The 576,716-nt window shown below is 42.5% G+C and overlaps 1 protein-coding gene, 1 non-coding gene and 1 pseudogene across 4 annotated transcripts; 2 read left to right on the plus strand and 1 right to left on the minus strand.

The window, feature by feature from the left end:
* Window positions 1-24,382: 24,382 nt before the first annotated feature.
* On the minus strand, window positions 24,383-461,076 carry LOC126485920 (CD63 antigen-like). 3 transcript variants are annotated; one of them, XM_050108911.1, is made up of 6 exons: window positions 460,866-461,076; window positions 41,432-41,508; window positions 37,005-37,193; window positions 36,707-36,877; window positions 28,797-29,000; window positions 24,383-24,899 (listed from the first exon to the last, which is right to left on the minus strand). In XM_050108911.1, the coding sequence occupies exons 1-6, from the start codon at window positions 460,924-460,926 to the stop codon at window positions 24,834-24,836; spliced, it is 768 nt and encodes a 255-aa protein (XP_049964868.1). In that variant the 5' UTR covers window positions 460,927-461,076; the 3' UTR covers window positions 24,383-24,833. The 3 variants fall into 3 exon arrangements, with proteins under 3 accessions (XP_049964868.1, XP_049964869.1, XP_049964870.1); XM_050108912.1 differs by lacking the exon at window positions 460,866-461,076 and adding an exon at window positions 41,587-41,711; XM_050108913.1 differs by lacking the exon at window positions 460,866-461,076 and adding an exon at window positions 41,600-41,678.
* Window positions 189,832-189,949, plus strand: LOC126425135 (5S ribosomal RNA; annotated as a pseudogene).
* Window positions 271,128-271,202, plus strand: Trnas-cga (transfer RNA serine (anticodon CGA)). The gene has a single exon. It is a non-coding gene; the product is annotated as a tRNA-Ser (tRNA).
* Window positions 461,077-576,716: the final 115,640 nt, after the last annotated feature.

Raw genomic sequence — 576,716 nt, forward strand, 5'->3', positions numbered from 1 at the left:
GTGGTTACTAGACACTTCTTGTTGGAAACAATGAAAATAAGCACTACCTGTCTTTGGACTGTATTCAAAACGAAATCTATGGAACACTATTGCTAGTACTCGAAAATTAAAGCTTCCTAAAAGCAAAAACACACGGAAAACGAAATGACAAGTAAGAAAAACACAGTTAATACTTAAATTAATGTAGCTCGCTGCACAGCAGATGTGAAGCAGACGGCTGTCACTACGACACTGGCACTATTGGCACTACGGCTGACTAAAGGGACTCTCTCTGACTGTATTTAAAACAAACACGAAAGCTATGGAACACTATCACTAGTACTCGAAAATTAAAGCTTCCTAAAAGCAAAAACACACGGAAAAAGAAGTGACAAGTAAGAAAAACACCGTTAATAAATACAGTTTGTATTGCATTCCTAAGGGCTAGATATTTAAGTAGTTAAGCAAAGAATCATATGTATCTACAGTAAACATTAGAGACAACATACAAAGTAGAATATTCATAATGCATCTTTATTTTTGTTGTTTGGTTTCTAGGTACTCTGCGAGACTGTAAAAGCAGTGATCAATTAAATTTGCCTTTAGTTCAGCATTAAAACTACTGAGTTTACTTACTGATAATAGTTGCACCAAAGAATATGCTGCAAACAACTACTGATCAAGTAATAAAGAGTATCCACACTTGGTTCAATGCAAACCGGTTGACATTAAATGCAAATAAAACTTTGGGAAAATATGTCAAAATGTAAATCTTGATCTGTTGTTAGGCAACAAGGCCATAGACAGAGTGGTATCAACAAAATTGCTGGGGATTCATGTAGATGAAAATCTTAATTTTAATGATCGTGTAATGAAACTTGTGCAGAAACTTAACTCAACTTGTATTGCTCTTAGAATTATTGTAAATGTTTGTACTGCACAGGGTGGCATATTTTGGCTATTTTCAGTCTCTTGCACCATACGGAATAGTATTTTGAGGTTCCACCACTTGCCATCTAAAACAAATCTTTCTGTTACAGAAGAGGGCTATCCAAATACTAACACACAGTCATCCACAGACACAATGCAAACCCTTATTCAACAAGCTTAAAGTACTAACAATACCTTCCTTATATATATACAAATGTGTTTTATATGTTATGACCCACCTTGCAGATTTTCAGACAAATGCCGACTTGCATAACTACAATACTATTCGAAATAGCACAGCACTCCACACTCAGCGAACAAACAGAACACACACACAAAGGCATGTGAGCCATTCAGGTACAAAGCTATACAACGCACTGCCAGCCAACATCAGGAAGTTAGAAGATAAAAACAGATTTAAAGTAGAACTTAAAGAATTATACTTGAACAGTGTTTTTACTTGGTAAATGATTATTTAGGCCAATAAATAATTCTGAAGTGTTTAAATTAAGGCTAAACTGAAAACACTATCTTTCATCCCATAAAGTTTCTGTTAATTTTTTAAATCTGATGGACATCTGTTGAGTGTGGAAAAACCTTGACTGAATTATTGTAGTGAATATAAGGGCTTCTTGTTTAGGAAAGACAAAAGTAAAGCCTTTGGGCAAACAGACAATGCAGTTACAATACTGTTAGTATACATGTATAAAAAGTTGTATTACTGTGTCTTGTATAACCAAGTATTATTCCTTGTACATTTCTTTGCACAATTTTGTATTTATTATTCTTTGTATGACTTGATGTAAAATTTTGTATGTTCCTTTTTGCACAGATTGTTTCCCATAAATTTACATGTACTTTTGGACAACATTCATACAATGTTTATCGGCTACATATGGATAAATATATAAATAAAATAACTAAACAAGATAACTCTTTCAACTTTCACACAATATTTCCACAGTTATTTCTTCTGCGGTAGCAACATGCCGGGTACCAGTCTAGTAATAGATAAAAAGTCTGCTGATTGGATATGAACCTCAGTCCCTGCCATCAGTGGTCAACACTCAGTGAAGTAACCTACACGAAATCATGCAAAGTCTGTCACTGCATATATCCACAATTTGAAACTCTACTGACACAGCCTAAAAATGATGCAGTAGCAGCAACCATGGGGACAAATAACAATCCAACTGGTGAGAAGCCAGCACAGGTTAATTTCTGAAAGAGGAAATTCAGTTTTCAGTCTTTGCTTTCAAAAATCATCATGTGCTAGTAGTATTTCCATTATCTCCTACCAAGTTCTTTTAAAAGTAGGTGGTAGCTAGCTCTACATTACTTTAGTGCAGTTTTTTGTTAGCAGGAAAGATGAAGTGGTAGAATGAAATTCTCTCTCACGGGGCGTGCTGAAATGGGTTCCCTGAAAGAAGTCCTATAAATGATAGATAGACAGGTTCAAGTTGGTACCCAGTACAGTTTATCTGTCTAATACACTGTTGAGAAGCTGACTCTAATCCAGGGTTGCCACAAGTTTCCCCAAGTGAAATTCCCTGATTCCCAGACAAGTTTTAGCATCTTTCCCTGACAAATTTTGAGATCTCAGGGGTAAGTTAAGACGTAAGTTGACAATCTGTCTTTCTAGCTACAAGAAGCAATGGTGCAGACAAGAAAATATTTAAAAAAACCTTCCAAGCTGGTGGCATTTCCTGATGTGAGCAGAAATCTTCAGAACTAACATCAGCATCTTTTGTAATGAACAGGTTATAGATGAAGAACCCAAGCAAAATGGTATATATGTTTCATAAAGACCACTGATGTTAATTTATTTGAATACAACAAAACACATCCGGTAAAAAAAAAAAAAATGTATTTCCTTGGAGTCACAAGACAGATTTAAAATACCTTCACTGATTTTGTAAATAACTTCAGAATAAAGTAGGCCTCTTGAAAGAAATGTGTAAGGCGGGGAAGAATTGTGTAAACCAACACTGTAGGTGACCACTGATAACATGTTGGTTCTACTTTGTTCTACTATGCCTACTGTGATATATCTATTATTTTATACGTATTTTGTGATGTTTCTTATGAGAAATATATGAGTACATAGCATACAAACCACCAGTGACTGAAACAATTTTCTTCTTCTTATCGTCCATACTTTTTAACATATAAACTACTTCTGAACCGCCAAAATGTTCTAGAACAAATAAAATTTCTATAAAATGCCACACTGTACAATGCACTTGCAGTGAGGCAGTCGCAATTCCTAAAATCCATCGCCCGTGGCCTCTAGCCTGCTGAGGAGCACCACAGTCCTGGATCCAAGGATAAACCATGAAAATCCGCTGCACTATGCCACACAGACAGACCCAGCCTGTGGGCAGGTTGGTGAGACTAGATCCGACGGGCAAGGCCTGCACATTAGTGGAAACTGAATGGCTTCAGATCGGCAGGTGCAATCCATTACAGATACCCGCAGAAACGTCCTGCAGTTTCAGCCCATCCCAGAAATCCACTCGTGGAAATACTCTGAGAATCAATAATAATGAGGATAGGTAACAACTCACTATAAAGATGATTGCTGAGCTGCAGACAGGCATGTAGAAAAACAGTCACACTCTCACAACCAAATTTTCAGCCATAGCTTTTGTCAGAAAACGAGAGCACACATGCATTCACACAATCACTCAGACACAACTCATGCACGCTGCCATCTCCAGCCACTGTGTCTACAGTCTCTAAGAATAAGATCCAAACAAACCACTCCTAATGCCTCCCCACCTCTCGTCAGCAGCTGCTAGGATAGCTGCAAGAAGTGGTGGCAGCACTGACTGCAAGTGCATGACACCTCACTAATCATACCGTTTCACCCATTGAGACAAAAAATTAGATTTTTCCAGTGACTTTTCTTCAAATTTCCCTGACATGTTTGAAATTCCCTGATTTCCAGATCCTGTGGCAACCCTGTAATAAAAAATACAAGCAAAAACTGTACAGGATCAAGATATCCTCAGATGCTTCTTACAAGGAAGGTGTACTCTTTGTATTGATTATGCAGAATTCAAAGATGACAAGAAATAGAGTAGGCCTGTAATATCCATCATGTTTGTACTTCCATTATGAGAGTAATGTAATATCTTAGCAAAGATTGTGGTGCAATGTCACAGGAACCATTTTGAACACGTTAGTTACCCCAGCTCCTTGCAGCAGATTAGACAGGCCAGTCTTGCGAATATTGAAGAGTCATTTCTATCCACAACAACAGTTCGAAAGATACCAAAAATGTTCATGTAACTGATCAAGGATAACCATTCCACAACAAGATGATGAAACTCTGATGTCTAGACTCTGCCTGCAAAGTCTGTTACCTCAGAACTCACAATTTCCTGATCAACTGTGTCAGGGGCATAAAGTAGTTGATCCTTTATGTCAAGTCATCTTGCAGCCATACAGAAAGACCTCTTCGTTGTGGTTGCCAAAATGCATACTGTATCATGGATAAATGTGCTTTTCAGAAATGAGTCCTCTCCCTCTTGAGATTACAGAATTATTTTTCTCTCTCGTTTGTGGAGGGCAAGCAGTAACTACAAACACAAGAACATTGTGGGAGAGCATTTCGGTAGTGGTATGGCATGAGCAGGCATCATGTAAGATGGTGCTTCACATGGAACAGTGGCCACTGAAGTTGTCAACCCATGGTCACACAAATATTGTTCACTGATTAAATCGGTTATGACATCGCTGATTTTGAATAGCCTTCTTAGCAAATGGCTGTCTCAGAAAGTGGTAGCAGTGAGCAATTCTTCAAGGCTCCTATTAGAGTACTATAGAGACTACGAACTATCACCAAAACCTCTTCACACCTTGAGAACATTTCATTATATGGGATTGGAGTGATTGTCAGTAGAACTGTTATGCACCACATAACAGAGAGCATGCCACCTTGCTGTCAAGTATAAGTGATGGTTGAGAGTTACCACATCTATTAATTATTTTGTTGTTGGAAAAGATTTTACAGGTTTTTTACATTTAAAGAAAAGTGAATAATTTGTTTCCTAACTTTTCTAATTACGAGTTCTTGACACTTGTGCAATAAATGTTTTGTGATTAAACATTACCTTGTTCTGTAACCATTCTGACTTCCAGTTGAGTTATGCCCCCTTTTCCAGGACAACACACTGTGCCCATGCATTCCTTACATGGACCTTTGAGACTTTGTAATACTTCATAAAATGTAACATCTGGTGCAATGAAATACTTGTAATATGGGCATTTTGTTTTTTAACACAAGCCACTGAATTTTTCATTCATTCAAAATGGGCATAAGATTAAGATATTTAGCTGTTCGTATTTTCTCTAAATGTGTTGAAATGTGACAGATATAAACAGGAAATAAACTTTCTCCATGCAGTTCTCTTTCCAAGAACAGAGTGTGTAAATGTTAAAGTGGAAATTCTTACCATATAAATGTGTGAAGTCTTTGTAACATGCCAGTTAAGAATTTCCCTGACTAGAAATTTGTTATGGATTTCTCTGGTATGGAGCTGGATGGGTAATTGATGTATTGACACAATCGTGTTAGTTTTCAGTTTTGACCTGCTCTGAGAATGATCTTTTTATTTGTCATTTTTAATACAAAAAAAGGTTTGTTGCCAGTACAGAAGAGTAACTGTCATTTGTATGTTTCCCTCACAAATCCTGCAGCTTTCCTCTCTCTGCATTATTTGCTGTTTGTTGATGTGGCTTGTGTTAAAGTTCACATTGAACCCACTTGTCTTGGATGTCACCTGCGTCAATTTGTACCTTATGGAAGTCATACTGTTAGCAGTTTAGGTTGATGAAATGTGATATTAAATTAGAAAATGCATTGTGGGAGATTCTCCCAGTTTGTGCTAATGCTAATGATAACTCCCATGGATTGAGAATCTGTGATGAATGTACAAGGGTAATCCAAACAGTAAGGTCTCCTATTTTTTTGTAAGTACATAGACCTGTTTATTTCTACAATGGTTCACATCAGTTTACAGCTTGAACATTTAGCTATTTTTTGACATAATCACCATTCCTGTCAACACATTTTTTGTAGATTCTGTGGCAGTTTTTGTATGCCCGTCATACCAGCTTGCTGCCATGCTGTTCAGAAAGTTATGAACCTCTTCTTTCACCTCGTCGTTGAAGCTGAATCGCTTTCCAGCCAAATGTTCTTTTAACCTAGGGAACAGGTGATAGTCACTGGGCACCAAGTCAGGACTGTGGGTGAGCGATTACGTTCCACTGAAACTGATGCGGGAGAGCAGTGGTTTGCCGAGCGATGGGTGGGCGAGCATTGTCATGCAGAATGTGTACACCCTTGCTCAACATTCCTCTTCTCCGGTTCTGAATTGACCGTTTTCAGAGTCTTACAGTACCTGTCAGTGTTAATTGTGGTCCCAGTGATTCAGCTCCGGTGATGAAGTGAAAGAAGAAGTTCATAACTTTCTGAACAGCATGGCGGCGAACTGGTATGACATGGGCATACAAAAACTGCCATAGCGTCTACAAAAATGCATCAACAGAAATGGTAATTATGGCGAAAAATAGTTAAATGTTCAAGCTGTCAACCATTGTAGAAATAAACAGGTCTATGTACTTATAAAAAAAATAGGAGACCTTACTTTTGGGATTACCCTCGTACATACATAGACCGAAGCAATGAATGAAAATTAATGCCAACCAGGATCTCCTGCTTACTAGGCAGATGTGCTAACCACTATGCCACCCTGCCACAGTGGCTTTGCACCTACCTCCTCAGTCCAAATTCTGTATGAGTATTTATACATTCCAGTTTTGTCTTGTTCTTTGTGATGGTTTGTTGAAAGATACCATAAATTCTTCTACTTCATTCTTTCCCAGCAGTGTGATACTCATAGAATACATTTGCCTCTCAGCCATAGGTGGTGTTTAGAGTTAAATTTATGTAAAAAACCTCTAAAATCATTCTATTCAATTTTCATAAAATAGTTTCAGATACATTACACTTTTTTTTCAATTCCTCTTCAACATTAAAACTGTAGTTGGATTTCTTATCAGTTCAGCTGTAGCAAGGGTAAGTAAGTGTGACTTGAGAACAAACAACATCACAGAGGAAGAAGTAGTTGTGGGTTGAAAGTCAGTAACCTAGAATGAATCAGATGAATATGACAAAGTGAAAATTTTTAAAACAGTCATTGTTACACTGGTTGAACTTTTGATATAACATTACTCTAAGCATTTTTTTCCCTCTTCACCAACAACTACTTTCATATCCACTGTTGATTTCTGACAAATGCTCTTCCTATTTGATGTTCTTTTGTATTAGCAGTACCAGTACAAACATCAAATATTGTCTGATAGCAACAAAATTACCAGTGAGGTTGTGACCAAGTAAAATAGTATATGTTTGTGGACATATATTACAAATAGAGCACATTGCCAACTCACCAAGGTCCAGAGATCCTTAGAATGCAAATATGTTTCATATGTACTTACACTTGCAGTGTGATTTCAGTTGCCTCAGACTGCAGTCGTGTGTGTGTGCGTGTATGTGTGTCTTATTGTTGACAAAGGCCATTGGCCAAAAGTTTTAAGTGCAAAAATCTTTTTGTTGTGCCTATCTGCGACTCACCATCTCCGCTATATGGTCAGTAGCAACTTCCCTTCTCATAATATTGTTATTTACACCTAAACACTTTCATATCAACCATTTGTACCACAAAGGCAGTGAGTGTACAATGTTTATATGTCCACGTAGCATCCTGACATTTGATGATGGTCTGAGGTATGCCAACTTTTGTCACCACCAGACTTATTGCTATGTTTACTTGTATTCTCCATCAGCATTCATTGTATGTACAATTATGGTTGACACAACATGTGTTATGATGCATGGTGGTATGAGCTATGAATGAACAACCATTAGCAACACATCAGTGCATGTACAATGCAAAATTACTGAGCATTTATAAAGCAATAGTTTGATGCGCACATATGTTTTCGTGCACTCATTTTCTGAATGCTGTCAGCAGATAACTTTGACTACTGTAGCAGCAATGGTTGAGTTATAAAGGAGAATTAGAACCTAATATTGAATTTCATCCCAAAATATGTAACATCACTATTGTGCCGACAGTCTCATTTGTAGAATTCATGTTATTTTGATAGCTGACTGTTCATGGGTTTGAAATGGAATACTTTTAAAGCAATATTTACCATGATCTTAAAGTGAGACATTTGAGTGATATTACAGTGGCATGGTCATGTTTATAAAAGATATCATAAGTACGAAAAATGTTCCAGCATCCTGCCAATAACACTGCTGAAGAAAATACTCAATGCATCTACCAGCATGTTGTGAGGTCTTGGGACCGTCTCTATGAAAGTTTTCTGCACTGCTTAACAGGCAGATCTCACTCAAAATTTAGAATTTTGACACTTGATAGGTTTAGCTCCAGCATCCCAATTTGACCAAAAGATGAAGAGTCATTCATCTAAATCTTTCTCAGTGAACAGGGATGTGACAGGTGCTTTTATTTCTAATTATTAGATGAAAAGTTGAGTCAATGAGACACTGAAGAAAAACAGTAGTGGCATTAATACAGAAATTTGGGTTGCATACTGGCTGTAAGTCGGAAGCTATGGTGGGGCATCTACGACTAGATAAGGGTGTAATACATTTTAGGAGATTGGCAGTCACTGAAAGAAATAAAAATACATATGAACTCTAGATCTTCTTGTATAATAGAGGTATGGGGCAACAAACCAGTTTTAACATCCAAATGGCTAGTCGTCTATTTTTTCATTCAGTTGATTTTTCCAGTTGAATGGAACAACTGAATGGAACTAATCTCCGTGGTCACATCAGCTATAAAATGTTTTGCATTCACTCTCCAGGTCTGAGTGGTTTCACTCAATGTGAGGCAACCAAGTGAGGTAAGATTACTTATGCAGATGTTTCCACTCAGTCTCTGGGTTTCAACTGTTTCACTTATACATTTGTTGTGTCTTCTATGAGGTGCTACCCAAATGTACCCAGAACGTATGTGTATCTGGCGAAGTCTAGCTAGTATGGCGAAATGTTGCAAGATGGTACCTCACACATCTGAGAGTTAATTCTCATGTGTTACATAACTGATGATGGCGGTGACTGAGAATGAGTGTGTATCAACTGAAACTTGGAAAAACCGCTACATATGTAAACACATGACATGTTGAAGGGAGCTCATCAGGAAGATGCCAACATATCAGGAAGATGTCACAGTCAATCTTGCGACCTTTTTAAGCATTTTCAAGGTAACAGACATTGTTTGACGATGATCCCCACGCAAGACAGCCATCAACTGGCATTACTTCTGATACTGTCACTGCTGTTTGGAATACAGTGCTGGAAGACTGTAGGTGGACCATCCAGCTGTAAACAAAGTCACGGGGCTGCCTTATGGGACATGTCAGAGGATGTTGTCCAACAAAAGCAGTGTATGGCCAATTGGTTCCTCCATCATGACAATGTTAGGTCACACACTGTTTTGATCACCCAGGACATTCTGGCAAAAAAAAAAAAATAATAGATGTTCCTCATTCACAATATTCGCCAACCTGGCACTGACAATTCTTTTTTATTCCCCAGAATGAAACTAAAGTTAAAAAGCCGATGATTTCACACAGCTGAGAAGATTCAAATGCAATCACAAGCAGAGCAAAACAGGACATGAAAAATGTGTTTGAAAGAGCTTTCAGTTCATGGATAAACTGCTGGGAGTGGTGTATACTACTTAGAAGGTGATGTGTGGTAAATGAGATCCAAGTAACACATAATTTTAATTATTGGTGTACTCCAGAAATTTTTGGGTAGCACCTTGTAGTTATACATGAATCATGACTAGGTTGAAAATTATTTTAGACAGGAGTGCCGTATTTCATTTCAAGGAGGTTAAAAAAGAAATCTTTCTAAAAATGAATATTTTCAAAATTCATTTACTTACAAATGAAGTTTTCATGTTCTTGCCATCAAACAACAATTTTTAGTTGGTTTAAAAGTTGCGTAACTGGTGCTACATTGTATATTTATGTCTAAATTAATGACCAATTACTTTTTCCCTCAAATTTAAGCTCTGTCTCTTTTCACTTTGGTTTGCACCCATCACCAATGATTCTCTTATCGTAAATGCTGAGGTGATGTGAACAGAAATCATACAGGATACAATATTTTTTGTTTCTTGATGATCACTTATTTTTTAAGCATATACTGCCACTTGTCGGCAGTATTTTTTTGTGGAAGTAATTGCCATCATTTATTAATTTTCTTCAAATTTCTTTAATTAATAGTTTCAGAATGTGAATCATTCTTGCAAGGATTATGTACCAGGTGTCTCTCCTAAGAGCTGTCAGATGCATTTTCTCTGGCTTTTTGGCAAATATTTGCAATTTCATTTTTGCACTGTGTAGCTGGAGTCAACCAGACAGTTACGATCAATACGTCTTTCAAGCCACACTAAGTGTCAACAGAAAGCATTGGTTTATTTCCCATTGCAAACAAAATTATTTTTAAACCATAATTTTATCTGCACTTTTGATAAGTGTGCTCCAAAATTTGTCTAATCCATTATCTGTTACACTGATATGTATTAACAGGGACAGTAAACCATGAAAAATACACAGCAATCCAGCAGTGATTCAGTAGTGCTGCATGCTTGGCGTTAGCAGTCAGTGCGGGCCATTGCACTGCTGGAGTACTGGTTATTCTTAGAGTTTTAATGTCCGTCTCAACACATATCGAAAAAACGAATATCGTACTTGAGTAATCTGGGAAAATTCTGTCTAATGGGCACAATAATTCCACTTTAACCCTTTCACTTACAATGTCTTGTGAGAGATGTAGCATGCTGACCTGGCCAAACATCACCTACACATATCCGAGATGTGGTATGTTTACTGTACCGAACAAGCACAAGTCATGTGAGAGACACAGCGTGCTGACCTGGCCAAACATCAACTAGATGTATCAGAGACATGGTACGTTTACCGTGCCGAACAAGCGAATGTTGTGTGAGAGACGTCGTCGGTCAGCCACGCCAAATGTAAACAGAACGTATCTGACACGTTGCAGAGCTGATCGAGTACACGCGGCATACACGAAGTGTTCTTCACCGCATTCGGACCTGCTGACATTACAAAAATAATTTCACAATGTTCCCGACGTGTAGCAAACGTATTCACGAGGAAAGGCGGACATGTGGTGGCATAGCCAACAATGATTTTGACAGTGGCAGTGACAGTGGTAGCGACGTTTTACCTCCTGTACCAGCAACAATCAAGGGTTGTGGATGTGGCAAAAGGAAGACAATGAATCGACAATCTGGACGTATACAGAAATTCCCAGAATAAAGGAAGCAGCTTTACAGCACGTGAGCACAAGCAGAAGAGAACTAGATGTTTTCTATGTAATATTTCATAGTACATTTTGGAAAAACATCGTCATTGATATGCACATGACATACTCAACAATGAACGGGAAACAAAAAATAGACCAAAAGTAGTCTCCTAACGGCTGTAATGAAATAAAAATATAAATTGTGATATGTATAATCTTGGCTGAAGTAAGGAAACTGTCGATTCAGATGTATTGGTCTAGGAGGGCCGTTATAGAAACACCAATATTTACGAAGACGATGCCATTCGGGAGATTTCTGCATCTAGCGAATAACAGTTTAGCCAACAACACAGATAAGCTGTACAAACTAGGCCAGTCATACATATGTTCAATCAAAAATTTAAGGAAGTGTACACAAAGCAAGAGAATATTGCCATTGACGAATCATTAATGAAATTTAAGGGGCGCTTATCATACAAACAATTTAACCCATCAAAAAGAGCGAGGTTTGGTATTAAAATTTATAAATTGTGTGAATCAAGTTCAGGATACGGCTATGATTTTAAGATATACAAGGGTAGTGACAAACGTGATGCTAGTGGTAGTGCCTCTGAAAGTGTAGTTCTAGAACTATCACTGTCAGTATTACACAAAGGGCATACTATATATTTAGATAACTGGTTTTCTTCACCAAAACTTTTCAACACTCTCCTCACCAATAAAACTAATGTGACTGGAACAGTGGCTCAAACAGAAAACATATGCACACAGACTTCCTGAAGGCAAAATTAAAGATGGGAGAATATACAGTGAGGAGTTGTAATGGAAAATTGGCACTAAAATGGAAAGATAAATGAAATGTTTACATGTTTTCCACAAAACATTCAACAGCAGATATGACTGCCATAGATACACCTCTCCACAATGCGTCGTGGAAACCGAAATTTGTCGTCGAATACAATAGAGGCATGATTGGAATTGATCGCCAAGATCAGATGCTCGCATGCTTTCCTGTGATGGGAAAATGTATGAAAGGATACCGCAAGATATTCTTTTACTTATTTGATGTTGCTTTATTTAACACATACATTTTGTATTACAAAATACATTGCAACAAACTACAGAGCTACACAGAATATAGGATTCACATTGCAGAATCATTGTTGAAAACTACACCGCTAACGGAATATAACCGGAAGGGACGATTAGCATCCGGCGATATACCACAAAGACTGCATGTGCAACATTGGGCATATTTTCCCAAACATATTGATCCAACACCATCAAAAGTAAATCCTGCGAGAGCTTGTGTAGTGTGCAGAAAGCATAAATGACGCAGCGTAACAACGTGGTAATGCAAAAAGTGCAGGGTTGCATTACATGTGCCAGATTGTTTTGAACGATATCATACAATTGAAGACTACATAAATTCATTTACTTGTCATTGTGAAGACGTTGCGTTTGAAAATACGTTCGCCAACGTACTAACGTAACAGGTCCCAGAATGTTTTGAACAAAATATTACACCGTCTTAGATCATTGCATTGTTGTGAATATTATTATTAAGATGTTTTTCATCAATGTATGTTTGCTTATAAAGGAAAATAAAATTTTTGTGAATATATCGTTGCGTTTGAGACAATGAATTATTCATTTCCAATGGGCAACTAATCGTCATTATTTATGATACCTGTAAAAATGTCACATTACTGGTACCTCACACACGTACTTACAAATCCCGAGGGTGTCTGCACGACTGCGGACGCCACCAGGCATAGTGCACCGCAGCCTTAGCATGTGTAAGTGCCGGGAATCGTAAGGCGCATCCGTACCTTTGAGCCACGGAACTTATAGCCAAGCTCAGTGGTAAACGGTCCTGCACAATGGTAACTGTTAGGAAGTGGAGTGCTGTCACCACACTAGGGTAAGTCTCTTGTTACAGCAACATGACTAGGCACCAGGTTTTCGTGAAACAAATGGGTACTGGAGGCATTTTAAAGCAGGGATCATTTGTCATTGCTGGAAGCCAGCTGTAATACCACAATGTCAGACAGCAATGAGACGACTGTGCTTCGCCAGATACAGCCATGGGTTTGAGAATGGGCTGCACTCACCACCAGCACTAAATTCTTCATGAGACTTGGTGTCGTAGCCCTGCTGTCCACGTCTGCTACCACTGATGCCGAATTCCTTGGCACCACAGCACTAGCTGACTTCTCTCTGAGGGCAGTGGGTTGAATCCCACACACAGCAGACACCTTGATGCTGCTGTGTGTGGAGCTGAGGGGCTACCTGCCGAGTGAGACGCCATTGCAGCATAATACAATGCTCCACTGACATCAACGGTCGTGCCCCATAGACGCTGCTAGCCTCACCAATGCAAGGCACCGGTTCAGCAGCAGCACCAGGCAGGAGCTGCCACCCATTTATCAGCCCTGGCCAGTATAACAAAGGAGAGGCGTGCCTGCCTCCCTGTGCCGAAATCATAAGTTTTTTGTAAATTTTAAAATAATTGAAAAGCCACGATCGCTTCAATCGTTTATTAGATGACCGGTTTCAGCACTCTGAAGGGGCCATCATCAGATATGTGAAGGTATAACATAACAGGTTTGAGGGAGGGCTTACATGAGTTAACTATATATATTACAATTATTACAGAACCACATACCTGAAACGTGGATAAACATTTATAAAACCATATGGACATCATGGCATTTGTGATTGTGGCTTTTCAATTATTTTAAAAACAAAGTGATCGCCCCACGACACACCATGTGTTTTTTGTAACTGTTAACAGTATTTGCCCACGGACCCCCTCATCTCTGCCACTACAGACTAAACAGTGGTGTCAGCAGAGGATCTTTGAGCCCGTCACCATGCTGTTTGGTGAAAGCAGGAGGAGCAACAATGTCTACAGTACCTTCATTCTGGGATGAGTGCAATCTCTTTCTTTTGTTTGACTGTGAGTGTCGTGGCAAGTCAGTGGGTTTTGTCAGGGGTTGACTTGTACTCGTACGTTCAGTGGTAAAAACAGACAGAAATGTGAGGAGCCATAAATACATATGCCAGTTTTCACCTGGTTGAAGACAACATGAGCAAGATGTGTGGCTCATTGTTGAGAAGTAACCATGAGTAATGACTTGGGAGGTGAAGCTAAGTTTGTCATTGTTCCGTTGTGTAATAGTAAGTATCAGTAGCCACTCGAGTAAGAGTAATTAAGTTACGGTAGGAATAACACGACGGTGTTAAGTGTTCTCGAAATCAGATTTTGCTTCCTGTACAGCAAGGAGTATGAGTCACTAATTAAACATGTAGGGTGGAGAGAAGTGTTAGGGCAGTGGTATGATTAAGTGATTTTCTTTTTCAGTTATGTTTGCATAATTGATAGGAGGTAATTACGTCATGGTCAGTATCACAGGGTGTAAGGTTTTTGATACTGCAAGGGGCTGGCACAGAGGAGGTACTGAGAATTTCAGGAGGCAAAGTACGTAAGTTGCAATTGGGAAAAAATGAAGCAGGGTAAGAGATTCAAAGCATCTGATGATGAAGTGAAGGAAATAACTTTCTACAAACCCTAGAGTATAGGGAGGAGTTTCATAGAATGAACAAGGAATGATCACTGGTATGTGATGAATAGGTTGATTATAGAGAGAATGGAAAGAAAGAAAAAAGAGGAAGCAGAGAGGGGAGAGAAGGACGCTGAATGGAAGAGGAACAGGCTCATGGATAGCTTGCCTGTTCCTGCAGGACAACCATCTTCCATTAACATAGTTGAGCCTGTCTGTCCTAGGAAAATTAAATTATTTGAGGATGGTGTTTTAATATCAGTTCCTGGGAATTTGAGCAGGGCACAGAACAGTGACGCCATTGAAGTTAAACAGAGTAATTTATAAGTACCATCTCCAGTACCCAGCATAATTGTGGAGTCTGGCGTAACAGCAGTGCCAGACAGAATAAATGTACTGATGATGTGATTTGATGGCAGAGTTATCTGCCCCACTGGATGATAATGAGTGTTTTGTTGAGGTCCGAGAGACTGGGCCATATGCGCGGGGAACTGCATGTGGCAGTGAATTTTTGCATCGTGCAGAGTGAAACTGCAGACAATGTTATTGTTTTAGACACTACACAACGCAAAATTTAACCGACAGGAAGAAGATGCTATGATATGCAAATGATTAGCTTTTCAGAGCATTCACACAAGGTTGGCGCCAGTAGCGACACCTACAATGTGCTGACATGAGGAAAGTTTCCAACCAATTTCTCATACACAAGCAGCAGTTGACCGACGTTGCCTGCTGAAACGTCGTTGTGATGCCTCGTGTAAGGAGGAGAAACGTGTACCATCACGTTTCCGATTTTGATAAAGGTCTGATTGTAGCCTATTGCGATTGCAGTTTATCGAATCGCGACATTGCTGCTCGCGTTGCTCAAGATCCAATGACTGTTAGCAGTATATGGAATCAGTGGGTTCAGGATGGTAATACGGAACGCCGTGCAGGATTCCAACGGCTTCGTATCACTAGCACTCGAGATGACAGGCATCTTATCCGCATGGCTGTAATGGATCGTGCAGCCACTTCTCGATCCCCGAGTCAACAGATGGGGACGTTTGCAAGACAACAACCATCTGCACGAACAGTTCATCGATATTTGCAGCAGCATGGACTATCAGCTCGGAGACCATGGCTGCGGTTACCCTTGACGCTGCATCACAGACAGGAGCACTTGTGATGGTGTACTCAACAACCAACCTGGGAGCACGAATCGCAAAACGTCATTTTTTCGGATGAATCCAGGTTCTGTTTACAGCATCATCATGATGGTCACATCCGTGTTTGGTGACATCGTGGTGAACACACATTGGTAGCGTGTATTAGTCATTGCCATACTGGCATATCTCCCGTGATATGATGGTATGGTATGATGGTATGGGGTGCCACTGGTTACACGTCTCGGACACCTCTTGTTCGCATTGACGGCACTTTGAACAGTGGGCGTTACATATCAGATGTGTTACAACCCGTGGCTCTACCCTTCATTCGATCCCTGCGACACCCTACATTTCAGCAGGATAATGCACGACCGCATGTTGCAGGTCCTGTACGGGCCTTTCTGGATGCTGAAAATGTTCAACTGCTGCCCTAGCCAGCACATTCTCCGAATCTTTCACCAATTGAAAACGTTTGATCAATGGTGGCTGAGCAACTGGCTCGTCACAATACGCCAGTCACTACTCTTGATGAACTGTGGTATCGTGTTGAAGCTGCGCGGGCAGCTGTACCTGTACACGCCATCCAATGCCCAAGCGTATTAAGGCCGTTATTACAGCCAGAGGTGGTTGTTCTGGGTACTGATTTCTCAGGATCTATGCACCCAAATTGCATGAAAATGTAATCACATGTCAGTTCTAGTATATTTGTCCAATTAATACCCGTTTGTCATCTGCATTTCTTCTTGGTGTAGCAATTTTAATGGCCAGAAGTGTAGTTGTTGGCAATGATGTTGTAGCATAAATGCTACAAGCACACATATTCCCTCAGGACGAGGGTGAATGGAGGAAAAGGAAGAGGAGACGAGTTCGTTGAAATGATAACGAAGTAGACAGGGCTGATTCTGTTGAAGAGTGTATGCCAGCAGTTCAGAATTGGACACAAGCACAAGTACTTGCTCACACCCTTGCAGGGCAAGCAGCTGACATGGGCAGCGAGCTGTTTACAGAACAGCTGAAATCTGATGGTATGCAAAGAGAATGAAGTGTGTGAAGTGTCTTACACAGGTCTGAAAGTAAACATTCTGACTGAACATCATGCCAAAGTCAACCTTTGGTGATAGGAAGCTCTTGCCAATGTAGAGCTGTCACAATGTGCATCTAGTGTACAAGACAAACCAGGTAACCACCGTACAATTACATTAAGGAATAATCCGTACAATGCTTTGGAGTATGTTTTCTTACGAGGTGTAACGAGAATTGTTGTGACAAGGACAAAGTTCTAAAAGTTGTTCAAAGCAAAGGGATAAAAAACCACCTGACATGGGACACCAAGCATAAGAGTTTAACAAACCCAGACCATGTTTTGTGTAGGTTGATATGTTAGGGATAATTTATTAAGAAGGAGTGTCATTTTTAGTTTGTAAGTGTAGAAAGGAGAGTTAGAAGTTGTGTGTGCAGGAACATGGCAAGAAGCCTAGCAATGAAATATGTTTCTTAGTTTCTGAGTTAATGTGCAGGGCAAATAAGCAGTATCAGCAAGAGACAATAAATGAGTTTATGGAGTTTTTAAGGATTAGTGTGGTAACTGCCTAGTCAACAGGAATAACCAGCCTACTAGTCTACTAATAAGTCTAGTTGTCTGGGGATTACAGGGTAGAGGTATCTTGGTGAGGTTACAACACACAAGGGACCAGGTCTTCTTCATAAGGAGGGCAGCGTAGTGACATGACCCAATCTTTGGTCAGAAAATTATTACTCTTTAACAATACTAAGGAGAAGTAGCACAGAAGCACCACACAGCACTGCATTAACAGCAGCAGGTCGGTGGTCACCAGTGTGGCGACATGTGGGTCAGATTAACAGACATGCCAGGGGCAGTGTCACCACAACAGGGCAAGTCTTGACGATGGTGACTAGGTGCTGGGTTTTAGTAAAACAAATTGCACTGGAAGCAGGTAAATAAGCCTGGGTCACATGTCATTGCCAGGAAGCAGCAGCACCACCAGGACACTACACAGCATTACACAACTGAGCTCCGCCAGCTGCAGCCATTTGTTTCAGACCAGGCTGTGCCTGCCATCTGTGCTACGTGCTTCACAGGTCTTTCATGTCCCATTACTGCCTGCTGTCACTGACATTGAGTTCCTAGCAGGACTTTGCACTACAGCGTCATCCACCGGCCGACTTTCACTCGAGGGCAGCGAGTTGAATCCCGCACACAGAAGACTCTTTTCACACCACCAATGCGGAGCCCAGGGGCCTTCTCCCGAGTGAGCCACAATTGCAACTCAACATAATGCACTGCTGAAAACAGCAGTTACAGCCATCAGAAGCTGCCTGCTTCAGCAGCAGCACCAGGCATCATCTGTCGCCCATTCATCAACCCCAGCCACATCGAGAATCATGCCTGCCTCCGTCATATATTGAAATCAATAGAAGTTCTTTGTAATTGTCAACAATGTTTGCCTACAGCCCCCTTGTCTCTGTCACCATCCCTCTACTGCTTCAGAACAATATACTTTGTGCGACTATAAAATGAGACTATTGCTTTTAAATATTTTATTTCAAAAACATACATATATAGTTATTGTTACATATTTGGTTATTGTCACCCCCAATATACTCAGTTTTTACTGTGAAATGCTTTTATCTCCTCCAGATCATCATAATGTTTCCTCTTCAGTGATTTTTTTATGTTCATGAGAATACAAAAAAGTCACATACCATAATATCTGATGAATACGGAGGGTGGGAAACAAGAGACCATCCTTGAGCCGGCGTATAGGGGGTCACTCGCAAAGCCATGTGCGGGGGAGCGTTGTCATGATGAATGAGCCAGTCACCTGATCACCAAAGTTTCAGGTGTTTCCTCCATACATCCTCTCACAAATGTCTTAGAACCACCAAATAAAACTGCTGGTTAACAGTTTGGCCAGGAGGTGCTAATTCCCAATGCACAATTCCATGAGGATCATTTTGACATTTGAATTCACTTGGCTTGCCTTTTTTGGTTTGGGAATATTGGGAGTCTTCCACTGGTTTGACACACTGTTTCTGCGTCATATCCACAACACCAACTCTTCGTCGCCTGCAATGATTATGTTGCAGGGCATCCAGGATGAGGGTGGTCTTCAACATTCATCTCATCATGTTGAAAGTGCTCTAACCAGTCGAAAATTTGGTTGTGGTTCATAGCATCCTCCTGGAAAGCTTCTAGCATTTGGTGAGTCTTTGTTGCCGATTGTTTAAGCAGGAAACAAAATTTGACACACACTATTTGTTCTTTTTAAAGTTGCCATAATGGCTTCATAAATGGGACACACTAACAGTCAGATAAACACTACATCGCACTCTCACATTCGCTTACACACTGATGCTGTCAGCACAGTGGGTATTACCCAGCACTTCTGTACTAACACCGCTAATTTGCTCATTCAAACTTTTTCACTCTGACTTCGGGCCCTTACAATGCATGGACTGGCACTTTCGTAATTGTAAGTGAAAAACCAAGATTTGTCAAGTTTTCACTCTTTAAAATGGTATTCAAAGTGTCCATACATAGCATTTTCACAAGCTTTTTTGTTAGATCATGACAGCTGTCTACCTGTTTTGCAAACATTTTACTCCTATGAAACTGGTTATGTAAAATAATTTTTTGTGAATGCCTATAGTTTTGGCAATCGATCAAATACTTAACCAACCGTCAGAGCGAATCAGGTTACCTACTTTTCTGATATTTTCATCCATTTCTGATGTTGAAGGGTGCAAGTCATCATCAACGTCTGCTCAGTCATCCTGGAAATACTTGAGCCACTAGAGTATTTCACTTCTCTTAGTGAACGGTTAAGTTTCTGTGGAAGTTTTTCCAAGTTTCATGTGTACCATCATGACAGTTCATTATTCTATTGTTACACTTCTTACACCAGAGACACTGTATTCAACTGAAGCTTTCACACTTCACAGTTACCGATTGTTCATCTTTGACACACGTGTACTTACATGTGACAGCATATCCTGTTATTTTATAGCCACGCCTTAAATTTACCTTCCACACACATAAATGACCGAATAAATGATTAAGGACTAGATTAATACAATTTTTAATTCATGAAGTTCATCACAATGGAATAAAATTTGCACTAAAATTCGGCGATGTTTCTTTTTCTTCACGAACCCCTACAGGACCTTTTACACTCAACTATGTACTTGCAATAATACATCACCTGAATTAGTTACACGTTGATTCCATCTGGAAGAAGTTAATCCACACGAGTTGTAAATTATGAACAGAAGAATTAACCTATTCATGGCATACCTCCTGAGATGTCTTAGCGTTTCCACGAGAAGAGGGTTATCTTCTAGGTTACACATATCTCATTTGTGACTCACTGCTTTAGTTAGGCAAACTAAAGTACTACAGACTAATTTCACTAAGAGGAGTGAATGGATAGCTCAGTCAACTAAAACACAAAACATCTGAAAGAATAAATACATTTCAACTGACTACTACAGACCAGTTTCACTTGAAAAGAAAGCATGAGTAATTCACTCAACACACCAAACTACAACAGACTGAATCAACTGCTTTTACTCGGTTGCTCCCACATACTGGTTTCACTGTAAGGAAGAGAACTAGTAATAATCCAACATGTAAAACTGTCTGCATCCACAGGTGAGATGTTAGCATGGTCAACTGCCATGTGGAAGACCTGGGTGTGATTCCGAGTACTGTTAAGAGATTTTTTCCTGGTGGGAGGATTGGAAGGGGGTACACTCAGCCTCATGGTGCTTACTGAGGAACTACTAGGCCAACGTATTAGTGGCTCCAAGTCATGACGACTGACAACGTAAGTGAGAGTGGTTCACTGACCCCACACCCCTCCATACTGCATCCAATGATGCCATTGGCCCATACGACATGATGGTTGATAGGTACTGATAGGCCCACCAAGGTCTATGGACAGTTTTTAATATGTAAAACTGCAAGTGATTGAATCTATTTTAATTTGGTTGCTCTTTTCACTAGCAACAATCTAATTTCGAGATCAGAAACTATAACCCTGCGGCCTTTGAAAAAAACAGACAAGTAAAGGGTTGTTAGAAAGTTAACATATGCAACCTGCAATTTTAATAAAATATTAATGATAGTGTACACTGCCAAATCCACTACCGTTTCTGTAAGATGTTTATGTGAATGAGCTACAGAAAGCTTGACAAAAGGACAGATAGTAAAAGTTACAACTTCTAGTACAACAGCATAGTAACATGTTGACTGAGCAGCCCCTCACTAGGCCTTTAACCTGTCCTTTAGTAACAAAAATCAGCCAGGTGTGTAAACTCAGAAGAATATTGAAATCACTGTGCTATGCATTTGGACAATCTTATGTTCCTATTGACTGCACAATTCTTGATTTCACTGATTCAATAGCTTCCAACATTTACACTGCAAAGGAAAAATAGACTTTTGTATGTGATCAAGTTTGAACTTGATATGCCAAATTGTTACAGAGAAAGATGGTCTTAGCAGACAGACATGATAAAAATGAATTATTTTTTTTTGTGTTACATAATTTAAAATTAATGATTTCCAGATTTTTCCTTTCATTAGGACTGTGAAACCTTGCTACTTTCCAAATTTCATTATTATAGGTCAGTGGGAGCACACTATTGGTTTTGATGAGTTTTCATGTATCAAAATGTGTAACAAATGTCTGCCTGTTGAGTTAAGTTACTTAGAAGCTTACAATTTAACAGTCAGATCAACAAACAAAGCAATCCTATAAGGGTTCTGTTTTTACACACATAGAACATTAAAAATAAAAACTGTTGTAACTTTTACCTCTCGATTCATAACACACCAAGCAAAGAATACCAATGCTACCAAGCCTGCAAAGCAGACCATATGTTAAGAGACTGGAATACTTGCATCAACTAGAATTAATTTTAATTGTATCTCTGTTCTAAGCACGCAAAAAGAGGATTCAAGAAATTACTTTTTGGTATTAGGTAATTATTTACATCTGAAATGAGTTTCAAGGAAATACTTAAAAACTGACCGGGTTGAATTTGTTCTTGGTGGAGACCATTTTCTTTTTTGGAGATCATAAAAATGTCCAGCAGCTGTATGGATAGCAGTACCTCAACAACAACAACAACAACAACAACAACAACAAAAAATAGCATTCTACAGGACCATCACAGTTTAAGATTACATAACTCTGCAACCATTTGCCATAGACTTTACAATCTTTATTGGATAAAATTAATAATAATGCATTCAAGAAATCTTGTGAGATCTCTTCCAAGAGTTTGTGTTCCTAGGTGTGTGCAGTTAAGAAAATGACAATACAAAACCAAACCATGTGAAAAGCAATTACATTAATATGAGGGTAATCCCAAAAGTAAGGTCTATTTCTTTTATAAGTACATAGACCTGTTTATTTCTACAATGGTTTACATCAGTTTACAGCTTGAAAATTTAGCTATTTCTCGACATAATCATTTCTGTCGATGCATTTTTGTAGATGCTGTGGCAGTTTGTCTGCCCATGTCATACCAGCTCGCTGCCATGCTGTTCAGAAAGTTATGAACTACTACTTTCACCTCATCTGAACTGAATCGTTTTCTGGCCAAATGTTCTTTTAATCTAGGGAACTGGGTGCCAAATCAGGACTGTAGGGTGGGTGGGTGATTATGTTCCACTGAAACGGTTACCGGAGGGCAACGGTTTGCCGAGCGATGTGTGGGCGAGTGTTGTCCTGCAGAATGTGTACGTCGTTGTTCAACATTCCTCTTCTCTGGTTCTGAATTGCCTGCGAGTTTTTTTCAGAGTCTCACAGTACCTGTCAGTGTTTATTGTGGTCCCTGCAATTCAGCTCCGACGATGAGGTGAAAGAAGAGGGTCATAACTTTCTGAACAGCATGGCAGCGAGCTGGTATGACATGGGCATACAAAAACTGCCACAGTGTCTACAAAATGCATCGACAGAATGGCGATTATGTCGAAAAATAGATAACTGTTCAAGCTGTAAACTGATGTAAACCATTGTAGAAATAAACAGGTCTATGTACTTATAAAAGAAATATACCTTACTTTTGGGATTACCCTCATAATCAGTACAGTCAATATTTACTGGACATTACTGCCAATTCGTGGCAAATCCGGGTTTGTTACTTTAGACCAAAAAACATGCACAACTCAACACACTTTGCTGACACAGGGATGCCAACGAAACACTTCCTACAGCCCAGATCTTCCTCCCACTACTTTCCATACTCAAGCCCGTGTTTTCCGTCACAGCCACCTGCATCAGCAGTTCCAGTCATAGGTTGCAGATTCCTGTAACCTGTGTTGGAATGTTGATCTTGTCGTCGAAAAAATTTATTATCTACAATCTGTCAACTGGTGTTTTAGTAGTTCAGTTACTATCTATTCCAATAAATGCATGTTGGAGTTATGGCCCTAAGAAAACACTTTCCCCTGTCTCGAATTATAGCGCTCTACAAGACAAACAACGTGCATACACTGCTCTTAACTGTGTAAGTGTACTTCCAATGGAAATGTTTGAACATTATTTGTCATCTTATCTGCTGACTGGAGATAAATTCAACTATACTCATTATTAAAAACAGAGATGGAATTTAATAATGTGCTATATGGTTTCAGATTTATCAAACCCACTAATTTTGTTTTATACAAACTTCATGGTACACCACCCGTTAATATTCTGTTGATATTAAGTAAGTCTTTATTCGTATTTTGGGTTAAAGCAAGAGTATACAGAAAAATCGTATTCCTGAAATGGGGAATTATATTCTACATCAATTTTTGTAAAGAAAACCGTCTATTATTAACTGGTAGTGCAAGCTTGAGTGTCTATGAAAGGTTCATGCTATGTGAATGTTGGCCTTGTCAAGGTCATCTACATAAACATGATTCACTTATGGATTTATTTACTGATTAATTTTCACTTATTTGTAGGCTAGTAACAATTAAGAATGCAAACAAGACCATTCAAAAACCTGGATTTATCTGAAATTTTACTACTGATGATAAACCTTTTGGAAATTACTTTCTTTCTCTTATGCTTTTGTTTTGAATGTGAAACTTTGCATGGAACATTCTGTTAATTTAGCTATTTTGAATGCTTTCAGCTTTTCCTGATGGTTTAGTGCTTTTAACTACAATATGACAACAGAAATGCACATGTTTCCTGCAATCTTCACCATTCACCACACTTCTCTCATGATGGGAAGTCTCACAACAAAACCCTCCACTTGTAATTTGGTGGATCAATGTTTAGAGTGTACCAAGTAGGAAAGAAACTATACAATTCATACCAGAGGTGTGTCTTTAAATTTTTTGTATCATCAAATATAGAAATCTGAGATTTATTTTAAATTTTGTGAAAACAGCACATTAACACTGAACACACAATAAACTGTGAATCCTGTTTCTACAGGTATTACAACTTTCAATTAAAATTAATAAAGGAGTCAATTGGAAATACTGTCAAAAATATAACACTGCATATAAAATAAGACATGGCTAATGAGAAGATACACATGTAAGATGTCTGTAAATGCTTATACATCCTAAACATTACTAAAGAAATGTAAATTACAGTCTTATGAAGTAGCAGTGCTTACACAAATTACAACCATTCAGGCTGTACATATTTCAGTTACAGATCCACAAAATGAGATTCATTTAACTTCCGAAGCACTACCTTAAAGATGCCACAAAACTTACAAAATCCTTATATGCACACAAATTGACAATCGCAAAAACAAGAAATGAACAAGTACATAAGGTACACCATCGCTTTACACTGTCTCGTATTCTTTTCGAATTGACTTGGCCAAGCAGCATGCTAGGATTACACCAACCAGCTGGAAAAAGACAAAAATGTTATTTTACCTTTCAGATGTACCCATACCTTTCACACAATAGTCACTACAATCCTCTCTTAAATAAGTTACATTACGGTAAGAGGAATAGCTGTGATTCTATTTGACCACATAGACATGTCACACAATTGGTATCTTTCAGCTTCATAAGGATTCATTGACAAATAAAACAAAATGGTTTGATGAAATGGGAATAATCAGTTATTAAAGTAAGACATCAGAGTACAGTATAGAGCACACACTAAAATGTGGCAGTTGGCCACAAATGACAAAAAATTAGATCTTACATCGACCGACAGGAAGGAGTGGTGCAGGGGAACAATCCCCATATCCTCTCAGTGCTGGCACCAAGACCAATGTTTTGCACTTCTACAAAAATAGAACTGACATACTGCCTTAGGGTTGGGAGTAGTGCTCAAATTCTGGAAGGGGCATGTACTAGTCTCTTCACTTTTTAAAAAATAAAAAGACTATGAACAATGCTTAATCCAAAGCAAGGCACAGAACACAGAAAGCAATGGGTATGGTTACAGCACTAGTGCTTGCTCAGGTTGTCGGTGTCAAATGCGGTAGTTTATGCCCTACTATCTCTAGCAGGATCTTAGGCAACCATAGTTCAGAACACCACCACATGAAACTACCACAATGAAGTATCAACCCAACATGAAAAACAAAGACAACCTACATGCCATGATTTACAGACTTGGGTCATTTGAAGTAGCAGAGATAACTTGTAAAGTTTGAAAATCATAGACTGAAAACCAAAATCTAAGAGCAGAGCAACTGAGTGAAAGAACACAAGAGCAACTTATAGAGAAGCAGCATGTAAACGTGTCAGGCACAAAAAAGGAACAAACAGTGACAACAGGGCACAACAGCTGTGGAATTTATTGGAATTAAATGGTAGGGGAAAAATGATTAACATTGAGACCAAGAGGGTGATAGGAACTAACAAAATTCTGAACAGCAAGCTGTTACCTGCCAAGATTTAGATCAATGATGATGCAAGAAGATTGAGACATGGTTCAATAACTGTCAAGGTTACAGTTATCAGGTTGTACATCATTTTCTGTGACCAGTACAGAATGTTTATTCAGTCTCTTTGAAAACTTAGTGATTATAACAGTGACAAAAAGCAGAACCATAGTTACACAAATAATGTAATTTTGCCCATATGAAGCTTGGTGCTCAGTGATGTGCAGTAGCAACAATGTGTATAATGAGACCCACTAAGTGATAGTGTAATTCCACTGGATATTTCTGTAAGGGTTGATGTATTAGCACATGTATGCTGACTGCAGCTCAAAAGAATGTAAGTTACAGTAGTTATTCAGAGATGAAGATACTTGCACAAAATGGAGCAGTATGGAGAGCAGCATGAAACCAGATTGGAGACCACAACACCAACTGCTGTTTTGCCAATGTCTTCTCATTACGAAGAAAAGAAGTGTGTAGTGATCACAATAGTGTACATGTGTGAAGAAAGAAAGAGCCTACAAAGAACATTGCCAATACTGCAGCATACTTTTCTTTCTACTTCTGTCCTCTATTTCTGCCCAGAATGTGTGTGCCTTCTGAAGTATGAAACAGTAATATGAAGAGTGTGCTCTAAGGTAACTTTCCTTTACAGCACATCCAACTGGTGATAATGTATTGGCATGAAGTGGCACACGCTAGCTTTACACTGGTGAAGATTATGAGGCCATGTGAACCCTACGACAAGGTCATTTCACTCAGGAGCACAGCATCTCACGATGTTCTGAGGTTGGGAAAGTGAGGTTTAGTCTGCTTTAATTTAGATAAAGTTGCTTTGAATGGCATTAGGGAAACAATGGGTAGGGTGGATCTCATTTTACAGTGAACATATTAACAGTGAACTTCTTAAAATCAGTTTTCTGATGGAGAAGTGAAGTTATGATCAAAATTAATACAGTAGGTTACTGAACCATAACAAGGAGCATTTTGTTGTGTACAATTTTGTCATCAAGAGTTTATTGCCAGCAACTTACTTCTAATCATCCTAAGGTAAACATAGTATATAAGAAGTAACATGGTATTCCAAAATTTGGGTCAAAATTACACACAGAGAATCCTGAACTGGGAACTTTCATATGATCTATTGGGTAGAAATTAGTAATATGTTTGAATTAACATTAAACCCCTAACATTTTAAATTTTACAAATTGTAACTACAGACAACATAATAGAGATTCAGTGACTGTTTAAATAATTAAGATAATTCTTCATTTACTGTTATGTCTCAGTTGCAAATTTTTAATTAGATTATATGTTTCTATCACTGTGCATCACCTTCAGATCTGATTAGTTGTGTCAGCAACACAAATTGTCTACTCAGAACCACGTAGCAGAGTACTGTTAGCCAAAGATAGCAGTCACTGTGTATGAGGTGCTTGCTTGTGTGAATGCATGTGTTTCTTTTCCAATGAAGGCTTTGGCCGAAAGCTTCACGAGTAACTCATTTCATTACGTCAGACTGCAACTAAACTAGTCCCCTATTCTTTCCCTAATAATTGATATTCCAACCTGGGCTCTCCATTGTTTGGAAATAATGAGTTATAAATATTCAAAGGTCACCTCACCATTAATAAAATTAGCTGCAAACTGTTCTTTGACAACAACAGCCTGAAATTTAGTAATCTTTTACACTTTGTGTATGTATGATATCTAACTATGTAGAATTCTTTCAGAGTTGTATGGCGCACAGTTGGGGTATATATCTCTTACCATTGAAGAGCACCTGTCAGTCATCTGACAACTGTCATTTTCAGTCTTTAATGAATAATATCCCTTTCTCCTTTACTTTTTGAGCCACTAAATTCAATATCAAACAAATTCTGATCACTACTGCCATCCATTTTCAGAAGCACTACTTAAACATCAATACAGAACATAGGCTTAAAGTTCACATTTTGTGAAGTATCCAAAGCTGCACACTACAGATGGTATCTAGTGGCAACCACCTCAACGAAAGGACAACAGCCAGGTTACAAATGTAGGACAGGATGCTCTTTAACAGCCAAAGAACTACAGCACTGGGACAAATATAAGTGAGATTTTATTTTCTTCAATGGCTGTTCCTCAAATGCCTGAGTATACTCACTATTCAGCTTGTGTCAAAATAATAAAAACTAGAGACTTTACATTGACAGGTTACCCACTTATAATTTATATCAAGCATTTGAAGTGGCTGTGTCTTGTTTCAATACATGCATTACACTCCACTAACAGAATTGAACTCTGATTTCAAAGTCATTCAGTCCCACTGATTGAACATGTTTATGATTAGGTGTATAACTGGTGCTCCAGCAGTAGTCTTGCTTACTCTTGTTTCCTACACAATCCAAGACTGTCTTCTCAAATTCCACAAATTAATTGTTAAGAAACTTCGTCAACTGTGTGGCTTGAACAAACTAGGTTTTTCATTAAGTTTCTATCTCTATCACTTAGCGTTTCTGAACCTATTAAAACTTTTCTCTACATTTGTTTTGCTTGCCGGGCAGTAAATCCTGCTGCATCATACATTAAATGACACCCAAAATGTAGAAAGAGAAATGCTCAGCCTCCAAAACAGGCAACTGTTATGAAATATAATGCAAGCACACGCGCGCACGCACCTACCTTACTACCTAATAATTACCAGCCATTGGTTTCTCATTTCAAAATACCGGTCTAGCATCTCCTATTGTCTAAGTCTGACCCTGAATGTTTGGGGTGCACAAGAATTATAGCTCACTAAGTGATACTTAGTATTAAGATCCTTATGGCACTCAGGAAGTCTTCTGCATATTATACCACTACGCAATATAATGGATTATTACAAATTATCTGTGAAGCAGTTTACTATGATATCACGTTTACCTGAACAAATGCAATTCCTATACCGACGCCGCCAAGTACTACAGCATGGTGACTGATTAATTTTTCTAATGCGTCCATGCAACCTTTGTCGTACTGCTTGGATGCGCACATCTCATTAAGATCATAGCTGGGGCAGCACGAGGCAGGAACCTTCAGCCCTGCCTTATTCCAGTCATCGGGACCATTGATGCCACAGCAGTTTAACTGAAATTATGAAAATTTAAGTTACAGTCTTTTATACTCTTTGTAGAAGTAATATTAATACATATCAGGCCAACTGTACCCGAAGAAGAGCACTATGATTATACAAGAACTGAATTTTTGTAAGGTTGGATAGTACAGTTTATAAACTGTGACTAAACTCTGCCAGGAATGTAACAATAATCTACATACACTTAGCAACAGTACCTCAAGGTAAAGCATGAAGTAAACATGAAAATGTTTACTGAAGGAAAGGCTCTTCTTGTTACACATAGAGTCACTCCATGTCAATTCACCTAGGCCTTCCTGCTCAACCATCACGGATTTCATTTAAATATTATGTAAACATTCGAAGATGTCCCCAATGAACACTGGTACAGTTTAATTTTTGTCTAAACAACACTGGGACATTCACTACTTTATGCAGAGCAAGAGAATTTCTGATGAGTAAGCTGTTACATAAATGGAAATATTTTGTTTAAAAGAAATGAAATTTGATCATCTTTAACAACTTCATGCATTCTCTTAAGAATAATAGCGAAGAGAACTTTACAAGCCATATCTCACTAAAAAATTTTAGGCAAAATCCTAGGGGATTTCAATGTTTGGATTTTTATATCTCATGGACTAAAGGTATGACTAACATTGAAACTTAGCATGTAGTAATCAAACAACACAAGGTTCTCAAATATAAAGTTTCACTCAAAAATTACTTTCCAATACTCAAGAAATTAAGTGCACAAAGTTGTAAATTTTGTTAAGATGAGTATGAAACACAGCATTTTCAACCAGGTTTTGCAAAAAATGATGTTCTTTAAAAATCCTCAAATTGGGCTCACTAGGAAAACCTCCAAAAAATTCATACGATTATCCAATGCAGGCTAAAAAGCTAGATAATTTAACTGATTCTTATTTCAAATGCATGGTGACCACCGAACTTGTGACACAATAAGTCTGTAGAACGAGTGCGTGGAGTACATATTTTCCATTCATCTGCTATTTTCCAATGGAGTAGGATTTTTGTGAAGAGGTGAAAACACGGTATAATTGACACTTTACAAATGTTTTCTACTGAAGCTTCAAAACCAGCTTCTTCAAACAAAATGTTTTAATCTCTCCCCAAACAATGGGTACCTTTGGTTTCTCGTTGATTAAAGGCATGATAAACATGAAACTTTGGGCAACAACTTAGCAACATAAGATTTTCAGGTATAAAATATAATTCACATACTGCTTTCCAACTTTCTGCAAAATCCGTTCAAACCAGGTTTTTGTAAAAATTACGAAAATTGAGCACATTCAATTCCGTTTTAAAAAATTTGTTTTCTGTAACAGATTTCAAACTAATCACATTTGGGAAGAGGATTTGGGTGGGGGGCGGCACGTACTATTGTCTGATGTGTGCTAACAATACATGAAAATGACTGACAAGTCTGAGGAAATGTACCATGGCAACAGACTACATTGCAGCAACCCATTGTCTATTTTGTTGATAGGGGTTTCTATTTTTAAACTGACAATATCTCACTCTATTGCAATGATCTACTGTGACATTGTCACTATTGGTTCAAGAACATTATCGTGCTTTACTCAGGTTCTCAAGCCTATAATTTGGCAGCTTAATTTAGGTTCCAGAGCCTTGTGGTTGTACCTTCCTGTTTACAAAGCCATTTCCTAAGTACCTTATAGCCTCTGTTCATTGCTCGAAGACTACATGATTTTCCTCAGAAATTTCTGTGGTAGGTGCATGCAAGTTGATCATGAATGTCACTGTGGACCAATGCAATACTCTGAGATGATATTTGATAACACACAAATAAACAAATACAACGAAACACTGTCAACAGGTAGTTTAAATATAGCCCACTGCTGTGGTACATTCCCTCAAATTTGTCCATCATTGAAGCATGCAGTTTCCAGCTGTGACTAGCTTGAAATCAATTATGGATAACTGAATTTTCTAAATTCAAACTGAATGCGATCCATTTTTGTAATTGTCAGTAAAATCAAGTTTGAACTAATTCTCTAGAAATTAGAAACTTATTACATGAAATATATTCAGTTTGTACATGTGGAAAAGCAAAAAAATTCCCAGATTTCCTGCTTAAAAATACACTTTCTCCCGGATGAAAATACACTTTTTTCGTGTTAAGTGACCGTATACTCTTCCTCGGCACTGAAAGTCATCAGTCCTTTGAATGTTTATGGTTTTATATACCAACTTAGAATTTCCCGGCACTTTAGAAAACGAAACTCGGGGGGAAAAACACGTTTTGAAAGACCTTTGATGTGCAGCAACATATACGCTGCATATTTTCGTATTACGAAGGTATAAATTTGAATTCCACCAAATAACTCATGTCACTTTCCGAAGCATTGAAATTGAGATTGCGATGCACTTTTGTAAGCGTCATAGCTCATTCACGTGATCTCGCCAACTGATGACAGCAACAGGACATGTGATGTAGTCAGCCAATAGCAAGATCACTTAAGTAGCGCAAATACACAAGTAAGTTAATGGCTTAAATTAAAATACTTAGCATTCACATATAATATTGGTCTCTAAGATTAATAAGTTTGAAGAGAAGCTAAGCTCCCACATATAATGATCTTTTTGCGCGTGTTGCATTTTAAGATACACACAAATGTGCCAGTAAAATTTTTAATAACGATTCAAATGTCTCATCTTCTGGGCTCTAAATACTTCTAAATAGTCGTCCTCAAAGAGTTGATTTGTATGTGAGAGTCCAACGCTTTTTGATTTAAGAAATTCATCGTACATTCTCACTCATAATTCATCTTACGTAAAAGGAAATCTGCTTTGAATGTAACGCTTTTCAAACCACCCACGACCTTTTAGAAATAGGTTCGTTTCAGCAGTTGCAAGAAAGCATCAGATAACTGGCATCACCACGCTTGCACAGCTACGATGACGCAGAAAGCCCATATGTTCGCACATGCAAAACATTAAAAGATCTTACATTATGTCATAAAAGAAACAAGACATCAAAGCATACTTCAAGAGCATCGGGATTCCGCATAATTCGGATTAAAATGCACATCCGTATGTAAATTTTCTTGGAATACCAGTACTCACGTTTGGTTCTTTATTATAGCATAATGCCATATGTGCACTTGAAATGCAGTAAACAGTTGAAACTAGTCAATAGTGTGAAATTAAACACTTGGTTTCAAATAAATTGACTGCCTCAGTAGAGAGAATTAATAAAAGCCAAATCTCTTTAGCAAACCAGCAAAAATAACTTCATTGTTTTGTAAGGCGATTAATGCTTGACTGTCAAGGGTGAAAATAAAATCTGAAACTATTAACATATATTAGCCTGCCATAATTATGTGAACGTATTTTAATTCATTTGATAGCTCCCGGCCACAAAAATCTGTTTTCGTTTTGTTATCATTTAATGTGAGAGCAATACACAAAGAGGAAACAACAAAATCACAGATAGTAAACACAGGTCACGTGGAGACCCACCTCCCCACCACAACTCTGACTGCTCTGTGCATCAGCCCCGGATCTACAATATTTCCAAACTGGGGCAATATTAAATAGTGGCGCCTAGCCACAGTTCCGTAACCAGAAGCGGGAGAAGGTACTACTCATACGCGACTCAACTCCGCATGCGCAAGAGCCCGCCCGCAACTGCTCAAACGAATCTAATTTGAACAGTTGTCACGTCACGCTCATCGGAGGCAATTTGTTATAAAGCATTGCATAGTGTTCCTAAAGCCTTTGACACTTTACTGTTGGCAGACGCTTGTATGAGCACTGTTTTGTTGTTGTATACGGCGCATTTCGTTTGCAACTTAAGTTTTATTTTCTTTTTTTCCTCCCGTTCATGTTTTTGTTTCTGCAGTATCATTCTGCAGTAGCTGGATACAATAATATACTTTGTTAGAGTATTCGTTCTTACCAGTCAAAATCACAAAAATTAACTGATAAGTAAAACAATGAAAAATTCCTGGAATTCTACACAATTCCCGGGTTTTTCCCCGGATCTTATACACCCTGATATTTTATACTGGAAAACATATTGCTAAGTTGTGGCTGAAGTTCATGTTTCACACCTTTAATCAATGAGATGTTAGAAGCCAAAGTAAAAACTTTATTCACAGCGTGATTTTCCCGGAGATTACTTGACCTGAATTTATGCAGCATTGTTAAACCATGTTGGAAATTAAATCAACTGTTCTGTGCGTGCTGAAAACCTGTTTTGAATGAGACTTGTTTTGAAGTTTTAAAAGGTATGAGTATATATAAAAGAAATATCGAATATACGGTATTTTCCACCTTTCCACAAAAATAATCGTCTTTTAAATGAATTTGTACATCACTGGAAAACAGCAGATGAGTAAGATTTTGTATTCCAAATCCTTGTGCAACCAAACTATTGCATATCAAGTTTCATGTTCACCATGCGTTTACTCAAAGGGATAACAACCCATTTCGCAATCAGCTTAGATTCAAATTATTTATCATTGTTAGCCTTCATTTGATAATCAAGTAAACATTTCAGAGGGGTTAAAACCATGGACCTTCTAATAACCCCAGTTTGGAAAATTTTATGAAATTTCCTTTTGCATTCTGTTCATTACTACATTTAAGGTAACACATACAGCTGAACAAGACAGCCAAATTTCAATTCTTTCAACAAAATATTGTGCGAGCTTTAACATTTCTAAGTTGTCCAAAATTCATGCTCATTCTGTGCAAAGTTGTGAAGTGCCTATCTGTGTCAGTATTGCTTCAATGAATGTTAAACTCTACTGATGTCCATTGGGGACAAATACCAATGGTCACACAAAATTTCAGCAGTATTGGTGATAGTGGAGGAGGAACATACTCCAAAATATGGCAACTGACATGGGATGTTCCTATAAATAGCCATCAGCACAAGCCTCACAATAAATATAACTTATTGCATATGCCAATAAAAAAGTAAGAAGACGATCGATATATGAATACAATGTGAAGATTTAATTTTGTATTTAATTTACCTTATTTACTAAGTGTAATAAGCTTCTATTTAATAACATAGATGTAGTTTGCTGTATGTGAGGTGCTTTAACACTCAGGGAAATCACTGTAATTCACATATTAAGATTTTTCTTTAATGGCTCTCCCTGCCTTAAAAACAACCTGTTTCTAGCCATTAATGGAGTTCCAGGTATGTTTCACTACGAAGCAGGAAGTAGTGTCATCCATTTTCGCAGTATGCAAGAACACCGAGACAATTGCAGCACAAGTAGCATTTAAGCTTGTGATAAGAGCCTGACTGTACATGATTTCTGAAATAAAAATTAGGTAGCTAAAGTATGATTAAGAAAAATACTGATGGCTGCTAATACATCAGAATATATTAAAGTTTCATACACGATGATATAGTAATAAGATTTCTAGAATGTAAGTTGGTCCTACTTCCAAGGGCGGAACAACACCAGTGAACAAGAGTTATGGCTGCTGACCAATCATCGTATTTGCGTTTGTTTACATCAGGTTTATTCTTACGATGAATGGAGTATATTTTCGAAGAAGCACCTTCTGCTTCAGTTACATTACATTTGTTACTATTCCTCTCTTACTGCTAAATTAATAGTATTTACGTGGCCAAATGACATTTATCACCTAAAGTGTCCTGTTTGATGTGACAGGCCGATCTGTAGCAAAGCCCAAAATTTAGAATATGTTGGAAAGCGTCGATTTGGTTATGAAGTGGCAGAGCTTGTAAATGCAAAATATAGGTTCTATTAAGAAAATTGATCGGCACTGAATCCAAAATACGTATTTGTATATGACAAATTTTCTTCCATATTTAATACAACTAAGAAAGATGATGTACAACTCCTCCTTTCCAGCTGGTTTAGCAATTTCTGATTTCAGTAAGAATCTGCACAGCCAACATTCAACATTTTTAGAAATACACTGTAATATAAATCTCTGCTGAGTATTTGGTGCACATAATATACATCAACTATGAAAATACAACACGCCCCCTTCCACACAAAACAGTTTTCCACATCTATGAAGCAAAGCAGTCTAATTACAATGAATCCTGCAACCAACAGAAATCTCTCCTTGAACCAAGGCACCACACCAATGAAAGTATTTTTGATTTTTCCTCCAGCCCCTCTACCCTACAAAGTTACTAAATTTCACTTCAATGTCATACGAATTCTGTGTAAGGTCACTAATTTACCTTCTCTCTTTTAAAATAGCTTTCTCTCAGACGAATTTCCTGTTCTACATCACCAAGTGAGAATTATCTGAGCAATATTAGCATTTTGATTTTTAAGTTTTATGATGTAGCATGAAAACTACAAAAGTATCAAGCAGCAGAATGGTTTCTTGGCTTCCTTGACATCTTTGAAAACACGATATGAGTTTTCTGTTTCACCATATTATGTTATCTTCGACACACATTACCTATGACCCCTCATGCTATTTCTTTACAGGATTTAATGTTCCTTCATTGTTTCTTAATCATAAAATAACAAATGTAATGAGAACTGACAGGACAGTCTTATAACAACTAGCGATTTTACTCAATACATTCAAGAAAATTTAAAAAGTAAGTACACTGTTACACCGAAGTGTACTGTAAATGAAAGCCAAAGAACTTGTCACAGTTAAAATATATACTAACCAGTCAAACTTCTGCTGGGGAAACTGCAACTTTATATTATTAAAGTAAGCCACTTTCATTAATGAAAGACTTTTGAGTTGGCCTGCATAACTTTTAAAAGCAGTGCCTGATTAGGTGTGCCATTAACCTCCTTTTAAATATTATCGATTCCATTGTTTGCTTACATGAAGTCTAATAAATACTCCAATGAAAATACAGAAACCCTACTCTGAACACGACATCTGATGGAAGGAACACAGAATTAGGGTAAACTCATCATGAATACAGTCATCAGAGATGGAGAACCAACTCAGGCTGGGAAAGTGTGCCCAAAGAAATTTGTTGCTTCTTTGTCAAAAAGAGCTGTAATAACACTTTCCATTGGAAATTTAAGGAAACAATGGAAACCTTATATCTGATTGCCCAGACAGGGATTTTGTTATCAATATTTTGGTGCACATGTGTATTTAAACTCAGACTGCTCAAATGCAAATCTAACTCACTGCAACCGAGGCAAGTCCTACTTGGGAATTTATCCTTTATATTGTATTGTGTTAACCACAACTCAAAATGAACAATCATTAACAACAAATACAATTAAGGAGAAAATTTACTAGAAGATGTGTCAAGAATTTTAAAACGTGGAAGAGACATCTACAAGAAATCCAATTACCTACTGTATATAATGTATTTACCACTCACTTTGGCTGAAAGAATACTTGAGTCTTAGACATATTATCCCAAAAAGTAATCCTTAAAGACAACAAAGACACCATCCTGGTCTTCAGGTCAACAACAAGTCATGGGGGGGGGGGGGGGGGGGGAGGGGGGGGGGGGGGAGGAGGAACAGAGTGAGGGAGTGAAAGAAGGTGGGGGTGTAGTTTGAACACATTCGACTGCTATTAACCACCACTAGCCTTGGCGCACACAACATGTTAAGCAATGTAAATGCTGAACATAGCTAATTAGTTTTGTAGTAATGCAAGAAATTATGTTCTACACTATATTATTCAGTTCATCAGATGTTATCTACACATATGTTTGCTACTCAACACAAGATTCACTTACATCTGTTTGCATGATGTCCCACGCCTTTTTAATATCTTCGTTACTTTCATATTTGTAAAGTGTGCTGTTCAACTGAGTATCTAGATCATCTTTCAAAACATCCTTCAAGACATAACCTGCTATGCCCCCTCCTAGTTCCATGGCAAAGATGATCAAAAGTAGCACTGAAAACTGAACAGACAATTACACATTTCACGTATGCACCAATACACAATGTGTGTCAATATATGGCTCTGAGTATCAATTTTGTATAATAACTTTATCTGATAGTATCAATTTCACTCTTAAGTATACTTACTGTAACTACCATACAATGATTTTCCTTCAGCGCTCCACAACAACCAAAAAATGCAACTATAAAAACTATGATTCCAACAATAAGCAGCAGCACAGGTCCGGCAATGACACTCCCACCAAAGAAGGTATCATAAGATGAAAAATTACTTAGAGCAAGTGCACCAACTGATACAATTACTATACCAGAAATCTGAAACGTACAAAAACATTTGTTGTTTTAAAAACTTAGTGGTTTGATTAATAACTACAACATTAACATGACTACATCAATGCACTATAGACTTATCTCCTATGAAGCCCTGTCTATATTCCACATACCTACAAACCTGAAAAGCAACAGCCTGTAAAGTGTATAATATGATAACTTATTCTTTATGCTAAGGACATACAATATTACATAACTCTGTACTGTCACCCTCCAGACTTCAAAATGTACAAAGTACCTACTATATTAACCTACCAGTAATTTTGAGTGCAATTTTAGAATTAACATCAAGAATAAAGTAGGTATTGTTTAAAAGTCAAGAAGTGTAATTATGGGGTTAGTGTAACCACGGCTTATGGTGCCTTAAAGAAGCTGTATTTTTACCCCTGACCTATCATACATGTTAATTTACTCCTTTCTTTGTTATATTTAACCACAAGTTGTCAAATCTGAAATTGGTAATTAATTTTTGGACTTGAAGTCCACATTTTCACTCTGCGAGAGAGTGACATGCTCAGAATTTGGTGGTCTGTCATTTTTGCAGTTTTAAAGATAACTGCACAATTTTTTGGTTACAAACTAACTTTTGCATGATAATTTCAAATAAGAGATTCGTTTTACTCTACTGATAAAGCTCTTGATATGCCAGGCATGGTTACACTTAACCCAACTTTTTCCAATGTGGGGCAAGTGTAACCAATCGGCTGGGGCAAGTGTAACCAGGGGGGGCGGGGTTACACTTGCCCCAAACAAACTTACCGGAATATATTTATTTTTTTAAGCTGTAACCTCGTTTTTGCCATCACACTAGATCAACTAAACTGGCCTTCCTGTACATATGGATACCAGAATACCTGATGTGCTGGATTTGTAGGTCTACTGAGTTCGTGTGAGATATATTTTATTTTTTATTTAAGTCTACTATATTTTTAAACCACGTTTCCTTTTATAAAATATAACACAGAACTGTAAAGAATGCCACCATTTCAATTACAGTGCAGTATGTGAAGCATTGTTTGACAATGTTGAGCATGATAATTCATCCTGCAGCCAGTGGATATAGCAGTGTTTAAGAGTGAGAAATCTACTTGGGACCAAAAGTTAATGCGTCACCAGAGACATCATCAAGGGGTAAAAATTAGCAAACATGACTTTTCCAATCTCCTCACTGCTTTATGGAATGAAACACCACCTGAATTGTTGAAAAGTGGTTTTCAAAAAGCAGGCATATTCCCTTACAGTAGAGAAGTAATTGATAAAACTAAATATGGTCCAGAGGCATATGAAAGATATGTAGCTCATACCAAATCTTTGGTAGAAACAAATCCATTGCCAGCTCATGATAATGCAGCCATGGACTGTGTGGAAGCTACGTCTCTAACAGAAAGTACTCAGTTTCTGGGAAGCTTCCAGCTGAACAACCTCCATAATTTTACAGGCCTACATCTACTGAGCCCTGCAGCTCTCCCAGTATCAGAGTTCTTTCTCAACCATTCCCGAGCTACCCAATGTTTCATTATGTTCTGGAACTTCTGATTTGTCATTTGAAAGTTTATTATTGGAAACAGACAGTGTAGTCCCACTGGTATAACAAAGAAGAAAAGGATTGCACCAGGAGCTGAAGTTATCACTTTTCAAGATGCCATCTATAAAGAAAAAGATTTTAAAGGAAACAAGAATAATAAGGAGAAAGCAAAACAAAAAATCATTCAAAATTAGTGATTTAGGAGATCCAGAAGCGATTTTCCTCAGATGCAAAAATAAAGCATAGCACCACATTCTACTGGCCTGATAGATGAGACGGAAGTTCCATCCTCTGATGCCATTTCAGTGCTGCGTGAGCCTACTTTGGGTCACAAGGGAGACCTGACATTTGGTGTTACATTTGATACATACAACATTCAGTGACTAAATAATAGTTAGGGCCTAAGTATGAATACAATAAGTTGAATTAGGGCAGTTTAGCATTAAACACAAATTGCCAACAACGTTAGTTCAATTACCATGAAAAATAATAGAAAGTGAAGTTATAAAGTTAATTTTTCTTTTCTCTTGAGAATAGATATTTTATTATTTTTGTTAAATTGCCTACTAAAGAAAAAATATTACTTTTGTAGAATTTAAACTAATAAATTACTGGCCTAAAACAATAAATAATCTGTGATGCATTCTGTTTCAGTGTTTTATGGTTTAGGCTAACGCTTAGTTTTTGGTTTAGCTAATATTTTCTGTGTATTTCATAATATACAAAGAGGCGTGTGCAAAAAAGTTCATATCTTGAGTAAAATTTAAGATACTTTAATAATTTAAAAACCCTTAAATTCAGTAAAAATTAGGTAATCAGGTCATTTACCCCAAGTGTCTTTACAATGCTCTGTATGGGTACAACAATGCGGGGTTACACTTGCCCCGAACAATGGGGCAAGTGTAACCTAAAAACCCAAAATTTTGAAAACAATTATTTGACCACAATTTTTTTTTTCAAAAACAAAATGTGTATTGTTTAAAAGTCAATAAGTCAAACTTTAAGCATGAGAAATTTCAAAATCATATCTTCAATAACAAGTTGGCAATTTGGGGTCAAAGTTGAACTATGCCAAAGCGTGGTTACACTTACCCCACTTCACTCTACCAATATTTACACTACATGATATTGTGATGTTGAAACTTCAGCAGCCAAAGATAATATTAGGAGCTTTTTTTTGTTTTTATCTAATATCTACAGACACGGGTTTACGGATCTGATGGCCAAGTATGAACTACAGTTTCTTCCATGAACTGCACACTAAATTTTGAGCTATAGGCCCTACTGTTGACATCGAAATCTACAGTCATAACGAACTTCAAACGTTTCATTTCCTGTTATTAACAGAAATAAGCTTCCAGTGAATATATAACTTATGTACACTACAGATGCTATCTACATAATGACATTTTATTGAGGTAATGGTACTTATGTGGTGGCTTTGTGTCCTCCTCCAATCATGCCAAGGTCAGAAGAATAATTTCGCAAGTACATTAATTGTGAAAAAGTTACAGAAAATCACAGGGTACTCTCAGCCACAGCTTCATGGTAAGACACTAACAGAGCATTCAGATACAGCTCCATCATCAGTGTCAACCGAAAGAACGAAATTTTAGGATTTAACGGACCACAGAATGTCGGGTTTTGTGAGCAATTTAACCTCAAGGCTTGTGAATACAATACTGAACAAAGTTGGCTGATCCACACTAGAATTAAACACACTACCATGTCCCCCCAATTACCTACGCGACAACACATACGGAGTAGGGGAAGTTAGAACCAACAAGGAAACTATTTAGGCCTGCACCACAGATTTTTTAACTAAGGGAATATTCTTTCAACTTTTGTGGTACACAATATAATGTTTTGAGATAAGAGCAGAAATTTCTGAAACTTACTGTTAAACGCTGCACAGCATAAAACTCTTCCTCTACAGTACATCATACTTCTTTTAAACTCTAACCATAAGTTCTACTCATCACCGAAATACTGTCATTGACATCTGTCCTATATTTGTGCGCAAGGATTTTCTTTTCTTTTAATTACTAGAACAGTATTTTTTCTTTTTTTTTTTTTACGGAGAACCACATACTAATATTTTAGCACAATTCGCGGCACAGTGAAAAAGTGTTAATACAAACAATAGCACTGGGCATCAAAAATGCATTAAAGACATACAATATTACTTTAATTTTTTATGTGAAGTTATAAGCCAACAACGAAGCTCTACTAAGCGAGGTATCTACTATGCAAATTCGCCACGTACGACTGCGAAGCAAACATTTAGCTACGAATTTTGAATCACAAACCAATTTATGTATCTAGAAATACATACAATACATATGGAAAATTTCTTCCGGATTATTTACTTCCAATCGTGTTTTTCTCAAAATGTTGACGACCTCCGCTTACATTACAAGTATTGGCAACAAAAGGGGTATATTTTTACAAATCAATGTTTGGAATACAACTAAAACGCCTATTTATACACAAGCCAGCGAGTCGCCTGAATTCTACCTCTTACATCTGTCCGAGCGAAGCTAACGAGGGCTAAATATTCCACTAGGCGCAACAGTTACCGTTGTAAAACATTCTTATTCTTCACACGTGTTAACGGAAACAACAACAGACAAAGTGAAAACTACTTTCCACTCTCACAGTTTATCAAGAAATACGAAGGGAAGCGTGACATACGAACCACAAACAACAGGTTGAATGTGAAGAGTAAATACTTCACGCAGGACATTCCACCAGACACCATGTTGGCTTTTCTTTCTGAAAACAAGAAAACCAGTATATAGAAGAGTTGTAATAAGCCACATGCATACAGTACATCCCAGATAAATTTCTTACTTAATGTATTAACCTGATAACACTACAACACTTTACAACCACACTGCCCAATTCGCAGTCCACTACGAACTGTCAGGCCGCTCTCGCGATCCCGTGATGCCGTTCACGCAAGAAAACGGAGTGACGTATTCTTCCGCGAATCAACATCTCTGATACGCTGTTTACTCGTGTAATTCAAAGGGGGAGAGGTACTTCGTGGGTAGTTAACTTGGAAACCGACAGCAGGCAGCTATACCAGTAGAAAACTGCAGATAATTGATTTGAGGGCAATTTTGTAATGTTTGGGCACTATCTCTCATCGCGTAAATATTCATTTCACATGCTTACCTTAATCACGTGAGTGCCCACAAAAGTTGGAAAACGATGGCTTGTTCGATGTTATTGTTGATGACGTTCGTAACTTTTAAATTAATACATCTATTCGTTTCTTTCTTTCTGTGCAACAGTAGTTAGGACTTTCATTATTATTTGAGGCAACGCGACACATCGTTGTTTCACTAGTGAACTAATTGTTCAAATTTCTGGCATGTCTTGCGTTCGGAAACAGTTTTCTAAAACGTAAGAATGTTTATAGATATGGAGGTCAACTACTCTTTAAGTCTTGAGTGTCCATTTATCATTACCATCACTAAAATCGTACATCTATGATTTTTCTGACTGATTTTTGTGGCAATGGAATGTATGTTCCGGCCATTGTCTACGGCACATATGCCCATTGTGTGTGACAGGCCAAAGAAAACAGCAAATGTGCGTCACAAATCACGTACAAAAGAAGCAAGAGAGTAAAAACGTAGATACAATTATTTCGCTAGGCGTTGAACGGAACAGTTAAATTTTCTTAAATCAAACATGTCATCGTTGTTTACACAGGCCAACACTGATTTTCCTTTTTTGATATGACACTTGTTTCATGCTGACTTTGTTCACTCAGATCCAAATACACCATTATTTTTGCCCTGTCACATAGTTTTAGTATTTGTCATTAAAATACTAACAATGCAATATACCCAGTGAAGCTGTTGTACAAATATTTATTTAGAAGTAAACAGCCACATCGAAGTAATTAATTTTCCATTACTTTGTCTTTGCAGATAAAAAGTATTACATATGACGCTGAACACGGCAGCACTTTCCACTGTTATAATGGTGGGAATCAGATACAAATTACTCAATTACGTGGAGCAAGAGACCTAGGAGAGTCTTTCAGTGGACTGTTTTGTTTTAGTTTATTTCTTGAGCTATAACAATGCACAGAGAAAGTGTGGTGAACACTCGAGATATAAGTTATATTTGTGGACGTTTTATAGTCGGCACACATAGACCAGGTACATATCTCATTTAAAGTGACCAGGCGTTCCAATTTGATTGGGATAGTTAGGATTTTTGGAGTATGGTCCCCTTGTCCCCATCGGATTCTGCCGGGATGCTCAAATGGCCCAGTATTATAGAAATCAAATTAAATTCTCAGTCACGTGAGTTCTAGCATTGTGAAAGTATCTGTATTTTATTTCAATGTCATATCCCTAATCTAACATGCCGTACGACGAAATGCGTTTACACGACCTTATATGTGGTGCATTCAAGCTCGAAATCTTCAATAATACTAGCAATGAAGATGGTATTACTCAGCTGCATTTCCCTAGAAGTAACTGAAATGCTTTCATGTGTATTTCATTCGCGTAAGTATTATGGGACATCTAGTGCAGGTGATAGATTGTTTATTCACTTTGTTTAGACTGGAACCATCTTCGCAGTGCCCAAACGCCACTGCAGTTTAAGTGCGGAACTTCAGGAGAAGCAACTAACGTATTCATAATCCTATGCCATAAACAATATAACTCTGTTTTTTATTAAATCAAATTTAAGCAAACAAACTCTCGTACATTATCATTAATTTACTTTTAAAAAGGGTATCCTTTCATAGTAAAGAGAGGTCGAACATACTACGATGTCCTTTGCACGAAATGTGGAAACGCGTCTTCTGTTCCGCATGGCGCGACTTATGACATAGAGTATCGTTTCAAAACGAGCAAATACAAGTTGTACCTTCGAGAAATGTAACGGATTTTTTTCAGCAAGTCGTTCCAAGTGAGCACGAATTTAAACGGCCTGTAACGGAAGGCACACAGGCCTTCCATTTAGTACAAGAGAACCATAGCTTTCATTCAAATGCTAGTAAGTCTAAACTTATTCAAAAATCTTTCGAATCTAAGAACATTTGTGGCCATACAAAATTCGAAATGTTTGTTGTTAACGTGCTTGCTCCACATTGTCGTTATGAATTGCTCGGGAAATGTGTAAAGTATATTGTATTGCTATTGTTTCTGGTGCATCTAAATGACGGAAACACAAAAACCTTTGTTGTTCTTGTATGATACATCTTGCCTCTTGAAGACGTATGTGTGAAAATTCTCCAGTTTAAAGAACAGCCTGTTGAAACTGCAGAGATATAAAAAATACTTTTAGTGATAAAGCTGTAACATTCTGCGAGAAAAATAACATAAAACTTTGTGGGCTGTTGCGAAGAATGACAAACAATATTTTCTACAAATTAAAGGTCGCGGTTGGCGAAGAAGGACAAACAATATTATCCACAAATTACAGGTTTAGCCTAGTCATGACATCAGTGGTGTAGGATGTGCAGTGCATATTATCACTGTGATATTATCACTCGATGGAAAGTGTATCATTCACAAGATTTTGCTCAGCATATGTTATGTCCACGAAGAAAGCATAGAACAATTCTGTAGCCTTTGACGCAGAGTACTAACAGTTAGTTGGATACAGCAGTACCGTACGGTTGGCCTTGATGCTAGCCATCGGAGAATTTGTGGCTATGTAATACCACTAAAATCACATATTTTTGAGTGATTAAGACATTTTCTGAAAACCTGTTTTCTGAAGTTCTTCGCATGTTTTTACATAACGAGGCATCAACTTTTCATGCAAAGTATTGAAGGTAGAAGGACAGCTGTCACATTCGTGGAGGCCGAGAAGCAATTAATGATTTAAGAATAAATATGATAGAAAAACGAAAAACCATATTCATGCTACACACTATAAGAAGTACTTTAAGAAAACTTTAATCTGAGGGGCAGACCATCCGTGAACTTTATGATAGCAGTGCACAATATGCTGAGCAACAGACGAATCAGTTTAAGGCCTTTTCAGACTACAAAGTGCTTTAAGTAAACTTGAATCTCAGGTGGATGTAAATGTTACTGAGTTCACTGAAACCGTCTAAATTTTATGATAGCAGTACACAATATGTTGAGCAGTGGAGAGATCATTTTAATGGCTGTTCAGACTACAAATTGCCTCTTTTGAACTATGTACCTACGTGGGATTAGGTGCAAAAATGCTATAATTATCTTGCAAATGTGTTCCCAAGCTGCAAAATGATTATAATGACTTGTTCCAAGAGTGTGTTAATATGCAGCAGTTTGTCCCACCTCAGGAAATGGAGTATAGAAAAGCTCTCACTGATAAGTGTCAGGTACAAATGTCCCAGCATTCATATCCAATATTCTAACTTGTGAAAATATTTATAAGATTAAGGATTTTATGTTGTGTGTTCCCAGTGCAAATGCAGCTGTTGAGCATGTCTTTTCTTTGATGAATAAGATATGAACATCTGAGAAAACTAAAGTGAAAGTAGAGACTTTGAAAGTAATACTGATGCTGAAAGTGTATTTGAAATACAGTTACTTGGAATTCTATGCCTTATTAAACTTAAAGGGAAGCAAACATTTACTGAATCAAATTCAATCATCACAGAAGTATGGGGACGTGAACAACTGAGGGTGTTAAATGCTGTATGTGGTTACCTGCAGTGTAGTATCCTGTTTAATAACTTTTATGATTTAAGTGTGTTATAATTACACAGTAGGCCCTAGTGGTGTATGTACCTATGTTTTATATTATGTTTGTTGTATTATCAGTTGGTACTCGTAAAAATGTACAAAAATTACACAGCATTGTTTCTTTCTGAGCAGTGAGCAGCTATAAAACTGGTTCCAGCCTTGACTACCACTAACATTGTCACCTTGTGTCATTTCTTAAAAGTGTTTATTTTGCTTGTTTGAAGTTAAAATAGGAAATCAGAATACGTCATGGGTACCTCATAGAGCGTGTAGCGTTTGTGTTTCAGAGTAAGAAAATGGTCAAAGGAAAAGTTAAGGTCCCTTATATTTCGAGTTAAAATGGTGTGGCGTTAACTCAAGAACCACATGGATTGCTGTTACTTCTGTATTTGCGAAGTAAACGGTTTCAAAACAAAGAACAAAACGCAATGATTTATCTTGATTTGGAGTATGCTAGAAAACCTGTACCGTATGTTGCTGGTGGCCTATACCTATCCTTCCTACGAACCTTCAGACATTACATTCTGAATCAAGTTGTACATCAGATGAGCCCTCTGAAGATTCTGATTGGGCAGGTGCCAAAGACATACCGGTACCCTACCATTTCACATAAATGCAGCTAAACGATTTGGTCAGAGATTTAGATCTGTCAAAGATTACTTTAAAACTCTTAGCTTCAAGGCTGAAAGAAAAGAACTTAACTAGCTCCAGAAACAAGGGTAATTTTGTACAGACACACAGAGAAAAATTTGGAACGCTATTTTAGGCGGGAAGACCCATTAGTATACTGAACTGACATTGAAAACCTAATGATCAAGATAGAAACAGATGACTGGATGCTCTTCACTGACTTCAGTAAGATAAATTTAGAAGATCTACATGCAGTACTGAAGCACTGACCACAGATATTTTAGGACCTGAAAACTGCCAACCAGCTTATTTGACTAATCGATTTTTGGCTACTGAGTTTACCCAAAGTATTCATTTGCCATCTACTTTCAATATTGATGTTTATGACAAGGTGACAACTGTATCTCTGAACATACCACAGCCCACTGAAGAACTCAAGGTCAGTGACAAAAGAAATGAGACAATACAGTCAGAAAACATTCAGCCTCATGTCAAAGACCCTCTTCCAAGAAGAAATGTAATGAAACTTAATTAATGTTTCTGACATACACTCTCATCAAAAAACACTCTTGAAGAAGGTAAATTAATAGACGAAAATGAAGAAATGTAATAGGCCTACAGGAAAATGGTCTAGAAATGAAAGGAAGATAAACTTGAAGAGAAAGGTATTTGACTTGGAAGAATCCAAAGGGCCTGAAGGATATGTTATCTATGATGACTCATCTTGTATTCATCAGAAAAATTTATGATTGTGAAGATCTGTGGCAAAAACTCAACAAATTTTAGACATTATGTTGCTAATGTTTTGGCAGTGCTAAAAGATGGAATCCAAGTATCATTTTAGATATGTATGACTGGAACAAAGAAATTTATCCAGACACATGAAGTTTAGTGCAAGTTACTGATGATGTATTGAAATTCGAGGTTAGTTCCATACCTTTTAATATCGCGTTTTGAGTGACTTTATGTTGTTTTAGCTCTTTATTAGCTTTTTGTGTTAGCTTGTGTCTTTAATTTATTGTTTGTACGTCATCACACTGTATTCCATAGGGTGCATCGATGTGTACTTTGTTTCTGTATGTATACCACTTAATGACACTGTTTCAGTTAACTGCAATGCATGGCTCAGTTAACCTGTTGCAGGTGGTTGAGTGGACCACTTGTTGGTCTCTGCTTTTGTTAATTTTTGGTTTAGGCTCGTACTATTTTTCCCAAACATTCCTTACATAGCAACCAAACCAGGAATTTGTTAAACTTCACTTATTAAGAAAAATAAAAGTAGGAAAAAATGAATGTATAAGCTCATCCAGTTAACATTACTCAAAATCTTGAAATCAAAATGACATTATTTAATGCCCCCGCCCCCAAAATAAGTGTTTTTGTTCATCATGGTTTTACAGAACGCAAGGGATTAATGACACTACAACAGAAAAGTATTTTTCACTTACTTCGAATATTTTGCAACGCACTGACTGCTGTGTTCTCCCTGTCAAATACATAGTCTTCCAGCTACAGTATTTTCACATATTCTGAACTAGTTTGTTACAGTATATATAGAACGACTAGGCTCAGTAGAGTTAGCGAAAACACCACCGTTTTGCATTCTCCATTCTCTTTCTGCAGTGACTGAATGGGGGAGTTGAAAGTACTGAGAGACACTTATGTGTTCAGAACATGCAGTAAACATTCGCCTCCATGCTGGGGCACCGACAGATTTTCATGTCAGTAGGGCCATAAAATTTTCTCCATACACCGTGAATTAAGAGTTTTGAGGCCATTGTTACCTGCTCACCATTTGCTTCCATTGGTTTCTACAGTGCACATTTCAGTAACTTGTAATTGTTATACACTCATTCCATTGGCATCTATAGGGCGTGACGATCCCAAGTCACACACACTATATACCTCCTGTTCCTCCTGCCTCTTTCTTCCATTCAGTGATAGCCATCACTCTGCAGTCTAAGGTCATCTCATCTTGCCATTTACGTCAGAGCTGACCAGAAGATCTCAAGTCTTCCATTTTTTCCCGTCATACATATTCTAGCAGGGCCGTTCTGACAATTTGGCCTGCCCACTGCAAAAGTATCGCTTTGGTGATGTTTACTGCTGAGAGTTGCTTAGCTAGCTCAGCTAGTTCTGCATTGGATCTCCAAATCCATCTTCATGTTGCTTAATCAACTATTGGCCCAAAAACTTTCTGTACACTTTATTAATAAAGACTGGTAGTTGGTGCTCTTCTCTTTTCGTCATGCTCGATGTTTCCACACACTACAGTACTGGCCTGATGATTGTGTTGCAGCGTTTCAGCTCGGTTTTTCTGGTCAGGAGTTTTTAAGGATGGAAGTCTTTGGAGGGAAAAATGAACTCTGCTTTCTGCAGTACAATTTATCATCGACATGTCTTCTATTACAGTAGTTTACTTTCACACCACGTCATTTGAAGTTGGGAGTGTTCTTGAAAGTGTAGCTTTCTATATGAAGGCCATCACGTTATTTCATAGTAATGTTCTCCTTTTGTATGATCATGTATTCTGTCTTTTCTTCATTAATTTTCAAGACGATTTTCACGGCAGTTTCATTTAGTTTTTTGAAACGTGTTTCAATTCCATAACTGCTATTTCCTACTAAAACTATGTCATTATATAGGCGAGTTTATTTGGTTGGTTATCTGTGATGTTTCCATTTGTTTCTCTCATTACTTTCTCCAGAAAGATGAAGCTAAGTGTGGGGTAGCGTATCACCTTGCTTTAGTCCAGTTTTTCTCAAAACAGTCTGATAACGAGCTGCACTATGTCACTTTCTCCATACACAATTTGACCAGGCTTATGCGCTTCTTAGCTATTTTGCATTCTGCCATAATCTCCTATACTATTTCACTCTACACTCAATCGTAGGTACTCTAGGAGTCAATGAATAGTTAATGTACATACTGTTGTACCTCCACAATCGTTTTCGAGTACCATTCTGTTAATCCCCTGTTAAGCCCTCAGTATAAGTGGTGAATTTTTGAAATGTTGTACTTTGTAGGCTGTGACTAGTAGGGAAGGCCGTTATGTTGTCCTCAGTGGTGTTCATATGGACCCCGGGACACGTTGGGATAGCGGGCAACGAACACGCCGACAAGTTAGCTAAAGAAGCCACCCGCAAACTGCCGTTGGAGATCGGCCTCCCGGCAACTGATCTCCGATCGGTGTTACGCCGTCGGGTCTTTGGGATGTGGGCCGACGAATGGCGCACCCTGTCTGTACCCAACAAGCTGCGGCGTGTAAAGGAGGCCACGACTGTGTGGGGTTCCTCCATGCGGGCCTCTCGGAGGGACTCTGTGGTTCTCTGTAGGCTCCGCATTGGTCACTCTTGGCTGACGCATGGTCATCTGCTGCGTCGAGAGGACCCCCCTCATTGTCGCTGTGGTGCGCTTATGACGGTGGCCCATATATTGTTGGACTGTCCTCTTTTAACCGCCCTCAGGCGAACTTTTAATCTCCAGGGTGCTTTATCATCTCTCTTAGGTGACAATGTCTCTATGGCAGATCGGGTTTTAAGTTTTATTCGCGCAAGCGGCTTTTATAGGTCCATTTAAATTTTTTTTAACATCACCCTCTTTTGAGCTCTCTCTTTTACTTAGTTTTGTGTTGTGAGTCGACTCCGCCCTAAACTTTTAGGCTGGAGGTTTTAACGTGTTGCAGAGTGGCTGGCTCATCCTATTATTTTCGTGATCAGCCAGCCACAGTTCTCTGCTGTGCAGTTTTAATTCCTTCTGCCTTTGTTCTCTATGTTGTTTTTGTTGCTGTGCTCTGTTTTCCCTGTTGTCTTACAATGGACCATGGGGCTTTTCTTCCCCTGGAGTTTTTCTTTTAGTGCTTCGCTTGACTGGTGGATAGTTCCCCTGTGCTCTGTGTTTTTATGAAACAAGGGACCGATGACCTTTGTAGTTTGGTCCCTTTAATCTTTAACCCAACCAACCTCAGCAATTCCTGCAGTTTCGATTATCTCCTTTACTGTGTATAGGTACTATGGTTGATTTCTTCCACCCATTTGATATTTTTACATCTCGCCAAATTGGTTAAGAATAAGATGAAAGTATTTCCCATGAAGTTTACGATCATCAAATTTCAGCAATTCCATTGGTATTTCGTCGGTTCCGACCGCTTTGTGTTTTTCTTAATTTTTTTTTACAAACTGTTGTGAACCTCTTCGTATTTTGTGCCATTTACAAGAGATTCAACTGCTGGAGGGCAAGTTCTTGCCTGTTTGTTTCCTGCTTTAGGGCAGTTCAGTAGGTAGTCAAAATATTCTTTTCAAGATGTCATATATATCTGATCCAGCGATAACGTTACCGCTGATGTCGCAAACAGCTGTTGTTCGCTATATCCCTTTCTGGTGTTATTTATGCTGCCAAATGCGGATGTTGTTTTCTTTCTTGTCGCTGTAGTGTGCTTCAGGCATACCCTTTTTTTCTCTTCGTAGAATCTTCCTAGTTTCGTTCTGTGTCTCCATGTAGCCATGTCGTAATACTTCGTTTTCCTGTCTTGTGGGCATGCCTACCGGCTAAGAAGCTAGTTTCTACTGCCGTTTAACATATAGAGATGAACCATTTCTTTTTCTTATTTTCTACTTTCGTTAATGTATTTTCTGCTGACGTTTGAATCACTTTCTTGAAGTCTGTACAGAGTCCATTAATGTCTGTAGTTTTACTGTCATACACGTCTGCTGTTGTTTTGTCAAATGTTTCAGATACCGTATGTTGCTCATTTCCTATTGATACTGAAAAGTTTTAGGATTATCCCTCAACGGCTGCACTTCGTACTACGCTGTGCGTCCTTCGTGTTTTCTGTAATTTGTTTTCAAATTTGACTTCCATACATGCTACCACCAAGTTATGGTCAGAGCCTACGTCAGCTCTTCGGTCAGTGGTACAAACAAGCTAGTAGTATAATTATAGCAAAAGCTGGTTTTACATTCCCAAATGTTACTTTCTCCAGCCATTTTCCTTGCTCGCTGTTGATCCCATCATAACCGTATTCTCTTAGTTAATTGGTTTCCTGCCATTAAAAACGTCGTATGGATGACATTTCCTACATTTTGCACTTTTGAACCACTACCATGAGTTTCAACATCGATTGATATGGAATCTACGTCGTGTTCTGGCTCACACGCAACCAGTAGGGTAATGCATAACATAAACTGGTAGGCTGCAGTTTGTTTCAGAATCTAAATCATCTTGTGTTCTATGAGAAATGTGGCATTATTAGGGGCACTTTCAAAATGTTTCCGCAATGTTTCGTCATCTGACTGTTCTCTAAACTGCAATAGGTCAGTAACCGCATTTCAAGTTCGTTTTCCTTTTAGAGGCAAGTCATGTAATGAACGAAACGATACTCAAGAGATAACTGATTTCGACTTAGCGCTATCAACCTGTGCTAATTTTGCAGGATTCTTACTGGCGTGTTCTTCTGCGCTCTTGGTAGGTATTTTTCATCATCATATTAACAAAATTACTGGACTTCTTAACTGCAACTTTATGCCACTCAAGATTCGTACGAATTCTGAGACATTCGTGAAACTTTTTGAAATTTCTGTAGTCCTATTGTGAAAGCGGCATGATGACTCTAAATGCTCTCTTTTACACGATCTACGTCATTCTTGAAATTATACTTTTGGTCAGGTTGTCATGGATTCAGTAAAATCTATACTCTTGGACAGCGTCGGCCTTGGCTGGCAGGGGCACTTTGCAAAACTTCTCCGTGGGGCTTTACCGCTTCTGTCAGCCACTACGTTTACATGCGACACATCTTCCGGAAGACAAAAACCGAACTTCGGAAACCGTTTTTTGGTGTCGCGTTTATATGTGGATGACCCGTAGCGGATTTCCTAGCCCAGTTAAATATGGCGCCTGGAAAACAGCTGTTACAATCTTTGATTTAGTCAGCACAATCGCAATTTATCTTCAATTAGACACGGTGTAAACAGATTCAGTCTCATGTTTCTACTTATCCTCCACTGTGCAAAAAGTCACTCCGTCCATATTAGCCGAAAATTTGTAAGAACGAACGAAACCTGACAGCTGAAGCACGTTTCAAAACCGGTTACGTTTACGTGGGGGCGAAAATCGATTGCGAAATTGGAAAACCGGCACCAGAAGCGGATTTCCAGAATCAATTTTGCAGTGTTTACATGACCGCCCAGAAGCAGTATTGGGAAATGGGTTTAGGAAATCCAGTTTTGGGAGCTCCGTGTAAACAGGGTGAATTACTCCCCCCACTCCCTCCCTATCACTCCTCCGACACAAATATACACCTTTTCCAAATTTTAAAGGATCGGAAGTTTCGTCGTTGACTTATTACTAATATATCAAAAAGCTATTAGTACAGCAGAGCTACTGTTATGTAGGAAAATAATTCACAGGAAAAGCAATCTTAATACGTATGGTAATTAGTAAAATGTTTATAATAAAAACTAACTTACCTATGGGAATCCTTCGAATTTAATTAAATTCAAATTCAAACAAAGTTCACTTCACTGTTCTCTGTACTCACATGAGATTAAATGATTTGTGAGTTATGAACACTAAGAGTTTCCTTCTTTTTATATTTTGCACAAAACGTCTTTTCCTCACTTTTTGATGAGCAACAGAATCATAAAAATTCAATTTTGAAACCACGTTATGCTCCTCTAACAAAATAACAAGTGAAAACAAGTGTTCTCGGAAGATGCTATTGCTGAAATGATTCTTGATTAACTATCAACTTCAAACATGAAAGCTCCTTTTAGAGGAGACGACAGTCACTGGTATGGTTAGGAAAATTCTGTATGCCATATAAATTTTGGGAATTATGTTTCCAATTTCCTTAAAGTATTCGAGTATTAGCACTGGAGTTTCATATGCTTGGGCACCATTTTTCTGAACACTCTGATTTTTGTGAAAAACAATGATTTACAAACGTTCACCATTTATGTGTACACTTATCTCTTTCTCATGTTTTTACATAGCAGTTTCAGTTTTTCGTCCTGTATGCGTCTTAAACTTTATGGAGAAAACAACAAACTGAACATTTCGGAATACTTTCCCAGTTGGCCAAAACTTTCATCAGTTTTTTTAAGACTGTGTCAGCGGCAGGTTTGAAAAAGTCAGTTTCGTATTCCTCCTCTGGAAGTTTTACCCTGCAAACCATGTCGCTACTTTCGTAACCAAACTGCTTCGTCTTCAAGCCAATTTTCCATTTTTTTTTAAATTTTGGCCCAATTTGTAACTTTTCAACTCTCTGTTTTGCAGTTATCTGCGCACAAACAAAATCATCTCCATCGAAATTCTCAACAAAATTCACAAAACTTTCGAGGGATTTAGTTGCTACTTTCACATTCATATTTTCTGCTTGAAGTGCCTTACTTGCTGCGTTAATGACAAAGAGAAGATGGTAGCAAATGACAATGCCTACCAAAAACTCAAAGTTTTCTAATTTGTTCGCAGCTAGCGAGTGTGCTTCACTCTTCGTTTTCGGTTCGTCAGTTTATTGTTCACCTCAAGAAGAGCACCTCTTACTTCTCTTTTCCGGAACTTTATAGATATGACACTCTCCACCCTACTAGCCCAAGCCACTGTTAATGTTGATACCCTGCCCAGTAAGATTTCCCATCTCTGAGTGGATTCACCAGAAACAATATACGTCCTTTGAATTACACAAAAAAATGATTTCTTTACTGAAGATTTTGCCGCATCTGCTAACACAAGGTCAAGGCAGTGGCATATGAAATGCTCTTGGATTACACTTTAGAGTGGGCTTGAACATCACTGTGATGACCTTTCATATTTGTGACATTATTGTAACTTTGGCCTCTGCAGTCATGAACATCGAGACCTTCTTGATCTAGTTTCAGTCAAACTTTCTCCTATTGTTGAAGCGACGTTCAGAAACCCGAGAAAGTATTCTACAGTCACTGCATCTTCTGAAAAGTTTACAAACCTAACAACCAATGTCTTGCTTTTTACTTTGTCAAGTAAATCTATGAGTTCAGTTTGGATATTTCTTTCGAAGATGATGGTCATGAATTTCTTGAGTTTTGACCTCCCTTAAATGTTCCTGCAAAATAGGGTCAAATTCTGCTACCATTTCAATCAAATCAAGAAAATTATCATTATTATCTTGACGAGCTTGTCCCTGGTTCCTCTTAAGGCACTGTTATGCTGAGCCAGGTATCTAATAATTGTCTTAAGAACCTGATGCCTATGTTTGTTCTCTCTTTCTAGCAGTTCAACGTCAATTCGATGAATACCACTTCTTTGTTTCAACTGTATCTAACGTTCTATTCATTTTTAACACTCTATGTGGTTAAATGATTGTTCATGCTCTGAAGCTGATTTCCTAAAAGAACCTAATTACAGAGTCCATCACTTGACAGCTTATTTGAAGGAGATCCAAAAGGTTTCGAATACACAAGCCGTTTTCGATCCCTTTTATTCCTCCATTGGTTGAAATTCTTACTTAAAAATGAGTAATTTTTTTAAAATTCTGATTTAAAGTGTAATGAAGATTTACAATTGTAGTAGGGTATTCCTGTACAATTTCGTCTATCATGGGAAATGTTAACAAAGTAGGCCAATCGCCTGGGTCCCAGTTTATTATTTCACGGTCGCTACTAGTAGCCTTATGTGATTGTGGGATAGCAGGAGGTATACATCTAAAATACCACATGATGAGAGGTTACTGTTAATGCCATCACCATTTAAACATACTCTGGTTTTATTCTTAATTTGTGAAGATGTTGGTCGAAGCAACTTTTCGAAAGCACCTTTTCCCAAGTTCATGATGTAGTATTTTCTTGTTCTTTTGAGTAACTGAACCGTTTTTTTCTAAATCTGTCCCTTTTACGAGGCATTTCCCTGCCAGCTCTTTAAATTTCAGAGCACAGGAAAAACGCTATACACTAGACTCTCGCTAATACGGCCATTCCTCGCACATGTGAGTGCCGCATTAGCGGAAGTGCAGGATTATTGAGTGTCTGAAATTTATTTCATTCATTTACTTTGTTTTTTATCTATTTTGGAAACATAGGGATGTAGTGTACTGTACTTCATTAAACCTAAGGATACAATTTTATAACATAGAGGATATACTTTATTAAATCCAAAAATACATTAATTTTCAAAGAAAACTTAGTCCTTGCCTGTATACAGTACAGAATTATATAGTCGTGTCACTCACTATGATACATGTCCCTAATTTTTAACTGTCGCAATAATGATAGGCGACGGTGGCATGCTTCATCACGCAACCGCTTTACAAGCATTACATCGCTACTGCATGTATCTGGTCGTTGCATAATGTACTCCAGGAAGACCTCGACAGCTTCAGCACGAGCAGTGTGAGAAATCCTCATGCTATCTCCTCCTGTGTTCTCTTCTTCATCACTTCCATCATTACTTTCTTGCACGACTTTGATTATTTCTTCATTTGTTAAAGTTTGGTCCGTATCACAGTTTTCCGCATTCAGCCACTAGTAACATCTTCATCATCAATTTCTTCTCCTCCTGGAAGGTTGTGGGACATGTCAGTGTACAAAGTAATTGATAATTCCGAACTGAGTGGCTCATCGCTGTCGCTCATTACTGGATCCAACTCGGCATCAATGGATGGCCACAATTTTCTCGAGCTCTTCATTATGGTAGCGTTCTCCAATTTATCCCATAATTCGGACGCTTGGAAAACAAAATCATGTATGTTAATTGCTTTCCACGCCTTCAGCATAGTCTTCATAGAGTCATTTTCACTTTCGTTCAGCAAGGAGACGATAATGACGTTTAATTGATTCCAAAATTCCGTGGTCCATGGGCTGAATAAAGGGCTGTCACATTGAGTGGGAGAAAGAGTGTTTGTATACCATCGGACTTCAGAGAAACACCTGACGGATGACTGGGAGTATCGTCAGTTATAAGGATAGACTTCAGTGAAAGCTTTTTCTTCTTTAGCTTCTTACTCACTGCTGGTGCAAACGTTTCATGGAACCATCGAGAGAATATTTGTCTGTCCATTCACGCTTTCTTCTGAGCATAATACTGCACTGGTAGAGTATTTATGTCTGTGTTGAAAACAACGTGGATGTTGGCATTTTCCTGTCACCATAAGCGGTTGTTTATGACTCCCATTTGCATTACAACACGCCATTAATGTTACGCGCTGTTTCTGTTGCTTCCTTCTCGTTCTTGGCAGCAAATGTTTTTGAAGGAAGCATCTTGTAAAACAGTCCTGTTTCATCAGCATTATACAAGGATCAGCAGTTAAATCTTCTTCATTATCTTCCGTATCTTGCTTATAAACTCATCAGCATCTTTATCGTTAGCTGAGCGACTTTCTCCAGTGACTGTCAGCTGCCGAATGCCATGTCGTTTTTTCTCGTTTGATAGCCAACCTTTGCTCGCTGCATGCAAGTTACTACCAAGTTGTTTGCTAAATGCAGCAGCATTTTCTATTATAATCGGGTCACTGACTGGAATTTCTTTACTGCGTTGTTGTATGAACCATCTATAAACAGCTACGTCCAGTTCTTCATTCTCACTCTTTCGAACAACCTTCCGTTTTACCAGCTCACTATCCATTTGTGTTACATCTTCTTTTTTTTATATCATAAATAGTTGCTCGTCCAACACTGAACTCAGCAGCAATGGCTTTCTGCAAAGAACCTAGTTTTAACTTATCTTAAATTTCGAGTTTCTGCTAGCGTAACGTGTTTCCTTTTAGAAGACATGATTCCGAATTGTAAAAAAAGCTACAATTTCAATTACAGTGTGTAAAGCATTGTTTGACTAAGCACTGTTGCGCACGATAATTCATTGTGCACTTGTTTTTGGATGTGCACCGGATTACTGAGAGGCCGGACTACTAAGGGCCAGATTAGGGAGTGTTTAGTGTATCTGGACACAGAACGCACACATAACAAATGAAAGGGCGTGAACCAGAAACACGTATTTATACTCACAACAATAAATAGATTATTCTGTGAGAGACGCCTACTGACCAATGCTTCATTGTTAACTACAACAATGAGTTGCAAGGGCATGGAGCAGTGCAGAGAGCCAATGAATTGCGTATCTCTTAATTACAGATGAGCAGTAGCGTATGCTAACGACAGATATTACATTATGAATGAAATACACACAACAATGATGTAATATTGTACCAATATTTATCAACTGTTACACGAACTGGTTTTCGGTTGTTACACCATTATCAGGTACAAAGACAATTATGTGGTGCAGTGAAATTTTGTTGGATCAAAGATTTTCAACTAGTGAATCTATACAGTAACATCATTTCCAGAGATGATAAACGTTAATGTTAGGAAACTTGAGGGATTATTTCAGTGTAAATGTGATGTAAGATTATTTAACTAAGATAAAATTTGTGACACATTAACTAATGTATCACAGACAAGTTGCAATAGTTTTATATAGAAGAAAATAACAGTAAGCTTTGGTGACATATTCCAAAGATGTGGTTGAACAAAATAATCTTGTCTTTGATAGGTACTAAATTACAAACAGATAAAATAGAGTAATGGTATTAAGCTGGTGAGTGAAGCATTTGTGATATTAAAAAGTAAATTTTTTTAGCAAAGTGAGAAAAATTATAGTAACTGAAGTATAGGAAAATGGGGCATTTGAGTAAATGGGGTAATTTAAAACACGGTCTGGATGGGATTATGAGTAGTATCTGCAGTTAGAAGTGGGGAGTAAGAGAACTGTGGTTATTCAGTACTAAGCTTGTGTTGATGGACATGTGTTTATTTATTTCCATTACTCGAAATAGTTCATTTTCCTTCCTTTATGGATGTGATGCAATACTTCATGTTTTACCCTCTACGTATGGCCTTCTTCAAGCAGGTGGTCTGCAAAAGTAGAGTCTCATTTTCTAAGATTCTAGCTTATGTAGCGTTCTTTCAAGCAGGTGCAATTGCCCTACCAGACTGACTTACATGGAATTTTCTACAATTACAAGCAATTTTATACAATCTTTTCTTTTCCAAAGCTAGAGTGCTGTCTTTACCATTGGGCCAAAAGTGTCCAACAGTATTGTGTACAAATATTGTGTGTCTTTACATTTCTGGATTTAAGCTTTCTGGCTACACCCTTTGAGATTTTTCTAAGTAAGAAATTTGCGCCATTTGTTGCGTTCTTGAGATAGTAGGTCAAGTGTTGTCAAATTGTGTAAAAGTATGGTATTAGGCTCTGATGCCCACTTCCTCACCAACATAAATGCTATAGCTCCCAGACTTTATAGTCTCTCTAAACTCTGTAAAGACAATATCCCAATTTGCCCTGTGGTGTCTTCATTCTCAGCTCCACGTCACAAATTAACCAGAGACTTAAATGACCTGATCAAGATCAAAACCAAGTTCAAACCCAGTCATCGTATCCTCAATTCAGGTGACTTAGTGAACAAGTTAAAAGGTCTGCAAATCCCTCATAGTGACAAGCTGATTTATTTTAATGTTAGCATGTTAGCAACTTATTCACTAATATTGTCGCAGAAGAAGCTGAGTAGCACAGTCATTGTGGTGTAGTGGTTGTGATACTAGTATGTTGCATGGAAGGTTATGAGTTCAAAACTCACCTGAACTGTAAAATTTTAATTTCTATATTCAGTTCGAGTACATTCTAGAAGTATCCACAAATGTCAGGAATAAAATTAAATTAAATGCAGTACGACTAGGGCCTCCCGTCAGGTAGACCGCTCGCCAGGGGCAAGTCTTTCGATGTGACGCCACTTCGGCGACCTGCGCGTCGATGGGGATGAAATGGGGATGATTAGGACAACACAACACTCAGTCCCTGGGCGGAGAAAATCTCCGACCCAGCCGGGAATCGAACCCAGGCCCTTAGGATTGTCATTCTGTCACGCTGACCACTCAGCTACCGTGGGCGGACGTGTCAGGAATCATTCACTGGAATGTTCTGCAACTGTATATATACCGTATGTGTTCTGGTCGGAGGCAGGTCGCTCCGCGATCTTGTATGTGCAAGTGCTGAATAAACCTTCGTTAAGTGAAAGTAGTGTTCGTCATTCAATTAATTTCACCTTCTTCTACGTGACATTATTCTGGTGGAGACGCTGGGTATTGGAACTTGTGATAGCGCACATTATCGACGACACAGTGGCTCCCATCAGGCAACGACAGAACCGCTGTTTACGTGGCCAGAAAGCCGAGTTCGAGCCATATTAAACAGATCGCAATCTATCGGAGACAGAAGAATAGGACGTTACGATGACATCAACTGTGTGCCACCACATGAGACATCCTTCCGGGTTCTCGGTGACGATGGCCAAGACCCAAAGAAGTGGCTGAAGGTATATGAGCGTAGGCAAATTTAACAAACGGGATGACACCGTGTTTTTGGTTAGCGTATTTTTCTGCTTGGAGGGCACTGCCAAGCAATGGTATGACAACAACGAGGAGAAGTTCACAAGCTGGGAAGCATTCCAGGCGGAACTGCGTAAGTATTTTCGCGACACACAACGACAGAAGTGCAAGGCTGAAGATAAATTAAAGTGCAGGGCACAGCATCCAGGAGAAACTACAGCATCCTACATTCAAGAGGTCTTGGAGCTGTATAAAATAGTGGATCTTAGAATGAAGGAGGAATGTAAGGTTTACCATCGCATGAAGGGTGAAAAAGTCGAGACCCTGGTGAAGTTACGTTCCTACAATGCCGAATGAGGAACCTGTTTGGGCACCAAGGAAGACTGACTTCTGGAGGACACAGGATAACCAACCAGTATGTTTCCACCGCGGCCGACCGGGACATGTGGTGCGCTATTGTCGAGAAAGGCGGACACTAGATGACGCCCGCGCCAGAAGACAGCAGACCGACCTTAGCCGACGCCAACTACGGGACGAAGAAGATGAACAAGAAGATATGGGTGCAGGACGACATAGGTCACCATCGCCGCAAGCTAGCCACTGGAGAGGACACTCCCCAACACGTCGATCAAGGTCTCCATCGCCGTTTAGAGGCTCCAGCCGATCACCTAGCCGCCGCAATCTGGGAAACTAATGGGTGCGACCTTCCTTGGAGGTGAGGCCGCTGAAGAGAAAAATCCTCCACGTCGATTACTACGAAAATGATAGGAAACTACGTCGATATCCTCATGGATGGCCGACCAGCCCAAGTTCTTGTGGACTCTGGAGCATCATATATTCAGTCATTTCGGGGAAGTACCGTCGCCAGTTGCAGAAAACCGTTCGTCGACAGCAAGGTGGCTAATGGGAAATACGTAAAACCTACAGGAAGATGCGTCATTCGTGTGGGTATAAGTGGCCAAACACAGCCCTTAGAATTCATCGTTTCACAAGAGTGTGGTCATGACGTCATTCTCGGATGGGACTCCTTGAAAGCTTCTCAGTCAATTATAGATTGTGGTCGCTCGAAGATTATGCTAGACGAGCTGAGATACTGTGGACAGTGTGGAGACTGTGTGTACTGGCTGAAGTGATCATTCCTGCAGTCAGCGCTAGAAAGGTAACTGTCACGTGTCATGCCATGCATCAACCCATGGATCTTGTAGTGGAATGTAAGAGAAGCATACCACTGAAGAATAACTTGGCCATTCCAGCGTCTGTCGTCTCGTTTAAGAACGGACTCGGTGAATTGTGGATAGTTAACTGTCGCCGAGAACCGCAGATCCTTCCAAGATGCATGTACGTAGAAAACGCTGAGCCGTTAACCGCCGAACAGCTGAGCGTCATAGAAGTCTTCCATGCCGAGTCTGTGGCCGAAATTGGCGCTACCACTACGAGACAAGATCTTCTACCTCGACTACCACTAGATCTCACTAAAGAACAACAGAAGAAGCTACTTGCCATTCTTCAAGAGTTCTCTGAAAGCTTCAATCAACAAGTGAAGAGCAAATTAGACAAATCGACGGTGAAGCACCGGATTAGCACTGGACCATCAACCAACAAGCCAGAGAGCATACCATGTGTCAGCAACGGAACGTCGAATAATTCGCGACGAGGTAGAGAAAATGATGAAGAATGACATCATTCAGCCTTCGCAGAGCCCATGGTCGTCACCAGTGGTTCTTGTCAGGAAGAAGAATGGCAGTTGGTGCTTTTATGTCGATTATAGGAAGCTTAATAAGATAACTAAATAGGACGTTTACCCCCTTCCACGAACTGACGATACACTAGAGTGTCTGAAGGGGGCTAAGCTTTTCTCAACCTTGGACATGTACTCGGGATACTGGCAGGTCGAAGTAGATGAGGCTGATCGTGAGAAAACTGCATTCACCACCCCTGAGGGTCTGTATGAGTTTAAGGTAATGCCATTTGGTTTGTGTAATGCACCAGAAATTTTTGAACGGATGATGGATAATCTAAGTCACCTGAAGTGGACGATGTGTCTTTGTTATTTAGATGACATTATAGTGTTCTCAGAGACATTTGATGAACACGTAAAAAGACTGAGGCCCGTTCTTGTCTCCAACAAGGCGGACTGAAATTTAATACAAGAAAGTGTCTCTTTGGAGCAAAAGAAATCAAAATACTTGGACACCTTGTGTCAAACGAAGGTGTGCGGCCAAGCCCAGAAAAAATGAGATCTGTAACGGACTTCCCTATTCCCAAAAGTATCAGAGATGTGAGAAGCTTCCTCGGACTGTTCTTATTACCGTCGTTTCATCAAAGACTTTTGTATCAAAGCCAGGCCACTCCATGAGTTGTTAAAAGCCGATGCCAAATTTATCTGAGGTTGTGCTCAACAAGATTCCTTCGATGTCCTGCGAAAAGCTCTGACGACTGACCCTGTACTTGGTCTGTATGATGAGAGAACACCTACAGAACTACACACAGATGCCAGTGGGTATGGGATCGGTGCTGTTCTGGCGCAAATTTCGGATTGAAAAGAGAAGGTTATAAGCCTATGCTTCTAGAACACTTACAAAAGCCGAAAGAAACTACTCAACTACAGGAAAAGAATGTCTTGCTGTGATCTGGGCCATGTGCAAATTTCGACAGTATCTCTATGGAAGACCATTCAAAATTCTTACAAACCATCATTTACTTTGTTGGTCGACAGGTCTTAAGGATCCAACAGGACGACTCGCCAGGTGGGCACTATGTCTTCAAGAGTATGACATTACCAAAGTGTACAAACGTGGAAGAAAACACCAAGATGCCGACTGTCTCTCAAGAAACCCTGTGCAAGACCATCAAGACTTTGATGAAGATAGTGACTGTCTCCCTGTACTCAAGGATCTCTCTGCTGAGCAGAAGAAAGACACCAAGATATCTCAAATTATGCTTGCCTTAAATCGATCAGAGGATGTGAAACGACAATTTAAGGTGGTTAATGGATTACTTTGCAAGATAAACTTTGATCCGTTTGGAAAGAGGTGGCTACCAGTGATTCCTAAACACATGCTCTTAGATGTTTTACAGAAATTCCATGACACACCTGAGGCCGAACATTTAGGATTTATTAAGACATACGACAGGATCCGCAAGAGATTTTTCTGGCCAGGTTTATTTAGAAGTGTCCGTCACTATGTGTCGCACTGCCGAGAGTGCCAGAGGAGAAATGCAGTTCATCAGAAACCACCTGGCCGACTCATACCAATTCCACGAGCCGAAACGCCTTTCCAGCGTGTTGGAATTGACGTCCTCGGACGATTTCCAACGTCTGCTGGTGGCAATAGATGGATTATTCTTTGCATTGATTATCTGACATGCTATGCCATTACAAAAGCAGTGAAAACAGCCGAAGCATTCGAGGTAGCCAAATTCATCGTGGAAGACGTTGTATTAAAACACAGTGATGCAAGACTGTTAATTACGGACCGACGGAATGTTTTTCAGTCGAATCTTGTGACAGAGATAAACCGTCGATGCAACATTACTCATCACATGACGATTGCCTACCATCCGCAAATCCGCAAACTAACGGGCTTACTGAACGCCTTACTAAGACCTTGGCCGACGTGCTATCAATGTTCGTCAATGTTGAGCAGAGCAACTGGGATGAGATGCTCTTCCGTGACGTTTGCCTAAAACACCGGCAAACAAGGCACCACAGGATTTACGCTATTTTTCCTGGTGCATGGGCGTGAGGCGACTACGATGATGGACACTGTGTTTCCGTTACATCCTGATGACGTGGACGACGACTACATCGGCCAGGTGTTAACCAGAGCTGACGACTCCGCATCCTGCAGGCCGAAGAAAACGATCGCCGAAGGTATGACGCGAGCCACCAGCTCCAACTACCAGCCTGGTGACCTCGTCTGGATCTTCACTCCCGTTCGGAAGGTTGGTCTCCCTGAGAAGCTCCCCAAGCGTTACTTTGGACCTTATAAGGTTGTAAACTAGTTGTCTGATGTTACTTATGAAGTTGAAGATTTCGACCCCGACAAAAGACGACGAAAGATCAGAGATACGGTCTCCACGTCCTTCGAATGAAGCCCTATAAGAATGCTGCAATCCAGGGTAAATTCGAAGCTTGAGCGACAGGCAACAAGCGGAAAGGTTACAAAGAGTGTAGCGGCAAAGGAAGTTCTAAGAAGATCACCGCCAGGGCGAACATCAGTCATTGGGTGTCAGAGTATGCAGGACCGATGACTCGTTCCTGGACTAGGAGGACGTAACACCGACGACGCCGTTCACTTCAGGAGGGAGCAATGTCGCCACACACCGTTGGGTGGCTTGCGGAGTATAAATGTAGATGTAGATGTAGAAGAAGCTGAGTAGCACAGTTGTAAGTAGGCTGTTTAGGTTTTTATGTTGGTAACGCCACGTATCGCTCTTAATGAAAATCACTGACTGTGCTGTGTAAAGTCTGTGGCTGGTTTGCACTGTTGGAATATTTGCTATTGTAGTGTTGGGCAGTTGGATGTGAACAGCGCGTAGCGTTTCGCAGTTGGAGGTGAGCCGCCAGCAGTGGTGGATGTGGGGAGGGAGAGGGCAGAATTTTGAGAGCGGACGATCTGGACGTGTCTCCATCAGAAAGAGTAAATTTGTAATATTGGATATCATGAACTGATATATATATATATGGAACAAACAATGATTTCCCTTAATAATGTTCAAAAATCATCATATATATATATATGGTGAGTCACCTAACATTACCGCTGGATATATTTCGTAAACCACATCAAATACTGACGAATCGATTCCACAGACCGAACGTGAGGAGAGGGGCTAGTGTAATTGGTTAATACAAACCATAAAACAATGCACGGAAGTATATATATATATATATGATGATTTTTGAACATTATTAAGGGAAATACTTTGTTTGTCCCTTTGTTTGTTCCTTATATATATATATATATATATATATATATATATATACAATGTATTTCCCTTAATAATGTTCAAAAATCATCATTTTGATGAGGAACAAAGTATTTCCCTTAGTACTTTGTTTGTTCCTTATATATATATATATATATATATATATATATATATATATATATATATATATAGGGTGAGTCACCTAACATTACCGCTGGATATATTTCGTAAACCACATCAAATACTGACGAATCGATTCCACAGACCGAACGTGAGGAGAGGGGCTAGTGTAATTGGTTAATACAAACCATAAAAAAATGCACGGAAGTATTTTTTAACACAAACCTACGTTTTTTTAAAATGGAACCCCGTTAGTTTTGTTAGCACATCTGAACATATAAACAAATACGTAATCAGTGCCGTTTGTTGCATTGTAAAATGTTAATTACATCCGGAGATATTGTAACCTAAAGTTGACGCTTGAGTACCACTCCTCCGCTGTTCGATCGTGTGTATCGGAGAGCACCGAATTACGTAGGGATACAAAGGGAACGGTGATGGACCTTAGGTACAGAAGAGACTGGAACAACACATTACGTCCACATGTTAACACCTTTTTATTGGTCTTGTTCACTGACGCACATGTACATTACCATGAGGGGTGAGGTACACGTACACACGTGGTTTCCGTTTTCAATTACGGAGTGGAATAGGGTGTGTCCCGATATGTCAGGCCAATAGATGTTCAATGTGATGGCCATCATTTGCTGCACACAATTGCAATCTCTGGCGTAATGAATGTCGTACACGCCGCAGTACATCTGGTGTAATGTCGCCGCAGGCTGCCACAATACGTTGTTTCATATCCTCTGGGGTTGTAGGCACATCACGGTACACATTCTCCTTTAACGTACCCCACAGAAAGAAGTCCAGAGGCGTAAGATCAGGAGAACGGGCTGGCCAATTTATGCGTCCTGCACGTCCTATGAAACGCCCGTCGAACATCCTGTCAAGGGTCAGCCTAGTGTTAATTGCGGAATGTGCTGGTGCACCATCATGCTATTACCACATACGTCGACGCGTTTCCAGTGGGACATTTTCGAGCAACGTTGGCAGATCATTCTGTAGAAACGCGATGTATGTTGCAGCAATGAAGTGAGGACCGATGAGGTGGTCGCCAATGATTCCGCACCATACATTTACAGTCCACGGCCGCTGTCGCTCTACCTGTCTGAGCCAGCGAGGATTGTCCACGGACCAGTAATGCATGTTCCGTAGATTCACTGCCCCTTGGTTTGTGAAACCCGCTTCATCGGTAAACAGGTAGAACTGCAACGCATTCTCTGTTAATGCCCATTGACAGAATTGCACTCGATGATTAAAATCATCACCATGTAATTGCTGATGTAGCGACACATGAAACGGGTGAAAGCGGTGACGATGCAGTATGCGCATGACACTACTTTGACTCAGTCCACCGGCTCTCACAATGTCCCGTGTACTCATGTGTGGGTTCATGGCAACAGCAGCTAACACACCAACTGCAACCGCTTCTCCTGTGACGGGCCTGTTACGGACACGTTTGTGTGCTACGACCATACCTGTTGCATACAGTTGGCGGTAGATGTTTTGCAATGTGCGGCACGTTGGATGCTCTCTGTCCGGGTACCGTTCTGCATACACCCTGCAGGCTTCAGCTGCATTTCGTCGACACTCGCCATAGATAAGTATCATCTCCGCCTTTTCAGAGTTCGAATACACCATGGTCACAGTTCCTACAACACTACACTATCACAGACGTCTGGTAACACTGTGTACTACATTTGGTCTGCGTGCGGAGACGAATGCAGAATAACAATAGCAGCAACCGCTACATGCGGACACTGCGACAGCTAGACCAAACCACAACAGTGCACTACAGCCACACTCGTAAACATGGTCGTCATCGTAAACATGTCCCTGCAGATGCTGCTCGCCGACCGTGGCCCGTGTTTGTTACAACACGCAACTGAACGTCGGAGGTTTCAAGCGTCAACTTTAGGTTACAATATCTCCGGATGTAATTAACATTTTACTATGCAACAAACGGCACTGATTACGTATTTGTTTATATGTTCAGATGTGCTAACAAAACTAACGTGGTTACATTTAAAAAAACGTAGGTTTGTGTTAAAAAACATACTTCCGTGCATTTTTGTATGGTTTGTATTAAACAATTACACTATTCCCTCTCCTCACGTACGGTGTGTGGAATCGGTTCGTCAGTATTTGATGTGGTTTACGAAATATATCCAGCGGTAACGTTAGGTGACTCACCCTATATATATATATATATATATATATATATATATATATATATATATATATATATGATTATGATGATATATATATGATGATTTTTCAACATTATTAAGGGAAATACTTTGTTTGTTCCTTATCAAAATCTTTCATTTGCCAACTATGCCTATCAGTAGTTAGTGCCTTCAGTAGTTAGAATCTTTTATTCAGCTGGCAGTATTGGCGCACGCTGTATTGCAGTAGTTTGAGTAACGAAGATTTTTGTGAGGTAAGTGATTCATGAAAGGTATAGGTTATTGTTAGTCAGGGCCATTCTTTTGTAGGGATTATTGAAAGTCAGATTGCGTTGCGCTAAAAATATTGTGTCAGTTTAGTGTTGATGAGAATAAGTAAAGAGAGAAATGTCTGAGTACGTTCAGTTTTGCTCAGCTGTTTGAAAATCAAATAACGTAAGGAGTTAACCAGTACAGTAACTGACAAATTTTTCTAAGGGGATGTTTCACATGCCGTGCACTGTAAGGAAACACATCTTGCGCCAGTTATGTGAAATAAAAGAAAGGAAATGAAAATAATTAAAAGTCGCATAGTGGTGGGAAAATATCCCTCCAACCAGCAGGCTACAACAAAGAAGATGTTTTGCATTCAGACGGTCTCACAAATTCCGTACTGTTTTCTGTAGGCACGAGCCATTCGAGAGAAGAGCTAAAATACATGTAAAAAGAAAATGAATGTGTTTAAGCGAAAGGGAAAATAAATGGAAATCGCAAAGGATCGACTCTGTGAAGGCGCTGTAGGAGTTGCACCGGCTGCCTCCGCAAAGTCAATTTTAGCAGTGAGCAGCGCTGGCAGAGCTGTGATTCAGATTCCCTCCTGGCTACGGGTACCTGCCCTCTGCTTCGCGCTGAGTGGCAGATGACGTCGAACAAGTGTGACGCATACTCACGCAGCAAGTCTTGCGTCATTCATTCACCGTCCTGTATCTTGGCAATCCCCGCAGCAATGTCGCTTGCCTATGGCCTACCACACGCGCCTCTGCGTCACCGTCCTTGACGGGCCTCAGTGGAAGAACAACGTCATTGGGTTAAGTCTTGAAGACTCGGTTAACGTTAGGAGAATTCGCTGTTCTAGGACGTTCAGTCAATGCAATCAAAAAATACGGCTATCCTTATCACGTATTTTGATATTTACAAATTCACTCATCGAAACCTATAGGGCACTTCCCGTTGATCTAGAATCATGAAATTTGGCAAAAAGCGAGGTTTCACAGTACAACTTCAGGAAACAAAGTCCGAAAACTGTTCTTTTGTAATTACACTACACTAACAAAAAAATTTTTTTATGGTTTGTTGTCCGCCTGTCTGTCTCCTCGTCCTTTTTCTCAGGAACTGGTATACGTATAGAGTTGAAATATACGTCACATACTAAGGCCTATGATGCGTTGACGGCGTAAAAAATGTTAAACATGTTGGTCAGTGCAGTCAAAAGGCACGGTCATTTATGTCACACATTTTGACACACTACACGCTAACTCACTCATCGAAACCTGTGTTGTTGTGGTCTTCAGTCCAGAGACTGGTTTGATGCAGCTCTCCATGCTACTCTATCCTGTGCAAGCTTCTTCATCTCCCAGTACTTACTGCAACCTACATCCTTCTGAATCTGTTTAGTGTATTCGTCTCTTGGTCTCCCTCTACGATTTTTACCCTTCACACTGCCCTCCAATGCTAAATTGGTGATCCCTTGATGCCTCAGAATAAACCCTACCAACCGAACCCTTCTTCTAGTCAAGATGCGCCACAAATTTCTCTTCTCTCCAATTCTATTCAATACCTCCTCATTAGTTATGTCATCTACCCATCGAGTCTTCAGCATTCTTCTATAGCACCACATTTCGAAAGCTTCTATTCTCTTTTTGTCTAAACTATTTATCGTCCACGTTTCACTTCCATACATGGCTACTCTCCATACAAATACTTTCAGGAATAACTTCCTGACACTTAAATCTATACTCGATGTTAACAAATTTCCCTTATTCAGAAACGCTTTTCTTGCCATTGCCAGCCTACATTTTATATCCTCTCTACTTCGACCATCATCAGTTATTTTGCTCCCCAAATAGCAAAACTCCTTTACTACTTTAAGTGTCTCATTTCCTAATCTAATTCTCTCAGCATCACCCGATTTAATTCGACTACAGTCCATTAATTTACCCTCGTTTTGCTTTTGTTGATGTTCATCTTATATCCTCCTTTTAAGACACTGTCCATTCCGTTCAGCTGCTCTTCCAGGTCCTTTGCTGTCTCTGACAGAATTACAATGTCATCGGTGAACCTCAAAGTTTTTATTTCTTCTCCATGAATTTTAATTCCTACTCCTAAATACACCTACATCCATATTCCGCAAGCCACCTGGCAGTGTGTGGCGGAGGGTACTTTGAGTACCTCTATCGGTTCTCCCTTCTATTCCTGTCTCGTATTGTTCGTGGAAAGAAAGATTGTCGGTATGCCTCTCTGTGGGCTCTAATCTCTCTGATTTTATCCTCATGGGCTCTTCGCGAGATATATGTAGGAGTGAGCAATATACTGCTTGACTCCTCGGTGAAGATATGTTCTCGAAACTTCAACAAAAGCCTGTACCGAGGTATTGAGCGTCTCTCCTGCAAAGTCTTCCACTGGAGTTTATCTATCATCTCCGTAACGCTTTCGCGATTACCAAATGATCCTGTAACGAAGCGCGCTGCTCTCCGTTGGATCTTCTCTATCTCCTCTATCAACCCTATCTGGTGAGCAAAATTCAAGCAATGGCCGAACAAGTGTACTGAAACCTACTTCCTTTGTTTTCGGACTGTATTTCCTTAGGATTCTTCGAATGAATCTCAGTCTGGCATCTGCTTCACCGACGATCAACTTTATATGATCATTCCATTTTAAATCACTCCTAATGCCTACTCCCAGAAAATTTATGGAATTAACTGCTTCCAGTTGCTGACCTGCTATATTGTAGCTAAATGATAAAGGATCTTTCTTTCTATGTATTCGCAGCACATTACACTTGTCGACATTGAGATTCAATTGCCATTCCCTGCACCATGCGTCAATTCGTTGCAGATCCTCCTGCATTTCAGTACAATTTTCCATTGTTAAAACCTCTCGATATACTACAGCGTCATCCGCAAAAAGCCTCAATGAACTTCCGATGTTATCCACAAGGTCATTTATGTATATTGTGAACAGCAACGGTCCTACGACACTCCCTTGCGGCACACATGAAATCACTCTTACTTCGGAAGACTTCTCTCCATTGAGAATGACATGCTGCGTTCTGTTATCTAGGAACTCTTCAATCCAATCACACAGTTGATCTGATAGTCCATATGCTATTACTTTCTTCATTAGACGACTGTGGGGAACTGTATCGAACGCCTTGCGGAAGTCAAGAAACACGGCATCTACTTGGGAACCCGTGTCTATTGCTCTCTGAGTCTCGTGGACGAATAGCGCGAGCTGGGTTTTACACGATCGTCTTTTTCGAAACCTATGCTGATTCCTACAGAGTAGATTTCTAGTCCCAGAAAAGTCATTGTACTCGAACATAATACGTGTTCCAAAATTCTACAACTGATCAACGTTAGAGATATAGGTCTATAGTTCCGCACATCTGTTCGACGTCCCTTCTTAAAAACGGGGATGACCTGTGACCTTTTGCAATCCTTCGGAACGCTACGCTCTTCTAGAGACCTATGATACACCGCTGCAAGAAGGGGGCAAGTTCCTTCGCGTAGTCCGAGTAAAATCGAACTGGTATCCCATCAGGTCCAGCGGCCTTTACTCTTTTGAGCGATTTTGTTTCTTTATCCCTCTGTCGTCTATTTCGATATCTACCATTTTGTCATCTTTGCGACAATCTAGAGAGGGAACTACAGTGCAGTTTTCTTCTGTGAAACAGCTTTGGAGAAAGACATTTAATATTTCGGCCTTTAGTCTGTCATCCTCTGTTTCAGTACCATTTTGGTCACAGAGTGTCTGGACATTTTGTTTTGATCCACCTACCGCTTTGACATGAGACCAAAAGTTCTTAGGATTTTCTGCCAAGTCAGTACACAGAACTTTACCTTCGAATTCATTGAACGCCTCTCGCATAGCCCTCCGCACATTACATTTCGCTTCGCGTAATTTTTGTTTGTCTGCAAGGCTTTGGCTATGTTTATGTTTGCTGTGAGATTCCCTTTGCATCCGTAGCAGTTTTCTAACTCGGTTGTTGTACCGCGGTGGCTCTTTTCCATCTCTTACGATCTTGCTTGGCACATACTCATCTAATGCATATTGTAGGATGGTTTTGAACTTTGTCCACTGATCCTCTACACTATCTGTACTTGAGACAAAACTTTTGTGTTGAGCCGGCAAGTACTCTGAAATCAGCTTTTTGTCACTTTTGCAAAACAGAAAAATCTTCCTGCCTTTTTTAATATTTCTATTTACGGCTGAAATCATCGATGCAGTAACCGCTCTATGATCGTTAATTCCCTGTTCTGCGTTAACTGTTTCAAATAGTTCTGGTCTGTTTGCCACCAGAAGGTCTAATATGTTATCGCCACGAGTCGGTTCTCTGTTTAACTGCTCAAGGTAGTTTTCAGATAAAGCACTTAAAAAATTTCACTGGATTCTTTGTCCCTGCCACCCGTTATGAATGTTTGAGTCTCCCAGTCTATATCCGGCAAATTAAAATCTCCACCCAGAACTATAACATGGTCGGGAAATATACTCGAAATATTTTCCAAATTTTCCTTCAGGTGCTTTGCCACAACAGCTGCTGACCCAGGGGGCCTATAGATACATCCAATTACAATGTTTGAGCCTGCTTTAACCGTGACCTTCACCCAAATTATTTCACATTTCGGATCTCCGTCAATTTCCTTCGATACTATTGTACTTTTTGTCGCTATAAACACGCCTCCCCCTTCACTGTCCAGCCTGTCCCTGCGGTATACATTCCAATCTGAGTTTAGAATTTCATTACTGTTTACATCTGGTTTCAGCCAACTTTCTGTCCCTAGTGCTATGTGGGCGTTGTGACCGTTTATTAATGAGAGCAGTTCTGGGACCTTTCTATAGACGCTCCTGCAGTTTACTATTAGCACATTAATATTGTTATTCCCTGTTGCGTTTTGCCTAGTACTACCTTGTCGCGTCTCAGGAAGTGTCTTGTCGGGCCTAGGGAGGGAATTCTCTAATCTAAAAAACCCACATGTGCACTGCACACTTACTCCGCTACCCTTTTAGCCGCTTCCTGCGTGTAGTGCACGCCTGACCTGTTCAGGGGGACCCTACATTTCTCCACCCGATAGCGGAGGTCGAGAAATTTGCACCCCAGATCTCCGCAGAATCGTCTGAGACTCTGGTTTAAGCCTTCCACTCGGCTCCAAACCCAGAGGACCGCGATCGGTTCTGGAACCGATACTGCAAATAGTTAGCTCAGATTCCACCCCGCGAGCGAGGCTTTCCGCCTTCACCAACTCCGCCAACCGCCTATATGAACTGAGGATGACCTCTGAACCCAGACGGCAGGAGTCATTGGTGCCGACATGAGCAACAATTTGCAGTCGGGTGCACCCATTGCTCTCTATCGCCGCCGGCAGGGCCTCCTCCACATCTCGGATGAGACCCCCCGGCAAGCAGACAGAGTGAACACTGGCCTTCTTCCCCGACCTTTCCGTTATCTCCCTAAGGGGCTCCATAACCCGCCTAACGTTGGAGCTACCAATCACTAATAAGGATACCATTGTGTGGCAGGCATTTATAGAATAGTGACGAAGTTATTTTCGAGATGGAGCGTTTCCTAAATAATCAAAAAACCGGCTTTCTACAAACAAGTTAGCCATCGTTGGGAAAAATGTGTGGCACACTTAAGTGTCAGTATGTAGAGAACGACTAATGTCAGCACCAGGTTTGATAGTCGCAACTTGACTTTTGCGAGTTGACAATTAAAACTTTGTAACTACCCCATCATAAATGTGGAAATCAGCCACAAATTGAACTGACGAATGGGCAGTGAAGAGAAGCAAATAGGAATTACAGGAAGGAACTGAGAGTTGAAATAAAAATTTCGGTTGAAATAAAAACTTTCGGGTTTCGTGACACATGGAGACGACTTCTAGAAGTCTACCGACCAGCAAAGAAGCAGACTATCTGCATAATTGTGAGATATTTACTTCTTTGCTCTATTGTTGAAGGCCGTGTGCACATAATTAGACCTCATATCTCTGACATCCATCTGTCGTAGAATTATAGGGCACTATCGTTTAGTGATGAAAACGCGAGATTACCGACTATTTGATCAGATTTGTATTTGTGACTGGCTTCAGGACTTCCATGAAATAGTACTCCGTACGTCTCTAACGCGATCGAGAGATGAAAAAAGAACGTCGGATTAGCTCCAGGGGAGTCTTGTAGGCCGTTACTGTTTCATAGCGTGGTGTCGTCCGAAGAAAGAGGTTCCACGGCAAAGATGGTACCTCACCACAGAGCCACAAGTGTGAACAGTTGCCGTCTGACACGGCAACGAATGAGAGGCGTCGGCATAGACACGCCCTCGAGAGGTTCCATACGCCACCGCTGCTGGAAGAGTGCTTACGTCGTAGTGCAGTGGCACTCACCCCAATTTGCAACCACTGCTTACGTGGACAGCATCATCTTTGTCAGATCCAGCAGCGCGAGTTGTATTAGAAGTCAGAACTGTATCGAAGTTTGTAGTCAGTTGTACACTGAAATGAGACTATCATTCCGTATTCTGACTAGTGATAAGCAACGTGTCCAGCGACAGTAACAAATGCATATACATTCTTGTGGACATGGATTGTTTCCATGTTAAGTCTTTCAGATTGTTCAAAGTTTAATAAAATGACATGAGTTTCGCGGGTGCTGTAGTATCTGCTCGTTCTCCTCCAGAAGTAAATATAGTCTTGCAAGGACCCACTACAGTGTCGAAGCGAATGTCGCAAGGGTTTTTTTTGTTCCGGCACCACACATTGTGTGTGCACTAAAAGTGGGCATTGATACGCTGTGTGTCCATCCTTCGCTTTTATGACGGCTTGAACTATGCTGGGGACACTTTCAATGCGATGTCTCAATGTGTGTGGAGGAGTTCAAAAATGGTTCAAATGGCTCTGAGCACTATGGGATTTAACATCTGAGGTCTTCAGTCCCCTAGAACTTAGAACTACTTAAACCTAACTAACCTAAGGACATCACACACAGAATGAGATTTTCACTCTGCAGCGGAGTGTGCGCTGATATGAAACTTCCTGGCAGATTAAAACTGTGTGCCCGACCGAGACTCGAACTCGGGACCTTTGCCTTTCGCGGGCAAGTGCTCTACCATCTGAGTTACCGAAGCACGACTCACGCCCGGTACTCACAGCTCTACTTCTGGCAGTATCTCGTCTCCTACCTTCCAAACTTTACAGAAGCTCTCCTGCGAACCTTGCAGAACTAGCACTCCTGAAAGAAAGGATACTGCGGAGACATGGCTTAGCCACAGCCTGGGGGATGTTTCCAGAATGAGATTTCCACTCTGCAGCGGAGTGTGCGCTGATATGAAACTTCCTGGCAGAGCACTTGCCCGCGAAAGGCAAAGGTCCCGAGTTCCGAGTCTCGGTCCGGCACACAGTTTTAATCTGCCAGGAAGTTTCATATCAGCGCACACTTCGCTGCAGAGTGGAAATCTCATTCTGGAAACATCCCCCAGGCTGTGGCTAAGCCATGTCTCCTCAGTATCCTTTCTTTCAGGATTGCTAGTTCTGCAAGGTTCGCAGGAGAGCTTCTGTAAAGTTTGGAAGGTAGGAGACGAGATACTGGCAGAAGTAAAGCTGTGAGTACCGGGCGTGAGTCGTGCTTCGGTAGCTCAGATGGTAGAGCACTTGCCCGCGAAAGGCAAAGGTCCCGAGTTCGAGTCTCGGTCGGGCACACAGTTTTAATCTGCCAGGAAGTTTCAGGAATGTTACTGTTTACGAAGTATATAAATGACCTAGTCGAAAGCATCGGAAATTCCTTAAGACTGTTCGCAGATGATATGGTTGTCTGTAAGAAAGTAGCAACGTAAGAAGACAGTAACAATTTGCAGAGGGACCCATAGAGTATTAATGAAAGTTGCTCGGACTCGCAGTTGACCGTGAACGTAAATGAATGTGACACATTGCGCATACATGGGAAAAGAAATCCACTTCGTACAACTATATTATTGATGACAAATTTCTGGAAGCAGTAACCTCCGTGAAACATCTAGTAGTATCTATCCGGAGTGAACTTAAGTGAAATGATCACATTAAACAAATAGCAAGAAAAGCAGATGCCAAACTGTGATTCATATGAAAGATGTTAGGGAATTATAATTCATCCACTAAGGAAATGGCTTACAAGACGCTCGTTCGAGCAATTCTTGAGTAACGTTCACTAGTCTGGGACCCTTACTTAGGACTGGTAGAAGAGATGAAGAAGATTCCACGATGAGCGACGCGTTTCGTTGCCGGATCGTTTAGTCGACTCAAGAACGTTACAGAAATACTCAACAAACTACAGTCGCAGTCCGCCTCTGGCAGCTGAGTGGCGCCGGCACGGTAGCTCAGGGTGTTTGGTCAGAGGGTTAGCTGCCATTTGTAATAAAAAAAATGAGTTAATCGATCAACAACGAACTTAAACGGATGTCTTACGACGTCCGCCCCGAGCAGATGCAACGAAAAAATGCGAACAAGGTGAGATTTTAAAAAAAAGGAGAAAAGTGGTCAGCGAGACGGAATGTTGTCCCTAACGGGCCGGGTCGGAGATTTTCTCTGCTCAGGGAGTGGGTGTTGTGTTGTCCTTATCGTCATCATTTTATCCCCATCGACACGCAAGTCGCCGAAATGGCGTCAACTCGAAAGACTTGAATCAGGCGAACGGTCTACCCGACGGGAGGCTCTCGCCACACGGCATTTCCATTTCCAACTACAGTTGCAGACGCTACAGGAGAGGCAGTGTACATCACGGAGAGATTTGCTATTGCAATTTCGAAAGAGTACTTTCTGGGAAGAGTCGGAAACATATTACTTCCTCCCACATACATTTCGCGAAATGACCACGACGAGAAAATTCGAAAAATTACACCTAATACAGAGGCTTACCGACAATCGTTCTTCCCAAGTGCCATTCACGTGTGGATAAGTTAGTGGTGCCAGAAGTACCCTGCGTCACACATTGTTGTGTGACTTATGGAGTATGATGTAGATGTACATCCAAACCTCTTTCCTGTTTGTTGATACTGGAGAATGATCTTCTGCTTCCTACTATCCATACATGAAGTGAACCGATGTTGAACTTTTTCCCTAATACCGTAATGTTCCAAATTATTCGAAAGTGTTGTACGATCTACACAATCAAATATTTTCGTAAAATGAAAGAACATACCCACAGTCTTCAGCCTATCTTTCAGCCCTGCTAGTGCCTCACAAACAAAAGAATAAATAGCATTTTCTGTGGACACTCCCTTTCAGAAACTAAACTGACATTCTGGCGGCAAATTAAGCGTACTGAGATGAGCTACTACTCTCACGCTCATTGCTTTCTCAGGAACGTTTGAAAACAATGGTAGGAAAGAAATTGGCAGGTAACTGTCTACGTTATCTCCTTCGCCCTTTTGCACTAACGAGTATTTCAGTCTGTCAGGAAATTGATAACACCTGAAAGATTCATTGCAACGGCGACTGGGTACAGAACTAATGTATGATGCAGTGATCTCCATAGCCCTACTTGGAATGTCATCATTCCCATGGAAGTCTGTTGGGTACAGAACTAATGTATGATGCAGTGATCTCCATAGCCCTACTTGGAATGTCATCATTCCCATGGAAGTCTTTATTCTTTAATGACGTAGTTGTAGACTCAGTTTCATCTGAGCTTGTTTCCTCAAGTGGTGACGAGACGGTCCCATAATCCGAGGAGCGTAGGGGACGATGCGGGAGACCCGCACCGCCGTACTAGGTAAGGTCCTAGCGAAGGTGGTTTGCCACTGCCTTCCTCCGACCGTAATGAGGATTAATGATGATGATGAAGACGACACAACACCCAGTCATCTCGAGGCAGGAAAAATCCCTGACCCCGCCGGGAATCGAACCCGGGACCCCGTGCGCGGGAAGCGAGAATGCTACCGCAAGACTACGAGCTGCGGACCGTCAAGTGGTATATTACGTAATTGTCCCAGAAAAATCAGCTTTCAAGAGTTCTACATATTTACCTGAACTAATAAAAGTTTGATTTAACTTCACAGTTACGGACAATAAGTGATTATTAAATATTTTACACAACTCTGGTGGATCACTAACAGTTTCATTCTCATATGAGAGAGGAGTAATATGCTCAGCACTCGCATTCTGCCCTGATACATCTTTGGCAACTGGCCATCGATGGCACACAATGAAAACCTCCGAACTCCATTTTGTTAAAATTTATGGAAGAAGCAAAAAAGGTTTCTTGAAACATAAGTAAAGCGATACAGATGATGTTCGTACATGTTTAACTATCCGGTAGAAGCCTAGTTATTGACAAGTCAGGGAAATACGTGCACTTCCAAATCTCTCTTTGATGATGGAGTTACTGCTTATTGGAATCACGAGGTTTTGACAGATGTGTGGAGTTACAAGGATTTCATTACATGCCATTGCCAATTAGTTTTCATTTCGTTCCAAGTGCTTTCTATTCTCTCGGTGCAACGCATTGTTTTAACCTGTCTAATAACATTTCTCAGTACTTTGCAGAATCATCTGTTGTATAATTCCTTTACTGGGCGCTGGCTACCCTTCTCATTAAGATATTCCTCATACGTTATATTATAATGCCATTAGTTACGAAATAGTTTTCTTATTAGTAATTCATATGTGCTTGCACTTTTTAAATGGAAAGGGAACCTTTTCTGACTCCCTCTCCCTCACCCTCTGCCATTCCATTTCCCTCTCCCTCCCTTTCTCTTCCGCGCCCACACTTTCTCTCACCTTCATTGCAGCAAGTTCCTAAAGTTCACACCTATATTTTTGTTTATTACTATGCTCTTCACAAATAAAGAATATAAACAGTGGATTTTATCATCTATATCCATGACTGTTTACACTATTTATGTGATAAGTATTTCCAATCATGGGATTTCACATTAGATGTAAGACCTCTTGTAACATTAACGTCGTAATAAATGCAATGAAAAAGTGAGGAATACCTAATTCGATGTGTGTGAAGATCTAATGGCGTCCGTATTGCCAGAATAAATGAATAAATAAAGAAATGTACGTTCCACAGTAAGCTTCAGTGTTCGCCTGATACCATTTTGAGATCGATTCCTTTTGATAGCATTAGCATTGGACCGAAAACAAGCGCAGCTTATTGGATTGACGGAAGAAAATCGATAATGTCGATGCATCGATCGACGCTTCAGATGTCCCACCAACAAGAGGAGAACTGCATGACCGGCAGCAACTGCAGCTGCTATCCTCGCCGCTGGGTCAGCGAGCGCTTCCTTCTCACGCGCTCAGCATGTGGTTATGACGGCTCGCCGCTGTTGCTGCCGGTTGCGCAATACAGTGTGGACACAGTACCCACAACGAAGAGTCAATCTGCAGCGGATTACAACTGCGTGCTGGGCCGGAAGTCGATGTCGGAAGCAAGGTTCTGCATTCAAGTCCTGCCCAGGCACACAGTTTTAATCTGCTAGGCAGTTTCACTGTGCAGTTAGTTCTAAGTCACTAGTGGTAGTACTCCAGAAACTTTCTCTCTACACGGGAACGGAAACAAAACGATCGTTTATTTCACTGTCACCTGCTTCAGTGATAATAATAATGGACGACAGGAGTACGCTGCTAGCCAAGATGCGACCGGTATGAGATTGCAGAACTGTTAGTCATTCGCTACGAAATACGTTATGTAGGGATGCGGGAAATATATTCATATTTTTGATTGTGCAACATGTGACGAGTGACACATTATATAAAACTGGGATATAGGCAACGAAAAATTACAAAAATTTATTTAAAACAATCATATTGAAATATATTAAGGATTAAACTGTAGACTTTTTCGCTCTAGTGCAAACAGAAATTGTTTGCATGCGTTCGAAAAACGTTATAGGAGATGGGGAGACTTGAACCCTTCCGAGAAGTGTAAGGAACAGCAAATTATCGAGTACGTACAATCATAGTAAACCATTTTACCTTTTATGCTGAATGAAAGACAATTACCTCACATCTCCAGCACAAAGTTTTTAAATTTACCTTACTTGTTTGCATCAGATTTTCACTAATGTGGTTTTTAGGATTTCGTACCTCAGTCGGTAGAAACGAGTCTGTCTGTCCGTTCGCCTCGCCGACTGTTAAGAACTCTTTTTCTCAGGATCGGGTAGATATGTTGCCCATTGGCGGTGTAAAAGATTTAAGCTTCTAAGTCAATTAAATCGAAAAATACGACTATTTATAACACGTATTTTACTACTCGCAGACTCACTCATTAAAACCTATAGTTTACTTCCCACTGACAGAATAATGGCCGGCCAGTGTGCCCGAGCGGTTCTAGGCGCTTCAGTCTGGAACCGCGCGCCGCTACGGCCGCAGGTTCGAATCGTGCCCCGGGCATGGATGTGCGTGATGTCCTTAGGTTAGTTAGGTTTAAGTAGTTCTAAGTTCTAGGGGACTGATGACCTCCGATGTTAAGTCCCATAGTGCTCACAGCCATTTGTTTGGACCATACGAACATTGCATTTTAATACACGGAAACGTCCACAGTAAGATGGTTGTAATGGCGAGCATGCAGCTTGTGTCCGCAACTTCACATGGAGGCCTGCCGAATGTCTTTATGTATAAAAACTTTCTGAACCTCGTGACGTAATGCTGGGAACGGCCGTAGCCAGACTCTCAGGAGCTTCACCTGTTGCTGCATATACGACAGTTTCGTTTCCACCGACGCCGGCATTATTGGAAAAAACTCTGACGGATGACACAATTTTTCCCCGTAAACCATCTCGGTGGTTGAAGCCTTAATGTCAGGCTTAATTGACAAGCCCTGACAAGACTACTGGAAGAGCTGCTTTCCAGCAACTGTCGTTTCACATAAGCGCGGCCTTTTGGTGTTCTACGCCATCGCTCCATCATTCCAATGCTCGAGGGATTGTAGCTTGTCGTATAGTGGTACTGGAATTTAGATAGCTCAGGAAACAACGTTGACTCAAGTTTTCGCCCTTGGTCAGAAGGTTGAGTGTTCAGATAACTTCGTGGTCACCATTTTATAGATACTACTCATAGTGTAGGCTACAGGACAGACAGAGAATACCGCGCCGGAACTATTTGTGTTACTGATTACAACAGCAAATTTCGCTTGACAACCGATAGAAAGAGAACTCACCCAAGAACAGTTCTTAAATAATAAACGAGCAAACACATGTCTGCCGGTCGGCCAAAGAATAATTAAGTCTCTTCGTTACGTACATTGAAGGTGGACGGCAGAGAAAGGGAGGGAGAGGGAAGGGACTATTGATGTCAGTTCCATCGGGTCTTTATGCGAAATCACTCCAAATGTCTGCCAAACCGGTATTGAAACGCGGGCTCTCCAGCTTACTAGGCACACCCGGACGTAGTGTTTCTCACGATTGCGCCATCTCGGCGCGCCTCTCGGGTCACCCGCACTCCCACTCAGCGTCACCTATCAGCAGTCCTTGTCCATGTCCTCCATGCTCACCACTTCCCGCAGCAGTCTGTCCTTTCCGACATGTCCGAAAGAACAGACGGCAAGCATTCATATAAGTCTCTTCACTCGCTGCCCGTAATTGTTGCTTCTTATAATACTAATCCAGACAGCTCGTGTAGAGTTCCAGGTCAAAACCACAGCAAATCGCATCTAGAAATATACTGATCCGGACTTGACAGCCGCACGGGATTAGCCGAGCGGTCTAGAGGCGCTGCAGTCATGGACTGTGCGGCTGGTCCCGGCAGAGGTTCGAGTCCTCCCTCGGGCATGGGTGTGTGTGTTTGTCCTTAGGATAATTTAGGTTAAGTAGTGTGTAAGCTTAGAGACTGATGACCTTAGCAGCCAAGTCCCATAAGATTTCACACACATTTGAACATTTTTTTCGGATTTGACAAACACACAAACTTCACTAAGCTTAATTTGCGGATAACTACCCAAGCACTATTGTGACGAAGCAAGCTGGGATATTTTTACTTCTCCTCTTGTTTTGTTAGCTGCCTCCTTAGAATTCATTTTTCACTTTTAACTAATTACCATTAACGTACGTGAATATAATCTGCATTTCCATAAAAGAGAAAGTTTGGCCCTCAGTTTTAAAGAATATAACACCAGAACTAATTTTGTGTTTAGTTTTTGTTATGTAATTAATTGATTTTCTAATTTATTTCGACTACACCTAGTAAGTATCGTTTGTTATAGGATGAAATCACTAATTGTTTCGTAACTTGTATGTATAAATAAATATAAATTCCATACTAATTATAAACATTTGGAGGAACAAATGATCTATTTGGCTCCATTTTAAAACATGTTAGCAAAGCCAGCCCTTAATTAATTCCAAAGTAATTAACAGTTTTGTCAAAAGTATCGTTTACGCAACGATATACGTTAATGTCATCATTTAAACAAATAATTCGGCCTAAACCTTGTAGTGGAAGAAACTCTTAAAAGGAACGAATTTTTCGATGTATTCAGTTAATTTAATGAGTTCTAAATCTACGTGACATCTACATCTACGTGATTACTCTGCTATTCACAATAAAGTGCCTGGCAGAGGGTTCAATGAACCACCTTCAAGCTGTGTCTCTACCGTTCCACTCTCGAACGGCACGCGGGAAAAACGAGCACTTAAATTTTTCTGTGCGAGTCCTGATTTCTCTTATTTTATCGTGATGATCATTTCTCCCTATGTAGGTGGGTGCCAACAGAATGTTTCCGCAATCGGAGGAGAAAACTGGTGATTGACATTTCATGAGAAGATCCCGTCGCAAAGAAAAACGCCTTTGTTTTGTGATTGCCACTCCAATTCACATATCATGTTTGTGGCACTATCTCCCCAACTTCACGATAATACAAAACGAGCTGCTCTTCTTTGTACTTTTTCGATGTCATCCGTCAGTCCCACCTGATGCAGATCCCACAGCGTGCAGCAATACTCCAGAATAGGGCGGACAAGCGTGATGTAAGCAGTCTCTTTAGTAAACCTGTTGCACCTTCTAAGTGTTCTGCAATGAATCGCAGTCTTTGGTTTGCTCTACCCACAATATTATCTATGTGATCGTTCCAATTTAGGTTATTTGTAATTGTAATCCATAAGTATTTAGTTGAATTTACAGCCTTCAGATTTTAGCTGATTTCTTTTAGTACTCATGTGAATAACTTCACACTTTTCCTTATTCAGGGTCAATTGCCACTTTTCGCACCATACAGATATTTTATCTAAATCATTTTGCAGGTCTTTTGATCATCTAATGACTTTCCAAGACGGTAAAAAGTTTTAGTTGTAATTTCTGTAAATTTAACTTTGAATAATCTGTATTTTCACTACCTATTATTGTGGGGATGCATAAGGGCCTCATTTTTGGTCCCGAGACCGTCAGTCCACGGCCGAGTTTCAGACGAGGAACAAGTGTAACACAATTAGGCCGTGTGTTAAAACAATTACAGTATTTGCTCCATACGTACCTTTCTATTCTTCAAGAAGTGTGAACTTTGTGGTTAGGTTTTTAGTGCTCACAGATGTTCAATAGTAAACTGTTGTTGCAGTATATGGAGGTTTGCCTGCAAACTATTAATGAGGCTTATGGAAAGTTAAAACAATTGTTCACTGGTCATATATAACTGTGTATTATTGGGGGGTTGTGAACAGTTAAAAGTAAAGTACTGTGAAATGCAAGTTTGTACCTGTCAGCTACATCATCTGAAGTAGTCAGTGTTGTACTTCCACACCCCATTTTTCAGCCAGTGTAGCAACGCAGTACGTCGACACCGCTGACAACAAACGAAGAAATAAAGAAGGCGAACTGTCACACTAACTCTGCTTCAGAGATAGACTTCACATGCAAAGACAACGGCACGAATGGAATAATCTCACTATTTTTCCAAAAATATAAAAAAAACCTTTAACTTGTGTTTGCAATTTGATGCACATCTGACTCTGTTGTCCTTGCTTGTCCTATTATTGCTTCTGAGTGTTTGTAAGATTATAACCAGTATGCAGATATTGCTAGTAAAAGAGCAATGGTGACAGTATTCATTACTTTTACTACGATAAATACTGAATACAAGATAATGGACCACTATTCTCATTTTATTTACCAAATTCAGTACCCTTGTTGGCGTGATGTTGCGTCAAAATAAGCGTCTAGCTACCCCGACATCCATATGTAAGCTTATATATAAAAAAACCAGAGCTAGTCCTGTTTTTCAACATACGAAGAAAAGCTGACCTTTCCACCACACGCGTTCTCATTTATCATCAAAAGTCTCCCACTGTAAATGTACATAACATTCTGTCAATCCTACACGAATAACCCGTCAGGCTTAAGAATTAAAACACAATCCTTGACTATCATCTAGCGTATTCAGATGAGCATGTACAATATAATACGTTCCCAAACTCCAATGGCTGGCTCTGACATCACACTCACGAAAAAACTTACGTAGACCATTTACTATTGACAAAAGAGCATTTTTAATTGATTACAAACATTATAATATCAGCCTCCGCTGTTAGTAGCCGGATATTCTCTGTTTGAGGGTGTTGACTGCCGGCAGCTCATGTGGTTCAGGTTATCGCTGGTAAGTGGTTCTGCTCTTGCCCCATATCTCTCGAGCAGCGTACGATACATGCACAATAATATTTCACAACTACAATTAACGTACATTAGAATATATACTTTTATCCTTTTTCTAATTCTTCAAAACAATTAATTAGCAACTCCAAATTCTGAGTGGTGTAATAGTGTAGAAAGGAAAGATTGACTTAAATCAGGAAGAGAAAGTTGTATCTTAAACAGGCATCTTCGTTATTCTAAATACTCCCGTCATACACAGATCTTTACCCTGACAGAACTGTCAAAACTAACCTCCCCACGCCCTCCCGCCCCCACTGTTAAACTACCATTTGTAATGTTTCCTACGTAGATTTAGAAAATTTGTTAATGGGTTGAATGAAATGAAGCGTCATTGAAAAATATGACTTAAATAAATTGGTGAAAAATAATGTACACAAAAAAATGGTTCAAATGGCTCTGAGCACTATGGGACTCAACATCTTAGGTCATAAGTGCCCTAGAATTTTGAACTACTTAAACCTAACTAACCTAAAGACATCACACACACCCATGCCCGAGGCAGGATTCGAACCTGCGACCGTAGCAGTCCCGCGGTTCCGGACTGCAGCGCCAGAACCGCTAGAACACCGCGGCCGGCTAATGTACACAACAAATTAAGCGTATCACCTTAGTAAATAAATCACAAATTGTATAATTCTTCTCGTAAGCGAAATATACTTACGTTCTTTCTGTGATGCACAACATATCTCCTGTAGGACTGCCACTGGGTTTTAGGAAGCTAGGAAAGTTTCCTCTAGATGATATGTAAAAAGGTTGCCATAGGAGGGAGCCATACAAGTGCCCATGTCTGTGGTGCAGATTTCTTTAAATGTCTTTCCCTCACAGGAGAAGCCCTGTTTTGGGATATAGGTGGTAAATTGTATGAAGAATGACACATTCGGTTTGGAGTCTGAAGGACAATGGAAAAGATACTATTTGATAACGGCAACGCTATCGAACACCTCTCCCAACGTCTTTCAGACTCAAAACTAACCACCACTTTCCTCATATATTTTACCAACCGTATCCTGACGCATGACTACTTCTCCATTGAGGGGAACGTCCACAGACACCTTGTGTGGTTCAGGTTCATTAATTACATCTTCATGATCTGGACTCAGGATCAAGACATCTTATCATCGTTCCTCCACAACCTCAACCTTCTCCCCCATCCCCTTCACCTGGTCCTTCTCAACTCAACATTCCCCATTCCTGGACGTTGAGCTCCACCTCTGCGACGGAGCCATCCACTCCTCTGTCTGTATTAAACACACTAACCACCAACAGTACCACCATTTCGATAGCTGTCACCCTTCTGACGCACACAAAAAAAATCGCTCCCTTTGTAAGCGTGTTGTCATGTCGCTGGCTTAGTTGCGGAGTATCTTTCGGGCAGATGCGTCTGGAGAGTCGAGCGCGGGACACCGAACAGTTGTGTTGTGGGTAGCTTTGCATGTGAGAGGCATTGTTAGTATGGAAGTTGCTACAAGTGCTATTACAGTAAAGTGATAAAATATGCAAATGATTCAGAGGAAAGTGCGTCAAGAAGTAATTAAAAAATGAGCAGTGCCGCCGATAACGTATTTGTGTATCCTCCGGTCGCGTGTCGTACCGTACAGTATCAATCATCCGCGCCGTGTTCGGTCTCCCAGAATGAACTGATGTGAATCAGTAGAAATTAGTTGCCATAAAAGAGTGCAGTCAAGTGCCAGTGTCTTGTAGCGAGCGTGAGGACGTGCGTTTGATCATCGCGATTCCGCATTATCAACAATCAGCCGCGCCGTGACGGTTACGCGAACGTTCGTACAGTTGAGAACTGTGAACTGTAAATTTAACTTTGTGAACAGTGTTAAAATTTATTACTAGTGTCAGGGAGGACTGTTACCAGATATCTGTATGTGTGACGAGCGTAAGAACTTTCGTTCGATCATTCGGTTTCCGCATCATCAACAATCACCCGCGTCGTGTCGGTTACGCGTACGCTCGTCTGAGTGATATTGTGGACAGATAATCATCAAGATTGTTAATTGGGATAAACATTTATGAATTAGAATGTAAACAGTGCAACCTGCGATTTCCTTTAATCTTCTCACAATACAGTTGTTCATACCTGACGTAGAACAGTGTTGTGTTCTGGCGATGAGTGGCTCCCCTGACTCGCTTGCATATTTCGATAGATAATTTCAGGCAATCCAGCAGCAGTGTGGAGCAGAACAGTACGACCGCCGCGGGATTATCAGGTACGTGGTGTGGGCAGAGCGCACGGTCTAGAAAAGCAGAAGCGACAACCAGTTTAAGGGTCCCCCATCCCCATTTGTACTCCCGGGCGTGTTACACCACGCAGTCTGGCCTCCCATGGAGAGTGTACCAGCAGTGATGAGAGCTCCCTTGTCCAGTACTGTGAAGGACTCACCATGGCCTTCTCTGAGTGGCACTACGCTCCAAACCTAGTCCACAAACAAATTTCCTGTGTCTTATGATCAAAACCCCTAATTCTCCCACAGCCCCCAAGAACAAGCGTCAAAGTCACTCACTATCACACGAGACCAGAACAGCTGAACCATATCCTTCACCACGGCTTTAATTACCTATCATTGTGCCCGGAAATGAGGGACATCCTGCCCAGAATCCTCCCAACACCCTGGTCCACCTCTGTGAAATTCACATTACCAACCCCTTAACACAGGGATCAATTCCCTGTGGAAGCCGAGGTGCAAAACCTGCCCAGTCCACCCGCCCAAGACTTTCTGCTCCAGTCCTGTCACACGATTATCCTATCCCATCAGACGGAGGGCCACCTGTAAAACCAGCCTTGTCGTATACCAACTTTGCTACAATCACTGCACAGCTTTTTATGTTAGTATGACAACCAGCCAGCTGTCCACCAGAACTAATTGCAAAATATTCTTGGACAAAAAGAGTCTTTCGTAATCAAAAATCTAAAATAGTAAGATGTTTTGTTCTAGCTGAATGAGAGTTTCTTGACAACATCAAGAGAAAGAAAGTTCTTATTGGAAAAGATAGCTCAATGATGATGATATTTCTTTTCCAGGAAAAGTCTCAGGCTACATACTTATAAGAAACCGTTGAAAAATCGAAATTATCCTCGTCCAACACGCTTCAGAGGGCCACAAAGATATTTCACCACGTTGTAACCACGGAACGAAATTTTTTGACATTTGCAGCAGCCTTATTTCCTCAAAGAAGTGATAGAACTGTAGTCAAATGGAGCCTGTCCATCCATTTACATCTTTGGTATACTGTTTTGATGAATTCCGGGTCGGTTTCTCACCTAAAACACAGAAACACGACACTCAAGCATTTGCAATTCGAAAACGTTCCAAATAAGTTATCAAGTGATGTGCTACAAGGAAGAGCCCGCGATCACAGAAACAGTTATCAGGGCCACACTGAGCAGCTGCACCAGCACACCAATCCACATCATCTTCGACTTCATGCTAGTTGGTAGTATGGTCATGAAATCCCAACATGTGCAATTTCATCCCATTATGGCTACTTTACAGTAGTATATTTTTTCAGTGATGTGTTTCATTTTTCAGCAGAATATAAATGTTTGTGTAATTAATCAAATAAAAAATTATAGCGTTTATTAGGGTGTTTCCTGTTTACAAAATTTATTGAACGAATATATTACAGTTTTCAGTATACCCGCCACTCGGAGTCTTTATCTACAGCTTCACACATGCTGTAGTACTCGGCTTATCTCGTAAGTCAAACATTTGGACACTACGTTTTGATTTCAAGCTAACTCTTCATTCATGTACCTAGAAACGTGTAATGTAACTGAAGTGATCTCACAAGATGAAGTAGTGTAATTATTTTTAATACAGCTAGTGGTGAGGAGTAGTCGTACTGGTTAAGGCGCCGACTTCGTATTCTGAGGGAGCGGATTCCAAATCTCTGCCCAATCTTTACGAGATGTGATCAAGAAGTAACGGGAATTTTTGTTTTTCTTAAAGAGTCTTTATTTATTTATTAACATCAACCTTGTCCTTTTCAAAGCAGTCCCACCTGAGATATACTTGAACCAGTGCTTTTTCCAGTCTTGGAAGCACTTCTGGAACTCACTTACCGTCATGCTGTTCAGCTAGCTGCTTCAGCGATTCTGTTTTTATCTCGTCAGTGGTGGCAAAACGACGTCCTTTTATGCTTTCCTTCAGTAGAAAAGTCGCAGGAAGTCATGTCTGGCGAATACGGAGGCTGGGGCAACATAAAGGTTTTCTTTTTTGTGAAAAAATCACGAACAAGCGTTGAAGTGTGAGCAGGAGCATTATCTTGATGCAATTTCCACGAGTGGTTTTGCTACAATTCTGATCGTTTTCTTCGGATTTCTTCACGCAAACGGCGCATAAATTCCAGATAGTATTCCTTATTGACGGTACGACCACAAGTAGGAATTCATGATGCACTATCCCATTGTAATCGAACAAAACAGTGAGAAGAACCTTCACGTGTCGATTTTTTTCGGTCTTGTCTCTTCAGACAGTTTCCATTACGACGATTGGGCCTTGCTTTTACGTCATACCCGTACACCCACGTTTCGTCACCTGTTATAGCCTTCTTTAGAAGTTCTGAATCGCTGTCGACCTCATTCAGCAATTCCCGATAGTTGTTTTTGGTCGAAATTCTAAAATTTCGGATCAGAGCTTGCTGCGAGACGTTTGATGCCTGAAACATTGCTTAGTATGAGCCAGAGGATATGCCGACATCATCAGCAGCCTTTCTGATGGTGATCCTGCGATTTTCAACAACCATTTTCTTTGTTTCTTCCTCACTGTCGTCATAAATTTATATGCTAGGGCATCCACGGCAATCGTCGCCTTCAAGTCTTCTCTCTTCGAAACGGTCATACCACTCGTAAAATCGTGTCTGACTCATAGTAAATTCGCCATAAGATACAGTCAGCACTTCGAATGCGCTGCAGCACTTTATTTCATTTTGCAAGAAAAATTAAAAGGAATTATTTCATCCATCTTTTTCGCAAGTAAAAACCCGCCGAGCACTGGAAAACACGTATAACTTTTTCGACGATCGACAGTAAACTAAACACTGAAAAGAGCTGAAAATGCAAACATACATCAGGGACATGTGTACCAGCAAGATAATATTTTTGAAAACTGGATGTATAAACCCCGCGACATAAAAAAACTCCGTTACTTGTTAATGACACCATTATAGAAAACATTATAGTCCTTTGGTCCCCAGAAACGCCTTCTGGCCGATGTTGAGTCTCCAGTTCGACCTTGTATTTCACGTCTAATAACTTGTCTTTTATTACCAACGTGTTGTGTCTCTAACTTCGATGCTTATTGAGCAATGGCTTGCGGCTATACCCGATAGCTTCGTTGACAAACGCCTCCCTCGCGTCGCGCACTTCTCAGCCCCCTTCGTGTAACCTGAAACTCCTGAAGCCCTGCAGCTGCCCCCGCAGCCACTTCTATTAGCTCGTGGTGTCTATGCGATTGAACGCAACGCGCAAATAACGAAACCTCTGCTAGAGAAATAGATTTCAAAAAATGTTCAAATGTGTGTGAAATCTTATGGGACTTAACTGCTAAGGTCATCAGTCGCTAAGCTTACATACTACTTAACCTAAATTATCCTAACGACAAACACACACACCCATGCCCGAGGGAGGACTCGAACTTCCACCGGGACGAGCCGGAAACAGATCTCGAGGTCGTATATAGAATTTTCATATAACTTTTTTGTTGCTTTATTAATTGACACACCCGACCGCTCTTAAAACTGTGACAACTCGTATGGAGAGGCCGGAAGATTTGACTGAATCGTTTAATCTTCTCATTTGTATTGATTACTTTATCGTTTAGTTAAGGGGAGCTGGAACGCCCTGTCCCAATAATGTTAAATTTAGTAACTTGGCTTCCCTGTATTGCGGGAACCATTGTAACCATTGACATGGCCGGCCGTTGTAGCCGAGCGGTTCTAGGCGCTTCAGTGCGGAACAGCGAGACTGCTACGGTCGGAGGCTGGAATGCTGCCTCGGGCATGGATGTGTGTGATGCCCTTAGGTTAGTTAGGTTTAAGTAGTTCTAAGTTCTAGGGGACTGATGACCTCAGAAGTTAAGTCCCATGGTGCTCAGAGCCATTTGCACCTCGCCAAGCTAAGTAAGATATTACTTGTCCAATATTTATCTCACTATATGAGCATAACAGTAAAATTAGATCCATTCGAACTTGTATAAAGGTTTACAATCATTGAATTCGCTCACCATTCGCGAGCAGAAGAAGAGGAAAGGAGGATAATAACGATATTTAACGTAACCTCCGCTACACATTGTAAAGTAGCGTGTGAATTATAAGAACGGCCTAGAGTGTAGTTGAGTATATCCTTGCTGATGGGAAACCAAGAGAAAGTAAACTACTGGCCATTAAAATTGCTACACCAAGAAGGAATGCAAATGATAAACGGGTATTCATTGGACAAATATATTATACTAGAACTGACATGTGTTTACATTTTCACGCAATTTGTGTGCATAGATCCTGAGAAATCAGTACGCAGAACAACGACCTCTGGCCGTAATAAGGACCTTGATACGCCTGGGCATTGAGTCAAACAGAGCTTGGATGGCGTGTACAGGTACAGCTGCCCATGCCGCTTCAACACGATACCACAGTTCGTCAAGAGTAGTGACTGGCGTATTGTGACGACCCAGTTGCTCGGCCACCATTGAGTAGACGTTTTCAATTGGTGAGAGATCTGGAGAATGTGCTGGCCAGGGCAGCAGTCGAACAGTTTCTGTATCCAGAAATGCCCGTACAGGACCTGCAACATGCGGTCGTGCATTATCCTGCTGAAATGTAGGGTTTCGCAGGGATCGAATGAAGGGTAGTGCCTCGGGCCGTAACACATCTGAAATGTATCATCCACTGTTCAAAGTGCCGTCAATGCGAACAAGAGGTGACCGGGACGTGTAAGCAATGGCATCTCGTTCCAGCACGCCGGGTGATACGCCACTATGGGGATGACCAATATACGGTACCAATGTGAGTTCGCCGCGATGTCGCCAAACATGGATGCGACCATCATCATGCTGTAAACAGAACCTGGATTCATCCGAAAAAATGACGTGCACCCAGGTTCGTCGTTGAATACACCATCGCAGGCGCTCCTGTGTGTGATGCAGCGTCAAGGGTAACCGCAGTCATGGTCTCCGTGCTGCTGAAAACGTCATGGAACTGTTTGTGCAGGTGGTTGTTGTCTTGCAAACGTCCCTATCTGTTGACTCAGGGATCGAGACGTGGCTGCACGATCCGTTACAGCGATGCGGATAAGATGCCTGTCATCTCGACTGCTAGTGATACGAGGCCGTTGGGATCCAGCACGGCGTTCCGTATTACCCTCCTGAATCCACCGATTCCATATTCTGCTAATAGTCATTGGATCTCGACCAACCCGAACAGCAATGTCGCGATACGATAAACCGCAATCGCGACAGGCTACAATCCGACCTTTATCGAAGTCGGAAACGTGATGGTACGCATTTCTCCTCCTTGCACGGGGCATCACAACAACGTTTCACCAGGCAACGCCGGTGAAATGAGAAATCGGTTGGTAACTTTCTTCATGTCGGCACGTTGTAGGTGTCGCCACCGGCGCCAACCTAGTGTGGATGCTCTGAAAAGCTAATCATTTGCATATCACAGCATCTTCTTCCTGTCTGTTAAATTTCGCGTCTGTAGCACATCATCTTCGTGGTGTAGCAATTTTAATGGCCAATAGTGTAAGTAAATAGAACTTTATGACACAATTGTTGTATGAGACACTGCATGCATCGTATCGAAAGGAGTTGCCGCCGACTCGGCTGTGAAAACGTGTGTTGGAGGAGGATCCCGCTGTCGACGACAGTGCCTCGGTGAGCGAGCAGCGAGCGGCGGCCAGGTGGGGAGATGTGAGGGGAGCGGCGCGCAGGCCGCGGCGTGCGTGGCCCGGAAGGGGGAGGTGAGCCGGCAGCCGACCCGGCGCCCACTCGAGCGGTCGAGTAGGGCAGGCGCGTGCCTGCGGTCGGCGCGCCGTGGCGGCGCCGGCCGGTAATGGCGTACCCGGCACGCCGATAACTCCCCAGGCCCGAGGCACTGCACTCCAGTTAACGGCGAGTGCAACGCTATTAAAATTCACAACGCGTGTGTACCAGTTTGGTACAGCACAACACCGTCTGTAGAGAGTGTAATTTTGTCGAGCAGCAATACTTCGGCGACGTGCCGTCTGACATACGGTTAATGGCGATATCGACGACCGGTACCCTGGGCGAGGGACGGGGGGGGGGGGGGGGGGGGGGGGGGGGGCGGTGTCGGAGGCCGGTAACGAAATTTTGAAATTTCACAGCAAATACCCCTAGGTACATTTCCATACTATTGTTATTAATTGTTTGACAATTACATTCCATCTTAGAAATAGAAATACAATGCAGTACATTATTTACAAGTTTACACACATATCGATGTAAATGAAAATATAAATTTTCATTTGTTCAAAATCATATACCTCCGAAAGTTCTTCCCTGATGCCTTTGAAGTTTTGATACAATGCTGCATTATATGAGCGTATTTTTATATATCTATTGGAGCGCTGTATGTTCGTTTGTTCAAAATCATAACCTGTGAAAGTTGTTCACCAGCTGCTTTGAAATTTTGACACAACATTGCATTCGAATACGTCCATGTTTTCATACACCTATTATGGTGCCACTCGTAATAAAAACATGTATGTAATAATTATACAGGAAATCAATAACAATGTAAATTGTACAAAATCGTAACGCGCGCGCGCACACACACACACACACACACACACACACACACACACACATATATATATATATATATATATATATATATATATATATATATAATATATATATATATATATAGTGAGTTACCTAACGTTACCGCTGGATATATTTCGTAAACCACATCAAATACTGACGAACCGATTCCACAGACCGAACGTGAGGAGAGGGGCTAGTGTAATTGGTTAATACAAACCATAAAAAAAATGCACGGAAGTATGTTTTTTAACACAAACCTACGTTTTTTTAAATGGAACCCCGTTAGTTTTGTTAGCACATCTGAACATATAAACAAATACGTAATCAGTGCCGTTTATTGCATTGTAAAATGTTAATTACATCCGGAGATATTGTAACCTAAAGTTGACGCTTGAGTACCACTCCTCCGCTGTTCGATCGTGTGTATCGGAGAGCACCGAATTACGTAGGGATACAAAGGGAACGGTGATGGACCTTAGGTACAGAAGAGACTGGAACAGCACATTACGTCCACATGCTAACACCTTTTTACTGGTCTTTTTCACTGACGCACATGTACATTACCATGAGGGGTGAGGCACACGTACACACGTGGTTTCCGTTTTCAATTACGGAGTGGAATAGAGTGTGTCCCGACATGTCAGGTCAATAGATGTTCAACGTCGTGGCCATCATTTGCTGCAGACAATTGCAATCTCTGGCGTAATGAATGTCGTACACGCCGCAGTACATCTGGTGTAATGTCGCCGCAGGCTGCCACAATACGTTGTTTCATATCCTCTGGGTTTGTAGGCACATCACGGTACACATTCTCCTTTAACGTACCCCACAGAAAGAAGTCCAGAGGTGTAAGATCAGGAGAACGGGCTGGCCAATTTATGCGTCCTCCACGTCCAATGAAACGCCCGTCGAACATCCTGTGAAGGGTCAGCCTAGTGTTAATTGCGGAATGTGCAGGTGCACCATCATGCTGATACCACATACGTCGACGCGTTTCCAGTGGGACATTTTCGAGCAACGTTGGCAGATCATTCTGTAGAAACGCGATGTATGTTGCAGCAATGAAGTGAGGACCAATGAGGTGGTCGCCAATGATTCCGCACCATACATTTACAGTCCACGGCCGCTGTCGCTCAACCTGTCTGAGCCAGCGAGGATTGTCCACGGACCAGTAATGCATGTTCCGTAGATTCACTGCCCCTTGGTTTGTGAAACCCGCTTCATCGGTAAACAGGTAGAACTGCAACGCATTCTCTGTTAATGCCCATTGACAGAATTGCACTCGATGATTAAAGTCATCACCATGTAATTGCTGATGTAGCGACACATGAAACGGGTGAAAGCGGTGACGATGCAGTATGCGCATGACACTACTTTGACTCAGTCCACCGGCTCTCACAATGTACCGTGTACTCATATGTGGGTTCATGGCAACAGCAGCTAACACACCAACTGCACCCGCTTCTCCTGTGACGGGCCTGTTACGGACACGTTTGCGTGCTACGACCATACCTGTTGCATACAGTTGGCGGTAGATGTTTTGCAATGTGCGGCACGTTGGATGCTCTCTGTCCGGGTACCGTTCTGCATACACCCTGCAGGCTTCAGCTGCATTTCGTCGACACTCGCCATAGATGAGTATCATCTCCGCCTTTTCAGAGTTCGAATACACCATGGTCACAGTTCCTACAACACTACACTATCACAGACGTCTGGTAACACTGTGTACTACAGTTGGTCTGCGTGCGGAGACGAATGCAGAATAACAATAGCAGCAACCGCTACATGCGGACACTGCGACAGCTAGACCAAACCACAACAGTGCACTACAGCCACACTCGTAAACATGGCCGCCATCGTAAACATGTCCCTGCAGATGCTGCTCGCCGACCGTGGCCCGTGTTTGTTACAACACGCAACTGAACGTCGGAGGTTTCAAGCGTCAACTTTAGGTTACAATATCTCCGGATGTAATTAACATTTTACTATGCAACAAACGGCACTGATTACGTATTTGTTTATATGTTGAGATGTGCTAACAAAACTAACGTGGTTACATTTAAAAAAACGTAGGTTTGTGTTAAAAAAAAAACGTACTTCCGTGCATTTTTGTATGGTTTGTATTAAACAATTACACTATTCCCTCTCCTCACGTACGGTGTGTGGAATCGGTTCGTCAGTATTTGATGTGGTTTACGAAATATATCCCGCGGTAACGTTAGGTGACTCACCCTTTATATATATATATATATATATATATATATATATATATATATATATATATATATATATATATATATATATGGTGTTACAAAAAGCTACGGCCAAACTTTCAGGAAACATTCCTCACACACAAAGAAAGAAAATATGTTATGTGGAGATGTGTCCAGAAAGCTTACTTTCCATGTTAGAGCTCATTTTATTACTTCTCTTCAAATCACATTAATCATGGAATGGAAACACACAGCAACAGAACGTACCAGCGCGACTTCAAACACTTTGTTACAGGAAATGTTCAAAATGTTCAAAGGATACAATCATCCACCCTCCGTCGCATGGAATCCCTGATGCGCTGATGCAGCCCTGGAGAATGTCGTATTGTATCACAGCCGTCCACAATACGAGCACGATGAGTCTCTACATTTGATACCAGGGTTGCGTAGACAAGAGCTTTCAAATGCCCCCATAAATGAAAGTCAAGGGGGTTGACGTCAGGAGAGCGTGGAGGCCATGGAATTGGTCCGCCTCTACCAATCCATCAGTCACCGAATCTATTGTTGAGAAGCGTACGAACACTTCGATTTAAATGTGCAGGAGCTCCATCGTGCATGAACCACATGTGTCGTAATTGTAAAGGCACATGTTCTAGCAGCACAGGTAGAGTATCCAGTATGAAATCATTATAACGTGCTCCATTGAGCGTAGGTGGACGAAACTAAAATGAGCTCTAACATGGAAATTAAGCGTTTCCGGACACATGTCCACATAACATCTTTTCTTTATTTGTGTGTGAGGAATGTTTCTTGAAAGTTTGGCCGTACCTTTTTGTAACACCCTGTATAGTGAAAGTTTATGTGTTATCGGCCGGTTTATGATTAGAATACTACGACAGAATCTGAATATGCAGTAACAATAGACAAGGCTTAAAGACAGAGAGATGGGGATCATACGAGATGGACAGAGGGGTGCACAGAAATGGAGGTAGAAAGCAAAATGGAGGAGACAGGCAGAGAGAGGGGGCAGGAGAAGGTGAACATAGAAAGGGGGAGGAGGTAATGAACCGAGAGAGGGGGCAGGAGGGGATGCGGCAGAGGTAAGGGGGAGGAGCCGGCCGGTGTGGCCGAGCGGTTCTAGGCGCTTCAGTCTGGAACCGCGGGACCGCTACGGCCGCAGGTTCGAATCCTGCCTCGGGCATGGATGTGTGTGATGGCCTTAGGCTAGTTAGGTTTAAGTAGTTCTAAGTTCTAGGGGACTGATGACCTCAGATGTTAAGTCGCACTGCTCAGAGCCATTTGAACCACTTGAACCATTTGAACCATATGGGGGAGGAGGTTATGGACAGAGAGAAGGGGAACGAGGAGGAGATGGACACAGAGAGAGGAAGGATGAGATGGACAGAGATACGGGAGAGAAGAAGATTACAGCCTACATCCAATTCCCATACATATTAGAAACGTTGATTTGTTTGTGCAGTGGTGTTATACCCAGTCATGAGCATAATCAGACTTCCTGGACTTAGTGATCTGCTGTACACATGCTAAGTAGTAACGGCCCTAGGACTGAGCCTTGAGGTACACTACTGTTGAGGGTCTTCTGGTCACTAGTGGTATTGACTATAATTACCTGAAATGGCTTGTCAGGCAGCATATTGTTAGGAAGTTGTGCTATTCTTTTGCAGGGCACCTGATAGGCAATACTTTGCCTCCACGCGATTTCATAATAATAATAATGGCGTGTGACTAGGGCCTCCCGTCGGGTAGACCGTTCGCGGCTTCCCTCTGACAACCAAGCCTCCATCCTTGCTATCCCTCCCTGTTTACCTTTCCCTGTTGCTTCATAACCTGGGTTATGAGTAACTGAATCCACTTTCTCTTCTTCCCTTTTTTCCCCTCTCTCCTCCCTGATGAAGGAACAAAGTTCCGAAAGCTAGGAATGTAAATTTTCAGTTCTGTTTTATGTGTATCTATCGGCTGTACTGAGCTGAGGTAAGTACTGGCCAGCCCCTCTATCTCTTTGTTAGTATTTGTTAATAGAATCTGGAATTGGTGGGTTCAGGAGGGTAATATGGAACACCGTGCTGGATCCCAACGGCCTCGTATCACTAGCAGTCGAGATGACAGGCATCTTATCCACATTGCTGTAACGGTTCGTGCAGCCACGTCTCGATCCCTGAGTCAACAGATGGGGACGCTTGCAAGACAACAACCTTATGCACGAACAGTTCGACGACGTTTGCAGCAGCATGGACAATCAGCTCGGAGACCATGGCTTCGGTTACCCTTGACGCTGCGTCAGAGACAGGAGCGCCTGCGATGGTGTACTCAACGACGAACCTGGGTGCACGAATGGCAAAACGTCATTTTTTCGGATGAATCCAGGTTCTGCTTACAGCATCATGATAGTCGCATCCGTGTTTGGCGACATCGCGGCGAACGCACATTGGAAGCGTGTATTCATCATCGCCATACTTGCGTATCACCCGGCGTGATGGTATGGGGTGCCATTGGTTACACGTCTCGGTCACCTCTTGTTCGCATTGACGGCACTTTGAACAGTGGACGTTACATTTCAGATGTGTTACGACCCGTGGCTCTACCCTTCATTCTATCCCTGCGAAACCCTACATTCCAGCAGGATAATGCACGACCGCATGCTGCAGGTCCTGTACGGGCCTTTCTGGATACAGAAAATGTTCGACTGCTGCCCTGGCCAGCACATTTTCCGGATCTCTCACCAATTGAAAATGTCTGGTCAATGGTGGCCGAGCAACTGGCTCGTCACAATACGCCAGTCACTACTCTTGATGAACTGTGGTATCATGTTGAAGTTGCATGGGCAGCTGTACCTGCACACGCCATCAAGCTCTGTTTGACTCAATGCCCAGGCGTATCAAGGCCGTTATTACGGCCAGAGGTGGTTGTTCTGGGTACTGATTTCTCAGGATCTATGCACCCAAATTGCGTGAAAATGTAATGTCAGTTCTAGTATAATATATTTGTCCAATGAATACCCGTTTATCATTTGCATTTCTTCTTGGTGTAGAATTTTAATGGCCAGTAGTGTAGAATTGTCAATAGAGAAATTAGTAGATTGAACGGTCCTCGTGTCAGCGTACGATTGATTTACCATTAAGGTGCGATAGGCGATTACATCCCTGCGTGGGATATTTTCTAAACTCGCAACCAGTGGACATAGAGCATGGTAAGCCAGCGTCGACAGAAACATCAGTAACTGCAAAATCGACACGACCGCCACTGGAATCGGATGGTCCATGTAGAACATCGAGTGTGTTGTCAGGATCAACGATCATATTATAATCGGTCTCGACGACCACCACTGTACTGCGATGATTATGGTGCGGCTGCGGTCAGTCGGCAACATGCCTCGCCGTCGCACGCATCGTGTGTATCGATGGCGTCCTACCATCTACAAAACAGTTGTAGACGTAGAGACTGATTATAATATGAATGTTGATCCTCCCAAAACAATCGATGTCCTACATGGACCAACCGCTTTCCGTGGCGGGCCTGTCGATTTTGCACTTACTGATGTTTCTGTCGACGTTGGCCAAGCATGGCTTACCGACGCCATTGTTCGCATTGATTCACCTCTACGTTCACTGGCTACGAATTTGGAGAATCTTCCACCCAGAGATGTACTCGCCTATCGCACTTTTACGACACTGTAATAAATTAATCGGTGGCTGTTCTGTGTATAAATAAATAAATTTCTGGCGTCAGCCGAGTCCCGTTCACGTACATCGCGAACCACGGGCTCAAATATACAACAGTAAGCTTAATAAACTACATTTATCTGTCTTTAAAGTCTTTTTATGTGTATTCCTATCTTCACCCACCAACCTATTCATTGACCTTTCTGCGCGTAAACATCTATTATGTAATTAGTGGCAATGCACTGTGCCTCAAATGCGTACCTCTGCTAAATGTACGTCGTCGCTGTAAAGTTTGTAGTGCTGCGAATGGAAGAAGGCGGTAGATGGGCCCTCTATTAGGAATCATAAAGGGACAACGCGAATGTTCATTGCTGTGCCATTTGTCTGTTATATGTGATCGAAATGAGGTCAGCGAGTGAGGTCAGCAAGTCGTGTGTGCATCTGACTGCACTAGGGAGACCGGGGAAGGGGAACTGCGAAGTGTAAAGCGGTTTTTGATTGCAGAGGGAGTGTCGGGAAGTGAAATTTACGTCCGGATGCTGCGTATGGCTAACACAGTATGTCACGTGCGCGTGTGTTTGCGTGGAATAAATGATTTCGAGAGGGTTGGGTGTCACTGCAAGACAGTATTGGGGCAGGACAGGCCCACGGTGTTATTACTCCTTCTGCCATTGCTACGGTGGAGTCCATGCCACGTCGTGTTGTGGCTTGCGGGGCCCTACACGATAGCAGGCAGATGTACCACTTTCTTTCCTCTTCAGTGTAGAAAATTGAAGTGATAAGCGAATATTGAATGTTACTGAAAGTCATTGATTTAACTGTGGAACACCAAATTTGTGTGAATGAATAAGGAAAAAGGAGAGGAAACACGGCGGTCAGGCCATGAAGACCTTGCGATAGCTGACCGATCGCCGTGTCGCGTTTTTCATCGGATGCGGTTAGGTTGGGCATGGGCTCAGCACACCGCACTCCGACATTTCGACATTGCAGCTGCTACCTCTCTAGCAGGTATCTCCTTAAATGGCCTCACGAGGCTGAGTGAACCCTGTACCAGTCCTCCCACCAATGAAAAATCTCGGACACTACTGGGAATCGAACCCAGGTACTCACATGAGGGTCTGCTACGTTTACCGCTCGGCTACAGAGGCGGACACGTGAATATGACACCTGATTATAATTGTCAACTTTATTTATAATTAACAAAAAAAATAAATGAATCTGCAACAAGGTGCCTCTCCTGAGTAAATCGAGCAAATCTTTTTATAGTTGATAATACTAACTGCACTGAACGGAAAGAGGAAGGAAGCACAAGGCGCAGTGGTAAGGGAAGTGCATTGTGCAGGTGCACACAGCAAATTCGCTGCCTGTGTGCGAGTGAGCACGAGCGTTGGCTCCACATAGTCACAAGCAGCATATACTAGTCTGCGTCATTAGTCGAGGCAGCATCGATCATCTTCAGCAACTTTCGCCAAGCTATGCAAAGTGCAATGGCACTCTCTCTCGCACACTGCAGCTGCCAGCAGACCATTCGTATGGGCCACATGCTTTCAGCGCGCTGGGCTGTGGCATCCGCTTCGAGGTATGCGTGGAACATTTAGCATTGATTTTCATGTTACTTTATATATGGTGAAAATACTTAGCCACTGCAATGTCCGTTTGTATGATATGAAGCTTGTGCATCATGTATTACATTAACAAGTGACAGTGATTGTTGTTGGTGCATATAAGGTTTTCTGGGGACAGCCAGAAGCGGAAACAGTGGCCCAGTGCTGCGCTTGCCGCAGCATTGCCTGCTGCCAGGGTAGCGTCAGAGGGGACAATGGCGTCATCGCGAAGTATTCTCCGTCTCTGTCAGCGCAGAATGCATCACAAAGCCTCTTCGTTACCTGGACACCACTATAGCACTGGCGCACGACTACCGGCACTGGACTCTCGAAGCACAGAAGAAAGGTGCCTGGACTGAAGTGCCGTCATTGGTACATGTCAGTGGTCGAGTACGGCAACATGAAAAACCATATGAGATGATGCATCATGCTTTACCAAATGGCTACCATTCAGGTGAATGGTAAAGGTTTTGTTGTGTGTGCCATGTATATAAGGGATGAAATGGGACTCCCAGTACATCTGCAATTCTCTCCCACCAACGAATAATACGGGACCCTTGTGAGGTAATGGGCGAGTTGTGGCGCCCTGGCCGCAATGGAGCCTCTCTGCGGGCCGGCCGCGGCTCGTCGGCGGCCACGTGGTGCCGAAAATTAGCCGGAGTCCATGGCTGCATGGCTGGGAATTCCATGGTGATGCTGTGTCAATGAAGGAGACATGCAGGAAGCGCCAAAGATGGCGGACTTTGGGAAACTTAATGGCAGACGTGAATCTTCAGGTTTTGGCGGCGCAAAGACTGTTCCATTAAGTTTCGGGTGTGCAGACGCAAGAAATCTCCTCCTTCTTCTAATAGTTCGGCTGTGTAACGTTCAGCCATCTTCAGAGTGAGCCCCAAGACTGCTGCTCCAGTGCTCGCTTCGTCCCTTTATACTGTTGTACCGCGCGACTGCGCATGCGGCCACAGATGCAAAGGCGCCAGAGACGTTGGTCGGCGGCAGAGACGTGCATAATGCGCGAATTGTATCTATGACTCCGCAGTTGATCTGTGTTGGCTTATCCATATATCATTGTGAGCTGCACTGTGACGACGTCTTTGCGAGTTTATTACAGCAAGTGCCGGATTCACAGTAGAGCTCACAATGATATATCGATATGGCAACACAGATCAGCTGCGGAGTCATAGATATAACTCGCGCATTATGCACGTCTCTGCCGCCGAACAACGTCTCTGGCGCATTTGCATCTGTGGCCGCATGCGCAGTCGCGCGGTACAACAGTATAAAGGGGCGAAGCGAGCACTGGAGCGGGAGTCTTGGGGCTCACTCTGAAGATAGCTGAACGTTATACAGCCGAAATATTAGAAGAAGAAGGAGATTTCTTGCGGGCGCACACCCGAAACTTAATGGCAAACATTTCACTGTTCATATAGAAATTAATAGTAGCTAGATGAATCATGATACCTCAAAAAGAAACATGTACATTACCATTATTTGTACGACAATTCTGTTGGTGTAATCAGATTTTCAATATCTTTATTAGTTTACATTTTAGTATCTGATGATAAATTATACAAGTAATAGCCAGCAACGAATTTCCAAAATCTAAACGGTTCATCCGATTTTGTCGATCGACGTGTCTTTAGAAAGCTATTAGTGTAAACCTAAATTGGTATAAATTACAGGCATGTAACTTGAATAGTACATGAGTTATTGGAGGTCAAAGTGGCCGATTACTATCGAACGCGTCAGGCCATAAGTACTCCACAGTTACACGAAAAAACGGTAGCAGGATGCTTATAAATATATTGTTTATATCCAATATATATACTATTCATGAAGAAATTCGTCAAATATTTACTGCGGCCGGCCGAAGTGGCCGCGCGGTTCTGGCGCTGCAGTCTGGAACCGCGAGACCGCTGCGGTCGCAGGTTCGAATCCTGCCTCGGGCATGGATGTGTGTGATGTCCTTAGGTTAGTTAGGTTTAACTAGTTCTAAGTTCTAGGGGACTAATGACCTCAGCAGTTGAGTCCCATAGTGCTCAGAGCCATTTGAACCATTTACTGCGTTTTAGAAAGCACAGAGACATTAGGCTACTGGCCTACTTTTGCTTGCTACTCCTTTGATATATGTTTATTTGTGTATTTAATAATGTGTGTTAGAACGTGTTCATGGTCCAGCCGTATAAATATTTATTTAATTTCAAGTTACTTAAATGTAAATCCAGTATTTCGAATGTGTTTCATTATGTTTGTGTGGGTGCATTGGCTTGAAGACATGGCGCGAGCGCTCTAGCCATTCACAGCGCTCGTGAATGGGGATACTGGATGAAAACGGGAGAAGAGTTCTGGGCAGGATGGCACAGGACACGGGGGAGTTTGGAGCAGTGCGGCGCCGAGGGACAGTCGCACGGGACGCGACGGACGCACGGTCGCGGCAGATGAGCGGTTTGCGCGTGGTCGCGGCAGATAGAAATACTTCGTAGTGCCGACTCGTGCACTTGTGAGATTTCCGTGGCTTCTGCAGTGAAGACGTAGTGTGTGTTAAGAAGTGAATATCTCGCGAGCTATGTTGTTGTTCATAACTAATTACGTGCAGTAGGGATCTATTATTTCCCTGATATTAAACTTATATTTTATTTAATTGCTGGACCATCGACACCAATAAATATTTTGCAGAAACATACCGCATACTCAAAAGTACTTCTACTATCATACTCGTCATTTAAAGTGGTTAAGATAGTAACTGCAGTTTTATTTAATTGCAATCTTTCATTTATAAACTACTACGTCGCACTAAAAATTCGCAATTGCCGAGTAATAGGACCCTTTGACCATTCGATTCGTGTGTATATTCACATTGTATACTGTAAACTCAGCAGTATTTGGCTTGTAATGTGGCAACTACGTATCCCAGCCCATAGGCAACGAAACCAGCTAAAACTTTCAATATTTCAACTTTGAGTCTGAGGGTACGTAGTTGAGGGCCTCAACACACCATTTCAACATTCTGTTTTGAAAGCCTGCTCCCTATTGTGCTATGAGATAGATCTGTTCATCTGCAACACTTCGCAGCCATTTGTACTTTTAGCAATACTATGTATCAACCCGTTACTGCCGAAATGTGTAGAGTATGGCTCCAGAGACACTCTGTGGACTTGAGGGAAGATTAGGGTTCTCGGAACATGAGAATGATTGTGCAATCCTCCACACCACCAGACAACTGGATTGCCCTCGGTCGAGATGGGCCTACCTGGACGCAGATGTGGCCAATCTCCGTGAGCTGTGGGTAGTGGTTGAGGGTCATACCAAGGTTCCTCGACAGCGTCACAGTGAAAGGGATTGCTACAGAACAGGAGTCTCTAATACAACGACTTACGAGAGCATCCATCCGACATGCATATTCTTTGTCGTCTCAAATCATCCCTTTGAGTACTTTTTGATAGAAGAAAACAGTTCCCTGAGCATTTGCCAACTCAAAACAGGAAATCCACAGCTCATACGTGGAGAAAAGGTTCACTCCCGATCTGCAGTCCGCTTACTCGTATATATTTGCGTATCCCTAGCGAGTACTCCACCTTGTAGCACCATCGAACACATTACGTTCGTATACGCTTCTGTGCACAGTACTCGATTAATCAGCATTCTGATTGTGGCAATAGAAGGCCATTGTCAGGAACTAATCACGGTCCTCTTCTTTCGTGTACAAAAGAGGAAATATATTCGAGGCACATTCCTTGCTCGTCCATTGAAATTACGAGGGTTGTTCGGAAAGTGAGTAACGATCGGTAACGAAATGGAAACCACAGTGAAAATCCAAACTGTTTTCTTTGCACATTTAGCTACACCTTCCGGGTACTTCTCTACATAGTCACCGCTCTGACTTAGACATTTGTCGGAGCGTTATACCAAATTTCCAACAGTATCATCATAGAAGACAGCCGCCTGTGCTTTCCAATAATTCGCTACGCTGGTCTATAGCTCGCAGCCTGCGCCCAAGTGTTGTCTTCGTATCCAGCTTTTCATGTGAACGGAGCCAATTATGGCTGTGTTGTGGGTGATCGAACACTTCCCATCGAAAAGGCTGCAGGAGCGTCTTCACTGCCCCTGCAGAGTGCGGCTGAGAATTGTCGTGAAGAAGGAAGTGCGTGGCAGTTGTGTCAGGTGGGCTGCATTCATTAAGGCGAAGCCTCTCAGCGGGCCCTCCTACTTGGCGAGAGACATCGTTGTTCTAGGCATCTTTATTAGCTCACAGTGCGCTCACAACTGAAAAGACGTCTTGATGCGATGGACGGGCGTACTAGAGACACTGCCCAAAACGTCTGTGAAAAGCCTCCATTTCGCGACCGATCGTTCTTCACTTTCCGAATAGCCTTTGTGAAATCATATTTTCAGCTGTGAGCTAACGGTGGGCATCTGTTTATGCTTTCATTTATGATGGAATTTTGCAAACGCCTTCAGGCAATACAAGTGTTATCTATAACTAGGGAAGTATTTTGGCAAGCTGTGCCTCAGGAGCCTATCATTGTATTTAGTTGAAATGTACGCATTGGAGAAACTCAAGAAGAAGAAGGAGCTGAATATGTGTGCGAATAAAATGAGAGACGAAATGAATAAGCAAAGTAGATATGCGAAAGGAAAACCAACTTGGTGTAGCATGTTTTGATGAATCCAGTACAGTCGATCTGACAACGGAGAGGAAAAGTGGGCTGGTAGAGGCATATTGGAAAATGTATTAGAGTCTACAAAGGAAATTTGTATACTCGATACACAAAAATAAAAAACGTGAAACAAATGGAAAGTTCTGGAAGAGAGCATCAAACCAATGTACAGACGGTATGGCTGGTATCAGTTCATGGAGAAATTTGATGGTAGATAAAGTCTGTACTAAGCTGAGTAGTTGCACTTCGACACACCCAGTCTTTGGCACTATCACATTTGTGCTCATTCATACCCTGTATGGTGAAGAAAAGTACCATGTGAAATTAGTACGAAGAGCTCTGTGTGTTTTTTACGAACATAAGGACTGGAACCACAGACGTGCACGAGAATCGAGTGGGATCTAATTCGACAATGAGGTGAGCATGCCTCTCAGAAACAAGTATGCCCTTCTGTAGTCAAATGGGGAGGAAACAAATACTGACGTATTAACCAAACATTGATGTTACCACCCAGAAGTTTATCGCTTGTATATGTTGATGAATATACACAGTTATAATGTGGGAATCCTCAACAGTTTATACAGTATTTTTGTGACTATGGAACATTCCGCCTCTGGAGGAACAGGCTTCATCCGAGAAAAATGCATTGGCAGGAAAGTATTTGCCACACAGCGCTGCAGCAGCCACTGACTCAGAACGACGAGTGGTCCGAAGTCAGGGGTATTGAAGTTTCCACTTCGTGTAAATGGAATCGTGTAATCGCAGTTCCCCTTTCACTTTCCATACAGTACTGTGCGTGACATCAATCACACGTGCAACTGATCAGTGATGATAGCTCGTCATTCAGTCAAGAAAGCAAGGCGTCTTCCAAGTCTGGTGTCCGTCCAGTTCGTTGCCGTCTTCCGTCGTTGTACTGCCCTGTTTTCCTTAATAATCGGAAAAGTCTTGGAAATATGATGTACTTCGGAGCTTTCTTACGTGGAAATTTGGTCTTGATAAAACTTGTCAGCTTGACATGTAGATACACGAAAATAATCTATGCAGTTCCATAAGCGAATAATGTGCCATTTAACTAGGTACTGATGGAGTGTACGCTTCAACTTAAGAACGCAGACTGCAAAGTTAGAGCTTTACATCAGGACTAATCATGTTAATGCGTACTCCACGCCACTTCTTTAACGTTCGTGGAGTTCCTGTCCTCATGACAAAGTACTGCTTGCTGCATGGTAGTCAAGTCTGCGTATCCGACAGTGTTAACAACAACGTACATAATTAATCCGTTTATTACAATGGACAATAAATAATGCATAAGTCTTGATAATCCACTGAGAGAAATATCCCGCAATACATTTGGTTTCGTAATTTTTGGTACAGGTATTTCCTGACTTTTTGTCGACAGTGGCGTAAACATCGCGTAACACTTGGCTGGAAGTGCTACTTTCCGTGCACTGTTCGGTAAAACCTTCTGTAGAATTTTCCATGTGTCACAGTCCTCAGGTTCACGCAGCCATGCTGTTCCGACATGCTTCCTGTTATTATGTACTCAACTTCCATTAAATAGTCATGTCTGTCTTTTATAATTTTTAAAGAAACTCATGATGAAGACGTAAGCAGCTGACAAGATGAATCTCGTTATATTGTTACCAGTTCTATCATAAAGGGTCATTCAGGCACAGGAACAATTACCTTAACATCCCTATGTATAAAGAAAATGACCTCGGAAATGCTCGTTCTGAGTCGAATTCGTTATTATAGGGTTATCTCTACCGAAGACTTTTGATCCCTCGACAAGGTTTGCAATAAAACACAGACTGATATTGTGTCACTCTTGTCATTAACTTATACTTCATTATGAAAGTAAAAAATCTGCTCTGAACTTCCCTATAATCGAGAAGTAATAGTTCTCGCCAAATAAAAGATGAAAATGTGGCAAGTCATCATTATTCGAATAGTATTTAGTTCAGATATATTGTAGATTACTACAGTACTCACAAGGCTGTTAGAAATGAGAAAAAAGGGGGAGGGGGATGGGGAGGGATCAGCTTCCGCCACTAGCAAAGATCTGAGAGAAGTCCAGGTGAATACCACAGATGACCTAATACTTCCGATAGCGGCCTACGCGCACCGCTGTGAATGTGTAGAGCAGTTATCCTGACGTAGCTATGGGCGTTATGTGACAGAAAATGTGATTCACAGAATCTCGAATCTTGTTACCATTTATCCGTGATCTAGACATAATGTCTCTGCACCCACAGCAATCTGGATCCCAATTGCAGCAAGGGGAGATGAATGGTGTACACTGAAACACTTGTACCATCTCCAGTATTTTACTTGAATCACAGGTTCGCCACAAGTTATCCCCAATTTTTCTTGAAAAAGATCAAAGTTTTAGTGGCCGCGTTTCTGAATGATATATGGACGCCCATCGCCTTGTCTACTAGTGGTGTCATAGTTTTTGCCCAACTCTGATAGAGGATTAGTTGTGAGGTTCTGAATGAACAGCAGAATGAGTAATTTCTTTTTTTGTTCATGTACTAGATTTGATTGCAGCACGATTAATTTCCACAGATCGTTAAGTTTCCTGGCAGTACAATACCTTTCTTTTTCTTTTGCATCATTAGATATCGGTTTTCTTCTTCAGTCAGTTGAACCGGAACATCCGAGGGGCTGATGTTAAAGTCGTGAAATCAGCAGCTTCAATCACTGTAAGCACGCAGAGGTGCCCCAGTTACTGTCACTCTCTCTGGCACTCAACCGGGCTGTATACCTTCCGTATGACGTCACTTACATCGGTGTGATAGTAAGCACACTCACTCCAAAACTAGAGGATTAGTTGTGAGGTTCTGAATGAACAGCAGAATGAGTAATTTCTTTTTTTGTTCATGTACTAGATTTGATTGCAGCACGATTAATTTCCACAGATCGTTAAGTTTCCTGGCAGTACAATACCTTTCTTTTTCTTTTGCATCATTAGATATCGGTTTTCTTCTTCAGTTCGTAGTTAAAGCAGATGTGTCATTTGACACTTTAAAATTCCCTGGATTCGGGATTCATGGGAAGTGGAGAGAAAATGTTTCTCAGAAAGTGGATAACAAAAATAGATAACAAAATAAAAAGTACGACGTGATTTAAAGCTGTTAAATGTAACAAAATGTGCCGTAGTAATATCCCTAGTGTACACAATGCAGATTTGTTTCGCTATACCAGTACTGTCTGTACGAGAGGGTTTAATACACTGCTGATCATTAAAAATGCTGCACCACGAAGATGACGTGCTACAGACGCGAAATTTAACCGACAGGAAGAAGATGCAAATGATTAGCTTTTCAGAGCATTCACACAAGGTTGGCGCCGGTGGCGACACCTACAACATGCTGACATGAGGAAAGTTTCCCACCGATTTCTCATCCACAAACAGCAGTTGACCGGCGTTGCCTGGTGAAACGGTGTTGTGATGCCTCGTGTAAGGAGAAGAAATGCGTACCATCACGTTTCCGACTTTGATAAAGGTCGGATTGTAGCCTATCGCGATTGCGGTTTATCGTATCACGACATTGCTGCTCACGTTGGTCGAGATCCAATGACTGTTAGCAGAATATGGAATCGGTAGGTTCAGGAGGGTAATACGGAACGCCGTGATGGATCCCAACAGCCTCGTATCACTATACTCCATTCACCGAAACAAGAGACGTACTGTGAGACTGATGACCATAGATGTTAAGTCCCATAGTACTCAGAGCCATTTATATATATATATACGTACTGTGAACACGGCAAGGCGCGTGACCACAGGGCTGCCGTTGAGGGGTGTACAAGGCAGGGGCGTCAGAAATTAAAAAATGAAAGTCGTGTTTTTTTTTATAATTTGGCACCTGAACATGGTAAAGTGATCCGAGAACTTCCTTCCGACACCTTTTTTTACCTTACATTAAAATTTATTGTCACTGAAAAAGAGAAAGTTGTTTTTTCGCGTTACTCTATGTTTACCGCGTCATATCTCCTAAACTATGTGTCGCACAGCAAAATAATTTTATAATTGCCTTCAGTACTATATGTTGATGACGTCTGCAAATTGTCTGCCCAATAAAGTCAGTAATAGTGAAGTAATAAATTAAAATCTCAAGTCAGATGCAGAACTTTTACCAAATCATCATCCGAAATATAGTAAGCGACAAACTTTTCCCGTTTAAACTTTTTGTGGGGATGTAAGCGAGAAACGTTTCAGAAAGGTTTGAATTTAATTTTGTAGTTTGCTCGAATGCGATGGGTGTAACCGTTTTTCCTTTATGAGCGATGCATTGTGCGGTTCGCAGGTGCGGCGCTCAGTCAGTGGGGCCGTCTCAGTTGCAGGTGTGAGCTCGTTAGTGGGTGTTGTACAGCGACGATTTCAGGATATCTTAAGTTCATCTGTAAAGACGCTTGAAAGACTAGTTGTTGTTTCTTAGAGTAAGTATATGTGTTTGTAGTCACGCTGAGCATTCACTGTTTATGTGCGCATCCAATAGTATCTCATGCTTTCTTATTTTATATATTCACTTATTTCATTAGCATCACATACGGCTGTTCTCATTATGTCATCCACGGATTCAGTGAGCGAGGTCAACGTGTCAGTTCTGAGTCCACCAAAGAAGCGAGCAAAGAAGAAATCATTAAGTTCTTCTGAGAAGCACATGGTGCTTAATGTGTATAAAACGGAAGTTACATCCAGAGCAGTCGATGAGTGACATTGTTTCGAAAACAGCTGCAGCTACAGGTTCGTATCGTGTGATAGTGAGTACAAGGCCACACACTCGTTGAAGTCTCCCAAGAAAGGAAAATAACGACAAGAACTTTCTGAAAGTGTCGATGATTTCGATAGAAATGCGATACGAAGGAAAGTACACGAATTTTTTTTTTTCGTAACGAATTGCCAACAATTGACAAAGTGCTTATAGTCGTGAACGAAGATGCAGATCTGAGCAATTTTTGGAGAACTACATTTTATAAGTTATTGAGAGAAATGAATTTCAAATATGTCCGGCGTGGGCGCGATAGCATGCTGATAGACAGGGATGACATCATTTTATGGAGGCGGCGTTATCTTCGAGCCATTAAACGGTTGAGAGATGAAGGCAGACCCATTTACTATTTGGACGAGACGTGGGTGAACGCACGACATACCCGAAGTTACGTCTGGGTAGATGACACTATAAATTCCTCAAAACAAGCGTTTCTGTACGGATTATCCACCGGAAGCAAGGGCCCATCAGGTAAAGTGAAACGTCTGATTATCGCACACATTGGCAGTAAAGCAGGGTTCGTTGAAGGATGTTTGTGGACTTTCGAATCCAAGAAAAGTGGAGATTATCATGAGGAGATGTGCGCCGAAACCTTCGAGAAGTGGTTTCAAGATGTTCTTTCTCGGTTTCAGGAAAATGCAGTTATTGCTCTTGATAACGCGCCGTACCATTCTCGGAGGAAAGAAAAAGTTCCCAATGCGAATTCCAATAAGCACGAGTGGCTAAAATCTAAAAACATCGATTTCGAAGACAGTATGTTGAAGAAAGAACTTTTAGATATAGTTAAAAATCACAGAACAGCGCACAACGAATACGTAATAGATGAAATGGCGAAGAATGCAGGGAAAACTGTTCTCAGAATTACTCCGTACCACTGTGAATTAAACACCATCGAGTTAGTGTGGGCCAGAATCAAAGGCTATGTTGCAGCGAAAAACAAAACATACAAAATGCCGGAAGTTAAAGTACTGCTAGAAGAAGCAGTAAGAACAGTGACTGCAGAGGATTGGAACAAGTGCGTCCTCCATGTCGCAGAAAAAGTGGAAACTCAAATGTGGAAATTAGAATGCATTATAGAGGAGAGAGAGGAGCGGTTTGCTATAAACCTCAATGAAAACAGTTCAAGTTCGACAGAGTGAACCTTGTTTCGTCCTTTATCATTATTATTACTGGTATTGTTATTAAAATTAACAATTAATTGTGTTTGAATGGAGCGTTTTGTTACCAACCTGAATGAAAATAAATCTGCTTCGACAAAATGAACTCAGTTTAACATTATTGTTAAATTTATTTCGTGCATTGTTGCCCAGGTTTCTCACGGTCCGCTGTGACAGCTCGGCAGCCAGCCGAACGCCGCCAGCTGCAAAGCGTGCGCCAAGGATTTTCCACACCCCTACGTATCACGTGAACACCGAATGCTTTCTCTGGAAACGAGCGTAGTCGCTCACGTGGTACTGTTTATGTTTCGTCCCAGCTCTCGGTGAATAGACTTTAGTACTCGAGATGACAGGCATCTTATCCCCATGGCTGTAATGGATCGTGTAGCCACGTCTCGATCCCTGAGTCAACAGATGGGGACGAATACTCAACGAAGAACCTGGGTGCACGAATGGCAAAACGTCATTTTTCCGGATGAATCCAAGTCTTGTTAACAGCATCATGATGGTCGCATCCGTGCTTGGCGACATCGCGGTGAACGCACATTGGAAGCGTGTATTCGTCATCGCCATACTGGCGTATCACCCGGCGTATCACCCAGCGTGATGGTGTGGGGCGCCATTGGTTACACGTCTCGGTTACCTCTTGTTCGCATTGACGGCACTTTGAACAGTGGACGTTACATTTCAGATGTGTTACGACCCGTGGCTCTACCCTTCATTCGATCCTTGCGAAACCCTACATTTCAGCAGGATAATGCACGACCGCATGTTGTAGGTCCTGTACTGGCCTTTCTGGATACAGAAAATGTTCGACTGCTGCCCTGGCCAGCACATTCTCCAGATCTCTCACCAATTGAAAACGTCTGGTCAATGGTGGCCGAGCAACTGGGTCGTCACAATATGCCAGTCACTACTCTTGATGAACTGTGGTATCGTGTTGAAGCTGCATGGGCAACTGTACCTGTACACGCCATCCAAACTCTGTTTGACTCAATGCTCAGGCGTATCAAGGCCGTTATTACGGCCAGAGGTGGTTGTTCTGGGTACTGATTTCTCAGGATCTCTGCACCCAAATTGCGTGATAATGTAATCACATGTCAGTTCTAGTATAATATATTTGTCCAATGAATACCCGTTTATCATCTGCATTTCTTCTTGGTGTAGCAATTTTAATGGGCAGAAGTGTAAGAAATGCAACACTTTTTTTTGAAAGCAGGTTAGTTTTATTCAGGATTCCAGTACACAATATCATTCCGCAGTCTTTTGGCCGTGAAGCCCTATTTTTCAACATAATCTCCGTTCAATGCAATAGCTTATGTCACATTACTGGGAGGGCCTGTATATCCGCATGGTACTGCTCAACTGCTCGATTACAAAGCTAAAGTCTTGCTGCATCAGTAACCTCTGCATAACCTCGTACTGCTTCCTGCGGAGAGCATTCTCCATTGGGTCAAACATACGCTCTTTATTGTCTTCGGTCGAGTGGCGAGGAACGTAACTGGTACACACATTTGAGTGTCCGAACTAGTGGAAGAGTGTGTCAGCACTACCAACAGTGACGTCCAATAGAGCATCGAAGTGTTTGATTCTGAACCGTCGATCAGTTCGAATGAGAGTGTCCGCACGTTCAGTCATTTCAGCAGAGACAGTTGTGTGCGGCCAGCTAGCACGCGGGAAGTCGGACAGTTTTGCGCGACCTTGTTGCGATGATAGACGCCTCGCCCGAGGATTCACCGTGCTTTTGTTCACTACTAGGTCTCTGCAGAAATTCTGCAAGCCCCTATGAATATCTGCAATGTTCTGCTTTTCCGCCAAAAGAAACTCAATGACAGCTCACTGCTTGGACCTCCGTTACAGATGCCATTTTAAAGGCTACGTATAGCCCCCAGCAAACTGAGTCCCACTTATCAGTACTTCATAAAACTATAGGGGCTGAAGCAGGAATATTCCACGATGTTCCACATCAAATTTTGTGTTTTTTCAACAGAAATTGGCTGAGAAAATAAAGTGTGTTGCGTTATTTATTGAAGCCTCTCGTACACTACAACTAACAAGAAATAAGAGATACAAATAATCTTTGGGTGTCACACTTTCGCACAGCATCTAAGATGACCCGTTTATTCTCCATCTGAAGGATGCCTCAATATAAAGATCCATGAGTGTCTGCTGAAATTTGGTATGAGTTTTTCAGGACTAACGTAAGAAGTCCTGCCATGTCTCAGTGAGTCGTATATTTGCAACACGCATTAGACTATTAAGTTTGTACTGCGAAGCCTGGCTGCTAGCGCAGTCGATGCCTGCGAGTGTCCGACAACAGGCTCAGAACTGGACTTGGCGGCAAACCGTGACCCAGATTCTATTGGAGCCTCCGTTGTTGCGTGACTCAACCTTGAGTCAGGTGCGGTATTCGGGCATTAAACCTCTCTGTGTTCTTTTTGTTACCCGGATAAAAAAGATATGGCCGACACTTGGTTTTACCTTGTCTCGTATCTCCCCAGTTTCTCCAAATCGCTTCAGACGAATTAAATACCGAGTCCAATGGTTAGCACACTGGACTCGCATTCGGAAAAACGAGGGTCAAACCCGCATCCAGCCTTCCTGATTTAAGTTTTCCGTGATTTCCCTAAATCGCTTCAGGCAGAAGCCGGGATGCTTCCTGGCAAGGACGCGTCCGACTTAGTTCCCCATCCTCCCCTAATCAGATGGTACCCGTCTCCAAATCAACCAACCGATCAACTAACGAATTAAATGAGTAGGTTTCCTCGGAAAAGACTCAAGTGCACTACAGAGCAACGAAATTCAGTACTACTTTTATGTCGACAAGAGTGACTTCACTGACCGTTCAAAAAGCTTAGTCAGTTACATGTTCCGTAGATATGTGGATGACTTTTTTTATAGAAATGATGTTATACGAGTCAGTTCACGGAATATGTATACATGATTCGCGCTAATTATTCCAGAAAACGTTGTTGATTGAAATTATTTAGAATATGCCAGGAGGCTGGTCCGTCTGTTTCCAAGTCTAGTAAATATACGAAGAGTAAAAGCAGTGGATCTTAACCGTTTGAGCAGCTTCCAGTTCAATACGTGTATGAACACCCAAGAAACTGGAGCATTCAACCCTCTTTACTGGCTCCTATTCATGTGCTATATCAACTGTTACCATGGCTCTAGTTGTTTGCACAGAACTGAATATTGTTTGTTTCCTCAAAACCGAGAGTGAGTCCATTTTCAGAGAACCACTTAGTAATTCTTTCTAAAAAATCGTTAACAACCTCTTCTGTTGCTTTCTCCCTAATGGAGTTTATTATAACATCAGTGTCATCAGCAAAAAGTGCCAATTATAGTTGATGAGTTTTAAGTGTAACATCATTGACGTATACAGGGTACGACAGCTAAAACAGGCCACTAGAAATATGTCGAGAATGAATAAATACAGCGAAGTGCGGTTTTCGCCAAATTATAGCGGACAATATGGAGAATTTCCTGACGGGTGCAAGTAATTTTTATCTCTTATAGTCGCCGAATTACGACAAACATTTTGTTTTTTTTTCTAATGGAGCTATATACTTTTTTCGGCGGCGTTTGAAAGAAGCTTCTAAGATAACTTCAACTATATAAAATTTATAGGACATAAGAAAATAGTATCGAGATAACAGCGCCGGAAACTACTGTCCCGCAGTGAGGAGAAGAGGTTCCACAAACGTCTGCCATGCTATGCCAGGCACGTAACTCAGATATGGTTCTTGTGTTTACCTGTCAGTCTGTGTTCTGATGTTGAAGCAATCATATAACTTCCTCGAAGCCGGCCGGAGTGGCCGAGCGGTTCTAGGCGCTTCAGTCTGGAACCGCGCGACCGCTACGGTCGCAGGTTCGAATCCTGCCTCGGGAATGGATGTGTGTGATGTCCTTAGGTTAGTTAGGTTTAAGTAATTCTAAGTTCTAGGGGACTGATGACCAAAGAAGTTAAGTCCCATAGTGCTCAGAGCCATTTGAACTTCCTCATAAAGTTATTGGGACATTCACAATGTATACGAAAGTCGAATAAGTGAATACCGAATATGCATGCATGCCTGAAGGACCTTTGCATCGAATTATACGGACACGGCTGTATACAGACACGGCACTAAATGTATTTCACACCAGAGCAAGGCAAAATGACGAGAAAACCATTGTCTCTCCCTACGAAGCAGTCATACGAACGGTACGCGAGCGCTATGGGACGTAGACATTGTGACGTATGGATCAGTGTTGGAGGCGTGCACGGATATCTGAAGTGGTTAAGACGACCGCTCGCGAGAAGCGCGAAGTCCGGGTTCGAGTCCCATTTGGCACAAATTTGCGTGTGTCTACAGCTGATGTAATGTTGTACTCGCGATTGGAAATTACATCTCAATAATTACTTTTACTTTTCTGCAAACTGTTACATATATTGTGGTCCTGCTCTGTTCTAATTTCTCTCAATACTGTCTGTCTATAACCTGCCTTTAGCCTATAAAATATACCTGTCTGACTCCGCCGGCCGCTGTGGCCGAGCGGTTCTTGGCGCTTCAGTCCGGAACCGCGCTGCTGCTACGATTGCAGGTTCGAATTCTGCCTCGGGCGTGAATGTGTGTGATGTCCTTAGGTTAGTTAGGTTTAAGTAGTTCTAAGTCTAGGGAACTGATGACCTCAGATGTTAAGTCCCATAGTGCTTAGAGCCATTTGAACCATTTTCTCTGAATCCAGTAACCACTGGGATTTTGCCTTATATGCTTGTGGCGTTCCTTACACTTTCTGCAAGATGCTCAACTAATCTGTCCTTAACATCTTCAACTTTTGTAGTCCTGTCTTCCTCAGTTGCGTGTAATATTACGGTATATTGATAATTTTTACTTTTGGACTGTCTAACTGCAACTGAATGAAACACAATTTTCGTGTTATACACGTTTCGCCTTTATTCCATGCAAGGCATCTTCAATACGTCAGGTTGCGTGGACGATTTTCTACATGTCGTGTTTTTGTTCCATTTTTGGCGCCTTCCTGTTATAATTGTCACACAAACCAAAACGTTGTATCAAAACAAGTGTTCGGTTGCTAGTGCTGTGAAATGTGGGAAACCAAAACCCCTTCTGGCAATTATAAGAAGAGGAACGGCACCAAAAACGGAACAAAAACGGAACAAAAACATAATACGTAGAAAATCATCCACGCAACCTGCCACTAAAGATTCCTTGCAGAGAATAAAAGCGAAACGCGTATGGTACGAAAACTGTGTTCCATTCAGTTGTAGTTAGACGGTCCAAAAGTAAAAATTATCAATATTCCGTAATAAGCTGTCCTTCCCCTTCTGTTGACGCACAGGCCATGATTTGTGTATCGACTTCTCCCAATTGCAGCAACGGGTACATCACAGATATGAGACTTCGTTTTAGTCAAAAGCAATATACTCAGCTATTTGTTTACACGGCTGACAGCTGTGTTAACTCAGGGCTGGTCATAGCGTTGCAGAACCTCCTTGCACACCACACGAGTATACGATACTGCTGCTTCAGTCTCCTCCGGGTCACGTTTAATACGAGTGCTAAGTTGCTAGCCAGATTGTCTTGTGCTCTTTCTATTATAAGTACCCGATCTTCTTCAAAAAAATATCGACACAAAGCCTCTATGTTCCCTGTCACCTGGCTAAGGTTGGTACTGGCTTTCACCGTGCTTGTGGGCTGGAATTTTCACCTAGCTCTAGCATTGGGATGCCAATTGAGGAACTACTCGACCGAATAGTAGCGGCTCCGGTCAAAGAAAACCGTCATAACGACCGGAAGAGCGGTGTGCTGACCCCACGCCCCTCCTATCCGCATCCTCAGCTGAGGATGACACGGCGGTCGGATGGTCCCGATGGGCCACTTGTGGCCTGAAGGCGGAGTGCTTCTTCCTCTAGCATGTGGCCAACATTCGTACCGTCACTGCTACCCTAGCGGCAGGACTCTTTCCTTTCTACTTGACTTTTCTACAAATCTAGACTTAAAGTTGTTCCTACGAGTGTGCTCTGCTCCACTTTGCTCAGAAGGCTTGTTGAGGCTATTTCAGGCAATAAGTCACTGAAGCTAACCGGAATTTGAAATGTTATTTCTGAGGTTTCCGCTTTTTGGTTGTTACCTTTTGCCAGTGCCCACTGTCTCTCTCCTTCTTGAAACGGCCCAATTCAAAATATGCCGTTACTAATTCTGCCGAAAGAGCACGATTCTCTTGTCTCGACTGCATAGTCTCCAACTCCAGCAGAGAGCCTCAGGCGATACTTTACTGGCCTCCCCGCTGCAGTCGTCCCAATGAACCACCAATCCATAAACTTAACATGTTTCTCTCATACTAACCTATGCCAACATTCAAATTTATTACACACAACAGTAATTGCAAAGTTGTCTTCGTTGTGGTCTTCAGTCCGAAGACTGGTTTGATACAGCTCTCCATGCTGATCTATCCTGTGCAAGCCTCTTCATCTCAGAATAGCTACTGCAGGTGACATCCATTCAGTGTGCGATTTGCAGGGGGGGATGGAGGTGATTTCCCCTCCTCTGCATCAGACCATCCCATCCTCTGGTTTTAGTTTATGCATCCCAGCCTATGATGTTTATTTCCCACGCACTGGAGTAAAACTTTACATATAATTTAATTTTGTGGAGCCGAACACTGAAAGTTCTTAATACACTCTTACTTTCAATACTATTAATATGCCGGCCGCGGTGGTCTAGCGGTTCTAGGCGCTCAGTCCGGAACCGCGCGACTGCTACGGTCGCAGGTTCGAATCCTGCCTAGGGCATGGATGTGTGTGATGTCCTTAGGATAGTTAGATTTAAGTAGTTCTAAGTTCTAGGGTTCTGATGACGACAGATGTTAAGTCCCATAGTGCTCAGAGCCATTTGAACTATTAATATGTTTGCTTATTAATTTTGAAAAAGTGTTATGTAGTAGTTAAGCATTTCAGAACATTTAGAACTAAATCATCATTCTCATGTTGTCATTGTTGCTTTCGTCTAAGGTGCGTCATCCGTTTACTTGCGAGCTTATGCGGGAAGTAGTGTGGCAGTCATACCGCATCAGTCGTACTGCAGAGTTGGATGAGCTGGGGGCTGAAATTCCACCCCGGGCCCTGACACAGGATGGTGACCGGCCCAATACCTGTGCGAACATTTACCGTTAAGCCACCTTTTGGCAACGGTATGGCGCGGACTAACGCGCCTGGGACGAAAGCACAAAGTAGTGCGAAGTGAGCAACGTTACCTACCAGACGGGATCGGACAGTTTGACTTCGCTAGCCGCGAACCACGTGGGTGGAGCTTAACACAGGCACCTCAGCATCGCGTACTCCAAATTAATTGGTGCCGTTCTTCGTTGCCTCGCGTCCGCCAAACACACGGCGATCTTCACACGCTCCCGCTTCAGTAGCTCCATTAGTGAGTTGAGTGCGTCTGGGCCTGTAAGAACTACGGAATTTCAGGATGTCATTCAAACAAAGCAAAGTTTCTGATTTCCTTAAGAGCAGATTCGAGGTGCTGGAACATCCACCATACAGTCCAGACCTGGCTCCAAACGATTTTCACATGTTTGGACCCTTAACAGAGGCACTACAGGGAAGAAGATTTGAAAGTAATTGCTGCGGTGCAAAATTGGTTACAGATGCAACCTAAAAACGTATTATCTGATGAAATAAAAAAAAACTCGTAAAACGTCGGGAAAACTGCATTGAAGTCCAGGGAGGTTACGTAGAAAAATAACGCATGTTTCAGTTTTCTGTTATCAGAATAAGTACAGCTTTTCACAAATGTGCCTTTACTTTTTGAATTCCCTTCGTATACCTGTAGGTAGATGATTTTGTAAATAAGCTTTACCTATAATGCATTTTTAAAAAGATATAACAAGGGATAGCTTTTCTGATAGTGCATACGCGTGAATAGTGAGTTTCGGCATTAACATCTATTTATAAATAACTGTTTAAAGATGGGCAACGCCACGGTCCAAGCTGGTAACATATATAATTCTACTAACCCCCTAAGACATCCCCCCCACTGGTAAAAGCACAAATCGCACACTGCATCCATTTGAACCTGCATACTGTATCCAATCTCTTGGTCTCCCCCTACGATTTTCACCTCCCACCCTTTCCTCCAATAAACCGTAATAAAGTAAGAAGTAGGGAAAACTTATCTTCTGATGAGTTGCCCACCTAACTTCCAGACGTGGGTGGACGTATACACGAGAATCTGAACATCACACAGATTTTCACGCAACATAAATTATAGATCGCAGAAGACATGAAACGAATGAAAGTTAGGAAGCATGATATTTTTAACAATAATATTAAACAGGCATTATACACAAATAATGAAGAACCACTGTGATGTATCCAAAACAACGCTCAGACCTGCACTTGACCAAGCAACAAGAGGCAGTTTTTATATCGTCACAGTTATCTCTGTTTTAATGCAAATACCACGCAATCAACGCCGCAGTCTGTAAAACACAGGAACAATAAAATTGCTATTGTACTTCAAGAGGTGTCAACAACGCAGACGCATCATGTAACTTTGTCGGTGACACACTTATCCTGCCCACTTTCCATGCAAACTTGTGTGCCGCACGGGATTAGCCGAGCGGTCTAAGGCGCTGCAGTCATGGACTGTGCGGCTGGTCCCGGCGGAGGTTCGAGTCCTCCCTCGGGCATGGGTGTATGTGTTTGTCCTTAGGATAATTTAGGTTAAGTAGTGTGGAAGCTTAGGGACTGATGACCTTAGCAGTTAAGTCCCATAAGATTTCACACACATTTGATTTTTTTCTTTTTTGCAAACTTGTGACGCCATAGACCGGAGCTCACTACTATACGTAAATACAACAGTGTGTAAAAATAAGAGAAAAAAGGAGGCATTTGAATTGTGTTGATATAGAAACAAAATTTTTTAAATATACATTTGTTGAAGGAAGAGTATTAGCTGGAATAGTCAAAGAATCAAGTCAATGCCGGACTCTTTTCAGAAGGGAAAAGCAGGCGACTGGTCGACTTTGAAGATGTCTTGGACTAGTTGTCTGTAAAGGAGAGAGCAGAGCAGCTGAAAGCTGATATGAGGTAACGTATTGTGAAGAAGGATGGAATCATCAACCTGACCGTATCATGTTCGTTTCTTGTCTGTCAAGCCTGTTAGTATCCCACGATTGCCTGGCTTGAGCCACACACTGATCTCAAACGACTGGACTCTGTACTCTAACCTCCTTCTTTGTGCTGAGGTCAACTTGATTTTTCTTTCATTAGCTTCCCTAAACCAGACAAAATAAATGATAATTAATTGAAACCCTCAGCTGCCGACAGGTGTTGTTGATATACCTCGACGAGGACAGCTGAAAATGTGTGCCCCGACCGGGACTCGATCCCGGGATCTCCTGCTTACATGGCAGACGCTCTATCCATCTTTTTTTTTAGTTAATCTCATTTTGTCCTATGTTGCTCGTTGAATTTGTTCGGGGTGGACGTCCGACGACACCCGTTCAGGTTCTTCGTTAATCCGTTCACTCAGTTTCTTTTTATTACAAAGGATAGCTAACCCTCTGACCGAACACGCTAGGCTACCGTGCCGGCGTCCATCTGAGCCACCGAGGACACAGATGAATAGCGCGACTGCAGGGACTTATCCCTTGCACCCTTCCCGTGAGACCAACATTCCTAATTTATTCTAGAGAAGCTGCAAGGTCATCATTGGTACCTGTTCTTTTGAGAACAGTTACTATCTTCATATATATAGCTAAAGGCTACTCAGCCATTGACCGTCTTCTGTGCGATTGCGCATAGGTTGCCCGGGCTCTTACGGAAATCGTCACCTTAGTGTGCGCGAGTTGTTGTTGTTGTTGTTGTTGTGGTCTTCAGTCCTGAGACTGGTTTGATGCAGCTCTCCATGCTACTCTATCCTGTGCAAGCTTCTTCATCTCCCAGTACCTACTGCAATCTACATCCTTCTGAATCTGCTTAGTGTATTCATCTCTTGGTCTCCCTCTACGATTTTTACCCTCCACGCTGCCCTCCAATACTAAATTGGTGATCCCTTGATGGAGTAATGAGTAGACGGCCAAAGATCTATTAGGTACATTACGTATGTATATTGTGGACAGTTGGGAATGTGTGTCTCACGGGAAGCGTGCAAGGAATAAGTCCCTGCAGTCGCGCTATTCATTTGTGTCCTCGGTCTCTCTGATGGATAGAGTGTCTGCCATGTAAGCAGCAGATCCCGGGTTCGAGTCCTGGTCGGGGCACACAATTTGAGCTGTTTCCATCGAGGTATATCAACAACACCTGTCGGCGGCTGAGGGTTTCAATTAATTATCATTTATTGTAGAGAAGCTGCACGGTCATCAATGGTATCTGTTCTTTCGAGAACAGTTATTATCTTCATATATACTTCACACAAAAGCTGGCATGGTTCCTTTTGCAGGCGTGAACGCTTCACTATTTCACACTGCTCCAGCCCAGGTAATCTTCTGTGTCTAATTACTTCCGACACACACGGTAAGATGGCTTTCGGAGTGCGCATGTAGTCCAGTATACAAGTTTAAACTGATTCCTTCCATCGGCCTACATGAGTATGTTCATACATGATCTTTAAGACTGGGTAATAATTTTGCAAGAGAATGTGGAAAGCGAGATAGTTCAACTGACTCGGGCTCAGAGTGCAAAAATATTGCAAAACTCGAGTGTCGCTCAGCGGGGGAGGATCGCCTGCGGTGACCGTAAAATTAGCCGCGCGTCAGCAGCTCAACAGGCCGTTGTTGTTGGCAATCCGATAGCAGTGTCGGCCCGTGTGCATGCGAGTCGCCTCCGGGTTACTGCTCAGCCGCACTTCTGTGCCTGGTTACTGCTGCAGTCCTTACAAGGGAACATCCCCATCGCACCCCCCTCAGATTTAGTTATAAGTTGGCACAGTGGATAGGCCTTGAAAAACTGAACACAGATCAATCGAGAAAACAGGAAGAAGTTATGTGGAACTATGAAAAAATAAGCAAAATATACAAACTGGGTCGTCCATGCGTAAGATAGGCAACATTAAGGGGAACGTCAGGCGAGGAGTGCCGTGGTCCCGTGGTTAGCGTGAACATCTGCGGAACGAGATGTCCTTGGTTCAAATCTGCCCTCGACTGAAAATTTTGCTTTCTTTATTTTCGCAAAGTTATGATCTGTCCGTTCGTTCATTGACGTCTCTGTTCACTGTAATAAGTTTAGTGTCTGTGTTTTGCGACCGCACCGCAAAACCGTGTGATTAGTTGACGAAAGGACGTGCCTCTCCAATGGGAACCGAAAACATTTGATCGCAAGGTCATAGGTCAACCGATTCCTCCACAGGAAAACACGTCAGATATTTTGTATACGACACTGGTGACAGCATGTGCGTCACATGGCAGGAATATGTTGTCGACCCACCTAACTAGTACACTTGGCGAATGGGTGAAAAGATTCTTCTTCTACCTTGCCCGATTTAGGTTTCTTGTGGATGTAATAATCACTCCAAAAAAAGTGATGCAAACATAAGAGTTTTTCACATAAACTGAAAATAAAAAGTTAAAATTCTCAGTTGAGGGCAGATTTTTTTTTTTTTTGTAACCATATATATTTATTTAAATATTTTAACAACGATACATTTAAAAAAAGACATTTTATTCTATTAATCTATTATCCTAGTGATGGTTAATATTATTGTCATTTTATATGTTTTCGTTTTTCTCTTATTGTTTGTTCCTTAAACCCTTTTACATGGCCATTTGTCGTCTTTTTTTTGAGGGGGGTAGACATTGCAGGACAGGCATAACAGTTTATATTTGGCATCGTTGCATTGATTTGAGTTTATGTTTCTGTATGTGATGCACTTGTGATGACACAGGCACATTGTGTATCCTGGTTTGATCTCTTCCTCTAGTTACACTGTTTAGTGGGACAGTATGAAGGACCGTCACCATGATAGGTGGAGCAGAAGTGGAAGAAACTTTTTTTTTTTTTTACATATACTACAGAATATACCTAATTGAAGAAGAGAGAAAATTTTGTCATATTACATAAGAGAAGCAGAAAGGATAGTGTGAGTAATCAATAGAATTTTATAGGCACAAAGTAAAGGAAATGAAAATATCTAATAATAATGAGTAGTTGGCACTTTCCACTAAGGAGCACTTTGTGTCACTTATTCCACTAGGAAGAAACACTTTATACTACTATACTTCACTATTTGATGCGAGAAGAGAAAGCTCTTTATCTTTTGTGTTGCACTTGTTCACTATCACTGCACACGTTATTCTTGTGGTGAGGTGGCTGGTGGCGGTGCTGAGGGTCACAGGCTGGGGAGGACTCTGGCGATTGCTGTCTGCAGTGGAATCTGCAGGAAGTTTTTGAAGTTCTCGTGGTATCGCCTGTGCTGCTGGGCCGTCTTGTTCTCCTCCCAGAGGTCCATCAGGAAGGCCAGCCGGTCGGTCTGCCTCCGCGCTACGATGGCGTGTGCCGTCATGGCGAGGATCCAGAGAGTCGCCAGTCGCTTGGGTCGTGGAAATGGGTTGCAGTCTGGGGCGGTGATTGCTTCCACTGTGATGCTTCCCGGCGCCGTTCTGTTGATGTGGGCCACCATCTGCTGGCACGCTTCCCAGATGTTGATGGCATTCCCGCACGTGAATCGGTGTTCGAGGGTGTCAGTCATGCCACATACGTCACACTTGTCACTTGCGACGAGTTTTATCTCCGCCAGTCTTTGGTTGGTTGGTACCGTTCTGTTAATTATTTTGTACCATGTCTCCTTCGCATGTTTAGGTAGCACGTTTTCTGAGACGTTCCCCCATATTTGTTTCCAATTGTATTGCGGGAGTTTTTGTTCAATTTTGTTTTTTGCCGGCTTCCCCCTGAGGGCCCAGTATATTCTCTTGGCTGTTCTGTGGCTGGGGTTCGCCACGGTGTCCAGAACGTAACTTTTGTTGGCGTAGTGCAGCCTGACGTGTCGCATTCTGCAGGGAATGTGTCTCGTGTCGACCGGCGCTTCTTGTGATGCGGGCTTGTATCTTCCAATTATCTTGGCTGTGACGCTGTCAGGGCTTTTGTCCTGGATGGCGAGCGTTCGTTTCAGTAGAAGGGCTGCACATTTGGTCTTTATATCAACTAGACCTAGTCCCCCTTCTTTTGTTGGCAGCGAGCACGTTGCTTGCGCCACTTTGAATATATTTCGACGCCACAACAGGTAGTACACTGCGCTCGTTAGTGCTCGCGCAATTTCTGTCGGGATGCTTAAGATTTGCGCCAGGTACCAAGCTTTCGACAGGATCGTCGTGTTTATCAGTTCTGTTTTCTGGTGGATTGTTAGCTTCCGGTTCGCGTGCTGTCTGGAGCACGTCCCTCCAGTTGTATGCGGCCATTCTAAGTGGACAAGACTGTATATATATTCCAAGAACTTTATGGCTTTCTGCTATTTTATACCAATGGCTGTCTGGTTTGAGTCGTTGATTCCCTATCGGCAGTAGCACTGTTTTTCTGGGGTTGGTTTGGGCGCCTGACGCTTTTTGGAATGTATTCATGATGGTTTCTACTCTCCCAATATCTTCCTGGTCTTCAATAAAGATGCCTAGGTCGTCAGCGTAGGCTATACATGCTACTGCTTTGCCTCCTACGGAGAAGCCTCTGATGTCGTTTGTGAGTTTCCGCAGCAGTGGGTCCAGTGCTATAGCGAATAGAGCCATTGACAATGGACAGCCTTGCCTCACGGATCTGTCCAGTTTTATCAGTTTTGTTTCCCAACTATTGATTATTACTGTCGATCTCGCAGTACTTAGTATCTTATGGATGATTGCGATGAATTTTTGCCCAAACCCGAGTCTATTTAGTGTCTCTACGAGATATTTGTGGTCGATCCTGTCGAAGGCTTTGTTGAAGTCCACCGAAATTATGGCACCTGCGCTTCTGGTGGTGGCTGCCTGTGCTATTATGTCCCTGTAGGTGCATGTGGCGTCAAATATATTTTTCCCTGGTACCGCACATGTTTGCCACGGACTGATGACTTTCCTCATCGCCGATTTCAGGTCGTTTGCGATGCATTTCGCTATTATTTTATAGTCGGCGTTGAGGAGCGTAATCGGACGAAACTCTTCAATGCGGCGGGCGGCTCTCTTCTTAGGGATGAGTGTTATGGTCCCTTCGGTCAGCCCAGGTGGAATTTCCGCCCCATCGAGTATCTCGTTCACCATTTCCGTGAATTGCTCTCCTAGCACGTCCCAATATGCGAGGTAGAACTCGAGCGGGATGCCGTCGGCGCCGGGTGCTCTTCCTCTTGCGCTGGTCCTCATCGTTTCTTTGATGTCATCCACGTCGACATTTTCTGTCAGCAACGCCCTGTCTGCGTCTGTGAGCACGCTCCTCGTCTGCTGGAGGATTTCAGCAGTTGCCGCGTCGTCTGTCGCTTCTCGACGGAACATGTCTCGGAAATAGTCCTCGATGTGTTTTGTTAACTCCGTTTTCGTCGTGAGCATCTTTCCTTGCTTGTCCTGAAGCTCATTTACACACTTTCCTGCGCCTCTCTCCCTTTCCCTATTTAGGTGGTGCATGGTGAGTGGCTCTTCATCCACATCGCCATATGTTTTACTTCTTGTGAAGACGCCTCTTATTTGCTGTTTCTTTATTTGAAGGAGTTTTGCCTTGATTCTCCTCACTCGCGGCAGGTATTGCTGGTCGTCTGCTGGTGCGTCGAGTGCGTCTTTCAGGCACTGCTGGTAGAATTCGGCCGTGGTTCGCCTCCAGAATGACTTTTCCGCGCTGTATCTTGTCAACAGGCTGCGCATTGTCGGCTTCGCTCGTGCCAGCCACCACTCGGTCGTGATGCTGTAGCGTGCGCGCTGTGCCAGGCATTCTTGCCACATTTCCACTATTTGCTTGCGCAGTTCCGCGTCCTGCAGGTGTTCCATATTTAGCTTCCACGTGCTTCTTTTGCTGACGTTCTTTCCTTTTTGGAGATGCAGGCTGCATTCGTAGCTGCAGTGGTCCGAAAAGATGACAGGATATAATTCGACGTGCGCAACATTTTTAGTTGCTGCTCTGCTGATATATATACGGTCCAGTCTGCTTTTACCATTTTTGTGGTGGTATGCAAATTCAGTGTGTGTTGGATGGAGAAGGCGCCACGAATCTTCTATTTTCAGTCGCCGAATCAGTTCTTGCAGTTCTGGGCACATGTTTGCTACAGGTATTTGGTCTTCAGCTGCGGCGACACAGTTAAAATCTCCTCCAATGATGATGTTGTTATTGTTCTGCATCAGCAGTTCGGCTACTTCTTCATTATAGAAGGTGCTTCTTGCTCGCTTGTTGTGTGTGCCAGAAGGTGCGTATATGTTGATAAAGAGCGTCTTTTCTATGCTTAGCGCTATCCCTCGGCCGCTTGACAACATTTTAGTCCCGCCGAAGTCGATCCCGTTCCGTACCATTATTGCCGTACCGCATTGGGATTCTGGGTCTATATTTGTGATTGCCGCATATCCTGGTATCTGGTTTATTTTAGTCGTAACCACTTCTTGCAATAGTGCAACGTCTGTTCTTCTATGGCGTAGGAAATCTGCGAGGGCTCGAATTTTTAAAGATGTGCTCATTTTATTTATGTTAACTGTGACAACTTTATAGATTGTATTTGCCTGCCTGCTCATTTAGTTTATCAGTCGGTGCTGTAGTCTGTGTCCATGCGGACATCTCTCTGGCTGTTTTCTCTTCGGTCCTGTGACGAGTTGGAGCTGCGTCTTTTCTTGTTTTTCTTTGCGGGTTTGTTTACCGTTTTCGTCGTTTGTGTCTGTTCGTCGTCTGTATTGTGTTGTTTTTTCGGTTTGTCACTGCTTCCCCTGGTGGAGGACTTTGCGGTGACATCGTCGTTTTGGTTGAGCTTTAAAACTTTTCTCAGGTGGTTACTCTTCTCCTTTATCCACTGCTCGCGCGTCTGCTCCACGGTCGGGACGGCGCTCCCGCCCGCGGGCGTCGTCGCGTCGATTTGCATATTTTCGGTGGCCTGCTCCTCTCGTAGTTCCTCCTGCACCTGTCGTTGTGGCGCGCGCTCGGTCATCGGCTGACCTTGCTGCTCCGCCTCGTCCGAGCTGGCGTCGCTAATCTGCCTTTTATCTGCGTTTCCTGCCGGTTGGCCCGTAGCGGGGACAGGGACCGGTTCACCCTCGCCCGAGGGGGCGGGCTGCGCGGCCGCCGCCGCCTCCGTTGTCTCCGCCCCGGCTGGGCTGCCGCTGCCCGCGTTCTCCTGCTGTGGCGTGTCCGCATCCCTAATCGGGGGAAATTCGGCAGCGAGATTCTGTGCTCTCCCAGCGTACGTATCTTCTCGGGGCAGCTGTAGTGGTCTTTTTCGCGGGCATTCATTTCTCATATGTCCTGTAGCGTGACAGATGGAGCAGGTCTGCGGCTGTCCGGTATACGAAACGAAACCCCTGTGCCCGCAAACGTTAATGAAAGACGGGATATGTTTTCTGAGGTCCATTTTTACCGTTCGGACGCCCGAGTCCACCTGTATTCGGTAAGCGCTCCCCCATTTTTCTCTTGTTAGTCCAAAAACATTCCCATAAAGCCTACAGCTCTTAATGATTTCTTCGTCCGGTACTTCAAACGGTAAATTGTAGATTTTGACGTTACGGATCCCGTAGCCAGAAGGCTGCATCTGAACGTTGCTTAGTGACCCATCTCTGTGTTTAAATTTCCAAGTTCCCCCATTTGTTTGAACCAAGGACCTCTCGTTCCGCAGCTGTTCACGCCAACCACGGGACCACGGCGCTCCTCGCCTCACGTTGCCCTTAATGTTGCCTATCTTACACATGAACGACCCAGTTTGTATACTTTGCTTATTTTTTCATAGTTCCACACAACTTCTTCCTGTTTTCTCGATTGATCTGTGTTCAGTTTTTCAAGGCCTATCCACTGTGCCAACTTATAGCTAAATCTGAGGAGGGTGCGATGGGGATGTTCCCTTGTTAGTATTTGAGCACCTCGCACACTGAACTCCAGTGCTGGAAGGTGGGGCATCAAAATATACGAGGGGCGTTCAATAAGTAAAGAAACACTTTTTTTCCTGGCCAATTTCAGTTGTGGGAAATTCTGGAATATTTCCGTTTCAATCCCTATAGTTTCACGAAGTTCCGACAGGTGGCGGCCTTATACGTAGCATTCAAAATGGCGTCTGTAACGGAGCTACATTCGAAGCGGACAGTTGCTATTGAGTTTCTTTTGGCGGGAAACCAAAGCACCCCAGTTATTCACAGGCGCCTGTAGAATGTCTACGGAGACGTGGCCGTGAATGAAAGCTCGGTCATTTGTTGGACGAGGCGTCTGTCACCATCGCAACGTAGTCGCGCAAACCTGTCCGTTCTCCACCCTGCATCCCGGATCTAGCACCTGCCGACTTCCATCTGTTCGGCCCAATGAAGGATGCACTCCGTAGGAAGCAGTGCGTGCATGACATTGGTTCCGACGTCGACCACTAGAGTGGTACCATGCGACGATACACGCCCTTTCCGGTAAGATGGCGTAACACCATCCCATTGAACGGAGATCTTATTGAAAATCAGGATTTTGTAGCCAAAAGTGTGTGGAATAATACTGTGTATTAGAACCCTGAATAAAATCAAATTTATTTCAGAAAAAAAAGTGTTGCATTACTAATTGGACGCCCCTCGTATGTGGACAGTTTACTGTAAGTCACATAACATTTTGTTATTCCCAGAATAACACAAGAAAGGTCTTGCCACATTGTGTCAAATGACTGGAAGAGCAAATGAACACCAAAACTACTTTCTTGATTTGAGTTAGGGTCCTACTGTGTCTTCACACCTGCTAGTAAAGTAAGAAGTTTCCGAATCGTTAACGAGTGTACCTTAATAATGGTACTTTGACATATAGCTGAGAATAATTAAAAATCTGTTGTGGTGTTCTGTTCTCCACGCTAGTCTATCCTGTGGAAACCTCTTAATCTCTGGATAACTATTGCAACCTACATCAATTTAAGCCTGCTTATTGTAGTCAAGCCATGGTCTCCCTTTACAATCTATAGTTTTTATTCAACCCCTTGCCACACTTCCTTCAGTTACCAAATTAACAATTCATTGGTATTTTAGGACCTTCGGACTGCGTTTCCCGACCTTCTTTTTTCCTTTGCGGCACATTGAAGTAAATTTCAAAGTTTCACGACAGTCCTACGCGTAATTCTTTCCCCCAGGATCCAAAGAAGCAAACACTTGAAATAAATACAGTACTTTTTTACAATGGAAAGACAATGAGATACAAATTTTACTGATTTATTACTCTAAGAAACGATTTGGCGATAAATTTTTTACGTTCTAAATATCTGCGGAGGATTAGAAAACATTAACAATCTTTCGACACACCTGACATATATGCGCAACACACTAACATGTCGCAACACAGCAGTTAAGAAACGCTGCTTTAGGGTGCGCCCAGTCTAATTATCCCTTCGTTTAGTTTACTTGTGCCACACATTTATTTTCTCCCAAGTGCGTGCAATCCAATATCTCCTACCCATCTCACCTTCAGCATTCTTCGGTAGAACCATACTTCGAAAACTTCTATTCTCTTCTTTCCTGGACTTTTTAACGTATTAAAAATCTAGCTACTTGGACTTTAGTTCTTGTAAATGTATTGTCACATTCCAAAGCAAAAAGACTGTACAGTTATAGTTGCTTATAGAGGTATCTTGATTCTTCACTAGTGGGACAGAGAGACTGCAGGTACATGCCAACGCAGTATGTATGTTTTCACAAATCTTATTTCTTGTCCAATTAAAATCAGAAAATACATTGAATTAACGCTATTTAAAAAGAAATGATTGTGCAGGAAGACATATAAAGAACTATCACTATCATGTTGTGATAAATCTGGGTGTTGTACAAAATAGCCAAGAAAATAATTATAGTCATCACATTACAGCACGAGAATATTACTACAGAGCATATATTTTAATAGAATAAAAGATATATTGCTTTCACTTTTACTCTAAATACAGAACTAAACTCTATATGGTACGACAAAAAATGGCTCTGAGCACTATGGGACTTAACAGCTATGGTCATCAGTCCCCTAGAACTTAGAACTACTTAAACCTAACTAACCTAAGGACATCACACAACACCCAGCCATCACGAGGCAGAGAAAATCCCTGACCCCGCCGGGAATCGAACCCGGGAACCCGGGTGCGGGAAGCGAGAACGCTACCGCACGACCACGTGCTGCGGACTATGGTACGACATTCGATTACATTTTTCTGCAATGTTGCACAAATTATGTTGATCTTTAAAATGAATTTCTTGATTATGCAGTAGATAAATAAATTACATGACAGCAACATAATTTTCTTAAGGTTCAGTTGTAACTAATTTGAAACATTTACTATACTGCAAACAATATTACAACCACTGTCCAATAGGGTTGGTGATTTTGTTCTTCTGCACAATGCATTGGCTCCTTCTCATTTGTACTCTTTCTGTACTTCTTTGGCGGGTCAGGTAGTTCTAGAGGCTTTCAGTCATGGCCAGCTGCCTGTTTCCCCCTCTGAAAAGAGTTCTCTCTTGACGTGCTTCTTCGCCTGTTTTGGTTAATAACTCTTATATCGATACAGGTATTTTAAAAATATTTTTCTGTAGCAACATAATTCAAATGCCTTTTGCGCACTATTCCTTTTGCATTTATATAAAGCGATGAGCTCCGGCCTGTGATGTCACAGGACTGCCCGGGAAGTGGACAAGAACTAGATGTGTGTTTCTGACAAAGTTACGTGATGCGCCTGCTCTGTTCACGCCTCTTAACCCTAGGACACTAAAAAGGGAGGGGGGTGCATATTACATTGTTACTAAACCATCGTAAATTTTACTGCTCCATATTTTATTCAAAGGAGGTCATAATTTATAGTTGGTGTGCTAGTTGATTACAATTATAAAGTCTCCAGTAGTATGTCATGTACAGTTTAAGTACAAAAATCATATTTTACACCCTGTATTGACAATTCCAGATTGATGGGAACAGCAAATTATTACCAACTGTAACCGTAAGTTTTACGAGGGTTTACTAATTAGGGTTAAAGTACAAGAGCGATTTGATAGCTCGTGCTTTTTACAGGTTGTGGCGTTGATTGTGTGGTATTTGCAGTAAAACAGAGACAACTGTGGCGATACAAAAATTGCCTCTTACTAAACGTTACGTGGTTAAGTTTAAGACAACTTGTTGTTTTGCATACTTACAGTGCTTTTACAGTACTTACAGATAGTGTCTGTTTAATATTGTTATTAAAAGTATCATGCTGTTCTAATTTTCATTCGCTTCGTGTCTTCTCCGATCTAAAGCTTACTTTCAGTGAATATCTGTGTAGTGTTTACAACATCTTGCTTATACCTACCCGCCGTCTCGAAGTTAACTACGTAACTTATCGGAATGTAAGATTTCATTAGTTCTTTTTCACTGGAGACAAGTGTGCGAGGTAAATATTTTAGTAGACCAAGATACGAATACAGTAAGCAGGCTCAAATAGATGTAGGCTGCAGTAGCTATTCGGAGATGGAGAGGGTTACTAGGAGTTTGTGACTACAGAAAAATTCCCTCCTAGTAAATTCTACATGGTAAAGTATGAGGTATTTTTTAGCTCAGTGAAGTCACTGTTGATGCTACATCAGTACTGAACTTCACTCGTGGTTCGTAGTTCACCTAACTTCTTTCGAAAAACCTAAATGCGTGGTGGTTGTCTAGTTCATCAAGTGTAATTTCAAACTGACTTGAGAAAGGAGCATAAATTATTTCCGTAGTTTTCCCCTTATTGAAATGTAGATAATTCAGCAGCAATATTAATGTTAATAATAAAAATTGAAATAATTCTATGACACTGAGACCCCAATTTAATATTGGACACAAACTTGCAACACAAATATTTATTTAGTTACCACCGAATTACAGCAATCACACACTGTTACGGCCGATACATTTATTTTGTTTGCCCTGTGAGTTTTCTGACGATTTCACGTCCATCTACACCAGAAGCACATCTCAATTGACACTGCATGAAGCAAAAGAGAAGCTCTTGTCAGTGTGGTTACGAAAATGATACCAAGGGGTGTAGTACACACTGTTTGCATGTCTGATACAAGTGAAGCCAAGGCATAAGAACATGAAGTGGCCAGCAGGGACGCGAACTTACAGTGTGTTATTATTAATAACATGAACGTTATTTATCGATACATCACGATACTTTTTACTGCCCTATAACACTATATATTTATCTTACACTAGAAATCACGTATGAAAAACGCTTTTTGGTTTAAACGGACACTGGTAGATATAATCTCTAACAGTTAGTATAATGTTATTAACAGATATTACTTTTTGTAAAAGTAGTGTAGTGAAATGAAAAAACTGATATGCAAATAATGGACATTAAAATGCAAATGGCCCTACACTGGAGACCAAATGAAGAAATTAAAAATTGACCTTTGAGACGCCTCACGCTGGGCCCCAAAATGTAGTGAATTGAATATCGTGGGAATTAATATGCATATTGATTAAAGGATCTAAACTGGGAAATGTTTACGTTTATTGTACTTAATATAAATTTCAGGGCCAATTTAATTGTGTACGTAGACAGCCGGCCGGAGTGGCCGAGTGGTTCTAGGCGCTACAGTCTGGAACCGCGCCACCGCTACGGTCGCAGGTTCGAACCCTGCCTCGGGAATGGGTGTGTGTGATGTCCTTAGGTTACTTAGGTTCTAAGTTCTAGGGGACTGATGACCTCAGATGTTAAGTCCCATAGTGCTCAGAGCCATTTGAACCTTTTTTTTTTTTTTCGCAGACGCGGCCAGCAGATGTGAGGTCGGCGCAATCTGTCCGACACCTCGCACTTTGTGTGGTGGTGAGTTGACAGCCGGCATGTCTCATCTTCTGTGTTACGTGACTTTGCGGGACGTCCAGGGCGGCTTAACTCGTTCCTTGATCGAGCGAGGTGACGCAGTGGTTAGCACACTGGACTCGCATTCGGGAGGGCGACGGTTCAATCCCGCGTCCGGCCATTCTGATTTAGGTTTTTCTTGATTTCCCTAAATCGCTTCAGGCAAGTGGCGGGATGGTTCCTTTGAAAGGGCGCGGCCGACTTCCTTCCCCATCCTTCCCTAATCCGATAAGGCCGATAACGTCTCCTCCCCAAATCAACCCAGCCCCCAACTCGTTCCTTCTTCTGTGCTGGCTGACTGCCGGACTCAATTCTTCAGGTAGTGCGTAGTGGGGGGCGCAGTGTTCCTGGATGGCACTGCCGGTGGCTGTCATCCTTGGTAGTTGTCTTGCCGTATCAGTGTAACGTTTGAAGGCTGGGGTCTGACCAGGAAGCGCAACTGCATGCTAAGGATCCAAGTACCGTACCACACGTGCCCTTAGCGCTAGGATTTCACCCGGAACAAGTCCCGCCCATTCACCCCCCTCCACGCCTATCCAAAGTAGAAGGCCCTCCCCTAAACAGCCGTCAGTTCAGCAAACTGGAAGTTACATCAAAGTTGTTATCGTCACAGTCCAACACATGTTACACTGTGATGAAATTTAGTAATGATAAGAAATTTAAGTCTTTCTGGATAGTAATATAATACGAATGCGTATTATTAAAGAAATAAAAATATTTATAGAGGATTGAAAGCATCGCCAGCAGTAGAAAACAAAAAATAACGTGATGTTATTGAAAGGCAATACGGACAAATTTTCATTAACTAATTCACTTATTATAGTACGTTTATTTGAGAGAAACAGCAGAGCAAACACACAATGCGAAAACAATGGTTTCGAATCTCTCATGTCGGTAGTAAAGCCGCGGATGCAGTCGACTAACTCTGTTGTCTAAAATCAACGTTATACATAAATAAGTGAAAGTCGTTTTGTTTATGTAGACCCTCATAGTAGCTCACGAAAATTAAAGAATATAAGAATGCCATGAAGTAGAACTGCCTAATGAAAGCAGTAAGTTATTTGCTTATATGACAAATGGTTCAAATGGCTCTGAATACTATGGGACTTAACATCTATGGTCATAAGTCCCCTAGAACTTAGAACTAATTAAACCTAACTAACCTAAGGACAGCACACAACACCCAGCCATCACGAGGCAGAGAAAATCCCTGACCCCGCCGGGAATCGAACCCGGGAACCCGGGCGTGGGAAGCGAGAACGCTACCGCACGACCACGAGATGCGGGCTTTATATGACATATTTCGTTAGTATTTGCAGCGGTAATGGGTGAATTTTAACTTTTAAATTCTTCCAATGCCATACTTGCGCATTATAAACGAGGTTATAAAGAATTGTGGCGGTCCTGTGTAATTAGTGTCCTATATGCTGTTGCAAACGTCTCAGGACAATAATCTGTCGTTATTCTTTGTTATGTCTATTTTTAACCAAAAGATAAATTAATTTCATGTCATTCAAACCATTTTTAAAAATAATAATGATGATGTGTATGTTTGTCACAGAGCAGTTAAGAAGGAAATAAATGCTGCAGTGTTTCACGGCTGTAAAACGTCCTTCATGCTGTGCCAGCGCTTCTTCCACCCCTAAAACTTTTCAGCAAAACTATTCAGTGAATAACACGCAAAAACAGCCTGGATTGATCTAGCAAGAACAAAGTAATTTTGATGCCCTCTGGAATTATAGTGAACACTGGTGCTTGTTTGGCATATACTGTCTGAGTTCTAAAAACCGTGGTTCCTCTTTCTCCAATCAAATTATTCTTTGAGGGTAGGTTTTTCCTGTTTAAGCTTTGGGTGCTTTTTCTCACATAGAAGTATGTTTCTTCATAGGCTATTCATCTGAATACTGAGTTCTCGTATTTAAAGAATTCAGTGCTAAATTGTTTTCTCTTATGTTTGCTGTGGAAGTACCTGACTCAGCTGAGGCCAACTGTGCACGTTATTCGCAACGTGTCTTTTAAGTATGTGGCAAAATTTAGGACCTAGCAAGATATTAATTTAACATTCACTCCAAGTGCAGCCAAACGCGGTAAACCACGTGGGTCAACTGAAACCAAGCCCAGGCGCCGAACAAAGACCGGGAAAACCGGGGGTGAGTGGGCGGGACTTGTTCCGGGTGAAATCCTGGCGCTAACGATTCCTCCGTACCACAAGACTTTTTCCACTCAACACGAAGCGAAAATGGATGTGTCACAAAGGTACGATACGTAATAGTATGAATGCAGGGATCTGACGAAGACTGAGGCGACAAGACGTTGACATGCTTCCAGAATGGAAATTCTCTGTCTCTTCTGATTCATCTGACTCTGCATTGCTAACTTATTGGCCTCTCACTGCCTAATCACTGTCTCTTCACTGTCCGTCTGCATGACTATGCACTACCCTTGGCTGCTGCTGCTTCGCAGTTCTGCTACTCGTCTCCCTTAATCTGTCTTTCAGGACACTGAATTTTCCGTTGTATCGGCTTCGTTCTTGTCGGACTCAATTTGCAATCTTACCCAATGACTGACTGACACCGCGTAACCGCGCCTCCCAGTTTTCCTGAAGGGTGAGAATTTCCGATCTTGTGGTGGCCAGTGGGTAAGCCGGGAACTCCCGCCTTGTTCTCGCACTGTGTCTCATCGTGACAGTTCCGAGAGCCGACTGCAGTCCCACCAGCGAACTGTTTCAAGTATTTGTCTACATTCCCGAGTTGGGAAGTTTGTAACGGGAATACCTGTGCTTCGTTCAAGTGGCAGCATTCCTCTTGCTTGCTGTCAGACTTTACGTGGTCAGTCCTTCCCAGACAAGCCAAACACTAAAGTTAAGCCGTCCCTGTCTGGATTTTGAGAGTCTCATGAACCGGTTGCGGCTTGAACACCCCTGTTGTCCACAGTGCCTACGTTGAAGCACTGCAACAACTTTCAAGTAGGTTGTGGTTACTATAAAACTAGCAAGTTTAACTGAACCACATTTTGTTCACAGTTAGGTGCAACAGGCTACTTCTTAACAAACAAATTAAGACTTTTAATAGATGAATGAAGACAGTGAAGTCTACATCTCCATCTCTAATTCCCCCTCCTTCTTCCCCTAGAAGGAGCGACTGTAAACCTCCACGAGATATCGGATCTTTCTAATTTTACCTTTTGTGATCTATCCAGCAAAATGTCAATTGTCTCTTCTATGAATGTACGCTATCGGAATTTCAAGAGTAAACTACACCGTGATGTGGCCTCTCTTGTACCTTCTGGCACTGGAGTAGAGTGAACATATCCGTGATGCTTTCGTACTTACTAGATGAACTAGTGACGAAATGCGCTACTGTTCTTTGTAGCTTCTGTTTTCTGTATCAGTACTACGAAGCTTGGAGCAAGACCCAAGCCTTGCCGGAATGAGAGATCTGGAAGCTACCTCATGTGTGGTGGACTACACTTTCTGATCATTTCTCAGAGAATCTTCGGTTCGCATTTGCTTTTCGTACTATTACTCTATTTCAAATCGCTCTATTACGCATACTCCCAGACATTTAATGCATGTGTCTGTTTTCAGTGTTTGTTCAGCAGCAGTGATACAAAGACTGCTCTTTCTTCCTGTGTACGTTGAGGGCCAACCGCCAATCCTTGCATCAAGCACCGATCCTTTGAAGATCTTCCTGCTTTTCGTTATAATTTCCTAGCTTTGCGACTTCTCTATATACGACAGCATCATCCAAGTACAGCCTCAAGGAACTAATTATATTATACCCTTGATCACTGTGGGCAGTTATGATACACTCGAAGATGCTTTTACGTCAGAAGATCGCTATTCATTAACGACGACGTGCTGTGTTCTATTTGGTAGGACCTCTCCAATTTAATAATGAAGATGATCTGATACTTCGTACGCTTGTATTTTGTTCACTGAGCATTAGTGGAGAATTGTGTCTAACCCCTTCCAGAAATCAAGGTATATGCTATCAACCTGGGCGCAGGTATCCGTTATTTTTTGGGTCTCGAGGACGAACTGGTTTGCAAAACCCCTGATGATTTCTACGGAACAGTATGTGTACACAAAACGTGTTTTTAAATTGTACAACTGTTTGGATTCAGCGATATAGACTTATTAGTTGTGTGCATCCGTTAGACGACCCTTCTTACAAATGGGAATGACATGCTCTTTTTATCGATCACTTGGAACGCTTCTTTCCTCTAGCGAACAACGACAGACCGCTGTTACGAGAGTTCTTACGCATGCTCCATGTAGAAACGTGTAGGTTTCCCGTCAGTCCCATTGTTTTTCCTCTGTTAGGCGTATTTAGTTTTCTCCCGGGATTACTTATCTCGATAACTTCACTACTCAACACCCATTTTGCATCTGGTGTATCAATTAGTATCTATTTTCGTGTGTAGAACCCGAAAGTACCTTTCAAAATGTTCTGGCGCAAAAGATTTTTGAGTTTTTAAGGTATTTTTTACTGTTTATTTTCCGTATTTTCTTGTTTACTGTGCTTACAAATTGAGTGAAGCGAAGCTGAAAGTAGGTATATTTTTTGAATCACAAATAAGAAAACTGATGAAAGAGCAAAACAAATATCGAATTACTTCCTTAGTCTTCTTTCAAAGCAATTGCGAAGGCCTTTTTGGGCAACAGAAGAGATGATAACTATATTTTCATTGTGAGTGATCTGTTAGTCAACTACAAGAACATGGGGTGTAGAATGTCGTTTAAAATTCGCTTTTTAAATTCCCACATTGATTTTCTTCGTGAAAACTTGGGAATCGTAAGCAATGAGAACGGTGAACGATTTCGCCAAAACATCCGTAAGATGCAACACCCTTACGAAGTCACTGGTAGCCTTCGATTGCTGGCGACTATTGTAGGTCTCCTGACACAGACAGCAAGCAAAAAAAGAGTATCGTTGTCACATTTTTCGAAGACCAAAGAAGATTAAAGTTGAAAGTATGTTGCGAACTAATTTAAATCTTCTGTTGGCATCGTGTCCATATATAAATATTAAATAGCATTGAATTCTTAAGTTCTGGATATGTAAAAATGGTTGAAATGGCTCTGAGCACTATGGGACTTAACATCTGTGGTCATCAGTCCCCTAGAACTTAGAACTACTTAAACCTAACTAACCTAAGGACATCACACACATCCATGCCCGAGGCAGGATTCGAACCTGCGACCGTAGCAGTCGCGCTCTGGATATGTATTTCTTATTTGTTTTAATTCCATCAGTGTTTGGCAGTACTGTTTTTGATTCTGCTGTGTATCTAGGAAATGTAACGACATAGAGAATAACTGATATTATCAATGAACTCAGCACCCAGGAATTGCGTAAATCCACCCATTTACAAAGCAAATGCAGAAGAAAAGTTTTAATTTGTTGACTTGTGATTATCATTTTATAATTCGTTCAGAGGTTGAAAGGAGGAGTCGCAGCACGATGTTCCTCCGTGAAACAGTTTTGGAAAATAGAATTTAGCATTTAGATCTCGTCTCTGTCATTTTCCATTTTGATCGCTGAGTGATTGGATAGATGCTTTGATCGATTTACTGACTTAATGCAAGATGACAATATGTTTCTAAAGATTTTTTTGGCAGATTCCTGGATAAAATTTTACTTTCGAATACGTAGAATGATTCACAGCTCCTTACACTCACGTAGGCTTCTACATCTACATGACTACCCTGGCAGAGGGTTCATCGAACCACCATCAAGATATAGGGGGAGCCAAAAGGATTTTACAACTTTGGAATGATATAGAAATTTATTGTGTCATTTTGTAGCAAACAACCTCAATTTTCTGATAAAAGTGGTCATGTGTCATTTTGGTTCGATGTGACTAGCATTTGTGATGCGGCGAACAACCCACAGGTAATCAGTTTCTTCCCACACTCGTTGTAGCAAATCGAGCGTAAATTGTGCAAACGGCAGCGTAGATTCCATTTTTCAGGCTCGCTATATTGTTTTGTTGGTTAGGAACATACACACGGTCTGAAACCCCAGAGAAAGAAATACAGTGGCGTCGAGCCTGGGGAACGAGGTGGCTATGCGACGACCCCTTCACGGCCAGTCCACCGACCTGAGAAGTGATTGTGGAGGAAACCTCGAACTACCCGTGAGGAAGTGAGGTGGTACATCGTCTTGCTGGCAGTAAACCATCCCATCTCGATCATCTTCAGCGATCTGCGGAATTTTCAAGCATATCCAGATACACAATACCAGTGACAGTTTTCTCGATGAAGAAGGCCTGGTGATTTATCACGTCGCAGTGAACACCTGTCTCAACAAAGTTCTTGAGCCGAGAGTAAATTGTAGGCCTGCCCGGAGGTTGTTTTCTACAAAATGACACAGTTACCGATTCTGTAATTTATCTCAATAAGTTTCTATATCGCTCCAAAGTCGTGAAGTTCTTTTTGACTCACCGTGTATTTGTCCGCCCCCAGTAGCTGAGTGGTCAGCGCGACAGAATGTCCATCCTAAGGGACTGGGTTCGATTCCCGGCTGGGCCGGAGATTTTCTCCGCTTAGGGACTGGGTGTTGTGTTGTCCTAATCATCATCATTTCATCCCCATCGAGGCGCAAGTCGCCGAAGTGGCGTCAAATCGAAAGACTTGCACCCGGCGAACGGTTTACTCGACGGGAGGCCCTAGTCACACGACATTTACATTTACCGTGTATTTCTCTATCGTTCCATTCTCGAACAGCGCGCAGGAAAAACAGAGACACTTAAATATTTCTGTGAGAGCTCTGAATTTTTATTACGATGATCATTTCTCCCTATGTAGGTAGTCGCCAACAAAATATTTTCATATTCGGAGGAGAAATTTGGTGATTTCGTGAATAGATCTCGCCGCAACGAGAAACGCCTTTGTTTTAATGACTGCCACAACTTGCTCATCATATCCCCGAGACACTCTCCCTCATTTCGCAATGAAACAAAACGAGCTGCCCTTCTTTGAACTTTTTCGATGTCCTCCGTCAATCCTATCTGTTACGGACACCACACCGCGCAACAGTACTCTTGAAGAGGACGGAGAAGCGTTGTATAAATGGCCTTTTTGCGCTTCGTTCAGTATTTGTTTGTCAATACGGCTATGGTTACTATTACATATTGTGAAGTCCTCTTTTATTTCGTGGAATTCTCCATTTCTTCTGGGTGTTGTTGACGTTTAGTGCTTGCCGGTCGAAGTGCTTATCAGGGTACCCGGTCAGGACAAACACAGGGCGGAGATAGCTAGGCTGGATCTGGTCCTATCAACGAGAGTTCGTAATACACCACTGCGTTGGGATGGTTGATGGCAGCTCGTAGCTCGTAGATATTGGTCAGTGCGCCGTTTCCGAGTTAATTAGAATTTAAGTTAGTCGATCAGGCCGTTGAGCACGCAAATTCAAGCGACTCACCAGACACAATTATACAGTGTCAGATACAATTAGTGTCAATTGTTCTCATATGGTAGATGATAGTACGCATAACTGCTCAACATTTGACTCGTATTTGATTGTTGCTACAGCCGCAGATCCAATTTTTGTATCTGTCTGTCATTCGGTTTTAGAAAACCAAACGAAGAACACGTTTAGCGACATCGTCTCTAGCGGGGCTCTTGAATTTGCACCCAACGGCCTGACTGGCTGACATCAAAGTGGTGCAGTACTCCTGGATTTTCGACAAGACCTTGCTCATTCGTGTGGTAACAATGCAGAAACATGACGCAGGGGCTATGACAATATGACTTCTCGTTGACTTAAGTTGCTGAAACATATGCGCAATCAATGAATAAGAACTGCATAGATACAAACTGCACTGAAGATCATCCAATGAAAACTTCCACGGCAGATATTTGTATATTTCATGAATTTTGTTATATGGGTAGTGATACAAGGCGCATTCCCCTGCCTAACGTTTCGTCTGCCAATGCTGCAGACATCATCATAGGCATTGACAACTACCGTTGCGTGGATAAGTTTCAACAGTTCGGCTTCCTGAGCTCCTCTGAGATTTAACTGTTTTCTGAGTATTTGTGGCCTCTGATGGTGCCTTCAGCACTGTGCACAGCGCTTTGTGCTAGGAAACTTGAGAACATGGGGTGTGCGTAAGAATAATCACAGACGAACAATTTCCGTTGTCATTATCCTGTTGAAAGTAGTAATGTGTACCTACAGTCAAGCTATCGATATTTTTTGCAAATTTTCCTTTATGATGTTTAAATCTTGAAATTTACCCATGTTACCTTCAACAAAAACAAGTTCCTCAACACCTGATGGCGCAAAGTCGACATCCATATTTTATACCACTTCAAACCTTCTTCTTTTCTATTAAAATTATTATGGTGTTTATGAATTTCTATCGCTTCTCTATACGTGCGTGCATGATAATGCGATGCCCTTGCTAAAACGCTCGTCTCACTGAGTTTTACTTCGTGGTTCCCATATCAAAAAACATGTTCTGTTTTTCGGTATGTCCCAGAAAACGGTTCCTTTTGTGTTCGGGTATGCGGGCGTTGACACTTCTTTTGTTAGTTCTGATATACACTTGCCTGCAACTGCAAGGAATTTCATATACCACAAGTATTGCCAGGGGCTGCCGTGTATCTTTTGCTTTTCTAAATATCCATCAATCTTCCTGGTAGATCTAAAGGTCGCTTCGACCCCATACTTGGCGAAAACTTTCTCGATGCGATCCGTAATTTTACTATGAACGGGAGAAAAACTTGTTCAGGTGGCGGCCGTAGGTGCTCAGTATTTCCGGCTCATTCTCTTCTTTGATCGAGTGCATATCCATTTTTCTTAATGGCCGACCGCAAGTAATTTAATTCATCCTGCAAGTAACTGCCTCGCAGATCTTGTTGGCTCTGTGAACCAAGGTTTTAACGACAACTGTTTTTTGTCTAGGATGATTCGTTCTGTTTCACTGTATAAATACGAGAGTGCCTCAAACCTTAAGCCAGGTTCAAAGATGCTACAGAAGTGTCGCCACAGCTAGTGGCATACGGCAGTTACATGTATGAACGCCCAGTTTTTAGTGGCGCAACTGAAAGAGATGCAACGTTTGTCATGCCACAAAAAGTTCAATTTGATTGTACTATGTTGTGCAACTTTCCTTCCACCACTGCTCCCTGGTGGCAGTGTTTCGAAACATGAGCATTATGTCTAGTTACTGTGGAGTAGTTGCTGCTAGACTCCATTCAATTTCAGTGTGTTTTAATTTTATTACTGAAAAAGCGAAAACAGTGGTCAGCTGCAGTGTGTGTGTGTGTTTGTGTGTGAGCGGGCAATATTTGCAAAACTATGACATATCCCACAGTCTTAAACGATTTTTGTTTGAATAAATAAATAAAATTAATATATGTAACCAAATCGCATAAATCGTGAATTATATGTGGGAAGTTGACCACGAGTGTGATATGGTAGTTATTTAATCAAAAATTAGTTATCAGCAAATAGAATGAGGCGCAAAAATGTTGGAAGAGAGGCGTTGTCTGTAAGTGATATTTACCGGCCACTTGTGGTTTAGTTTGCCATTGCAGTCGCCGGTCGCGGTGGCCTAGCGGTTCTAGGCGCTCAGTCCGGAACCGCGCGACTGCTTCGGTCGCAGGTTCGAATCCTGCCTCGGGCATGGATGTGTGTGATGTCCTTAGGTTAGTTAGGTTAAAGTAGTTCTAAGTTCTAGGGGACTGATGACCACAGATGTTAAGTCCCATAGTGCTCAGAGCCATTTGAACCATTTGCCATTGCAGACAGCATTTTCGCCTTTGAGTTTTATTTCTTTTGTGAATGTGTTTTTTGGTATCTGATTCATACCACTGCGAAATCTATTTTCTGGTCCAACATCTGGGTTTGCCTTCCTGGTATTTAAATCTTGTCGCAGCTCTAATGCCATAAATTGCACTGTAACATTTGTACCCACACACATCATTTCAATTGACGCCGTATAGAAAACTATGCAACTATGTAAAATTTGTGGCATCCTGTGTGATCGGTAGCTCACGATTCCTCTACAGAAAGCCACAAGCTGAGGTGCCAGTTTTGTTACGTGTGTGAAGCCGGCTTTAGTGGCAGTAGCCGTTTTCCCTCAGAAGAAGCTCTCGCAGTTGGAGACAAAACGTTAGGAAGCAGTTTTATACACCGAGCACGGCCTCTCAGCCCGGAAGTTTTAACTGACGAAAACCGGTTGTTTCATCGATAACCGGCGTCCCTCCCGCGGGGCCCCTTTGGGCAGAGAGTACTGACTGGCTGCGAGTACAGTTGCTGGTAACTAGGTCGCTGCATTGGAAAGCAGCCGCAGGCGCAGGTGGCTGGCTTAGTTAGCAAGTGCGCAGGTATTCCCCGGCGCTGGCAGCTCAAGCCGCCAGCCTGCCTTTTGTTCCGCCAGCCCAACCGACACTTCCTGCTAGCCACTGCCAAGGTTGCGAGGTTTGCTAGCAAGCAAGCCACGACATCGTTTGTGACCATCTCTGTCCAGCAGTTCCAAACTGCTTGCGGCAGAGCCTCATTTAGTAAATCGCTCGTGCACATTATGTGTTCAAGTTTTACTGGCAAGTACGAAACAGCCATATATTGCTGTTCCATTAATTGCGAACAACACTGCCGCTAGCGCCACTAATGATATGAATCACAAAGGAGCCAGTTCCCCCTGTCAGTCATGCTTTTATTACCCCATTCAACTGTTACTCCACCACTAGTACGTGACGACTCAGATCGCTTATACTTATAACCATGGAAAAAAGCATTCATACAGGGCTGTTCATGTAGAATAACTTTATTTATTAGAACTAAAGATCTCTGGCTTTCCAGCCATCATATTCAGGTATAAGAAGCTCTTCTGAGAGCAGTTGAGAAGACAGCAGTGGCAAGATGTAATGTGGTGTGAGATACCGATGACAGATGGTTTGTTCGGTACATGTATTGTGAGAAAGACCGCCTAAATTGTGGTTCTTCTCTGCGATTGGCTGCTGCGTTCGGAAGTTGTGCGCCAAAATGAAAATCTTCTGTTGTTAACACGTATTAGAAAAACTGAACAGGGTATTTACGTGCATTTCAAATTAAAGCATCTCTCAATAGCGTGCTATCATTCCATAATTTCACAAGTATTAATAACCAACGTAATATTAAACAAATGCTAGACGATAAAGCAGACGAAGCACTTCGGAGATCTTCGGATCGCTCCTAACTGGATTCGGCAGCGTCGTAGGACACACATGTTGTCTGCCGCGGTCAGTGTCAATTAACACTTTGTTAGCAATATATGGTTTATAAATCTAAGAGCTGGTTGGGTAATCTCGGAGGACGGACATATTGTCTGCGGCAGTCAGTGTTATGACTTTATTGTCAAACTCTTCTTATTTGGACATATAGTTGAGAACAGTATGATACTAACTGCGGAAATACGCAGTTCATTATTTTATTGAAGAATGGAAATTATTTGTGGTTCTGAAGTGGAATCTAATTGTGCTGTTTGTCGTGTTCTGTCAATAAAAAGCGAGTGGCATCCCATATAAACAAACTAATTGGAAATTTAATTATTACATAATATCAATTTCTCGCTACGAGTGTCTTACAGCCTCAAGATAACGGATTCACGACCTACATGCTGTTTTCTGAGAAGGGGACAACAACTGTAGAAGACTGCAGGTTGGGGAACATTAATTAGAACTTATGTATTCGACTCAGGGCGGTGGATGCGATTAGGCACCACGTGTGTACTGCAATGAGATCAGTGACACAACATCCGTGGTACGCAGAGGAGCTATGAAGGAGAGAAATTTTGGAGGGAAGGGGTTTATCACACGCACATATATATCACCCTTTCACTCCCTGACTCTCATTTTTCAACTTGTCGTAACAACCACAGCTATTATTTGCCAAACTAACAGGATGGGATTTCCTTTCTAATCTGTACACATAAAAGGATTCACTAAATTAGCCTTCTGCAAAAAGTACATAAAAATTCTGTACCAGCTGACTTCACACTGTGAGGAAAAAAGTATTAGTACACTATCAGAAATGTAAATACAGAAACGACCAACGAACCGCTTGCAGCAAGGAATATGTTCAGTGGAAAGCTGCACATCGTGCATGTTGATTTTGACAGACGGTGAATGCCGTGCAGCAGCAAATTGGGCTGCAAAGGGAAGCGAACAACTGTAGAGAAAAGGTATGTAGTTATCTCCCAGTACGAAAAGAGAAAATTATTTTCAGAAATAACTGATATTATTGGAAGAACAGTCCATAATATAACGATTGAGAGACAGAAATTCATTAATAGCGAAATAAGCGATCGACCACAGAAGCTAAAACAAAGAGATCGAAATAAGTTCATAGAGATGGTCAAAAAAGATGCTAGATTGAAGGCTTCTACATTGTCTACACGTAATACTGAGTTCAGGATGGAAATCACGTCAATGACTGCAGGTTATGGAGCTACGGCATATAGAAGAAAACTATACATTAGCAAGAAGGACAAGAAATTGAGACCTGAAATGGCCTGAAAAGATATAAGCAAGAACACAGGGTTCTGGGACAAGGTACTGATCACATAAGGAAGTAAATGTACTCCAATATATTTATAAGCGATGGCAGAATTTTGGTGTGGAGATGACCAAATACTGAGCTGGTTCCCAAATACATTCAACGCACAGTAAAGTGTGGTGGTGGAGGTATTATGGCATGGAGATGTACGGCTGCATGTGGTGTCGGGCATCTTGTTTTTGTTGAAGATAAAATGAATGTATTTCAGAATTTAAATATCTTAAAGCAAAATGTGGAAAAAAGTATTGATAGCTGGCGTTTAGGTACACATTAACACTTCCAACAAGACAATGACCCTACTTATACTGCGTAGATTGTTCGCCTTTTGTTGTACCATACTCCCTATGTTTTCAAGTTTCCAGTACAGTGGGCATACGCTAATCCAATTGAATATCTTTGGAGTACGCTTGAAAGAATGGTCAGGAAACGTGAAAGACGAAGTAAGACTGCTCTAGAACAATGCCTGCAACAAGCATGACAATATATTACCCCACAGACTAGAAAAAACTTGATCATTCCATGCCAAAGAAGCTAACAGAAGTGATGCACACAAGAGAAATGCCTAAAAAGTATTAATACTGCCATCATATTTATATATACTGTATTTTTTTTGTATGTATGAATACAAACTTTCATTCACTTGTTGTAGAAGGCTAATTCAGTTAATATTTTTATATGTACAGATCAGGAAGGAAACGCCGTATTGTTAGTTTACCAAATAACATCTGTGGTTGTGATCTTTAGTTCCAATGATTAAAGTTATTCTACATGAGCGACGGTGTACGAATACTTTCCTTCATGGTTGTATCTGTAACTCAGACTTACAGTCTGATTAGAAGGAGTTGTCATTTGACAGGTAGCGGGCTGACCTCCTGCGACCAGCAGTACACCAGGGGGTTCCCACTGCCCAAAGCATTGCGCTTGCCAGTCCTCAAGTAGGGAACGATTCGGCCGCGAAAATTTAGCCTATTTCGAGAAAAACTTAACTCTGTCCCTAATTTAATTTAAGAACAGAATCTTGACGTGCTTAGATACATTATAGAGATGTGTACCATAAACGTATTTCATAGTTTGCACGTGATTTTTGTATGAAGTACGGATCGCTGCGATGGATGGCTGCAGACAGTACTTTTCACGACAGTGTCGGCTACTTCGGGCCTTTAATGTCGTTTTCCACCTAATTTAAAACACACCATAAGCGATTTGTCAAAAATGGTTCAAATGGCTCTGAGCACTGTGGGACTTAACTTCTGAGGTCATCAGTCCCCTTGAACTACTTAAACCTAACTAACCTAAGGACATCACACACATCCATGCCCGAGGCAGGATTCGAACCTGCGACCTTAGCGGTCGCGCGGTTCCAAACTGTAGCGCCTAGAACCGCTCGGCCACCGCGGCCGGCAGCGATTTGTCGCAGCAGCAAGAAAGCTGCATAGTTGTGAAAAATATAGAAATGTACCTATTGCTATGTGCTTCTTTAATTGAAATCTGTTGGCAACGTGACTTATTTAATGCACCCGTTAGCTTCACACTCCCAAGCAGTTCTCATTCAGTCGTATAACAAGTCAGTAACTGAATCACATAAACTCTATCAGTATCAAAACACTGGTAGTTTACATGAGGAGATGATGGTTTCCAACAAAATTTTTAGTAGCGTGTAACTATTGTAGATGGAATGGTACTCGTGTCTTCACTGAAACTTGATACAAATCTCCTCAAAATTAATTCAGTTTTTAAGGATAAAGCTGGCATGAAATGAAATTTAATTAAATGAATATATATCGACCAGCTTATATTTCCTCATATGCGGCAGCATTTTTCTTGGATCTGCAAGCAAACTATGTATTCATTAACTGGGATTTTTAAACCCTAAGTTCTACCAAACACTATGCTTTCTTTTTTTATTCTTTGCCCAAACGTGTTCCGACATCTATGTGTCGTCTTCATTGGGTCTCGTTTTATTGTTAGAAAATATTATTGAAAACTTTTAGTTAGTTTTTCATATTAGGTCTAAAAACCATAACATGTAACTCTTTATTTTGTTGTCATTGCTCACTTGAAACTGCATTGATTTTAAAGATGGGATCGCACAGTCTGCTTTGCTTTTATACATTTTGTGGCTTGACAGCGTACGATCTGAAAAGTAGTCGCAAAAACATTTTTTTTTTTTGTTCGAAGGGTAACTAGTTTTGAATACTTTAATTTATCAGAATGTGCAGGTAACCTAGGTTACACAAAAGCACAAGTTCAGAATGTTAGAAAATGTAGGTCACACTGACATAAACAAAAGGGACGGTTATTTAGCAAAGGTACACACGTGGGCAGCACAGACGTTGCGGGTAAGGAGGGAACAAGGAACAAGGCAGTTATTAAAAAGAAGACACGAGTTTCGAGCTATATTTGGAATGAAACTTCCTGGCAGATTAAAACTGTGTGCCCGACCGAGACTCGAACTCGGGCACACAGTTTTAATCTGCCAGGAAGTTTCATATCAGCGCACACTCCGCTGCAGAGTGAAAATCTCATTCTATATTTGGAATACTATAAAATATGATGAATTAAACAAAACAGTTCCTAAATGTGTATAAGAGGATATGAGAAGACACAATGAGTAAGTGACTGGAGAAACAATTGAAGTATTCGAAAAGATGACGTACGGCGCAGTAACTAATGTCACAGAGAAAACTTTACAAGAATTCCTGAGTTTCTTCAAACGATTTTGTAGTTCAAGAGATGAATCAAGAACGCAGAAAGACAACAAAGAAAATGATGACATTCTACATGTACCGTTAGGCATAGCGTGTAGCGTCATTCGTGATATACATAATGGCAAAACGTTGGGAGGTGATGGTATCTAACAGAAATTCTTACAGATGGAGGAAAAGTTGTCCAAAAAAACCCACAAAATTATTTAGAGAATGGTATCGAAATAAGGCAATGCCTCAAAACTGGTACAATGCTGTTATTTTGCTTACCGTAAAGGAGCGGAGAGGACATAGAATACCAGAGACCTATGAGCCGGTTATCAGTAATGTGCAAGATATTCATTAAAATTATCACCAACTTCACAGATTACGGCGGAGGAACAATCTGGTATTAGTGGATATCGCACAATGGACCGTTTGCAAATCGGTGAACTAAATTGTACTTTGTCCGAGATTCAAAGCATTTTAGAACACTTTTAGAGTAAGTGTAAACAAAATCTGTGCTGACAGCCCTTGAGAAATAAGGTATTGCATCAATCTAAGTTAATATACTAAGGAATATCTATGTCAGTTCTACAACTTCCATTAGACTTCGCAAGGATAGAGACAATATTCATAATCGATCCGTATTCAAACAAGGAGATTCTATTTCACCAAAATTGTCGTCATCAGTCAAGAGTTTGTGAATGGTGCAAATCGGCAAACGAGGAAGCAGCACATGTTACAAAATCAACCATCATTTGCTGACGATGTCACAGGGTTTCCCTCAAGTGCAGACAAACGTCGGCAACATATGGAATAACGTAAAAGACGAAGTTTAAAAAAACTTAAAGTAGACTACAATAAAACTAAAATAGCATATAACCGCCATGTCGACAACAAAATGGTACCAATTACTAATGAAGTAATAATAGCAATGGATGAGTTGTTACAATTAAAGCAGTAAAACAATGACAGAATGAGTAGGAAAAGAATTGAAAAGATGAGTAAACGTGGCCTGGAATGCTTTTGGGAAAGTAAATAGGGCTTTGAAAATCAAGCCTCTAGTGTCGCTGGGAAAGAAAGTTTGCCGTCAGCAACCCGGCTCAAATCAAAGATCGCTCGTTCACACTTGTTGTGTCGTGGCGCTCGAATCAGACGCAGCCCCTGCGAACACTGGTGGAGGAAGAAGTTTTCGTCGCTAGTACTTGGCTCTCAAGGTGAGGAGAGGTGGAGACGTGAAGTTCCTGATCACCAGACTTTCCGCCAATGTTCTGGATTAAAAGTATGTGACACTGTTGATCGTAATTCGTCTGTCAGACAAGAACGCCAGGCTCTGCGATGCCCTTGGCGCTCTTAGAGAGAAACAGGCTATGCGTCAGCGGTGTGTCTCCCCATATTCTTCCCCTTCGATCAGAACAACACAATCACTAACTGTACAAGCATTCAACACAGTCATCCACGCGAAACTGTTACCTCCTCGACACTTGTCACCTTTTTCTATGCTCGAGACTGATAAAACACTATGAGCCTCCATTCAGTGATGCCACAGATCCAGCTAGGGGACTTCATCAGTAACATGTGATGAGTTATTAAACTGACTACAGTCCATTCCAGCGTTCTGGCCCCGGAGTTCGCTTGTGCTATGCGTCATTTAAATGCGAATAAGCCAAAACATGTCTCCACGTCACAGTATTTATTACATAAACACAAATCAGAAAGGAATTTCACAGTGCCAACAGACATCGGCCAGGTATTTGCACCGTTGCCAACCTACATTTGGATTACATTCGCAGACATAAAAGTATTGTACGTATACGCGACCTGACACAACTTCAACTCACTCTTAACTGCCTTTTGGCGTCTCTCCAAAATCTATTTCTAAACTCCTGTCTCCCCACCAGGTTAAGGGATGTTAGGTAGCAAAAACGAAGCACAAATATGAAATTCGTAGTAGAATAAAGCTGTTTGCTGCCTAGCGCTATTTTAATTTCTCTTAGTTTTAACACAAATGAGTTTTTCCTTTGTATTTTAAATTTATTGGAATGTGTGTTAAAGTGGTAGCAATCATACTTGAACTCACTATTATTTCCCCAAACCGTTTTGCCTTCTTAGCAAAATAAAATAAATGCAGTTTTTACGAAATTTAAAACAATGCGAAATGATGTGTAAAATACCTCATCTGAAAGAAATTTTTGTGTTGATTCGAAAACTGGTTTTAGATTTTGGAATTCTCTAATATTTCCGAAGTTACGGAGAATTTAATATTTTGGTACATACCGTAGCAAACAGTAATTCAACTGACAGGTTCGGGTTACAGCTGTAAATGCAAGACACATATTCTGTCCTCCATCATCATTTGAGAAAATGTTGCTTTGGATAACAGTCGTGTAACTGAATTTTAACGTTGCACTACGACTTCCTTTGTTAATACATGAAACAATTTTGCAATTAGCCAAATGAATAGGTTCCCTATGAAACATCTTATACTATTACTGGTGTTAACGGTGATAGATCCTCAATTCATGGGGCGAAATGTGGGGTGATGAATTTCACTCGTTTCAACATTCGAAATACCGCAGGAATCGTTCTTCCTTGAAGATATTAGACATTCGACCTACCAAATACGAAAGCATACAATATCGTCATCGAGGAATGACAGAACAAAGCTAAAGAGGCACAGAATAAAGCAGTAGAAGCGACGAATTCAGATGTCTGAGAAGGACCGAACTGCGCCACATGTACACACAGTTTTAGAGGGAAAGTATGCCAGAAGGGATCGTATCATGACCGCAGGGAGGACAATGCTACAATCCATGCCCCGGATACCATTTCGTGAAGTGTGAAAGCACAACTCAACCACTACTCACAGTAACAACAGTCTGGTAATAGCTTAACTTAAATGTTCACGTTAGTATTAACGTTAAAAATAAGGATTTCTTAGAGGAATCTGCAATGCGGTTTCCGAAGGATGATTGGTATCTATGGAATCAGCAAGCAATCAACAATGTTGTGTTGTTGTTAAATAGCATGTCTTAGGTATAAAAAATGGAATTTACGGGATTCCATTTTCGATTAAAGCAGCTGTTCCTAGGTGACGCAATCGACATTGCTTCAGTAGTCGATATTCGATATTGATATTATGTTGTTGTTGTTGTGGTCTTCAGTCCTGAGACTAGTTTGATGCAGCTCTTCATGCTACCCTATCCTGTGCAAGTTTCTTCATCTCCCAGTACCTACTGCAACCTACATCCTTCTGAATCTGCTTAGTGTATTCATCTCTTGGTCTCCCTCTACGATTTTTACCCTCCACGCTGCCCTCCAGTACTACGTAAATTGGTGATCCCTTGATGCCTCAGAACATGACCTACCAACCGATCCCTTCTTCTAGTCAAGTTGTGCCACAAACTCCTCTTCTCCCAAATTCTATTCAATATCTCCTCATTAGTTATGTGATCTACCCATCTAATCTTTAGCATTCTTCTGTAGCACCATATTTCGAAAGCTTCTGTCCAAACTGGTTATCGTCCATGTTTCACTTCCATACATGGCTACACTCCATACAAATACTTTCAGAAACGACTTCCTGACACTTAAATCTATACTCGATGTTAACAAATTTCTCTTCTTCAGAAACGCTTTCCTTGCCATTACCAGTCTACATTTTATATCCTCTCTACTTCGACCATCATCAGCCATTTTGCTGCCCAAATAGCAAAACTCCTTTACTACTTTAAGTGTCTCATTTCCTAATCTAATTCCCTCAGCATCACCCGATTTAATTCAACTACATTCCATTATCCTCTTTTCGCTTTTGTTGATGTTCATCTTATATCCTCCTTTCAAGACACTGTCCATTCCGTTCAACTGCTCTTCCAAGTCCTTTGCTGTCTCTGACAGAATTACAATGTCATCGGCCAACCTCAAAGTTTTTATTTCTTCTCCATGGATTTTAATACCTACTCCGAACTTATCTTTTGTTTCCTTTGCTGCTTGCTCAATATACATATTGAATGACATCGGGGAGAGGCTACAACCCTGTCTCACTCCCTTCCCAACCACTGCTTCCCTTTCATGTCCCTCGACGCTTATAATGGCCATCTGCTTTCTGTAGAAATTGTAAATAGCCTTTCGCTCCCTGTATTTTACCCCTGCCACCTTTAGAATCTGAAAGAGAGTATTCCACTCAAATTGAAAGAGAGTATTCCAGTCAAATTGATATTATATCTCATATTTAATAACAGGCTGGGGAGAAGGCAACGGTAAACCATCTCTACTATGACGTTTGCCAGGATGACAGCGCAGGATTCCCATATCTGCACCCAACGATTATTTACCGAGTGTGGAACGGACATACCTTTCTAGACATGCAGAAATTAAGGGTTCCTCAACGACCATGGGGACTTACAAGTGAGAAGTGAGTAGGAGAAACAGGAAAACAAACAAGTGGACCAGAGTTCAGACTGGTGTGTGTGAGGTGAACTGATCGTGACGACTAACGAGTGGCAGTGGGCAGGCGGTGTAACCTGACGAAGGAAAGGTAAATGGACCTTAGAAGTTCTTTGATGGATTGCACGAGATACGAAAAGAACGGCAAAAATCGAAAAGTGTCAACGAAGACTTTATCCACAAGTGTATAGCAAATGATTGATAAGGATTTATAGGAAACAGAGTGATTTCGTTTACATACCATACCTTTTCTTGTACAGGCGGTATTTTTAGAGAGATTGGCAGGCCAGTAAATATACTGGCCCCCCACGTAAAATCGTAACTGCAGAATCGTCCTAGGCTGTTGTTTAGCTAAGCTTAAAAAAAAGAAAAAATGGCTTTGAGCACTATTTGACTTAACATCTGAGGTCATCAGTCCCCTAGAACATAGAACTACTTAAACCTAAGGACATCACACACATCCATGCCCGCTCAGTTACTTTTCACATTTATCGTCTAAACGTTTACTGTAGCGACACTGCGACAGGGGACTACTAAAGTGACTTGTAGGGGATCACCCATAAGAAAATCAACTCCAAAAGCCCAGGAATGTTGACAGATGGCATCGTTCTTTTGCAGCATTTTGTTTCGAGTACGGTGAAGAAGTTTCTCTGGGAAGCCCTTACACATCCTCTATAGAGTCCCAATCTCTCCCCATACGATTTTCATTTTTTTAAAGCCCAGGATAAAGATATTCGTGGCTGTCAATTTACTTCGGACAAAGAGGTGCACATCTGGGGAAAATCATGGTTCCGTAGCCAGCCGCAGACATGTTTGCATGAAGGCATTGACCGTCTTGTCTCAAAGTTGGATAAATGCATAACAGTTATGTCCGCTTCTTTTGAAATAATACAATACTGGCCATTAAAATTGCTACACCAAAAAGAAGTGCAGATGATAAACGGGTATTCATTGGACAAATATATTACACTAGAACTGACATGGGATTACATTTTCACGCAATTTGGGTGCATAGATCCTGAGAAATCAATATCCAGAACAACCACTTCTGGCCGTAACAACGGCCTCGATACACCTGGGCATTGAGTCAAACAGAGCTTGGATGGCGTGTACAGGTACAGCTGCCTACGCAGCTTCAACACGATACCACAGTTCATCAAGAGTAGTGACTGGCGTATTGCGACGAGCCAGTTGCTCGGGCACCATTGACCAGACGTTTTCAAATGGTGAGAGATCTGGAGAATGTGCAGGCCAGGGCAGCAGTCAAACAGCTTCTATATCCAGAAAGCCCGTACAGGACCTGCAACATGCAGTCGTGCATTATCCTGCTGAAATGTAGGGTTTCGCAGGGATCAAATGAAGGGTACAACCACGGGTCGTAACACATCTGAAATGTAACGTCCACTGCTCAAAGTGCCGTCTATGTGAACAAGAGGTGACCGAGACATGTAACCAATGGCACCCTACACCATCACGCCGGGTGATACGCCAGTATGGCGATGACGAACATACGTTTCCAATGTGCGTTCACAGCGAAGTCGCCAAACACGGATGCGACCATCATGATGCTGTAAACAGAACCTGGATTCATCCGAAAAAATGACGTTTTGCCATTCGTGCACCCAGGTTCGTCGTTGAGTACCCCATCGCAGGCGCTCCTGCATGTGATGCAGCGTCAAGGGTAACCGCAGCTAAGGTCTCCGAGCTGATAGTCCATGCTGCTGCAAATGTCGTCGAACTGTTCCTGCAGATGGTTGTTGTCTTGCAAACGTCCCCAGCTGTTGACTCAGGGATCGGGACGTGGCTGCACGATCCGTTACAACCATGGGGATAAGATGCCTGTCATCAAGACTGCTAGTTATGCGAGGCCGTTGGGATCGAGCACGGCGTTCCGTATTACCCTCTTGAACCCACCGATTCCATATTCTGCTAACAGTCATTGGATCTCGACCACCGCGAGCAGCAATGTCGCGATACGATAATCCACAATCGCGATAGGCTACAATCCGACATTTATGAAAGTCGGAAACGTGATGGTACGCATTTCTCCTCCTTACTCGAGGCATCACAACGAAGTTTCACCAGGCAACGCCGGTCAACTGCTGTCTGTGTATGAGAAATTGGTTGGAAACTTTCGTCATGTCAGCACGTTGTAGGTGTCGCCACCGGGGCCAACCGTGTGTGAATGCTCTGAAAAGCTAATCATTTGCATATGACAGCATCTTCTTCCTGTTGCTTAAATTTCGCGTCTGTAAAACGTCATCTTGGTGGTGTAGCAATTTTAATGGCCAGTAGTGTAGTTTACTTACTTTTTTTCCATCTGTCTCGTTTTCATGTTACTGTCTGTTATATTTTAACTATGTTCTGTGTTTTTTTTTTGATCAGATGATGACCTGGCAACGGTACAGTAGGCAAAATAAAAGTGCGACAGTAGACTAAAGCAAATAATTTTTGCAGAAGGGGAGCATTTGCATGCAGTAGTCAGCGGGCGGGCTGAGTCCTCTCTGCACCAGCACAGCTTTCTCCTGGGCAGGTGGCCCCTGTCCGATGACGTCAGCCGCGTGTGACGTGGTGCAGCCGCAGCTTGTGCAGGGCAGCAGCCTTGGCACCGCCTGCAAGGCGGCGTCGCCGTCTGCTCGCTGCAGTCATTCTTCCCGCGCTCCATACGCGACCTTAATAACTGGAACAATGTAAAGTAAGTACCCTCTGCCACGCACTTCAGAGGGCCGTGATCGGGCGGTGGTGCGGCTGTCAGCTGTTTATCATTGCTGGACACCCGCTAAGCATTCTGTTAGAGTGCTTTCGCAGTGGCACCTACAGCGTTCGTCAGACGCTATCGCCAGAAGTCGCCCGATAACATCGGCCAACAGCGGCTGTGCGTCCGATCTCCTTCGTCAGTTTTTGGTTGCGCCAACGATGTTAGGCCGGGTTAGAATCTGTACTATGGAAGAAGTAGGTTAAAGTTTAACCTCCCAGGGTGGGATGGATACCGTGACGCCTTTGTGCTTGAAGACGAGTGCTGCATTGCGGCCTTTGCTGTTAAAAAGGCGCCGAATGCATGTGAATGAGCTACATCTGTCTCGAAAAGAACGTGGCTGGTACTGCCCACTCCTTCCTCAGTTATCGGAATAATCAAAGAAGTTTTACGAATACACTGTAGGTAGGCTGTTTAGGTTTATATGTTAGTAACGCCATGTAGTGCTGTGTATGAAAATCACTGACTGTGCTGTGTGCAGTCTGTGGCTGGTTGGCATTGCTGGAATATTCGCTATTGTAGTGTTTGGCAGTTGGATGTGAACGTTTTGAGCGGACTATCTGGACGTGTGTCCGTCAGAAAAAGGAAATTTGTTTAATTGGATGTCACAAAATTATATATGACTTTTGAATGCTATTAAAGTAAATACATCGTTTGTTCTCTATCAAAATCTTTCGTTTGCTAACTATGTCTATGACTACGGCCGGTGTGGCAGAGCGGTTCTAGGCGCTTCAGTCTGGAACCGCGCGACCGCTACGGTCGCAGGTTCGAATCCTGCCTAGGGCATGGATGTATGTGATGTACTTAGGTTAGTTAGGTTTACGTAGTTCTAAGTTCTGGGCGACTTTTGACCTAAGATATTAAGTCCCATAGTGCTCAGAGCCATTTGAACCATTTTTTGAGCCTATCAGTAGTTAGTGCCTTCAGTAGTTACAATCTTTTATTTACCTGGGAGTATTGGCGCTCCCAGGATTGCAGTAGTTCGAGTGATTCATGAAAGGTATAGGTTATTGTTTGTCAGGGCCATTCATTTGTAGAGATTATTGAAAGTCAGATTGCGTTGCGCTAAAAAAATATTGTGTGTCAGTTTAGTGATGATCAGAATAAATAAAGAGAGAACTGTCTGAGTATGTTGTTTTACTCAGCTGTCTTTGTATCAAATAACGTAGAAGTTTACCAGCACAGTCATTAGTAATTTGACATATGTAACACCCCCTTTGAAAAATTATGACTTTCAATAATCCCTACAAAAGAATGGCCATGACTAACAATAACCTATACCTTTCATTAATCACTTATCTCAGAAAAATCTTTGTTACTCGAACTACTGCAATTGAGCGAGCGCCAATACTTACAGCTAAATAAGAGATTCTAACTACTGAAGGCACTAACTAGTGGTACGCATAGTTAGCAAATGAAAGATTTTGATAAAGAACAAACAATGTATTTACCTTAATAGCGTTCAAAAGTCATCATATATATACTTACACGATTACATCAGAGAAAGTCGGATCTCTCTGGCAAACTTCCACTTAAAACACCTACATACATTGGAACCTTTAACATAAATACATTAATCCAACCAGGAAAACTTCTAAACCTTACAATAGAACTTGAAAAGCAAAAGATAGTAATACTAGCTTTACAGGAGACACGTTTTACAGATGAAGAAACATCAGATTATGGCAACTATCGCATCTTTAAGAGCAAGACGGATAAACGAATCGGAAGAGGAGCCCCCCATCTCGGGATGGCGTTTATCATACACAAGAGCGTACTCAGCTCCATCAAGGAAGTTACTCCCGTAAATAATAGGATAATGACGATGCGCTTACAATGTGCCAACAAAACATACACAATGGTTAATGTTCATGCTCCCACAAACGGAGACAACAAGAAAAACCCCATAGAAACAGAAAAGTTCTGGGAAAATTTGGAGAATATAATGGCCAAGATTCCAAAAGATGATACAAAAGTTCTACTCGGCGATTTTAATGCCCAAATTGGTAGAGAGAAAATCCACCAAAAAACCGTAGGCAAATATCCTGCACATAAATTTACCAATAAAAATGGTACAAGGCTCGTCGAACTATGTAAGCAGAATAACCTGAAGACAATGTCAACATCTCTAAGAAAATGTCCAAGAAAACAAAAGACATGGAGATCTCCTATACAACAAATTGGCGAGTTTCAAATAGATCATGTGGCGATTTCATACCCAGTACAAAAAGAAATTTACGACGTCCAAGTACGCAGAGGAGCAAACATTGATTCAGACCATTACCTAACTAGAATTAAAATCAAGTTTACAGCACGAAGAAGTCATCAGAAGAAAACAGAAATATGACACCAAGAAGATTAAAGAATCTAAAGTAAAAGAAGAATGGGAGAAGGAAAAGGCAAACACATGGGAAGAATTTCATTCTAAAATCACGCGAATAGCTAAGGAAACTATTCCCTTGAAAAAGATATTCAAACACCCTTGGTGGGATTCAGACTGTGAAAATGCATTGGAAAGGAGAAAAAAGGCATTTCAAGAATATAACAGTAAAAAATCACAAGAAAGTCTACATTTATTTAACGAGGTTAGAAAACAGGTTTCAAAATCTATTAGGCAAGCAAAAAGGAAGTACACAAAGGCACAACTGGATGCCATAGAAGAAAATTTCCAAAACTATAATACAAGAGACTTCTATAGAACTTTCGCAGATAAAATACGAGGATATATCCCTCAAAATTTATGTTCAGAAAACCAGAAGGTAAATTAGCCCTAACAAACCAGGAAAACTGTCAAGTATTGGCTCAATATTTTTCTAACCTACTAAATTGCACAGAACCTAGTTTAAGGTTTCCCAAAGAAATCAGTGCCAACGCTCAACCGGATTCATTACCACCAACACAGGGAGAAATCAAATGTCACATTAAAAACTTAAAAAATAATAGAACATCTGGCGAAGATGGCATTGTTGCAGAGCTATTAAAAAACCTAGGACCAAAGACGTTGCAAGAGCTCACAAAAATAATAACAAAAATATGGGAAACAGAAAAATTACCAGAGGATTGGAAATGTGCTCTTATTCACCCGTTACATAAAAAAGGAGACAGAACAAATGTCAATAACTACAGGGGAATCTCACTTTTACAAGTCACCTACAAAATTCTCTCAACATGCCTGCTGAAAAGAACACAAAAGCAGCTGGAACGCCAAATTGGTGATTATCAAGCAGGCTTCCGCCCCGGTCGCTCATGCATAGACCAAATATTTAATTTAAAGACAATATTAAAACACAAAGCAATTAGAAATGCCCCCATAATTTGTACATTTGTAGATTTTAAGAAAGCCTATGACTCAATTGACCGGCAATCTTTGTTTAACATTTTAGAGGAACTTGGACTTGACTCCAAAACACTAAGGCTTATCAAAGAATCACTGACAGACACTGTATCTAAAGTTAAATTCAGGGGAGAAATCTCTGAACCTTTTCTCATAAAAACTGGAGTACGTCAAGGTGACGGGCTATCTCCACTTCTGTTTAATATAGTCCTGGATAAAGTCATTAAGGAATGGGAAAAAGAATTAAAAAATCAATCCTACTGGAAACCAATCCATCTTGGTAGAACCAAAGACAACGTGGAGATATCTTGTTTAGCATTCGCGGACGACTTGGCCATACTTGCAGATGATGAAGAAATCGCCACCAAACAAATAGAGATCCTTAAGGAATGCGCGGATAAAGTAGGTTTACAAATTTCGTTTCAAAAGACAGAATTTTTCTGCACGAAATTCCATATACACAGTTTGAACACAAAATATGGAAAAATAAATAGAGTAAAACATTTTAAATACCTAGGTGAAATTTTGGAGCCAACCGGAGGAGAGAAAGTTGCACAGAAGATCAGACAACAGAAAATGAAGAGAGCATATGGTATGACACATGAAATATACAATAAAAAATGCATCTCCTCGAACACAAAAATCAGACACTACTGTGCAGTAATTAAGCCAGCAGCACTATATGCTAGTGAAACGCTCACACTCCACACAAAATGTGATTTAGAAAAAATACTAAAAGAAGAACGCAAAATTATGAGAAAGATTTTAGGTCCAAAATTAACAGAAGAAGGATACCGGATACAATCAAGAAGAACCACAGAAACTATATCAAACCTGGCAGCAGACATAAGAAGGCGAAGATTAAAATTTTATGGACATGTCACTAGACTTCCCCCCACACGACTCACCAACAGAATTCTCACTTACATAGAAAAAGTCAAATCAACAACACCATGGATTAGCCAAGTAAAATTAGATTTACAAAAAGCAAATATTGAACTTAAAGATGTCAAAGATAGAAAAACTTTTAGAAATAAGGTGGAAAAGTGGATTGTATTGTCGGAGAAGGAAGCACTAAAGAGACCAGGAACAAAATGGACAGAAGAAAGAAAAAGAAAACATGGAGAACGAATGAAAGAAGTATGGAAGAAACGACGTCAGAAAGCTTTGCGTGATCCTTCTGGGTCCATTCGCGATAAGTAAGTAAATATATATATATATATATATATATATATATATATATATATATATATATATACATATAATTTTGTGACATCCAATTAAACAAATTTCCCTTTTCTGACGGACAAACGTCCAGATCGTCCGTTCAAAGCTCTGGCACCTCTCTCCCCACATCCACCACTGCTGGCGGCTCACCTCCAACTGCCCAACGCTACGCGCCGTTCGCATCCAACTGCCAAGCACTACAACAGCGAATATTCCAACAATGCCAAACAGACACAGACTGCACACAGCACAGTTCAGTGATTTTCATACACAGCACTACAAGTCGTTACCAACATAAAAACCTAAACAGCCTACTTACAACATGAGATGGCGTTACCAACATAAAAACCTAAGCAGCCTGCTTACAACGTGAGATGATGAAAGAAGCTTTCTGCCACATACTCGATATGATTCGTGGCGACATTGAAAAACAAGATTACGAACACTCTGTTTAGCTGTATTTATTTGAAGTAGTAACATTCAATGGCTGTCAACCTGCAATGGCTGTCATTCAGCAAACGTATGAAAGACAAGCATAAAATTTAGCATAAGACACTCTGATAATCTAAAGCACTCAAAAGCGTACACCACATTTGCAAACCACTCCATATTATAAAATCACCATCCAACTCGCATAAAAACGCCGGTAAGCGGGAATAATAAGTTGTAGAGAGCTAAGCCGGCCGGTGTGGCCGAGCGGTTCTAGGTGCTTCAGTTTGGAACCGCGAGACCGCTACGGTTGCAGGTTCGAATCCTGCCTCGGGCATGGATGTGCGTGATGTCCTTAGGTTAGTTAGGTTTAAGTAGTTCTAAGTTCTAGGGGGCTGATGACCTAAGATGTTAAGTCCCATAGTGCTCAGAGCCATTTGAACCATTTAACCTAAGGACATCACACACATCCATGCCCGAGGCAGGATTCGAACCTGCGACCGTAGCGGTCGCGCGGTTCCAGACTGTAGCGCCTAGAAGCGCTCGGCCACTCCGGCCGGCGAACATACGTGACACGAGGTTTTTTTTCTTTTTTTTTTTTTTTTTAGAGAGCTAATGCCAACCTACCAAAACCCAAAAAATATCTACTACAGTACCTACAAGCATAAGATACGCCGCTCTTCTCATTTGAACAAATTGCGTTTTGAGGTTATAATTTACACCTAAAGTTTCGGATAAAGATCTTGCCTACTTGCGGTTTCAGTCCGTACATTCCAAACTCTATACAGCGATTCTGATATTTTCATCCTCAGGATGCCACAAACACTTTCTAGGACTAACCTCAGTCAGTTTCTCACACTCCATATTTCGTGTGTAAGAACAAGAAAACAAACTGATTTGAATTTCATACATTGTCGTTCGAAGTCTGTACGTTCGGGCGATGAGATCGGCTATATTGTGACTGCGAACGTAGCGGCGTAGTCGTTTGAAAAGATCTGCCGTCTTCGGCCGATGTCTGTCGTCGGCGGAACCCACAGATATCGGTGCAACTGTGACCACAGCCTTAGCGGGAAGCCAGCGGCCGATATACAGGACAACTGTGCTCCGGCGGGTGCAGTATTCGAGGAACACATCACTGAGGTACAGTCAGAGAATACACCGTAGACACAAGTTTTACTAACATTGAGACCGTATTGTCCGTTTCCAGCATGGGCACTTATGGTTGGGAGGCTTCGCATTAATGGTAATAATAACTTCAGACTTTTTGCAGATCGACAATTACGGTGTCCAGAACGCTGTGAAGTGCGTGGCAGAGAGTACTTCATATTGTACCAGCTATTAAGATTCTAACCATTCCGTTCACGTATGGAGAGCGGGAAGAATTATTGCTCAGACCCCTCTCTGAGCGCTATAATTAGCCTGATTTTGTCTTATCGTTGCATACGTCAGTGATACAAAAATCGCTATAATATTTTCCTAGAATCTTCGCGTAAGCTGGTTCTTGAAATGTTGGAAGTAGGATTTTGTGGTATAGTTGACACCTATCTCGAAGCGTCTTCCAATTCAACTTTTTCAGCACCTGTAAAAAGCTGCACCAATATCCACTGAGATATCGGTACGATTTACAGCTTTCATTAAATCTTCAGAAATGTAAAATTGTGCATTTCACAAAATGGGAAAGCATGCTATCCTGTGACTAAAACGCATATGGGTCATATTTTCAGTCACCAAACTCGTAGAAACGCCTGGTTGTGAAAACTTTGTGGGGATATGGAATGAAATGATCACACAGGTACAGTCGTAGGTAAAGCACAAGGCAAAATAAAGTCAGCCCACAGAACGGACTTCTTGCCAAACACTGATCCTGGAGTATTATTCAATCACATGGGACTGATCTCAGGTAGGTCTAACAGGGGATACTGAACATGTACAAGGAAGCATGGCACTAATGGTCATAAGCACAGATCTAGGGTTTGGTTTTTGAGTGGGGAAACGCAGTTTGTTATATCCTCCCCTCCTCCAACCATAACCTCCTCCCAAACCCCTGGGTCGATTCCAACCACATGTGGCACACAAACAGCAAACGTCATGAGTAGCCACACTGTGAGATTTATTATCTCCTCGTTCTGATAAGAGTGGAGATAAGGGTGGAAACATATTGTTTCAGCCCCTGCCATACAGGATGGCCTGCACATCAGGCAGGCTGTGTGGGAGAGTATAAGCCTGCCTTACCAATCTGCTTTCCAGAGCAGTCTACATGTTTTTTACAGCCCCAGACCTGTAGGCTACCCTACGTGAAAGGTGTGTTGTGGGAGTAGTATCACCCTACCTTATCGACCTATTTTGCAGGGGCTTCATGTGTGTATAGGCATGGCAGGTTGGGATGGGTACAGGAGGGGATGGGCAGAGACAGGAGTACAAGAAGGGATGGGTACAGAGAGAGGTGGCATGAAGGGATGGACAGAAAGATGGGAAGGAGGAGAGGGGGAGATAGGGAGGAGGAATTGGGTAGGGAGAGGGGAAGAAGGAGATGGATGGGGTGAACAAGAAGAGGTGAATAGTGAGAGGGAGGCAGGAGGAGATGAATAGTGGGGAAGAGGAGGTCGATGGGGAGAAGGGAAGGAGGACATGGATAGGAAAGGGGGAGGAGGAGATGTCAGAGAGGGAGGCAGAGAACGATGGAAAGAGGGAGGAGGTAGGAATGGACAGAGAGAGGGCGACATGTAGGAGGCAGGTGGAAGGTTTAGAAGGGTAATGGGCAGATGTAAAAAGGAGGAGATGGGCAGAAGAAATGGGAAGGAAGATATGGTTGGAGTGAGGGGGTGGATGAGATGGACAAAGAGAGGGGCGAGGAGGAGATGAACAGATAGATATGGGAGGGTGAGGTGGACAGAGTGATTTGGGGGGGGGGGGAGTAGGTGGATACAGAGAGGGGGCAGGTGGAGATGGTGCAATACATGTGTCAGATTCGTACGCAAACTAAGCTGCACAAAAAGGCTAGCAATAATAATAAAATAAATATAAAGTAAATATAATAATCATAATAATTCGTTTATATCAATATGTAGTACATTCCTTCAATGTAACACCAAAGATTTGCCATTAAGAGAAATATAGTATTTGGAAAACATTTGTGCCAAAATTTGAGAAGAATATATGTCGTGTAATTCATTTAAGAATTATACTGTACAGTCACGTCAATGTGACTTCCTGTCAAAAGCCTAAACATCCAACTTTCGCTGCGTGGACCGCTGCGAGACATGAAGGAAGAGAGTGAGTCTCTGGATGGTATCGACAAGGATCTGGAGCCATGCCAACTCCAGTGCTGTAAGCAGCTGCGCTAGGTGTCTCGATTAAGGGACCCATGGCGTGAGTAGTTCGATCGACGCGGCCTCACAAATCCTCGACTGAATTTAAATACAGGGAGTTTAATGGCTAGGGGAGTACGGCAAGCTCATCCTGGTGCTCTACGAACCACACACGTACACTTGCAAGCTGTATGACGCGTTGCACTGTCCTGCTCCGGAGAGACAGACTGAAGCCCTCGTCACAGGTTCCGTGTATTGGAAGGTCAACATTGAGCGTGCCGGGTTTCTGACGTCATAGCATGGAAAAAGCAGGTTCGGAGTCTTTCCAAACGTGTAGGGTAATATCAAACACGGCAGATACTCTGAGCGTGCGTTTGGACATAGACCAACGAGATGGAAGATGACCATCTATGTCACATGTACGCCGTCTCTTTTCTGTACAGAGTCGGGACACGCCATATTGGCCGTCAACTGCAGCCCCTATTTCGTGCGTTTTATATTGTAACTTACGCCCTACGAATAGATGCCGCTTCAAAGCACCAGCAAACGCAAAAAAAAAAATGTCTCTGAGCACTATGGAACTGCTGTGGTCATGAGTCCCCTAGAACTTAGAACTACTTAAACCTAACTAACTTAAGGACATCACAAACATCCATGCCCGAGGCAGGATTCGAACCTGCGACCGTAGCGGTCGCGCGGTTCCAGATTGTAGCGCCTATAACCGCTCGGCCACCTCGGCTGGCCACCAGAAAATTGAGGCTCTGTAGAAAACCTGTTGTCTGTTGGTACGATCTATTGTAATAAAATCGAGAAAAACGTTACATCGGTGGTTGAATAATTTTCTAATTGTAAACCGTGTGTTATAAAAGTATGCCATTTGAAGGCAAAGGTACAGTGAATAGCTAAAAAAAAACACATTCTTCTTGGCAGGGTTGGTTGTAATTAAAGTCCATCTAATAACATATCTGCGATCAAAGCCTTCAGAAGATAGTAACAAGAGAGTAACATATAAAACGAGGTCGTAAATGTAGAAATTCTTCCTAGCATAATGAATAGAGACGCAGAGCTACAAAATGAAGCGTGTTCTGGAGTTAGTTTGCGTCTCACTATCTCCAATTTTTTTTCCTTTTTTTACTCGCCTTCATGGGTCTAATAGGTTCTGAGAGTTACTTATTAATTTGATAGAAGTATGTTCGATATTACATAAATATAAGAGACCTCTCCCTCCAACGCACGTTTTTCCTTTTTTTCCTTTATTGTATTTCGATCCCCCCCCCCCCCCCCCCCCTCCCAGAGGGGCAGCAGCTTAATACGCCGCTCTGCAGCCTACAGATAAAGTTAAAAAACATAATGAAGAGACATAACAACAAAAAGAGGTGATAAAACGGTGACTGTTTAAGACTGGTACATGGCGAAAAAGTTGTAAAGAAACCATAAAAAACAGAGAGGTCAGTGGTGCTGGTTAAAAACACTTAGCAAACAGACAGGCACAATTTAAAACACGGCGACAGTCTGGTTTCTGTTCGCAGCACTTTAAAAGGGCACGCACAACACTGGAAACTCACGGAAAATACTGCACTATAGAGAACGAAGGCATATGGGTATGGGGGCGGGGGGGAGGACCCAGACAGAGGAGGGGGGAAAAGGGGGGAGCCGATGGAGGGAGAGGGCACAAAAAAAGAGGGGGGGCAGGGCGGATGCGAGAAAGGAATGGGGAAGACAGTGGAGGGAAAGAAAATGGACCTGGGGGAAGAGAATGGAGTCAGGTAGTGGGTAGGTGGAGAAAAAACAGGATGGAAGAGGGGGGAGAGGGGGCCCAGGAAAAGGACAGAGGGAAGGAGGGGGAGGTGAGGATCAGAGTTGATAGGAGGGATAAATGGAGGGAGAAAAGGCATCATCCGGGAGGGGGAGTCGACAGAAGCCTCCTCAGGAAAGGAGATGAAGGGCGTAGAGGTGGATAGTAGGGGGGACACAACGGTGAAGGCGCGGCAGAGGGCGGGGGTTAGAGAGGAGAGGAGCAACCAGGGGATGAAGGGGATCAAGTCGGCGGGAGGTGCAGAGGATGCGGACATGTTCGAAGACAGACGCACATTTGTTCGGTTGGCTTTATCTACAAGACAACTTGCACTACTTACAGTAATAATTTTGCGCTTTCTTGTTTAAAGACCTAGATTTCACATGTTGTAAGGATTCTGCTACTGAATAGAAGTAGTGATCAAGTAAGAAGGGTTTTACTAAAAAGTTAGAGTGATGACTAGCATATGGAGAAGGTAGGGTATGTGCGTTTAAATAGAACTAATGTAGGGATTTTACACCCGTCCATAACTGTGTTATTTGCGAGCCAGATGCAGCCAACAATTGCCACTCGAGCGCGCTTCGATCGCGTTTACCACGTTGAGGCATACCGAGCGTACGCGGAAGCCGAATCGTTTCCGAGCGGATAGCAGCGCGGTGGAGATGTCTCGAGTCAGGAAGTCGCACGATGTACGCCACGGCTGGTGTGCGGCGGCTTAAGAAATACCACGCTCGACAAGGAGCGTCAACAAGAGCGCCGCAAACACCAGGCGGACGCGGTGTCAGAAGAAGGAAAGAGGAAGAAAACGCCCGCTGCTAGCGTCCCACGCGCAGAGCGGGGCGTAGGACGAAGGGCGTGGTGTACGAGCGAGGCTGGTTTACTCTGGTAGCCAGCCAAGCACGTCGATCACATTGAGCTGTTCCGCAGAGCTGTGCCGGGCCACAGGGCAGCAACAGCCACAGTAGATGACGGACCTGGCTCTACAGTCTACACCGTCCGCCAACGCTTGCCGAACTTCCGGATGCGAGACCACCACCTGTCTTTCAGGTAAAAGCTGACTATAGACGGTTCTTGCTGCTTATCATACGGTGGGCCAAGGCGACGCTGTCGAAAAAGACAGATCGTGATGCGTATGTCACAGCACGTGACTCTGAAGGTTTTACTAGTGCCAGCAGTCGTCTCTGGCGGAGAGCGAACAGCTATTTCAGACCAGTTTAACACACTACTGGCCATTAAAACTGCTACACCACGAAGCTGACGTGCTACAGACGAGAAATTTAACCGACAGGAAGAAGATGCTTTTCAGAGCATTCACACAAGGTTGGCGCCAGTGGCGACACCTACAACGTGCTGACATGAGAAAAGTTTCCAACCGATTTCTCATACACAAACAGTAGTAGACAGGCGTTGCCTGGTGAAACGTTATTGTGATGCCTCGTGTAAGGAGGAGAAATGCGTACCATCACGTTACCGACTTTGATAAAGGTCCGATTGTAGCCTATTGCGATTGCGGTTTATCGTATCGCAACATTGCTGTTCGCGTTCGTCGAGACCCAATGACTATTAGCAGAATATGGAATCGATGGGTTCAGGAGGGTAATACGGAACGCCGTGCTGGATCCCAACGGTCTCGTATCACTAGCAGTCGAGATGACAGACATCTTATCCGCACGGCTGTAACGGATCGTGCAGCCACGTCTCGATCCCTGAGTCAACAGATGGGGACGTTTTCAAGACAACAACCATCTGCACGAACAGTTCGACGACGTTTGCAGCAGCATGGACAATCAGCTCGGAGACCATGGCTGCGGTTACCCTTGACGCTGCATCACATGCAGGAGCGCCTGCGATGGTGTACTCAACGACGAACCTGGCTGCACGAATGGCAAAACGTCATTTTTTCGGATGACTCCAGGTTCTGTTTACAGCATCATGATGGTCGCATCCGTGTTTGGCGTCACCGCTGTGAACGCACATTGGAAGCGTATAATCGTTATCGCCTGGCATCACAGTATGGGGTGCCATTGGTTACACGTCTCGGTTACCTCTTGTTCGTATCGATGGCTCTTTGAACAGTGGACGTTACATTTCAGATGTGTTGCGACCCGTGGCTCTACCCCTCATTCGATCCCTGCGAAACCCTACATTTCAGCAGGATAATGCACGACCGCATGTTGCAGGTCCTGTACGGGCCTTTCTGGATACAGAAAATGTTCGACTGCTGCCCTGGCCAGCACATTCTCCAGATCTCTCACCAATTGAAAACGTCTGGTCAATGGTGGCCGAGCAACTGGATCGTCACAATACGCCAGTCACTACTCTTGATGAACTGTGGTATCGTGTTGAAGCTGTACCTGTACACGCCATCCAAGCTCTGTTTGGCTCAATGCCCAGGCGTGGGTACTGATTTCTCAGGATCTATGCACCCAAATTGCGTGAAAATGTAATCACATGTCTGTTCTAGTATAGCATATTTGTCCAATGAATACCCGGTCATCATCTGCATTTCTTCTTTGTGTAGCAATTTTAATGGCCAGTAGTGTAACTGCTGGCTGCGCGTTTAAATGCCTGTCAGCTCTCGATAGCACACGGAGAAGTTTACACCTTTAGTGGGCACGTTTTCAATTACCTGTTGATTTCCCGTCGGACCTACTCGGAGCCGAGCATTCGTTAAGTGTGGCGGACAACCCGACTAGTAGGACGTCACAAGCTCGTTGCAGGTAGCGTATTTCTCGCGTACCCCGGCCAAGACCAATTTCACCGTGACAACTGCAGGAAAAGGCCTTTTGAACCAACTGGGCGATTAGCTGCCTTTGGTTATGTGACTGGTCAGTTTTTTGCTGTATCTTCTTGCATTATACTACGAGTACACCGATCATTGTTCCCGGGCCACTTAGCTATCTTGAGGAGCCTCAAGTTAGATAGCTTCGGGCTGCCCCAAATGTTGCTCATCTCAGTAGTGTACTGTCAGTTATGACGATACGAACGTAAGGACAACGCAACACCCAGTCTCCAGGCGGAGAAAAATCTGAGATCCGGCCGCAAATCGAACCCGGGCCCCTTCGCTTAGCAATCTGCTGCGCTGAGCAAGTACCGAGGTGGAAGTGGGAGAAATTCAGAGATGCTTTAGCTCGCCTACGGAGCGCTGAATTTCAAGAAGGCATTCAGTCCGACCACGTCCAAAGTCCAAACCAGGTGCATGACATCAGAAGCGCGGAGGTGCGCTCCTTCCGGCGTCCATTCCTGGACGCGCCTGGCGGAAGGCGTTACCAGCTCGGGGCCGGCTCATGGGCCCCGCACGGGGCTGCTGTCTCTGCCGACCTCAGACACAGCAGCTGTGGCCGCACCCATACACGCGGGGAGGCGTGCAAGCGGCACAAAACGACCGGCAATATTCGACGTTACTTACATATAAATGTGTGTTATCTCATTAATGAGTTACCATCATTTTGTGGCTGATGAACAAACGAACGATGAAATTGCTGCAAATGAAAGAACCAGCAATGATTCTTATATTGTTTCTTGACACAAATATTAGACCGTTTTTCCCGAATATGCAGCGGCTACCCTGGGTGTAACTTTGAGGTTCGCCGATGACATTGTAATTCTGTCAGAGACAGCAAAGGACTTGGAAGAGCAGTTGAACGGAATGGATAGTGTCTTGAAGGAGGATATAAGATGAACATCAACAAAAGCAAAACGAGGATAATGGAATGTAGTCGGGTGATGCTGCGGGAATTAGATTAGGAAATGCGACACTTAAAGTAGTAAAGGAATTTTGCAATTTGGGGAGCAAAATAACTGATGATGGTCGAAGTAGAGAGGATATAAAATGTAGACTGGCAATGGCAAGGAAAGCGTTTCTGAAGAAGAGAAATTTGTTAATATCGAGTATAGATTTAAGTGTCAGGAAGACGTTTCTGAAAGTATTTTTGTGGTGTGTAGCATTGTATGGAAATGAAACGTGGACGATAAATAGTTTAGACAAGAAGCGAATAGAAGCTTTCGAAATGTGGTGCTACAGAAGAATGCTGAAGATTAGATGGGTAGATCACATAACTAATGAAGAGGTATTGACTAGAATTGGGGAGAAGAGGAGTTTGTGGCACAACTTGAAAAGAAGGAGGGATCGATTGGTAGGACATGTTCTGAGTCATCAAGGGATCACCAATTTAGTATTGGAGGGCAGAGTGGAGCGTAAAAATCGTAGAGGGAGACCAAGAGATGAATAGACTTAACAGATTCAGAAGGATGTAGGTTGCAGTAGGTACTCGGAGATGAAGAAGCTTGCACAGGATAGAGTAGCATGGAGAGCTGCATGAAACCAGTCTCTGGACTGCACAACAACAAGAACAACCCAGGGTGTGATTAGGCAGAAATCTAAGAGTACAGCTTAAATTGTTGCTAGTAAAACGAGCTGCAATTACATATACAGGGTGTTTCACAATTCACATTACACCCTTCTAGAAGTTGTAGAAGGAGCATAGTAGATCAAGTTTTATATTGGAACTTATGTTCGGAAAGGTTATCCAGCGACGCTACCGAGCATCAAAGATACAGGCAACAGCGCCTATAGATGTACAGTAAGTATATACAGGGTGATTCCGTGATGACGTTACGAACATTCAAGGATGACGGAGACAGATAAATGTATCAATCTGAGATAAGGGTCCCTGGTTCTGAAACGAATGAGTCTAAAATTTATAGCGAAAATCGTTCTGATACCTCTGACAGTGGGATACATGTACCAGTAGTGCTGTTGCTAAGAATGTCGGATGCGCAACTCTCAGAGGTGCTAGTATGGGTCAAGACGAGAAAAAATTAATACCTGAGGAGGTACGAGCGCTTGTTCATCTTCGCTAGTGTGAAACACATCTCCTCATTGAACAAGTACTCATAATAACTCTTAGGGTATGCATTTTAGAGCTCGTGTTTACTTCAAACACACACACACACACACACACACACACACACACACACACACACACACACACATATATATATATATATATATATATATTGAAAGGTGGCTACACTGAGTCACAGCGCCAGAGATTGCGCCAAAGAGTATTATTCAGCCGCCTCCACTGGCAGTGTTTGTTGAGAAGTCGACGTGGGGAGTGCTTGTTCAGAAGTGGTGGTGGTTAGTGCTTTGCTGAGAGGATGTTAATAGCTGTATTATTTGAAGCCATGTCGTGTGCATTTGTTTTGATGGGCTAGACACCAGATGTTGTTGGATTGGGGATGTTGTAATGATCAGAGTGTACTTTTCGTCAATATATATGAAGGTAAAGAAAATCTTTTATTTTTTATTTCAAATGTGCTAAATAACAATGCCTCTTGGTCACAGGTTCAGTCAACAAAGCATCTGGCTTGTGTTCATGTATTAGACTGTAATTCGGGTTTCTATGTGCAATTGTAGTATTTCAGTTTTATTTAATTAATTCAGTGTAAATGGTATTTAAAATACCTTGTCTTACTGAGGAAGAACCGTGCCAGATGTGTACGTTGAATCACACTTCCACACACAGAACAGTTACATTTGTGCTTTATTGTTGTGTAGTTTTGTTTCGTAGCTTTTATAGTTGCTGGGGACTTAGTTAATTAATTGTGTTAACGGAAGTTTTCTTTCATTTTTTGTTGTTATTCTAAGCAGTCAGATTGCGGAGTAATACTAGTCAGGGCCAACCGGTTACGAGACTGCGTAACCGGACACACAGTGACGAAAATTAATAATTATTTGCATTATATTTAATTAAGCCCCCATGCACGTGGCGACCCTGCCACGATCGTCCCTTGGAATCTTCTGATACTAAAAATAGCAGACAGTAGTATTGTTGTAGTAATTTGTAGTTTAGTAATTGTAGTCTATATTGCATGTGTAGATTTGGTAACTGAACATTTGTTGTTGTCTTGTCATTCTTTTAATGGTATTTTGGCAGAATTTAATTTTTGATGTCTTGTATACGGGTTTGACAATTTTGTGAAGTTATGAAGATTTCAATTGTTCGTTAATCGTGTTTGTCGGGAAGCATTTCGTGTGAATGGTATTGTTGGAGATAAAGTGTCATTGTGTGTAATTTTCGTATAGTGACGAGTTTTGTATGTTTTGTAAATGATTACGCGATCGATGAAAAAGGCAAAAATGATGCATAGTCAGAATGACGAAATTGTTGACATGGCGAACTCGCCAACACAGGAGAACAGTATGATGAATAATGAAGTAGAAAACAATTTAATAAATCGGGAAAATAGTCCGGAATCAGTTCAAAATTTTTCACAATCAAAAAATTTTCATAATACGAGATTAACGACAGAAGATTTTGGAATAGTATCGAACACAGATAGCTTTACTGCTGTGACGAGGAAAGTTAGTTTTATGGGAAATGTTAGGTGCGAAAAGAATTTCGAACAAGTTAATATGGAGCAGTTGATGAGTGCAATATTAAATTTGGGATCACGGTCACACTCACAAATAGGAACAATTAAAACTGAGATGGGAACAATGGAAACACGGTTAGACTCACTGGGAACACAGTTAAGATCTGAATTAAAAACAGTGGGATCAAAAATAGGAACAATTAACACAGAGATGGAAACAATGGAAACACGGTTAGACTCACGAATAGGGACATGTTTCCAAACATGAAAGATGAATTAAAAAAAGAAATTGGAGAAGAAGTACAACCGATTTTGAACGCTCACAATAATAGATTAATTTCAATAGAAATCAGACAAAAGGAACATGATAGAGAACAGGAAGAAAGAGATCGCGTGATAGCACAAAAATTTTGAGTTCAATTTACAACGTGGACACGATAAGGAAGAAATATTTGAAAGAATCGAGGAATCCGTGCCAAATGACAGAATAAATAACCTAACACAACAGTATGAACAGTTAACTACTAAATGTGTCAATACTGAAACCCGAGTCGCGACACTTACGGAAGACGTAAATAAACAGAAAGAACAAATAAGTGACTTATCGGAAAGAGTTGAGGAGATTGCAGATAAATTGACAAGTCTTAGTTTAAATGGGGACAGAGATTCAGATGATACAGCTCCATTGCCATTTGCAGAAACCGAAGAGTACCAGAACATAAATAAGCATGTTGAAAATCAGGGAAAATTTAATGAACGCGTTAAAAGGGAATTTGAGGCATTACGAAAGCAAGTCAAACAAATTGAAGGCGAAATCGTAGGGAAAGACAGCAGAAGAAATTTAGAATCACAGATAGCAGAGGGGTTTGAAGAAAATAATTTGTTTCATTTACGAGATGCAACAAGAGAGCGCCAGGCGCGCGAACTTGACAATAATCGACATTGGGACTGGGACAGACGCGCTAGGTCTTTGTCGCCACCAGGCGAAAACTTTGATTATAAACACTTTTTAACTGTTCGGAAATTTAAGATCTTTCGCAATTCTAAGAATGACATACATCCATGTTCATGGTTAGATCAATTTATGTACGCACTTCCACCAAATTGGCCACTAAGTCACAAACTGGAATTTATGTGCGGCTATTAAAGTCCTCAGGGGATTCACTACGCTAAGTGAATATGTGCCGTAGCGTGCACAGGGCCCCGAGCTGTAGTGGTGCTATTTCCCTTTTAGTTTTCTGCACCGCTGCCTACTCTTTTACTATTCTTTGCATCTATCAAAACTACTCTTCGACTATCAATCTATCTAGAGAGTCGGTAAAGAATAACCAGATATGACTATTTTACCCATAAGTGATCTCGGAAATTACCGTTTGGACTTACTGTACCTTCAGCAGCATTCATTCGTAGTTTAAACGAAATTTTACCTGTTTATCTTCGTGATAATATTACTTCATATGTTGACGATATTCTTATTGCTAAACGTTCTTGGAGTGAGCATAACAAAATTTTGGATTCATTATCACGTATTTTTGCAAGATTTGGCATTACAGTGAACTTGGAAAAATCTGAATTTGGTTGTTCTCAGGTGAAATTTCTTGGTCATATTATTTTTACAGAAGGTATTCTTCCTGATCCAGAGAAACTAGACGCTATTCGTAATTATGCTGTTCCTACTACAAAACGTGATGTTCGTAGTTTCCTTGGTGTCTGTAATTTTCTTAGACGCTTTGTTAGATTGGACAATTTGGCCACACCTCGTTTATGTGAACTGTCTGGAAAGAATTCTAATTGGTGTTGGGATGAGGAAGCTCAGTCAGAATTTGAACAACTTCGTGATGCTTTAGTTGCTGCTCCGCTTCTTTCACATCCGGATTTATCTAAAGATTGTTGTTTGGCGACGGACTCATCATACAAAGGCCTAGGTGCACATTTATTTCAAGAGATAGAAGAAAACGGCGTTGTAGTACAGAAAACTATTGCATTTGGAAGTCATGTTCTCTCTGAATCAGAAAAGAATTATTCGATTACGGAACTTGAAGCTTTGGCTGTTGTATGGGCTTTCACAAAATTTCGCATATTTTTGTATGGCAGACATACTAAGGTTTACACCGATCATGGAGCTCTGGAATTTCTTATGTCAGCAAAATTAACACATGGAAGATTGTCACGATGGGCGCTGTATCTACAGGAATTTGATTTTAGTATTGTTTACATACAGGGTTCTTCAAATATTACTGCTGATGCTTTATCACGTGCACCTATGGGTTTGAAACAAAGTGCTGAAGAGGACTGCAAAGAAAATAATTATTGTTTGATGTATATTCAAAGTGTTGCGTTTGAAAATTTTATTCCGTCTTCGCTCCAGGAAATCGCTAAGGAGCAAAACAAGGACCCAATCTGGAAGGACATTAAGGAGAAGTGGAGGAGAAAGGAAAGCGTAGCGATTAGACAGTATTATTTAGTTCACAATGATATTCTTTTCAAACGAAAATCGGTCGACAACTCTGTTTGGTTAGTTTGTATTCCTGATGAGTGGGTTAATAAATTGATTTGGTATACACATTTCAGTTATGCACACTTTGGTCCCAGAAAATGCTTTCATAAATTACGAGAAAATTGCTACTTCAGTAATATGGAAAAACGTATTCGATCTGTTCTTGCCAAATGCAAATTATGTCAAAAGGCTAAGCCGCCAACTATTTCTCACAGAGCACCGTTGTTTCCTATCATTCCAGCGAAATTAAAGGAGATGGCTGCAGCCGATTTGTTCGGTCCAGTGGTTCGTTCTACTAATGGTTTTGCGTACATTTTGGTAGCAGTGGAATTGACATCAAAATATGTGTGTTTTACGCCTTTACGTAAAGCAACAGCTCGTTCAGTATCTAATGCTTTCATCAAACATTTTCTTAAAGAAGTTGGTCATGTTGATAAGGTTATATCAGATAATGGATCACAATTTCGCTCTAAAATTTGGCTTCGTACTCTACGGCGTCGTAAGATTAAACCAATTTTCATTTCACTTTTTCACCCTCAATCTAACGCTCAGAGAGATGGATGAAGGAAATCAATAAATTGTGTCGACTTTATTGTCATCAGAATCACAGAGCTTGGGCTCAGTATCTTCATATTTTTCAAAACATTCTGAATGAACTCCCTAATGATTCAACTTCTTTACCGCCTATATTGATATTAAAAAATAAAGAACCGACAAATCGCATTTCTGAAATCGTTCCTTTTCCACCTACACGGAAACTTCGGCAGTCTGAAGTTGTGAATTTGACTCTACAAAATATTGCATCTGCGGCTGCTAGAAGAGAGAAATCAGCTAAACGTCCTGGTCGTTTAAAAACCTTGTCAGTTGGTCAAAAGGTGTTAATTCAGTCTCACCGTTTGTCTCACAAAGGAAAAGGCTTGTGTCGCAAATTTTTTCTGCTTTATAACGGTCCATATAGAGTTCGCAAAATTATTCATGATAACACTGTCGAAGTAGAAACTCTTAAATCTCGGCGCTCTAAGGGAATACATCACATATCGAACGTTAAAATTTTTGTGGAATGACATACTTTCGAGAAACCAACAGTTATACGTAAACATGCAGAGAATACAAGGATACCGCGCCGTGTTCCGGCGGCGGCACATACTCAAAGCAACAGTCAAGTCTGCGAAACGCACAAGGCAGTCGTTGACCGTAAACAATTACTTCCTACGTCACGCGTACCTACAGCTGATCGAGCACTCAGTGCGAATGCACTGACAGCCGTAAACAAATACACAGTCTAATTTCTCCCATTAAATTCAGTATAAAGCTATAGTGACTTGATAAATTATGTTATTAACGTTCAGTATTTTTCAGGATACGGTTGTATAAAATATTTAAGACCTTCGGGTAAATTCTGTGTGTGTCCCACGTTAAGAGGACTTGCTATCGAGAAAATTTCAGGAAGTTTGTAATTTCGAAGAAGAAAGTAATAAACTAAAAAGGTAACTATTAATTGAGTTTATTTTTCAGGTAACATATTTCCACTTAGGTACGTACTTTAGACGTAATTTGCTGCTCGCGATTACGTGATTCATACTTTGTACTAAATTTCGTGTTCTATGAATTTACTTGTGAAGCGACGTGCTTGCATACATTAACTGATTTTGACAATGATTGATTAATAACAGGGTTGTTACTTATGTATATTATGCATTGCTTGGCTGGTATGCTTTTTCACTGACGTCATATTTTTTTATGTGCCTGCTGTGCCTATTTATTTAAATTATAATTGTCACCTGATTAGTTGTGCTGATACGGTTATGTATGTAAGTCATACTTTGTGATTTATCTGCTTGCGCCTTCATGTTTACTTATTAAGATTACATATGAACATTTATTTGCTTATGCTGATACGATGCTAATGACCTGTTTATTATGTAAGATATACATTCGCTGCTTTGCGTATGGATTGCACATTTATACATTTCTGTTTTGTTGTCATAACTACTCTTTAATTTGGTATATAGAAATGTACGAACATGGAGTTTAGGTCACACTATGGCATTAATTATAAATTGTTTGCTTGGCAGAGTCTTGTTGTAGGGATTGTGCTACATCCATTTGTTGACATTCTGTTCTCTACTGGTATATTTACTCGCATTACATGTTTTGCTTACGCTTAGTGCCTTATATTTTAAGATAAGAAAAAGAACTGCTATAATTCTACGAACGACGTTGGTACAAGAAACTTCATTGGAGTTACATGAGCTGGAGGTTTTTTGGAAGCTGTATAAATTTATGCTAATAGGAAGGAAGCTAACGACATGACATACCAACACTAGGGTTAGACCATTGACAGTTATTACACTGCATTCTTCGTGAGCAATTGAAATAGCAAGTGACACTTGACGCAAGAAATACTTCATGTTTGTTTCTGTTTTGCCATGATTCTTGAAGTGGTGTACACACTGTGAAATATTACGAATTATTCATTCAAAGTCTTATGTGATCTTTCATGCTACGTACTCACACCTACTTACTGAAATTTATTCAAACTGAAGGCTGTTAGAGGTCATGTATGCATTTCTTTTATTTTATGATGGACAAGGTAACCAAAATGTATTTTATAATTCATAATGAGTGGAAGATTTGGCTCAGGTGGACTACACAGAGGTTGTGTGTGGACATAGTGTCTTCAGATTGCATGGGATGATGAATTGAAGTTTGCACTAGGATTTTATCTGTACTTGTTCGAGGAGACTGAGTAGAGGAAAGAGTTGTTATGGAAGGGAAATGATATTGGTAATAAGGTTTATATGTATCGACGTATTGAAGAGGTATTATTGAGGTATTGAGATTGTGTGAAGTTGATGATTATTGGAGTTTTGGTGGACAAGAGGTAAGGTAAATGATATTGATGATAAGGTTTATATGTATCGACGTAAGAGGTATTATTGAAGTATTAAGATTATGTGATGATAATGGATATTGGAGTTTTGGTGTATGAGAGGTGAAGTAAGTGAGGAGCATTTTTTTTTGTCTATATGGAACAAGGAGGATGAAGATAGCAGACTAGAACACTCAAGTGGAAGAAGATTGTCTACACAAACACTTTGTTACATCAATAAGCAGTATATATATATTTTTTTTTTGGAGAGAGGAAGCATTTGCATATCTTGGTACACTGACAGTTGTTCAGAAACCATACATTTTGATTTGGCTTGGCAAACATTGGTCTTGACATGATGACTATGACGTTGACTAACTATTATTGACTGTTATACATTGCTGCCACTACTACTTGATACACAAGTTGAACATAAAATTTTGGACAGAATTGCATTTACAAGTTAACACTATTCAATTACACAGTAGTATTTGAAAGGGTCCTGTAGGCACCTTTCATTGCCAACTCTCGTAGTGGTCAAGTCGGCAAAGAGGTTTCCGCTACTTGGGAGAAATCCACCTGCGTTAGGTTGGTGGCGGAAATGGCATCCTGGGGTTTTCCGGTCCACGCGGAGCGTGGAAGAGGCTGGAGAAGCGGGAGACAGTCTGCCGCCGGTACGGGAAGCGTACACAGCTGTGCTCCAGTTGAAGAAGGGTGAGTTGGACTGACCGCGTGGCGCGTTGTCACATGGAGGGGGGAGCTTTTAGCTTTTGGTCACGAATTTCGTCTTATAAAGATTTACTTGCTGGGTTACAGCAGGGAATGCAAGGCTTTTGTAGACTTTCAGTTTGATTCCCAATGCAGTCTTCACTTTGATCCGTGAGAGGAACGCAGCACAAGGGAGTTGCATATGTTGAAGTGCCCTCGGTTCAGTGTGAGTGTTTATGTGCCTACAACTGTGTGTGTATGCTTCTAATCTTTTCCGGATCGTGGTAATTTTTGTGTATTTGTGAATTTTCTTTGTCTCGTGTGATTAAAATTTGGCCACGGTCCATAGAAATTGTCTCCGCGGACCGAGTGGGCACGCGAGTCTTTTATGAAACGTATAGTATTTCACAAGCAATTGTACATAGTTAGCATGCAACAGCAGTCTATAGATGCACTACATCAATGTTTTAAGGAATAAATAATTTTGCCTTCAATCTTATCTTGTGTACCGATGTTACGTCGCCGTTACCTTCGCCATTTACCTTGTAGTTTTCCTTGTTGGCCCACCTATAGCATTTCCATGTGCACAGGTGTAGTGATTAGTGTCCCTTTTTTTATCTGAAACAAATGCTCTGGAATAGATCGTGTTTTCACGAATCTTGCTGCAGGCTGCACTTACGCATGGTGTTCACGACCTATTTACTTTACTCAATATTTGATTCACGGGAAGAATGCCTGGATCACATTAATAACTACATCCCATTCTTTATCAATGACTTTACAATGAATGTTCTTTTGTGAGTTTTTCTTATTAATAAATTAAGTAATTTTCCGACTCAGTGCTACTTCTTCTTTGTCGTGTGGCTAGAGTTGGTGGCGACCCTATCTTTTATATTGATTTCAGTGTCAAGTAGCATTTTCTTATTCAAAGTGCGCGTGGCTCTTTTAGCTATCAGGATACATTCAAAGGGCGCTTCATGCTTCTTGCACATAGCGTCCTTTTATTCACGCTACTTACACATGGCTTACCCTGCTCACGGATTTCGGTAAACCAGAGATCTTCTGATGCGCAGTGAGGATTAGTTATTTTCGGTTGGATGTGCTAATTGGTATATTGTCTTTCTGTGATACAGAATTTACGTGAATTTATGATATAGGTGTGCATTTTCTTACATGTTTTATCTTGTATATGTATTACTGTATAGACATTGTGATTCGGTATTCTATTTGTGTTACAAGTGTGGGTCGATTCTTGTCCTGTGCCTTGTCTTGGCTGCCTTGTGGGGACTGTGAGTCCATTAGGAGACTTTGGTACTATTCTTGTATTTTGGAGCACGGAGTAACTATCCTTATGATGGAGACGCGTAGCTGTTCAGGGAGCCGCGATCGGAAAAACCAGTCAGACAACAACTCTGAACAAGGACGAGATCAGAACGTCGAGTCCGACCAGGAACGAAACGCAGAAAACGCAAGCACAAGTGTTGTCCATCCTGAGCCCGGTGTAGTGTTTTCGAATCAGTCGATAGATGCAAATTCATTACAGACTATGCTACGGCAATTACTAGACAGTAATAAAAGGGATATCGAGGAAGCAAATAAAAGATTGAGTAGTGAAATAATACAGGGTGTTGGGGAGAAACTGGCGATCATTGACCAACGCATCTCCGCCTTAGAAGAGGGGCAGCAAGTCATTAGCAAGCAGATGATGGAGCAAGAAGAAAGGTTCGCTGGGAATATAGGTATACTAGCAGAACAATGCCAGAGTGAACAAGCGGCTCTTGAGTCCCGAGTAGGACAAAATTCCGCGAGGGATCTCCGCGCGTTAGCAGAACAATGCCAGAGTGACCACGCGGCTCTTGTGTCCCGAATAGAGGACACTGCGGCTAAGTGCCCGGTCCACCTTAGCGCGCAGGTAGAAACCCTCAGCCAGGCGATAATAGCTCTCGAGCGAGAGCAAGGGCTCACGGAAACAAAACAAGACACGGCCCACCGAGAGATGCGAGAAGAAATAGCCAGGATCTCAGACGCAGTGGCGCGTAAGTCTGACAATAATAGGGAAACGATTACCTCGTCATCAGCGGATGCAGACGAAATACGGACGATAACGAAATGTCGGCGTGGACAGTGTGAAATAAAAATACAACAAAAAGAGGTTATCGAGGGAATATGTGAGCGCATGGCCCGTTTAGAACTTCACCTAAAAGGGTTAAAGGCCCATGAAGTTGAAAGAAATGAACGAAAGGGCCATTATTCCGACGATGATTCCGGGAACGATGGCGAATTTGATCATCGTCATGATCACGGATCTTGTACCAGGTGGGAACGGCGCGGATTCCCTCAGGAACGTTCGCCAAGGGAAACTCACGAATTTGACTTTAAACATTTTCTGACCGTGAGGAAGTTGTAAGTCTTCCGTAACTCGGCTACGGGGATTCACCCGCGGGCCTGGTTACAGCAGTTCGAGTTCTCCCTCCCTGCTACGTGGCCCAGTGCGCACAAAATAGAGTATATGTGCGGCTACCTCGAAGGTGAGCCAGCGGCGCGGATGAGGTCAATTGCACGCAATTGCTACACTGTTGGGGAGTTTCGTCAACACTTCCTGTCGATATATTGGTCAGTGGCAGCGCAAAGTCGTGTAAAACACGGACTCATTATGCTACCAGAGTTAAACAGGTCAAAATTCTCCAGCCCTGTGCAGATGTTCGAGCACATGCTGCAGGCGAATGAACATCTTGACGATCCTTATGGACCTGCAGAAATTATCCGTATTTGCCTGGGAAAGTTTCCAATGCAGTTGCGGCACGTTATCCTTGCAGGACGATGTAAGGATGACGTAGAGGGGTTTCGCAATTTCCTTTCAGAGCTTGAGTGCGATGCGAATGGCACCACGCAGAATTACGGTCAGAGCGCCTACGAGCAGCGGCCGCGCAAGCAAAGCCGCAGCCGTAGAGGCAGGTGGCAATACAGACGTAATGAGTCGCCTGAGAGTTACAGAATGCGCGAGCGTTGGCAGCGTCGCGACTCCTCACGGAACGCGGGCAGAACAAACTATGCCAATGGTCATCATTCGCCTAGAGGAAATCAAAGACACCCCTGGGAGTTTAGAAGATATGGTAATGAGCAGAGATTTAGGCGCAATTACAGCGGACCTAGGAACGGTAGTCGTGACCGACTCCAGAATAATTATCGAACAAGCAACAACAGGGGTGCCGTAAACAGTACGGGTGGTCCACCAGTGGGTGTTGAAATTCGTCCCGCAAACCCGTGGCACAATCCGACAAATGCCTCTAATCAAAGGGATCAATGACTGTTGGCTGGCTCGGTTGGCGTCAAACTAAATGAGGACCGGTGCTATTGATGATATTGATGTGCATTTGAATAAAGGAAGACGATATTAGGGAAGATTTGTTGAGGGAGGGCCACAGTATTGGTGTGCCCGCGGTAAACCCAGTCGCCTCTGTTTCGTAAAATTACAGTGTATATTTTCCAATGTTTTGATTCACTCTGGTGTGATTAAAATTAAAGTTTATATTTTCTATGAATTGTAAAGGGTCCCCCAATATGTGTGTAGTTATTTCTTCTTCTCAGCAGAAAGGAGTAGTGTTGTGCTGCTTCAAAACGTCTGAATGTGAATGATCAAGAGGCTCATATGAAGTGTTCCCTATTACAGTAAGATGGCTTTCGTTCTTTGATGACTAAAAAGGTATCGGGTGTGTTGGCGTGGCGAGTCAATAGTCGTAAGGTAATTCTTGATGATAAATTACAGTTTTAGTGTTCTTATTCCCCTTAGGTGAGCATGATTCAGTGAGATTTTTCAAATGTACTGCGATGTTAATGAAGCAACTTGGTGACTTGTAGGTGAAGGACTTGTGTATGAAGGGAGATTAATAGTATTTGATTTTCAGAGTTGCCATCTTATAAGATATTTGGAAAGTGTAACTTGCCGTCACATATTACTAAGTACGGTTGAGGACACCAGGGTGTGAAACCCCAGAAGATGTATATGGAAACAGCTTATAACCTCAAGCAGCTTGATATTTAATAGAGAATCAATGCGACTACCTCCAAGCTAAAATAACATGACGGTAGGTGAGGACCCCTGGGGACATGTGGTGAGTAAGTGCGTAATCATTATGAGTATCTTATGATAGCAGTAAGTTGGGTACTCATGGCCCTGGACAATGGATTTCTTTTGACAGTATTTTTTTATGTACTTATAGGACGAAGTGTTTATGTGTTTGCTAATAGGACAGGATGATTTTTATTTTCATTTTTATGCACACTGACCTATTGCATTAGTCTGATGAATAGATGTTGAAACATTTACCATTCCAGATGTGACTTGAATGAACCTTCTGTGTCTCATTAATCATAACTTTTATTATGCAATGTCCATAGAAAGGAAGTCTCGGAAATTTTTCACAGATCAGCAAACATGTTCTGCAAACCTTGGAGGAGCAGTCAATGAACAACGATATGGGTATTGGTGTTGAAAGGAATATTTTGTTTATATGTGGGAATTGTAGTCGGGCTATATGGTGGTGGTGACTAGTACGAGCTGTGTAGATTGTGTGTGAGAGCGTAGTTAGGAGTAGGTAGAGTTTCGTGTCTGTAGTTAGCAGCGGCGCCAAATCCTATCCAAATGCTGACCAAACCTTGTACAAGATCTACCCTGAATGATTGACAGCAGATGTAATGCTGGAACTATATTTTATAAAAATGATTTTTTGTTTGTTTGAGTATTGGTTATGTAATTTTCCTCATTTTTTGTTGGTATTGTTAAGAAGGCCCTTTTTGTCAAGTTAATTTTGGGCACTATTCCATGTATTGATCAGGAGTGAGAAACTCCGAAGATTTTGTGGTAATCTGTACACATGATATTTTGTAATGATCTCTGTGAGCGCAGTTCTTAAGTGGGTGCAAGGCCGCCTAGGGAGCCTCTGCATCAGAAAGCACAGGGCTTGGTCCACCGGCAGGCGTTGCAGAACCCTGGTATCAACGGCGGAGCAGTGGTGCGGCGAGCGGTCACAGCTGTTTCCCCATCAGAGGGGAGGGGATGCTGGTCTTCCGCCAAGCGCAGGCTCACACCGGAGCCCGCAGGCGTGTCACCACGGTAGCGCCAGCTGATGGCCGGCGTTCCACCCCATGCGCTAGTCATCTGACAAGCGAAAGGGAAAGTATGACGCACACCAGGCGAGGCCGCCGATCCCTGAGCGCCGCTAGTCCAGACGGCCGCTGCGGTGAGGTAACGCCCACTGCCCGGAGGGAAGCGGGTCCCACCACTGACGCATCAGCTGAGACGGTGCAAAGAGGTGATAAGCGGGTCTCAAGCCCGACATCCGCACGAGTTTACGTCGACCTCGATGCGACGCAGAAGAGCGCGTGTCTCCCCATTGACACGACAGGAGACGGGGGCGTGTGTCGGTAAAACACATTCCTCCACAACACACGGACGGCGACCGCCAAGCCGCCTTCTCGATGATGAGGCAGGGCCCACAAGTGGCGATGTCCTGCAAATCTGCAACGCCGAACCATCCCACAGTATGGACGCAGAGGGTGGAAACGGGCACGAGGCAACGTCGCGGGGTGCTGTCTAGGATGAACAACCTGGGTTACAACGGACGTTACAATCAACGCCGCTGCGAACTCCCCAGTTCAGTGTTGTGGTCCCCTAGTAGCTTATCCTCCAAGTCGCCTTTAGAAGAGACGCCCACCCCAGCACCTAAAGAGAATACCCAGTGAAACAACCATGTGGCGAAACTGAAAAATGACAGCGTGTCAACGAGTTGATTTCTGGATGTGTTTTTGTACTCATGTCTTATTTTCCATAGGTGATTATTTACCAGCTGTCATACCACTGGGTTCATTAATGATTTTGTATCACTATATTTGTTGTGAATATTGTATTTTGCACTTTCACTTGCATGTTTTTACATATGTCAGCACCAGATGATACTGCTTTGGTTCGTGATAATGATTTTGCATCATTGTATTTGTTTATATATTTACATATATTATGTACCTATTCACCTATGTCTCTATGTTAACTTTTGATAGTTGGTTAAAGCAATTTTAAAATAATGTCTCATGGTTGTGGTCGTAGTAGGTCAGATGACATGATGTTAGCGTAGTATATCACGCTTAATTTAATTTGTTCTGTTTGCTTTGCGGACCGCATGAGGTCACAATTATTGACTAAGGTCAGATAAAGCTCACTTGGATATAACAGATTAATCAACTCCTTTGTGCTGCTGTTTACTGTTGCAATTGTTACTCGTTAGGGTATGTTTGTTTCGAAGACTGTTGGCGAATCTCCTAGCATGGCGAGAAAATTCGCGGCACAGTCTTCTCCGGGACGTTTGGGGTGATGAAAGGGTGCTGTAGGCACCTTTCATTGCCAACTCTCGTAGTGGTCAAGTCGGCAAAGAGGTTTCCGCTACTTGGGAGAAATCCACCTGCGTTAGGTTGGTGGCGGAAATGGCATCCTGGGGTTTTCCGGTCCACGCGGAGCGTGGAAGAGGCTGGAGAAGCGGGAGACAGTCTGCCGCCGGTACGGGAAGCGTACACAGCTGTGCTCCAGTTGAAGAAGGGTGAGTTGGACTGACCGCGTGGCGCGTTGTCACATAGAGGGGGGAGCTTTTAGCTTTTGGTCACGAATTTCGTCTTATAAAGATTTACTTGCTGGGTTACAGCAGGGAATGCAAGGCTTTTGTAGACTTTCAGTTTGATTCCCAATGCGGTCTTCACTTTGATCCGTGAGAGGAACGCAGCACAAGGGAGTTGCATATGTTGAAGTGCCCTCGGTTCAGTGTGAGTGTTTATGTGCCTACAACTGTGTGTGTATGCTTCTAATCTTTTCCGGATCGTGGTAATTTTTGTGTATTTGTGAATTTTCTTTGTCTCGTGTGATTAAAATTTGGCCACGGTCCATAGAAATTGTCTCCGCGGACCGAGTGGGCACGCGAGTCTTTTATGAAACGTATAGTATTTCACAAGCAATTGTACATAGTTAGCATGCAACAGCAGTCTATAGATGCACTACATCAATGTTTTAAGGAATAAATAATTTTGCCTTCAATCTTATCTTGTGTACCGATGTTACGTCGCCGTTACCTTCGCCATTTACCTTGTAGTTTTCCTTGTTGGCCCACCTATAGCATTTCCATGTGCACAGGTGTAGTGATTAGTGTCCCTTTTTTTATCTGAAACAAATGCTCTGGAATAGATCGTGTTTTCACGAATCTTGCTGCAGGCTGCACTTACGCATGGTGTTCACGACCTATTTACTTTACTCAATATTTGATTCACGGGAAGAATGCCTGGATCACATTAATAACTACATCCCATTCTTTATCAATGACTTTACAATGAATGTTCTTTTGTGAGTTTTTCTTATTAATAAATTAAGTAATTTTCCGACTCGGTGCTACTTCTTCTTTGTCGTGTGGCTAGAGTTGGTGGCGACCCTATCTTTTATATTGATTTCAGTGTCAAGTAGCATTTTCTTATTCAAAGTGCGCGTGGCTCTTTTAGCTATCAGGATACATTCAAAGGGCGCTTCATGCTTCTTGCACATAGCGTCCTTTTATTCACGCTACTTACATACTTAATGTGGATGAAAGATGAGTGAGTGTGTTTTGTGTGTTTCCCCTTCCTAATCCCAAATAATTGGTACCGACCTATCTCCTAAATATTATTTTACTTGTTTGTTGTGGCTTACACTGACACCCATAAATATTATAGGTTTACTGATATTTGTGTATTTGTAGTATTTAATATGACAATTATCTGATATCATTTGTGTGTTTAGTATAATTTGTATGTTTAGTGTAAGAGCATTGATAATAATTTTGTAAAAGCAATTGTGTGTGCATTCAAACTGTTGTTCGTGCTTGCACCTATTCAACATTGCTGGGTGCCACTTGGAAATGTTTAATTTCTGCTGATAAACTCTGATGAACTGTCTGATTAGTGATAGTGAATATTATGGACTTTTACGTGCACTTGTTCAACATGATGGATGCTGCTTGGAAATGTTTAATTTGTGCTAATGAACTCTGATGAGCTGTCTGATTAGTGATAGTGGATATTATAGACTGTTACCTGCACCTGTTCAACATTGCTGGGTGCCACTGATGGAACTGCTTCTACTGACATAATGTCACATGTTGGTGTCTGCACCTGTTCAACATTGCTGGGTGCCACTGATGGAACTGCTTCTACTGAAATGATGTCACTTGTTGGTGTCTGCACCTGTTCAACATTGCTGGGTGCCACTGATGGAACTGCTTCTACTGACATATTGTCACTTGTTGGTGTTTGCACCTGTTCAACATTGCTGGGTGCCACTGATGGAACTGCTTCTACTGACATAATGTCACTTGTTGCTGTCTGCACCTGTTCAACATTACTGGGTGCCACTGATGGACTGCTTCTACTGAAATGATGTCACTTGTTGGTGTCTGCACCTGCTCAACATTACTGGGTGCACTGATGGACTGCTTCTACTGAAATGATGTCACTTGTTGGTGTCTGCACCTGTTCAACATTACTGGGTGCCACTGATGGACTGCTTCTGCTGAAATGATGTCACTTGTTGGTGTCTGCACCTGTTCAACACTACTGGGTGCCACTGTTGAAACTGTTTAAATACTGCTGATGAAATGTTATGAGACTGCTATTTGCACCTGTTGATCATTGCGAGGTGCTACTGTTGGAACTGTCAACTACTCTGAGGAGCTCTACTTGTTTATTGAACTACTGAAAGGATTTTATGTGAATATTTGTATAAACTGATTTTTTGTGTGTTTACTGTTTATGAGATGTTATGAGACTCTTACCTGCACCTATTCGTCATTGCTGACACTATTGACTGAATTGTTTAACCACAGGATACTTGTGTAAACTATTATGTAAAATCATATGTATGCAAGCATTTGTATTCCTTACTGTATTTTATATATTAGGTTATTGAAAGGTCAGTGCAAAGCCAAAATTTATTTAGTTACGTGACATTTACTTATTAATATTACTTTTTAATTTTTGTCTGTATTTTTTGGACGAATTTGGTGGTATTTTCACCACCAATGCTGGCAAAAATACCATCAAATTCTAGCCCGTGGAGGAGGGGCATATGAAAGGTGGCTACACTGAGTCACAGCGCCAGAGATTGCGCCAAAGAGTATTATTCAGCCGCCTCCACTGGCAGTGCTTGTCGAGAAGTCGTCGTGGAGAGTGCTTATTGAGAAGTGGGCAGTAGGAGTTCTGATGTAGCCGTGACTAGTTGTGAGCATGTTGTATGCAGTTGTTCTGATGGGCTAGACAGCCGATGCTGTTCGATTGCGGATGTTGTAATGATCAGAGTGTATGTTTCGTCAATATATATGAAGGTAAAGAAAATCTTTTATTTTTTATTTCAAATGTGCTAAATAACAATGCCTCTTGGTCACAGGTTCAGTCAACAAAGCATCTGGCTTGTGTTCATGTATTAGACTGTAATTCGGGTTTCTATGTGAAATTGTAGTATTTCAGTTTTATTTAATCAATTCAGTGTAAATGGTATTTAAAACACCTTGTCTTACTGAGGAAGAACCGTGCCAGATATGTACGTTGAATCATACTTCCACACACAGAACAGTTACATTTGTGCTTTATTGTTGTGTAGTTTTGTTTCGTAGCTTTTATAGTTGCTGGGGACTTAATTAATTAATTGTGTTAACGGAAGTTTTCTTTCATTCTTTGTTGTTATTCTAAGCAGTCAGTAATACTAGTCAGGGCCAACCGGTTACGAGACTATGTAACTGGACACACAGCGACTAAAATTAAAAATTGTTTGCATTATATTTAATTAAGCCCCCATGCAAAATTATATATATATATATATATATATATATATATATATATATATATATATATATATATGTTCCTGCCCTTCATAAGTGTTTGACTGAAAACATTTCAACAGACAAGATCGCATAAATTCGTCTTTATTTCTCACTTGTTACTAAACATGTTCATTGCGAGTTAGAGCCACATGACATCGGGTCATTACGGTGGATAAAATATAGCATTTCATACTAAGGTTTGTCAGAAATAAAACATTTACATTTAAAAATCACCTTATGCAACGCCATGTCCGTATACGTAGCGCTCACAGATGTTTGTTAATTCTTAAAAATCACAATATACAGTAAAATGCACACTGTATGTTGTCAATAATATTAGAAAAAACTACCGTAAAGGCGACCCACTGAGTTGCAGACAGGCACGACGAAAAGACTGTTACACATTAGAGCTTACGCCCAAAGCCTTCTTCATCAAAGAAAACACACATAAATTCACATAAGCAAGCACACATGACCGTTAACACCGGCGGCTCCGATCGGAGCTTTGACCGAAATCTATAATGTGTAACAGTCTTTTCATTACACGTGTCTGCAACTCAATTGGACATCTTTCCGAATAAAGCAGAAGCAGTCTTGATCGCTTAACTTTTTTAATGTTGACCGGTTTCGATCTTAATATCGGATCGTCTTCTGACCATGAATGTCTGCCGCAGGCGGTGGCTCATGGAAATCCTCTTGTTCGTGGCTGGTGGTGTACAAACAAGAGGACTGTCATGCGCCACCGCCTCCAGCAGACATTCATGGTCCGAAGACGATCTGATATAAAGATCGAAACCGGTCACATTAAAAAAAGTTAAGCGATCAAGACTGCTTCTAGTTTATTTATAATAATAACAGATCGCTGTTTTTCCTATATAAGAACTATGTTCTTTAAAATGTTAAAGGCCATCTTTAGGGTGAGCAGCAATCTGTCCTTTTCCTAGTATGGTTGTTATTCCGACCTCGGGTGTGGTTTTTAAGAATTAAGAATCATCTTGAGCGCTATGTTTGTTGACATCGTCATGTGCACAGGGTAGTTTTTAAATGTAAATGTTTTATTTGGGATAAACCTATGTATGAAGTGCTACATTTCATCCACCTAAATGACAACATGTCATTAACACGCAATGAGCATGTTTAGCAACAAAAACGTTTTGAAGACCAGAAGGTGACAATTATGCTGGTCGAAAACAGTTGTAAAAAATGAAGAGGAATTTACGTGATCTAGCTACTGAAAGTTTTACGCCGAGTAAAACACGTCGCTTCTTTTAATTTATCAACATGAGAAAGTTCAGTAAAAATTTTTTGGCTGTTTATTTTCGAATATGGGAAGATTTTTGTGGGTGTGGTTAAGTAGGAACCTAAGAAAATCTGTGTGTGAAATCTTATGGGACTTAACTGCAAAGGCCATCAGTCCCTAAGCTTACACACTACTCAACCTAAATTATCCTAAGGACAAACACACACACCCATGCCCGAGGGAGGACTCGAACCTCCCCCGGGACCAGCCGCACAGTCCATGACTGCAGCGCCTTAGACCTTAGACGGAACCTAAGAGTACAACTTAAATTACTTGCGAATGGAACGAGCAGCAATCATATTTAGAGTGTTGCCTGTCACAAATATTTAGCTGCTATCGAATCCTTGACAAAGCTTTCGTAAATTTATGTTTTAAGACAAAGATCACACCACACGACCAAGAGACGACACGTGACCGCTTTCCAATTTCAACCGAATGCCAGACGCACTTCCGATTTTTTAGTCACACGTGCCTGGAAGCGTACTCCTCAGGCACACACTTTGACAGCCCAGATAAGCTGGAGATGAGGTGCGTCCCACAAGCAGCAGACGAGGCGGATCAGGACACAGCGACCTCCGCCTCTGCAGCAGCCAGGAGAAGGGCAGGCGAGACGTCTGTTTCGTGGAAGGTTATGACAACGGCCAAGTGGGGGGCGCCGACCGCTGTAGCACGGCGCCCAGCTCCAGCTATGCTGACGCTGCGCAAGTGGAGGCATCGGCAGTCTACTTCGTTTCAGCAGCTGCCAGCGGGTTCACGCGCATGCGCGGAACTGAAATCGTGTTTAAGCAGGACCTTCTCCCGTATCTGGCTGCTTGGAGTGTAGCTCTCAGTTGCTGAAACAGCGTGTACCAAGCGGAAAGAACCTGCCAGACTCTGCACGGGGATATTTTTCTGGCGTTGCCAAGCTACTTGGGATGGTGGTTATTGCTGAAACAACCGATTTTCGATTATACCGGTTTTTTCGCCATCCGTTTAACCTGACTGCTAAATTCGCTCAAATTAACTACTTTCCGAAATAATCATATCTCAGTTTTTTATTTGCTGTTATTTCGAGTTATAAACGTACTAACAAATAATGAAAAATTTCAGTGCAGGTGAAAGAGAGAAGGAGGTCTCGATCGATATGGGGCTGAGGTTGTGGTAGTTATCGGTCTCACTGTCTCCAGCAACGCTGGTAAAGCTGAAGGAGACAGGCGCTGCAACGGCGAGAGCTAAAGGTCATAAGCTGGTGACTTCACTGCAGCGTCACTTTTGGATGGTACCAATTTTTCACCCTGGCAACGGCCTTGCCGCAGTGGCTACACCGGTTCCCGTCAGATCACCGAAGTTAAGCGCTGTCGGCCGCGGCCGGCACTTGGATGGGTGATCATCCTGGCCGCCATGCGCTGTTGCCGTTTTTCGGGGTGCACTCAGCCCCGTGATGCCAATTGAGGAGCTACTCGACCGAATGGTAGCGGCTTCGGTCAAAGAAAACCATCATAACGATCGGGAGAGCGGTGTGCTGACCACACGCCCCTCTTATCCGCATCCTCGGCCGAGGATGACATGGCGGCCGGATGGTCCCGATGGGTCACTTGTGGCCTGAAGACGGAGTGCAAGAATTTTTCACCCTGAAGCAACCGCAAAATTAAGCGTTAAGCTATTATCCCAAATTTATGGCAAGTCTATGGAATTATGGGTACACTATACGATCAAAAGTATCCAAACGCCTTGCTGAAAATGACTTACAAGTTCGTGGCTCCCCCATCGATAATGCTGGAATTCAATATGGTGTTGGCCCACCCTAAGCCTTAATAACAGCTTCCATTCTTGCAGGCATACGTTCAATGGTGCTGGAACGTTTCTTTGGGAATGGCGGCCCATTCTTCACGGAGTGCTGCACTGAGGAGAGGTATCGATGACGGTCGGCGAGGCCTGGCACGGAGTCGGCGTTCCAAAACATCCCAAAGGTGTTCTATAGGATTCAGGTCAGAACTCTGTGCGGGCCAGTCCATTACAGCGATGTTATTGTCGCGTGATCACTCCGCCACAGGCCGTGTATTATGAACACGTGCTCGATCGTGTTGAAAGATGCAATCGCCATCCCTGAATTGTTCTTCAGTAATGGGAAGCAAGAAGGTTCTTAGAATATCAATGTACGCCTGTGCTGTGATAGTACTACGCAAAACAACAAGGGGTGCACGCCCCTTCCATGAAAACCACGACCACACCATAACACCACCTCCGAATTTTACTGTTGGCACAAAACACACTGGCAGATGACGTTCACCAGGCATTCGCGATACCCACACCCTGCCATCGGATTGCCACATTGTGCACCGTGGTGATTCGTCACCCCACATAACGTTTTTCCACTCTTCAATCGTCCAATGTTTACGCTCCTTAAACCAAGCGAGGCGTCGTTTGGCGTTTCCCGGCGTGATGTGTTGGTTATGAGCAGCTGCTCTACCTTGAAATCCAAGTTTTCTCACCTCCCGCCTAACTGTCAGAGTACTTGCAGTGGATCCTGATGTAGTTTGAAATTCCTGTGTGATGGTCTGTATAGATGTCTGCCTATTACACATTACCATCCTCTTCAACTGTCGGCAGGTCACTGTCAGTCAACAGACGAGGTCAGCCTGTACGCTTTTGTGTTGTACGTGTCCCTTCACATTTCCACTTCACTATCACATCCGAAACAGTGGACCTAGGGATGTTTAGGAGTGTGGAAATCTCGCGTACAGACGTATGACTCAAGTGACTCCCAGTCACCTGAACACGTTCGAAGTCCGTGAGCTGCGCGGAGCGCCCTATTCTGCTCTCTCACGATGTCTAATGACTACTGAGGTCGCTGATGTGGAGTGCCTGGCAGTAGGTGGCAGCACAATGTACCTAATATGAAAGACGTATGTTTTTGGGGGTTCAGGATACTTTTGATCACATAGTGTATATCAATCAAATTTACCATTTTTTATAAGGGACATTGTGAAGTTTTGCTTCTTATAGATGCTGCAAGTTTGTTGTGCTCATTCCATTTTTTAATGTATTATAGCTAATGAAGTGGTGTACTTCATTTTTACTGCATTTCGTAAAAAAAAACCAAACTAGGGTGGCACCACCTGCAAAATAACTGACGTCTGAGGACGAAAGCTAGAAAGTATCGTATAGACCAGATAGTGCAAGTCTTGCACATTGCACCTACACGCTTGTTAACTAATAGGCCACGCCATTTGGCAATAGGTACATCACTGTCTCAGCAATGCTGTTCCGACTCATGTGTTGTTGCTTGTTTCCAGCTGTCCATATTGTTATTCAAATGGAACTGATCGCTTTCCCCATTTTTTGTAACCATCCAGTATTTCAAGACAATGGATGCTAGGAATAAACAACACTCGCTTTAAAAAAAGTTTTATTTAAAAACCCTGGTTTTTAGCACTCCTCCTATGGCAAATAGATACGCCAGCTTCTTTAACCAGTTAGTAGTAACAAATAGAAAAGAACCTGTTATAAGCGAGACCAGAGAAATCCCGAAAAATATTATTTATTTAGAACTAAAATACCGGTATCGGTTTTAACCGGTCGGTTTTTCTCATCCCTACAAGCTACAAGATTCATTCAGGCGCATAGCTGTGTCAGTTGTGGTGGGTGCAGACGCGATGTGGCCCGTGTTCACGTTTCGTGATTTTGCTGTTTTCTGTTTTCACTTCGTATACTGGGTGGACCACAACTTATCGCATCTGGGAGTGAGAGAGCTTCGGCCTGCTTATTGTGAGTCAGCACGTAATTGGGGTTGTGGCGGGAGGGAAGGGCTGTGCGACTACAGTTATGCAATGAAAACTGCACTCACCTTGGTGATTAGAGCCATGAAGAGCATGGTCCATCACAGAAGGTGTAGACACCAAATTCTTCATGTGTTGTATCTGTATCCTTGGAATCCGTACCAGCCGACCGCTGTGGCCAAACGGTTCTAGGCACTTCAGTCCGGAACCGCACTGCTGCTACGGTCACGGGTTCGAATCCTACCTCGGGCATGGATGTGTGTGATGTCCTTAGGTTAGTTAGGTTTAAGTAGTTCTAAGTCTAGGGGACTGATGACCTCAGATGTTAAGTCCCATAGTGCTTACAGCCATTTGAATTTGAATCCGTACCAATTTCATCAGCCGCGTCGGATTCCGTATCACTGTCTTCGTTACATGTTCATCTTTATTCACTGGACCAATATAAATCATTATACTATCTTTGCTTCTTCCATCAACCCATCTCTGTGCCAAAATTCATTTTCAGTTTCTCTTACATGTTCCTGAGCATTTAACCAATCACTTGGTTAAGCTTCGACAAAAAGTATTTGGTTATTTGTTTTAGGGTAGTTAAAATAATGGAAGAAACTTTTTTCTGCTGGTTTTTGTTTATTGATGTACAGATTGTGGGTATCATATCACAAAGGTGTGATGGATGCCTCAGAACAGTATGTCCCTTACTTCAGAACTCATCTGCTTTAAAAAAACAGGCTATGGCTTATTATAACGCACAATTTGTAAGAGCTCGTTTCTAGTTAAGTTCGGTTGTCTGAACAATGTGATAAGGTGCGTTATCGTAAACGGCAATACCACAAGCTGGGATGTTATGAATCAGTTTCTCTTCATCTTATTTGTGATACTCATCCCCATTCATGTTTTCGTGATAAACTTGGAAAATTAAATTTCGAATCATAAATTACATGTTATCGTGATAAACTTGGGGATTAAATTTCGAATCATAAATTAACTCTAGTCGCCCTATCAAACCCATTGCCCCTTCATGGTGGACAACAATAGCTCTTTGGCCTACACTGCTTTTAATCATTAATCTGGAACTTGTTCATGTGGCCAACACTTGTTCATGTTATATGGCGCATTCACCCATGGTTCAAATGGCTCTGAGCACTATGGGACTTAACATCTTAGGTCATCAGTCCCCTAGAACTTAGAACTACTTAAACCTAACTAACCTAAGGACAGCACACAACACCCAGTCACCGTGTGTTTCCGACAACAAGTGTACTAATGTCGTCGTTGGACAGCACAACTTTCATGTCAAATGAAAACAAAACGGATTTCTGTGACTGGGAGCTATCAGGTGAACTGAAATACGTTCATATAATCGTGGAAGGCGAAAATAATATGTTGTTAGTTTCAGTTTTTCGATTTTATTCTATTTCCAAACATTATTAGCGGGTCAGGTATTAATAATCGTGCAGAACGTGTAAGTTACTTTTGTCTGTTTGCTTAAGAAATTTAGCTTCTCTAAATCGACTATATAATCTGTTTTTTCCGCCGAGGCAGTCAATTTATTTGAAACAAAGTGTTTCATTCCACACTATTGGCTAGTTTCAACTCTTCGCTCAGTTACAGGTGCACATTTTCATTTCCTCGTACGTATCCGGCCGCTGTGGTGGAGCGGTTGTAGGTGCTTCAGTCTGGAACCAGGCGGCTGCTAGGGTCGCAGGTTCGAATCCTGTCTCGGGCATGGATGTATGTGATGTCCTTAGGATAATTAGGTTTAAGTAGTTCTAAGTCTAGTGGACTGATGACCTCAGATGTTAAGTCCCACAGTGCTCAGAGCCATTTTTTGAACCTCGTACGTATTGCATTAACAGACCACACATATTACGCGATAATAAATAACTAGACATGAGGGAACAGTACAGGAAAATTGCCATCCCGAAAACCACATCCAAAAGCGTATTACCATGTACTTCACTGTGAATTTGGGCGTATAATTGTTCACATTAAGACGAATTATGCGTTTTAGTGTAGTTTACGAAATTGTGAATTTTGCGTTTAGTGTGGTTTACGAAATTCCGATGCTCTTGGAGTATTCTGTGATGTGTTCTTTTATGACTTAATGTAAGATCTTATAATGTTTTACGCGTGAACATACCTAAATGTTTACTTGAAGATGACTAAGCAGGTGAATTTGATCAGTAGTATGGAAAAAAAATATTTTGACAGCTTTAACAGAATATTTTTTTCACACAAATCTGCTTTTCTGCTTTTCGCAAAACGCAGTGTTCACAAGACACGTTTCGATACCTGTCTGTGCCTTTTCTAGACCTCACGTTATTTCTTACTTTGTACTGTTTATATCTTATTCTTTTGTGAATTATAGACCGACAGCATACCGTGTTTTATCGTTGTAATACATTTTCCTTGGGTGACACGTGTGATATTTTGTTTTTTATAGCCTCATTATAAGATACATTTGCTTCCCGTCTCTAATGTCAACAGTATCATAAGACCCAAAGGTAATTAACATGGATATGTTACACCTTCATTAATATACTTTACAAACGTTTCTTCGATGATACATCTGAAATTGTTGATCAGATCTTCTTGGACTATATGGGAGGAACAGATTTTCATGAATGTGTCATAGGCGTTTTAAAGTTATTACAATCCTGCGCTAATGTGGAAACGAAGTATATCTTCAAATTTCCTATTTTCAGAGACTTGTAAAGCCCTACACAAATGTTATTGCTTTCAAAATGACTTACATTTGTTCTGTCAATCTCAGTAAGTTCATCCCTGCTAAGAGTCCATACATTCCTTCTTTTGGCCTCAACAGAATCATGCCGGCATTTGGAATGTGTTCTTTTATCTTCGTGGAAAACGTTTTAAAACCTCGAGGAACTGGCGTTGATCGTTCAAAAACCCTGTATAAGCCGTCCGCGGTTCTTACGTGTGAATTAAAAACCTCATCGACGCGTTTTTTTAACGCGTCGTACTTAACATCGTATGAAGGACACGCGTTATCCAAATACTGTTCTAAATCGGCAAGACTTCTAACAATATACTAGCAATTTTCATTCTTTCTTTTCCCGTTTTAGTAACACTATATTTTAGAGCACATATAATTGACTAAAAGAAAAAATTCTTGTATATAAGACATGCAGTCATAATGCGTGAAGTCTGGAATACTCAGCATGAAGGTAAAAAAGGAAGGCCAATGGCACTACGGACTTAGGCTGTGCGCTGTTTTGAAACCAGAGTGGTGAGGGCCAGTCGCCATCTTAAATAGCCCAAAACATTAGCAAACTACTGTTTACGATTGGTTCGTGTTCGTTATTCCTGTCGTGTGCACGCAACGACTGTTTTAATATTAAAAATAACAGCTTACATGAATAACACAGTGTCAGGAACGCAATTTCGGACGTTTTCTATTCTTAAATGCGTGTTTGACTTCATTAATGTAACTTTTTTTGTTGTTGATATATTTCGAATAATCAAGAAGAGAAGGAAGTGACGTGCAAAGCACGCTTTCGTAATCCATATAATTCCACTTTTACTGTACTTGTATCGATAGCGTATGAAGCTGGCATCCTAAAAACGTGTGCAGTGACGGAAGACGCAAGACATGCTATCGTATCTTGTGCATGTCTACAAAGTGAACGATTGCTGAAATGTCAAAGAAACAGAACACCATAGAGGTACCTCTATGCGGACTATATTTATTGTTTTATTAGTAGTCAGTGCATTAGTTTCACTGTAGTTTCCACATCATCTCATTTTTAAATCCTAGTTATGATGCGTCATTCAGTGTGTGACCAAAAATAGAAATTTACAGGGTAAAAAAGATGTAACTTGTTAAGTATGTTCTAGATTGTGCAATGCTATAAATGTGATTAAGGGAATGGTCTCAAACCCTTAGAACGGACATTTTGCTTTAACACGTATGTAAGTCATTTTTTTTTAGTAGTGATAACCTAACTTGTGTAACATAGTGTAGGCCTACCTTTCCAACAGTAGCCTGTTTGCTTGGTTTCCCAGAATATTTATCGCCAGTAACTCGGTCAGTTTTTCAGGAATAACCAAATAATCCATAATTGAAATTTATGTCCACTTTGATCATCTGCTTCGGCTTACTTTTGAATTTCATTTTGAGTTTTTCAAAGTATATACGCCTGTACCATTCTTTGTGATATACCGATAGCTAGTTAGGTTCATGTTTCATGTGCCATTTGCATGGTAACTCATAATATGGAACGAGACATTTTATATTCAAATAACTTTTTTGTAAATATGCCTTCATGCTGATCATTTACTAGATTTTTGTTTTTTAAAATTAAAGACAGACAGATGTTAGAAATTCCTACCCATCACCATTTTCGTTACAATAATAGGAAGTCTTTTGCGGAATAGGAGGAATGTCGAAGAGAAACGTTTTAAGTTAATTTCAACTTTTACTTTTCTGTCTCTCAGGCATTTTATATCGCTTGGCACGTGATCAAAACTTTTGGTTGGATAAATGATCAATGTTTTGTGTGCAGCATTTTGAACCCCTATTTGTGTTAAAGATAAGCTTAGTGTGGCATGATGAATGTCATTATATTCTTCTAGTACTGTAATTGTATACATAATTGTTCTTGTTGAAGAGCGGTGGATTATTTACAACGAACTTCATGAGGGAATAACTACACTGTGAAGCGGATAGGTTGCTACCCACACGGCGAACAGCAGGACAGCAGGCAATCATGATGAAAAGAGTGTTCGCGTAAGTTTTCCGCCAAAGCCATCTTCAGAAAGGAAGCAAAGCACACTAGCAAACACCTCCCCCCCTCCCCCCCCCCCCCCCCACCACACACACATTCATATAATCGTACACACAAAACTCATACCCACATGACCCCTGTCTCCGGCTGTTTTAGCCAGAATCTTTTTTAAAGAAGGTCTGTATGTGAACAATGAATAATTATCGGCGGGAGGAATTCAGGGCATGAGATGCTGCACCAACAATAAGCGCGGTCACGTAGTCGTGTGCAGTGAGAAAGTTGGTACAGTGGGACTCGGAGTGTTTGCAGCTTGGAAGGCAATGAAAAACAGAGAAATGAATAAAGGTAAACAGCGCAACTATAATTCATGTATACAAAAGAAAATTTTGCTTTAAAGGCTCCACTTACAAATGAAATGTGATTTATTCAAACTTTAGATTACGATCAGATCGGTTACTACACCAGTAAACGAGGCAAGCTGGTATTTTTGATGAAGCAGCTACGTCTCCACACAATCAAAGCACCAGATGCTATTTGAGATATGACCCTAAAACTGGATAGATATCCCCAACGGTCGAAACAGGGCACGGGCGCGTCAGAGTGACATCACGGGGAGGTATCACGGCGGTGAACCATGGAGGAATAAATGCAGTGAACCTAGTGTTTTGGGCGACAATGGACGGCGAACGTCGGCTTCAAGTTATGACATAATGACAACGCCTACATTTTCTTTACTTCACGGTAATCAGTTTAGAAAATTTTATCGTTGTAAAACAATATCCGACTTTTTTCTGACATACTTCACTTGTTACTTCCCGCTTCACGTTTACTCCTCCCAACTGCGATCTGTTAAGGCGCATGTATCTCTGTAATTTTCTTTAACTGAGAATAATACTCATTTTTGCTTAAACCTTGTGTCATGTTATTTTGTTTTGGACGGCTTGGTGTGTTATTGACTGGTTTGACAATGGAAGTGCAGGTGAGTCTGATTGTATAAAGGCGAATAGCAGGCTTGCACGATGTTTGTTGAGCCACGATTGAGGCTGTCAGATCAAAAGTTGTTCATATTCTTTCTGCTGCGGTCCTGTTCGTGACTTTTTAGATGTGATACGAGCTGCGTTCTAGATAAAATAAACAGACGAGGATCAGTTGTCCATTTTGCGAAACTATCACAGTTCGCTTACCAGCAGACTTTAATAAACTCACCGAAAGGAAATGAGTTCGAGTAGTTCGTACAACGAACCTGCTAGAAATGACTCATTTGCCTAGAAATGATTGTTTAGTCGAGTGATCCCTTCCGGCTTCTGAAGAGAGAAGAAACTAACGACTGCAATTATTTCCGAAAGCTCCACGTAGGAATTCAGTTCCCAATCTTCGGAGGCTTTAACAAGGGTTTTACCTTTTACTTTCGTATTATAACTTTAGCAAGAGCTTGGCTACGGAAACGGCTGGTGGAAGGGAGTCTGGATGTCTACTCCCCTCATCAACCCTCCCATCCAATCTCACAGGTGCCTCTGCTCCCGTATTTTACTGGTACCCTGCCTCCTGTGACTTCTGTGACTTCTGTGTCAACGAGACGCTCAACTCTATCTTCGCGTCTTTGTCTTTGATGGATTATTTCATCTGTGATAAAATATGATTCATCTGCAACTAACATGTTACTAATTTGTCGTTATGTTACGTTTATATGTACGTTTCAACTGTTTCCAAATATAGTAAATGGTCACGTCGAATCAAGGTTGTTATGAATGTGTGAAATGAGACTCTAAATGTCTGTGGTAAATGAGATTGTAAGAAACGAGAAATAGGAACCGCAATGACACATAATTTCGCTTTATGCAAGTATTGTTCCAACTTTATCTGTAAGCTGTTTTGTTGATTTAGTTACTTATGTTGCGTTGTTCTGCGATTCTAGGAGCTTTTGTAGCGAGGTAAGAGCATTCTCAACATATGAACTACTCCCGTATACGCTAAGCAGAAAATGAAAAAAGTTGCTCATCGCTATGGCGCTGCTTGGAGCGAAGTGATATTTCTGAATGGGGCACAACGTACAGTTTTCAAATAACGAAAATGTCTACATTTGGTGCAATTAATGACGCCTCAATGCAAGGTTTGTGTTCAGAGCAAAATTTTGCGTTGCTACATAGCCTTAAGGTCCGTAGCGCATGCAGTTCTGAAGAAATTTGCCCGGAGTGTAGCTTTGTGCAGAAGTGAAACGTGAACAATAAACAGTCCACCTAAGAATAGAATAGAAGCTTTTGAAACGAGGTGATACAGAAGAATGCTGACGATTAGATGTGTAGATGGGGTAAGTGATATAGAGGTACTGAATCGAACTGAGTATAAAAGAAATTTATGACATTTGTCCAAAAGAAGAGATCGGTTGATAGGACACATCCTGCGGTAAATGAAATGTACCGGACCGGACTCGAACCTGCTTATCGTGAGCGATCGCCTTACCATTGGGCTATCCATTTACGGCTCAAGCCTAGTCCCAAACTTTCATATGTAGTCAACATTAAAATGTCTCCCCTGATTGGGAATACACGTAATGAATGCACGAGTACAGGTTGTAGGCACATCGTTGACGACAAGTGGAAGTTTGGGTATGGCCGTGAAGCTTGCTTGGATAGTCTACTAGTAAGGCGACCGATAACGACAAGCGGTAAATACGGCTTCGAGTCTCGGTCCGGAACAAATTTTCGTTGTCATCATTCCATTACACAGCTGATAGTTGTCCATATTCACAACTGCGAGTACATTTCATGTATTTCATAGCGGCTGTCCGAAGGAACTAAACAATAGAAGCACTGCAATATCGCATACATCCTGTGGTTTGAAGAACTGGTCAATTTGGTAATGGGAAGGTTCCATATATAGAAAGGGCGAGGGTTGTAAAAACTGTAAATAGAGACCAAGGCTGAGTACCTCACCTACCCTGTATTTAGAATTTATCCCAAGAAGGTGATGGACAATGTGACCAGGAAGTGAAGGCAGCACCCTCTTCGTCTTTCTTCATGGTCGCCGTTCGAAATCCCGCAGCATATGTGTAATATGACGACTCTTCCTGAGATAGTACGACTGCGACCAAATGTCAAGGGTATGGCCCACGAGCAATTCTGGTGCTTGTAATCGTGGAACTTGGGTCGTGCGTCACAGCAAGTAATGTAGAAAGTTACTGACTGAAATTCCCTTCTCGGAAAGGAGCTAAGACGCTGTCTCTGTTCGCCAGATTTTCTCTCCGTAGGTCAACATCTGTTGTCAGATTACAAACAAAACTCGTACTGCACCTTCCGCGAGTGACATCTCTCATGAGTTTCACTGTATTCGTCTTATAGCGCTCTACGCAGCTCGACTACAGTCTTTCTCAGTATTACATTTCCTATTTGCCGGTTTTTGTGTGAAAAGAAACCGTACAAACGATTTGACCAGTTAAATAATATAGAAATCATGATACGTGTATCGTTAGAGATCATAGCTTTAACAGAATTCGGCATAAAGGGACCATTTGGAGAGCGGTCACGGTGCACGTAATTTTTGTTTGTCTTTATTGCACAGCTTTTTTAATAAAATTCCTGTTTTCGGCTGTACTGTAACCATCTTCAGATTTTACAATAGAAATTAAAGAAAGTAAATTACTAGCTAATACGTTAAGAGATAAAAACAAATGAGAGAAATTGTAACAAAAAATGCAATATACTTCTCATTCTGCTGCACTGCAATAAGTCATAATATGACAAAATAACACGATTCAAAACTGACATGCATGTATCAACCAATTATACACAGGATGCAAAGCAATCCTAGAGGTCGTTGATGCACACATAACGAACAGGTAATTATACAACTGATTAGAAAGGAAATTCATTTTAAACTACAGTTCTTTACAATATTCTCAGCTGAATATAATAGAGCAATATTTTTTGTGTGTTTGTCCATATAAAATTTATTCAGCTACTGACAGTTTAAACTGGTCAGAATTTAACACAATATTGAGAACAAAAATTGGTTACAGAAATCATTGTAAAGTTGAACAAAGTGTCAGGCCTCTAAAATCAGTCTTATAAAAGAAGAAGACGAACTTTAAGAACATGCATATTATCCTGTTTATCATATTCCAGTTTATATTTAGATTAGGACAGTAAGTAATAAAAATGAAACGGAAACGGACTAAAGTAAGTAAATTTATAAGACTGATTTTAGAGCCTTGACACTGTATTCAATTTTACAATGATTCCTGTAATCAGTTTTTATTTTTGAACATTTTGTTAAATTCTGACCATTTTAAACTGTCAGAAGACGAGAACACATTTTGTATGAATCTTCAGGTTTTGGCGGCGCAAAGGCACCCGAAACTTAATGGAACATTTTGTATGAACAAACACTAAAAGAAACTTACTTTCTTATATTCAGCTGAGAATATTGTAAAGAACTGTACTTTTTTGAATTTCCTTTTAATCACACGTATAATTATCTTTGACTTGTATTATTTTTACGTGGTTTGACATATTGCAGTGCAGCATAGTGAGAGGTATGTTGTTTTCTCATTATAATTTACCCTCATTTGTTTTTATTCTCTTATTGTATTACCTTGCAATCTGACTCGCAGTGCCAGCTAGTGAGGTAGAAAAGTGAGCCACACCATAATCAATTCTGTGGATTAAGGACGAGTGGTTTCGTATATTGGCCAGCGTTCAGTGTCGTTTTTAGACTGGCTCCCTAAGCCACACAAATCGTGTGGCTCATGATAAATGTGTCCGTAAGTGTTGATATTGCTTTAATTATTGAGAAAAACTGATCGTAATCGAGGAAGTAAACGACTACAACTAATAATCGGCCCCCTTGAAAGGAGTCTACTGGGATACACTTGTATGTGCCACCAGAATAAGATAAGAATATTAATAAATTAAAATGAAACTAGTATACAATAAACGATGAATGTCTCTGATAGGCTGGATAATGGGGATCGCTGACTGTGCGTGACCGCAGAGCCAAAGATGCTGCTTTGTTGGAGTAAGAGAGCAATGGGCGAGCAGTTGTAGGTAGCTGTCTGTGAGGGAAAGACGATGGAGTAAGCAGTCTTTGTGATGTGTTGTGTGAAGACAGCAAGTGTTAGATTAATGTAGGTACCTCAGTACTGTTGAACATGGAAGCAGAAGTCTTCATGCAGCCAAGGTAAAGATGTTTAATAATTATGATTTCTGTTTTTGCCAATGTATTAGTGTAGATAAGATGGCTGATAATTTGTAATTGTTGAGTAACTGTTTTGATAAAAAAGGCTAGTTAGATATTTCACTTTGTAATACTTTTAAGATTTGTTAACAGAGCTATATTTAATTCGATGATTTTCATTTATGTGGGATTAATGAAGTTAGATAATGCTTGCTGTTTACATCTCATTGTTTGTGAATCAATTGTGAGGAATGTAACTTCAATTGTCAGATGTTTCTGAGAAGACAAACATAACTTGCAACATAATTTTGCCAAAAAAAAAAAAAATCAGTGTTAGTAATTCACCACAATCAGTACCACATCCCTGTCCATGTCATATATTTTCCAAAGAATTTGGATTTTCATAAATGTGTTCATTCATCAGCCAAAACAATTTCATGTACATTTCAGAGTATTACAGCCAGCATTGCACATCGCTGAGCCTGTAGCTAGCATATTTATACTTTTTGTGAGAGACCAGAATATATCGCGTTCCACCGTTGCTGCTCTAGGGGTAAGACAGTTTAGTTTGTTATGTACACGGGGACCAAAGTTATCAGTTTTGAACAAAGCCAGATGATTCAGTGCGTACGGGACTGAATGTACAAGGGTTGGAACTTAAATAGTGGCAACCATTTATTCACAACCGATACAAAAGTTACATGTTTGCTGTTACTGTCCTTCAAAGTAGTCGACAGCGTTGTGTCGAACCTGTTGCCAGCGATGTGGAAGGCGTAGTATACCGTTAGCAGAGCCTGTTCTGTTGATGGTGCGAATGGAGCAGTCTATTGCCTGTCGAAGCTCTGGAACAGTTCTGAAGCGAATGCCACGAAGTAGTTCCTTCATCTTCGGAATCAAATCAGAGTCACAAGGGCTTAAGTCCGGGAGTATGGTGGATGGCACGGTACTTCCAGTCCCATCGACCGGACAGAGCAGCCCAGCTTGCGCTGTATGCGCCCGCGCATTGTCGTGCAAAATGATGGGTGGGTTGCGCAGAAAGTGTCTCCGCTTCTTTGCAGGTGACGCTCCAAGAAAGAACAGTAATACTGTGCATTGACGGTCTGCCGTGGAGGAACGTAATGCGTTAGGATAACACCATCACAGTCGTACTCAAGAATCACCATAACTTTAATCATACTGGGGCTCTGATGCACTTTCGCCTTTCGCGGCGACCCATAATGACGCCATTCGTTGGATTGGCGTTTCAGGTTTGGCTCGCACGATGTGACCCGTGTCTCATCCAGTGTTACTATACGGAGTAAGAAACCCTCTCCTTCGCGGTCATAGCGTTCCAAGCAGCATCGTAGCGCATCCATTTCTGCGTTTCCGTCAAGTCATGCGGAACCCATCGTGGCGCAATTTTTCGCATGCCCTGGCGATGCACACTCGTATGCGCTAATCCGGTTTCGTGGGTGAGCTCACGAATCGTATGGCGTCGATCACTGTCCACTAACGCGGCAAGAGCACGCACTTCTTCTTCAGAGACGCTAGGACGACTTCCCGATGCATGTCTGCCACAGTTTGCCGACCTTCGTTGAAGGCTTTCACCGAACGTGTCACAGTTCTGTGCGGCAATGCCGATTCTCCGCACGCCCCTTGAAGATCTTGATGACACTGTCGCGCTGTACGACCTCTGGCACATTCAATCTTGATCCAATTCTGTTGTTCCTGTTTCGAAAACATAGTGACACGGTTACGTTAGACAGCTCGCTCACAAGTGACTGTGTTTCTCTTGATCGTGCGCACGCCGGTCACGTAGGACGGGCGAGTCTATTTGCTCGGAGGTGGGGTAGGTATGCCAACGACGTGTGCTATCGGCGACAATAGTAGATTCCATTGCATAATGTCTCCACAGCAGTGTTGCCACTATTTAAGTCCCAACCTACGTATTTTATTGGTATTGGGAGTTGAACTGCCCAATCGATTCGTATTATGTTTTGCTAACAATAACACAGTGTAAGTACACCTCTTGCAGTTACAACACGCTACACGATGATTCGAGTTTTTTATCCATTCCACGGTTCAGACATTCATTCATCGTAATTGTAAAGATTTCTTAGTATTTATTAAAAGAACAAGACTCATAGATTTTTGTAAACAATTTAATCTAAAACTAATGCCGACATGTTTCAGGAAACTTGCAAGAAAGAAAAAAATGTGGGTATCACCTAATCAAAATCATGGTGAATATCAGTTGGAGCATGTGGCAATAATGACTCGAAACTACAAGGAAATCTTGGATGTCAGAGTCAGGAAGGGCCTAAACATAGACTCAGACTATTATCTGACTGAAATAAGGACCATGTTCCAACCGAACAAACCTAAACCAAAACCAAGAAGATTTCCAAGAGTAAACACTAGATTTCTCATGCAAAATCAGGACAAATTCTGTGATATTCTAAATACAAGAAAAATGGGTGATTGGGAAGAAATTAAAGAAACAATGCTATAGTCAGTTAAAGAAATGGGACAACCACGAAGAATACCAAAACACAGATGGTGGAACGAGCTGTGTGATGAAGCAATTGACAATCTACTAAAGGCATGGAAAAAATGGAACAGTAATAAGAAACATGAATACTGGGAAGAGTTTAAAAAAGAAAGGAAAAAGACAGCAAAAATCATCAGGTCAGTGAAAAGACAATATGACAAAGACATATTAGAAGAAATGGATTCCGACTTAAAAAGGAACAACACTAGACTTTCAGAGAAGTTTTAACAGGATTACAGTCACCAAGTTTACATTTTAAAGATAAAAATGGAAAAATGGTTTTAAGCAATAAAGAGAACTGCCAAATTTTAGCTGAATACTTTGAAAATCTATTAAACTGTGAAGAGCCTAATGACAGATTACAATTTCAAAAACCACAAGATGAAAATCCACCATCGGAACCACCTGCAGCAGAAGAAATAGAAAAGATTATCAAAGCATTGAAGAATAACAAAGAACCAGGTGAGGATGGGATGGTAGCAGAAATGTGGAAACTAGGGGGCTTATTCGTATGGCAGAAAATTCAGAAAGTAATTAAAGACATTTGGACAAAAGGAATCATACCCAGTGACTGGAAACAAGCATTGATCCATCCTCTGCGTAAAAAAGGAGATAAAACAGACACCAACAACTACAGGGGCATATCCTTGTTACCAGTGACATGCAGAATACTTTCTAAAGCACTTTTAAATAGAATAGAGGAACAAGCAGGACCTAATATAGGAGATTATCAAGCAGGATTTAGAAAAGGTAGACCATGTGCTGAACAGATTCTTAATTTAAAAACAATTTTGAGAGTGAGAGCTATACAAAATAAAAATAGAGTAGTTACTTTCGTAGACTTCAAGAAGGCCTACGACTCAGTAGACAGAGAAACACTATTCCAGATACTATGTGAATCAGGGATAGGTGAAAACATCAGATGACTTCTTGAACAAACGCTCATAGATACAACATCAAGAATTAAGTTTCAAGGCGAAATTTCTGAACCATTCAAAATCAAAACAGGAGTTCGACAAGGAGACGGGTTGCCCCTATTTTCTTTAGCTGGGTTTTAGATAAAATAGTAAAAACATGGGAAAGCACATTAAAAAACAGAGGTACAAAGGGTATAAGCATGGGCCAAGGAAAGAACAAATCTGAAGTGAAATGTTTAGCCTTTGCGGATGATATGGCATTGATAACTGAAAACCGAACAGACGCAACAGTTATGCTTGATCTGTTACACGAGATCACTGAAAAGACTGGGCTAAAAATATCCTATGAAAAAACCGAGTATATAGAGCACAAACATAATACAGAATAGTTTATGAAAACAAAGTATGGAAAAATTAAAAGAGTTGATAGATTCAAATACCTGGGGGATTGGATCCACGACAATGGACTGGATAACACAACACGTAAAGAAAGAATAAAAAAGTTAGAATTTGCATATAAATTAACACAAAACTACTACAATAAGAAATCAATATCCATACAAGCGGAGATTAAGCATTATAATTCAGTTATTAGGACACAAGCAACGTATGGATCAGAGTGCCTAACGCTGAATAAGAAAGGCGAATTAAGAGAACTAGAAAAAAGAGAGAGAAAAACACTAAGAAAAATTCTAGTTCCTGAGACAAACAAGGAAAATAGGTGGATTAAAAGGAGAAATGAAGACTTATACAAAAATACAGAAAAGATCGCAGATACAATGAGGAAGAGACGGCTAAAATTTTATGGACATTTAAAAAGAAGGAAGAAACACAGATTACAAACAAAATTTTTAATTACGTTAGTAAGCTTTAAAAACTGTAGTATGGATAGAAGCAGTAAAGAAAGGCGCCAACAAAATAGGTGTCACAGAAGAAATAATCCGCGACAGGAATCACTTCAGGCTACTGATAGAAAACGCAAACTATGAAGAAGATGAGCCAAAACCTCGACCCAAGGACCCAAGAGAGTGTGGACAGATGAGCAGAGACGAGCAATTGGCAAGAAAATGAAGAACTGGGAAGAACGGAAGAAAAAGAAACGCCGTAAGTCTTAAGTTGTATGCGGTCCATAGCTGGCCAAAATTATATATATATACATGTGTGTGTGTGTTCTGTTCTCTCAGTCTGTATCAATAATAATAGTTTGATTTTTTTTGGCGCAACGCAATTTACTAACTTGTACAAAATTTTTTCACAGTTCATCATCGGCATTCTTATGCTCCGCCTTGTTTTCCATTGATTTCATTGCTCAATATTTTTTGTCTTTGGATTTGCACTTTGTATGTGACGTACGATGCCGCGCAAAAGTGTCAAGGTTCCGGCGCGTAATCTGACAATTAGAGGTATTGAAATAGACGATTTTCCTATTATTGATAACAGTGTTGAGGATGACAGTAACCACTCTGCAGTGCAACAGTTGCAAAGCACCACAGAAACACGAGTTCCGCTTCCCAGAGTAATGTACAGTTTCCTGACAGTATGATTTCACCTAATTTATCATCTGCTCACACTGTCGATTCCGGCATAGCGGAAGATGCTGAGGTACATATTGTTAACACGCACGTGTCAGAACACGATTGTTTACCGGATCAGGTCAATTAATTTCCCAATTTTTGTAGATTCAATCGGAATGCCAAGAGTATGTCAGAGGACACATTAGTGCAAAGTACTCGGCCTGTTTGCAAAAATGTGTCACACTCCATTAGCGGTGGTTATGCAGATAATGCAACAAACGAGACGTCCATGGTTGTAGATGAAGTCCCCACACGACAAAACACAAGTGGCACTCGACCCATCACTTGAAAAGAGTACAGAACCGAGGCTTCAAAATTTCATGCAAATGATGGTTAAACAGTTTATCAATTTAATGAATGGTTTAATAAAAATGATGAACACTTTTTCATCATACAAGAAATACGTGAAATACAAGTTGACACCACCACTCAGTTCAATGAACAATTTTCCTCCATATGTGACGAGCTTAAATCGTACACAGAAACGACTGATAACGTTTTCAAACAGGTAGGTACAGACATTAACGCCAGTGAAAAACGTCCTTGCGATAAAATTGAAGCCGTAATCAGGCAATGCGCAGACAGTTCCAAACCTTTGAGAGATGACATTAATGCTTTAAGACATCAATGTAGTGAACCTATAAAAAGCTTACCGAAGAAATCCAATCAATTAATGAAACAATAGATCCACAAGACGGTCGGTTACATGCACGTCTTCAAGTTCACAATGAGACCTCAGAAAAGCGATATAAGGACTATCTCTGTAAACACACAGAGGAACACAATCAGTTTTTACAGTCATTAGCAGTACAAACACAGGAAGTAGAACAGCATTTACTCACTAGTCTTACAAACCATGTTGACGCCAGTATAAAATCCGTTACAGACGTTGCTACGTCACAAACCTCAAACCCCAATGAAAACCCGTCGACAATACAGAGCACGATTTTACGGAGAAATTAGCCATGACCTCTATTAAGCTGCATGAAATTGTCAGTTTTTCCTCCGACGCTACCGTCAGCGACAGTAGTTTGATAATCTCGGAAAACATTAATGAACTGATCGAGGCTACCAAACTCTGATAACAAAGCTAAATTTCCCATGTCAGAAATTTCATTACATTTCATTGATACTGACGACAATACCGTCTGGAGTGACGCTCATGACCGCTCCGTTGAGCCACCCACGCAGTCTGAAACAGTTCATAGTGAACATATCAAACCCCATATTAACCCGGCGAGGATGTGGTAGGATCAATTTGACTATGCTCATTTTGTTTTGTGGTAGTTTTTTGTTACGCAGTTGCACATTGTCGAAGTTCTCAGTAGCTGTAATTATTGAATTACAAATGCGTGCATGCACTCTTTCGGCTGCCGGCCGTGAAAGGAGATAAACGAGTGCAAACAGTAAGAGGGTATTTTTGATCCTTCCACAACCGTGAAGTAGTATTTCTATGCCATTTTTCAATTTACCTTTTTTTCATGAATGTTTCGTGATTTTTGGTGTTTTAAGTCAAAATGGACAACGAAGAAAGGGAGGCTGAGTGTGTATGTCGTTGGCTGGCGGAATTACCAGACAATGAAAACGACTTTACGACAGATGGCAATGAAAATGAAGATTGTGTAAGTGAGCGCAGTGGCAGTAGTGGTACTGAGCAAGATGCAAGTGAAGACAGTGACAAAGAAGATAATATACCACTAAATAAGCTACAAAATACTGCCCACAATGCTACGTTACCAGAATTAGTCGAGCGATCGAAAAATTAGGCACGCAGTTCATTTTATTTTGGTAGAGATGGATCCACGTGATGCAAAACTCCACCTCAACAATAAGTTCGGACCTGTTCTTAAAATATCATCAGGCAGGTACCTGGCGTGAGTTTAGTGGCAAGATTAGCAAAGACAGAGCTTGAATGCTGGAGTCCGTTTTGCAATGAAAATATGCTTTGTATTATCTTGAAATACACAAACTTGCAACCTGCAGAAAGGAAAGCAGCTTGTGAAGTAGTTGCAAATCACTGTTTTATGAAGGAAATGACCATGAGCGAGCTGAATGCTCATATAGGCTTGTTTTACATTGCTGGATTTTACTGTTCTGGGAGGCAGTACACCTTTGACCTTTGGGCTTCAGACGGAACAGACATTGAAATATTTCGGCTGACAATGAGACGGCAACGGTTTCTTTTTTTTCCAAAACTGTCTTCGTTTTGACGATAAATCCACACGTGAAGAAAGAAAACAGCTGGACAACTTGGCACCATTTCGTCAGATATTTGAAATATTCGTTGAAAACTGCAAGAAAGCCTATGTAGTAGGAGAATATGCAGTCATAGATGAAATAGTGCTAGCATTCAGAGGCAGATGCAAGTTTAGACAATACATTCCATCAAAACCGGCCAAATATGGCATAAAAATATTTGTCTAGACCGACATAAAGAATTTGTATATCCTCAACCACGAAATATATGCTGGGCAGCAGTCAGAGAGACCGTTTTCACTGAGTAATAAACCATTTGATATGGTGAATCGGCTGGTGCAACCCATTTCAGAAACATTTTTGATGCGACTTTTGATAATTGGTTTATGAGCTATGAACTAGTGTCACAGCTGCTTAAAGAACACAAGCTAACGTCTGTGGCAACAGTGCGTATAGGCAGCAAATCCCTCCTGAATTTTGCAAAACTCGTGGTAGAGAAATCTACTCTTCTAAGTTCGGTTTCCAAACGGATATTACACTTGTTTCTCTTATACCAAAGAAAAACAAAGTTGTTTTGCTCATGTCTAGTCTTCTCCACAGTGCTGAAAGAAACCAGAGATAAACATGTTTTATAATTCTACGTAAGATGGAGTTGACGTTGCAGATGAGCTGTTAGCGACTTATTATGTAAGCCGCAACTCAAAAAAATGGCCTCAGACCGTCTTCTACGCAATACTGAATATGGCTAGCATAAATGCTTCTATTGTTCAGCGATCAAATAACAATAAGAATCAAAGGCGTCGTAATTTCATAAAAACACTAGGCCGTATGCTCGTCAGTGAAGACTTGAGTGCCCGACAAGAAATACCCCAACTGCCAAGCACTTTGCTTAAGACAATCAGAGAATTTAGTGGAGATCTTCACAAGAATCGACTGCCAGGGTTCAAGGTGTACGAAAAAGTTGTCAAGACTGTCCCTATGCTAGACATCGTAAAACACCTCATATTTGTGTAGGTTGTCATAAGAACATTTGTCAAGAACACATTGTTCCATTCTGCCAACATTGTGCTGTGGCAGGAGATGATTAACAGGTTACATCAAAAGTTTATTGTTCATTTTATGTTAGAAGAAGATTTATCCCGTAAATGGTTAGCAAAAAATCCGAGCTACTGGTAAGAATGTATGGTTTTGTAAATTTTAAAAAATATGTAACGTTAAGAGCTGTTAAAGTGATTATTTTGAAGACTTTACGTAGAAATTAAGTAATAAAGCATTTGTACACTTAATGGTGTTGATTTCTATGAAAATCCTTCAATTAATAAATAATTCATAAATTTAATTCCTACCTTTTGTTAAAAAGTTCTACCACATACTTAAAAAATATAAGTGAAAAACAGAGTCAGTATGACCCTCCACATCCTTGATGTACCCTTTTTGCACCACATCCTCGCCGGGTTAAGCCTGATGACACTGACAGTAAAGAAGTTTTCTGTCAACCCAAAAATGATATACACAAGGCCGCCTTTTCTCATAAAAACGTTCCGTTCACACCACAGCTTTCCGCTTCATCGTGTGTAAACACTTCTGTTTCAGTTAATCTTTGTGCTGACAAATGCTATTCTCCACCTATCAATCTGCAGACCAGATTCATACAGCAAAGTCAATCCTCAACAAATAACTTTTATTTCCCTCAGATTAATAATGCGAACAATCAAACATGAGACGCCACATTCAGTCTCAACACAGAACAGAGTTTGTGTCTTTCCGTGACGCATACCAGAAATATTACACTGTCACTGGGTCACAACGCCAACTGTTTTGAAGAACAAGACGATTTGCCTTACATTGAATCTTTGAATTGTGCAACTAATACTACGCAAAAGCAAACTATGTATACCCCCCACAGCTCACTGACATACAGTACTTACAAGGGAACCTCCCCATCGCACCCCTCAGATTTTGTTATAAGTTGGCACAGTGGATAGGCCTTAGAAAACTGGACATAGATCAATCGAGAAAACAGGAAGAAGTTGTGTGGAACTACGAAAAAAATAAGCAAAATATACTAACTGAGTAGTCCATGTGTAACATAAACAACATTAAGGATATTGTGAGCTCAGGAGCGCCGTGGTCCCGTGATTAGCGTGAGCAGCGCCGGAATGAGAGGTCCCTGGTTCAAGTCTTCCATCGAGTGAAAATTTTACTTTCTTTATTCTCGCAAAGTTATGATCCGTCCGTTCGTTCATTGACGTCTCTGTTCACTGTAATAAGTTTAGTGTCTGTGTTTTGCCACCGCACCGCAAAACCGTGCGATTAGTAGACGAAAGCACGTGCCTCTCCAATGGGCACCCAAAACATTTGCTCGCAAGGTCATAGGTCAAGCGATTCCTCCACAGGACAACACGTCTGATATATTCTGTACGACACTGGTGACGGCATGTGCGTCACCTGACAGGAATATGTTGTCGACCCATCTAACTTGTACACTTGGCGAATGGGTAAAAAGATTCTTCTACCTTGCCGATTTAGGTTTTCTTGTGGATGTGATAATCACTCCCAAAAAAGTGATGAAAACATAAGAGTTTGTCACATGAACTGCAACAAATGAATGCAACAGTGTCACAGTCGCACAGTTTTCCCTGTGCTCTGTCAAAACATATGTTTTTAACCAGAATGAGATTTTCACTCTGCACCGGAGTGTGCGCTGATATGAAACTTCCTGGCAGATTAAAACTGTGTGCCCGACCGAGACTCGAACTCGGGAACTTTGCCTTTCGCGGGCACGTGCTCTACCATCTGAGCTACCGAAGCACGACTCACGCCCGGTACTCGCAGCTTTACTTCTGCCAGTATCTCGTCTCCTGCCTTCCAAACTTTACAGAAGCTCTCCTGTAAAGTTTGGAAGGCAGCAGACGAGATACTGGCAGAAGTAAAGCTGTGAGTACCGGGCGTGAGTCGTGCTTCGGTAGCTCAGATGGTAGAGCACGTGCCCGCGAAAGGCAAAGTTCCCGAGTTCGAGTCTCGGTCGGGCACACAGTTTTAATCTGCCAGGAAGTTTCATATGTTTTTAACGTTTTCAAATTTTTCCGTGTGTAGACCGTCAAATCCTGCATGTGTCCAAGCAAATCTGAACATGTCCTGGAATTTTGGAGAGCGAAGTTGATTATGTTTGAGTGCCTTAACTTTGATAATAGTCTGAAAATAAAAAAAAAATTCACTCGAGGGAGGCTTTAACCAAATACCTTTCGTTTCACAGCTGCTCACGCTAACCACGGGACCATGGCGCTTCAGCGTTAACAGTGTCCTTGATGCTGCCTATGTCGCACATGAACTACTCAGTTTGTATATTTTGCTTATTTTTTTCATAGATCCACACAACTTCTTCCTATTTTCTCGATTGATCTGTGTTCAGTTTTTCAAGGCCTATCCACGGTGCCAACTTGTAATTAAATCTGAGGGGGGTACGATGGGGAGGTTCCCTTGTTAGCAGCCCATTCTGAGAAGCAAAATTTTTCCAATAACACTTCGATCTACTATTGCTTCGGATTCCTGTGAAACGTCGCAATATATCACTAGTCCGTTTATCCCTTTCAAACCAGATACGTATAATCATGACAACCTAGGGTCAGAACGCAAAATTAACAGCTACAAGAAGACGATGTCCATTACTACAGAAAATAAAACACAGCAACTTCGTGGAAGTCACATTCAGAATTCCAGCACGGATGCGTATGTTATTTTGAGCAAACAGAGTTCTATGAGCGACGATAAGCCAGTCCAGTCTGATGTCACAGCCCGTAAGAATGATGACCACAACAGTTCGAATTTATTTCAACAGCCAACTTCTAATACTAAAGAACAGCATATTCACTCTGATTACGCTAGAGAACTACAATTGGCAGCAGCTTTCATAAAAAAAATATCTTCTGGCACAGTTGATCTTGCACTGTCAAGCAACATTTGTGATATTTCAGACAAAATTTGTGAAACCGCTCAGAGTAATACTTTCAGCATCAGTACAGAAAAGCCTGAGCCACGAAAGCAACGTCGTAGGAAGCATATTCTGAATGCCAGTATATATGCAGATGTTATTTTGTGTGAACAGGAGAGACAGCTCGTCAGGATAATGCCAAAAAGAGTTCCAAATTATTTTCGCAACAGACTACGCAAGGGGAAGAAAATATTTTATATTCAAGTCACCGTATATTTAATACCAGCAAACACACAGGTTCCGATGTACCGACCCCTCACAGTTATCCTACACAAACTGAAAGCAGCTCTGATAACACTGAGATTCCTCCAATGTTACAAATTATTCAAGGTCAAGTTCAGTCGGTAGTACAGCCTATTGAAAGTGATGTGTTGGCAGAAGAGCCAACACCGTGTAGCTAGAGGAGGCCGAAATGCAAGCGTTAAAGCTCACGCAAACTGGCGTGAGGTCTGAAACAGGACAATGTAATTAACATAGCCAATAAGGTACGTTGCTGCTGGAATACTTAACTTTAATCCATAATTGGTGTACATCGCTCTTGACGGTACATGTTTTACAATCTCAATATTAACTGGTAATGGCGCCTTGCTAGGTCGTAGCAAATGACGTAGCTGAAGGCTATGCTAACTATCGTCTCGGCAAATGAGAGCGTATTTGTCAGTGAACCCTTCCTAGCAAAGTCGGCTGTACAACTGGGGCGAGTGCTAGGACGTGTCTCTAGACCTGCCGTGTGGCGGCGCTCGGTCTGCAATCCCTGACAGTGGCGACACGCGGGTCCGACGTATACTAACGGACCGCGGCCGATTTAAAGGCTACCACCTAGCAAGTGTGGTGTCTGGCGGTGACACCACAGAAAGCATAGAGCCCACGTGCAGACAAAGTATGATATCTGCATCAGGTAAGTGCCGTGCCGTCCTTGAAAACTGCAGAGGCGCGGTGAACAATACCGCACGCCAAAGCTTACTTCAAAGCAAGTATCGCTACGCCGACCAAAACAAAACTCTGCTCCGTATATATCGAGCCTAACGACGTCAGAGTTACTTCCTTTTACTCGCGATGCTCATCTGATTTAACAGCAGTGCACAGATCCTACGAAATTAGTCACAAATTCATGAACAAGAAATCCACAATAAGAGCCAAATACCACAAGCACCAAACTGTCAAACTGTTTAATTGAAAACATCGATTTCCAAAACTAAGCACATCTACATTCATCTCAAAAATATTATGCCAAGACAGACACAGAGCTGGATCAATTATATTGCGCTATGTAAATATAAAATAGCAGTTTCTGCCACCTCAAATTACTTTTTATATGATTTTGCTTTCCAACTGCGACGTTACACACCGTTTTGACGCTGATACACGAAATTTGTTCATTCTTTTTTTACATCTTTTGTAGCTATGCAAGACCTCAGTGATATGTGCTGAATTTCATTTCCATCGTATAGCAATAATGAGAAATTACTGAAATACCAATAAGGTAAGTTTTAGCGCCAAGAATACGGCTGCGATTATGAACGGAATTATACGCACGCTTATTTCAGCAGCAAGAATTTGAAGAGAAAATTTTACGGTATTTCAGGAACTATGCTAACTGCAAAATTTTTGACAGATGTGCGTATTTATATTGCCGGCTTTCATATATGCTTATTCTGATTTACATATGAGTGTACAAAATAATAATATGACACAACACAGAATTTTTTACCTGACACATTTCCCATGCTTATACAAATTCTATTGGTACATTGTTTTCACGATTCCCTGATTATTCAGCATTTTATTAGGTGGCGACGTGTCCGGCAAGGAGAATCTTGCAGGTCGGTTCTCTTACTGTAAGCTTAGGCATTGCACACTTTTCTGTTTTCACATGCATGAGCACGAAAACAACAACTGAAAGAGACACCATTTATTTTGGCATGTGTCTAGCGGATCACATCGCTTGAGTGGTCTGACCGCTACAAACTGTAACTCGTCATTACTGATACCATCAAATGTGCCATTTTTTGATGCTGTGCTACACCACTTTGTCGTTACTGCATACCCTAGGCAAGATAATATTTCTACTGCTATGTACGCTATTGTCTGATGAATTATTATTACATTTTTTGTTAGGTTAGGCACTCTTTGTATTTTATAATATTGACATGTTTCATTTATGCCCAGTTTAGTGCTATATTTTGCTATATATCTCTTGATGATGTCAATAGTTTACTTGCTTTCACCTACGTAGATTTAAGAAATCAATGTACCCTGTAACTCATGTCTATTACGTATACTCATAAATTTTGTATATTTTACAGAACCAATGTACCAAACTCTCATTGTATCCAAACGAGACATTATGCTCATTAACAGAAGCACATGGAGTGTAGGAAATGCAGTACTTAGAAAGCATGACATTAGCAAGTTATATGGAATATTAAACACCACTGACACTTCTGACACTGTTTCCTGGCAGGTTTTTATAATCATTATCCTATTGGTGTACTAGGTAAATTAGACTGCCTATAAGGATTTAGGATTAAGGATATTTTTTTCTGCATTTTGTGTTAGGTAAAACAGTATTGTTCGATTATTTACTGAGTGTTCATACCACATGCTGCACCAAATTTCCGGGATAATGATGGAATGTTGATGTTTAATGAGTGTTCATGCCCTGAGCTGCAGTTCCGAAATGAGGATTATATTGATATAGTGATGATTTTTCTATAATGGTATTGTATGATGCTATATGTATTTTGTGTATGTTGTGTTCTTTCTAGGTAAATCTGTCTTACCTTTTTCTAAATAGTTGGAGGTGATTGTGAGAGACTGTCACAGAAGCTTTACACCTAAAAACATGTTTTTCACCGTTCCTTATGAGATTGCGTATGATACTGCCTTCTTATGTTAGCATGCATGACTTTTTTTTCAGGTTACTAATCACATTTACAGGTTCCACTATTTCTGCACTTCATTCGCATTTGTGCATATTTATTTCATTATTTACTGTGGTATGTTACATTTATCTACTCAGTAAGCTATATTGCACTTAGTACTCCTGTTTTTATGCTTGCATATACTATAATCTCATTTTTTCCTTTCCCTTGGCCATGACAGTTCTTGACTCTAGACGAATAACGATTGACTGTTAATCATTATCTTTACAGCTAAAGTGCACTGCACTTATCAATCATTCGCATATCCTTCCCTGTAGATATGTGCATTATTCGAGATGTAGGTCATTTCATAGATAGTTTTATGAAGCCCTGAGGGGTGCTACACAACCTATAAACATTGCGTCTTTATTCACATGATACCATACTTCGATTCTATGATTCTATTTGTCTAACATGTACTCATACAGAGTCATACTTTTATATAATACTGCTATTTATGCACTTTGTTGTTGTAAAAGCCATGTCGAGTTACGTATTCTCATTATGAATTATGCATAGGCCTCTGAGTGCCATATAAAGTAATAGGTAAATGATATCTCATGACGCTTTCTCAGCTTTGATGTTAATGCTATGTAAAACTAGGCCACAACAAGAATTATGCCACGTTTTTGGTTATGAAGGTCAGCATTTACTTCATGTAAAACTAGCCACTTTGAGCCACAAATATGATTTCTGTAACAAGGTTTTTGCTACTAAGATCAGCATTCATGTATGTAGAAAGGTCTCTTGGAGCCTCTGACTGATAGTTTCTATTCAATTGTTTTAGACATTAAGGCTTACATGTATTTCATGTACTAGGCCACTTGGAGCAGCAAACATTTTATAGCTGCTAAGATCAGCATTTATGTATATAGAGAGGCCTTTGGAGCCTCTGATTGATATTTCCTCTATAATTGTTTTAATTTTTTAAGATTTGCATGTATTTCAAGTACAAGGCCACCTGGAGCCATTCAGTTCTTGACTTTACTGTCAGGTTTTCTTACATAATTATGTCTCAGTATTGCATATACAAGGCCACTGAGAGCCATAGCATAATGTTATGAACCAGTGATGTTCTGTCTAATGTTTGGTTATTGTGTGTCTAATTGGCAGCCTGATGCCACACATATTGATGTTGTCTTATTCAGAGTTCACTTTCAATTTTGCCTATTCATTCTTAGGTAAAACATTGGTGCTTCAATCAGTCTGTAATTTCATTACGATACAGAACTTTTTCTGATGAGAAAGATTACTCGATGTTGATATAGGTAGAAATGGTCATGTTCCACCACTACCTTTCCTTTACTACCTTCTCATGCCTCCTATTATCCGGTCTCCTACCTCTGTTCATGGTATTAGAGTAATTTACTACTGGTATTCATACTTCAACATAAGTGACTACATATGTTGTTTGGGTTTCAGAAGAATATCTACTATGAAGAACAGTGATGATGCTGGTCATCCCATCACTGACATTACGATAATCGCCAACTATGGTTGTTGGTAATCTGTTGCCGAGTACCTATTGTATCTCTGCACTTAGGAAAATTGTATGGAGTTCAGATGTCTTCATGCACTGAATGCAATCCACATCAGTCACTACTAAGTTGTTAAACCTGCACAAAACAAACAGAAATGGACTTTATGATGCAATCACCAACATGCTCACAGGCTTCAGCCATCAGTCTTCCTCTCCCTTGCCCAACCCTATAACATTTTGTTGACGGTTAGGATTGTATACTGATTCTGCTTTACAGGATTTATTTCTCAGCAACCTTGTTTATGCGACAACTTACTCATAATATTACCAGATTATGATTTATACTAGTGCACCTGAACAATATCAATTCTTTCGAGGTTAATGATGTTACACAATGAGATAAATTTACCGCACATTTGTTGCACAAAATACTTCCAAATATGTGTTAAATTTGTTAAACCCCGCTGGAGCGTTGTGAAAGGAGTCTACTGGGGGACACTCGTAAGTGGCACCAAAATAAGACAAGAATATTAACAAATTAAAATGAAACTAGTATACTATAAACGATGAATGTCTCTGATAGGGTCGATAATGCGGATCGCTGACTGTGTGTGACCGCAAAGCCAAAGATACTGCTTTGTTGGAGTAAGAGAGCACTGGGCACACAGTTGTAGGTACAGTAGCTGTCTGTGGGGGGAAAGACGATGGAGTAGACAATCTTTGTGATGTGCTGTGTGAAGCCATCAAGTGTTAAATTAATGTAGGTATATCAGTCTTGTTGAACATGGAAGCAGAAGTGTTCACGCAACCAAGGTAAAGATGTTAAATAATTATGATTTCTGTTTTTGCCACCGCATTAGTATAGATGAGTTGGTTGATAATTTGTAATTGTTGAGTAACCTCAGAATGTACTTAAACCGTTTTGATAAAAAGGCTAGTTAGTTATTTCAGTTTGTAATGTTTCTAAGATTTGTTAACAGAGCTATATTTAATTCTAAGATTTTCATTTATGTAGGATTAATGAAGTTTGCTAATGCTTGCTGTTTGAATCTCATTGTTTGTGAATTAATTATGAGGAGTGTAATTTCAACTGACAGATATTTTTGAAAAGACAAACTTAACTTGCAATATAATTTTGCCAAAAAAAATCTGTGTTAGTAATTGACCACAATCAGTACCACCTCCCTGTCCAGGTCATATTTTTTTCAAAGAATTTGGATTTTCATAATGTTTTCATTTATCAGCCAAAACAATTTCATGTGCATTTCAAAGTATTACAGCCAGCATTGCACATCGCTGAGCCTGTGACTAGCATATTTATAGTTTTTGTGAGAGACCAGAATATATCGCGTTCCACCGTTGCTGCTCTAGAAGTAAGACAATTTAGTTTATTTGTTATGTGCACAGAAACCAAAGTTATCAGTTTTGAACATGGCCAGATGATTCAGTGCGTAAGGGGCTGAATGTATTTTGCAGTGACTGAATTTCTTTATTGGTATTGGGAGTTGAATTGACCAAACGATTCATATTAAGTTTTGCTAACAATAACACAGTGTAAGTATACCACTTGCAGTTACAGCACGCTACACGATAATTCGAATTTTTTTATCCATTCCACAGTTCAGACAATCATTCAATGTAATTGTATAGTTTTATCATTATTTATTAAAAGAGCCTTACACCCTTACAATGTTAGATGTTGTTATTGTTGCTATTATTGTGGTCTTCAGTCCTGACTGGTTTGATGCAACTCTTCCTGCTGGTATATCCTGTGCAGTCCTCTTCATCTCCACGTAACTAGTGCAAATTGCTTGCAACTGAATCTGTTAACTGTACTCAAATCTTGGTTTCCTTCTACAATTTTTATCCTCCTGCATTTACTTCCATTACCATATGACATAGACTTTTAGATTTCTTCAGGTTCTACAAGTGAGCTATGGGTTAACAAAAATTTAAGCAGTGAGACATCAGAGGACAGTATGGCAAAAGAGTAGCTGTAGAAATCACCTCTAGTGTTCTGTGCTACCACCAAGTACGGACTAATGCTCATTCAGAGATCGGTGATAAAGTGTTTCAAGTGCTTCCCCGACTGTACTGTATTCAGCTGTTCCTCTACGTACAACAGTGGCTTAGGATTTTTACGGGAATACAGAAGTTACGTTCATTTTATGACTAGACCTAGGCATCTGGTTCGCATACTGCCTTGCTCACTTATTCCTGATAATTTTCACCACCTATACAGCCAAGCACTTCAGGTAAGCTGCTCCATCACAAATTCAGGAAGACAAAACACCGTTATTCACTGCATGGCGTCCTAGGAAATGGTTCATATGAACATATTTAGAATAACGAAACACAGTCGTTAATGACATCGCATCCAAGTGATTCGTTCATCTGAACTACTATACAATTAATATGAGACTGTTCATTTCTTCGCGCACTTTCATTTACTTCAAATAACTTACTAATAATCAGCTGTAGATGTTTACAAATTTTTCTCTTCGGCTCTCCCTGAAACATGGTTATTTCTATTGCTTTGTGGAATCGTTACGTTTTATGTTAACTCATCGCAGATATGCTCAGTAGATGGAAGTTAATTTCAATTCGTCTACTTTCGTCAGTGACGGAATACAAAAATGCGAACATTTTAGGTTAGCTGTCCAAATCTTTAAAATACACACGCGCGCGCGCGCACACACACACACACACACACACACACACACACACACACACACACACACACAAATCACATCCTTCTTCTGCCGCCACTTACCTGCACATTATTCTTAATGAAGTGCCAGAACAAAAGCTCTCCAACCCATTCATAAAATCCAACTCCACCCACATATGATGTTTTGCTCTGTTATCCTTGACAACTTAAATGCATATGTGTGTGCACTTATTACACTACTGGCCATTAAAATTGATACACCAAGAAGAACTGCAGATGATAAACAGGTATTCATTGGCCAAATACATTATACTAGAACTGACACGTGACTACATTTTCATGCAATTTGGGTACATATATCCTGAGAAATCAGTCCTAGAACAACCATCTCCGGCCATAATAACGGCCTCGATACGCCTGGGCATTGAGTCAAACAGAGCTTGGATGGCGTGCACAGGTACAGCTGCCCATGCAGCTTCAACACGATACCACAGTTCATCAAGAGTAGTGATTGGCGTATTGTGACGAGCCAGTTGCTCGGCCACCATTGACCAGACGTTTCCAATTGGTGAGAGATCTGGAGAATGTGCTGGCCAGGGCAGCAGTCGAACATTTTCTATATCCAGAAAGGCCCGTACAAGACCTGAAACATGCGGTCGTGCATTATGCTGCTGAAATGTAGGATTTCGCAGGGATCGATCGAGTGAAGGGTAGAGCCACGGGACGTAACACATCTGAAATGTAACGTCCACTGTTCAAGTGCCGTCAATGCGAAGAAGAGGTGACCGAGACGTGTAGCCAATGGCACCCCATACCATCACGCCGGGTGATACGCCAGTATGGCGATGACGAATACACGCTTCCAATGTGTGTTCACCGCGATGTCGCCAAACATGAATGCGACCATCATGATGCTCTAAACAGAACCTGGATTCATCCGAAAAAATGACGTTTCGCCATTCTTGCACCCAGGTTCATCGTTGAATACACCATCGCAGGCGCTCCTGTCTGTGATGCAGCGTCACGGGTAACCGCAGCCATGGTCTCCGAGCTGATAGCCCATGCTGCTGCAAACGTCGTCGAACTGTTCGTGCAGATGGTTGTTGTCTTGCAAGCGTCCCCATCTGTTGACTCAGGGATCGAGACGTGGCTGCACGATCCGTTACAGCCATGCGGATAAGATGCCTGTCATCTCGACTGCTAGTGATACGAGAACGTTGGGATCCAGCACGGCGTTCCGTATTACCTTCCTGAACCCACCGATTCCATATTCTGCTAACAGTCATTGGATCTCGACCAACGCGAGCAGCAATGTCGCGATACGATAAACCGCAATCGCGATATAGGCTACAATCCGACCTTTATCAAAGTCGGAAACGTGATGGTACGCATTTCTCCTCCTTATACGAGGCATCACAACAACGTTTCACCAGGCAACGCTGGTCAACTGCTGTTTGTGTAGGAGAAATCGGCTGGAAACTTTCCCCATGTCAGCACGTTGTAGGTGTCGCCACCGGCGCCAGCCTTGTGTGAATGCTCTGAAAAGCTAATCATTTATACATCACATCATCTTCTTCCTGTCGGTTAAATTTCGCGTCTGTAGCGTGTCATCTTCGTGGTGTAGCAGTTTTAATGGCCAATAGTGTATTTAAAAAAAATAAGCCGTGCATTATAAGGACCAACTGTTACAGCATAGGTCACCTGTTTTGCCACTTCACCGTTCATCGGGATTCAGTTCGAAGCGGGACTCATCACTCAAGACAAGTCTACTGCACTTAGTGAGACTCCAGGCAGAAGACGTGTCTGGAGACGCCCCAGGCAGCAGTAGGATTTGAATATGACTGTCGTCCGCCGTACGGCCAGGCAACGAAGAATAGTGCTCTGGGGCGCCATTTCTTTTCATAGCAGGACTCCTTTGGGTGTCATCTGCGGCACCCTTACGATACAGCGGTACGTCGACGATATTCTACGTCCTGTTTTGTTGCCCCTCGTGCAAGCCATCCTGGCCTTACATTGCAACAAGGTAATTCCCTCCAGCAACCGGCGAGAGTTTCTGCTGCTTGTCTCTGTGCTTACAAACACTACCTTGACCCGCAAAGTCGTCGGGACTCTCCACAACTGAGAATGTTCGGAGCATTATGAGCAGGGCCCTCCAACCAGCTCGGGGTTTAGACGATCTAAAGTGCCAACTGAACAGAATTGGGCACGATATTCCTCAGGTGGACATCCAACAACTTTATCAATCAATTCCAAGCCGCGTAGCTGCTTTCATAAGAGCCAGAGGCGGACCAGTGCATTATCCCATTCGTGAAGATCTGTCTCTTGAATAAATCATCCAGTTTCTGAAATTGTGGTCACTTTTTTGTCTGGATATGTACCTCCCATTTATCGATTTCCATTTCCATCTCATTCCGGTAATTCCTACGTGGTACGTCGGTTTTATTTTTTCCTCAGAATGTACCTCTCGCACCTGAGAAAACGTGAACAATGGCTTGAGGCTAGCAATTAAGGAATCACTTGTTTTGCCGTCTAAAGTGTTGATTGCTGATCTGTCGAGATGTGAGCTCTGATCCTCGCAGCAGAACAAGCTGTCTTCCTTTTTCCCTCCGTCTCCTAACGATCTTTTCTCTTTCCCTCTCACCTCGTACCCACCACCTTCACTGTCTCTCGGTCTCTTCTTGTCTTTTTCTCCCTCGACAAACTCTCCTCATCCTTGTCAACTCTCTCACTCTCAAATATTATTAAACCAAGACTGACTGTTGTTGTTAGTTACATATAACTCAACACTGTTGGAAGTATACTGATAAGACCATTACACATGTTATCTTCTAGTATGAAATCTTCGAAAATGTCAGTTGATGAAAAGTGGAGTGTCTTATGCGGATGCTATTCGGAAAGTAGTCTGTGGGCTCTAATATGTATTTAAATGTTACCTATACATTAGGAATAACCAAGCAAATGAAGTAGCTGGAATATCTATTTTATTTTTTTATCTGTGTCCAAAGAACACTAAAACGCAATATAATTTAAAACTGCAATATAATATTAATTACAGATAATTTCACACAGCAAGGAAGATTACGAAACAATGGGGCGTAACCTGGGCAACGTTGAGGGGAGTCCCAACGGCTGGATCTTCCGTCATCAAAGACACTACAATAACACTACAATGAAACGTGAATAAGAGAACCATTATGGTTTCGTTTCCTGCTACGACAAAGTACCACATGCTGCCCAGAAACTCGACACGCAGAAACACGTACTTTTCGTTAATTATTTAAATGATTCCACCTGCTGACGAAGGTGTAATTCCCAGAAACGCGTAATCAAAACACTAATAAAGCAACTGTTTAGAGGCTTGTATTTCAGTCGTTTCAATAGAGTTGCTTAACGGTTGTTAAAATTGTCAAAAGTTGTGGTCTGCATTTATTATTAATTACGTCACTTTACAGCACAGGTGGAACAGTATGTAATTTGCAGGAGAAAATGTGCCACTATCTGAAGACCAAGTGAGCCCCGAAATTAACTAGGGTTAAACAAATCGTTTATCTGATGAAACTCTGTTTACAGCGTGTTCTCGTCATCACAATAATTTTAAACAGTCTCGCATTTCCCCTCCATAACGTACGGAATATACTATACTATGATCTCCGCTTTATAAATGCGAGAAGCGCCATATTGACATTAATAAACGACTGTTTCACATCGTCGCGCCATTGTGGGTGGCAGGAAAGTGCTAAAATACTGCCTGACCTAGTTCAGTGCAAACTTTACTGACACTGAAACCGCTGGGCATGTAGCAATAAACTCCACGTTTCATAGAATGTACACCCCAATAACTGACTCCATTCGACTTGCCTTTCAGCTTTAGCGCGTTTCTCGTATTCTTTTGGGAAAAGTTTCAACGTCGTCATTAAGAACCTTTAGAACACTCACTGGAGACTAGAACATTGGTTAAAGTGGAAAAACAACTGACGTGACAGTATGCGTTCATATATAATAGCATGTGACTTGTTACTTTAACCAAAGTTCAACTCTCCAGGGAGACGGTACACATCTGCGATTGTCTGATTTAACGGTACTGGGTTTATTTACGATTTGTACAGAAACCAGATGGCAGTTATGAGTCGAGGGGCATGAAAGGGAAGCAGTGGTTGGGAAGGGAGTGAGACAGGGTTGTAGCCTATCCCCGATGTTATTCAATCTGTATATGAGCAAGCAGTAAAGGAAACAAAAGAAAAATTCGGAGTTGGTATTAAAATCCATGGAGAAGAAATAAAAACTTTGAGGTTCGCCGATGACATTGTAATTCTGTCAGAGACAGCAAAGGACTTGGAAGAGCAGTTGAAGGGAATGGACAGTGTCTTGAAAGGAGGATGAGGCGAGTGTCACTAGAGTTTTACGTTTTTGTGTGATGTCTGGCCTTCTTCCCAAAATATTGGGATTGAAGTCTTAATGTGCTGTCCAGTGGTTTGGTCACCCATTATTTGTAAGTGGTCTCTCAGCCACCGTTACTTATTTTTCCCTGTTTGTACTGCTATTTTCTTTTTGGTTTTATTTCCCTGTTTTGATGTGCTGCGTCCAATCTTGCCATTTGAACACTACCACTTCTCTCACGATTCGGCTCTGAATTGAACTTTTGGGAACGGGCGCTGATAACCTCGCTGTTGTGCGCCCTAAAACACTAATCATCATCATCATCATCTTGAAAGGAGGATATAAGATGAACATCAACAAAAGCAAAACGAGGATAATGGAATGTAGTCGAGTTAACTCGGGTGATGCTGAGGGGAATTAGATTAGGGAATGAGACACTTAAAGTAGTAAAAGAGTTTTGCTATTTGGGGAGCAAAATAACTGATGATAGTCGAAGTAGAGAGGATATAAAATGTAGACTGGCAATGGCAAGGAAAGCGTTTCTGAAGAAGATAAATTTGTTACATCGAGTGTAGGTTTAAATGTCAGGAAGTCGTTTCTGAAAGTGTTTGTGTGGAGTGTAGCCATGTATGGGAGTGAAACGTGGACGATAAATAGCTTAGACAAGAAGAGAATAGAAGCTTTCGAAATGTGGTGCTACAGAAGGATGCTGAATATTAGATGGGTAGATCACATAACTAATAAAGAAGTGTTGGATAGGATTGGTGAGAAGTTTGTGGCACAACTTGACTAGAAGAAGGGATCGGTTGGTAGGACATGTTCTGAGGCATCGAGGGATCACCATTTTAGTGTTGGAGGGCAGCGTGGGGGGTAAAAATCGTAGAGGGAGACCAAGAGATGAATACACTAAACAGATTCAGAAGGATGTAGGTTGCAGTACGTACTGGGAGATGAAGACACTTGCACAGGATACAGTAGCATGGAGAGCTGCATCTAACCAGTTTCTGGACTGAAGACCACAACAACAACATGGGTTTATGTGCCCAGATCGTACAAGAAATCCGAATGTCCATTAGAAGTATGCGTCAGTTGCTTCTAATGGAGTCTACTGGTTTGATAATACAACAGGTTGTAAAGACTAACTGCATCATCTGTCAACGTTTCAGGTTGGCAGATAAAAGTTGCAGTTTTACAAGTTCCTGGAATTGCAGTCTCATCACTGCACCACTTATTGGTGAATGTGGTATCTGAGATTTACGTGGAATATAGGTCATAGGAAGAGGTTGTAGGATGGCAGTACCTTTCATCTGTTCTTACCCTAGTCTGGCTACATACGGCAAACACTTAACAGCGAGAATCTACGTGTACTCCGCAAGCCACCGTACGGTGCGTGGCGGAGGGCACCCTGTACCACTACTTCTCATTTCCCCTCCTGTTCAACTCGCAAGTACAGCGAGGGAAAAATGACTACCTATATGCCTCCTTATGAGCCATAATTTCTCGTATCTCATCTTTGTGGTTCTTACGCGCAATATATGTTGGCGGCAGTAGAATCGCTTGGCAGTCAGCTTCAGATGCCGGTTCTCTAAATTTTCTCAATAGTGTTTCTCGAAAAGGACGTCGCCCTCTCTCCAGGGATTCCTATTTGAGTTCCCGAAGCGTCTCCACATCACTTACATGTTGCTCGAAACTATCGGTAACAAATCTAGCAGCCCGCCGTTGGATGGCTTCAATCCGACATATATGGATCCCAAACACTCGAGAAGGACTCCTTGAGTCGCACCAGCGTCCTATATGCGGTCTCCTTTACAGGTGAACCACTCTTTCATAACATTCTCCCAATAAACCGAAATCGACCACTCGCCTTCCCTACCACAGTTCCCACACGCTCGTTACACCTCGTATCGCTTTGCAACGTTACGCCCAGATATTTAAAATACTTGACTGCGTCACGCAGGACACTAGTAATACGGTATCCGAAAATTACAGGTTTGATCTTCCTACTCGTCCGCGTTAACTTACATTTTTCCACATTTAGGGCTAGCTGCCATTCATCATACCAACTAGAAATTTTATCTAGTCGTCTTGTTTCTTCCTATAGTCACTCAACTTCGACATCTTACCATACACCACGTCCGCCAGAAGAAGTTTCCTTTCCACCACAAAAAAAACAATGTCATCTTGTGGCTTTTCGGAAATTTTGTCAATTATGTTGTCAACAACAAAGGCAATGACAATCTACAAGAATATCGAGAATATATGAGAGGCGAATACTTCAAACTATACCGGAACAAAGACCATAAAAAGAAGTTCGGGAATATGGTGCAAATTTTGTTTCAGAAACAAGGCATCGGTTAATATCTACATAATATGAAATCGACGGAACAAGATAGACTGCCAAAGTAGGGGCTTGCTGTTGAGCGTGAAGTACGGTGGGGACTTCGTGTGCCCCGGGGCCGATACGGTAGCCATGAAAGCCTCAACAGAACCCCGAAAAAGCATGCTTTCCCAAAAAGTAACAGGAGTCATGGGGTCATGCCACAGCACAAGAATAGTAGGGAAAAACTATTCTAACGTATAAGACGTGCACCACTGAAGAAGTTTAATTTCTTCTCTTAATTTTTACTTTTGCTTCTCTCTCATTTTTGTTTAAATTCTAATGGAAGAATATTTTGTGTTCCGTTATGAAGTCAACAGTATTATAGAGAGAGTTATTTTCACGGTAATCTATTCGGATTACAATTTTCTAACATTTTTTTCAAGATGCAATTCAGTTTCATAACCCATTAAAAAAAAGTGGTACATTGAAGCTCGCCGAAGAAGGCGCATGAAGGAGAGCGAATGGAAGGGCGAGAAGGGGAGATGGGAGGCTGAGTGGTCAGCGCCACAGAATATTAATCGTAAGGGCCCGCGTTCGATTCCGGGCTGGGTCGGAGATTTTTCTCCGCTCAGGAACTGGGTGTTGTGTTGTCCTCATCATCATCATTTCATCCCCATCGACGCGCAAGTCGCCGAAGTGGCTTCAAATGGAAGACTTGGACCCGGGGAACGGGCTACCCGACGGGAGGCCCTAGTCAGATGACATTTTTTTTACCGTGCTCCACATCATCAGCAAACAGCCGCAGATTGCTGCCCACCCTGTCGCAATCATTTATGTATACAGAAAACGACAGTGGTCTTATGACACTGCCCTGGGGCATTCCTGACGATACCCTTGTCTCTGATCAACACAACACGCGCTCACAGCAGGCACGTGGTATCAGCTCACTTTCTGAAGCACTTCTACGCTGCACTGCCAATGGTATGACACTTCTTTCCTCATATTACGAGCCTGGGACCGACATTCCTCTTGGTTTCGTAGTATAAAGGAAACGAAGCTGCAGAGCGACATTCTGTCGAATCGTAGATTAGTCTCAGCCGATAGAATTCCTCGAAATTGCACGGTAACTTGCAGCGTGTACCTGACGACAGGCAGCGTCAGCGCGCTCGCTATCCAGTCGTAGTGACCCGCAACGAGCAGGCAACGCCGGAAGAGTGACGTGTGCACGTCTCTAGCTCATTACTATAACTTCCGCGCTATCTGCTTCCATATGAATCATCCATACGCTGCGCTTTGCACTGCACCTAATCTAAAGTATGTTGTTCTTCCAGTTCAATCGTTCCAGCGATTGTTTCGAAACATCTAGTATGACACGCAAAGAGGTTGTAATTTCTTCTTACGATTTCGGCGTTCACACGAAAAGTTCTTTTTGGCCAGCTCACAAATTATTGTTGTTCTGGTGTTCAGTCCGAAGACTTGTTTTATGCAGCTCTCTACGCTCGTATATCCTGTGCAAGACCCTTCATCTCTGACTAACTCCTGCAACTGACACTGAAGCGCCAAATAAACTGGTACAGGCATGCGTATTCAAGTATAGAGATATGCAAACAGGCAGAATACGGCGCTGTGGTTGGCTACGCCTATATAAGACAGCAAGCGTCTGGTGCGGTTGTTAGATCGGTTACTATTGCTACAATGGCAGGTTATAGAGATTTAACGTGGTGTTATAATCGGTGCAGGAGCGATGGGACACAGAATCTCAGAGGTTGAGATCAAGTGGGAATTTTCCAGTACGACCATTTCACGAGTGCACCGTGAATATCAGGAACACGGTAAAACATCAGATCTCCGACATCGCTGCGGCCGGAAAAGATTCTGCAAGAACGGGACCAATGACGACTGAAGAGAATCGTTCAAAGTGACAGAAGTGCAACCCTTCCACAAACTGCTGCAGAATTCAATGCTGGGCCATCAACAAGTTTCAGCGTGCGAACCATTCAACGAAACATCATCGATATGGGGTTTCGGAGCCGAAAGGCCATTCGTGTACCTTGATGACTGCACGACACATAGCGTTACGCCTCGCCTGGGCCCGTCAACACCGACATTGGATTGTTGATGATGGAAACATGTGCCTGGTCGAACGAGTCTCATTTCAGATTGTATGGAGCGGATGAACGTGTACGGGTATGGAGATAACCTCATGAATCCATGGAGGCTCTGTAATGGTGTGGAGCTGTGCAGCTGGAGTGATATGGGAACCCTGATACGACTCTGACAGCTGACACATACGTAAGTATCCTGTGTGATCACCTGCATCCATTCATATCCATTGTGCATTCCGATGGACTTGGGCAATGCCAGCAGGACAATGCAACACCCCACACGTCCAGGATTTCTACAGAATGGCTCCAGGAACACTCTTCTGAGTTTAAACACTTCCATTAAACTCCCCAGACATGAACATTATTGAGAATATCTGGAATGCCTTGCAACGTGCTGTTCAGAAGATATCTCCATCCTCTCGTACTCATGGATTTGTGGACAACCCTGCAGGATTCGTGGCATCAGTTCCCTCCAGCACTTCTTCAGACATTAGACGAGTCCATGCCACATCGTGCTGTGGCACTTCTGCGTGCTCGCGGGGGCCCTACACGATATTAGACAGGTGTACCAGTTTCTTTGGCTCTTCTGTGTATAAGGGGTGACCAAAAAGTTTCCGTTTGAGGGCGTTGCTGCAGCGTATATGCAACGTAGAGCGACTCCGATGCAAGTATATAAGCATCGACTTGTAACCAAGGGATTACACTGGCATTCGTGTTTTTCAATCGTATTGTTATTCTTTTCTACACCAATAGAAATCCATCGAAAAATGAAGAACGTCTGTGGGACAGCATGTATATCGAAAATAGTGCGCCAAATTCCGTGCCGCCCCTTATCGCAAATGTCGCAACGCAGAAGTTACGTCAAATCAGTTGGGAGACGCTCGAGTAACCGCTCTATAGTGCTGATCTCTCTCCAAGCGATTATCACCCATTCGATGCCTAAAAAAAGGGCTCGAAGGCTCGACGATAACCTGTAGGACGATGTGCAGCAGTCAGTTACAGATTTCTTCAGGCAGCAGGACACGTACTTTTACTAAACGGGTATCTTCAACCTGGTGCGTCGGTGCGAGGATTGCCTCAACGCCCACATGGACTTTGCCTAATTGGCTTATCCATTCTGGGCTGTACGGCATTCGATCGGTAAGTTTTTGATCACCCCTTATACATCAAACTGAATATGCCAACTGTTTTCATACCTAGGTCTCCCTCAACAATTTTTACATCCCACGCTTTCCACTATTACCAAACTGACGATTCTGTGATATTACTACTACTACGTGATCAGGCCCAGTGGACCGCACGCATCTACAAGTTTCCTCCTCCATTGTATTCAGTCCATTGCTGCTATCCGCCATCCGTCCACATCTATTGACGCTTGATTTAAATCTTCATGGAGTCCATCCCTCCAACGCTTCTTGGGTCTCTCTGGCGGTCTCTTTCCTGTAAGGAACTTCCGAGGCCATCTGTGATCCTCCATCCGGGCCACATGGCCGGCCCTCTGCATTCGTTTGGCTTTGACAGTTCCTGCTATGTTGGGCTGCTGGTATAGTTCCTCAAGCTCTTGGTTGTATCTGATCCTCCATTCCCCTGTATCTGCATCCAAAGCCGGGCCGAAAATCTTCCGTAGCACTTTTCTCTCAAAAACAAGGAGCTTATGGAAGTCCTGTTTCCGGATACTCCATGTCTCACAGCCATATAGAACAACAGGCTGGCTCAGGGTTTTGTACAGTCGAATCTTAAACTGTCTGGAGAGATATCTGGACCGAAGCAGTTGTGCTAGGACCGATGCCCTAGAATATGTCCTCTCAACCTATTCTTAGTCACATTGTGTCATAAATTTTTGCCATTTCGACTCAGTACCTCACAACTGCACTTTCGAGGAGAGTGGGAGGAGGGAGGGGAGAATGTGAAATTAATCGCCGGTTGGGATCAATTTGGTGCTACCTAATCACCAGAAGGAGAGCACACGACCTTAAACTAGTGTAAGGCTCATCTGTATATAAGGAGTTGTATCATCGACTGTTGCTTTAAGCCCTTGTAGAAATATTGATCTTTCATTAGGCACAATGATTTAGCAGAGACAATCACCGAAAATTTTGTATAGCAAAATAAGTAAATGAATGAATTCATACAATAAACGTGATATTAAAGGAATGAATGATCCCTCAGGATAATGATGTAGCCTAATCAAAGGGATAAAGTTTACTATCGTTTTATTCAGATCAATCACAAAGTTACTTAGGATGGTGGCCTTACAAGGCTGGTACTGCAGTACAGTAAACCAATAAGGAATCAATTGATAGTCTTAGCTGATCCTTGCTCATCTAAGTCCATCAATTGACTTCTTATTGATGTACTGTGTTGAAATACCAGCTTGTGTGAGGGCACCATAAAAGTTCAGTTATTGATAGCAGCACCAACACTAACTGTTCAAATAATTTCGAAGTACCGAAGTGTTACACTAAAATACTCCATAGTCCTGAATAGACGCAAATCGAAATACTCTATGTTTCGACCAACACTTAAACTCAGGCTGCTCACCGGCCAAGCACATCTTACCAACCAACATTACCCACCATGAAAGGAACATGCTCTGCTCACCTGTTTATAAACTTCGTTACATGCCCAACCACTAAAGTCAAGTGAGCACCTTATAGCTAGCTCACTATTCTTGCGACTACGTATTTTACAATCTGTACATATTTGAAACATATATTATACACATTTTTAGACAATTTGCGGATTTATAATTCTTCTTTACGCGCTAAACATTACAAAAGAACTTTGATTTCCATTTTATGCACCATAAGCGGAACAGCAAAATGCTGTTCAAACTCAAGTCTTCATTCAGTTTACCACTGCAATACTACGTTACTGAAATAGCTATCTTATAAACATTAACTTATTAAATTCTCGTTACATAAACATAAACAAATTGGATAATAGGACAAATCATTTGTGCTATACTATTGTGTACTGTGTCTGTTAAGAACTCTTTGTTTTGGCGCTATTTTCTGAGATGCTAAACAATTAATTTACAACAATTTGTATGTCTGTTCAACAATAAGATAAATATGGCCATTTTATAGCTGGCTCTAAGTACTATCCTACTACGCATACGCATACGCATATGTAACTTGTCTGTACCTTTTGTTATTGATTTTATGAACAACCAGCTATTACCCACGGCTGCTATACATTACACAATATGTACATTATAAGCAATTTAATTTCTTTTAGTGGCTTATATAAAAAAAAAAGATTTTCATTCCCTTCTTCATTCTTTTAGGGGACGATTTTCTTTTTCATTCTGAAGTAATTATGTTCTTCCTCAGGATTAATCAAAATCGGTTCAGTGATTTAGTCATGGAAACGCAGCAGGCAGAGTTTCATTCCCTTTTATAATATTAGTAAGGGTCTTTCATATAAACGTTAATAACTTTGTTAATATTTACTTCGCAAACACAGTAATAATTCTACTGACTTCGTCTCTTTATTGTGATTTCAATGCTGTTCTTTTATGTAGCATGTCTGGAAATGGTTTTCGTGAATATATGAAGCTTTTAGTTTTAACACAGTCATAGACTGGGCACACTGTTCAGCGTGCACAAGCATGCAGCGGCAATGATTTACCTGATCATCCTGGGAATCCCAAGTTGCGACCACCCAGTGGCCCGGCAGACAGCTACCTCACCTCCTTCCACTGTTCGCTGTAGGAATTTGGAACGCTCCTCAGTGCCCACTTACCTACCTTACCCCTTCACTTCATGGCAACTTGTCAGCCGTATGCTGCCCAAACAAACCCGCTATTTCACAATAGATTTCACAATGGGTACACGACTCATAACGTTACAGCCTCCTCATTAGTTATTCAATCTACCCATCTAATCTTCAACATTCTGCTAAGCACCACATTTCAAAAGTTTATATTTTCTTCTTGTCTGAACTGCTTATCATTCGGATTTCATCTCCATACGGGGCTACACTCCAAGCATATACCTCCTGCAAATACATACTTCCTAAAACTTAAATTTATATCCAGTTTTGACAAATCTCTCTTTTTCAGAAACATGTTTCTTGGTATTGCCAGTCTGCATTTTATGCGCTCTCTACCTTGGTCATTGTAAGTTATTTTGCTCCCAAATAACAAAACTCTTCTGCCACTTTCAGTGTCTCATTGCCATATCAAATTCTCTCAGCATTACCTGGTACAATTAGAATAGATTCCGTTGCTCTTGTTATTTGTTCATGTTCATCTTATAATTTCTTTTCCAGATGCTATCTGTGCCGTTCAACTGCTCTTCAGATCCCTTACCCATTTGTGACAGATTTATTACGTCATCCACAAACCTGAATCTTTTTCTTTCTCTTCCCTGAACTTTAATTTCCTTTCTAAATTTTTCCTTCGTTTCCTTCACATATTGCTCTTTGCACAACTGTGCCGCACTTACTTCTCAACTATTGGTTCCTTTCATGTCCTTCGACTCGTTTTTATAACTGGAGTTTGGTTTTTGTACAAGTTATAAATAGCATTTCGCTTCCTGTATTTTAGCTGGTAATGATTGCGACTGAATCGGTCTGACTTCAGAGACCATATGTTCCTTATGGAGAAATATTCGGCCGGCCGCGGTGGCCGAGCGGTTCTAGGCACTTCAGTCCGGAACCGCGCTGCTGCTACGGTCGCAGGTTCGAATCCTGCCTCGGGCATGGATGGGTGTGATGTCCTTAGGTTAGTTAGGTTTAGGTAGTTCTAAGTGTAGGGGACTGATGACCTCAGCCGTTAAGTCTCTTAGCGCTTAGAGTCATTTGAACCATTTTGGAAAAATATTTGTTTTGATGATCTCTACCTCCTGTATTAACGTGAACAAATAGTTTCAGAACGCGCTGTATAGACCCAGAATGCTTGTGTAAGCATGTTTATAGACCGTCAATTATCGTAGATGTAAACTTTTTTTCATATTGGGTGTCACAGTTACAAATTCATCGAAAGATAATTCCATTTTTCTCCTTGACTCTGTTCTGATCACAGTCATTTATTTCACTCCATCACCTTATGTGAGCGATGTGCCGTTTTACAATGATCACTTATATCCTCGTAATTTTACACGACAACCCTGAGTGTGTGTACATTGTACAAGGATTGCCCAGAAAGAAATGCACCGCATTTTTTTCTTCAATAATTCTTTATTCAGCATAATGAGAATTACACACACGAAAGAATGGTGTTTTATCTACATACCCTATTTTTCCACGTAATCCCCATCCCGTTCTATGGGCCTTCCACCACCGCGAAACAAGGGCGTGCATGCCCTGTCGGTACCAATCGTTGTCCTGGTGGCGGAGCCAGTGCTTCACCGTGTGAATTACCTTTCACAATCCGGGACAAGAACGCCACCCCCTCAGCTTCAAAACGTTGCAACAAATCAAGACAAATGTTTTTTCCGTGCAGTTTGCGATCCACCGTTAGACATTGCGGGACTCATCTTGCACAGACATTTGAATATCCAAGAGTGCAGATAATTGCATCCACACTTCCTTTGCTTACTGACACATGTAGCGCGAACTGCAGAGCCGTATGTAGCGTCTGTCCTCGCGAATGACATCAGCTCGCTGCTACATGTCAAGTGTTACAGCCGTGGAGCTCCTCCGAACCGCCTTCTGATATCGCCCTCCGTGCCCAGCGACTAACTGTACTTCTGTCGACAGCAGATGCTCCATAGACTCTGCACAAGCGTTTGTGGATGTTCCCTACAGCTTCAATGACGGCACGTTGCTTGTAACGTACATCACCTACAGACACCATTTTGAAACTGTCCTGCAGCTACGCTATCTGTCGGAAGTAACGGAAACTGGGCGCCGCGCTTACTCAGAAGACTTCAAATAACACGTATGTAGCGTTTTGAATTCGTAGCATTGTTTCCGGCTGAGAAAAAAACTGTGGTGCATTACTTTCTGGACAACCATCGTATATACCAAGACAGGATGACTGCGTAAAATTGCTAGAATAAAATGGCACGTCGCCAAAATAAAGTGATGTGTAAAATTCACTCTAAGATAAAAAAAGACGACGAACCACGAAGGAATTGTGATTCTTCAGTTTCTCCCGACGTATTTGTTGCTCGAACAGTCCACGGGTATACTGCCGGTTCATAGTGTCCAGCGGGCACAATACTTCGGCGATCAGACATGTCGCCATCGTCAGGTAACCTGACGAACTGAGCTCCTGAGGGCGGGCGGCCGATTTAAATCCCCTCCCCCCTCCCCTCAACGCACCTGACGATGGCGACATGTCTGATCGCCGAAATATTGTGCCCGTTGGACACTATGAATCGGCAGTATAGCCGTGGACTGTTCACACCACGAAGGAATTATTCGAATAGGACGGAAATCGGTAGAAGTGATATACATGTACAGACAAGCAAAGGATTGCAGTTTCTGAAAAAATGGATGATTTATTCAAGAGAAAGGGCGTCATAAACTGAGCAAGTCTTCGCTGGTCATCACGGTTCAGTACGAAGCGGAACTCACCACGGAAGACAATTCCACTCCACTCAATGAGACTGCAGGCCACAGACGTGGCTGGAGACGCCCCGAACAGCGGTGGGGTACCAACCTGACTGTCACCCTCCAGACGGCCCGACAACCAGAGGTGATGATCTGGTGTGACTTTTTTTTTCACATCAGAGCCCTTTGGTTGTCATCCGTGACCCACTTACAGCACAGCGGTACGTCGACGATGTTGTATGCATCGTTTTGTTGCCCTTCGTGGCAAGTCACCCTGGCCCTACATTTCAGCAAGATAATGTCCGCACGCGCCGACAAGCCTTTCTACTGCTTGACTTCGTGCTTACCAAACCCTGCCTTGGTCAGCAAGGTCGCCAGATCTCTCCACAACCGGAACATTATGGGCATGGCCCTCCAACCATTTCGGGATTTTGACGATCTAATCCGTGAATTGGACAGAATTTGGCACGATATTCCTCAAGAGACATCAAACAACTCTGTGAATGAGTGCCAAATCGAATAACTACTTGCATGGGGGCCAGAGGTAGATCGACGCATTATTGACTTGCTCAATTTGTGAAGCTCTTTCTCTTGAATAAATCATGCAATATTTATGAAATTATGATCATTTGTTTGTCTGTATATTTACACCACATCTACCGATCTCCAAAACAGTCTGATAATTCCTTCGCGGTGCGTGGTTTTTTTGTCTTAGAGTGAAAATGATCGTGATCATAATAGTGTGAAGGTGGAAAGTGGAATTGTCTTTCACTTTATCAGTGTTCTGTGAGGCTGGGAAAGTCCTCATTTGTAGAGAAATTCCTGAATATGACGAAGAAGTTATTGCTTCAAGGACATTGTCTCAAAAAGTATGAAGGAATGCCAAGAATAGGTACTCAATATGAGTTTCTTGGTCCTTTTATTGTCTGCACAGCTTGATATTTGGTGACAGCGATAACAAAAATGATCTTGAACAGGATTTGGTGTATACATGTTTCATTTTGATTTTCTATTTTTGCACATCTCCTGAAATGTCACTAAAGAAGTTGCTAAGTGGATTTGGCACAGTTGAAGGATAGGCATCTACACGGCTCGTAGTTAATGAGAGAAACTGCAGTAGTTTAGTGTCGCTTGTCGTCTGCTTGCTCTGTGGCAGAGCGAGAAGTAGGGATGGGAAAAAAAGATCAGTCAAAGCCGATAACGGTATTTTAGTCTGAATAACCGGTATTTTCGGAATTTATTTGGTCTCGGTTATAACAAGTGTTTTTATTTCTTACTGATAACCGAGTAAAAAACCGAAATATCAATTAGCCATAACAGCAGTGCTAAAATTTTTCGTTTTTAAATAAACCGTTTTTCTAAAAGGAAGCAATTTTTATTCGTAAAATATGAATTGGTTTGAAATATTGCGTTATTATAAAAAATGGGAAAAGCGATTAGTCTATTTTAATAACAATGCCGACAGAAACGAGCAACAAATACATGGCCTTAAATTGCTACAGGATTGCTGACACAATGTCCTTGTTGCCGTGGCTTAACGTGCGCTTGTTTGTGCAGTGTCCAAGACTTGCTCCATCTGGTCTGTACTGTTGTTTCTCGCTATCGTTGCTGGACATACGTTGTATTGTAGAATGGCATCGACCCTAGTCTGGAACTATTTTTACGGAGTGAATTAGCAATGAAGTACAATGCTTCATTTGCTTTAAAATGTTATAGATTTCTCTGCCGCTTCTATGAAATAGTGAAGGAGAAAGGACAATTTGGTAACAGAAATAAATTAAAAACTTAACAACAGTTCATTCATAGTTTACAATAAAAATAGCCTGTGTCTATAAAATAGACCTTAATCTGCCTGTAGTTCTTGAAAACAGACAAATTAACACGAAAAACAGAGTTCTTCAACATCATTTTCCATCCTTTAGCACTGAGATTTCGTAATGTCCGAATAGTGTTTGATCCCCGATTACAACATGATTTCTGAGTAGAGTTTCAAAAAATTAATCTGTAGGTAATACTGGTAATTCTTTTGTGTTATTCAACCACTTACCACATTTTTAGAAAAGCAGTAAACGATGGACAGACTAAGTATGTATTATGTGGCTATTTAATATCTTGGTTCTATGTATCTTGAAATTGAGAGAGACGGAATTTCTCAACCTTTGTTGATTTCTACGTTTATTACAGGATATAATAGGAATAGAAAACCGAAAATCGGTGGTGTCAGAAGCTGGTTACGCCTATTTTGAGCGGTTTTAACAGTCAGTTTAAACCGGAGTGAAAAAAAATCACACGGTATAACCGAAAACCGGATGTTTCAGCGATAACCGCCATCCCTAGCTAGAAGACGCAATCGCGGTATCTGCATAGCAACGGCGCATGCCGACAAGGACGCTTGCGTCACAGGCTGTGGGACAGCCCGGCGGCAGCCACGTTTCCCACGCGTTCTTTTGTTTCTAGGGAAAAACTACACTGCCGCTGACGCTCCACTCCTCTCTTTCCGTGGTTAGCAAGTCGGCTGCGTGGACTGGCCGGTAGATGGCTATTCCGAATCGAAGCGGCGTCAAAATTCTGAGGAGTTTCGAAGCAAATAGAAAAATTTATACAGTATAGAAAACTGTTCATGTAGGTTAATTCTTACAAAGAAGAAAACAGCAACCAGCCACTGTTAACACTGCTATTTATTTAGGCAAATAGCGCCGTTACCGGTTTCGAACTGGCAAGTTCATCATCAGACGGCTGTTCGCAAGATTTTCAAGATACACATTACATTATCGTCCGTTTTCGATTTTTATTATTCCACTGTGGCGAAGTATTTTTGGTGTGTTGTTGCCCTACGGTAGAAAAACAGTGCTAGAAGCGCCCTATGTGAAAATAACTAACCTCCAGACAATGAAATACAGCGTAAATAAATATGTGATTTTGTTGCGAAGTTGCAGGATTGTATTTTTCGCATATTCCTAAATATATCCAGCACTTACGTAACTTGTATATCACCATATTGTGCAAAGCACCACACACCCACACACACCAAAAAGAATTCGCCACATGTGAAGTTATCACAGAGATTGCAGATTTAACAAACACAACAGTGTCAGAGACGTTCGCTCTCAGAGACATCACAATATACAGGTTGCTTTCATTTCACAGAATGACTGTTTTAAAGAATAACGTAACTTAATGAAAATTAAAACACAGAGATAAACGTTACATTATGGGCGTATAATATTACAAATGAAGTTGACATATATAGTAACCAGCTTGTGTGAATGCTACTTATATGGTAATTTGTAAATACTGTGCTATATACAAGGAGCAACATAGAGGTGAGATAAAATGAATAATATGACAGTAACAATTGTATTAACATCTGTCTATGGTACACTGAAATTTTTAAATCAAGTATAGCAGCAGTTTGGACAAGAAGAGAATAGAAGCTTTCGAAATGTGGTGCTACAGAAGAATGTTGAAGATTAGGTGGGTAGATCACGTAACTAATGAGGAGGTATTCAAATGGTTCAAACGGCTCTAAGCACTATGGGACTTAACATCTGTGGTCATCAGTCCCCTAAAACTTTGAACTACTTAAACCTAACTAACCTAAGGACATCACACACAACCATGCCCGAGGCAGGATTCGAACCTGCGACCGTAGCGACCGTAGCGGTCACGCGGTTCCAAACTGAAGCGCCTAGAACCGCACGGCCACACCGGCCGGCTGAGGAGGTATTGAATAGGATTGGGGAGAAGAGAGGTTTGTGGCACAACTTGGCTAGAAGAAGGGATCGGTTGGTAGGACATGTCCTGAGGCATAAAGGGATCACAAATTTAGCATTGGAGGGCAGCGTGGAAGGTAAAAATCGTAGAGGGAGACCAAGAGATGAATACACTAAGCAGATTCAGAAGGATGTAGGTTGCAGTAGGTACTGGGAGATGAAGAGGCTTGCACAGGATAGATTAGCATTGAGAGCTGCATCAAACCAGTCTCAGGACTGTAGACCACAACAACAACAACATAGTAGCAGTAATTTTTTTTCTTCAAGAATCAAGGTAGCATTACAAGTACATTACAAGTATTTATATTACAAAGAATACCATATTCAGTGAGCATTAATTACAAATAAATTGGGAAAATGTGATGGCCAGTTGTGTGAATGTTACTTATATGGTATTGTGGAAATACAGTGCAATAAACAGGTGACAACATTTACATGAGATATATGAATAATGTGACAGTAGTAATGATATAAATGTAGTATGGCACACCACTTTTATTTTTAAATCAATTTTACAGTTGCAGTAATGTGTGATTGAGCAGGCAGCTATATTATGATGTAATACTTCATTTGGATTATTGATTGCATGTTGTTGTTAAAAGAAGTAGTGTTTATTTGTGTTTTAGACTGGATAATAGGTGAGTGAAGTTTTGTAGAAAGGTTGCATTGGCTAGCTCTGTCTGTTCATTAAGAATATATTGCGGTGATTTGCTTTTACGTGTATATACACTCCTGGAAATTGAAATAAGAACACCGTGAATTCATTGTCCCAGGAAGGGGAAACTTTATTGACACATTCCTGGGGTCAGATACATCACATGATCACACTGACAGAACCACAGGCACATAGACACAGGCAACAGAGCATGCACAATGTCGCCACTAGTACAGTGTATATCCACCTTTCGCAGCAATGCAGGCTGCTATTCTCCCATGGAGACGATCGTAGAGATGCTGGATGTAGTCCTGTGGAACGGCTTGCCATGCCATTTCCACCTGGCGCCTCAGTTGGACCAGCGTTCGTGCTGGACGTGCAGACCGCGTGAGACGACGCTTCATCCAGTCCCAAACATGCTCAATGGGGGACAGATCCGGAGACCTTGCTGGCCAGGGTAGTTGACTTACACCTTCTAGAGCACGTTGGGTGGCACGGGATACATGCGGACGTGCATTGTCCTGTTGGAACAGCAAGTTCCCTTGCCGGTCTAGGAATGGTAGAACGATGGGTTCGATGACGGTTTGGATGTACCGTGCACTATTCAGTGTCCCCTCAACGATCACCAGTGGAGTACGGCCTGTGTAGGAGATCGCTCCCCACACCATGATGCCGGGTGTTGGCCCTGTGTGCCTCGGTCGTATGCAGTCCTGACTGTGGCGCTCACCTGCACGGCGCCAAACACGCATACGACCATCATTGGCACCAAGGCAGAAGCGACTCCCATCGCTGAAGACGACACGTCTCCATTCGTCCCTCCATTCACGCCTGTCGCGACACCACTGGAGGCGGGCTGCACGATGTTGGGGCGTGAGCGGAAGACGGCCTAACGGTGTGCGGGACCGTAGCCCAGCCTCATGGAGACGGTTGCGAATGGTCCTCGCCGATACCCCAGGAGCAACAGTGTCCCTAATTTGCTGGGAAGTGGCGGTGCGGTCCCCTACGGCACTGCGTAGGATCCTACGGTCTTGGCGTGCATCCGTGCGTCGCTGCGGTCCGGTCCCAGGCCGACGGGCACGTGCACCTTCCGCCGACCACTGGCGACAACATCGATGTACTGTGGAGACCTCACGCCCCACGTGTTGAGCAATTCGGCGGTACGTCCACCCGGCCTCCCGCATGCCCACTATACGCCCTCGCTCAAAGTCCGTCAACTGCACATACGGTTCACGTCCACGCTGTCGCGGCATGCTACCAGTGTTAAAGACTGCGATGGAGCTCCGTATGCCACGGCAAACTGGCTGACACTGACGGCGGCGGTGCACAAATGCTGCGCAGCTAGCGCCATTCGACGGCCAACACCGCGGTTCCTGGTGTGTCCGCTGTGCCGTGCGTGTGATCATCGCTTGTACAACCCTCTCGCAGTGTTCGGAGCAAGTATGGTGGGTCTGACACACCGGTGTCAATGTGTTCTTTTTTCCATTTCCAGGAGTGTATTTCTGTCTCTTCAAGCAGATTCATGAGGCTACCTTTCTCAACATGATGCAATATTTGTATGTGGTCTTCAATGTTTCTTACACTATGTTTACTGAGAGCTGTGTGCATTGTAAACTGTTCATATCAGAGCAGGACACACTGCTTTGAAACAATCCGTACTGATCGCAGAAGTAACGGGAATATGAGGTCGAACCAAGTACAGAGAATTGATCCTTCATAGTTCTCGTAATCGGATGTTTCTTCAACTCCTCCCCTCCCATATTAAATAATTGTCGTCTTCCAAACACAGTAATAGAAGATCTCATACAGTGTTTCCTGCTTCTGGCTATGAATAAAGCATCTTACAACTACTCCACTTCACTCATACGTCCACCACATACTAAAACTCAGGTGGTCGCTACAGTTCTTCCTATAGGCGTTACAGCCTTCTCCCTGTTCAACAACTTAGTAGCCTCCATACCTTATGTGCAGTTTTGCACTTTACTTCTGTTTTCCTCTCTGATGTTTCATCCTTCCTTTTTCCTCCTATCCTTACCTCTTTCTCCAGTTTTCTTTCGTATAATCTTCCGATACGTTTATCTTTTTCTTTCGCCGACTAATCCATCTATCAATAGTAATCCCAGCGTTGAATTCCTCCCTGATCCGAGTACCGTTAGTACACCTGTTAATGTTATGTGATGTAAATACTATCTCATAAATGGAACTGATGAGATTGTACTAAAGTTCCTATAAAACCACAAAACTCATCACCAGTAGCAGCAGCATTAGCATCATCATCATCATAAATGTGCAATTAGTAATAAACTATGTGAACTGGATTGCCATTGTTGTGGTAGTTACTGTTTTTATAGTCATATTCACAATCATCTCCTAATAATTATTACAGTTACCACTATAATCAGCCCCCCATGAACCATGGACCTTGCCGTTGGTGGGGAGGCTTGCGTGCCTCAGCGATACAGATGGCCGTACCGTAGGTGCAACCACAACGGAGGGGTATCTGTTGAGAGGCCAGACAAACATGTGGTTCCTGAAGAGGGGCAGCAGCCTTTTCAGTAGTTGCAGGGGCAACAGTCTGGATGATTGACTGATCTGGCCTTGTAACATTAACCAAAACGGCCTTGCTGTGCTGGTACTGCGAACGGCTGAAAGCAAGGGGAAACTACAGCCGTAATTTTTCCCGAGGACATGCAGCTTTACTGTACGATTAAATGATGATGGCGTCCTCTTGGATAAATTTTCCGGAGGTAAAATAGTCCCCCATTCGGATCTCCGGGCGGGGACTACTCAAGAGGACGTCGTTATCAGGAGAAAGAAAACTGGCATTCTACGGATCGGAGCGTGGAATGTCAGATCCCTTAATCGGGCAGGTAGGTTAGAAAATTTAAAAAGGGAAATGGATAGGTTAAAGTTAGATATAATGGGAATTAGTGAAGTTCGGTGGCAGGAGGAACAAGACTTTTGGTCAGGTGATTACAGGGTTATAAATACAAAATCAAATATGGATAATGCAGGAGTAGGTTTAATAATGAATAAAAAAATAGGAATGCGGGTAAGCTACTACAAACAGCATAGTGAACGCATTATTGTGGCCAAGATAGACACAAAGCCCATGCCTACTACAGTAGTACAAGTTTATATGCCAACTAGCTCTGCAGATGATGAAGAAATTGGTGAAATGTATGACGAGATAAAAGAAATTATTCAGGTAGTGAAGGGAGACGAAAATTTAATAGTCATGGGTGACTGGAATTCGTCAGTAGGAAAAGGGAGAGAAGGAAACATAGTAGGTGAATATGGATTGGGGGGAAGAAATGAAAGAGGAAGCCGCCTGGTAGAATTTTGCACAGAGCATAACTTAATCATAGCTAACACTTGGTTCAAGAATCATGAAAGAAGGTTGTATACCTGGAAGAATCCTGGAGATACTAAAAGGTATCAGATAGATTACATAATGGTAAGACAGAGATTTAGGAACCAGGTTTTAAATTGTAAGACATTTCCAGGGGCAGATGTGGATTCTGACCACAATCTATTGGTTATGAACTGCAGATTGAAACTGAAGAAACTGCAAAAAGGCGGGAATTTAAGGAGATGGGACCTGGATAAACTGAGAGAACCAGAGGTTGTACAGAGTTTCAGGGAGAGCATAAGGGAACAATTGACAGGAATGGGGGAAAGAAATACAGTAGAAGAAGAATGGGTAGCTCTGAGGGATGAAGTAGTGAAGGCAGCAGAGGATCAAGTAGGTAAAAAGACGAGGGCTAATAGAAATCCTTGGGTAACAGAAGAAATATTGAATTTAATTGATGAAAGGAGAAAATATAAAAATGTAGTAAATGAAGCAGGCAAAAAGGAATACAAACGTCTCAAAAATGAGATCGACAGGAAGTGCAAAATGGCTAAGCAGGGATGGCTAGAGGACAAATGTAAGGATGTAGAGACGTGTCTCACTAGGGGTAAGATAGATACTGCCTACAGGAAAATTAAAGAGACCTTTGGAGGGAAGAGAACCACTTGTATGAATATCAAGAGCTCAGATGGCAACCCAGTTCTAAGCAAAGAAGGGAAGGCAGAAAGGTGGAAGGAGTATATAGAGGGTTTATACAAGGGCGATGTACTTGAGGACAATATTATGGAAATGGAAGAGGATGTAGATGAAGATGAAATGGGAGATACGATACTTCGTGAAGAGTTTGACAGAGCACTGAAAGACCCGAGTCGAAACAAGGCCCCAGGAGTAGACAACATTCCATTAGAACTACTGATGGCCTTGGGAGAGCCAGTCATGACAAAACTCTACCATCTGGTGAGCAAGATGTATGAGACAGGCGAAATACCCACAGACTTCAAGAAGAATATAATAATTCCAATCCCAAAGAAAGCAGGTGTTGACAGATGTGAAAATTACTGAACTATCAGTTTAATAAGTCATAGCTGCAAAATACTAACGCGAATTCTTTACAGACGAATGGAAAAACTGGTAGAAGCGGACCTCGGGGAAGATCAGTTTGGATTCCGTAGAAATGTTGGAACACGTGAGGCAATACTAACCTTACGACTTATCTTAGAAGAAAGATTAAGAAAAGGCAAACCTACGTTTCTAGCATTTGTAGACTTAGAGAAAGCTTTTGACAACGTCAACTGGAATACTCTCTTTCAAATTCTGAAGGTGGCAGGGGTAAAATACAGGGAGCGAAAGGCTATTTACAATTTGTACAGAAACCAGATGGCAGTTATAAGAGTTGAGGGGCATGAAAGGGAAGCAGTGGTTGGGAAAGGAGTGAGACAGGGTTGTAGCCTCTCCCCGATGTTATTCAATCTGTATATTGAGGAAGCAGAAAAGGAAACAAAAGAAAAATTCGGAGTAGGTATTAAAATCCATGGAGAAGAAATAAAAACTTTGAGGTTCGCCGATGACATTGTAATTCTGTCAGAGACAGCAAAGGACTTGGAAGAGCAGTTGAACGGAATGGACAGTGTCTTGAAAGGAGGATATAAGATGAAGATCAACAAAAGCAAAACGAGGATAATGGAATGTAGTCAAATTAAATCGGGTGATGCAGAGGGGATTAGATTAGGAAATGAGACACTTAAAGTAGGAAAGGAGTTTTGCTATTTAGGGAGTAAAATAACTGATGATGGTCGAAGTAGAGAGGATATAAAATGTAGACTGGCAATGGCAAGGAAATCGTTTCTGAAGAAGAGAAATTTGTTAACATCGAGTATAGATTTAAGTGTCAGGAAGTCGTTTCTGAAAGTATTTGTATGGAGTGTAGCCATGTATGGAAGTGAAACATGGACGATAACCAGTTTGGACAAGAAGAGAATAGAAGCTTTCGAAATGTGGTGCTACAGAAGAATGCTGAAGATAAGGTGGGTAGATCACGTAACTAATGAGGAGGTATTGAATAGGATTGGGGAGAAGAGAAGTTTGTGGCACAACTTGACTAGAAGAAGGGATCGGTTGGTAGGACATGTTTTGAGGCATCAAGGGATCACAAATTTAGCATTGGAGGGAAGCGTGGAGGGTAAAAATCGTAGAGGGAGACCAAGAGATCAATACACTAAGCAGATTCAGAAGGATGTAGGTTGCAGTAGGTACTGGGAGATGAAGAAGCTTGCACAGGATAGAGTAGCATGGAGAGCTGCATCAAACCAGTCTCAGGACTGAAGACCACAACAACAACAACTATAATCAAGATTTCCAGCCAAGTGCCTCAGCAGTGGGCGAGTTGGCGCAGTGGTAGCACACTGGACACGCATTCGGGAGGACCACGGTTCAAATCCGCGTCGGGCAATCCTGATTTAGATTTTCGTGATTTCCCTAAATCGCTTCAGGCAAATGCTGAGATGGTTCCTTTGAAAGGGCACGGGCGACTTCTTTTACATCCTTCCCTAATCCGATGCGACTGATGACCTCGCTGTTTGGTCCGCTCCCCCAAATCAACCAACCAATTAACCAACCAAAGTGCCTTACCATCTACGCTAAGTCTATTGTTATTTGCACAGAAATACTAAGAATGATGAGTTGCTGTACAGGGTGATCAGAAACAGTCTGCAAAATATGTGAGGGTGTTGCAGGGTAGGTTGTGCTGAGAAATAACTGTTACGACAAAAATTATGTACGTTGCTCCGTTTCCGAGTTAATTAGCATTGAACTTAGGCAATAAGCGCGCCCAAATTCAATCGGCCTGACAGATACAATTAGCGTCAATTGTTCTCATAGCGTACATGATAGCGCACGAAACTGTTCAGCCTTTGGCTCTGGTTTGATCATTAGTAACGTCCCATGTTGCATTTATACATCACTCTCCTTCTTCTTTTTAGGAAACCAAAGGAGGAACACGCTTGACGACACCGTCTCTGTATCCCAGACACAGTCCCTTTGACTTTTCAAAGATGTCACTACACCCGTCCAAAGATGTAAACAACCATGCATGAGCAGCGCCTATTAGACGGAGAGCGTCCTACAGTCGATCAGTTCCAGTCATTCCACCAGGAAGGAGGTACATGGCTCGAGTTGACTGTAGTTAAAGCATGCCTAGACGGTCAATACCGCCATTCGATCGCGTCCGCATTGTTACTTTGTTCCAGGGAGGGCTCTCAACAAGCGACTCGGAGTGAACCAAAGCAATGTTCTTCGGACATGGAGGAGATACAGAGAGCCAGGAACTGTAGATAATATGCCTCGCTCAGACCGCCCAAGGGCTACTACTGCAGTTGATGACCGCTACCTACGGATCGTGACTCGGAGGAACCCTGACAGCAACGCCACCGTGTTGAATAATGCTTTTCGTGCAGCCACAGGACGCCGTGTTACGACTCAAACTGTGCACAATAGGCTGCATGACGCGCAGCTTCACTCCAGACGTCCATGGCGAGGTCCATCTTTGCTAGCGACACCATGCAGCGCGGTACAGATGGGACCAACAACATGCCGAATGGACCGCTCAAGATTGACATCACGATATCTTCACCGATGAGTCTCGCCTATGCCTTCAACCATACAATCGTCGTGTTTGGAGGCGACCCGGTCAGGCTGAACGCCTTAGACACACTGTCCAGCGAGTGCAGCAAGGTGATAGTTCCTTGCTGTTATGGGGTGGCATTATGTGGGGCCGAAGTACGCCGCTGGTGGTCATAGAAGGCGCCGTAATGGCTGTACGATACGTGAATGCCATCCTCCGACCGATACTGCAACCATATCGGCAGCATATTGGCGAGGCATTCGTCTTCATGGACGACAATTCGTACCCCATCGTGCACATCTTGTGTATGACTTCCTTCAGGATAGCGACATCGCTCGACGAGAGTGGCCAGCGTGTTCTCCAGACTTGAACTCTATCGAACATGCCTGGGATGGATTGAAAAGGGCTGTTTATGGACGACGTGACCCATGAACCACTCTGAAGGATCTCCGTTGAGGAGTGGGACAATCTGGACCAACAGAGCCTTGATGAACTTGTGGATTCTATGCCACGACGAATACAGGCATGCATCAATGCAAGAGGACGTGCCACTGGGCGTTAGAGGTAGCAGTGTGTACAGAAATCTGGACCACCATCTTTGAAGATCTCGGTCTATGGTGGTACAACATGCAATGTGTGGTTCTCAAGAGCAATAAAAATGGCGGAAATGATGTTTATGTTGATCTCTATTCCCGTTTTCTGTACAAATTCCGGAACTCTCGGAATCGAGGTGAAGCAAAACTTTTTTTGATGTGTGTAGAATCTGCATGTCCTTCTGTTACCAGATAAAATAAATAAATCAAAGTAACTGATAAACATAATCCAGCTGTTTCGCTATTTGGCGATTTTCCAAACAAAGTTATCTTCTTCAGCATGATATTCTCAAACTGCGACTAGCATGTTTTCGCATGGTATTCCCACCCATTAATATTGATGCAAAGGCAGCGTAAATGGCGTCTGGTGACTCAGGCCTTAACTCATCTACCCACTTTTAAAATTATACTGTTAGTTGCTTGAAACTGTGAAACGCGCTGCAGAAAGGTTAAGCGTCCAAGCTGAGTGACACAGACATGCAGCAGACTTTGCAATTCTGTGTTCCAGTTCGCACGACCACAGAGCGATCAGATAGTGGGATGAACGGGAAGTAGCTGTCCCTCGTGGGCCCCCGAAGGAAATAAAGGCTGGCAGAGCGATAGGGAAACGCGACGCAGGGCGTGTCAACAGCAGCGCTAGCGCATGCGTCGCTACTGCGTCACGATAGCCTTCGCACGCGATGGCACTGCGTCACACACACACACACACACAGCGGCCGGTGATGCCAGCCACAACGTCTCTGCCTCTGGCAACATCATTTCAGCAGCTGACTGACCGCTAGGGATTCAAACTAGGGTACAACTGAATATCTGATACTCCAATTGGAATTAAGATGTCAAATTACTAACAAACAGGGGCTGCCATGAAGTTAATACCGAAGAAAAATAAAAGGAGAGGCAGAGTAAACGATATGTTCCTGATACACTGCCTGACAAAAGAAGTGAATGAAACGTTGCTCATGTAAACGCCATCGGCAGGTATGTAAATGATTAGAGTTGCAACGTTCTCTGTGACAGGTAACGCGCCCACCAGGGTGCATTAGTGTTGTTCACGTTTAGTGTTGTTACCAGGCCTCGTAGGATATACAACGGAGGTGAACGGCATGTTGAGTGATCGCGGTTGAGGGCACGAAGATGCCGCATACTCTTGTGAGACATCATTAGCAACGCCTGAAGAGTCTGTAAGGAGCCTTACCTGGGTCTTCATTTGGCCGGCTGGTCGAATCGTGCAATATCCAGTTTTTTGAGGAATTTGGGTGTGACTGTGGCTCCATGTTGGACTACATGAAAATATGAGAACAGTAATAAGCGTCGCCAAAGTTCCAGTCAACCAGGTGTGACCACCATAAGGGAACAAGCACATCGTAAGGTCTTCTCAGCTGCACGTGCCTCCCGAGAACAAACAACAAAAATCGTGGTACATTCTTTGTCACTTTGTGTCATGGCCTTCACATTTACGCAGTGGATTACTTATTTCTCCAAAACTTGACCGTAACGATTAACAATTTGTTTTTTGATGAATTGCCGGCCGGGGTGGCCGAGCGGTTCTAGGCGCTACAGTCTGGAACCGCGCGACCGCTACGGTCGCAGGCTCGAATCCTGCCTCGGGCAGTGATGTGTGTGATGTCCTTAGGTTACTTAGGTTTAAGTAGTTCTAAGGGGACTGATGACCTCAGGATTTAAGTCCCATAGTGCTCAGAGCCATTTCTTGATGAGTTCCTGTTTTCACGAGCTCCCCAATGACTTTATATAAAAGTACTGTACCAAAAAGAAAAAATTCTTTCAAAATTTTCGTAGTTTAAGAATCGCTAAACTGTAATATACGAGGTTTGCGCAAAAAGTAATGCACCGAATTTTTTTTCTCAGTGAAAAACAATTCTAGGAACGCGAAACGTTGCGCATGTCTTATTTGAAGGCTCCTGAGTGAGCGTGCCAAGTTTCTGCGTAGCTGCCGGACAGTTTCAAAATGGCGTTTGTAGGTGATGTACGTTACAACCAATGTGCTGTCATTGAATTTCTCACTGCAGACAAAGAAACTGTGGGGAATAATGGTGCTCCATAGCGTTTGTGAATTATTCCCCACAGTTTCTTTGTCTGCAGTGGGGAATAATGGTGCTCCATAGCGTTTGTGAATTATTCCCCACAGTTTCTTTGTCTGCAGTCGACAGAGGTCAGCTGTCGACAGAGGTACAATTAGCTGCAGGGCACGGAGGGTGAGGTCATCAGGAGGCGGTTTGGCGGAGCTCCACGATTGGCAGCGGTCTGGGAGACCATCCCACGGCTGTCACACCTGACCTAGCCCCCTCGGACTTCCACTTGTTTGGGCCATTAAAGGATGCCATTCGTGGAAGAGATTTTGAGGACGATGAGGAGGTGATTCACACAGTGAAGCACTGGCTCCGCCACCAGGACAAGGATTGGTACCGACAGTGCATACACGCCCTTGTCTCGCGCTGGAGCAGGGCCATAAAACGGGATAGAGATTACGTGGGAAAATAGGGTGTGTATATAAAGCACTGTTGTTTCATGTGTTTAATTCTCATTATGTTCAACAAAGAATTGTTGAAGAAAAAAATGCTATGCATTACTTTCTAGGCAACCCTCGTATGAAATATTAATAAAGTTTTATGAATATCCAAAACCCGTAATGACATCTTCTCTACTCTCAGAGAACGGATTTTATGTTTTTATGTTTCTAAACACCACAGACCAGAGACTAGTGGCAGATGGACTAGCGTTTACCGTCTCATGTGTAAGCCGCCAGTTAAGACTGTAACGCAGAAGGCTGTGTGTTTGGAGAGGTGCCTCGACCAGGAAGCATGTTCTGCTAATCAGTGGCACCGCGCCGTGTTGAACGACGAATCGCCGGTCCGCACCACTCCGAATGATATCGTCGGTGAGTGTGGTGACTATCTGGGAAGAGGTTTTATACTTCCATTGTTTTGGACTGGCACTGCGGTGTTACCCTGGTGTCATGCTGTGCTGAGACATCGAGTATAGTTTACAGCTGGTAGTCACTGAAGAAATTCAGTCAGCACAGAGGTACGTCACGGACAATCTGCATCCTCAAGCGTTGTCTCTCGTACGGCAGTACCGTGGCGCTATTTTTCAACATGACCTTGTTCATCCACCAAGGCACTTGTCTCTATGAGCTATGTACTTGATGTTGAGCCACTCGCGTGGCCAGCAAGATCACCATGTCTGTCCCCGATAGAACACGTGTGGGACCGGCTCGTTTGTCAGCTTCATCCCTGACCCAATATCAGTGATATCAAGAACCAGTTATAACACTTGTAGGCCAGCTTGCCCCAGAGAAGGTACCACGGCTTTATGACGCTCTTCCCAACCGAGTCATTGCATGCATCCAGGCCAGGAAGGGTGCAAGGTCACACTGATAAATGGACTCATACTGACAAGTTCTTTGTAAATTTGACTAAATTTTGTAGACAGCAAATACCATCACATATCGCCGGACCGGTGAAGTTTCATTTCGTTTCCTCCTCCCCTTCTACGCGCTTCACTTTTTTGTCAGTCAGTGTATTTTTAATTTTTCTCTACATACGCTCTGTTTCCTCATTGTGAATACTCTGCTACTGCAGACTCTGAAGTACTCTGTGTATTCACAGCTTCTGTCATCTCGCCATCGCCGAAAAAACCTTTTTCAAAATGTGTTTTTTTTTTCAGTTAGCAAAAGTGAAAGATATCAGTTGTTGTCTTTGCAGTGATCTCTCAAAGGCCTGCCGCAATTTCAGATTTTAGCAGTTCCCACCATGCTGACTACGTGACTGCACTGCGTCTCTGTCACTTGCGCATTGCGTATCAATCTAATTTAAGCCATAAAATCCCGTGAGTCATACCTAGACTAAATAGAACCTCCTTCCTAATCTCGTGTTCTTTAGTCTGATGTTGCAGAGGACAGAGTTTGAATTAATCACGACCATTCATAGTTGGTAGACAAAGGCAGGAACAATATCGACAGCTCGCCTGAAAGTTTTGGTAGGTGGCCAGATAAAATATCTTGCCTCGTAGAAAACTAAAACCATTTGCACTTCCACGTCGTCAAATGTTGCTTTACACACAGGTACTAGTGTGCTTAGTGTCTGTGTAGTCTACTGCATTGTATTACCTCAAGAGGATATATTGCAATGATTATATGAGTTCATATGTGCTAACTTTATTTCCTGTTTCAACAGTACTTACAGCCAGCTAATAATTTATATCACTTCAATATATGCGCGCAATTTCGTTCATCGTAATCGATGTTTTTTTGGAAGTCTGCCACAATGTCATTCACAAATAATGAAAAACTAAAATAATAAAATAATGAAAAACGACGCCAACTAAGTAATTTTTCGTGCTTAGTACAACACGTTTCGATAATTTATTCTAATTTTGGAGTGCATTTGTCTACATAAATATTTACTGTGATGTTTGCATGTTTGATTTTCTACCTCTCTTGCACTGTAGTTGTCTTTTTGAAGTTACACAAAGTATCGTACACACGCCAATCATAGCTTACACTGTTTGTTTTTGTAATCAAAATATGTTACAGAGATGATGTTAAATTATACAGTTTAAATAAAAGACAGTTCGATTTTCACATTACTTTAATACTCGTACCGTTGGCAGTGTAGCACTTGATCTGATCGTTCACATCAAGTTATATATTTGGAGTTAGAAGGCAGTGTTTGTTTAGGTCGCATTTAAAACCGATATTTACTCAATGGCAGAGCGGCAGCCAGTAGTCACGGCTCTTTAAGAAGTACTCGTTTGTCATTTGACGGCAGCGTCGACTGCTGTACAGACGGTACAATGCCACGCAAAACTAATACCAGTTTTGATATAAGACGATGTATGATTTTTCATAAAGCGAAAGCGAAAACATAATTACAGACAAATTGCTGGCATACTGAACATGAATAAGAGTACTGTGGCATATATCGTCAGACGACTGAAAAACGGGGACCATATAGATTCTGTACCACAGTAGGGCCAACCAAAGAAATTCGACGCACGTGACGAGAGGAATCTACGAGGAATATTCGGAAAGTAAGTTACGATGGGTCAAGAAATGGAAACCACTGTGAAAATATAATAAAACTTTGCACATATGTGTTCGACAGTGTCTCTAGTATTCCTGTCGGTTGCATCACTTCGCTCTTTTCAGTTTTGAGCGCATGGTGAGCTCATAATCCTTGTGAGAGATTTCGCCTGATGTTTTGCAGCCCACATTGCAGAACTGGCATACGGTTCCTACTTCGTGACAATTCTCGGTCGCAAGTTGCAGGGGCAATGAAAATGCTCCTGACGCGTTTTCGATGGGAAGTGTTTGATCACCCGCACTACAGCCGGTAATTGGCTCCCTCTGTGTTTCATCTCTGCTCACATTGACTACTACATATGAAGACAACATTTTCGCACAGACAACGGGCTATAGATGAGCGTAGAGAATTGGCGCGAAGTACAGCCGGCTGCCATCTATGACGAGGGTATTGGAAAGTTGGTATAACGGTGCGACAGATGTCCTAGCTGGAGCGGCGACAATGTAGAGAAGTATCTGGAAGGTGGAGCAACTGTCACAAACAAAACATTTCTGATTTTCAGTGTAGTTTCCATTTCGCGACTGATCGGAACTTACTTTCTGGACAAGCTTTGTAATACCTAAGGTAAAGAAGGATAGTACACGCAGTGCACCAAAATCAGCAGGTGAGCTTCTAAACAAGACTGGAAAGCAGGTACGTCCTCAAATGTTTCTCAGGGCGTTCAAAGATACTAGCAGCAACAGTAAAACGGCTAGGTAGAATGATAAGAAGAGATTGGACTTTGCTAAAGAATTTATTACGAAGGAAGAAACATGGTGGAACGTCGTCAGTTTTATCAAGGAAAATAAATTTAACGCTTTTGGGTCGAACGGACAACGGATGGTGTCATGGAAGAATAAAAGATTTAGTCACAAACGTTAAGCCGACAGTAAAGCACGGAGTGTGCAGTGCTCCTGTCTGGGAATGTATATCCACATTTGGACCAGGCGAATTAGTGTTCGTCGACAGTATTATCGACAAATATGTGTACTTCAACATATTAAAAAAACAATTTTCACAAAAAGCTGAAAAATGGCGATGTCAAACGTTTTCAAGTTTTACCAGGCCAATGACCCGCTCGCACCGTGCAGGAATATCTGTTGTACAATTGCCCGAAGGTCTGAAAACCGCCACCTCAATCACCAGATGTTGACCATATGAGGAATGCGTGGGGAGAAAGTTATGTTAATAAAGTTTATGCTATTATCTACAAGACATATAACTTAAAATAATACCTGGTTACGTGATTTGTTTGTTTTGTTACGAATAAAGTTACGATGCTAGTAAAAATCTCACAGTGTCCAAATATTAACGTTACTCACTGTATTAAATTTAAAAATAGTACTCTTAGTGTCCATAGTTGTGCAGTGAATCACTTCAAATTATCTTCACTCCACTCGCTTTTCTTCCACTGTCGATCACAGCTTGACGTTTTGCACATTGACGCATCGGGCGCAGAAGTTCATTTGCGCTCTTATTTTTGCACTATTCAAGTCCGTGAGCTGCTACAGCAAACATCTGTCGATGACTGATATAGATATTGACATCATCAGTTGAAAGTATAATAAATACTTCTTCTGTGCTACGTCTAGTTGACATCCAGTGTCACCAGCCAGTATTTGTAGCAGCTTTTGTTTTACGTCGCATTTAAAACCGATATGTACTCAATGGCAGAGCAGCAGCCAGTAGTCACGGCTCTTTAAGAAGTACTCGTTTGTCGTTTGACGGCAGCGTCGACTGCTGTATCAAATGAACGTATGTACCGGGGGGGCGCTGTCCTAAGGAGAGAGAACGCCGAATGTGAAACCCAAGGCTGGCAGCGCTACGTCACTCCGTGCTTACGCTGCAAAAGACATGACGCACCATATTCCGGGTCTTCACAATCACACACTGGATTCCTTATTTCTCCAAAACTTGACCGTAGGGCTTAACAGTTTTTTACTCGATGAACTCATGTTTTCATGAGCTCTCCAATGACTTTATAAAAATACTGTACCACAAAAAACAGAAAGAAATTCCTTCAAAATATTCGTAGATAAGGCAATCACCGAATTTCAATATACGAAAAGTTAATAAAATTCTATGAGTGTCCAAAAACCGTGGTGACTTCTTCTCTACTTTCAGGGTACGGTTCCTATGTTTCTAAACACACTCAACGTCGTTTCTATATGAAAGGAAGTTTCACGATTATCGCTCTCAGGTGGCACGCGACAGCTGCTTGTTATGCTAAAGATAAGCTGCACGCAAATTACCCACACATAGGTTAAACCTCATGTACTGACTTCGGTGAGGTGCGGGCCTTGCTTTCTAAGCAAATAAACAAATGTGTGGGCGCCCCGTAACAAAGAAAGTACATTCCATGCACGGGAAGAAAGGTACCCTACCTGTGGATAAACGTAAAATAAACTGCATAAGAAGTGGAAAAATCTGACGGCTTTCGAACGTACACTAACTGAAAATTCTTTGGACTTTGGCCCGTGGAGCAAATGCCTATGGGAAAAGCCACGAAGTCATAAGAAGAAGCATACCGAGTACTTCCCTGTAATAGACAGGAGGAAAGAAGCTTAAGGTTTTTAGGGAGGAAGGTGATAAAATGTAGGACTGTTGTATAACATGCGAGCTGTGACCGCATACCACTACCGCAATGAAATCCAAACAAATTATAATCACCAAGTCGGCGATTTCAGCAGAGTAACCCACATTGTCGATTTCTAGAAAGAACTAACGCCAGTTGTGGTGTACACTGCGAATTTACTCAAATGGTTCAAATGGCTCTGGGCACTATGGGACTTAACATCTATGGTCATCAGTCCCCTAGAACTTAGAACTACTTAAACCTAACTAACCTAAGGACATCACACACATCCATGCCCGAGGGAGGACTCGAACCTCCGCCGGGACCAGCCGCACAGACGAACTCCCCATCGCATAACACTTCCACGGTGGTACTGGGCAGAATCGTGATGAAATTTAGTGCCAATGTGACATCATTAACCCACCTTACACCTCACAAGAGCTTCAAAGCTGTGGTGGACTTTTTTTTCGCATGTGTCAACAACTTTCTCTTGGAAGCGTCGTTGAACCCTAGGGCGTCACGTTTTTGCACCGTTATAGAGGAAGGTTGTAGGCATTTTTTCGCAAAATTTCACACTTCTGCGTTGCAACTGAGCTAAATGACGGGTTTTCAAGAATGTGACCCCTTAATTGCTCTGCGTAGTGGCGATGTAGATGTAAATACTTGTTTCTGTGACACAATCTTCTGGGACAAAGCAGCTAAGGTCAAAAATATTTACTGTATCGAAGCGTACAGTTCATAACCGAATTTGAAGGGAAAAATGCTTCAAGGACCCAGGGTTTTACACTTATGTGTCGATATTTTCACTCTCTAATGGTATTATTAAATTAGGATGAACTGTGCGATTCACAACCACAATACTAGAAGTAAAAGTAACGTCCATATAGAATGTGCATCCTGCCTAGAATGTAGTACTGTATTATAGTACTGCACTCTGTAACAGACTGCCTGTAAGTCTAAAGTAGAAAGCTGAGAATCCTTAAGACGTTCAAAGGCAAAGTAAAACAGCACCTTATTAGTGAGTCCTTCTGTAATTTATCGGAATACTGAGATTCAGTGACGAAAATTCCGCTTTCTCTGATATTTGTATTAAAATAAATTCCAACTTTGCCAACATGTACATAACTGACAGTGTTCTGTGTAATCTTAATGAATGTTTTGTTTGAAATGTTAGATCAAAACAGTAACTAAATAGTAGACGAGGAGGAACAATGGTATTTTCAAAGTAACTCCCTTTTCGACATTTAAAAACTAATTTAGAAACAATTCCTATAATTATCAACGCGAGTACATTAGTACTAGTCATAATTTCTTGTTAGTATGCTTTACAAGCGATTTACAGTGGCTGCTTCTCCCTATAAATGCAATTATAATTTGACTCATTCCAGAAACCTGGAGGTTCTCCTCCATCGTGTATTTTGTGGTACACGATTCGTGAATGAACGCAAGAATGAATGAATTAATGACGTAAGACTCACAAGAAACAATCTGTATGGTTAGTATTACGGTACCGATCTCTGAGAAGTACATAAAAAAGACACTGTCAGGAGAACGGTCTCCAGGGTGCAGTTGTTAAGTTTGCTGGCGGTGCTTCTCTTAATCGACAAAGCACTGCCTGCCTCTTTGTATATCACTGCGCCAAGGCGAAAAATAAAAACCTTTCGAATGGAAGATGGTCACAACGGTCATCGCCCATTTTAATTACGTAACTACCACGCAAATCAATAGAGACAGCTGAGCGGAAGCTTAATACTTCTGGAAGCACGGGATGTCAGTCTCCGCTTTTTCAACATACAGGAACATATATAAATTATCGTGAGAAATTTAACAAATTTAAAAAAAAAATGTGTATCATAGAAATTCTAAAAACTATGAGACAGTTTTTCACACAGCTCAGTATTTATGATGTCATATCTCCTGAACTATGTGTAGTAAAATGACATAAGTCTGTAGATGCGTTTAGCCGCATATATGGATACTGCCTTCAAAATTTATTGCGAACAGACATAGTAGCACAGAAATAATAAATTAAAACACTACGCATTATGCAGCAGTTTTTGATACATCTCATTCTTTGTGACGTCGTAGTTCTGGAATGTGATAGGTAGGTGGTTATTATGTCCCTCCCCAACCCTTCCCCCTCCCCACCCCCTCATCCACCCACCTAGCGATTGTTGCCTGACAGTAAGGCGTATGTGTACGAAGTTTGATTGAGATTGGTCCAGTGGTTTACGAGCGGAAGTGGAAAACACACACAAACACACACACACACACATACATACATACATACATACATACAAATACACATACACTTTTATATGTATGGATACATCAAGAGACAGTGTTCAGATTCAAATACCGTTCTTAAAAGCAGCAGCAATACTTATAGTTTAAAATTCATTCATTAGAGGTGAAAGTTCTCTAGTCGACTAGTCACAAACAACCTACTAGACGAATACCAATTAAGTTTTCGTAAACATCACAGCACATCATCTGCCTTAATAAAGACAGCCATGGATGCAGAAGAAACGAGCTCACGTGCTTCGTAGACCCCATGAAAGTATTTGACACTGTCGATTTCTACATTTTACGGGCTAAAGCTTGCAGCCTAAATTTCTCACCCAGTGCAGTACAAAGGTTTCGGTCACACATGACGTCTCTCCAGCAATGCGTCACAATGGAGGCAGGTGGTATCAGGCGTCTCCCTGTGTTCAGTAATAGCTTCTACACTCTTTTTATTGTATGTCAATGATGTGTCATCAGTTTTGTCCTACTGCAAAAACCACATGTACGTTGATGACCTCCAGCTGTATCCAAGTACAAAACCAATCATCCCGAAGACAGCCATCAATAATCTCAATACCGACCTGTGTGCACTATCAAAATATTCACAGAAAATAGGGTTAAAGTTAAACCAAGTGGTACTGATTGGTCACCCCAGACTTACTAGCCCAGAATATCGGCAATCCCTTGCCTCCTTAATTCTAAATGGGACAATTATCAACTTCAGTCACTCAGAAAAGACTGTAGGTGTAATATCGGATGAAATATAAATTGGACTGAGCAGTGTGAAAGAAGACATCACCATCTCTCCGTGCTTTACAAAAATAGAAAAAGCTATCCCCTTGTGATCTGAAACAGAAACTTAAACGAAAACTTATAATTCCAGTCATTATGTTATCCTGCAAAGCCTTTCTCAGGAATGTTCACGGCGCCTGGAACTCACTATGAACGCCTGTATTCGATATATCTGTGACGTCCTGAAAGGGTACAGTACCGCCCGACATTGAAAATAGGTACAACATACTTCATTATTTTTGTCAGAACAACACTTTTTTTTTGTAAAATAACTCAATTTCAATTAATACAGCGAAGCCGGATACCAGTGTGGGAAAGAATGACAATTTATTTATTTAATTGATCACATGTGCACTCCCACAAAGTAAATCCCTACATCCAGTTTGGTGAGATCTGTGAAATGAATGAATGTATGGTCGTCTGCTAACCGCAGATAGTGAATGTGAATATATGATCATCTTTGAGTCGATCCTTTGGCCACCTTTGGTGGGACCAAAGAGATGAAATTTACCAGAGCTTTGAGCGCCTGAAATGTGGCTGACCAATACGATAGCAAGGTGCTTCCCCCACCTCGACAGAGATGGGAGAGAACCTCAGGAACGGCCATGTTTCAGCACTCTGCCGCTGGATCTTGTGCTGTTAAGAACTGTTTTAGTTTTGCTCCGTAATGACGAAAGAGTGGAGACATGGTCTTGTAGATACAGGAGGCCGAAATGCACGCTATCTAACGCAGACGGGCGTGAATTCTGGAACAGGATAAGTAGTGAATTCTAATAAGTAAAGTATGCAGCTCCTCGAATACTTAACTTTATTCTATCCTTGTGGTACATCGCTCTTGATAATACAAATAAGACTATCTTCAGATACGGTTAATGGCGCCTTGCTAGGTCGTAGCCATGGACTTAGCTGAAGGCTATTCTAACTGTCTCTCGGCAAATGAGAGAAAGGCTTCGTCAGTATAGTCGCTAGCAAAGTCGTCGTACAACTGGGGCGAGTGCTCTTCCGTATCTCGCGACCTGCCTTGTGGTGGCGCTCGGTCTGCGATCACACAGTGGCGACACGCGGGTCCGACATGTACTAAATGGACCGCGGCCGATTTAAGCTACCACCTAGCAAGTGTGGTGTCTGGCGGTGACACCACAGTATGCATGTGGAATATTTAAGAGTAGTTTGAAATATTAATTTCTCTATTTCAGGAACTTTTGTGGGGAGAATTAAATGTCAGGCAGGTAATATTAATGGGATTGTAGGAATCTTCAGAAGTGACCAACGGTCACAATGAAACCACGTCTAGCAATAAGTTGAAATACTTCCGTGTGCTTAAGTTAAGCTGAATTACTAGCGTGTGTACAATAAGTTGAAATATTTAAGAAATAGCGTGTGTACCATAAGTTGAAATATTTAAGAAATGGCGTGTGCAGGACTTGAAATTAGAGACGAGTACTTCCACGTGGTGAGTACTGTGTGAGTCTCAATCTGTGTATGAGACAAAGGATAAAGAGAAGTACTCGTCCATGGTATCAGTTGAGGACTCGCGTGTGTGATGTTCTTAATGTTAAATTGTGTGATATGATTCCGTGTGACGCTAGATTTAAACTCTGAGAGAGAATCAAGGTGAGTCGGCCATCTATCCAGCAACGCCACTTGGCTTGCATTGCACAGGAAGACGTGCATATATCTCCAGAGTTCACAGTAGGAAAGTAGAATTACGAAGTGGGGCAGTGTCGTGTGGAACTGGGATAAATATTAATTGAAGTGGAAAAACTGAAAGTGATAATGTTGTGACTATTCTCTGTGTAGTATTTCATGTTGTAGTGTGGTGTATGTCATGTAATTTGGGTATGTGTGGTTTGCATGGGAGAGTAGCGAGGTAGTTTCAAAAGATTAGTGGGTTATGCTTGTTCCTTCGGTACCGCTCGGTCTGGACGAAAGTATCGTGATGATGATTGTGAGAGTCGAAGTGTGAGGTATAATAAAAGATCCATCATCCTATCCAGAAAGTGCACTGTAGCGTTAAAAGTAATTACGAGACCATAATATAGAGATTCACCATTGTAAAGCCATGCCCACTGGGCCGAATTTCTTATGTGTTATTGTTGTAGGTTGTAGAATTTGTGTGTTTAGGTTAGAGAATTTATCGGAATAAATAAGATAGTGAAAAGAAAAAGATTGGTGGACTTTTACTTCGAATTGTATGTTGTCATAATGTCCCGAATTTATAATGTGTGCGGTGGCCACGTGTTGCCAAATCCGTTAAATAAAAGACAAAAAAGAAAATGTGGTATTGCCAGTGCGTAGTGTACAGTCAGAGTTCTGTAAATTATTGATAGTCAGATGCGTGTTTCCGTTGCGTATTAATCATATAGGAGGATAACTTGTAACTTAAATTGTGGGTACGAGAGTTCATGTTACTCGATAAATTAAGAATGAATCCACTCGCTTGGCAGACCATTCATCTTGCAGGCCTGACTGCTTGATGCCACAGTATGAGCAAGGCATGTGGGTGCCTCTCAGTCCATTTCTTTTATCATATTTCACCATAACATGCACAGTTATTCTGGCTGGGTGATAAGAAGCACCAAGATTTCCATACGCTCTGTCTCCTCCATACACTCAGTAAACCTATAAATTCTCTTTATATCTGCCCCTATTATTATCATGATTATTATTATTATTAGCGACGGCAGCAGCAACATTAGTAGAAGTACTATTTGTACTAACTTCATCAGTTCTTATTCAGTATTATTTACTCACATTGTCTCTACCACTCCGTCTACTGGCCACAAGCTCATCGGGACCATCCGACCGCCGTGTCATCCTCAGGGGAGGATGCGGATAGGAGGGGCGTGTGGTCAGCACACCGCCCTCTCGGTCGTAATGATGGTATTCTTGACCGAAGCCGCTACTATTCGATCGAGTAGCTCCTCAATTGGCATCACGAGGCTGAGTCCACCCCGAAAAATGGCAACAGCGCATGGCGGCCTGGATGGTCACCCATTCAAGTGCCGACCACGCCCGAGAGCGCTTAACTTAGGTGACCTTAAGGGAACCGGTGTACCCACTGCGGCAAGGCCGTTGTCTCACATTGTCTCTACAGGCTCTCAAGTCATTGTAATACAATTTGTCGTAACAAAATTACTCTTATTTCGTAGGTCACTATGATGTAAAAAGGTACTGCTTGTCTGTGAAACCCTGGTGCGATGTAAGAGAGGGAAAGGTAGCCCTAATCAGATGAAGCTAAACGAATGAAGAAATAAAACAGACCGCAGCGACGATATGAGCGCCGTTAATTTCGACATTTACTGCCACACATGTGAATGCAGTTGGTACTACTGTCTACCACACACAGAGAAAAGGTCGACCAGGATGACTTCGTCGTCATGATGAACTACAAAAACTCTCCGTAACAGTCGCTGAGACACGTGAGAGTAGAACACAACTGAAGAGGTACTTGGCGCGTAATTGTGGGGACAGCCTTCACCGCAGAGTCGCAGAGTACGCCTGTTATACCTCCAACACAGGAAGACAGGACTGTGTGGTATCACAGGTATTGGTTGACATCAGTTCGTGCTGGTTACTAATTTTCCCATTCGTGCGCAAGGTTCTCGCCGGAAACCTTATAACTTTCTCCGAACCTCTTGTGGCTACTACTAGAGGCTGCTTCAAGCCAATTCCGATCAATAGGTCACATGCGTTCAAAGGGATGAAATTGTTTAAGTGCGCCTGCAGTGATTCTATAGACTTTTTGGAGAAGTTTAAACAAACATTTCCGTCCATGTTCGCGCAGGTCAATAAGTTGGGAGGTATTGAAAATATTTGTTCGTCTCCAAGAGACTTCAGAGTGCAGTAACAGGAATCTGTAGTCAGTTTTCAAATCTGTATGGGTTAACACAAAAACTGCAATACCTAGAGAGATCCATTCGTGAAGCAGCCACACGAATATCGGATTCCATCATCCGTGAATGCTATCAAAACTGCTTGTTTGAGAGTAGTAAAGCAATCGGTGTCCTCAGAGTTGGAAGATGAAACGTTTCACGTTAATTCACAGGGTGGGACAGCAGTCTGCGAATCACGGATAAGACATCCAAACATTCAGCGGGGGACAGTTGAAAGTAACGACTGGTGTTAATGGCCGTTATTTGGTGTTATCAAGGAGGTTAGAGTATAGGGAGACCTCCTTATGCCAAAAAATGGAAGTGTACCTCCTCCATATTACTGAGTTTTGGTAGTGTGTTGGTAATGCAATGCCGATCTTTGATTTCATTTAAAACGGGAGTTAAACGCTCGGCTGTTTTTCCGGGATGCACACCATGCGAAAAGTGAGAACACGCGTAAAAAAAAGTGAAAAATAAAATAATGTAAAAAAAATAAAAATTCAACTTACTGGAGACGAGCCTTCTTCCACGAAAGCATAAAGTTTCAAAGTACATAGACAGAACTGACTGTCACTTCAAAGGATTAACGCTAACAGGGTAGGTTTAATACAGGCTTTAACGGAGAAACTGTCTTTTAAGGCTCCCCGGGATGGCGGACGGTCTTCAACTGACGTCTGTGCCTTATCTCTTTATGCAGTCGCACGTTTAGGACTGCAGACTGCCAATATGACGTATGGTGTAGTTGTGAGTGTGTTGTGTTCTGTAAGTTCAGCAAGATTACAATAAAATTAGTTACTTATTATTAATGAACATGAGGTTTTATTTCATCACTGCTTTCCCCGGCTAATGAACTTTATTTTGTTACAGAAATCTCCACCTGGGTATGTGTAGCAATGTTGTTTTTCAAGCAGTGTAAATGTCACTAAGCCAACCAACAAACAAGCTAAATGTATGATAAGTAATCTGAACTAAAAAGGATTAATGATTTCTAGTAATATGATTCCTCTTATTTAAAAGAGTCTTTGCTAATTGCAAATCATTTATCAAAATTAACACTACTGTTATCTCGAGGTGGTAATACTTTTCTTTAAGCAAAATGAACACTTTTGTCACACAATACCACACATACATAACACTAATGTATTGTCTGTCAAAGTATTTCATAAAAGTTGTTACGAAATTACCAGGCATCTTACATGAGCAGATAAGAATTTATATCACGTAAGATGCTGTTTGCATTCATAAACGTTAGATGTATTCAGAGTCTAGCTGGAATTTATTACCTCAGAGTGTGTACCCAGCCACTAGTACACAGTTATTATTGCAATTATAACCAACAACATTTAAGTCTGTATGGAAAATCAATTTAAAACAGTCACTGCGATATTTCACTAAGATGGCGGCTAACATAAGACAATCACGTATCGATTCAGCTTCAAGCTGTGTCTTACCCGTTATAAATAATATATATTAAATCTTTTCTCACCTTCAATATATGAATTAACATTTGAAAATATTTCTGAATCTTACAAGACACATTAATATTCACCATTTACCAATAGTGCTCTTGGCTGCGCTCTTTGGTAGCTTAGCAGAAAGCTTAACATTTATATAGGACGAGAATTACAGTGAAATAAAACTCTAAACAAAGAAGATTCATTTCAGTAACACATAAACTCTATGTTCAAACATCGGTTAGCAACATAACAATATTTAGTACAGTTTTTTACAGACACCTGTGTTACGAGACATCAATCACATCCTATGAGTACAGTAGTTCGAACAAGAAGAAGAAGAATTTTTCTAATTTTTCTACAAAATCGTAGATAACAAAAGATTAAGATTTTCATTATCTTTTTATATGGGTGTTGTCTGAGATACAATTTTTTACAAAATATTAAGTTATGTCATTGGCAATAATTATTTATTATTTTATTAACGATGAAGTCCTTTTTATTAGTATTTCCAGAATAGGATCAAAGTTCAGTCACATTCCACATACAGTGCTGTCATGAATATTATTTTGAGTAAAATATAGGTGTGGATATTACAACAGCCACTTACGAATGTGACACAAGGTAGGCTTAGGACGTATGGGAAACCAAACTAGTGCCCCCGTCAGCTGAGCAGTTTCCAGTGTAATCAACTGCAAACGATCGGCTGAACTTCAGGCATGGCGATCAACAATGAATGATCAAGTGAGCTGCAGTGTGCCGGTCTTTATTGGCACAAGTTCCAAATGCTGTGTCATGAATGTGTGATATGTCGCAGTTCACACAGGAGAAATGTGGTGTTCTGCTCTAAATAAACTCTCAATTACGTGCAAGATCTGGATAGTAACCTACCACACATTACAATATATTCGTAAGCCGTAATACCATCACGATACATGTTCGGACCATATCTTTTTAGAATGGTACGTGAATGAAACTCCTTATTTGCACATACTGCAATCGTGGTTAACACTCAGTTTGAGGACAAGGGATCCACTGATTACGTGTGGTTACAGGATATTTTACTGTTCAAATGCGTAAGTTCTTGATGAACAGTTTCGATGTCACTGGATTGGGTATTGTCCAAAACCATCTACAGCCCAGACCTTACCACGCCGAACAACTTATTATGAGAAATAATAAAATCCCACGTGGATAATTCTCAGTATAGGACTAGTGGAGAACTGTACCAAAGCGTTGGGGAAGCCTTTCAAAGCGTAACTACTAAGATGCTGCACTATATGTACAGGGGCTATTCATAAATTAACTTCCGATCGGCTATTAGAAATAAGAGAAAATGGTTGTAGCATCACTGTTCTTGCGAGGTTGGAAAACGAAACCTTGAAGATCACGTTGAGCAAGTTCTCTCTTTGTTGGGTTCATCAATGCGTAAGCAGCAAGAGACTGAATTAGCTAGTGTTATTCTGAAGCAGAACGAGTAAGTGCCGACGAAATCCAGCGTCAGTTGTGTCCTGTGTGTAAGGTTGGGCTCATGGCTGTAAGAGAGTGGTGCAGAAAATTCAAGACAGAGCTATGAGTACTTGTTCATCTCCCCTACTGTGAAACACATCTTTGCTGCGGAACAAGTGCCCATAGCACTTAAGGTAAGCATTTTAGAACCCATGATTATTAGACTTTTTTTTCTTATTTCGGTCCATGCTACGAGGGGCGTTCAACGAGTAATGCAACTGTTTCGTGTTGTTTTGGTGCTGAGAGGGTTCGTGAGTGCTGCATTCAGTTTTGCAGTGACTTTTGCAGCTGTCGTCCCCTTATTTTTCATCACAATCCTCTTCAATGACTGTGTGTACACGCCTCCGTGACCGATGTCGCTAAAGCACGCTTGTGTGATGGCGCTCGACCCGAGGGTAATCTGCTTCGAACCCTGGTGGCAGAAAAAATTTTCACTGCCAATATTTGGCCGGTGAGGGGAGCAGAGGTGGTGACGTGAAGTTCCTGATCAGCAGACTTTGTACCAACGTCCTGGTTTAAATACCAGACCTCTCCGCACTGTCTGGTGAATTGAGGGCATGTGATGGCGCTCCGTCCATCGGATGGGAACGTTAAACTTGGCAGACCCCTTGGTGCTGTTCACGAAGAGCGGGCTATGTGCTGGCACCGGGTTTCACCCTCTCTCCTCTCTTATCATCATCATCGCCATACAACACAAACATTCTACTTCTAATACTACTACTACTACTACTACTACTATACACACACACACACACACACACACACACACACACACACACACACACACACACACACGTACACACACCACACACATACGTACATGTTCCATTACAAATAGTGTGCAATGGAGCCTGTTGTAAATAAGCAAGCGAACAAAGAGGATGTTGTGATCACTCAATAAGCTCTTTAGTCCGCGTTGTGCCGTAGCGGATGATCTTTTCACGATATCCATGTATGGTGCCCGTTGAAATACCAAATACTTCGGCTACCTTGGTTACGAAAGCATCCACCATTTGTCAAATATCCTTTAAATGAGACCTTTTATATAATCTTTGACAATGTATATGTTTCATAAAAGTTTGAGCATGATCCTAGCTTCTATAAAAAAAAAAAATTCAAAAAATTTTGGCGATTTAATACGGGCCTTAGCTCCGGAGGAAGAAATATTGGGTTTAACGCCTAGTCGACATCGAAACCATTACACACGGAGCACAAGCTCGGATTGTGTAGGATGGGGAATGAAATCGACCATGCCCTTTAAAGGAATCACCCCTGCATTTTCCTGGAGCGTTTTAGGGAAATCACGGAAAACCTAAATCTGTATGGCCGGAAGCGGATCCTTCCGATTGGGAATCCAGTGTGCTAACCACTGCGCCACCTCGGTCTTAGCTCCGACATAATGGACTCCCAGATACACGACCACGCTTGTAATGTGTCGATGACACTGCGTAGGTGCCGTTTGTGGTGAAACACACCAGCGCAACCTGGAGGCTTGGCTAGCATCTATATTTATGTTCGTGCTTGCATTTCTCACGGCGTCCCATTTATCTGATGACCGCCTGCCCGGGGTATTGCAGGCCTGACACGAATGCCACGTCTGCCGGTCGAATGGGTTCCGTGGGGACCGCACGTACCGCCCCCCCCCTTTTTTTTGTCCGCTCGTACTATTCGGAGATTGTTTGGAAAGAAGTTTCCGGGTATTCGAGTTCCGAGTCGTGACGCAGATCACAAATTAGTGAATACATTTCGTGAACCGGGAAGTGTTCAAGACAAGCAGCGTTAAATACGACGTGTAGTGCTCACATGATGACATTGCATACCATCCGAAAAATTCCCCGAAGAAGTCTGTTAGACCTCTTTCGCAGCAAACACAAATATCGTGCACCTCTGTACAAAGAGGTGCTAAGTTGCTTGGGCTAAGGCCCTGTAAAGTATCAGCAGTACAAGAACTTCGACTTGATGACCCTGCGCAGAGGGTTAAGTTTGGTAAATGGGTTTTAAAACACGTGCGTGGCGCTGATATGGAGCCTTACCTCACCCACTTTATTTTCAGACAAGGCTTTGTTCCATTTACAGGGATATATTAATTCCCAAAACTGTCAACATTCGAGCTTTGTGAGGAACCCCTTTATGATGAAAAAATCCGGGTGTGGCGCGCAGTTAGTGGTGACAGAATAATAGGCCAAATTTTTTTTAATGACATAGTTACAAGTGAAAGATATGTTGTAATGGTTATTTGCGAAACCATTACACCCGCGAACCCAATTTTTCGATACCGTAGATTAATGAATATTTTTCTACGTAATGTCTCATATTTTTCACTCTATTCAAATTTGGTTTCATTTTTATAAGTAGGTACGTCGATATTTTGAGAAGTTGAAATCGATATAATGTCTAGTGTGAATATCTTTGTACTTATTATTATCTATGAGGCTGGCTTGTGATTTTTGGCGCGGAAGCGTACAGAGTAGTCAAGTTTTTGTGTTGAATATAACAGTCTTGACTTTGTGTTGGAAATGGAAAGATGAGTCTGAGTTGTGGACAGTGAAAAATGTTTTCTTCAAGTCGGCGTAGTTAACATCCGAGTGCCTTTCTCACCAACAGCTATAGTCGTGCTACCTAGACAACAATTTTAATTAAACAATTTTAATTACGACCCAAAGCCAGAGCGAGATCGTCGTTGGACTGCAAATACAAGATAAGCGATATTATTGTTAATTTTCTTCATTGACTGTAATCAATTGATGTAGCAATACCTGCCATATTAAAGACCTTTAAGTTGCGCAATAAAAAGATCATACTTTGAGTGCGCGACGTGATAAATTGTTATAATGTGCAAAACATTCTGCGACCGTCTATTTAATGAACGGAGTGAAAGAGGAGTTTCGCTGTTTTAGAACAGGATTCGGCAAGGGTTCATACGGCCAATGTTTCTTTGCACACAATTCACGATGTGTTCGTTGAAAGAGCCCGCTAGAAGTCCTGATTTAACTCCGTGTGAATTTTATTTGTGGGGTGCACTGAAGGACGAACTGTACACAACAAATCCTCACACGATAGAGGAACACAAGGATAATATCCGTGAATCAATTAATTCGGTATCTCAAAGAGAATTACATCTTGAGTAGATGTCAGAAATGCGTGGAAAATAATGGCAAGCAGTTCCAGCATCTCCCTGCATAATGTAAGCGAGTACAAATTTCTCTTTTGCTTATATTTTAAACGTAGTCATGTCGTACCGCAGCAGTAGACGAGCGACACGGCATCAGATCGCCAGGTAACGGATCGCTCGCTGCCCTCCTGTATTGTGTCGCACAGGCGGTCATCAGATAAATGGGACACCCTGTATTTGTGCAACGCCTGCACACGCTTAAGTATTCCTGCATACCTTACACTGCTTCGACCTAGGGGATCGGCGACTCCTCGAACACAGTGCCCAGGCGAGCAGTGATGTGCTGAGATGCGGCCTGTGACGTGCAGAGGGCGCGGCTGGCGGTTGTCGGTCTGTTTGCCCGGCGGGCTGGCTGCTGGCTATTTCTGGCGACCCAGCCGGGCCCCGCCAACTGAGTCAGCGCGCCGTGTGCGTGGCGTGACTTCGCCCGACGCGACACCTATCACACGGCCTCCCGGGAGTGCTTCGCTAATCGCGCGACTCGCCTTACTTCCCAGTAGCGGCCACCAGCTGCTGACGCTACTCACTTGTGTTGCAGGGGGCGTACATCCTAATCCAGACATCCACAGTAGCAGCACAAAGTATCGGCGCACCTACCTTTGTATGTACATTACAAAAAATAAATAAATAAATAAAGGTGATGCCAAAACACTGTAATGTTTATTTAAACGTACAGTAGTAAACACAAGGTTCTTCTAGTATAACAGTAGCAACTCTCAATACTCAATAACAGTTCACATCATCATAAAAATGATAACAATTAAAAAGTCAAGAATTATGAGATATTTCCAAAAGCCACATATCTGAATGAAGGTGCTCTATTGGCAACTACCAGTTTTACGTCAGTATAGACGCATCTTGAGACTTATCAGCCAAGAAAACAAATCACTGTGTGAAATTTTGAAATGGTATCATTACAGAAACGTAGTGTTGTCATTTGAGACAGAAAAGAGTACTCATAATCGTTAGATTTTCAGAATGTAGATGGACAATTATGGAGTCCGAGCTTTCGGGGAGTTATCCAGCTTGAGAGTCAAGCCACAAAGATGGGTCGTCATGATCCAACTGAGTAATCCAAAGATGCTTGTCAAAATGAACAAAGCGTGACTGCTGAATGAATCGGGCCTAGGGAAAAGAGGGAGAAAAACCAGTAATGAATGGGACACTGTTGTGAACGGGGATAAACTGCCAAAAAATTAACTAACGTCTAGGGAAAGTCCTGTAAGTACATGGGAAATATCACCCAGAAAATAATTGTCTACTGTTGTTGTTATTTGCGGTCTTCAGTCCACAGACTGGTTTGATGCAGCTCTCCATGCTACCCTAATACTCTACTATCGAATCAAAACGTCGAGAATGGGAGAAATCTGAAAAATAGCCCACTCGATTACACCCTGTAGAATAAACTGTAAGGTTCAAATGGCTCTGAGCACTATGGGACTTAACATCTTAGGTCATCAGTCCCCTAGAACTTAGAACTACTTAAACCTAACTGACCTAAGGACATCACACACATCCATGCCCGAGGCAGGATTCGAACCTACGACCGTAGCAGCCCCGCGGTTCCGGACTGCAGCGCTAGAACCGCACGGCAAACTGTAAGGTCCGGTAGACACCAGCTACATGAAAACCAGCGAAGTGAAACTTAAAATCCCGTGTAATGTCGTACCCCCGCCTTATTGATAACTAGCCATGGGGTGTAAGCAGTCCATGGAAGGCCACGTTGCCTAAGAGATTGTAGTGTAATTGTTTTCTCACAACTAAAATATTGGTTACAAAACGAAATCAGTTGCTGTAGACCTCAGAAAAGTATTGAAACCCCTAGACAAAAATGAATTAAAGTCACTTTACTTCAAGTAACTCAATTCTAGTTGCCCGTGTGCGTATCGTTGGCACTGCTCACTGCTTGTAGACATCTTGGGATGGAGTGAACCAAGTTGCGAGTAATATCTTGTGAGATCTTCGACCGTTCCTCTAATAGCACCGTTTTAAATACCCGCTTCTCTGAAGAACTACGTTTTCGAACTTTTGTGTCCAATTGTGCGTTAAGATCAGGGTTCTGTGGCGGTGTGAAAACCCTTCTTGGAGCATTATATAAAAACCACTCCCCAATTCTCCCGTGTGTATACGGTCGTTGTCCTGTTGAAAGTAAAAGACGCCATCAAGACCTAGTTTCTGAGCATTGTTGCGTAAATGGCCTCGCAACACAGCGACATATTTATGATGCTCTATGACACAAACAGTAAACGCCAAGTCACCAACACTAGAAGCTGCCGTGCAGCCTCGAACAATTACGCTTCCGCCCCCATGTCTAACTGTAGGTAGGACATGTTGTGATTTGAGCTCTGTGTTTGGTTTGAGCTACACTTTTCGCTTTGTGTGAGATCCAAACAAGTTAAACTTACCAGAATTCTGGAAACATCCCTCAGGCTGTGGCTAAGCCATGTCTCCGCAATATCCTTTCTTTCAGGCGTGCTAGTTCTGCAGGTTCACAGGAGAGCTTCTGTAAAGTTTGGAAGGTAGGAGACGAGATACTGGCAGAAGTAAAGCTGTGAGGACGCGTCGTGAGTCGTGCTTGGGTAGCTCAGTTGGTAGAGCAGTTGCCCGCGAAAGGCAAAGGTCCCGAGTTCGAGTCTCGGTCCGGCACACAGTTTTAATCTGGCAGGAAGTTTCAAGTTAAACTTAGATTCGTCAGAAAACAACACAGTGTTCCAAAATTCAATCGAGTCATTCACATAAGCTTCTTCGGTTAACTTTCGAAACATATGGCGTCTCCCTGGGGGATCAGCCATGAATAACAGCTGCGTTGAAATCATTCCTAGTAGTTTGAGCGCTGAGCTGTTTGTAGGATATTGACTAGATGTTCGATACAAACGATCTTGCGCTTTTAAAGGGCTCTTTTTGTGCAAGACGAACTCTCATTCAACGCTCCCTACATATAAGAACTTTTGGACGTCAGAATCAGCGTTTATAGTGTGTTGTACCAGTTTCTCGCAACTTCTTGAGAATTTCACGCACTTTTGTATAATTAACAGAAAGTTCTTTACCAATCTAAAGGTAGTTTTTACCCAGGAAATGCAATAAAACCGCCTTATTGCGGAACAACACGAACTCATCGTGACAAATGAATGCCCTTTACACTGGGCGTCAGCCAAGCGACTGAACTGTTTGACAACACCGGTTACACAAATCCGGTATGCGCGGCGCTGTCTGTCGAGCACAGTAACAAACATCGTGCCGCGTGCCAATACTTTTTTGAGCAGCAGAAAACCTTCATTTTGTTGATTAGATGTGTTGCTGTTGTGTTGGAAAAATATTTTAATATACAAATTATTTCCTTTCTTGAGTCAGATTTAATGGTATACATACAATGTTCCTAGTGTTTACACATTTGGTATTAGATGCGAAAATGTGTATGTGCCAATAGTTTTCGGTGCCACTAGTATCCGGGGCTTGCCTTCCGACTTACCTGCTAGCTATCCGCCTTCTGTTCCCTCTATTCATGAAATCGGTTCTTCGCATGCTGGAGACATCATCAGAGGCTATAACGAGAACCAGGAAAAAGAACCATTTAAAGGGAATTTAAGTGCTTCCATTCATGGTTTGCTGCTGAGACAACAGCCGATATGTATATCAAAAGTGTCAAGAACACCGTCAGCTGTAATTTCATCTCCAATTTATTGGCTACCGGTTTCATCAGACCCTCTATTCCAGATGGCGATGTATTGTAACACTGAAACCGGCAGCCGATAAATTGGAGATGAAATTACAGCTGACGGTGTCCTCGACATTTTTAACATTTAAAGAAAACACTTTCCTACAGTGAGTAAAATCGGTCACAGACCGCTTCGGCAGAGGACTCAGAAGGTACGGTATTGATACATTGTTTAAACCGACTAGAAAGATAAGCGAATATTTGAACACTGCAAAGGATCTACTCCCACCGCGTGCCGCAGCCGGAGTACATAAAAATACCTCGTACATGCGATTAAGAGTTCTCAGGAACTACAAAAGGAAGGTTTGTTGTTGTTGTGGTCTACAGTCCAGAGACTGGTTTGATGCAGCTCTCCATGCTACTCTATCCTGTGCAAGCTTCTTCATCTGTCAGTACCTACTGCAACCTCATCCTTCTGAATCTGTTTGTGTATTCATCTCTTTGTCTCCCTCTAGGGTTTTTACCCCCCACGCTGCCCTCCAATACTAAATTGGTGATCCCTTGATGCCTCAGAGTGTGTCCTGCAAAGCGATCCCTTCTTCTAGTCACGTTGTGCCACAAATTTCTCTTCTCCGAAATTCTATTCAATGCTTCCTCATTAGTTATGTGATCTACCCATCAAATCTTCAGCATTCTTCTGTAGCACCGCATATCGAAAGCTTCTATTCTCTTCTTGTCTAAAGTATTTATCGTCCACGATCACTTCCATACGTGGCTACACTCCATACAAATACTTTCAGAAACGACATCCTGACACTTAAATCCATACTCGATGTTAACAAATTTCTCTTCTTCAGAAACGCTTTCCTTGCCGTTTACATTTTATATCCTCTCTACTTCGACCATCATGAGTTATTTTGTTCCCCAAATAGCAAAACTCCTTTACTACTTTAAGCGGCTCATTTCCTGATCTAATTCCCTCAGCATCACCGGATTTAATTCGACTACATTCCATTATCCTCGTTTTGCTTTTGTTGATGTTCATCTTATATCCTCCTTTCAAGACACTGTCCATTCCGTTCAGCTCCTCTTCCAGGTCCTTTGCTGTGTCTGAGAGAATTACAGTATCATCGGCGAACCTCAAAGTTTTTATTTCTTCTCCGTAGTTTTTAATTCCTACTCGGAATTTTTCTTTTGTTTCCTTTACTGCTTGCTCAATATACAGACTGAATAACATCGGGGATAGGCTACAATCCTGCTTCACTCCCTTCCCAACCACTGCTTCCCTTTCATGCCCCTCGACTCTTAAAACTGCCATCTGGTTTCTGTACAAATTGTAAATAGCCTTTCGCTCCCTGTATTGAACCCCTGCCACCTTCAGAATTTGAAAGAGAGTATTCCAGTCAACATTGTCAGAAGCTTTCTCTAAGTCTACAAATGCTAGAAACGTAGGTTAGCCTTTCCTTAATATATTTTCTAAGATAACTCGTAGGGTAAGTATTGTCTCACGTGTTCCAACGTTTCTACGGAATCCAAACTGACTTTACGCACGACTTAGGGAACCCAGGAGAAATTGTCATCTGGGCAACACGGATTAATCGGCAGTACCAGAACATGCACTAGCACCAGGGAACCACCAAGTTCTCTTCTCTGATGACATCGTTTTATCTAGCTCACATCACTACTGTGCTACAATTGGGCAGAGAAATAATTATGTCTTGGACCACTGTCTAACGCCCGTAAAACATTACCAAAAACGCAAATACCGGCCATGAAAATCTGCATTATATGAATAAAATCTCTGTAATATATAGTTGCAGTGTTGTACTGACCACCTGTCAAGCCGGACGCTAGATACTGTCAACGAGAGCAAACTGTCGATGATTGCTTACCCAAAATAATCGCAAAGCTCCTGCATCTATATAGATCTACTGAATGTAGCGTGGTTGTAACATAGAGAGCTAACGGAATACGCGTGGTTCCCGAAATCAAGATATTAGGGAAATGAAACTTTCTGAGAGGCTGAGGAGAGCATTAAACAGACGAAAGGAAGACAGGAAGATTAGAAATTAGCAGCAGTAGTTTCATTCATACGGGCATCACTTTTACAAATATTCTGGTCTTGTTACGACGCTACTGTTTAAGAACGAAAAAACGTAATTAATAAATACATACTTTCAGGTGCTGACAAGGACTACGTGGAAAAGTAGGGGGCAGTTACTCGTGATTGCCCTTACAGTGGCAAACATCACGGCATTTGCCTGAAGGAGTACAAGAAAATCATAGAAAACCTGAATCACCGGCCGGATGAGGATTAGAGCCTCCATGACGTTGAACGGAAGGCCAGTCTATTAAAAAACTGTACAAGCTCGTTCGTTTTACCCGTAATGTACAATACTGTGCTCTTTAGAAGTTCTTAGAAGGTAGTTATTCCATAATACGAAAACCAAATGCTATAATATTCATTCATTTCTTAACACTAACTGCAATCGAGTTTGGCGTGCCTCGAAAACCAAACGTTGGCGTGAACGTTTCGCGGAGTTAGGATTCGATACTAAATCGCAGGTCCTATTTTCTCGGTACTATTTCTGGGGTAGGTTAGGGAGACGCATGTGTCCGAAGTGGTGGCCAATAGAAAGACTTGCACCAGGCCACAGAGCCACACTAATCACTAATCATCAGTTAACCTCCATCAGCAACGTGGTATCTAAACACATTCAACTGGACAGTGACAGGAAATGGAGCCATCCTGGGGTGAGCTTTAAATAATTTAGGAAAACCGCGGAAACTGCATAAACAAAACCTTAAGCAATTCAGTTGAGTGCAAAGCTTTAGCGTTGCAAGGTGGGCAAGCCCTGTAATAGGCTGAGAAATCTAGAACGTGTTCTGACTTCGAATACAATAAATTTCTTAGGGACCGAAAAGCTTGTGTCCACGAATCGGCACGGTTTTAGAAAGTTTCGCTTGTGCGAAACTGAGCTTGCCATTTTCTCACGTGATATAGTCCGAACTATGAACGACAGGCAGATTCCATATTCCTAGATTTTCGAAAAGCATTTGACACGATGCCCCACTGCAGACTGCCGGCCGCTGTGGCCGAGCGGTTCTAGGCTGCAGACTGCCGGCCGCTGTGGCCGAGCGGTTCTAGGCGCTTCAGTTCGGAACCGCGCTGCTGCTACGATCGCAGGTTCGAATCCTGCCTCAGGCATGGATGTGTGTGATGTCCTTAGGTTAGTTTGGTTTAAGTAGTTCTAAGTCTAGCGGACTGATGACCTCAGAAGTTAAGTCCCATAGTGCTTAGAGGCATTTGAACCCACTGCAGACTGTTAACGAAGGTACGAGCGTATGGAATAGGTTCCCAGATATGTGAGTGACTCGAAGACTTCTTAAGTTATAGAACCAAGTATGTTGACTCGACGGCGAGTATTCATCATAAACAAAGGTATCGTCAAGAGTGAACCACGGAAGTGTGATAGTACCGCTATTATTTTCTATATACATAAATGATCTGACGGAGAGGGTGGGGAGCAATCCGCGGTTGTTTTGCTGATTATGCTGTGATGTACGGGAAGGTGTCGAAAATGATTGACTGCAGGATGATACAAGGTGACTTAGACAAAATATCTAGTTGGTGTGAGGGATAGCAGATAAACGTAAAAAAAAGGTATGTTAATGCCGATCAGCAGGAAAAACAAACACTTAATGTTCGAGTACGGCATTAGTTATACCCTGCTTGATACAATCATTTCGTTTAAATATCTGGGCGTAACGTTGCAAAGGTATATAAAATTGAACGAACATGTGAGAATTGTGGTAGGGAAGGTGACTGATCGACTTCAGTTCACCGACAGAATTTTAGGAAAGAGAGGTTCACCTGTAAAGGAGACCGCTTATGGGACGCTGACGCGACCTATTCTTGAGTATTGCTCGGATTAAAGGAAGAAATCGAAGCAGTTCAGCCGGCCGTGGTGGCCGAGCGGTTCTAGGCGCTAGAGTGTGGAACCGCGCGACTGCAACGGTCGCAGGTTCGAATCCTGCCTCGGGCATGGATGTGTGTGATGTCCTTAGGTTAGTTAGGTTTAAGTTGTTCTAAGTTCTAGGGGCCTGATGACCACAGAAGTCCCATAGTGCTCAGAGCCATTTTTGAAGCAGTTCAGAGGCGGGCTGCTGGATTTGCTACGGTAGGTTCCCATAACACGCAGGTGTTGCGGATGTGCTCAAATGGGATTCCGTAGAGGGAAAGCGACATTCTTGTCGAGGAACACTATTGAGAAAATTTGGAGAATAGGCATTTGAAACTGATTGGAGGACGATCCTTCTGTCGCCAATATAAATTTCGGAGATAAGAAACTAGATATTAGGACTCATACGGAGGCATATTGATGTTTTTCCCTCGCTCTGTCTCCGAGTGGTGCTACAGCGTACCTCCCATCACGCACAGTAAGTTGGGTTGCGGAATATGTATATGGATGTGGATGTAGAAGTAGCAACCAACGTAGATATGTGATGTCGCCAAGGGGTCTACACGTACTCTGATCCGCACAAATGACATATGTCTGCGTCTTTTCCAAGCCCTGAAGCACCATAAAGTATTACGTGATGTTAATCGTGGTTTTCAGTGGCCCCCGTGGGCACAACTAAAGATGTCTGCCAAAGTCTATGCGTCCATTTTGAGTGAGATGATCCATTCAGTGGCGATAATATCTAAGGTCTCTTCTCCAGTACCTGTCAAGAAAATGGAAAAGTCCCTTTCCCAGGAATGATAAAGGTCCCCATTCACTACCACACAGGATTTGTTCACATTTATCCCCTGCACGATTCAGGCTGGATGGCAAAGGAGACCTGTAACTGCATTACATGGCTTCCACTCCCTTGTGTCTTTCCCCTGTACCTTTCTACTTTTTATTAAGCAAAGGTATCGTCACTAAGCAGCTGCAGGTTTTCCCACACTTCACAACTTTACATGGCAGTGGTACGATCTTCAGTAAGTATGGCATTAGCTCAGAAACATACTTTTGTGCACTCTGCTGGTGCCTGGAGTTGTGTGCAATGGCGCCGGTATGGGTACTGTTTGAAATGCTGTATTCAAATCACACCAGAAACCTTGAAATATCTTTACTGCTGTCAAATATTGGAATTAGCCATGTAGGTTGCCAAAGAGTAGGCAGTGACGAACTCATGTGAGGTTCTGCGACTGGTAGCTATAGTCCGTGGCGCATCTGTTTCTCGTATCTCTACGGAAGTTCCGCCTGAGGCTTACCCAGAAAAAGGCGCCTACACGACATGCGCGTTTAGATCTTATGGAACTTATGTGTCTTACGACGGAACAGACACTCTACAATAACGAAGCTACAGCCCCTCGCTCACTTGGAGGTGCTGAAAGAGGCAATTCGGAACATTCTGTAGCACTTCACCGCAACATCGATCACGCCCGTGGGACAGTTATGCAACTACAACATATTGGTATCACGGAACATCGAGCCTGGCGTAGACATGAGTTTCCTAGGACACTGGTTAATGAAAATTCAATTTTAGCACAACAATACTGATGATAAGATTACGGACGATAAACTGACCGTCGTACCCTTCACCTAAGTGAAATAAACAAAGAGCCTAAAGTTTCCTAACATGCTACAACGAAGTATAGGCCACTAGACCATGATGAGGTTGGACACACATAAAAAAAGATACACACACACACACACACACATTTCGTTTCTGTCACCACTACCTCTGACACAAACCGAGGCTTACTCGCGTGTGTTACTTAGCGTTTCAGTTGTACTTTGGATTATCCTGCGGGATATCCAACATTTATCGACGGATATTATGATAGTTACTGGACGTTTTTTGTGGAACTTACACTGTCTTCAGTCTCAAGTGTCTTACTTTAGACCAGCGCTCGAAATCCCAGGTGAACTCTGAACTCTATGTTGCCGTAATAATGTGTAAATGTCCGGTAGAAAATGTGACATCACAAATGCATTCCCCAAACACTAATATAATGCTCTGTTTGGCGAATGTGGTGCCTTTTCCAGATGAAAGGACTTAAGAACAATGTGCATAGATCAGTTGCGGTTTAGACTAGGCAGTGATTCTTGTAGTCTGTACATTTGGTGGTGCCAGTTCCCTGTTTCAGGCGTGTAGCGGCACAGGCAATAAGCAAAGCAGATACCAAGCTAATGTCGGGTGCTGTGATCGCTCTCATAACGATGTGAACAACCAGCTCACAATATCAGCAAGCTTTGGCTCGCGAGTCGATGAGATTTTCTACCCGTAGCCAATAGCAATTATTCAGTCAAGGCAGCTATGAAAACGAACCAGTCTCGATTCGCATCACCTGGGGCTGTTATTCAGTTGTCAAAGCCAATACAACGTAAGAGAGTTTATGACGGGTAAAATCGGGGATGACGTCTGGGTAGATGCTGGCGGCTAGCTGGCTGGCATGACATTGGCTGTGCGAGCTGCTCGAATGATTTCGCTGAAATACTTCTTCGTGATGAGGGTGGCCGAAGTAGAGAGGATACAAAATGTAGTCTGGCGATGCCAAGGTAAGCTTTTCTGAAGCAGAGAAATTTCTTAACATCGAGTATAGATTTAAGTGTCAGTATGTATTTTCTGAAAGCATTTGTGTAATGGTAAGACAGAGATTTAGAAACCAGGATTTAAATTGTAGGGCATTTCCAGGGGCAGATGTGGACTCCGACCATAATTTATTGTTTATGAACTGTTTATTGTTTATGAACTGTTTATTGTTTATGAACTGAACAGAAAAGAAGAATAACCTTCATAGGTCACATTTTACGGCATAACAATTTCATTAAGAGAATATTAGAAGGAATCATTGAAGGAAGAACTCGCCGAGGACGACCTAGATTAAGCTACATTCAACAAGTAATAAATGACATCGGGTGCCAGACCTATGCAGATATGAAGAAGAAAGTTGACAAAAGAACGGAATGGCGTGCTGCTGCCAACCAACCTGTGGGTTGATAACCGAAGAAGAAGAAGATGAACTGTAGATTAAAACTGAAGAAACTATAGAAAGGTAGGAATTTATGGAGATGGGAACTGGATAATGTGAAAGAATTAGAGCTTGTAGAGAGTTTCAGAGGGAGCATTAGGGAACGATTAAGAACAGGGGAAAGAAATACAGCAGAAGAAGAATAGGTAGCTTTGAGAGATAAAATAGTGATGGCGGCAGAGGATCAAGTAAGTAAAAAGACGAGGGCTAGTAGAAATCCTTGAATAACACAAGAGATATTGAATTTAATTGATGAAAGGAGAAAATATAAAAATGCAGTAAATGAAGCAGGCGGAAAGGAGATCGACAGGAAGTGCAAAACAGCTAAGCGGGAATGGCTAGAGGACAAATGTAAGGATGTAGAAGCATATATCACTACGGGTAAGATAGATGCCGCCTACAGAAAAATTAAAGAGACCTTTGCAGAAAATAGAACCACCTGTATGAATATCAAGAGCTCAGATGATAAACCAGTCCTAAGCAAAGAAGGGAAAGCCGAAAGGTGGAGAGAGTTTATATAGGGTCTATACAAGGACGATGTACTGAAAGTTCTAAGCAGAAACAAGGCCCCGGGAGTAGACAACAATCCGTTAGAACTACTGATAGATAGAACTCTTCCATCTGCTGAGCAAGATATATCAAACAAGCGAAATATCCCCAGACTTCAAGAAGAATATAATAATTCCGACTCCAAAGAAAGCAGTTGCTGACAGGTGTGAAAATTACCGAGCTATCAGTTTAATGAGTCACGGTTGCAAAATATTAACACGAATTCTTTACAGACGAATGGAAAAACTGGTAGAAGCCGATCTCGGGGAAGATCAGTTTGGATTCCATAGGAATGTAGAAACACGCGAGGCAATACTGATTCCACGACTTACCTTAGAAGCTAGGATAAGGACAGGCAAACCTAGGTTTATGGTGCTTGTAGACTTAGAGAAGGTTTTTGACAATGTTGACTCGAATACTCTCTATCAAATTCTAAAGGTGGCAGGTGTAAAATACAGTGAGCGAAAGGCTATTTACAATTTGTACAGAAAACGAGAAAGCAGTTATAAGGGTCGAGGGGCAACAAAGGGAATCAATGGTTGAGAAGGGAGTGAGACTGGCTTGTAGCCTATCCGCGATGTTATTCAATCTGTCAGAGAAAGCAAAGGACTTGGAAGAATAGTTGAACGGAATCGGCAGTGTCTTAAAAGGTGGGTATAAGATGAACATCAGCAAAAGCAAAACGAATATAATGGAATGTATTCGGTTTAAATGAGGTGATGCTGAATGGCTATAAGCACTATGGGACTTAACATCTGAGGTCATCAGTCCCCTAGACTTAAAACTACTTAAACCTAACTAACCTAGGGTCATCACACACATCCATGCCCGATGCAGGATTAGAACCTACGACCATAGCAGCAGCGCGGTTCCGAACTGTAGCGCCTAGAACCGCTCGACCACAGCGGCCGGCTGGTGATGCTGACGGAATTAGATTAGGAAATGAGAAACTTAAAATAGTAGATGAGTTTTGCTATTTGGGCAGCAAAATAACAGCATGGGCGAAGTAGAGAGGATATAAAATGTAGACTGGCAATGATAACGAAAGCGTTTCTGAAGAAGATAATTTTGTTAACATCGAGTATTGATTTAAGTGCCAGGAAGTCGTTTCTGAAAGTATTTTTATGAAGTGTAGCCATGTATGGATGTGAAATATGGACGATAAATACTTTAGACAAGAAGAGAATAGAAGTTTTCGAAATGTGGTGCTACAGAAGAATGCCGAAGATTAGATTTGTAGATCTCGTAACCGGTGAGGAGGTATTGAATAGAATTGGAGAGAAGAGGAGTTTGTGGCACAACTTGAGTAGAATAAGGGGTCGGTTGGTAGGACACATTCTGAGGCATCAAGGGATCAACAGTTTAGTACTGGAAGGGCGCGGGGGGGGGGGGGGGGGGGGGGGAAGGGAATAAAAATCGTAAAGGGAGACAAAGAGATGAATACAATCAGCAGATTAAGAACGATGTAGGTTGCAGTATTTACTCGGAATGAAGAGGTTTGCAAAGGATAGAGTAGCATGGAGAGCTGCATCAAACCAGTCTTTTGACTGAAGACCACAACAACAACAACTTCTTCATGAGGACTCGCATCTACATCTACATACATACTCCGCAATCCACCATACAGTGCGTGGCGAAGGGTACCTCGTACCACAACTTACACCTTCTCTCCCTGTTCCACTCCCAAACAGAACGAGGGAAAAATGACTGCCTATATACCTCTGTACGAGCGCTAATTTCTCTTATCTTATCTTTGTGGTCTTTCCGCGAAATGTAAGTTGGCAGCAGTAAATTTGTACTGCAGTCAGCCTCAAATGCTGGTTGTCTAAATTTCCTCAGTAGTGATTCACGAAAAGAACGCCTCCTTTGCTCTAGAGACTCCCACCCGAGTTCCTGAAGCATTTCCATAACACTCGCGTGATGATCAAACCTACCAGTAACAAATCTAGCAGCCCGCCTCTGAGTTGCTTCTATGTCCTCCCTCAACTCGACCTGATAGGGATCCCAAACGCTCGAGCAGTACTCAAGAATAGGTCGTATTAGTGTTTTATAAGCGGTTTCGTTTACAGATGAACCACATCTTCCCAAAATTCTACCAATGAAACGAAGACGACTATCCGCCTTCCCCACAAGTGGCATTACATGCTTGTCCCACTTCATATCGCTCTGCAATGTTACGCCCAAATATTTAATCGACGTGACTGTGTCAAGCGCCACACCACTAATGGAGTATTCAAACATTACAGGATTCTTTTTCCTATTCATCTGCATTAATTTACATTTATCTATATTTAGAGTTAGCTGCCATTCTTTACACCAATCACAAATCCCGTACACCACTGCATCATCAGCAAACAGCCGCACATTGCTATCCACCCCACCCAAAAGATCATTTATGTAGACAGAAAACAACAGCGGACTTACCAGACTTCCCTGGGGCACTCCAAATGATACCCTCACCTCCGATGAACAGTCACCATCGAGGACAACGTACTGCGTCTTCGAGCCACTCACAAACTTGGGAACCAATCCCATATGCTCGTACCTTAGTTAGGAGTCTGCAGTGGGGCACCGAGTCAAACGCTCTCCGGAAGTCAAGGAATATGGCATCCGTCTGATACCCTTCATCCATGGTTCGCAAGACATCATGTGAAAAAAGGGCTAGTTGCGGGTTCGCAGGAGCGATGCTTTCTAAAGCATGCATGGACAGCAACTTCTCTGTCTCAAGGAAATTCATTATGTTCGAACTGAGAATATGTTCAAGAATCCTGCAACAAACCGATGTTAAGGATATCGCAGCCTACAGATGCATCATATTTTGCCTCTGATTAACTTGGGAAGTTTTATCCAACACTTGGTGAGAGGCTGTCGTTTGCTGCTATTTATGTTGTGTTACAGTTTTCCACAGTATGAATAATTCATGACCTGTCAAGTCCCCATTCATTATTACTACAGTGATGAGCGAGGAATGCAATTACCAGATGTTACGTGGGTTGAATTTACCAGGATTAAAGATAGTTTTTTCCAATGCAGAGTTCTTCATTCCACGTTGGGTGCCCGTTGGTGACATATGCATTTTTCCTAGTCTCGTGTTGATGTTGTTTGAGGTACTGTGTGAGGTGATGTGAATGCATTTCTTTAGCGACGGGCCACAGATGTGAAGGTAGCGGTGGATGATACTCGTGTCCGTGCAATGTAAAGCAGGTCTCAGTTAGCCGGTTACTGCAGGTTGCGAAAGGGCACTGTAGGTATTAGTAGTAACCATACTCCACTAGAACCCAGTACAGGTAGCATCATTTTCTTAGCGTTTAAAGTGCTGCATAAGTTTAATAATGGTGCTGTGACGGTTGTGGTTTACATGGACGACATCCTACATTGGCGAGTGTGTCAGTTTCGTAGTATACCGCATGGTTGCATTTCACTGTGCCAGTCACTTTTTTGTTTCCCCATACACATTACAATGGTTCACACCATCCACTTCAGGTGGAGAATTGTGTTGTCACATTCCCGGTGTTAGTGAAGAAGCGCAGATGGCTTTCCACAGCAGCAGACCAAGTGCGATACAGGTTTCGTTTCGTCTGTTGAACGATAATAGAATTGAAAAGATGCTGCGTACTGCTGCTGGTTGCATGAGTTCTTCACTACACATTCTGTTAAGACTGTCACGAAGTAAGTACGCAGTACTGTTCATCACAGATTTCTGCGCAATGAAGTAAAAGCACTGCTGGGTAACTTCACTCTTGCAGAAAGACGAAGACAGAGGGTTACGCACGACGGGGCACTCTGACAGTTTCATGGGTGGTGGGTTGGTCTGGAGGTGCAGTAGCGTGGCCTCCCCGTTCACTATACCCGAATCCAATAGATGTCTGCCGATTAGACCATATAAAGCCCAAGCCATCGACAAGGTGTAGGAGCGAGTGACCAATGCATTTGACGCAACCCAAATGGAGTCGGGTGTATGTGAAAGAGTGCGTGATTCACTGCGAATAAGGGCTGAGGGATGTGCCAGAGTGTGTGAAAACCTCATACAGCACTGCTTCCACGTAACAGACAGATGGGAATGAAAAAGAGAGATTGGCTCATGTCTAAACAGATATTGCTTTCCGGACTTAAAATTATAGGAACTTTTCTTTTAGTTTTGGCCATTACTACTTCCGGTAGGAATATGTGACATTTTTAGTAGTATTTTGTGTGACTAGGGCTCACATTAATCACCTTGCGTCTTGCTCGTCTCGTGATTCAGATGAGAAATCTATCCAAGTATGATGCACTTATGTTATTCACAGTGTAAGCCATGGGTTACTGTACCTGTTTTCTCTAAATTAAGTGTAGGACATTGACAACCCTGGGCTAATACGGACACATTTGCAAAGGACAGATTCCCCAACTGTGTCGCCTCTGGGGTCAGGCCAAGGCTTTTGAGATAGTGTCTTGTCGTTCTAGCGTTATCTGCCTGCTGCGGCTGAGCCTAGCTAGCAACTCAGCTCGTATCCTAGGCGCAAACACTCCGGTGTCCGCCGCCGGTTTGGATGAATGATTAGCGCTTACACGGCTGCTCGGATAACTGGGAAGCCTCCGATGCCCTGGCGCCTCATACTTCGAGCAATGTGTATGGCTGTGGAGTCTCATGCTTACACGTTGCGGAGTCGTGTATGCTTTCGTTCGTTCTCATCTTGGATCTTAAGGGGAGGAGGCGTTTCCGATGGTCACAGAGCCCGCGTTGCCTGCAACTGAAGAAACTAAAGAGAATTGTGGACATATACAACTAGTTGCTTACTTTATATCGCTGTACATGATATGATGAGTACTAGTTTCGCCTTAGTGACGAATCTTTGTCGTTAACATCTGAGACATCCGTCAGTTTGGAGTGCCTTTCGCCATCGAGATGCTAAACCATCTTAAAACATTTGCTTTTTGATTTTCTTTCACATCAAATAATATAATTTTCAGATCATGTATGGTATTTATTTGTGATAAAATTAAATTAGAACTTGAAAAGGCAACATTATACTTTAAGTTCAATGGTTCAAATGGCTCTGAGCACTATGGGACTTAACATCTGAGGTCATCAGTCCCCTAGAACTTAGAACTACTTAAACCTAACTAACCTAAGGACATCACACACATCCATGCCCGAGGCAGGATTCGAACCTGCGACCGTAGCGGCCGCGCGGTTCCAAAGTGAAGCGCCTAGAACCGCATGGCCACACCGGCCGCAATACTTTAAGTATAAAGTGACGATCACGATCAGTTTATCTCATTAAAACATAGGCATTTTCAACGTTTTATAAGATGCCACATAGAACACACAAAAGACTATTAAAGACAGCGACACATGCCGCTGAAGTATATGTACTCGTATCATAAACAGGCATAATTGTTTCCGTGGAATTATCTAGCGAGGTCGTGCTAGTTTTTGATTACCACAGTGGGTTGGGTGTTTAGCTTATTGCTTTGTTTGGTATCCAGGGACTGCACTTAGAATTCGATTTACAGCATCTTTGCCCTATTAGAGGCTGCACTCCATGTCTGATGACCTAGCAGCCGATGTGACGTGAAAGACTTTGTTCCTTATGATTACAAACGGTGAACCCGAACAATTTGCGTGCATAGATCCTGAGAAATCAGTACCCAGAACAACCACATCTGTCCGTAATAACGGCCTTGATACGCCTGGGTATTGAGTCAAACAGAGCTTGGATGGCGTGTACAGGTACAGCTGCCCATGCAGATTCACCACGATATCACAGCTCATCAAGAGCGATGACTGGCGAATAGTGACGAGACAGTTGCTTGGCCATCATTAAAAAAAGAAAAAAAAAGAAAAAATTTCAAATGTGTGTGAAATCTAATGGGACTTAGCTGCTAAGGTCATCAGTCCCTAAGGTTACACACTACTTAACCTAAATTATCCTAAGGACAAACACACACACCCATGCCCGAGGGAGGACTCGAACCTCCACCGGGATCAGCGGCACAGTCCATGATCGGCCACCATTCACTAGACGTTTTCAATTGGTGAGAGATGTGGAGAATGTGCTGGCCAGGGCAGAAGTCGAACATTTTATGTACATAAAGGCCTGTACAGGACCTGTCACATGCGGTCGTGCTCTATCCTACTGAAATGTAGGGTTTCGCAGAGATCAAATGAACGGTAGAGCCACGGGTCATAACACATCTGAAATGTAAAGTCCACTATTCAAAGTGCCGTCAATGCGAACCAGAGGTGACCGAGACGTGTAACCAATGGCACCCCATACCACCACGCTGGGTGATACGCCAGTATCGCGATGAAGAATACAGGCTTCCAATGTGCGTTCACCGCGATGTTGCCAAACGTGGATGCGACCATCATGATGCTGTAAACAGAACCTGGATTCATCCGAAAAAATGACGTTTTGCCATTCGTGCACCCAGGTTCGTCGTTGAGTACATCATCACTGGCGCTCCTGTCTGTGATGCAGCGTCAAGGGTAACCGCAGCCATGGTCTCCAAGCTGATAGTCCATGCTGCTGCAAACGTTGTCGGACTGTTCGTGCAGATGATTGTTGTCCTGCAAACGTCCCCATCTGTTGACTCAGGGATCGAGACGTGGCTGCACGATCCGTTACAGCCATGCGGATAAAATGCCTGTCATCTCGACTGCTAAAGTGCGCGTCATTTATGACGGCGGCCGAGTTTAGGTTCGTTCTGCGCATCTGGCGTCACAAAACACAGTCAGCTAATGAACAGAGAACGATGTTGCCATAACTCGACTGCAATGCAGAGCAAGGACGAGTGTCTTCAGTTTTAGAAACGATCAGTAACAAATAAAGTAATTGAACAAAAGCAATGTCTTGATAGCACACTTTCTTTTATGGAAAGTTTGGAAAAAGCATTCTTTATACCAATTGCTTCATATTATATTAATTAATTAAACCAAACAAGCAATAAACCTCCTAATTCGCCGGCCGGAGTGGCCGTGCGGTTCTAGGCGCTCCAGTCTGGAACCGAGCGACCGCTACGGTCGCAGGTTCGAATCCTGCCTCGGGCATGGATGTGTGTGATGTCCTTAGGTTAGTTAGGTTTAATTAGTTCTAAATTCTAGGCGACTGATGACCTCAGAAGTTAAGTCGCATAGTGCTCAGAGCCATTTGAACCATTTGAAGCTCCTAATTCAGGCGATAGCAAGGAAAGGTGTTTGTATCATTCTCACTAACCGCTTTTTCGCAATAAAGAACAGCGGTAATTGTTATTTCCTATTGTACTTCGACGAAACGTGAGTAATTCATAGTCATACCAACAGTGTTTGTCGGTATTTTGCATGATATTTTAAAGTCCTCCGGGAGATACATTGAATGACGAGCTGCGTTAGCGTAATGGTTAAAGCGTATAGCTGCTCCTTGATCGGAGCTTAATATTTTCTTTATTTAAAAACAATATCGAAGTGTCTTACTTCGTGAATTTTATTCGTTTGAATTTAATTTTTTGAAATTTCTAGTGGCAACTAAAATCGACCATATGGAAAGTACACGCTATGGACTTTTACCTCTGCAAACTCTTCAAAATTTCGTGCAATGGTTTACTACATCTAATGCTGCACAATAACTGCGTTGAACATCGAAACAAAATTAAGTCATTTATGGGGGGAAGGTATCAGTGAAGAAGATGTATAAAAATCAAATTTTTGGGCCAAATAGTTTTTATGAAATCGAATGATAAAGTGTGTCAAACCAGTCGAAACACCATGTGTCTGCACAGGCGAGCAATGCAATGATGACAAAAGCGCGCACATCGCGGAATGCGGGGAGCACGTCTCTGTAGCAGCGAAAGGGTTAATGCGGCCGTGGTGGCTATACTTCATAAACTGCGCGCTCCCCTCTAAACGTAAATTTGCGAACTATACTATGGCGCTGCTTCTATTGGCGCGTACAACTGGCAATGCAGCAATCTCCCGCGTCTGGGCGGGCATGCGCGAACCGCCAAGATAAAAGAATTGAACTATAGCGATACGAGGCCGTTGGGATCCAGCACGGCGTTTCGTATTACCCTCCTGAACCCACCAATTCCATATTCTGCTAACAGTCATAGTATCTCGACCAACGCGAGCAGCAATGTCGCGGTACGATAAACCGCAATCGCGATAGGCTACAATCCGACAATCAAAGTCGGAAACGTGATGGTACGCATTTCTCCTCCATACACGAGGCATCACAACAACGTTTCACCAGGCAACGCCGGTCAACTGCTGTTTGTGTATGAGAAATCGGTTGGAAACTTTCCTCATGTCAGCACGTTGTGAGTGTCGCCACCGGCACCAACCTTGTTTGAGTGCTCTGAAACCTCTGTAGAACGTCATCTTCGTGGTGTAGCAATTTTAATGACCAGAAGTGTAGGTTCTTCAGGTTCATTTTCTGACGATTTTGCTAGAACCTTGGTACATATAGCATTTAGTAAGATTTCTTACCCAATTTATCCGTGTATCTGCATTGCCCTGAAAATATGTCCATGACAGATCATAAATCGACGCCATGCGCTGTGTGTCTTGTTTAGAAACAAATTTGTTCGAGTCACCTACGGTCCTTGGAGCTGACAACACTAATTCCCATCTTCGTCTTCTCCTTCAAGCTTGGATTCACTACCATTCAGTTCTGTCTCAGCTTCGTGTATCTGGCAGTGTTCGTTGTGCGGCAACATAGCTACAAGCCTGTATGGATAGATTTACTGACGAAAAGTTGGTCGATGTACACCTGGTGTATGGATTCACTTAAAGCAAAGGAACTATGCAGAGCGATTGCTGCAACGACGGCAACCACAACATTACTTTTGCATCTGTCTGGGGATGGCTGCATTATTCCGTGTTTTGTGCTGTACGTTTTGGTGATTGCATATCACAGGCGTTTTCACTTTTGAGAAGGTATTTTCACCGAAAAAAGGCAGGTTTGGACAAGAAATAAATAATTACGTTATAATTTTTGTAATGAGACACTATGGATTTGCTATACCAAAACACTCAACCCTGAACAACCTTAAAAATTTTGTTGGTGGAATTCAGGTTCGCCCTGAACGGTAATCCACAGCCATAGCGAATGACATGGTGCAATGCTTCTTTTCGTCAGTTATCATTTGTTGCTACTGTTCAAATGGTTCAAATGGCTCTGAGCACTAAGGGACTCAAAATCTGTGGTCATAAGTCCCCTAGAACTCAGAACTACTTAAACCTAACTTACCTAAGGACATCACACACATCCATGCCCGAGGCAGGATTCGAACCTGCGACCGTAGCGGTCGCGCGGTTCCGGACTGAGCGCCTAGAACCGCTAGACCACCGCGGCCGGCTGTTGCTACTGTTCAAGGGTGGCTGGCTCAGAATGTCTACTTGTGAATGCGTGCAACCTGGTCTATACTCGAGAGGAAAAGAGCATCCACAATGCCACTTTCCTCTTCGCCATCAGACTTGCTGGTGTGGGTGTTTCAGTTGATCCATTTCTAATTTTTGCCCCTAACAGACTATTTGCTAATATATTACCATCACTAAATAGACATATTGAGCCTGTATTAAATCGTATCAAATGTTTCCATAAGAGCAGTGCTTATATGTACAAAACAGGATGTTTGAATGTATGCGCGTATGTGCAGCATCTCCTCCTACACCAATGGATCGATTTCAAACGTATTAGGTACACATACTGCTTGCAATATGAGAATCAGCGCAGCAGGGTAGAACATCCTAGATTCCATAGGAGTGAAGATACGTGCAAAACAGGTTTTATGACCCCTGACATGTAGGCTGCAATGAATAGGCAGGCTCAGCAGAGAGAAAGGAAGGAGATGAACAGAGGAAGATGGAGGATATGGACAGAGGATGAGGGAGGATGAAGTTGGCAGCAAATGTAGGAGGAGGAGACAGAGGGAGGGGGAAGTGATGGGTGGAGAGAGGGAGAAGAGGAGATGGACAGTGAGAGGGGAAGGACAGGAGGAGGAGGATGAGATGGACAGAGAGAGGGGGAGGAGGAGATGGAGAGAGAGTGTGGAGGAGGTCGAGATGCACAGAGAGTGTGGGATAGATAACATTGTTAGAGAGACTGCCAAGGAGGGGGCAGACAGAGAGAGGAGAGGAGGAGATGTGTAGGGAGGAGAGGTGGCGATGATCAGAGAGAGATGGAGGAGAAGATGGACAGAGGACGAAATGCAGCGTATAGGTGGAGGGTGGTGGGCAGGTGGAAAAGTAAGATTGGCAGAGGGAGGGGGAATGATATTGTTGGAGAGAGGGGACAAGGGAGGGGATAGACAGAGATGTGGGGGATCATGTGGGCAGAGAGACAGGAGGAGGAAGAGTTTGGCAGACAGAATATGTATGCAAGTGAAGCTGCATAGAAAAGGCTAGACGAAAAATAATTTTTGGAGGTAAAAAAGATGGATTGGACTTAGCTGATTTTACTGTAGTTAACGTCTGTTGTCTATTGCTCCACAATAGTGTGAAATTCCACTTATTTTCGAAGTCGTTGGCAACTGTTCTCCATGTTTCTTCACACAGCGGAAATCGGGTTCTGAACAGTAAGACGTTGTAGTATAGCGACAATCTTACTTTCGATTGGTAATGAATAAGCGTGAACTACGGATGTATAGTGAGATCATTGCGCTGAATTGCTATTGAGCTCACTGAGTGAGACATTTTAGCAGTGCGGTGACTGCCCGCCGTGCCTTGCTGTCTGCAGTACCGTCGTGGCAGTGTTGCCAATACAGAGAAACTCTACAACTGAAGTTCCAGTCTGTGCTAACGTACAATTCATGTTGTCTGTTAATCTCTCCATTACCAGAATAATTACAGCACGTTGCATAGGTGATGTGTACTTCTTTTGTTTCTGCAGGGTTTTTAACACTTGCATATTTTTCTTCACACTTAAACGCCCTGGGCGAAAAATCAGTCACCCCAGGGGACATTACGCTAATATGTAACACCTCCTCTAGCCCAGATAATGGCCCCAACTCGGTGACGAAAAGATATAAAAAATTTCTTCAAATATGACATATCCAACTGAAGACACTCGTTACTATTAGATCTCACAGAGATAACGAATTTCGCGGCACCACATATGTAATTCAGGCGACGTTGGCCAATGATCCTTTTAGTGCAGAGGCACACCAAGCTCTAATTCTTACGGGAATCAGCGAGATGCCGCGAGTAACGAGGAGTTGCTGCAAGGGGTACTGCATCAGCAGTGTCAGGATAAGTTGAGGCTTTGGGTCCGCCAGGAGGCTTGGTGGGGTCGTCCATGCAATTGCGATGACCAATGTGTCCAGATGGCGCAGGAGACCCAGGTTCGAATACCAATCCAGTACAAATTTTCAACTTTCACCACTGATTTAAACGAATGACCACTGACAGTTAATGTGTCTTGGTCCTGACTAATGTATGAGCAGGCTCAAGTCCTAGTAAGAAAACATCCCCAAAAAAAGACTGCAATATCTCCGATCTGAATTAGCCACTAACACACTAGCGGTTAGACGTCTAACTGCATCGTTGGTGCGCTCGATGATTTGCTTCACATGGGAAGGGGCAAAACCGCGACTTGTTGCACCATCCCACACACATTTTGCTAGCTAATCTATGATATCTGTGTTGTTTGGCCCATTCAGGACGTGCAGCTTTATGTGGCATTGCGAGGTAGGCAACTCTGCAGTTCCCTTGAAAATTTTCGTTCGGAAACTGGCTGAACTGTACTTACAATCACTGAATGCAACAACTCCTGTCCGTTTAGAAACCAGCTGGCACTGACACGGCGTGACACTCGTCTACGGTCCCTGTTGTTGACGATATTTTAGTTCGACTACATTCCTTAGGTTCATTACTCTTCTTTTACTTTTCCCCTCCCCCAAAGCAACCAACCAACCAACTTGCTTTACGTTTGTTGATAGTCATCTTATAACTTCTTTTAAAGACTTCATATATTCCTTTTAATTGGTCTTCCTCGTCCTGTGCAGTCTCTGTAAGATTTACGTCTTTGGGAAACCTCAAAGATTTTATTTCTTATCTCTGAATTTTAATTTAGTTTTGAAACTTTGGCTCGGTTTCCTTTACTGCTTGCTAAATTTACAGACTGATCGTGATCTCTCACCCCTTTCTCGACTGGTGCTTCCTTTCCATGTCCTTAGAATTTTATAGTAGGATACCAGTATTGAAGTCTTACATACTACGGTCACCTCATCAATGTGAGGGCAGACATCATCGATGTTACTTTACACTGACGTGACAAAAGTCATGTGATAGCGAAATGCACAATAGTGATGGCGATAGCATCGAATACATAGGCTATAAAAGGGCAGTGCATTGGCGAAGCTGTCATTTCTACTCAGGTGATTCACTGTGAGAAGGTTTCCGACGTCATTATGGCCGCACGACAGGAATTAAGACAGTTTGAACACGGAATGGTAGTTGGAGCTAGATGAAAGCGACATTCAATTTTGAAAAGCGTTACATAAATCAATATTCCGAGATCCACAGTGTCAAGAGTGTGCCGAGAGTACCAAATTTCTGGCAATACCTCTCTCCACAAACAATGCAGTGACCGACGGCCTTCACTTAACGACCGAGGGCAGTGCCGCTTGCATAGAGTCGTCAGTGGTAACAGAAAACGTAGGCGAACAAGGAACGTATCAGCTAGGAGATGAGTCAGGCAGCAGACGACCGACGCTAGCGCCTTTACTAGCAGCACGACATCACCTGCACCGCCTCAAATGAGCTCGTGACCGTATCTGTTGGACCCTTGATGACTGGGAAATCGTGGCCTGGTCAAATGAGTACTGATTTCAGTTGGTAAGAGCTGATGGTCGGGTTCGAGTGTAGAGCACGCTCCGTGAATGCATGGCCCCAAGTTGTCTTCAAGGCACTCTGTAAGCTGGTGGTGGGTCCACAATGATGTGGGCTGTGTTTCCGTGGAATGGACTGGGTCCTCTAGTCCAACTGAACAGACCATTGACTGGAAATGGTTACGTTTGCTACTTGGAGATCATTTCAGCCATTCACGGACTTTACGTTCCCAAACAGCGATGGAATTTTTATGGCTGACAATGCACCATGTCACATTGGTCACGCTTGTATGCGAGGGGTTAGATGAACATTCTGGACAGGTCGAGCGATTGGTTTGGCCACCCAGATCGCGCGACGTGAATCCCATCGACTATTTATGGGACATAAATCTGAAGGTGCCAGAGGTAAAATACAGGGAGCGAAAGGCTATTTACAATTTGTACAGAAACCAGTTGGCAGTTATAAGAGTTGAGGGGCATGAAAGGGAAACAGCGGTTGGGAAGGGAGTGAGACAGGGTTGTAGCCTTTCCCCGATGTTATTCAATCTGTGTATTGAGCAAGCAGTAAAGGAAACAAAAGAAAAATTCGGAGTAGGAATTAAAATCCATGGCGAAGAAATAAAATCTTTTAGGTTCGCCGATGACATTGTAATTCTGTCAGAGACAGCAAAGGACCTGGAAGAGCAGCTGAACGGAATGGACAGTGTCTTGAAAGGAGGGTATAAGATGAACATCAATAAAAGCAAAACGAGGATAATGGAATGTAGTCGAATTAAATCGGGCGATACTGAGGGAATTAGATTACAAAATGAGACACTTAAAGTAGTAAAGGAGTTTTGCTATTTGAGGAGCAAAATAACTGGTGATGGTCCAGGTAGAGAGGATATAAAATGTAGACTGGCAGTAGCAAGGAAAGCGTTTCTGAAGAAGAGAAATTTGTTAACATCCAGTATAGATTTAAGTGTCAGGAAGTCTTTTCTGAAAGTATTTGTATGGAGTGTAGCCATGTATGGAAGTGAAACGTGGACGACAAATAGTTTGAACAAAAAGAGAATAGAAGCTTTCGGAATGTGGTGCTACAGAAGAATGCTGAAGATTAGGTGGGTAGATCACATAACTAATGAGGAGGTATTGAATAGAATTGGGGAGAAGAGAAATTTGTGGCACAACGTGACTAGAAGAAGGGATTGCTTGGTAGGGTATATTCTGAGGCATCAAGGGATCACCAATTTAGTACTGGAGGGCAGCGTGGAGGGTAAATATCGTAGAGGGAGACCAAGAGATGAATACACTAAAGAGATTCAGAAGGGTGTATGTTGCAGTAGGTACTGGGAGATGAAGAAGCTTGCACAGGGTAGAGTAGCATGGAGAGCTGCATCAAACCAGTCTCTGGACTGAAGGCAGCAACAACAACACAATCGAGAGGTCAGTTCGTGCACAAAATCCTGTACCGATAACACTTTTGCAATGATGGACGGCATTAGACGCAGCACTTCTCAGTATTTCCGCAGGAGACTTCCAACGACTTGTTGAGTCCATGCCACGCCGAGAGACTGCACTACGCTGGGCGTATACAATCGCACCAAAAAGTATTGGCACACGTGCGTATTTATCGTTGCTGGTTACAAACGCCGCACTTTCCGGTACACAGTACATGTACGTGCTACCTCACATACCAGACATTACAATTCTGCCCATAGTGCCTACCATTAACAAAGAAATGCAGTGTTATGGGCAAACACGTATCTCCTCTGCACACAAAAAGTATTGGCACAGAGCATGGCATCTCGGTATATTGCTGGGTTTTCAGGTACCGGAACGCCATCTGCTGACACATTAGACACTGCGTGTTGTTGACGGCCCGGTCGCCAGTATGTTGCTGTAGTGCGCGATAGTGGTCAGCATGGGGCCGAAGAAGAAGGAACATTCAGTGGCGTTGCGTGAGAGAGTGGTATTGCTCCATTCACAAGGGAGAAGCTATCGACAAATCGGAGCAGAGGTGTCTGTGAGCTACACCACGGTAAGAGCCATCATTCAGAAATATAAAGAGACTGGAACAACAGTGAATAAGTGTCGTCCTGGACGTCCAAAAGTGCTTACAACCCGAGAGCGTCGCCATATCATCGCACTTGCTCGGAAGGAACCTGCTACAAGTGCAGCAACTATTGCTGAGATTGTTCAGACAACGTCCGACAAGACGGTTAGTGTTCAGACTATACGAAATGTGTTGAATGAGGCTGACATGCATGGACGTTCTCCCAGGAAGAAGCCATACATTTCGGAAATTAACCGGCAGAAACGCCTGCAGTTTGCCAAGGACTACATCAGCAAGCCGATGGAGTTTTGGAACACTGTGATATTTAGCGACGAATCGAAGTTCAATGTGTTCGGATTTGATGCAAGAAAGAAAATTTGGCGCAAGCCGAATACGCACCTCGACATCAAACACATGCATCCCACAGTCAAACACGGTGGGGGCGGTATCATGGTCTGGGGCTGTATGGCGGCTTCCGGCGTTGGAAATCTAGCTGTAATTCACGGCACAATGGATCATATGAGATACATTGACGTGTTGCGAGGTAATTTACACGCTAGTGCACAGAAATTGGGCCTTACTGGGGTGTTTCAGTTCCAGCAAGACAACGACCCAAAACATACCGCCATGAAAACCCGGGAGTGGTTACTGTACAATGCCCCCAGAAGGGTTCTAACACCACCTCAGAGCCCTGATTTGAACCCCATTGAGAACCTGTGGGCTCATCTTGACACACAAGTCAGAAAAAGGCGTCCGTCCGGTAAAAACGACTTGGAGAAAGTGCTCCTGGAGGAATGGTCGAAAATTACCCCTGATATCACCCGGAATTTAATACAAAGCATTCCTAGGCGTTTACGTGCTGTTATAGATGCTAAAGGGATGCACACTAGCTATTAGATGGTGAACATCAATGAAGAAAACGAACACACTGTCCGATTCATATGCGTGTGCCAATACTTTTTTGGGTGCAGAAGAGCGATGTTTTTTTTCATGACACTGTATGTTACTTTAAGGACAGGTGATTTTGACATATTTGTAAACTATGTAATGTAAGGTGTCACATGTATGGGTTCTGTTCTGAAATATATGTTTCGTTTAACCTACAACCACTAAAATGTAACTGTGCCAATACTTTTTGGTGCGATTGTAGGATATTATGAGGTATCCCATGACTTTTATCGCCTCAGTGTTATTGGTCCGTGTATTCTTACTCCGAGCATAACGGATCAATAGTAGCTGCGGCACGAATGTATTTTACAGTACCTGTGCGATACAGTCTGGACTCAACATTTGGGGAAAGGTAAACGACGTGCCTGGCCACGTCCACAATATTGACTCGTTTAGACTTTTCCCAGTGGGGCTGATCAGGAGCACACTGTGAGACGGAGGTAGTCTTCGGTTGCAAAGATGGATGGGATTGGCAGATTTTAGGAGAATGTACTGGTGAGCTAAAATCTCTACGCTCAGCGTGGTGGTAGCTAGATAGAGATTTTTTTTAAAGCATGAAATACATCAACAATTTCAACAACTGCGCGATAGTTGAAAATTATTGAGTCGGTTTGTATGCCTTTTAAAATGGAAATGGGCTTTTAAGTAGAAACAGCTACCAGCCGATGTTACTGTTTCCTATTTGTACTTTATTGTAAGAATGACGCTGTGCTTTCATACAGCTTAGACTAGACAACAAACGGACTGTTTCCCGACGCATATAACCCCAGGCAAATCTTCCAATACAGAGGAACAAAGCCCATCCACAGTCTCTGCAAGTGCGACACGGAAACCGCGTGAGACGTTGTGCAGTGAGGCGCGGGCGCAGCGACCACAGAACAACAAGAAAACGGCGACGCAGTCGCCTGGCGCGCAGGCGCGAGACAAATGGCGACGAAGTGCCGAAAACAGCGCATGGAAACAGGCCGGCGGGCAAATATTTGCCTGCACGCAGGTTGAGTGACGCTTCCGCGCCGGTGGCGACGCGCTGCGGCTAGCTGACTACAACACTCCGCCATGTTAACCACTCTCACAGCTTGTAACTCCCCACACGCCAAACTTTTTGATTCTACAATAAAGGCATAGACGGAACAGCTGAAATATTAATATAATGTTTTAAGGAATTTACCACTCAGCTTCTTTATAAGCAAATGAACTGCTTACGGAAACTTTTATCGCTCTCTTGCATTGTAGTATTTGTAGTAGAGTGGTGATTTACCTCTATGTGTGGCGACGTATTACTAATGAGAAGCTCCTTAAGCATTTGAAATAAACGAATTATTAGCGCAAAATTTATTTGACACTAACAAACGCGACCTTCTGTAGTCCTAAAGATTTACTGCAAAGAGTGGAGCCTGATCGAATGTTTCCTGCCAAGAAGAGCCCGATGAAAAGTGGCAATAGTTTAATTAATTTCAAGCGAAATTCGACAGCCTACAAGCAGAATCAGAATAGAATCCAAGAGCCCCCCCCCCCCCCTCCCCGCCCAACAACGGGGAACGTGAGAAACCGTTGCGAGCGGAGGGGCACAAGTCTCTTTCCCATGCTGCTTATAACTAGGGATGCAACGGAGCTTCTCCGAAAGAATAACACTTATGACTGTGGCCATAATATACCGTAGGTCTTTCAAACAAAAGGAAATGCCAACTAGAAGAAAGCGCAGGTTACATGTGTATACAAGAAGAACAGAAGAAGAAATCCACAAAATTCCGTCCGTATCTTTGATATCCACCTGTTTTTGAATCTTCAGACATCTTCCAATTTCATAGGTAAAGACGTATCTCGAACGGAAATGATCACCTCCAAGCCAATCGGTGTGGATTCCGAAAATATGAGTCATGTGTAACCCAAATCGCGGTATTGTCACACTGCACTATGAAAGCCATGCATAAGCACAGGTAGATGCGGTATTTGTCGACTTCCGAAAACCATTTGACTCGGTGTCACATCTACGCTTTCTGACGAAAGCACGGTCACATGTGCTACCAATGAAAATTTGTGGGTGGTTCAAGAGGAAAGACGCAACGAGTAATCTTGAAGAGTCACAGACAGATTTAGCAGCAACTTCAGACGTGCTCCAGAGAAGTGTGTTCCGACCTTTATTGCATATTAATGACCTACCAGACAATATTAATAGTAATCTCAGACTTTTCTAAGGTCGTACACTTATCTATACCGAACTGCTCTTTGAAGAAATCTGAAAAAAATATTATCGGTGGAGGTACTTATAGAATGCTCAACAGCGAGGTCGTCAGCGCCAGACGTATTATCAGATCTTGGTAAGATTTCGAAGTGGACCAAAGTTTGCCAACTTGCTTTAAGTAGTGAAAAGTATAAAATTGTGCACTTAACAAAAAAAAAAAACTAGTATCATATTACTACAATATTAATGAGTCACAATTGGAACCGAGTGAGGTGGCGCAGTGGTTCGCGCACCGGACTCACATTCGGGAGGACGACGGTTCAATCCCGCGTCCGGCCATCCTAAATCGCTCCAGGCAAATGCCGGGTTGGTTCCTTTGAAAGGGCACGGGCAACTTCCTTCCCTGTCCTCCCCTAATCCGATGAGACCGATGACCTCGCTGCCTGGCCCGTCCCTCAAACCAACCCAACCTTTACAATTATAACCAGTAAACTGATACTAATCCTCATATAAATATCTGGGTGTAGCGATTTGTGGGCGCATGAAGTGGATCATCACAGGAGCTCGGCCGTAGGTAAGGCGAGCGGCTGACACTGGTTCACTCGTAACATATTGGGAAAATGAAATCACGCTACAAAGGGGATTGCTTACAAAACACTCTTGCGATTCATCGTCGAATATTCCTCAAACGCTCGAAACGCGATCCAAATGGATTAGCATGGTATGCTGAACGCGCACAAAGGAAGTCACGGCGAATGGTCACAAGTTTGTTTGACGAATGGGACAGCGTCACGAATTTACCGAAGAAACGTGAAATGGCGGACGCTTGAAGAAAGATGCTAACTCTCCCCCCAAAGGCTCCTTAAGGAGTTTCAAGAACTAGTGAGGAATCTAAGGATTTATTAAATCTCCATAGGTATCGCTACAGTAGAGTCCGCGATAGCAGCATTAGACTAATCGCAGGAAGCGCAGAAGTTTTTAAATGATCCCGTTAATGGGTCTAAAAAGGGCTCTAATAATTGGTACAATGGGCCGTACCCTCTGCCATGTGATCTGCAGAGTATAGATGTAGATACAGTTTTATAAATTACACCTCCGACTCGGCCTGTGGTTCCGACAGCTTAGAGAGAGGGTTTTATGGGCGTTGTTTGTGATCTCTCAATGTCGTTGTTTCACTTTCTACACAGCCCAGTCACGTTAATGTGACCACCTGTTAAATGCCTGAATAACAACTTTTGCAATGCGTACTACTGGGAAATGTGCAGGACGAAAGTCACTGAGATTTTGGATGGCAGCAACAGGGATTTAGAGCCATGCCAACTCCAGGGCCGCGGTGAATCCACTAGGTTTCTCCTTTGAGGATACGTGGCGTGAACAGCCCTTTGGGGCTGGTCCCACAGATTCTCGATTGGTTTCCATTCCGGGCAGTTTGGTGCCCATGTGAGTACGGTAAGCTCATCCTGGTGGCCTTCGAACCACGCATCTACACTGCGAGTTGTGTGACATATTGCCCTGCTAGTAGACGCCGTCGTGCCGAGGAAAAAAAAACAAAAAACATTGCATATACGGGTAGACATGGTCCCCAAGGACAGATTCATACTTGTATTGATCCATTGTGCCTTACAGTATGACTGTCACCCATGGAATGCCACAAAAACATGTCGCAGACCATAACGCTCCCTCTTACAACAATTTCTGCCTGGCGTTTGCTCTCTGCCCGACGAAGCATAAAACGTAACTCATCCTGAAAGGCGACCTGTCGCCAATCAATGGACGTCCAGTCGCAGTGATGGCGTGTAAATCCCAACTTCGTCGCTGATGAACAGCAGTCAGTATTGGTGCATGAACCAGACGCCTGCTCCGGAGGCCTTTACGCACCAGCGTTTGCTGAATGGTTATTCAGGAGATACGGTTGGCAGCCCCTTGGTTATTCTGGGCGGTCAGTTACTCAACTGTTGCACGTCTGTTCATCAGTACACATCTCCGCAGCTGGCGTTCAGCACTGTCATCTATGAGCCATGGTGCACCACAGTTGTGTTGGCGCTGGTTTTGGATAGGGCCATTTTGCCATGCACAATACATCTACATACGAGGGTTATTCCAAAAGTAAGGTCCGATTGATTGCCAAATTGAAACCACAGTGAACATCAGAAATGTTTTACTTGTAACAATTAGCTACACCTTTCAGCTACTTCTCTACGTAGTCGCCGTTCTGACTTAGACTTTTGTCATAGCGTTGTACCAACTTTTCAATAGCCTCATCATAGAAGGCAGCCGCCAGTGCTTTCCGCCAATTCTCCACGCTGGCCTACACCTCGTTGTCTGTGTCAAAATGTTGTCTTCAAAGACAGCGGTTCATGTGACCAGAGATGAAACTCAGGGGGAGACAATTGCGGACTGTATTGTGGGTAATCTAACATTTCCATTTGAAAACGATGCAGGAGCATCTTCATTGCCCCTGCAGAATGCGGCTGAGAATTGTCGTGAAGACGAAACAGCACGACAGTTATGTAATGTTGGCTGCATAGCTTCAGGCGAAATTTCTCACCAGGCCCTCGTACTTGGCGGCAGACACTATTTTCTAGACATCTTTACGCACTCACTGCGAGCTCAGAAATGAGAAGAGCGACGTGATGCTAACTGGGGTTATACTAGAGACACTACCCAACACATCTGTGCAAAGCTTTATCGGATTTTCATAGTCGTTTCCATTTCGCGACCGATCGGACCTTACTTTTGGAATAACCCTCGTATATGCTTTGCAAATCACATTTACGTGCCTGGCAGAGAGTTCATCGAACCACCTTCTCAATTCTCTATTATTCCAATCTCGCATGGCGCGCGGAAAGAACGATCACCAATTTCTTTCCGCGCGAGCTCTGATTTCCCTTATTTTATCGTGGTGATCGTTCCTCCCCATGTAGGTCGGCGTCAACAAAATATTTTCGCATTCGGTGGAGAAAGTTGGTGATTGAAATTTCGTGAGAAGATTCCGCCGCAACGAAAAACGCCTTTGTTTTAACGATCTCCACCCCAAATCCTGTATTGTTTCAGTGACACCCTCTCTCGTATTTCACGATAATACAAAATGTGCTGCCCTTCTTTGAACTTTTCCGGTGTACTCCGTCAATCCTATCTGGTAAGGATCACACACTGCGCAGCAGTATTCCAAAAGAGGACGGAAAAGCGTAGTTTAGGCAGTCTTTTTAGCAGATCTGTTATATTTCCTAAGTGTCCTGCCCATAAAACGCAGTCTTTGGTTAGCCTTCCCCACAACATTTTCTATGTATTCCTTCCAATTTATATTGTTCGTAATTGTAGTTCCTAGGTATTTAGTTGAATTTACGGCCTTTAGATTTGACTGATTTAATCGTGTAACCGAAGTTTAACGGATTCCTTTCAGCACTCATGTGGATGACCTCACACGTTTTGTTGTTTAGGATCAAAATGGCTCTGAGCACTATGTGACTTAGCGCAGTGGTTAGACACTGGACTCGCATTCGGGAGGACGACGGTTCAATCCCGGGTCCAGCCATCCTGATTTAGGTTTTCCGTAGTTTCCCTAATCACTCAAGGCAACTGCCGGGATGGTTCCTCTGAAAGGGCACGGCCGACTTCCTTCCCCATTCTTCCCTAATCCGATGAGACCGATGACCACGCTGTCTGGTCTCCTTCCCCAAACAACCAACCAACCAACCAACCAACCACTATGGGACTTAACTTCTGAGGTCATCAGTCCCCTAGAACTTAGAACTACTTAAACCTAACTAACCGAAGGACATCACACACATCCATGCCCGAGGCAGGATTCGAGCCTGCGACTGTAGCGATCGCGCGGTTCCAGACTGAAGCGCCTAGAACCGCTCGACCGCATCGGCCGGCTTGTATAGGATCAATTGACAATTTCGCACCATACGGATATCTTTTCTAAATCTTTTGCAATTTGTTTTAATCTTCTGACGACTTTATTAGTTCATAAATGAAAGCATGATCTGGAAACAACCTAAGACAGCTGCTCAGATTGTCTCCCAAATCGTGTATGTAGATAAGGAACAGCTAAGGGCCTATAACATTACCTTGGGGAACGCCTGTTTTACTCGATGACTTTCCATCAGTTACTACGCACTGTGATCCTTCTGACAGGAAATCACCAATCCAATCACATAACTGAGACGATATTCCATAAAAACGCAATTTCACTAAAAGCCGCTTGTCCAGTAGAGTATCAAAAACGTTTCGAAAATCCAGAAATACGGAATACATTTGAAATCACTACGGCACACGAACAGCTTACAAACTTCGCCGTTTCTGAAAAGCTGCCACACTTGGCCCGAAAGCCACTGCTAATGACGCTGCCGGTGGTCTGTGAGCGGTTATTGCACGTTGAAGTCGAATATAGCAGGCAACGAGCGAGGTGCCACAGTGCTTAGCACACTGGACTCACATTCGGGAGGACGGCGGCTCAAACACGCCTCTGGCCATCTTGATTTAGGTTTTCCACCGTTTTCCTAAGTCGCTTCACTGAGATGTAGGGATGGTTCGTTTGAAAAGGCACGGCCGATTTCGTAACATAATCCGAGTTTGTGCTCCGTCTCTAATGACGTTGTCGTCGACGGGACGTTAAACACTAATCTCCTCCTCCCCTTCCATAGGCGAAAGTCAGATTAATGCGACTGGACCTGTAGATGAAATGTAACACTCTCTGTGTTATAATACTTAACGAAAAAAATGGCAATGCTTGTGCGCTGACAAACATAATACAACACAAATCACTCCTGAGCAACGGCATCATCTCAATAAACTGATAACGATTCCCGAATCATTTCCGCAAAAATATGGTACTTCATCATTCAAAGCTTTCGTGAGCAATGCTATAAACTCACGCTCTGCTAGCGGAGGAAGTAAACTGTACACTAATGATAAATTTAAAACAGTAATAGAAGATTTGGCAAACTGTGTTGTAACATTTTATTTCGCTTGTAACATTATTAAGTCCGCAGGATAAAAGACTTTTTTCTGTTAAAGAAAAAGTTCAAGACGAACGAATGTGTTTTATTGGTACTCTTTATGCGTCAGCTCTTCAAAACAAAGACTTTGAGGCTTTTGCCAAAAAATGTGCAACGGTAGAACTGTCGGCAGTTAATACAGCAGAAGCTGTAACCTAGGAATACCTTCTCGGTAAAATGATTTTAAGCGAGAGCTTATTGAGAGCGAGAGCTGATTGAAACGGATTCCTCCCCAAGTGTGAGAATCCTTTTCGCGATGGGAAGGGAACACAAAGTTCATAATATTCCATTCAATAGTGCGACAGTGTGTTTCTCCCCCGCCGCATTTAGTGACAAGTGAGCAATTTTTTAGTAGAACAGGGTGAATTAAACAACATTTAACAGACAAATTGGAAGGATGCAAAACCGCAAAGATACTGTTTATTGACGCTAACTTACCAGATGTAAAACCTCTTCTTTTGACTTAATTCATGTAAAAGAATTTTTCTGCTAGCCCTTTTTCATTTTTAATACACATATTAGCATCATATGTTGTAATTGCAAGGTGTAACGGATATAGCTGCATATATAAATTGGTGACTGAGGACAGCAGGCTGAACAACATTACATCAATGTCTACAAGTCACACCAATACCCAAAAAGGGAAGTAGGAGTAATCCGCTGAATTACAGGCCTATATCACTAACGTTGATTTGCAGTAGGGTTTTGGAACGTAAACTGTATTCGAACATTATGAAGTACCTCGAAGAAAACGATTTATTGACTCATATTCAGCACTGTTTTAGAAAATATCGTTCGTGTGAAACACAACTAGCACTTTATACTCATGAAGTAATGCGTGCTGTCGACACGAGATGTCAAATTGACTCCATATTTTTAGATTTCCAGAAGGCTTTCGACACCGTTCCTCACAAGCGTCTTCTAACCAAACTGCGTGCCTACGGAGTATCGCCTCAGTTGTGCGACTGGATTCGCGATTCCCTGTCAGGAAGGTCACGATTCGTAGTAATAGACGGAAAGTCATAGAGTAAAACAGAAGTAATATCCGGCGTTCCCGAAGGAAGTGTTACACCCCTCTATTGTTCCTGATCTATATTAGTGACATAGGAGACAATCTGAGTAGCCGTCTTAGATTGTTTGCAGATGATGCTGTCATTTACCGTCTTGTAAAGTCATCAGAGGACCAAAACCAATTGCAAAATAATTTAGACACAATATCTGTATGGTGAGAAAAGTGGCAATTGACCCTGAATAAAGAAAAGAAAAGAAAAGTGTGAAGTTATTTATATGAGTACTAAAGGAAATCGGCTAAATTTCGATTACGCGATAAGTCACACAAACCTGAAGGCTGTAAATTCAACTAAATACTTAGGGATTATAATTACAAATAACCTAAATTGGAACGATCACATAGTTAGTGTTGTGGGTAGTGCAAACCGAAGACTGCGATTCACTGGCAGAACACTTACAAGGTGCAACAGGTCTACTAGAGAGACTGCTTACACCACGCTTGTCCGCCCTATTCTGGAGTACTGCTGTGCCGTGTGGGATCCGCATCAGGTGAGACTGACGGATGACATCGAAAAAGTACAAAGAAGGGCAGCTCGTTTTGTATTAGCGCGAAATAGGGCAGACAATGCCACAGACATGATACGTGAATTGGAGCGGCAATCATTAAAACAAAGGCATTTTTCGGTTCGACGGGATCTTCTCATGAAACTTCTATCACCAGTTTTCTTCTCCGATTGCAAAAACGTTCTGTTGGCACCCACCTACGTAGGGAGAAATGATCATCACGATAAAATAAGAGAAAACAGGGCTCGCACAGAAAAATTTAAGTGCTCGTTTTTTCCTCGCGCCGTTCGAGAGTAGAACGATAGAGAGACATCTTGAAGGTGGTTTATTGAATCACGTATAGTTCAATTCTTTTATCTTGGCGGCTCGCGCATGCCCGCCCAGACGCGGGAGATAGCTGCGTTGCCAGTTGCACACGCCACTAGAAGTAGCGCCATAGTATAGTATAGTATAGTTCGCAAACTTACGTTTAGGGGGGAGCGCGCCGTTCATGAAGTGCTTTAAAATAAAGCCAAACGCTCCCGGTGTAAATAAAACTTTAATAAAAGTCGCGAAAGACGGAATCTTTCTCAATATTAAATGTGATACATATGTGGCACTTAAACTAAATGAGATATTGTTATACAGTAAATTTTATATGAAATTTAGGTAGCTTGTCCACATTTCATTCTCAACATTATGGCAACTAAAGTCGACCATACGGAGAGTATACGCTATGGAATTTTACCTCTGCAAACTCTTCAAAATTTCGGGCAATGGTTTACTACATTTAATGCTGCACAATAACTGCATTGAACATCGAAACAAGTCATTTATGGGGGGAATGTATCAGTCAAGAAGATGTGCAAAAATCAAATTTTTGGACCAAATAGTTTTTGTTATATCGAATGATAAGTGTGTCAAAGCAGTCAGAACACCATGTGTCTGCACATGCGAGCAGTGCAGTGATGACAAAATCGCCCACAGTGCGGAATGCGGGGAGCACGTCTCTGTAGCATTGAAAGGGTTAATGAAGAGACAAAGCACTAGAAATGTCAAAAAATTACATTCAAACGAATAAAATTCATGAAGCAAGACATTTAGATAATGTTTTTAAATGAAGAAAATATTAAGCATCGTACAAGGTTTGAACTCATAACCTTCCGCTGAATAGCCTAACACCTGAACAATTACGCTAACAGAACTTGTCCAGCAATAAAACTGCTTGAGGACTCTAAAGCGTCACGCAAGATACTGACAAACACTGTTGGTATGACTATGAATTATTCACGCTTCGTCGAAGTGCGATAGGAAATAAACAATTACCGCTATTCTTTATTGCGAAAAAGAGGTTCGTGAGATTGATACAAACACCTTTCCTTGCTATCGCCTGAATTAGGAGGCTTATTGCTTGTTTGGTTCAATTAATTAATAGAATATGAAGCAATTTGTATAAAGAATGGTTTTTCCAAACTTTCTATAAAAGGAAGTCTGCTATCAAGACATTGCTTTTGTTCTATTACTTTATTTAAGACTGAACGTTTCTAAAACTGAAGACACTCGTCCGTGCTCTGCACTGCAGTCGAGATCTGGCAACGTCGTTCTCTGTTCATTGGCTGTGTTTTGTGACGTCAGATGCGCAGAACGAACCTAAACTCGGCCGCCGTCGTAAATGACGCGAACTTTAGATGTAGATGTACTTCATTCAAAGACTAATAGTTATTGGTATTAGGAATTGCATGTATTTAGTTTGGTTAGTACCTCCAAGAACATGTGGCAAAAGGAAGCCACTAAAGCGTATTTTCCCCTAAGCAACAGGTCAGCTGTTGAAGTGTTGACGCGTGGATGCAAAATGGTTAGTCTATACCGGCATGTGCAGTCCACTTGGTGCAGTTCCGACGTTGCAGAAAACGTCACGTCGTAAGGTTTATAATGTGTTTATGGGAAGACTGATCGAAGCATAGATAAAAACAACCAACACATTCATGTGTGTATATATTAAGGCATCACATATAAAAATACCTGTGCTTATACCCGTTATGTCCTGTATAAGTAATTTACGATAAAACGAATTTTATTACAAGAAACACATTTTGAGTTCTTCTGTTGTTATTCAGAAACGATAATAACGCAAATACCACCTCCACCTACTATTTCGACTCTGACAAAAAACTGCGCATCCCCAGACTCGGACCCCGTTACGCCGCTAGTATGAACACATGGGAACACTTGTGAGCGAGACGTCCGCAAACACCCGCCCACTTGGCCGTATCAGCGCCTCGCACTCGCAGTTATGACGGTCGCGGCCACGAAACGTGACTGCAATACACCACGAGCACTTCATCGTCTTCTCTTTGTGCGCAGCCTCGTCATCAGGTACCTGCCACTACATCAAAATAGCAACACACGCAGTTATTTAATATCCTGTCTGCACCCATCAATAAAACGAAAACACTCAATCTCATACGGAATAGTTGTTGTCCACCCCTGCAACAAGCTTCCCCGCTCTACACGTACAATTCGGCACTGTAATGTATTTAACAAAAAAAACGTGTCGTGCTGCCTCCTGTCATAACTTTTTTCACAAAAGTTAATGTGCTCGATCATTTCTCTCCATCAAACAGTGACGCAAACGCTAATTTCTTCTTCTAGTCTTTCTTTCCGCGTTTTCCACTCATATTAATTTCTCTTCCTCCTCTCTTTACTGCTTCCTTTTCTCCCCACGTTTCCCTTCACCTCTCCCGTGCTTTCTCTTACGTCCGTTGCTGCCGAATTTACCTCCTGTAAATTATCTCTATTACTCTACCCTTTAAAATCTTGTGTAAATTGGTTTTTTATGTTATACGAAGGCTATTCGAAAAATAAGGTCAGATTGATCGCGAAATAGAAACCATAGTGAAAGTCAAAAATGTTTTACTTGCAACAGTTTGCTACACCTTTCAGCTACCTCTTTACATATTCGATGCTCCGACTAAGACATATATCGTAACATTGTACCAACTTTCCAATACCCTCTGCGGCGGCGCGGTTCTTTCCGTCCCTTTACGACGGACCTGCACCTACCTGTGAACATTGTCTCAGCATATCATCAGTAGGAAAGCCGAGTGAAACCTACTGTACTTGGACGTGAACCAGACTGCAATTTAAGTCACTAATCTACGTTTCGGGAGAAAGTTTTCACACAAATGAAAGGTTGGAAATTTTGTCCTCAATATATTCTGAAACTTAGGTGAACAAGCATCACTGCCAAGCCCGTGCTAGTCTTAACACAGTCACTCACAATCCCTTTCACTCACGTTAGTAAGTTTATAGTGTTGCATTTCCCGAAAACGTAATAGCGGCAAAAATACTGATTGTTTTTGATTGAGAATGCTCGCCAAATATTAAGTCTGTCGGTACCAAATGCAGTCGCAGTTTTTAGCCGTCGACCTGCTCAGTACGCCACGCGGAATGTATGTCTTGTTTCGTCACAAAATTCACTTAAAAATTCCGAAATTTCTACATACACATCGGAATAATTATGTCGTCACTTTCCAACACCTTTGATGGCTGAAACACTGCTAGATCCGGCAACTTATCGTTTCCATCGGAACTACTACTACACACGTCCCATCTGTTTCATGGCTAGGCCTCGACTCTTTCTAGAATACTGAAGTCTTCTCTACCAGCAGAGAAATGCGCGCGAAGAATATTGCTTTACCATTGGTCAGTTTACTCAACAGTCAATAGCAAAACAACATTCTCCCGCGTCAGTCCGCGCTTTTCATCCATAACCAATCGCAAAATAGTAAACCTCACGACTACACTTTTTACCGACGTAATTATCTAATATACTGAAGTTTTGTTTATGCATAAAGTTATTTACTGTTGTTATTTATACCCGAATTAACTTTCTCTTTATCATAAACTTACTTTACAAATCTATTCTACAAAAATCCCCTTTTGCATATCCATACTTCTTCGAAATGTTCCCACACTAAATCCTACTACATAACTCGTTAAACAGTTATCTTCATATTAACCTTAAACCACACTCACGCATCATTCACACTGCTAAAACACATTTATAACATTTTACATACACAAAAAGACATAATAACACTTTATGAAAATACTAGAACAGTTTATGAAAAACATTCTATTACTTTAGTTCACTCTACTGGGCGCAATCGAAACTAAATCAGTCCCCTATCCAATACTGTCCTCTATCGGCTGATACATAAACTACATGCGCATCCAGTCTAGCCGTCACCATCTGTCACTATCCAGGTCTGAGACACATCTCCCTCTTAACCGCCTCCAAGGCAGGATCGTTATACGGCGCTACGCCTCACCTCGTCGTAGAAGGCAGTTGCCGGTGCTTCCTGCCACGCCTTAAGCTCATCCACAGCTTGTTTCTGTGCCAACATGTTGTCTTCACAGCCAGGGGTTCATGTCAGCAAAGGTGAAAGTCATAGGGAGCCAAGTGCGTGCTTATAGGGGGTGATGTAACACTTTCCATCAAAAACGCAGCAGGACCGTCCTCATTGCCCATGAAGTGTGCGGCTGACAATTGTCATGCAAAAGAAAATGCACGACAGTTACGTTATGTGGGCTGCATGAAATCAGGCGAAATCCCTCACAGGCCCTTATACTTGGCGGGAGACACTACTGTTCTAGGCATGTTTACGGTGTCACTGTGCGCCCAGAACTGGAAATAGCGACGTGATGCGATAGATGGACATACTAGAGACACCGGTCAATACATCTGTGCAAAGCTTCATCGGATTGTCACTGTTGTTTCCATTTCGCGATCAGTCGGACGTTACTTTCCGAACAGCCCTATCGGTTAATTCAGTCTTTACTATTTCTGTCCGAATACTTCTCTGTATTAAATTTCAATAACAAACCTAAAACTTCTTGCAACATATGCATCATAATGAATGCAACAATAATTGCACATTGTTGCAAGTCTTTCCATTGGACGCCACTTCGGCGACTTTCCTGACCCTAAACTACGCATTATCCAATTGGGGAAAGGGAACCTACAGTCTAACATGTAATCTGAGCCATGTGTCATTGCTGGTAACACTTCACATCGTTGAGAGGTGAAGGTGAGATCACAGGTGGACCGAAAATTTCCGTGCCCCGACCAGTAGTCAATCCCACGACCTTACTGTTCCCAGGCATCCGGTTTAGCATTAGACCCCCAGATACAACATGAACGAAACGATAATATACAGGCGGTTGAACAAAAATGTGGAGACACGGCAAGAGATGCGTCCTTGAACATAAATGCAGATGCAAGCTAGTCCTGCCGGCTGCGCCGTTGTACACTACTGGCCATTAAAATTGCTACACCATGAAGATGACGGGTTACAGACACGAAATTTAACTGACAGGAAGAAGATGCTGTGATATGCAAATAATTAGCTTTACAGAACATTCACACAAGGTTCTCGACGGTGGAGACACCTACAACATGCTGACATGAGGAAAGTTTCCAACCGATTTCTCATACAAAAACAGCAGTTGACCGGCGTTACCTGGTTAAACGTTGTTGTGATGCCTCGTGTAAGGAGGAGAAATGCGTACCATCACGTTTCCGACTTTCATAAAGGTCGGATTGTAGCCTATCGCGGTTGCGGTTTATCGTGTCGCGACATTGCTGCTCGCGTTGGTCGAGATCCAATGACTGTTAGCAGAATATGGAATCGGTGGGTTCAGGATGGTAATACGGAACGCCGTGCTGGATCCCAACGGCCTCGTATCACTAACAGTCGAGATGACAGGCATCTTATCCGGATGGCTGTAACGGATCGTGTAGCCACGTCCCGATCTCTGAGTCAACAGATGGGGACGTTTGCAACACAACAACCATCTTCACGAACAGTTCGACAACGTTTGCAGCAGCATCGACTATCAGCTCGGACACCATGGATGCGGTTACCACTGACGCTGCATCACAGACAGGAGCGCCTGCGATGGTGTACTCAACGCCGAACCTGGATGCACGTATGGCAAAACTTCAGTTTTTCGAATGAATCCAGTTTCTGTTTACAACATCATGATGGTCGCATCCGTGTTTGGCAACATCGCGATGAACGCACATTGGAAGCGTGTATTCGTCATCGCGATACTGGAGTATCACCCTGCGTGATGGTATGGGGTGCCATTGGTTACACGTCTCGGTCACCTCTTGTTCGCATTGATGGCACTTTGCCCGCATCTCGTGGTCGTGCGGTAGCGTTCTCGCTTCCCACGCCCGGGTTCCCGGGTTCGATTCCCGGCGGGGTCAGGGATTTTCTCTGCCTCGTGATGGCTGGGTGTTGCGTGCTGTCCTTAGGTTAGTTAGGTTTAAGTAGTTCTAAGTTCTAGGGGACTTATGACCACAGCAGTTGAGTCCCATAGTGCTCAGAGCCATTTGAACCATTTGATGGCACTTTGAGCAGTGGACGTTACATTTCAGATGTGTTACGACCCGTGGCTCTACCCTTAAAAAAAAAAAAAAGGTTCAAATGACTCTGAGCACTATGGGACTTAATATCGGAGGTCATCAGTCCCCTAGAACTTAGAACTACTTAAACCCAACTAACCTAACGACATCGCTCACATCCATGCCCGAGGCAGGATTCGAACCTGCGACCGTAGCAGTGGCGCGGTTTCAGACTGTATCGCCTAGAACCGCTGGGCCACTCAAGCCGGCTTTGGTGTTTCAAGCGGCACCTTACCGAAAATTTATATCACATACAGGGAAAACGGACAAACATCATCCTCCTAGTCACAATGCGGACGGAAAGAGTGTATTGAGTAATCGTGACGAGAGGTCATTGAAGAGGATTGCGACAGCTGCAGTCACTGCAGAACTGAATGTCGCACTCGCGAACGCTGTCAGCACCGCAACTGCACGAACGGAGCTCCATAAGAAGGGAACTGCGGGGCGAGCTGGAATTACAAAACCACCTATCAGTGATGCAAATGCCTGTAACAGATAAACGTGGTACCGACGCTATAAAACCTGGACTATGCAGCAACCGGAGAAACTCATTTGGTCCTACGAGTTTTGTTTCTCACTGTTTCTAACTTCCGCCCGAGTTTGCGTCCTAACAATGAATCGTAGCGGCGGTCCGTTGATGTTTTGGACAGCTGCATCGTGGTAATCAATGTGCCCCATGGTCATTCTATAAGGCAGCGTTACTTCTCCATCCTCCATCGTCTCCCCCTGTCTCTTTGTCATCGTACTTAACCTCTCTCTAAAGTACCGAGCGCTATTCTGTTTTTTGTACCTTTGTAAAAGCCCTTCCTTTAGCTGCTTATACTGTCCTGCCTTCCTTGCGGCCTCAGAACACCTTACATATGTATTCGCTTCACCCGTTAATCTAATCTTGGATATATGCAACAACTGCTCATCAGACCAACCATTCATCACCGCTGAAGTCTCCAAGTGCTCCACAAACGAACGCACATCCTCAGATGCCTTGCCAGAAAACGGAATAATCAAACTCACGGCAGCTGGATCAATCTCCTGCACCCTAAGCAACAACGACTGATCAGATGCGGTTAATTCATTTCTCAACTGCGTATTTTCTGCTGTCAATTGTGCTACTTTTTCCATCAAAATCGGCACCACTTCTGGTTCCGACAGACACTGCGCCCTTGACACTGCCATTGTGTTGCTTTCGTTCCCAGTTAGTCCCGAAGCAAAACATTGAAGTACAAGAAAAACCCAACTCCCTACACCTCAATGTCATCATACTCGGTAGCATTATACTGAAACCAATACAAAAGTAATTAAATGCCACGAAAAAAAATAAATCTTACTGCCCCAGATACACTAACACTTATTCTGACAAAAAAAATTAATATGCCTACGCAAAACATCTAAAATGGCCTGCCATGAGCCATACTAAAAAAAAAAAAGTTCAATACTCAAAATAAAACTGGTCAAAACTCACGACATCTTGTGAATGTAATGCAGGCGGTTCGCTCGAACATCGTATTGGACAGACAATGTCCACTATTTCAACTGACGATCGACTCAGCGCCACTCGGTGTCAGCCAGAGGTGGCCAGCTGCATGCCTCTCACCGGCATGGTTGAGATCACGGTGACAACAAGCGCCCACGATCTGCAGTCTAACCTGTGGCCCTCGCCTCGGGATGCCTCCGGTGTGTGTTGGAAACCAGGACGACTGCCAATGGTACCGAGCCGTGGAGTGGCCCGCCGCTGGCTGGCTACAGACCCCGCGTTGGCCTCAGAGGTTTGAACCAGCGACCCACCGTGGACTGGAACGCTGGCGTCCCATTTGCTGCTGCATGTAGCTGGTGGTGTGACACGTCCCGCCATCCAGGAGAACTCCCACACTTGAATGAGTCTCCTTAGAAAACCGCACCTATTTATACGCGACTGTTCGCCTCTGTTTTGCCATACGTGCCGCTTCGCGTCACATACTCATAACAGGCTAGGTTGGCCAGTGGGCCCCTTTTGCCTGTCATTTGCGACGTGCAAAACCGTTTCGTATACTCTTTCAGCAATCTGACGGCCCTGTGGCCTCTATTTTGCGGTAAAAATGGTGTTGACCATGCAGAACTTGTATTTATCCATTCCAAGACGACTGGAAGCAGTTTTGAATGCCAGCGGTTTTCCTACATCGTACTAAGGATGGTAATGCGTTGTGTTTTCGGCGTTTCCGTATTTTTATGCATCCCTGCACGGAAGAGGAACTTTTCACGGGTGAATCCAAGAGAGGGAGGGCGATGAAGGTAATGATTTCGCACCGTTCTCTCCGAAACATTTAAATTCTAGTTTCGCAGAAGAAAGTGATACGAAAACCACGGTTGTCGAAAATGGCAACAAATTAGAGAACATTACAAGCTACGTTTGACTTTTCAGTCCTTTTCCTGATGTTAGCTCACCTGAATGAGCCGCGTGCAGAAAACAAACGTAGCACACCGGTAAAGGCGCCCGTGTTACGAACGGCTATACCTGCTGCCAGCAAGAGATGCGACATGAGTCCTGAGAGGTGGGACCGCTCAAGTTTAGTAGGCAAGAGTAAAAGTAATAGCATTCCTCACATTTTTATACACCCACATAGCAACTGACTGCAGTCCTGTAAACACTATAGTAACTATCTGAAAAACTGATAATGGAGAGACCACACATTATACTTCGTAAATTGTAATGATGTTTAAGGTATCACTGTGTTACTATTACACACCGCACAACGCAATTAAAGGATCACTTTTTCGAAACGCCGTAATTGTCTCCCATTGCGACGCGTAAGTTTGAAGTTTGGCCCAAAGGTGCCTACGATCTTCCTTTGTAATGGTGTAAAAGCGTGGCCACCTGCGACGTCAGCCTGGTGCACGGCGACGCTGCAAACGGCAAGACGTTGACGCACGCAAGAAAAGGCCAGAGATTAGAAGTTCTTGTGAGCTGTAACGTGGTTAATAATGTCACTCTGGCACCAAATTTCACCAGAGTTCTGCCAAACGCCACCATGTACGTGTCACAAGATGGGAAGGTCGTCACAGCCCCTCTTAGCGAGATTTTACCCCTTCTTTTGACGCTTCTGCGACAGAGAGAACCGCGACACCCACCGTTGAAATCACGCGGTTTTCTTATGGGTGACAGTGACAAACATTTCAGATAGTCTGCCGCTCAGAATCGACACGGAAAGGTCCTAGGGGTTGGCGTAAAGGGCGTCAATGAAACCACCACTTTCTCACACATCTCGAAATCGAAAGGCACTTCGCAGTGTGATGATCAGCAGGACGACGTACTTGAGAACTTTTGACACTGCTGAAACCTCCATGAGGATTCAACCCTTCCCTAAATACATCATGGGCCAGTAACCCCCCCTTGAGCGTCATTACACCACTTTGGAATGCAGTGCGACTGCTGTTTTTGCTGTGGTGTACAAGGTGGAAACTCTAGGGACCGTTCGAAACGATTCGGCGGAATCTGAATGTGATCAAAAGCAGCAAAGTGTGCTTATGCTTCTTCAGCGCTCCTGTTTTGCGCCCTCCTGTGGTGTGATCACAGGGGAACGCAATATTGGCACATGTGTGAATAAAACGGCAAAGGGTCCTTCTATGACCCCTCAGTTCGGCAGCGACCTCGGTGTCACCCACTTCCTACTCTTGAGCACTTAATAAAAAGGTGCCTGAACAGAGACAATAAGTGACGAAGTGCTAGGTGCTTGCAGATAGGCAACCCCATCGACACCCCTCATATTCCAGATGGTCTAATAGAAGACACAAAGATACCAGCGTAGCATGCCTGCAGATGCCTAGGACTCTTGTCACGGGTTGTGTCTGTACAGGTACATTTTTAAGGCGCTCAACGAAGGTCAACGAATAGCAATAAAGGCGTTACCGAGCTGGGTGGTCTTAGGGATACACTTTTCCGTTTTATTTATGCATGTGTTAATACCAAACCCCTCCGTGATCTATCTGCACTAGGGCGCAAAACAGGGGGACTGAAAACGCATAAACACCATTTGCTGCTCTAGATCACATTCAGATTTCGTCGAATGGTTTAGAACAGTCCCTATTGGTTCCACTCTGCGCAGCGGAGCAAAAATTGCTGTCGCACTGGACCCCAAAGGGGTGCGATCATGGTCAATGTCCTTACTGACCCATGATGGCCGTACAGTCGGGTTGAGTCCCTGTAGAGCATCAGCAGTGTCAAAGGTTGTCAACAAAGTCGTCCTGTTGATCGTTACACTGCGAACTGTCGTTTTCGATCATGAAATGTGTAGGAAAGGGTTGCTTTCATTGACGCCCTTTACGCCAACCGCTAGGGCCTTTCCACGTCGCTTCTGAGCGTGTCTGAAATGTTTGTCACGGCCAACCATAAGAAAACCACGTAATCTTAACATTGGCTGTCGCGGTTCTGATCTCCATCACAGAAGTGTCAAAAGAAGGCGTGAAATGTGGGTACGAGATGGTGTGAGGATCTTCCCATCGAGTGACACGGACATGGTGTCGTTTGACAGAATTGTGGTGAAATTTTGTGCCATTGTGACATCATTAACCAACCTCAAATTTCACATGAACTTCTAATCTGTGGCCTTTTCTTCTCATGTGTCGACGCCTTGCTGCTTGAAGCGTCGCCGAGCCGTAGCGTGACGTCACTGGGCGCCACGTTTTGCATCGTTACAGAGGAAAGTTGCAGGCAACTTTCAGCGAAATTTCAATTTCGCAACGGGACACGATTAAGTCGTTTCAAAAAAGCAATGCTTTAATTGTGTTGCTCAGTGCAGTTATTAAATTAATTTACACTACACATTTACTGTTCATATTTTAGTTTTAGTAATTATGTGTCTCTCAGAAACGCAACTTCTTGGAATTTGTGCGAAAGCCGTGTACCAACACTGATGTAAACAAATAATTATCGTCATTTTATATATTTCATTGTGTCTGAAATTTTAACAACAATCCGATGCACTAGTGGCACCTTGAAACTCAGGAGCGGTACCTGCGGACGTGGAGAAACTACAACGACAGTGGCCTACATGCGCAACAATAGCACAAAATCTGGAGTAATGTAGGTGTCTAATCTGTCCTCTCTCCCCCTCCCCCTCCCCCATCCCTAAAGAAGATGCGGATGATACAACATCTTTTGAAAATTATCCGAAAACAATAACAGACTATGAACCCACCTCCATTCACAAAACCTTCCACATGCTTCTGGATGTTACTGCAATAACCATTATAACAGTATATGGACAGTAAAATGAAAACTAAATAGGTGGAAAAAAGCGCATTAACTCTTTCTAATTTCAAAAGTATTCGTCATAACTGCTAATACAGTTCTGGCAGTGTTAGACAATATGGTCAATGCCTTCACGGGAAAATGTTTGCGGTTGCCTAAGGAACCATGATTGTACCCTGGCGTGGGCCTCTTCGTCCGAAGGAAATCGACGGCTACGAATGTCTTTCTTCAGGACTCCAAATATATGGGAATTCAATGGGCAGGGATCAGGACTGTACGGAGGATGTGTAAGGGCTTCCCAGTGAAAGCTGCAGCGTAATTGAAACAACAAGCACTCCAACTTCGGGAAAGTCACGACGACCTCTATCTTTGACTGCAAGAGCCCACTGCTGAGTAACCTTTTTGAACATGGCGCCACAATTAACGCTCAGCGGTACGTGGACTCTTTGCGAAAATTGAAGCGCGCCATTAAGTCCTAACGTCCAGTAATTTTGACGGACGGCATCATTCTGTAGCAAGATAGTGCCCGCCACATGTCATCATGGGTCATCGCGACTTCCCTGGAGCTGGAGTGCTTGTTGTTTCGACTACATCGTAAAACTTCCATTAGGAAGCCCTTTCGTGTCCCCGATAGAATCCCGATCTGTCCCCAACCGATTTCCATATTTTCGGAGCCCTGAAGAAAGATATTCGTGGCCGTTGATTTGCTTCGGACTAAGAAGTGCATGCGTGGGTCGTTTACCGTTCCTTAGGCAATCGCAAACATTTTCCAATGAAGGCATTGACCTAGTTGTATCACAGTGGGATAACTGTATTAATAGTTATGATGATTACTTTTGAATTTAGGTTTTACTATCTATCTCGTTTTCGTTTGACTGTCACCCATACAAATGGATTAAAGCAATGTAAACTGTGAAAAGCCATCTCTGTTGAGGGAAAAAAAAATACAATTTTTATCTACTTTACCTACGGGTTGAAAAGTAAACAAGACACAGAGGATAAAGTAAAAAGAACTTGGGGCCACTCACCAGGCTAAAGACAGCAAGAAGCAGTGTATTTATTTAAACGTTTTCAGTGACAAAGTGTTCTTCGTTCTTTTACAGCTCCATCATGAGTGTGCCGTGAATACTCCGTCTTTCACGATGATAATACATGCGATCGCGGGGCAGCACAAATGCGTTTGTGGTTTAATTAACATACAGGCAAGACATCGTACCTCGACTGGCCTACTAAATCACTCGACCTTAATCCTATAGGAAACGTCCAAGGCTAAGTGGAATCGCGTGTGAAAGTTAACGATCAACAACGTCGCCATTTCTAAGTTCTACGGGATGTAACCAGTGAGTAGCTTCAGCTGTATGCGGCATACTTGAAGGAACTTGACGACTCTGTTTCTCACCAAATTAATGGCATTATCGAGACCAGAGGCCTTGTTATAAGCAATTAGCGTCACATTTGTCGTGCGGGATAGCTGTGCGGTCTTGGGCGCCTTGCCACGGTTCGCGCGGCTGCCCCCGTCAGAGATTTGAGTCCTCCCTAGGGCATGGGTGTGTGTTTTGTCCTTACCATAAGTTAGTTTAAGTTAGATCAAGTAGTGTGTAAGCCTAGGGACCGATGACCTCAGCAGTTTGGTCCCATAGAACTTACCACAAATTTCTAAATTTTTCCGTCATGTTTCTTTGAGATCACCAATATTTTGTTCAGTGTACTTACTGTTGTGAATGTACTAGCTAAATGTTACTATTAATTCAGCACAAGCATCACAGTAGTAGAAAAGTGTTTCTCTGTTACAGTTACTTACGATCGCTAATTAAATACTTATTTCAAAGGGAGGCACCATAATAGAAGTATAGCAACAGAATAATAAATAGCATCTAGCATAAATAGCATGTTGCGAAATGGTTCCTGACTTTGGTATGTTTCAGTGTGCGACACTTGGAAATTTCGTTGAAATCTAAATAACTGTCCGTATATGATATTGTCACTATAACTGACAGTAGTGATTACAGGCACTCTTGATAGTCCTATTGCCGGCCGGTGTGGCCGTGCGGTTCTAGGCGCTACAGTTTGGAACCGCGTGGCCGCTACGGTCGCAGGTTCGAAACCTGCCTCGGGCATGGATGTGTGTGATGTCCTTAGGTTAGTTAGGTTTAAGAAGTTCTAGGGGACTCATGACCTCAGAAGTTAAGTCCCATAGTACTCAGAGCCATTTTTGATAGTCCTATTACTCCGTAAACAGTGACTGCTAAATCAGAAGGTAGTTTTCATCAAACTTTTCTCGGCTGGCTGCAGGCACTGAATTGGTCTAACTTAGAGCTGTGCTCTACCAAAATTGCGTTTCAGTAGTTTTGGTACACTACAAAATGACGTAGCAAATTTAGGCTTGCAGAAAGTATTGGTAGGATTGGCACGGAAAGAAACATAGATGAATGTGAGAAACTGGGCGCTGACGACTTCTCGTTGTTTTTTATTTTTTGTTTTGTATATAATTAGAACTGCACATGATACAGTATTGGTCCGCTGAGCATTTTATACCCCTATAAAATATAAATTGTATTTTGTAAGTAACAAAAAGTAGTTCATCACATAAATTATCCGCTTTTATGTAACCAAAGCAATTACTTTTGACGCAAGTAAGTTTACAAGCACAAACATAAGAAATTTATATAATTATTATAGCTATTTGTACTTAATAGAACATTCTTCATCATGATCAAAGCCAAGAGTATCATTTCACTACTGATAAGTGCGTAAGTTGTTTATGAATAACAGAAAAATGTTTTATATAAACTCAACGAAGTACTGAATTCATGTTTGATATATCTTTGATCTGTAGTTTTCTTTAATTTTACCTTTTTTTTGAGGAAACTGCTTTTTCTAGCGCTATATGATAAATCCGTATTGTTTCTTATTTTTATTATAGCACCTCTCTGTTCACATTACAAAACAAAAATTTTCGAATAAAACCTGAATTAAGCATTAAAAATTACAGTTTTGCTATATGTATGTGTCACGCGGCGGTTTATATATCCTCAATTCGTTTCTAGACGGTTCACCACTCCGGTTTGTACAGAATCTGGCAAGACATACGCAAACAAAGCAATCGCAGGCAACGCCCGATAGATATGCGATACACCTAGAGCACAGGTAATGTGGTTACTGTCTTAACTGAGGAAAGCTACTAGGAAAATCAGCGTAGTCTGCGGTAGTTTTACAACTCCAATCTAACTGCTGCTTGGGAACTGTCCGTGTGCCCACAGTGCGTGGTGCATTGCTGCCTGTCGGCAGAAGGATTTCCATGTCTGCCGCTACAAGGCGGAGGAGGATATTAGTGTTTAACGTCCCGTCGACAACGAGGTCATTAGAGACGGAGCGCAAGCTCGGGTGAGGGAAGGATGGCGAAGGAAATCGGCCGTGCCCTTTCTAAGGAACCATCCCGGCATTTGCCTGAAGCGATTTAGGGAAATCACGGAAAACCTAAATCAGGATGGCCGGAGACGGGATTGAACCGTCGTCCTCCCGAATGCGAGTCCAGTGTGCTAACCACTGCGCCACCTCGCTCGGTCGCTACAAGGCGGAAGCACTGTAGTTTGCGATTGACTGAGGTCACTAAGGCATCTGTCCACACAATCAGCGGACGTATGCAATGCACTGAAGGAAGTGGTGTGAAAGCAGGAAGAGGTCCGAGTTTGTGAGCGCCATCTGGAGGCTGTTGATGTAAACGAGAAGCGCCAGGCGAATGTTAGTGCTGTGTGGTGCTTCTTGCTCCGTAAACATTTGCTCTTACAGACCGGAATGCTGAAAGTGACTTCACGAGTCGTTCAGGCACATGGTTGAGTGTATACGACCAGAGACACAGGATAAGAGAGGAGCCAATAAACTGAAATTTTATTTTTATCACCTGCAAAAAGCAAAGCTCCACATTCTGGCCCTGATGGGCCAATCGGGACCGACCGACACCCGTGTCATCCCCTGACAATGCCGTCATCAGATGCATTAATGAGGGGCGTGGGGTCAGCAGACTGCTCTTACAGCCATTGTTGGATTTGTTGACCTTGAAACTGCCACTTCTCACCCAAGTAGCTCGTCAGTTGGCATCACGAGGCAGAGTGCACCCTGTTCCATGTCTGGCACATAGGAAAAATCCCTGGCCATACCGGGACTCGAACCTGGATCCTCCCCGTAGTGCCAGACACACTGACCTCTGAACTGCAGAGATAGACCTCTCACCTGTACCCTAATGGAAATTAATCTTCTCGTGTTATTAAGTAATTATCGTGGCGTTTATAGGTGTGATTGTTCTGAGATCTTGAATAGTGTTCTTACGTTGTAGCAAGAATCATCAAAATCGATCGACAATTTAGCAGCAAACGAGAACTTTACTGCAAATGTATTCATAGTCGATAAAATAAAGTGTTCTGTACGACATCTGACATAACAGAATGACTAGACTGATGCTGAAAATTAGTGCACTTACCAAATATCCTTAATTAGTAATGGTCGTCTTCAGTGTAGGAGCCATTTAAGTCCGCACACCTTGACATTCTTTCCTTCCATTGCTCAAAACTTTTCTATGTCTTTCTTTCTGCAAAGTCGAACAGGATGTCCGACATTTTAGCCTCACAGTGAAGATCGGGAAGACGTCTGCAGTGGATTGGTCGCCCACTGGATCTTCTCTTACTTTCTTTTTACCAACGTCTTGAGTCATCCAAATGCACGAACTAACCCTGGAGGCCGTTGCTCAAGCCTTATCCCAGCCTTCAGAAACTGAGAGGAGCTACACAGTTATCTACAACGCCGATTAGTGACAGTCATGAGAATGCAGTATTTCACTTTGTCCCAGTGTGAGCATTATACACTAGGTGGGAATCCCAATGAAACATTAAAGGTCCACTCACACTTTACGATACGGAACGTCAAACACGCCGCAGTGCATTTTAAACGGATGCAGTCACATTGACTGCCAACAGACCAGGACGGATCGGAAAGTATACTTCAAGATTTTCGAATAGAGATTTTTGACGCTGGCGTTGATGTCAACATCAGATTATAACACTTGTCTGCCGTGACACAAGGTAATGTTACCCTCTGAGAGGGTTTGGGGAATATTGACCGCGTGTTTGTATAACGGATAAAGGTATTGCTCTGTTATTTTGAATATCTTGCAATTAACAGAAAAGCTGAACAGGTTCTAACCTTGAGTTTTAATGAAAGTAGTAAAATTCATATGTGAATGAAAAAACGAACGGTCGCCAGCCTAATTAGGCACATTAACTTGGAAATATAAGTTTACGAAAATTTAATATCAGTTATTGAAGTTACTTTGATTAATATTCCCTTTGAATAGCACACAGGATACAAACGAACACAGGGGACTCTGAGCTGCGGGTAGCAGTAGTTGCCAATATTGCACATACTAGTAATCACAGAAAGCCAGCTCGTACCAAGCTCACACTAATAAGAGCGACACTCAAGATTGTTACTTGGATCAGTACTGAAATATTACTGCAGGCAGTGCAGAACTAAAATTGGCCAGGAGGGGGTTCTGACTTAATTGGCGTATAAATACCACAAATAAAAAATAAATAATATCACACTCAACACTGTTTATACTCCCATTTATAGAAATGTATCAGATTTCCTTAGTAGCAATAATATTCCAATTATCTTTCTAATATGAGAAGAATATGGTAGGGACCCATAAACTTAATATCAGTTATTGAAGTTACTTTGATTAATATTCCCTTTGAATAGCACACAGGATACAAACGAACACAGGGGACTCTGAGCTGCGGGTAGCAGTAGTTGCCAATATTGCACATACTAGTAATCACAGAAAGCCAGCTCGTACCAAGCTCACACTAATAAGAGCGACACTCAAGATTGTTACTTGGATCAGTACTGAAATATTACTGCAGGCAGTGCAGAACTAAAATTGGCCAGGAGGGGGTTCTGACTTAATTGGCGTATAAATACCACAAATAAAAAATAAATAATATCACACTCAACACTGTTTATACTCCCATTTATAGAAATGTATCAGATTTCCTTAGTAGCAATAATATTCCAATTATCTTTCTAATATGAGAAGAATATGGTAGGGACCCATAAACTTGTATTGTATCACTAGTCAAATCCTATAGTTTATATTTCTGCTTTTTAAGGCAAATTATTCGACATTGAGCTCAATTAGCTCCAAAAAATTCGTTCATGATAGTAATCAAAGCTAAATTAAGTTTCAAATCAGTATAAGATATTTGCCTTTTTTCATCACCTGTGAAGCAGGTATTTTAGACACTGACATTTACACAGTCTGGCACTGAATTTTTGCAAAACGGTACTTTGCAATAAGATGAGAATATTTTAGTAAAATTCTCACTAGCTTCACTTTTAATAATCCTTGCACATCTGACAAACTATAAACAATCATAGTGCATTTGAAACAGGATACTAGGTTTTATAAACACTTAGGAGCGGATCCTGCATAGGTTCATGATCAGGATAAAAGTTATGGTTCTAAACACTGGTTTATAGCACTTGGATTATTATTAAAATCACTCACACAAATTAACTGGTCCATGCTCTGATACATATCTGTATGCATGGAGTTGGTGGAGTAGTGGTGCAACAGTGGTGGCAAGCGACGTGGCAGCTAACTGTACTCACGGCTCTTGGCGTTTGAATCTCTCTATACAATTTCTTCTTGGCGACAGATTTTTAACGTGTTAGATACATTCCTTATTGCCAAGAGTACCAAGGAACAGCCAAATCCACATCCGAGGCAAACTTTCTTATAAAGCGGCTTCCAGTTGCCTCCCTTGGCACCGTCGATGTGTATCGTGCAACGGCAAACCACTGACTGCGTCCCGTTCATACCAAGGAGCCGCACAGTTCGACCGCCAAAACCACCTTTTACATCGCGCCAAGCCACATTCGTTGCGGAGGTGCGGAGGGACTTCTTGCATTTTTTACATTTTACGATACAATTGCCCTAAGCATGAACCAGCTTCCAATATACAATGTTTTTCTTCTAAATATAAGAAATGGCTCTGAGCACTATGGGACTCAACTTCTGAGGTCATTAGTCCCCTAGAACTTAGAACTAGTTAAACCTAACTAACCTAAGGACATCACACACATCCATGCCCGAGGCAGGATTCGAACCTGCGACCGGAGCGGTCTCGCGGTTCCAGACTGCAGCGCCTAGAACCGCACGGCCACTTCGGCCGGCTTCTAAATACACACATATTATAAAATTTCATTATTTTAAACATCATTTAGCTTCTTTCATAAATACAATACTTTAAATTTCCTGTTACAAATCAATGACCTTAATCAACAAAGAATACTCACTTTGTAATTACAGATACACAGTTACATAATATAAACCTACTTCTAATCGATGTAAGTGTTACAAGATATCAATCTATTTCCGCCGCGATGGCTTTGCTGTTTCTTAATATTTTTTGTATTGTATTGTTTTGGTTACACAATGTGAAAGTTCTATGAGGACTTGGATAGTTACCTGTGAGACTTGTTACAAAAGGAGAGCATGAGCCCACTTATCAGTATGACATTGTACCCCACCTGGCCTAGATGCTTGCACAGATTGGGTTGGGAGAGCTGTCATAAAGCCATGCTATCCTCTCCTGATGCGACCTGGTCCACAGCCATTCTAACAGGTCCTTCATGTCCTGGGTACTGGCATTGAAACAAAGTTGACGTTCCGAGCGGATCGCACACAATTTCTATCGGCAACTGTTGTGGGGAATTTACTGGCCGTGGGAATACCTCAGCACCACACAGATAGTTCATAGAGACAGTGCCATGTGTTGTCTTGTTGAAAAACGACACCACCACGATATTGTCACTTACGTAGCACAGGAGGAAGGAGCATGTCCTTAGGTCCCTTCGCCATCAGAGTTTTCTGTCACTGCCAGCCATGACGTGATGTTGTACCCGATGGGTGCACTGTGAGACCCACAATGAGGCCCCTTTCAAGCTCTGTCAGTTGCTGATAACGGTGGCTCACACGAGTACATAGCACCTCCGTTCCCTTCACAGTGATCACTCAGTATTTGAATTGGTTTACGCCCCTATTGTACCTTACTGGGACTGGTAACAACGCTAAATACCAATAACACTAATGATCTGTGGTCGTTCTACCTGTCACAGAGAACTGCAACTGTATTCTTTTGCATACCTGCCGATAGTGTGTAAGTTACAGTGATATCCAACTACATGTTCTGGGTAATTCATTTTTCTTGTCAGGCAGTATATACGATGTGTGACTGGAAAGTTTTAAGAATGGGCTTGTAATTGTACAATGGCGGTACTTACATGCTACTGTGATGCATCTCCTTCAAATAGTCCCCTTCTGACTGAACACGCCTACTCCAACGGTGTTTCCACTTTTGGAAACATTTCTAGATTTTTTTCTTTTTCCTGAAGTGTATTAAGGACGCTCTCCGTATTTGCCTGGATGTCTTCAGTCGAATCAAATCGCTTCCCTTTCAGTGAAAATTTCAATTTAGGAAACAGGTAGAAATCCACAGGGCCAAAATCAGGGGAATATGGCGGTTGTGGAAGCACAGGAATTTTGAATTTGGTCAAAAACTGAACGATGGAGAAGGCACAATGAGCCGGAGCATTGTCATGGTGTAACACCCAACTCCTGTCTTCCCACAATACAGGCCTTTTCACACAAACGCTCAAGGACACATTTTTAGTATTCCTGGTTAATTGTCTGTCCTACAGGGGTAAATTCATGATGCACAGTACCGGTAGAATCGAAAAAAATCACCAAAATTGTCTTCAGCTTCGACCGACTTTGCTGTGCTTTTTTCAGTTGTGGTGAACCTGGAGTCTTCCAGTGCGAAGACTGCACTTTAGTATCAGTGTCATATCCATATACCCACGATTCGTCACCTGTAATTACCCTATTTAACAAATCTGGGTCATTTTTAGTCCGATTAATCAGTTCTCGGTACACTTCAAGACGGTATTGTCTCTGGTCACTTGACAACAATTTTAGAATGAATTTTGCGGACACTCGATGCATGTTCAGATCTTCAGTTAAAATTGACTGAATTGCATAGAAACTTAAATTAAGTTCACCAGCCGGCCGGGGTGACCGAACGGTTCTAGGCGCTACAGTCTGGAACCGCGCGACGACTACGGTGGCAGGTTCGAATCCTGCCTCGGGCATGGATGTGTGTGATGTCCTTAGGTTAGTTACGTTTAAGTAGTTCTAAGTTCTAGGGGAGTCATGACCTCAGAAGTTAAGTCTCATAGTGCTCAGAGCCATTTGAACCATTTTTAAGTTCATCAGCCATCTCCCTGACTGTAAGTTTACGATCAGAGCTCACTAAGTCGCGAACTTTCTCAACATTTTCATTCGTCTCTGAGGTGGAAGAACGGCCAGACCGTGGTTCATCTTCAAGTGATTCGCGGCCATTTTTAAATCTGTTGAACCAGACAAAAACATTCGACCGGCTCATACAATTATCTCCAAAATCTGTTTTTAATAGTACATAACTCTCAGAAGCTGATTACCGGGTTTTAAAACAAAATTTCACCCAAACCCTTTGCTCCGTTTTTACGTCCATTTTCACGCAGACAGAATCCGGCAACAAGCTATAACAGACCGGCACTCTACCAGAGGCCACAACGAACTGAATAAAGGAAACGCAATTTCCTGTCAGAGGGCGTTCAAGGAAAAAGCAGTGACTCACTCCCCATCCTGCATGTACCTTCCCGCCAAACCAGTAAGCAGTAGCGGATCCATTACTAAAACTTTCCAATCAAACCCCATGTGAAAGCGAAAACTAATTTAAATTTTTTATGGGGACACAAGGCTCCACTCAGCCGCAGCAATTTTAAAAGGTGTGTGAACAGAGTAGCGGTCTCGACTGTGTGACTCTGAGGACGCTGTCAGTGACAACACCGCGACACGGTCGCTGGTCCGGCTCGGCGAGACCAGCTGGAGACGAGACAAGAACGTGGCAGACCGCCGAGCGATAATATCGGAGGGAACCCGGAAGTAACATCGAGCAAGCGAGCAGGATGGATTTGACCGCACTCCTGATTAGCCGTGGTCTCTTCGGCAGCTGATAAGAAGAGTGTACTGGTCGGATTGTAGAAATACTCAACACTCAGTGCTTTTCGCTATGGAGTAATCTGTTCCTGTCTGTTACTGGAACGCACGAACTGAGGCCGCGTCTCGAGCTTGGTGCAAGGTATTTTAACTATCTTCCCTATATGACGGGTATTTTCCTCGCGGGAGAGAGCAGACACTGTAATTGCTGTGCACACAGGGTTTTGGGCTGTGCCATGGTAATAACTTATTATTGCTTCTTTGTTAAGTTTTTTGTTATAAATTAATTCTCTTTCTATTTACGTGACTAAAGCCAGTTAGTGCAGTTGAGCAGTAGTATTCAATGAACCACCGAGTCGCAGTGACTCCAGAAAGTACTCATCCGACCATGACGCATAGAATATAACCAGTTCAATCACAAAAATATAGCTAAGAAACATACAACACCTAATTCCTTATATCGGTTAATATTTAAATTTAGAAATAAAACGCTATTTGGGTTCATATGGCGCTTAATTTGTGAAAAAAATCCGTATTATTTAAAATCATGCCCCAGGTGATGTCAAATAACATTTATCTAGTAAACACGATTCCAGGTATGATGCCGCACTGACACACACTCCGATCGATTTTCTTCTACATCTACATCTACATCCATACTCCGCAAGCCATCTGACGGTGTGTGGCGGAGCGTACCTTGAGTACCTCTATCGGTTCTCCCTTCTATTCCATTCTCGTATTGTTCGTGGAAAGAAGGGTTGTCGGTATACCTCTGTGTGGGCTCTAATCTCTCTAATTTTATCCTCATGGTCTCTTCGCGAGATATACGTAGGAGGGAGCAATATACTGCTTGACTCTTCGGTGAAAGTATGTTCTCGAAACTTTGACAAAAGCCCGTACCGAGCTACTGAGCGTCTCTCCTGCAGAGTCTTCCACTGGAGTTTATGTATCATCTCCGTAACGCTTTCGCGATTACTAAATGATCCTGTAACGAAGCGCGCTGCTCTCCGTTGGATCTTCTCTATATCTTCTATCAACCCTATCTGGTACGGATCCCACACTGCTGAGCAGTATTCAAGCAGTGGGCGAACAAGCGTACTGTAACCTACTTCCTTTGTTTTCGGATTGCATTTCCTTAGGATTCTTCCAATGAATCTCAGTCTGGCATCTGCTTTACCGACGATCAACATTATATGATCATTCCATTTTAAATCACTCCTAATGCGTACTCCCAGATAATTTATGGTATTAATTGCTTCCAGTTGCTGACCTGCTATTTTGTAGCTAAATGATAAAGGATCTATCTTTCTGTGTATTCGCAGCACATTACACTTGTCTACATTGAGATTCAATTGCCATTCCCTGCACCATGCGTCAATTCGCTGCAGATCCTCCTGCATTTCAGTACAATTTTCCATTGTTACAACCTCTCGATACCACAGCATCATCCGCAAAAAGCCTCAGTGAGCTTCCGATGTCATCCACAAGGTCATTTATGTATATTGTGAATAGCAACGGTCCTATGACACTCCCCTGCGGCAGACCCGAAATCACTCTTACTTCGGAAGACTTCTCTCCATTGAGAATGACATGCTGCGTCCTGTTATCTAGGAACTCCTCAATCCAATCACACAATTGGTCTGATAGTCCATATGCTCTTACTTTGTTCATTAAACGACTGTGGGGAACTGTATCGAACGCCTTGCGGAAGTCAAGAAACACGGCATCTACTTGTGAACCCGTATCTATGGCCCTCTGAGTGTCGTGGACGAATAGCGCAAGCTGGGTTTCACATGACGTCTTTTTCGAAAACCATGCTGATTCCTACAGAGTAGATTTCTAGTCTCCAGAAAAGTCATTATACTCGAACACAATACGTGTTCCAAAATTCTACAACTGATCGACGTTAGAGCTATAGGTCTATAGTTCTGCACATCTGCTCGACGTCCCTTCTTGAAAACGGGGATGACCTGTGCCCTTTTCCAATCCTTTGGAACGCTACGCTCTTCTAGAGACCTACGGTACACCGCTGCAAGAAGGGGGGCAAGTTCCTTCGCGTACTCAGTGTAAAATTGAACTGGTATCCCATCAGGTCCAGAGGCCTTTCCTCTTTTGAGCGATTTTAATTGTTTCTTTATCTTATGCAGTTGTGTTTCGTCCACTGTAGTGGATAGTTCCCTTTCTCTTTTCAAAATGGTTCAAATGGCTCTGAGCGCTATGGGACTTAACTTCTGAGGTCATCAGTCCCCTAGAACTTAGAACTACTTAAACCTTACTATCCTAAGGACATCACAAACATCCATGCCCGAGGCAGGATTCGAACCTGCGACCTTAGAGGTCGCGCGGTTCCAGACTGTAGCGCCTAGAACCGCTCGGCCACTCCGGCAGGCTCTCTTTTCCAAGCCGATGACTGAAATTTTTAGTAATATAGGTCGAAAAAAGAAGTGTCTGCATCAAGTTGTTTCGAAAACGAAAACGTTTTCAAGAAATCGGAGAAACCATTGGCAACGTAACCAGTACAATGAAGACTATTATACACAAATTTAAGCAGAACAAAACGTACGAAAACCAATCGCGAAGCGGTCTTTCTGCAGTTCTGTCCGAGATGGAAAAACAACAGCTCTGCAATTTGATGCTGCAATTAAAATGGACACAGGGAAGTGCGCTACAGCACAAAATGTAAGGTATGTGTTTTGTAAAGCTGGGTAACGTAAGATTTCTGAAAGAATGTTATATTTACTTATGAGAGTTGATAGGTGAGTAACAGTCTCGAGAAAAAACCAATTGTGAACTTGAAGAGAGAAATAAAACTGTGAACATCAGTTGAACATGGAGTAGATTCAGTACTTGCCTGGGGCTGCATAAGTACCAATTATGTGGGGGAATTTTGTTTTTATTGCTGGAATTGTGGACCACAAGGTTTACATAAACATCCTAAAAACACAGCGTGGAGAATGTGGGCCTTCCTGCGGACTGTATTTTCACACACGATAAAAGTCTAAAACGTGCAACACCATATGCAAGGCTGTGGCTGCTGTAACACACTCCAAGCTGGATGCGGACACCATCACACTCCCCAGACATTAATCTAATAGCGAATTTGTGGACTGTACTCTGTGGAAATATGAGGAATCATCAGATATCAAATAGAAAAGGTGTAAAGACGTTGCCGGCCGGGATGTCCGAGCGGTTCTAGGCACTACAGTCTGGAACCGCGTGACCGCTACGGTCGCATGCTCGAATCCTGCCTCGGGCATGGATGTGTGTGCTGTCCTTAGGTTAGTTAGGTTTAAGTAGTTCTAAGTTCTGGGGGACTGATGACCTTAGAAGTTGAGTCCCATAGTGCTCAGAGCCATTTGAACCATTTGTAAAGGACCTTCTATTAGAGGAATGGCCTAAAATTACAGTGCGCACAAGAGGATCTCTGGTGAAACCCATGCCAAGGAGAATGCAAGCCGGCCAGGGTGGCCGAGCGGTTCTAGGCGCTACAGTCTGGAACCGCGCGACCGCTACGGTCGCAGGTTCGAATCCTGCCTCGGGCATGGATGTGTGTGATGTCCTTAGGTTAGTTAGGTTTAAGTAGTTCTAAGTTCTGGGGGACTGATGACCTTAGAAGTTGAGTCCCATAGTGCTCAGAGCCATTTGAACCATTTGTAAAGGACCTTCTATTAGAGGAATGGCCTAAAATTACAGTGCGCACAAGAGGATCTCTGGTGAAACCCATGCCAAGGAGAATGCAAGCCGGCCGGGGTGGCCGAGCGGTTCTAGGCGCTACAGTCTGGAACCGCGCGACCGCTACGGTCGGAGGTTCGAATCCTGCCTCGGGCATGGATGTGTGTGATGTCCTTAGGTTGGTTAGGTTTAGGGAGTTCTAAGTTCTAGGGGACTGATGACCTCAGAAGTTAAGTCCCATAGTGCTCAGAGCCAGGAGGAAAAAAGGTGTTAAACTGTATATTGTTTCAAAAGTAATCGCTGCAACTGTTTATATATTTATGTCAGTGTGAGACTAAACGGTCAATACATTCATTCAAAAATGTTTATGGCTGCCTGCGGAGCGATGATTGTACACAGGGGAGCACCTCTTCGTCCGAAGCAAATCGCCAGCCACAAATGCCTTTCTTCAGGGTTCCAGAAATATGGAAATCGCATGGGAAGAGATCGAGACCGTATTGAGGATGTGTAAGTGCTTACCAGCGAAACTTATGCAGCGTATTCGAAACAACCTTGGCAACATGTGGGCCAACATTTCCTGCAACAGAATGATGCCCTTGGTCGACACCCCTTGGCAAAGCGCAACTTTTCCACGTAGCACTGTGCATGAAATTGTGGAGCCGAGTTCCAGGAAAGTCAATAAACAGCGGGACCTTGACGCAAAAGAAAAGGTCGTCATGACTTTCCCGGAGCTGGCGTGCCTGTTGTTTCGACCACGCTGCAGAAGTTCCGGTGGGAAGCCCCTACATGTCCACCATACAGTACCGATCTCTCCTCATTGCAATTTCTGTGTTTTGACAGCCATGAAGAAAGACATTCGTGGCCGTCGATTTGCTTCGGCCGAAGAGATACACGATTGGGTACAATCATGATTCCGTAGGCAACAGTTAACGTTTTTCTATGAGGGCAGTAACCGTCTTGTTTCAAATTTTTCCACGAAGGCAGTGACCGTCTTGTCTCACAGTGGGATAGATGTAGTTACAGTTATGCGATTACTTTTGAAGTAAGAAACAGTTTGCCGGCCAGAGTGACCGAGCGGTTATAGGCGCTTCAGTCTGGAACTGCGCGACCGCTACGGTCGCAGATTAGAATCCTGCCTCGGGCATTTAGGTTAGTTAGGTTTAAGTAGTTCTAAGTTCTAGGGCACTGATGACTTCAGCAATTAAGTCCCATAGTGCTCAGAGCCATTTGAACCAATAAACAGTTTATTTGGTTTCATTTGACTGCGCAGTAACGCGTATTAAATGGTAAAAGTCAGTTCTATTGAAAAAAATACGATTTTTTCAATGTTCTTTTCCGCTTAGAAAGAAAACAAGGCACAGATGATAAGGTTGATAGTTATACACACATAAAATTAAGTGTTGCATCACCTCGGTTCCGAGAGTTCCGGAACCTGCACAGAAAATTGGAACAGAGATCAACATAAACTTCATTTCCGCCCTTTTTATTGCTCATTAAAACCACACATTGCATGTTGTACCACCATACAGCGAGGCCTTCAAAGGCGGTGGTCCTGACTGCTGTACACACCTGTACCTCTAATACCCAGTAACACGTCCTCTTGCATTGACGCATGCCTGTATCTACATCTACATCTACATTCATACTCCGCAAGCCACACAACGGTGTGTGGCGGAGGGCACTATACGTGCCACTGTCATTACCTCCCTTTCCTGTTCCAGTCGCGTATGGTCGCGGGAAGAACGACTGCCGGAAAGCCTCCGTGCGCGCTCGAATCTCTCTAACTTTACTTTCGTGATCTCCTCGGGAGGTATAAGTAGGGAGAAGCAATATATTCGATACCTCAGCCAGAAACGCACCCTCTCGAAACCTGGGCAGCAAGCTACAACGCGATGCAGAGCGCCGCTCTTGCAGAGTCTGCCACTTGAGTTTGCTAAACATCTGCGTACCGCTGTCACGCTTACCAAATAACCCTGTGACGAAACGCGCCGCTCTTCTTTGGATCTTCTCTATCTCTTCTGTCAACCCGATCTGGTACGGGTCCCACACTGATGAGCTATACTCAAGTATATGTCGAACGAGTGTTTTGTAAGCCACCTCTTTGTTGATGGACTACATTTTCTAAGGACTCTCCCAATGAATCTCAACCTGGTACCCGCCTTACCAACAATTAATTTTATATGATCATTCCACTTCAAATCGTTCCGCACGCATACTCCCAGATATTTTACAGAAGTAACTGCTACCAGTGTTTGTTCCGCTACCATATAATCATACAATAAAGGATCCTTCTTTCTATGTATTCGCAATACGTTACATTTGTCTATGTTAAGGGTCAGTTGCCAGTCCCTGCACCAAGTGCCTATCCGCAGCAGATCTTCCTGCATTTCGCTACAATTTTCTAATGCTGCAACTTCTCTGTATACTACAGCATCATCCGTCGTTGCATACTATCCACAAGTTCATCAAGGCACTGTTGGTCCAGATTGTCCCACTCCTCAATGGTGGTTCGGGGTAGATACCTCAGAGTGGTTGCTGGGTCACGTCGTCCATAAACAGCCCTTTTAAATCTATCCCAGGCATGTTCGATAGGGTTCATATCTGGAAAACATGCTGGCCACTCTAGTCGAGCGATGTCGTTATCCTGAAGGAAGTCATTCACAATACCCGCACATTGGGGGCGCGAATTGTCGTAAATGAAGACGAATGCCTCGCCATTATGCTACCGATGTGGTTGCACTATCGGTCGGAGGATGGCATTTACGTATCGTACAGCCGTTACGGCGCCTACCATGACCACCAGCGGCATTCGTCGTCCCCCATAATGCCACCCCAAAACAGCAGATAAACTCCACATTGCTGTATACTCTGGACAGTGTGTCTAAGGCGTTCAGCCTGACCGGGTTGCCTCCAAAGACGTCTCCAACGATTGTTTGATTGAAGGTATATGCGACACTCATCGGTGAAGAGAACGTTTCACCAATCTTGAGCGGTCTATTCGGCATGTTGTTGGGCCCATCTGAACCGAGCCGCATGGTGTCTTGGTTGCAAAGATGGACCTCGCATTGGACATCGGGAGTGAAATTGCGCATCATGCAGCCTATTGCGCACAGTTTGAGTCGTAACACACCGTCCTGTAGCTGCACGAAAAGCATTATTCAACATGGTGGCGTTGCTGTCAGTGTTCCTCCGAGCCATAATCCGTAGGTAGCGGTCACCCACTGCAGTAGTAGCCAGTGGGTGGCCGCAGCCTGAGCGGGGCATGTCATCCATGTGCGAAAAACATTCCTTTGTTTCACTCCGAGTCACCTGGACACTTCCCTTGTTGAGAGCCTTTCCTGGCACAAAGTAACAATGCGGACGCTATCGAACCGCGGTATTGAACGTCTAGGCATGGTTGAAGTACAGACAACCAACCCGTGTACCTCCTTCCTGGTGGATTGACTGGAGCTGATCATCTGTCGGACTCCCTCCGACTAATAGACGCTGCTCGTGCATGGTTGTTTACTTCTTTGGGCAGGTTTAGTGACATCTATGAACAGTCAAAGGGACTGTGTCTGTGATGCAATATCGACAGTGAACGTCTATCTTCAGGAGTTGTGGGAACCGGGGTGATGCAAAACATTTTTGATGTGTGTATATTGCCATTGCCTTCAAAATATAGTTTGGCATATTTTTATGTTTATATTTTACAACTAAAGAGCAGAAAAAAGAAATAAAAGACCTATGTTTTGAAATGTTCGGACGACACTTTTCGTATTGAGTTGGAAAATTTACCATTGGATCTTCGCCAAGAAATTTGTTATGAATTTTTGTTTAACCATTAACAAACTCCCCTAACCTTGCTAATTCTATAAGTCTGTTGTTATACTCCGATTTTTCTTATCATGAATAGCATCACATTCCCTCCCTTTTAGCGTTCAGTGCTGCGCTAAGCGAAGTGACACGTTGACGTCTGAGCTAGTGTGAACCACAACCACCACTCAACAACGACGTTCACTTTCGTCCCGTATGCGTTTAGTGAGAATCGACCTCAAGGAAGTAAAATACAGCGAAGCAACGGAAGAATGAACAAGCAAATCAGATGAAAGAATGAAACCGTCGGAGAGATAAACTGATGAGTGTAAACGGAAGCAGAAGAGTAAATCTGAAATTCTGTAGCCTCGGAGCAAGCCTTGGTAGGTTTACGGAACTTATAGCCGCTATTCACCGATTACAATGACTTTGTGGTCGGCAGACTGAAGTGGCTGGGAGCAGAGTAGCCGATGTGCAGCTATGCACGCTAGACTAGGCTCTGCGTATACCTAAAAAACAAGCAACAAAGCGAGCACGTGGCACTCGGGAAACAAGACCTATTGGCTAGCAGCTGGCCCCACTAATCGACTCGTTGAAATATCGGAGGCAAATGTGTTTTAACTGAAGTACACCCCAAAGTGGTGTGAAGTGTTTCCGCTGCCGACCTGCCCCGTGTCTTGCGGTTCAGTGTGTACTGTACAGTGCCTGCAGAGGACGCCTCGGCTTAGGCAACACTCCAAGGACATCGGTGCTGCGGGCAGCGTCGTTTGCTGCGAGAGGGGGACAGCTGGAGAGCTCCATTCGACAAAACGTTATACCAAATCGGACGAGAATCTCAAGACTACCGAGGGACGCTAAAAGTTGTGTAACTGTGCATCATTGTTGTTGTACTAACGCAGAACAAACGAAAAATTATTTGTTTGCATTAACTTGAAGTTTCGCTCGGTATATTAAGTAGATTGGCGCATAAGTTTGTAGCGCTCTTGTTTTGCATGGTGGTATTCCGGTATCAACCGGAATACTAACACGCAAAACAAAAACGCTACGAAACGGCATATTCAAAGGAAATAAATTATGAGAAAAATCTAACTTAGAAATAAGATAACCTAAATAAGCGCCTAAAAAAAAAAAATGGTTCAAATGGCTCTGAGCACTATGGGACTTAACATCTAAGGTCATCAGTCCCCTAGAACTTAGAACTACTGAAACGTAACTAACCTAATGACATCACACACATCCATACCCGAGGCAGGATTCCAACCTGCGACCGTAGCGGTAGAGCGGTTCCAGACTGAAGCGCCTAGAAACGCTCGACCACCCCGGCCGGCCAGCGCCTAAAACAACAACAGTAATTGTTAAAAAATTCAAATAATAAGGTAAAGCAATAACATGAGGAATAGGAACAATTAATCAAGACAAAAGGATACCACCAAAAACAGCAACAAATAATAAACCAGCTATGTGTTTCTTTATCGATTGTCATTTTTTATTTGTAGTTCAGTTTTGCTATTTGATTTTACATATTGTCATTGTGCCATTTGGAGATAGTGAGTGGAGATGTGACCGCTAGAAAATAGTGTACCGACTGGAGAAACCGGAACATTTTCGACATAACCTTCTGTTTAAATTCAATAGAGGGGTGACAGCATCGCAGGCTGCCATAAACATTTGCGTTATGTATAGGGCTAGTGCCATCGGACAGAGCACGGCAAGAAAACGGTTTTCCCGTTTTAAAGAGGATAGTTTTGACATTAGTTACTCTCCACGTTCAGGAAGACTTCCGGGGTATAATAAAGACCGTTTAAATGAATTAATCCACCATGATTCACGTCACTGTACTCGAGAACTGACAAATGCGATGAACAGTGATCATTTCACCATCGTGCGACATTTGCATGGAATGAGGAAGGTTCAAAAATTGGGTGCATGAGTAATGCATGCTCCAAGCCAAAATCAGCGGGTGGCGATATGTGCATCTCTTCTAGTTCGTCATCATTTGACTAGAGAACAACACCGAATTTTCTATCCTGTATCGTTACTGGTGACGAGAAATGGTGTATATGTGCTAACATGAGGAAAAGAAAGAGATGAGAGGGCCCAAACAACTCCCCGTACAAAGAGCTGCGCGTATCCACAAAACATAATGTTACGCATTTCGTGGAATAGCGACGGTGTGGTGTACTACGAATTGCTTCCTCGATGTGCAGCCATAATTGCTGACATTTATTGTCAACAACTGAGACGTCTTGCTGAGGCAGTCCATGAGCAACGACCAGGAAGGCTGCGTGAATGATGCTACTCCACGATATCGCCCGCCTGCATTCTACTACACTGATAGAAAACACTTCACAGGAGTTGAGTTAGGAAGTCATTCTGCATCCAACTTATTCACCTGATCTTGTGACCTCAGATTTTCACCATTTCTGCTCTCTATCGAACAACCTTCAAGGAACTTCCTTTCCTGATGAAAATGTGCCCCGAATATGACTCGAAGAGTTCTTCGCCTCAAAACCACGTGATTTATACAGTCGCAGAATCTAAAAATTGCCCCACCGTTGGCAGACTGTTGTCAATAGTGAATTACAATGTATTATTGATGGCTAAAGTTCCTGTGTATATATTCATGAAATTACGGAAAAACGCTACTAACTTACGCACCAATCCAATAACTTGACGGCGAACGTTTTTCGTCATGAAGCTAATTCAATCAGAAAACTCATTTCTGCTGTCACTGCCGGCCGGTGTGGCCGAGCGGTTCTAGGCGCTTCAGTCTGGAATCGCGCGACCGCTACGCTCGCAGGTTCCAATCTGCCTGGGGCACGGATGAGTGTGATGTCCTTAGGTTAGTTAGGTTTAAGTAGTTCTAAGTTGTAGGGGACTGATGACCTCAGAAGTGAAGTCCCATTGTGCTCAGAGCCATTTGAACCTTCTACTTTCACTAAGTTCCATTCTTAGAGTCGCATTCGGGTGAACGACTGTTCAAATTTGCGTGCGGCCATCCAGATACAGAGGTTCTCCTACGGCGCTCCAGGAGAATGCCGCAATGGTTCCTTTGAAAGGGTACGGCCGATGTCCTTTCCCATCCTTGACACAATCTGAACTTGTGCTCTGTCTCTAATGACTTCGATGATGACGGGACTTTTACCCTAGTCTTCCTTCCATCCTTCATCTGTTCTTGTGCACTGGAGTGAGAAATATATTGTTTGGTGAGCTTATACATAACGAGGTTAAGGTATCTGGTATGGAAGAAATTCATATGTACGAATATCTAAAAACTATACAGGAGTTTTTTCGATTTTCGTTTTCTTGATTTAAACGACTATATTTCAGTATTCACTGAGCAAGAAGATATGTTTACTTTTTGTTCATCAGCTGTTTCGAAATATGTACATGTGGTTTCTCTCGATGTTGGAAAGTAAGGGCTTGACACAATGTTTGCTCAGTTTCAAAGTAAGTCAAAACTTGTGGTGCACTGCGGTTTTCGGGTCGATGGTGCTGTACGAGTAGCACTTTGCTGTTAGTCCCCCTGGCACGCGCTTGCAGTCGGCTGAGCAGCGACCGGACGAGTAGCGACCGACATCGCAACTGAGTGTTACTTTACGTAAGGTTAGCAGGGCATTTCACAAAAAACTGCTTGCCAGACGTCTTTTCAGTCTACCATGCTATCCTTTATTTCATCTTATTCAGATTTAAGGTAATCATTTCTGCGTACATACTATACCCAGTGCCGATAGTAACCTGTTCTAAGTTTACAAAGTTTCGTCTTCTGTTTCAGTTCATACACTTCTTGGTCCGCCTAGTGGGAATTAACTACAGTACTTTCTTATCTCCTTACCTATCCGACACCAATTTGTCCCTTAATACACAAATATTTACGGTGTGAAAAGGATGTCAGAGATAGACAATTTGATAACAGTGTACTCATATGTGCGACAAATACCTTCATGCAATACCGAGCAGCCGTGCTACGCAGTTAGTGCAGTGGATAGACTTTTGCCTTATAATATACTCGAGTTAGAGAGTTCCATTCGAGGTTAGTTGTAATTTTTTTAATTTTCTAACTTGAGGCTACGTGGTATCCCTTCATAATCATCACACAGCAGCTACTGAAGGTCTTACACGAAATGTGTGAAATTATTTAATGCTAACACAGAAATTAGAGTACAATCGTTTTTACTGTTCGTTTTTTAAAGATTGTTTTTAAAAGTTTACTCTTTTCTATTCCAGACACTACACCCCTCGATGCATTCTGCTCCACTGTCAGTATTGCTTCTCCCCCCCCCCCCCCCCCATCAAAAAAGAAAACCGACTCCACACCTCTCTTTCATGGCCTACCTCTGCATCTTTTATCCTAGCAAGTTCTGCTACAGCCACACAAATCACGCACGCACATCGTCTAAGCGTATCGTTTCGCATTACTTCACTATCTGCATTCCAATCCAGCATTCGATAGCTTCCTTCCATTAGTTCTATCGAGTGGTACCAACTACCATTCTTAACAATATTCATTACATTTCTTTAGGACATTACGTCACCAGCAGGCTAGCAACCCACTTCAAGGGTCATTACCAATTAAATTTTTACTGTCATCAATTAACGACTAATTATGTCTTTCGGCTTTCCATCTATTATTATGATTATTATTATTATCGGCTACATCGATGATTGCATCACCCCAAGCGCGTCACCATCGTGCCCAAGGACATGGTGAGCAGCAGTCTGCAGCTGTGTGCTGATGATGCTCTCGTGTAACAGAAGATATCGTCGTTGAGTGACTCTAGGAGGATATAAGATAACTTACGTAAAATTTCTAGTTTGTGTGATAAATGGCAACTTTCTAATGCCGAGGAAAGACAATGCCGTAATGTTCGAATATAGCGTTAGTAGTGTGCTATTTGACACAGTCGCGCCTATTAAATATCTAGGCGTAACTCTGTAGAGCGTTATGAAATGGAACTAGTATGTAAGGACGGTAGTAGGCAGACTTTTAGGAAAGTGTAGCTCATCCATCTGTAGGGGTATATAGGACAACTCCAGGGGGAGCATTATCAGTATTAATGGGACTTTGTCCTCTTGATATAAAGATTAGGGAACAGGCGCCGTGGTACTGGGTAAAAAAGGAGAAGAGGTACAAAATAATCGAACTAATGGGGATTCACGTGGAGAACACATCAGAAATTAAACGTAGAGGGGAGGAGCTATGGCAGGAACAGTGGGATAACGATGAAATGGGTCGTAGGACATACGAATTGCTACCCAACATTATGGAACGATTACAGCTACAACACTTTTAAGCCATCTAGAGGACTGCTGCACTTCCTTACGACATGGACCCTACCCTGCATACCTATGCCGGTTAGGGAAGTGGGCTATACCAACGTGTGACTGTGGGACCACACCAGGCCACCCCGGACCATGTGGTGTATGAGTGCCACCTCTTTGACGATGTAGCGGCATAATTAAGACAGCAGCTACCAAATTACGACACATACCACCTGTTCAGGCAAGAGGACCATTTCCAAATCTTGAATAAACTTGCGAATGAAATATCAAGCAAAGTTTTAAAAGAATTCCTAAGGAACAATCATTAATAGATCATACCTGATTTAGACTCCGTACAGCTGTTCCCTCGAGGCGTGGACTTGGCCAGCCGCTTCATGGCTGGGATCCGCCACGTCTAGGATTAGGGGAGGGTGCACATTCTAACTGATTCAGATACTCTCTGGGCATGACTGTAGGATTTAGTATTAGGTTGGACGTAGGATAAGATAGGATAATTCCATTAGCATAGTACTGCAGCGATTCAAATATTCTGGGCCAGCCCGGTGCCGGGGTAATGGCCACTGGGATAAGCTCGGTGGGCACGGCCAACAGTGTAGGTTTATAAACGTTGGCACACCTGTAACGCTGCAAGCAGAGTAGATTAGCAATAAGTAGTAGATAAGTAAAACACCGGTAACCCAAAGACATAGTAAGTAATGCCCATAGTGGAAACAGGAACAACACTATATTCCTAGAACTTAGATAAGCTGCAGTAATTATAATTGTAATAAATATAAATTAGGATCCACTAATGTATTAGGCGGTGGGCTTTTATTGATCAAGTATTTGAAAAATAAAGATTTTTTTAATTTAAAAAAAGTGTTGCTCGTCTGTAAGGGAGACCGCTTATAGGACGCTAGTGCGATCTATTCTTGAGTACTACTCCAGTGTTTGGGATCCCTATCAGATCGTATTAAAGGAAGACATTGAAGCAATTCGGAAGCGGGATGCTAGAGTTGTTACCGATACTATTAGGCAGATGCTTCATGAACTCAAATGGGAATCCTTGGAAGTAAGGCGACGTTCTTTTCGAGTAGCGCTGTTGAGAAAATTTAGAGAACCAGCATTTGAGGCTGATTGCGGAATGATTCTACTGCCGCCAATGTACATTTCACGTAAGGACCACAAAGTTAAGAAAAATTAGGACTCGTACTGATGCATATAGACGGTCATTTTCTCTTCGCTCCGTCTGCGAGCGGAAGAGGAAAGGAAATTGTTAGTAGTGATACACGGTACACTCCGTCATGCACCGTACGGTGACTTTCGGAGTAGATGTGTAGATGTAGATTTGGATACGTAGGAAAGTCTTGTGTAATGCCGCTAGGGAAACAACATAGTTGGAATCTTATGTGTTTCACGAGAAGTGGGCGAGATGTCGCAATGGTTAGCACACTGGACTCGCATTCCTTGGAAGAATCCGAATCTGTGCTCGTCTCTAATGTCCTCGATGTCGACGGGACGTTAAAGCCCAATATTCCATTTTTTCTTTCCACAAGTGGCAATGTTGAGTGGAATAATTCACAACAAAAGCTTTATTTTGTTTTTCTTTCTTTTTTTCACAAGTCATTAGGCATAGCCGACTGCTTGCTAACGTCATGGATGAGTTCATCGTGTGTTAAGCGACACCTTTTGTGAACCGTTAGGTAATCGTCATCATTATGTTTCTCCAAAACACTCTCAAAGTATTTTGAAAATCCGTTCACCGTTGACTTTATCAAGAAATATGCTTGTGCTTAAATTCAGTTTAAAGAACTCGAAGGTGATCTCCACCACGCCGCATTAAAATATGCCGCCAAAAACAATTTTTAAGAGGGTTGCTGCGCGTTTGGGACAAGAGTCCACTTCTACGAGCGAAATGTTTACAAATTCTTCTCCGGAGACAGAATAGTCGCGAGCAAAATAACGCCCAGTTAATGTACTCTTCTGTACACATATCGTCCTTTTTTCTTGTGTTTCTGCTAATGCTGCGTCGGCAGTAGTATGACACACAAACTCCAAATACGTAGACATCCCTTTGGCCTTGGCGCTCCTGATAACAGGGCTGGAGTTGCTCTTGTGAGTATTTTGCTATGGATCCTGGCCAACATCATTTAGAGAAAAATAAGTTCCGTCGTCTGGAGCTTCAGCTTCGAGAGACCTCTCCTTTCACCATCATTGAATAAAGGTCGTCTGCGGACTATCCATAATCCATCTAATGAAGGAGCCATTGTAGAAGCCATAAACCACCAAGCTCGGCGAGGTACATGTGAGGTAGAAAAGCAACTGCACGGCTAGCAAGCGCATGGTCATCGACGTGTTGCACGATGAACGGCTGCATCCCTACCAATATCCATTAATGCAACACTAACGTAGCCACAACAGTTATCTACGGATGCAGTTTTGTGAATGGTTCCAACAACAAGACAGGGTTTGCATGGTTCAAATGGCTCTAAGCACTATGGGACTAAACATCTGAGGTCATCAGTCACCTAGACTTAGAACTACTTAAACCTAACTAACCTAAGGACATCACACACATCCATGCTCGAGGCAAGATTCGAACCTGCGACCGCAGCAGTAGCGCGGTTCCGGCCTGAAGCGCCTAGAGCCGTTCGGCCACAGCGGCCGGCCAAAGGTTGGCATAACAAAAATTGTAATGTGGTCTGATAAAGCTGCGTTCACACGTGAGAACATCTTCAATATGCACTTCGACTACCATGAGTGTGAAGTTAACGCGCACGTCTCCCGCTACTGTCGATATCATGTCCGCTTTACCATTAGCGTTTGGGCCGGAGTATTGGCAGACGGTATCTTTCTCTGAAGCAGTGGAAGACATTCCATTGCATGTTCGGCCGAGGTTGTGGTTCCAACATGATGTTGCAACTGCTTGCTTTGCAAGAACTGCGCGACGCTATTTGAGCAGAACCTTTCTCGGGAAATGGATGGATAGTGGAGGTTGTGCTTTATGACCTGACAAAAATCCCCTGGATTTCTTACTATGGAGACGTTTGAAGGAGCACGTTTATGTATGGAAGAACTGGTAGCCCATTTCTATGCTGCTCATGCAACTGCGGACGCAGCTTTGCTGCGCAGCGTTCAAAGAAGCGTGAAGATTTGAAGATGTAGGGAAGTCGCTTTGCGTATCTGCTCCGAAGATTACGTAGGTTTTTCGGAAGACATACTGTCTCCGAGAATGTATTTAAGATGTTACAACTTGTCGCTCTTACTGAATGTAATATGTATGTTTAACATCTCCACAGCGATAAGTTTTGTAGTCTGTCCTATCACAAGTAATTCATTTTTCACTGATTATTATTTTAGTCAATATTTGTGACATGTCTGACCAGTACGTGATATGTTGAACGTTAAAGTGTTTAGTTGCAGATATGCGTCGCCTAAGAAACAGTGCATGCTGTAGCATTATTGAATGGATCAAAATTAAGGGAAAAAATAGCCAAACGCGTGTAGGATTCGCGCACTGAAGGTTCCGTACAACCTTGTAGTACATGCTCATGTTCAGAAAGAATACGGAACACTTTGAATGACTAGAGATAGGACGTCATATTCACAGGACATGATTAGCATTTGAACCATGTCGGGCTGCGAGTTCAAGGTCAGTATGGATACCGTGGCACAACACCAACCACCGGTAGAATGTGCCTGCGGCTCTCGTTGTCGCTATAAGCCGATCACTGTCACTTGACCAGACGTGCGGGATGTCTCGCAGACGTCTGCGTGAACCGTACCGTCAAATCAGTCAATTTGAAAGAGGGCGCATCATTGACATAAGAGAATGTGATGCATCCATTCGGGAAATTTCTGTTCGTGTAGGACCAAGTGTTTCGGCAGTCCAACGGGTGTGTGCAGAATGGTTCATGGAAGGCCGCAGGAAACGACTAGATGGGTCAGGTCGCACCACCCAGACCAACCTCCGAGAAGATCGACACCTCATCCTAACGACATTGCAGGACAAGCCTGCGTCCTCCTCGGCTCTCGCGCATCAGTGGAACACTGTAACACATCGTACACTATCGGGGCTGACAGTACGTCGCCGTTTATTGCAGCATGGGTTACATGCGCGTCATTCACTTCTCCGCTTACCTTTGACGAATGTGCAGAAACATGTTAGACGACAACCGTGTATTTAACGACGTCATTGGGGACAAAATGGTTCAAATGGCTCTGAGCACTATGGGACTTAATTCTGAGGTCATCAGTCCCCTAGAACTTAGAATTATTTAAACCTAACTAACGTAAGGACATCACACACATCCATGCCCGAGGCGGGATTCGAACCTGCGACCGTAGCGGTCGCGCGGTTCCAGACTGAAGAGCCTAGTGCCGCTCGGCCACACCGGCCGGTCACTGGGGACAGGAATGGCATCAGATCGTGTTTTTGGATAAATCTAGGTTCTGTTTGCTTCAAAATGAGGATCGCACATTGGTTCGCCGCAGAGAGAAGGAGCGGCATCACAGCGACTGCATTCGCACAAGATATACAGAGCCAACTCGAGGCCTTGTGGTGTGGGATGCTATTGGATACAACCACAAATCACAGATGGCGCGTGTCCAGGGCACTGTGACCAGTGTGATGTACGTGAATCACATCCTGCGACCCGTAGCCATACCCTTTTTCACAACATCCTAGACGCCATTTTTCAGCAAGGCAATCCACGGCCACATGTTGCTGCACGAACACGTGCGTTGCTGATGTCACAGGATGTCAGCCTTTTGCCCTGGCCCGCCAGATCACCAGACTTGTCACCAGTCGGAAATGTGTGGGATATGGGGATATGGTGGAACGACGGGTGCAGCGCTGTTGCATCACGCCGACAACCACAGATGAACGTCGGAACCAGGTGAACGCAGCATGGATAGCTAGACTACAGGACGCCATTCGCACCTCGTACGCGTCGATGCCATCAGGCATGGAGCAAGTTATCAGGGCCCATGACGGACCCTGTGCCTACTATGCAACAGGTCACGCAGTGAACCGAGATGACTGAAATGATCATCATTTCTGCAAAACGTACTAATGTACATGTACTGTGAATATGAATGTCCTACCTCTAGTCGTTCAAGGTGTTCTGGTATTCCTGAACGTCAGTGTACATAGTTCACCCACCTCCGGAATCGAGAATCTCCACGATTTTTGCCCATTATCGATATCAATACTGGAAAGATATTGGTGCAGGGAATTCCAAAACCGTATCAGAATCTCGACAGTAATTGCTGAGGTTAGCCTGGACATACAAAAAGAAGCGTGCAGGGTGCTTCAGTTTATATATGTAGAGAGAGAACGTTTAATATTTTTTATTGTCTGACTAAAACATAACTACAACTTACATTTTATGTTTGCATGTAATAATATTATTCTATTATGCTTTTAACGAATGATAATAGGCTGTAAGTTCTAATGATAAAGAGATATTATTGTGTGATGTAATTAAAATTTAACGACTTTCGGATTTTTTTCGTTTTACTTGTACTGCGAAATTTGCTTCTTCCCAAATTTCATGATTCTAAATATGTGACATAAATGGCCGTATTTCTTAATTCCAATGACTTAAAAGCTTAAATTTCTTACACTGCCGGGGGACCATAGTATGTGGCACAAATTTCAGGTTCATACGTTTACCGTTCCTGGGAAAAAGAAGTCTCAACAGACGGACAGACGGTCCGATAACAATAGACAATAATATACAATAGACAATAATATACACTACTAACCCTTAAAATTGGTGGACCGCAAAGAAGTGCTATAAACGCGAAATTTAAGAGACAGAAAGAAGATGCTGTGATACGCAAATGATTAGCTTCTCAGAGCATTTACACAAGGTTGGCGCCGATGGCGACACCTACAGCGTGCCGACATGAGGAAAGTTACCAAACGATTTCTCATACACAAACAGCAGTTCACCGGCGTTGCCTGGTGAAACGTTGTTGTGAAGCCTCGTGTAAGGAGGAGAAATGCGTACCATCACGTTTACGACTTTGATAAAGGTCGGATTGTAGCCTATCGTGATTGCGGTTTATCGGATCGCGACATTGCTGCTCGCGTTGGTCGAGTTCCAATGACTGTTAGCAGAATATGGAATCTGTGGGTTCAGGAGGGTAATACGGAACGCCGTGCTGGATCCCAACGGCCTCGTATCACTAGCAGTCGAGATGACAGGCATCTTATCCGCAGGGCTGTAACGGATCGTGCAGCCACGTCTCGATCCCTGAGTCAACAGATGGGGACGTTTGCAAGACAACAACCATCTGCACGAACAGTTCGACGACGTTCGCAGCAGCATGGACTATCAGCTCGGAGACCACGGCTGCGGTTACCCTTGACGATGCATCACAGACAGGAGCGCCTGCGATGGTGTACTCAACGACGAACTTGGATGCACGAATGGCAAAACGTCACTTTTTCGGATGAATCCAGGTTCTGTTTACAGCATCATGATGGTCGCATCCGTGTTTGGCAACATCGCGGTGAACGCACCTTGCAAGCCTGTATTCGTCATCGCCATACTGGCGTATCACCCAGCGTGGTGGTATGGGGTGCCATTGGTTACACGTCTCGGTCACCTCTCGTTCACATTGACGGCACTTTGAACAGTGGACGTTACATTTCAGATGTGTTATGACCCGTGGCTCTACCCTTCATTCGATCCCTGCGAATCCCTACATTTCAGCGGGATAATGCACGACAGCATGTTGCAGGTTCTGTACGGGCCTTTCTGGATACAGAAAATGTTCGACTGCTGCGCTGGCCAGCACATTCTCCAGATATCTCACGAACTGAAAATGTCTGGTCAATGGTGGCCGAGCAACTGGCTCGTCACAATATGCCAGTAACTACTCTTGATGCCGCGCGGGATTAGCCGAGCGGTCTAGGGCGCTGCAGTCATGGACTGTGCGGCTGGTCCCGCCGGAGGTTCGAGTCCTCCCTCGGGCATGGGTGTGTGTGTTTGTCCTTAGGATAATGTAGATTAAGTAGTGTGTAAGCTTAGGGACTGATGACCTTAGCAGTTAAGTCCCATAAGATTTCACACACATTTGAACATTTGAGCACTACTCTTGATGAACTGTGGTATCGTGTTGAAGCTGCATGGGCAGCTGTACGTGTACACGCCATCCAAGCTCTGTTTGACACAATGCCCAGGCGTATCAAGGAGTTATTACGGCCAGAGGTGGCTGTTGTGGGTGCTTATTTCTCAGGATCGGTGCACCCAAATTGCGTGAAAATGTAATCACACGTCAGTTCTAGTATAATATATTTGTCCAATGAATATCAGTTTATAATCTGCATTTCTTCTTGGTGTAGCAATTTTAATGGACAGTAGAGTAATTACAAATTAAAAGTTTTAGGATTTTTTTTCCTTTACCTGCACAGTGGAACCTTGCTCCTGGCCAAATTTCGTGATTGAAGGTTCCGGGGCGTACCCTATAGTTTTTAATGAGCGAGTTTACGAATGTAAAAACATGTGGCATAAACGGCCGTATCTCTTCATTGTACAGACTTAGAAGTCTAACGTTTTTCACCGCTAAGGGATTGTAGACCTCAGTATGTGACTAAACTTTCAACCTGATATATCTACCCGTTCCTTAGAAAAAGGCGTCTTAACAGACAGATGGGCAGACAGACAGACGGATAAAAAATTTTAAAAAAGTATTTTTTTCTCTGATGTAATTACTAATTGACAATTTTCCGATTTTTTCTTCATTTTTACTGTGAAACCTTGCTTCTTGCCAAATTTCATGATTCCTTGTTAGTTATGGGTTTCGATGAGTGAGATTGCGACCTTTTGCCTGCTTGATTTTGAAGCTTCAATTTTTTGCACCGCCAAGGTGCGGTAGAGCTTAGTACGTGACAAAAATTTTAACGATAGATCCAAACGTTCCTGAGAAAAAGAGTTCGGAATAGTCGGACACACAGACAGATAGACGAACGACAGAACTATGCTCTATGGGTTTCGTTGTTAGTGACTGAGGTACGGAATCCTAAAGTATCAACTAGACCCGGCATCCTGCGTTCCAAACAAAGCTCTCATCGCGGCGTTAATTAGAGAGCACAGCTACACAGTACTGAATCGGGATACTTGTCGAACATCTAATTACAACGTAGCTAAATTGCCTTTCTCTAAAGTAATATTGCACCGAAAATATGTGGGGATGAAAGTGAATTACAGACGTGTTAGTATTGCTAGCATGCAAGGTATTGCGCTGCAGCGTCCGAATGCTCAAATTTTGATCCACCCTCCATGAACAAAACTTCCTTTAATTCGTATTTTCTGCGTCCACTCAAAGCTTTCGAGAGAAACGTTGGGGATTACTCCACATTAAACTTTCACATACTATTTGGTCTCAACTCTTGTACCTTCTGTGGTTTTAGTGATCAGAGATCTAACCAAATACTGTATTAAATTTCGAGAAGGCGAAAATAATAAAGACAGCAGTCCCAGCCTGATTGCTCCGAGCTCCACGAGCCAACAGTCAGTAGCGTGGTGTTCGGAAAATCCCGTTACAAACTTCTAGGACTTGCATAGGGCTGTGAGTACATAATGTTTTGAATAGAAACCCATGTTCGAAAATGTTCCACTGTACGGCGGTTTCAGTTCAGATGTGCCTGCTGTGGGAAAGAGAAAAGTCTCAGACCTGCTTGTCCTGGTGTGGGACAGCGTAGACAGGACGACGTCTACTACGTGAGACGGTCACCTGATGTTACTTAACGTCTGTGTTGCTGCGAGATCTATTCAATGCCTGTGCGTCTCCGATGCAGTAAAGATGGTTCGCTACACATTTTCGGAATACGCAGACGTGCTCCTTGCGTATGGCGGAGCTCGAGGTAACGGTAGAGCTTCTAGTCGGCTGTATCAGGAACGTTTTCTGCAACGTAGGACGCCGTCGCTCAAACTTTTTGTCGAAATTAGGCAGCGGCTCCGAGAAACAGATATTTTCACCATGAGGAGGATGGACTGTGGTGCTCCACGGCAATGCAGCAAGCCCGAATTTGAAGACGATGTAGTGCATCGCGTGCAAGAGAACCCGTCAACGAGTACTGTAACAGTTGCGCGTGCAATGGGTTTTAGTCGCAATAGCATCTCGGACTTTCTGCGTAAACAACAATTACATCCGTACAACTTACACGGGGACACGCAATGGGTCCACCCGAATTTCCACAACTCGTTGCCTACTGCTCACGGTTGCTGCACCACTGCATCGGCACACCCCTTTATCCACGTCGAGTTCTGTTCACAGATACATGTAAGTTCACTAGGGACTATGTTCTGAGTCCGCGAGACAGCCACGCGTGCCCAGACGAAAACCCTCGTGTCACGCATGTTCGCCGGCCGGAGAGGCCGAGCGCTTCTAGGCGCTACAGTCTGGAACCACGCGAACGCTACGGTCGCAGGTTCGAATCCTGCCTCGAGCATGGATGTGTGTGATGTCCTTAGGTTAGTTAGGTTTAAGTAGTTCTAAGATCAAGGGGACTGATGACCTGAGCAGTTAAGTCCCATAGTGCTCAGAGCCATTTGAACCATTCACGCATGTTCAGGGATTTCGGCACCGGTTTGGTATTAGGTACACTCCTGGAAATTGAAATAAGAACACCGTGAATTCATTGTCCCAGGAAGGGGAAACTTTATTGACACATTCCTGGGGTCAGATACATCACATGATCACACTGACAGAACCACAGGCACATAGACACAGGCAACAGAGCATGCACAATGTCGGCACTAGTACAGTGTATATCCACCTTTCGCAGCAATGCAGGCTGCTATTCTCCCATGGAGACGATCGTAGAGATGCTGGATGTAGTCCTGTGGAACGGCTTGCCATGCCATTTCCACCTGGCGCCTCAGTTGGACCAGCGTTCGTGCTGGACGTGCAGACCGCGTGAGACGACGCTTCATCCAGTCCCGAACATGCTCAATGGGGGACAGATCCGGAGATCTTGCTGGCCAGGGTAGTTGACTTACACCTTCTAGAGCACGTTGGGTGGCACGGGATACATGCGGACGTGCATTGTCCTGTTGGAACAGCAAGTTCCCTTGCCGGTCTAGGAATGGTAGAACGATGGGTTCGATGACGGTTTGGATGTACCGTGCACTATTCAGTGTCCCCTCGACGATCACCAGTGATGTACGGCCAGTGTAGGAGATCGCTCCCCACACCATGATGCCGGGTGTTGGCCCTGTGTGCCACGGTCGTATGCAGTCCTGATTGTGGCGCTCACCTGCACGGCGCCAAACACGCATACGACCATCATTGGCACCAAGGCAGAAGCGACTCTCATCGCTGAAGACGACACGTCTCCATTCGTCCCTCCATTCACGCCTGTCGCGACACCACTGGAGGCGGGCTGCACGATGTTGGGGCGTGAGCGGAAGACGGGGTAACGGTGTGCAGGACCGTAGCCCAGCTTCATGGAGACGGTTGCGAATGGTCCTCGCCGATACCCCAGGAGCAACAGTGTCCCTAATTTGCTGGGAAGTGGCGGTGCGGTCCCCTACGCCACTGCGTAGGATCCTACGGTCTTGGCGTGCATCCGTGCGTCGCTGCGGTCCGGTCCCAGGTCGACGGGCACGTGCACCTTCCGCCGACCACTGGCGACAACATCGATGTACTGTGGAGACCTCACGCCCCACGTGTTGAGCAATTCGGCGGTACGTCCACCCGGCCTCCCGCATGCCCACTATACGCCCTCGCTCAAAGTCCGTCAACTGCACATACGGTTCACGTCCACGCTGTCGCGGCATGCTACCAGTGTTAAAGACTGCGATGGAGCTCCGTATGCCGCGGCAAACTGGCTGACACTGACGGCGGCGGTGCACAAATGCTGCGCAGCTAGCGCCATTCGACGGCCAACACCGCGGTTCCTGGTGTGTCCGCTGTGCCGTGCGTGTGATCATTGCTTGTACAGCCCTCTCGCAGTGTCCGGAGCAAGTATGGTGGGTCTGACACACCGGTGTCAATGTGTTCTTTTTTCCATTTCCAGGAGTGTATTAGGTTGGTAGGTGAGCCGTGGTGAGCTGGCGCCAGTGTTATTTTGGTGACGTATCGTTGAGATCGATTGTGGTTGAGCTAAGCTGTCTTTGCTCTTCGTGTGTCATGTCTTCCGGGTTGGCGGGCGAAGGCATTTGGTTTTTAGCCTTCGACGAGTAGCCCTTGAGATCTCGTGACATTCGCTGGGAGACGAGTGTCAACGGCTGCCGAACGAGAGTGATGACCGTTATATGTTGTGGTGTGAAATTGGTAGGGAGTTTTGGCGACATGGGCGGATTGGAGATACAAGTTCTGTGACTTCGCTGGGAACAAAATTGGAAGTGAAGCTGTGGAACCCACTCCTTCGTATTGTGGACGTGATAAGAAGTAAGTGGTCGTAATTGATTTTGTTGATAGACACACTCATAGGCGTTTATATTTTATTATTATGGCGAGACTTTTATAGTCGAACTTTAAGATGGTGCAGAAGATTTCAGTTGGCCTAGTTAAATGGTGCCCGTTATTTGAAAGTTTTCTCAGACGGTTTACTAGTGCTCTGTGTTTCTTGTAATCAAATGATTTTATGTTGTCGTTTTCAAAGCCTTCACTCTATTAATACAGTCGTCCATGTGTAAAATGCTTAAGGTCAAAGATTCGAATTCGTCAGTAGTGTAACGTGTTCCTTTACATGCTTACCCACGTATCGAGTCAAAGAGTCTACCGAGTGTTTCTATGTTTCAGAGTTATTCGAATGCCCTTGTGATTCGTGCAAAAACCTTTGATTGCGCCAGCGTCTTGGGGGGGGGGGGGGGGAGTGAAATGTCATCCGAGGTCTAGGCCTGCCGGTGTTTAAGAACCTGGCCACTACCTCGAGTTGTTCACATACCACCTTCCGAAGTTTAGTATTTATCTTCCTTCCGCCAAGGCGGGTTAAGCTGGTAGCTATATAAATACTTATTGTATGTAATCTGTTCTTATACGAACCTATTTCCTTAAATATTAGCGACTCGCAACTGGCTAAACTTTAAATTCCATGGCATCTGCTCAATTCCTTGCGCAGCTCCTTCTAGCAGTCTTTTATTAATACGTCTGAGCACGTGAAAATTCATTTTTAAAGATCAGTTTTCTGATGTAGTTTATTTTATGTAAGTGGTTCTATCATGTTATGTAATTGGATCTTAGCTTGGCACGAGTGCTGAAGTGTCATTAAGTAACCCTTTATTGGAAATTGTTTTCATTATATGTATTTTGAGGGAAGTCCTATATGGGAGTTTATCTTTCTGAAGTTTGGCAGTAATTCTGTTTTCTTAATAAGGGAAAATAAAGTGAGGGGTAGTCTATTAGTGCCCGCCAACGTTAAGTTTGTAATTGAAATTTAATAAGTGCCTCTTTAATGGACTGAAATAGTAAGCTTATAAGGGTATTTTAGTGAAGAATGTTAAGTGTGGCAATCTTAATGTAATAACTGGTTTTAAGACGTTTGAAGAAGTGGCTGTGTGAAGTAATTGATATCTGTTATGCTTAAGGTTTCCATAAATGCCTGGCACCTTAAGTTTTTTACAACTTTCTCTTAAGGGGCTGTTTATTTGAGTATTGAGTACGCTGGGTTTCTAACTGTATGTGCAAAGTCTTATCTAGTGACTCGTCCACAAATTGCAGTTGTTAAATTCCTTAAAAGGCGTAATGTCAATAAACTGTCTTAATAATAAATTGTGACTACCGACCATGATTCCATCCCGCTTCCTCTTTTATGGTATCTAAGATATGGTGGGTAAGTGTGGTACGAATAGGGAAACACGTACCAGTACGTATTCTGAATGGTCATATGATTGGGCCATATCCCCTTCCACTGAAGATGACTGGTCCTGCAAAATTGATCTTCCTACGAAACGTATTGGAAGCTGAGCCATTGCATGTCCGTCAGGAAATGTGGCTTCAGCATGATGGTGCACCACCTCACTTCTCACTTGCGTTTCGGAGACATCTCAGCAGACGATATGGTGAAAGATGGACCGAGCAGCGTGACCGCCGCGATCGCCGGATTTAACTCAGACTACATTTTGTGGGATCGTATCCAAAGTTTAATTTACGTGACTCCTGCAGAGACAGAGGAATTGCTGGCACGAGTTCTGACCGCTGCACCAGAAACTGAAGAGACACCGGGTGGTATGGAGTGTGTGTACCAGAACATGCTTCGTAGAATGGTTCGAAAGGCTCTGAGCACGATGGGACTTAACATCTGAGGTCATCAGTCCCGTAGAACTTAGAATTACTTAAACCTAACTAACCTAAGGACATCACACACATCCATGTCCGAGGCGGAATTCGAACCTGCGACCGTAGCGGTCGCGCGGTTCCAAACTGAAGCGCCCAGAACCGCTCGGCTACACCGGCCGGCATGCTTCGTAGGTACGATGTTTGTAACAAAGTGGGTGGTAGCCACATCGAGGCACTGCTCTAATGCATCAGAACTACCCTGAACGTACATTACGCGATTATTTTTTATTTTGAAATAAAGTAAACACGTAATGTTTCAGTCTTAACACAAACAAATGTACTTAAGTGATAAATGGATGTTTCGTTATGTTTTCTCTCGAATCTTCACGCCTAATTCAGTTCCTTAAGCGATTACGGATGAGTTATCTAAACTAACAGGATCGTCAAACGGAAACGGTACTTTTCTGGGTATGAGTTGTTATTCAAAATATTATGTACTCACTCCTATCTACATGTCCTGCAAGTTTTTAGCGGGAATTTGCGAACACCCTGTATATCAACCGTTATTGTGGGTACCGTTCTTTCCAATATTTGTTGTTCAGTTGAAAAACTCCTGATTATTTGGTAATACGGCCAGAAGACCACATAGTAGCAGGCTACCTACTTATTGATACAACCGCACAACGTAAACGTTCCCCTTGGACTGCCACAAAATGAAGGCACCGTTATCGCCAACGGGACAACTGGAAGCGCACAGTCGGAGACTCTTCCTGCTGGTCCGCTGTAGTAATTTAAGGTGCTGCGCGTAATTCGAAGATTGCGACCCTCGCGAGGTTTCGGGTTACGCTAAGAGCATCCAGTCACGAGCACTCAGTTTGTCGGAGGTACAGCGCCGTGGAGCCGCACAGACCCAGGCTTCGGGTAATAACATGTGAACGTCTAGGATAAAGTGGCATTTGTGTCAAAACTAATGTTATATCTCGTTTCAAGATTTCTCAGCAAATAACCTAGAAAAGCTCGTTCATAAACTTACCTCCCATGGAAATTTATTACACTTGCCGGCCACAGACAGACCGATCTCTTCAGCAAGGTAAAGAAGAATACCAAAAACAAGCAGAAAAGTCTAGCTCTTTTAGTAATATGGCGCGCGTGAAGAGAAGGTTATCTTATTTCTCAGACAGTGACTAGGATATTTTAATCCGGAAAATTAGCCTGCAAAGGAACACCTGCTCACATAGATCAACGCGCAGTGCGCTAGCTTGCAAGAGAGGAAGCTGAAGAATTCACGCAGCTAAGTAACGATCATTAGTGTACTTCATGGGCTGACCTGGGTGTGGTTTTCAGGCGGCTTTCCATGTGCGTTTAGGCAAATGCTGGGCTGCTCCATACTCTTTGCCTTAGAATAAATGTCGTACAAATAGTTAAAATATGACAGCATACAGAACAAAGTTTACGCGATTCACAATGAGATAGCCCACATGACTTCAGCAACTTACTTAGGTTAACTGACAACGATGACGCAAAGAACGGCATCCGGCTACAAAAACTAAAAACTTTCAAATCATAAAAACAGAGGATTCCGTACAGCGGTAGAAAATGGTCATGTAAAAGAAAACCGACTCAAGTTGAAGCAAACAGTCGAAGACTCTGCGAGCATGTAAAAATATACGAGGGTTGGAACTTAAATAGTGGCAACTATTTATTTACAGCTCGTACAAAGTAGATACGTGTTTCAAAGTTTTACTGACCTTCAAAGTAGTCACTAGCAGTGTGTATACCGTTGCCAGCGACGTGGAAGTCGTAGGATCCTCTTAGCAGTGCCGGTTGTGTTGACAGTTCGAGCGGCGCGATCTATTGCCCGACAAATTTGTTGCAGTTTTGAAGCGATGCCGTGAAGTGTTTCCTTCACTTTAGAAATCGAGTTGAACTCAGGAGGGCTTAAGTCAGGGGAGTGCAGTAGGCTCAGTCCGTTCAGTTTTACTCAGCTGTTTCAGGATCAAATAACGTAGAAGTTTCATTTTCTCAGTCATTCTGCAATTTAAGTACAGACACTCTCATTTAAATAAAGAAGTTTCAGTAGTCCATGACTGAAGACTCAGCCCTCTTATAAGTGGGCTTCATCGAAATGTTTACGCTTTAGATACATTTGCACTAACTACGGCAATCTTTCAAAGTTAAGTCATTAGCAGCTCGTAACCAGATATTCGCAAATATCACAAACGGCTTGTTCTCGGAGCCATGTTTTCTGAAACGCGTTTGCTTCTGTCATCACTTGCGCTCACCTGTTTCAGTTTTCGCTTTTAATTATGATACTGCTTGTATAGGAATCTCGGTCTTTGTTTCAGTGGCTATCTCAGTGTCATTCAAATGAAGCTGTGACATATACGTTCTCGATACGACTTCTGAATTCACTGTGTAACGTAACTATGAAACCGCATGCGAACAGGGAAATTTATAGAAACTTCTGTGGTTACTGAAATGGTACTGTAGACCAGGGATGCCAAAACGTTTCCTCTGACGGAACAGAGATTCCTGTTACTTTGACGGAACACCTTGTTTATTTTGAAGGCTAAGAAACTTTATAAAATTTTAAAAAATGAGAAAAGCTTGTTTTACTCAATGATAACTTTGATTTTAAATCATAACTAATAATACTGAATTCACAATAAAATTTAAAAAGTAAGAAAATTATCGAAAAAAAAAACGCGATAAGCGGAACACGAGTGTTCCGTGGAGCAGTTCGGGAAACTTGCCTCAGACTAAAATATAAACTAATGTTTCGGTTGTTTGGAGTCCGTACTGTGGAACTTTAGAAATGATTTTAAGAGGTTTCATTTATTTCTCAACTGCTGCAGCCATCTGAAAATGCCTTATAATTGTACCTGGGGCAACAAATATGCTTCTTGCCATAAGAAACTCCTGTTAGGTATTAATTATCACTTTTGAGGACGAAAAACGATGTTGCTTCTGATATACGGTGTTAATCAAGAGGGAAATTAATAGCTGACGTGGGAAGCACATTGTAAGTCAGATAAACAACGTTGTAAGTGATGATTTCTTTCATGCCGTTTCTCTGAGGTCACCGAGATTGGGCGATAACGCCTTGCGCTTCTGCAACCCAACTAACAGTGCAGACTGGCGGCTCGTTGGCAGACAGGGACCCCCATTCAATAGTTGCGGACAGTGCAGGGAACATAACAGAAATCACAGTCATATTTAGTAATTACCTTATTCACTTTCAAACTAACAAAAGATTGATGGGGCATATGAATACCAATTTTTGTTGACATTCCACTTCATTATGGGCCTTGTTGTCGTCGTCATCAATATCAAAATTCTTTAGCCCAGCAACCAGTCTTCTGTTTCAAGAGGTTCTGTTATAAAAGTAATAAAATGAACGAGTGACATCACTTTCCGCTGTGGATGCACCTCGCTACAAAACTGCACTTCATTCCGCAACGAACATTTATGCAATAGATCCAAGGCACGACCGCCTTGTACGAATGCTCCGCGGACGGGGACGACGTGCTGCATTTAACAAGACAATTTATTCGATCATCTCTTAATAGCGAGAAAAAAATTAATAACTGTAGTAGATACTGTATTTATGATTCAGCAGCTTGCGGCGTCCATAATTCTCCATAATAATTCATATATTCGCGAGGGTACAATTATTCCTTGATGCTCTCTTATACAAGTTGTCCCTTGAATAACGCTAACAATTAAGGTGTATGAATTTGTTCACTCTATTATTGTTAATCTACGTCAGTAATAACCGAGTCGGCTCTTTTCTTCAATAGCGTACCATCACGAACGCAATTTCCTTTACACATGCGTGTCTTTATTGCGAGTGCCTACAGTGGTCTTTGTCACACGACGTTTGGGTAATAATTCAGTGTACCGAGTCACGTAGTACTTAATCTATTTACGGTGATAGGGGTCATTAATAAAATGATTAACACGCTCGTAACGCGAGGAAACGAATACGTGGGCCGCAGCACCTCAGACGCGAAATGCAATGCCTGAAAAGCGTTCTGAGGAGCAATGGGTATTCTACCAGCTGTATAGGAAGTGTCACAGAGTCACAGCCGGCGAAGTGAGACATCGGAAAAAGAAATGTCGGGTACGGCCTTTCTGCCATATATTCCCAGAGTGACCGACAGAATCGGCTGTATATTGAGCAAACGTGGCGTAGATACTATTTATAAGCCAACAAAGAAAATCAAAGAGAGTCTCAGGTCGGCAAAGGGACCCACTTGCAATGTCGAGAATACACGGCATACCATGTGCATACGGAAAGTCTATGTTGGAATGACTGAACGATCAATCGCCATCAGTTTCACCCAACATAAGGACACTGCACACTGGGGCAGGTGGTGAAATCGATCGTGGCAGGGCACGCACTGTGTGAGACCGACCACATATTAATATTCGCCGACATGGAAGTTCTTGTAATAGAGAAGGGTTAGCACACCCGCTTATTCAGTGAAACTGTAGAAATACACAGACATGACAATAGCTTCAACAACAAAGAAGGTAGCTTCAAGGTGAACGGATCACGGATTCCCGTGCTGCAGCGAACGACCATTGCAGGTAGCAAGTGGAGAACCGCACCGGAAATGACCACCGGCAAGCCCTTGGACGTTGGCGCACCAGGTACACATCATCTGTGACCCCTTACTCGACTCCACCATCAGAAATGGAGAGTGAAGCTTTGAAAATGACAACCACTCGTGCTGGCGAAACGTCAGAAAAATCATCAAACAAACGTCGGCCGAAGAAGCCGGTACAGAAGTCACCAGGCACTTTGTCAAGATAGTGTACATATTGACCTTTAAATGTGCTAGCACAGCCGTGTCAGCTGCGTGCAAGTGAAATTCAGTTTCTTTGTGTGTAACATTCTTTGATGACATATTGGTCGAACTGGTTAAAGAAATACTTTGAGAACGGGCGCCGGCCGCTGTAGCCGAGCGGTTCTAGGCGCTTCGGTCCGGAACCGCGCTGCTGCTACGGTCGCAAGTTCGAATCCTGCCTCGGGCATGGATGTGTGTGATGTCCTTAGGTTAGTTAGGTTTAAGTAATTCTAAGTTCTAGGGGACTGATGACCTCAGATGTTAAGTTCCATAGTGCTCAGAGCCATTTGAACCATTTGAGAACGGGCAGCCACGTTGACGCCATTTTGATTATAGCTCCAGTAATGTCTTGCGCTATTGTATAGGGCGTTAATAACAAACACCTGTCTTACCACGTTCCTTTAGGTATTAAAAAATTTAAGAAGTCAGATACACAGTATTGATGTTCCACAATATTATTTATTCTGTAGTTCGCTGTGAACCGGGTTTCGGCTTCCGAGGCAATCCTCAGATAACTTACGACTAAACACATTGCCCACTCAACATTAGCGACAGTTTTTACACTGCCCGAACATGAAAGGAGTTGGAAACCGAAAAAGAAATATTGTACCTTTGGTGAAGACACTCTAAATGAATATCGTTCTTGTGATTTTAAATGTGACGTTCCATACACAGCAGACAAAGGCAGGAAACTAATAGTACTTGAAATTCTAGCTATCAACAAATACTAATCGCAGAATCCTGACTTAATCCTTAATGCTAAAGTTTTGCAATCGTAGGAGCAAGTTGGTGATCGAAATTTCATGAGGAGCTCCTGTCGCAACGAAAAACGCCTTTGTTTTCATGAATGCCACGGCAATTCGCGTACCATATATGTTGCACTCTCTCCCTTTTTTTGCGACAGTACAGACCGAGATACCCTTTTTTCAACTTTTTGGTGTCCTCCGTCAATTTTATCTGACGCGGATCCCATACCGCGCAGAAGTACTCCAGAAGATGACGGACAAGCATAGTGTACGCAGTCTCTTTAATAGACCTGGTCACTTTTCTAAGTGTTCTGTCAATAAATCGCAGTTTTGGTTCGCTTTCCCCACAACGTTATTTAGGAGATGGTTGCATTTTAAGTTATTGGTAACTGTACTTAGTTGACTTCACAGCCTTTAGATTTGTGTGCTGTTGTCAGAAGTTTTTTATTTTTTTATTTTTTTGTTGTAACATTGTGTCATCCCTGCGCAATACGTTGCTTTGCCAAAGTGGGTCTCCTATAACCCCGTTGTGACACCGGACGATAGGTGAAATGTCCATTCTTGCGATGTATAACTTCCAAAAAAGTAAGTGGAACCTTTACGACTGCCCCCAGATCGACACTGCTTTCGAGAAGGAGCTGTATGACGACACGGCTCTGCCAGAAGCAGGCGCTAATCTCTCTGGCGCCAGATAGTATCGATCTGTGGAGGAGCTGGCAGCTGCCTGGCGTCTGCGGACCTGTTTGTGTGGCGACGCCTTGTCTGAGTGCCGGCAGCCCGCAGATAGCGCAGTGTGGCCCTGCTCAGGGACACTGGACACGTCTCTGGGCAGACCTCTCAAAGGAGACCGCTCCTTAGGCGTGAGTCACAGACTGCCCGTAAAAGAACGGGGCCGTAACACGTACTCTGTATGAACTTCGGATTTCGACTAGGTGGTCAGGCTGTTCTTAATTGAAACTGCGTCACCAAGAAGGATAGCAAACTACAGTAAGAAGAGTAGAAAACCACATGAGGTGATTTGAGAGGTGTACGGAATTGCAAAATTTTGTAGCCAGAGCTACTACTTCTGGCAGCAACAACGGGTCGGATCCGGCTGGGTGTCGATTTGAACTTAACATAGACGACAAATACACAAATACAGTTGCGTCTTTCCGTGGTGCTTAAACTCTATGCCGGTGCTCATCAATCACAGTGGATGCCATAACCCGTGATCAGATGTTTTAATGCATGAGAGATCAGGAGGAGAATTTGATGGCCAGGACAACAGATGAACACCCTGTGTATCGAATATATCAGGACAGCACGGCAACCTGCGATCTTGTGTTATCTTGTTGGAACAATGTGTCACAAAGACTTCGAATACAGGGCACTGCCACCGGCCTTAACACGTCAGAAAAGTAACGCCCATTTTTCAAATTACCGGTTGTGTGAAGCAGAAGTCATGGTGTTGTATTTCCAGTGGCACTCCATACCATTACGCTAGGCGCTAGAGTAGCACAGTCATGGCCAATATAATCCGGCAACGTCCGTACTCCTCGAAGACTCTGCATGTAGATATGTCTATCGTGATTCTGTGTACGGAACTGGAACTGGTCTGAAGAGGCGGCCTGGAGCCACTCCTGTGTCGAGTGTTGTCGTCGTCAGTGCATCTCTCTCTCTTATGCCACATCAAGCGAAACCAAAACAATGACCGCCGCACTCTCCATGTGGCTACTCTTGTCTTGTTCGAAATACCCACATTTACTGGTTAACCGTACTTGAAGTACCAGTTTCTTCATGAATGAATGAGAAACAATGTGTCTGTCCTCTCTGGCACTAGTCTAGTGGGGTCTTTGTTGACAATGGTCCTCCTGAAACTATTGATGACAATAGCGCTTGATAGTGCTGAGATGCCGGCCAATGTTAGCAACAATATGGCAGGGCAGGAATCTGCAGTGTCTATAGGCCACGGTTCTTCTGCCGTCCAATTCCGGAAAGTGCCGGGAGACGTTCTCTTCCTTACACGAGGTAAACACCTTCTCACAAACAACCAATAGTCAAATGCGAGTTCTGAATGAGAAACACTCTGCGTGCCCTTTCATTTCATGCGTAATGTAGATAGCGCCACACGTATCTATTTTGTGAGGTTGCACTCAAATGCTAGTCATTTACATATCGGAGCATGTAGTACACTTCATGCCGGTTTGATGTTCGCGCATTCCGCCTCGCTGCCCAGCAGTGTACTATACGTCCGGTGAAAATTGCAGCAGTGTGACCATAACGAAATCAACCACAGAAGCCTCCAGTTGATTTGCAAAGTATACTTCATTCATGCTGTAATCGCAGCCTAAATGGAACGTGGGAATAATTACAGCCTCAGTAATGGAACGCACATCAAGTTACACATGAGATACTTCTTGTAAGTCTGGTGTATATGTAGGGTGATTCGAAAGTCATATCCCATACGATACACTGGGTGAACCAGAATTCCATCAAAAAACTTTGGGAGGTGGTTCTCTGAACCAAAACAAGAAAAAAAGTCTACATCTACATCTACATTTATACTCCGCAAGCCACCCAACGGTGTGTGGCGGAGGGCACTTTACGTGCCACTGTCATTACCTCCCTTTCCTGTTCCAGTCGCGTATGGTTCGCGGGAAGAACGACTGTCTGAAAGCCTCCGTGCGCGCTCGAATCTCTCTAATTTTACATTCGTGATCTCCTCGGGAGGTATAAGTAGGAGGAAGCAATATATTCGATACCTCATCCAGAAACGCACCCTCTCGAAACCTGGCGAGCAAGCTACACCGCGATGCAGAGCGCCTCTCTTGTAGAGTCTGCCAATTGAGTTTGTTAAACATCTCCGTAACGCTATCACTGTTACCAAATAACCCTGTGACGAAACGCGCCGCTCTTCTTTGGATCTTCTCTATCTCCTCCGTCAACCCGATCTGGTACGGATCCCACATCGATGAGCAATACTCAAGTATAGGTCGAACGAGTGTTTTGTAAGCCACCTCCTTTGTTGATGGACTACATTTTCTAAGGACTCTCCCAATGAATCTCAACCTGGTACCCGCCTTACCAACAATTAATTTTATATGATCATTCCACTTCAAATCGTTCCGCACGCATACTCCCAGATATTTTACAGAAGTTACTGCTACCAGTGTTTGTTCCGCTATCATATACTCATACAATAAAGGATCATTCTTTCTATGTATTCGCAATACATTACATTTGTGTATGTTAAGGGTCAGTTGCCACTCCCTGCACCAAGTGCCTATCCGCTGCAGATCTTCCTGCATTTCGCTACAATTTTCTAATGCTGCAACTTCTCTGTATACTACAGCATCATCCGCGAAAAGCCGCATGGGACTTCCAACACTATCTACTAGGTCATTTATATATACTGTGAAAAGCAATGGTCCCATAACACTCCCCTGTGGCACGCCAGAGGTTACTTTAACGTCTGTAGACGTCTCTCCATTGAGAACAACATGCTGTGCTCTGTTTGCTAAAAACTCTTCAATCCAGCCACACAGCTGTTCTGATATTCCGTAGGCTCTTACTTTGTTTATCAGGCGACAGTGCGGAACTGTATCGAACGCCTTCCGGAAGTCAAGAAAAATAGCATCTACCTGGGAGCCTGTATCTAATATTTTCTGGGTCTCATGAACAAATAAAGCGAGTTGGGTCTCACACGATCGCTGTTTCCGGAATCCATGTTGATTCCTACATAGTAGATTCTGGGTTTCCAAAAACGACATGATACTCAAGCAAAAAACATGTTCTAAAATTCTACAACAGATCGACGTCAGAGATATAGGTCTATAGTTTTGCGCATCTGCTCGACGACCCTTCTTGAAGACTGGGACTACCTGTGCTCTTTCCCAATCATTTGGAACCTTCCGTTCCTCTAGAGACTTGCGGTACACAGCTGTTAGAAGGGGGGCAAGTTCTTTCGCGTACTCTGTGTAGAATCGAATTGGTATCCCGTCAGGTCCAGCGGACTTTCCTCTGTTGAGTGATTCCAGTTGCTTTTCTATTCCTTGGACACTTATTTCGATGTCAGCCATTTTTTCGTTTGTGCGAGGATTTAGAGAAGGAACTGCAGTGCGGTCTTCCTTTGTGAAACAGCTTTGGAAAAAGGTGTTTAGTATTTCAGCTTTACGCGTGTCATCCTCTGTTTCAATGCCATCATCATCCCGGAGTGTCTGGATATGCTGTTTCGAGCCACTTACTGATTTAACGTAAGACCAGAACTTCCTAGGATTTTCTGTCAAGTCGGTACATAGAATTTTACTTTCGAATTCACTGAACGCTTCACGCATAGCCCTCCTTACGCTAACTTTGACATCGTTTAGCTTCTGTTTGTCTGAGAGGTTTTGGCTGCGTTTAAACTTGGAGTGGAGCTCTCTTTGCTTTCGCAGTAGTTTCCTAACTTTGTTGTTGTACCACGGTGGGTTTTTCCCGTCCCTCACAGTTTTACTCGGCACGTACCTGTCTAAAACGCATTTTACGATTGCCTTGAACTTTTTCCATGAACACTCAACATTGCCAGTGTCGGAACAGAAATTTTCGTTTTGATCTGTTAGGTAGTCTGAAATCAGCCTTCTATTACTCTTGCTAAACAGATAAACCTTCCTCCCTTTTTTTATATTTCTACTAACTTCCATATTCAGGGATGCTGCAACGGTCTTATGATCACTGATTCCCTGTTCTGTACATACAGAATCGAAAAGTTCGGGTCTGTTTGTTATCAGTAGGTCCAAGATGTTATCTCCACGAGTCGGTTCTCTGTTTAATTGCTCGTGGTAATTTTCGGATAGTGCACTCAGTATAATGTCACTCGATGCTCTGTCCCTACCACCCGTCCTAAACATCTGAGTGTCCCAGTCTATATCTGGTAAATTGAAATCTCCACCTAAGACTATAACATGCTGAGAAAATTTATGTGAAATGTATTCCAAATTTTCTCTCAGTTGTTCTGCCACTAATGCTGCTGAGTCGGGAGGTCGGTAAAAGGAGCCAATTACTAAACTAGCTCGGTTGTTGAGTGTAAGTCTAGTAAACGTGGTCTCTAAAATGCATACTTTAAGATTTATGGACGCTTCTACACCTTCGATGCTGTGAAACACATCTCGTCTACTGAAAATGGCCTAGGTTAGGTTAGGTTAGGTTAGGTTAGCTTAACGTACGCATTTACTACATATTAGGTATTCTTTCTTGGGTAATACGAGGGTTGGAACTTTAATACTGTGGTAACTATTTATTTACAGCTCGTACAAAATACATACGTGTTTCAAAGTATTACTGACCTTCAAAGTAGTCACCAGCATTGTGTATAACCCATTGCCAGCGACGTGGAAGTCGTAGATACTCTTAGCAGTGCCAGTTATGTTGAAAATTCGAGCGGCGCGGCCTGCTGTGCGACGAATTTGTAGCAGTTCTGAAGCGAATGCCGTGAAGTGTTTCCTTCAGTTTAGAAATCGAGTTGAGCTTATGCCGCCTTAAGTAAGGGGAGTGCAGTAGGTGGTATAGCACTTGGCAGCCCCATCAGTCAAACAAATCAGTAACAGCTTGAACTGTACGTGCTTGAGCTTTGACCTGCAAAATGATGGTCAGGCCCTGCAGAAAGCGTCATCATTTCTGTCTCTATGCTGTTCATTTTTGGAACACAACCTACGACCAGCTTAGAGACAGAAGTGATGACACTTCCTGCACGACCTGACCATCATTTTGCAGGACAATGCTCAAGCACCTACAGTGCAAGCTGTTACTGATTTGTTTGACTATTGGGGCTGCTAAGTGCTATACCACCTACTGCACTCCCCTGACTTAAGCCCCCGTGAGTTCGATTTCTAAACTGACGGAAACACTTCACGGCATTCGCTTCAGAACTGCTACAGATTTGTCGGGCAATAGACCGCGCCGCTCGAACTGTCAACAAAACTGGCACTGCTAACAGTATCGTACGACTTCTATTCGTTCGCAACGGGTTATACACAATGCTGGTGACTACTTTGAAGGTGAGTAAAACTTTGAAACACGTGTCTATTTTGTACGAGCTGTAAATAAATAATTGCCACTATTAAAGTTCCAACCCTCGTGATATATATATATATATATATATACACTCCTGGAAATTGAAATAAGAACACCGTGAATTCATTGTCCCAGGAAGGGGAAACTTTATTGACACATTCCTGGGGTCAGATACATCACATGATCACATTGACAGAACCACAGGCACATAGACACAGGCAACAGAGCATGCACAATGTCGGCACTAGTACAGTGTATATCCACCTTTCGCAGCAATGCAGGCTGCTATTCTCCCATGGAGACGATCGTAGAGATGCTGGATGTAGTCCTGTGGAACGGCTTGCCATCCCATTTCCACCTGGCGCCTCAGTTGGACCAGCGTTCGTGCTGGACGTGCAGACCGCGTGAGACGACGCTTCATCCAGTCCCAAACATGCTCAATGGGGGACAGATCCGGAGATCTTGCTGGCCAGGGTAGTTGACTTACACCTTCTAGAGCACGTTGGGTGGCACGGGATACATGCGGACGTGCATTGTCCTGTTGGAACAGCAAGTTCCCTTGCCGGTCTAGGAATGGTAGAACGATGGGTTCGATGACGGTTTGGATGTACCGTGCACTATTCAGTGTCCCCTCGACGATCACCAGTGGTGTACGGCCAGTGTAGGAGATCGCTCCCCACACCATGATGCCGGGTGTTGGCCCTGTGTGCCTCGGTCGTATGCAGTCCTGATTGTGGCGCTCACCTGCACGGCGCCAAACACGCATACGACCATCATTGGCACCAAGGCAGAAGCGACTCTCATCGCTGAAGACGACACGTCTCCATTCGTCCCTCCATTCACGCCTGTCGCGACACCACTGGAGGCAGGCTGCACGATGTTGGGGCGTGAGCGGAAGACGGCCTAACGGTGTGCGGGACCGTAGCCCAGCTTCATGGAGACGGTTGCGAATGGTCCTCGCCGATACCCCAGGAGCAACAGTGTCCCTAATTTGCTGGGAAGTGGCGGTGCGGTCCCCTACGGCACTGCGTAGGATCCTACGGTCTTGGCGTGCATCCGTGCGTCGCTGCGGTCCGGTCCCAGGTCGACGGGCACGTGCACCTTCCGCCGACCACTGGCGACAACATCGATGTACTGTGGAGACCTCACGCCCCACGTGTTGAGCAATCCGGCGGTACGTCCACCCGGCCTCCCGCATGCCCACTATACGCCCTCGCCCAAAGTCCGTCAACTGCACATACGGTTCACGTCCACGCTGTCGCGGCATGCTACCAGTGTTAAAGACTGCGATGGAGCTCCGTATGCCACGGCAAACTGGCTGACACTGACGGCGGCGGTGCACAAATGCTGCGCAGCTAGCGCCATTCGACGGCCAACACCGCGGTTCCTGGTGTGTCCGCTGCGCCGTGCGTGTGATCATTGCTTGTACAGCCCTCTCGCAGTGTCCGGAGCAAGTATGGTGGGTCTGACACACCGGTGTCAATGTGTTCTTTTTTCCATTTCCAGGAGTATATATATATATATATATATATATATATATATATATATATATATATATATATATATATATATATATATATATATGTACATGACGTTACTATCCAACATGGTGGAAAACTCAATCCTCCTTATCTATGACGTCATCACCATCATCATCATCATCACCACCACCACCACCACTGTTACCATCATGTGCCATACCGACAATTACCCTCTTCGTCCCCTCCCTCTCCCCTTCCCCTCCCTGTCCCCTCCAAAATCCCTCTCCTCCCCGTCTCCTCGCCTCTTCACCAACAGCCAATCACAGACTATCATTTTAGCGTTCATTAATATAAAACAACCGCTCACTACGTAGCAGCAGTCATTAAAGTGAATCATCCAATCAGAATCCAGGTGTGCAAGTGACAAATTTAAAAAAAAGATTCGAAAATGGCTCTGAGCACTATGGGACTTAGCTGCTGTGGTCATCAGTCCCCTAGAACTTAGAACTACTTAAACCTAACTAACCTAAGGACATCACACACATCTATGCCCGAGGCAGGATTCAAACCTGCGACCGTAGCGGCCGCGCGGTTCCAGACTGTAGCGGAAGATCCGAAAAATCCAAGACTGCTGAACTAGCTCGTTTTGCATTGTACGCTCCCCCCCCCCCCCCCCCCCCCCGCCTTTTCCCTCACTTGAACTGTATAACAGTGGCCCCATGTTCGAAGATAGTATTTTCGAAAAAAATACGTAAGTTGCGCTTGAATTGGCATAATTTTCAACTGTGTTTGCGTAAAATGGCGTTGTGTTCAAAGATATTTGCCTCTGAGTTGCACACACAGACACATAGACTCGCGCACATACACCAGATATTTGACTGCCATCGTGAACTTCAAATAATAATCGATTCCCTTCAGCAGATATTATTTCACTACCATGTGAATTATTGCCCGCCACTGTCGAACCTAGCGAGAAAGCTAATAGGTGTCCTTCCGAGTCGTTGTTTCCATTGTATACACAATATTGAGATGGACGAACCAGCTGTCTCCTCCAGGTGCTACGAGTTTTGCTGTTACGTGTACTCACTGCTTGGATTTCAACTAGTCTGTTTGGAGTCTAGGCAGCGAATACAAGTAACAACAAAACTCTCAGCAACTGGAGAAGACGGTTCGGTCATTCATCTAAATATTGTGCATACACTGGAGGCAACAACTCGGCAGAACACCTGGAAGAACACTATTAATCAATCACGCCAAGAAAAATCTGAGATATAGCAAGAAAACTAACAGCAGTACGAATTCATTTGGGTTATTCGTGTGGACATAGTCGCTATCTGCTGGCGATTAACTGGGGACAGTCTTCCAATTGTGAACATCATCTTCCTCATTGTGATCATTCTCTCCTTCTTCATTAGCATTATCTTCATCATTGTTATCATCGTCATCGTCATCAACATCGTCATCATTATTATCTCCTCCTTCTCCTCTTCGTGTGCCGTCGTAGTAAACATCCTCTTCTCCTTCATCATATTCCTCATTGTAATCATCCTCTTCTTCTTCTTCTTCTCGTCTAATATCTCCACCTACTGCTACCATAAATATATCATTTCCTTTGGCTTTCACATCTTCATCTTCATCGTACTGGTCTGTCTCCTTCTGCTTTCGGAGTAGCTGTCCCTGTTTTATCAGTTTCTGTAGCGGTTGAGGAATAGATTTAAATACTTTTTCCAACACAGATCCCATTTCATTGTTTTGCAGCAATGACAGTTTCTTGTGGATATTTCGTCGAGATGCCAACCAACAAAATCTGTCGAGATTCTTCTTTATCCAACACAAGACACAGGAGAATTAGGGTCTGAAATTGAGAATAATATGATATCTCATTAATAACTCTAACAACTAATCACTTTCTAATTAGTTCTGTTCATGTGAGTACTAGACGGTAAATGATGGGATCATCTGCAAACAGTCTGGGGTGGCGTGGGGTGAGGAGCAGTTCAGGTTGTCTCCCAAATGATATATTAAGAAAAGTTGAGTGCCTATAGCGTTTCCATGCAGAACCTCTCAGATGTAGCTCCAGTTTCAGTAGATGACTTTGCATCAGTTACTAGCGACTGTGACCTTGCTGACGGGAGATAATGAATCCAGCTGCATGATTGAAACGACACATCATAGGCAGGTAACTTGATTAGGAGGTAATACAGTAACCTCGTAAGATACATCTTATCTTTCCTAAGAGAAACAAGTAATGAAGTGCAGTGAGGGAGAGTGATTCGGAATAAAGCCATGCATTCAGGGTAACGGTAGTCACCAGGATCGAGGATAATGGTAGACACCCTGTAAATTGGCCACCATAGTCCACCCTGAAAGCTGATCAAGTTAAACTGCTCCGACTTTAAATGTAAGACGCATTTCTCTAGAAAGCATGTCAGAAAGTTGAAGGAATCCGTAAACCGAATTTTTAGGTCGCTACAATAGCCCGCTGCGGTGGGTAGATATACTGCAGTACGTACATATGCTCTGTGCAGAATTATTTAATTCAGGGGCGACTAGACACTTCAACAATAACAACAAACAACAGGATTAGCGTTGCCACAACTTAGCAAATAGCCTCTAGTTCCCCAATGTTACATCAATGCCCGTTCCCAACTGGCCATCGTTGATTGGCTAATGGAGATAGGTGCCTTCAGTAACTGCTTACACAAAATTACTAATTTACGTAATTTATTAGTAATAGTTCACCGCCAACAACAAGTATTAAAAGACTTCATAAGAAGCTGATTAAATAACTGTTCCTTTGGGTAATAAATACTTAACCAATAATAGTAACAAACAACATGCAACATTATGCCTCCCCACACCAGAACACCTGGACCACAAAAAAGGTCATGTTCGGCATTGCTGGGTGCATTACGTGCTCCCACCTGTAGCCTTATGAGGATTCTCCCAGAATGACTACTCAGACTGAACCTGCTCTCATCGAGAAGAGCACGTGACTCGTTAGTCCAGTCACTATGTTTTTGGCAGCATCGCAAACGGTGCCGCAGATGTGCGGGAGTCAGCTGAACACAAAGAGATCAACCCCATGCAGTCCCCGTGACGCCGTGGAGTGTGACCTGGAGTCCTGTTAAATGTGGTTGTAATGGCACCCGCTGTTTGACCTGGGTGTTTCTTTCCTACTGCAAAATGTAGCTGTCATCTGCTGCTGTAGTTGACTTAGGCAACGATCAACACCCTTCGGTCAGCAGTCTCTGTCATCCGTATTCTCCCGATGCACATGAAACAATGCCGTGAGCAATACCAAACTTCTGGCTTACACTCGTCATACGTCACCCTTCCAGTTTCGCGACAATTCTTCCCCATGTCAAGACATCCATATATTTTATTCGGACAATGTTTTAATGAAGAACATTACCGCAGTGGACTGTAGCTGATCGCTCATTGAAACACACTGTCTTTCATCGTTTCCTCGCTCTACGGGGCCAGCCACAAGAAACTGAAGATGACGTCGTGGTGCTCGACCATTCCTATCTGCCGCTGCACTGTAGTTACTGAAAAAGCAATAGGGCACGTCACTGTTTGTTACAAGGTACTCTTAATTTTTCTTTTTAAAAAATCGTAAGAAGTACTGTTTTAGAACAGTTGATCTAACGCAAGATTTCGTGAAAACTTTATTAGCTCGATAGTAATGTATCACAAGATCATCACTGAGGGGATATAAATTGGCGGAAGGGAGTATGAGATTTGTAAAATTTAAAAGCCTTCGGTCGCAAAAATTTTTGTTCTATTTTTTTTCGTGCAATGCTCTCACTGATTGTTATGCACATTCTTTTTGTCATTTCTAGAAATATCTGATAAGCATCATATACAACGAAACAGCTTATTAAATAAACGGGAAATATGTTCGCGATTAATTCTGTACATTTTAAACATTCGATTTATGTGTCCTTCATTGTGATTGTGTCATATTTCTTCAAAAAGGAAGAATGTTCGAATACATTAAATGCTATAAAAAGAACTTTTTACATCCTCAGAAGTTACGACGTGCATGGTTCTGAAGCAGAAGTGAAACGAAAAGCCTCGCAAGCTTACGCTTTGGAAGTAGTAAGATTCTGCATTTTATGTACCACCAGAAAAACTACAACGTGTGCGCGCTGCTATTTCAGACTTCCTGTAATTGTAGAGCACACTCTTGTTCGATAGAAACATATGCTACATTTTACGCTATGCCCACGAATGATGACTTTGGTTACGAATGAACTTCAGCGTAACATAGTTTTTATTTTTCCTGTATTCATTGAACCTTATCTACGAGTACACTCACATGTAATGGATGTAAATAAATAGTGAAACGACATATAGTAACAACTAGTGGTTTTTTTTCTTTTAGATAATGTTGCTACTGTTTCATTCTATGTCGTTTCCTCGAAGTGAACAATGAAGAGTTCACCTTCTTTACTGACAACACGTTATCTTCTGTATCCTATGATCTTGTGAGGTCAACCACGGTTATGGTTTGGGGGAGAAAACTACTATGCAGACAGTTCGATGAGTATCTCTAAATGTGACGAGTTACCCGCACTAGACGAGATCTTTCGCTGTGTCTTTTGTCCTAGACGGACGGACGCTAACTGCCTTGGGTGAGCAATATGCGGGCAGACAACGCAGACACTCTTCTGCTGCTGTACCGGCTGCGTGCTCTGTCGTAGCGTGCTGCTTGCTGCGCAGCACTGCACGCCGCTGACCCCATTCAGCCGGACTACTGCGTCACTTGTTTACGTAGTTAACGGAGGAGCGGTGAGTTGACCCCGTCACACAGGTCGATCATCGCGAACCTGTTTCCTGGTTTTACAGCATTGCCGGTATAGTTTAAATTTAACTACTGGAAAACTATGAGTCTCTTTAAGCACTTTCTAAATAGCAGTTTCTTAGTGATCTAGATACAGAAAAATAAACACAAGACGCTGCCTTTGTACTTCTTAGTTCATATATTAACTTTTTTATGTTGTGTGTAACACTCGGACACGAGAAGTGAGGGCGCAAAACGGTGGAGATTCTGCACTGTAAAGAAGGGAGGAAGGATATGCAGGTTGAGCCATCTAGTGGCCAAAGACAAAACTAAAGTCGACTACGGCGCTACACACGGACACAAGCGGAACTGTTTTGTTTTCCTTGAGCCTGTTGGATGAACTGTGTCACTGCTGTCACGGAAAAAGATGTGTTCAGTCCTAGCAAAAGTGATGGATTGTAACTTGCATCTAATGTTATTCAGAACTTGGAAGATATTAAACTGCAACTTTTTTAAATAGACTTAGAGTAGAGGCGCTCCATTTCCCTTTCCTTCAGTAAAATAATCTCACCAAACTACCGCATCCTTATACATGCGTCTGAAACCTTAACCATTACTAGTGCCACTGCAGCAGTAATAACATATTTCGTGGAAATCTAGATATAGGAAAAATACACACAACAGGGTTCTTCGCACTGCTTTATTTATATCAATCTACCATTCCCTATGAATTCCTCATTCTTATTACTGTTCATTTTCCATCTGTTTTGTTGACGCTGGTCGAAATATTTAAAGCCGCTCCTCCGCAGAACTCCGGCTATGCTGTTGGTTTACTCCCGGCCTCCAAGGTGATACAGTATCCATCTCATGCTGTAGGCCTTCTGAAAAGCAACTCCACTCGCAATGTTTTAACATCTCCTAATCTCTTTGGGCACAATACTGTACCGGGCTGTGCCCCCACAGAAAATGATCACTTACGCAAGCAATTCACTATCACCTACACAGCACCTCACATCCGTACACACATTCCCAGCTCCAATCAAAAAGTAATCCAAAATTATTCATTCAGCAACAATGTACTTTTGGAAAGAGCAGACTCTCGAGTTTTACATCGTTCCCGCTAAGTAGCAGCAGTGTGCTTGAGTTCTAGTAAAAATGGTAACGGGACAACAGAAAGCATTTTGTATTCTACGTTTTCCACAGCGCGGGTCAGTAATAACTGTTCAGCGTGACCTTCGTGCTAGATATAGTGTGGAACCTCCTACAACACAGAGCATTAGACTATGGCATGAACAATTCCGAGAAACAGGTTGTTTGTCTAAAGGCAAATCGCTGGGCCATCCCCGAGTGTCTGACACAGACGTCGAACGCATCTGCCATAGTTTCACAAGGAGTCCGTAGAAATCCGTTCGCCGTGCAGCTGGGCAGCTCAACATACACCCGATGTCCGTCTGGTGTGTGTTGCGTCGACGTTTACACATGAAACCATACAAAATTCAGCTACTGCAAGCTCTTCGTGAAGCTGACCAACAACAACGTATGGAGTTCTGTAATTTCGTTCTTGGCAACATGGAGCACGACAGTTTTCTCCCACCCCTAGTATTTAGTGACGAGACAACATTCCATTTAAACGGAAAGCTGAACCATCATAATGCGAGAGTATGGGCTAAGGAACAACCACATTAAGTTGTACAACATGAGAAGGACTCTCCAAAGTTTAATGTATTTTGTGCAGTTTCACGGGAGAGGGTGAAGGATCCATTTTTCTTTGCTGAGAACACTGTTACAGCAAGCACATATCTCGATATACATGAGAACTTTCTTTTCCCACAGTTGGAAACTAATTCGAACGACTTCATTTACTTACAGAATGGGGCACCGCCACATTGGAATCTGGAAGTGCAGGAATATTTAAATCAAAGGATTACTGAACGGTGGATCGGTCGCATGGACCAAATGGTGCAGCCTAACATTACTGGCATCCAACGTCGCCGGACCTGACGGTATGTGATTGTTTCTTGTGGGGGTTTATAAAAGACACTGTTTATGTGCCTCCGTTACCAATAAAATGAATGAACTGAGACATCGGATAACAGCTGGGGAAGCTGTAACTCAAGGCATGCTCGTTACAGTGTGGGAACAATTTGAATAGCGCATTAACATATGTAATGCTTCTCAAGAGTGCCAAATCAAATGATTCTTTTTGATACACCCTGTACATCAGTATCCATTAACTCCTCTTAAGCATTCGAGAAGATTCCACCACCTCAGTGATAAAAATACACTACTGGCCATTAAAATTGCTACACCAAGGAGAAATGCAGATGATAAACGGGTATTCATTGGACAAATATATTATACTGGAACTGACATGTGATTGCATTTTCACGCAATTTGGGTGCATAGGTCCTGAGAAATCAGTACCCAGAACAACCACCTCTGGCCGTAATAACGGCCTTGATACGCCTGGGCATTGAGTCAAACAGAGCTTGGATGGCGTGCACAGGTACAGCTGCCCATGCAGCTTCAACACGATACCAAAGTTCATCAAGAGTAGTGTTCAAATGTGTGTGAAATCTTATAAGCCTTAACCGCTAAGGTCATCAGTCCCTAAGCTTACACACTACTTAACCTAAATTATCCTAAGGACAAACACACACACCCATGCCCGAGGGAGGACTCGAACCTCCGCCGGGACCAGCCGCACAGTCCATGACTGCAGCGCCGTAGACCGCTCGGCTAATCCCGCTCGGCATCAAGAGTAGTTACTGGCGTATTGTGACGAGCCAGTTGCTCGACCACCATTGACCAGACATTTTCAGTTGGTAAGAGATCTGGAGAATGTGCTGGCCAGTGCAGCAGTCGAACATTTTCTGTATCCAAAAAGGCCCGTACAGGACCTGCAACATGCGGTCGTGCATTATCCTGCGGAAATGTAGGGTTTCGCAGGGATCGAATGAAGGGTAGAGCCACGGGTCGTAACACATCTGAAATGTAACATCCACTGTTCAAAGTGCCGTCAATGCGAACAAGAGGTGACCGAGGCGTGTAACCAATGGCACCCCATACCATCACGCTGGGTGATATGCCAGTATGGCGATGGCGAATACACGCTTGCAATGTGCGTTCACCGCGATGTCGCCAAACACGGATGCGACCATCATGATGCTGTAAACAGAACCTGGATTCATCCGAAAAAATGACGTTTTGCCATTCGTGCACCCAGGTTCGTCGTTGAGTACACCATCGCAGGCGCTCCTCTCTGTGATGCAGCGTCAAGGGTAACCGCAGCCATGGTCTCCGAGTTGATAGTCCCTGCTGCTGCGAACGTCGTCGAACTGTTCGTGCAGATGGTTGTTGTCTTGCAAACGTCACCATCTGTTGACTCAGGGATCGAGACGTGGCTGCACGATCCGTTATAGCCATGCGGATAAGATGCCTGTCATCTCGACTGCTAGTGATACGAGGCCGTTGGGATCCATCACGGCGTTCCGTATTACCCTCCTAACCCCACCGATTCCATATCCTGCTAGCAGTCATTGAATCTCTACCAACGCGAGCAGCAATGTCGCGATAGGATAAACCGCAATCGCGATGGGTTACAATCCGACCTTTATCGAAGTCGGAAACGTGATGGTACGCATTTCTCCTCCTTACACGAGGCATCACAACAACGTTTCACCAGGCAACGCCGGTCAACTGCTGTTTGTGTATGAGAAATCGATTGGAAACTTTGTTCATGTCAGCACGTTGTAAGTGTCGCCACCGGCGCCAACCTTGTGTGGATGCTCTGAAAAGCTAATCATATGCATATCACAGCATCTTCTTCCTGTCGGTTAAATTTCGCGTCTGTAGCACGTCATCTTCGTGGTGTAGTAATTTTAATGGCCAGTAGCTTAATTCTTCGTACTACTATCCAGTCCCGCAGAATAATCACTCTTTGCCGGACCTCCCAAGTAAAGCCACCCAATTCCTATCTCTTAGATAATTGTTCCCCCCCATGAACCATGGACCTTGCCGTTGGTGGGGAGGCTTGCGTGCCTCAGCGATACAGATAGCCGTACCGTAGGTGCAACCACAACGGAGGGGTATCTGTTGAGAGGCCAGACAAACGTGTGGTTCCTGAAGAGGGGCAGCAGCCTTTTCAGTAGTTGCAAGGGCAACAGTCTGGATGATTGACTGATCTGGCCTTGTAACAATAACCAAAACGGCCTTGCTGTGCTGGTACTGCGAACGGCTGAAAGCAAGGGGAAACTACAGCCGTAATTTTTCCCGAGGGCATGCAGCTTTACTGTATGATTACATGATGATGGCGTCCTCTTGGGTAAAATATTCCGGAGGTAAAATAGTCCCCCATTCGGATCTCCGGGCGGGGACTACTCAAGAGGATGTCGTTATCAGGACAAAGAAAACTGGCGTTCTACGGATCGGAGCGTGGAATGTCAGATCCCTTAATCGGGCAGGTAGGTTAGAAAATTTAAAAAGGGAAATGGATAGGTTGAAGTTAGATATAATGGGAATTAGTGAAGTTCGGTGGCAGGAGGAACAAGACTTCTGGTCAGATGAATACAGGGTTATAAACACAAAATCAAATAGGGGTAATGCAGGAGTAGGTTTAATAATGAATAGGAAAATAGGAATGCGGGTAAGCTACTACAAACAGCATAGTGAACGCATTATTGTGGCCAAGATAGATACGAAGCCCACACCTACTACAGTAGTACAAGTTTATATGCCAACTAGCTCTGCAGATGACGAAGAAATTGAAGAAATGTATGATGAAATAAAAGAAATTATTCAGATTGTGAAGGGAGACGAAAATTTAATAGTCCTGGGTGACTGGAATTCGAGTGTAGGAAAAGGGAGAGAAGGAAACATAGTAGGTGAATATGGATTGGGGGACAGAAATGAAAGAGGAAGCCGCCTGGTCGAATTTTGCACAGAGCACAACATAATCATAACTAACACTTGGTTTAAGAATCATGAAAGAAGGTTGTATACATGGAAGAACCCTGGAGATACTAAAAGGTATCAGATAGATTATATAATGGTAAGACAGAGATTTAGGAACCAGGTTTTAAATTGTAAGACATTTCCAGGGGCAGATGTGGACTCTGACCACAATCTATTGGTTATGACCTGTAGATTAAAACTGAAGAAACTGCAAAAAGGTGGGAATTTAAGGAGATGGGACCTGGATAAACTAAAAGAACCAGAGGTTGTACAGAGATTCAGGGAGAGCATAAGGGAGCAATTGACAGGAATGGGGGAAATAAATACAGTAGAAGAAGAATGGGTAGCTTTGAGGAATGAAGTAGTGAAGGCAGCAGAGGATCAAGTAGGTAAAAAGACGAGGGCTAGTAGAAATCCTTGGGTAACAGAAGAAATATTGAATTTAATTGATGAAAGGAGAAAATATAAAAATGCAGTAAGTGAAACAGGCAAAAAGGAATACAAACGTCTCAAAAATGAGATCGGCAGGAAGTGCAAAATGGCTAAGCAGGGATGGCTAGAGGACAAATGTAAGGATGTAGAGGCCTATCTCACTAGGGGTAAGATAGATACGGCCTACAGGAAAATTAAAGAGACTTTTGGAGATAAGAGAACGACTTGTATGAATATCAAGAGCTCAGATGGAAACCCAGTTCTAAGCAAAGAAGGGAAAGCAGAAAGGTGGAAGGAGTATATAGAGGGTCTATACAAGGGCGATGTACTTGAGGACAATATTATGGAAATGGAAGAGGATGTAGATGAGGATGAAATGGGAGATATGATACTGCGTGAAGAGTTTGACAGAGCGCTGAAAGACCTGAGTCGAAACAAGGCTCCCGGAGTAGACAATATTCCATTGGAACTACTGACGGCCGTGGGAGAGCCAGTCCTGACAAAACTCTACCATCTGGTGAGCAAGATGTATGAAACAGGCGAAATACCCTCAGACTTCAAGAAGAATATAATAATTCCAATCCCAAAGAAAGCAGGTGTTGACAGATGTGAAAATTACCGAACTATCAGCTTAATAAGTCACAGCTGCAAAATACTAACACGAATTCTTTACAGACGAATGGAAAAACTAGTAGAAGCCAACCTCGGGGAAGATCAGTTTGGATTCCGTAGAAACAGTGGAACACGTGAGGCAATACTGACCTTACGACTTATCTTAGAAGAAAGATTAAGGAAAGGCAAACCTACGTTTCTAGCATTTGTAGACTTAGAGAAAGCTTTTGACAACGTTGACTGGAATACTCTCTTTCAAATTCTAAAGGTGGCAGGGGTAAAATACAGGGAGCGAAAGGCTATTTACAATTTGTACAGAAATCAGATGGCAGTTATAAGAGTCGAGGGACATGAAAGGGAAGCAGTGGTTGGGAAGGGAGTAAGACAGGGTTGTAGCCTCTCCCCGATGTTGTTCAATCTGTATATTGAGCAAGCAGTAAAGGAAACAAAAGAAAAATTCGGAGTAGGTATTAAAATTCATGGAGAAGAAATAAAAACTTTGAGGTTCGCCGATGACATTGTAATTCTGTCAGAGACAGCAAAGGACTTGGAAGAGCAGTTGAATGGAATGGACAGTGTCTTGAAAGGAGGATATAAGATGAACATCAACAAAAGCAAAACAAGGATAATGGAATGTAGTCTAATTAAGTCGGGTGATGCTGAGGGAATTAGATTAGGAAATGAGGCACTTAAAGTAGTAAAGGAGTTTTGCTATTTGGGGAGCAAAATAACTGATGATGGTCGAAGTAGAGAGGACATAAAATGTAGGCTGGCAATGGCAAGGAAAGCGTTTCTGAAGAAGAGAAATTTGTTAACATCCAGTATTGATTTAAGTGTCAGGAAGTCATTTCTGAAAGTATTCGTATGGAGTGTAGCCATGTATGGAAGTGAAACATGGACGATAAATAGTTTGGACAAGAAGAGAATAGAAGCTTTCGAAATGTGGTGCTACAGAAGAATGCTGAAGATTAGATGGGTAGATCACATAACTAATGAGGAAGTATTGAATAGGATTGGGGAGAAGAGAAGTTTGTGGCACAACTTGACCAGAAGAAGGGATCGGTTGGTAGGACATGTTCTGAGGCATCAAGGGATCACCAATTTAGTATTGGAGGGCAGCGTGGAGGGTAAAAATCGTAGAGGGAGACCAAGAGATGAATACACTAAGCAGATTCAGAAGGATGTAGGTTGCAGTAGGTACTGGGAGATGAAAAAGCTTGCACAGGATAGAGTAGCATGGAGAGCTGCATCAAACCAGTCTCAGGACTGAAGACCACAACAACAACAACAGATAATTGTTCGTATATAATTTCTAATGTTCTCCTCTCCCCCCGTTTGATTACTCCGTAATCCGGACAGAACACTTACGAATCAAGACCTCCGTTCCAATACACTGCCTAAGAAGAAAATGACGGATGTCAAATGTTTTTTATTCCAGTCTTTGATCACAATATGAAATCTTTAGACGATGACCGGTTTCAATCAGTAATGACCACCCTCTGATCTATAATATACAAATATATACACCTAGTGAGCAGTGTGTCTTTCAACATAATACAGCAATACGTATCACCAAGGATATAATCAGCACAGCATCGTCATATAGATCTAAAATAAGGTGTAGAATAGGCCACATCGTCCACACAGTCACTATTGCAACTGGCTACTGAAATACAGTAGGTACCAGAAATCTGTTTGCCTACATACTCCCTAGATGTCGCTACTGTGGGCTTAGATGTAGTCATCATTTAAGCAAAAATCATAATCTGATAAAAACACATTATATGAAATACATGTAGCAGACTTTTAAAATTGATAACTATATAGAGTCCAATTGTAATACACTCCTGGAAATGGAAAAAAGAACACATTGACACCGGTGTGTCAGACCCACCATACTTGCTCCGGACACTGCGAGAGGGCTGTACAAGCAATGATCACACGCACGGCACAGCGGACACACCAGGAACCGCGGTGTTGGCCGTCGAATGGCGCTAGCTGCGCAGCATTTGTGCACCGCCGCCGTCAGTGTCAGCCAGTTTGCCGTGGCATACGGAACTCCATCGCAGTCTTTAACACTGGTAGCATGCCGCGACAGCGTGGACGTGAACCGTATGTGCAGTTGACGGACTTTGAGCGAGGGCGTATAGTGGGCATGCGGGAGACCGGGTGGACGTACCGCCGAATTGCTCAACACGTGGGGCGTGAGGTCTCCACAGTACATCGATGTTGTCGCCAGTGGTCGGCGGAAGGTGCACGTGCCCGTCGACCTGGGACCGGACCGCAGCGACGCACGGATGCACGCCAAGAACGTAGGATCCTACGCAGTGCCGTAGGGGACCGCACCGCCACTTCCCAGCAAATTAGGGACACTGTTGCTCCTGGGGTGTCGGCGAGGACCATTCGCAACCGTCTCCATGAAGCTGGGCTACGGTCCCGCACACCGTTAGGCCGTCTTCCGCTCACGCCCCAACATCGTGCAGCCCGCCTCCAGTGGTGTCGCGACAGGCGTGAATGGAGGGACGAATGGAGACGTGTCGTCTTCAGCGATGAGAGTCGCTTCTGCCTTGGTGCCAATGATGGTCGTATGCGTGTTTGGCGCCGTGCAGGTGAGCGCCACAATCAGGACTGCATACGACCGAGGCACACAGGGCCAACACCTGGCATCATGGTGTGGGGAGCGATCTCCTACACTGGCCGTACACCACTGGTGATCGTCGAGGGGACACTGAATAGTGCACGGTACATCCAAACCGTCATCGAACCCATCGTTCTACCATTCCTAGACCGGCAAGGGAACTTGCTGTTCCAACAGGACAATGCACGACCGCATGTATCCCGTGCCACCCAACGTGCTCTAGAAGGTGTAAGTCAACTACCCTGGCCAGCAAGATCTCCGGATCTGTCCCCCATTGAGCATGTTTGTGACTGGATGAAGCGTCGTCTCACGCGGTCTGCACGTCCAGCACGAACGCTGGTCCAACTGAGGCGCCAGGTGGAAATGGCATGGCAAGCCGTTCCACAGGACTACATCCAGCATCTCTACGATCGTCTCCATGGGAGAATAGCAGCCTGCATTGCTGCGAAAGGTGGATATACACTGTACTAGTGCCGACATTGTGCATGCTCTGTTGCCTGTGTCTATGTGCCTGTGGTTCTGTCAGTGTGATCATGTGATGTATCTGACCCCAGGAATGTGTCAATAAAGTTTCCCCTTCCTGGGCCAATGAATTCACGGTGTTCTTATTTCAATTTCCAGGAGTGTACATTACAAGACGAATACAGTTATCCATATAAAATTATTAAGAGAAAATATATGAATAGAATAGGACCGATCCTTTTTATGATGAATTTACGGTCAACAGATAATATATAGGTTGCTACAGGCAATGTATCACGTATCTTAGATCTGAGGATGGTCATTAAGGACTGAAACCGGTCGTCGTCTAAAGAATTCATATTGTGATCAAAGACTGGAATAAAAAAACATTTGACAGTATTGGATCACTGTTTGTATACGCGACCATGTCGCAGATGGTGAAAGACGGATGTAATTTTTAGGGACAGACTTATCTTCTGCAGGTATGTAAACGATTACGGTTGCAGTTCTCCGTATAGGTAGAACGGCCCCTAGAGTCCGTAAGTGTTGTTCGTGTTTGGTGTTGTTACCAGGAATGGTAAGGTATACAGGGGGCGTGAACGCTGGTCAGTGGTTGAGTGATAACTGTGAAAGGACACATAGATGCCACGTATTCGCCTTATCAGCACCTGCCGGAGTTTGAAAGGGATCCCAGTGTTGGTGTCCATTTGGCCAGCTGATCGTCCAATGCCCAGATTTTTGGGACATTCGCATGTGACAGTGGCCCGATGTTAGACCGCATGGGAACGTGAGGGCAGGGTTACTCGTCCTCACGTTGTCGACCGACCACGTCTGATCATCACGAGGGAGGATCATAATATTGTTAGCCAAGCACTTCGCAGCCACTTCACATCTGCGCCTGCCAAGAGAGAACAAGCGGAGGATCTCTTATTGTTCACTTTCCCACAGCCTAATACCTCACAGTTGGCTGTCTTTGGCCCCAGGATGCGTTCACACTGGCACCGACAATGGTCGTCAGACGCCGCCGCCAGAGGTCGCCCCACATCGGCCGACAGCTTGGTCACGGTGCGGCCGGTTTCCTTGGGCAGTTTTTGGCGGTGTCAAGGATGTTAGGCTACAATTTTATCTATGAAACCTCTGTCTTTGGAGATGAGGACGAGTGCTGCAATGCGACTTTCGCTATTAAAATGATGCCGAATGCGTGTAAATGAGCTATATTTGTGTCGAAATAACTGTTCTCAGTCACTGAAATTGCCTGACAAGTTTTACAAATTTATGAGATGAGGGGAAAAACGTGAAGCCGCAAAAGTTAAAAATGTCACGTCACTTTCCTTCTCCCACCACCGATTAGTGTCAGAAGGTGTAAGTAGGCTGTTTAGGTTTTTATATTGGTAACGCCACGTAGCGCTCTTTATGAAAATCACTGGCTGTGCTGTGTGCAGTCTGTGGCTGGTTGGCATTGTTGGAATATTCGCTATTGTGGTGTTGGGCAGTTGGACGTGAACAGCGCGTAGCGTTGCGCAGTTGGAGGTGAGCCGCCAGCAGTGGTGGATGTGGGGAGAGAGATGGCAGAATTTTGAGAGCGGACGATGTGGACGTGTGTCCATCAGAAAGAGTAAATTTGTAATATTGGATATCATGAACTGATATATTTATATGATGACTTTTGAATATTATTAAGATAAATACATTGTTTGTTCTCTATCAAAATCTTTCATTTGCTAACTATGCCTATCAGTAGTTAGTGACTTCAGTAGTTAGAATCTTTTATTTAGCTGGCAGTATTGGCGCTCGCTGTATGGCAGTAGTTCGAGTAACGAAGATTTTTTTGAGGTAAGTGATTCATGAAAGGTATAGGTTATTGTTAGTCAGGGCCATTCTTTTGTAGAGTTTATTGAAAGTCAGACTGCGTTGCGCTAAAAATATTGTGTGTCAGTTAAGTGTTGATCAGAATAAGTAAACAGCGATATGTCTGAGTACGTTCAGTTCTGCTCAGCTGTTTGAAAATCAAATAACGTAAGAGGTTTATCAGCACAGTAATTCAGTGATTCTTCTAAGGGGACGTTTCAAAGGATAGCACCAAAATTCGGTATAGATAACTTCAATGCAGTGTTTCGTAGTATTTGTGGTGCAGAGTGAAATTGTTAGCTTTTATATTAGTCTTTAGAGAATCGGAAATAGCATCTAACATAATCACACAAAAACTTTGAAATGTACTTTTCAGAATGTGATACAGCGTAAATATTGGAAAGGTGTGATGTCCAGATGTCAAATATCGAAGTGTCACTTCTAGTTTTACTCGAGTCAGACCTGCATCTTCAATATGAATGCCACATTTTTTAATAGAGTTCAGTACACACCTCTACAAATACCAGAAATTAGCTTTCGTTATCCGAAAGTGTTTCGCGTATGATCTTCGGCTTTACATACTCGAGATGACACGTAATGACATTGAGCAGCAACATTACAAACACTCCGTTTTGCTGTGTGGAGACACACGTCACTTAATCGTCAATGATTGTCATTCAGCATACGTGTGTCAGACAAACATAAAAGTTTAGAAAAGATACTTTGAACACATAAAGCACTACTTTCTGCAACAGAATCACCACCGTACTGACACAAAAAAGCCAGCAAGCAGTAATAATAATTTGTAGGCAACTGTTGTCCGCCTACCACAACCTAAAAAGAGAGCTACTATAGCAACTTCAAGCAATACGCCATCCTCACTTGAACAAATTATTTTTTGAAGTCATAATTTACACTTAAAATGTAAGATAAAGATTTTTACATTCTTGTGGTTTCCAAGAAACCTGCGTTTTCAGTCCATAGTTTCACCGTCAGGATGTACAAACTTCTTCTTTCTTGAAACAAACTTTTCAGTTTCTCACTGTCCATGTTTCGTCTCGTGTCAGCTGAAATGGCCAAAGAAAACAAACTGATTTGAATTTCACCAGCTGTTGTCCGAAAACTGTACGTTTGGCTGTGAGATCGGCTTCATTGTGACCGTGCACATGGTGGCGTACTGATTTGATAAGATAGGCCGTCTTGTGCCGATGTCGGTCTTTGGCGGAATCCACAGATATGCGTGCCACTGGCAGCAGCGTTAGCCACTGTGTCTGTCCGCCCACCACTAATGCCTGCGTCCACAAGCGGGCCTTTCTTTTGCTCTTGTTTCTTTAATGTTGAAACAGCTTTTTACCAATTTAAAATAAAATAACAGTTTCGTGAAATGGAAATATAAACTGTTTGATAATTTAGAAGAGAAAAGAACACAATATGATCTAAATGATATACGTTAGAGCCGCCATCTTAATGTTTGCGAGTGAATACAACGGCATTTTTCATTGAGCCTTTGACCCCCAGACATCAGACTTGATTATATTTTACTGGTGTGGTAATTTGGTTAAGCTAAATCTAACTTGTTGGGTACAATACACATAGATCTAAGGTTGTGTACGGGCTGATAGTGCCTTAGGTAACAATATTCGGGCCCTGTTAAATATACTACCTTATGCTTATGTGAAGTTTCAGAGTGACCTTTCGGTAAGAATGACAGATATATATTTAGCCTAATGTACTTACTTGTAATATATCTCACGTCAAAGTGTCTGGAGTTCATAGCCAGTTAACATTTAAATGTCTTCTTCCTCCTCTTCTTCTCCCACCATATGGAGTCTCTCGTTTTGCTGCGTATTGAATTGCCCCATGTATGGCCTACTATGCTCTTTGTAAGTTGTTTTAGAAATTTCGTATGCTAATTAAGATACTTCCATTAGAAACGTTCCTAATGACTTCATATATCTGGCGTTCAGGGGTTACTTTGTGTATGTCTGGTGTTTCTGTAATTTTCACGGCACAGGACAGTATGTTCTGGGGTTCCTAATTCCGGAAAAATGCAGTTTGGTGTCTTACTTAGACTTGTGCAGTTTAAGTACGTTGGATAAAATCTTAACTGGTTAAGAAATGCACCATGGCGTGGGTAGGATCGGCACGTTTCACTCTTAACCGCTCCGAGATATCGGGGTAAATGTCACTTATCACTAAAATCCCATTCACCTTACCAAGTCTCGATTCGCCAGAGCTTAAATTGACATTTTTATTAATAGGTGCACCGGTTATCAATCATACCTGGTGAAGTCTACCCTTCTTTAACTAGCACATTGCCGCCCGCTATATGATAGTGATATCAGTCGGGTGTATTCCAAGCACCACGCACAGTGCTATCATCGATGTGGTGCCGAACACATCTGACAGTCAAAGCAGGACAGTCCTTTGCCCTCGTCTGACAGACGTTCTGTTTGTGACGTGAGTTAATCGATGTGCCCATGTACTGGCTGCAAAGGAAAGTAGGGATTCGAAAAGTGCACAGCGATGTGTTTGTCTAAGTTGTAAGAGTAGTCTGTATTCCCTCAGTTCGATATTGCCAATTTATGTACCATTTTTTCTGCTTTGTCTGCAATTCTATCGTTCATGAAAATTTAATCGTTTATCGACGTATACATTCAGATATTATGTTACGATTGCTTTTTTTTATACTTTTATTCCCAGTTCTTAACGAAGAATCCTTTCTCACTCGACCCTTCAGTAATGTGCGCGTTGTTTTGGCCTCTGTTATCCATGTTTGTGGTGCACCACTTTGTGTTTGTGTTTACTGTGCCATTGGCTTTCTCTTCTGGCTGGCCTCTGTCGTTTGCCGAGACTACTACTAGTAGATCATCTGCGTATGCGACAACTCCATCTGCCCTCAAACCCCCATCCTACAGGTACGACAGCGGTTCAATAATTATGTCCCAGAAGATGGGACCGTAACTCGACCCCTAAGTGCAACCCTCGGTAATTCTTCTGATTACTTTCCGATTGTCCACCTGCCATTCTGCTTCTCTGTCCCTGCAATGGTTTAAGAAATGGTTGTATAGGGACCTGTATTTGTCTTACCCTCGCAAACATTGTAGGCCTTCAACGGTTGTCGAAAGCACCTACAATGTCTATCATGATGGCTATGGCATACTTGTGTTGTTGTGATAATTTCTAGAGGTTTATTAACAGTGTTGTCTATTAATTTTCCTTGTCTAAATACGGAAAGGTGTGGGCTGAGGCTCTGAAGAGCTCTATGAGCTTTTAATAATCACCACACTAGCTTCTCCTGGACCTGAGCCATTGTATATATAAGGCAAATTGGCTTATACTTTTCTGGGACTGAGGGATTTCTGTCCATCGATTTTTTTGATGATTAGTGCATTGAGGTTTTCCAAACTGTAGATGCCTTGCCTAGTCATACAGTGTCGTTTATTAGTTGTTAAGTATGGGGTAATTCGTTGTGCTAGCCTTTTGAATACCTCTGAACGGATCCCGTTCAGATCTGATGCTTTTTTCTTCTTTAGTTCCGTTATTGTCACCGCATCTTCTTCATGCGCTAAAGGGCAGGTGAGTGTGTAAGGCGGCAAGACTTTGCCACCGTACATTAAATATTCTGTCAATTGTTTTTGATTTATGTTTATATTAGACCACTGTGTATGGCGCACAATCCGATTATTAGTCCTTTCGTTAGTTGATACTGGATAGCACCACGTACTCTGTAGTACTGCGTGTCTGGGAGTTAATCAGAGCCGAGCACTGACAGAGGTTGGCGTGGGCGACGCGTTCCTCGAGGCCCCTACAACACTGGAGGCGTCGGAGCGGAAATGGAAACTGCCAGAAAATCTTCTGAAAGGAGCACTAGCTTCAAGTGACTGGCTGACAGATTCGAGACCAATGTAAAGGGAGGTAATATTTTTATAAAGTTGTTTATGAATAACAGAAAGGTCAGTGGGATTCGTCATCTGAGTACAAACGTAGATGCTGCGTGTCCAGGAGGGAGCGGGCGTGTAGTGTGGAGAAGCTGAGCCAATCGCTGATCAATTCATTATTTGGCTTTAAAGAAATATGCTCATTTTCCTGATCCCTTTCTTCTTGCCTTGAGTACTACGAGCGATCCGCGATCCATCACTGCGATGCGTAGTTAGCCCACACACGTGTGATCTACGGATAGATTTTGCGACCTGGCGAGTGACTGCGATCCGTCACTAGGGTGTAGTCTAAGCAGAATGTCTTCGTTAAGATGCGTCTATTAGTTTATATCTTCCTTTAATATCAATCTACATGACATTGCATGAATTTTTTGTAAATAATTATAGTGTTCGTAATGTTCATGTGAGGCAGAAAATATCTCTGTACTCTGATAAAATGATGCACACCTTTTTGTCTGTTATTCTGGGAGCCTTACGTGGGCCAATCAATTTCTTTGATAAAGGTTTTACACTGTCGTTGCCTAATCGTGAAAGCATCTTCGAAACCATATTCAACAACATGTTAGGTCGATTTCGCATGGCTTATGGAGAATCGATCTTGAATATCAGAGCAGTCATTTCTTCTGTAAATTTTAACGATCAATTCATTACACAAGTGGTGAGTTCTTCGCCAGTAATGTCGCAAAACAACTATCAAAATTGTGAGGCTTTATTTTTACGGAATTTTTTATTCTGTCAAAGCCTGCTGATTATGCGAACTTCAGTTACACAGCCATAGTGATTTTTTGAATGATTCTACTATACTATTACATTTGTTGCTGGGAGTAAATAATATAGTGTATTTAGAGTTGTAAAGTAGCCGTAGGCTACTGTAGACAATCATAAGATAGTGGAGACTGCGGTAGTTTTTCTAGCACATTTGGTCTTTTGATGTCGTACCTGCATTACCTGTATGTTAGGCGTGGTGCATACCTATCGGGCGTTACCTCTTAGTCATCGTTTTCTTTACTGTATAAAGGGCCAGGTAACCTATAGAATAGTTCTGTTCTACATAGTTACCCTCTTGTCTGTTACTTAAAAGCAATGAGTATTTATAAGAAAATTGAAATTACCAATGTTTAATTCAGGTCTTATTTGAAAATTGTCGATTTGTAAAGTAAAATAGAAGTATGTTGTAGTAAAAATGAAGAAAAACAATACAGATTTATCATATAGCGCTAGGAAGCACAATATCCGCAACAAAAATGTAAAAAAAAGCACAAAACAAAAAGATGTCAAACATTGTTCCAATACTTCATTGACCTTATATGAAACATGTTTCTGTTATTCATAAACAACTTTGGCATCTTTCAATTTATATATATGTATATATATGTGATAATTATATGATCAACTAATTTTTATTATTTATAAAATGCAGTTTGTATTCTTAAGCACATAAAATACACACTGGACTTACGCTGAATGATGAGTAGCCCTAATTATGTGCAAAAAATAAATAAATAAAATAAAAAAGAAAGGCAGAAAGAAAGAAAACGAAGAGAAGTAATCGGCTCACAGTTTCTCTCTTACGTATTCATTTACGTTCCCTTCGCTGCCAATACTACCACGAATCCTACCATTTATTACGTCATTTATGTAGTGTACCAAAACTAACGAACCGTAGTTTTGGTAGAGCGCAACTCTAGCTGTCAATACGCTTTCGTTAACAGTTTCCTGACTACGGAGGTATAATAAGGGGAGCTACGCTCTACGTTGCTTTGAAGCCGGCCCACCATGTTAGTAGACTCCACACGTTAGCAAACTACTGTTTACAATTGCTTCTTGTTCTTAATTTCTGTCACGTCCATGCAACAGTTATTTTAAGTAGTATATATTACAATGCTTTCATTTTTACACATTTTTCTGGTCTTAAAGGCATATTTCATTCAATAATACGACGCATTTGGCCTCGTTAGTGTAACTTTCTTTTTGTTACATATTTCGAATAACCAATAAGCGAAGCGTGTTATGTGAAAAGGCTGCTTTCGTACTGCAGCGTTTTCCTTAATACGAAATAACGAAACTGAGATTTCGTCTAAGCCTTCTTCCCGAAGATTCTGAGACCATATTTTGCTGTGCCTGATGGTTGGCAGTATTTCCTTCTTACTGTGTTCAACCAAGAGCGCTCTTCGTGTTATGTTGATAGGATGTTTAAAGTCAAATTACAGAAATAAAACTATTAAAGTGAAAGTAACCAGCACAACAGAAAATCATGCAAATACAAGGAAATATCTGCTGAAAGAGCACACTTACGATTGAAACGTGATTTATTTACACTCTAGACTATAATCGGAACGACTAGTACACCTATAAATGATGCAAGCTGGCATGTTTGATCGAAACACTTGCACCAAAGCTAATGTTTGGGACTACTAACACGGCAGACATCAGCTTCCAGTCGGTGACATCATGACAACACTTCTTATTATACCTACACGTTCCTGACTATCTAAATTTTTCACTTGTTACCCATTATCCTCTCTGTGTGTGTTACCACCTAAACGTGCTGCAGTAAGTTTGGAATGTGAAAAATGGACTTGTGAGTTTGTCATGGCACTAGTAATATCAATACATAAATTACTAAGCTGCAACGAGCACATGCAATGATGCGTGATTTCCGCTAACAGTGGACAATACCACTCCTACAATATGAGTCACTCCCTGTTCCAACATCAGCGGAGAAGGATTGTGAGTAATAAAATGCCACTCAAAAGTAGCTCAAATAAGTCCTATGGAAAAGTACAACGGACACTTCGCACAGTGAACTGCTTTTGAGTGCCGTTAAAACCGATTTAGTCATTTAAAAAGATATACAGTTCATATGAGAGTTAAGAGTTCACACGCTTTTCTGGCTTAATAATCTTTGATAGTCGTCTCGGATTTGCTGCCGGATCATAAAATCAACATGACACAACACTTCGGCGCTCCATCTGTCCGCCATCTTAAGCAGAGACGCCGCAGCTGTTGCTGAGCGTCGCTGAAAACCTGCGCCAGGGTTGGAAACCATCGTCCTCAACAGGCCATAAACGATAACTGTTTACGACGTACCACTGTGGTGTAGAGAAAATCAAGAACAACAATTCGATAGGAGACTTGAGATGCATCAAGTCGGGAAACTACATCAAATTTGGCTCACAAAAACAACTGAGAAACTGCAACGCATGCGCGTCTTACGGATTATCAGTATTCTCTCCCTCTCTTCGCGGGAGCTATTAGTCCTAGAGAAAAAATGAACAGGACTTGTAGGAAATTTAATGTATTTTAATTTTGTTCTAGGATATGTTTTCGTTAGAGACCGTGGTCCGTGTTATGCAACGGAAACGCAAAAGAACAAACGCACCCACACACTCTCACCCCGTCGGTTAGGGTTGTTCATGACAATTCCTCCTTCCACTGGACAAAAATTTGCGACTACACAAATTATGTTCTGTATTCAACCCTTTTTGGTCTTCATTTATGGGGCCATTACGCCACCGGCTTAGTCCTGTACTTACAAATTGTAAAATTGACGTTTATGTTAATTTACCTGACGATTTTGCGAATTTAAATAAAATTAACAGGGCCGCGCGGGATTAGCCGAGCGGTCTTAAGCGCTGCAGTCATGGACTGTGCTGCTGGACCCGGCGGAGGTTCGAGTCCTCCCTCGGGCATGGGTGTGTGTTTGTACTTAGGATAATTTAGGTTAAGTAGTGTGTAAGCTTAGGGACTGATGACTTTAGCAGTTAAGTCCCATAAGATTTCACACACATTTGATTTAAAATTAACAATTAAATATTTTGCTTGTCTGATCTTCCTACTAGGAAACTGCTGTATTTGTAAGGTTTAAGATTGAATCTAACTGTAAACGTAATTAATTTTCACATGGCGTTTATGAAAGTCGTTTTTCCCTCACGTGAAATTTTATATTAACAATGTTACGAGAAAAGCTGACTAAGACAGTGGTGTTCTTTTCCAGACAATGAAGACCAAAGAAGGTCGAATTTGGGAAATAATTCATATAGTCACAAATTTTTGTATAGTGGAAGGAGGGAGTGCCATGAACAACATACTAATAAAAATCCTGACTGATGGGGGTGAGTTTGGGCGCATTTGAAGGTCGCTTTTTTACGTTTTCCTTGAATAATTCGAAAACTGCAACCTATAGCGAAAACTTGTGCCAATACAAAATTAAACTACGTTAAATTTCCTGCGAAATAGTCCCATTCATTTTTCTTCTATGTCTAACAGTTCCAGCGAAGTTTGATGCGAGATAGTACAGGTTTCCACGCCTTGCTAAGTTCTTCTCTCTATTAATCATATTCTCTAGCACCCTAATATCAATTGTATACTTCTAAACACTGTTCCAATAAGCAGATGTACTGGAACCTATCAGGATATCGTCAAATTTCATCCCGTGATGACGGGATGACAATCGATGATGGGGACACGTTTGGCTGGTCGCTTCGAGTGTGTATCCCTTCCATGAAGCCTCTTGCACTCTGTACTCGATATCGACTTCGCTTGAGAAAGAACAGATAGGGGCTCAGATGCGGCTACGATGTTACTTCAACTACAGGGTACAGTCGGCACGATTTGTAGCCCTTGTCATCTATAAAAGATCCCCCTCGATACTAAATCTAAAATGAACACCTATATACTGATAAATTACTCATCTATCACTCTCTGAACGAGTTTCACTTCCTGTCCCAAATATACTGTCGTTCTCCAAAGAATTTAGTGTAATAAGTGATTCTCCAACGATTTTCGGCGCAAAGTTGACTTTGCTAGACGTCATCGGTCATTACTACTGTATCAAATGCGTGATGTTATCACACACACACACACACACACACACACATTCAAAAACACAAACACACATTCGTTTCTAGGTAAAAGAGTTGAGCGACATGTAATATTTTCGTAATCAGTAACGAAACAACATTGTTGAATTTCGCATTAATTGCTTTACGTTTTGTTTAACAATTGCGGGGATTGTGAATTATTGTTATTTATTTCAAATCCAAAGTAATAAAGTACAAAGAGTAACAAAAAGTGAATGATCTAGAAGTGATGTCTATTAGTCTTCTTCTTTCGTTTCACCCTCTTTGAGGTACGCTGGATCAATCATTTCTTTGTGCGTTGTGCTTTCCTTAGGGCCCAGTATTTCTTAATTCTTTCTTCTTTTCCTCTCTGCTTCCGAGATGAAGGGTTTGGACTTATGTGTAGATTTGTCTTGGAACATTATGTTTTCATCTTTAGTAATTAATTTAGCTGTTCGATCAATAAGTGAATTTTCTGAAATCTTTAGTTCTGCTAGGTCTTTCTCAGTTTCTTTAAACCAGTTGGGTTTCGTTTTGCAGTTACGGAAAAAGTCAAAGATTTGTTTAGTTAATCTGTAGGAATTCATTCTGAGAAGATGACCATAAAAATTTATTCTCCTGTTTCGCATAATATCTGAAAGTTTTTCAATTTTCTTGTAGATAGTTTCATTTTTGATGTATGTAATCTTATTGTCTTGAAATTTTGGTCCTATGATTTTTTCTTAAAATTCTTCTTTCCTTTATCTCAAGTTTCTCCATTTGGCCTTTGAAATTCATGTTTAGTGTTTCTGCTGCATACAATGCTTCCGGCTTAATCACTGTCTTCTAATGTGTAATTTTGGACCCCCATGAAATAGATTTTTTGTTGTATGCGTTTTTTGTTAGTTGGAAGGCCAATTCAAGTTTCTTTTTTCTGGATTCCATTGCTTTGCTTTCCCCAGCATTCCAACTAATCCATTCTCCGAGATATTTGAATTCTTTAACTATTTCAATCTTTTGTTCTTGAACTCTGAGGTATTTATGTGAGTACTTGATGCTTGTCAATATCTTACTTTTTTCAAAGGAAATGTGAAGACCTATTTTAGCTGCTTGTTTCTTTAGTTCAAAGATTTGCTACCGTGTTTCTTCCATTGTTTTGGCCAACAGGGCCATATCATCTGCAAAAGCAATGCAATTTACTTTAAGGTTCTTCTTTTTGCAACCCAGTCTTATACCACTCTTGATATTTGTGTTCCACTCTCTGACTACTTTCTCAAGCGCACAATTGAACAGCAACGGTGAGAGACCACCCCCTGTTGCACTCTCGTTTTTATTTCAAAGGGTTCTGATAATTCGCCCATAAATTTAACTTTCGAAAATGTATTTGCAAGGGTCGCTTTTATAATATTAGTTGTTTTCTAATCCAAACCCATTTCTTCCAGGACTGATAATAGAGATTCTCTATCAATCGAATCATATGCTTTTCCGAAATAGATGAAGGAGATTACGTATGCCTTTTCCCTTGATTTTTGGTGTGCCTTGATGTTTTTGAGGTTTAGTATTTGTTCCGAACATGGGGTACCATTTCTAGAACCTCCCTGGTATTCCCCGATTTGCGGGTCCAGTTGCGACTCTGCCCTGTTCAAAAGGACTTTAGAAAGAACCTTGTATGTTATATCCAGCAGTGATATTCCTCTTTAATTGTTGGGGTCTGTCTTCAAACCTTTCTTGTGGTTAGGGTGGATGAGAGCTGTTCTCCATTCTGTGGGGATCTCTTCTTCTTTCCAGATTTTATCGAAAACGCACTTAAGAGATGTAATCGCATTTTTGTCAGCCTTTTTCCATAGTTCAGCCACTATTTGGTTTTCTCCGGACGCTTTGTTGCTTTTAAGTTCTGAAATGACCTTCTGTAGTCCTTCAGTCATCGGTGGTTCTGAATCCGGCTTCTCACGGTTATTTGGGATGGACTCAAATTTTCCAAGGATGGGTTCACAATTCAAGAGTTTCTCAAAGTATTTTGCAATTTTCCGTGTTAATTGTGAGCGATGGTCCCGTTTACATCTCGAAATTGGAGGATGTGTGCTTTAAATCTTGATAATCTTTGTTTGAAAGTGCTGTAAAAGCTTCTTGTGTTGTTTTTAGCAAATTCTTCATCAATTTGGAGGAGAATTTTGTTTTCATGTGTCTTCTTAATCCTTTTTACATTTTTATCTACCAGTTTTCTAACTGTAATGAAATTCAGTCTGCTTTCTTCTGTTTTCTGTGATTTCCAGTTTTGTCATGCCTTTTTTCTTGTTTCAATGAGGGCATCACATTCCAGCGACCACCAGACATTTTTTTTTATTTTTATTTTTTTTACTTTTATGTTAGGTGCTATCTGTTCGGCTGTAGTAATGAGGTTTTCCTTGATATACTCCCAGCTTTGTGTCTGAATGGTTTCTGTTGCTTTTGTGAATTCATCTGATTTTAATATCTTTTCTGTGTTGTAATTCCGACCCTTAATTTGTTTCATGCTGCGTTTCCTGTTTGCGATGATTTTGAACTTAATTTTAGAAAGGTAGTGGTCTGAATCCAAGTTTGCACCCCTGAGTACCCTAACATTCATGATTTCTTTGCGAAAAATCTTCTTGATTGCCACATGATTGAAATTCCCCAAGGCTAGGATTTGGGGATATCCATGTCTTTTGTCTTCGTGGTAGTTTCTTGAAAGATGTGGATTTAAGAAGCTTGGCAAAGTTCTATTAGCCTCACACCATTTCTGTTTGTTCTCTTGTGTGCAGGATAGTCTCCAAATATTTTCTTATATCTTTTTTCTTTACCAATCTGTGCATTAAAATCTCCAAGAAGAGTGATGATTTTTTTAATCTGGAATTTTCTGAATAATGTCATCTAGATGATTCCAAGAGGCATCCACTGTTTCTTTGTTTTTCCGGTTGTCCTCATTTATAGGGGCATGTGCATTGATAATTGTGTAGATTTTGTTTGTGCGTGTGAATGTAATACTTGAGATTCTATTAGTATATTAGTCTGTTAGTGATACAGGTGATTCTAAAATATTTCTGCTGATGGCAGTAGCTTGGCAGCGAGGAATGTAGTGTAAAACATTCACACAGTGTCAAACAATGCAGTTCAAGACATAAGTTCATGACTTTTAGAAAACAAATTGATGCTAAATCACAGTAAACCTCCTTTTTACAGTTTCCAGCACCCAACTAAAAAAAAAAAACGATCTTTTCATTACACAGAATGGGCATATGACTAGTGAGGCTGAGGTGTTCAAATTCCTAGCCGTTCAGATAGTAAGCTGTCATGGAAAGCCCATGTTCAGGATCTTGTTCAAAAACTAAATGCTACTTTTTTTTACTGTTAGAGCAGTATCTGAAACAAGCGGCAGTTCGACACAAAAAGTACTCTGCTTTGCTTATTTTCATTCGCTTATGGCGCATGGTATTTTTCGAAGTGTCTCTTCTGATTAGGTTCCGAAACGGGCGGTTCGAGCAGTATCTGGCATAAGTTTGCAAACCTCTTGTCGGCCCCTTTTCAGTAGTCTGGAAATTCTTACACTGGCCTCTTAATATATATTTTGTTTGGCGTCGTTTGATGTTATCATATCATCTTATTCCTAAGAGTTAGCAGCTTTCACTCACAGAAATCCAATCTGCATTTGGAACGCACCTCTTTGACTCTTGAGCAGAAAGACCGGCAGTATTCTGTTGCACCCATTTTCAATAAGCTGCTACAAGAACTCAAAAATCTTAGCAGTAATTCTCGCATTTTCAAGTCTATCTGAAGCGTTTCCCAGTGGCTGACTTCTATTCTCTCGATGAACCCCTGGAAAAAATCAAAAAATTAAGCTAATTCGTGTGTAACATTGTTGATTATGTTTACTTAAACTTATGGCGCCGGCCAGTGTGGCCGAGTGGTTCTAGGCGCTTCAGTCTGGAACTTCGCGACCTCTACGGTCGCAGGTTCGAATCCTGACTCGGGCATGGATGTGTGTGATGTCCTTAGGTTAGTTAGGTTTAAGTAGTTCGAAGTTCTAGGGGACTGATGACCTCAGATGTTAAGTCCCATAGTGCTCAGAGCCATTTGAACCATTTGAAACTTATGGCTTGTCGTCCGCTTAGGATTCATGTACGTTTCATTTTATCTGTTATTATTCTTCCGTTACAATTCCATGGACTGCCTCGTTCCATGATTATGGAGACTTGCTCTTCAATTTGGTCCTACGGAACATGACATATATAATAAAAATAAAATGAAGTGGATGCGGAAACGAAATGAAGTTTCACAGATTGACAGGGTATGTTACGTTGCTACACTGATTACAAAATCAAGTCAAATGTGCAACGGCCTAGACAGAATCAGCCTACTCATCTATATGACGATGCTCCCCGGTATGGCCTGAACGCATGCACTGATTCGGTTGAGAAGGGTGCCATAAAATCATTGTATCCTCTTTTGAGGCTACCAGGCACGCAGATATCCTCGATACTGGGACTGCGGCAGAGTTGACGTCCGAGGTGGTCACTCACATGTTCTATCAGGGACACCTCTGGGTTTCTTGCCGATTATATGAATGCCTGAACATTAGGCAGACACCTCACAGACACACTTACCATGTGCAGATGTGCGTTGTCCTGGTGATTAATGTCAACACGATACTGTTACGCCGTCAGAGTTGCTCGAATCAGCACCAGCTATGACCTGAATTCATAGCCGATGTCTCCTCTCACCAAGACGCCAGGAGTGACACCGCAGTGCCTCACCAAAACACTGGAAGCGTGGAACCATCCAGAGGTTGCCGCCATACCCGTCGACGGTGGTCATCCGGGACACTGAGAACAGTAATTAATCGGCGAACACAATGCGACGCCACTGATCAGCAGTCCGCTATTCCTGGTTAGGGCGCTACTCCACACACAGCCATTTCTGTTGCGGTGTTCACGCCAGCCTATGGATGGAACAGTGATTCCCTAGTGCGGCTACTGCTGGTCTCCAACCATCGTTGTGAGATCGGACAATGTGGCAGAGAGTTCATAATCTGTTCTCGAATGGCAGGCGTAGAAGTGAAGTGGTCACGATGTGCTTGGTGGACAACACGGCGATTTTCCATTGTGGTGGTCAGACGTTGTCGATCTGAACTTTCTTTCACGGTCTAACATGGGACCTGTCTCACATCCGAATATTCCACTAAACTGGATAATGCACGATTCCGCCAGCCGGCCATATGGAGATCGACAATGACGCAGCTATCGAATTCTGTCAAGTGCTGATAACGCTGTCTCCCGTAAGCATCTTCGTGTCCTTCACAATGATTACTCAACATGCGACACTGTTCATGACCCTTATACTGGGTGATTCTGAAAAACATTTTAAAAACCCCGAAGCGACGTAGATGCTGCTAAGACAAGTAGTTTACTATCGGAAATACCCCAAACGTGGATGGACTGGGCGAGGTGGCGCAGTAGTTAGCACATTAGCGTTCGGGAAGACGACAGTTCATACCCGCCTCCGGCCATCCTGATTTAGGTTTTCCACGATTTCTCTAAATGCCAGCAAATGCCGGGATGGTTCCTTTGATGGGTCACGGCCGACTTCCTTCCCTACACTTCCCTAGTCACATGGGACCGGTGAATGGCTCTGAGCACTATGGGACTCAACTTCTGAGGTCATTAGTCCCCTAGAACTTAGAACTACTTAAACCTAACTAACGTAAGGACATCACAAACATCCATGCCCGAGGCAGGATTCGAACCTGCGACCGTAGCAGTCACGCGGTTCCAGACTGCATCGCCTTTAACCGCACGGCCACTTCGGCCGGCGGGACCGATGACCTCGCTGTTTGGTCCTTTCCCTAAAATCAATCAAAATGGATGACAAATTTTGAACATGTGATGTCATCAGATGACGCACCTCGCCACACATGCAGCGATTGGACTTGCCCATCTTACCCTCCTCAGTAGGGGGCAGTGCTACTACACATCGCTCCGCTAGGCTAATAGATTTTCGAACATGCTTTGTAAATGTTATTTGTTGTAAACGTAGAAGATACAAAATTATTATCCTCGCTGCAACCAAGGAGAAGATATTCTTATTTTGTGTTTCTTTCCTTTTGCCCCCTCTTTTTTTGTTTACAGACTTTAATTTAGAACACGTAGGTCACTTACTGGTAGCGATGGAGCTCGGAAGCTTATACTTATTTGTGTTGTACTGTACTTTGCAATTAACCAGCGGAGACCGCGAGACAAGTAAATAAAATAACAAATCTAACCTCAACGTAAACACATAAATGTCTAATGCAAATGCAAAAAAGCGTTGCCTACTAGACACTAGACTCGAACCCTGAGCCCCACGCGCTAAAGATGCGCATGTAGGCCCGGAGCCTCACTGACGTAAATGCTTGACTTAGGTTGGAATGATCAGATGCGAAAGACCGATAGGATACACCGCTGGACGTGCGGCGAGGCACGTCATCTGGCGACGTCACATGTTCGACATTTGTCATCTAATTTTGGGGTATTTCCCGACTTTTGCGGCCCCATCTGTCTACCATTAATGTCAGCGTCATCTTCGTCGCATCGGGTGTTTCTAAAAGTTACTACGAATCAGCATGTATGTATTACCATGCCTAGTAACAACACGAAATACATGTTGGACTAATACATTCTGTTGGCCGTTCCAACTGTCACAGACAATTGCGACTATAAACAATTATATATCCTGTGATGGTGTGTATGTGTACGAAGTTACACTGACATGCAACCATGTCTTCTGTGTGCTTCACTTTTTTTGTCAGCCAGCGTAAATTTAACGACGAACGAGCTCTGTCTTTCGGCCGAGATAACAATAAATCCACTGACAACAGCCGTTTAACGCAGTGAAGTTGCCAGTGTTCTTTAGGTGCACAGTGGCGCAGTTCGTCGTTTCAGCATCAGCGGAGGCGGTCAGAGAGGATCTCTGCCAATAAGGCGCTCATCGAGCCGTCTCTCGCGGCTGTCAAGCTTTCGCGGTAACACGGCCTAAAAGTTGTTAAGCCAATCATACATTAAATGTCTTCAATCGATACGCTCTCGGACGCCGGAGTGACGTCAGGACGACGCGAATCCATTGGACGGCTACGCAGCCTGCTGCCACGCTCACAGCAGACGCTCTGTCTCTTCCTAGAAGACATTTTTACTGAAGGAATTCTGTGACCTGTTTAGGAAAGCCGTATTCTTGCGTTCGTGAAAAAAAATGTTCTTTAGAAATCTGTCATTTATCACCGAGACTGATGCTGCAAACTCGTGTACCTACCAAAATACACTGCCGGAATAGAATTAGTACACCCTTTTAGATGTTCCCAGTTCACTCAAGTCTTTTTTTTTACAACAGTGCATGTTGGATATATGAAATGATTACATTTATAAGTCAACAGCACAAACGGTTCTGAGGAACCAGGTGCCGATGCATGACTAAACAGGCATATTAGTACATAGTGTAGTCTCCACAGGTGGCAATGCAGGCGCTGACTCATGGCATCCAGTCGATCGTACAGATGGTCAATACTGTCCGGCGCACGCCTGCTCGACATGTTCAGTTAGTTCTGTAAAACACTTGTTGGATGACGAGTAACAGGAGACACTGAAAGGTGGCTACACTGAGCCACAGCGCCAGAGATTGCGCCAAAGAGTATTATTCCGCCGCCTCCACTGGCAGTGCTTGTCGAGAACTCGTAGTAGGTAGTGTGCTTGCTGAGATGTCGTAGTGAAGAGTGCTTGTCGAGAAGTCGTAGTGGAGAGTGCTTGTTCCATGTTTTATGCTGTCGTTTGATGGGCTAGACAGCAGATGTTGTTCGAATGGAGATGTTGTAATGATCAAAGTGCTTTTCGTCAATATAAATGAAGGTAAAATATTCCCTGTTTTTTCATTATTTCAGTGTCTTAAATAATGCGTCATTACAGGTTCAGTCAACAAAGCATCTGGCTTGTGTTCTTGTATTAGAGTGTAATTCTGGTTTCCTTCCGCAGTTATAGTATTTATATTTTTTTTAATTACTTCAGTATAAATGATACTTAAAATTTCTTGTCTTATTGAAGAAGAACCGTGCCAGATGTGTACGTTGAATCACACTTCCACACACAGAACAGTTACACTTGTGCTTTGTTGTTGCGTTGGTTTTATAGTTGCTGGGGACTTAATTAATTAATTAATTGTGTTAACGAAAATTTTCTTTCATTCCTTGTTGTTATTCTATGCAGTTAGATTGCGTACTAAAACTAGTCAGGGCCAACCGTTTACGAGACTTCGTAATCGGACATACAACTACTAAAAATTAAAAAGTATTTTCATTTTATTTTAATTAAGCCCCCATGCAACACTTTTCGTCCCATCATACCGCACATGTGCTCTTTTAGAGACAAGTCCGGAGATCATGTTGGCAAGGGAAGCTGCTGCACGTCCTGCAGAGCACATTGAGTTTCACAGGCAGTGTGTGGGGTGTAACCTCCCCCTCACTTATCGACCTTAATGACAATGAAAAATTAAACCGCGTGTACCTAATGGAAATTTGGGAAAAAGCAATCGTCACCGAAGTCAATTTGTCGGTAAAGAGGGAGGAAAGGGTTATATCTACATGAAAGGAAAAATGCAAATAAAACTGGTGGAAATTAGTTTTGAAAAGGGGTAAAGTTAATAAAGAAAGTAAATGTGCGGCCGTTACGTTAACAATTAACTAGCGGTAATTAGATATTTGAGATTTGGGGGAAATTACGGTCGCCAGTCCTAAGGACAATTACTATAGTAACTGAAAAAAGAAAGGTTATTACACATATAATTAGCACTAGAAGCGTGGCAACTGAAGGTTGACATGTGTAGTGTGAAAACTGAAAGTTTGTCAGAAGTAATAAATTTCGCTACACTCTGACTTAATTTAGCAAAAGAATTAATAAAACCAGAAAATCGAAAGTTAATTTAGTGACTGAAGTTAATAGTGAGCTTTCTTTCTGAAGCACATCGAAATTCAGTAAAATACTGTTAGTCTTGGACTACCTCAACAATCATTTCAAAAGCTACTTCAATATACGCAATTTAGAAATAAGAGATTTAACTTTGAACTTGAACTGAATGATTCTGAACAATTAACAATAGTAAAATTTAGTACATACCAAGCTGAGCTGCAGTCACAGGTAACTAAAATACGGTAACAAAACTCACACTCTTAATTTGTGCTTGTGCAATCTAAATATTGTAGCCAGCTATGAATACCTTAACTGAACTTTGAAATTAAAGCAGTGAAATCGAATGATGCTGGCGTTTGAATTTCAACGACACTCGGACTCATTTCGGAAAAGGAAGGGATCCTGCTTGGCAATGCAATTGGGACAATGAGCAACAAAGGTTCATGCTACGTTGCTGTAATTTAGTTATGAAACAATTTTAAAAGTTTGAAAAGCTGAGGTCTGCCATAAAGTTCTAAAACTTTACGTGTTTCCAGTCTTCCTTGTTGGCTGATTGAAGGTTTGAAGCCGTCGATCGAGGAGGTGGCGACAGTCACTCATTGTCGGCCGTCGCTGTTGCAGAAGCTGGATGTTGGCGCGCCTTCTTCTCGACACGGTCACCAGACGAAACGGGCTCTTGATGTGCGCCAGCTAATGCTTCCCGTCCGCGACACCATGTCAGAAACTATCATCGCAAGTCGAGCGCAATTACATGCTGCCAAGCCCCGAAAGCGCGGCAACTCGCGGGAGCTTCACACAACACACCTGCTCCACTGCACCACCCCAGCCAGACTCTCTCTGCTCTGCCCGCACTCCACGCGGCAGAGTTAACACTACCAAAGATCCTAAACACTTTGGTTCTCCATGCGACCTATCGATGTAATGGTTCGATAGCATAGTTTCCCTAGGCCAGACCCAGCGTAAAAATACAAATAATCTTTACACAACAAACCAATTATACATCGACATAAATGCATATATATACAAATAGTAAAACAATTACAATATACAAAGACACAGAAACATCATATATTCGGGTAACCAAATAAGAAAAAAAATTATAGTACAATAGATGGAAATACGAGGATATGCATTTTCGGCGTTACAGGGGGAGCATTATCCTGTTGGAATAATACATCACCTTCCTGTTTCAAGAATGCCAAAAGAAAGGGTTTAACAACATTCTGCACGTACCGAGCCTGCATAGGGTTGGGCCAGTGAGTCTTGGACGAATGCACTCTACGAGACAGCGCGCACCAGTTCTACGTCGTACGCCGAGACGAGCATCACTTTGGTGCAGTGATCCTCTGACGGCACCAGTCGAGCCGTGCATATGGTTCAAATGGCTCTGAGCACTATGGGACTTAACATCTGAGGTCATCAGTCCCCTAGAACTTAGAACTACTTAAACCTAACTGACCTAAGGACATCACACACATCCATGCCCGAGGCAGAGTTCGAACCTGCGACCGTAGCAGCAGCGCGCTTCCGGACTGAAGCGTCTAGAACTGCTTGGCCACAGAGGCTGGCCAAGGCGTGCAGGTCGATGCTGTGGCTTGAGTGGAAGACGAGTGCTAAAGGTGCGCACACCCGTAGTCCTAATGCCAATAACCGGTTCGTACCAGTTGATGTTGACACGTCTGCGCTCACAAGCCCATTTATCCTGTTGCGGTAGCTGCACGATCTGCCACTGCTGCCCTTACAATAAAGGCCGGTTCCCACTAGGGCTGCCGCGCGTCAAAACCGCGCGTCAGCGGCGTGGTTGCCATGGAAATGGCGTCAGCGGCAAGGCGCGGCGGGCTCTGCGTCGCGGTTTGACCATGTCGAACCGCTTCCGCTGCCGCGTGCCGCGCTCCAGGTGCGCGCCGCCAATCACAGAACGCGCTGAGCGTGACGTCAGGTACGGACCCCTGGGCCACACGAACTTTCGCCGAACCGCTGGCGCGGACGCGGCGGCAGCTAAGAAATACTTATCATCCGATTCCAAGGAAACTATTCGGTAGAAAAATTTGGTTCTTGGGCATGTTACAGCCTGATATCTTCTCTCGATAAAGGACCGAATTTCTTTTCGTTATTCGTCGTGGTTACTTGCTGTATCGCATTTACATAAACCTTTACACGAAATTTGAATGAGTGTGCAGAGGTAAAAACGCATTGCGTGGACTTTGCGTACAGTTCATTTTATGTAATACATTATTGCGTATGAAATTTAGTTAACATATCGAAATTGTTTTTAAAGCTGAGAGCAGAACGATAGCTATCACCGTTCTCGAGATATTGAATGATATGTCGGCGGACGGGCTGTGCGGTGACCGCGGGCGGGTCGTTCGCGACGCGACCGATACTTTCGTCCTGCTCGTTGTAAACCATGTGGTTGTATCAACTGCAAATTTCGTAAACGGTTCAAGAAATCGAAACGTGTTTTTTTGCAAACGATAACTTGTAAAAACTCATGTATTTCGTCGCATGATAAATATCCAAAATCTGTTTAACTACCAAGATATGAAAGAAACTACAGTTTTTTCGGAAGGGATAGATGAATTTTTTTAAACAGCATTTAATAGCATGTGTAATGAGAAGTTAAACCGAGACTAATTTGCTGGTATGTCATAAGATGTAATTTGCTAATTATCTACAGCTATTGATTATTTCCTTTGGAAGTAACAAACGTTTTTTTCTTTATCCAGTGTACTTTATTGGTTCAAGACGCGTTTCGCCTTTTACTTTAAGGCATCTTCGGTGGAATCTAGAATGATTCAGTTTTGTTTTGATATGTGATACTTGCAGATTATAAAACAGTTCACATCTTTTTTTACGTGAATAACTGATTACTCTGAACGGAATGGACAGTGTCTTAAAAGGAGGATATAAGATGAACATCAACAAAAGCAAATCGAGGATCATGGAATGTAGTCGAATTAAGTCAGGTGATGCAGATGGAATTAGATTAGGAAATGAGACACTTAAGGTAGTAAAGGAGTTTTGCTATTTGGGGAGCAAAATAACTGACGATGGTCGAAGTAGAGAGGACATAAAAGTAGACTGGCAATGGCAAGGAAAGCGTTCCTGAAGTAGAAAAATTTGTTAACATCGAGTATAGATTTAAATGTCAGGAAGTCGTTTCTGAAAGTACTTGTATGGAGTGTAGCCATGTATGGAAGTGAAATGTGGACGATAAATAGTTTGGACAAGAAGAGAATAGAAGCTTTCGAAATGTGGTGCTACAGAAGAATGCTGAAGATTAGATGGGTAGATCACATAACTAATGAGGAGATATTGAATAGAATTGGGGAGAAGAGAAGTTTGTGGGACGACTAGAAGAAGGGATTGGTTGGTAGCACATGTTCTGAGACATCGAGGGATCACCAACTTAGTATTGGAGGGCAGCGTGGAGGGTAAAACTCGTAGAGGGAGACCAAGAGATAAATATACTAAGCAGATTCAGAAGGATGTAGGCTGCAGTAGGTATTGGGAGATGAAGAAGCTTGCACAGAATAGAGAAGCATGGAGAGCTGCATCAAACCAGTCTCAGGACTGAAGACCACAACAACAACAACTGTTTACTTACAATGAATAGAGTTTTTGGCGGACATCTGCGTTTCCCCTCACCTGGTCACATGCTGGAGGTTGAACTAAAACTTAGATTACGGAACATAAGCACATTTTCATGTTCGCTCTTTTTTCTTCTGTCACTAGCTGTAGACATTTTACCGAAAATACTGATTTGAAGTCATAACTACAGTGTGTTCACCTCATGTCCCTTCCTGTTTGGTTTGTTTATGTGCATGTTGCCAATCTAAAGAATTATATGCTGAAAACTAATGTTTGTTTATTTCTGTCCTCCTTATATCTTTATGTGTGTGTGGCTCGCCAGTGATAGTTATAGAAAGTTGAAAGCGAATGCAGTAGTTGTCAGACAGTGGTTGAAAGATTTGGTGTTCAGCTGATTTCAGTTCTGGTTTAAATGTTTCGTGGAGAAGTGCATGGAATAGTAAATTCACTGCTTACATTAATCGATAAAATAGCAGAATAGCATTTCAACAGATGATTATTATCGGAATACTATCACCCAACCCCTTTGTCCTTACTCTTTGATGCCTCATAATATGTCCTGTCAACTTACCCCTCTTGTAGTCAAAGTTGTGCCGTAATTTCCTCTTCCTCTTCCTGCTCTAATTCCGTTCCTCTTCTTTAGTTACACGATCCTCATATCTAATCTTCAGCATTCTTACTGATCACCACGTTTTGAAAGCGTCCATTGTCTTCTTGACAGAACTGTTCATAGCCCACGTTTCACTTACATACAAGGCTGCACTCCACACAAATACCTTTGTAAAATTGTACCCAATCATTAGAATTTATATTCGATGTGAACAAAGTTTCTTTTTCAGAACGCTTTTGTTGCTATTCACAGTCTTCATTTTATATCCTCTCTACTTCTGCCTTCTCAATTACTGCTTCCCTTGCAAGTCATTAAAGTCTTAGAAATGCAGTATGGTTTCTGTACAAGTTGTAGATAATCTTGTGGCCCTATGTTTTAGAGCTTCAAAGAATGTTTTAATTAAGATTGTCAAAATCTTTCTCTAAACATGCAAATGCTATTAACACAGTTTCGCAGTTCTTCAGTGTGTCTACTTAACTGAGTGGTAGGATCAGCATTGCCTTGCGTGTTCAGACATCTCACAGGAATCTAACATTGTGCTTATGTTAGTTTGTACAACCCCTCCCCCTCTCCTCTCTACATATTCCTTCCACTTTCTAGCCTTCTCTTATTTGCTTAGTTCTGGCTTGCCAGATGAGTCCTTGGCAGTTGCTTCTCCTTTGAGCAAAGTTATCTTTGTTCTTTCTCATTTTCATTCCCCTGTTTTCCAAGTGCAAAATCGCGTTGCAGTTTTGGACTTTCTGTCAACGTCATGTTTAGACATTTCTATTTCCCATGGCCTACTTTATTTGCTGCATTTTTATATATTTCCCTCGTGTCAAATTTAATATATCACGTTTTATCTAATGATTTCTACTGTACCTTCTTCCCGTTCACATACTCTGCTGCATTCACCACTTTTTCTCTCAAAGATATCCATTCGTATTCTAGCGGATTCCTTTCTCTGTTTCAGTCAGTTGTTGCATTACGGTAACTTTAAGATTATCGAAAAACTGTGGGTCTTGACTTATTCAAGTTCCATTTCCTTAATTTGCTACCGTTTACTGTCTCTTTAGTTGTAAACCGCAGCTCGTAACCAATAAATTATTGTAGGTTTGCGTCTGCACCAGGAAATATCTTATAATTTAAAATCTGGTTTCGACAACTTTGTTCCAAGTATGTATTATTCTTTCATGATTCTTAAGCAAGGTGCTGGCGATGATTACATTGTGCTCTGTGCTAAATTCTATCAGGTGGCTTCCACTTTCATCCCTTCCCCCAAGCCTTTGTGTTTTTAGTGTTTTCCTGTACCTGCTACCGTATCACACTTTAAATTTTTGTCTCGCTCAACTATCTGAATAATCTCTTTTATCGTACATTGTTTCAATGTGTAAGGAGATAGTGAACAATCATGAACGGTAGTCATGAAATCTGTTTATGTTGAAATGAGAAAACATGAATAATGAAATATGTAAAAGAGTACATTGTACAGAAAGTGAAAAATTTGTATGTCTTCACCAAACTTCGTCTTTCCTTCATGTAGGTATAAGATATAGTTATTCAAACACACCGGTCGTTTCGGTGGGTCCCACCCCGTACCTCAGTGGCTGTCCGTCATTGGCTACCGCTAGCGTCTGCCGCTTCCAGATGGGAACGCCAATTCCGCGAGCCGCCGCGTCAAAGCGGAAAACGCTTGCCGCTGCCGTTGCCGCACAACGCGCTGCCGCGCTCTAGTGGGAACCGGCCTTAAGACAGTCCTGGCGGTCGTCAGGCTGCGTGGACGTTCAGAATCTCGTCTACGGGAGTGAGAATGTTTACGTAACCAGACATCAGCACTGATGCACAACTGGCGCAGCACCTCCAACTTGTGTGGAAATTCTCGGAAAGGTCCATCCCGCCACCAGCAAAGCCACAATCAGACCCTTTCAAACACGCTCAGTTGGCCATAGGGAGCACGAGTGCGTCTCCGCGGCATGTTGCTTGCTTCACACGTTTGCACCACACTGAGCCTTCTTGGCTGTGGGCAGTCCGTGGTAAAGGGTAGACAAAGATGCACTCTGGTAGCTATGCCACTACGCTCTCTGTTGGCGGACGATGTCGAAACCTTTATCAGTAGGCCTACATATACTAACCCGCAGGTGGCAGATGGCGACATCGGATCAAAATTGACGTCTTCTGTTCGGGTGCACAACTTTTTTCTGGCAGTATATGTTCAATCAGCGGCGATTTCTTTTCAAATAGGGTCTGTTTGAATCCATGCACATCTGCATTCGTTCCACTGTTGCCTTAAATACTCCTGAACGAAAATTTGTACTAGTATGAGGGTTCGCATGAACTCCGCCGTTTTCACCTACCGACCGAGCCTCAGAGTACAGACATAGCACGTCGTTGGAAAACAACCGCACACCGATAGCCATGATATTTATACTACAGGGTATGAGATATAGAGTAGTTCCGAGATAACGTTAAAGTCAGCGAACCTGATGCGTTAGTACACAGTCAGTACTCTTTAAGAACGATTTGTTGGAATCCCTGAGGCTCCGACTTCCGGAAGAAATCGGATGAACGAAGAGAAGCTATACAGGGCATAAACGATATCTGTTTAAACATACCATAGTGGTGTAGAGGAAGGCGAGACGAACAGCTGTTAGGACGGGAAAGCACCTCAAATTGGCCCACAGAAATCACTTAAGCTACAGCATACGCTCGTAGCGCGGGGTTTTCGTTTTCTCTCGCTCTCTGAGGTGTCACCGCCAGACACCACAATTGCTTGGTGGTAGCCTTTAAATCGGCCGCGGTCCGTTAGTATACGTCGGACCCGCTTGTCGCCACTATCAGTGATTGCAGACCGAGCGCCGCCACACGGCAGATCTAGTCTAGAGAGACTCCCTAGCACTCGCCCCAGTTGTACAGCCGACTTTGCTAGCGATGGTTCACTGTCTACATACGCCCTCATTTGCAGAGACGACAGTGTAGCATAGCCTTCAGCTACGTCATTTGCTATGACCTAGCAAGGCGCCATATTCAGTTACTATAATTACTATCTTCAAGAATGTATTCTGAACAGATAATATTGTGAATCATGTACCGTCAAGAGCGACGTTCACCATTAATGGATTAAAGTTAAGTGTCAAACTAATTACGTCCGCTTTCTGAATTCTCATTCCTTGTCATGTTCCAGACCTCACGTCAGTATGGTTCTTCCCTCCTCACGCCAGCCTGCGTGAGCTAAAACGTGTGCATTTCGGCCTCGACTCGTAACACGGTGTTGGCTCTTCTGCTAACACAGAACTCTCTACGCACAAACTGTTAGTCCTAGAAAAAAAGGTGTATTGAATTTTTTGCAGTAATAAACCGTTTTCTAGAACTTTATCAATGTCTGTACACTGCAAGCAACGGCACGGCGTATGGGGATAGGTAAATGGGATATAGAATAGTTCTCCCCTTCCCACATGTGACATTCGCGAAGAAAAATTGTCAGTTCTTCATTGCATACGACAAGATTCCTCTAACGTTTCCCTGATGGTCATAGTGCTGGTTATAAATTGGACGAAGTGCAGTATGTCACTTGGCTCGTATTGGGATTATGCTCGTACATAATTGTTTACTCATACATTATAACACAGGTGTTTAAATACAGGTATTAAAACTTCTAAAATACAAAACTGAATGAAAAGTCCAGTAGTTCGCAACAGGGGTATTTATTGAAGTCGATTAGAGACTCACACAGCTGGTTTTGCAACTTTTAACCCTTTAACCGCTCTGGACGTGTTAGCGCGCGCGCCTTTGTACCTGTCCCTGTGTGCTCTGAACGAGTTTATGCACGCCACCGGTCCTTCTACCTGGTCCTCTGAACGTGTCTGCGCGTAAACACGTTCAGAGCACACAGGGACAGGTACAAAGGCGCGCGCGCTAACACGTCCAGAGCGGTTAAAGGGGTAAGTTGCATTTACTGGCATATATAAAGCTGCGTCTTATAGGGAGCTATTTCACAATGCCTTAGAGCAGCAGTTGGCGTGGCGAGGCAAAGTTCTCAGTCGTGTTCAGTTGGTAAAACCATCATCAATGATGAATATCCAGTCTGTGTTACAATCACGACTAACTGTCACTTGACTGATTAAAATATATCCCCATGGGCCAATGTCAGCCAACGGACGATGCCCCTCGTAAATGTTATCCAGGAAAATAATGCACCCAGAAACCTACAAGCTTATGTGTTTGGCACCAACATAACACAGACACAGACACTGCAATATGATATTTATCGGCCGGTACCACGCAGCGACTTTCAATGAAGACGTCCTCCACTGTACGGGAATTACATACTGTGTGTACGATTACAGGTTGTGACGCAGCAACGACCTTGGGTCTGGCCGTCAGTCGTCCACAAATAGCCGCGGCTGTTAAGGCTACCGCTCGCGTAAAGCGGAAAATCTGGTTTCAAATCCCAGTCCGGAATTAATTTTCATTCTAGTCATTTCTTTATACAATTGATGATTGTCCCTATGCGCAACTGCGAAACCACGAGTAGGCGACAAGAAATTGGACGTCCAAATCTTATCACAGAAGGCAGTGGTAGGACGCTTGCCGGCTCTCGAAAGCAGGATAGGCGGCGATCTGTGGCAGATCTAACAACAGAGTACAGGGCTGGCGCAGGCACGAGTGTTTTGGAGCACACTGTTCAGTGCATAGTGTTGAAAATGGAGTTCCGCTGGGGAGGACCCCAAAGTATTCCCATGTTGACCCAACAACATCGTCAGTTATGATTACAGAAGGCGCGGGATCATCGAGATTGGGCAGTGGAATCCTGTTTATTGTTAAACCAGGTCGATGGTCGTGCCCAGGCACGCCCTCATCAAGGCTAACGGCTGCTGGAAACATGCAGCGCGCCATACTATTGTTGCTATTATTTTGTGAGGGACATTCGCGTGGGCTTCCATGGGACCAGTGGTAGTAATGGAAAATACCATTATAGCTGTGGACTGCGTGAACATTACTAGGGACCAGATGTAACACCTCATGCTTGATGTCTTTCCCAACAGAAGTTGCATCTTCCAGCAGGATAATTGTCCATGTCACAAGGCCAGAATCGTGTTGCAATGTTCAAATGTTCGTGCCGTATTTTATAATAATTTGCTTCACTCAGTTACAGCAGTTTCCAAAAGCGTCAACTAAAGATAATAGTTTCTTAAGAGAATAATTTTCTTGCTCAATAACAAACAAGTATACATACAGAGACTATTTTAAGACGTGCTTAGTTTTAATCGACATTGGGGAATTCGGCCGTGAATTAAGTAAAGTTTGCCGCTTATCTCAGGGCCAGAGCGGGACGTGGCGCGGCCACCGCAGTGTCAATAGAAATGAGAACGAGAATAATTTATTGTTTGTCTTCCAGTGCTGACAATTAAAGAGCTTGAGCAACTCGTAACAGTCAGCTGCTATGACGTAGATGTCAAACGGAAGCATTTTCAAAGTTAAATTTTTAATTCGAGAACGATTTTATAAGGGTGACAGTTATGAGATATAGTATAAAAAATCAGTAGCAAAACACATTTATTCTCCTAACAATGGAAAATATGAAATACCGGTCACAAGCCTTCAACATAGTATTTGAAGATGGCTTTGACATACCATATACAAATGTTTTCTACGTTCTACGAGGTTTTCTAGAGCATAGACGTCCCAATACGTACAAACTAGCAGAATTATTGAAGTGCATAGTAATGTTTCAAATAAACGTCTATGATGTGTAAGAAAACATAGTTAGTGTGCTTCAGACATTCTTGGAATGGAAAACACGAAGATTTGATCCAATTATCGTGAAACAGACGCACTATGAACACACGCCGAAGTTGCGAAAGTATTTCGCTACATGCTAGCGCTAGACAGATATGAGACATAAGCGTCCCATCGCTCAAAACATCATATACATCCCATCAACCACGAAAGGGTTAAAATTGTCTCTGTTCTATTATATTTAGCCTAATACAAGTGTCAGATTGAAAACTGCCTGCTACAGCCGCTTTATATTCTCTAATATTAGGCCCTGAAGATGCCTAGAAAATAGGCCCGCAAGTCGGAACAAACAAACACGGGTTCTTGATGCCATAACACGGACCACGTTATATGCTTGGGTACTATGTAACCCAGCAAAGCCAATTCATGTAGTTCCTCTATATTATTTTCTTTTTCATTTAAAAATATGTTCTGCGATACCTTATAATATTTCAAAATGTGTGAGTGGTAAACTTCTATAAATAAGCATGGTTTGGTGAAACCTCTATTTCTCTTTGAGTGGCCGCATTGCTCCCCCCCCCCCCCCCCCCCATCCCGCCAATCCACCCCTCTCTCAGCTCTTTTGCGGTCCGAGATGTCGCCTCACGATGTGAGTATTGGCTCCTCCTGAACAAAATCGTTTGACCACCACTGGTGGAGATGAAGCGCGCTAAGCGCCGCGTAGTCTAGCAACCCAGCGAACACTGCTGGCGTGCGGGCTGCAGCGCTCACGGCGCTGCGTGCTGTGGGCCACGTGACTCACGGCTGCTTCTCTGCACCCCTCCATTATAACTTCCCTCCTAAATAGCGCTGTTAGCGGGCAGGCAGAACGGCGCGCCGCTACTAGTTAATTGTGAGCGGAAATATCCGAGCTTACTTCTGACGCCAGTTTGAGAACGTCACGTTGTACGAACGCTGCGTACTGGTGATAAAAAGTCCTTATTGGTAGTTTACACTTTGATACTGGCAGATTGGTTTCACAAGATTGCACGTGGTTCACAGTGCGCAGTTCTGTTAGACAGCGGCGTGACACAGATCGGTAAACAATCCTGTCCAGCGTCAGAAGTCGCGACGCTAGCAAATTGTAGCGAAATGTGGGAAGAGCTGCAGAGGATCGATGCTTGATTCAGGGAGTGGAAACTGACCGTCAACATAAATAAATGTGACGAATTGTGAATACATAGGCAGAAAAAGCCTCTATTGTATGATTACACAATTGCAGAAAAACCATCGGAAGCAGTTATTTCCATAAAATACCTAGAAATATGCGCACAGAACGATTTGAAATGGAGCGACCACATAAGATTAATCGCGAGTAAGGCAGATGCCAGACAGAGATTCGTTGGAAGAATCCTGAGGAAATGTAGCCCACCAACAAAGGAAGTAGACCAATACTACAACATTTCTTGTCAGTGTGGGATCCGTACAAGATAGAACTAATTGAGTAAATGGAGAAGATCCAAAGAAAAGCGGCGCGTTTCGTTACAGGTTCATTTAATAAGCACGAGAGCGTCACAAATATGATCAGTCAGCTCCAGTGGCAGAGGCTGCAAAAGGGGCGTTCTGCATCAGGGTGCGGTTAACTTATAAAGTTCCAAGAGCGTACTTTCCTAGAAGAGTCAGCAAATATAGTGCTTCCTCCTACGTACATCTCGCATCTCGCGTAAAGACCATGAAGATAAAATTACAGAGGTACGAGCCAACACGGACACTTACCAGCAATCGTTCTTCTGCGAAGCACACGCGGCTGGAACAGGAAAAAGAGGAAGCGGCACTGGTCACAAAGTACCCTCCACCACACACTGCAAAGCGGCTTGCTGAGTCGATATCGATATATGTACAGGGATTGCAAAAAATATTGAACGCTCACTAATATAATGTACAATTACCTTGGCACACAGAACAGCCTGAATCAATTTAAGGATCGATGCAAACAAATATGATTGCTGAACAAAGAGATATTATAGCTTTATTTCAAAAAGAAACGTTTCTGTATCTTTAGACATGTTGCGGCAGGGTAACGGTCGCTAAATATTTTATCTACAACAGACTACCAAGACTGGATAAATAGTGCACTGTGGTGATTATGGACGCGGCAAAGGACGTAAGGACGTACGGCTACATCCCCACATTTCTCAATCTATCTCACAAGATAACACGCAAAAATAAAGTATCCGACAGTATCAGGTTACAGTATTATTAGTCTGGAGCTTGACACACGCGCTTAAAAACCTATTGGCAAAGGAAATGGAACGGACACGTGAAATCAGTTGTACGAAAGGAGAGTGGAGGATTTGTACACAGAATGTCCCAGGAGGAATGGTCAATATCAGGAACATGACAGGAATGCTGACTTGAAGCAAAAACTTTTATATGAACATATGCCCCGTTCCGAATGATTTCCGACATAGAACACATTTAATGTAAATTTTTTTGTGAGCAAGTGGCGCGCACCCAAACTCTTTGATGTTTCATTCTAGTCCTACCTACCTCGCTACTTCCAACCTCTTTGCTCAGAATGGCTTTCTGGCTGAACGCGCAGTTGTCCGTGGTGTTTAGCGTATGTTGTAGTGCTAGGGACTGAGAGTATATAAGAGAGAAGCATCGATTAGCAGTGTTTGTACACGCGCTAGCTAAAATGCCACACATCCACACTAATGAAGAACATGCAGGTATCGTGTATGTGTACGGCTTTTGCGGTGGTATTGCTCGTGCTGCTATTGAAGAATACCGTCGGCGCTTTTCGAGACGTCGTATCCCTGCTAATAGCGTTATCAGAGTGTTCAGCACGTTGCGTGAAACAGGTATTCTTCCTGAATACCTTTTGTTCTGAACGTGTAGTTTAATTATCTGGGCAGTAACAGCATTTAAAGCGACATCCTCGTCTGGCATTACTTTTCCTCAACAGTAGTAGTCGATACCAGTAATATTTTTCGAATTTGGGGAGTTGTAGCGTTCTCGCTTCCTGCGCACGGGGTCCCGGGTTCAATTCCCGGTGGGGTCAGGGATTTTCCCTGCCTCGAGATGACTGGGTGTTGTGTTGTTTTCATCATCATTCATCCCCATTGCGGTCGGAGGAAGGTAATGGCAAACCACCTCCGCTACGACCTTGCCCAGTCGGCGGTGCGGGTCTCCCGCATCGTTCCCTGCGCCCCTTGGAGTATGGGACCTCATCATCATCAGTATTATCCCAGCTGTTTCTCTGAAAAATTTCATGTAATTTTATACACAATATGTTACACTGCCATTTGTGAAAAGTGCAACACTGAGAATGAATTACCCGAATAGTGCCACACTTGGTGGAAGTGGCGACGGATGAGCTATCAATACGTAACACGTTTTTCAGCGAGATAGGGTGCACGTATGCCGTGCAGAGCCCTCTCGTGTCGGTCCGACAGGGTCGGTGTTACGCCTGGTGTAGTCGGTGCAGAGCTGTCACACAAGTTGGAAACAATACAGTGGGTGCCAGTATGCCTCGTCGGCGTCAAAGGGAGCCATATCGGCATGTGATCGAGTTCGCACGGGGCGGAATGATCGGTCTCCGGGAAATGGGGTTATCACACCGTGACATTTCTGCTTGCACAGGGCATGCTGCTACGACAGTGATGCGTGTGTGGAAGCAGTGTATAGAGAAAGGTCGTACGCAGCGACGAGAGGGAACTGGGCCACGGAACATGACAACAGCACGGATCCGCATGGCCATTATGGACCTTACAGCGTCATCCACAGTGTTGGCTCGTCGCTGGAGCACAGCAACAGGTGTAAACTTGTCTGCATCGACGGTTTGTCGCCGTCAGCTTTAGGTTGGACTGGTTGCACGCATGCCATTACGTCGGCTTCCATTGTCCAGAAACCACAAGCTCCTCCGACTGCAATGGGCACGAGAACACCGTTACTGGGATGCTGCGTGGCATCATGTAATCTTTTCGGATGAGTCCCTCTTCAACGAGTCCTACAGTGCTGGCCGCATACGTGTACGGCGGCACCGTGGTGAGCGCGACCTGGAGGGCTACGTTGTGGAGCGGCAGAGCGGACAAACAGCAGGTGTGATGCTTTGGGGCGCCGTTGGTTACAACAACCAACCTCGCCTCGTACGTATTGCGGGCACTTTGAACAGCAACCGGTACCTAACGGGGGTTGTGGAGCCTGAGGTACTCCCCCAGCTTCAGGCATCTCCACAGGCCACATTTAAACAGGACAATGCCCAGCCGCATATTGCGAGGAATGTACAGGCCTTCTTGGAAGAGCGACGGGTACCATTGCTTCCCTGTCCTGCACGTAGGTCGGCACGTGGTGCGTCACGGTCGTTCAGTAACTGGTGTCACGGATTTGTGGGCTCTGATACAAACTCTGTGGAGGGAAATCCCTCAGGAACGTGTTTAGAACCTTATTGATTCAATGCCCCTGCGTATATCAGCTCTAATTGCAGAGCATGGTGGCCACACGATATACTGAATAGTAGGGTTCAAAGGACATATACAGACTTGAAAAGGAAATCATATGCTACTTGTCATGTACCTGACCTGTGGTGTTAAATTAATTGAATTAATACGTTTTCTTCTTGGTGTTGCAATTTCCACAAACGGTAGTGTATATTTCAAGCTAAAATTTATGAAAAGGAATTAGTTTATTTTAGTTGTTACTATCGATATGTATTAGCTCTAAATGTTCCGTTAAAATTGTTCTTTTTAGTAACATTTGAAATTACGAAATATTTAACGCACTTAAAATTTCTATCATTAATTACGCAATCTAGTGCTGTTTATTATGTTCATTCCTGGATTCATTAATAAAATAATAATCTAAACTAATAGGAATTTATTTGTCAAGAAAAACTGTAAACCCTTAGGAATATTGTTATTACCGAAAACTGAGGTAGTATATAAACATGCCTCTGATGTGATCGGACGTATATTTGTATTTTGGACGAACAACGTAATTTGGGCTTTGTTAATGTGAGAATTCATAAGACAGTGTGATATAGTAAAACGTGAGACAGTATATTGTTGTTGTTGTGGTCTTGAGTCCAGAGACTGGTTTGATGCAGCTCTCCATGCTACTCTATCCTGTGCAAGGTTCTTCATCTCCCAGTACCTATTGCAACCTACGTCCTTCTGAATCTGTTTAGTGTATTCATCTCTTGGTCTCCCTCTGCGATTTTTACTCTCCACTCTGCAGTAGGAATTAAAATCCATGGAGAAGAAATAAAAACTTTGAGGTTCGCCGATGACATTGTAATTCTGTCAGAGACAGCAAAGGACCTGGAAGAGCAACTGAATGGAATGGACATGGTCTTTAAAGGAGGATATAAGATAAGATTGGTGATTCCGTGATGCCTCAGAATATGTCCTACCAACCGATCCCTTCTTCTAGTCAAGTTGTGCCACAAATTTTTCTCTCCAATTGTATTCAATACCTCCTCATTAGTTATGTGATCTACCCATCTAATCTTCAGCATTCTTCTGTAGCACCACATTTCGAAAACTTCTATTCTCTTCTTGTCTAAGCTATTTATCGTCCACGTTTCCCTTCCATACATGGCTACAGTCCATACAAATACTTTCAGGAAAGACTTCCTGACACTTAAATCTATACTCGATGTTAACAAATTTCTCTTCTTCAGAAATGTTTTCCTTGCCATTGCCAGTCTACATTTTATATCCTCTCTACTTCGACCATCATCAGTTATTTTGCTCCCCAAATAGCAATACTCATTTACTACTTTAAGCGTCTCATTGCCTAATCTAATTCCCGCAGCATCACCCGATTTAATTCGGCTACATTCCATTGTCCTCGTTTTGCTTTTGTTGATGTTCATCTTATATCCTCGTTTAAAGACCATGTCCATTCCGTTCAGTTGCTCTTCCAGGTCCTTTGCTGTCTCTGACAGAATTACAATGTCATCGGCGAACCTCAAAGTTTTTATTTCTTCTCCATGGATTTTAATTCCTACTCCGAATTTTTCTTTTGTTTGCTTTACTGCTTGCTCAATATACAGATTGAATAACACTGGGGAAAGGCTACAACCCTATCTCACTCCCATCCCAATGACTGCTTCCCTTTCATGCCCTCGACTCTTATAACTGCCATCTGGTATCTGTACAAATTGTAAATAGCCTTTCACCCCCTATATTTTACCCCTGACACCTTCAGAATTTGAAAGAGAGTATTCTAGTCAATAAATTATCGTAAAAACAAAAATTCTGCGACGATATTGCTAAAAATTATTTAGATCAATTGAACCATGAGAACCTAAAATGTGAGAATATCAGCTTCAAGGATCACACCCATAGACATGAAGAACTGGAGCTAATTATGCGAGAAAAAATAAGTAAAAAGTTTATTGTAAATCTTACTCCTCTCGAATCTTCTGAAAAGACTTTATCACAGTGGACAGTAGCGACAACAAAGAAGGGAGGGGTAGATTACAAGCAACACATTGTTGAAATACTGCAGATTAGTCATACTACCAGCACAGCTGCAATGTGACGTGTACGATAATAGTTAGAGGTGACTGTGTTAAATTTACGTATTTTTCAGTTGATACTTAGCAAAAAGCATGTTGCAATGTTTCCTAACAGCTGTACATGTGTGATCCCAATACTGTATTGAATAATACAGAAATAAATAACAATGTACATTAAGTGTGTTCTGTCTCTATAGACGTAAATGAACTATTTGTATAATGTAGTTGTCATGTAGTTAAGTAGAGACGTACCTGTGTGGGTTGTATTAATTCTGCTGCATGGGCTGCTGGCTCGCGAGAGGTAGCGACGCTCGCCTGAGCATGTGCCAATTACATGCTTTGTGTCGTTAGCGCGTTCCACTGTGTGGCACGGGTCGTCTCCTCAACGCCTCCAGATGGCCGGTTAGCAGCAGGCGAAGGACAACTGTAACTCTTCTAGTGTTTCTTATCTTATCGGAAAACATAACACAACTGAAACTGGATGAAACAGAAGAAGCTGCTCTCGCAGGATTGTATTCTTTCGCGGCGTAATACTGTTATCCTTCAGCAGGAATTTAAACCGATCTACCAACATTAAACGAATAATATCCTTTATTAACTTTGCAAAAAAGCAATATGTGGATATGAAGTAGTTTACGTTATTAGACTCTGATAGAGTCTTAAGGGGCTCCGGAAAGGATCAAAATCATGAAGAGTTCAATTTTTACTTTTTTGCGTTTTCTGAATCTGCAGACTATTACCCTTTAATAGATATATAATTTATTCAATTCCGAAGACTACAACTATTTTTAAATTTTTTTTGAAATGTGTTCTACATGGGCGTGACCCACTGTGGCGCTGTTAAACTGCTGTCAAATGGTGTTATTATTAACGTCCGTATTCATCAGGTACATTTTAGTGATGTGACATAAAGTATGTGTTGTGGCTAACCTGTGATGGTTCAATATATATCGCTGGTGTGATTGTCGATTGTTTCATGTTTATTTACTCTGTCGTTATCTCGAAAATATTCGTAATTAATTCTGCTTCTTGAGTCTCTGTTTTGTTGAAGTATAATAATGAGTAAAAGTAAAGTTATTAGAAATCCTCTGAAGGCTTTTAAGAAAAGGAGAAATGTTGGAAAGCCAAAGGTATGTGTTATTACTGTAAACAATGAAGACGATAACCAAGTGAGTGAACCTAACCTCTCAAGTACACCTGCCCATAGCAGTCAAAGTGGGAAAGAAAATACTTCACATAAGAAGCTTGGTTCAATGAGTGAAAACTATGAATGTTTTATGGGCGAATCGGATGTGAATGAAATATTTGATATGTCGGTTCTCAAAGGAATTTCTTCAAACTGTGTAAGATGTATTCATTGTAGTGAAGTTGGTCTGGAACTCTCCATAATAAAGCACGTAGGACTTGCTATTGAAATACAACTGAAATGTGATAAGTGTTCGTACATGACCACCTTTTGGAACAGTGTTGCAGTAACTGCAACTGAAGAAAATGGTAGCAAAATCTACGAACACAACAACGAGCGATGCTTGCTTTAGACAAGGAACGCCTTCGGGCTGCAGACAGGGCTGTAAAGAGTCTAGAAATACAAGCAAGAGTAAACAGGAGGAGGAACAAGAGGAAGCTGGAGGAGGAGTTTGCAGAGGATGAAGATAATCCATCCTATGGACCTGGAATGCACTAAAAAGTTAATCCAATCTTTGTCGCTCGATTCCCAAAACTTTTATTTTCTCACACTAATTATATGTTTTCTAAGGATCTTCCAAACATATTTGTTTCAAACTTTCAGTAAATGTTACACAGTACCTTCTGCATAATTTAACACAGCCTTTTTCCAAAAAACTGTATATTTTTGAATATACAAATAAAAAATTGCAAAAAAATGTTGTGAATTTTCATTACAATTGAAAAAAAATCATCTTTAATAACTGAACTAAAATTTTGTAAAATCCCTGTGTTAAGTTGTAGCCCATATTCCAATAAATAATCTGTAAAAAGTTCAACTTCCTACCTCAAATACTTTGTGAGGAGAGATGTAATTTATAAGCGTTATTTTAACATTGCAAGTATAGGGCGTTCCGTAGCCCCTTAAGCGCAGAAAGTTTTGAAGAAGATGTCATTCACGCATTATCGATCCAATTAAAGAATAATGTGTGATGTCAACAGCTTCCACAGTTTGATCAGAAGCTACATATTTGTCGTAACACTAGATTTAGTAGTTATAGACGCACCATCTGCATTTACGACAGGTATTACAGATTAATCATTTAAGCGTGTGAAGTCGATTTGGCGTCACTGGAGTCTGTGAGATCCAGCAAGATCTTAGGTTAACACAGTACAACGAATACCACAGACTTATTGGGAGCGAGCTCCATCAACCATTTATTGTAGTATTAACGGTAAATCTAAAAGACATTTATTGTGGTAGAGACAAACTCAGGAAATAAGGTCTAAAAGTGAAGCATACTAACGGAAAAAGTTGGAGCACCAAAAAGAAGTTGTGCAACATAAATGGAAGTTGGTAGACGTGTTTCTACGTTTTAAAGAAGATGTCTATTAAAATTTCTCGCCAGTCGTGTAAGAGTGACGCTAATACTGCCACTATGAAGATGCAAATCAGATTTTCTTTAAATATATGCCGTAACGGTCGTGAGGTTTGAGATTGGGCGTGGTGAGTTGATGTTATTAAAGAATGTCTCGAATACGACAAAGACACCATTATCGACATCTCACTGAGTTTGGACGTGGTCGTCTAATAGGGCTACGGGAAGTTGGATGTTCGTTCTGCAATACTGCATAAAGACTTGGCAGGATATGTGATTGCTGGCAGCGGTGGTCATGAGAATGTACGGTCGCAAGAAGAGCTCCTCCGGACATTACAGAGAGGGAAGGCCACCGTGTTCGGCTTATGGCTATGGCTAATCGTGCTGCATCTGCAGCAGCAATTTGTACAGCAGTTGGTACCACCATGACACAACGAACTGTTACACATCGGTTACTTCGAGAGCAGCTGTAATCCAGACGCCCTGTAGCGTGCGTTTCACTGACCCCAAACCACCGCCATTTCCGACTTCACTGGTGTCAAGCGAGAGCTCATCGGTAGAGGTCTGCGCAGATAAGAAAAGTGCAATCCGCATCCGCACCGCATCCGCAAGGTCCTAATCAGCAACCGCATCCGCATCCGCAAGTTCCTTATCCGCATCAGCATATATTTAAGTTTTGAATGAGTAATTAATAGTAATAGACAGTAGTACTTAGAATTATGGTATGTAATGACATAGTTATTGTTAGGGTGCCATTTCTGCGACAACTTAACTACTTTTGACTTCGTAAATCACAGGAAATGCTCTATACCTACTCTAAAGCAGACCATTCAAAACAGGCAAGCATTGGCGCTCCGGAGCACACACAGTAGCGGCTCGGACCTCGTGAGATTGGAAACGCTATTTAAAAAAATAAAATTCAATGTAATAGTATTAAATGATGAAAATACGTGTATAGAAACAATTATATTCGCCGCTCTTGTGCCAAGGCAGCTGAAAATGACGATGGTTTTAAACTGTTACTAGCACATTGCATCATTTACCGACAGTTTTTTTGCACTCACTGCTTGGATGTGTCAAATTTTGAAGCCATTCATGTCAGCTGATGATTATATTATAGCTTACGCGTTCAGTCCTCGTCATTTCCAGGTGAAAATATTTACAGTATTAGGCCTACACTGCAAAACGCTGGTGCACCTGTGAAAAAGTTAAACTGCCAGCAATAATTGACGTTGTCTGGAAGAAATAACTTGTCTTCCGAAGAGTGACAACAAAATCAGTGGTTATAGAAATTAGGAGTCCATTTAGCTTTAGCTAAACATGCGATTGAAATCTCGAACCTCATCTTCTGGCTGATTTGTCGAATTAAGACCTAGCGATAAATGAAATGTTTGTTTCATTCTCAACTAAACGAAGTTTTTCACACTTTAAAACATCCTCAACATTAGTCTAAATTACTAAAACAAAATTTGCACTAGATTTCCCAGTTAATACTTTCAACGTTAAAAAATAATTTTTTTCAGAGTTTAATGGAACTGCAAACGATCTCAAGATGTCTATATAAAAACCACTGTCCCATAACTTCAAATGTTAGGCACTGTTCCCTGTTAAGCAATACCGAGTTAAAATGTTGAATTTTGTTACGAATTTCAGCCCTTATCTTTACTAATTGGCTGGTAAATTAAAAGACACATTATTATTTTGGATGATTTGAATATTTTGTAAGTTTTCAATGTGATCAGAGTAATCTTTCACGGCCTATCGCAGTCACAGCTTGAGGTGGTCGTGAACCGTAGTTTGAAGTCCCACTTGTAATTAATTACAAGGCCCACCGTGCCACCGCTCCGGTCGGGCTGTTTCACCGTTCACAAAGAACGACAATGCTCGGCGGCTGCAAATTTAGGTAGGCACTTATGAGATCATCATTACCTAGTTTAATAATATTGACGTGTTAGCTGTTGAATGTTCTTGTTGCGAAGAGTAAAAACTTAAAATTGAGCTCTTTAATATGAAAATTACAACAAAACAAATTGCTTGTTAAATATTTCCTTCTTTTACCTAATGCTACTTAAATGTTCTTGTTGGGAATAGTGAAATACTAACAATATGTCGTGGAAATTCTTTACTGTAAATATTACAATAAAAACTCACAGGCTTCAGATTAAATATTTTCATCTTCTGCTTGCTTCTGATTCAAATTTTGTAAAAGAAAGAATCAGATGAAAAAAAAAATTGTATCTAATTCAGACAAGACCAAAAAATACAGTGAAGTAAGAGAAGTTGTAAAAGTACCTTTTTACTTTGGAAGAGTACTATGCTGGAACATGATGTCATCAATCGTCTGTGGCTGCAAAGGCGTGCGTCGGTCCTGCATTATTTGTCCCGCAGTAGAGAAGCTTCTCTCAGATGGCGCGCTGGACGCTGGAATGCAGTGCACGAAGTATGCGAGTTTGGAAAGACGCGGATAGACGTTTTCACGCCCATGCCACCAAGCTATCAGGTCGATGCCTTCCGAAAATTGGACTTTATCATTCGTATATCTGAGAATTTCATCTGACGCAAAGTCAAGATCTCTCGTCGATTCATCTTCTGAGGAATCCTCAAATTCATTAAAAAGTACGTCAGACTTCTGTTTTTTTGCAGGACTTCCAGATGTTGTTTCCTCCTTATCTTTTAACTGTGGACAATTTCTCGCAACATAATTTTTCGCTTCCTTTACAACTTCATCTTTTGCGGCACTGCTAAGAAATTTTAGGTTTTTGTATTTTGGATTCAAAAACGTTGCTAGTTTATGGGTTACTGTTATGTACCATTTGCTGAGTAAAATAGATTTGGCTGTACTCTTTAAATCTATCAGAAATGGGCTGTCGCCATAATTTTTTTCAAGGAAAGAGAGAAGTTTTAACTTCCACAACACACATAAATGAAGCGTAGGGGTTTTGGAGGCTTCGAGATCACAAGAAGCTATTTTAAATGATGTCAGAAAGGATATTATATCTCCCAACATCCTCTTGTCTGTAGAATCAATCAAATTATCTTGATTTTTCTGTGACAAAATTGACAGAACTTCAAACAATTGTGAATTAATAGACTCAAACATATCCAATTTACTGTTCCATCGTGTATCTATATCTCCTTTCAATGACTTCTGAAGGCGATTCTGAATACCAGATCTTTTAAAGAAAGTTGTGATAGCTCGATAGGAATTTATTAGTCGCTGCACGTCACTCTTCTCATCATTCCCGTCTCCTCGAGTCCTGTACTCCAGCACAGTATTAAGAATGTGTGCTGAGCACGAGAGCCTCTTGTATTGGCGAAGTGCTGCCACAATATTTGGACCTCTACCCGTAACGAACACGATGTTATTCACAGTGCTGAATAAATCCAACGACCATAGTATCTTAATTAATTCAAGTTTAATGTTGTCTCCTGTTTTTTCAACCTCACTCTCAAACTTTCTGGTGCACAACAGTCGATCCTGAAGTTTCACTTCTTCATAATTAACATAATGTGCAGTCACTTCCATATAGTTTATTTTACGATACGAATCAGTCCATAAATCGACAGTTAGTGCTCCATTTACATCTCTGAATATATTCTTCACTTCTGCGGAGACAGTTTCACGCAGACGATCGGCCGTTTCCTTCAAATTTCTGGATATGGTGGTTGGATGAGGTAGCAGTTCCTTAGCACTCACTGCACCGTACTTGACCCCCAAATCAATAAGAAACTGTGCCGTCTCGAGAAACCCAGATCCATACGCAACTTCGAATGGTAAAATGTCTTTGCTGACAAGATTGATAAGTTTTTCTGTCGCGGCTGTCTTCAAATTTGGTGGGACTTCAGGAATTTCACGTCTCTCTTGGTATTTAAATAAGTAATTATGCTACTTTGTCCACCCTCACACGAATATTTAGCAAATTTGAAGTTCCACTTTTGTGTCCAGTATAGGAATATACTTTTTTACATGCAAAACAAGCCACTATATCTTTTATCTTTTCGTTGCCATCAAATACGTATCCGAATTTTTTCCAAATTGGCGATTTCAATTTGTTTTCCTTCACTAATATAAAATCACCTTTTTTCACCTTACACGAAATTGTATCCATCGATATGGTGTTCATTTGAGGAATGAATTCTCACTGATATTTGCTACGATGCACGTTGTCACTCGGTCACTACAAAGCGCTATCTGAAGGCAGCGGAATAATTGCAACGGGCACCTGTCTGGTAGACTGGTAGACAGTGGGCAGGTTTGCCACCCAAAGAGCACTTCACAGGCCACACAAAAGACACGGTCGCGGAAACAGATTAGGCGCAGGTCTATTGGGTAGAGCTACGTCGGTCGTAGCCAGGGGCTGAGGACAACAGACATCCGCTCTACCCGGGCCCTGCAAGATTCCAAGAATATCAACAGACTTGAAGTTTTCAACTAACATTGCAACATACGTACTGGGCAGATGCCTTGCTCATTATCCGCAAATGACCCGCGGATACCCGCCCCGGTCGCGATTTTATCCGCCAAGTAACAAATACCGCGGATATCCGCGGATATATCCGCGGATATCCGCATCCGCGCAGACCTCTACTCATCGGAGGTCAGAGTGGAGGTTTGTCGCGTTTTCTAATGAAAGCTGGTTCCGCCTCGGTGCCAGTGATGGTCAAGCTTCCTGCGTGCGAGATAGACACAATGCACCTATACCTGGAGTTACGGTCTGGGGTCCAGTTTCGTATGACAGTAGGAGCACTGTCGTGATTGTCCCACGCACCCTGACTACAAAACTGTACGTCGGTCTGGTAATTCGACCTGTTATGCTGCCATTCATGCTGTCGTGATTACCACCCGCACAATGACTGTACATTTGTACGTCAGTCTGGTAATTCGACCTGTTATGCTGCCATTCATGAACACCATTATAGGGCGTATTTTCCAACAGGATAACACTCTCCCACATACGGCTGTTGTAACTCAACATGCTCTGCCCAGTGTAAACATGTTGCCTTGACCTGCTCGATCACCAGATCTGTCTCCAATCGTGCACATATGGGGAATCATCGGACGACAGCGTCATCTACAAATACAAACAGCATTAACCGTCCCAGCATTGACCGATCAAGTACTACAGGAATGGAAGTCCATCCCACAAACTGACATCTGGCACCTGTACAATGCAATGCATGCACGTTTGCATGCTTGCATTCAACATTCTCACGATTACATCGGCTCTTAATGTAACAGCATTTCAAATTTGCAATGGCTTACATTACATGGTGAGCTTGCAATGTTAATCACTTAAATATTTTACCTAGACAAATGTACTCCAGAAATTTCATTACTCTACGTTAATTATCTTTTGCTATTGCGATTTTTCCGTCAGCGTATTCATCTCATTATTGCGATAGAGTTCTGTTGATTATATCTGTTTAACATATCTATTAACGTCACATGAAGTCTGAGTGTTTCTCCCGTTTCCATTACCTACTTTAATGAACATATTGTCGTCTGGCATATCCAGGGATTCTGTATTTGAAGCTGGCGCAGTGTTAACGGGGAAGCTATCGGTTATTGACTGGCTGCCGGCGAATGTCGGATGGCGTGTATGTAGCGTGACGCAGACCAACATCAAAGCGGGTCTCTCGCTCGCACGCGAGCGTGCCCTCATCCGCTGGGTGTTATTCCACGAGAATGCCTCCCAAGGGTGACGCAGGTCGCCAGCTAACGCAGTCCAATACACACTGTAGCTAGTAAGAAACACAACACTATTGTTCCAATATATAGTAAAAAGCTGTTATAAAAATAATTTTAAGGTATAAACACTCTTATGAGGCGAAACGTCTTTGTTTCATACTCTAGGTAACAGCTTTTGTGAAATAAAGCACAGATTTTGTTATATAGGATGGACCTCGAGAAATAGTACATTTTGTTGGGCAGCCTGCTAATATGTAGATGTGCTCACGCCGTCTGCCGCATCTAATCGGACCCACATGGTATGCCATTTAGTTCAATATGGAATGTTGGCCACGTGAGTGTAGAGGTAGTGAAGAAGTTCTCTCCTGTGCAGAGCCTACGGGTGTCCATCGCACAATACGCCATGGAAGAGACAGAGAAGAAGACATCACCGACAAACGCGATCTTATAAGATTGCTTGTAAATATATGGCAAAGAGATTTGGAGACATGCGAAAAAGGCCGGAGAATCTGAGTTCTTCCGAACATAAGAGAAACGTTAGGAGTAAAACAAGCTACCCCAAGCCACGGAATGATAAATATACAATACATGCCTTTATATGGAAAAAAGGTGTTATTTAGTGATTAAAACTGTAATATGGACGCCGGCCGAAGTGGCCGTGCGGTTAAAGGCGCTGCAGTCTGGAACCGCAAGACCGCTATGGTCGCAGGTTCGAATCCTGCCTCGGGCATGGATGTTTGTGATGTCCTTAGGTTAGTTAGGTTTAACTAGTTCTAAGTTCTAGGGGACTAATGACCTCAGCAGTTGAGTCCCATAGTGCTCAGAGCCATTTGAACCATTTTGTAATATGGACGCCCTGTTTTAAAATACTAGATAACATAATTTTGTCCATTTCTGTCTGTGTCTTCCGTGAGTGTATTACTTTCGTAAAATAAAGAGCAACCGCCGCCAGGCATGTTTGCCAACACTGAGCTTCAGAAAACATGTATCCACCACTGGAAACAGTAAGTTATTTTTCGATCTGTATTATTTTTGTAAACTTTCGTTCATAATGTACTCTTACCAGGATCAGAACTAACTTAAACCCGGAAAAATAATCGATATAAACTGTCAAAGTACCTGAAGATGAGCCCTCTCGGCTCGAAATGCGTCATGCACTGAAATAAATCACGATTACGACTGAAGGCGGTTGTTCCTTATTTTACGAATACCAGGTAACAATTCTTTAAACATGCAATAAGTGAAAAAAAAAAGTCCCCATTTCCGTGTTCGCGACAGAAGGACAATATCCAGGTGGACAAAACAATGACATGAGGCGGGTTCCGTAACCAATGCGAAGCATGATGGACCTGAAATGATGATTCGAACGCCGGAAAATATCCGACGAGTTGGTGCAGCTCTGCAGCGAAGTCCCTAGCGATCTGTCCGTCGTCATTCCAGAACATTATAACCCTCTCTCACATCTTTGCAGTGGACTGTGAAACAGGATTTCAGGTTTTATCATTATAAGCTGCAAGAGGCACGACAGGTACGGCTGGGAGATAAAGTGAGTAGGCGCGATCTCTCCGTCACAGTATCGGACGGGATTCACCAGGATGCCGCATTTCCCACAGAGCCTATGATGTCTGATGAGGTAAACTTTCATCTGAATGGATTTGTCAATAAACAAAACTTTCGATTTTGCTCGTATACAAACCACGAACTCCTTTATGAAAAGATCCAGGGTACCCCAAAGGTTGTCGTTTGGTATGCTGTTCTCCAGTCCACTGGAATCGTTTGACCATATATGAGGCCATGCTTAACAATTTCTTCATTCCATAGCCGCAAGGCCATTGCCTTCTAAACGTGAGACACTGTTTCGGCAAGAAGGAGGAAAGGCCCATACGGTCCGTAATTCAATGACTAGGGTGAGGCGCTACTTTCCACATTGATTACTCTTGCGATTCGGTGCTATTCCAGTGCCGGCACTATCAACTGATCTTTCAACCCCAAAAATTTTTTTCTGTGGGGTTATCTCAAGAACACAGTTTTTTCCCTGTGACTGCACTGTATTCATCAGTTGAAATCCACAATTCGGTAAGAGATAGAGGATATTCCTAAAGAAATTATTGAAATCGTAATGAGTAACTTCTGCGAATGTCTTCAGAATGCATCGCCAATACTGGAAGCCATATGTGTGAGGTGCTTTTTAAGAACTGAACTTGTGTTTGTCTTTACAGTAATGGCCATGTATACAGGAAAGTTATCTATTAATTATACTGTTGTAAATATACGATAAACGTCGTAGTAACAAGATGAAAACTTTCTACTTCTCTTTGGACATACTATGTATTGAACTATACATTATTTTACGTTTTTGGATTCAAAGAACAATGATCTTGTGTGTTGATAAGAATACAGAAACGATCATTGTGATCTACATTAAATTTAGAATACATTTTGTGGAGTCTTCGTTACCCTGACGCGCTTCCTTCGTGTTACTTTTAGCAGACCCCCATGCGTACTGATATGATTCACATCCTGTAGCTTGCACCATCTTTCCATCTCGTTCTTTATCCGTATTTCCAATCAGTGATTATCTAGAGAAACCATAATGTATTTCTGATCAGCTCGTCTCTTCTCCTAGTCCCTTCTCTAGCTGCTCCTAAAGCCATTAAACGCCTTCTTCAGCGTTACTGAAAAGCCCCCCTTTAATTATTAGCTTTCTCTCCAAATACCCTTACAACAGCAAGCCAGCTTTTTTTGCTGCGTTTCGTCTCCTACAGAAGGTTGGAATGTACATTTTCGAGACTAAACCGCTTCCAGCGTAATAAATCGACACAGTAAATAAAGGAAGCATACACAGAGGGGTCGAAAGTCATAATCTTGGAACATTGCCCCTGAAATTTCACCATGCAAACATGCATTAGGAATCGTTGTCAGCGATATTGCAGTACTGCGCCCATTATACAGGGTGGTCAGAGCCAGTTTGAAATATTGCAAGAGGAGTTGTGTCGAGAAGTAATTGTTAAGACAAAAATTCGATACAGTGCACCGTTTCCGATGTAATTAGCATTGAAGTAAGAAAATCATGTCGTTGCGCTCGCAAACGCGAGCAGCCTGCTAGGGGCAGTGTCGCCAAACGTGTTCTTCGTTTGGTTTCCTCAAACCGAAAAAACGTGGCTTTTGCTCACTTTGCTTAAATTTATCATTTCCGAAAAAGGCGCGTTTTTGCTCATAATGTACATTTCAACAACTCATGGACACAAATGTGTCTGCGCATAGCCGCATTCTAGCGCGTGAAAGTGCTTGAATTTACGGGCGCAGTTACCTGTTGGCTAACGTCAGTTCTAATTAAATCGGAACGACGCAAGGTAGCGAATTTTTATCTTAAACACCCTCTGGAACACCCTTACAAGCTTTTCAGACTGTTGCGGATGACACTGTATACAGATAAAATAACCAATTTCTTCTCATCTGTTGGAAGTTGTTGGTTACTAATTCGTTTCAATTACTTTAAATTTTAATTGTCGGTTCGGCGAAAGAAATAGACTGAAAACCATTTCGTGCCTTAATTCACTCGTTATATTTATTTATTTGCTGTCTGAAAACTTGTTTATCAATATAGTAGGCGCTATAATGTCTGCATTACATTAAAGGTTCTATACACAATATTGTGGTAGTTATTTAGAGAAAATTTTTAAGTTGAAATAACATTATTACGTAATGCTATTTCAAATTAAAAATTTCTGTACTCTACAAATGAACATAAATTTAACAAAGCAAAATTCGTCGTCAATTCTAAAAGAAACCAAAGCGGAAGTGCCGATAAGCTTAGTTAATGTATGGATCACGTCATAACAATTCTTCACCTTGTAATGGTACTTGAATTACGTAACCATTACGACACCTCACCTCAACCTCTCGATACCAGCAATATTCTACCATGTTTCTGTAAAATAGTTAACATATTTCTGTGACAACATTCAGATTTTATTTTATTAATGTAGAGTTACTTCGATACATCGATAAGCTTTGGTCGTCATGTTAAATAGACGCATTCTGTAGTCAGTTTATGAAATGTGAACTTTAACAGTGAGGAAGATATTTTCAAGTATGTTTTATATTGTGAAGTGATGTTTTGGAACGAGTTACGTGATATTTCAACAAAAGTAATAAAAAGGAAGTGTAACTTAAATTCGGAGTGCTGATTACTTTTTTACATCACCATTGTCCGAACTTGCAAAAGTTTGATCTTCAAGAATGGTTTATGAAACACATGTATAAAACTTTTGAATATCCCAGAATAACACCTAGGCCTCTTTGCATCCGAGCTTGGAATCAACACTACCTAGATTTTCGACGATTGAGCCATGAGTTCACAACGAGACCAGCGTGGGAAACACGTAAAGATGAGTGCCTAGTTTATCCATTATTTCGAGAAATGACTTTATTAACTGTGCACTAATGACACCTGCCACATAATATAATTTTGTTGTTGCCCGAAAATGCAATATTTAGCAGCGTGAGCAACAGTACAATCATAGCCGGCCGGAGTGGCCGTGCGGTTAAAGGCGCTGCAGTCTGGAACCGCAAGACCGCTACGGTCGCAGGTTCGAATCCTGCCTCGGGCATGGATGTTTGTGATGTCCTTAGGTTAGTTAGGTTTAACTAGTTCAAAGTTCTAGGAGACTAATGACCTCAGCAGTTGAGTCCCATAGTGCTCAGAGCCATTTGAACCATTTGAACCAGTACAATCATAATTAATTTTTGACCTTTGTTGTGGTAGGGTTGTTAGAACCTGTACGGAGTGCTATTGGCGGCCTTCGGCGTTCGGTGCACTTCGACCATGTCTGAGTTCGATGAGACGCCATTTGCATCCACTTTTCCTACAGCTGTTATCACTAAACCGCTGTACATTTAGTCTTGCATAGTAAAAAGACCTGCAACTACTGTGCGTCTCGACGTATCTCGAGCCATCACAACTCCGAGAAGATTATGAGTTTAATCACGTTCTGCAGCGCAATGAATGTCAAATACGCTATTGAACTATAAATTACCATTTCCTCTCAGGCAACACGGCGAGACACAATTCGCCTTAATTCCATGCAGCTAACTCACACGCACCTCAAGAGTCACCAGGTTCTATTGTACGAAAGAAACTGAAGATTAATTATGCATCGACTGATTACGTGTGCCTCTTATCGACGTGGTTTTTGCGGAGGTTGTGAAATCCGACGACGGAATAACAAGCCACGAAATGTGGCCGCTAACAGAACAGCTCTGAGAGAGGGAAGCGTGCTCGTTATCGCCACGCGAGCCGGATTTGGCGTAACACGCGCCACACTCGCTGCGCACCTGTGTGACGTAGCCCCGGCGCCATGTGACGCCGCGCAACCGTTCCAGGCCCACAGCCGCCTTTCTCGGCCACACCGCGCTGAAACAACCGGCTTTCGGGTACACCGGTTCTTTTTTCTCCGGTTCAACATGTCTGTTAAAACCACTCAAAATAACCAGTTTCTGAGATAAATTTTTTTCAGTTTTTTTATTGCTGTTATTTGCAATAATAAGCGAATATTAAAAAGTTCTAATGAGGGTGAAGAATTAGGAGATCACGATCGATATGGGGTTGACGCAGCGGCAGAAATCGCTCTCATTCTCTCCAACAAAGATTCTGAAGGTGAAGGGGACGGACATGGTGACAGCGATAGTGAAATGTCACAGGATGACAAGTTCCCTGCATCGCGACTCTTGGACGGTAGTTCTTCACCCAGAAGCAACTACAAAATTAAGCGTTCAGTCACTATCCCAAGTTTATAGCACGTCGATAAAATTATATGTGTATAAATCAAATTTACCTTCGCTTCCAAGGAACGTTGTGGATATTTTCGCCCTACATGTTGTCGCAAGTTTGTTCCTCCTCCTCTCGTTTTCAATCTTTTAGATCAAATGGAGAATTGTACGTCACTGCCACCGCAATTCGTAAACTAATTCCAAACTAGCAATGATACCATTGTTCAATACAACTTATGTCCGAGCCGATGACGACAGCGAGAAAGTACCGCATCGGCCAGGCGGGAGCCTGTGTTACACACTGGACATATAGACTGAAGAGCCAAAGAATCTGCCTAATATCGTGTAGGGCCCCCGGGAGCAGGCAGAAGTGCCGCAACACGACGTGTCATGGACTCGAATAATGTCTGAAGTAGTGCTGGAGGCAACTGACACCACGATTCCTGCATTGCTTTCCATAAATCTGGAGAGGGGGTGGAGATCTCTTCTGAACAGCACGTTGCAAGGCATCCCAGATATGCTCAATAATGTTCATATTTGTTGAGTTTGGTGCCCAGCAGAAATGTTTAAACTCAAAAGAGTGTTCCTGGAGCCCCTCTGTTGCAATTCTGGACGTGTGGGGTATCGCATTGTCCTGCTGGAACTGCCCAAGTCCGTCGGAATGCACAATGGAAATAAATGGATGCAGGTGATTAGGCAGGATGCCTACGTACGTGTCACCTGTCACAGTCGTATCTAGACGTATCTATCAGGTGTCCCATATCACTCCAGCTGCACACGCCTCACACTATTACAGAGCATCCACCACACGGCAGTCTCCTACTGACATGCAGGGTCCATGGATTCATGAGGTTGTCTTCATACCCGTACACGTCCATCCGGTCTATACAATTTGAAACGAAACTCGTCCGCCAAGGCAACACGTTTCCAGTCATCAACAGTCCAATGTCAGTGTTGACGGGTACAAGCGTGGGTGTAAAGCTTTGTGTCGTGCAGTCATCAAGGGTACACAAGTGGGCCTTCGGCTTCGAAAGCCCATGCCGATGATATTTCGCTGACACTTGTTGGGAGCCAGCATTGAAATCTGTAGCAATCTGCGGGAGGGTTGCACTTCTCTCACGTTGTACGGTTCTCTTTAGTCGTCGTTGGTCCCTTTACTGCAGGATCTTTCTCCGGCCGCAGCGATGTCAGAGATTTGATATTTTACCGGATTCCTGATATTCAAGGTACACCCGTGAAATGGTTGTACAGGAAAATCCCCCTTTCATCGCTACCTTGGAGATGCTGTGTCCCATCACTCGTGCGCCGAGTATAAGACTACGTTCAAATTTATTTAAATCGTTATATACTGCCATTGCAGCAGCGGTAACCGATCTAACAACTGCGGCAGACACTTGTCTTATATAGGAGTTGCCGGCCGCAACGCCGTATTCTGCCGGTTTACATATACTTGTATTTGAATACGCATGCGTATATCAGTATCTTTGGCGCTCCAGTGTATGTGTACCGTCTAATAGCCCACGCCCTACGGCTCTGGCTCTGAGCACTACGGGACTTAACATCTTAGGTCATCAGTTCCCTAGAACTTAGAACTACTTAAACCTAACTAACCTAAGGACATCACACACATCCATGCCCGAAGCAGGATTCGAACCTGCGACCGTAGCGGTCGCGCGGTTCCACGCTCTACGGCAGATACCTTATTCTCTCGGCATGTGTCATGTGTCTCTTGCTTGTTTCTAACTGTAGGCATTGTTATTACGAGTGCTCATCACTTTTCCCCATTTCTATAACAAACCAATATTTCAAAGCATCGGAAATTTTACGAAAAAACATTACTTGCTTTTCAAAAAGTTGCTTTTTTTAACCCAAAAGTTTTCGCACTGCTGCTTTGACAAATGATATACCTGGTTATTATCAAAAATGAAAAATACTTCTAATAACCGAGACCAAATAAATAGCGACAAATGCAGGTCGTTCAGAATTCCGGTGTCGGTTTAAAGCGGCCAGTTTTACCCGTCCACAGCCACTAGTTCCTGAGCGGTGAGCGACGAGTTGCACACATCGCGCTCATCCACCGCCACGCTTTTCTCCCTGTTTTTGCACCTGCATGCAATATGAAAAACAATGAACATGCGATCTTCCTTCTGTCTCTTTCGCCTTTGTGCAGGTTCAGCCTGCGCTATCACTACAATATTACACTGCCTGTGTTATTCCGAATTACGACGCAATGCTGCTTCGGACATGCACGCATGTCCGAAGGAATATGCACTACTAGTGCTGCAAACCGTTTGGAAATATATGAAATGTATTCGCAATTCTGAATATGGACAACCATCGGCCGTAGAATGTATTAAAGACAGTGAAAATTTGTGCCGGATCGGGACTCGAACCCGGATTTCCCGCTTATCGCGAGCGGTCGCCGTACCATTTGGCTATCCGAGCACGACTCACGGCCACACCCAAACTTCCATACGTTGTCAACCATGCGTCTACAGCCCGTACTCCTACATCCATTATGTACATTCCGTAAAGCGAAGACATTTTTACTTGAAAGTCGCTTGCCCGATTCCGGCAGGCACTGCAGTATCATATTTATCCGCTGACATAGGCTTTACTTTCAAGTAAAAATGTCTCCTCTATGCAGGAATATACATAATGGATGGCTGTAGACAGATGGTTGACGATATATGGAAGTTTGGGTCTGGCTGTGGGTTGTACTCGAACTGCCAAATGATAGGGGACTGCTTGCGACAAGCGGGAAATCCGGGTTGGAGTCCAGGTCCAGCATAAATTTTCATTGGCATCATCGTCCTTGTCGGAAACTCATAGTACATGTCCACGCTATTCAATTTCAGTGGTCATGTTTTCTTCTTCACACTCACTCCGAAGATGACTTAGACATTGCAGTCTGGGTGTTCCTTTTCCTCGCTTGCTTTGACTCATTCCTTCTATTATTTTAAATAAAAAGCTATTGTGTCGGTTGAGGTGGTCAGTACTGCTGGCCTTAGCCATTGTGGTAGATATTTTTTTGCGCGTATTCTTCCAAGAATTTTTCATTTGTAAACTTTGCTGTCCACGGGGTCTTTTACATCTTTTTCCAGCACCGCCTTTCAAATGCCTCCAGACTTTTGTTTCTGAGCCATATAAGGCCACGCTCCATACAAATGTCTTAATCTTTTGATCTCCATATTTAGGTTCCTAGGAGTAAGCAGCACTTTTACCATCTGAAGTGATTTTACTTCCTAAGTAGTTAAAAGTTTTCTGAGTAATATATCAGTAATCTGAATGTCTATTGCGATGTGACATTCGAATGAGGATGAGTAAATACCTTATGCGATATGTTAGTAGTTGCGTACCATAATATCGCTCTTATTTGTGTTAATTTTCATGTTGTACTTCTGTTTTAAGCCTTTGTTCAGTCTAGCTAACTTTTTTCGTAGCTTGTGTTTATTTTCCTGTATAACACCTATGTAGTCAGAAAATTTTATAATTTAGTTTCCTTTTCAATTATTTTTTATGCCTTCTGTATACCCTTTTGTGGTGAGCGTACTGTAAGACCTTCTGTACACACACCATCAGATTATTTGACTTTTCGCTCTAACGAAGTAGGCGAGTGTCAGCAATATGTCCCGTGGTCTTATTGTGGCGTGTTTATCTTCTGCCGTTAGGTCAGACGATAGAAATGCCACTTGCACGCTTAGAGTAGCAGATTGACGGTGACCAACTTTAAACAGAACTTGATTAATTTTCACACACATTTATTAAAATAATAACAAGCATAAAATTACTTAGCTTGATTCTGGATGCTATTTACAATTGACAATCTGAAGTTCCTTTGGTCTTGGTACGTTAATCTTATTCTCACAGATCTCTGATACTTGACAAAATGTCTATACATTTATCTTCATGGCTATGTACAGGAATATGATAATCTTATTAGGCGCAGACAGAAACTTGACTATAGACTGGTACAGACTAATGCAGACTCGTACAGACTGGCGCAAACAAATGCAGACTGACTAATCGGAGGCCTGTACACTCGTTATAATACCTCGCGCGTTCAGGCATCACTGCGCGAGTGTGATCCGCGAGGAGAAAAGGTTCTACGTTAGCAGCAATCTCATTGGCTGCGTTACATATTAATACGCAGATCGGCGGAAGCAGAATTTGGTCTGTCTCTAAGGCAGCGCCATCTCGTAATGCGGAGACAGAGCTGTTGAGCTTTGCGGGGCGCACTCTAGTGGGAAAGTTGTGTACACACTGACTACGCGGAACTATGTACACAACACCTTTACATTCCTCAATGCCTTTCTCAATATACACGTTGAACGACACTAGTGACATATTACATCCTTAAAGTACTCCTCTCTATATGTAAATCTCTCCTTCTTCACTATTTGTGTGTATGATGCCTCTTTGAGTTGTATATAGTACATACGCTATCGCCTCTCTCTGAAATCTAGACCAATACTAGACAAAATCTTCGTCAAGATGATGATGATGATGTTGGGTTTGTGGGGCGCTCAACTGCGTGGTTATCAGCGCCCGTACAATGATCCAATCTGTGCTCAGTCCAATTTCGCCACTTTCCTGGATGATGATGAAATGATGAGGACAACACAAACACCCAGTCATCTCGAGGCAGGTGAAAATCCCTGACCCCGCCGGGAATCTTCGTCAATATATTCCAGTTCACATTATCGAAGGCTTTTTCTGTACCTAAAAATTCAGTTAATATGGGTTTTAATACATACAACATTTTTCTATAATATGCCATAACATCTGCTTTGCCTTTGTTCTGTCCAGACTCAAAGTGGTCTTGTCAATTCTTGTCAATAATTTCAACGTGCCCCACAGGAGTCTCAGGTTCCAATGTTCCTCACATTTGACATTTCTAGGTTTCTTCAGTACTGGGATTATGAGGCATGTTTTAAAATATATTTTGGGATTTCCCCGGTTTCATACTTATTTTTCCACGTTAAGTGTAAAAATATAGTCGTGCTCTTAGTTTGTTAGAGAGGGTCCCAGCTGATCACCTGGTATGCTGTTTCGTTTTCAACATTTCTTACCTTTGCTGGACCTTCATATGAATTTTCTATATATCACTTCCATCTTTCTCTCACTTCTTTGCGTTCGAATATCAGTTTCAGATTTCCGTTTGATATGCTGGCACTACGTCCTCTGTTTGATAATCATTTCTTACTATGCGCACTGATAGCTGAGTGGTCAGTGCTACAGACTGTCATGCCAAGGGGCCTGGGTTCGATTCCCGGCTGGGTCGGAGATTTTCTCCGCTCAGGGACTGGGTATTGTGTTCTCTTTATCATCATCATAATCTCATCTCCATGGACGCGCACTTCGCCGGTGTTGCATCAGCTCAAAAGACTTGCACCAGGCAACCGGTCTACCCGAGGGAAGGCCCTAGCCATACGACATTTTCATTTCCATTGTGTCATGTGATTTTCAGTCAGCGAGTCACCCTGAAGATAATTGCAGTTTAACAGCTGAGATATGGGAGGAAGAAACATTACCGTAACACGTCCTAAAGATGATGAAATATTAAGTTTATAAGCAGTTTATAGGTCTACTTCTTCACCATTTCCTCTATTCCCGTGCACAGTCTCGTTATGTTTTCTTCCTTGGTCTTCAAAAATGGTTCAAATGGCTCTAAGCACTATGGGACTTAACATCTGAGGTCATCAGTCCCCTAGACTTAGAATTACTTAAACCTAACTAACCTAAGGACATCACACACATCCATGCCCGAGGCAGGATTCGAACCTGCGACCGTAGCAGCAGCGTGGTTCCGGACTGAAGCGACTAGAACCGCTCGGCCAAAACGGCCGGCTCTTGATCTTCGTTGCTTCTCTTTCGGAGTCTCTCATCCCTTCTTTACTATTTCAGGCTTTGAATTTCGACGTTTCCTCGAGAAGTTTAATCAAATGTTTTAAAATCCATGTTTCTAGAGCTTATTTCGTTTTCTTATTTCTTGATCCGGACCTTTTAAAATAGTCTCTAGCGCCCATCCGTTTCTCGTGTATTAAAGAAACGGGATACATCTCTAGCATTCTATTGTAACACTTTTTGATAGTTTTCCTTGATTCTGTCTTATTCTAGATTTATGACATTATATCTGCAAATTTTAAATGTTCTATCTCTTCCTCTTAATTTCAAGCTTATTTTAACAGTAGCAGTTTTTGACTAAATTAGCTCCCAGGTAACATCTGAGCTGCATGACTTGGTTAAGAGGTTAAGGGTTATACTTTTGTGGCCAGCGGTATGTGGTTTTCTGCATAAGTTGTGGATCATCTGCAGTTCTCCTCCTGCTATTCCTATATAAATGAAAAACAGACGAATGATCTGATTGAATTGTAATCGCATTCCTCTCTCAATTTATATGAAATGAGCGGTCCGCTCGCTTTTCCTTGCGACACACTCGCCACTACTGGCTCTTCAGCAGAACTTATTGGTTCTCCCCGTCGAAAGATCTTTGAGTCCTCCATGTATATTGATTCAATTTGGTGTCTGTCTACGGCCTAGTATTATGTCGTACACCATTCGCCTCTATATTTCCGAACAGGGTTGGGTTGGGTTGTTTGGGGGAAGAGACCAAACAGCGAGGTCATCGATCTCATCGGATTAGGGAAGGACGGGGAAGGAATTCGGCCGTACCCTTTCAAAGGAACCATCGCGGCATTTGCCTGGAGCGATTTAGGGAAATCAGGGAAAACCTAAATCAGGATGGGCGGACGCGGGATTGAACCGTCGTCCTCCCGAATGTGAGTCCAGTGTGCTAACCACTGCGCCACCTCGTTCGGTTTCCGAGGCAATGAAGTGATTGGCGGTGTAGAGGCATTTCGAACAGTTTTCCCCAGGTGTTGCCCTTATCACTTACAATACTCAAATAACCTCAGACTTTATGTTCTTTCTTCTTTGTTATGGCCTTTATCCCGTCTCTTCTTGAGGTTGGCAGTGGACAGGGTGGCCGGAACGGAATTTGTGTACCCCAACTCTTTGCGCCTAGTTTCATCCCACGTGACTGTGTATGAACGTTTCCTAAACGCGAATCGTATCTGAGACGGCACGTGGGTAACATCCAGATATTCACTTAGGCCAGTGGTTCCCAACCGTTCTGAGACCGTCGTTTCTGAGCACAGTCGGACCGCAGTCACGAACATTAGCGTCTAACTAGAGTGAAAAAGAACTTTCCTTGGACACTCCTTTTTTAAAGTGACGAAAGATAAAATAATATTTAGTTTTTGTAGGTGTTTTATCGAGCCATGAACTAAAACGTCTGTGAGACAGTTGGTACTGCCTATTTCGAAAACATTTATCATAGAATGATGCACTGCGAATGCCTTTGCAACTCCTTCTCAAAAAATAAAGTCAACAACTTACAGTGACGTTACACACTTGGTACGAAATATGCTACGTCTACAACACTCCTGTCCCTTGCGACGCTCGTTTCATCCACATTCTTCACCTCCACACAAATTCAAATGTGTGTGCTGTACGTAGACCCAGTGATTGTAAATCACTTGAGAGCTCGACTCCTTGTTTCTGAAGTGGTAGAAATTCAAACACTTCGGGCTGACAATGCTTTGTGTCTGACCACTGATAATAATAATACACTACTGGCCATTAAAATTGCTACACCAAGAAGAAATGCAGATGATAAATGGGTATTCATGGGCCAAATATATTATACTAGAACTGGCATCTGGTTATATTTTCACGCAATTTGGGTGCATAGATCCTGAGAAATCAGTACCCAGAACAACCACCTCTGGCCTTGATATGCCTGGGCATTGAGTCAAACAGAGCTTGGATGGCGTGTACAGGTACAGCTGCCCATGCAGCTTCAACACGATACCACACTTCATCAAGAGTAGTGACTGGCATATTGTGACGAGCCAGTTGCTCCGCCATCATTGACCAGACGTTTTCAATTAGTGAGAAATCTGGGGAATGTGCTGGCCAGGGCAGCAGTCGAACATTTTCTGTATCCAGAAAGGCCCGTACAGGACCTGCAACATGCGGTCGTGCATTATCCTGCTGAAATGTAGGGTTTCGCAGGGATCGAATGAAGGGTAGAGCCACGGGTCGTAACACATCCGAAATGTAACTTTCACTTTCAAAGTGCCGTCAATGCGAACAAGAGGTGACCGAGACGTGTAACCAATGGCACCCCATACCATCACGCCGGGTGATACGCCAGTATGGCGATGACGAATACACGCTTCCAATGTGCGTTCACCGCGATGTCGACAAACACGGATGCGACCATCATGATGCTGTAAACAGAAACTGGATTCATCCGAAAAAATGATATTTTGCCGTTCGTGGACCCAGGTTCGTCGTTGAGTACACCATCGCAGGTGCTCCTTTGTGTGATGCAGCATCAAAAAATGGCTCTGAGCACTATGGGAGTTAACTTCTGAGGTCATCAGTCCCCTAGAACTTAGTCCCCTACTTAAACCTAAGTAACCTAAGGACATCACACACATCCATGCCCAAAGCAGGATTCGAACCTGCGACCGTAGCGGTCGCGCGGTTCCAGACTGTAGCGCCTAGAACCGCTCGGCCACCCTGGCCGGATATGCAGCATCAAGGGTAACCGCAGCCATGGTGTCCAAGCTGATAGTCCATGCTGCTGCAAACGTCGTCGAACTATTCGTGCAGATGGTTGTTGTTTTGCAAACGTCCCCATCTGTTGACTCAGGGATCGAGCCGTGGCTGCACGATCCGTTACAACCATGAGGATGAGAAGCCTGTCATCTCGACTGCTACTGATACGTGGCCGTTGGGATCCAGCATGGCGTTCCGTATTACCCTCCTGAACCCACCGATTCCATATTCTGCCAACAGTCATTGGATCTCGACCAACGCAAGCAGCAATGGCGCGATACGATGGACCGCAATCGCGATAGGCTACAATCCGACCTTTATCAAAGTCGGAAACGTGATGGTACGCATTTCTCCTCCTTACAGGAGGCATCACAACAACGTTTCAGCAGGCAACGCCGGTAAACTGCTGTTTGTCTATGAGAAATCGGTTGGAAACTTTCCTCATGTCAGCACGTTGTAGGTGTCGCCACCGGCGCCAACCTTATGTGAATGCTCTGAAAAGCTAATCATTTGGATATCACAGCATCTTCTTCCTGTCGGTTAAATTTCGCGTTGGTAGCACGTCATCTTCGTGGTGTAGCAATTTTAGTGACCAGTAGTGTAATAATAATAATAAAGTGTAGGCCCTAAAGAAGTGTAGTAGGTATTTCAGAGTGAAAAATGAAGCAAATTATCTGTTGTGGGAACTACCTATAACTCACATTTTCATGAGAAATTTAAGCGCATGTGATGTGTACGCCGCAATTTTACTGTCATAGGTGCATCGCACAACGCTCAAAGTTGTTGTGTAGTGGGGACAAAGTGAAGAAGATGTTCATACATTTGTTTCACAATATGTAGCCGCCACCACTTTGTGTCGCGCGTTAATACAAGTATATGAAAATAGTAATTGTGAGCAACTTAAGAAATCAGCGTTATAGTCTTACGTCATCGTGACAATAGTAAAGTTTTTTTAGGAACAGTTTAATTTCGTGACCAAAACTCAACTGAATCCTCTTGCTTTCACCCTTCAGAAAATTTCGCTTTATCTCTCAGGGGGTAATTAGCTCCAGGTTGGGAACCAGTGACTTAGGCGGATGTATGAAAGTGCCTAAAAACCATATCCAGGCTGGCCGGCACTCCTGTCCTCGTCGTTAATTCGCCCGGCAGATTAGTTCCAGGAGTGGCGCGTCTCTCCGAATCTCGAAAGCGGAATACTAACGTTCGGAGCAGATTAAAACCCAGTTCCGGACCCGGACGCGAACCTCGGAGCTTTGGCTTCCGGAAGCACAGGTGCTCGACCGACTGAGTTATCAAAATACAACTCACGAGCCCCCTCCCCCCTCACAGCCCCCATGTCCTTCGAGGGCGGGTCGTGGTCGCGCTTTTAGGAACAGTAACAGAACCTGTGCCGGCTGCGCTGGCATTGACCAGCGATACGTCGACAACCGTGACTGGTCTCTCGGCCTTCTTACAGGTCCTGTGGTGTCACGTGTCGCGACACAAACCGATACCCTGCTTCTCGTTACTGACCTTGGCAGCGGCAGTGGAGGACACAGGAGAGATAAACATTACACACACTACTCTCATAAATTTTGGGGAGCAAACTAACTGATGATGGTCGAAGAAGAGAGGATATAAAATGTAGACTGGCAATGGCAAGGAAAGCGTTTCTGAAGAAGAGGAAATTGTTAACATCGAGTATAGATTTAAGTGTCAGGAAGTCGTTTCTGAAAGTGTTCGTATGGAGTGTAGCCATGTATGGAAGTGAAACATGGACGATAGATGGTTTGGACAGGAAGAGAATAGAAGCTTTCGAAATATGGTGCTACAGAAGAATGCTGAAGATTGGATGGGTGGATCACGCGACCAATGAGGGGATACTGAATAGAATAGGGGAGAAGAGGAGTTTGTGGCACAACTTGACAAGAAGAAGGGACCGGTTGGTAGGGCATGTTCTGAGGCATCAAGGGATCACAAATTTAGCATTGGAGGGCAGCGTGGAGGGTAAAAATCGTAGAGGGAGACCAAGAGATGAACACACTAAACAGATTCACAAGGATGTAGGTTGCAGTAAGTTCTGGGAGATGAAGAACCTTGCACAGGATACAGTAGCATGAAGAGCAGCATCAAACCAGTCTCAGGACTGAAGACCACAACAACAACAACAACAACTCTAATAAATGTCTCAGCATTGACAGACTATGATGACAAGAGGGCTATCAGGCATTACAGCTAACTACTTCACGTCATGTATGCCTGATATGGAGAAAACCAAACTAAATAAGGAGCGTCCGTTATCTTGCGAGCAATCGTTGGTGGTCGGTTTGTTTAGTGAAATACTTTGACAGATTAAAACTATGTGGCCGAGCTCACCGTAGCAATGATGTTACCTAATGAGTTCTCTGTGCACGACCCCGGACCGCCTCTCAGAGCAGCAGTACCCCTCTACTATTTTGCTAACTTGGCAGGCGCTCTCTAGTCGACCTTGCTGGACTAGCACTCATGTTACAAAAGATTCTGTGACGGCTAAAGTCTATTTAGTGTCTTAGGATATCAGCGGTCTTTCCACATATAAGGAACATTATTACATAACTTGTTTCACATTTTAGCAAACACGCAGGAAGATTTTTTATCTCTATCCGGCGGAAAGTAGCGTAAGATTCATGGTTAATTAACATTTAGCGTGACTCACATGCGTACACAGTAAACAAAAAAGCACTGCAACTCAAACTTGTCATAGAGACAACAAGTAGGAATATACGAAAAAAATGGTGGAGAAGTAATAACTGTAAATATTCATCACAAGTTACGGGGATATATAGGGCGTTTCACTGTTACACGTATAAACGAAAGGAGCGGGCAGTGGACAATGAATCTAAGAAAAAATTCTCATAACCGTAGATCCGGAAACCAATAGTTTTCCCGAAACGACGTATGCGGAAGTTCGGTCATGTCGATGTAAAGACACTGTTTATGTCTAGGCATATTGCGAAACCCCTGAAGTGAAATGTAAATTACAAAGTGATAAACAGCAGTCGGTTATTTTTAACTTCATTCCGGACACGTGAGCGACGGCAAACAGCGTTTCGACAAGTCATCTTGGATATTAATAAAACCCTAAAATGCTTTTAGAGAATTATCATATCAGTGGATGTCTCAGTGTTCTTATTCCTTGTTGATTTATTGCTATGCAGATACTCATCTGAAGATGGTGTTTCTAGTGCCGTAAAAGCGGTAGTGATCTAAAATTAAAAGACTTAATACAGCTGAAGCGGTTTATTAATACCCAAAATGATTAATCATACTGTGGTTTCCCTACCTATAAGATTGTCTGCAGTTTCGACTAATATATCGGTCGTGGCTCGCCAACACCACATCCTCGCAGGTCTCCTGACTTTTTTGTGTGCGAATATTTAAAACTTTGGTGTATTCCAGCCCTGATGATATTGTCGATGAACTCCGGGAACGCCTTGTGGGTGGTTGTCAGTGCATTCGGAGCATGTCTCATATTTTTGCGCTTGTATGGGCATCGATGAGAAAACTCGCTGAAGCCTGAACGGTGGTCTGTCGGACTCTTGTGCTGCGTTCGTCCTCAGGTTCATGTCAGCAGTTTGGATTTTCTGTGACTCTGTCATAAGGTGTTCATGTCCTCACTTGTAATACGTCGTGTAGGGGAAACCATCGATTTCTGGACTTACGTTCGTTAGGATTATTTCATTGTTTCGCTGTCCTTACTCTCTTCTTTCGTTTGTATTCATAACAGTCAAACAATCTGTATATAAAAAATTAAGTTAATCTTTTAAGCGAGCGTAGATTTCCGCAGCTATTGTCATCTGCAGCGTAAACGTTTGCTTCGTTATACAGACCAACATTTCGTATACAGTTGCAAATGCTTCTCATCAGGATGATTTATTTATTATATCTACTACATCATGATAAAAAATTTGCATCGTAATGCTCCCTCCCAAGTTGGGATATCCTCTCTGTACAACATTATTAGATGTGAATGCGCTTGCTTTTGCGAACGTTTAGAGGTACTCGTTTTAAAATACTCCAATTCCCCAAATAAATATTTGCAAACTTATAAACTGTATATGTACCACACACGTAATACATTTTCTGAATATCAATCACCTTTTGTGGTTTTGAGGCTTTCGGCAAGGCAGAAACGAAATAACGTCCATGCAGCTAAGTTCCTAATGAAATTATACATGATCTGAAAGAGGTAATTTCCCACATTTTGGAGGGCAATTGAAATCAATAAAGACAAGGGACGAAGGAAGTTACGTTACCTATGAAAGTCACATAGTGTATTTTCAAGACAACATCACTCCTGTACGCCCTGTTTTGATATTAGTTACTTACTATTATTTCTATCTCAACTCGCAGGGTTGTGGTTGGAAGACAATAGAGAATACTACAATGGACCAATTTACTCACATGGATGGGAAATAAAAAAGAGAAAACAATAAATAAATAAATAAAAGTCAATCCAGTCACCTTGTGCGGTATACGCACACCGTTCTGGAGCTACTGAACAATTAAAGGAAGTAACAGCACAACAATGTGCGATAGTTTGCAAAATAGTTAATACCTTGCAAAGTCGTCGAGAGTTTGCAAAATCACCGATAGCTTGCATTTTCGCTGACAGTTTAATGAAACAGCTTCAAGACTGCCGTCAACAATGGCACAAACTCAATAGGTTGAACATGAACTCTTCCCCTGATTACAAAAACTTATTTTTAAGGAACTATGCTAGATACAGATATGCGATATTTTGAAAATGGTAGCTAAACTCATAAAAGTTATTATGGATACACTTCTATACGTTCACTGACAGCGTCTGATTTATTTTCTCTCTCCCTTGTTAGTGGTAGTGCACTTTAGGATTTCTGTTGTCACATTAGCGTCTATGCAGGAGAAAGCACCATGAACCTTGATCAAATGGTTCAAATAGCTCTGAGCACTATGGGACTCAACATCTGAGGTCATCAGTCCCCTAGAACTTAGAACTACTTAAACCTAACTAACCTAAGGACATCACACACATGCATGCCCGAGGCAGGATTCGAACCTGCGACCGTAGCAGTCACGCGGTTCCGGACTGAAGTGCCTAGAACCGCACGGCCACTGCGGCCGGCCATGAATCTTGTAGTTGCATGAAACTTGGTCGCGTAATACAGATGAGTGACAGATCCGAAATGGCTATGGTTGAGATCTGCCACATGTGAAGAGCCTCAAAGAATGGTATGAAAAGTTCAGAGTGATGGGCAGTATTGGTGACAAGGCAAGAAGCGGTAGCCCTGGGGTAATAAGTCACGAAACTGTTGATAACTTACATACAGCATTTCGGAGCTGTCTGCGAAAACCTATGCGTTGTGTTCCCACAAAAAAACAGGTTCACCTAAGAGCACTGTGACGAAGATTTAACACAGACAGATACATTTCCATGCAAACAAAATCCAACTCCTGCGCGATTTGCAGCCAGATGATAGGCCCAGAGGTGCTAAATTTACAAGGAATGTGTTGGAACGAACTGATGCACGCATTGACTGTCTTAATAAAGTTTGTTTTTCCGATGGTGAATTTTTTCACATCTCCGGGAAAGTAAAAAAATCATGAAGCCCGGATATGAGGTTTAGAAAACACATATATGACGTGGCGGTACAGAAAGGGACAGCAAATGCGTCGTGTGGCGAATGCGTGGTGTGGCGTAACGCACAATACAATTATGGGACCATTCAACAATGGTTCAAATGGCTCTGAGCACTATGGGACTTAACATCTGAGGTCATCAGTCCCATAGATCTTAGAACTACTTAAACCTAACTAACCTAAGGACATCACACACATCCATGCCAGAGGCAGGATTCGAACCTGCGACCGTAGCGGTCACGCGGTTCCAGACTGAAGCGCCTAGAACTGCACGGCCACTAGCGGCCGGCTGGGACCATTCTTTTCCACAAAGCCTACCATTACGGCACACTGCATATGGTCACCACATTCACCAGACGTAATCCCTCCTCACATTTTTTTGTGAGGTTACGTCAAGGATAAAGTGTTAAGTTCACTAGTTCCTGACGTGCAGACTGTTACAGCACGAAAACGAGATGGTGCAGTGGTGGTGGGAGAAGAAGTATTGTCGAAGGCATGGACAGGAATTGGTTAGCACCTGAATGGGGTTCTAACGGCAAGAAACGAGTCACACGTGGAAATGTATTGACAAAAGGTTTGTGAGTTAAGCTATCATTTGCAACTAACCATATAGCTGTATCTAGCATAGTTCCCTAGAAATAAATTTTTGTGATCAGTGAGTTACTTGATGCTCACGCAAGTGGTTAAAATAAAATACATGTCATTTTGGGTGCTGTGGCGTATACAATACTGAATCACATGAATTTTTTACAAATAGCTTGCTTTCTAAATGATTTTTTTGTTTTTTTATATTCTTTTCTTTTTGTAAAAGCAAACGTGTGTAAGCTACCTATGTAACACTTGTTCTTCAATCGGTGGAATAAATTTTCATTTACTTCTGACAAACGTAACGTGTGTATATAACATATATTTTGGATAAAATATAAAGAAAATTTCCATTTACTTCTGACAAACGTAACGTAAACCATTACTCAGCTGTGTGTATAACATATACATATATTAGATATGTATTTTTGATAAAATAATTCTGTGTATTGGGCTGCGTCACTGTAAACTACTAAAAAAGTTCATTCCCGACGTTTCGACTGGCTTTCCGCGCTTCTCTTCAGGTTTTAGTTGTTTAAATTGATAAGAGTCAATACCCAAAACTATTTTATCCAAAATGACAGAGGCCGTGGAAGCCCACGAACTCATGTGATACATATTAATAGGTGTGATGAATGACACAGTGATGTGCATTTCTTGTCACACAAGGCGAAAATGCGAAGTGTTACACTTTTATCGTCACTCCACCAATTCTATGCTTGTGGGATATATTGATAAAAATTCATCCTTACGCGAGCTTATTCTCGGTACAGAGATAGGTCATTCCTACTGATGAAGAGTGGTGTGAGTACTTGATGGCTATCGGGTGTGTCTATCGTTACTGAAACTTTTCAGGTGAAGATCGCAGCACAGCATTTCCAGATGAAGCTTATCGTCATGTTTCGGGCCTTGAAAAAGGTCTAACCATTGGCACGTGGGGCACGGTAGCATCATACCGATATACCGATAAATAGAACGGACAGTTGACTGTAATGCAATTACTGCACAATGAGTGATGACGAAAAGTCTCAGGATAACGTCCAAGCAAGAAGTGTCCTTCCAATCCTGCATTACGAGAAGATCTTTGGATTGTTTGACTGGTTCTGTTAAATATACCGATGACAAAAGATGGAATCCGTGCAGGAGTTATAGCTAGTGTATTACCGTGAACTGCAGAGAACAGATTAGTGGCAGCTGGATTGAGATTTCCGGTTGCTATCCGTCGTTTTTCGCTGATAACTTATCACAGACAACCAAGACTTCCATGCTCCAGAGTAAGAGTCAACTAGGACTTTTAGTGGCATTCTGTGGAGTTCGGCAATGAGTTTCGCTTCTGTTTGTGGCTCTCATTTGACATATTTCAACAGGACTGATTTCGTAATTGTTGAAGGGAGCTGAACGCTTGCCAGTGAGTAACATTGTTGTGCCACGGTATCAAACACCATATTCTGGCAGGATAATGCAAGGTCCCACATTTCAGTTCACATCACAAATGCCTTAAGGAATCTAAGAATCCTTGATTCTCTTACCCATTCCCCCAGCTTGTCAACCATAGAGCATGACTGCGACGCTATGGGTAAACGTATACAGTCATACCACCCGACTGCCATCAGTCTTTATCAGCTGAGATATCACGTGTTTCGAGTGCGACAAGAAATTATTGCCCTGCCACAATAAATGCAAGACTGTATTCGTGCCGATGGGTCACACCTCATACTGTTGTTGACAATGGACTGCAAGTCCAATGGATTGAAAGTTTATACATTTAATATCCAATATCCGATGAGTATCTCCAAAGTCCGATAAACATCGGACTGATGCTTCATGATGTAACACTTTCAATCTCTGTCAGTATAATTCACTTCATTATCTGACGCGATATCTGTCTTTTTATAACCAACCAAACTGTGCCTATCTTTTGATCTACCTGTTGATGGGTTGGTTCCCGGACTTCAGATTAAGAATAAATATTTTATACCTAGTTTAATGGTGGGTGCTTGTCAAAAAAATTCATTTATGAAGCAAGACGGGGAATGTCATACATCTCAAATGAATTTCTTATTTGTTACATTTTATTTTTATCGGTTTGCAATATGTGGGAGTGATCACACGAGGTATGGCAGTTATTTCTGTGGCTCCTTTTATAGTAATGTTGGTGTCGACCAGTGTATACGTAAAATACATAAACTGATAGTACTTCATACAGTAATGTTAGTACACTCCTGGAAATTGAAATAAGAACACCGTGAATTCATTGTCCCAGGAAGGGGAAACTTTATTGACACATTCCTGGGGTCAGATACATCACATGATCATACTGACAGACCCACAGGCACATAGACACAGGCAACAGAGCATGCACAATGTCGGCACTAGTACAGTGTATATCCACCTTTCGCAGCAATGCAGGCTGCTATTCTCCCATGGAGACGATCGTAGAGATGCTGGATGTAGTCCTGTGGAACGGCTTGCCATGCCATTTCCACCTGGCGCCTCAGTTGGACCAGCGTTCGTGCTGCACGTGCAGACCGCGTGAGACGACGCTTCATCCAGTCCCAAACATGCTCAATGGGGGACAGATCCGGAGATCTTGCTGGCCAGGGTAGTTGACTTACACCTTCTAGAGCACGTTGGGTGGCACGGGATACATGCGGACGTGCATTGTCCTGTTGGAACAGCAAGTTCCCTTGCCGGTCTAGGAATGGTAGAACGATGGGTTCGATGACGGTTTGGATGTACCGTGCACTATTCAGTGTCCCCTCGACGATCACCAGTGGTGTACGGCCAGTGTAGGAGATCGCTCCCCACACCATGATGCCGGGTGTTGGCCCTGTGTGCCTCGGTCGTATGCAGTCCTGATTGTGGCGCTCACCTGCACGGCGCCAAACACGCATACGACCATCATTGGCACCAAGGCAGAAGCGACTCTCATCGCTGAAGACGACACGTCTCCATTCGTCCCTCCATTCACGCCTGTCGCGACACCACTGGAGGCGGGATGCACGATGTTGGGGCGTGAGCGGAAGACGGCCTAACGGTGTGCGGGACCGTAGCCCAGCTTCATGGAGACGGTTGCGAATGGTCCTCGCCGATACCCCAAGAGCAACAGTGTGGGAAGTGGCGGTGCGGTCCCCTACGGCACTGCGTAGGATCCTACGGTCTTGGCGTGCATCCGTGCGTCGCTGCAGTCCGGTCCCAGGTCGACGGGCACGTGCACCTTCCGCCGACCACTGGCGACAACATCGATGTACTGTGGAGACCTCACGCCCCACGTGTTGAGCAATTCGACGGTACGTCCACCTGGCCTCCCGCATGCCCACTATACGCCCTCGCTCAAAGTCCGTCAACTGCACATACGGTTCACGTCCACGCTGTCGCGGCATGCTACCAGTGTTAAAGACTGCGATGGAGCTCCGTATGCCACGGCAAACTGGCTGACACTGACGGCGGCGGTGCACAAATGCTGCGCAGGTAGCGCCATTCGACGGCCAACACCGCGGTTCCTGGTGTGTCCGCTGTGCCGTGCGTGTGATCATTGCTTGTACAGCCCTCTCGCAGTGTCCGGAGCAAGTATGGTGGATCTGACACACCGGTGTCAATGTGTTCTTTTTTCCATTTCCAGGAGTGTAGCTGAGCGCTCATATCGCATTTTGAGGCTGATGCTATAGATCAGCTAGAGAAAGCAGAAGGCAATGAAGATGTACCGTAACAGGCAGACAGCACTTTTGCCAAATTCATGCAGCCCGTGGCATATGGTTGTATTTGTTACAGTCACGAGAAAAACTATGCCGCTGTCCGTGCCTGTCCTGCCCCATTCATCAGTTACTGCACGCTGAGCGTCACAGCCTGAACTCGGGAGATGGTAACTACTTCAGGAACTGACTATTCAAACGTGTGACACTTAAGTCATCATTCATGAAAAATATTCGTCTCGGATGGTAGTAGCTATAATCGTAAGAGCCAACAGTTCGAAATTTCGAAATGCACAACAATCCGTGGAAGACAAACTGCAGTGTAATGATGCGAAGATCAAGTGGTACGGGGCCCGTTCAAGAACATTTATCCATAGCAGCGACATACCTTTTGGCGCCCTCCCTCCTCCCTCCATTTATCAAATGGTTCAAATGGCTCTGAGCACTATGGGACTTAACTACTGTGGTCATCAGTCCCCTAGAACTTAGAACTACTTAAACCTAACTAACCTAAGGACATCACACACATCCATGCCCGAGGCAGGATTCGAACCTGCGACCGTAGCAGTCGCGCGGTTCCGGACTGCGCGCCTAGAACCGCGAGACCACCGCGGCCGGCCCTCCATTTATCCACACAAGCTACACATTATTTGGAGCATCCCCTCCCCCTCCCTCGTTTATACGCTGAAGCATCAAAGAAACTGGTATAGGCATGCATATTGAAATACGGAAATACGTAGTGGTGGTGGTTAGTGTTTAACGTCCCGTCGACAACGAGGTCGTTAGAGACGGAGCGCAAGCTCGGGTTAGGGAAGGATTGGGAAGGAAATCGGCCGTGCCCTTTCAAAGGAACCATCTCGGCATTCGCCTGAAACGATTTAGGGAAATCACGGAAAACCTAAATCAGGATAGCCGGAGACGGGATTGAACAGTCGTCCTCCCGAATGCGAGAAATATGTAAACAGGCAAAATATGGCGCTGCGGTCGGCAACGCCTATATAAGACAAGTGTTTGGTGCAGTAGTTAGATCGATTACTGCTGCTACAATGGCAGGTTATCAAGACTTAAGTCATTTTGAACGTGGTGTTATAGTCGAGGCACGAGCGATGGGACACAGCATGTGCGAGATAGCGATGAGGTGGGGATTTTCCCGTACGACCATTTCACGAGTGAACCATGAATATCAGGAATCCGGTAAAACATCAAATCTCCGACATCGGTGCGGCCGTAAAAAAGACCCTGCAAGAAAGGGACAAACGATGACTGAAGAGAATCGTTCAACGTTGACAAAAGTGCAACCCTTCCGCAAATTTCTGCAGATTTCAATGGTGGGTCATCAACAAGTGTCAGCGTGCGAATCACTCAACGAAACATCATCGATAAGGGCTTTGGGAGCCGAAGGGCCACTCGTGTGGCTGCACGACACAAAGCTTTACACCTCACCTGGGCCCGTCAACACCGGCATTGGACTGTTGATGACTGTAAGCATGTTGCCTGGACGGCCGAGTCTCGTTTCATATTTTATCGCGCGAATGAACGTGTATGGGTATGAAGACAACCTCATGAATCCACGGACCCTGCATGTCATCAGAGGACTGTTCAAGCTGGTGAAGGCTCCGTAATGGTGTGGAACATGTGCAGTTGGAGTGATGTGGAATCCCTGATACATCTAGATACGACTCTGACAGGTGTCACGTACGTAAGCATCCCGTCTGATCACCTGCATCCATTCATGTTCATTGTGCATTCAGACGGACTTGGGCAATTCCAGCACACGTCCAGAATTGCTACAGAGTGGCTCCAGGAACACTCTTCTGAGTTTAAACACTTCCGCTGGCCACCAAACTCCCCAGACATGAACATTATTGAGCATATCTGAGATGCCTTGCAACGTGCTGTTCAGAGGTGATCTCCACCCCCTCGTACCCTTATGGATTTACGGACAGCCCTGTAGGATTCATGGTGTCAATTCCCTCCAGCACTACTTCAGACATTAGTCGAATCGATGCCACGTCGTGTTGCGGCACTTCTGCGTGCTCGCGGGTACCAGTTTCTTAGGCTCATCTGTATACATTCGTTGCCTTTCCTTGGGCTCGTAGAAGAGCGTTTAGAAATAAATCTAGTGAGCGTGCAAAAAGGTTGTTTTAGCGAATGACCATGATACATCCTGTGCACAAATTGCAATAAGTCTCTGGCGACCTTCTAAGTTTGGTGCCTCAAGTGTCCGCTTGTGCCGACTGGTTCTTAATGTGTCCCTGGTGTTAACAACTGATTGACCAGCCGACTGGTTTTTCGTACAGTCTGTTTCTTCAGTCGCATGAAATTAGTCTCCGCGTCCAAGTCATCTGTATCGATATTTCCCACCGAATGATTTAACTGAATATGAGCCAACCGAACTGACAAGTCTCTGACGATTACTTCAGTTACATGAATATTTTTTACTCTGTTTCCGGCTTTGAACGGTTCCATTTACATACCTGTTCAGCCTTCTCAGTTATACACGAATCATCACTAGGTTGCCAGGTCTTTTTAGATACAGAAAACCAAATCTTATTTCAAGGAGACGTAAAAAAGCCAAATTTCTAATAATATGAATTTTTCGTACTTCTGGCATTAAGTATCGACTCTTGATTGGTTTTAAGAGCTTATTAACTGGTGTTAGATCGTAAATTTATGTTTAAACAAACGAACAATTATCTTTTAATTTAAATTTCTTGAAGCACTTTCTGTTTCTTCACTTTGGTTTCCACCCATTACTAATAATTATCTTTCGGTAACTGCTGAGGTGAGGTGAACAGACAGAATATGGAATACAATATTTTATGTTTCGTGTTTTAATCACTTGTTCCTTAAAGCATATAATGCCGCTTGTCGGAAGTATTTTTTGTGAAAAATATTAGCAATCATTTATTCATTTTCTTCCAGTTTCTGTGATTAATATATTTTCAGATTATGAATATTCCTTGCAGATACTATATTCTGTATGTTTATTGTTGCTGTTTTCAGTCCGAATACTTGTTTGATGCAGCTCTCCACGTTGCTTTGTCCTGTACAAGCTTCTTCGTCTCCGAATAACTACTGCAACCTACATCCTTTTGAAACAGCTTACTGTGCTCATGTCTTGGTCTCCTTTTACAATTTTTACCTTCCCCCCTCCCCCTCTCCCCAAACACACACACTTCCGTCCAGAACTAAATTAGTGATCCCTTGATGTCTCAGGATGTGTCCTATCAACTGATCCCTTGTTTTAGTCAGTATCACCTGATTTAATTCAACTGCATTCCATTACCCTTGTTTTGGATTTGTTGATGTTCATCTTATATCCCCTTTTCAAGACACTGTCCATTCCAGTCAACGGATCTTCCAAGTGAGAATTACAATCTCATCGGCAAACCTCGAAGTTTTTGTTTCTTATCCCTGAACTTTAATAATTTCTCCAATTTTTCTTTGGTTTCCTTTATTGCTTGCTCACTGTACAGATCGAATAACTTTGGCCATAGGCTACAACCCTGTCTCATTCCCTTCTCAACCACTGCTTCCCTTTCATACCCCCCGACTCGTATAACTATCGTCTGATACATGTTGTAATTAGCCTTTCGCTCACTGTGTTTTATCCCTGTTACCTTCAGAATTTCAAAGTGAGTATTCCAGTTAACATTGTCAAAAGTATTCTGCCTCTAGGTCTGCAGATGCTATAACTTAGGTTTGCCTTCCAGAACCTAGCTTCTAAGATAAGTCGTGGGGTCAGTATCACCTTGCGTGTTCCTTCATTTCTCCGGAACACAAACTCATCTTCCCCGTTTCGGCTTCTACCAGTTTCTCCATTTTTCTGTACATAATTCGTGTTAGTGTTTTGCAACTGCGAGTTATTAAACAGATAGTTTGGCAATATTCGCATCTGTCAGCACCTGCTTTCTTTGGAATTTTGTGTATCTTATTAAAAGTATGTTGAGGACCAGTGTTTATGCTGTCATTTGATTTCTGCCATTCCTATGCAACTGAGCGTTTCGGTATTTTGATGCAGACGCCATTTTCACTGCTATTTAAAGCACTATTCATTAACGTGACTGCAAAATGAAGTGAAATGTACTTATTGCCATCAAATGAAAGGTTAATATCTGTAAGACGGCATCAGTGACGACAGGTAATAACAGAGTGCAGTCAACAATAATGATTTAACAGCATCAAAATGATCGATTGTTTCCGCTCAGGATTGAATGTGCCGGTGTCAGGCGATTGTAGTTGTCTTTCCTAGCGCTCCAGAGGGGTGTGAACTCGTTTACGTACTGTTCCCAATGTTGGAGATAGGCTTAGTACTGTGATTGAGGTATCAATGCGTGGATGCGAGTAGTACTTCTTCATACCTGTGAAATACTATACCTGCTACTTTTCACTGGCTCTGGGATTTGTGTGCATGGATGTGATTTCCTGCACAATATACACTCCTGGAAATGGAAAAAAGAACACATTGACACCGGTGTGTCAGACCCACCATACTTGCTCCGGACACTGCGAGAGGGCTGTACAAGCAATGATCACACGCACGGCACAGCGGACACACCAGGAACCGCGGTGTTGGCCGTCGAATGGCGCTAGCTGCGCAGCATTTGTGCACCGCCGCCGTCAGTGTCAGCCAGTTTGCCGTGGCATACGGAGCTCCATCGCAGTCTTTAACACTGGTAGCATGCCGCGACAGCGTGGACGTGAACCGTATGTGCAGTTGACGGACTTTGAGCGAGGGCGTATAGTGGGCATGCGGGAGGCCGGGTGGACGTACCGCCGAATTGCTCAACACGTGGGGCGTGAGGTCTCCACAGTACATCGATGTTGTCGCCAGTGGTCGGCGGAAGGTGCACGTGCCCGTCGACCTGGGACCGGACCGCAGCGACACACGGATGCACGCCAAGACCGTAGGATCCTACGCAGTGCCGTAGGGGACCGCACCGCCACTTCCCAGCAAATTAGGGACACTGTTGCTCCCGGGGGATCGGCGAGGACCATTCGCAACCGTCTCCATGAAGCTGGGCTACGGTCCCGCACACCGTTAGGCCGTCTTCCGCTCACGCCCCAACATCGTGCAGCCCGCCTCCAGTGGTGTCGCGACAGGTGTGAATGGAGGGACGAATGGAGACGTGTCGTCTTCAGCGATGAGAGTCGCTTCTGCCTTGGTGCCAATGATGGTCGTATGCGTGTTTGGCGCCGTGCAGGTGAGCGCCACAATCAGGACTGCATACGACCGAGGCACACAGGGCCAACACCTGGCATCATGGTGTGGGGAGCGATCTCCTACACTGGCCGTACACCACTGGTGATCGTCGAGGGGACACTGAATAGTGCACGGTACATCCAAACCGTCATCGAACCCATCGTTCTACCATTCCTAGACCGGCAAGGGAACTTGCTGTTGCCGGCCGCGGTGGCCGTGCGGTTCTGGCGGTGCAGTCCGGAACCGCGGGACTACTACGGTCGCAGGTTCGAATCCTGCCTCGGGCATGGGTGTGTGTGACGTCCTTAGGTTAGTTAGGTTTAAGTAGTTCTAAGTTCTAGGGGACTTATGACCTAAGACGTTGAGTCCCATAGTGCTCAGAGCCATTTGAACCATTTTTGAACTTGCTGTTCCAACAAGACAATGCACGTCCGCATGTATCCCGTGCCACCCAACGTGCTCTAGAAGGTGTAAGTCAACTACCCTGGCCAGCAAGATCTTCGGATCTGTCCCCCATTGAGCATGTTTGGGACTGGATGAAGCGTCGTCTCACGCGGTCTGCACGTCCAGCACGAACGCTGGTCCAACTGAGGCGCCAGGTGGAAATGGCATGGCAAGCCGTTCCACAGGACTACATCCAGCATCTCTACGATCGTCTCCATGGGAGAATAGCAGTCTGCATTGCTGCGAAAGGTGGATATACACTGTACTAGTGCCGACATTGTGCATGCTCTGTTGCCTGTGTCTATGTGCCTGTGGTTCTGTCAGTGTGATCATGTGATGTATCTGTCCCCAGGAATGTGTCAATAAAGTTTCCCCTTCCTGGGACAATGAATTCACGGTGTTCTTATTTCAATTTCCAGGAGTGTATTTAACCTCTACACTAATAAATGTCTGAATAAATGTATAAGAGCTGGACTCAAATAATTTTAAATTTATGGAGATTATCACACCTTTTCATTAAAACACAATCTATACTGTCGCTAAAATTTGGTAATTCGAGTACCCCTAAGGGAATTTTGACGCTCAACTTAGTACCCACAATGATACATCAGCTAAATTAGTTACTCGTTAATTGCCTCTGGAATAAGTTTATCAACACCAGTATATTAATCAGTTGCAAATTATGGGTACCTCAGTTGTATAACACTGCGTTGATTTAACCTTTGAAACTATTACAGGCTGGTTCACCCAGAAGAAATAACAGATACCACAATCAATTAAAACACTAAAGAGAGGTTTCGGTTAAAAAAACGAAAACATGTTTCAACTGGCAGTAAAACTGCAGACTAGTTTCACTTGAAAAGACAGAATTACTTAACTGACTCAGAATGCAAATCTCCAACAGCCTGTATCGATTGTTTTTATTCCGTTGATTGCCATAGACTGGTTACATTCAAAACATGAATGAATAATTCAATGTGATTTCAGTCTTTCTCAGCGTATTCCACTGATGAATTCTTCTCGGGTTATCAGCCGAGTGGTGGCGTCGTCTTGTCGCAACGTTTCAATGAGTTTCGTACCCATCATCTTCTGGCGAAAATGATGGGTACGAAACTCATTGAAACGTTGCGACAAGACGACGCCACCACTCGGCTGATAACCCGAGAAGAATTCATCAGTGAATAACTCAATATACGTAAAACCAAAACCGAATGAATACATTGTTTTTCAACCACCGACTGCATCAGTTGTTCCTTCAATACTGCAACGGTGTTGCATGCAGGTTTTTTATCGTAATATTTACCATTATTGCTCACGTATTTATGGATTCATGATTTAGTTTGTACGTTTAGTGAAATTCCGTAACGTTCTTTTCACGTTCGATGGGCAAGCTAGTAATTGTTTTGGATTGGTTACATGCAAAAGTTCATATGTTTCTTGATTGTGGTAAATGTTCTTATTTCAGATGAACACTTCACAGAAATTAGAAGACCATTGATTAGGAAAGTTAAGAATATGAAGGATGCGAAGTCACAATCTAACGAAGCCTCTGGGTAGCTGCGTGTTAGCATTACATTGCACTTGCGCTTGCGCTTGAAGCTGTCTCCACGTTTTTCCCCTTTTGCAGCCTCAGGATGGTTGGCAGAGAACGTTATGGATTACGATAACACTCTAGTATCCAAAGCCTTCCTTGCATGAAAGACATACTATCTGCTGTGCATGAAGTTTTGTATAAGGTGTACGGAGTTTTCCTTGTGCTGGTGTAAATATGCAGTTTTTCGTTACTTTTTTGGATTTGAATAATCGATTTTATTCACCACGTAACTGATTAGTCGGCGGAGATGCTCAAATGGCTATCCACTTTTTTTTGTCGTATCCACTTAAATCATAATGTGCCCCCACCCACAAACGTGTTAACATTGACCTTGGTTAAGTGGTTGCATTTTACCTCATCAGCGGAATTCCGAACTTACTGAAATAAATCGACACGGATTAAAGCAAACTGTAGACCATCAGGGTCTTTCTGAAAAGCGGATTGTCTGCGTCGAATTGACGTTTTAGAGACGATAAAATCACTTCGTGCAATACTTTGTCCAAGCACATTGTCCTCGTAGGTCTCACATATGTTGAGCTGTAGGATGTAAGGTCCGCCAGTTACGCAAAACACCGTTATTTCTCAGTACTAAAACATGTTTCAGCACCACTGTGTCTTCATCTGTAGGTTTCCGTTTTATTTATTCTGTAATGTGAACATTTTTATTAAATCATTACAAAATTATGTGTATGTTTAGTTCAAACAATAGTTCGTTTCTTTTTGTTAATACCTTTACACTTGGTGTGCATGACTTTTTCGGATAACTTGTGTATTATTTACGAAAGGTAGCTTGTCATCTGCAGCAAAACGATGTTGATGAGAAATTTTACTGGGAGTTGACCTATGATCTAGAATGGAAATGGAAATGTCGTGTGGCTAGGGCCTCCCGTCGGGTAGATCTAGAATGTAATTTAGTTTGTCGCGATATGTTAACTCCCAGAAAACTTTCTCATCATCATCGTTTGGTTGCATATAACAAGCTACCTGTAGTGAATAATACACAAGTGATCGGAAAAATCATACACACCAAGTGTAAAGGTATTAACAAAAAGAAACGAACTATTGTTTGAACTAAACATCCAGATAATTTTGTAATCATTTAATAAAAATGTTCACATTACAGAATAAATTAAACGGAAACGGACTGATGATGGCAGAGTGGTGCTAAAACATGTTTGGGTACTGAGAAATAACGGTGTTCTGCATAACTGGCGCACCTCACATCCTACAATTTTAACTGCAAACACGGTCAACGCAAGGAGCTGCAAATCCATATGAAGATTACGTTGAGCTGTCTCCGCTTCCTTTCTCACTGCATTACCTAAAATTAAGTATTTGCCTTTTTTCATTTACCACTACTTTGCTTAGCTCACAAATAACACTAACGAATGCATATTTCCGTAACTGAACTTCTTGTGACAAACTGAACCCTCCAAACAACAGAAGACAGACAAGATATGCAGTCACTGCTTACCTAGCACGCAGTGTTGAGGAAACGTTAAAAATATAATAATCTTAATAGTATGACAGCACTGATAATACGACATTTTTAAGTATTTAGAAATTTTGTAAACTTTCCTTTATCCAGTGATACTATACTGGAATCGGGTATTCTGATTTTTAATCGCAGTACCAGAATGACGCGGAGCACTGAATCTAATGTCCTGTAAGTAAGCGATCTCGGACCGAACTGCTGTTTCAAGCTATCGCTGCAGTTCATGGTTAGTGTCCTTCCACTGAAACAACCATCGCTCTTATTGGGTCGCACATACCTCTCGGCACTAGGAACGAGGTGGCCCAGTGATTGGAAGAGCTCAGACGGATGAGGCTTTAAATCTTCGTCCGTCCACGCTGAATTACGTTTACGTGTTATTCCTAAATCGATTAAGGCGAATACCGAGATGGCCCCTTTCTAAAGGTCAATGTCGAGTTTCTTCGACATCTTTCCTGTGTACGAGCTTGTATACCGTCTCTAATAACTTCGCCGTAGATGGTACGATAAAACCTGACCTAACCTTTCCCTCCTCTCCCCCTGCGGTCGTTGCCTTTCACGGTACGCATTACGCGGGCATGTGCTGAGCAGCAGGCAGTGTGTCAGGAGCTGCCGCAGGGGTGACAAGTATGCGGCGCGCAGCAAGCGGGAGGCCTTCACATTTACACCCAAGGAGTCTGAGCAGCCGGCCTGGGGCTGTCGCTGAACGGCGCAGTCTTTTATACGGATTAACAGCGTCCTACCGCCGCATACGTCTGATACTCATAGTCTTGCAAAGCTATCTGCTGTTATGCACTCTTTTGACAACGAACGACGTAAACATACACAATTACATATGTAGGGGATGGGCAAGTACGCACATCGTATAGCAACACTTTGAATTAGTAATCTTTCGTGACTATTTTTATCACACATGAAAAGGAAAGTGATCTGTCTTGCCCAGCTTCAGGAAATTGAGCTGCTGCTCACGAATTGCTTATGTACAGGGTAAACATTATTCAAGTATATATAATAATTCCCAAAGAAAGCAGGTGTTGACAGATGTGAAAATCACCGAACTATCAGTTTAATAAGTCACAGCTGCAAAATACTAACACGAATTCTTTATAGACGAATGGAAAAACTGGTAGAAGCCGACCTCGGGGAAGATCAGCTTGGATTATCTTAGAAGAAAGATTAAGGAAAGGCAAACCTACGTTTCTAGCATTTGTGTAGACTTTTGACAATGTTGACTGGAATACTCTCTTTCAAATTCCAAAGGTGGCAAGGATAAAATACAGGGAGCGAAAGGCTATTTACAATTTGTACAGAAACCAGATGGCAGTTATAAGAGTGGAAGGGCATGAAAGGGAAGCAGTGTTTGGGAAGGGAGTAAGACAGGGTTGTAGCCTCTCCCCAATGTTATTCAATCTGTATATTGAGCAAGCAGTAAAAGAAACAACGAAAAATTTGGAGTAGGTATTAAAATCCATGGAGAAGAAATAAAAATTTTGAGGTTCGCCGATGACATTGTAATTCTGTCAGAGACAGCAAAGGACTTGGAAGAGCAGTTGAACGGAATGGACAGTGTCTTGAAAGGAGGATTTAAGATGAACATCGACAAAAGCAAAACGAGGATAATGGAATGGAGTCGAATTAAGTCGGGTGATGCTGAGGGAATTAGATTAGGAAATGAGACACTTAAAGTAGTAAAGGAGTTTTGCTATTTGGGGAGCAAAATAACTGATAACGGGTGAAGTAGAGAAGATATAAAATGTAGACTGGCAATGGCAAGGAAAGCGTTTCTGAAGAAGAGAAATTTATTAACATCGAGTATAGACTTAAGTGTCAGGAAGTCGTTTCTGAAAGCATTCGTATGGAGTGTAGCCATGTATGGAAGTGAAACATGGACGATAAATAATTTGGACAAGAAGAGAATAGAAGCTTTCGAAATGTGGTGCTACAGAAGAATGCTGAAGATTAGATGGGTAGATCACATAACTAATGAGGAGGTATTGAATAGAATTGGGGAGAAGAGGAGTTTGTGGCACAACTTGACGAGAAGAAGGGACCGGTTGGTAGGACATGTTCTGAGGCATCAAGGGATCACAAATTTAGCATTGGAGGGCAGCGTGGAGGGCAAAAATCGTAGAGGGAGACCAAGAAATGAATACACTAAGCAGTTTCAGAAGGATGTAGGTTGCAGTAGGTACTGGGAGATGAAGAAGCTTGCACAGGATAGGGTAGTATGGGGAGCTGCATCAAACCAGTCTCAGGACTGAAGACCACAAGAACAACAACATTAAAAAAAACGTAAATTACTTTCAAACTACGGCTTGCACAGACTTTATTCAACATGTGAAAGTCACCACACATATTCGGATTAGGTTATGACATGTTCGATACGCTTGCCATCATTGGTGATGGTGTGGCGCAGACGAATAGCGAAATTCTGCATGACCAGCTAATGTCTCCGAACATCGATGCTTTCGGTGACCTCCTGAATGGCTGTTTTCAGTTCAGCGTGTGTTCAATCCGGAGAATATGGTGGCCAATCGAGGCCCATGCCAGTGGCCTCTGGGTACCCCAGGGCCAGAATGCGGGCCCCAAAGTGCTCCTCCAGGACATCAAGCACTCTCCTGCTTCGGTGTGGGTCGAGCTCCGTCTTGCATGAACCACGTCTTGTCGAAATCAGCGTGGCTTTGGATAATGGGGATGGAATCATCTTTCAAAACCTTCACGCACCGTTCGGTAATCATCGTGCCATCAAGGAATATCACACCGATTATTCCGTGACTGGACAGTGCTCACCACACAGCCACTCGTTGGGGGTGCAGAGATTTCTCGATCGCGAAATGCGGATTCTCAGTCCCTCAAGTGCGCCAGTTTTACTTACTGACGAACCCATTCAAAAGAAAAACGGCCTTCTGTCAACCATGCAGTTTGAGCGTCTTAACGCAAATCGTTCAGAAGTTTTGATGATTTTATTTCACATAGATTAATAACTGTCACCCTGTATTACGATCTACCAGCAGGTTTTGCTTTCACCGTAAGTGCAACATCAGGGAGTTTGCAGTTGCAATGATATCATATGTCGTTGCTATGTGATAGACACATTACTTGCTTTAACATTTCCAATGAAAATTGGTGTGCTATTTTTATATATACATTTGATGTTCTAACTTTCTTTTGGGCTGTATTAAATGTACCATAAATTAAACGGCTATCCGAATATATTTACTCAAAGAAATTGCAGTAGTTCAAAAGAAACGTAACTTTCACATACTGCACATTAAGTTTTTTAATTATCTTGTGCACACAGACGCGTGTCGCCGTTGTTAGAAGGCATCTTCAGTGGATGTCCTGAAATATTACTCGATTTTTTCGTTTGTACGTATAGGTTATCGTTTGGTAATAAAGGCTATAGATTTAAAACAGTTCGTTGAGGGTTTTGTAGCAAAATTGGAAAGTACTTACAGATCAGCGTATAATTCACTATTTATAAGCCAAAAACGAAAAAATGGTATAATATTTCAGGACACTCATTGAAGATGCCTTGCAATTAAGGCGAAACGCGTCTGGATGCACAAGATAAATAAAAAAAATCTTAATTTGCAGCATACAAAATGAGTTTTTCTTTTGAACTATTGTAACTTACTTACAGCTGCTGCGAGAATGGCCAGCATAGAGAAACTTTTTAAACAAAGAAGATTGTTTCGCACATTGATTAGTCCCTTGTCACGGAATTAAATTCGTAGCACAATATCAACTGTATCTTACGTTGCGGCAATTTATTAAATTACGTTGACGTATTCAGAACACAAAATGCAAAGAGAGCATTAAACATTTACAATATCATTATATATTTTGTCAAAAAATTATGAAGTGATCACTGAACCGAGAGATCGCGCCTTCTTTGTTGACAGTTAGTATTTGACAAACAAATTAGGGATAAAAGTTCACATAAAATTCACTTAAATGAATTTGATCAGTAAAACAGTTCGTTATTTTTAACTCATCTGTTAAGAAACGGAAAACAGTTCATTGTTATTTTAGCGTTTGGGTCAGAAGCAGACTGTCCATTGATAAAACAATTGTTATGCCGGGGATTTGACAAAGGAGGGCAGTACTAACCAGGTATAGCACGTAACGAAAACTAAGACGGATTTGCGATCGATAGTTGAAAACATGAGGTCAAAGCGTAACTCAAATCTTCTAATACGTTATTTGCAGCGTAATATCAACTCTCTTGATAGAACAAAATGTAATTGAAATTTAAATAACTGCTTGCAAGCATGTAAGTGTTAATAATTTTTGGAGAGAGGTAATTCTCTACTGGAAAAAAAATGAGTTAAGAGAACGGCTTCTTTCCGTATTTGCTCTTGCTCCCTTCAGTTTTTTTCTTAAATGTTGATCTAAGCCCACAGTGACGCGGAAATTAGATTTCAAAAAATGCAATATAACACGACACTCTATACCACAACCGGCATAATGAATACTCTGAACGCTCTGAATACACTCTGAAGATAAAATCTAATACTAAGTAAGTAATTAAAAAAGGCAATGAGCATCATTTACTCACGGTTGGTCCCCAAGCCCACGATCTCCAAGAAGAGTTGGCGGAACTCTTTGGTTGTCAGCATCTCGAAATTACAAGGCAAACTCCAGTTTCCAGCAGCTCGCGTTTTTCTAGACAATAACGTCTGCTTAGAGATATGCTGTGTAGCTGTACGTCACACACGTCGTATATAAGCAAAAAAAGGTAACGGAAGAAGTGCTGCTGTGGTGCACCTACTATGAGAGGCGACACAGTAGAGGTGGCGGCGCCCCGTTCGCAAAATGAGATCTGGAAGGCTGCCACGGAAGCCATTCGCCGCGCACAGTATGGATGCTTGCGCTACAAACGCATCGCTGAACTGAAGCCACAAAACCTGCTAGCACACAATCACGTAACTCTGAACTAGGTGATGCCAGCCAGCCGTGTGTCCGTCCTGTGCCTCTTACTTGCATTCACGTCATTCGCGAATTCTGTTGGTATTTCCCTGTTGGTTATACAGAAGAGTTCCACGCGGTGGAAACCTATAACGCAATTTCTATCTGTTACGTAAATACTACAAAACAGGAAATGCAGATCAGATCGTAACGTACCGTGAACATCGAGGTTATTCGAAAAGAAACGCTGTTTCGACTGGGCAGTGATGAAGAAAAAAAAATGTCAGTAGGTTTCACGTCGTTCACTCAGCGTGTTTCAGGAAAACCACGCGAATGTGAAGTAGGGTTGCCAGGACCGTATCTGGACCCCCCCACCCCACCCCGCCCCTTTCGAATTCAAAGCCAATGTCAACCACTACGCCACCAAGCTCGGTAGAATCTCCTAAGTCCGACCATCGTGGTGTGAACACGGTACAGTCACAGTAATGTGAGCACCTGTCAGAGGCATGAATAACTACATTCTGCAGCGCCGAAGTGCAGGAAGAGAGTCAATGACGTACTGGAAGGTACCGACAGGGATGTGGAGCCGTGCCGACTCCGGAGCTGTGGCCATGTGTTGAGTTTCTTAAAAAAATGTTCAAATGTGTGTGAATTCCTAAGGGACCAAACTGCTTAGGTTATCGATCCCTAGACTTACACACTACTTAAACTAACTTAAACTAACCTATCTACTTATACATCTACATGGATACTCTGCAAATCACATTTAAGTGCCTGGCAGAGGGTTCATCGAACCACCTTCACAATTCTATATCATTCCAATCTCGTGTAGCGCGCGGGAAGAATGAACACCTGTATCTTTGCGTACGAGCTCTGATTTCCCTTATTTTATCTTTGTGATCGTTCCTCCCTATGTAAGTCAGTGTCAACAAAATATTTTCGCATTCGGAGGAGAAAGTTGGTGATTGGAATTTCGTGAGAAGATTCCGTCGCAACGAAAAACGCCTTTCTTTTAATGATGTCCATCCCAAATCCTGTATCATTTCTGTGACATTCTCTCCTACGCTAGGGACAACACACACACTCAAGCCCGAGGGAGGACTCGAACCTCCGGTGGGACGGGCCGCGTAGTCCGTGACATGGCGCCTCAAACGGCGCGGCTGTTGAGGTTTAATCGAGATGGTCCCACAGAATGTCGACTGGGTTTAAATCAGGGGAGTCTGGTGGCCTGGGGAGCACGGTAAACTCATCCTAGTGCTCTTTGAACCACGCACATACACGGCGAGCCGTGTCTACATCTACGTGATTACTCTGCTATTCAGAATAAAGTGCCTGGCAGAGGGTTCAATGAACCACCTTCATGCTGTCTCTCTACCGTTCCACTCTTGAACGGCACGCGGGAAAAACGAGCACTTACATTTTTCCGTGAGATCTCTGATTTCTCTTATTTTATCGTGATGATCATTTCTCCCTATGTAGGTGGGTGGGAACAGAACGTTTTCGCAATCGGAGGAGAAAACTGATGATCGAAATTTCATGAGAAGATCCCGTCGCAACGGATAACGCCTTTGTTTTAATGACTGCCACTCCAATTCACGTATCATGTCTGTGACACTATCTCCCCTATTTCGCGATAATACAAAACGAACTGCCCTTCTTTGTAATTTTTCGATGTCATCCGTCAGTCCCACCTGATGGCGATCCCACACCGCACAGCAGTACTCCAGAATAGGGCGGACAAGCATAGTGTAAGCAGTCTCTTTGGTAGACCTGTTGCACCCTCTAAGTGTTCTGCCAATGAATCGCAGTCTTTGGTTTGCTCTACCCACAATACACGTTGCACTGTCCTGCTGGTTGATGGCATCGTGCTGAGGAAAAAATGAACAGCATGTAAGGGTGAAAATGGTCCGCAATGATAGATGTTGCGTGTGTTGATCCATTGTGTCTCCCAGAAAGATGAGATCACCCAGGGAACGCCATGAAACCAAACCCCAGGCCATAGTGCTTCCTCTTCCGGCATGGAATATTCTGACAATTATTGCAGGGCCGTTACACACCAATGGCCATCTGTCCGATGGAGCGTAAAACGTGGTTCATCTGAAAAGGCCATCTATCGCCATTCAGTGGACATCCAGTTGCGGTATTGGCATGCAAACTTCAGCCTTCATCGCTGATGAACAGCAGTCAGCATGGACCATGCGCTTGCTACGGAGGCCCATACGCAGAAACGTTCGCTGAATGGTAGTTGAGGAGACACTGTTGGTAGCCCCTTGGGTAGCTCAACCGTTGCCCGTCTACTCGCCCGTACACATCTCTGCGTTTATGTTTCAGTCTTCCGACTGATGTGGTCAGTTCGTTGTCTATCTACTTTTTTCCTTCTCGAGCTCGCAGTGGTTTTTGGAGGAACTGAGTTAAAATGCCGGTTAGCTCATGCCAATTTCCGTGGTTTATCAAAATCAGTTTAGGGAAATGTCAAGACAGTTTCTCTGAAAAGGCTGCCGTTGGTATCCTTTCCCAATTCTTCTCTGAGCAGCTGTTATGCCTTCACTACTACATCTACATCTACATCTACATATACCTACTCCTCAAGCCACTGTACGGTGCGTGGTGGAGGATATCATGTAAAACTACTAGTCATTTCCTCTCCTGTTCCACTTGCAAATAGAGGGACGGAAAAACTACTATCTATATGCCTCCGTATGAGCCCCCATCTTCGGGGTCCTTGCGGGAAAAGTATGCTGGGGGCAGTAGAATCTTTCTGCAGCCAGCTTCTATTACCTAAGAAGTCTTCGAGCCATTCACATATCTGTTTAGCGAAAAGAGCGTCATCTTCCTCCCAGACGTTCCCATTTGACTTCATGAAGGATCTCCATAATAAACCCGTGCTGATCGAACCTACCGGCAATATCTCCGGTACCCTGCGTCTGAATTGCTTCGATGTCTTCCTTTGATCCGATCTTGTGGGGACCCCAAACACTCGAACAGTATTCAACAATGTGTCGCACAAGTGTATTCCGACTGAACAAGCCTCGAAAGGCACAACGATACGGACAGACCGCCGAGTCCTCATCGGCCGACAGGCGTCACTGGATGCGTATATGGAGGGGCACGTGGTCAACACACCTCTGTCCCGGTAGTATTTAGTTTCAGTGACCGGTGCCGCTACTTCTCAGTCAGGTAGCCCCTCAATTGGCCTCACAAGGGCTGAGTATAACCTGCCTGGAAGCAGCGCTCGGCAGACCCGAACGGTCCCAGTCACCCGCCCAAGTGCTAGCCAAGCCCGACAGTGCTTAACTTCTGTGATCTGTCGGGGACCGGTGTTGCCACTGCGGAAAGGCCATTGGACTCTGTCCCTTATTGATGAGCTACAATTACCTAAAATTCTCCCAATAAATCGATGCCAATCATTCAGGTTCGCTTCTACCATCCTTTCATGACCGTTCCATTTTACATCGCTTTGCAACGTTACGCCCAACTATTTAATCGATGTGTCTGTGTCAAGCAGCACACTACTAATGCTGTATTCCAATATTACAGCATTGTATTTCCTACTCTTCTGCATTAACTTACATTTTTCTACACTTAGAGCAAGCTGCCGCTCATCCCACCAACTAGAAATTTTGTCTAAGTCATCTTGTATTATCCTACAATCGCCGCCCGCAGTGGCCAAGCGGTTCTAGGCGCTTCAGTCTGGAACCGCGGGACCGCTTCGGTCGCAGGTTCGAATACTGCCTCGGGCATGGATGTGTGTGATGTCCTTAGGTTAGTTAGGTTTAAGTAGTTCTAAGTTCTAGGGGACTGATGACCTCAGATGTTAAGTCCCATAGTGTTCAGAGCCATTAGAACCATATCCTACAATCATTCAACGAGGACATCTTCTCGAACACTACAACGTCATCGCCAAACAGCGCTGATTGCCGCTCACTCTGCAGGCCTACGTCGGATCATTTATGTATATAGAAAATAAAATCAGTCTTATAAATAATTCAAAAGCCAAGATCGCTTAAACACTGTTTACTAGATGACAAGTTTCAACACACTGAAGGTGCCGTCATCGGATCTGAATATAGCTTAACATGCATAAATGGTTCAAATGGCTCTGAGCACTATGGGACTCAACTGCTGTGGTCATCAGTCCCCTAGAACTTTTTTTTTTTTTGTCATCAGTCTACTGACTGGTTTGATGCGGCCCGCCACGAATTCCTTTCCTGTGCTAACCTCTTCATCTCAGAGTAGCACTTGCAACCTACGTCCTCAATTATTTGCTTGACGTATTCCAATCTCTGTCTTTCTCTACAGTTTTTGCCCTCTACAGCTCCTTCTAGTACCATGGAAGTCATTCCCTCATGTCTTAGCAGATGTCCTATCATCCTGTCCCTTCTCCTTATCAGTGTTTTCCACATATTCCTTTCCTCTCCGATTCTGCGTAGAACCTCCTCATTCCTTACCTTATCAGTCCACCTAATTTTCAACATTCGTCTATAGCACCACATCTTAAATGCTTCGATTCTCTTCTGTTCCGGTTTTCCCACAGTCCATGTTTCACTACCATACAATGCTGTACTCCAGACGTAAATCCTCAGAAATTTCTTCCTCAAATTAAGGCCGGTATTTGATAATAGTAGACTTCTCTTGGCCAGATATGCCTTTTTTGCCATAGGGAGTCTGCTTTTGATGTCCTCCTTGCTCCGTCCGTCATTGGTTATTTTACTGCCTAGGTAGAAGAATTCCTTAACTTCATTGACTTCGTGACCATCAATCCTGATGTTAAGTTTGAAAGGTGGCTACACTGAGTCACTGCGCCAGAGATTGCGCCAAAGAGTATTATTAAGCCGCCTCCACAGTGCTTGTCGAGAGCTCGTAGAGGTCAGTACCTGTTAAGGACTCGTAGCAGTCAGTGCTTGGTGAGAGCTCGTAGTAGAGTGCCTGTCGAGGTCTCGTGGTAGTCTGTGCTGAGATGTTGTAGCAGAGAGTGTTTGTTGAGATGTGCTATTAGGCAGTGCTTGCTGAGATGTGATATTGGAGAGTTCTGGTTGAGATATAATGTAAGGATTAGAATGATTTTCATCAATATAAATGAGGTAATTAAGTCAGTTTGTTTTTATTTTAGTGTCCTAAATAATGCGTCATTACAGGTTCAGTCAACAAAGCATCTGGCGTGTGTTCTTGTATTAGAGTGTAATTCTGCTTTCCTTACGCAATTATCGTATTTCTAATTTTCTTTTATCACGTCAGTATAATTGGTATTTAAAAATTCTTGTCTTGTTGAAGAAGAACTGTGCCAGATGTGTACGTTGAGTCACACTTCCACACACAGAACAATTACATTTGTGCTTGGGTTTTGTAGGTTTTATAGTTGCTGGGGACTTAATTAATTAACTGTGTTAACGAAAAATTTCATTTCATTCTTGTTGTTGTTCTTTGCAGTCAGATAGCGTAATAATACTAGTCAGGGCCAACCGATTACGAGACACAGCGTAAACGGACATAACAGTTACTAAAAATATTTTCAATAATATTTAATTAAGCCCACATGCACGTGGCGACCCTGCCAGGATCGTCCCTTGGAATCTTCTGATTGTAAAAATAGTAGACAGTAGTATTGTTGTAGTAATTTGTAGTTTAGTAATTGTAGTTTATATTGCATGTGTAGCTTTGGTAATTGGCATTCTTCTAATGGTATTTTTCAAAATTTAATTTTTATTGTCTTGTCTATGGGTTTGACAATTTAGTGCAATTATTTCAATTGTTCGATTAATCGTGTTTGAGGGAAACATTTCATGTAAATGGTATTGTTGGAGATAAAGAGTCATTGTGTGTAATTTTCGTACAGTGACGAATTTTTTATGTTTTGTAAATGATTACGCAATCGATGAAAAAGGCAAAAATGATGAATAGTGAGAATGACGAAATTGTTAACATGGTGAACTCGCCAACAGAGGAAAACGGTATGATGGATAATGAAGTGGAAAACAATGTAATACGTCGGGAAAATAGTCCGGAACCATTTCAAAATTTTTCTCAATCAGAAAATTCACAGAATACGAGATTAACGATAGAAGATTCTGAAATGGTATCGAACACAGATAGCCTTACAGCTATGACGAAGGGAGCTGGTTTTGTGGGAAATGTTAGGGGTGAAAAGAATTTTGAAACAGTTACTATGGAGCAGTTGATGAGTGCTATATTAAATATGGGAACAATGGAAACACGGTTTAGATCTGAATTAAAAACACAGATGGGAACAATGGAAACACGGTTAGACTCACTGGGATCACAAATGGGAACTTTGGAAACACGGTTAAATTCACGAATAGGGACATGTTTCAAAAATATGAAAGATGAATTAAAGAAAGAAATCAGAGAAGAAGTACAACCGATTTTGAATTCTCACAATAATAGATTAATTGCAGTAGAGATTAGACAAAGGGAACAGGATAGAGAACAGGAAGAAAGGGATCGCGTGATAGTACAGAAATTTTCAGAGTTAAATTTACAACGTGTAAAGGATAAGGAAGAAATATTTGAGAGAATCGAGGAATCCGTACCAAATGACAGATTAAATAACCTAACACAACAATATGAACAGCTAGCTACCAAATGTGTCAAAATTGAAACCCGAGTCGCGGCACTTACGGAAGACGTAAATAAACAGAAAGAACAAGTAGGTGACTTATCGGAAAGAGTTGAGGAAATTTCAGATAAACTCACAAATCTTAGTTTACATGGGGACAGAGATTCGGATGATACAGCACCATTGCCATTTGCAGAAACCGAAGAGTATCAGAACATAAATAAGCATGTTGAAAATCAGGGAAAATTTAATGAACGCGTGAAAAGGGAATTTGAGGCATTACGAAAGCAAGTCAAACAGATCGAAGGCGAAATTGTAGGAAAAGACAGCAAAAGAAATTTGGAATCACAGATAGCAGAGGGGTTTGAAGAAAATAATTTGTTTCATTTACGGGATGCGACAAGAGAGCGCCAGGCGCGCGAACTTGACAATAATCGTCATTGGGACTGGGACAGACGCGGTAGGTCTTTGTCGCCACGAGGCGAAAACTTTGACTATAAACACTTTTTGACTGTTCGGAAATTTAAGATCTTCCGCAACTCTAAGAATGACATACATCCATGTGCATGGTTAGATCAATTTATGTACGCACTTCCACCAAATTGGCCACTAAGTCACAAACTGGAATTTATGTGTGGATATTTAGAAAACGAACCGGCGACGCGGATGCGCGCACTCATTAGAGATTGTAATAATCTGAATGATTTTTATCATGCATTTCTATCGGCATATTGGTCCGAAAACACCCAGGACAGAGTTAAACACAGTCTTATTATGCAGCGTAATTTCAAACAGTCTGAGTTCCGCACGCCAGCAGAGTACTTTGAAGACATGATTCGAAAGAATCAGTTCCTGTCCAACCCTTATAGCCCGACTGAATTAATTCGCATTTGTCTAACTAAGCTGCCACAATCCATAAGACAAATTGCTTTGGCCGGAAGATGTAAAGACGACATTGAGACTTTTAAGACTTTGTTGCAAGAACTTGAGTATGACAACGACGACGGGACTTCTTGTAACTTTTTCAGTAACAGTATTTACAATAGATTTTCAGAGAAAAGAGATAGTGATCGGAACGGGCGTTATGTGAGTAACTTTGAGAATGACAGACGTAACAGACAGGACAATAGATACCAGCCTTATGACAATAACAGACGTTCTAACAGAAATTACACAGACAATTATAATAACGGTAATTCGTACCGGAATGATCAATCATACGGAAACAGTAATCGGTATCATCAGGACAGAAATTATTCATACAGTAATAGAAATTCTTACTACAGAAATAACCAGGGTAGTAGATACAACAATAATTTCAGAAATGACAGTCGAAATTACACAAGAAATAGTTATGCAGACAGACAGGAAAACAGAAATTTTAACAACAGACACAACCAAGAATTTGCATCTAACAGACAGGAGGGACCTAATTGGCATCCTCCACGTGACAGAACTTCAGAGAGACAAGTGCAAATAGTAGAAATTGATCCGCGAAATGACGCGAATAATCAAAGACGTGACGCAAACAATCGACAATGACTTGCAGCTTCGGCTTCTGGCAGCAATAGAGACGGTTCAGAAAGTAATGACACTACGACTTTACACTACGTACGCCTGGAAGACATGAGAGACATTTTGTTAGATGAAAAGGAAAATAATGTAGACGCATTTTTACATCCTGTTATTGAAGTATGTGTGGGTAAGAATAAGTTCACTGCAGTTTTAGATTCTGGGAGCCCATTGAATGTCATTAGTGAATCAGTTTTTCGTATATGTGAAAGAACTATTGCCTGTCCTGTGTTACCTATTTCTAAAACTACAATTCGAGGTGCTATTTCTGGAAAAAGTGTGGAAGTCAAACAACAGACCAATTTAAATTTCATTTGTCAAGGATACGAATTTTCTGCTAATTTTATTATTGTTCCATTACTCAGTACACAAATTATATTAGGTATGGAGTTTCTTAACGCACATAAGGCAATTTTGAACTTTAAAGAAGGAGGTGTAAATTTGACTGTTGCCGGAATGCCGAAAAGTTTGAAATTTTTCGAGTGTTTAACAAGATCTGAGTCAGATACAAAATGTTTAAGGTTTCTTACTTCTGATGTTTTCGTTGAGCATTATGACGACAGTGTGTTTATTCATGACAATGACAATAGATACAGAGACGCGATGGATGATATAATTAATAGCGAAGAATTAATTAATGAAAAGGTTAAGAAAGCTGAAGTGCCAGATGACGTTGCAAGAGAAGAGCTGCACCACATTTTGACTTCACATGCTACAGTGTTTAGTGATCACACAGGAACTATACAAGGCTTACAATATTTATTTAAAGTAAAAGAACACACACCATTTCGCGGGAAAACGTACGCTATTCCTTTGGCTTACAGAGACAAGGTTAAGAATGAACTTCAGTACATGTTAGATCAGGGCATTATTGAGCCTGCAGTCAGTCCTTATACTAGCCCATTACACGTTGTTCTTAAAAAGGATGGGTCAATTCGTTTGGTTCTGGATTCCAGACAGATAAATAATATCATCATTCCTGAAACTGACCGCCCACAAAATTTAGATGAACTTCTTCAACATTTCCATGGAATTAAAGTTTTATCCACGATTGATATGCGCGCAAGTTTTTGGCAAATAGAACTCCACCCTGATTGTAGAAAATATACTGCCTTTTTAGCCTTTGGTAACTGTTACCAGTTTCGGAAATTACCGTTTGGACTTACTGTATCTTCAGCAGCATTCATTCGTAGCTTAAATGAAATTTTACCTGTTTATCTTCGTGACAATATTACTTCATATGTTGACGACATTCTTATTGCTAAACAATCTTGGAGTGAGCACAACAAAATTTTGGACTAATTATTACGTATCTTTGCAAGAGTTGGCATAACAGTAAACTTGGAAAAATCTGAATTTGGTCGTTCTCAGGTGAAATTTCTCGGTCACATTATTTCTACAGAAGGTATTCTTCCTGATCCAGAAAAATTAGACGCTATTCGTAATTATGCTGTTCCTACTACAAAACGTGATGTTCGTAGTTTCCTTGGTGTCTGTAATTTTCTTCGACGCTTTGTTAGATTGGACGATTTGGCCACACCTCGTTTATGTGAACTATCTGGAAAGAAATCTAATTGGTGTTGGGATGAGGAAGCTCAGTCAGAATTTGAACAGCTTCGTGATGCTTTAGTTGCTGCTCCACTTCTTTCACATCCGGATTTATCTAAAGATTTTTGTTTGGCGACGGACTCATCATACAAGGGCCTAGGTGCACATTTATTTCAGGAGATAGAAGAAAACGGCGTTGTAGCACAGAAAACTATTGCATTTGGAAGTCGTGTTCTTTCTAAATCAGAAAAGAATTATTCGATTACGGAACTTGAAGCTTTGGCTGTTGTTTGGGCTTTCACAAAATTTCGGACATTTTTGTTTGGCAGACATACTAAGGTTTACACCGATCATCGAGCTCTGGAATTTCTTATGTCGACAAAATTAACTCATGGCAGATTGTCACGATGGGCGTTGTACCTACAGGAATTTGATTTTAGTATTGTTTGCATACAGGGTTCTTCAAATATTGTTGCTGATGCTTTATCACGTGCACCTGTGGGTTTGAAACAAAGTGCTGAAGAGGACTGCATAGAAAACAATTATTGTTTGATGTATATTCAAGGTGTTGCGTTTGAGAACTTTATTTCGTCTTCGCTCCAGGACATCGCTAAGGAGCAAAATAAGGATCCAATCTGGAAGGACATTAAGGAGAAGTGGAGGAGAAAGGAAAGCGTAGCGATTAGACAGCATTATTTAGTTCGCAATGACATTCTTTTTAAACGAAAATCGCTCGACAACTCTGTTTGGTTAGTTTGTATTCCTGATGAGTGGGTTAATAAGCTGATTTGGTATACGCATTTCAGTTATGCACACTTTGGTCCCAGAAAATGCTTTCATAAATTACGAGAAAATTGCTACTTCAGTAATATGGAAAAACGTATTCGATCTGTTCTGGCCAAATGCAAATTATGTCAAAAGGCTAAGCCGCCAACAGTTTCTCACAGAGCACCGTTGTTTCCTATCATTCCAGCGAAATTAAAGGAGATGGCTGCAGTCGATTTGTTCGGTCCAGTGGTTCGTTCTACTAATGGTTTTGCGTACATTTTCGTAGCAGTGGAGTTGACGTCAAAATATGTGTGTTTTACACCTTTACGCAAAGCAACAGCTCGTTCAGTATCTAATGCTTTCATCAAACATTTTCTTAAAGAAGTTGGTCATGTTGATAAGGTTATATCAGATAATGGATCACAATTTCGTTCTAAAATTTGGCTTCGTACTCTACAGCGTCGTAAAATTAAACCAATTTTCATTTCACTTTTTCACCCTCAATCTAACGCTTCAGAGAGATGGATGAAGGAAATCAATAAATTGTGTCGTCTTTATTGTCATCAGAATCACAGAACTTGGGATCAGTATCTTCATATTTTTCAAAACATTCTGAATGAACTCTCTAATGATTCAACTTCTTTACCGCCTATACTGGTATTAAAAAATAAAGCACCGACAAATCGCATTTCTGAAATCGTTCCTTTTCCACCTACACGGAAACTGCGGCATTCTGAAGTTGTCAACCTGGCTCTACGAAATATTGAATCTGCGGCTGCTAGAAGAGAGAAATCAGCAAAACGTCCTGGTCGTTTAAAAACTTTGTCAGTTGGTCAAAAGGTGTTAATTAAGTCCCACCGTTTGTCTCACAAAGGAAAAGGCTTGTGTCGCAAATTTTTTCTGCTTTATAACGGTCCATATAGAATTCGTAAAATTATTCATGATAACACTGTTGAAGTAGAAACTCTTAAATCTCGACGCTCTAAAGGAATACATCATATATCTAACGTAAAAATTTTTGTGGAATGATATACTTTTAAAAAAATTTTTTTGTGGAATGACATACTTGTGAGAAACTAACAGCTACATGTAAACACGCAGAGAATACAAGCATACCGCGCTGTGTTTTGGCGGCGGCATATACTCAAAGCAACAGTCAAGTCTGCGCGCCGCACAAGGCAGTCGTTGAGCGCGAACAATTGCTTCCTACGTCACGCGCCTACAGCTGATCGAGTGCTCAGTGCGAATGCACTGACAGCCGTAAACAAATACACAGTTTAATTTCTCCGATTAAATTCAGTATAAAGCTATAGTGACTTGATGAATTATGTTATTAACATTCAGTATTTTTCAGGATACGGTTGTATAAAATATTTAAGAACTTCAGGTAAATTCTGTGTGTCTCCGACGTTAAGAGGACTTGCTACCGAGAAATTTTCAGGAAGAATGTAATTTCGAAGAAGAAACTAGTAAACTAAAAAAGGTAACTATTAATTGAGTTCATTTTTCAGGTAACATATTTCCACTTAGGTACGTACTTTAGACGTAATTTGCTGCTCGCGATTACGTGATTCATACTTTGTGCTAAATTTCATGTTCTATGAAATTACTTGTGAAGCGACGTGCTTGCGTACGTTAACTGATTTTAACAATGTTTTATTAATGAACAGGGTTGTAATTTGTATATATTATGCATCGCTTAGCTGCACTGCTTTTTCACTGATGTCATATTTTTTTTTTAATTATGTGCCTGCTGTGTTTATTTATTTAAATTATAATTGTCACCTGATTAGTTGTGCTGATATGTATGTAAGTTATATTTTGTGATTTATCTGCTTGCGCCTTCATGTTTACTTATTAAGATGACATATGAACATTTATTTGCTTATGCTGATATGATGCTAATGACATGTTTACTGCTTTGTGTATGGATTGCATATTTATACATATCTGTTGTTGTCATAACTACTCTTTAATTTGGTATATAGAAATGCTGATATACTGTGTATGAACATAGAGTTTAGGTCACGCTATTGGATTAATTATAGATTGTTCGTTTGGCAGAGCCTCGTTGTAAGGATTGTGCTGCATCCACTTGTTGACATTGTGTTCTCTACTGGTATATTTACTCGCTATTGCTTGTTTTGCTTACGCTAAGTGCCTTATATTTTTAAGATAAGAAAATGAACTGCTATAATTCGACGAACGACATTAGTACAAGAAACTTCATAGAAGTCACATGAGCTGGAGGTTTTATGGAAGCTGTATAACTTTATGCTAATAGGAAGGAAGCTAACGACATGACACACCATTACTAGGTTTAGACCATTAACAGTTATTACACTGCATTTTTCGTGAGCAATTGAAATAGGAAGTGACACTTGATACAAGAAATACTCCACATGTTTGCTTCTGCCATAATTCTTGAAGTGGTGTACACACTGTGAAATATTGATCATTCACATTCCGTAATCGTACTTAATTATGAGAGTTATTCGAACTAAGTCTGTTAGAGGTCATGTATGCATTTCTTTGTTTATAATTCATAATGAGCAGAAGATTTGGGTCAGATGGATTACACAGAGGTTGTGTGTTGACAATGTGTCTTCGGATTGTATAGGAGGATGAGGTTTGCATTAGGATTTTATCTGTACTTGTTCGAGGAGACTGACTAGAGGAAAGAGTTGTTATGGAAGTGAAATGTTATTGGTAATAAGGTTTATATGTATCGACGCATTGAAGAGATAGTATTGAGGTATTATTAAGATTGTGTGAAGTTGATGATTATTGGAGTTTTGGTGGATAAGAGGTAAAGTAAGTGAGGAGCATATATTGGCAATAAGGTTTATATGTATCGACGTATTGAAGAGGTATTATTGAGGTATTATTGAGATTGTGTGAAGTTGATGATTATTGGAGTTTTCGTATATAAGAGGTAAAGTAAGTGAGATGCATATTTTTTTTGTTGGTCTTATGGAACAAGGAGGATGAAGATAGCAGACTAGAACACTAAAGTAGAAGGAAGATAGTCTATACACACACTTCGTTAAATCACTAAGCAGTATATATTTGTTTTGGAGAGAGGAAGTATTTGCATATCTTGGCTCACTGACAGTTGTTCAACAACAGTACATTTGATCTGGCTTGGCAAACATTGGTCTTGACATGATGACTATGACGTTGACTTAACTATTATTGACTGTTATACATTGCTGCCACTACTACTTGATACACATGATGAACATCAGATTTTGACAGAATTGCATTTACACAGTTAACACTATTCAGTTACACAGTAGTACTTAATGTGGATGAAAGATGAGTGTGTTTTGTGTGTTTTCCTTTGCTAATCCTACCCACCTATCTCCTAAATATTATTTTATTTGTTTGTTGTGGCTTGCACTGACACCCATAAATATTATAGGTGTACTGATATTTGAGTATTTGTAATAGTTAATATGACAATTATCTGATATCATTTGTGTGTTTATTAGGATTTGTATGTTTAGTGTAAAAGCATTTGTATGTGCATTCAAACTATTGTTCATGCCTGAACTGTCTGATTAGTGATGGTAAATATTATGAACTGTTACCTGCACTTTTTCAACATAATGTGTGACACTAGGACATGTTTAATTTCTGCTGATGAACAGTGTGATCAGTGATAGTGAATATTATGGACTGCTCTCTGGACCTATTCAACATTGCTGGGTGCCACTGTTAGAACTGTTTCTACTGAAATGATGTTACTTCTTGCTGTCTGCACCTACTCAACATTGCTGGGTGCCACTAATGGAACTGCTTCCACTAAAATGATGTCACTTGTTGCTGTCTGCACCTACTCAACATTGCTGGGTGCCACTGATGGACTGCTTCTACTGAACTAATGTGACTTGTTGCTGTGTGTACCTCTTCAACTTTACTGGGTGCCACAGATGGAACTGCTTCTACTGAAATGATGTCACTTGTTGGTGTCTGCACCTGCTCAACATTGCTGGGTGCAACTGATGGACTGCTTCTACTGAAATGATGTCACTTGTTGGTGTCTGCACCTACTCAACATTGCTGGGTGCCACTAATGGAACTGCTTCTACTGAAATGAAGTCACTTGTTGCTGTTTGCACCTGCTCAACATTGCTGGGTGCAACTGATGGACTGCTTCTACTGAAATGATGTCACTTATTGGTGTCTGCACCTGCTCAACATTGCTGGGTGCAACTGATGGACTGCTTCTACTGAAATGATGTCACTTGTCGGTGTCTGCGCCTGCTCAACATTGCTGGGTGCAACTGATGGACTGCTTCTACTGAAATGATGTCACTTGTTGGTGTCTGCACCTGCTCAACATTGCTGGGTGCAACTGATGGACTGTTTCTGCTGAAATGATGTCACTTGCTGGTGTTTGCACCTGTTGACCATTGCTGGGCTGGAATTATCAACTATTTGTTTTTTTTTTTTTGAATAATTAAAAGTATTTTATGTGAACATTTGTCCAAACTGTTTTTTTGTGTATTGTGCAAACTATTATGTAAAGCCACATGTATGAAAAGAATTTGTATTGCCTACTGTATTTTATATATCAGGTTATTGAAAGGTCAGTGCAAAGCCAAAATTTTAACTAATTATGTGATATTTAGGTATTAATATTATCTTTTATTTTTGTCTGTATTTTTCTGGACGAATTTGGTGGTATTTTCACCACCAATGCTGGCAAAAATACCATCAAATTCTGGCCTGTGGAGGAGGGGCATATGAAAGGTGGCTACACTGAGTCACTGCGCCAGAGATTGCGCCAAAGAGTATTATTAAGCCGCCTCCACAGTGCTTGTCGAGAGCTCGTAGAGGTCAGTACCTGTTAAGAACTCGTAGCAGTCAGTGCTTGGTGAGAGCTCGTAGTAGAGTGCCTGTCGAGGTCTCGTGGTAGTCTGTGCTGAGATGTTGTAGCAGAGAGTGTTTGTTGAGATGTGCTATTAGGCAGTGCTTGCTGAGATATGATATTGGAGAGTTCTGGTTGAGATATAATGTAAGGATTAGAATGATTTTCATCAATATAAATGAGGTAATTAAGTCAGTTTGTTTTTATTTTAGTGTCCTAAATAATGCGTCATTACAGGTTCAGTCAACAAAGCATCTGGCGTGTGTTCTTGTATTAGAGTGTAATTCTGCTTTCCTTACGCAATTATCGTATTTCTAATTTTCTTTTATCACGTCAGTATAATTGGTATTTAAAAATTCTTGTCTTGTTGAAGAAGAACTGTGCCAGATGTGTACGTTGAGTCACACTCCCACACACAGAACAATTACATTTGTGCTTGGGTTTTGTAGGTTTTATAGTTGCTGGGGACTTAATTAATTAATTGTGTTAACGAAAAATTTCATTTCATTCTTGTTGTTGTTCTTTGCAGTCAGATAGCGTAATAATACTAGTCAGGGCCAACCGATTACGAGACACAGCGTAAACGGACATAACAGTTACTAAAAATATTTTCAATAATATTTAATTAAGTCCCCATGCAAGTTTCTCGCTGTTCTCATTTCTACTACTTCTCATTACCTTCGTCTTTCTCCGATTTACTCTCAGACCATACTGTGTACTCATTAGACTGTTCGTTCAGTTCAGCAGATCATTTAATTCTTCTTCACTTTCACTCGGGATAGCAATGTCATCAGCGAATCGTATCATTGATATCCTTTCATCTTGTATTTTAATTCCACTCCTGAACCTTTCTTTTATTTCCATCATTGCTTCCTCGATGTACAGATTGAAGAGTAGGGGCGAAAGGCTACAGCCTTGTCTTACACCGTTCTTAATACGAGCACTTCGTTCTTGATCGTCCACTCTTATTATTCCCTCTTGGTTGTTGTACATATTGCGTATGACCCGTCTCTACCTATAGCTTACCCCTACTTTTTTCAGAACCTCGAACAGCTTGCACCATTTTATATTGTCGAACGCTTTTTCCGGGTCGACAAATCCTATGAAAGTGTCTTGATTTTTCTTTAGCCTTGCTTCCATAATTAACCATAACGTCAGAATTGTCTCTCTCGTCCCTTTACTTTTCCTAAAGCCAAACTGATCGTCACCTAGCGCATTCTCAATTTTCTTTTCCATTCTTCTGTATATTATTCTTGCAAGCAGCTTCGATACATGAGCTGTTAAGCTGATTGTGCGATAATTCTCGGACTTGTCAGCTATTGCCGTCTTCGGAATTGTGTGGACTTTTCCGAAAGTCAGATGGTATGTCGCCAGACTCATATATTCTACACACCAACGAGAATAGTCGTTTTGTTGCCACTTCCCCCAATGATTTTCGAAATTCTGATGGAATGTTATCTATCCCTTCTGCCTTATTTGACCGTGAGTCCTCCAAAGCTCTTTTAAATTCCGATTCTAATACTGAATCCCCTATCTTTTCTAAATCGACTCATGTTTCTTCTTCTATCACATCAGACAAATCTTCACCCTCATAGAGGCTTTCAATGTATTCTTTCCACCTATCTGCTCTCTCCTCTGCATTTAACAGTGGGATTCCCGTTGCACTCTTAATGTTACCACCGTTGCTTTTAATGTCACCAAAGGCTGTTTTGACTTTCCTGTATGCTGAGTCTGTCCTTCCGACAATCATATCTTTTTCGATGTCTTCACATTTTTCCTGCAGCCATTTCGTCTTAGCTTCCCTGCACTTCCTATTTATTTCATTCCTCAGCGACTTGTATTTCTGTATTCCTGATTTTCCCGGAACATGTTTGTACTTCCTCCTTTCATCAATCAACTGAAGTATTTCTTGTGTTACCCATGGTTTCTTCGCAGCTACCTTCTTTGTACCTATGTTTTCCTTCCCAACTTCTGTGATGGCCCTTTTCAGAGATGTCCATTCCTCTTCAACTGTACTGCCTACAGCGCTATTCCTTATTGCTGTATCTATAGCGTTAGAGAACTTCAAACGTATCTCGTCATTCCTTAGTACTTCCGTATCCCACTTCTTTGCGTATTGATTCTTCCTGACTAATGTCAGCCTACTCTTCATCACTATTATACTGTGATCTGAGTCTATATCTGCTCCTGGGTACGCCTTACAATCCAGTATCTGATTTCGGAATCTCTGTCTGACCATGATGTAATCTAATTGAAATCTTCCCGTATCTCCCGGCCTTTTCCAAGTATACCTCCTCCTCTTGTGATTCTTGAACTGGGTATTCGCTATTACTAGCTGAAACTTGTTACAGAACTCAATTAATCTTTCTCCTCTTTCATTCCTTGTCCCAAGCCCATATTCTCCTGTAACCTTTTCTTCTACTCCTTCCCCTACAACTGCATTCCAGTCGCCCATGACTATTAGATTTTCGTCCCCCTTATATACTGCATTACCCTTTTAATATCCTCATACACTTTCTCTATGTGTTCATCTTCACCTTGCGACGTCGGCATGTATACCTGGACTATCGTTGTCGGTGTTGGTCTGCTGTCGATTCTGATTAGAACAACCCGGTCACTGAACTGTTCACAGTAACACACCCTCTGCCCTACCTTCCTATTCATAACGAATCCTACACCTGTTATACCATTTTCTGCTGCTGTTGATATTACCCGATACTCATCTGACCAGAAATCCTTGTCTTCCTTCCACTTCACTTCACTGACCCCTACTATATCTAGATTGAGCCTTTGCATTTCTCTTTTCAGATTTTCTAGTTTCCCTACCACGTTCAAGCTTCTGACATTCTACGCCCCGACTCATAGAACATTATCCTTTCGTTGATTATTCAATCTTTTTCTCATGGTAACCTCCCCCTTGGCAGTCCCCTCCCGGAGATCCGAATGGGGGACTATTCCGGAATCTTTTGCCAATGATGGAGAGATCATCATGACACTTCTTCAATTACAGGCCACATGTCCTGTGGATACACGTTACGTGTCTTTAATGCAGTGGTTTCCATTGCCTTCTGCATCCTCGTTGATCATTGCTGATTCTTCCGCCTTTAGGGGCAATTTCCCACCCCTAGGACAAGAGAGTGCCCTGAACCTATATCCGCTCCTCCGCCCTCTTCGACAAGGCCGTTGGCAGAATGAGGCTGACTTCTTATGCCGGAAGTCTTCGGCCGCCAATGCTGATTATTTGTCAAAATTTAGGCAGTGGCGGGGATTGCACCCGGGACCGAAGACGTTTTTGATTATGAATCAAAGACGCTACCCCTAGAACTACTTAAACGTAACTAACCTAAGGACATCACACACACCCATGCCCGAGGCAGGATTCGAACCTGCGACCGTAGCAGCAGCGCGGCTCCGGACTGGAGTGCCTAGAACCGCACGGCCACCGCGGCCGGCTAACATGCATAAATCATTTGGATACAACGATACATGAGGCAGACCAGCTGATATAAAATCATTGCTGGTCTGCCTTATTTATCGTTATATCCAAGTGATTTATGCATGTTAAGCTACATTTAGATCCATTGTTGGCACCTTCAGTGTGTTGAAACCGGTCATCTAGTAAACAGCGTTTAAGCGACCTTGGCTTTTGAATCATTTATATAACGGAGTGAACGCCCCACAACACACTATGTGTTCACTGCAAAATCGGTCTTGTCATACTTCCCTGGGCCACACCTGACGCTACCCTTCTTTCTGATGAACACTCACCGTTGAGGACAACCTGCTCGGTTCTGTTACCTAAGAAGTCTTCGAGCCACTCACATATCTAGAAGCCTATTCTATATTCTCGTATCTTCGTTAACAGTCTGCAGTGGGGCACCGTGTCAAACGCTTTTCGGAAATCTAGAAATATGGAATCTGCCTGTTGCCGTTCATCCACAGCTCACAGTATATCACGTGAGAAAAGGGCAAGCTGATTTTCACACGAGCGATGCTTTCTAAAACCGCGCTGATAAGCGGACATAGGCTTTCAGCCTCGAGGAAATTTATTGTATTCGAACTCAGGTATGTTCAAGAATTCTTCAGCAAACCGATGTTAAGGATATTGGTCTGTAATTTTTCGGGTCCGCTCTTTTATCTTCTTATATGCAAGAGCCACCTGCGCTTTTCCCAATCGCTTGGGGCTTTTCGCTGGGCGAGAATTACGTAATAAATGCAAGATAAGTGAGGGGCCCGTGCCGTAGAGTACTCTACGCAAAACCGAACTGAGATTCCATCCGGATGTGCCGACTTATTTATTTTCAGCTCTTTCAGTTGTTTCTCTAATCCAGGGTCGTATCGCTATGTCGTCCATACGGGACTCTGTGAGATGGTCAAACGATGGTATGTTTGAACAGTTCTCCAGCCTGAACGATTTGTTAATAGCCAAATTTAAAACTGCCTATTTGCTTCTGTCCCGGGTTCTTCGGCCGACGTTCGTTTGATGATTTTACTGACGTTTCGGCAGCACGAGTGGCTGGCATTGACAAAGCTTCACCTTCCATTGCCGGTGGTGAACTAGAGCCGAGTTCGCGGCCGCAGACTATATGTACCTGGCGCGCCAACGTCCGAGGGCTTCTCCGCGGTCATTTCCGGTGCGGTTCTCCTCTTGCTACCTGCGACGGTATGAGCGTATGAATCATGCCTCTTTTCTGGCTCGGGTGGTGGTTTGATAGTTTGTGCAGGTATCGGTCCGTGTGTGTCGGTTTTCGGTACACGCTATGTCCCAGGTTTTCGCCGTCTCTTGTGACCAGCACCTCTAGAAATGGTAGTTTTTTGTCCTTTTCTGCTTCCATGGTAAATTTTATGTTGGTGTGGACGCTGTTCAAGTGTCTTAGGAAGTCACCGAGATGTTCTTCGGCATGGCTCCACACAACGAAAGTATCATCGATGTACCTGTATCACACCTTAGGTTTACAAGTCGCCGAGTCGAGTGCCTGTGCTTCGAAATGTTCCATGAAGAAGTTGATCACCACTGGACTCAGAGGACTACCCATGGCGACGCCCTCCAGCTGTTCGTAGAAATTCCCATTCCAAGTGAAATAGCTCGTGGTGAGAGCGCCCAGATTTAAAACTTCGGCTTTCGTTGTGCTACGCTCTACTGCAACAGACTGGTCAACGAGTGACTGGATGGAAACCTAGTGATTTTACATAGCACGAGAATTTCTTCGGATTTTGGTCAACAGAACATTAATAAAAGGGGTATTGCAGCGCCTGTGTTATTTTGATTACGACGCAAAGTTCTTTTGGACATACACGCATGTCCAAGGAACAGGCACTGCGGCAACCACTGCCGTCGCGTAACACATCAAATGAATATGGGAAGATACATAATGAATGTACGAGTGCAGGTCGTAGACGCATGGTTGACAACATATGGTAGTTTGGATCTGGCCGTGAGTCGTGCACGGATAGTCAAATGGTAAGGCGACCGCTCGCGATAAGCGGGAAATCCGGGTTCGAGTCCAGGTTCGGCGCTAATTTTCATTGTCGTCATTCCATTCTACAGCTGATGTTTGCCTTTATTCGCAAATGCGAATTCATTTGATGTGATTAATAAAAGGGTTCTTTCCTTTTTCTTCTTTCCTTGATTAGACTGTGTATCTGTTTATGTAATAAAAGTCCGTTTCAGCTGGTAGTGATTATCTTATTTTATTCGAAGAGCGGTTTAGAAGTTTGAAACTTCATCTTCAAATATCACCAAAAAATTACGTTTACATATTATTTGGTGACATCTGAAGATGAACCGCTCGTGGAATAAATTAAGAAGATTACTAGGAACTGAAACAGATTATTATTCTATGAATATTTTCTTCAGTTCTGGATGTTCACCTGATCAAATATTTTGTATGGCTCTGTTACACCCAGTGCCTTAATCAGGATGTACTCCGCATTTACCAGAGTTTTTCAGTTTCTACTGATACAGCCACCTAATTTCCGTTTCATCTGGAGAACATTTCATTATTACAGACCCTGTTCAACGATTCTCATTTTTGGTATTCACGAAATCTAAGTCACGGCCGTACCTCTGTAGTTGGGAATAGTTTTATATGTAGGCAAACAATCTTTGAGATAGGAATACTTCTGTGTTTCAAAAACTGCATACTCCATCCCTCCCCTCCCCATTTCCCCTCCCATCCAGTCCCTTCCCCGTCCTTCAAACATTTTTCGATTTCTTTCCTCTTTCTGGTGCTCCGTTCCTGATGTCGAAGGAGGGAAGGGGTCGTTTTGGCTAGCGAATCTCGTTTGGGATGAACGGTGATAGAATTCCCGTCCGCTCATACAGATTTATCTTTTCTGTGGTTTCCCTGCAGTACTTAAAGAGTATATCACGATTGTCGCTTCAAAAAAAATCTCTACCGGTATCACACCTACACTACTGGCCATTAACATTGCTACTCCAAGAAGAAATGCAGATGATAAACGGGTATTCAGTGGACAAATATATTATACTAGAACTGACATGTGATTACATTTTCATGCAATTTGGGTGCACAGATTCTGAGAAATCAGTACCCAGAACAACCACCTCTGGCCGTAATAACGGCCTTGATACGCCTCGGCATTGAGTCAAACAGAGCTTGGATGGCGTGTACAGGTACAGCTGCCCATGCAGCTTCAACACAATACCACACTTCATCAATAGTAGTGACTGGCGTATTGTGACGAGCCAGTTGCTCGGCCACCATTGACCAGAAGTTTTCAATTGGTGAGAGATCTGGAGAATGTGCTGGCCAGGGCAGCAGTCGAACATTTTCTGTATCCAGAAAGTCCCGTACAGGATCTGCAACACGCGGTCGTGCATTATCCTGCTGAAATGTAAGGTTTCGCAGGGATCGAATGAAGTGTAAAGCCACGGGTCGTAACACATCTGAAATGTAACGTCCACTGTTCAAAGTACCGTCAATGCGAACAAGAGGTGACAGAGACGTGTAATCAGAGGCACTCCATAGCATCACGCCGGGTGATACGCGAGTATGGCGATGACGAATACACGTTTCCAATGTGCGTTCACCGCGATGTCGCCATACACGGATGTGACCATCATGACGCTGTAAACAGAAGCTGGATTCATCCGAAAAAGTGGCGTTTTGCCATTGCTGCACCCAGGTTCGTCGTTGAGTACACCATCGCAGACGCTCCTGTCTGTGATGCAGCGTCAAGGGTAACCGCAGCCATGGTATCCGAGCTGATAGTCTATTCTGCTGCAAACGTCGTCGAACTGTTCGTGCAGATGGTTGTTGTCTTGCAAACGTCATCTGTTGACTCAGGGATCGAGACGTGGCTGCACGATCCTTTACAGCCACGCGGATACGACCAACGCGAGCAGCAATGTCGCGTACGATAAACCGCAATCGTGATAGGCCAATTTCCGACCTTTATCAAAGTCGGAAACGTGATGGTACGCATTTCTGCTCCTTACACGAGGCGTCACAACAACGTTTCACCAGGCAACGCCGGTCAACTGCTGTTTGTGTATGAGAAACCGTTTGGTAACTTTCCTCATGTCAGCACGTTGTAGGTGTCGCCACCGGCGCCAACCTTGTGCGAATGCTCTGAAAAGCTAATCATTTGCATATCACAGCATCTTCTTTCTGTCGGTTAAATTTCGCGTTTGTAGCTCATTAACTTCGTAGTGTAGCAATTTTAATGGCCAGTAGTGTATTTGGAGCTTGCGCTTCGTTTTCAATGGCTTCGTTATCGAAAAAAATGGTTCAAATGGCTCTGAGCCCTATGGGACGTAACACCTGAGGTCATCAGTCCCCTAGAACTTAGAACTACTTAAACGTAACGCCGGAGTCGGCGTGCGGTTCTAGGCGCTGCAGTCTGGAACCAAGCGACCACTACGGTCGCAGGTTTGAATCCTGCCTCGGGCATGGATGTGTGTGAAGTCCTTAGGTTAGGTAGGTTTAATTAGTTCTAAGTTCTAGGTGACTGATGACCTCAGAAGTTAAGTCGCATAGTGCTCAGAGCCATTTGAGCCAACATTCCTAAGAATTAAACTATTTTGAGGATTCCGCCTCAAGGGAAACAAAATGTCTATCTTCTTTTGTCACTGACGATGGGATGTAATATTTGTAGCCTTCGTACTTTACGTCCTATGAAGACGTAGGATTCAGTCCAGTGCAGCACCTTCCGTATCTAGCAACAGCTTCATACGGCGAAAGCTAAATCACACTAACAGTATCTGTTATAGAGTGAATAGTAGGAACAGCAGACGTTCATCAAATAGTGGCTGGGATGGGCTGCAAGGACCTCGTCGAGTCTTCCTGGGAGTGGAACTAAACCGGTGCCAACAGTGACGGCCTGCAGCAGTGCTCCGCAACCGGTGTGCCGCAGCGCACTGATGTGCCGCCACGATGCGAACGTGTCCATGCTATTGTAAGAAATTAAGGAATATCGAATTTAGACATAATGCGAATTAGTGTTTTTTAAAGATCGTTAATGTAATTTATTTCCTTCGATTTTAAGTAAGAAGGTGCTTGTTTATTCATTATTTAATACTTGCTGAAAACTGTTATATTTTCACAGAAATTAAATGTAATTTATTTTCTCAATATTATTATTATTATACAGGGTGTTTCAAAATGAACATAACGGTTTTAAGGCCTTGTAGCATTTACTACGTTCAACTTACAATTGTAAATAATACACCAAACGAAAGAGCAACTCAAACAGTTTCGTTTTCATTGCTGTGCGCAGTGGAAAGAGTATGGAATGACGAACAGTGCCTGAAAAACGTGTTGAACGAGTGCGAGTCTTCCACGCCTAGCCCCAAGAAATGTCCCCGCGGAATGTTTATGCGCCTTCCTTTTTCGGTGAATCAGCTCTAACTGACGTTTCTTATCTTGATGTGCTTCCGCTATGGCCCGTGCCTCAATGGGAAGAAGATGAACAACACATCTTTATTTGGGAGTAAGATGGTGCGCCGCCTCACCGCCATAACTCAGTACGCGACATGTAAAACGACGTTGTGCCCGACCGTGGATTGGGCGCAAGGGGCCGGTTGACACAGCGTCTTATGCATGACCTCCATGTTCACACACGATCTGACGCGACCGTGTGTATCTGCCTCCGATACCAGCTGATCTATCCGACTTTGGAAACAGTGTTATATCAACAGTTACTCCTGACACATTGATCAAGGTTTCGGAACAACACGCCTGTCGACTCGGTGTTCACACTGAATAATTGTAAGATAAACTGTGTTTCTCTCCCATTTGGTGTATTATTTATAATTCTAAGGTGAATGTTATATGTGCTACAAACCCTTAAAACCCGTATATTAATTTTGAAACACCGTGTATTTTGCTTATCTTGAGATAATTGTATTCTCGCCTTACAACTGCACGGACTACGCTAGGTCGAGATTACGCTGCATTTTTGCGTACAGCTAGCTGTACGTGCTTTTCTCTAAAATTCCGGATTAGCAAAAATGTCCCTCTATTATTTTTTATTGCCTATCTTTTATATTTGATCGTGTCCGTTGCCGCTTCTTAAATTTTATTGCTGTTTTCGTTCGCCATCTAAGAACCCACATATGCCGGCCGAAGTGGCCGTGCGGTTAAAGGCGCTGCAGTCTGGAACCGCAAGACCGCTACGGTCGCAGGTTCGAATCCTGCCTCGGGCATGGATGTTTGTGATGTCCTTAGGTTAGGTTTAACCAGTTCTAAGCTCTAGGAGACTAATGACCTCAGCAGTTGAGTCCCATAGTGCTCAGAGCCATTTGAACCAACCATAAGAACCCACATAATGACAAAACTGCAGTATTTCAGTTCAACGATATTGTTGTTATTCCATCTTGGACTTTCTAATGCTTGAGTATTTCAGTTCAGTTTTATCATAGCTGTGCTCTGCAGTAGTCCAAATGTGATTGCTGCATTGGTATTTTCTACTACAGTGTTGTTATTAAACCATTTTTAAGTCGGGCGGTGTGGCTGAGCGGTTCTAGGCGCTTCAGTCTGGAACCACGCGACCGCTACGGTCGCAGGTTCGAATCCTGCCTCGGGCATGGATGTGTGTGCTATCCTTAGGTTAGTTGGGTTGAAATAGTTCTAAGTTCTAGGGGACTGATGACCTCAGATGTTGAGTCCCATAGTGAACCATAAACCATTTTTTTTCAGTATGACTAAGTTGATTCTACAGAGCGCTCCGTCCTCGATTTAAATAGTGAAACCATCGAGCCCGAAAAGAAGAAACAGAACATAGTTCAAAAGGAATATAGTGATAATTATCTTACGTTTTCTTTTGGTGTGGTGAGAAAACATGCTCGATCCGCGAGTGTGTTGTGTGTGGTGCAAAACTCAGCAATGCTACTATGATTCCCAGTAAATTTAAATGACGTTTGTCAACAAATCATTCCACTGTGTTAAGTAAAGATGTGAATTATTATCGTCGGTTGTAGGAACAAAACAAAAAAACAAGTAAAGCTCATGACTATGTCGTTACATGTTTGAAAAAAGTATAGGAGGCTAGCTACAAGGTAGATGAGCTTATCGTAAAGGCCAAAAAACCATAGACAATAGCAGAAACGTTGTTCATGCACTCGTGTAAAGGAATGGTAAAAATAGTCCTTGGTTCAGAAGCTGCTACTGAAATTTCCAAAAGTCCTCTCTCTGTTGACACAGTCAGCCGCCGAGGTAGTGGTATGTCCAGTGACATCTAAGACATGCTGAGGGAAAGAGAAAGAGCAGTCGTAAGTTATTACTTCAGTCGACGATTCCACCGATACTGATGGTCACGTACAACTTCTTTCCTACATAAGATCTGTTGATGAGCACGTAATTACAAGTATTTTTATTTTTATTTTATTTTAATTTTTTTTACAAAGAACTATCTGAGTCAAGTACTGCTGAAGAAAAGTTTTCGTGTGACTGATGAGTATTTTGTCGCTAATGAATTATCGTGGGTGGATTACGTTGGTGTTTGTACAGCCGGAGCCACTTCTATGACAGGCCGAGTGAAACGATTCGCTGGTAGAGTGTACAAAGTAAATAGTAACAGACTGACCGACCATTATCCCATTCAGATCGAAGTCATTGTTGTTAAGTCTTTACCATCTCCTCTGAAAATTGTGGTGGACGATATAGTAAAAGGTCTGAACTTCATCCAATCGGGGCCCCCTATATATGCGGCATTTTAACGTTCTGTGGCAAGAAACGAGAGCACAGCACACAATACATCTACATCTACATGATTACTCTGCAATTCACATTTAAGTGCTTGGCATACAATCTCTCTACCATTCCACTCCCGAACAGCGCGCGGGTAAAATGACCTTACTAGACGGTAAATTACAGCATCATGTGCGAACAACCTAAGAGAACTGCTCAGATTGTCACCCAGGTCATTTATATAGATCAGGAACAGCAGAGCTCCCAGGACTCTTCCCTGGGGAACACCTGATATCACTTCAGTTTTACTCGATAATTTGCCGTCTATTACTACGAACTGCGACCTTCCTGACAGAAATCACGAATCCAGTCGCACAACTGAGACGATACCCCACAGGCCCGCAGCTTCATTAGAAGTCGCTTGTGAGGAACGATGTCAAAAGCTTTCCGGAAATGTAGAAATACGGAATCAACTTGAGATCACCTGTCGATAGCGGCCATTACTTCGTGTGAATAAAGAGCTAGCTGCGTTGCACAAGAACGATGTTTTCTGAAACCATGCTGATTACGTACCAATAGATCGTTCCCTTCGAGGTGATTCATAATGTTTGAATACAGTATATGCTCCAAAACCCTACTGCTAACAGACGTCAATGATACAGGTCTGTAGTTCGATGGATTACTCCTACTACCCTTCTTAAACAATGGTGCGACCTGCGCAATTTTCCAAACTGTAGGCACAGATCTATCGGTGAGTGAGCGGTTGTATATGATTGCTAAATAGGGAGCTATTGTATCAGCGTAATCTGAAAGGAACCTAATCGGTATACAATCTGGACCTGAAGACTTGCCCGTATCAAGCGATTTGAGTTGCTTCGCAACCCCTAAGGTATCTACTTCTAAGAAACTCATGCTAGCAGCTGTTCGTGTTTCAAATTCTGGAATATTCCATTCGTCTTCCCTGGCGAAGGAATTTCGGAAAATTTCTTCTAAATACGAGAGTACAATGGTTATCTCGAGACGAAGTGTTAACGCGAATGTTTGAACTTGGAAATGAAGTACTTGCATTTTTTAGTATTAAGAGGCATGAGTGCGCGGATTTATTTGCAGATGATGTATCGGTCTCCAAGTTGGCATATTTTCCTATATTCTCGTACACTTAAATGAACTAAACATTATATTACATTAATACTTGTTTCAGAGATTATGAATACGTCATTTGGAAATGACGTGGAAGGAGTCAGTTTAACATAAGTTTTCTTTAGACTACATATATTCCCTGTAGAACCAGGTCTTCCAAACCTGGTGTACGCACATTCCGCCGCCTCCCTGCACGTTCGTCTGTCTGGAAGGAGCCATGATCACACAAACGCCCAAAAAGGGCTTGACATGTTGCGTGATGTGGTTGGCGTCAGTGAGGGTACTTTCCGTCTGGTTTTCCGTACGCAAACACCATCTCGAATTTTTCCCGACATGAATACCGAACCAATCTGCTACTTACATTACGCTGCGTCAGTCAGACAGCCTGCAACACACAAGTAAAACACGGCACATGCTCGAGGGATTTTCATTCGCTAGCACCATCTACCGAGGCACTGATTTATTTTCCGACACATATTCATAGGACCATCTTCCTCCATTTTCAGCCAGGAATCCTTCGCTGCAGTTCGTCGGTTTTATTAATGTTCACCCTGTATTACTTGTCTTCTCTTATAACTTGTACTGTGTATTGTGTATTTAAACCGGAGACCTAGAAAAGAAAGAGAGGCTTCGTCCCGCCACAGCCCACAGTGGTTCACAACCCCACAACAGGCCACACCCCACTGCCGCCCCACATAGAACCCAGGGTTATTGTGCGGTTCGCTCCTCCCCCCCCCCCCCCCCCCTTCCTCGTGCACCACCGCCTGGAACGTCTCATACCAGACGAGTGTAACCCCAATGTTTGCGTGGTAGAGTAATTATGGTGTACGCGTACGTGGAGACAGTATTTGCGCAGCAATCGCCGACATAGTGTAACTGAGGCGGAATAAGGGGAACCAAACCGCATTCGCCGAGGCAGATGGAAAACCGCCTTAAAAACCATCCACAGACTGGCCGGCACACCGGACCTCGACACTAAACCGGCGGGCGGATTCGTGCCGGGGACCGACACGCCTTCCCGTTCGGGAATCCTTACACTTTTCTCAGAATTATAAACATCTTTCACCGTTTGCCACTGTCGAACGCATTTTCCAGGTCGACAAATCTATGGACGTGCCTTGATTATTCTTCAGTCTTGCTTCCTTTACCAGTCGCAACTTCAGAACTCTCTCTCTGGTACATTAATCGTTCTTAAAGAGAAACTGATCGTCCTCTAAGAGATCTTCAGTTTTCCATTCTTCTATGTATTATCCTGGTCGGCAACTTAGATGCGTGAGCTGTTAAGCTGACTGTGCAATAATTTTCACACTTGTCGACTCTTCCTATCCCTAGAACTGTGTGGACGATGTTTTTCCGAGTGTCTGATAGTACAACACCAGTTCCATACATTCTACACTCCGACATGAATAGTCATTTTGTTACCAAATACTCCAGTGATTTTAGAAATTCCAAAGGAATGTTATCTATCCCTCCTCCCTTATTCGATCTCAAGTATTCGAAAGCTCTCTGAAATTCTGATTATAATACTGGATCCCTCTCTTTTTTGTTTCGACTCCTGTTCCTGTTTCTGTCACGTATTCAGACACGTCTTCCCCCTCACAATGGCCTTCAATGTATTCTCTCCATCTATCCATTCTGTCCTCTACATTTAACAGCGGAATTCCCATTGCACTCTGAAATATTGCCGCCCAGCTTTTAATTTCACCGAAGGTTTTTCGACTTTTCTATGTGCTGAGTCGCCAACGGCCTTGCGGAAGTGGTAACACTGGTTCCCGTCAGATCACCGAAGTTCAGCGCAGTCGGGCGCTTGGATGGGTGACCATCCGGTCTGCCGAGCGCTGTTGGCAAGCGGGGTGCACTCAGCCCTTGTGAGGCAAACGGAGGAGCTACTTGATTGAGAAGTTGCGGCTCCGGGAGAGCGGTGTGCTGACCACATGTTCCTCCATATCCGCATCTGGTGACGCCTGTGGACTGAGGATGACACTGCGCAGGCGACGTATCTTACGTTATCCATGGTATCCTCGCAGTTACCTTCCTTGTAACTATTTTTTTCCTTCGAACTTCCTCGATTATCCTTTTTAGAGGTGTCGATTCCTCTTCAATTGACGTGTCTACTAAACTATTCAGTATATCAGTATCTACAACCTCAGAACTTCAAGCGTCTCTCTTCATTCCTTAGTACCTCTGTATCCCACTTCTTTGCGCATTAATTCTTCCTGACTAATCTCTTACACTTCAGTCTAAACTTCATCACTACTAAATCGTAGTCTATACCTGCTCTTGGGAACTCCTTACAATCCAATATCTCATTTCAGAATTCCAGCCTGACTATAATGTAACCTAATTGAAATTTTCCGGTATCTCCCGGCCTTTTCCAAGTATACCTCCTCCTCTTCCGATTGTTGAACAGAGAATTCGCTGTTACTAGCTGAAATTAGTTGAAGAACTCCATTAGTCCATCATTCCTACCATCAAGCCGATATTTTCCAATAATCCTTTCTTCTACTCCTTCCCTTACAACTGCATTCCAGTCTCCTATGACTATTAGATTTGCATCTCCCTTTACATGCTGAATACTCGTTGATTATCCTCATATACTTTCTCTATCACTTCATCTTCTATTTGCGACATTGGTATATATACTTGAACTATTGTTATCCGTTGTTGGTTTCCTGTCGATTCCGATGAGAACTACCCTGTCACTGAACTCTTCACAATATCTCCCCATCTACCCTACCTTCTTATTCACAACGAATCCCACTACTGCTATACCATTTTCTCCTGCACTTGATATTACTCTATACTCGTCTGATCATAAACCCTTGTCTTCTTTCCATTTCAAGATTGAGTCTTAGCGTTTCCCTTTTCAGATTTACTAGCTTTCCTATCACGTTAAAAGTTTAGTCTTTCCACGCCCCGATCCACTCTCATTGCTGATGATTTTTATTCAAATCTAGCTGAGAAATGCAGCGTTGACTGGGTATTGTTACAATCTTCTATTGGTCAATCTCGTCCTCCCTCCTCTCTCTATCCATCTCCTCTCTCCTCCCTCCCCCTCCATCTGTCTATCTTCTCCTTCCCCCTCTCACTGTCCACACCATCCTCTTCCCTCTCTGTAGCCATCCCCTCATTTTTTATCCACCTCTCCTCCCTTCTCTCTCTCTATCCTACCTGTCCTTGTCAATCGCTTCTACCACTCCCACTCTTTGTTCATCTCTACCTCCCCCTCTTCCTGTCCACAATCTCCACTCCCCATTCTCTGTCCTCTCCTCCTGCCCCTTTCTCTGTCCATTTCCTCCTCCCCTCCATCAGTCTGCTCCCATCTCCCCCTCCTGTTTCCATCTTGTCCTCCCTCTCACATTGTCAACCTCCTCCTCCTCTCTCTATCTCCTCTCCCCCTCTCACTTCTGTCCATCTCCCCCCCCCCTGCCCACTCTCTCTGTGCATCTACTCCCCTATCCTTTCTGTGTCCTCCTCTCCCCTCTCTCTGTCCATCTTCTCCTCTTCCCTGTCTATTTGCTCCTCCCACTCCATCTGTTCATTGGCCCATTTCCCTCTCCCATATCTCTGTCTATCTCCTCCTCTTCCTGTCTGTGCCTATCTCCTCCTCCACCCCTCCGCCACTGTCTGTCCATCTATTCGTCCTTTCTCTCTCCACCTTGTCACACTCACCCCAACAGAGGTCGTTCTTAGCCCTACGTTATTTCTTTCCAAACTGTAACTAATATGTGTACCAAATTTGATTGAAATAGTTTCAAGGGTTTAGGATGAGCTTTTTACCTGTGACCTTGCTTAGATACGCGCATGTCAAATATGTTTGACTCGTATTTAACATATTTCACCCATATTTGTACACGTATTTCATCCGTATGTCTAGCGAATTTTGCCCTGCAGATTTGTTTTCATGCACCTCAATCTTTGTGTGTTGCGAATAGACTTAGCAGTAAAGAAGTAATAAAATAAATCATCATGATGCGGCAGTTTCTCACGCATCGGACGTTTATGACGTCGTATCTGCTGAACTGTAGGTCGTACAATGATATATCTTTCTAGGTACAATCAGCGGCGTATGTGGCTGCTTTCTGCGAAATGTGTTGCGAAAAGAGTTAGCAGCAAAGAAGTAATAAATTAAAACGTCATGTTTCATGTGGCAGTTTTAAACAGCGAAAATTTAGTAAACGACGAACTTTATTCTATTCATCATTTGGTGGGGATCGTCAGCGAGAAGAAGTTTCGCAAAGGTTTGAAATTATTAGTTACGTTTATTGTAAGTCTCTAAATGCTCTGTCTCAAATACTGCACAAATAAAGTATGGATATTCTTGCGTCGTGGGCTACACTGCTTTTTCATTCCCACTCCTTTGAGAGGTGGGTAGTTCTTACTCCCGCAGTGATTCTTTTCAGTAAACGATATGCGTACCAAGTTTGGTTGAAATCGATCGAGTGGTTTAGGATGAGATGTGGAACGTACATGCATACATACATACATACGCACGTACATCCAGTGCTATAATTTGTATGGATTTAAGCAGCGGTGAAGTTTGAACCTGGGGCCAAGGACGTCTGGTTACCAGTCAAAGACTGTACCCTTAGACTACGGATGCATTATCCAACCTCTCTCATTGTTTCAAAAACTTTATTGAATAGCCAGTTATTATACCAAAAAACTAATGCAGGGCAAAAATATACCTTTTACCAAAAAGAAAGAGGTAGAATAGACCCCTCCAAATATCACCCTATGAAATCCTTGTGCACAATACTTGAAGTGTTGACAGCATATGTAAGCAAGATGATGTACAGACATTTGACTTAAAATAAAGCGAAGTCAGGCCAGACTATAAGGCAATCGTCAAACTTGGAACTCCACTATCCAGGAGTGTCAGGAACCTTACCCGACAACCGAAAATCTACGTTCATATAGCAAGACATTTTCAACAAAAGAAAAAATTCTAATGCGGAAAGACACCGAGCAACAGAAACCGCATTACTTGATTTGCTCCACTGTTGGGAACCTTCCAGAAGACTAAATCATATACATTCGTTTTTATAAATGGTTACTTATGCACAATGTTAATTCTTAGCCCTAACAGTTATTTATCTCCAATAATGAATGCAGTGCCACATGGTATGAGTAGACTAGGACTGCCAGTTATAAACATTCTTAGCATGAGACTTACGTAGCATAATGAAGAAAAAAGTAATAATAAAAACAGGAAAATTTATATGTTTGTGTTATTTGGATGATAAGACGTAATTAAGAAAGAGTGAGAGGTATCGAAACTGCACTGCAGCCATAACAAATGAATATGTAAGTTGTAAATATATTAAACAACAATGGGACTAGTTAAATAGCTGGACAGCTAGAGACTAAATGTGTCAACACATATTATAAAAATGGATATATGTTTGTGTGAATGTGTGTATATTCCATACCTCCTCCTAAACCACTGGACCGATTTCAAGCAAACTTGGTACACATATCCCTTACTCTCAGACAACAATCGCCGTGGGAGTAAGAGCATCCTACTTATCATAGTTCACGGGATCTGGCGACACAAATAATTAGATGCTTGAAAAACTGCCGCATCATGCATGACATTTAAATTTATTACTCCTTTGTTACTAACACTATTTGCAACATATTTCTCAGACAATATACAAATATACCACTGAATATACCTGCAAAACATCTTTGTACGAGACACTTTTCAAAGATATGACACCAAAAATTTGAGAAACGTGAAAACCAAAATGCAGGGTGAAATTCACTAAGATACAAATGAAATATGTGTACAAATGTGCGTAAATGTGCTAAATATATGTGAAGTATATGGACGTATTCTGGCGAAGCCGTTGATAAAAGTCTCCTCCTAAGCCAATTAATCGATTTCAACCGAATTTCGTATATACACGATTACTTACTACACTACTGGCCATTACAATTGCTACACCAAGAAGAAATGCAGATGATAAACGGGTATTCAATGGACAAATATATTATACTAGAAATGACATGTGATTACATTTTCACCCAATTTGGGTGCATAGATCCTGAGAAATTAGTACCCAGAACAACCACCTCTGGCCGTAATAACGGCCTTGATACGCCAGGGCATTGAGTCAAACAGAACTTCGATGGCGTGTACAGGTACAGCTGCCCATGCATCTTCAACACGGTTCATCAAGAGTAGTCACTGGCGTACCGTGACGAGCCAGTTGCTCGGCCACCATTGACCAGACGTTTTCAATTGGTGAGAGATTTGGAGAATGTGCTAGCCAGGGCAGCAGTCGAACATTTCCTGTATCCAGAAAGGCCCGTACAGGACCTGCAACATGCGGTCGTGCGTTATCCTGATGAAATGTAGGGTTTCGCAGGGATCGAATGAAGGATAGAGCCACGGGTCGTAACACATCTGAAATGTAACGTCCACTGTTCAAATTGCCGTCAATGCGAACAAGAGGTGACCGAGACGTGTAACCAATGTCACCCCATACCATCACGCCGGGTGATACGCCAGTATGGCGATAACGAATACACGCTTCCAACGTGCGTTCACCGCGATGTCGCCAAACGCGGATGCGACCATCATGATGCTGTAAACTGAACCTGGATTCATCCGAAAAAATGGCGTTTTGCCATTCGTGCACCCAGGTTCGTCATTGAGTACACCATCGCAGGCGCTCCTGTCTGTGATGCAGCGTCAAGGGTAACCGCAGCCACGGTCTCCGAGATGATAGTCCATGCTGCTGCAAACGTCGTCGAACTGTTCGTGAAGATGGTTGTTGTCTTGCAAACGTCCCCATCTGTTGACTCAGGGCTCGAGTTGTGGCTGCACTATCCGTTACAGCCATGCGGATTAGATGCCTGTCATCTCGACCGCTAGTGATACGAGGCCGTTGGGATCCAGTACGGCGTTCCGTATTACCCTCCTGAGCCCACCGATTCCATATTCTGCTAACAGTCATTGGATCTCGACCAACGCGAGCAGCAATGTCGCGATACGATAAACCGCAATCGCGATAGGCTACAATCGGACCTTTATCAAAGTCGGAAACGTGATGGTACGCATTTCTCCTCCTTACACGAGGCATGACAACAACGTTTCACCAGGCACCGCCGGTCAACCGCTGTTTGTGTATGACAAATCGGTTGGAAACTTTCCTCATGTCAGCACGTTGTAGGTGTCGCCAACGACACCAACCTTGTGTGAATGCTCTGAAAAGCTAATCATTTGCATATCACAGCATCTTCTTCCTGTCGGTTAAATTTCGCGTCTGTAGCAAGTCATCTTCGTGGTGTAGCAATTTTAATGTGCAGTAGTGTAGTTACTACCTCCTTACTTACTTACTTATTTACTGATTTATTACTTACTATCTGGATAGAAATATTGTGGATGTACGAACCACCAAACTACCAGCCTGCTTTTGGTGGGGGAAGGGGTGGTAACTTGGTGAAAGGAGGTGGGGAGAAGGAGTGAACAAAAAGGGAGAAGGAGGAGCTGAGCCCAGGTAGGGGGATGAGTAGGTGTGAAGAGAAAGGGATGAGGATGAGATGGAAGGAGTGAGGAGGAGGAGGAGGAGATGAACAGAGACTAGGGAGGTGTAGATGGACAGGGAGACGGTGGATGAGGAGATGGACTAAAGGGGAAAGAGGAAGTGAACTAACACGTTTGGAGTACATACCCGAACAACTCGGGTACTCAGCTGGTACCAGAGCAGAAGCAGCTAAAAATCCGTAACGTAATTACACCGCACATTGATTATATATTAAAAACATTTCATTCTGTTCCACGTAAGGCTTATTAAAGGTTGCGGATCTATAAAATAAGCACCCCAATCTTCAACACGCTCCTCAAGTGAGAATATGATGAAGCACTTGAAGATACATTGACACATAGTGAAACGATAATAATACAGCAAATCAGAAACAAAAGACGCGTATTTCAAGGAGACTCGCTAAGCCCATTGTGGTTCTATTAAGCACCTTCGTCAGGAATCAGCTGTACCGGACTTGAGTTTATCATCATAAGCGGCAACACCAAAGTTGCTGCTTAAATTGGTGAAAAAATTAAACTACGTGCCTTAAGAGAAACAAAAATAACCCACTATCTAAAACAGTGGATATATTTTCTGAATTTATAAGCGTGTCATATGGTCTGGATGAATGCAGGAGAATGAATATAAGAAACGGCAAGATCCAAAGTACTGCGTTTCAGATGAGTGATGGAAACATGACAGAACACATGAATGAACACGATACCTACAAGAAAGGCGAATGATCCATAAAACCACGAGGCAGGAGTAAGGGAAAGTATCGGACCTTGCTGCACTTTTACAATTTTAGACTTTAGACAGCCCTGTAATAGAAGTTTAATAGAATTTCTTATTCAATTTTTAAATAACTGCATTTACTTTTTATGTGCTCCAATCTTTTCCGGGACTTACTCCGGAAGTTCAGGTTTTATGCAAATGTGGAAACATGTTCTAAGGTACAAAGTCATCAAGTACCTGGGAACAAATATTCAACTGAAATTTAAAAGGGTTGCTATCGAGAAAATCTTGTCAGCACTTTATTTTATAGTCTAACATTATTACTCTGCATCGCACCAGCAACCAACAAGTCGAAACAAACTACGCAGAAGTATTCTTAAAAACCAATTACAAGTCAAATGCGTTTTGAAATAGAAGCTGTTGGAAACTAACACAAATTTCCAGGTAAAATTGTTAAGACAGTAAGTAAACTCAGTTCATTTGCAAGTATCTCAGATTCCACGATAAAAGACCTTGTTTTGTTTCAATGTATAAGATGGCACATGACCGAAGAAATGTTATACAGATAGTTATGAAAATGTACACCATTTAACTCGTGATGAAATTTTGTACCTGGAGAATTGACAATATTTTCCAAACAGTTTTAATACATTACACAGCACTTAAATGTGTAGACCACTAAATATTTACAAATACTGCGCAAAGGACAACCTCATGTCTAACAACGACAAAAACTGTAGAAGATGGCAGAAACTGCTTATGGCCGTCTCTACTGCACATACCCTTACGCGATAGTAAAATCAGTCACTAGACTGAAGTACCGACCAAAAAATATGGTAAGTTACCATGTACACCATCCTACATATATCGGCAGATATATTCAATGCCATTAATACCTATGCAGATTCAGTGCTGGCTAGATTTTTGGCCTCATTAACAATACAAAAAGACATGGAAAAATTCAGAGGAAAACAAGAGAAATTTTCACGAAGTATGCCTTTCATTATCCTACGTCGGCTCTTTAAGGGCTCATCACTCCACGTGAGAAATGGGGTGGGAAGATAACAAGTACTGTGGAACTGCAGAGATAGCAACTCTAGAATCTCAGACAATATTTTCACAAGAGCTACTTGTCACTCTATGAACGTAAAATTATTTCACACACATTTTATCATAAATCTAGCAGAAACATCTGCCTTAGGAAAATATAATTGACACCAAGACGATCGTTTGGATTAAAAAGAAATTGCAAGGGAAACATGCGAACGATCTGCAAGCATTGAATAACGGTTGGCGTTAGCAAGTTTGAATACAGAGACCAAAAAATTTCTCACAACTATAGAAGATCAAGCTACTGTGACGAGGAACTGCCGGAAATTTTTATTGAAGGTGCAAGGAACAGATGATAGTTGCAGGAAGTATTGCGTCCAGAGGGGGACTATATCGCCCGCCCGTCAACTTGGAATACTTGCGAATGAATTAATGAGACCGCCGAAACAATGAACCAAAGGCGTCGACAGCAGAATCAATGAATTAAAGATTTTTATTCATACTACGGTGTCGTAGAAAGTGAAAAATACAAAATGGAATTTACTGGAAACGCAGCATAGTAATCGATACAACAGTCCGATATAGTAAACATGACACAAAAACCGTCAATAAAACTGAGAAAGTCACTTCCCCCATATATATCACTGCCCCGGACACCCGTAATTTGCAAACCATTTGCTATGAGAAAATTTCCAAATACAGGGATCTGGTAGACGCGTAAATGCCGTGTGAGGACAGCTGAAATAACAAGGGCTGGCATTATCCCACAGCAAACTTCACAGAGCATACAGTACCTAGAACTGCATCCCTCGCTTTTCCGGAAACTGCAGGAGGTAGTTGTGCTGAACCACAGCAGAATAGTTCGTCGGGTTTGCACGAAATATAATTAAATAACTGATAATCTGTCGTTCATTTGTTATCATTATATTAATGCTATTTCAAACTGAGTAAGCCATAAATATTAACAAGGCTGAATGAGGTAACAGTGAAGTTAGCAATGGAACGCTTTCCATCTTCAGAAAAAAATTACAAACTGCACTTCATAGGGAATTTAGAGGGTACGTTGACTTCTTGCGCATTTGTCTCCTTTTCAAGGTCGCCCATACGATAGTTTGTAGGAGGGGTGGGGGAGAGGGGGAGGGGGCTAGACCTTTGGGTAAGGTACAATTTTAATGGAATACGAATGGAAAGTGCAAGAAGCCAAAAAATTTCCAGTTTCGATCTTGTTAAAAACCTGTGTAATGCTGACTTTTAAATCGTTTTCTTGAAAGAAAAACATTTGAATACACTATGTCTCTTCCTTTCAATGAAAGTTAGACTCATTGACAGAATACGTGTCCGGAAAAGTAATTCGATTTGACCTAAATGTCCAGCGTTAACTAATACTTCGAAGGGGGTCATCAATTGAAGTGATGGCAGGCTTAGGTATATGTGAGTCGGGTGAAGAAAATATCTGTTGGTATACTGAGCGACAAATTTCATTACTACATACTGGTGTGCAGTTCTGGAAATGATTACACAGTGTATGACATGATACTTAAAACATTTGGATCTTGATCATCTCATAAATGTTTGACCAATATTTTTTATTTGTTTGTTGGCTAAACGAATTATTTTTGTTTTTTCAGAATCCAAAATGATCTACTCAGCGTCATCTTTTATTAATGAAATATTGATGCCATATAATGAAGCATTTACTGCTGTGGAAGTTGAAAAGGACTTACCTTACTTATCAACTCCATGTAGAGGCCATAGTGATTATTAGGCGTTCCACGGCTACGAAAACAATTCCTGCATTACATGAGATGGGTTCTTTTCAGTAAATATATGCGCACAAACAGACATGCTGTGTAAGGCCGATAAATAGATACGTAGAGCGTAGAGAGAGAGAGAGAGAGAGAGAGAGAGAGAGAGAGAGGGGGGGGGGGGAGGGGGTATGTCACCAAATGTGGGGCAATGAAAGTCAATGGTTTCCATTACCTAAAAGACATTTTTCCGCAGTCGATATTTTATCTGTTACATTGTACAGCGTACCTGTCACGTATTTTGTTTTCTAGGGCACGGAAGAGATATTCCCTCTACGTGACTATGTTATCTCAGAAGACTACTTGGCTGACTCGTCGAATCAGCTGTTCGTTGACTTTCGCTATCAACGACTAGAAGTTTCCATTTTCGAGGTTAGAGCTTTCGAACACCTGTCACTGACGATGAAGAAAAAGAAAGACTATGAGGGTGCAATATTATCAGGTTATTAGTCATTCAGTGACCAATGACGTCGATCAAGTACTTTGTTTACTCTACAAACCTCTGCATTTATCTCTTGACACGCAACTCATTGTAATGTCTAAAACATTTGCCACATTTCCAGATTTCGAAAGGCCTGTGGCTGTACTGTCACTTATGGAACAAAATTTCCACTGTTCACTTATCTGTAATTTGACGTTATGAAGAAACACTGTGGTTGGTATATTGGCATACTGCCCTGTTGCCGTAGGAACTATATTATTTTGTAGGAAATCAGTTAATATGTCACTTCAAAAACTGAACCCCCAAGCCAACTACAAATTCATCATCTTCAAACATTTACTAAAAATATACCAAATAATCATCCGCTGCACTTTCTGCTGTCAGTACCAGCAGTTGGCAGTTGCTATATTTTTTAAAAACGTACTACAAACAGTCAGTAACAAAGCATAGTTTAACGCAATCAGTCATAGAATTCTTTACGGGTAAATTGCAAGACGTATTACTATGTTTGCAGTTTTACGGTTGTGACACATGGTTTTTTTTACCATGTTACAGACTATAAACAGTGACTCGCTAAAGATAATACAGAAAAAGCTGAAAAATGTCCAGCTAAAATAAAATTAAATAATTGTATCTGGCACATAGCGGAAGGATTACACTATTCTTCAGTTTCAATAAACGTTGAACACTGATGGGAGTGTTATTCGATTTTAAAACTTTTTAAATGGTTTTTGTCCCTTCTGAAGCATTAAATTTAATTTACAATACCGTGAAAAGTGGAGCGTCAGTCAGGTTGAAAGTTTCTTTTAATGATTCTTTTCATTTGATTTGAGATTTCGCAATGGCTTGGTTGGTTTGTTGTAACTTTGCTGTTATTTAGCTTTGGGTGATTTTGTGCATTTCCAACTGCGAGCGAAACCAAATACATCTGCCTGCAAGAATACAACATGAATTTGGCCCTGTTTTATAATCTAACTAAAAAGAATATGCAAACTGATTAAATCATGAACCTTATTACTAATCTCTTTAATAAAATAATGCTGTTCACGAAATGGTCTCTATGCGATGATAATTTTCGTAGCAAACTGTTCCTGAAATGAAAATATCTTACCTCGTGATGTAATTGCTTCGAAACGCGGTGCTTCCCGCTCTGCGCACCAGTTGGAAATTGCTAACAGCAGTTACTGAGAGTTAGTGCAATGCTCCAGACAACAAGTAAACTGTTTTATACACATCACTGAGTGAGACACTCCATTAAATAAAACTGTGGACAATGCTCTTATCTGAAATATTCCTTCAACAAAATGTTTTTAAACTACCTTATATATTATTAATTGTATGACATGCATGTAACTACACTCATTAACATTGACAAAGGGCAACACAGATATCAAACTCCTACTCTCACAGAAGTCAGACAAATAATTGATAAACATAAAAAATACCTTACAGTGAAAATTACACTATCTTTAACGAAAAATCTAAAGTTCCTTGATGTGGGCGTCTCATTCAAAAATGAATCCTAACTACGCGCGATTGCATTGCCACTAAATAAAAAATATTACCTTCATTCTTCTTCATATTCTTTTTTAATATCCTTACATCTCATTTCATTCTAAATCACTAATCAAATCTTTCTCCTCTGTTTCACAATATACAAAAACAAATCATTTTACTTAAACACAGATACACTTTATGTCTACATTGCCACGAGACCTCTGCTCGGCGTCTTTCACTATTACTCCCGCGCTTCTCGCTGCCAAGCAGCGATGACAAAACAAACACATCTTCCAGCGACACACTGTTCTGACCAAAGACTGCGTACGAGTAAGAAGCGATTCAAAATTGTCGCTTAGCGTTTAAGACAACCAAAGTATGTACAAATTGGAGAAATGCAAATAACAAACTCACTATAGACGTGTTTTAAGGTTAAAATCATTGTATGATGAAGATTCCCTCTAACATCCTTAAGTTTCATATAAGCTGTATACTGAATACTTTAACAGGCCAGTACAGAGACCTCACTATTACTACACTATTAGTATCTCGTGTTTTTGTATTAAATTAAAAACTGTGTATCTGTAGTCGAAGCTCCAGACACTACCCACGCCAATAATGTGTACATTGTGTGTTTCACATTGTACCATTCAGACTTTGATTCATGTGCATAGTCGGTGCGCTAGAATGTGTCTTCACATTTTCTCAAGACAAATTTCATTCTTAAACGTTATCCCTTAGATTCAGATGCGATGAGTAGCAATCCTTAGCTTAAGCAGTAATGCGACTGTATGTTACTTTTGAGCGAATGTGAAACTTATTCGATGTAGTATTTGTTCGAGTGCTCGATTGTTTCAAAACAACAAATTACACATATAGCAATTTACCATTTCATGAAAATATTCTTGGAACTATTACAAAGGATAATTTATCAATAGGTATCTTAACATGTATTAAATTACGTACATCCAACAACTTCACAAAACTGACACGTATTTACATGAAACGATTGTGAGCTTCTTACAACATTAATTGCGCTGCTTGATGCCTCTAATTTAGAGACATGTCATGCACTCCAAAATAATGAATAGGAGGGTTACTATGAGACTGTTTCAAAGTAGGGTCCATTTAACGATAAAATATTAAATGTATGAAAACGATTTCTTTTAATACATTCTGTATAGGCCGACATGTCTGTTTTCAACCTAGTTCTGATGTTTGTTTCATAGTTCATACTAACTACATGCGAATTTTTGTACTCGTCAGTCGTGGCATTTCGTCGCCTGTTAGGAAAGCTACGCGAATCGTTCTCACTCTGAGTCACAAGTTAAACTCATGTGTCATCTTTTGTGACGATGTGATGACGCACTTCATCTATTTACTCACTGTAACCGGTCTAAAATTCATAAATGTTTATTTGCTGTCACTGTTATACGTCAGTTAAAAGATCCGATTTCGATCTTCAGGTTTTCAGTCATCTCGAAGTGATCTGTCACGAGAGAGCAGTAGATAAGCTTTATTTGACACGATAGGTAGCGGTTATCTCTGCCCCCTCATTAAAATGATCAAGAATTCATGAGGAACATATGAACAATAGTAAGTTTCGCATTGTAACAAGCGTTTAGAACCGAGCATTTTCTGAAACTTCGCGTGTAATAAGCGTGTGCATGTGCGATATTAAAATCAAAACTCCCCATTTTTGTAAACAAGAAATAAAATCAGCTAATTCCCAGTGAATTTAGACGAACTTCTAGCATTGCTACAAAAATGCTTTACTGAGTGGTGAAATTTTAAGTATAGAAAACTAATAGAAACGTTTTAAATCCATAATGGCAGTTAATCGAAAGTGACTGATTCAAAAATATAATAAGGATTTTCAGAGACCGCCAACAGTCACGATTTTTGTTGACTTGCTTAAGTAACGTAAGTTCATGCAGAATGTTATAATGTAGTCAGTCACTGTAAACGATACCCACAGTCTCACATACCTACGTGCCATTCTTGACTGACACGAGCGTCAAATTTTCCGCGTACGATATCACACTGGTTCATGAAATGAGAAGAAAAAATAAAGGCACCAAACTTCTGTGTAGGAATGTGTGTGAGAAAAGTAATGATACTGACAACATTGCGAGCGATCCGGCAACGCTGTGTTGTTGTACTTATGTAGTCCGGCGTGTTCATCCCTTCCAGAAGCTCAGTCCGAATTTCAGCTCCGGGCAGCCATCAGTGAAGTTGTGTTTTTGGTGTCTGTTACGAAAATGGAACAATGGAATTCAGACCAACGTTATGCCATCAAGTTTTGTGTTAAAAACTTTGAAAAGTTGAAAGAGGGCTGTGGAGAACATTCCTTGTTAAGGGCACAAGTTTTTCGCTGGCAAGTTTTTGGAGAGCCTAGAACACGATGAAGATGAACCTCGCTCAGGGAGACCAACTTCCAAAACCGAAGAAACTGTCGAACACGCGCGTGCTCTTCCGAAATCAGGACGACATTTAACAATAAGGACGATGGGTGACCTGTCAAACAATTGCACGATTTTGCACACTACAGGCAAGTGGGTGTTGCATCATGACAACACCCATGTCACACGGCCACTTTCGTTATTGAATTTTTGACTCCAAACAGCATTCCTGTTTTTCCACAGCCCCCCTATTCACCTGGTTTGAATTCTTGACTTTTTTTCCAGAAATTGAAACTGTCTGAAAAGGATGACATTTTCGGACTCTGGAGAACATTCAGAGGAATGTGACCGACATGTTAAAGGCCCTACCAGTTGAAGGCTTCCAGCGCTGCTACCAAGAATGGGAACGACTCCGCCGGTGTGTAGCTGCCGAAGGGAACTACTTTGTAAGGGACAATGTTGTTCGTGCGGTAGCGTTCTCGCTTCCCGCGCCCGGGTTCCCGGGTTCGATTCCCGGCGGGGCCAGGGATTTTCTCTGCCTCGTGATGACTGGGTGTTGTGTGACGTCCTTAGGTTAGATAGGTTAAAGTAGTTCTAAGTTCTAGGGGACTGATGACCATAGCTGTTAAGTCCCATAGTGCTCAGCCATTTGAACCATTTGACAATGTTGTTGCTTGAAAAAAATAAAAACTTTGACAGGTAAACAATAAGTCCCATTACTTTTCTCACACACCTCATATATCTCTCCTTAACTGTACAAATGAAAGCACATGGGCTAAATCCGGTATCTACTGTCACAGTATTTAATAAGAAAATGAACACCACGAAATTTACCCAGTTCAGGGGATGAGGTAGGAACCACAGTGGACAACAAAATGCAGAACCGCAGTTTGATGTACTAAGTTATGAACTTCTAACATTTAGTAGTTGGATAGGTGCTAAAATAAAACATTGATGTTGTTCCTGTAGGCAGTGACATATCTTTTTGGTCAGATGATTAGAGAATTGTAGAAACTCTTTGGAGATTTACAGTACATAGATGATATCGCCTAAGTGGTAGTGGAGCAGGTTTAAAATATTATCAGTATAGCTATGCCAATGAAGAGGACCCTCGGATAGTATCCTAAGCTATAGTCGGGACGTTCCATGGAATGGTTAGAGCTGTCCAAAAATCAGGTGGGTGTGCGGCAGAGTTCGCTATAAAGGAACGAGAGCGAAGATTAGGACTTCAGAGAGACTTAAAAGCCGTTTGAACGGGAATGGTTAAGAATACAGAAAGTAAGTGGAAGATGTTCTTACTACATTGCTGGGTTACACTGTAAGAAGTAGCAAGACAAAGAACCAGGCCTTCCAGGGAAAGATGATTAGAAAACGGACATGGAGCTATACATCTGAAGTCTTCGACGATCAGTAACAAAAAGAGTACACACCAGAAAAACAGTAGAGAGAGAGAGAGAGAGAGAGAGAGAGCTTTAATAAACACTTACGAAATAAATTGGTTTTATGTCCTTAATAACTTTATATGTACATCTATATCTACATACACACTCCACAAGCCACGCATGGTCCGTGGCGGAAGGTACCTTATACTAATACTAGCCATTTCCTTTCCTGTTACTCTTGTAAAGAGAGTGAATGAAAAGTGAATGTATATATAAGCTTCTGTACGAACCCTAATCTCTCTAATCTTATCTTCATGGTCCTTACGCGCAATGTATGTTGGCGTTAGTAGGAGCATTCTGCAGTCAGCTTCAAATGGTGGTTCTTTAAATTTTCTCAGTAGTGCTTCTCGAAAAAAAAACTTTGCCTTCCTTGCAGGGGTTTCCATTCGAGTTTCCGAAGCACCACCGTAATAACTGCGTGTTGTTCCAACCTACCGGTCACAAATCCGGCAGTCCGCCTCTTAATTGCTTCGATGCCTTCGTGTAACCCGATATGGTGCGGATCCCAAACTCTCTAACAGTACTCACCAATGGGACGCACTAGTGTCCTGTATGCGGTGCCCTTTACAGATGAACCACGCTTTCCTAAAATTCTCCCAACAAACCGAACTCGACCATTCGGCTTCCCTACTACAATTCTTACACGTTCATACCATTTCATATTGGTTTGCAAGGCTACTCCTAGATATTTAATAGGTGTGGTTGCATCAAGAAGTACACTACTAATGCTGTACTCTAACATTATGGGTCTGTTTTTCCTACTCATCTGCAATGACTTAGATTTTTCTACATTTAGAACTAGCTGCCATTTATCACACTAACTACAGATTTTGTCTAACTTATCTTGCATCCTCCTATAGTCACTCGACGGTACCTTGCCAAACACCACAGCATCATCAGCAAACAGCTGCAGACTGTTGCTCAATCCGTCCGCCTGATCATTTATGTATACAGAAAATAACATCGGTTCTATACCACACTTCCCTGGGGCACTCATGGCGGTACACTATACACATTTCTGGGAACTTATTTCGTATGCCTGTACCTTCGTTAACAGTCGGCAGTTTGGCACTGTGTCAAATGTTTTACGGAAATCTAGGAATGTGAAATCCACCTGTTGAACTTTATCCATTGTTCGTAGAGTATCATGTGAGAAAAGAGCAAGCTGAGTTTCGCACGAGCGACACCTTCTGAAAACCGTGATGATTTGTGGACAGAAGCTTTTCCCTCTCAAGGAAATTGATTATATTTGAAATAAGATATTCAGATATTCTGCAGCAATGTTAAGGATGTTGGTCTGTAATTTTGCACGTCCATTCTTTTACCCTTCTTATATACAGGGGTCACGGGCGCATTTTACCAGTCACTTAAGACTTTGCTTTGAATGAGAATTCGCGATAAATAGTTACAGATAAATGGTCTGTGCTTAAAATGAGGTCTAGGAGATACAGTGTGAAATACACTCCAGAAAGACTTCTCTAGGCATGGAGTGTACGTAGAAGCGACTGAGACTTGTAGGATATTGTATGGTAGATACACATCATCCACCGAGCATGTAACACCTCTGTTCGCTGATGACCTCGATGTTGAGCGCCCATAACCCCCCCCCCCCCTCCCCCGCCCCCCTGTAGCACCTGTTGCAAGAATGCACGAATGGCAGGTCGTCCATTGACAACGTGAGGCCGCCAGAGGGTGATACAATAGTAGGTTGGAACTGGCCACACGCTTCTCAATGGCTTACGTTGATGCGACGGAGACTACGGGAATTTGTGGAGCAATAAGTTGAAGATTCTGGGGCTTATTAGGTTAGATAATTCTGTGGACGATATGTACCACTACTAACTAATAGGAGAGGTCCCCCGGGTCAGAATCGAAAATCTGTCTATTGCTGGGCAAAGCGCTCAGTGATATATAGATACAGAATAGAAATAAATATAGTAAATGTAGTACCTCATCTTGTAAAAAGTTACTCTATGTAATCACAGCAACTTCACTGCTTGTTTTAGATGCTAGGTTGCGGACGATGTTGTACGAGAAGCAACAAACGACAAATGTAACAGCACGATACTATTGCTGTCCATAAAACAAGGGTCATTGCTCATCATTTTGTTTTCCAGCTCCTTGGTTCTAATGGCTCTGAGCGCAATGGCACTTAACTTCTGAGGTCATCAGTCCCCTAGAACTTAGAACTACTTAAACCTAACTAACCTAAGGACATCACACACATCCATGCCCGAGGCAGGATTCGAACCTGCGACTGTAGCGGTAGCCACTCCGGCCGGCGCAGCTCCTTTTGTATTGGCCGTGTTTGCAGTTAAAATTGTTGGATGTGAGGTCCGACAGTTATGCAAAACACCGTTTTTCTCAGTACCCAAACATGTTTCGGCACCACTGTGGGTTTTCGTTTTTATTTATTCTTTACATTTGGTGTGATCCAGAAATTTCATGCATACCAAATGTAAAGAAAAAATAAAAACTAAAACCCACTGATGATGGCATAGTGGTGCCGAAACATGCCTGGATACTGAGAAAAACGGTGGTTTGCATAACTGGCGGACCTCACATCCAACAACGCTCATTGCGTTCTGATTGAAATATTTGGCCCAGCTGGTCGTTTCGAAGCCTTTGCATTCAAAGCCTAGGGGTGATAGATAACATGATGAGGAAAAACTTTCTTTAGAGATAAAATGTTCACTCACGCTACCCACTGATGCTAGCCGTCTTTTTATTGCATTCGCCGGCCCTTGGCGACGGTATCTCACAAAACTAGCTGCGTCTATTAATCAGGCGTATTGCCTCTGCGAATTACCTACTCGAGCAAATTGATAGATTGATTTCGAAACCTGAAGAACGAGTGTCTCTAAGCAGAGAAAGGTACTTTAGAAGCGAACCAGAAACTGTAATTTTGCTCCTTCACGCGGAGCAGATGGCTGGATTCCAGGCAACAAACATTGCATCCGGACGCTGTAGAGTGGCTTCACCCTGTCGCCTCTCAGGGGCAAAACCCATAGTAAGACGCCCAGCACCGCTGCCAAGCATCATCGACGTTTGATCTTGAGACTAGGACACACCCTGTACACTCTCCCTCCCTCATACACACACACACACACACACACACACACACACACACACACGTAAAAAGCATCTTGTCATGGCCACTTTCGCAGCAACCGTAAGTAAATTACACTACTTCAAAACGTGTATGGGTGCACAAGTTAGATTAAGAAACTTAACGTGGAGCAGGCAAAAGACGCTTTTTTTTTTTTTGCTTTCCATATAGTGACCTTCCGCGGGTGTTTGGAAATTTAGACGTCTTAAAACGTTATTATACCGCTTTCGTTTTCAGAAGTACCGGAACGGCGTACCGGCGCGTATCCTCGCATTGCCTGGGTATTCATTTTGCCAGTTTTCTGTTGGAAACGAAAACAACAAATATACTGAGTCTGTAGTGAAGTATCCGCTTTCGCCTACATCCGTTTGCTCTTCGCAGTCGAAAGCGGTCAAAAGCGCTGCGCCGACCGGGGTGGCCGACCGGCTCTAGGCGCTTCAGTCTAGAACCACGCGACCGCTACGGTCGCAGGTTCGAATCCTGCCTCGGGAATGGGTGTGTGTGATGTCCTTAGGTTAGCTAGGTTTAACTAGTTCTAAGTTCTAGGGGACTGATGACCTCAGAAGTTAAGTCCCATAGTGCTCAGAGCCATTTGAACCATTTTGAACCAAAAGCGCTGCCGCGTGTTACGGGCTTACTTAATATGAGTCGACTTTACGAATGGCTTAGTAGTAAATAATAAATGTGTATTAAGACTTCATACACGATGCGGCAATTTTTCACCCATCTGATGTTTATTACGTCATATCTATTGACCTCTGTCTGGTACAATGATGTAATTTGGTAGGTGCATTCGGAGGCATATGTGGTTACTCTCTGCTAAATGTCGTGACAATAGTGTAGAAGTAATGAATGGAAACGTCATGCATGACGCGGCAATTTTTCATACATCTCATTGTTTATGACGTCGTTTGTCCTGTATTATTTTAGGTAGGTGGTTCTCAGCTCCCCCAGCAACTGTTGCCTGACTGTAAAGGATAGTTGTACCAAGTTTGTTTGAAATCGCTACAGTGATTTAGGAGGAGATGTGGCTCGCACACACACACACACACACACACACACACACACACACACACACACACGCACTTTTATAATATGTAAGGATATATATCCCTTACTTAAAAAATAATTCTTAAGCTGGTACCAAGTGTCCTCTGAATATTGCTTGAAGCACTGCTTTGCTCCTCCGAGTGCAGGGTTCACTGGCATTGGGTGGTGAAGGCCGCTGTTTGCCCAGTTGTCACATGACCGCGTATCATGTGTGTTCAACGGGCCAGGCGAGGATTCTGCGGAGTGGGCGGCCCTGAACAGTATCTTTGGCTGTGCGGTAGCTAGCAGAACTGGAAATTCCGGGCCTCGGGTTGTTGGAGCATGGCACCAGGAGTGTGCTGGCGCTAAGTTCTGTCTCAGGCTCTGCATCTTTGCTGGAACACTACTAGCGACAAGTTTATTCCGAATTATTCACAACAGCAGAGAAAAGCTGTCGATAGCCCGTGGCGGCATAGTGGCACACTTAAACTTACTCAATGCGTCAATCCATTCTACATACTCGAACACAATGGAAACAAAAAGTCGTGTTTCGCATAACTGCAGGTCGTTGGATTGCAAGGTGAACTATAATCTTTATGAAACAAGATCTGTTACCCGTTCACGTCTTGCCCCGTGTACATTTTGAAGGCTGGGCGTCAGTTGTTCTCTGTCGAGGGAAAAACAAAGAAAATGTTCACTGCAGTCCTCTCCTAAGGAGATACCAGCAAATGTCGGAAGTGGAAAATGTCCTTCCTGTAGCGGCGCACCAGAGTGGTGTTAATACTCGATAATCAGCTGTCTAGTGAGTCACGGACATGGCTGAGTTCACGTCATGTCGTGAACCACTATTGGACTTTGGAGTGTTCGCGTCCTTTTCAGTCCACAAATTCCACACACTCTTCTATTTTCTCTTCTGAGCAGTTCGTCATTCGTCACTCTACACTCCCATTGTCCCACGAGGCCGACAACTACTAGTCTCTTTATGTACCGAAATCACGTTCTGAAATAGATGCAGCATAAACATTAACTGTTTATTTCCAGACTTTGGTATTTAATACCCATCTTTTTTGCCATCCATTCAAGTTTAATTCCGTTGTAAACTCTCTACAGAGTGTCGGACGTTACAATTTGGCAACGCACCTTCGCAGGTTATCACCAGCTCGTAACGGTAATTCCAAAGCTGCATTAACGTTTAACCTCTATGTAAAGGCCTTATCCAGTATGTGGACAGCATAACATTATCACCGTCGGGAGACGTACGTCCGGTGCCAGGCAAATGCTCACACCAGTCGTATTTCCAGTTTCGGAACAAGAAATTGCAAATTACGCATTGATATCCTCTGGTATTCGATTTATTCAATTGAGATGACACGATGGTAAAACACTGTAATGATATTCTGGAGAGCCGAATTTTAAATCCCCCACCATGATTTAGGATTTTTTGTGATTAAATTCATAAATAATTTCTTCTCGGACATCACAACGAAGTTCCACGTATGGCTGAGATAACGGTCTGCCTAATGACCTCAGTGCAGACGCATGTTCAAACACATGCTTCCTCCAGTGTTCATTTCAAAAAGAGAGAAGCGGCGCAGCATGACCAGTGTAGATGTGCTTGATGCGCCGTAGTTCCTTAACAAAACTATATTAATCCTCACAAGCAACTAAAAGAAGTCTTCCATAAACTTGTGACTCCATTACTGTCAAATTTCCAAAATCCAGTTTCGGAGCTACATCTCCGAATAAGGAAGTTTTTCCTACCTGAGGTCTTAAAATATTCTTCATATGGCCTTTCGTAAATTTCGTTTTGTTCTCCAAAACGTCTCTTACATGTTAACATAAAATTCATAGCATTAGCCGACAGCAATCCAGGCAGGGTGTAATTGGGTATAAGTGCAGGAAGTTCTATTGCTGACTGACGACAGTATATTGAACAACATTACGTCAGTATATGCGTAATTTGCAGACTAATAATTATAACTATTACAAGTCGCATATTTTTAGGGTGGGTAGTACCTCCAAGTACATATGGCAATACTAAGCCATTAGTGTTTATTTTCCCCTGAGTAGCAGTCAGATGTTGAAGTGTGTACGTGTGGACGTAAAATGGTTAGCCTCTACTGACGGGGGTAGTCTACTTAGAAGTGTAGTTGTGACTATGCAGAAAATATCAGGTAGTCAATTATGTTACATGTTTATGAGAAGACTGTTAAGGGCAGAGAAAAAACAGAGAGATCTAAGGCCGAATATGTGCCATGTGCCACACTGAAATGTGTGTGGGCTCCTGTATCTAAGAGGCGGAAGTCGAGTTGTGCCAATAAATTTTCGACACCTCTACCTCGGACAGTAAGCACGGTGCTACCCCACAAAGGGTTATGAGCGTTACAATACCCCAAAAGTGGGAAAGGTTTAGGGAGTTGATCAATCAGTGCAGCCAATGCGTTTAGGGGTACTGAACCATCTGGAGGAAGATGCACATTGCAGACAGGTATTTCCTGCGTCGTCCTTATCCTGACAGCCACAGCTTCATGAGGGGTTTGAAGGGGCACATGTTCACTGCATACAGAATTCACGACATAGGCACAAACTCCACCAGTCACTCTATCATAGTCAATATGGTTCTTGCACTACCCCCTATAACCGTGGAGGGCAGGTGTCCACATTTCTGGGAACCAGATTTGCTGAAGGGCAATGCAGAAAGCAGGTGTAAAGCTTAAGATCTGCCATAGCTCATCCAGGTGGTGGAGAATCCCGCCGCAATTCCAGTGGAGAATGACGTTATCATGAGTCTGGGAAGGCATGAAGCATCGATTATTTGTAGCCATTTCTATGATGGATGAGGCATCAGTGAGATCCAGATGGAGACTTGATAGGGAGTGGTAGTGTTGGGGCCACCAGAGTGTCCTGTTTCTTAGCAGACTACTTCTTAGTTTGCTTGCGCTCTCGTTTCTCTTTAGCGATTTGCTGGGAACATTTCTCCGAAGCAGCTTCAGGCATGGAGGAAGATCATGAAGCTCTTCGTCCAGCAGCTTTTGGCTCCTTGAGCCACTAGCGAGTGTCCGCCGTGGCATTAGTGGAGAACTTGGGAGAGAGGGCCCTAATTGACCCCTTCCACATGAGAGGAGCTGGAGGAGGCTGTTGCTTCTCCAGCAGGGGGGACGGGACGCCATGCATTTGGGGGACCTTGCTCCCGATGTAGGTGCTTTGGGAGCAACAGAGGAAGGTTTGCCACCTACCACCAAGTGGGTGGATGTATTCTGGTGGCTCAGAGGGCCTACTGTTGGTGGCACACAGTGAGAAACCACTTACACTTGGGATGAAGATGGTGACGTAGCTGCGGCATATGTCGACGTCAACCGAATGGGGTGTAATCTTTCAAATTTACGTTTATCCTCTGTGTGAGTCAATCGGTCCAGGGTCTTGTACTCCATGATTTTCCACTCCTTTTGGAGTACTGGGCAGTCTGGCGAGCAGGAGGAATGGTGCTCTCCACAGTTGATGCAAGTGGGAAGGGCGCACATGGAGTATCTGGGTGCAGTGGACGTCCGCCGTCTCGATATGTGGCACTGGAAATGCAGCAGGAAGACATGTGCCTGAACTTCCAGCACTTAAAGCACCGCATAGAGGGCGGGATGTACGGTTTAACGTCACAGCGTAAACCATCACCATGACCTTTTTAGGCAATGAATCACCCTATTGTCTTTGGGTCCCCTGTAAACGCGCCGGATGAAATGTCACGGAGCTCGTCGTCAGACTGCAAGAGGAGATCGCGATGGAAAATGATCCCCAGGACCATGTTGAGGCATTTATGGGGAGTGACGAAAACAGGAATATCACCCAGCTTGTCACAGGCGATTAACTCTCGGTATTGGGCTGGGGATGCTGTCTGAATCAAGACTTCGCCGTTTCGCAATTTGGACAGCGCTGTCACTTCTCCAAACTTATCCTGAAGGTGTTCAACGAAAAATTGAGGCTTCGTAGATAGAAAAGAGTCCCCATCAGTACTGCTACAAACTAAAAACCGAGGTGAATATGGCTCTCTCCGTTCTGTAGCCCTATGTTCCTCCCATGGTATAGCGAGGGAGAGAAACGATTTAGGGTCATATCTGTCGGCATTGTATTCGATCTTGGCCTTCTTAGAGACTGCTGGTGCCATACGGTCACCAGCAAGAGATGACTTAGTCCGCTTCACTGCGGGTAATCCACCCTGATGCTACCCACTCTGATCAGGGGCTCTCCCCATGGGCGCCATCCAGCCACAGCAAAGGCAAACTGGCATTATGACCGTTGCTGGGAGTCCTGATACCCCAGGAAGGCAGGAATCTACTCCTTGGCATACATGGGGAGTTTACAGCTCAGGCATAACAGTGCAATCACTGTGTTGTCAGGGGGCCACCACCAAGTGGGTACATGACGGCCCCACCAAAACGGACTGGCTATCGTGCTGGGTATTGGGCGCAGAGAAATCCAATATTGTCATGGGGACGAAAGAGGACAGGAGATAAAAGAAAAAGATGACATACCCCGGAAAGTGTCGTCGCCCAAATAGTTTGAATCGCAGATGGAGATGCAAAGACATGACAAGAGATTCAGGAGATAGAATCTGAGGGCACTATGGATAATTCGTGCACCACACAAGCCGTCCTTCCCCATATGGCCCGCACTTCTGTAGAATTTGTAAAGTGGTAGGGCAAATCATAGAATGGGACCTGAAGTCATAGGGCCGAAAAGTGTGAGACTCCTTTTAGTCACCTCTTACGGCAGGCAGGAATACGTCGGGCCTATTCTAACCCCCGGACCCACAGGGGCATAGGGACCGACGACCTCAGCAGTTTGGTACCATAGGAACTTATCACCACATAAAACACCATTGCATCGCATAGAGCCTGTGTAATACACGTCGTTTACAAGTTCTGAAAATTCGGCGGCTAGAAATGGAGGGAGTGCCATTTTAACTTGCAAAATACTTGTATGTTCCGTATATGAAACAAAGTCCAGAACGGAAACACCTTCATCCAAACGATTAGTCTATGTTCAGAAAAAAATACATTAAAAATATACGCAAATGGTTAATAATAGTTGATTATAAAACAATGGAATGGGCGATAGAAACGAAGTGTTTAGAGAACGCTGATTAATTTGACGCTTGAACTTAGAAATGGAGCATAAATTCAGATTGAGGGAGGAGGCTGAAGAAAATCATTTTAATTGCTTTCAAAGGAACCATTCCGGTATTTGCCTTTAGCGATGTAGGGAAACCAACGAAACCTTAATTCTGTATGCTCTACTTGAATTCCGCGGCTCCGGATGCGAATGTATTGTCTCACTTCTGGGCACCACTTGAGATCGAACGGTCAAGCCTACATAGTTGTCGGATACCAGATGTAGTAGAGCAACATTTAGAAAGCCTACCTTGATGCGAAGAATGCAACATATACAACTCTACTACCACCCACTCCTGAATATTGCTCCTGTGTCCAACAAGTTCAAAGAACGACCGAACAACATTGCGAGTTTGTTTAGTCAACGTATAATTGGCATGTCAACAATCTCCACATCTCGATAAACTATCGTCCTTATAATTCTGCGAAATCACCCTTCAGACAGAGTCTACGGGTATTCACCGATTTTTACAAATCAAGGAGAAAAACACAAATAGAACAATACCTGAAGAACCAAACGGAAACAAATGGACGTCTCTGCATCGGACTAGGACTCACATGCCCTCACTGCAGTACACTATTTACTTATTTAACCTGATCATATTAGGATCTCGAAGCCCTCCCTCTCATCAGAGCATGGTTTCACACCTACAGTATTTTCACAGCTACATAAGAAATAACAATTTTAATATGACCACAGTAATAAAATAACAGTAAAAGAATTAAAAATTATTTGGATGTATGTAGGAGCAATGTGTATAAACAGTACTAACTACAAGTTAACAAAGTTAATACTTACTGTACTTTCACTACTGCTACTACTTCTGCCACTGCCACTAACAATAATAATAACAATAATAATAATAACAATAATACAGTAATCGACTCAAACATCCCAGAACAAACAAACAAAGAACATCACGCATCAGTTAAACAATCAGAGGAAAACGAAATCTTCAGACAGCCACCAGAACAAGCACAAATAGAACACGAAGTGACACACGTGTTAGATATAGAAGAAAAATTTCAGTTGACATATATAGAATACAAAGACACAAATACAGACATTAGACCATTCTTGCATAGACCACTAAATAACCCACAAGTCGAAACAACAATAACAACTACCAACACAATCATACAGAACAAAATAAATGAAAATACAACTATGGAAGAGTTACAACTACTGGTTTATATAGGAGCACTCACTACACTAAATATACACACTAGGCAGGGATCAGAACCAACCAACACACAGAAGAAACCCACAAAACCAGCATGGCAACACAGGCTACAGATCAGAATCGAAAAACTGAGAAGAGACATTGGACAGCTAACACAATTTATAAGAAATGAAATATCAGACAAAAAACGAAAAAGGTTAGGTAAAATCTCACAAGAAGAAGCGATAGAGCAATTAGATGAAAAGAAGCAGAAATTACAAGCATTGGCCAAACGACTTGGAAGATACAAAAAAAGTGAAAATAGAAGGAAACAAAATCAAACATTCAACACAAACCAAAAGAAATTTTACCAGACAATAGATAAGACACACATTAAAATAGACAATCCACCAAACATAACAGACATGGAACACTTCTGGAGCAACATATGGTCAAACCCAGTACAACATAACAGACATGCGCAGTGGACACAAGCAGAAACAGACTCATACAAGATGATACCCAAATGCCTGAAGTGATAATTTTGCAACATGAAGTTACCCGAGCAATTAATTCTACTCACAATTGGAACGCCCCTGGAAATGATTCACATCCAACTAAATTATTTAACAATTACGTTGCAGACCCATACACAGTCCCTGATACACTTACACAAGGAATAACTTGTCTGAAACCTAAAGATCAAGCAGACACAGCAAACCCAGCAAAATATCGCCCCATAACATGCCTACCAACAATATACAAAATATTAACTTCAGTCATTACACAGAAATTAATGACACATACAACACAGAACAAAATTATAAATGAAGAGCAAAAAGGCTGCTGCAAAGGAGCACAAGGATGTAAAGAGCAACTGATAATAGATAAAGAGGTGACATATCAAGCTAAAACTAAACAAAGGTCGCTGCATTACGCATACATTGATTACCAAAAAGCTTTTGATAGTGTACCCCACTCATGGTTACTGCAGATATTGGAAATATACAAAGTAGATCCGAAATTAATACAGTTCCTAAACATAGTAATGAAAAATTGGAAAACCACACTCAATATCCAAACACATTCAAATAATATCATATCACAGCCAATACAGATTAAGCATGGAACATACCAAGGAGACTCATTAAGTCCTTTCTGGTTCTGCCTTGCTCTGAACCCACAATCCAACATGCTAAATAATACAAATTATGGATATAATATTACTGGAACATACCCACACAAAATAACACATTTGTTATACGTGGATGATCTAAAACTACTGGCAGCAGCAAATCAACAACTCAGCCAATTACTAAAGATAACAGAAGTATTCATCAATGATATAAATACGGTTTTAGGAACAGACAAATGTAAGAAAAATAGCATAGTCAAGGGAAAACACACTAAACAAGAAGATTACATATTGGATAACCACAGCAACTGCATAGAAGTGATGGAAAAAACAGATGCCTACAAATATCTAGGATACAGACAAAAAATAGGAATAGATAATACAAATATTAAAGAAGAACTAAAAGAAAAATATAGACAAAGACTAACAAAAATACTGAAAACAGAATTGACAGCAAGAAACAAGACAAAAGTTATAAATACTTATGCTATACCAATATTCACCTACTTATTTGTAGTAGTGAAATGGAGTAACAAAGACCTAGCATCACTCAATACACTTACACGATCACAATGCCACAAATATAGAATACATCACAAACATTCAGCAACAGAAAGATTCACATTAAGCAGAAAGGAAGGAGGAAGGGGATTTATCGACATAAAAAACCTACATTATGGACAGGTAGACAATTTAAGAAAATTCTTTATAGAACGAGCAGAAACTAGCAAAATACACAAAGCAATCACTCATATAAATACATCGGCTACATCATTGCAATTTCATAACCACTTCTACAACTCTTTAGATAACATAACCTCAACAGATACGAAGAAAGTGAATTGGAAAAAGAAAACACTGCGTGGCAAGCACCCGTATCATCTAACACAGCCACACATCGATCAAGATGCATCCAACACATGGCTAAGAAAAGGCAATATATACAGTGAGACGGAAGGATTCATGATTGCAATACAGGGTCAAACAATAAACACCAGATATTACAGCAAACATATTATTAAAGATCCCAATACCACAACAGATAAATGCAGACTTTGCAAACAACAAATAGAAACAGTAGATCACATCACAAGCGGATGTATAACACTAGCAAATACAGAATACACCAGAAGACATGACAATGTAGCAAAAATAATACATCAACAACTTGCCATACAAAATAAACTAATAAAACAACACGTTCCCACATACAAGTATGCACCACAAAACGTACTGGAGAATGATGAATACAAATTATACTGGAACAGAACCATTATAACAGATAAAACAACACCACATAGCAAACCTGACATCATACTCACCAATAAAAAGAAGAAATTAACACAACTAATCGAAGTATCCATACCCAATACAACAAATATACAGAAGAAAACAGGAGAAAAAATTGAAAAATACATCCAACTGGCTGAGGAAGTCAGGGACATGTGGCATCAGGATAAAGTTGACATTATACCTATTATACTATCAACTACAGGAGTCATACCACACAATATCCACCAGTACATCAACGCAATACAGCTACATCCAAACATATATGTATACAACTACAGAAATCTGTAATTATTGATACATGTTCAATTACCCGAAAGTTCCTAAATGCAATGTAACATATACCGTACAGTTAAAAGGAAGTCACGCTTGATCAAGGTCTGCGTCACTTTCCATTTTGACCAGACGTGGCGTCTGAGAGGGGAGAGAAATAACAATAATAATATGCCCTTTGAGAAAATCAAATTCGTGACAAATATTGTCAGCCTACAGGGTAGTGAAAACTAACAATGGAAAATTTGAAAGAACTAATAGTATCTAGAAGAAGTAGCTGGACATGACATTTCGGAGGAAGAAGTCATTAAAGCAAGAGTTAATAAGATGAAAACAGCGCAATACCTATGAATGTATAGAATAAGAAATCATATCTCTCAATGCTAAAGTTAAACACTTTATACAACTGAATGTTTAAATCTAAACAAAAAGGCGATGATGGAAGCATAGGAAGTCACAAAAATGGAAGTACAAAGGAAACTTTTGCGGCCAGTTAAAGAGCAAAACAATACAGGGAACGTCATAATAGTGAACTTCATACATATATCGAAAAAATTACAGAGATGATTAGGAAAAGAAGAATATAACCACATCCAAATGTTCATTCCTAACAGAATGATAAAAAGATTCAAATGGTTCAAATGGCTCTGAGCACTATGGGACTTAACATCTGCGGTCATCAGCCCCCTAGAACTTAGAACTACTTAAACCTAACTAACCTAAGGACATCACACACATTCATGCCCGAGGCAGGATTTGAACCTGCGACCATAGCGGTCACGCGGTTCCAGACTGAAGCGCCTAGAACCGCACGGCCACACTGGCCGGCGATAACAAGATTGTTCGCTTACTTCGGTAAAATAAAAATGGATAAAACGTGGTCCAAAGAAGGTGGAAGAGACATGGCCGAATTCTGAGTTACTCCACAAGTCAATGAGAAATGGTCACCATCAGAAAGGAAGTACAAGACTCCGAAGGTTTCCGTGGAAAACCTAATAAGAAGGCTGGAGCCACTTAAACAGAAGAAAGAAGAGACAGATATTGAGAAATTACGAGAGAAACGTGGACGACAGGAAAGGATAAACAGTTCAAATGACCGAAATCCACAGTGGCTCATACATAAAATAATAATAATAATAATAATAATAGTAACAGCAATAGATATAGTGGCATGCACAAAGAGTATTTATAGGTATACAAAACTGATATTTTGTTATGTAGCCAGTTCTGAAGATGAGAAATTAGGTAGACTGTACTAGTTAAGAGCAATGGGAAATGAGGACCATCTGGTCTGAAAGAAGAATGTAAAGGGGCAAGAAGTGCGTACCGAAAAGGACTTCGAAGAAGTGGCTGAGTGACGAAGTGGGACAGAAAGCATTTTGCTCTGATTAGAACGGGGGTTTCTGCCGTGTTATTCAGGCAGAAGCGTCGAAGTCGAGGGGAGATGTGAGGAACAGGGTACACTGATAAGACAGCAGAGGAGGCAATGTGTAAGGAAATCTTTGCTCTTGTTTGCACGCAGCCAGGACAGCTGTGCATGTAATGGTGAAACAAGATAAAAGAGTCGAACGTCACAGACATATCGAACACAGGCGTCTGTAATCAGTTCCAGGTGCCGCAAGCTTTATTGGGAAAGACTTCGCAGGATAACATCGCTGCAATCAACAGTTGGAAGTATAAGCGTTTGTACACGTTTCTTTTTCAGGTCAAAAGTTAACAGCTTTTTATATGAAACATTCTGGCAGATTAAAAATGTGTGCCGGACCGATACTCGAACTCGCGACTTCGTCTTTCGCGGGCAAGTTCTCTACGAAGCACGCAAAAGGCAAAGGTCCCGAGTTCGAGCCTCGGTCTGGCAACAGTTTTAATCTGCCAGGAAGTTTCATATCAGCGCACACTCCACTGCAGAATGAAAATCTTATTCTGGAAGCTTTTTATATTTTTGTAGGACACAGAGATATGCTGATGCCTTAATGCATACTGCAGTTAGGTGCTACAGTCTGGAACCGCGCGACCGCTACTGTCGCAGGTTCGAATCCTGCCTCGGGCATGAATGTGTGTGATGTCCTTAGGTTAGTTAGGTTTAAGTAGTTCTAAGTTATAGGGGACTGATGACCTCAGAAGTTAAGTCCCGTAGTGCTCAGAGCCATTTGAAGCCATACTGCAGCTACGTGCTCAGTCGAATTTAGATTTTCATCTACACTCGCGTGGAAACTTTAAGGACAAAAGTAACTTTCGCATGATGTGTCACTGCCAAGTAGCATAGCTCCTTGAAACTTTGACCATACACAGAAAGAACTTCCGCAGTTTAGTGTAGTGTAGTATAGAAGGTTACTGAAAAATACGCGATGAGATGAACAGAAATGAAACTTTTATTCAAAGACCATTATTACGCTGAATTAAACTCAATTTATGATTGTCACCAACAACACCAATGCATGCTCTGCAACCTGCTCTCATGCTCGCCCCGTGGTTGGGAAGAATGTTTTGTGACAGGGCGTTCCAATCGTCCACCAGGGTGGTTGACAACTCCTGGGTGTGGTGCATGTGGGCGTGCTGCCACACGTCTTCCCACCGCAGGGAAGGGGCAGGCTGTTCTATCCACCGGATATCCTTCCGTTCCAAGAGTCCCCCACCTTCGCAGTTCGATGAGGTCTACATCTACAGCCACGTGATTACTCTGCTATTCAATGAACCACCTTCAAGCTGTCTCTACTGTTCCACTCTCGAACGGCACGCGGGAAAAACGAATACTTAAATTTTGGTGTGCGAGCCCTGATTTATTTTATCGTGATGATCATGTCTCCCTATGTAAGTGAGTACCAACAGAATGTTTTCTCAATCGGAGGAGAAATCTGGTGATTGAAATTTCATGAGAAGATTCCGTCGCAACGAAAAACGCCTTTGTTTTAATGATTGCCACTCCAATTCACGTATGATGTCTGTGACACTATCTCTCCTATTTCGCAATAATACAAAACGAGCTAGCCTTCTCTGTACTTTTTCGATGTCATCCATCAGCACCACCTGATGCGGATCCCACACCGCACAGCAGTACTCCAGAATAGGGCGGACAAGCGTGGTGTAAGCAGTCTCTTTAGTAGACCTTCTAAGCGTTCTGCCAATGAATCGCAGTCTTTGGCTTGCTCAACCCACAATATTATCTAGGTGATCGTTCCAATTTAGTTTATTTGTAATTGTAATCCCTAAGTATTTAGTTGAATTTAAGCCTTCAGATTTGTGTGACTTATTGCGTACTGGAAATTTAGCTGATTTCTTTTAGTACTCATGTGAATAATTTCACACTTTTCCTTATTCAGGGTAAACTCTCACTTACCGCACCACACAGATATCTAAATCATTTTGCAAGTCGTTTTGATCATATGATGACTTTACAAGACGGTAAATGACAGCATCATCTGAAAACAATTGTGGGGCGGCGGATGAGTTTGTAGAAAAATAAACTAATCTGATTGCTGGATAAACACTTGCAAGTTGAATCAGTTTCTGGCTTTTAGAATGTTGTTAATGCTGTCTTTCGCCGTTCTCAACACTGGCTCTCTATTTACTTCTTGGCACCCAGAAAGTGATTTAATAAAACATGGAGCCAGTAATTAGAGATCCTAGTGCCCACTTCAATTGAGATACCATTATAGCTGCAGCTTATAGCTCTGAGGAATTAGGAGATTGTCCGGGATTTCTAATCAAAAACGGTTTTCCAAAATAGTTGAGTATATTCTGAAATTCACTGATAAAAAACACAAGTATCCCTACAACCTAACTAACAGAGCAGTTCAGAGTCTAATGCGCTGATGCAACTATAAATGTCCGAATTAAATGTTAAAAGAATGCTCGCCATAATTTGATGAAAATATTTCATCAAACGCCACGCTAAATAATTGGTAGAATGTCGGTCCCGCGACGGCACGTGAAAATACGACAATACGCAAACTGAAGCTAGATAATGAAAATCATTCCAGAATTAACACTTCACATAAAATGTTTTCATGGTTCCGCGTATCTCTAGTAACTTAATACGGCACCCTAGGCTGTTTGTAGCAGTGACACTGATGCGACGCGGCTCCCGACACAGATGGCGTGTCATTCAGCGTCTGGAGAGAATGTCTGTCCCGCGACGGCACGTGAAAATACGACAATACGCAAACTGAAGCTAGATAATGAAAATCATTCCAGAATTAACACTTCACATAAAATGTTTTCATGGTTCCGCGTATCTCTAGTAACTTAATACGGCACCCGAGGCTGTTTGTAGCAGTGACACTCATGCGACGCGGCTCCCGACACAGATGGCGTGTCATTCAGCGTCTGGAGAGAACTGGGGCCTTCCTTCCTCGCGCAGCGTCCTTATATATAAACCCGCGGTGCGGACGGCGAAGGGAACGCCTGATCTTTTCGGCTCTCTCGACTAGCCGCTGGGCTAGTAACGCACCACTTCAAGTTACATAATAATTTATAGCTTCTTTGGCTGATGGCCGATGAAGCTCTTAATTTAAACGTGCATTCAGCACGCAGGTAAGTATTGATAATAAAATTTTGCCGTGGCTAAGTTAAATATTCTGGGCGAGAGAATTAATTAAATTACACTGTACGCAGTAGATGAGCTCTGAACTGGCCCTTTTGAGATCCGCTATCGCTATAATTTTATAGGTATTCAAAAGAAACTTTTCACATCTTCATAGTCATAGCGGACCTCCAACCTATTTAAATCTAAACATCCTAGCCTTATTTACTAGCCTACTTAATCTATCTTGCTTCCTTCAGTTTTGAGACGAAAACCACAAAATCATGAATTTCCACTAAAATCTTAATATGTGAAATCCAAAGTACTGTTTTTATTAAATCATTATGAAAGATGAATCTAAATATAAATTTTGAAGTCTCTAGCTCTTTTCTGTTGCGCCAATGATTTTTCCAGAAAAACGTCCAAATTTCGAAAATGGCTGAAGTTATCGAACTGATATTCAACACACATTAATTTAGTATTATTCCTGACATGCTAGAAAAGTTTTAGTTCATTTGCTTGATTTTTAAGGTATTGCGCAACATTTATGACGTCAGAGCTAGTTACAGCAGACTGGCTGGCACACAATGGAAACTGATGTGAATTTACTACAGTGTGAGTAGGCTGCTTCCCTACACAATCTAAGACGGCTACTCAGATTGTCTCGTAAGTCGTTAATATAGATCAGGAACTATAGAGGGCCTATAAGACTTCCTTAGGGAGCGCCCGATATTAATTCTTTTTTAGTCGATGACTTTCCGTCTATTACTACGAACTGTGACCTTTCTGACAGGAAATCACGAATCCAGTCGCACTACTGAGGCGATACTCCGTAGGCACGCAGTTTGGTTAGAAGACGCTTGTGAGGAACGGTGTCGAAAGCCTTCTGGAAATATATAAATATGGAATCAATTTGACATCCCCTGTCGATAGCACTTATTACTTCATGAGTATAAAGAGCTAGTTGTGTTTCGCAAGAACGATATTTTCCAAAACAGTGCTGAATATGAGTCAATAAATCGTTTTCTTCGAGGTACTTCATAACGTTCGAATACAGTTTACGTTCCAAAACCCTACTGCAAATCAACGTTAGTGATATAGGCCTGTAATTCAGCGGATTACTCCTACTTCCCTTTTTGGGTATTGGTGTGACTCGAGTAATTTTCCAGTCTTTAGGTAAGGAACTTTCTGTGAGCGAGTGATGTATATAATTGCTAAATATGGAGCTATTTTATCAGAATACTCTGAGATTAACCTGACTGGTATACAATCTGGAGCGGAGGCCTTGCCTTTATTAAGCGATTTCAGCTGCTTCGGTCGCGCAACATTATCCATAAAAATGAAGCGAGGGCCGAATGCAGCCCTGAAAAGAAGCACTTGGGGAAGCAGTACTGGTAGAGTAACGTTGACTGTTCAGAAGAGCATCTGACATCACACCTCGTTGTTCCAGTCTCTGTGCTCTTGCCACCATTGCAAGCGGAGCCACTTACATACAGGAGTCAACGGAACATAACGTACTGGTCGTTGGCCAAAGAGGCCAATCCCATGCAGTCGCCGAGCCACTGTGGAGCGCGAGATTGCATGTTTCGCAGTCCTGTTAAACCGCTGTCTCACGTGAGTCCTTTCTTGCGTGTTGCATTATGTAATGGTTATCTGATGCTGTAGTTGACCAAAGTAGACGACCTCCACTTCACCGGCAATAGTGCGTGTGGTTCGGGAAGCTCCACTTGCACGCGAAAAAATGTTGTTAGCACTACCAAACTGCAAGGGGACACTAGTCACACTTTTTCTTCTTCCAGCTTCCCAATGATTCTTTCCCATGTGAAGTCATTCAAATGTTGTCTCCAGGCCATGATGTGATGAACACCACCACCAAAGTGCACGGTAATTGTTTGCTGATAGACACACACACACACACACACACATACACACAGCCGGCCGAAGTGGCCGTGCGGTTAAAGGCGCTGCAGTCTGGAACCGCAAGACCGCTACGGTCGCAGGTTCGAATCCTGCCTCGGGCATGGATGTTTGTGATGTGCTTAGGTTAGTTAGGTTTAACTAGTTCTAAGTTCTAGGGGACTAATGACCTCAGTAGTTGAGTCCCATAGTGCTCAGAGCCATTTGAACCATTTGAACACATACACACACACACACACACACACACACACACACACACACACATAGACACATAGACAGGCTGTCTTTTTGCGGTTCCTTCAACTGCCTCGTGTTGTGGGGTGACCCCGATTTTTTGCTTCGGTCACGATGACCTCACGCCATGTGACTCCAACATTCTGTGCACAATTTGAGATCTCTGGCAACGTGCTCCTGCACTTTCATTCATTTCCACCGAGTAGTTAATATGCAGTGTTACTTTTTTATCTCGTCCGTAAGTTTTGCAGAGCAGTGTATTATTATTACTAGGCTCTTTGCTGATGGAGAAAAGATGATGTTTGTTCTATTTAATGTTAAAGACGGCAGGAATTCCCCATATTTCGGGATAATGAGCCTAAAGTAACCAACTAGAGCCGCTTGGGTGTGGTACGGGTTGAGTTTTAACCTTCATTCTGTACCCCTTTTGATAGCTGATCCAAGTCAGTACTGAACTTCAAAATGGTTCAAATGGCTCTGAGCACTATGGGACTTAACATCTTAGGTCATCAGTCCCCTAGAACTTAGATCTACTTAAACCTAACTAACCTAAGGACATCACACAACACCCAGCCATCACGAGGCAGAGAAAATCCCTGACCCCGCCGGGAATCAAACCCGGGAACCCGGGCGTGGGAAGCGAGAACGCTACCGCACGACCATGAGATGCGGGCAGTACTGAACTTCTCGATAGCAGTCTTCAGGTGTATTTGTTTTCCACTTGGATAATACTGGAGGTCATCAGCATACATGTGCTATGGTCAGCAGAACAAAACTGATAACACATAATTTACATACAACGAAAAGAGTGTAGGATCTAATACCAAAACCGGGAGGATGTTCAAATATGTTTGAAATCTTATGGGACTTAACTGCTAAGGTCATCAGCCCCTAAGCTTACACACTACTTAACCTAAATTATCCTAAGGAGAAACACACACACCCATGCCCGAGGGAGAACTCGAACATCCGCCAGGACCAGCTTCACAGTCCAACCGGGAGGATGACTCATACTACTTGTCTCCATTGTGGTTTTATGGTGCCGAAGATGGCCTTTGGTGGCGACACGCCTGGTGTCAGCGACATCATTACATAGCACTTGGCGAGAAATTTAGGCTGCTAATGTTGGCAAGTAAAATATCGAAGGCTTTCATCAAGCTGAAGTCTAAGAAGCAGAGTAACGGGCCCCGGTATTTGGTTTTAACAAATTAGGTGTGCACACAAGGGCTACTGTTGGAAATGAACAACTTCAGGCCCATCTCGCGGTATTTCTCCGTAGAGCACTCACTTCGTGTATTTTAAAGGTATTCCTCTCGCTGTTATGGATATCATTGGTTATGACCTCGTTTAACTCTGGCTCTGTAATGGTGAGAATCCTAGTAAAATCCGTAACTACTTTTCAGTAAAGAGTTCAAAGGAATACATTTCATTAAGAGCTGCATTGTCAACACATTCAAAATTACACAATTACGTATTTTACAACATGACTTTTATGTTAATCAGTATAGCACACCCGAAATCATGACGATATCGAACTGATTACATACAATTGAGCATCTATGCGACCGGCCTCAGATCCGACCCACATCTGAATCCAGTTATTAAACCGAATCACAACTTGTGAACAGTGACACGAACTGTGCGACAGTCAGTGCCGCCACCAGACCCGTTCATGAAACAATATTTCGTAACAATCGGCCAGAGCCATCAACGAGAGCGTCCACCTCGGGCGTCGTCACCCAACTCGGCTACCAACACAAGAGAGCTTCTGGCTCGACCGTTTTAGCCAATCGTAGCAAAGAAAATTTCGTGCTACACTATAAGATCGAGCCTTCCTTGGCCAACAGCAAGGGAGGACACTATTTCCAGGCGAGTTGTGAGGCCGTAATGTTGACACTCAGACACCAGCGTTGTCTTCTGCCCAGATTTTATGTGCCACACCATATTAAAAGTTCACTGATATCGATTTAATGTAATTTTTACAGCCTTGTCTATCCATAGTAAGCTTCCGGCCGTCTGTTACTTTCACTAAGGTGGATGTTGTGCAGCGATTTTTACAGGAACCTTGGTTCAAATGGCTCTGAGCACTATGGATTTTAACATCTGAGGTCATCGGTCCCCTAGAGCTTAGACCTACTTAAACCTAACTAACCTACGGATATCACACACACCCATATCCGAGGCAGGATTAGAACCTGCGACCGTAGCGGTCGCGCGGTTCCAGACTGAAGCGCCTAGAACCGCTCGGCCACTGCGGCCGGCTACAGAAACCTGATTGGTATTCATCTAATAGGTTACTTGTAGTTAACTAGTTGGTAAGCTGGTCGTGGACTATATACTGTACAGCCTTATTCTGTGCCAAAAGATTGCAAATAGGTCAGTAATCAGAGGATGGTGTGCCTATATTCTTTTTGACTAGTGTGTTATGGAGTAACTCTTTCAAGGCCTCAGGGAAAATATTTCTGGTTAAGGAGTGGTTGAAGATAGCTGTTATAGCGGATAGTAGTGGGTCAATAATAAGCCCCATCATTTGGTCTGTGAAGCCATCATATCCAGTAGCGGCTGATCTGATACCTATGATGGTTTTTTCGCGGTATTGCAACTTTATTTAGACAGAGTTTTACATAGCCACAACCGTTTCTTCCCTTGAAGATATCAATAAGTCTCAGTTTAGTTTGTAGCAGAATGTTAGTGAACGCACCGTGAAGTACCGCTTCAATTATTCGGCTGGGACAATGGGATCAGCTGCAGCTTTTACTTTCCCTATACCAAGACCACGTAGGTTTTTCCACAAAATAGCTGGTCTATGTCTGTTATCGATTAATGTATGGACCTGCTTGAGTTCAGCATTTCTTAGCTTCACTGATTCTGTTCCGGTTCTGCTTGTAAGTAGTATGGATTTTGGGTGCACAGTGTAGTTTATGTCACCGATTTGTAGTGTCACTGAGATTCACGAGAATGATTTATCTATGATAGACGCGGACGGGTATCCAACCCGGTGCCACGCGACCAAATAACCAAAGGAAGTACTGGGCCCGTTTTTGTTCATTTGCACACAGTTGATGGGTAGATAACACAGACTTTATTTAACATTAAGTTAGCCTTGTCAGTACAAGCTAGTGATCTTTAACAATTTATGAGTTATTTAAAAAAAAAACCTGGTAACAAGCTAGGCAGATACAATTTTCACACACCGCATGAAGGGCTAATATGAAAAAACAAACTAAGACGGAAATACAATAAATGCCCAAGTAAAACGCCAGAAGGGCTGATTTTAAGGAACAGCAAACAACAAGAAATACCGCCTGAAGGGCTGATGTAAAGAAATTGCTACTACCACAACCAATAACTCCTGAAGGGCTGATTCCAGCAACAAATAGCAAACTGCAACCACTAACAACTGAAGGGCTGATTTTAAGAAATAACAAGTGCATCAATGATACCTGAAGGGCTAATTAAAGAAATGCAATTGTTGTTGTTGTTGTTGTGGTCTTCAGTCCTGAGACTGGTTTGATGCAGCTCTCCATGCTACTCTATCCTGTGCAAGCTTCTTCATCTCCCAGTACCTACTGCAACCTACATCCTTCTGAATCTGCTTAGTGTATTGATCTCTTGGTCTCCCTCTACGATTTTTGCCTCCACGCTGCCCTCCAATGCTAAATTTGTGATCCCTTGATGCCTCAAAACGTGTCCTACCAACCGATCCCTTCTTCTAGTCAATTTGTGCCACAAACTTCTCTTCTCCCCAATCCTATTCAATACCTCCTCATTAGTTACGTGATCTACCCACCTTATCTTCAGCATTCTTCTGTAGCACCACATTTCGAAAGCTTCTATTCCCTTCTTGTCCAAACTGGTTATCGTCCATGTTTCACTTCCATACATGGCTGCACTCCATACAAATACTTTCAGAAACGACTTCCTGACAATTAAATCTATACTCGATGATAACAAATTTCTCTTCTTCAGAAACGATTTCCTTGCCATTGCCAGTCTACATTTGATATCCACTCTACTTCGACCATCATCAGTTATTTTGCTCCCAAAATGGCAAAACTCCTTTACTATTTTAAGTGTCTCATTTCCTAATCTAATTCCCTCAGCATCACCCGACTTAATTCGACTACATTCCATTATCCTCGTTTTGCTTTTGTTGATGTTCATCTTATATCCTCCTTTCAAGACACTGTCCATTCCGTTCAACTGCTCTTCCAAGTCCTTTGCTGTCTCTGACAGAATTACAATGTCATCGGCGAACCACAAAGTTTTTACTTCTTCTCCATGAATTTTAATACCTACTCCGAATTTTTCTTTTGTTTCCTTTACTGCTTGCTCAATATACAGATTGAATAACATCGGGGAGAGGCTACAACCTTGTCTCACTCCCTTCCCAACCACTGCTTCTCTTTCATGCCCCTCGACTCTTATAACTGCCGTCTGGTTTCTGTACAAATTGTAAACAGCTTTTCGCTCCCTGTATTTTACCCCTGCCACCTTCAGAATTTGAAGGAGAGTATTCCAGTTAACGTTGTCAAAAGCTTTCTCTAAGTCTACAAATGCTAGAAACGTGGGTTTGCCTTTTCTTAATCTTTCTTCTAAGATTAGTCGTAAGGTTAGTATTGCCTCACGTGTTCCAACATTTCTACGGAATCCAAACTGATCTTCCCCGAGGTCCGCTTCTACCAGTTTTTCCATTCGTCTGTAAAGAATTCGCGTTAGTATTTTGCAGCTGTGACTTATTAAACTGATAGTTCGAGGCCATCAGTAGTTCTAATGGAATGTTGTCTACTCCCGGGGCCTTGTTTCGACTCAGGTCTTTCAGTGCTCTGTCAAACTCTTCGCGCAGTATCTTATCTCCCATTTCATCTTCATCTACATCCTCTTCCATTTCCATAATATTGTCCTCAAGTACATCGCCCTTGTATAAACCCTCTATATACTCCTTCCACCTTTCTGCCTTCCCTTCTTTGCTTAGAACTGGGTTGCCATCTGAGCTCTTGATATTCATACAAGTGGTTCTCTTCTCTCCAAAGGTCTCTTTAATTTTCCTGTAGGCAGTATCTATCTTACCCCTAGTGAGACAAGCCTCTACATCCTTAGATTTGTCCTCTAGCCATCCCTGCTTAGCCATTTTGCACTTCCTGTCGATCTCATTTTTGAGACGTTTGTATTCCTTTTTGCCTGCTTCATTTACTGCATTTTTATATTTTCTCCTTTCATCAATTAAATTCAATATTTCTTCTGTTACCCAAGGATTTCTATTAGCCCTCGTCTTTTTACCTACTTGATCCTCCGCTGCGTTCACTACTTCATCCCTCAGAGCTACCCATTCTTCTTCTACTGTATTTCTTTCCCATATACCTGTCAATTGTTCTCTTATGCTCTCCCTGAAACTCTGTACAACCTCTGGTTCTTTCAGTTTATCCAGGTCCCTTCTCCTTAAATTCCCGCCTTTTTGCAGTTTCTTCAGTTTCAATCTGCAGTTCATAACCAATAGATTGTGGTCAGGATCCACATCTGCCCTTGGAAATGTCTTACAATTTAAAACCTGGTTCCTAAATCTCTGTCTTACCATTATGTAATCCATCTGATACCTTTTAGTATCTCCAGGATTCTTCCAGATATACAACGTTCTTTCATGATTCTTGAACCAAGTGTTAGCTATGATTAAGTTATGCTCTGTGCAAAATTCTACGAGGCGGCTTCCTCTTTCATTTCTTAGCCCCAATCCATATCCACCTACTATGTTTCCTTCTCTGCCTTTTCCTACTGACGAATTCCAGTCACCCATGACTATTAAATTTTCGTCTCCCTTCACTACCTGAATAATTTCTTTTATCTCGTCATACATTTCATCAATTTCTTCATCATCTGCAGAGCTAGTTGGCATATAAACTTGTACTACTGTAGTAGGCATGGGCTTTGTGTCTATCTTGGCCACAATAATGCGTTCACTATGCTGTTTGTAGTAGCTAACCCGCACTCCTATTTTTTTATTCATTATTAAACCTGCTCCTGCATTACCCCTATTTGATTTTGTATTTATAACCCTGTAATCACCTGACCAAAAGTCTTGTTCCTCCTGCCACCGAACTTCACTAATTCCCACTATATCTAACTTTAACATATCCATTTCCCTTTTTAAATTTTCTAACCTACCTGCCCGATTAAGGGATCTGACATTCCACGCTCCGATCCGTAGAATGCCAGTTTTCTTTCTCCTGATAACGACGTCCTCTTGAGTAGTCCCCGCCCGGAGATCCGAATGGGGGACTATTTTACCTCCGGAATATTTTACCCAAGAGGACGCCATCATCATTTAATCATACAGTAAAGCTGCATGTCCTCGGGAAAAATTACGGCTGTAGTTTCCCCTAGCTTCAGCCGTTCGCAGTACCAGCACAGCAAGGCCGTTTTGGTTAATGTTACAAGGCCAGATCAGTCAATCATCCAGACTGTTGCCCCTGCAACTACTGAAAAGGCTGCTGCCCCTCTTCAGGAACAACATGTTTGTCTGGCCTCTCAACAGATACCCCTCCGTTGTGGTTGCACCTACGGTACGGCCCTCTGTATCGCTGAGGCACGCAAGCCTCCCCACCAACGGCAAGGTCCATGGTTCATGGGAGGAAATGCAATTAAAAACTCAATTATTAACTAGTACTTGAAAAGTTAATTTTGAAACAGGACTGAAGGAATATCTTAAACACACGCTACTTGACAAGATATTTGAGTGAATAATTAACAAGACACTTTAAACAGAAGCAAAAGCTTTACAAAGGAATCACAGACTTTAAAATTTCCACAGATAATAATTACAATCGCCAATAAAGTAACTGAAGATTTGGTTCTCAACTCTAAATTAGTGCGAGCTGCTTCACATTGCGCTCATACATGACCTGGCCGGTACACTATCAGTTTAGCGTGGAATTGTCCACAAGTCTGAAACACACTAAAACATTCAAATACCAGCCGATACTGACAATTAAATTAAATAATAACAGAAACGAGAACCTAAACTGAATTATGCTGGCCCCCACGTTAATAGGCCTGCCGAGGTGGCCGAGCGGTTCTAGGCGCTACAGTCTGGAACCGCTCGACCGCTACGGTCGCAGGTTTGAATCCTGCCTTGGGCATTGATGTGTGTGATGTCCTTAGGTTAGTTAGGTTTAAGTAGTTCTAAGTTCTAGGGGACTGATGACCTTAGAAGTTAAGTCCCATAGTGCTCAGAGCCATATGAACCATTTGAACCCACGTTAATAAGTTGGTGCCCCCAAGGAAACATTTTGTTACTGAAATACAAGTTCGCCGCCCCAGCCGCCAATTAAACAAACACACGTGAGATACCAACACGCCAGACAATTCGTACACAATAAGCACTCTCTCTGTGAAGTTGTTAAAGAAACAGAGCATACAAATATCTTAATATAAGGAGGGGCAGATTGAGCCGACAGAGAGATCTGATCATTAAGTATAGTCTGGCAGTTCAAATTGCGTAACGACTAAATGGAACGGCTGGCCATAGCGGAAGAATCTTGAACAGATGGCAACACTTTCGTAGTAGTCTGCAGAAGCAATTAATAATTATGCTCACCGTAATGGCTGGCTGCTGATTTCAATGCTGATCTAGCAAAACCGGAATAGACAGCCTCTAGCGAATCCTGGCTGTGCGTCTGACACAAACACTGAGGCCGTCATTCCTTAATTCCTTACCGGTTTTTCCTCTTAAGCAAGCCCGGGCGCGTTTACTTCCTCATACAGGCCACTACTTCCCGCTAAAAGCACACACCGAGCAACCTACACGCTATCACGTGCCAAGCCAATCCAGTACTCACTGCAGATTGTTCGCATTGACAGCCAAGGCGCGACTCTCTACTGCACACCCGCTCACTAACCTTTCTGACAAAGATCACCAGTCGTAAACAGAAAAGATAAACTAGCCGATCGCTGATGGCGATCAACTGTAAGGCCATGCTAACACTAACTATTTTTCTCTTATAATGTCCCTCGAAATGTTCCTTACAACCATTTCTACGTAATATGCATATGCATTCGTAGAACTTAAGACGCCGAAAGAGAGGGAGGGAGGGAGGGAGGGAGGGAGGGAGGGAGGGAGGGGGAGAGGGAGAGGGAGAGAGAGAGAGAGAGAGAGAGAGAGAGAGAAAGAGAAGCAGAGCGAGAAAGATGCTGCTCATTTTCACTTACCTTAAATGTCTCTTACGACCGTCCACAAACAAGTTTTCGATTGATCTCTATTCTTTCTGTGAAATGTTTTCACATCGAGACAATTCAGTGAACGCCTTTTTGTCCAGGAGAAATTGCACACTCTTTTTCATTATTTTACTAACGGCATTTCCAAGCTTAAACTTCCGCTTGCTAGTTGCTTGGTTGGTAGTCCTGCCAGTCGTCTGTATGCGATCATCGTAGTTATTGACCTTTCTGAAAATTTATTTCCCTTGTAACTTATACATGTATGCGCTGTCTCATCACCCGATGTGCAGATTCAGTTCCTCTGGGTGTTTTCCTTTCTTGTATACATCTGTTGATAATGCTGCACACCATCAGTAAGGAACGACATCGTGGACTTACCAAAGGCTGTTTTAATATATTTATTTCCATACAACTTGTGTCGGTCAGGCGACCATGTTCAAGTCGCATACAAAATGGTTCAAATGGCTCTGAGCACTATGGGACTCAACTGCTGAGGTCATTAGTCCCTTAGAACTTAGAACTAGTTAAACCTAACTAACCTAAGGACATCACAAATATCCATGCCCGAGGCAGGATTCGAACCTGCGACCGTAGCGGTCTTGCGGTTCCAGACTGCAGCGCCTTTAACCGCACGGCCACTTCGGCCGGCAAGTCGCATACATTTGCATAAATATGTGTAAGAAATACAACATGTCAAAAAAGTTATTGTGAACCATTGTAGCTATTTGCTGATCTGTAAGCAACATCACTTACATACATCAAATGATCCAGTCGTCAGTTTAAAGTACGACTTCGCCCAGGCAGTATTCTTAATACTATAATAGACCTTCGTGTTCCACATTTAGTGAAGTACTAGCTTAGCGCCGATTGCTTCGTTCGCATGGACTGTACGGTCTGCAGAGATTTTTTTTTGTTTTATGTAATCGAATTGCAACACCTTCTAAACTTGTCACGCTAATTAAGGCAATACAAGCATCGTCTTCTCCGAATGTACTTCTGACCAAAAAGCGATTCTGGTAGCTGGAGTCCGAAGTTTTTGTAATCATGCCCTTTGCGTTATTGTGGAGATATTTCCATAACAACTTTCATCGCGTAACAAATATTCCTTTATATCTAACCGAGGAGCGAAACAACAGTTTTCATAAATTTAGCTTCAAAATTTTTTTAATCTAACGAAATATTTTCCTGAAAATTTTCATCCCCTTCGGGGTTCAGTTTCCGGAAACACTAAACATGGATTCTTTTATTTCTAACCAAGAAGTCAAATACCAATTGCCACCAATGTAACCTTAAAAATTCTTTTGTGGTTCTTTAGAAATTCTTTATTTTCACTATTTTGCCCCCTTAGTGGTTGAACTTCCAGAAATGCTGAAACACGTATTTTTTATTTTCTGAGTAACCAAATACCAGTTTTCGTAGTTCTAGCTTCGAAATTCCATTAACAGCGCCGTACTTTCAAAATTCCTTTCATCCCCTGTATCAACCCCTTATGAGCGTAATTTCGGACAATCCCTTCGTAAACGATACCTACAGTATAATATCCACAGCCTCTCCAAACTTCAAGTTTCTATCCTTAGCGGTTTGGGCTGAGCGGTGATGAATCAATGAATCAGTGTGACCCTACATGTTTTATTTCTAACAGAGAAGTCTAATACAAATTTTCATAGATGTTGTTGTTGTGGTCTTCAGTCTTGAGACTGGTTTGATGCAGCTCTCCATGTTACTCTATCCTGTGCAAGGTTCTTCATCTCCCAGTACCTACTGCAACCTACATCCTTCTGAATCTCCTTAGTGTATTCATCTCTTGGTCTCCCTCTACGATTTTTACCCTCCACGCGGCCCTCCAATACTAAATTGGTGATCCCTTGATGCCTCAGAACATGTCCTTCCAACCGATCCCTTCTTCTGGTCAAGTTGTTCCACAAACTTCTCTTCTCCCCAATCCTATTCAATACTTCCTCATTAGTTATGTGATCTACCCAACTAATCTTCAGCATTCTTCTGTAGCACCACATTTCGAAAGCTTCTATTCTCTTCTTGTCCAAACTATTTATCGTCCATGTTTCACTTCCATACATGGCTACACTCCACACAAATACTTTCAGAAAAGACTTCCTGACACTTAAATCTATACTCGATGTTAACAAATTTCTCTTCTTCAGAAACGCTTTCCTTGCCATTGCCAGTCTACATTTTATATCCTCTCTACTTCGACCATCATCAGTTATTTTGCTCCCCAAATAGCAAAACTCCTTTACTACTTTAAGTGTCTCATTTCCTAATCTAATTCCCTCAGCATCACCCGACTTAATTCTACTGCATTCCATTATCCTCGTTTTGCTTTTGTTGATGCTCATCTTATATATTCCTCTCAAGACACTGTCCATTCCATTCAACTGCTCTTCCAAGTCCTTTGCTGTCTCTGACAGAATTACAATGTCATCGGCGAACCTCAAAGTTTTTATTTCTTCTCCATGGATTTTAGCGTCAAAAATGCTTGCACAATGAAATATTTCGATAAAAATTTTCGTCCCCCGTTTCACACCCATAGGGGTTGAATTTTCAGAATCGGTGAAACAGGGATTCCTTTATTTCTGACCGAGAAACCAAATGCCAGTTTTCGTGAGTCTAGCTTCAAAAAACTCTTCGTCCCCTGTTTCATCCCCTTAGGGTCGGAATTTCGAAAAATCCGTTCTTAGAAGATGCCTACAGAATAAGTTACACAACTTCTCCAAATTTCAAGATTCTATCCTTAGCGGTTTGGGCCGGCCGGTGATGAGTCACTCAGTCAACCAGTCAGTCAGGACATTGCCTTTTATACAGTGTGTAACAAATTGTACGGAACAAATTGCAAGACACATTCCTCACACGTAAACGAAGAAATTGTGAACATTGGTCTGGAAACGCTTCGTTTCCGTTTTACAACTCATTTCTTCCAATTCATTAATCATGGGAAACATAAAAACACAACGCACCAGCGACTCTTTCTCACATAAGATGTTCAATATGCACTCCGTGGGCACTGATACATGCGTCACCCCTCCGTCATAGTGAATCTCGGATGCGCTGATGTATCCCTAGAGTATTGCATATGGTTTCGAAGCCTTTCATAATATGAGCACGGAGACTGTGAACATCTTGTACTGGAGTTCGATACACAAGAGCTTTCAAATGCCCCCACAAATTAAAACCCAGTGGATTTTGGTCCAGAGAGCGTAGGGCCAGGCAACTGATCCAGTTCTACCTATCCATCTGTCACCCAACCTGTTATTTAGAAACCGACAGACATTAACACTAAAATAAGAAGGTGCTCCATCATACATTAAGTACATGTTTTGTCGCACAGCTAAAGGCACATCTATTAACAGGTCAGGTAGAACATTCTTTCAGAAATTGTGATAACTTCGTTCGTTGAGCCTGGGTGGAAGAAAGTGAGGCCCCACCAAACAATCACCAACAATGCCGGCCGAAATGTACGTTGATGGCTATAGAATCGTTCTGCAGTTGGCCTCAAATGCCAGTTCTCTAAATTTTCTGAATAGTGGTCCTCGAAAAGTACGTGATATTCCCGCCAGTGATTCCCATCCGTAATAAATGCATGTTGCTAGAACCTACCAGCCCACCTCTGAATTTGTTTGATGTTTTCACAATAAAGGATGGCAGCCAAAAACAGTTGCAGGATAGAATTTTTTTTTTTAAAATTCTTGACCAAGGTTTCGGTACATATAAATATACCTTCATCAGAAGTAAAACTTCCTGAACAGAAAGACACATTCATTAGAAAAGCCATATCAACGAAAGTGAGAAACAGAAGCTTAAATAACGGTGAAATTGCTAAAGTAATACAGGCACAAAATCTTTAGTACTTACTAAAATTACATCATGCACTGGAGAATAATAAAACAATTATGCCAAGAGGCGTCGTCAGTAATTAAAATATCATCTCCATTTGTACAACATGTGTAATGGACACAGGATCAAAGCGAACAGTTTAACACTGTTACTTCGCCTATGAACTATTGAGACACGAGTGTGAAGGCACTAAGGCAGATTGTTTCGCCGAGAGAGGGCACTTGCATGTGACAGACTCGCTCATATTACAATCCATAAATACATACATAAGCGCATCAAAAATTATTAAAGGTTGTGTTAATTCAAACTTTGTCTTAATAAATAAAGTGTATCACGCCAATTAAAGACATTTATGTAAACTAGAAATATAGAACCAAATTTACCTGTGTCCTAGTGTCAAACGAATAAAGCTTGCGCTTGGAACATCTAACGAGAGAGGGCACTAGTGTAATGCGCGAGAGTCTCGCGTAACGTAGGCAGTGAAATACATACTAGCGAAACAACCAAAATGTTATAATAAAACGAAACCATCTGTCATTATGAATAAAACATAGTAGTCATTTAACCACACATACACATTGAAATTCATAACTAACAAACATCACAATATGTAGAATCCCAACAAGACAGGAAAAGCGCATTTCACCGGCATCAACAAGCAAGAAAATAACTCCTAGTCAGCCAGACTATATTACATTAAGCCAATGAGGGGTTTGAAACTGTCTAAAAAATTTTTGTTTCGAAGCTGCACCTGTTCATTAAGAACAAAACCATCTTTTAGAGACAGATGCTTGAAAATCTCTAATTCTTCGAGCAAGTCTAGTTTGTGACCTTTATTAGCTTCATGAAGCAGCTCTACGTCGTCCAGTTCACTTGGCGTGTGCTGTAAGAGCCATAGATGTTTAGCAAAGGTGGAATTATATACGTTTTCCCCATTTTTACCTAACCTGTGTTCTTTATACCTAACTTTAATGAGTCTACCTGTCTGCCCTATGTAATAGTTTGGGCAGTCGTTACAAGTAATTTTGTATACACCGGACTTAGTGCTGAGTTCTTCTCGTGCTCCAATATTATGAATTACTTTACGTTTGAGGCTATTATTTACGGAAAAAGCAACTCTATAACCGTATTGTTTCTGTAAAAGTCTTTTAATCTTATATGAAACGTTCCCTAAAAATGGAATAGAAATAAAGTTATTACTCTCATAGTTTTTTGCCCTGTTATCTCCTAAAGTAGAAAATTTTACAGCTGTTTTTTCTTAGCAATTTGGTCAATTAATTTAGGGTCGTATCCATTGTTAGTAGCTATTGATTTTAATAAAGATATTTCATTTTCAAAACAATTCTGTGCTAAAGGTGTGCTCACAGCGCGATGAACTGCAGAATGAAAAAAGGCGATCTTGTGAGTTTGAGGATGACAGGAATCTGCTGGAATAATATTATCAGAAAAAGTTTCTTTACGGAAAATGTCGAAGCTAATAGTGTTACCCGATAACTTAAGTTTCAAATCAAGAAAATTGAGTTCTCTCTCGTTATTTTGTATCTCTTTTGTAAATTTCATTTTCTCGTGGAAACTGTTGAAAACATGAAACAGTTGTTGTAGATCTTGGTCACACCCTTGAAATAGTATGAGTATATCATCAACATAACGAGCATAAAAAGAAATCTTATTGCCTAACGTAGGGTTGTTTTTGAAGAAATTTTCTTCTAGTGCATTCACAAAGATGTCAGCAAAGATGCCAGCTAACGGGCAACCCATGGCTAATCCGAATGGTTGCTCATACATTTTACCATTAAACTGAAAGTAATTGTAATCTAGTACAACCTGCAGTAGTGACATAAGTTCCGACAACTGTAGCTCACTTAAAGTTTTATGTTGTCGAATGTTACCTTCAATAATCTTAAGAGTGATATCCACTGGAACATTAGTGTATAAACTTATGACGTCAAAAGAAACCAAAAAGAAGTGATCTCTATTGATTTTAACTTGTTTATTACCTCAGCACTATTTTTAACAGAGTAATTGTTTCCAAAACACATGCAAGTGCCCTCTCTCGGCGAAACAATCTGCCTTAGTGCCTTCACACTCGTGTCTCAATAGTTCATAGGCGAAGTAACAGTGTTAAACTGTTCGCTTTGATCCTGTGTCCATTACACATGTTGTACAAATGGAGATGATATTTTAATTACTGACGACGCCTTTTGGCATAATTGTTTTATTATTCTCCAGTGCATGATGTAATTTTAGTAAGTACTAAAGATTTTGTGCCTGTATTACTTTAGCAATTTCACCGTTATTTAAGCTTCTGTTTCTCACTTCCGTTGATATGGCTTTTCTAATGAATGTGTCTTTCTGTTCAGGAAGTTTTACTTCTGATGAAGGTATATTTATATGTACCGAAACCTTGGTCAAGAATTTTAATAAAAAAAATTCTATCCTGCAACTGTTTTTGGCTGCCATCCTTTATTGTGAAGAATTTTAACAGTTGCTGCTGCAGCCATGTTTAAAATCTTTTGATGTTTTCCTTTAATCCGATATAGTGCGGACTGCAAGCACTGGAACAGTACTCAACAATGGGTCGTACTCGTGTCCTGTAGTCTCCTTTGCAGATGAACTATACTTTCCTAAACTTCTCGCAAGAAACCAAAGTCGACCATTGGTCTTGCCTACTATAGTCCTTACATGCTCATTCTATTTCATACTGCTTTGCAACGTTATGCCTAGATGTTTAATCGACGTGACTGCATAAAGAAGTAGTAAGTAACCAGTTGTATAAAAGAAATTTAATTTCTTTACCGGTTTCGGGCACTTGCTGCTCTTCTTCGGAAGGTTATATCATCGCATTATTTGCGAGTATCAACAAAATGTACACATATTATTGTTGACACTCGCAAGTAATGCTACACGTATAATCTTCTGAAGAAGTGCCCGAAACCCGTAAAGAAAATAAAATTTTTTCGCGCAACTGGTTGCTTATTATTTCGTTATGTGCGACTACAATTGTTGAGGATGGTTAAAATACTAAACTCGACATGACCGTGTCAAACAGCACACTGCTAATACTGTGTTTTAACATTACGAGTTTGTTATTCCTATTGATCTGGATTAGCTTACATTTTTCTACCTTTAGAACTAGCTGTAATTCATCACACCAACTAGAAATTTATTACCTTGTGTACCTTAGGAAGTGTTCCGAAGGAATTAGTACTCAGACCATCAAATTGAACCGGCGAGGCAGTCAAAATCAAGAAGGCGGAGAAAGAGATTGAGCCCGACACCAAAGATCAGAAACCAACAGTCGCTTAACTACGTTGTGGTGGCTAATCACTAGGAAAGATCGGTAGACTCCTAGGGAAAAATGTCATCCAGTGTATTTCGCTCCCTTCGGCTACAGTAATAGTGTTCATTGTGATGTTAGAGACAACCTAGGCCTCCAAAGGCAGGGTGTATATCGCATTCCATGCGAATGTGACATGTTTTATGCTGGGCAGACTATCAGAACAGATGAGGAGCGATCCAAGGAACGTTAGCAACACAACCGACTAGAAGAACAAAGCAAAGCAGCTGGCCGAGCACTGCCTCCTATACAGGGTGTCCCAAAATTTGAGACCGGCCTAAATGTCGCGAAAATGGTAAGAGACAGGGACGGAGTGGATATGGATATAAGCAAAGGGGCTTGGGGGGGGGGGGGGGGCTTTCGGGTTACCTGCAAGAGCCGTCCGCCATCTTGGTATCCATCATACTGGATTCAGCTCACTTTTCCTGAATAGGAGGAGGGTTGCGGCATACACGTTTTAAGGGTAGAATTTGACGAGAAACGCAGTGGTGAAGTCCTTTTTGCAATATCTTTCGTAGGTAAAAAGTGATGCATCATTTATCATGACATGAATAATTCATGATGTAACATGACACAAATGACACGTAACAGTTTGTAAAACAAATTGCACCTTGCGCAACGTTTTCCACATGCTGTCCGTTTATTTGAAGACGTTTCCGTATCTGCATGGACAAGACACAACACAGCAAGTGTGAAAGTATCACAGGCCTCGATAAACCTTCTGTTCCAGGTGCTGCACATCGTGAATCTACACGGAATATACTGTTGTGTCACCGCCAGACACCACACTTGCTAGGTGGTAGCTTTAAATCGGCCGCGGTCCACTAGTACATGTCGGACCCGCGTGTCGCCACTGTGTGATCGCAGACCGAACGCCACCACAAGGCAGGTCTCGAGATACGGACTAGCACTCGCCCCAGTTGTACGGACGACTTTGCTAGCGACTACTGACGAAGCATCGCTCATTAGCCGAGCAGATAGTTAGAATAGCCTTCAGCTAAGTCCATGGCTAAGACCTAGCAAGGCGCCATAGCAATTGATAGTTTGATAGTTATCGTATGAAATGTCTCATCAAGAACGCTGTACACAAATAGTGGATTAAAGTTAAGTATTCCAGTAGCTACGTACTTTTCTTTATAGCATTCATAAGTATCCTGTTTCAGACCATCAAGTCCGCCTGCTTGCTTAATGGCCGCCTCCCTTAAATAATGTGCGTAGTGTTGGCAATCTGTCAGCACTACATATACCATGGACTTCAGGTAGTAATCTAGAGGGGTCAGATCAGGTGAATGTAGTGGCCACTCCACGGGACCCCGACGCCCAATCCAACAACCAGGGAACAGCATACAGAGCCACTCCTGTAAACAGGTACAATAATGAGGTGGTGCCCCATCCTGCTGAAAGTACGAAAGAAGTGTTCCATCTTCGTTGAGAACCATAGACATGACCACCTCACCCAGCATCTGCAGATAGGTCGTAGCATTGAGGGTTTCCGTCAGAAAGATAGGTCCAACGAGACGGATTCCCCAAATACTGCACCAAACCACCACTCTGCCACGTCCTTGAACCCTACAGGGAGCTTTCCATCTTGGGTTGTCTAATGGTTGTGCTTGTTGACCTGCCCATTGACGCAAAAATTCGCATCGTCACTGAAGAGTATGTTGTAAGCAATATCGTGCTCGATGGCGTGTTGTGCTAACTCTCACTCACAAAACTGCATCCTTCGATTAGGGCCGTTTTCCGCCAGATTTTGGTGGAATTGCATTTTGAATGGATGTCATTTCCGTTACTGTAGGATTCGGTGGATACTATAGTCTGAGGAACGCCATGCCGTTGGGCGAGTCGCCTGATACCTCGGACGGGACTTGGGGTCACTGCTGTTAACTAACACTACTGTGGTCGTAGCTTCATCAGTTGCTGTGGGGGACGAGCGGTACGGGGCTTACCGTATATGCCACCGATCCCGTCTCTTGAAACTTTCTGATCAATTTCCTGACGGCACATACACAGATTGCGAAATGTGTATGTGAGGGAAACACTAAAGGAGGAACCAGTACAGGACAGGATAGAAAAATCAAGACTGCAGCGGGAATGGACACATGAAGAGAATGGATGAGGGAAGAATTCCAAAGAGGATGTTTGACCTGCAACTGGAGGGGAAGAGGCCCAGAGGAAGACCAAGAGATAGATGGGTGAAGGGAGTGAAGGAATGTGTGACGAGAAGAGGAGAGAACTGGACGAAGGTGGAAGAGGGGGAATGGTGGAAAGACAGAACACGATGGAGAGGCTTGTGTTCCCGACAGACCCAGCCAGTGGCTGGAAACTGTCCAAGATGATGATGATGATGATGACTATACATGACGGGTTCCCAGCCAAGGTGTCGCTGGTTGAAGTCCTGATAATTGCTGTGGAACTCTTGTCACCAGCTAGCAGGATGATCTCGATCCGAGCAATTACTTGATGTATTACACATGTTATAACAAATGATGCATAACTTTTTACCCACCAAACCTATTGGAAAACGCTCTTCACCGTGGTGATCATTGCGCAATTTGAAAGTTGGTGGTACAAGGTGGCGAACGGGTCTCGCATTTCACCCAATAAGTTTTCCACACCGCCTTTGTTTACACCTATATCCTCCCCGTCCCTGCCTCTCACCATTCTCACGACATTAAGCACGATCTCGACTTTTGGGACACGGAATGAGACTAGTATCGTAATGCAAACGACAAGTTTCTGCCACACCACGATTTAGGAGTCTATCGAAGAAAAAGAAAAAAAGCTACATCTACATCTACTTATATACTCCGCTAGCCACCAAGAGGTGTGTGGTGGAGGGCACAATTCGCACCAAAGTCATATTCCCCCCTCCCTACGCTCCATTCGCGGATCGTGCTGGGGAAAAACGAATGTCTGAACGCTTCAGTACGAGCTCTTAATCTCTCTTGTCTTTGAATGACGATCATTGCGCGATTTGAAAGTTGGTAGTAGTACGAGTAATATATGTTCCACATCCTCGGCGAAGATCGGATGTCGGAATTTAGTGAGCAGCCCCTTCCGTTTAGAGCGCCGTCTATCTGCAAGTGTGTCCCACTTCAAACCTTCTATGAGATTTGTAACGCTCTCGCGATGGCTATATGTACCAATCACGAATCTTGCCGCTCTTCTTTGGACCTTCTCAATCTCTTCAATCGGACCCATCTGATAAAGGTCCCATACAGACGAACAATACTCTAAGACTGGACGAACTAACGTATTGTAAGCAATTTCCTTTATTGAAGGACTGCATCGCTTCAGGAAACCAAATCACAGGGCCAGAGGTTTCAGATTGAATAACGCCTGGTGTCCGGCAACCAATTTATTAAAATCTTGCCTGCCATCACGTCAACCAGAGTTGGAAAACTCTTATAGAGAATTTGCGTTTCACGCAATATCAGAGGAAGCTCCGAAAAACAAAAAAATCCTCAAAGAGCGCAGTATTCGTCGAGCATCAAACTCGACTATAAACAGCGGCCCGAGACACACAACAGTTCACAGTCTGGTTGGAATCCCGGCAGCGAATACACGTGAGAGCAAAACTCGCTGCACCTGAAGCAGACGGCTGGGTCGGTCGTCGAAATATTGTGCGGTAAATGGGAACAACTCGGCAGAACACACGGAAGCTCACTATTAATCAGTCGCGCTGAGGAAACCTGAGAGATCACAGGTGTCGAAATGAGTACTGAGGAATGGCAGCCCGTTCTTCCCCAAGAGCCGACACCACATAAAAGGGTGAAGATGGGCGCTGGGGTCTGGGGCGATGACGACGTTCTACATGTTCCGTTGTGTTGAGTTCGTGAGTCTGGGTAGGACTATTTCAGGAACCTTATTGTCAACAAACAATTACCTCAGAGGTGCTGCTTTATGAAAAGCTGTGGTGTCTGCTAATATAGTCATCTTCTCTGAACTGTGCCTTGACTGTAAACGGTGTTGTAAAATGTAAAATTTGATGAACTACTTCAGAACCAAGATCGCATTTAAATATTTATTTTCAATTGAGACCAGTTTCAATCTGCTCATCGCCCCCTGGTCAGAATATCTGTAATATATAGCTGTAATGTTCATTTTCTCCCGCATTTAGCGTTTTCTTACGTGCTATATGGGAACGACACCTTAACCACGAAAAACAACCCTGTAGAGTAACGCCATCTCCTTCGTACTTCAGTTTTGGCGGTAAACATAGCGACACTAACGTTCTTTGTGCGTTCACCAAAGCGAAACCCTTCCATCGGATTGCTGGTGGGTATAGGGTGATTCATTATTCCAAATCACTCGTTTCCGGTCATCCAATGGCACTGCTCGTTGCACCACCTCTAGCGCCGGTTGGTAGTGACTGCAGAGTTACGTGACTTATGAAGAGCTGTTCGACCATTGTCCCTCGTTCTTTTTTACTCAATGAGGTCCGCCCCTGGTAGCTGAGTGGTCGGCGCGACAGAATGTCGATCCTAAGGGCCCGGGTTCGATTCCCGGCTGGGTCGGAGATTTTCTCCGCTCGGGGACTGGGTGTTCTGTTGTCCTACTCATCGTCGTTTCATTCCCATCGAAGCGCAAGTCGCCGAAGTGGCGTCAAATCGAAAGACGGTCTACCCGACGGGAGGCCCTGGTCACGTGACATTTCCAACTCAATGTGCACAGTAATTGTGCTGGCTAGACTGCTAGTATGACTTTTCGACTTACGAGTGATTTCTCCTTCTGGCGGCACGTGAGTTTTTACAACCGCCTTCCGCAGTGGTCGACGATCCCTGTCTGTCATAACATGAGGTGTGTCCGGTCTTAGTACAGCTGTGCTTGTTGCTTCGTGTTTCCACTTCACAGTCACATCACAAACAGTCGACCTGGGCAGCTTTAGAAGAACTGAATCCTCCTTGATGGATTTTTTACTCAGTTGAGATCCAATGCCTAGTCCACGCTCGACATCTATCACTGAGCACTCCTGACCGATCCAGTCTGCTGTTACTGCTTGTCTACATTTAACGATAATTACGATTCAGACATAACTAAGAATGCGATACTACAACGTGGAGTTTAGGCGAAGTTACGTAAACGCGGAGCTTGAAATGTATAACGTCATTGTTGTACTGTAGTGATGAGGATAAGTCGACTAAAGATCAATTATGGTCACTTCAGTTCAAATGCAATCAATTTATGAAAATATTGAAGTACATACTAAAAAAATGTAAAAAGTAATGTAAACAGAACTCCACTTTTTGTTCATAAAATTCATATGTAGGAAAATGGCAGTAATTACGATACAACCAACTGTAAAGATATAGGATACGTGTAAAGAACTAAAACCAAATTGTGTTTGTAAACTAATTAAAGTATAATTAAAATATTGTTATTGATGCACATTTCACGTAATTTTGATACGAGAATTGTAATATTTCGATGTGATAACTGTTTCAGAAACATCGCAATCAACTGTAAAGTCAAATTCCATAACTAGTTTTGTAAAAGCTCTGAAATCTTAGCTGTAAATTCGAATTACTTTGACTGAAACAGTGTGTAATGTAACTTTGCAATTGTTGATATCTATACTGGTTGCTTTACAATTCCCGTTACAAGCTTCTAGGACTTGTAGAGGGAACTGAGTAGATAAAATTCTGAATTGGAACCCATGTCCTGAAACGTACTGTTTCCGTGCTGCAACCATTTGAAAATATGATCATAACGTGACCACTTTGACAAGTAATTTTTTACCCGTGACCAAATACATCACTTGGTTTGCAATTCCGCTGCTCGTGCAATTGTTGACGGATTCTCTTCAACGTGATGCAGTATGCCATCTTCCAATTCGGATGTGCGACTGTTGACCGTGAGGGTACCCCTTTCTCGAAGCCGTTTCGCAATTATGGCGAAACGGGTATGCGACGGAGTCTCACGTTGTGAATAAGAATCTTGATAAAGGTGACAAGCAGCTCTTTAATTACCGCGAGCTTCAGCCTATAGGATCATATTGGTGTATTCTGTAAATGTGTCCGGAGCCGCGCTGCTGCTACGGTCGCAGGTCCTAATCCTGCCTCGGGCATGGATGTGTGTGATGTCCTTAGGTTACTTAGGTTTAAGTAGTTCTAAGTTAAGTCCCATAGTGCTTGGAGCCATTTTTGTAAATGTGTACTGAACCATGTTGCTCGAACGCTGGCAGACGGATGAATGAGGCTCGAACCAGGTCAGAGAGGTAGGATATACGTCAAATGACATCAGCCTATCCGACGTAAGTACCCCTCACCATGACTACCCTGTTGCATATCAGAGAAACAAACGTGTTTTCAATCGGCTGTAACACGGGGAAGGTACCTTCCCAGACATAGGTTCCTATTCAAAAATATTGTCTACTCAGTCCCCTCTAAAAGTCCTACATCTTTGTAAGGGTAATTTTCGAGCGTCCTCAGCGGCAGTAGTTGTGATACCGTACGTCAGTCGTACTTCATGTTTTAGGTACAAAACCTTTTGTCAGTTTTATCAACTGTGATGCAATACAAATGTTTCAAAATTATTTTGATTGCTTCGGCTACGTTATTTATTTGATTAACTCTCCAAAAATCGCCTGAATGTAGATATTGGACACACATGTTGTGTCAGATGGAAGAAACGAAACAAGTCTGATGTTACACACCTCAGTCAAGTCGTAGACTATCCACAAATTAAGTAGTTGAATTGGAGCCACGATTGCTCGTTATGTTTTGCGTCTCTCTTGACAACTAGTGGCCAATTCCTCATTGAAAAGTGCTGTCCGAATACTGTTGATCAGATACTCTGCGTATAAAGCATATGTATTTTAATATCTTTTGCTTTGAATTGTTTCGTGAAGATTTTGCAGCTAAAAAACCATTACGTGTTTGACGCCAAGAAATTTTCCTTTAACTTGTACTGTTTAATCAAAATGGCTCTGAGCACTATGCGACTTAACTTCGGAGGTCATAAGTCGCCTAGAACTTAAAACTAATTAAACCTAACTAACCTAAGGACATCACACACATCCATGCCGGAGGCAGGATTCGAACCTGCGACCGAAGCGGTCCCTCGGCTCCTGACCGTAGCGCCCAGAACCGTACGGCCACTCCGGCCGGCACTGTTTAATCCTTGAGTATTTCCATACAATGGTTCACCCTAACTATTTTGCGTGTAGTATTTTTTATACATCATCATGCACATGTAGGTAGCGAGAGGACGGTCTTGACAGAACCTAGTTGTCTACAAATAACAGCTTTTGGCGCTTTGATGATGTCGTTTATTTTGTTTGTAGCAGTGTCCTAAAGCAGTTTCTAGTAACAACAGCTGTGAAAACGAAAAATCAGATATCTTTTAGAAAGTATGATTTTCATCCCGTAAGAGACATGGCGGGAGTAAACCGATCGGACGAGCACTGGAAGCAGCAGTGAGAGCCGACCGCTGAACAAAGGGCGCGCCTGGTTTTTGCCTGCCTGGCTGGAGAAACCGCGTCCTCGGAGAGAGTGGACCTGTTCTCGCCGCACCGATACCGAGGTAGCGGGAACACGCTTCCTCGACGACGAGGAATCGCCGTGACCCGCTCGAGTTCTTCGTTAGCATCTCAGTTTCGTTTCACTGATAGCTTTTCTCATAAGGTTGCCCAGGAGGAGCGAGGTGAAGCAGCTGAAACATTTCCTTAATTACAAAAGTGCTATCCTAAAAAAAGTTGGAACAAATACTATGTAAACTAAAAGTAATTTCAAATGGTAACTCATCTCCTATCATTAAATAACTTCCTCTTAGAATGACAGTCCAATGGGTCTAGACTAATGATAAACCTTTCATTGAAAAAAAAATTATTAAACGTAATGACCACGGAAACATATCAAAGAATTCCCACTTGTCTCAGTGTCATTAGTTCTTACCATACAAATCGCGACCTGTTCTAACTTCTCCTCCACCCTCACCATACGTAACGAGCTTCAGATAAACTGCATCTTCTAGTATAAGGCGAGAAACGCCACAGCAAAACAAAATTCACGGTCCGAATCAGATAATCGACGTTTCATTCGTCCTAATAAATCCTTATTTACTACGATTTCCTTGGAAGAGATGATTTGGCTTTTACCGACTGTTCTACAATGAAGAGACAAAGAAACTGGTACACCTGCCTAATATCGCGTAGGGCTCCCGCGAGCACGCAGAAATTCCTCAACACAACGTGGCATGGGCTCGACTAATGTCTGAAGTAGTGCGGTAGGGAACTGACTCTACGAATCCTGCAGGACTATCCATAAATCCATTAGAGTACAAGGGACTGGAGATCTCTTCACAACAGCGCGTTGCAAGGCATCCCAGATATGCTCAATGATGTTCATTTCTGGAGAGTTTGGCGGCCATAGGATATGTTAAAACTTAGAAGAGTGTTCCTGGAACCACTCTGTAGTAGCTCTGGACACGGGGGGCGGGGTTGCATTCTCCTGCTGGAATTGTCCAAGTCTGTCGTAATGCACAATGGGCATGAATGGATGCAGGTGATCAGACAGGATGCTTACGTACGTGTCACCTGTCAGGGTCGTAGCTAGGGGTCCCATATCACTCCAACTGCTCACGCCCCACATCATTACAAACTTACACCACGTTGAACAGTCTCCTGCTGACATGCAGGGTCCATGGCTTCATGAAGTTATCTCCATATCTGTGAAGTCCGTCTGCTCGATACAATTTGAAACGAGACTCATCCGACCAGGCAACATGTTTCTAGTCAGCAACAGTCCAATGTCGTTGTTGACGGGCCCAGGCGAGGCGTAAAGCTTTGTGTCGTGCAATCGTCAAGGATACACGAGTGGACCTTCGGCTCCGAAAGCCTGTATCAATGATGTTTCGTTGAGTAGTTTGCACGCTGACACTTTTTGATGGCCCAGCACTGAAATCTGCATCAATTTACGGAAGGGTTGCACTTCTGTCACGTTGAACGATTCTCTTCAGTAGTCGTTGCTCCCGTTGTTGCAGGATTTTTTTCCGGCCGGAGCAATGTCGGAAATTTGATATTTTTCCGGATTCCTGATATTCACGGTACACTCGTGAAATGGCCGTTCGGGAAAATTCCCAGTTCATCGCTACCTCGGAAATGCTGTGTCCCATCGCTCGTGCCCCGACTATAACACCACGTTCAAACTCACTTAAATCTTGATAACCTGCCATTGTAGCAGCAGTAACCGATCTAAGAACTACGCCTAACACTTGTTGTCTTATATAGGCGTTGCCGACCGCAGCACCGTATTCTGCCTCTTTATGTATCTCCGTATTTGAATAAGCATGTCTGTACCAGTTTATTTGGCGTTTCAGTGTATAAGAACCATAATCAATTGGACGTTGCTATGCACTGCAACAGCATTTCTTACTTGTCTCTTAACTCTTTCTTCCCACCAATATAAGTACCCAAAAAATACACTTGTCTTTCAGTAGTGCTGCAACCCTGGCTTACACTTCAGCTCTCCACATACTTGTCTGGCAGCCTGACCGAAACTACGCTACTCTAACATAAAACCCACCCATTAGGCCTTTTTACTGTGTCCCGTGTCTTCCTCTACTATTTTAAGGAGCCTTATGCAAAATTCAGAATCGCTGTTATAATTGTGAAAATCACAGAACTCAATTTTCAGTTATTACTAAAATCATCTCCTACTGAGAAACTGAATTCTTATCAGTTGTTTTATCCAGGTCTGTAATGTTTTTACTTTAACAACAAATTGTGAATTCTTATTGTGAATACTCTGAAACGCTTAGCTGAAGAGCACACAAAAACTGCTGTTAAACAGCCCATAACATGAACAGTAAGTAGTGAGAAAGAAAAAGAAATGCATCCTCCACGGCAATATTTAAATTTGCTGGAAACGAACAGGCATAAAGTTGCTGAGCATGTTGAAACTGTGAACATAATTAGTTGGGCAACATTTATCACCAGTACTGAAATTTTTGTTAACCTGCTAACAAGATTATAGAAAATTAGGTTTTTTACCTGTTAAAACGCGTGGACTCAAAGGTATAATAGCATCTGAAGTTGTGGGCTTCCTGAAAATAGCAAAACTATGGGCTCCAATCTTATTCGTAACAGAAATGTCAAGGAAATCGTTTTATTATCAACCTGTTGTTCATACGGGGTCTAAGTTGTTAAAAATGCTTAATATTTTACCAAGGCCATCATTCTCCTTTTTGTACAGCATAATAGTGTCATACACATAACGATAGTAGTATAGAACTAAGTGAGTCAATCCTGCGTACTGCGCAAAGACGGATTCTTCGAGATAGTTAAGAATAATTTTGGCCAATGTCCCAGATAAACAACAGCCCATTTCCTGACTGTCTTTTTCTTGGAACATTTTACCATTTAAATAAAAGTAGCTATATGAGAGAACTAGTTCAATTAATTGTATAAACTCATCTTTCTCATAAGAACAAACGTTCATACCTAAGGAAATTCTTCCTGATAAGGTCAACAGTTTCCGTAACAGCCATATAAGCGTATAAATTAGTAAGACCTAAAGATACCGACTTGCACCCATTCAGGATTTTAGCCACTAAGTCATAGGTATTCTCGACCGAGAAATTACTCTTAAAGATGTAATTGTTAACCAGAATCTCATTCAGTCTGTCGCTTAGCATATAAGATGGGGTACCTATATAACTGTCAATTGGCCTCACAGTTACATACAATTTAACTGACATGCATGCGGCTTCATAACTTGTAATGTTTTGAGATCTTGTCAACAAATGAAAAGAAAACTGTTTTGAAAAAAACTTAGATCCAATCTTGAAATTCCATTATTCTCAAAAGACTCCTTTACTTTACACACACATTCACTAATAGATAACACCACAAGAGAATTCCCTTTATCAGCCTATTAACCTACTGCCTCTTGGTTTCTGAGTTTTTCATACATATTGTGTACAATTAACTCTTCATTTTTTCTGTTTTTATATTATTTTTTCTGCAAAGTTAAGCAATTGCTTTAGCCAAATGGTTACCAAGCAAACCTGTTGGGAGTTACTGACCTTACGTAGTTCACAATTTGTTTTATGCCAACAATCAACGATTTTAGGTCATTACTATGCAATGTTCTATCTACTGCGTATTTATTGCCCTTGAAACAAATCAAGTTCCTCTTTATTAAAAATAGTATCAGTATTCTTAACCAATTTATCAAAGAGCTTGTGAGCACTAAATTTATTCACGTTAGTGACGCATATCTTTTGTTGATGCAGTTAACATTTTTAAGTTTAATCACTCTTTTTTTGTATCAATCAGTCAAATTTTGGTCGTTATTTACACCAGTTTTGCGAATTACTATCACTTTTTTTGTGTATAGTTAGGTCATGTTGTAAATTTTGTATATGAAATGAAATGAGATGATCGTATGGAATTGCTGGCCGGGAGGCCAAACCCGGGGAAGTTCGGCCGCCGAGTGCGAGTCTTATTTCAGTCGACGCCACATTGGGTGACTCGCCTGCCGGTGATGAGGATGAAATGATGATGAGGACAACACACACCCAGTCCACCAGAGGTGAAAATCTCCAACCCGGCGTGAATCGAACCCGGGTCCACTGCATGGGAGGCGAGCACGGTACCATTCAGCTAAGCTGGCGGACGTACACTCCTGGAAATGGAAAAAAGAACACATTGACACCGGTGTGTCAGACCCACCATACTTGCTCCGGACACTGCGAGAGGGCTGTACAAGCAATGATCACACGCACGGCACAGCGGACACACCAGGAACCGCGGTGTTGGCCGTCGAATGGCGCTAGCTGCGCAGCATTTGTGCACCGCCGCCGTCAGTGTCAGCCAGTTTGCCGTGGCATACGGAGCTCCATCGCAGTCTTTAACACTGGTAGCATGCCGCGACAGCGTGGACGTGAACCGTATGTGCAGTTGACGGACTTTGAGCGAGTGCGTATAGTGGGCATGCGGGAGGCCGGGTGGACGTACCGCCGAATTGCTCAACACGTGGGGCGTGAGGTCTCCACAGTACATCGATGTTGTCGCCAGTGGTCGGCGGAAGGTGCACGTGCCCGTCGACCTGGGACCGGACCGCAGCGACGCACGGATGCACGCCAAGACCGTAGGATCCTACGCAGTGCCGTAGGGGACCGCACCGCCACTTCCCAGCAAATTAGGGACACTGTTGCTCCTGGGGTATCGGCGAGGACCATTAGCAACCGTCTCCATGAAGCTGGGCTACGGTCCCGCACACCGTTAGGCCGTCTTCCGCTTACGCCCCAACATCGTGCAGCCCGCCTCCAGTGGTGTCGCGACAGGCGTGAATGGAGGGACGAATGGAGACGTGTCGTCTTCAGCGATGAGAGTCGCTTCTGCCTTGGTGCCAATGATGGTCGTATGCGTGTTTGGCGCCGTGCAGGTGAGCGCCACAATCAGGACTGCATACGACCGAGGCACACAGGGCCAACACCCGGCATCATGGTGTGGGGAGCGATCTCCTACACTGGCCGTACACCACTGGTGATCGTCGAGGGGACACTGAATAGTGCACGGTACATCCAAACCGTCATCGAACCCATCGTTCTACCATTCCTAGACCGGCAAGGGAACTTGCTGTTCCAACAGGACAATGCACGTCCGCATGTATCCCGTGCCACCCAACGTGCTCTAGAAGGTGTAAGTCAACTACCCTGGCCAGCAAGATCTCCGGATCTGTCCCCCATTGAGCATGTTTGGGACCGGATGAAGCGTCGCCTCACGCGGTCTGCACGTCCAGCACGAACGCTGGTCCAACTGAGGCGCCAGGTGGAAATGGCATGGCAAGCCGTTCCACAGGACTACATCCAGCATCTCTACGATCGTCTCCATGGGAGAATAGCAGCCTGCATTGCTGCGAAAGGTGGATATACACTGTACTAGTGCCGACATTGTGCATGCTCTGTTGCCTGTGTCTATGTGCCTGTGGTTCTGCCAGTGTGATCATGTGATGTAACTGACCCCAGGAATGTGTCAATAAAGTTTCTCCTTCCTGGGACAATGAATTCACGGTGTTCTTATTTCAATTTCCAGGAGTGTATATGTAATAATTAATGTGCATGTATGTGTTAGTGATAAAATCGAATTACTCCTATTCTGTCACACAGTTTGAGGACGTACGGCAGTGGACCTTGAGATGAGATGTGCGTGAGAGCTATGTGTCCAGCGTATGCCGCCACCTGCGGCCATTTGCAGTCCCTTGGGGCGCGACATGCCGATTGAAGCTTCACCAAGCTGAATCAGCTGACCGAGAATACGCTTTCACTCTGCACATGCTGACAAGCCAAGATAACTGTGGGTCTCCCTCTGTACCAATAGCTGTCAACTAGAGGGCATGTCCCATTCACTTCCCGCTGGACGAGATGAGCGGCATTCCTGCGTTCCATCAGAATGACTCACACCATGCAACAGGCACGCCTTCGACCCATCCAGCAACTTACGAGTGCACGGTGTGTGCCACCGAATTGCACTCCACAACGGGATCCCTGCTTCCTGAGCAAATTAAGACAGACTTGGAGTCTTCGACGGGAACCTGTCCCAAGGTCTGACTATAGCAGCCCACTGCCTGTTGCTACCGGCCTACCTACCTGTCTGCTGTCTTGCAAATTTCACCAACCTCATAACAAACACACTTAAACAGCGCTGTGGTTATACTTACTATTTTAAAACGTGGAGCCTGCACCAGAACACTTAATATTTTTCTGCTCATGTGGCACAATGATCTGGAACATTTTTCCTTGTGAACATTCTTAAAACGCTATTTTGTCTAAAACTGTAATGGTGAGACCGTGGCGTGTACAAATGTAGGTTAATTCTTACAAAGAAGAAGACAGCAACCAGACACTATTAATACTGCTATTTATTTAGTAAATTGCGCCGTTACCGGTTTCGAACTGGTAAGTTCATCATCAGACGCCTGTTCACATGATTTTCAAGATACACTTTACATTATCGTCCTTTTTAGATTTTTATTCTTTCACTGTGGCAAAGTATTTTTGGTGTGTTGTTACCCTACGGTAGAAAACAGTGTTAGAAATGCCCTATGTGAAAATAACTAACCTCCAAACGATGAAATACAGAGGAAATAAATATGTGAGGATAAGTGGTTATGGTACCTCATATATTTATTTACTCTGTATTTCATCGTTTGGAGGTTAGTTATTTTCACATAGGGCACTTCTAACACTGTTTTCTACCGTAGGGTAACAACACACCAAAAATACTTCGCCACAGTGAAAGAATAAAAATCGAAAACGGACGATAATGTAAAGCGTATCTTGAAAATCATGTGAACAGCAGTCTGATGATGAACTTGCCAGTTCGAAACCGGTAACGGTGGTATTTACCTAAATAAGTAGCAGTATTAATAGTGTCTGGTTGCTGTCTTCTTCTTTGTAAGAATTAACCTACATTATTCTTATAATGAACAAGCACAGAGTCTCCGACAGACCGTAAAAGGATGTCTCTCATAACAGTGGTTGTAGGAAGATAGACTGCAGGGCATTTGGAGATTGAGACAGTTGCAATGTTTGGAAAGATAGTGATCAGGAACTATCAAGTGAGAGGAGTTTTCCATGAACAATATTAGGCATCTTACTGTGAACTATGGTAACGATGGTATACCACTAAGGTGATTGAAAGGATGCTATGCGCAGCCTGAGTGGTTCATGCTTATTGAAGTTCTTCGTGTGCTATCTGGAGCCATGTTTCAACACCCAGCAAATACTGTCTGCAAGTGTGTGTACTCAGTGTACATACTGATGTTACTGATGTTCCTAGAAGCAAGCAACAATTTGATACTGTAATGACGCAAATGTTGCACAGACTGTCATTACAACGGTCTGGTTTTGCAGCGCACTGCTGACTAACGACCAGTTATTCAGAGACTAGGTGGTGGCCTCCAGTGAAAGTAGATGTGGTAGGCTTTGAACCAGTCCCAATCTTGTCAAGAGTACTACTGGCCCAGGAGGTCCTTCATTTGCATTACGTGAGCGCCACACCGCCCCAATGAACCATAACTGAGTATTGTTTCTCGTGGGAGTAAAGAAGAGAGGGCAATGAATAAGTCTCGTGTGACAAACTAAACGCACTGAATCGTTGATTTGTAGTGCATTACGTGATGTGTTGTTTCAACTATTAATCTGATTGAGGAAAACCATTTGTGTTGGATCAGTCTGTCACTAGTGCTAGTTTCGGTTCTGATTTCTATCATTGCAAATTTTTCTGCAATTATGACCTCTCTTACTTTTCCTATGTCCATTCATATGACTCTGCGACGTCATTTGCTATCACTGATCTATAAATATGTCATAATCTTATGATCTCTTAATGTTAGTGAATAATTATTGGTCAAGCGTTATGTTGTAACATCACTCTCATTTGTGTGAGTCTGTGTTGTTGCACTAGTGTAATGAATTGGATTTAATGTCATTTTAGACTTTATCTGTCACATGCACAAGACTCACAAATGTGTTGACACTGACATATGTATACACACTTCTTTAAATTTTCAATGGAATTATTATATTTGTTGTTCTGATATAATTTACGCCTATGAACCTATTTTTCATATATAAATAAAACATGTGGCTGAATGCCTTCAACTCATCTTAACGTCTTGTTCAATACTTAATCAATATTATGCATGTAGGTTCCTGTTTTTCGTATGATATTTCTTAGGGAAGTTACCCCTTTATCACTTTAATGCAACTTATTTGCTTCCACAGAGAAAATGTGGCTTGTACCATACGAAATGCTCGTATTAGTTATTAGCTGTTACGCGTGGCTGCATTCCCAGATCAGTAGTTTTGTTATGATGAGCGATGGTAAGTAGGTAAGCAATAATATTAGCAATAATATTAGCAATAATATTAGCAATAATACTAGTTGCCCTTTCGCATCTGCTCTGTTCGGTTAAGCATAGCTCGTGATGTGCTCCCCGTTCCGCCTCCTCGCACGCTCTCCCCCCCGCACGATGCGTTGGGATGCTCAGCATCGCTGCAGAACTGTGCATGCAGTGAGACAAAGATTTAAAGGAAACATGCTTGGTCCGTTTATTGTCTTCCAGGGCCTGTCGCAGGGTCCAATTCGAAGCCCCCTCTTGTCTACTTTCTGCACTTACGATTTAGCAAGAATAATCACTCCCTCGGCAAAATTTATACAATATTCAGACGAAGTTTGTGTTTATTCAACTGCAGACTCATATAGGCAGGCCAAAACGGAGTTACTCACTGCTGTAGAACATAGCGATGAATGGCTAATAATGGGTTGCAGATCTCAGCTGAGAAATCGACGATCGTACTTTTTTATAAATCGAATTGTTGATAGCGCCAAATGCGGAAAATATACTTTCCAAATAAAATCTTATGGTTGATTTCTCGGTGTGATGACTCTCGGCTCAGCTGGGCGCCCTGCATGCAATCTATTGTTGGTAAATGCGAGGCAGGATTAAATGTAATTCGCTCGTTTACTCGCGTATGGTTGGGAGCGCATCAAAGTACTCTACTCATGATGTATCGAGAGAAGAATGCGAGCTAGATTGGACTATGGTTCTATGCTGTATCACAATGCGCCTAAGATTTATCTCTCCAAATTAGTCTTCAGTTCAGAGCCAATCTTACCCGCCCTGGTGCCATGTGTTCGACGCCTACAAATGCTCTTTTGTTGGAGGCAGATACTGTCAGATAAATTTTTCATTCAAGGAGTGGCCTTCATGGGAAGCCCTGTCTATAAGAGTAGAGACCGAATTTACCAATTACGGAATGCCTCCAACAGAAGAACTAAAATTCCGGCCGTCAGCACAAAATTTGACTCTTGGTATCCTTTCATACTTTCTATGCGATGTTCTTCACATTTGCCTTTATTTGAATATGATCTTGACACTCTCAGCTGCCATATTCCGTCTGCTATTATATTATGACACCTAGCCGAATTGAACCAAAATTTCAGATTTCATTGTATCACTGAAGCTCAGTGGGCTGGTTATATCTGTATATACACTGATGGAGCCAAAATTCCACAACAGGAGTATACTTGATGCGCTTTTCTTCGATCTCAGATCCAAATGAGTAAGGCCTACAAACTGGCCAACAGTGCTTCAATTTTTTCGGAGGAGACTATGGCAATTTGGAAAGCAATTAAGTTTGTGTCTTCTACTTCCTTCTTGAAAATATTAATCTTGCCCCGATACCAACCGTGTTAACTCTGAAGATGTGGCACTGGAATATATTCGCTGTAAGCAGAGAGGACAGACAACCATTCTGCCATCGGTGCAGACCCACACTGGCATCCGCTACGATGAGGACATTGACGTCTTAGCGAAGCAAGCTGCATCTACAGGAACTGTTCTCGATTCGAAATTACACAGACAACTTACGTGAAGTCAAGAGCCACGGCAAACAGCAGTGGCAAGAGATGTGGAGTGTGTCCCAGAAAACGGAAGGTGGATATTATGCAGCAGTACAACCTCAAATTGCTGTAAGGCTGTAGTTTACGCATTTTGACCGATCTACGATTTCCACCATGATTCGACTCCGCTTTAACCATGCCCCATTTCCTTTACATCCGTGTAGAATCGCCGGCCGGTGTGGCCGAGCGGTTCTAAGCGCTACAGTCTGGAACCGCGCGACCTCTACGGTCGCAGGTTCGAATCCTGCTTCGGGCATGGGTGTGCGTGATGTCCTTAGGTTAGTTAGATTTAAGTAGTTCTAAGTTCTAGGGGACTGATGACCTCAGAAGTTAAGTCCCATAGTGCTCAGAGCCATTTGAACCATTTTTGAACCGTGTAGAATCAATATTTACGATTCCCCCCAGGTGAGTGTAATTCCGAGTCATATCCTGATGTAAACCATATTTGACAATGATCGAAATTTGTGAGGACTTTGATGAGTATGGGTTACCTCCTTCCTGAATTAGCGTCTTCTCTTTTGGTTTCTAAAGACATTCGTATGTATAAAGTGACTGTGAATTTTCTTAAGAGTACAGGGAAAAATCTCTACGATTCATATTTTCATTCATCTGCATTAGTTAAATTTAAGAAGTAGTGTAAATTGATTATGTAAATACCTCTAGTTTACTTATCAGTCTATTGGTTAAACATTTGTTGTGGTAAAAGCTTGAGATTTGCATTCTGTAAATATGTATTTTTGTTTTTTTTCTTTTTACAATTACGTATTCTGTGTAAACATGTGTTCTCGATGTCTAACTAGAGTACAAACTCTGGAAGCCAAATAAAACAAAGCATAGAGAAGGGCATGGCAGGAATGTGCATCTTTGTGAAAGTGTGTATTAAACACATTGAAGAGTGTATAAGCATTGTATTTATTACCTTGAATCGTTCCACGTAGTACAGGATGATTCGAAATGAATACCACAACTTTAGGAATTTAAAACTCTGCAACGACAAAAGGCAGAGCTAAGCACTATATGTCGGCGAATTAAGGGAGCTATAAAGTTTCATTTAGTTGTACATTTGTTCGCTTGAGGCGCTGTTGACTAGGCGTCAGCGTCAGTTGATGCTAAGATGGCGACCGCTCAACAGAAAGTTTTTTGTGTTATTGAGTACGGCAGAAGTGAATCGACGACAGTTGTTAAGCGTGCATTTCGAACGAAGTATGGTGTTAAACCTCCTGATAGGTGGTGTATTAAACGTTGGTATAAACAGTTTACAGAGAATGGGTGTTTGTGCAAAGGGAAAAGTTCTGGACGGCCGAGAACGAGTGATGAAAATGTAGCACGCATCCAGCAAGCATTTGTTCGCAGCCCAGGAAAATCGACTCGCAGAGCTAGCAGAGAGCTGCAAATTCCACAATCAACTGTATGGAGAGTCCTACGAAAAAGGTTAGTTATGGAATCTTATCCTCTGAAATTTGTTCAAGCACTGTCTGCAGCCCGTGACAGAGCACTTCATCACTGGCCTCCAAGAAGCCCTGATCTTACCCCCTGCGATTTTTTTCTTATGGGGGTATGTTAAGGATATGGTGTTTCGGCCACCTCTCCCAGCCACCATTGATGATTTGAAACGAGAAATAACAGCAGCTATCCAAACTGTTATGCCTGATATGCTACAGAGAGTGTGTATTTTGATATTGCTCGTGTGTCTGGAGGGGGCCATATTGAACATCTCTGAACTTGTTTTTGAGTGAAAAAAACCTTTTTAAATACTCTTTGTAATGATGTATAACAGAAGGTTATATTATGTTTCTTTCATTAAATACACATTTTTAAAGTTGTGGTATTCTTTTTGAATCACCCTGTATATATAACAACCAATAAGAGTATTTTTAGAGATATGATGAACACCAAAGCCAAGAGTCAGTAGCTTTTCTAAAGAGTAAATATTTCTCTAATTAGCGTAATATTCCTCAAATTAATAAGTATCGTGTGGTGTATACTTTCTAAAGTAGCCTGTGTTTGTTCTGAGTTCTAGCTAACCTCATACCAAATATTATCGAAATCGGCTCCTCAGGCTAGTCGTGAAGACGTGATAGAGTTAGTTCCGCACTTATAATATTAGCATAAATAAAACTTTCAGATACGATAAATATTTTTCTGTGATCGTATTTCGATGAAATGAAGCGTATACGGCGCCCCAAGCTATGCCCAAGTTACCTGCGAAAACCCCAAGAAAATTCGCCTGGTGGTTTTGGAGAGTCGTGTTCAAGCAGGCAAACAGACGTATGCAATAGTTTTTAACAGATGAATTACCAGTACAGATTTTTGCCTAGCGACTGAAACGTCAGATTTCTGTGTTTACGTTGGCGTTTGTTCTTAGCTGATTGTCTTGTGGAGTACGATGAATGTGGGTAATAGAAACAAACTGTTCAAGTAATGAGTGGATCCAAGGTCTTGTTAACTGTTCAAGCCAAGGATGACGGTCGTTAGACAGCTGAGCCACCATTAGAGAGAAAGAAAGAATCATTGTGGGTCAGCAAAAAAATCGAAAGTTGTAATACATGAGTATGAAAGAGACGGATACTATACAGGAAAAGCCCCACGGACAAAGCCTGCGTGCAAAGTTCCGAGGAACGGTATGAAATCAGGAGTCTAGGAAGACGCTACAACATGCTACATCTCGCTCCCATAGACAGGTTTTAACTAACGTCAGCGTGTAAAGGGGCATTTAAGCAATCGTTCTTCCTGCGATCCATTCGCCAATGTAACGGTACGAATCTTTAGTTCGTGGTACGTTGAGAAGTACCCTCTGTCATTCACTTCGCAGCAGTTTTCGGAGTATAGCTGTAGATGTAGGTACAGATTTTCTACTATTCAATGAATTATTGTGGGCTGATTTATGTTTACGCAGCCTTATGTTTCTTGTACTCATTAGTCAGCAATAGTGAATGCTCCCACTCTCTCAGATGCTTCCTTGAACGCGTTGCACAATAAACACGATTCTTGGTATACTGTTATGTTTCGGTGTAGAGAACTGTAGTGAAATACGTCGTTCCACGGACTAAATCTGAATTGTGGGCTGAGAACGCGACCGTTTCCGCTAGCAGTGGACCGCAACCCGAGAGTAGCTAGCAGCGGTTGCGTGGCAGCATCCAGTCGCTGTTATGCTATCTTATCTGCGGCCCTCAGCATAATGGACGTGTCTAGTCTGCGGAACTGTCCTATTGGCACAACTCCCTCTGAGTGTAGGTGGGCCGAAAGGACGTACATCAGTTTGCAAACGTGCTCGGGTACCGAACAATTCACCGTTAGCGGCTTCGCAACCTCGACTGGTTTCAATGCTCATTTCCAACCGGGAAGTTCAGTCACATCACACGGAAATCTTACCCATCTCCATACCAACTACACTGCTACCAATAAATATACCGGTACTGCAAAGGATGTAAAAAATTACTACAGGCTTCACCACAGCCTAAAGACAACAACCTCTTCCACGCTGAGGAACACATTAAAGTAATTGCGACTATCCTTCTATCCCAAAACAGCTTGTCGCTCAGTCTAAAGCTATCCAAGTTATATTAAACATTCTGTTACACACAAGATCTTTACCCGAACCATAATTACTTTTTCATGTGCAGCCTAAATGTACTACTGTAGTAAAATTTACCACATGTCCAAGATTTCGAAATTCAATTACCTCATCGCACTTCTCTCATACAACGACTGCCACAGATATTGCACTGCACTGAAAATACCGCATACAGTGCCTCAAAAATACACAAAAAATAAGTTTTGACTGAAGCTTTGTAGCCACGGACAAGATGAGTTTGGTTTTCAGCTTGTGGTAATGCATAGCAAAAACTTGTATTGAAGTGTAATTTACTATCGTTTTATGAGCACAGCCGGTGACACCTGGCATTTGTATGTAGACAATGATATTATGCGCTTACCCAAAAGTATCTGCAGATTTCAATTTGCTAAAACAAATAATTTATAATTGTAATGCTTATCAAATCAATTCTATATGTAAAAGAAATCACTCAACTGTCCATCTAAAAGTAATGTTACATGCTAATTTAAATAATGGTTTGTCCTGTACTGTTCTACGGCTGAGGTAAGAGAACAGTGCCTAATAACCTGATGAATGAAAAAGACCGAGCGAAAATCAGGTCGCTTCTATGGTGCCATCCGGACTCATTCTGCACGGGAAGAATCAGCACTTTAAAGGTCTGAATTACGCTACGGTGATAATTATTACTTTGGGATCGTCTTATCACAACTGGACAAAACACAATTTATGGGACATAATCGAGAGGCAATCCGTGTACAAAATCTTGCACCGGCAACATTCTCGCGGCTGTGGGCGGCTGTAGGGGTATCATGGCTTAGTATTTCTGCAAGGGCGTCCAGCCAGTTGTTGAGTGCGTGCCACGTCGAGTGGCTGCACTACGCCGGGCAAAAGGAGCTCCGACACGATTGTAGGTGGCATCCCACGACTTTCGTCACCTCACTGTATATAGGTCATAAAGGATCATAAACATTTCTGACAATATGTATAACGCTCTAAGTATAAAGTAGATAATATAGACAAAACAGCACAAATTGCAGGTCACTGAATATATCGTACAAAGAATAATGTCGAAAAGCGCATGGCACATACATTATGTTTTATTCGGATGTGATTAGACTGTCCCAAGTGAGGCCTAATAATTATCAGCAAACTGTAATATTATGCACAAGTATGAAGGAGAGAACTACAAAAGTTGTACAGGAAAAGACTTTATGTTACGCTCTTGTGATATGCAGGCATACTCGGCTGGCTCGCGTCGACGGAATTGTTTTGCTATTTGAGGTGTTAAACTGCATTGTGGTACAGTGACTTGTTTATCACATTGGCACACTTGCCATTATCAGCATATTACGACAGAAAGATAACCAGCATTGAAACTTATAGAAATAGACAATTTGGAAGCGTTAATCACGTCAGTTTTATCTTTGATGTCAGTGTTATGATTAAAATTGCTCATTCGTTTTCAATCGTACAGAACGACGCGGGATAACAACCGTTCTGGTGTTAATTTGAATTTTCTAACTCGCATTTTTAACATATCAATGTGCTGATTTGAAATAGTATTTCGTTTTATAAATTGTCACGTAGTTCTGGACCTGAGTAATTATTGTAAGACGGAGTGTGAAGTTTCTTATCACATGTTTTCTGTAGGCTTGCCATTATTACTGCTATTTTATGTTGACACTACTATAGACTTAAATAGTTATATAATATTTTTATTGATTCTATGTTATTGTTGTCATTCATATAAAGTGTTTATAGTAGACACTGTACAAGTGTTTAGCTATGCTGTTATTATACTGAATTTAATATAACTTCGTACTGCTGTCGTGAATTGGCAACTTGATAAACGAAGAACTACTACTGGGTTTTCAGAATGCTTTTTTTTTTAATGGAGGCGCGTCACTTTAACAACACTGGAAAGCTTATTACGCCAGTACTGTGGCGTTTAAATGTACGTACGCCTGCTCGCCTGTGCATGTGTCGTTTCCTGCACAGTTTTGCACAGCTAAAGCCAGCCTGACTAAACTGCAAGCTGACGCCTCACTGCTAAACGGGATCCAGGACTACTGCTGCGCGTCGGTGCAGAATTTCGTGTGTGTTCAGACTGCTGCCCAATTATCTGATGTAAACACAGGCTGGTGTATTATTTATTTATTTGCTTGCTTGCTGAAAATCTGAGCATTTGTTTGTCCAAAGCGTCTATTCAATACAGGCACTGTCTCAAAAAATGCTTTACACACTACTTTATTTGTTATTTTTAAGTCTAATTGCGTAATACTAAAGATGACAGTTTTATACAATATAAAGAAATACAAAAAGAGCAACAAAAAATAAATAAATAAAATAAAAATAAAATGGTTCAGTAAATGACACTGAAATGGCAATAAGAAGTTACCGACAAATAAATAAAAAAATATTCTACTGTTACTACTGTTTGCCATATGATTTTTTATATATGCCCTTCAGTATGGAGCATCCTTGGTATGTCTCAAAATGATGGAACACTAGGGCTTAACGTACCATGTAACTGAACATCATCAAAGACCGGTATGTCTGTAGTTTCCTGTGCGCCTAACGCAATCATCATCTACGTGTTCAAATGTGTGTGAATTCCTAAGGGACCAAACTGCTTTGGTCATCGGTCCCTAGACTTACACACTACTTAAACTAACTTATACTAAGAACAACACATACACCCATACCCGAGGGAGGACTCGAACCACCGGCGGGAGGGGTCGCGCAGTCCGTGACATGACGCCTCAAACCGCGCGGCCACTCCGCGCGGCCATCATCTGCGTCTACAGCAATTCGTACATCTTCTACAGCTATTATCACTGAACTGCGCGACATGTGTTAGCGTAGGACGAATATTCCTTCGATTACAAGGTGTATTAACTTATTTCCAACCGTCACAGCTCCTAGCATGCTTTACCCAGTATCGTAGTTGTACCCTACATATCGAAGTTACGTATACTTCTGCATTTATTGTGATTGCAATTACCTATTTTACCCTGCAGCCCGTTATTGCCAGTATATGAACTCTGGTGATGGCGCTGCTTCTTCTGTCATGTAGCTTCTCATTTGGCCTTACGAGTCTGAGTGGACCCCCTTCCAGATCTCCCTACCTTAGAAAAATCTGAGGAGGTATCAGGAATCAAAGACGTTTGCTTCTCCACCGGAGGCAACGTCGCTAATGATTCAGCTACGGCAACGGTCTAGACTTCTAGACGTACAGGGGATTCAGCTGGCCCTACCTTTGAGTTTTATGCAACCTGCAATGGCTTCTAACACCACGTGCGAGATATTTATATTCTCTCGTTCTCTACGCACAAATTGCTAGGCCTACAGAAAAAAATGATCGGGACCTCTTCGTAGGAAATTGAATGTAATTAAATTTTTACTGGGGTACGTTTTTGCTGGAGGCCACAGTTCTCGAGTTATTCAGGAAAAAACGTTTGAAGGTAACTTTTGTACATATTCCTTGACTATTCCGAAAACTGCGGCCCCTTGCGAAAACGTATCCGTGTATAAAATTCAATACATTAAATGTACTACAAAAAGGTCCTGTTCATTTTTTTCTGTAGTACTAATAGTTTGTGCGTAGCGATGGAGAGAATATTTAAATGTTGATCGTGGTATTTGAAAGTCTTGTGGGTTGCATAAAACCCGTAGATAGGGGCAGCTGAATCACTCCGTATAATAAAATTTTAATGTGTTTAACTATTCTTTGTTTGATCTCTGAAGCTTCGATAAAATATACTTTTATATATACTACCAATATGTGCTACTTTCTTTATTACGCTGTAACTACGAGGGCTATTCCTAAAGTAAGGAAAGATAGGTTGCGAAATGGAAACCACAGTGAAAATCAAAACTGTTTTATCTGCAACACTTAACTACAACTTCCAGCTAGTTATCTCCATAGTCGCTGATCCGACTTAGACGTTTCTCGTAGCGTTGTACCAACTTTCCAATACCCTCGTTATAGAAGGCAGCCACCAGTTCTATCCGCCAATTCTTTACGCTGGCCTACAGCTCGTTGTCTGTGCCAAAATGTCTTCATAGCCAGCGGTTCATGCGAGCAGAGATGAAACTCAGAGGGAGACAATTACGGGCTGTATTGTGGGTAATCAATCATTTCCAACTGAAAACGATGCAGGAGCATCTTCATTGCCCCTGCAGAATGCGGTGAGAATTGTCTTGAAGAAAACGCATGACAGTTGTGTAATATTGGCTGCATAGCTTCAGGCGAAATTTCCCACGAGCCCCTCGTACTTGGTGGGAGACACTGTTTCTCTAAGTATCTTTTGTGTTCCCTGTGTGCCCAGGACAAAAAAGAACGACGTAACGCGATCGACGGGCATACTAGAGACACTGCCCAGCACACCTGTGCAAAGTTTCATCGGATTTTCACTGTGGTTTTCGTTTCGCGACCGATCGTTCCTAACTTTCCAAATAACCATCGTAATTTCCACAGTTTGTGTCACCACCTGGTAGACTTCAACGTTATTTGCTGTTGCACAATGTGCTACATTTCTAGTTAATGCTGTGGAATCAGAAGCAACTGGACCTGGTGTATTACATATGATCCAACCTCCAAACATAACTGTTGGTCAGCGACTGACATAGGGAGAGATCACCAGCACGAAGCGGACACTGACTAGTTGTAAAAAGGGCCTCTCATGCAACACCGTGTTTCTGCAGGTTCAAGAACCCCGGAGGGCCTCGTGCCATGCGCCACGGGACGCATCCTGGAGTGTTAAATGCAGAACCTCAGGAAAGAGAAAAGCATACCAATCATTCTCCGAATGATAGGATTAAACTACGGTCAGTTGCGCCACGTTCTATTACAAGGGTTATTCGAAAGTAAGGAACGATCGGTAGCGAAATGGAAACCATAGTGAAAATCCGATGAAACTTTGCACAGGTGTGTTGGGCAGTGTCTCTAGTATGCCCATCGATCGCATTACGTCGTTCTTTTAAGTTCTGAGCACACAGGGAGCACATAAAGATGCCTAGAACAACAGTGTCTCCAGCCAAGTACAAGGGACTCGTGGGAAATTTCGCTTGAAGCTATGCAGCCAACATTACATAACTGTTGTGCAGTTTCTTCTTCAAGACAATTCTCAGCCACATTCTGCAGGAGCAATGAAGATGCTCCTGCATCGTTTTCAATTGGAAAGGTTTGATTACCCACAATACAGACCGTAATTGTCTCCCTCTGAGTTTCATCTCTGCTCACATGAACCGCTGGCTGTGAAGACAACATTTTGGCACAGACAGCGAGCTGTAGGCCAGCGTAGAGAATTGGCGGAAAGCACTGGCGGCTGCCTTCTATAACGAGGGTATGGAAAGTTGGTACAACGCTACGACAAACGTCTAAGTCGTATCGGCGACTATGGAGATAACTAGCTGAAAGTCATAGCTGACTGTTGCAAAAAAAAAAAAATCTGTTTTGACCGAAAAGCGCTCGTATCTAGGGACTTCAGAAAGTAAATTACACATGTTGTTCCACTTTTAAGAATGCTGCGGGACAATAGTAGCCCTCTGTCAAAAGAGAGCATATGTTCTGTATTTCCTGCAGACACAGTTCTGATAAGAAGTGCATCATAGTGTGTGAGTGAAGCTGCAAGACAACTGGCAACTGGATGAGTCTGCAGCATTGAGGCATGATTCCAAAGAACTGTCTGGAGGTGACGACCTCTGTATTTAATCCCATGATCCACCACAGTATTGTGGTATCAGACGCCAAATGTGGCGTATTGAAACTCATCTGAGCTTTTCAAACGATTTATTTGCATCAACTACAGTGCTACGTTCACCTCGGTCTGTGTCACAGACCCCACAATGCTGAGGAAGCACCCCAGCGGCCTGTGCAACGCAACGCTGTGTCCTGCCAATCTTGTACGCCAGCTCCAGAGTTCAGATTGTGTCAGGATGGCTGCGCCAGCAGCCAACTCAGCGGCCACCACCCTCGTTGTTTCCGCAATGCTCCGCTGGGAGCCATAGGCCGGCCTCGCTGCTGCTTCTTGGCATAGCTAAGAACGCGGCTGCAACGACCAGCTTCGATCCGGCATTCGAATCTGTGGCCCTCGCCTCGTGTGTCGGGAACTGAGACGACTGCCCGTGGTAGCGAGCTGAAGAGTGGCCCGCCCTGGTTACTGCAGACCCGGCGTCAGCCTCAGAGGGTCGAACCAATCATCCGCCGTGGACTGTCATGCTATCGTCCCATCTGTTGCTGCGTGTAGCCCAAAGGTGTGGCACGCCCCGCCATCCAGGAGAGCTGCCACACTTGAATGAATATCGTTAGAAAACGGCACCTATTTATACTTGGCTGTGCACGTTTTGCTAACAAGCCACTTTGTGTCACATACGCATAACACTTACGTTGGCCAGTGGCCACCTTCTGCCTGCGACTTGCGCCATGCAAACTGCTGTGTGCGCCCTCTCTGGCAGTTCTACGCCCCTGTGACCTCTATTTCCCTTCGCAACTGCTGGTATGCAATCCAGCGCGCACCTGGCTGTAACTCGTGCTCCGAATATCGCACAAAACTACCTTTCCCTATCCCAAATGGTGGTGCTGCTACAACAGTAACAAGTAGCTGATACCGAGCGTTCCACAAGGCTCTCTCCATCTCAACCAAGTGGTCAATCATTACGTGGTAGTCAACAGCATATCAGTGGATGGATGGAATGTGTAAGACACTATTGATATGGGGTGATGCACAGTAATACACACTGCAGTTGATAGCGTGATCAATTCGAGAAATTTTACCAGTCGTTCTGTAATTTCAATGCCAGCCAGTGACATACAAGATTGCTTCCTAATTTCTGTTCATTGCTAAATCACCTCTCCACTCGCTTGCGAATACCATATACTAGTTTATGAAAGCAGATAGATGACTGTGCAGTACATCCATTTAATCATATACACCAAAGTACACAAGACAGCGTCCTATACCAATGCAATTGGGTTATCTTCATATTTCTAGCACGTCAGTCATAGTGCAGAATTTATGATTATGACTGATTATCTTCCCCCGTGTGGATGGGCGTTACAGAATTTACTCACATTCATAGGATAAAGTCGGAAATTGACAGATCCCTCCCAGACTGTCCTTGACCAATCCTCCCTGCAACACAGTCGCCAGTTTAACCTGCAACTGACCAGAAGTATGAGGGTCCTACTCCCACGACATTCCACGTCTCGTGAAGGAACAGGGCAAACTGCATCCATTACTGCTCTTCAGTGAAGACTGTTCTTCGTCAATCTTACCCAAGGAACCCATCCAGATCTGTCCATATGCATGCATGTCGAGGAGGGTAGCAGTTCCTACCGGTGTATAACAGACATGATAATGTTTCAGTGATATAACAGACATTTAAGAACAAATGAGTGCTTACACACTATGGAGCTCCAGGTGGATGGTGAAACATTTCGTGTAACTCAACTGTGCTATCAATTCTGAAGTATTATTTCACTGTGTGGAGTCAGTACCAGGAAGGTAGAGGCATGGGAGAAATGATCGTAGAGAATAAACACACACTCCTATGGCTACACGGTTCTGCAACTAAAAATGCTATAGTGTTAAAGCCGTTTGGTTTCCGAAGTATTAGTAATGCGGAATGCAAAGCTCATAATACTCTAATCTTGGATATATTTGTCCAACATTAGACATACAGCCACCCTCCAAGTTTCTACCCCTCGCTTTTTCTTTACTCTGATGACATTATGCGTTGGTTGGTAGTTTTCGCAGCAAAATAGTGGAAGTTTTTCTTCCCAGTTTTACACAGAGTGGATCTGTATAGGAGGAGTGTAGCCCGACTTCTGAATCGGCGGCGGAGCACTTAATTGGATGTCGCAAAATAATGAGAAGTAAATTGTATTGTGCAGTCGAACGTAAGAACTATAGCGATTTTGGTCATAAAACTAAAAGAAAATGGATTACTCCTATTTTCGTGGTAAGAAGACGCTTATTGTCATTGCAATTATATTTTCCTTTTTCATACACGTTTCATCATAGGTGGTGCATTGACGTTAAATACACTTGTTACAATGCAGTGTTTTCGCATCATACGTTGAGGAAGGGAGATAGGGGGAGGGACTAGGGAAAGTAGGAGTTCCTTTAATTCCACTAATTTTCGCCTGTACATCGAGGAGAACGCACATTCAACTGCTGCCCATCTGCAGTCTTTTGGGATAACGATTTTCTCCCGTACATGCGTTGCATTATGATGCATTCATTAGGAGTGTTGGTTTTTTCACAACAATTCCGATGTATAATTAGAGCTGTGAAGCACTTTCCATCAGTTGCGGTAGCGTGTTTTGGCTTCGATTACCTGGGCTGCAGAATGAGGCGTCTGTAGTGAACTCTCATGTCAAGCAGCAATAGATACAATACTCAGCTGTACGCTTACAGGTAATAAACTTACTAAACCCCCCTTTGTCCAACACCAGAATCTCATCAATTGAATACAAAATAAAAATAGTCCCTTTCACCACAGCCTTTTTCGTGGCATCTGCCACTAGTTTCCAGGGGTATTTTGGATTATTTTTCCCAGCAGAATAACACCAATTGTATGGTATTGTCCGTTTGTGATTTTAGGCACTCCTTGTTTCGTGCTATACGTATAGTTATGAAATTATGACCGGTCTTTATGATTAATTACATAATTAGTATCGACTTATACTTCAGTTTCCCAACCCAAATTGAATAAAATTCATTAACCTAACTTCCTTCTCCTGCACCTGGACTGTTTCAGTATGTTGCGGAGTGCACTTTGGCTTTCCATCCAGAAGGATCAGGATTTGAGTCCCAGAAAGGTCACTGCCATTTTGAATTTCTCGACAGTTCCCGGGTGGGGGTGGGGTTGGACGTCAGGACAGCTGTGGGATACAGAAATTCCGATCATTTTTGAAATTCCCTCCAAAATTCGAAATTCCCAGGACAGGTGTAGCAGGAGGGGGCGGGATGGGGAGGGGCAGCGTGATGTGCCAGCTAAGAAAAACACATGAAGTCATCTGTGGGTGGGCATGGGGAGGTAATTAATTGATCAATTTAATTAATTTGCATGTCAGTTTGATATCAAAAGTGGGTAGATACACTCATATTACTACTACTGATAACACCTGAGGCGATAAGAGACGAATAACTTCTAAGATCCAATGACCCTTTGTCTGTAAATGCATTTTTCCCAAGTTAGTGCCCATTTTTTTCGTATCTGCACTTCATAATATTCCATTGTAGAGTGCGTTGCTGGCTTTGAGAGGTGTCTGTTCGCTAGACAACCCGCAAGATGCACTCTCCTAACACAGACATTCACCATTTTTGAAGGATTTAGTGTCTTACCACAACCCTGACACTGTTGTGGAAAAGTGCCGATAAGGTGGTTACAGTGTCCTGGAATGGGGCACGATCATCTTTGCAATGTGTATGCAACTGTAGGAGTTTCCTATGGGTAATGCATCAGCTGTGATCTACACTCCTGGAAATGGAAAAAAGAACACATTGACACCGGTGTGTCAGACCCACCATACTTGCTCCGGACACTGCGAGAGGGCTGTACAAGCAATGATCACACGCACGGCACAGCGGACACACCAGGAACCGCGGTGTTGGCCGTCGAATGGCGCTAGCTGCGCAGCATTTGTGCACCGCCGCCGTCAGTGTCAGCCAATTTGCCGTGGCATACGGAGCTCCATCGCAGTCTTTAACACTGGTAGCATGCCGCGACAGCGTGGACGTGAACCGTATGTGCAGTTGACGGACTTTGAGCGAGGGCGTATAGTGGGCATGCGGGAGGCCGGGTGGACGTACCGCCGAATTGCTCAACACGTGGGGCGTGAGGTCTCCACAGTACATCGATGTTGTCGCCAGTGGTCGGCGGAAGGTGCACGTGCCCGTCGACCTGGGACCGGACCGCAGCGACGCACGGATGCACGCCAAGACCGTAGGATCCTACGCAGTGCCGTAGGGGACCGCACCGCCACTTCCCAGCAAATTAGGGACACTGTTGCTCCTGGGTTACCGTCTCCATGAAGCTGGGCTACGGTCCCGCACACCGTTAGGCCGTCTTCCGCTCACGCCCCAACATAGTGCAGCCCACCTCCAGTGGTGTCGCGACAGGCGTGAATGGAGGGACGAATGGAGACGTGTCGTCTTCAGCGATGAGAGTCGCTTCTGCCTTGGTGCCAATGATGGTCGTATGCGTGTTTGGCGCCGTGCAGGTGAGCGCCACAATCAGGACTGCATACGACCGAGGCACACAGGGCCAACACCCGGCATCATGGTGTGGGGAGCGATCTCCTACACTGGCCGTACACCACTGGTGATCGTCGAGGGGACACTGAATAGTGCACGGTACATCCAAACCGTCATCGAACTCATCGTTCTACCATTCCTAGACCGGCAAGGGAACTTGCTGTTCCAACAGGACAATGCACGTCCGCATGTATCCCGTGCCACCCAACGTGCTCTAGAAGGTGTAAGTCAACTACCCTGGCCAGCAAGATCTCTGGATCTGTCCCCCATTGAGCATGTTTGGGACTGGATGAAGCGTCGTCTCGCGCGGTCTGCACGTCCAGCACGAACGCTGGTCCAACTGAGGCGCCAGGTGGAAATGGCATGGCAAGCCGTTCCACAGGACTACATCCAGCATCTCTACGATCGTCTCCATGGGAGAATAGCAGCCTGCATTGCTGCGAAAGGTGGATATACACTGTACTAGTGCCGACATTGTGCATGCTCTGTTGCCTGTGTCTATGTGCCTGTGGTTCTGTCAGTCTGATCATGTGATGTATCTGACCCCAGGAATGTGTCAATAAAGTTTCCCCTTCCTGGGACAATGAATTCACGGTGTTCTTATTTCAATTTCCAGAAGTGTATATGGATGACGTTCTCCATCGACTTATGCATGCCTTTTATGGTGCTCATTCATTTGCATTCCATCTGTAGGATGGTAATTGAGGAGGTCCACACCTGGTTTAACATAGAGAAACACAGGTAACCAATGAAAGGTTAGCTTACTGAACTGAACATAAAACTTCAATTTTCCTTATTCACAGCATAATTACATAACACAAGAAATAGTTCGCAATTAAATATCCGTCTTTGAAGTGGGTAGGCTATGTAAATCCAGTCGACTATTGTTCACTGAAAGCTGAATCACAATTACTAGAGTCAAAGTACTGGTTGACAGGGATCTGAGTGTCTCTTATTCCACAAACACTGCCTTGGGCTAAAATACCCAAGTCCCAGAATTGTGCACTGTGGAGGCCAAGTCTTGGCATAGCTCGACGACGACTGCTGATGGCTCTACATAGAGAGGAGAAGATCCCAGGCAGGTAGACTGACATTGGATGACACGTTGCAGGATGATTCCAGGAGAGCATCTGGTTGAGGAACCGTGGCAGCAGTCACCGTAAAGCCCAGAAATCTCGCCTGTGGAAAAATGACTCGCTACAGCTGTGCAGCGGCCTAAATGCTGATGAGGCAGCAGAATATGATGCTACCTATATTTTGACATGTGATTCTGTGCAAGGAAGTGAGTCTGTGCCGACTGTGCTCTCTTGGAGCGAGGCCACTGCTGCCTGTCGGCGACGCATGTGTTTGGAACTGTAGTGGCAGTGTTTGCCATTGTAGCCCATGCGACATTTGGCCTAGGCAGAGGGTGACGAACCCCGACATAGTATCACTCATACCAATTGAAGAGAGATGGTGGCACATTTCAAAATCCCAGAAGATGATGGTGCAGCTGCTGCTGCCTTGGGGAAGCAGAGAACTCTGGTAACTGCTGTCGACATCCATGGGAATCGGTGCATGGTCTGCTGAAAGGCTAGTATGCCATTGTCCAGTGACCTGTGCGTGTTGTGGCTGATGTGGCCAGCCATCATGCTCAACACTTCTTGGTGTAGAGAGGACCAGCTCTGGAACCGAAAATTTTAGGAATTCTTCTACGTGGGCAGATGAGATCCTGTGAGGACACACCTGGTTGATATGGTAACTGCAGTGTGAGGAGTTTGGCAATTGAACTTTCATCATTGCTCTGCCAAAGGGTGTGTGACATGTTCCAGTACCCACTTCTGGCGACCCTGGAAAAAACTAGTGCTAAGACTGCATTCTGGAGAGTACAGTAGTGACAGCCCAAATGCTTTGAGGGACAGGGGAGTGATGGGATGGGAGATAAAAATTTGTGAGTGAGACAGCTGGGCTGGTTCTCACCTGTGGAGAGGAGTGGTAGGAGACAAGAAAGGAAGTGAGTGATTCCTTGAGAACATGATGTCAGTACGACTTCGCCAGCTGAATTTTAAAAGCCGAATGGAAGTCTCTTACAGTCCGTTGGAAGAAGGCTGGAGCAGCACATATGTACTAATGCCATTTTCCGTACAAAAGCTATGAAGTGATGCTGATGTGAACTGAAGGACATATCCACCACAATGGTTTCTGGGAGCTTTTCAATTGAGAAGATGCAAGATAGTGCCTGAATAGTTACTGTTAATAATACCGAGTGCATCCGTGAAACATATGGAAAACTGCTGCTGGCGTCTATCTAGGTCAATCAAGAGTATCCCTGAAAGGACGCTGTGAAATGTAGATGAATGTGAGACCACGGTGGTGACTCACCAGGCCAAGATGAATATGGAAGGGCTGATGCTAACTGCTTGCTTTGACATTTCATGCAGGCAACAGCCATTTTTCTATATATTTGCTGATGCCCCTCCAGAAGACATGTTGGTGGGCCAACTGTTTAATGAGGGCCATTCCCCAATGACCTACATCTCAAGACACAGCACTGGGGTGCTTGCAGAACAACCACTGTGGTGTGGCTATTTTCCTCTTGGAGGAAGGCGTCATTGAGAGTGAACAACTCATGTTGGCAGTACCATTAGGCCTGAATGTCCAGTTGTTCAAGAGTCTTGCAAAACCACTGGGGCAACCACTCTTAATCAACCACATGACTTCATAGAGGACAAGGTCCTCTAGCGTCCTGTAGGTGATAATTACGGCAACAATGCATAAGTTTGTCTTTACTATCTTGGCTCTTTATCAGTCACAAGATGGACTTCAGGAGTTGCATCAAGCCCAGAGACTTGTCCCACTGCCGGCCGGAGTGGCCGTGCGGTTCTAGGCGCTACAGTCTGGAGCCGAGCGACCGTTACGGTCGCAGGTTCGAATCCTGCCTCGGGCATGGATGTGTGTGATGTCCTTAGATTAGTTAGGTTTAATTTGTTCTAAGTTCTAGGCGACTGATGACCTCAGAAGTTAAGTCGCATAGTGCTCAGAGCCGTTTGAACCATTTGAACATGTCCCACTGGGAGATACGATAGGATGTCTGCATGAGCATGTTGCACTATGGACTGATGTCATAGTGATGTCCTGAGAGGCACAGTGTTCATCTTTCCAAGCTTGGGCAGTCCTGGTGAGAATATTGGCAGTGATAACAGATGCTTATGATACATTAACAGGATTAACTACTGTCCATAAACACAATTGCGAAGTTCTTTCATTAAAGAATTATAGGCAAGGCTTTCTTCGCGGCTCTGCATTAACGTCTTGGAAAGAAAAACAATTGGACGTTCAACCCCGTCGGGTTTCTGCGAAACAGCGCCGCCCCCATCCCTCCCCCTCCCCCACGAAGCCATGGTCAGATTCATCTGCCGCCACCATCAGGGGTTTGGAAGTGTTGTATGCTATGAGGTACGTTGGGCAGAGTAGAGCCTTTTTGAGACCTTGAAAAGCCTTGTCGAACGTGGAGGTACATTGTCACTTAAAATTCTTGTGAAGGAGCTGATGTAGTGGTTAAGCGACAGATCCCACACGAGGAATGAATTTTCCTTAATGGTCCAATTGATATAACATGGGTTTGAATAGTTTGGTGTCTGTCGGTGTTCAGTAGGTCTTGTGTGGTCTTGGTACAGAGTGACAATTATTGAACTACATGAAATACAAACGTCACAACTTCTGAATGTTTTGCGTTAGGACGTTCAAACTGCACTGCTGGTCGCGGGGGGTGGGGGCGATGGGAATTAGTATGCACACACAAGGTTTGGTTTAGCAATGAAGCCCACTTTCATTTGGGGGGGTGGGGGGGTTGTCAATAAGCAAAATTGGCGCAGTTGGTGGACTGAGAATCCGCATTTCGCAATCGAGAAGTCTGTTCACACTCAATGGGTGACTGTGTAGTTTGCAATGTCCGGTCACAGAATAATCAGTGCAATATTCCTTGATGGCACGGTGACTACCGAACGGTACGTGAAGATTTTGAAAGATGATTTCATCCCCATTTTTCAAAGTGACCATGATTTCGTCAAGAATGTGATTCAAGCAAGATGGAGCTCGACCCTATCGAAGCAGGAGATTGTATTATGTTCTGGAGGAGAAATTTGGGGACCGCATTCTGGCTCTGAGGTACCAGAGGCCACTGGCACGGGCCTCGATTGGCCACCATATTCTCCGGACCTGAACACATGCGACTCCTTATTGTAGGGCTATTGTAAAGACAAGGAGTACAGCAGTAACACCAAAACGACAGCTGAGCTGAAAATAGCTATTCACGAAGTCATCGACAGGATCGAAGTTCTGGCACTTCAGCCGGTCATGCAGAATTTTGCTATTTGTCTGTGCCACATCATCGGCAATGATGGCAGGCATATCGTACAAGTCATAACCTAAATCCGAATATCTGTAGTGATGTTTACATGTTGAATAAAGTCTGTACACGCTAGAGTTTGTATATCATTTATGTTTCATGTTGTTCAA

Source organism: Schistocerca serialis, chromosome 1, assembly GCF_023864345.2.
Source record: "Schistocerca serialis cubense isolate TAMUIC-IGC-003099 chromosome 1, iqSchSeri2.2, whole genome shotgun sequence".
Lineage (NCBI taxonomy): Eukaryota > Metazoa > Arthropoda > Insecta > Orthoptera > Acrididae > Schistocerca > Schistocerca serialis.

Coding starts and splice junctions, on each gene's coding strand:
- LOC126485920 (XM_050108911.1), bottom strand. CDS start 460,926: ATGCTGACAACCAAAGAGTTCCGCCAACTCTTCTTGGAGATCGTGGGC. Junction 37,194..41,431: donor CATTCAACCTGTTGTTTGTG/GTTCGTATGTCA, acceptor TGTACGTTTCAG/ATTTCTGGTATAGTAATTGT. Junction 24,900..28,796: donor TAGGAATTGCATTTGTTCAG/GTAAACGTGATA, acceptor GTCTTTTTCCAG/CTGGTTGGTGTAATCCTAGC.